This window comes from Episyrphus balteatus, chromosome 2 (genome assembly GCF_945859705.1).
Source record: "Episyrphus balteatus chromosome 2, idEpiBalt1.1, whole genome shotgun sequence".
NCBI lineage: Eukaryota > Metazoa > Arthropoda > Insecta > Diptera > Syrphidae > Episyrphus > Episyrphus balteatus.
Window position 1 is genome coordinate 30,214,473 of NC_079135.1, and position 526,860 is coordinate 30,741,332.

Below are 526,860 nucleotides of genomic sequence, written 5' to 3' on the forward strand. Positions count from 1 at the left end.
ATCTTCATCGTCTGTTATTTCTCGATGCTCGTAGCTGTATGTGTTCATGTAATTGCCACCATTCTGATAAGGATTACTCGTGGTTCTGACGCATGTGTTTCGAGAGCCTGATCCACCACCACCGGTGCCTCCTGCTCCACTTAATCCAGTGGCAGACCCACTTTCAATATCTTGACTGCCATGATGATGATGATGACTATGATGTCCATGATGATGATGATGATGGTGATGATGATGGTGCTGATGTTGATTTTGTTGATGTAAGCCACTGCTGGAATTCTGAACCTGGTGGCCCACAGTGAGTTGGCCATGTTGGCCACTCCCACTGTGGGTAACTGATTGCTATATGTGCGAATGCGAGTGTGCCATCGATAGTGAATAAGGGCTGAGATCCTTTTGTATATCCATTGTGTCATAGAGTGGAAATTCACAGCATAGAATGAATTTCAACGCACTTGGCACTTCGACATAAACTGACGGCGGGATTGGTATGAGGGGAGACGTTGATGCCTTATACTTTCGATATTCCATCAAGCTGTAAATAATTTAGAGAAGTCCCTTTTACAAAATTGATCTGCAAATTATTAATAATATGTGTGTGTGAATAATGTATAACGTTCTTACTCTTTGTATTTCTCGTCTGCAGAACGTTCACGCAAAGGTATGCCTGATAGAAAGAGAATAATAAAAGTTGTGAAGATTGGTGATGCTATAGCAACCCATTCTGGTCCACGTATAACATTGAGAGACACCACAAATATACCCCACCATATCACTACTTCTCCAAAGTAGTTTGGATGCCTTGACATGCTCCATAGTCCTTTGAAAAAAATAAATAAAGGAAAATAGATAGAATATAAATTAATATATATGTGTGTGTATGTAGGGACGGTGTCTGCAAGGATGGGGAAATAGTATTGCCAACTGTGATGAAATGACCAGTAGGCAATTCAATATTTTGAACTTATTTTAAGCATTTGGGCCTCAGGCAGATTGATTCCCAGTTTGGGTTACTCTGCGATTTTAACATTCATACGAGACGAAAAAAAGCACCTTAAAATATTATGATGCCCAACCCACTTTAAAACAATAGGTTGTCCGCTTAAAATAAGTGGATTTTACATAAACTCTCTTAAATTTAAGGTGAGCTGCATTTTATTTTAAGGTGAATATTAACCTATAAAAACCGACACAAATTTTGAAATTATAGTCACACTTTAGCTTTACTTGCAGTTTATCATATTTATTTCCTACAGTGAGATAGCACGATAGTAAGGCATTCACCTAGTGACCCAACAGTTGTTCTAGGTTTTTATTTTCGGTGGGTGCTAGTTCTCTATTTTTTTTTAAATGTTTCCACATAAAAATAAGGATCTCTCGCTTAAATTTAGTGAATTTCACTTAAATTTGTGCATTCAAGAAATTAAGATAATTTTCCCGCTTAATTTAAGACGGAAGTCATCTTAGCAAAAAACTGTGCAGAAATTCCGCTTTATTTAAAATGGGATCTGCTTATTTTTATGCGGTCTTTTTTCTCTGTGTAGTTAAGTTTTCTTCCTAATGTTTGTAACTCTAACTGTAGATTAATTGAATAAACATAATAGGAGCATACTAAACAAAACAAAAATACCGCTATTAAATGTAAAACTGAAATTATGAGGGCATATTTTAATATTATTTGGTTGTATATAACAAGTCCCCCATGATTTATTTAGGTATTTTTTCAAATGTGGCAACCATTGAGGTAGTTGAATCATCTCAGTTATTTCGATGATAAATGACGATGATTTAGTTTAAAATTGAGAAAACTATAGCGAAATAACTTTATAGGTAAAACGACTGCTGAAAATATTTTTCACCTGTCTGTTTATTTGTTTGAATACGTTGAATACCCTGATGCTTCTCTTAAAAAAAGAATTCTTATTTCATACAGAGTAAACGTGCACAAAAAGAGGAAAAAAGTAAACTGGAATGATGAATTACTCTCTAGGTTTAAATTATACCTAAGTACCAGGATCCAGTCATACAATGACGCCTTCTTTTATCGAGTTATCTAATAAAATATATATTTTGATCGGTTGTGCTAATGTATAAATAAACAGAAAGGAATACTATTGCCACCCTATAACTTATGCAGTTAATAGGTCTCTCAAAAACTATGTGATAAACTCGATAATAAGGAGTTGTAGAAAATTTTATTGCAAATACTGTTTATAGTTGAAAAAAATGATACATACAAAAAGTATGTATCTTTATTTCAACTACATAGTTGATTGGAATAAGAAAAAGTGACACAAAATCTGAAGCAAGGAAAATAAAAACACAACTCAATTACGTACGTGAAAGTTGGAACTAATAAAACATTGAAATGAACAAAAAAAAAAAAAACAAATTGTATTACGACTTGACTTTTTGACATCAATTTGAATTTCAATATAGTTTTCAAAATACGTGCAGTAACGTTTAACTTGAGATTGACAGTTGAAACATGGGTGCACACAGAGAAAAATATGACCCGCTAAAAACTAACAGATTGCCATATTGTTTAACCGTCCATACATTTCATAAGGAAATCTTATTAAAATCAACGATTAATAAGGTTTTTTTAAGGAGATTTCTTATTATTTTTATAGAGAAAATCTTATTAAAATTTGACTGAAAAGTTGATTTTTTTTACAACTTAGCACTTGAACAAAAATCGCGATCAATATTTTAATGGCAGGTTGGTTCAGGTGGTAAGGTGGGCGACTAATGAAGTCTCCAGTTCGATTCCCAGCCTGGTCATCGTTTTTTTTATTTTTTTGCAGATTTTAAAACAATAAGAAAAACCCGATTGTTTTATTAAGGTTTCCTTCTTAGATGAAAACCATAGAGAAATCTTATTGTTTTTGTTCTATTTTATGTGGTCTATTTTTCTCTGTGCATAACAAAACTAATATGCTTTAAACGTTACCACCCATTCACTGCCAAACCAAGTATCCGAAGAACAGGCTTGAAATTATTTTCCAGTCCTAATTACGAAAAACTAAAGCAAACTTTAGAAAAAAACAGCAAACATCTTTGCATTAGTTAAACTCAATACCAAAACTATATATATATATGTATGTATTAACAGACCAATTCGATTAGTGTAATAGGATCTATTTAATAGACCGGAGCAAAAATATAACAAATTCATTCAAAAGTTTTTATTGCTGAATATGATTGATTGGCATATAAGTATAGTTCAGTCAAAAATGCTATTATATATCCATTGTTGCATTTCTGAGAAAACCAATGGTCGGTTTTCAGTTTTCTTGATTTAACTCGAAAACCAAGCCTAACTTTCAAATGGTACAAAGACACTTTTCATAGAAAAAAAAATTAAATTTTCTATCAAGTTTAGGTGGTTAAAAATTTTAAAAACTAGTTTTGACTAAAATTCTAACCTAAAATCAATGAAAAAAAATGTTCAAAAATTGAGAATTTTTTTTTACTGAATCAGGGGGCATTTAGTTTAAGAACCCAGTACGTCCAAACTATGTCCTAAAAAGTCAAAGTAGAATTAAAAGCCTATGATAATATGCAATTTTTATTTATTTTTTTTTTTGTTAAAAAACGACAGAAATAAAATGTACTTTTTTAAAAATTAGCACTTTTTCTGTATTTTTGATTTTTTTAAGTTGAAAGCCAAATTTTAAAATTCGATAAAAAGGTAATAATTGGTTAGTTTTAGGCTTTTAAACTAAACAGACCTGGAGGGATTGAATATATAACCTAAGTATCACAAACTAAATATTTTAATTGCATCCTTATGGCCTTGTGTGCAATTTTGTGTATGTCTATTTTTATAAATAGGTATACGGATCGGATGGATGGATGGACCGAAAGCCATTAGACTTGGTATATTGCATAGAAGAACTTTTAATACGAACTCATTAGCTGTTTTCAATGGCCTAATATAACAGTTTTTTTTTTTTTAATCCACGACCAACACAAAATTTCTCTTGAAAAACGAAAAAAAATACTCAAATGAGTTTAAAGCCCAGGAAAATTAATAAATCAAATAACATTTTTAGCGGGACAAAATTTTTTTCATGAAATTTGTTCGGGTATACCTACATATGTGTGTATAAGAATCAAAACCCATTTTATCCACTTTTTTTGATTTCGAGTAAATCGAGAAAAACTTGTATCTCGTTAACGAAACATTTTTTAGTAGGTACTTTTTTAAATGCAGGATTGATTCAATTAGGATTCCCTACAGTTTAAGTCCAGAAATCGTGATCCGAGGGTTTTAGTTTTAGAGTTATACCCAAAACAAATATGGATAGAATGGATTTTGAAAATCACCTCTGAATTTCAGACCAAAATTAGAAAATATGGCATTAAAAAAAAATCAATTAAAAACGAGAAAACTTTATTTCCTTTTTTTTAACTACGCCTACATTCTTGAACAAATAAATTCAAACCTAAAACCGAATTTTTTTTCAAAAATCCGTATAAATTTTCGGATATTCCCATCTAATCTCATCCCATGGATTTTATCCATTTGAATTTCAAATTTATTTTAGAAATAATATTTTGAATGGATATAATGGATTTTGATGCGAATAAAATTCTTTGGATATAATGGGGTTTGAAACAAAAACTAAAGTGGATAAAATGGGTTTTGAAATAAACCTCTAACTTTGTGGTCTGATTTCTACGCCAAAAAATGTAATTAGATACTCAAACTTTGGCGCAACGTATGTATTTGAATAATAGAAACAAAACCTCATACCTAAGTCATTTTTTTTTTTTTTTTAAAAGTGAATATAATGGGTTTTGATTCTGATCCACACATATGTATGTCCTTATTATAAAAGTCAATTTGTTGGGATGATAAGACGTCGTCGGGAGCAGCCGCCATCTTGGAAAAGAGGCTGATAGGTAATTTTAACTAAAAATGTTCAATATACGAATGAGTTCCGTGAGTTAATTAAATTCTATTTTATAGTTGGTCAAAGCTCAAAGTCCAGGTTTGTCTCGCAAGGTTAGGGCAAAATGACATTTTTAAATTATATTTTAACTACAAAGTCCAAATCCTTGAAAACACTAGGCAGAAAAAAAAATTGAGAGCTCCACGATCAAACGATTTTACGCACAAATGCATAGAACTAAGAATCTGATTGAAAAATTAAACAGTTTTTAAAATAACCTCAGGGCTCTGAAGGCTTAAAAATCCAACGGTTTGTTTTTTTTTTTTTTTAAGTTATAAAATTAACTCTCCTTTCGGGTCCTTTATAAAAATAGTATTTTGTCAGACAAAAGTCAGTCCACTTTAAAAAGGGTAGAGAATTATTTTCAGTACTTTGTATAGTTATTTGTTTTATCTACTCCTTTGACAAAATATAAAAAAAAAATGCTCAAGAAAGCAAGATTTTTCAAAAGCCAGTCAAAAGTCTAGATGTGAAGACTTCGGCTGGATAGATTTCGTCAAATACTCATCCAACGATGAAACGAAGATTAATCTGTTCACAAAAATTCCAAGTTGGTGCATCATATTCAGGGCTATTTCGAATAAAAAAAATCTTTGAAAATTTTTCCTCCTTTCAATAATAGCTACGTGAATAGCATGGTATAAAAAGAGAAGGTATGATCATTAGAAAAAACTCAGTATCGAGAACTGTCAAAACTTATGGCTACTTAAGGTTTTGACAGCCCAGCCCATTGAAATTGTTGTTGTAAACAAATTTGTCTTGGAAATTGTTGTTGCTTCTGACTTTGCCAAATGCCAAACGTCAAAACCTTACTACCCTATTTTGTAAGATGGCGGCTCTAATGATCATACCTGTCTTTTTATACCATGCTGAAATGTAGTGCTGAAAATCATATTTCGATGAAATAATAAAATTATTTCATTGGCTTTCATTTCCACTCCGCGGAATAGTTAAGAAATGAAGAAAAAATCTTCCTTAGATTCCGGAAGTCAATTTAAAACAAAGTATCAAACATACACCACTTTATAACAAAATTCACATTCCTTGTGTTCTAAAAGTTCCTGATATGCAACCAACCAGAAGAGTTATTCAATTATTTATATACTGTTCCTCTTCCTAGACACTTTAAAACAGCTTGCATACAAGGATAAAAGGATACACCATCCTTTAAAAGTTCCTCTACTTTATGCTTATAATAGTGTTTCGCTATCATCCAGACATTCTGCTAGGTTTAACAACTCAAATTTTAAATCCCGCTATTGATTTTGTTTATCCAAAAGTTCATCATAATCAACAGCCCCGGCCCTCCCGACTGGTATCATTTACAGACCTTTGAGCATCGCGCATTAAACACTCCTATAGTTGGCAACAATACAGAGAAAGGCTGATATTTATATTTTCTCATAATTTGCACGTGCATTCCGCTCTAATGAGCACAACATATCTTCAGTCTATTGTGTGTACATAAAAATGTATACACGAACAAACTCTGAATGTCAACCGCTCAGGTGCGGGTCAAGTCGTTTTATCAATGGAAGCGCATTCGTTTTCACTCTTTGGCAGCTTTTTTTCAAATCTAAACGCGGTCCAAAGAGAGACGTGCAATGGTGAATAATCCTTTAACAAGTGAATTTAAATATAGTGCAATGCAGGCTTTCAGCAGAGAGCAGGATTAAAAAAATGGGAGCTCTGAATGGTTGCATCTGGGACAAGCTTGTTTGCATGTCATCCTTTTAACGATATGAAAAGGATTGAGGAATACAAAGCGCACTTTCTGGCACAGATTTCCTCACACATACAAACACACACAGATGAAAGGTGTTCCTAACACAATCATAATCGTTGTTATTATCGTCCTAAACAAAAGACGTTATATGTATGGAATGGGATATGCTAAGAAATTTGAGAGGTAAAGGTGTAGAAATACATTTGAAAACACCTCTTCGAGAAAGGACCACCACGACAGCAGACTACCGTGTGTTTATTTGCCATCATAGCTTGACAGTTTTGATGCATAATAAGATTAAAATTCAATCAAACGTCGAATCGATAAATGCATGCTGTGCGCCTTGTGTCAGCCAACAGGGCCATAAGCTTTAATCACACAGGCCATTTCACAGATAATTAAATTTCAATTCACTTTTTATAAATAGAGTGTTTTGACTGGACGTCATCCAGCGTCAGCATCATAGCATCCGATTCAGTATTTTAGCAAAGCGAAAGCAACAGTGTGGTGTTTGTTTTTGTCTTCCTTGAATTTTTTTTTATATTTAAGTTTCTACCTTACTTGTCGTTTCGGAAAGCACATTAAGAATAGATGAGTAAACACGAGTTCATTGGTTTATAGATTGCAGCTCCCATTTCAGTTGAGAAATTAATAATTAAAAGTTTTCCTGGCTAGGCTATGCTAGGCTAGGCGCTACGCTGGAGGTTGGAGACTGTGGAAACATTATTTGCTTAAGGATTTTATTCAGTTCACTGCGGGGCTTTGTCTTTGGAATTTCATATTGGCAGTGTTGTGTTCCTGTTTACAGGTTTATTCACATACTTTTATCACATAGTTTGCATTCATGAGTTTTCTCCTTCTGGTTCTTTTTTGTTTGTTAGACTAGAAAGTTTTTTATCCAATGAAAATTTCTACAGGAAAAAAAGTACCTACCAGCAAGCTTTAAAATTGAAGTTGAGTATTGGAAAATACATAATAATACCTCGTTGCATGGAGGGAAGTTTGGATACTTATTTTTTAATTTTAGAAATTAAACAATAAGATTTTAATATGGATTTCTTGTACCTAAATACATAATTCATAACTCATATCCTTAGATTTTAGAAGATTACTTTTGAGTTAAATTTCTTAAGGTATAGACTGGAATGTTTTAAAAAGCGTTTGAGGTAGAAAATTGGTATTTACGCAAAAAAATAAAGCTACAATTGCAGCAATTTTTTTTTTTGAAGCGGATGTGAACTTTTAAACTTAAAATTGATTTAAAAAATTCTTCCAAGGAGCAAGAAAATTATTTTATGAATAAAGTGTATAATTTTGGATCCCAAAACATCTTATTTAAGTGGAATTTTGAATAACAAAAAACTGTTAAATTTTCCAAAAAAATAAAATGCACGACTGAGGTCGCATGTACTTGCTCTTACAGTTCAAAGCACTTTTATGTTAGTCTACTTGTAGATTTTAAAAGCTGGCTATTAATTAAAAAAAAAAATTGATATTGGGGAAGAGCCGACATTTAGGGCATGAACATTTTTTTTTTGTTGTTTGACTTTTTTGCGAAAAAATAAAAATGCAGTTTTATTTCCACTGCTTTAAATATTACGTTTACAAAGTTTAATCAAAATCGTTAGAGCCGTTTTCGAGAAATTCGCAATATCGTATTTTTTTGTATGGGAGGTATACGTTCTAAACGAGATATAAAAAAAACAAAAAAAAAACTAACTTTCAGAATTCCATAAAAATCATCTGTATCAAATTTGAAGAAAATCCGTCCACCCGTTTAGGCTGTGGAAATATGTACAGATGGACGCATAACCGCACAGACGCACAGACGTACAGACGCACGGACGGAATTGCGAGACCCACTTTTTTGGAATTCTCCATCATCGTAATGTTGGTTTTGATTAAAACCTCAAATTTTTTTTTCGACACGAAACCAATACTTGCCCTATAGAGCAAGTAAAAAAAATGTACCTATTGTCCCATCTACAGAATTTAGGAATACAGAACTTTTAAACTCACAATTTTTAAATTCATATTGTTGGAAAACAAAATTTTTAATTTACGGAATTTTAAAATGCAGAGCTTCAAGTTCAGAAAATCTTATTTTTTATTTATTAAAAAAAATAATATATTTTTTGTATGGTTTTTGTTATCTTTCTTTTTAAATAAATTAAAAAAGATAGTGTATACCTTAATAAAACTTATAATGCATTGGGTCACTGTGGTGTATGCGTAACTTTATTTAACTTAAACAATCTAATCGTTGATTAAAAAACATTTCTTCGGTCGATTATTAATTTTTGTTAATGTTTTCAAGTTTTTTTTATCACACTCTGAGTCTATGTATAGATTAAATAGTTTTGTATACCTACCAAATTTTAAGAAAATTGGTTAGGGAGTGCGTTCCTTGACGATTTGTTTTTTACTTCTTTAAAAAAAATTGATAATGTTCGCGCAATGACGTGTGACAATATATTGCATTTAATTTATTTACCTAGCATGTTTTTCCTAAACACCACAAATATGTTTTTACATATCTATAATTGGGTCTTTGACAAAACTGGGAAGAAATTGCTATCTTACCTCATTCTAATTTTGTTTCACAAGAAAATAAAATATTCAATTTACGTATACTTCTGCACATAAATGTTTATTCTAAATTTAAACTAACTTTTCTTTTTAAAGTGCATACACATATCAAAAGTTGTTGTACGCTATAACTATAACCAACTTAAGTTTATTTTGCTTCTAAATAAAACACACACATGAAACAACCTTCAAACACCATCAGGCACACAGTAAATTTAATTTTCCTTACCATCATTGCAGAACTTTCCTTGATTTGCCGGATCCTGTCGAAATGAGAATTTCTGTAAGTCAGCATATGTTTCCGCCAACAATCCAGCAACAAACATCCCTGAACCAGCTGAATCTAATGTTGTCATAGTTTTAGGTGCATGTGGCTGCGAGTGACGTGGAGAATTTATTATTATAACTGGAAGTGACACAACGTACACCCACACTGCCTGTAAAAATAGTTAAAACACATGTTGTTGTTTTTGTTAGAAATACTGATAGATAAATGGTAGAAAATACACTATACAAAATTTACTTATATGTCAATGAATATTTGTATCGTGTCCAAAAAAGATTAAAATCTATTCAACCACAAATGTTCCTTGAAAGGTTTCATGTATTCACCCATTCACATGCCAATTCCAAGGAATATTACATTTTATTTTTCAAATTTATTCAATCACAAAAACAAGTTCCACAGATTGGTCTGAAAAGAGTTTGCCAAATTCAACTTGTTGCAGCGTCTTTTCAAAGACAATTTATTATAAAAATTCATGTATCTAAGTAAGAATCGGCAATTTGGCACGTTTCGTGGTTTTATGTATTTATTTTTGTATTCAACGTGGGATCAATTATTTTGATGTTTAAGTAATGATTTTGTCTGTGATTATGCATTGTAAAGCATTTTGGACAATGAATTAAATTTAACTACTGCTCTTCGATCTAATGTATCACATAATATTATAAGATATCGAAAAGGTAATAACACCATGAAGAATGACATAAAATCTTTATAAAAAGTGACTTTAATATCAACCAAATTTAATATATCCAATGTAAAAAAAAAGGTTACGTATACACCACAGTAACTCATTTTGATAATAATTTTTAAAGAAGGCTGTATCTTTTACAATTCTATTTTGATTTTTAAAATTAAAATGGCAAATGAAAGCAGATACAGCTGCAAGGACAACGTCTATAAAAGAAGAGACAAAAATAACTTAACTGAGCATAATAACCTTTAGTTCCATAAATAACACCAAAAAAATAACTCATGAATAACACGTGCAAAGTATACAAAATTTGATGTTCATAGGTAAAGGATTTTAAAAATGTGTTTAATATGTATTGTATATGTACACTTCAATTAGCAGTGTCAATTTTTCTTAAACGACAAGAAAACTTCCTACTTAAATTTAGGATTAAGCTAATCAATTCTAAACCTTCTGCAGGCACACCTCTTTTTCTTTTATGTGACGTGATAAAACCACGGTGCGAATTTGGTTTATATTTATTCATGTCGTTATAGTTTTTCGGTCTCAATATTTTTTTTTTTTTTACAATATTAAAATCGTAAAATTTTCTGAGGAATTTAATTCACAATTAAATAAATATAATTTATTATAATCAAAATAACTAAACTTTTTTGAGAAAATTTCTTTAAAAACACATAGAATTAATTCCTATACACAATAGATCACTCCACCATCAATGCTCTACAAGTGCTAGAGATTTTTCCCTGTAGACAGAGGATTAATAATGTCGCAATCATGTATACATAGATACATGTATTTTTGAATAATTATATCAGACATTTCAATTTGTTTTCGAGTCCCTATTCATTTACGTGTTTTAAACGTTGCTGGTATAATTTGAACGAATATTGAATGTTAGCTAGTTGATTTTAAATATAAGTTGTTCGCAACTCATTTTATTTTGAATCTTCAAGCCCTAGATCTTCAGTGCTTAGTTTTTGTGCTAGTGTACATAAAGTGACTAGTTTCTTTAGTTTACACCCAAAAATTAAAAAAAGTAGCCGACTTTTCTGGAGTCAATTATTATTATTATTATTTTAAGGGCCAATTTTTCAATAGTCAGTTAAAACAGTCAGTTAGTACTTATGTATTCCTAAGGATAGAGAAAAAATAAATTTTTCAACAGGCAGATATAGCTTATTCCTAAGAATAAAACTATCTGCTTCTTTCAGAGACGAATAAAAATTATTCTAAGGAATAATCTCAAAAAAAATATTGTGTCAGTTTTGACAACTCAGTTCTGACAGCTGTTTTGAAAGAATTTTGAAAAAAATACAGTAATAAGAATAAAAATGACGTTTAATTTTAAATATTTTTGAATTTGACAATTTTTTTTGTTATTCTGTAGAATAAATTATTCTTGATTGAAAACTTCAATGTTTTTATCTGATTGTTTATGAGCCTAATAACTTTATTCGTCGAACAGTTAACTGACTGTTTATTAGAAGATTGAAAAATCGACTCTAAATTTAAGAAAAAAACAAAAAGAAATTTAGATTTGTAATAGTTCCTTAATTTGAGCAATATTGACAAAAAAGTACTCTTTTGTTAGAAAAAAAGAAAAAAATCAAAAATATACGAGATTATGGGCAGTATAATATGTACAAGCTAGTATTACATTGGGTCACTGTGGTGTATGCGTAATATTTTTTTATTTAAACACTAATCGTCGATAAAAACAATTCTACACCCGATTATGAATCCAAATAATTTTGTATACATTGGCAAATTATTTTTTGTTAATGTTTTCAAGTTTTAAATCATACTCTGAGTCTTCTTAAAGATAGGTATCAAATTTCAAGAAAATTGGGTAATGTTAGGGGACTACGCTCTTTGACGACTTTTTTTAAGTAGTTAAAAAAAACTCGTTTTTTTAATGTAAATTATTCTAAAAGTTGTGAATCATAAAATCTGAGTAAAACTACATCCGTTGACATCAATCACCAGGTCTTCAGTCCTAGCAGATGGGCTGCGTGCCTGATGTCATCTCGTCAAACTTTGGACATGCACTATTACGTGCATCAGTACTCGAAAATATAGAGAGACACTATACGGTTGTATGGAAAATCCGGGAACTTCGGATCGTTATCAACATCTCCAAACATAATAAAAAGAGACTTCCATGAACTATTGTCATGTATACTAATATACCATTTTTGTTGACCGCACGTAAAACATTATAGACTTGAAAGACCTTGATTCTATATCATGTCACAATGAAAGGAAAATTATTATTGTATATTATAAGTAAATTAGTGAGTTACTTGTGACAAAAATAGAACTCAAAACAAATCAATGAAGACTATATGCAAGCAAGGGTGCAAAAAAAGTTTTATCGGTATCATTAATAGCACAAGAGCGGTAATCAAAAGTCAATCGATGGGGGGGCGGATCACCCCCATTTCGTTTATTTCTATACAAAGTAGATATATCGAATTATTGTTATCTCCTGCTGACTAGTATAATCTGCATTCGTTTGAAATTTAATTACGTTTATAACACACCAAGGAAGTCCCCTAAATGGCGCCCAACGAACGCGAATGAGGTGTAATTACGCTTCTTTATTTAAACGTAAAACTTTTCTTTCCTATACATTTATGTAGGTACTTTTTTTTATACTTTTCTTTTGACTTCCTCATATGTATATATGCCAATCCTTTAAGGAACTCATAATATAAGTTTTACTTTTATACAGAATTTCTCAAAACCAAAAGCATTGCATGTTATTGATGGTAATCACGAAAATTGCATGTTTTTTTGAGGCACATCACATATTCGAATAAAATAAACCAAAGAGAAATGCCGAAGATTAATGCGAAACTTTGCAAGAAAGATGTGAATAATATACCCACCGCCATCGTAGAACGTTAACTTTTTGCCTTGCTGTGATATAAATTCTCCGATACCAAGGGAAAGTTTATGTGACTAGGTAATTAACTCTTCTTCGTTTATGCAATTAGGTCTTATCCTGTGAGGCTTTTGCTGTAGAAGCAGAGTGAGTACATAAATCTGTGACGATTTTCTGAGTGTGTGCACATGATTCTTTCATGAAATTTATAGTGTTTTCTTCTGCATATACTATATTGGTTTACATAATAATCCCAAAGTATTCGAAGCCCTCTACTTTACCTTCTGGCTGTTGAGATTTTACAGATGTTGGACCTTCTTATATTTTAAAAATGTCAGCTGCCAACTGTTAAATACGAACAAGTTCTCGAAAATCTTACGTAAATGCCAAAAAAAACCACTATCTGATAGAGTTCATGGCTGATGTATGTTTTAGCCTTACCTCTATTAAAATACATTTCGGCTAGAAAATAAGTTATTTTAATAGTTTTAGCTAGGTACTTGTTCGTATTTTTGAGTTGGCACCTGACATTTTTTAGATAGAAGAGTCTCGTCTAAAATCCGTTGTATGTTTAAGCTTTACAAATATTTATAATTTGGCTGAAAAATAAGTATTTTTAGTGTTTTATAGCTTTTGCGTAGGGTTCCCGATTACCTACTTGTCAGAAATTTTTAACTTGCAACATAATTACAGAATTAGTTATGTGACAGTTTTTTCTTTAAAATAGGGTTGCCACATAGATGTTCCCACTTTAAAAGTGGCAACAATATGTTTTCATTTTCACATAAAGAAAGAGATCACCTAAAATTAAGCGTTTTTCTACATGTTTTTTTTTACCAGGTGTAGTCTTAAATTAACCGGAAATCCACTTACTTTAACATGAAAATGTTCTTATTTTTAGGATCTTGGCAAAAAACCATGCAGAAATCCCCTTAATTTGAGGTGGATTTTTTCTCCGTTCAGTATAAAATTATCTTTCAATTTGACACCAATTTTAACATCTAACCATATGAGCTAAGTGACTCGACGGTCTCCTCTCCGACTATAAAAATTTACCATGGACGTTAATGTTCTGGTGATCTAAGTTAGTTAGTATGTAAGTACATATCATAATCATCGGGGTTGATGGATAGAACGGAAATGTTGTTGAAAGACCTTAAATGATCTAAAATTAATGAAAATTTAAATGACGAACTTGTCCTCTGGATATTTCTGTAATAAAATCATTTAACTACTTTTCCGAAATACCCACAACAAGTACCTTCATTACAAATAAAAATTGAATTCTGACTAAAATACCCAAAAAAAAAAAAATATAGATACAATTATCATTTATTAACAGCCCTTAACCTTTTTTATTTTCTAATATCTCCTTTAGAAGGGATATTTCCCAAATAACATTTTCGAATTATCGGATTTTCCTTGAAAATAGCTAAAACGGTTTCAATAAAGTTTGGTGTATGTAGTGATCTAAGTGAATCTAACAAAAATGTGTAAAAAAATCGGAAAACCGAATTTTACCACATTTTTTGCTTAACTTTTTTTAAGTTTACGATTTCTGCTGAGTCTGCAAGTAGATCCAAGAGAATATAATTATGATTAATTTTGATCCATTTTAAAGGAAAATAGATAATATTTGCATACATAGTTTGAATTTTTGAATGGATTAACCTTTAAGAACTAGATTTTACCCAAAATGACATAACTACAGGAAACAGGACGTTATCATTTCAAAAGTATGTTTTTGTTCACGATTCTCTAATATTTTAACATTATGTAAGTATATAATTTCTAATTGTACCTATATATTTATTTTTAAGTCACTGAATTGTTGCTAGCCCTTAAAAAAAATATGTACATAAACAAAAACATTTCTCTTGAGATTAAAGCATGGAAGAAAGGTTACAAATAGGCTTAACAATACTACAACTAGTTCATACACACTGATGAGTATATGTTAATTATTATGCATAATGTGACTTTTTAAAGAGTTCATGGTTGTTTAATTTTAAAATAAATTAAAACAAGAGATAAATAAAGAACTTTTTATGTAAGACAAAATTAAAAACCAAAAAAAAAAAAACGAGATCCTCAATTATTTTAATTATATCATGTGCAAATGAACACATTCATCCTTTCTGAATACCATATTCCTGAAAATGGGCTTAACATTAAATAAGCTCCATATATACATATTTTGAGTGGAAATAAATCTGTGGGATTTGGCAGAAGCATAAAATATATCTATAGAATGTGTTCTGCTATCCTTCTTTTGATTATATTTTTATTATGGCTACCAATAAAAACCATACCAGAAATATATTAAGGTGTAATTATTTTGTCACGAATATAATTAATAGTGTATGAAATATCTTTGCTAAGAAACACTTTGTAACTTTTTTGTAAATAAGTGATGGATTTGTTTATTCAACTTGTGTCATACATTGACCGAGCTGACAAGGAACTCAAATACCTTATTGCCTCAGACCATCATTCTTATTCACATCCATAACCTAATCATCAACTATTATTTCATAGTTGAAACCAAAGTTTTAGTTAAAGTTCAATGCAGGAAAGTCTTGATTTATCGAATTAAATCTAATTGTTTGTAGGTATATTGTCAAAATTGCAATTAATTTAAAACTGTGAGCAATTTAAACAAAACAAAAATATGACGTCGCACTGTGGGCTAGAACGCTATTTTAGCTGGAATTAATTATAGAAATTCTCAAAATAGTCTAAAATCGCAATTAAAGGCATTAAAATGATGTCGAATGATATAATAATGATAATTTTATGGCACAACAGACACTAATGATAAGAAAAACAACAAAAATAGGCGAATTATTATATAAAATGAGGTTTTCAAATTTAAAACACATATTATTGGTCTAAAAAACAAAAAAATGGAGTCTTTAAAGTTTGAACGCATCAAATTCGAAAATGGTATCATTGAAGCGAACAAAAGTTGTTTTTACTTAATATGGAATACAAAATGTTAATGCAAATAAAAAAACCGTTATATGAAAACATTCAACTCGTTTTGTTTTAATCGTTAGTGGTTTTTCTGAATATTTTGCTCCCTATACTTTCGGAGTTACAGCGAAAAAAGTTTGCTCTTGTAGGACATAGTTTTATATAAAACATAAAGCCATATAGGCTAGCTACTTTTTAAAATTATTTCTAGAGTGTGCCTACGCGTGCCTTTTTTTTAAAGCTTAGGAACATTCGTTTTATATAAAATCGGTGCTAGTAACATACTTTACTTTAAAATGTATACACAAAAGTTCAATATAATAACAATTTACTAGCAAATACTATATTTGGACACATCACTCGTTGATAAACTAGCAAAATTTTCACAATCAATCCGTTAAAACAAACTCAGTAAACGAATATCTGGATAGAGGAAAAAGAGGCCTTTTTTGTTTTTTTTCGAAAAACTGCTTTCGATTGTGTTTTTTTATGTAGCCAATGAATGTTTTGACCTCAACTTTGAATGAGAAATTATATCTAGTTCATTTATCTATCGAATGAGACCAAAATTATCAATTTTGGAAGAAGTTGACATTTTTAATTAATTCCAGCTAAAATAGCTTTCTAGCCCACAGTGCGTCGGTAAAATTGCAGCACGTGTTAATTTTTTTATCGTGGCACAAAAACGTTAGCATTGTAATAATAAACTCATAAACTCCCTCCTCTAATACACCAGAGATTTGCAATCTGGTAATTCTATAATAATGTCCCTGTGGTCATCAATCATTTGATGGTTATTTTCTGCTAAGAAAGCTTTTAACTGTTCAAAGATTTTGCGTGGTTCTGTGAAATTTGAGATAGCTTAAGCATATTGAATTTTTATGATGATGATGTATTTTTATCAGGATAGAATGAAAAGTATTTGGTTTAGCTTGTGCAAGTATACTTTTTCACTTGCATTATAAATTGGTTTGCAAAAGAGGGGAATGTATTTCACATAAAATAAAGCAAACTGTCATTCGATTACATAATGTTGTTCAATAACATTAGGTTGTGCTTTATAATAATAGTGTTATTCTTATTGTGCGATTTTTTGATGAGTGATCAAAAATTACAAATCGAAATTTTCGAGTACTCAAATTGAAGAACTTATTTGAATAGAAATAGCTTGCATAGTTTTTGAGTTATTGAATTTTCCGTTTAAATAATGCTGTGATAAGAGACACAATCTGAAATGATGAAAAACAATGGGGAGTGTTCATAAATTGTTGTTTAACTTAATTTAAATTGGCCCTAAGACGAAAATAAGAAAATAATTATTTTTTTTGATTATTGAGATAAGTTTTGTTTTACTCCGCCACAAAGCACCCGCTAAAGTAATGGACGTCGTTTTAGGTGAGTATATTAAGAAAAGTGCAAACGATCCTCTTGGGGTAATTCAGTTACATCAAGAAAAATACCTTCAAAAAAACCCAATCGAAAGGCTAAATGTGTCTGGCTAGTTAGACCAATCTATAGGAAGAACCAGCCTGAAAGACGAATCTGTAGTAGAACAGCAAAACAGCGCGAGAAATGGAAGTTGTTTATCTTTTTCGTTCCATTTCGGATTTTACGAAAAAAGCTGACAAAGCCACATAAGAGTAACCTTGTTATGAAAAAGTACATCTCCGCTTAGCCGTTCGGTTAGTTGTAAGTTTGCAAATAAACTACCACGCACACTTGAATGGTTGAGAATTGTTATTCACTAGGCCTTGCTCGTTCATGGATTGTCACATGTATGGCATTCATATGAAAATAAATTTAAGTAAAAGGTCTCAAAAATTTCTTATTGACGAGAAAATTCTGAGGATGTATTAAGTTATCTCCAAGTTAAAAAGTAAGTATATTTTCTCAGAGTTTTCTCGTCAAAACATAACGTAACTAACTCTTTTGATAAAATAGACTCGTAAATAGAGCTTATTTCCGAGCTTTTCTATTCAAAAGGGGTACCACAATTTTAGCTTTGAAGTGTTATCTCTGAAAATAAACTCCATTTACAAGTCTATTTCATTGCAAGAGGTTCTAAAATTTACGTCTTGCCTAGAAAATTCTACTTACTTACTTTTTAATTTCGAAATACATTTTGGGCCTCTATCACCGTTTAGAAAAATACCCTATTTAAGCACAAATCGAAAAAGGAAGATTATATTTAAGCTTGAACTACATCAAAACACAAAGTCCAAAAAGTACGAAAAAGTAAACAAAGTTCAAAATATAAAAATCACATGTATGTATATTTACCTGACCTACCTTTTGGAAAAAAATTAACTAAAAAAGCTCTTTTGTTTTTGAAGTTTTGAAATTTCAAATAAAAAAAAAATTGAAAAAATAAACAAATTACAGTCAACTCCATCTAAGTCGAATTGTCACAGGACACGAAAATTGGTTTGAGTTAGAGGGAAATTCGCCTAACAGGAATCTATTTAATCTTTTTGCTGCAGGCGGTTTCAATAAAAACGGTAAAAAAATTTTATTAGAGGAAAATTTGATCTTAAGGAAGTACGACTTATAGGGAATCGACTTTATTTGAAATTTCAATTGTTTGTCAAAAGAGCTTTTTTTTCGCAAAATGACAGGAACTATGTGATCGAAGAGCTACCTTACGGAAATTATATAAAATATTGTTTGAGTGTACTTGTTTTTTAAAATTTTGTGAAAATTTAAAGCTTGGTCTTGTTCAAGCTTTTTTAAAATGAAAGAGGGATATACAAACAAGCTACTAGGGGGAAGAAGAAAAAACATCGTGTTTACTTTTTTGTACTTTTTTGACTTTGTGTTTTGATGTACATAGTTCAGGCTTTAGAAGTTATTTGTAAACATAAACACTCTATGATACATTTTTCGAAACAAAAACAAATATCTTCATAAAATGACGCGACACCCTAATGTGCATATTCATACATTTCTGGCCACAGTAAATTAAAAACTAGCAAGGCAAAAAAAAATCTGTTTTAAAATCAAAACGCATAAAAAATATCATTACTTTCTATATATGGCGCCCAACATGGGGTCTTTTTTATTACTTTTTCTCGATTCGTTTCTCTTTAACACCTCAACCAAATTATCGAAACAAATATTTTATTTTGTACTTCAAACAAAACAGCTTCTTACCTGAAAAGTCCAAAATATCGCATATCGTATAATATTCCTTCTCGTATCTTCAAACTGTTTGTCACGACCTATTTTTACAATTCTATATAATAGATATCCAGATAGTCTCGCCCCCCAGAGACAAACGAAAATTGTTATCATCAGCTGGCGGCTGTCATATGACTGAAATTACAAACAATTCAAAGAAAAAAAGAAAATAACATCATATAATAAACACTCCGTCAATATGTCTGGCCAACTTTCAGGGTTGCAAAACAAAAACAAAAAATTTATTTAAATAAAAATTCAAAATTTTTACAAAACAAAAAAAAAAACACTTTTTATATACACATCCAAATGTAATAATCGTGAGGTTTTTGGTTTTATTTTAAACATTTTCCGATATAATATTATTTTCTTGTTTATTTTTAATCTCGTATGGAATTGAAAATAATTTCTCTTAAAAACTAATAAACTTGAACAAAATAGAAGAAAGAAAAAAAAAATTGATGTTTCTGTTCAACTTAGATGATGTTGATGAAGATTATCTGTTTGCATGCGAAGCAAAAAAATCCATGTGCGGTCTGGATTTTTTTTTTAAAGAAAAAAATCATTACAAAGAACTAAAATTGTTCCTTTAGTACGGATCCCCATCATAGTTAAACTGAAGAAGTAGATACATCAATGTATGAATAAGTGCTCCTCGCCACTCAAAATAAAGTACACTCTTAAAAACAGCAAGTCCTTAAGAAATAGTTAAAATGTTTGAGCATATAGAAAAAGAGGTAGACAACCTTGAAATTCTCAAGTGGCATTTGGCCAGCTTAATAGAGTAATTCCCTTGAATTTGAAATCAAAAAGAAACAAAAAAAAAAAACATTATAAAAAAATTGCCTTTCATGGTCACGGTCAGGAGAGCCTACCGCTAACAACTAACTATATAGCAGTTTAGAGGTTCATTGATTTTCGATAACAATGAACTATCGTTAGGTGCTTGGTGCACTCTTTTAAACCTATACAAGCTCTATACAAGTGTTAATAATAAAACCACCACTGCAACGGATGTGTATTTTTGCGGGTGACGAATAATGAAGGCATACTCAGTACTCACCTTGGAAGGCCGGTCGATTTGGCCCAAGTAGAATGTCAAGAGGGCTATTATTATAAAGTTTACTCCGCCGGCAAAGTCCGTAAGTTTGTCCATGTGAAAAGCCGAGTTGATCATAAAAAAAATGATTTGCATAGCCCCGGTCACTATGGCACTTATTGCAAAGTGATCCACGTCTAAAATGTTGATAGGCATTGTCTTTCCAATGTATTTAACAGTTCTCATTCAAATCCAATTGAAAAATTATTAGGTATTAACTTTGATTTGTTTATTTAAAATATTTTTGAATTAATTAGCTTTTTTCCATCCGCTACAGCATTCATTGTCGAAAAGAATAGAATTTAACAATTTAATTGTTTTCATTGAAAGGATTGAAAAGCTTTACAGAAGCTACAACCCGGTAAAGTGCATGTTGAGATGTGATTATGATACTTGGTACTTGGAGCAACTTGAAATAAAAAAAAAAATTACAATAGAAAATATAATTTATGAAAACAAAGGCGTATTCGAAAGCCATTGACAGGCGATGAACACACATTTCGAAAGCCCACTAGTAAAAGATAATTTTTTAAAAGAAAATGAAAAAAAAAAAAGTTTAACAAGAAAAGAAAATGGATATATATAAATAGAGTTACGACGACACGACTGTGTTTATTTATTTATTTTTTTTATTTTTATTTTTCCATTTTTTCTTTGCTCTTTGTCATGTAGCTGGCTGGATTGTTGGCTGAAATATGTGCATATATGTATAGAATGAAATAGACACATCATACATTATGTATACGCAACAACTAGATACATGTTAAATGTCAGCATGTCAGAAAAGTTCAGGTTTGATGCTTCTGCTTAGACATTTTGATTTTTAATAGTTCTCTGTGGACAAGCTAATCGTCTAAAAGGGTTTTTGTTTTTCTTTGAGGACATTCTTGGGAAGAAATTTATGATGTTGTCTAATGTGTCAAACAAACTGGTAATTGAAGAAAGTTAAAATGAAGATAATGGCCAGGACCTGATGAATATACCATAAATCAAACTTTAGACTTAGATATTTATCATTTAGCGCCTACGAAGCTTCAAGCAGTCTAAGGCAAGCAGAAGAACAGGAAATATTCATTCTCACAGATAGTCTTTGGGAGTCACCTGTAAATGCCTATTATTATTAATAAAATAGTAATAAAATCAGCATTTCAGAAACACTTTGGCGGTTTTTACAATCACATTCAAAAAACGTTATTACAAGCGTCCACTGTCTTCGGCTCAGACTACGATTATAACAGCTCTCAATGATAAATCTTTTTCGACTTTTTCATTTATGACCAAGCGGCAATAAAAGTGATTTAAACTTCAACAAGCTTTTAATTTTTGCCCCCACAAAGAGATACATTTTTTGGTAGGTAACCAGCTTATGTGCTCTGTTGTTTTTTGTCAGTAGACACTAGGGAATCAAATTTCTGACTTTATCTTAATCAGGTAAACTTAACTGTAAATATCCTATTTCAATTTTATGTAGGAAGAACTAAAAGCATTACTATCAGACAAAAAAAAAACTAAACTTAATGTATAACTAAAAGATACATGAAATCACTCCTCACATTCCTTACAAACATTTTACAACGATGACAAAAAAGGAAACACGTTCACTGTCTGAATACTCCAAGGACCGAGCACCGAGGACAACAATTAGTCACATAGCCGTATTTAGGGGGGGGGGGTTTTGGGGGTTAAACCCCCCCCGAAATTTTTTTTCAGAAAATCAAATGATATATTATTAACAAGAACAAGTCTAATACGTGTGGCACTAAATGGTTTGTTTTTGTATTTTAGTGATTTGATTAACTATCTGGAAATCTTCTTTAAAGTCTCTACCAATTTTGTATCGTTAAAGAAGCTGTCGATGAAGTTTTTATAAGGGAAAACAAAAAAATTTTGGTCCATTAAAACGTTTGGTAAGGGATTTTCTAAAAAATGAGTTTTTGCCTCTGTGCCTATTTTCTTAAGCACCATGTTAACACCTTAAAATGCTCATTTAAGAACCCTTTAAATACCACAAGTATTTATGCATGGTTTTTGGTGCCGAGAATAAAGTATACTTTTTCAAAGGGTTTCGGTGTGCCAAACTCGAATCCAAAGAAATATCACCGTTATGGCTAGGCGCACACATGCGATTTTAGTCGCGCGATTATTCAGTCGCAAAAATGAATCACAAGGATTTCAATGCCTGTGAACACTAGGGTGGTCCTTAGGGGAAAAAAATTGGGGACGCTCCCTAGAATGGTTCCAAATCAGGAAAAAAAATGCCCTAATTTTTTCAAATTTTTATTCCTGACCCCCACTGACCCTATTTGATTAAGAGCCAATTTTTCAATCTTCTAATAAACAGTCAGTTAACTGTTTGACGAATAAAGTTATTAGGCTCATAAACAAACAGATAAAAACATTGAATTTTTCAATCAAGAATATTTTATTCTACAGAATAACAAAAAAAATTGTCAAATTAAAAAATATTTAAAATTAAACGTCATTTTTATTCATGATTGTTTTTGTTTTCTTGATTTCCACTGTATTTTTTTCAAAATTCTTTCAAAACAGCTTTGACAACTGACACAATATTTTTGTTGAGATTATTCCTTAGAATAATTTTTATTCGTCTCTGAAAGAAGCAGATAGTTTTATTCTTAGGAATAAGCTATATCTGCTTGTTGGAAAATTGATTTTTTCTCTATCCTTAGGAATAAGTACTAACTGACTGTTTAACTGACTATTGAAAAATTGGCCCTAAGAAGTTTATATGTATAAATGATCAAACATCCGCAATTTACCCAATATTGGACACTGAATATCGCTCCTTCTATAGTAACTTCTTATCAAAATATTGCCAGGAAGGGTGAGAGATAAAAATATGAAAAAAAAAATATGGTATTTTTTTGCTGATTTGGAACCGATCTAGGGGGCGTCGCACCGCACTCAATTTTCTCAAAAGAGTAAAATAAGGACCACCCTAGTTAACACACACGCTTCCCGCGATTAAAAATTTGAACAGTCATTGAAATTCTTGTCATCGAATTTGCTACTGAATAATCGGGCGATCAAAATCGCATGTGTGCGCCTAGCCTAAATCTTTCCGACATCTTTTCATCACTTTTGTTCTATGTGTACCTTAAATCCAGTATATAAGCGAAAATAAATACATCCATTTCTTCAGAGAGTGTAGTACCTATGTACAACATTTCGTTATTTTTTTGTTTCAAATTATAAAACTAAACAATTTCAGTTTATTGTTAAATTTAAAAGTGAAGAACAACTAGCTCATGCCAAACAACTTGGATTATTTAAGGGCCAGTTGTATAAACATGGTTCAGTCTCGGATCAGGAATTTAACACACCGATTTCGGAGGATTAGCAGGGGGTCAACTTCGGTTGAACCATGGATGTGGCTGTTTTAACATATCGTGTCGTCGTAAAGGAAAATTGTTCTAAGTCACAAAAAGAAAATTTTACATTGGACGATTTTTAAGTTTCAAATTAGTTTAAGTGACAATTTTTTGCTCGTTTGACATTCAAGTTATGTTTTAAATAAAATTTGTTCTTCTCTCTTTAATAAAATATATAAGTTTACCTCATTAGTAGGTGCATACTACTTTTAAATATTTTTTGAAACAAAAAACCCCAACATTGGACATAGAACAATTCCTATACAAGTACGTTTTTTCCTTAAATAAAAAGTGGACTTAGAACAAAATATGATGGGACTTCCCTGTTTTTATTGTTCTATGTCCCACTAAATTATATTATGTGCGAAATGAAATTTTCTCGACAAAAACGGTTTTTAAATCCGGAAAGTGGTAAATCGGTAAAAAGTGGATTTAGAACAATTTTGCTATACGCCGGCGATATGTGGACCTTGTACCAGTGCTAAATCGGAACATTACCAGTGATTTCAGAACATAAAAGTTTTTGCATCACGGATTAAATATTTGTACAACTGGCCCTAAAATTTTTGTTTTTAAATATTGCCAATTTAATTTAGAACTCAATAGATAGAATGTACCTAAAAATTTTCCGCTACAAAATTACGGTGCGAAAAAAAGTCCATTTTTCAATGTTTTATATATAAAATTGTACGAAATAATATTTTGTATAAAGCCTAAGAATGGTAAAAATTTGTTTCTTCAAAAAAATTTTCTTGCTCGTTAACGCTGGCAATTTAAATTCGATAACGGTAAGCAGAGCTATTTTAAACTTTTAACTACGAATTCCTCTCCTAAAAAATACTTTAAAATGAAATTGGCAAGTTTTTCGCTTCGACAAAGTTCAAATGACCATTTGCTTTAGCGGGATTATCGGGAAAATCGAGTGCAGTTACGTATTATAATTGATACAAAGTATGAAAAAAAAAAAATGTTGTTTGGTCTGAGCTAACCCCCCTCGAAATGAAATCCTAGCTACGGCTATGATTAGTCAGCAGACTTCTTCAGTAGTACTAATAAACCTAAATTAAAATAAAAATTCCGAATAAAAGAATAATCAAATAAAATGCACGACTGGGGTCTCACGTACTTGCTCTTATGATAAAAGTACCTTTTATGTCAAAGCTTTTTTTGAAAAATATTTTGAATAAGTTATAATTCGATTTTTTAAGGAATTTCATAAGAAATGCAAAAATGTGTAGGTAATTTTTTTTTAATAATTTCTGTGTAATTTTTTTTATAATTTCTTACGCCATATTTCCGTTACCCGTATTTTTTGAGAAAAACAAAAAACGCAATTATATTAAAACTTACAGCATTATGTATGTCAAATTTAATCTTAATCGGTAGAGCCGTTTTCGAGAAAGTTGTAATAACTCAATCACGCTGTACGGGAAAGAGCCGACATCAGCGATTTAAAAAAAGTTAATATCATATTTCCATTATCCGTATTTTTTGAGAAAAACTAAAAACGCAATTATGTTAGATTTACGTACAACATTACGTGTGTTAAATTTTAGCAAAATCGTTAGAGTCGTTTTCGAGAAAATTGCAATAACTCATTTACGATGCACGGGAAGAGCCGACATCAGCGATTTAAAAAAAATTTTAATATCATATTTTCACTATACGTATTTTTTGAGAAAAACTAAAAACGCAGTTTTGCTAGATTTACGTACAGTATTACGTGTGTCAAATTTAATCAAAATCGTTAGAGCCGTTTTCGAGAAAAATGCAATACCTCGAACACTTTGTATGGGAGGTATATGTTCTAAGCGAGATATTAAAAAACAAAACCAACCTTGGAAATTACGAAAAAATCATCTGTACCAAATTTCAAGAAAATCCGTCCACCCGTTTAGGCTGCAGCTTCATGTAGAGCTTTTTTTGACGACGCACAGACGCACCGACGACGCACAGACCGACGGACGTCATGACAAAAACCACTTTTTCGGACTTCTCCATCATCGTAATGTTAGTTTTGATTAAAACCTCGAATTTTGTTTTGACACGAAACCAATACTTGCCCTATAGAGCAAGTAAAAATCACATTCTAAATGAATGTTTTCTTGAAAATGCAATATTTGACGAATATTAGCAACTGCCTACAAACACCAATGTCACTCTTACGGTAAACCTCAACGTCAGTGGGTTGATGGCATCAAAACTTCTCTTCGGGCTGAAAAAATTAACTTGAAGAAATTGATAACCTCTTTAATCACTTTAGCAAATTTCGATTAAACGGAAAAGGCGCATGAACATTATGAAACTTTTTTACCATACGTCCCATGAGCCACCATCTCCTAAGGGACTGAAGAGTGATGAAATATCTTCAAGAGAGAGTGGCTCAAGTGTATTCACCTCAATTGATTAAGTAGAAGCACACATTTTTCTTGAAGGACCCAGAAGAAAGTTTTGTCAAAGTTTATTAATGAAGTTTTATGACACTTGAACAATATTGGATTCTTGATATAGGTTTAAACACTCCGTCACATGATAACATGATTCGATTGCAAGTACTATTAGTGAGTGAGTTTTGCGTTTTTTGAAGCTATAGTTTTTATGATCTTCAAAAATAAGGAAATTAAAAAAAAATCATGAGAACTTTTGTTTTTTTTTCTAGGCAAAACTATTTTCAGCGAAGTCAGATTGTCTTAGTTTTAGTTCCATGACAACCCGCATCGAAATATTATAATCTTTGCTCATGTGCTCAATTTTTTTTTTTATTGGCCCATGATAGACCACAAGAATTATGTGCATGTGGTTGATAACATATAAATCTGTTATTTAGTTTTTCACACCATAATTTTTGATTAGTTCGCTATCCTTTATTTGGTTTTTACGTTTACTGCGTATTTCGATCATTTTGCCTTATGTTTTCTTGTTTATTATTTGTTTCGTACCTATATTCATTAAAAGTCCAATGAGTTATTTTGCTTATGTTCATTTCGCATTTTGATTACTCAGGTTCTTGAAGTTTATTTATTTTTTTGAAGATAAGTAAATCCTTAATATTAAAGGTCTCATAATGTTTTTAACAAGTTCTACTTTTTTTCTTTTTGTGAATGTTAAACATTGAATTGCACTCATTTGTTTCGCTATTTTTTTGTGGATGTTTATAGCCTAAGGGCGTTAAAATTCACGCGAATAATTGCGAAATAATTAAAATCGAAGTGAACTAGAGGTAACTTCATTCCAAATAATAGAAAACAAACCATAGCCCATAAAATTATACCTATGTATCTTTGATGGACCTTTTATTTCATATTTGGCAACCCTTGTGTGGTAATTCCAAAAAATGCAATTTTTTAAATAAGGATGATAAATACAAAAAAACATTACCACATGAGAGATTTTTTGTTCCAAGATACGAAAAAGTTAAGTTTAAGATGGTTTAATTGTTCCCTTCTGAACCCAAAATTAACTTAAAAAAAAGATTCAACTATTGTAGTTTAATAGATTCATAAACACTTCGTAAACCAGACATTAAAGAATAAGCCAAGGAATATCTACAACCGTTATAATTATTTTCGCAGCCGAAAATTTAACGATCTGATGAGAATAATTTGTCACACTTAAAGTTTAGTGAGGTTGAGTTCACAGTAATTTAATGAGAATGTTATGGTGAATCTTATGGTGGTCAAAATCAGTTATAGGGCTTGTTCAAGGCTGCTTTTTTTTATTAGAAGAAAATGCTATTTTTATATTGCGATATACATAAGCAGACTATAGTGCAACTTTAAGATTCTTTTCATCAAACTTACTATAGTTATGAGTTTTCGAAAATTCTCTAGACGAGAAATTGGAATTTAATTTTTAGGACCAAAATTAACGGTACCTAAATGCAGCAAAAATAAAAAAACTGACTTTTCTCAAAAGTGGTTCTTACGATTTTGATTAAAATTTGTGTGTGTGAATTTGGCAAATCTGATCGTATTACTGTTATTAACGGTACTAGTCATAGAACAGTTTTATTTATTTCGAGATTACTCGTAAACGATTCAATCGATTTCAATTAAAATATTTGCGCAGGTACGTTTTAGTCACCGTTAATTGAAAAATAAGTACAATTCTACAAAAAAAAAAAAAAAAAAAACGGTTGAAGAATTTTCTTTCAAAATGGCTTACCAACTTTTTTTTGAAAAATGTTAGAAACTTTTTATATTAATTGCACTAACCATTTTCAATTTTTTTGTTTTTTTCAAAAAATTCTTCTTATACTGTATTACTGTATTCTTCGTTTTGTGGTCAAAGACATTTGAAATTTTCTAAATTCTGAACTTAAATTTCGAAAACGCCGCGGAGATACTTTACATTGAATAGTTTCCTCTTCTTAGAGCTTATGAGATGGATTTTAATTATTTAATAAGGCCCAAACTGCCAAAAAATCCACGACTGCAACCGGGAAATGAGCGTTGAATCATTTCCGACCTACATTTTATGTAACACAACAAAAAAAAACTACTTTTATGGAATTTTAATATATAATGTGTCACAGGTCACAGCTCACTTTCGAGATAAAGGGCAATTTTTGCAAAAAGCATCAATACCTTGTTAATACAGTAGTCCCTCGATAATGTGAACTAATTAAAACAAGGCGTTTTCGGATTTTAGAGGGATTCACATTACTGGGACTTTTTTCTATTCTCATTAAACTGATTAAAACAATATTTATAAACAATGAATGTAACACACAATATTTTTTTGAAGCTCAGTTTAAGCATTTTTTGAAAAAAAAAAATTTTTAAATAAAAATACAAGTAATTACGAGTACCTACGCGTACCTACACTAAATTTCAAAACATCAAAAAAAAAAAGTCATCGCATTCTATATTTCTTAATATTTAAGTTGACCAATAATAACAGTTGCCCACTATTCAAAATTATATAAAAATAAATTGCACGACTGGGGTCGCACGTACTTGCTCTTATGCTATAATGTAACTATAATGTTAAAGCTTTTTATTCAAAAAATTTAAAATTTGATATTTTGAAGAAATTTCATAAGTAGTATAAAAAAATTAAATCTGTTTTTATAATTAATTAAACTCCGTTTTAAATTATCTTAAAAAAAAAAAAACAAATATGCCATTTTATTTCTCGTATAAAAAGGTATTTTAAGAAAAAAATTTTCGAAAATTGTAGGAGCCGTTTTTTAAAAAAATAATTTTTTATATATAAAAATTTTTTAACATTTTTCAAAAAAAAAGTTGGTATGCCATTTTGAAGAAATAATTAATTTACACATAAAAACTAAATTTCAAAATTTTTCATTGATCCGTTTTCAAAAAATTGATTTTTCAAAAAAAAATTTTGAAATATTTTTTAAAAAACCAAAAATGCGTTTTTTGAAAAATTTCTAAAATTTTAATATTATCTTTACTTACACACTTTTGTATAAAAATTTTCATTTAAATCGGGTTAATGTTGCACGAGATATTCAGAAACGAAAAAAACCGTTCTATGACAGGTACCGTTAATAACGGTACAAAAAATATTTTTTTTTATTTAAAAAGTTGGCTCTTATGTGTAGTACTACACACAAAAATTTTAATCAAAATCGTTAGAGCCGTTTTTGAAAAAAATTAACTTTTCTATTTCCGTTATATGCAGGTACCGTTAGTTTTGGTCATAAAAAAAAAATTTCAATTTCCCCTCTAGGGAATCACCAAAAACTGCTAACTACCAAGTTTGAAGAAAATCACTTCACTCGTTTAGGCTGCAGCTCCAGATAGAGACAGACACACAGACAGACAGACAGACAGACAGACAGACAGACAGACAGAATTGCCGGACCCACTTTTTTGGCATTCTCCATCATCGTAATGTCATGTAAAATTGTTATCTCGAGTTCGATTTTTTTTTACGAATCCTAAACTTGCCCTATAGTACCTATATCGCAAGTAAAAAATTGGTGCACGAACAAGAAAAACACAAGCATTTAGCATTAGCATTTGACAATTTTTGACAATGAAAATTTTTGGCGATTCACATTTTAGAGAAATTCGCATTATCGGTAATTCACATTATCGAGGGACTACTGTACTTTTTTTATTGAGGACAAAATAACAAAGCTTAATCAAAACCTCAAAAGTTATGAGAGTTTTCAAAATTAAACTTTAAAAATGACGAATAATGTAATTATAATAAAAATTCACGTATAAATCCTCTGTATCAAATTTCGAGTAAATTAGTTAGCTAGATAAGTTTCTGGATCGAAAACCATATACTTGCCCTACATTCCATAGAGCAAAGAAAAATGAAATATGAACCGACAATTTAACTCGCCATATACGGAATCATGATTCCAATCCGAAATAAAGACATAAGTAAAGTATACATATGAACAGACACAAATGTGTAGAATATAGAAAGTGTAAGGATATACTGTTTCATAAACTAAAAAAGCAAACACTATATTCTGTTACGAAAGGAATAGTCAAACACTATATGAATATGAGATGTCCTTGGTATTATATGACGGAACTAAAGTTTCAGATTGAGTTACGTGCTTTGAGTTAAGTGGACTCGGATACAAAGAAAAAAAATATCACCATGCAAATGTAAAAAAAAAACTGCAAACTCATTTCCGTATATTAAATGTTTGGTCCCTTTCTAGTCTACGTGCACCCAAATAAATTAATGGAGTCTCTGTTTGAACTACTAAAAAAAAACCTACACATAAATCCTTCAAATGCTTTGGATTGGAACTGACAAAAAAGAAAATATGAGGTATATATATATTTGGCATTTGCTTGGAATTGGCAGAGCTATAGTATTATTTGAACTAATTTTTTGTTTTCAAACTTAATTTTAACTTGTTTAAAGGCTCTCACTTTAAACAAGTGAAAAAAAAAACTTAATTTTAGATCGAAAACAAAACTTTAAATTTGAAATAATATTGAGCTTTTTTTTCTATTTGTATACGCTTAACCAATATATTTAGCCAATTTTATCGAACTGAAATATTTCTGTTAATTTCATAGTACCATTTGATTTCCCTCGCTGTCCGAATTTGTATAAATAATTCGTTCATTTTTTCCCCCAAAGTAATAATCTCGCTGCGAGTTCATGATATCCATAAACTAATAACTTAAACTGTTTATGATATGAGTGCTCATTATCTTTTATCTCTAACTAAACGTCACAAACATAAACTTAATTAATGTGTTTGCAACTTAAGTAATCCACCCGCACACAAACTTTAATAAAAATCTACCCATATTATACTTATTATTCTTGGAGAAGAACAAAAAAATACCCACAAAGGACATAATCAGATTAACGCTATTACAGTATGAGTGCATGTAGAATTACAAAAAGAACACTTGTTGAAACCGTTTATACACATCACTCTTTACCAATTGCCCTTACTATTACGTGGAGGTTTGATTGCTTAAAATGAAAAAAAGAAAATTATTATCGATTCTCATTCCACCACCCATTTTTGGTAAAAGCACCACCCAAAATGCGATACCTCTTCATTCCTCAACCCTTTTTTCGCACCATCCATAATATACCACATAAATAATACATTTCACATTAGCATGTTCAACATCCTGTCATAAGGCACAAAGTCACACGAAATTGCAGAGTCCTCAAAAGAAAATCCACACCAAGGTGACGACGATGACGATGACGCGAAATGAAACGACACACATCAGTTCACTATGGCGTATGTGAAACCTTAAAAAAATCACCACACATTTATAGATATCTTGCACTATACCTTTTCTATGAGAGTGTCCTTCTTTGTTGTCAGTTTTCACCTCCTTGAAAGTAATTAAAATGACAGTTCGCTTTGGAGTAAACAACAACACATATCCTAGCATCAACAGAGTACCAAAACCAGTACACACAGAGGACTCATATTTTCCTAACTCGACATTTCACTCTAGAGAGAGATGATGATGAGCAAAAATAAATAAAAACAAAAAAAAATAAGGTAAAGTTTTGAGAGCGACAAAAAGTGCTGCTCTTGTCTCTGTGTATCCTTGAAATGTTATGTGTACCCGTAGAAGGTTAGATGAAAGCATCAAACATGTACATGTACACACATTCTAATATGCAGGCAGCATCCAGCCAAAGCCGGGAGGTTGTGCTGCTCTATGATGATGATGAGGTTCTCTATACTCGTATTTGTATTATTTTCTATTTTTTTCAACTTTTTTTTTCAAAATATATCTTCAAGGCAAAAATAAAGCCATCGGGGTCGGTCCAGAACCAGACCCAGACCTAGAAGAGCGAAGCTCTGATGACTCTTTCCATAGTTCTTCTGATTTATATTTGAAATTGTTTTTTTTTTTTTTTTTTTTGTTTTTCTTTGGATGCAAGTATACTTAGCTTATTGTAAAGATTGTAAGATTACACGAGCATCACGAGCAATTATTTCTTTTTTTTTTCCTCCTTTTACTTGCTTTTCTGTTTCTTCGTTTGTATCCTTGCTATATACAATATTATGCATATATATAATTTTTTTTTTTTAATTTTTTTGTTTGCACATAATATCCGAGATGTGTTATTCACTTTTACTTTTGTTTCATAACCTTGTTCATCAGAGAAGGTGGTGTATTAGATACAACAACTATACCACTTACAGACAAACTTACAGAAGAACAACAACAAAAATAGTAAAATAAAAAAAAATTATAGATAAGGATATCTCAAGGATATTTCACTTCAATATAGATTCTTTTCTACAGACACACATTTCCTGGTTGAAAACCCTTATCTCACACAATTTATCTGAGAGATTATCTATATACTTGAAGCACAATTAGGATTTTGGTTAGATAAATTAAATTACATCTATAGGTACATCTTTTTTGCTTTTTTTGCTAAGGATCTCAGATGTGAAAAAGACTGTGACCAAACTTAAAAAGAGCCACTAAGTTGCAAACTTTTTCCAGAGACACGAACATTTTTCAAAACTATAGACAAGGCCGTTTCTATCCGATATGTTTAGCGCACGGTGCCTGAGAACAAACTGAGTGTTAATGCGGGTGGGAGACTTTTTCACTGAGGTGTTTCACAGTTTTCAGTATAGCTTTTGCTCCATGATTTTTGAGTTCTGCGCGGAGTGGCCAAAAAGCAGAGATATCCAGAGAGTCGATTTATAAAGGCATGGTATTGGTATAGGTACTATGTAAACGTTTGAGTTTTTGTACCTACTTCCGCGAATGCAAAAAGTTTTGTTTTTGTTTTTTTTTTTTATTTTTTTTTTTTGTTTTTGTGTATTTGTAAGATAGAATGCAGTTTTTGTTTTGATAAACAACATTGACCATCAAATTAAAATGAAAGGATACCTTAGTACGGCGAGTAGGTATAATCTGCTGCCATGTAGATGAGAGAAAGGCAGCATATAGCTTTTTTGTAACAAATATTTCAAACTAACAAAAATATCTAAGGGAATATAGCTTGGGGTGTCTTAGAATAGAAAATATGCAAGTGGAATAGAAATAAGCAACAACAAAATGAAATAAGGAATTTCTTCTTAACATGACAGATCTACTTTTACTTTTTACATTGAAACTTTTTTTTTTAATTTAAAAAATACAATGTGTCCAAGGGTACAGATGAATTAAGAGGTAAATTTTGTTTGTAGATACATTTGGGTCCATATCATCTGGTTCATATGTGTTCGTGTGTAATAAAAAAGGAATGTATATTTTTTTATGAATGAATAACAATATAGAAAGATTTTAACTTTCGAGATTGATGTGAAAGGATTATGATTTTAAATGAGATTCTTTCTTAATACAAAAAAAAGAAAGATTGTAAAGTGTATGAGTTTAATTTTTTGCTGTAGGTGTGTTTGTATATTAAGTTGTTCCTAATAATATTATTTTCTTACATATGCAAAAAAGAAAAAATACCTTTCAATATCAAGAGACCGAAAATCTTGGTGATGAAAATCTCAATATCCTAAGTACTTATTACCTACTGAAAAATGTTTGTATTGAGAATTCAAAAACAGAACTTGAAAGTTCCAATATTCTAGTTTTCAGATCTTTTATTTAAACAAAATTAAGAACCACCATTATACAATGAAAACTTTTTTTCATAGCAGAAAAATAGGAAAAAATTATGATTTTTTTCCTGTGAAAAAATCGTTTGTTTAAAACCGTTGTTTGTCTGCCCAAAACTATCCCAAGATAGCGTTTTTATTTTTCGCTATCCTAACCTTAGTTTACAAATTATAGAAGCATTATTTTTTGTTCACCTACAAAAAAAAGTACGTATACACCACAGTGACCTTTGTTTAAATTTATAATTTAGAAAAAGTAAATACACTGGTGTGGGCACTGCGCCTCAAATGTTATTTATTTGAATTAGAGTTCTTACTTGATTGAACTCAGCAGGTACTCATAGTTCAGTAAAATTTTGCTAGTAAGAAAACAACAAATAATTGCTTAGCTTAAATAAAAGTAGGTACCGGTACCTATTCGTTTGTTGTTGTTCACAGTACAAAAACAGGGCTATTGTTGTTGTTTTATTTTTTCTATCAATAATTTAGGTGGGTAATGTTTCACTATTAGGGTCAGTGCAAAAAAAATAATAGAGCAACAAAATCTAAGTTGTCGCACCTTATAAGCAACAAAATAGTTAGAAAATATAAACCTAGTTTGAATTCGCTAAGTTCATATAAACTTAGCGAAACACTCGAAAAAACAAAAACTATCGGAGCAACAAAATCTTAATTGACGTTACTATGCAGCAACAAAATAACAACAATATATAAACTTATTTTGGATTCGATAACTACGGGAGCAGAAAAATCAAAATTGCCGTGACTAATTAGCCTAGTTTGAATTCGCTAAGTTGATATAAACTTAGCGAAACACTCGAAAAAACAAAAACTATCGGAGCAACAAAATCTTAATTGACGTTACTATGCAGCAACAAAATAACAACAATGTATAAACTTATTTTGGATTCGATAACTACGGGAGCAGAAAAATCAAAATTGCCGTGACTAATTAGCAAAAATAGAATTAGTTTTATACCATTACATTTTTTCAGATACATAGTGTGCTTATAAATATGGGGCGTTCAGAATAATAAGGTCAAAAACCTGTACTTTTTGGATCTTTTCTATTCTTTTCTGTGCGGATCAGACTCATCAAACAGACCTATTGAACACATTTTTGTACTTACTAAACAAGTCTTTAGGTGTGTTTTTTTGTTTATCTATATAGATTTTGTGCAAAAAAACGACACCGAAATATTTGAAATCAAAACAATTTACGTGTTAAAAACCACAAAAACTTTATTCTGTATAGATTTTTGAAAAATCCAGATATTATCCATATTTTACTTTTTCCCGATGAAAACAGTAGTACCAAGGTACTTTATTTGTTGTGTTATATGTATTTTATACAGAAATATCTAAAGCGGAGAAAATGGGGTTTGAAAAAAGCTCTCATAGAAAAAAAAAAAATCAAAAATTTGTTTGACATTGTTGCATTGAAATTTTAATATTTCTAAATATACGCAACGCACTTTTCAGATAAAAGTCTTAAATGGATCCTGATAAGATTGTTGAATAAATATACACATAAAATTACCAAAGTTATTTCGAAAAATTAGAAATAAAAATAAAAAGTTTTTACTTTAGATTTTTAAAAAATCGAAAAAAATCAATATGGCTACCTTCAAACGCTTATAACACAAGAACGACGAAACTAATGTTAATGGTCTTGGTCTTAAAATGTAGCTAAGAATTATTTTTGGTTTTTTGTGAAAAAAAAAATTAATCCATCATGGATGTAATGGCCATACCACTACGGAAAAAAAAACATGAGCACGGCACATTTTTGACAGACAGCTGCCAAAGTGTATGTACAGTGATGCCAAACATTTGGACGGATTTCAAAAATCCCGATGTCGTGATTTTGCACAAAATCTATATTGATAAACAAAAAAACACACTTTGTATTCTTTTTTTTTCAAGTTTTAATTTTTGTTTTCAAAATTAACCTTTTTTCCACATAAAGTCAGAAATATTCGATTGGCTTCCGTGTTTGATATATTACCGTTATAAAATGCAATAAAACGTCTAAAAAGCACCTTTATATTTTTTCACGATTTTTCTTAAGGCCTAGTATACGCAGATCGAGCTAAATTTTTGCTCCCATATAAATTATCGAAAAACAAATTAACCAATTTTTTGATTATTTGTATGGGATACTTTTTTCTGAAGAGTTCACGTTAAATATAACAAACAAAGCTGCGTTTTTTTTATTAAAATTTAGTTTCAAATTTTTTTATTAAAAAAAGCCTAGTACGCTATTGATGCGAAACGAAATTTTCCATACAAAATTTCGTTAACGAAATCTTGAACGAAATTAATTTTTTTTTGTTTTTGCTTTAAACCTTATTTTCGGACGTTTTTTCTTGAATTTTTTGATTTATATTTCTACTATTTTTACTTTGCCATAATACCTGATGGTATTTTTTCATTAACATGTCCGCTGTTAACTTTGGAAACTTCAAAATTTTTCGTTTCGCTTCAGCAGCGTACTAGGAAAAATTTTAAAGTCTCCAAAGTCAAAAGCGAACACATTACAGAAAAAACACAATCGAGTATTATAGCAATGTAAAAATAATGAAAATACAAATAAAAAAATTCAAGAAAAAACATCAGAAAATAAGTTATAAAGCAAAAACACAACAAAATTAATTTCGTTCAAGATTTCATTAACGATTTTGGGTGGGAATTTTCGTTTCACTTCAGCTGCGTACTAGGCTTTAACGGCAAAAATATAAATAAAAGTATCGAAATTTCCCTTTTTAACCGACTTCCAAAAAGGATTACCTACTGTATTTTTTTTATGTTTGTTACCCCAAAAAATGTTTTACTTTCAAGTTTGTTTTAAGATGCTTTATCAAAAATAAAGTGTCCTTTATCCTTGTAGTGAAATAATTCTGCATTAATTAAAGTTTGTGAAATACACAGTTAAATGTTTTCAAAATTTTAAATTTTTAAATTTTTTTGTAACGGCCATATTATTCACTAGTTTAAAAAATATCTGGATGTAAAGAAATTGAAATATCAAAAATAAATCCAAATTCATGATATTCACTATCACAAAGAGAAAAAAATAGTATTTTTTAACTATTTTTTAATTTTTTTTTTTTTCATAGTTAAAATCGGGATAACTATTTTGGATTTGGATTTATTTTTGACATTTGACAATTTTACATCCAGATGTATTTTTTAAACTAGTGAATAATATGGCCGTAAATGTTGACTACTCGCTTTTCTCCACAGCTATAAGTCGAGATTATTCTCAATTAATACTAGGTATTTATTTTAACTACCTTTGGCTCTTTAATCCTTAACATGTTGAATTATACCAGCAAAAATTTGGACTTTTGAACAAAATTCCTGTGCAAATATGACAAATTCTGTTTGTTTTGGAAAATAATATCCGAATGTGAATTCCGATAAAATAAAAATAAATACTCAATATTCAACATTCTGTTTACAACTTAAGACTGGAAGTAATATTGGAATTTCCGATTTTCCATTACCCCGTTTGTATGGCGATTTGAATCCGAATTGAATCAGGATTTAGGTCTATATATACCTGAATCGAATTGAATCCGGATTTGTCGATCCGATCCGACTCGGGGAGCTGAATCGAATCGAAAATATGCATATATACCAAACGAATTGAATACTCGAGATATAATTTATGGTGGAAATTGTGTGTGATTGTCCTCTTATTTGCAAATTTTACTGTATGTATGTATTATGATATCTAGTTTTACTTGCACTTTGTTTTTGGTTAGATTTTTCTATTTTACTGCAAATATATTTAAAAGAAAAATTGTGCTTTCGATTCTATTTCAATTCGATTCCTCGATCTGGTACTTCCATATACCTGGATCGAAATTTCGATTCAGTTTCAATTCGATCTTTAAATCGGTCATACAAACGGGGTAATGTACCCATGACAATCCACTCCGAATTTCCAAACACATGTTTTTGACACTTGTGTTGACAGCCGCTTATGGTAGTTTTTTTTTTGGTGGAAGAAGAAAAAATAAAAAGTGAAATTTGTTGATCGAAAAAATAAAAATTCATGGGTCTTAAGCTTGCGTAATATGGCTTTAGCTTTAAGAATCGCACGTCTAACGTGCGGTTCCGAAATTCGATTCACCCCGATTCCCTCATCAATTAAACTTGTTCGCCATTGTTCCAGGTAAAATTTGATATTTGAAAAAATGATCGATCCACTTTAACAACAAATTAATCACTTCTTATCAGCAGCAACAATAAGCCATCAACACCGCCACCACCATCCCCACCAGCACCACAAAACCCTAAACCCAAATCCATAACACGAGAATCCGTTCGTAAAAATGTCAAAGGTTACATGTTCAGTCGACTCTTCGACTATGTCAAAAACTATGACAAAGTTCTGGAAAAGAACTTTCCATCTGCCGTAAGTGTGTATCGCATATTTTTTGATGGCATGAAGGAGTTCTTTTTGGACATGAAAAGATATCTTAAAATATCGCGAATTGCCAATGACTCCCCGAATGGACCCAAAGCACTCAATCGAAAGGAGTTGGAATTGTATATGCAAATGCCGAGAGACATGATCAAAGTGGCACCTGCAATTGTTCTGTCTTCACTGCCAATGATTGGCTATGTCGCCTTTCCTCTTGCGTAAGTAAATTCTTAAATCAATGCTATTTCAAATAATTTGATGTCAGTAGCTACAGACCTATCAGCCTTCTTAGCTGCCTTAGTAATAATATAATATAAGTTGTATAAGTACATTAATTATGCAAATCGCATTGAAAGTAATCTCTTACAGTTGTTAAGAAAAATACCTAATACAAGAAAAATTTAACTACCACTTAACCGAATATAATATCTTACCTGACTTCTAATTCGAGTTCAAGCGTTACCACAACACAAACCAAATGGAAAAGATTCAAAAACATGTCAAGGAAATATTTTTGTCAAAGGAATCGACAGGTTCTATTTTCCTCATGACCCAGATCAGATTGTTTTTATACAACAAAAGTAGGATTTTGTTTTGTTATTGTAATCTGATCTGATCTGGATCATAGGGAAAATAAAACACGGCTACTGTACTAAGGTTAGATATTGCTAAAACTTTTGATACAGTTTGGCACAAAGCTTTTTAGTTAAAGTAAAAAACGCTAGATCTTTTGTCCAGAATATTGAATTCGGTGTGCCCGAAGGTTCTGTACTTGGTACCATCCTTTTCAATATCATCGTTTCTAACTTGCCTTTTCTTGGTGAGGACGTCAAAATAGCTATGTTTGCCGACGATATGGCTATTTTCTCTTCTGGTGTAACATACATAGATCTCCACCAAAAATTGCAATCTTCTCTTATTCAATTATAAAATAATTTTTTTCAAATGGAAAATTAAAGTTAACACTGATAAAACGCAAGCTATTTAGTTCACCCGACGCCCGCCGTAACACGTAAAGCTTATTTTTTACTAGTAAATGTTTAACTTCAGCTGGGTTCTGTTCTGCCCATAATCTCGTAAAGGCCCTAACTACATTTTTTCTTACTTCTGAGTTATAGAGGGAAACAGTAAATCTAATATCCAGAGATCAGAAATAACAGTCAACCTTTAGTTTCAATTGGTTTCTCTCTGAGAGTTACCACATTATTTTAAATAGTTTCGGTAAAGGTTTGAGATTTATTTTTTATTTCTTAAAATATCTCTCAAGGGTTGAGATTTTTACCAAAAAAATAAATGGAAAAGGTCAACATTTAACCGTTTGCGCTGAAAATAAATCAAAAATTTTCAATTCAAAGGAAAATGTCGAATATGTCAAGAATGTCTTTATTATGCAAAAATAAATATGAAAAGGATGTTTTTTCTTAGTTTATGTATTAAGTTCAATTAATAATAGGCTCTCAAAGTTCTTTAGACCCAAGGTTATATCTCTTTTCGTTTGAAATAAAATGTAAAGACGAAAATGTCTTTTCCACTGTGATTCGAGTCCCTGGGACGACAAGCACAACCAATGCAATTTCAAAAATTATCAGGATACCGATGTTGTAAATGATACATTTGCAGATGAGATTTATTTTTTTTCTCTCAGCGATAAATCTCACTGGTTGATCGAAACATAAAAAAATACAAAGTAAAGGTTTCTCTCTGACCTTGACCAAAATTTTTCTTTTTTTTAAATAAAGGTTATTTTATGACCTTTACAGAATTATTGGCAGTTTTAATATTGATTGGTCCGAGCATTACAGATATCTCGGCATTTGTGGCCATTATTGATGAAATACATATATGCATTAGGTTGGTCGTTATTTTAAAAAAGTTGAAGTTTCTTTGCTCCCAACGGCTTATATTGTTGGAAATAGTTTTAAATCGCAATAAGGCTGAATATCAACTTTCTGGACACTCTCATAAATATTTAAAAACTAAAATTTTATGAAAACTGTAACTTATCTGATAATGCACTAATAATTCAACTTTAAAATTCATAACAATATAGGTTATATAATCCGAAAACAGATCAACTAAAATGTTTTGATATGGGAGTGTTGCAATATTAGGTTTAAGATTTGTATAAGGGTTTTTGTTTGTAGATTTCCCTTAATTAAAATGTTGTTTATCATAAAGAATAATATATTTGTTATACATATTATACAGGTTATAGTTGTAAAGGAATTGTTTGCGTCCTAAAACTCTTAAAAAAATAATATTTCTGATTACTGCTACTAAATAAATATAACTTTTACTATCATCTCAGTTACATGTACCCGCGGACATTTTTGAGTTCCCATTTTTGGACTCTCCAACAAAAGTCTGAATTCCAACAGCTATCACTCTCTGAAAGATTGAGTAACAATCGCGCTGTATTCCGATGCCTTCAGGCACATTTGAAAAGCGCCAAGAAGAGTGAACAATATAAAGAAATACAAACCATTTTGGGACTATTGGGAAGTGGAATGCATCCAACAGTGGAACAGCTTTTGGAAGCCAAAGAAGTCTTTGCCAACCCACCCTACCATTACAATTCACTCAGCTCTAAACATATCGTAAGTATTGTCACCCTTAATTTGTTATTTTAACGAGTCTGTTCTAGAAATTGCTTGCATTGATGTACGGATTGCCCGGTGGATTATTTAGACGACATCGCATGGCTGAACTTGCTTTTATTATACACTTTATGGATCTGGCAATTATTCGAGAAGGTGGTGTCCACAACATGCCACAGGAATCTATCCGTTATGCATGTTTGATAAGGGGTTTGAATCCAAGTAACCTAAGTAACGAAGAGATGATTGAATGGCTAAGAAAATGGGTCAAGGTGTCGATGGCGTTGAAAGAAGAACACATGAGTTTGTTCTTGCATCTGCCACTTTTCTTGGGCTACAATCATCCTAATAATTGGCAATTAATTTATGGAAAGCAAAAAATGACGTAGGTAAATGTTGTTGTTATAAACGTAGTTGATTATGATAAATTAAAACTAAAGTTGAAACACAAATTGAAAGTGTTTGTATTGTATTTATAAAAAACTTCTGAATTTGAACAATTTTTTTGTTTCAAATACAATAGTTTGCTAAAATCGCCTATTCGAATTTCAGGTTTTTTTTGCAGAAAAAGAGATATACAAAATGTCAGCTAAAATTTAGCTCGATCTGCGTACTAGGCTTTATGTTATATTTTTAATTTAATTTTATAAGTTTCAGTAAAAGCTTTCAAAAAACGTAAGATTTTCTTGTTAAAAGTACAAAAACAATTCTTAGAATGGTTTTAAACTCCAATCCAAGCATGCAGTTTAGTGACAAATAGTTTTAAAAATTATTGGTATGGTTTTTTAAATGTTTTTATGTATACAAATTTTAAAAATAAAAAAATTGGTATGCCATTTAAAAATAAATATTAATCGACATATAAAAAACAAAATTTCATTGCTTTATTATTGAATTTTCAAAAAAAAAAATAATTTTTTTTTAATTTTCCTTAGCTACGTAAAAAAAATTAAAAAAATCGCTTGTATTCGATTTTTGCGATTCCAAAATTATGGTAAAATATTATAATATTATATTATAATAATAATATTATAGAAAAGTGGAATTTCATTTATTTTACTGTTTTTCATTCTGAGGTGGCACCATAATTGCCGCCCCGGGTGCCACCCATGCAACGCTACGCCACTGTTGAGCCCTCAAGAACTATTTTGAAATTTTGATCTTATTAGGGCTCTGTTATAGCTATCAGCAAAATCCATCAGTAAAAATTTTGTTTAGCTATTTTGAATACTTTAAGCTTTTATTTTGAGCAAAATATTGATGAAATAAGTTGGGAGCTTATTTTTTCAAAAAGATGCAATGCATTTGGTGTTAAATATTATTCACAAATCCATTTTATAAATTTTACTGTTCAGTAAAATGAAATTTCATGAGTAAAATTTATAAAATAAATTTGTTACTAAAATATAACACCAAATGCATTGCTTCTTTTTCCAAAAGTTAATGAAAATGTGTTAATTTATTTCATCAATATTTAGAATCTTAAAGTATGTATTCAAAATAGCAAAACAGGCAAATGAGATAAGTTTCCACCCAAATTTGAAATCGTATCATGAAATGAGATAGGAAATTATGTGACATAATACAAAATTAAGTATTGGGTGCGTTCGTAGATAATTATTTTATAAAAATAATTAAATTATTTCATAATTTAAAAAAAAATGTGATTCTTTTTATTGATAAGCTGTATCTCAGTGAAAAATGATCGAATAATGAAAAAACAAAAGGCATGTGAAAGTTATATTCTTCTACGATTTTAGTACCAAATATTCAATAACCTTATCGCCAAAACGAAAATATTTGTTTTTATTATGCTTCATAAAAAAGTAAAAAAAAAATATTTCTGATAAAATAAATATTAGGTATTTAAAAAAAAAGTACTAAGCTTCCAATTTCTATTTTTTATAGACTGCAATATCAGTGGTCAAACCAGAAACCATATTTATGACTTAAATATATTATATTAGCGGTCAATATAATAGTTGAAATAGCTAATGTACATATAGTCAATTAGCCAAATCGTAAGAAATTCGAAGAACATTTAAAAAAAAGTATTTAATACACGCATATTCCATTGAATTTATTGTTCAATGTGGAAAAAGGCTTTGAATGAACAACAATTTTTGTGTGTTTTTTATTCGCAATAAATATTTTTCAATGCAAAATATTTTTGGTTAAATGAATATTGTTTTTTTTTTCCAATGCAAATATTTTTCACATGAAATAAATTCAAATTTCTTTTACCTAAATAAATGTATTATAATAAATAAATATTTTAGTTTTTAATTAATTTTATTAAAAGTTTTCATGAGAAGGAATAATTAATGAAATAATGTTTCTTTAAATTTTTTTCTTTGAAGTTTTCATTCAAAATCGAGCTGATTGTAACTATTGAGCTATAACTCCATTTGAAATACAGTTTATAGAAAATCACAAAACAAAAATCACTGTTCATGGGCTAGTGTATTTTTGTTAGAGTGGTGAAAATTTGTAGGAAGAAATTCCGAAGGAGATTCAAGATCGCACAATAGACTCTAAGGGAAACATAACTTCGCTAGATTTGCAATAGGGTCTATTGTACTTCTTTTTTAACAGCAAAACTAAACAGAACCACGCAAAGATGGAAATAAATTAAAATCAAAACGATTCTATCGAAAACACTCATCAAAATGAAACTAGTTTTTAAAAAACCGATTTCTTAACACGAAATTGTAATTTGATGATGACTGAATAGGCGTATAATTTTTTTTTTTTATATAAACAAAAAAAATATATTCATTCATTTACAAATAATACATTCATACACAAATTTAGGCATGTCCTTATTGAAATGATGTGTCCTTGAAACACTTATTGTTTAACCATGTTTTAACATTAAGGTAGAGGGTGCCAGCAATTAAATCGCTGGCACCACCAAGGAAGCGTTACCTACATTCGATTAAACCAAATTAGATGCTTCCGATCGACTGAATTAGATCAAGTTACGTGCTGGTGCCCAGAGCCCAAACAAAAGCATACAACGATGAACTCATTTTTCCAATATTGGAAAATAACTAATTCAGTCATTTGTATTATTTGTAAATTGCAATCCACATCAATTGATGACCAAATAAAGCAGAACCAAAAGTCAGTCAAATTTTGTTTAGCATAGTTCTATATGATGTTAATGAAAACAAACAGTTTGATGTTTTTTTGTTAAATTTATTTTAAAGGCTTTATTAAAAAAATCGGGTTTGACTAAAAGTAAAGTTTTTACTTCTTGCCTCCAGCCTTCTTTTCTGCCTTCAACTTGAGAATCCTCTCGCGTCTGTCCTTCTTCAACACACGGGTGGTTCCGTCGCTCTTTGTCCTCTTCTTGAGGGCATTGAAGGCAACCGTCAGAAGCTTGTTCCTTTGGCGCTTAGCATACCTCAGCTTGAAGCGATCAAAATCATTTAATCGGGTACGCTATAAAAATAAAGAAAAAAACAAATAAATTAATAAAAATAATAATACAAGAACTAAACAAATAAGGAAAGTATTTGTTATTTTGTATATCAGAATAGAGGGTTAGCTTCATTTATGTATCAGCCGGCATTTCCTATCAAGAAACGTATTCATCACAGAAATCTAAAAAAGAATAGCCTTTAATCTAAAGGAAGAATATTTACCTTGCAAATGTTTTGTGATTTGATTGACCAGGCAGTTGTCTTCCATTTGGCCTTCAAGTCATTGTCAACCCAAGCTTTGCGCACAATCCTGGTTGGGGCTGTGAATGGGAACTTGATGCGGTATTTGGTCAAGTGCAGATTGTTAAGCCTGTATTCTTGACGTGGTACACCAGTCAATGGACCATCAATAAGTACCTGTTAAATAGAAATGAGAATTAACAAAAAGAACTTCAAGGAAAACGACCTTGAATCGGAATTGACACAAGTAAACATTCAGAAAGATTTATTAGCTTCATGTATGTATCAGTCGGCAATTCCTATCAAGAAAAACGTATTCATCACAGAGATGTTACTTATTCTTTGCACATTATTAGCTAGTTGCTATAAATAAAAGATTCTTACCCTATTTTGGTCGATAACATCGACAATAGTGATGAGGCGTCCCTTCAAGGGACCCGCTGAGCACTTGGCAATTCGGCCTGTCTGTACGAATCTTTGGAAAGGCTATACAAAAGAAAATATACTGCTATTAAATAAAATATTCAATTTTAAATGCAATTCAAGTAGAAAATTCATCTCAAAAAAGTAGAAAATCTGTATTAAAAAAATTTCAAACACTACACGCGGAAACTCAGTACATACACGATAAAATGTCAAACTCTGCACATGGTTGATTGATTTTTTGTCAATTATCCATCAAGAATTTTAACTTTATTTAAATTAAATATTCATATGGCAACATAACTTTAGTTATTTGTATGAAATTTATAATAAAATATTTTAGATTTTTTAACCTTTTAATTGAATTTTCAACTTTATTTGATGATATTTTCTGTAGGAGGAAAAAATTATAACTTTTCCTTACCATGGCTTACCGGAAAGAAAGAATTGTGGCAGTATGAGTGACAGATAATGGTGGGAAAGATGGCGCAGACTGCTTGAAATTGGGACAATGTGGAGGATATGAGCAGTGTTCGAGAATGTATTTTAGGAAGAGTTTGGAAAATGGTAATTATTGCAGTTTATTACAATTAATGGTGAGATTACATTAACTTCATTTTCCTAAAAAGTACAGAAGTGAAAATTTTCAATCTTATTTTTTGATAGTTTTTTTGGGATAGAGAACTTAAATAAATTATGCAAAAATCTTATATTTTGGTTTAATAAATAATTTGTATGTTCGTCTTCACAAAAAGTCTCAGCTAGGAGAGAGAACAAATATTTTAACTTTTGTACTTTTTTGCAAAAAGTGGCCAATGTAGATTAAAGCCTTAACTACATTGGCTCAAAAAGTGAAAAAGTACAAAAGTGAAAATTTTCAAACGCATTTTTGTATTGTTTTTCGGGCTGGGAAATAAAAAAAAATGATGCAGAAAACTTATTTTTTCGTCCAAAAAACATTTTGTTTACTCTTTTTTACAACAAAAATGCGCTTGCGAGAAAAAAATTTTCACTTTTGTACTTTTTCAAAAAGTGGTGAATGTATTTAAGCCTTAATCCGTGACTCAGAAACTTTTATCTTCTGAAATCGGTGGCAAAGCTGAGGTTTAGCACTAAAGGTCAATATTTGTTAAAATAGCATATTTTTAAATGTTGTTTAACTTTAGACATCTCTTTAAATTTCAAAGTCTTTTTTATTGCCCAAGTAAAGACATAACTACAACGAGCACTTTTTGCAAAAAGTCAAAAAGTGAAAATTTTCAAATTCATTTTGTGAGAGTTTTACCGATTTCAAAATGAAAAACAATAGGTGTGTTTTTTTGTTTATCTATATAGATTTTGTGCAAAAAAACGACATCGAGATTTTTGAAATCAAAACAATTTACGTGTTAAAAACAACAAAAACTTTATCTGTAAAGATTTTTGAAAAATCCAGATTATAGGTGTGTTTTTTTGTTTATCTATATAGATTTTGTGCAAAAAAACGACATCGAGATTTTTGAAATCAAAACAATTTACGTGTTAAAAACAACAAAAACTTTATCTGTATAGATTTTTGAAAAATCCAGATAATTATCCAGATTTTACTTTCTCTCGATAAAAACAGTAGTGCCAAGGTAGTTTAATTGTTGTGTTCATACAGACTATTACATGAAGCCTCAAGAGGCTTGACTCTTTTTTCGAATTTTCTTTTGATAATCATTCTGTGAGGCGCGTACTATTACACGACGCCTCTTGAGTCAAAGACTCAAATTTGACATTTCTCTTTTAATTTAAGTATTGTTGTTGTTGTATTCCACCAAGAAGCAAAAAGAAATGAAAGGGAATGTTGAAAAAAGAAAGAGTGGAAAAAGAAACGTCAAAAAAGAGTCTCAGAATTTTGGCCCACGACTCTCCGGTCGGATAATTTTTTGTTTTATCTTCTTTCTCTTTTGCACTCATTAGTTTTGAAAAGAGGCGCGCCTCTTGAGGCTTCATGTAATAGCTGACATACAGATCATTTTAGGTTTTTTGTGAAAAAAATTTTTTTTGAATCCAACATGGATGCCATGGCCATATGAAAATTTTGGTTTGCATCCAACATGGATGTAATGGCCTTTCCACTTCGGAGTTAAAATTAAAAAAAAAAAACAAAATCAACATTTTTGACAGACAGCTGCCAAAGTATACGTACAGTGGTGCCAAATGTTTGCATGGATTTCAAAAATCTCGATGTCGTTTTTTTGCACAAAATCTATATAGATAAACAAAAAAACACAGCTAATTATCCAGATTTTACTTTCTCTCGATAAAAACAGTAGTGCCAAGGTAGTTTAATTGTTGTGTTCATACAGAAATATCTGAAAATATTAACAAAAAAAAAAAAGCGGAGAAAACGAGGTTTGAAAAAAACTCTCATAGAAAAAAATAATCAAAAATTTGTTTGACATGGTTGAATTGAAATGTTAATAGGTGTGTTTTTTTGTTTATCTATATAGATTTTGTGCAAAAAAACGACATCGAGATTTTTGAAATCAAAACAATTTACGTGTTAAAAACAACAAAAACTTTATCTGTATAGATTTTTGAAAAATCCAGATAATTATCCAGATTTTACTTTCTCTCGATAAAAAAACAGTATTGCCAAGGTAGGTTTATTGTTGTGTTCATACAAAAATATCTGAAAATATTAACAAAAAAAAAAAGCGGAGAAAACGAGGTTTGAAAAAAACTCTCATAGAAAAAAATAATCAAAAATTTGTTTGACATGGTTCCATTGAAATGTTAATATCTCGAGATATACGCAATGCACTTTTCAGATAAAAGTCTTAAATGGATCCTGATAAGATTGTTCAACAGATATGTATATAAAATTACCAAAGTTTTTTCGAAAAATTAAAAAAAAAAATAAAAAAGTTTCCACATTTGATTTTTAAAAAATCGAAAAAAAATTCAATATGGCTACCTTCAAACGCTTATAATACAAGAACGACGCAACTAATGTTAAGGGGGGGTTTCCATAGCATTTTAATGGAAGACGGTTGACTAATTGTTGTATAACTTTTGCAGTTTATAAGATAATCTTATGAAACGTACTTTTTTGAAAAGGTAATAAACGTACAAATATTTTTGCATCATTTAAATTTTAGAAACATTTCTTGTGCGATTTTTATAAGGGTCGAAAATGATTTTTTTCCTGCAAATTTAGATTGAATCAGAATTTTGGGTGGGGCACCGTTGTTTATAAACTTTTTATTTATTTTTTTTTTGTTTTATAATGATCAAATGTGTTTTCATGCAGTACGCGAAACAGATTTTTTTTTTTTTTTTTTTTTATTAGAAAAAAAGCTTCGTTAATTTGTTGTAATTTCATGTTTTTTTACTCACTCTTCTTAGAATAACTTTACCGTTTATTAGTGTTTTTAGATGAAACAAAAAGAAAACAATAAAGGGAAATTAGGAGAATCCAATAAAATTTCTAAAATTTAATTTGAAGTTAGTTTGAACGGTTAATTTGAAGGAAAGGTGTCAAAATGCACTTTTTTAGCATTTTGGTCGTGGGGCAAAGCGTGATTATTTTTTAAAATGTTTTTGTATTTTTTAATGAGAAGTTAATAAAGTTGTTCATGCAACCCGTTTGCCAAAAAAAAATATTTTTTTTATTTACACACTAAAAATTTGATTTTAATAAACCAATATTTGCATTCTGTTTTTGAGGAAGGGGCAGTCAAAGCATCCACAATTTATTTTTATTATTTTTTTTCATTATATTTCAAATCAGTTTCAAAAAAAAAATATATATTTTTGCTCACAGTATTTTTAATATAAATTGTTGAAAAAGTGTCTATTTTAGCTTTTTTTACTTTGAAAATTCCATTGATCACGCACACATGCAAATTTAGTTCAAAAGAATGCCACGCATAAGCTGGCGCTGATGAACTCTTTTTTTCTGTTCTTTTCTATTTATTGAAAAAAAACTTGCTCTTGCGCTCTCATTTTCTCGTTATATTTTGTTTTTGTTTTTTGTGTTTACATAATATGTACTTTTTTTTTTTTGTTTCCTATTTCCTCACTCAGGCAGGCAGAAATCATTCATGAAATTATGAAGATGCTGCAGAGAGTAGGTAGATAGTAGATATTTTTTGCAAGATCATTATCTTTTGTTTTCAAAAAGGGTTGTTTTGTTCTTGTTGACTCTTGGGTTTTTTCTAACAATTCATTTCGTGTTTATAATATCGCACCCGCGGTTGCGAGTTGACACTTTTGGGTTATTTTTTTTTGGTGTCAGCGAAATTCTTTGCATTGTGTAATATTCACATCGCTCGTGCGGGGATATAGGTAAAGGATTAGATATGTGGTATGCATTTGTTTGTGTGTAAAAATGTGTATTGACATTTGACATGTGCTTGTGCACAATGATTGATTTCTATATTTAGGTTGATTTCTGGGTTGTATTGTTTATTATACTACACTCGCGCGTGCGTGCGGGGTTATATCTTCTTCTTCCTTTTTCTCGGCGCTGTTATGATTTCGATGTCGAGGGGATCATAACTATCCCACGTAACTGCTTCACACTAGTGATCCGCCTGTGGGGTTCGCCGGGTTGACCTCAGAAATCGGCGGCAAGCCTCCCGGTTTTGTATTGTTCCATTTCTAAGGCCAACTGAATGCTGGTGGTTTTGCATTTGCTTGTACCAGGAGTTTTTAGGCCTACCTTTCTTTCTATTTCGTGCGGGGTTATATAATATAAATATATCGTTTTGTTTTTCATAGTCTTTGTTTATATGTTGCGGATTCGGTTTTTTTTTGTAGGTTTGTAGGTATAATAGTTATATTTTCGCGGGGGAATGTGTAAAGGGTTATATAAGTGTATTTGTGGTTAGAATGCACCTGATGGTATTTATAGAAATAGTTTTGAATAGGTGAAGATGCTCAGTATGTTTCCTTAGCAAAAACAAAGTTTTTAAAATTACACCTACTGAGGAAACAAGCAAAAAAGTAGCTAATGCCTATCTGAATTTATAAATAAAATATCAGTTTGAAAAAATAGATCATTTTTTTTTTTTCAAAGTGTTGAGCTTGAAAATTATTTTTGAAAACTTCCCTAAACTTTGATTACATAGTTGAAAAATTAACTTCAAGGTTTAAAAAAAAGTAACTTATAAGTTACACTGGTCAACAAGCTTTTTGCCACAAGAACCAAAATATACTTTTCTATATTATGTTTTTGATATGCTGAACTCGAATCTGAAGTCAGAAAATGTTTATTGGCCTCCGTTTTTGAAATATTACCGTTAGAAAATACCGAAAAACGTCATTTTGGCTGTTTTCGAGGTTATGTTTTTATGTGGGGTAGTTCCTTATGAAAAAATTTGTAACGGTTCCTATAAGAACTGGTTTTATTCTTTCAAAAAATGTTTAAATCTTTCCGATATCTTTTTTACTTCCCGAGATATTTAAAATTTAAGGAGTGGTCTTTGACTCAGAAATAGCACTGGCCAAACAAATTAAACTTTTTTTGCCATAAGAACCAAAATATACTTTTTTAAAGGTTTTTGAGTTGCTGAACTCGAATGCGCAATCAGAAAAATGCTATTGGCAACAAATTTGTTTATAATGAATTACCCCACATAAAAACAGAAGCTAGAAAAGAGCCAAAATGACGTTTTTCAGCATTTTATAACTGTTATATCTCAAAAACGGAGGCCAATCAAATTTTTTTTGACTTCAGATTCGAGTTCAGCATATCAAAAACCTATAGAAAAGTATATCTTGGTTCTTGTGGCAAAAAAAAAGTTCAATTTTGTTGAATAGTGTTATTAATGCTGCCTTATTTTTGTTTCCTAATAATGTAGGTATAGGTAAATAAAAAACAAAATCGATTCAACTGAGTTCATTGCATTGGTGACTCTAAAAAAATCTTTATTAAAAAGGTGTTGAAAGTAAATTGGATTGATATCGAGTCCATCCTCAAACAACATATAGATAAGAACCTAAACATTCTATATATTGTAAGTAAATACATTTCCATGTCAGCCGGCACGCGCGTGTGCGAGATAAAAAATTGCTCAACGAAGAACAACTGAAAAGTGAGCAAGAACCTGAAAACCAATCCTTCTGCGCATCTACTCATATTTTTATACAAACTACACAAAGGATACTGTCAAGTATATTATATCAATGCACCCATATAACACATCCTCTACCTGCTTCTCCGCTGAACAACTATAATTATTATTATAATGCAAAAAATTTCTCTGATACACAAAAAACTCAAATGCCATCCACAACAGCAACATGGAAACAAGTTTTCATTTCAAAAATAAATAGGTATACACTCCAGAAATCTTTCATGAAAATATTGAATTTCAAACCAGTTTTCGTCCACAAACACCATATCCATATAAAGATCTATGTAGTATACCTACATCCATTTGCATGTCACCCCGCACGCGTGAGTGCGATGGCGATCTCACAAAGAGACAATGAATGAAAACCATAACCAACATCCTGAGAGTAAAAAACCAGAGAATTCGATGGCGAGAGAGCGAAACACATTCACTAATACACACAAATGCTTTTACATGAGATTTGACTTTGCTGAAAAAGGGAACCCAGTCTTAATGGTCATGGTCTTAAAATGTAGCTAAGAATATACAGATAATTTTTGGTTTTTGTGAAAAAAAAATTTTTTGAATCCAAAATGGATGCCATGGCGATATGAAAATTTTTCTTTGCATCCAACATGGATGTAATGGCCTTCCCACTTCGGAGTTAAAATAAAAAAAAAAAACAAAAGCAAAATTTTTGACAGACAGCTGCCAAAATATATGTACAGTGTTGCCAAATGTTTGCATGGAATTCAAAAATCCCGATGTCGTTTTTTTGCACAAAATCTATATAGATAAACAAAAAAACACACCTAATATCTCGAGATATACGCAATGCACTTTTCAGATAAAAGTCTTCAATGGATCCTGATAAGATTGTTGAACAGATATGTATATAAAATTACCAAAGTTTTTTCGAAAAATTAGAAATAAAAATAAAAAAGTTTTTACATTTGATTTTTAAAAAATCGAAAAAAAAATTCAATATGGCTACCTTCAAACGCTTATAACACAAGAACGACGCAACTAATGTTAATGGTCATGGTCTTAAAATGTAGCTAAGAATATACAGATCATTTTAGGTTTTTTGTGAAAAAAAAATGTTTTGAATCCAACATGGATGCCATGGCCATCATGGGCGACACGCGACGGCGAGTTGCCATCTGTCAAAAAAAATTTACATCATTGTATTTTTATTTTGCAATAGGGTTAGGGTATAGCAAAAGTGCAAGACCATTGTAAAATTTCAATCCATATATTTTGTTGTTGTAGTGTTGTAAGATTTTACACTTTTGCACTTTTGCAATGATAGGTACTAGACCAGTTGCATCGGATCGTGAATACCCCTTATATAGATAAACAAAAAAACACAGCTAATGATGAAGAAAACTTTTTTTTTTTTGGTTCCAAAAACAATTTTTGTAGCTTTTTTTTTTTAAATCACATTGCGCTAGGAAGATAAAAAATTTTTGTTGTAAATTTTTACACTTTTTGCAAAAAGTGCTAGTAATAATTTTGCTTGCATAACGGCCATATTATTCAATTGTCAAATGTCAAAAATAAATCCAAATCCAAAATAGTTATCCCAATTTTAACTATGAAAATAGTTAAAAAAAAAATAGTTTAAAATGACTATTTTGTGTCTGTGTGATAGCGAATATCATGGATTTGGATTTATTTTTGACATTTCAATTTCAATACATCCAGATGTATTTTTTAAGCTAGTGAATAATATGGCCGTAAGGTAGAACTGTGCCAATCGTTCATTTTAAAAGATTCAATCGTTCATGTCGTTCAGAGTTCAATGATTCGTCCTTTTCAATTGTTCATTTTTTCAATAGGGGTATTCACGATTCTAAGTGTAAAGGCTTGGCCACACCGAAGGGTACATGCGGTAGCGGTACGGGTACTTGTATGAAAAAAATTCAAAACTGACACATCAACGTTCAGATGTGGAATTTTTTTCATACAATTACCCGTACCGCTACCGTATGTACCCTTCGGTGTGGCCAAGCCTTAACATTTCCTTAAAAAAAAAAACAACCAAATATACAGACTACAATTTTTTTACACTTTTAAGGCTTGGCCACACCGGAGGGTACGCGGTAGAGGTACAGGTAACGGTACGGGTATTTGTATGGAAAAAATTCCAAACTGACACATCAACGTTCGGGTGTGGAATTTTTTTAATACAAATATCGTTGCCGCTACCCTAACCGCTACCGTGTACCCTCCGGTGTGGCCAAGCCTTTACACTTTTGCTATACCCTACTAACAATTTTGCTTCTATAATGCTTTACACAAGCATTATACGTCGGGAACCCTATAACCCTATTGCAAAAATAAAATACAATGCAATGGTGCAAAATTTGTTTGTTGTAATTGTAGTAGTAGAAAAACAAGATTTAGCAATTTTACACCTCTTTGTTGCACCGGATTGTGAATACCCATTTTGGATGCTTTTCTTTTTGGTTTCAAATAAATTAATTATTTTATTTTATAAATTTATTTCAAAGTAGGACATGAGTCTTATGAAGTTTTGCGAGCATTTCAATCGATTTAAAGGTTTGAATTCAAAATAATTAAAAACTCAGTTCAATGATGCGTTCGTTTCAATCGTTAATTTTTTTAATCATTTTGGATGCTTTTCTTTTTGGTTTCAAATAAATGAATTTTTGTATGTCTATTTCAATCATTTTTGTTGATGTTTTCTGATTTCAGAAACATAACGTTCATTTTCGTTCGCAAACTTCTTACTTAAAAAAAATGAAACTTGTGAGTTGTGACCTCCTTCAGAGCAGACCCTGACAAACAATTTTGGTTCTATAAAGCTTTACAGATGCAATTGTTGCTTCTGTAAAGCATTATAGAAGCAAAATTGTAATTAGGGACCACAAACTCGAAAATTTTTGTGATACGAAAATCTCATAAAATCAAATTCAGCTCACCTTGTGAGGCTCTTGTAACTAGTGAGGTTAGCCAGAATAGGGCTGTTAGGGCCAATTGTTTAAACGTATAGTTCAGCCTTAGTTCAGAAAGTCAACCTCCCGATATCGGCGTATAAGCTGTGGTTCAACTGTGGGTTAAGCATGGATTTGGCTATTTTAACATATAAGGAGTTTTAACAAGTGCTAACCCTCAGATTATTATAACCAGTTTCACAATATATAAGTTGCTGAATTGCAAATTACGCACATCCGGCTTTTTTTGGTTTAAAAAACAATTTTTGTAGTTTTTTTCAAAAACAAATCGCGCTAGAAAGAAATAAAAAAAAATTTTACTTATGTAAAATTCCTACTTTTTCACTTTTTAGGTAATTGTAGTTATACCTTTAGCGAATGAAAGTCAAGGAAAATGAAAAAAGAAATGTGATCTAATAATTCGCGCGATCTGCGTACTACTGCCCGAAAAGTGCTAATGGAAAACGACAATTCAATTCATAACGATGCATCTACGAACAAGCCCCTTTAAAAATAGAACTTAAAATTTTCAATATCCGGTTTGTGTATTAGCTACATGAACTCCATTTTTTATTGAACTGTCAAAAACTGCAATAATTTATTTCCAAATTTATTGCAATTTAGGAATGTTTTTTTTCTGTTCTTTGTGGGTGTCTATTATTTTGTTCCCAAAAAATTTATTTTTTCTTATTTTTATATATTTAATTCAAATACACTGTACAAATATTATAATCATCTAGCTTGTGAATACAAAGTCGATTGAAAAAAGAAACGAAAAAATGTTTCCCATTGACAATACAACATCATCATCGTCAAGGACAATTTTTATCAATCCCAATTTCAACAAACTACCACCTACGCATATAAATCCAAAATTTCTACGTCCCCAATTGAATCCTTCCATACATGTGAATCCAAATTTCTTGGCCAAAAAAACTATACAACAAACAAATCAATTGGAAATTCAACCAATCATACCAATTCCTGCCGTATTACCACCACCACCACCAACATCATCCAAGCACCAGCTGTTGCGACATAATGCAACAGTTCTTCCCTCTGTACCCTTACTGCCTAATAAAATCATATCAAAATCAAGGACGAAAATTGTCCGAGTACCAATGAATGTAACACCAATAAATTCAACAACAACAACAACTAACACAACGGTGAAGAAGTCGATTCCATTATCCAGTCCTGGTTTGGTGAAAATTGGTCTGCGAAAACTAATCCGACCAACAACGACTGTGGCGACAGTCAGTGTTAAGCCAAAACCAGTAACCTTGCCCAGCGGAGCTCCTCAAGCGAAATACAAAATCGATCGCAGGATTTTGACAACCAGCATACCAATCCGCAAAAGGAAGACGTCATTCACTGGGCGATATGCTTTGAGAAGATCCTCAGACTCACTATCAAAGAAAGTCATATCAAGATTTATAAAAAGGTGAGGGTGTTTTGTCTTAGAAAAAAGAGGTCTTGATTTGATTCTTTATTTAGCTTCAGCTATTATTTAGTAACAAAACTAATAAAAAGAACTAATTAACTATTATTAGATTTTCAACCGAGACTAACATTTTTTTAAATAGTACCTATCACATTATTTACTACAGTACCTTGCCATATTAGCTGCGTTCCTTTGGAAATATTTATCTACTGCTTAGTACTTAAAGCTGCTTTGAACTACTTTTTCAGTATAGCAAAAGTATTTTAAAGTAGTTTTAAGTACTAAGCAGTAGATAAATATTTCCAAAGGAACGCAGCTATTATTAGCCCCAAGCGAATTTTTAAAATTTTTCTCGAAATATCTTAAATTTTTTTTTGTCTCATTTACTTACACTTATCATGTAGATACGGATTGACTGTAAAAAACGTTAGAAACATACTGTGAATCAGTGGCGTAGATAGGGGGGGATCAGGGGATATATCCCCCCCCATTGGGATCGATAATTGTGCAGTATAAACAGTCATGAATAAATAAGTTGAAGAAGCGCACTTTGAAAAAAACGCTATGGATTTCGAGTTCTTGATTAGCTTAAAGGTTATAAATATGGTTTACCAACTTTCGTTGCCATTAAGTCGGTGTTTCAAAGAGTGAATTTAGACTTGGTCCAAGCAATGGAGCTCGCTAAAGATTTAAGGGATCAACTAAAAATTAAACGGGCAGAAGACGACTCATTTTCGAAAGTTTTTTGTATATGGGAAAAATTAGCTGAAATCCTTGACATAGGCGTTAAACATAAGAGAATAGCAAAGCGACAAAAGAATCGTTCGAACCCTTCGGTTCAAAGTACAGTAAAGAATATTTTCGTGTTACTGTTTTCAATCTTTTTCTCGATTTCTATGTAATGGGCCTTGGAGAAAAATGTACAAACCATGAAAACACACTAGAAGGGTTTCCGGTTCTTTCTAAGGATTCTTCGTCTGAAATAGACAAAGCAGCTAAAAAATTTAATGAAACTGTTGAGTTTTACCAAAAACTAGACCACATAAAATAGAACAAAAACAATAAGATTTCCTTATAGTTTTTATCCAAGAAGGAAATATTATTTAAACAATCGGGATTTCCTAATTGTTTTACCGACTTCCAAAAAGGAGGAGTTATTCAATTCGTCTGTACTTTTATTTTTGTGTTTGTCACCTCATAACTTTGGACCGAGTGAACCAATTTTGATAATTCTTTTTGTAGGTATTGAAAAGCTGGTGCCTGTTCAGTACCATTAGAAAAACCATAAAACCCAATTTTGATCCATGGAAGTCGGTTTTGTTTTTTTAATAAAAAAAATACGATCATGTACGGGATCACCTATTCCAACTTACTATAGAAATATTGGTCACAATTTTTGTTCTAGTGCCAAGTTGGAAAAAATATGAAATTTTTACAAAAAATTTTGAAAGATTTTGTACATGAAAATAATAAGAAATCTCTATGGAAAAACCTTATTAATTGTTGATATTAATAAGGTTTCTTCATAAAACAGTTCAATAAGGAAATCTGTTGGTATTTAGGTGGTCCTGGTCATATTTTTCTCTGTGTGAAGAATTAAAAACTCAGAAAAGATATTTGATCAGAAGGAAAAATAATTCCTCTATGAACTCATTGAAAGCGCTCGAAAGCTGCACCGAAAAAAGTTGTCCTGGTATTTATATTTTATTAAAGATATTAGCTACACTGCTGGTTTCTACGTCAACTACCGAAAGAACTTTCTCCAATTTAAAGAGAATAAAAACAATATATAACACAGTCGACAGCACTGGATTAAGATGAAGAAGAAAGAGAGAAAGAAATAAGATTGAATAGGAAGGGGGTATACAAAAAGGGCATTCGTTGTTGATAAGTCGAGAGCGAAGGTGGTAAAGATTTTGGAAAAAGATAGTTATAAATAAAGCTTTGAGAATTTGTCTAAATATTGTTGGCATTTGATTTTATTTAATCCATTTTGTTAAAAATACAAAGAAGCATTATTAAAACTTGAAAAAAAATTTGCGAACTAGATCTATCCCCCCCTTAGCAAAAAGCTATCTACGCCACTGCTGTGAATAGTTCTGCTCGTCTGGTCTTCTACGAAAGAAAAAACTGTCCCAAATGTAAGAACATTACGTAATAACCAAACGATCAGAGCTTCTGTATTGATGCAAGAAAAGGCTTTTGGCATAAAGTTAAAAATGTCACGTTATTCCTCGATAAAAAAAATTTAAGTATTGGACCCGTCTGGAAATTTTCCGATCATGAATTCCATAGAAAACTTTTTTTGAAGCTTATTCCCTTTTTTACGTTATTTTTTTAACAACATTTATGAATCCTTAATATTTTTTTCAGTCAATCCGTGTCTACATGATAAGTGTAAGTGAATGAGACAAAAAAAAATTTAAGATATTTCGACAAAAACTTTAAAAATTCAGCAACATGAAGCAAAAATTGTATTTTCTTCGCTTGGGGCTAATAATATGGCAAGGTAGTGTAATTTTAATTTATTTGGTAAATTACACTGGTCTTCAAAGAAATCCTCCTTTTAATAAAACTATACTTTACTTAAGAATTTTGGAATGCTGATTCCGAAGCCGAAGTCAGAATTGCTCTAGAACGTCAGGTTTTTTAGATATTTTCGTTAGAAAACTGCAAAAATCGCTGTTTTTAAAGCGATATTTTGACGTAAGTTAATCTTTTTGAACTGATTTTCTTACGGTTAAATGATGTTTTTTTCATTCAAATTCAGTTTCAATTATCTCAATATCTCTTTTCTTCTCAGAGATATCTTAAATTTAAGTAAGTTAAGGAGGTTTGGCATATTGTACCAAATAAACTGATATAAAAAAATTCATGTTTATTTGTCCCAAGAAAAAAAGTATTATGTATTTTCTAATGGCTTTTGGTATGCTAATTTCGAATCTGAATTCAAAAATTTTCTAACAGCTCTCGTTTTCGAGACATACTAGTTTTTTGAGATTTTCTAAAAAAAACTTGCGGTTTTGATTTTCAAACAGGTGAATCTCAAAATCCTGACGAAGCTGTAGCTTCGTTTACAGACAGACAGATGGACTTCCGGGAACCACTTATTTGGCATTCTCTATCATCGTAATGACATGTCTGATTGTTATCTCAACTTTTTTTTTTTACGAATGCATAACTTGATTATAGTACCTACATATATCGCAAGTAAAAATGGTACTTGCTAGAATTTTTCTATAAAATTTAGATTCATGAAAGTCAAATATAAATATAAGTACATTCATCATTTTTCTCTTATTTAATTGTGAGCTATTGTAAAGTGTTAAGCATTGATTGCATTGATTGTACTGGCGTCATTCCTCTACTTTGTAACTTTTGTAATCAGTAAGTCGTTTGATTACTACCTAAAACAAAAAAGTATTATTGAACAATATTCAAAATGAGGTTTGATCATAATTCATAAATCATAACATTATTTATAGATTATTTTTATTGCACAACTTGGTGATAATCTACATATTTTTTATTTTCTGGAAAAAAACCTATCTTCTTTGAAATTTAGTAACATCTGTATACACATACCTAATTAATGTGTTCCTGAAAACTAAATTCTCTATCTTAAATTACTCCTAAATATTTGATTTCATTAACTTTTTCAATATTATTTTCATTATATTATTTTCCGATGAATCTTCATTAAATATTTTTGCTTTTCTTTTGTTAACTTTAAGTTTTATTTATTCATCCTGAAAAAGAACTACATTCTTTAGTTCAACCTTAAGTTGATTGATTCATTCCCCTACTGTGTTTCCCGAAACATTATATAAAAGTATAATCCGCAAACATTCTAGACTTCGTATGATGTAGAACGTATATGATGAAAAAACGCGTTCCCGAATCTTTACCTTGATGCACTCCCAGTCAGAACTCTATACTTTCGGTACTTTTTTTTGCCACTTTTGTATTTTGAGTTCTTTTCCATATGATATCCTAAACCATTTGAGTTCTACTCATTCAATACCATTTCTCCTCAGTTTCTGAATTAGTACAATCTCTATCGATGGTCTCGATCTCGAATGCCCTTTGAAGGTCGAACAAAAAAACCCAACTACAACCTTTTTTTTAATGTACTTCGTTTTTCCACTGTGTCAAAACCAGATTCAAGAGCGATTCGTAGCAGTACTTTTTTGGCAAATCCCTGACTGTCTTGGAGATACTATCATCTCTTACTACTAATTGTTAAGCTTTTTTTTTAGAGTAATTTATGCTTGAGAGTAAATGAGTTTCAGTGGCACACATAAAATCAAATTCATTTTTTAACACTATCACTTCCAATATGTTTGAATTTATTCTTATTTTACCAATAATTTAGGAACACTGACGTCTTGAAGTTCTCCAAGATGCCCTTCAAGGCAACATCAATTGTTTCCAAGAACCGACAAATTCTCAACATCAACGGAGTGCTCTACAAATCCACCAGAAACAAACTCGAACGAAAAGATGCTCCGAAAGTAGTTCGACCTGTTAATGCGCCAACTCCAAAGAAACCCACACGAGAGAGAGCTATTTTCGTTCGAGGGACGAAATACCTTTTGGACAAAAGTGGTTTTAATTTGACCAGAGTGGCTACCACAAAGCCATCTACCACCCCAATGAAGTCTCTCAGGCGTATCGATATCGGTGGATTGACCTATATAGCGAATTCCAAGAATGTGCTTGTCCGCACTGATACGCATTTGACTAGAAACCATGTGTCCAATGCCAAGCAAAAGAGTATACATCTGCTGTCTAGGAGATTCGTCAAGACAAATATCCCATGTCCAATATTCCAACGAGTTGGTAAATGTGCGTCCTTCGACAGGGGAAAATGCATGAAGGTTCACGACAAATTACATATTGCCATCTGTCCCAGGTGAGTCGCTCCCAATGAGCTCACATACAATACATCTATTTTCTTTGCGTAGATTCCTCCGTGGAGAATGTCTCAACTCGTCCTGTTTACTCTCGCACAACATATCGCTGTCCAAAATGCCTGTGTGTAAATTCTTTCTGCAAGGATGCTGCGTTCGAGAAGACTGTCCATATCTGCACAAAAAACTTAGTGCCAAAGCAGAAATTTGTGTTGATTTTCTCAAAGGATTCTGCAAACTTGCGCAAAAGGTAAATAGACTCAATTTAAGGTTTTTGCTTGTTTACTTTAATTGGTTTTACCTACTTTACTTTGTTTCTCTTTCGCTTGATAAGTGCAATAAGCGACATGAATTTGTTTGTCCTGATATGGAGGCCAAAGGTAAATGCGAGAAGGTTAAGTGTTCGTATTGTAGGAAGCAACAAATGTCGCTGAATAATAAAAAAGAAGTTCATCAAAAGAAAACTATCACAAGTAGTGGGAAAAGTAAAAGTTCATCTGTGGAAGAACCTACTTCGAGTAAGTCTTTTATAGAGATTTCCGATGAGCCATCTTTAGGTGCCAGATACTTTGCCGCAGCGAAGGATACAATAGAATTAGGTGAGATACGTAAAGTTTCAGAAATAAATGAAAGTGTTGGAAGTGATGATGATGGAAGCGATAGTGATGATAATGAAATTAATGAAGAGGTGATAACTGCCAGCAGCAGCAGTGTTCCCAAAAGGGCACGTCCACAGTTGGGAGAGTTGCCTGCTTTTATACCATTTTCATAGTTTCAGTTAATTAATCAAAAAAAGAAAAACTTAGTTCAATAAAAAATAAATACAAAAAAAATAATATAAATATTTAAAAATAATAAAAAAAAAAACTTGACGATGAGTTGTTCGATGAAATACTCGCAAAACTCGAAAGCTCTGTGATTGAAGCTTTGAAGTACAATATATTATTTTATTCGTGAAATATACTCTATAGATAAATTAAAAAAAAGTTTAATAAAAAAAATTGTGTTTGTTTTTTTTTTTCTATCGGTTCATCAAATTATAAGGAATGGAACAAATTCTCTTGGAAAAAAAAAGCCAATTGGGGTTACGAAAAAGTTGGTTTTATTGCTCTGTGTAAAAAGCCTCAGCCTTGAGCTTTTCCTGGGGACTTCTGGATTTTGGCTATACATATACCTACCTACTTAACGAAAATTTGATTCACGATTTTGCCGGTAAAAATACATAAGTTGCGTTCCTTTGGGAGGATTTATCTACTGCTAAGTATGAATAAAGTTGCTTTCAACTTCTATAAAGTAGTTCAAAGCATATTTAAGTACTAAGCAGTAGATAAATGTTCCCAAAGGAACGCAGCTATAATCAGCCCTATTCTGAATGAAAAATCTCGAATGTCTCAGGATATCGTTTCTTTTCCGTTTTAGTTTTGTTCCCTTTTCGTTAATAATCATGAAAAAGCGAAGAGAGAGCTTTTTGACTGGGGGCCTTTTTTTCTGACACATTTCCTTGGGAGTTTTCCGAATATGGAATACTGTTGTTTTTTTTTAACCAAAAGCCTTAAACTTTGAGTAGCTTAAAAGAGACTCCAAACATAACATCACATATTTTCTATCAGCCGATAGTTGAGTTGGCTGCTAATTTGCGCATAGTGGCAGTGAGCCTACGAAATAGATGGAACGGCGGACAAGAACATATCTTGCTCGGTAGCAAAAACTTTAGTTTGAAGGTAATAGTGTTGCAGAACAGACATATTAATCGGCCGATTTTCAATCGCTGCAGTGTGCACTTTTTAATACATTTTCACAACGATTGAGACCGATATCTAATACAAATAAAATAAAAAAAATTTTGAAAATCAATTTCTCAAAAACAGGTAAGCAGCGTTATTGTTTCACGTGAAAATGGTTCCTCCCGCAAAATTTGAATTCCATTTTTCACCTTATTGTTATTATGAGTTCCGGTCGAAAAGTTGTTCGCTTTTGAAAAAATCTCTTTTCCTATTGAAATGCAAGTTAATCGACAGATCTTTTTCACTTTCGTTTTTGTGCGAAAAAGAAATATGTTTAGCGGAAAGAGTTTAATTTCATTCAGGTGAAACTCGCAATACCTTCCAAAATTCCGGGTGAACAATTTTTGAACGTAATGGTGGATTTACATACGTCTGCGTTTCCAAATCTGCATTGAAAGGAGACACAAAATTCAAGAACCACAGATGTTGGATATAGAGAGTAGATAAAAATGCAGAGATCTTCGTAAATGAAGATTATGGCGAAGACGAACATGTTCGTCTGCATCATATCTCTGCTTTATACGTACGGATTTCAGGTGTATATCTATTCCCCTTTACTTTTCTGCATGCAGATCTATGTAATTGCGTATGGACAATCCAGGCGGTTCTTAAGCAACGGAGTTGTTGTTCTTCGTTTTCTATAAGTTTTCTTTTTTTTCGCCCAGTCTTGTAAAAAAAACTCACTATGATTAGCAACTTAATTCTCAAAATAAAATTTATAGAAAAAGAAAACACCTTATTTACCATTATTTCAGGACAAATTTTTGAAATATATTTGTTTTTTTACAATAACTTTAGCTAATACATTGTACACATCTTCTTTATTGCTACACACAGATCAAACGAATTTGGTGGTCATTTTGCTTTTCTTTAAATATATATATGTATATATAATTATGGTAATATGTATTTTATATTGTATAATATATATTTATTTGTATAATTTTATTTAGCGCTTCATTTAACATTTATTCAATAAGCACTAGCAAATAAAAATAAACTTGTTGTCTTCCCTTAATATAAAATAATACAAAGTTTTTTTTCATTTCTTTTCGTTTTGATTTTATATAAAAAAAAAAAAAAACAAAAGAGAACAGAAACAGAATTAGCTAAAATATTTATATTTAATATTCCTTTTTATATAATTAAAAGCAAAATACTTTGAGAGGTATACAGTTGAAATTGGATTTGAAATGATAGTGAAAATGACTTTTTTTTGTTTGTTGAGAGAATACATAATAATGAAAACTTAATTTACATACACAACATATAAGTAAGTATATTATTTCGAGCCAAACACTTGTGTTCATTATACTGGCTGTTCCATTCATCTAAGACATGATAAGATATTATTTTAAATTAAATAAATTTAACTACAATTATTATGATTCTTGTTCAAATACTTTGTGTTACATACATTTATGTATCTTTTTTTATTCATTGTGTTGATATAAAATCTACATAATATTCGATGTAATATTGAATTCTAAATGTGTGAATACGTATACTCTAAAATATTTAATGCAAACTGCACACAGAAATAAGTTCTAATCCAAATTCATCATTCATTCTTTGAAATGATTAAAATAATGAATGTCGTCTAAAATACATAGAAATTGGCTAGAAAGCTCTAAAATACTTTTATAAGGAATGTTTCAGTTCACAATTCCAGTACTTAAACTGATATCAAATATATAAAATAAAGAATAATAAAAATACTTCAGTTTAATATCACAAAATTATTTTGAGAACGAAAAAATAAAAAAAAAGGACAATCTTCAAAGAGATGAGAATTCGTTAGGTTATAAAATAAAATTGTTATAAAATTATTAAAATAATACAAATTGATGTGTTTTTTTTTAAAAGCTACCGTCAGTGCCGAAATGAGATCTTAAGAATTTCGTTAGGAAACATTTTTATGTTTTGTATAAATAAAAAAAAAAAATAAAATAATTCGTAAAAAGAAAGGCTAAGTTTGTGAACGTATTTTTTTGTATGCAACTATTGGCATTGGGTAGTCATGGCTGCTCGTTGCTGGTTAAAATGTAGGTACTCCTGGTCCTTATGTTTTTTTTTTACGTCAATTTGTTGTTCTGGTTGAGTTGTATTGTATTTGAGGATCTTATACTCGTTTTGCATCGTATTGTTTTACTTTTTCCGGTATAGCTGCTTTCTCCACAGCCACCAATGAGGTCAACTCATTCAGAGTTTGCACATAGACAAGCTTGCGCCAGAACTTTGAACTGAAAAGACAAATATTTGGATTAGTTGATTATTAAGTAGTATACTACTACATAATCGATATAAAAACTTGTCCTTGTCATTTAGAGTTATAAGAGTTAAATGATGCCGTTCACAGAAGAAAAACTTATCATTTTATGGTAATTTTAGCAGGATAATAATGTTCCCACGATTTTTTTTTTAATTGAAATGAAAACAAATTTTACTTATACAAAAAAACAGCTAATTGTTTCAGCTTTTGTACTTTTCCCCTCATCATCAAAGAAAAAATATAAACAAGCGTAGATACATACAAAATTCCAGTTTGATTAGACAAATTATCTTAAAGAGCAAAAATAAATTTTGTTTTTAACCTTTTGAGCAAAAAAACAATTTTTTTTTACTTTACCGGATGCTGGTTTTACCAAGTATCATTATATGGGTCTTCTATCGAAATTGTGAAGGTTTTTTTTTTTTGTTTATTATTACTTTCTTCATAAGAATAATTTAATAAAGCACTATGTTTATTACGAATTTTTCGAAGAAAATTAGCCTCAAATCCAAAAAAAATTAAAAATTTATATTTGAGCAATCAAAAAAGATATAAACATTTTTTAATTTATTTATTTATTTTAAACGCAGTTATAAAAAATAATATTTCTCCAAAAAAAAAAAAAAAAAAATAACGACCCGACCTTTACTATTAACAGATTAATTTTCGTTAACATGAAAAGGTATATGGTATACCAAAGTATGCGTTTTCTTAAATCATGGCTAAGTAAACTTTGCAGATAGAGCATTAGCGTAGGAAATTTTTTTCTTAGAATATATCCAAAATTAGTTAGGAATGAATTCACAAACGATAACTGCTTTTGCATCACAACTTTTTGTATGCAAAGAAAACACTACCTACTAAGCATCACGTTGGCACCAGAAATATTTTTGATACGTTAATGAACTCAGCCATGCTGTATAAAAGGATTAAATTATTTTTAAACAAATCATAAAAACTGCAAAAATTTTTTGAAATTTTCAAAATGTTCGGAGTTTATTGCTCCTTTTTTTCTCGTCGAGTTAAACGCCTGAATTGATTTTAAGACGTCCCTTACTTTGGCGGACACTTTGTGGTGGAATCGAAAAGAATTAATCTCATTAATTGTAGCTAATTAAATGCTAATTTGTTGCGCAAACCAAAAATTTGTAGCTCGCATGGTTTTTGAGTTATTGAATTTTCCGCCAAAAAAGGTCTGAAGTGAGCGGACAAAATTTGAAATGATTAAAAACAATAGATTTGACTGACCTTCAAATTTTTTAAATGCTTTTCACTTCTGCAAACTTGGTTTTTATAGCCTCAACAATTTTTTTGCTATTCAAAACTCCGCTAAAATAGGACTGAAGCTAGCGGACGAAAATTGGAATTTTTTAATTTTTTTTATGTTAAAAATTGTAGCTACTTAAATGCTAATTTGTTGCATTTCAACTTAAAGTTTCAGAACTTCACTTCTTAAAAAAATAATTTTTTTAAGTTTTTTCTCTTGCCATTAATTTATTGTAAAAAATGCAAAAGATCAGAAGTTCAGGCAAATGAACATTTACATATATCAGAAAGGGTTATATAAGTCTTTATTTTATGAATCCTCTTAAAAAAAATATACGATTTCCGTTATAAAGGGATTAATGATACTATCTGGCAATATATATTTTGCAACATGATTTTTCAGGGAGCTATAAAATGTTTTTTTTTTTTTTTTAATAACTCAGAAAAAGTCAAGCTGAACTGTGTAAATTTAAGGTGCATGGATCATACAATTTTTAGACTACAACTAAATCACGTATTTTTTTGGTAATATAAGATTTTTTCAAGGCTTAGATTTCTTGTAATAAATACTCACCTTACAAAAGGCCGTGACATCCACACAATTGATTTCAACCAAAATGTTGGATGCACCAAATATAAGTTCTTTAAACTTTTCCTCAATCTTCGATCCAAAAGTTGATAGCATCTAAAAAAAAATACAGAATTCTCAAAATACTTCAAAATCATTTAAAATTTAATCAACATACTTTTTGAGCCATGGAAATGGTGGAACATTGCGACGACTCGATCCACCATGCAAATATATCAACACATAATCTTCTGTTACCAACTGTTCCAAAGTCTTAACAACATACAAGAACAAATTATCCATCACATAATGATAATCAGCACGAGATCTATCTGGCAAGTGGCAAGCACAAAACATAACTATCGCATTATGACCACCAGCCTTGAGATACCCTCCATGAGAAAGCACTCGCTTGTATGGCTCTATTACCTTCATATCTATTTCTCGAGTACGTCCATCAGGGAGTGTAATTTTTTGCCAATTCCTAGAATCACGACGTTCATCTGCCGCCGAATAGAAAGGAATCTGATCTGTGGGATGGAGATTTGTTGGAGTGTCTAATTCTGGAAAGTCGTCATCATGATCATCATTTAAACCATCTATTAACGAACTCGAGGGACTAAGGGAAGCCAAATTATGTTCGAGATCATCATCATCATCGAAACTATGATTGGATATTGAATCCAAGGACGACATATCATCCGAAAGTCTGTGCTCGGGTGTGGCAATGGTATTATTGGTGACTTGTTTGCGAGTTGTTATAGATTTCTGCAGTGAACGATTCGGATTCTTGGCTATCAAAGCAACCGATTGGTAATTGGCTTCAACAGCAGCTTGGAACTGCGAAACCTCAGCCTCCGATTCGCTACTTATCACATCCGGACTATGTGGGCGAATAGGAGACACACGCAGCCTGTTTTTGGGACTAAGTTTGCCAAAAGAATGATTTGTATTAAGCGAGTTCTTCGCTTCAACTAAAGAAACGTTTGTTGTTAATCGCTTAGTTGGCGGCGTTGTTATATTTTGTTCGCTTTCTGGCACAACATCTGGGAAATTGAAGATTTTCTTTCGATTCTGATAGTGGCTATTCTCAGAGTCGGAATCAGTTGCAGTTGGTGACATTAGCGGATGGCTATTGGCCAGAACTAATTCACTACGTAAACCATTTGTGGTTTTCTCTTGATGAGTATTATAAGATTTTTGTCCAAGACGCAAGACATTATTTGGAACAACAGTGTCATTGTCTAGAAATCCATTGTCTGCCCCAACCAATCCGACAATTGTCATTTCATTCAAAGTTTGTGTGATTAAATTGTCAGAGGTGATGTTGTCGTTTATTGGGGAAACTCCTGTGGACTCTTCTTGAGATGTTGTGGCATCTGATATGTCCATTTTATTGTCCGAAATTGGACTATCTTCAAAGTTTTGGCTACATGACGCGAACATAGTTTTCGATCGATTTTGTTGTGTTTTTTAATAAAATGGGTTTTTTTGTGTTATGGACAAAAGCGACTATAATGGGCGACTCACCTCATTTGTTATAATCCTCCTTTTGTATGTTTATTGTGATTTATTGTATTGTTGTTGATTAGTTGAGGGCATCAGTTTTTTGTGATAACAAAAAAATATTTTGGTTTTTTTTTTTAGATGGAAGCTTTTTTCTTTCTTGGTTGCACAGAATTTTAGAAGAAAGACACAGAAATCCTTTCCCTTTTTTTATTTTTCTTCGATATTTTTTTTTTTCAGTTGACAAATGTCATCGATGTGGTTTTGTATCTTTTTGTATGGATGAGGTAAAGGCAAAAGTCAGGGATGTTCAAATTAACGTTACGTTCCGATACTTTTTGGCAGAGATGGCAGAGTAGATTACGTCAGGTAATCTACTCGGTTAACTACGCGTAGTTAATCGAATAAACTACTCGCTTGATTTGTTTCATGTACTACCTACATTTGCTACGTGCAATAACTACATAAAAAACGTTATATTTCAAAAATATTAAAAAATAAATAGCTGTGTTTTCGTGAGAATTTGGTTTCGTAAAGTAAAACCTTTTCAAAGAAACCACCCCAAGTCCATCTGGTTTCAAATATTCTATTCAAATTTACACTATCACAGCTACCGCCATCAACTTAGCAGCACTTAGTGGGGATTTTCAAAATTTTTTATGCAAATAATTAGGTGAGAATTAGGTGAAATTTAGTGAATCAATTTTACAATTTGGTGAATCATAGTTTAAAAGTTATTAACAAATTACGTAAGGCGTAAAGTTAGCAGCACTTGGTAATGAAATTCAAAAAAAATTTCTCCATAATTCAGTGTCAATTTAGTGAATCGAATTTGATCAGTTTCATAATTTGGTGAATCATAGTTTATTAAATAATAACTAAAATAGAAAAATTAACAAACGTGACGTAACGTAAAAAAAGCATTTGTTAATCATGGACACAAACCTCACGAATGAGAATGGCAGAGTTCAATACACCAAAACTGAACCTAAATTCAGATTTTTTTACATTGAACGCACTTAATATAAATGTATACTATGACAATGCGTTCAGGTGACGTTTTTCATTTACAAGATACACTTTGATTTGAAAATTTCCAATGCGAGTTACAACAAAAATGCTATTTTATAATACAAAAAAAGTTTGTTTACATCTTCACTAGCCCGGAACTAAAATTCAGTGGAAGTTACCCACAAGAAAGATTTTGTTTTTTTTTCGCATGAGTCTTGGACACTGATCTGTCTTGGAACATTTTTGAACTTCCGCAGATGATTACTTCAAAAGTATGATTCACCAAATTCTGAAATTTGGAACATTTATTCAGAAAACTCTTGTAACTCTTGAATTAAGATTCACCAAATTATGAATTATGTACCAAAATGCTTGTGGTCTTTTTCTGAATAAATGTTCCAAATTTCAGAATTTGGTGAATCATACTTTTGAAGTAATCATCTGCGGAAGTTCAAAAATGTTCCAAGACGCACGCGAAAAAAAGAAAATCGCATGTAACTCTTGAATTAAGATTCACCAAGTTATGAGTTATGTATCAAAATGCTTGTGGTCTTTTTCTGAATAAATGTTCCAAATTTCAGAATTTGGTGAATCATACTTTTGAAGTAATCATCTGCGGAAGTTCAAAAATGTTCCAAGACGCACGCGAAAAAAAGAAAATCGCATGTAACTCTTGAATTAAGATTCACCAAATTATGAATTATGTACCAAAATGCTTGTGGTCTTTTTCTGAATAAATGTTCCAAATTTCAGAATTTGGTGAATCATACTTTTGAAGTAATCATCTGCGGAAGTTCAAAAATGTTCCAAGACGCACGCGAAAAAAAGAAAATCGCATGTAACTCTTGAATTAAGATTCACCAAATTATGAATTATGTACCAAAATGCTTGTGGTCTTTTTCTGAATAAATGTTCCAAATTTCAGAATTTGGTGAATCATACTTTTGAAGTAATCATCTGCGGAAGTTCAAAAATGTTCCAAGACGCACGCGAAAAAAAAAAAATCGCATGTAACTCTTGAATTAAGATTCACCAAATTATGAATTATGTACCAAAATGCTTGTGGTCTTTTTCTGAATAAATGTTCCAAATTTCAGAATTTGGTGAATCATACTTTTGAAGTAATCATCTGCGGAAGTTCAAAAATGTTCCAAGACGCACGCGAAAAAAAGAAAATCGCATGTAACTCTTGAATTAAGATTCACCAAAATACTATAGAAAAGAAATGGAGTTGTTTACAACCAAAAGTACTTAGCAGTAGATACTTAAGGCCAAAGGAACACAGCTATTTGTATACCTTTGGACACATGTATCGTGTTCCAAGACAAAATCGCATGTAACTCTTGAATTAAGATTCACCAAATTATGAATTATGTACCAAAATGCTTGTGGCCTTTTTTTGAATAAATGTTCCAAATTTCAGAATTTGGTGAATCATACTTTTGAAGTAATCATCTGCGGAAGTTCAAAAATGTTCCAAGACGCACGCGAAAAAAAGAAAATCGCATGTAACTCTTGAATTAAGATTCACCAAGTTATGAATTATGTATCAAAATGCTTGTGGTCTTTTTCTGAATAAATGTTCCAAATTTCAGAATTTGGTGAATCATACTTTTGAAGTAATCATCTGCGGAAGTTCAAAAATGTTCCAAGACGCACGCGAAAAAAAGAAAATCGCATGTAACTCTTGAATTAAGATTCACCAAATTATGAATTATGTACCAAAATGCTTGTGGTCTTTTTCTGAATAAATGTTCCAAATTTCAGAATTTGGTGAATCATACTTTTGAAGTAATCATCTGCGGAAGTTCAAAAATGTTCCAAGACGCACGCGAAAAAAAGAAAATCGCATGTAACTCTTGAATTAAGATTCACCAAAATACTATAGAAAAGAAATGGAGTTGTTTACAACCAAAAGTACTTAGCAGTAGATACTTAAGGCCAAAGGAACACAGCTATTTGTATACCTTTGGACACATGTATCGTGTTCCAAGACAAAATCGCATGTAACTCTTGAATTAAGATTCACCAAATTATGAATTATGTACCAAAATGCTTGTGGTCTTTTTCTGAATAAATGTTCCAAATTTCAGAATTTGGTGAATCATACTTTTGAAGTAATCATCTGCGGAAGTTCAAAAATGTTCCAAGACGCACGCGAAAAAAACAAAATCGCATGTAACTCTTGAATTAAGATTCATCAAATTATGAATTATGTACCAAAATGCTTGTGGTCTTTTTCTGAATAAATGTTCCAAATTTCAGAATTTGGTGAATCATACTTTTGAAGTAATCATCTGCGGAAGTTCAAAAATGTTCCAAGACAGATCAGTGTCCAAGACTCATGCGAAAAAAAAACAAAATCTTTCTTGTGGGTAACTTCCACTGAATTTTAGTTCCGGGCTAGTGAAGATGTAAACAAACTTTTTTTGTATTATAAAATAGCATTTTTGTTGTAACTCGCATTGGAAATTTTCAAATCAAAGTGTATCTTGTAAATGAAAAACGTCACCTGAACGCATTGTCATAGTATACATTTATATTAAGTGCGTTCAATGTAAAAAAATCTGAATTTAGGTTCAGTTTTGGTGTATTGAACTCTGCCATTCTCATTCGTGAGGTTTGTGTCCATGATTAACAAATGCTTTTTTTACGTTACGTCACGTTTGTTAATTTTTCTATTTTAGTTATTATTTAATAAACTATGATTCACCAAATTATGAAACTGATCAAATTCGATTCACTAAATTGACACTGAATTATGGAGAAATTTTTTTTGAATTTCATTACCAAGTGCTGCTAACTTTACGCCTTACGTAATTTGTTAATAACTTTTAAACTATGATTCACCAAATTGTAAAATTGATTCACTAAATTTCACCTAATTCTCACCTAATTATTTGCATAAAAAAATTTGAAAATCCCCACTAAGTGCTGCTAAGTTGATGGCGGTATCACAGCTATGTATTTCGATTTGAATAAAGGTATAACTACATTGGCTCAAAAAGTGAAAAAGTACAAAAGTAAAAATTTTCAAATGCATTTTTGTGTAGTTTTTCGGGCTGGAAAATTAAAACTAATGATGCAGAAAGCTTATTTTTTGGTCTAAAAAACAATTTGTATACTCTTTTTCACAAAAAAATTGCGCTAGCGAGAAAAAAAATATTTTCACTTTTGTACTTTTTCAAAAAGTGGTGTATGTAGTTAAGCCTTAAGACTTTTACAATTTGGTGGTAAAATTGGCATTTCAAACTACATTTTGACGTCTAGCGCTACGTCTGCTACATTTAATTACGTTAACTACATTAAACTACGTTAACTACCTCATTTATGTAGTAGACGTAACAAATGTAGGAAATAAAAAAAAATCCAATTTTTGCCATCTCTGCTTTTTGGTCAAAGAAAAGAATTTTTGGATCTGTTTTATTCCTAACGATTTGATATTTGCTAAACCATAGATTTCATAAAATACAAAATTCTGAACCACGGTTTGAATGTTTATACCATGATTTGGGACTATATGAACACACAGTACACAAAAATTGTGTGTACTGTGATATGAGCCTGCTTTATAAGAACCATTTGGGGCTGGCTGTACTAACGTGGTTCAGGCTGGCTTGGTTCTGGAATTTAACTTGCCGATTTCAGTGGTTTAGCTTTGGTTCAACTGTGGGTAATTGATTTGGGTATTTTAACATAATATCACTGTTCCAATGGGGGTGGTACCCGACAAACAATTTTGGTTCTATAAGGCTTTACAGATGCAATTGTTGCTTCTGTAAAGCATTATAGAAGCAAAATTGTTAGTAGGGTAGTTTACCACTAGTCGATGTTTTGGTTAATTTAGTACTCACAGTACACATAATAAGGTAATATCTTCCGAACGTTGTCAAAATTTGTTTGTCAAAAATAGGCACCAATTTGTCAGGCCGGCCTTTAACTTTTATATTTCAATCGCAGTAAACAGGAAATTTGTTTTCTTTTAATTTATAAAATGTCATTTGAAAAAATTATAAATTGAAAAATAACAAATTCGTGTTTCTTCGCGGAAAATAATCAATAATTGTTAAAAAATTAGTGGTGTGTGTGGTGTTTTGGTTTTTGTGCGTTTTTCGTCGGTTATTTCAAACAATTAAGAAGTTTGGGTGAGGCTTTTGAACCATTGAATTTTCATGAATTAAACATGCAATTTTTTGTCGAAGTTCAGTTTTGAACCATTCTAACACAGTAGATCCACTCAATTAAAAGATATTCAGGCTTTTTTTTAACAAAATGCAGTTCTTCGAAATAAAAATTTAAAAAGTTTCTTTTAGCACTGCACTCGTCCACTACAATTCATGCACGTCACTTTACGTTACATTACATTTGACATTCCTGTTTAAAGCCATTTGACATTTCGGACATTTTGCTTTTTTTTTTGTAGTAATATTTGACTTTTGAAAAATGTATATTTCGTAAAAAAAAGCGAAATATTTCAATTTTCAATAAAGACAAAAAACATAAACTATATTCATTAAATTCAAATCAAACTATGGAAACATCGAGCGAACCTACTAAATCTGATATTTCTAAAGTGTTTTCGTCTTCTATGCAAAATCTTCCAATTGAAATTCAAAACGATCAAAAACGTAGAAGGTTTTGTTTTTGTTTTCATTTCTACTCATGGCCTACTAGAAAACTAAAACAATAAATAAAATTAATTTATATTTTCAGTTCTTCTCGATCAATTAAACGCAAACGATTCGACGACGAAATAGTCGAATATAGCATTGGTTTTCCCCAATCTCAACAAAGTCGATTCGGACGTCCACGAACTCAATCGCAATCGTACGTGACAACAGTTGCTAGCCAGGTAGACCCCACAACAGCAACAGCGATAACAGTACAAGCACCTAGCGGAGACACACCTCCCCAAACAATCTCAGTCAACGCACCGAATCTACCAACTACAACAACAATAATGCCCTTGCCTGGTCAACATATTGCCGATAAACGGAAGGCTTTGAAGGCAGGCAAAAAATCAAAGAAACCTGGCCGACCACCTAATCAGATTGCTACCAAGGATTTGGGTCGATGGAAACCTATTGATGACCTTGCTTTGATAATAGGAATTCAGCAGACTAATGATTTACGAACGGTTCATAGAGGAACAAAGTTCTCATGCAAATTCACATTGCAAGAGATGCAGGCGAGATGGTATACTCTATTGTATGAGGAGCCTATTTCCAGAATAGCTGTGGCGGCTATGAGAAATCTTCATCCGGAATCTGTTGAAAGTGTTCAGAGTCGGGCATTGTACACAGTTCAGGAGGAAGAAATCCTGGGAACCATTAAAAGTGTAAGAAATTATTTGTAATTGGGATGTTTTTATAAACGTCGGAAATCTGCGTAAATACAATCGGCTTTCTGCTTTGTTGTATTAATGAACACAGTGGCGAAGCAAGGGGAGGGGGGCGGGTGGTCCGCCCCGGGTGACACCCAAAAGCTACCAAGAAATAATGGGCCTTATAGATCGCAGACTACACTGTGTTAGTCTGCGATTTCGGCACTTGAAATTTCAAGTTATCGTCAAAAAACCGTTTTTCAATGTTTTCAGATTTCAGCGATTTTTTACTCAGTAATTTTACGGTCAATTTCAGATTTTTTACAGTTCTAAACAGAGGAGTACTTGTTCTTTTTGAAAATATTTTTTTATTTTGCTCAAGTTCTAAATTGGGTGTAGATTTTATGGACTGAATCTCAAAGTATAACATTTTTTCCCAGTTTTTTAGAATTCGGAGACCGTTTTAAGCTACATTTAGTTTTTTTTTTTTATAAACAGTTTTATTGTCCTATTTATGTTGAATTAATTAAGTTTTTGTTCATCAAAATCTATTAGCAGAGACGAATTAAAACACGTAATGTTTTCTCGATAATTAATTAAGAAGTAATAATAAAATATTTATTTGATTAACAAATCAAATATACATAAAACATTTATGAATATAACACAGTACTATTTTAGTACAGTGGATTTAGAACAACGTCTTAGTAGAGTAATTCTAACACTCCTCCTTAAGACGATGGTTCTTATTTCACTCCCATTGCCGTTCTGAATTCTGCATGTTTAATTTTGTTTAAAGGTTTAGTAAGCACATCTGCAACTTGCTCATTGGTGCTTACGTAATCGACTTTTATTTGATCTTGGTTTAGAATATCTTGAATAAAGTGATGGCGTATATCGATATGTTTGGTTCTGGGATAGAACCCTGCATTTGAAGCAATCGCTATCGTGCTTTGGTTGTCACAAAGGATTTGAAGTGGGCGTTCCTTTTGACCAAGTTGAGTGACAAGTCCGTTCCACCAAAGTGCCTCTTGTAAAGTAGCTGAGAGTGCCATATACTCGGCTTCACATGACGATAGTGCCACTGTATGCTGTTTTTTAGAACTCCAAGATATAGCTCCTCCTTGAGCAGTAAATACGAATCCAGTAGTAGACCTACGATCATCAACGTTAGCTGCCCAATCAGCATCGGTGTAACCAATTATGTCATTTCCTTTTCTTTGGAACTCAAGCTTCATTGAAGATGTGCCACGAAGATAACGAAATAAATGCTTCACAGCATTCCAGTGTCGTGGCCCTGGGTTGGAGTTGTATCGGCTAAGCAAATTCACCGTAAAGCAAATGTCGGGTCGTGTACACTGCGCCAGGTACATAAGACAACCAATCGCTTCCTGGTACGGGACATTCTTCATGAATTCAATATCCTCTTCTTTGTTTGAACAGTCTTTAAGAGATAATTTCTCACTTGTATTCATGGGTGTCATCGTTGGTTTTGCTTTTTCCATTCCAAACTTTTGGAGGACCTTCTCAATATATTTTTCTTGATCTATAGCAATTGAAGAATCAGACATTGTAATACGCATTCCAAGAATTTGTTTTGCAGTTCCAAGGTCTTTCATCTTGAATTGCTGATGGAGTTTAGTTTTGATGACTTCAATCCAATTGTTGTTATTTGAAAAGATTAAAAAATCATCAACGTAAACAGCTATGATCAGTATGTTTTCTTTTTTTGATTTTACGTATATGCACGGATCGTGCTTAGATCTTTCTAATCCAAAAGATTTTAAAGATTTGTCCAGTTCTTGATTCCAGACCCTACTGGACTGCTTTAGTCCATATAAGGCCTTCTTCAAACAACATACCATCGATGGATTTTCTTTACTTTTGTAATATGCAGGCTGTTCCATGTAAATCTCTTCTGAAAGATTTCCTTGAAGAAAAGCTGAAACAGCATCCATCTGTTCCACCTTAAGTTTTAATCGGGCTGCAGTTGCGAAAAGATATCGCAAGGAACTGTGACGGACAACAGGTGAGTATGTGTCCTCGTAGTCTACCCCCTTTCGCTGCGAGTATCCTTTTATGACCAACCTGGCCTTGTAGCGATCAACTTCTCCGGTGTGATTACGTTTGATGCGGAAAACCCATTTGCATTTAATTGCTTTTCGATTTTTTGGTAACTCTTGAAGTGTCCAGGTATTATTTGCATGTAGAGACTGAATTTCTTCTTCCATAGCCAGCTTCCATTCGTTCGCATCAGGTCTAGATAATGCTTGTTCTGGCGTCGCCGGGTCATCTTGAAAGTAGTTCTCGTACGATTCGGGTACTATAACCCCTGAAAAACCTTGTAACGGTTCCATTTCGTCCAGAGAATTTTGTCTCAACATATCTGGATCATCATTGGAAGTTGAACCTTGAGAAGTTAAACAAGAGGAAGAATCATCGTTTTCTATGATAAAATCATTATACTTGCCTGGTAGTTTGCGCTCCCTTTCGCTGCGCCTCAACGACTGCTGTTGTAGCGGTTTAGAGTAAGATTGCTCAGGGAGCGCCGAGGTATTTGATTCGAGTGATGTGTTTGCATCTTGAAAACTATCTTCGTTCATTTCATCTTCTTGTTCATTTCTAACTTCATCATCGCTGACCTCATCGTTGACTTCATCGTTGACTTCATCGCTCTGATTGAATACAATTTCAGTTTGATTATTAACCTCAGGTACATGGATTTCGTCTTGGATGTCATTCTGGTAGTTGAGTTTAACTTTACTAACAATTGACTTCTTAGTTGTTGAGGATGCAGAAGATGTTGAAGGTTCAGGGTCTTCATTAATAAAGGATACATCTCGGCTTTTAAAAACACAGTCCTTAACTGGATTGTAAAGACGGTAGCCTTTGGTATTTTCATCATATCCGACCATTATACATTCGTGAGCTTTGGGATCCCATTTCTTTCGGTTAGCTTTCGGAATATGTGCCATTGCCGTGGTTCCAAACACTCTGATATGCGATAGATCGGGTATTTTCTGACTCCATGCTTCCACTGGTGTTTTGCCAGTACCTTTCGATGGCGAACGGTTCAGAAGGTATACTGAGTATGCAACTGCCTCTGCCCAAAATTTTTTTGACATGTTCGAGTCGGAGAGCATACATCTTGCCTTCTCAACTATAGAGCGATTGTTACGTTCGGCCATACCGTTTTGCTCTGGGGTGTGCACATTGGTGGTTTGGTGGTGAATCCCATTTCTTCGAAGTGTGTCTTGAAATTTTCGGTTCAAAAACTCCTTACCATTATCAGAACGTAGTGTTTTGAGCCTTTGACCACTTTGCTTTTCGGCGAATGTCAGAAAATTTTCGAAGCATGTTAACACTTCCCAATCCATTTTTGTTTTTAAAAAATATACAAAAATGTGTCTAGATTTGTCGTCGATAAATGTTATAAAATATCGACTTCCACCAATTGAATTGTGTTCCATCGGCCCACATATATCAGTATGCACTAATTCAAGCAGCTCATTAGCTCTATTGCCACACTTGTTGAATGCCAATCGTTTTTGTTTTCCAATAGCACAAACCTTACAGTCTCTTTCAATTCTGTTAGTAAAATGTATTCCAGTTGCCAGTCCACTGCAGAGTTTATCTAAGCTTTCGTTATTCAGATGGCCCATTCTTCGATGCCATAACTCTTTACTGCATTTTGAACTACACGCAAGTGCAACATTTTTTAACGGTTTCGTGTCCAATTTAAACAAACCATCAACATTTGTACCCGTTGCAATTACTTCTTTTTCCGAGTTCACAATTTTTACACATTTGCTGTTGAACTCTACGGTGTGACCTTGTTTAACTATGCAACCGACAGACAAAAGATTTACTGATAAATCAGGAATCAACTTGACGTCATTGACTTTAACAACTGACTGATTGCATGCTGGTCTTAGTGTTGCAGTTCCGCACCCTTTGACTTGCATTTTGCCTTTGTTTGCAGCAACCACTGTTCCAACATCCTGAGAAATGGAATCAAACATGTTCTCGTTGAAACTCATATGTGATGTGGCCCCTGAGTCAAAGTACCATGCGTCATCACTTCGTGGATTATTATCTATTGTTGATAAAACACAGGTGAACGCATCAAAACTCTTATTTTGATTTGTTTTGCTTTGACTTTTCAACCGGCAATTCTTCGCAATATGACCAAAGTTGTTACATGCTCTGCACTTGGGACCTTTTTTGTGATTTTTAAACGACGTTGGACGTGTATCAGTATGAAAAGCTGAGCTTTCACTGCCTGGTCTTACGTCTTGCAGAAGCTTTGTTTTGATGATATCACCATTTATTTTTGTGCCTGAATTTTCCAAAGCCATTATCATTGGACGATAGTCTTCTGGAAGTCCAGCGAGCAACAAAGAACCAACCCACTCCTCGTTTATTGCAAATCCAATTCCATTCAGAGCTTGAGCTGTTGTCATTATTTCTTTAATATATATGTCCATTGAACCGCAATTTGCAAGTGACGTTGTAATCAGCTTACGCAGAAGAGCTACTCGACGTGTTAATCCACTATCTTCGTATGCACTTGCTAGCTGTTGCCACAACTCCTTAGCTGTTTTTGCACCCTGTATATGGACATAGCACATAGGATCAATCATTAAGGTTAACTTACTTCTTGCTCTTCGATCCTTATCTGGATCTACAGCAGTTTTGGGGTTTCCAGATGCATCGAGTTCATAATCAATTGTTGTTTTCCAAAGATTATCCAAATCTAAAAATGCCAGGGCAGCAATTTTCCATGTTGGATAATTTTCACGACCAAGAAGTCGATCAATCGAAGTACTATTATCGGACTTATACATTTTTTATTTTATTAAATTAAAGACCAAAATCTTATTTATATATTTTAAAAATGTTTTGCGATAGGCCCATAACCTATTAGCAGAGACGAATTAAAACACGTAATGTTTTCTCGATAATTAATTAAGAAGTAATAATAAAATATTTATTTGATTAACAAATCAAATATACATAAAACATTTATGAATATAACACAGTACTATTTTAGTACAGTGGATTTAGAACAACGTCTTAGTAGAGTAATTCTAACAAAATCAGTTAGAAATTGTGGAAGTAATGATTTTTTTTACTCGAGAAAGAAATTTCAAATTATTAGGACAATCGAAGAAATGACAAACTAATTTCTCTGCTCATACTAATGGTAGAAAATTTGTTATGCTCTTAATTTTTGGAAAACGCAAAAAAAAAAGGCCAATAATTTTGACCGGACCTGCCTATCTTTATGTATTTTGACGTGCTGAGTCCGAATCTGAAGTCAGTTTTGCGCAAACACCCACAAAATTTTAAGGAAATGGCAAAAACTCATGAAAATTCGGGTTTTTTGCAATAAATTGAAATTTCTTTCTCTTGTTAAAAAAATCATAACTTCCACAGTTTCTAAATGATTTTGATGAATAAAAACTTATTTGATTTCTTAGGTTTCGTACGCAGATCGAACTTAATTTAAGCTCCCTTACAAAATTCTCTACAAAATTTAGCCGAGCTAAAATTTATTTCTGAATTTCAGTATATGTAGATGTGCGCAGCTCCAGGTAAAAAATTCACATTTTCGTTTGGAACTGGACATTTTGTATCCGTCACAATATAGCGCACGGAAAACACGGAGATAAAAAATGACAGCCCAAATTAAGCTTGATCTGGCTACTAGACTTTGTTATATTTTTAATTTAATTTATAGGTTTTATTAGAAACTTAAAAAAAAATGTAAAATTTGTTTTTAAAACAAAAACATCTTTTAAAATGGTTTGAAACTCCCTGCCAAGTATTAAATGACAAACAATTTTTAAGATAAAAATGTGGGTGCCGTTTTTTTTTAAGCGCTATCTGAGGTTTATCTATTGAAAAATTGGTCCTTAAAAGAAAAAATTAATCGACACAACACTTCAAGAAAATTCATTCCTTCAACAAAAAATTGAATTTATAAAAAAAAATCGGTTGTATGGCCGTTTTTTCGATTTCAAAATTTGCATATGGTAAAGAGCACAAAAAAAAATTGCCGCCCCTAGTGCCACCCATGCTAGCTACGCCACTGAATAAACACACCAACTTTGCAGAATGTTTGCAGGCCTGCATAGTTTTCATCAGTCACTGACTGTTCATAATCGCCTTAAAAAAAAATGAGTTTTGTTTGATAAAGGCAAACAAAATATTTCCTTTTTCAGTTCCCGAAAATTTTGTTCTTAATAACATAGAAAATTTGTAAACCGTCGTATATTAGGGTGGCGCAAAAAAAACATACTTTCTTCTACTTTTAATAGTGGAATGAAAACGAAACCAATTGATTCATATTTTAAAAAAAAATTGTCTATCGTCTATGGAAAAAAAATTTTTGATTAGGGTTTTCTTTTTTGCGTATTTGAAAAAAAACGAGTTTTGGTGCACAGAAAGTTTGTTAAGAGCGTTTTTTGGTATGGTAATATTAAATTTATATCGAATTAATTACATCGATTTTGGTTGAATTCTAAAAATGTAAGAAAAATATAATATTTTACTGAGCGTCCTAGTGCGTAAATGCCCAAGCTTACATTTTATTTTATAAACTATGTTTGACAAACTTTCTCTGTTGTGAAAATCAATTTTTGTATTTTTTTTTATTCAATTAATTAAAAAAAAAAAAAAAATTGAACCACCCTACTGACAACTTTGTTTTTTCTCCGATAATTCGGTTAAAATAATATCCACGTTGATTTTTTTAAATTTTACAATCAACTGTAGAAGATAACATTTCTTAGAGCCACCCTAATACAAAACATTTCAATTTAAACTCATTATCTCAAAAAAACTCGATTTAGAAATTTTCGGTGTAATTAAAATCCAACTTTTTCGAAAAATGAAAAAGAAACATTTTTTGCACCACCCTAATTAATATTTTTGCTTCCCAATTTTTGTTTTTTTTACAAAACATATATAAACATTTATTAACAATAAAAACATCGAATCAAGAGCCAAATAAATTTCTTCATGAGTTCAAATTTGGCTGCGCAATCTGCCCGACGACGCACGTTGACGAAATAATGATGTTTTTGAACAGCAACTAGTGCAGTTGGACTTAGTACGATCGCAGATCTGACTTTATGAGCACGTTTAATGCAGGCCTAAGTTAGGCAGACGTTTATGAAAACAGCCTTGGTAATTTTTTTTATTTTTAGACGGATAATCCGAAGTTGGAGACTTTCCAAGAACTTCTCGACAAAAATGCATCAATATTCTTCTCTGCTAGAACTGCCAAGGCACTCCAAAACCATTGGCAGCTGATGAAGCAATATCAATTGCTTCCGGACCAGGTAGTAAAGCCGCTCTTCAATGAAGACCAGCCACTGAGTTTCTCTGATGCCGAGGAACTCATCCTGGACTCTGAGCTAATCGACAACAAAGATGACGCGGTTGAGATAGAACTTGCCTTGGCAGACCGTCGCAACAAACGAGAAATACGTCAGCTCGAGAACGAACTTGGTCGTTGGAACGTCTTGGTAGACTCACTGACCGGAGCTGGAGTCACACCGGAATTTGATGGCCAAACATTGGCCATACTTCGAGGTCGTTTGGTGCGCTATCTCATGCGTTCCAAGGAGATCACTTTCGGACGTGATGCCAAAGAGGTTGTGGTCGATGTTGACTTGTCACTTGAAGGGCCAGCTTGCAAGGTATCCCGCAAGCAAGGTACCATAAAACTACGTAGCAATGGTGACTTTTTTATTTCCAACGAAGGCAAACGACCGATTTTCATTGATGGCTCACCGTTGCTATGTGGCAATAAAACGCGTCTAGCCAACAATTGTGTAGTGGAAGTAAGTTTAATGGAAAACTCTGCCAACACTTCCTGGTTTATTATTTTATTTGTTTTTCCATTTCAGATTGCTGGACTTCGGTTTGTGTTTTTAGTAAACTATGATTTGATAAACGCCATCCGGCACGAGAGTGCAAAAACAAATACTACTTTGAATTGAATTAAAAGAAAAAAAAAATAATAATAAATAAAATCCCTTGATAACTCTTTATCTTGAAGTTACATTGGAAATAAAAATAATTCACGTGTTTTTTTTTTGTTGGGAGGTGGCCTTGAACTACTTATTATACTTTTTTTTAGTTGGTGCATTTGGATGAGCTGATTGTGTTTTCAATTTTGATTTGTAGTAGGTAGGTAGTCAAATAATGTAAGCCAGTGGGGGTATTAAAGATAGGAGTTGAATACTAATGAAGTACTTTATTTGCTTATTTGAATTTGTTGCGGAAAAAATGATATGTGGAGTTATCAAAAACATTAGTCAGTTTGGTTTATCGAAGTGTACGCAACAGGTGTTGAACGGTGTCGGATTGTATAATTGAACTTTAAAATCGGTGTACCTACTACTTTTTCTTGAAAAAAAGTGAACTACATTTTGAATGATGATAGTAGAGTGCTTCTAAAAGTTTTTTCCAAAATAAAATAATGAGAACTAACTGCAGTTTATTCTTTTATTAGTTTAAGGTGTCGATAAAAGAAATCTTATAGGATAATGTAACACAATGTGCTCAAAGTGAAAAAAACTTCGAAAAAATCCTTTGCAGCACAAAAGTGTAAGTGAAAATCAAAATTGACTAAACAAAATCGATACTGTGAATGTGGTGCTATGTAATTTGTTGTCTTTAAATTCTTATTTCCATTATCTCATTATTATTTTGAAAATGTTCTCGTGTCATTTTTGTCGATAAAACCTTCAAATGAAAACATCTCGTAAAACCGTTAGAGTAATAACAATTTTAAAAATTTGTTTTCGTTTTGTCGTTTGTGGATTTTTAATGAATATCAATTTTAAAGAATTTCAATATGTACCTATGTCGCTAGACTCATAAGTTTCGAAGCTTTATTGAAAACTTCAATTTTATGTGAACTATAGAGTCCTATAGATTCCGTCTAGCCATAATCAACCTTCCCCCATCGAGTTCGATGATAAGATTTTTTGGTCGATAAGAAAAACTTTATATGATATTGTCACCTCTCTTTTCCCTAATTAGATAATTACAAAAGTTAAAAAATCTTATTCATTTTTTTGAGTTATTAAGTTATTTTTAATTAACAGTTTTTTGTAAGACTTGTTTAAAAAAATGTATTAATGTACATAAATAAAGGCTCAAAATAGATTTAGCTTCTTACTTTTTATTTTTACATAAATGCATTTGATTTAGATAATGGCCGGGTTCAACGCACCATCTGAACTTAAGTTCAGATTTTTTTTAACGTTGAATTTTCAGTGAGATCACTTCAGTATTTGTAAAAATTATTTTGTTGGATTCATAAAATCCCTTTCTGCTATCCACTTATGTATGTTTAATTTTTCTTTGGTCCCCAACTTCACTAAGTTTTTTTATTTCCTCATTTATTTATTATTTTCATTATTCTATTCCAAAAAATGTATATTAAAGTATGTATGACTTAAGCCTTAACTACAATGACCTAAAAAGTGGGAAATTTACAAAAGTAAAAATTTTTATTTCTTTTTAGCGCTAGGTATTTGTTTTATGAAAAAACTACAGAAATTGTTTTTTAGACCAAAAAATAAGCTTGCATCATTATTTTTAATTTTGTGGTCGGAAAAACTGTCACAAAATGATTTTGAAAATTTTCACTTTTTTAATTTTTGCAAAAAGTGGCCGTTGTAGTTATATATACACACACTGCCGCTCATCTGAATAAGTTCACATTTTAGTTCATTTTACATTTGGCCTGTCTTGGTACTTAATGCAATGGCACATCTTTTTTTATGTATGTAACGAGAGAACATCTTTATGCGCTTAGTTTAGGAGAAAAAAAATTGTCTTGGGGCCTACCGTTCTTCTCACACGGTAGCTAGACCAAATCTAGTCATAAAATCAAGCATATTTTTTGGCTCATCTGAAAAGGTTCAAAAGCAAAAATGTTAATAAATGATGAGTTGCATGGGTCTGTTGGACTCAAAATTGTGTCTGTCAATAAATCTGATTGTGTATAACCTGTAAGGATGAAAACGGGTCGTGAAAAATCTTTAGGCGCGGAAAAAATGTGGAAAATAAAAGAAGCCTTTGAATTAGACCGGAACCAACGATGCATTGGGACAAAAACAAACACGAGTTAAAATTTAGTAAGCAGTTATTTGCGCAATATCCAAGGGTATAGACACAACATTAAAAGTCGATGTAACTCAGTCAAAACATGGGCCGATAGATGTGCAATGATCAGAATAACATGACTTCGAGCTAAAAATAAAGCTGAAAACCGGTATTAAATGCAGTTTAACGCCGGAAAAACGGGTTGTCAGAAGTGGTAAACATTTGAGGAGAACGAAACTTCGCAAAAATTATCACTTTACAAACCACGAAAAGAAACTCACCTCCAATAAAAAAAAAAATTGTCGTGAAAGTCGAATTTGCAACCGGTGATTTTTCAAAGGAAAAAAAATGAATTAAGTGGGCCCTGAGGGCTTAATTCCTATTTTTATGAGCTTCGTAGAGAGAAGCATTATTTTAAGGTGTCTACATAACTGTGAAGGCAGTGTCATTAAGTGCAAAGCTATTTCCTCATACAAAACTTTTGATCTGCAATTTCAAAACAGAGAGCTTTTTGGTACTTACCTCCCGTATATAGTTCCTCTCAAAGCTTGCCAACCCAAAAACCACGTTTCAAAGCTTTGGTGTTCATAGAGCTCTGGGTTTTTCATAACCTTGGTTTTTCATAACTTTGACTGGCATAACTTTGTCGCGCATAACTCTGGTAGGTATTCATAACTCTATTACTTAGGGCCAGTTGTACAAATATTTAATCCGTGGATCAGCAACTTTTATCTTCTGAAATCGGTAGCAAGGCTGAAGTTTAGCACTGGTTCAAGATTCATATATGTATAAATAGTCACATTCATGCTTGAACCGAAGTTGACCCGCAGCTAATCCGCCGAAATCGGTGGGTTAAATTTCTGGCCATTACTGATTTTTTGTTCGAATCAAATTTTGTTTTAATATAATAATTACCGTAATTTTGGTCCTAATAAACATTTCAATTTTCCATCTAGAGAATCACCACAATCTCTTTAAAGATTTCGTTGTGACATTTCGTTTCGCTTCATCTAGTAGCAAAACATCTTAAACTCAATTAAGTCTTGATGTTTTTTGTTGCATTAAACCTATATAAATTGTTAAGCCCCTATAATCTTTTGTTTTATGTCTCATCGAATGCTATCGATTTTATGAAAATAGAGAAATGATATATAAATTAATGCTTTGTTGAAATCTAGTGATTTTTAAGAAGACGCTTTACCCATCATACCACAAAAGGAAATGGTTTCATATATCATATAACAAGGCATGTCTTTCACATAAAGTATGCACCCATCCGCAGTTTATATACCATTAACTATCTTTTTTTGTTTTCTTTTTTCCATTTCTTGCGAAAAAAAAGTTCTCAGAAAAAGAAAAAAGATGATGCAATCTCCAAAACGCAACATGTAATTTATGGACGAAAACTATAACTATAAAAGGAATAACACCGTGATTGAAATGATGAGTCAAATGATTTTATTTGCGTGATTAAGTCGATACATTCGATAAAAAAATATTAAAGTGAAGTGAACATAAAAAAGAAATTTAAATTTTTATTTTGCACATCTCTATTTTCCCACTGAATGCTTTCACTTTATCCGTCACAAATACATTCCACACACTTTTCCCACCATCACATGTCAATTTTCATGCAACTGTCAGTCTGGTTTGATTTGTGGAGTTGGTTGTTCAATTTTTTTTCGGTCAAAAAACTTTTAACAAAAAAAAGTCTCAAATTATTATTACAAAAAAAATATATAAAAATTTTCCTCTCGAAATAAAACTAATAATATCGACATTTTTCTTATAAATAGATTCATGGTAGTATAGTGTCTTTTGACTCAAAATTATAGTGATTACATCAGGATATAAAATTTAAGAACCCAAAAGCGGAGACTTTTTTCTCGTCGAATTAAAAAAAAAAAAAGTGCGTGTATCTTTTTTATTTAGCGTAGTAGTCGCTCTGCGGTGGCTTCTTTTACTTTTTTTTCGATTCCTGTAATCGTTTAGAAGCTGAATTATTCCAAATCAGAATACTTTTTGAAACATCTTAAAGATAAATAAGGTAAACTATTGCATACAAAATTATATTTGAATTTATTTATTTATTACATTAAATTTGCACATCTTTACACTAAAATCGCTTTTCCATGAACCGACCATAAATGGAAGAAGAATGTGAAAAAGCGGCTCGGAAATTGTACGTTCCACAAATATTCTTTTTTTTTTCTTTTCTGGCAGAAAATAGTTTTTTTTTTGTGTGTGAAAAAGTTGAGAAAAAAAACAGCATTTTCTTAAGAAAATTTCGCAATTTATTTAAATATTGTTAATTAAACCTATTATTAAATGTACAAAAGTATAATATTTAATAGGTTCATTCTTATTTCATGCAGATGTAAAAAAGTTTAAATTGATGAAAAATATTTATATGTCAAATTAATTCTCTGTCTGCACCGCTTTTTCAATTGTTTATTTGATATTTTTTAATTAATACAAAAATGTTTGATTAAAGATATTTATACTAAAAAGATAATTATTCATATACCTAGACTGTAACTCCACAAGGTATACCAGTAAACAAATAAAGGTTTGCAAAAATGCCGGTATTGTTATGAATCTACCCATAATTTTTGTTCGTTCAAACTCAGTTAAAATTATTTCAATTTTATTGAACATGAATTATGAATAAATCATCTCGAATTGACTATGAGCTGTGACTGTGCCTTTCATACATAAATTAATAATTCATTGACCTATTTTTCTTTTTTGTTGTAAAAACAAACATCAATGTGATTTTATCACGTGGTTTTTTTTTTTTTTTTTTACTTAAAAATAACATTTTTTTAATTCAGAATAAAAGAAATATAAAAGGTTAGATATTGTATTTTAAAAGCGCCATTCACATTTTAGTCATCATACTGTCAAATAAGTTATTCTTTTAAACCGTACGGTTTTAGTTGTTTAGGGACCCTGATAGTATACATTACATTAGCAGCAGATTTTTGTGTTGGGGGTTAGGTAACTTGTATGTTTTTTTTTTTTTTTATCTTTTTTGTGTTGATTTCCAAAGATCCCTTCAGTAAAATACTCGAACAATAGTGAAAAGTGCAATAAAAGCACTTTTTCCATAGACGCAGCAATCACTTATCACCAGTGTCGCATTAAGTTATTTAAAGGCCTTTAGACGGTAAAAGTCTTAAGCCTTTAGGGCTCTACGTCTACGTCATGTGGGTAGACTTCTAACTAGCTAACCTGTACTTAAAAATTGCACCCATTCACTTTTAATGAAAAAGTGTCCTCCACTCATTAAGCCCTTTAAGCTAACACAGTTCACTAGAAATCAACTTCAACCAGTCACAGGGTTCATATACAAAAAGATGAGCTTGTTATGCCTTGACACGGACAAAATAGGTCTGTTTGGGTACTGACTAAAACAGAAATATATTTCTACTTTTTTCAACATTTTTAGCCCAATTCCTGTTTAGGTACTCTGGAATGGTGTAGTTTTGTACATTATTTTTTTGACAAAAGTAGAAATATTTCTGTTTTAGGCAGTACCCAAACAGACCATATAATCTAAGAAATAATCAAAACATCAGACCAATCCGATGCAACAGAAGCAGTACCATGAACTCTTTGATGTATGCAGGACTCAATCTCTTCAACAGCTTGCCCAATGATTTGAAAAATGAATCAAGATTTAAAATTTTTAAAAATAAACTTAAAATATATTTTGAACGTTAAAACAAGAAACAGAAAAATTGTTAAAAATTTGTAATTGTATTTATAAGTTCAACGAACTAATAAACTTTATTATTATATTTGTCTCAAGACATTCAACAGATTTGTCCTCGGCTAGATGTTAGTAGGTTTTGTGGATATCTATGCCTTTTGATGCAGTTTACGGCATTAACCCCAAGCATTTTAAAAGTTAAATGCGCAGACTCTGTTCATGACTCTTCATTTAACATACCCTATAGTTTGTCGTTATACCTTTGCCATATCGTCGCCCTAGTATTGGAGTGCCGTATACGCCAAATTACATTTTTTCAACTAGGTATGCAGTCTTATGTTTTCGAGGGTGCTCTTTTCAAATCTGTTATCCGTTATCTTTTTTCGTTGCTGAGATATTCACGTATTGTTTGATGTAAACACCAAATTTTGGCATTTACGTCAAATTTTTCATGCAATTTATGAAAATGTTGAGAATTTGTTTGACGTAGGTAGGTCTTCATGCGGTTATGTTTTTTTGACGTACGTGTATGAATAAAAGAAACCTCAGATTTTCATGGCGTATACGGAAAACTCATTTTGGACAAAAATTTAAATATTTTGAAAACTAAACGAATTTCAGATGTCCACTAACATGTTTATAAAAGATAAATTTTAACTATAATAATAAAAAATCATAAAAAGCCAGCAGTTATGTAGTTCTTTCGCAATAATCTTCCAAACATTTAAATTAAATACGGCACTTCGACTTCAATACTAGGGCGACGATATGTTATGCTGCCTAGTGCCTACTAACGCAAACTAAACCCTAAATCGTATGGTGTAAGTATTGAGTATTCTCTTTGGTTCATCACGATTGAGCTTTATTTGTGTATTGCTTTCTCAGCCTTATTGCAAATTCTTGGATGGGCATCGATTCTTGTTGATGACGTCGATATTACCCGCAAATCCTAGAATGTTGATATTTTTAAAAGATAATGCCGATCGCGACTGTTTTGGTTGAGCTATTGCCATTTTTCTTTGAAAAAAAAAAGTATTAAAACAGCTGCATCAGGGTCAAATGTTTGTTTTTTTTTTATGTTTTGGTTGAGTCGCTTCTCAGCCCTCAGGTTAGCAAAGATACACAAACTGAACCTGTCCCGCCAAAAGATTTTGAAGTTAAAATTGAGTGCTTTTTTTTGTGAAACACTATGATCCTTTGAAGGTCACATATAAGAGAATATTATATAGCCTGTAACTATAGGACAAGCAAAATGGTTTTAAGGATACCTCATTAGTAGAATAATGATAAGTATAGTTAAAAATTTATGGAAGAACAAACATACCCACATATATAATTTTATAACGCAACCGGTTAAATACATAACCTTACTTTTTCTATGCCGTAGTACACTGTTAAAGTTTCATGATTCATAAGTAGTAGACTTCTATGAGCATAATTATAATGTTGAAAAGAGTACACTAAAGGTGAAATAGATGGTTTTGAGTGGGCGGGTGTAGTAGAAGATGTCGAGATATTTAAGATATGTATATTTATAAAAATAAAAAAAAATCATTCCTATAGAACACAAAAATTGAAAATAATTTATTTAGTAGTTTGTATGTTCGAGCCCAAATATCTCGTTTGAATAGCTTTATGTTTGGAAGTTCAGTTCAGACAGACTTTTGATTGGCACGTTATAAACTGCAACATTTCATCAAATCTTAATGCTTTTATTTTGAACCCTAAAAATTAGATGTTGCAGTAACAAACAATTCCGATGCTGCTTTTTGAACAATTTTTTTTTTGTTTTTGTATGCATGTTTGCAATTTGTATGCTTATTTTTACGCCTATGTAATACCACCTTTGGCTCTTTTATTTAAAATTCCAAGAACGAAGAAAATAAATAGTTTAAAATTGTTAATGCAGTATCACATATGTAGTTAAGTGCAGAAGGAAAATATAACTGATAAATGTTTATGCAAACGTTCGTTTCATTTAAAGTGTGCTTTTAACACCTACAACTAATGATGACTGTTTTTAAATTTATAATCTTAATCATTGCAGGCAATAAACAGTTTATTATAGTTTTGATTCAATTAGATCTGATGATGATTCTATTAGTGTAAATGACTATTCAGTTGAATTTTTAATTCATTAAACGTTTGTAAGTGATAATATGTCAGAGTTAATTATATTGCTATGTTCGTCCGCAATTTGAATACATCATTAATTTTTACTCATTGATACTAGGATGACAGAGGAATGTTTGCATTGGTACCGAATTGATTGTGAAGATTGAACAGGAACTGCAAAAATAAAAGAATACTACTTCCTCGAAAAAGTTTGGCATTTTCTGGGTCTATACTTTCATTCCAATATTAACGAACTTGACATTCTATTTCCTATACATGCGGTTGAAAACGCACGTTATCAAAAACTTTCATGCAATCTTTGGGAGTGAGTTTTTGAAAAGGGAACGAAGTGTGTTATAGAAAGTCACTCTAAAGTTATGGATTCAACCAAATTCCCAAATATATGCATGCATACTACATATATGTTAGAGTTCTCGTCACAAAGAGAGCGTTTTTAGAACGTTGGAGAACGTCAACAAGTGAACGGTAGCAACCAGTAACGTTCAACGCAATGGTAACTCCCCCGCGTAAAAACAATCATTCCGAAAAATTTACCAAACCCAGAGCGAAAACACTTTCTGCGTGTCGACCGATGCGTTATTTACCAGGAATAACCCCTGATTTTGTTGATGGCAATGGTGTGTGCTCGTGTATTTTTTTTTTTCTTATTTCCGCTCTTTATTTCTTTACTATTTGCTTACAAAGCTCAAAGTATTCAGAAATCCTTAAAGGGCAATTGCCTTAGTTGCCTTCAACATTTTCGAGCTGATTTTCAAAATCTTATATATCTCCGTTGTTTGTAGAGTTTAAAAAAAAAAATTCTTTCATAACCGGTTTTGTAATTTTTAGGTATTTATTAAACATCAAGTGATATACTCTTCAACATTATTTTATATTTTGTGGTTTTAAATTAATTATTCGCAAATTAGTTTTAAATTAATTTAAATAAAAAGGTATTTTGTATTAGTTCCTTTTTACGGTCAGTTTTGGAAGTGAGATTCGTGAAGATAAATTTAAATTATTTTTCCTGTGGATAACCTTCGTCTCATCTTTCAACAGATACCACACTCTGTGTTTAACTTGAAAATCATTTAAAACACAATGCCGATTGTTGTTCTGGACAATGGAGGTTATGCAGCCAAAGTTGGCCTAGCATCAGACAATAAACCAACAATCATTCCCAATTGCATTATGAAGGTCAAATCTGAGAGACGAAGAGCCTTCATTGGTCGACAAATTGAAACTTGCATTGATACTTCTGGATTATTTTATATGCTCTGTTTCCAAAAAGGTCTACTAGTTAATTGGGATGCTCAAAAAACAATATGGGATTATATCTTCAGTTCGGATTGTACAAACATCAAATTATCCAACAACACTTTGATCGTAACAGAACCATTGTTTAATCCTTTGAGCATTCAAGAGGTGATGACAGAAATACTCTTTGAGGAGTTCGATTGTGGTGCCATAGCTAGAACACCGACATCCGATTTGGCTGCATATAACTATTTTGCCGACAACAATTGCTCTGGAAATTGCATCATTATCGATGTTGGATACAGTTTTACTCATGTTGTACCTTACATTAAAGGAAAGAGAGTTAAAAATGCCATAAAAAGAATAGATGTTGGTGGGAAAGTCCTAACTAACTACTTGAAAGAACTGGTTTCATATAGATATTTAAACATGATGGACGAAACTTATGTGGTTAACCAGATTAAGGAAGATGTTTGCTTTGTTGCTGAAAATTTTGTTCAAACTATGACAGAATCATCGAAATCAGTTGAAGCAAATTTTAAGAATAAAGTTGAATACATTTTGCCAGATTTCACAACATTCAAAAGAGGTTTCATTAATAACAACTCTTCAAATGCTACTGGACAGCAGAGTATAAATATATGCAATGAGCGTTTTGTTATTCCTGAACTTTTGTTCAATCCTTGTGATGTGGGAATAAATCAGATGGGAATCCCAGAAACCGTATTAGATGCTTTGAAAGATTGCCCGGAGTGTTCGCATGCAGCACTTTTGAAGAATATTATTGTTATCGGTGGCAGTTGTCTATTTCCAGGATTCTTAACTCGTCTGCAAAAAGATCTTGAGAAGTTGGCTCCAGACTATTATGATATACAAGTGACCATTCCTAAAGATCCAATGAGCTATGGTTGGAAGGGAGGGAAGAATTTTGCCAATTCTCCGGAATTTGAGAAAGTTGTTTTTCAACGAAGTGAATTTGAAGAAAATGGATTTCAATATTCTTACTCTAAATTTGATTTATAATAAATTAAAAAAAATACTTTTTTTATAATTTAATCTATTTATGTATGTACGTGTTTTATTTTTTTATTATTGCAAAACAGGATTCAAAGAAAAGATTTTGGTACTTTGTGGACAACATTCTCAGAAGAAGCGAAATATCAATTAGGATTTTAAATCCAGTTTAGCTAAGCTAAAATTTAATCAAGAAGAATTTTACCAGTCGTGCACACTGCAAATCTCTAGCTAAAAAAATCATATTTTTATCTGTAACAATTAAGCGCGCGGAGAAAAAAGTAAAAAAAAAGCTACAAAATTTCAGCAAAAACTTGGCGCGATCTGCCTACAAGGCTTTAAGTCTATATTATGTGTTATATTAATTACCCGTATATTGTTAGTTAATATTTATTTCTTTTTATGAAACGAAGTTTTAAATACCATGGGCTTTGTGACTCTTACAGTTATGACATGATAGGTAAATTAAAGAAAAGATAATAAAACAGATGTCTGAATGCGGTCGCAACTCATTTTTAATGCTAATTGTAAACCCACGAAATTAAAACACTTGTTATACTTACTCTTTTTTAAATAAAATTAGCACAATTATGTCCACATAATTTACAAAATTACAATGTGTGAATTTTTTTGTAAATATAAATGTTAAAATTGTAAGTAGCTCTAAAAGCTAAACATAATACTGTGTTACATATTAAATTACTGATCAATCTGATCATCTAAATTTGTAAAAGAAAATATTTTGAACGCGAATTAAGGGAAGATCATTTCCTTGAGATAACCGAATCTTATGAATGATCGTACCCAGTGGCGTAGCGTGCATGGGTGCCACCAGGGGCGGCAATTATGGTGTCACCCCCAGAATGAAAAACAGCAAGATAAATGAAATTCCACTTTTCTATGATATAAGTAGCTAAGAAAATTCAATATTAATGGATAAAGAACCAATGCGATTCTGTTTTTATGTGTCGATTAATATTTATTTTTAAATGGCATACCTACCAATTTTTTATTTTTAAAATTTGTATACATACATATGTACATAAAAACCTTTAAAAAACTATACCAATAATTCTGAAAGTTTTTTTGTCACTAAATTGCATGCTTGGTTTGGAGTTTAAAACCTTTCTAAGAATTTTTTTTTGTACTTTTAACAAAAAAATTTTACGTTTTTTTGAAGTTTTTACTGAATCTTATAAAATTAAATTAAAAATATGACATAAAGAGTACGCAGATCGAGCTAAATCTTAGCTGACATTAGGTTTGTTCGTTGTGAGCTATAAGGCACTCTGGGTCGCTCCGAATTCGTTGTTAAGCGTTTTTTGTAGCTCCTTTTTCAACCAGAGTTATTTCCTCTGTGTTCGATGTGCGCTCTGAACGCACCCTGAACAACTCTGGGTATTTTGTCAGAGCGCGGAATTCAGAGTTATCAATATCAAATCAGCTGTTGTCATTTAAGAAAAAAAAAATTGTTTGGAGTGCGAAAAGTGATTTGTCGTTTGTGGATAATACAAAATTTGTGTGGTAAATATAAGATTTTCCACAAAATTCATGAAATAAGAAACTAAATAAAGAAAACAATTTCAAAACAGAAATCAGCTAATGAAAGTAAAGCTCTGAGGTGTTCGATGTAAAATAAACCCCGATAAACTCTGATTTTTGTGACAGTTGATTGACATGACTCAGAGTGCCCTGGAGCGGGAAAACAACGAACAGACCTATTTTGTATCTCCCCTTTTCTCCACTTTCTAAATTTAAGGGGTGATTCTTGGGTAGGTATATTCTAAGAAAAAATATGTTCTATAGTAATGCTCTATCTACAACTGATATAACTTTTTGTCAATACTCTGCTATCTATAAGGCACATTACTCCTTGGTAGATTTCGGGTGACACCCGCTTCTCCCTCGCTCTGCCACTGGTCTTACCATTGACATTGACAACATTTCCTCAAATGTATTAACGTTTTTGCAAAAGTCATGAGTTAGACTGTTAGACGAATAATGATATGGAAACAATAGTGGTCTCAACCATACATATGAATGTATATGGATGTTGAGCAGGGTTGTAAAAACCTTTTTTGGCAATGTGTGCCAGTTGATGAATATTCTCTCCAGAAAAATCATTGGTTCAAGTTTTTGGGATTCGGTACGGATTTTGCTAATCGATAAATTAAAATAGGTTGTGAATATAACCGTTAGATACTAGACAAACATTGCTACATAAGTAGAAAAGAGGTCATCAAAGAAAAAAAGAAGAGAAAAGTGGACAGAAGTGAATCTTCTTTTGAAAGACCAGGCTTCAGGAGCCCTTTTCCCATGACTGAAAAAAACTTCGAAGAAATAATTAAGCGAAGATGAACAGGTGAAGTCGGGAGTTCCTGGCTATATTTTTAAAAGCTTGACAAAAAAAAAATGTCTGCACGGTATTTATTAGCTGTCCTACTAATTGCAAAAATGCATTACGCTTCAGAGAATATCTGTTAAATAAAAATAAAAAACATGTTAAATATCTTCCTGCCATCCCGCGAACTTGTAGACCTCTCCTCGAAAAAAAAAAAAATGTTTCAGCCTGCATAACAATCTTACGTAAAGATAAATCCATCTATTTTTTTACTAATAACTCAATCTGTTGATTGTCTCTTGAATATTTTAATAACATGCACACCTTGGTTTCCCTAATCGTTTGTATTTTATAAAAATAAAAACAATGTACGTCGTATACGTTGGCTAAAATGAGATGTAGGTAGAGATGACACATATCCTTGTATGTAATTTCTTGAATAATGCAAATTTAGTGCATTAAATTATTATATTGACGAAATAATTTTCTAAACTTTTTATTCTAGATTCATCAATAAAGGCAAAGGTTTTATTTGAACAACTGACAGTCATTATTTTAAACTCAACAAGATAACATTTCATTGGTAAATAATCAAAGTCTATAATAATAATAATTGAGCTTTTCATTAAAGATTGTATCTTCCTAACATTTTTCTATGTGAGTGTCTTTTTTTAATTTATTTAAGAACATACAAAAATAAATAATTATAACTCTCCTATCATATTACTCGTATACAATTTATTTTAAATTCTCAACTCGTATACAAAATGCAACAAACAATTAAACAACGAACAAAAACTCCAATTTCCTTTGGTAGACAAATAGTATATTGAAATCTGTTTGTATAGCCTTTCTTATGTAATTCTATATCCATATGCTGGAATTCAAAAGAATAAACAAAACCTCGCGCTTATGGAATGTGAACACAAGTATAAAGGTTTTCTTTCAGCAAACCGACCGCGACGTTAAACGGCGAGACGGTAATTTAGTTGAGTTTATTATTTCAATCCGAAAAAATAAAACATAAGTAGGTGGTACTCACACATTCATCAGTATCTAACATACTCGTACAAATATAATATGTATTTGATTTGTGATTTGTATCTTCATTTAATTAAATCCTTTTATATTGGTCAATTTATTTTAATTTATTTGCTAATTGCCTTGATGTTTTGCGTGGCGTTCGTGCTTCACTTTGGATAAAATATATTTTTGGTTGTCGGTTGTTGTTGGGTTGTTGTATAACACAACAGCAGCTACAACACCAAACAAAACCAACCAATATGATAAATCAGCAATGCGTGTTTTGTTGCTGGCAATAATTGAGGAAGTCTCTAGGCAATATTTTATCGATATCAGTTCGTGCTACTACGGTTTGTTCTAATCCTGATGCTTGTTGGTATAAATATCGTCCTTGGTTAATGTACTCCTTGTTAAAGCACTACAACCACAAAATTACAAGCTATTTAAAAGTTTTGTCAATAAATTTCGCCTGCGTTGTATAGTTTGTGATAGGTTATAGTAGCAAAATACGGATGAAGAAGTATACCATACGTATTAGGTTTATCCATTTTTACCGATTGGCAATTTTTGTTGTTGTTATTTCTGTTGTGCTCTGTCTGTTAACATTGAAATTGTTTGACTTGGCTATGTACGTACTTGTTAAGTGTTATTGAATTTGCATATTGATTAATTTAAAATTGACTGCGTGCAAGAGTATAACAGATTGCCTACTAATTTACTAATTTAGTTGTGATTAATACAGGTGATATAGGTGTAAAGTTTTATTTTTAAAATGTGACTTTCACATGTGAGGTGGTGACACTTGTTGAAACAAAAATAAAATACCTATGTACATTTTCGTATACATGCTCTCTCTTATCTTGAATACTGATTTGGTATTGTTTTATAAACATTTAAGTTTTTGTTAATTTTTTTACGATTCGAATACATTTACAATAATTACATATTTATTGAACTTGAACTCTCCACAATGTTTCTGTGTTGCTGAAAATATGTAATAAATCAATCTCATTTGGATATAAAATTAATTTATTCCATCTTAAAGGTTATGTGGGAGTTGAAAAGCTACCAAGTTAACCTGTGAAGAGAGTGTTGCGTGCTTGGTTAAAGATTTTGTTTGAATAAGTGTTGACATTTTGAGCGCGAAAATACGATTATATAATGAGGAGGCAGTTAAAATAAGGCAGCATAATTTTGAAGTTGAAGGTGAAAATTATAATTTTCATCTACTTTTGATGTGATTTGGTCATAAATATTCATATAAGGCTTTGGGGGATTCATAAAATTGGTTTATACAATAATCTTTCTTTTTCTTTTTTATTTAAATTTATAAATCTTCCCACATATTTGTAAAATCATAGGTAAATTGTGACAATTGAAGCACCCACCCAAATTAGTTAGATTACTTTTAATATTAAAAAAAAAAAATGAAACAAATTAATATATTTCGTGTTACTATATTACAGTACCTTGCCATATTATATTAGGCCCAAGGGAAAAAAATACATATTTTTTAAAGTTTTTAAATTTCTTAAATTTTTTTTGTCTCGTTTACTTATATTTATCATGTATGTAGATACGGATTAACTCAAAAAAGGTACAAAAATTCATTAATTTTGATAACAAATAACGTACGAAAGGGAATAAGGTCTAAAAGACGTGTTCTTGTAGGTTTGTGACAATTGATCGTTTATTCGACAATCTGTTGCCAGATTAATTCCGCTAATAATTACCGGTTTTATTTAAATTTGTACTTATTTTTTTCAACATTATGCTCCAATTCACTGAAACTAAAACCTTTCCGTGACCTATTGTAAAGACGATTGTGAAAAACAGTTACAATAGATAAGCACAAAAACATTACCAACGATTAGCAAGTTCACTCCAGCGTAAATTTAAACTATTGCCTTTTGTTAAAATGTATGGTCAGGGTGAATAATAAAAATTACAGTTTGTTATTCGAATTGGTTTTTATGTTTCTAAACTTCGTTTAAACAAGTTAATTTTTTGTGACAAATAATATAAAAAGAGAAGAACATTTGTTTGCTTATTGTTGTATTTGGGTATGATGGAAATCTTTCCTTTAGAAATTTAGAGATATTACATTTTTACTCCGTTTACTCGTCTCTACTCAAAAAACTTTTAAAGCTTTTGCTATATAACTCAACGCTTCAGTTGAATATCGAAATCATATATTTCAAACATTCTACAATTTCACATGGTATAATTTGAGTTCCTCTTAGTTCTCATAAAAGCTTTCTATCAATTAAAAATTTAATCATGTCCAATTCTTCCTTAGAAATTAGTCCAATTAGTTGAGTTCCATACCTAAACTGAAACAATTTATTTTTGGTTAAAAATCAGAACCAATCAATTGATACAAATTATAAAAATGATCAATTCATCAATTTTTTATTTTTATTCAATTTCTTTTTTTGTTTAATTTAGATCTTCATCTGCTGGCACACATGTCAAATTAAACAAGTAAAGATTCATATAGTCGGGTATACGACATAACCAAGGCAGTCCGGTAAAAATAAATTGCATGTTGAGACTGAACATAGTTGGCGGCGTGAGAAGACGACGAACCAATGGCTCGTCATATTATGGCTGTTTGTGTTGTGTGTCTGCTTTGTGCAGAGCACTTACCTTGCGAGGAACACATTGAATCCGTATCATCTGATCTTCGACTGAATGCAAAAGTCTTCCACGGAAGCGATATCGATAGTAGAACCAGTGATTATTCCAGTTATTCGAGTTTTCAACACAGTGAAAACCATTTGATTGATGATGGTTACGATAAGTCAAGACGTCGAAGAAAAAACACATTATCCAAGACAGATTCGAGAAGTAAACGACATGCAGGACATCATAATGCAAACACAATGGAGTCTCAACATAAACCCGAAATCACAGAAGATTTTATGAGACGAATTTTTCAAGAACATGGTCAGGAAGATGGTACAATCAATATAAATCAATTTGAAAATATGCTTAAAAAACTTGGACTCTTCAAGATGGTAGAAGAAAAAGCTTCAAATGAATCTGTAAGTCTTATGCTAAATCTTCTACTCTATATATTTTAATAATAACAAATTTGTATAGTGCGCATCGAGTCATCAAATTGTGGATAGCATAAAACATCACCACCAAGAAGATCATAACACAAAATCTGGCCACAAATGTATGAGTGATCCATATTCGAATACGCCCTGCAAAGAATCACCTGCACCGTCCAAAGAATCAATATCCCTTGACTCAGATGATTTAATCAATCTGTGTCCAGTTCTACTATATCAACTTGCATCCAATGTGACACTTGAAAAATCAGGCTGTGTAAACAGTTCATTATTGTTTGCTGACAATTTATACCAAACTCTTGAGCCTCAAGAAAAAGAATTATTTTATGGTAAGTGTGTACTTAAACGAGATTGAAAAAAATTGATTCAAAACCTTACTTTCTCTTTTTTTTACAGTGTGGACTTATTCTTTCTTATCAGTGCTCGGATGTGGACTTTTGGGTCTAATTGGTGTTGCCATTATACCATTCATGGATTCTAGATACTATAAGCACATTATACAGTATCTAGTGTCTCTAGCTGTTGGTACCATGACAGGTGATGCCCTTTTGCATTTATTGCCGCACGTAAGAAAACTTTCTTTCTCCAAAAAATGTTTATGATTTAATCGGTTTTATAGTCTCTTGCAGGTCAAACTGAGTCAAATATGGTATACAAGGGGTTAACCTGCATGGGTGGTATCATTTTCTTTTACATCACCGAACACGGACTGACAATGATATCGGAATGGCGAAAGGGACGAGAAAAAAAAGATACTCAAACATCGCGAGCAAAAGTCGTTCGAGATCCAGAGTCGTCGATTAATAATTCAGTTGCTGGCGACAAGCTCTGTAAATCAAAGTACAGTTCTTATCCTTATTGCTATGATGAGATTGCAATGGATACAAAGAATGATGTTTGGCTACATTTGCCAAATCCCGAAGGCAATGATTTGGCTGCTGAAAAGAATAGCAGTAGCAGGGAAAATGGTGATGCTAATGAAACGGCTCAAAGTCTGCTCTCGCAAAACTACACACCCATATCCGATTTGAACCACCGAATTCCGGATAGTAACACAATATCAACGAATCTAGACGATACGTCACTTGCAGATGGAACAACCGGTGGAAGTTGTGGAAAAGATAAGCCTCTAGTACGAAACGATACGGTTACTGTGATACTCAGAGAACATGAGTCATCACATCATGGGCACTCGCATAAACATGGGCATGTTCATTCGCCGCCAGAGTCGTTAAGTGCTGTAGCTTGGATGATCATAATGGGTGATGGGTTACACAATTTTACTGATGGAATGGCGATTGGTAAGTGTAACGAAGTTTTTTTTATCACATACATTGTATTTCCAAAACAATTCCAAGGTATCCATAATTTCATTTTATTTATTACTTTATCGTTAAAAGAAATTGTTTTTTTTTTTTTTTTAAGAATTTTGATAAAAAAAAAGCAGAATTTGTATTAAATTTCAAAAACATGATAAATATGTTGCTTGATAAATTACATTCGTTGAAGGGTAAAAACAATTAATTAATGAGTTTTTATTATTTATTATTACGTCGAGATAAGATTTTGTTAAAATAGAACAAATGAATTAGGTGTAAACTTCAATCATCATTTTTTTATTCATTTATTCCCCCATAATAAGTTAAAAAAAAATGTCTTTGAATAAGGGATACAAAATCGGCTATTAGAATTGCATCCAAAGCAAAAAAGAAAATGCATCGAATCGAACTTTGTGATTTTTTCAACTTTTATTGAAGAATAATGATATCTATGAATAACATAACTTTTGTTTTCTCGGTTAACAGTGAGCAGTAGGTCGTTTACAACTGCAAAAAAACTGATGTTTTATTGCATCTCAAAATTTTGATTTTACAGAAGAGAGGAACCATAAAAATAGTGAACTTTATTTCTTTGTAGAAAATTGATAAAAAATTAAGATCGCATTTTAATTATCTTACAACTTATGCGTTGCTAATATATTTATAGTTTATTAAGTCAAAAGTAGAGTTTTCGTTTGATGGCAAATATTGCAGTCTAATGAAATCGTAGAACAAAAAAAAAAGAAAGCTAATGCAGTCTATCGGAAATAACTTAGAAAACACAATTTTTGTTCATTTAACTTATTCGTATAGTGGATAAAATGCTTGTACTCGTGGGTTAAAATATGAAATATTTGTGCGTTAATTTATTGGATTTGGTTTTTAATCAAAACAAGCCTATTCGGCTTGTAGTTTTAATTTGGCTTGAATGAATGAATGTGTTGTGGGGGAAAGTTGCACTGCGACCTTAAAGGTCTATTGTGCCCCCAAATTTGGCTACAATTAACTACTTACAGTACAGTCTCCAGTTTGATACTTTTTAGGTATTTGATTAACTGGAGTATTTCTATCGACGGTAGATCTTTACTTGTTACCTGGTGCTGGCCCAGGTATCTGTGTCGATTGTGCATTAGTGCTTCACAGTTGCCCAGTATGTGTTCTGGCGTCTCTTCATTATTGTTGCAGAATCTACAGGTGGCACTGTCTGCCAGGCCAATGTTGTTGAGGTGTTTTCTCAGCTTGCAGTGGCCTGTAAGGATCCCTGTTATTATTCTCAGGTTGTTTCTACTCAGGTTAATGCAGGTTTTAAATCTTTTTTGGTTGTAATTCCCAAGTAGTGATTTCGCCTGTCTGAGTTTAGGAGTCTCTTTCCAAATTTTAGTTCGTTTGGCCTCCTCATCGGTTTTTATCATTTGTTTGATCGTGCTGTCTCCAATTCCGCAATATGGTTCTGGGCCCATAAGAGGTGCGGTTGCACCTGCTTTTGCTAAGGAGTCTGCTACTTCGTTCCCTTGTACTCCAACATGTCCGGGAACCCAGTACAGTGTTATTTTATTTGCCTTGCCAAGCTCGTTCAGCTTCTTCACACATTCCCATACGAGTTTGGAGTTGATGGCGTATGAGTTTATAGCTTTAAGTGCGGCCTGGCTATCAGACATGATGGCAATGTTTTGGTTTTTGTATTTTCTTTCGAGATTACGTTCTGCGCATTTATCTATAGCGTTGATTTCCGCTTGAAAAATGCTAGGAAACTGTCCCATTGGAATGGAAATTTTGGTTCTAGGCCCAAATATTCCTGCTCCAGTTCCATCAGCTGTTCTCGATCCATCAGTGTACCACTTGATGGCGTTTGCATTGAAAGTGTAGTTCGTGGATTCACTTACCCACTTTGCCTTGCTACTAAACTGTGTTTGAAAGTTTTTCTCAAAGTTGTATTTCTTGATAATGCAATCTCTTGGGATGTCAAGGAGGTTTTTAACTGAGGTGTTCGATATTGAGTCCCTTTCTTTGAGACCAATACTCTTGCCCGTACCAGTTCCCTCTTTTGCAAATCTCAAGATTGTTCCGTTAGCAGTACTACTTATTACTTCATGGAGTGGTGTTAAGTGGAGGATGACTTCCATTGCTGCTGTAGGGCAAGTTCTCATTGAGCCAGTAATGCATAAGCAGGCCAATCTTTGAACTTTGTTTAATGTCTTTTTAGTTGTAACTAGTTCGGTTCTTTTGTGCCAAACAACCGCACCGTAGGTGATAATGGGTCTCACCATCATGGTATACATCCACCTTAGGATATTTGGTTTGCACCCCCATGATTTATTTGCCAGTCTTCGGCATATCATAAGGGCTTTTGTGGCTTTCCCGACTGTTATTTCTAAGTGTTTATTCCAGAGGAGTTTACTGTCTAGTGTGATACCTAGATATTTTACCTCTCTCTTTAGTTCAATGACCTTACCAGCTAGCTGGATAGGTCTGATATGAGGCAAAAGCCGTTTCCTTGTGAATGGTACAATTGTAGTTTTTGCTGGGTTGATATTTAGCCCCACCGTTAAACACCATTTACTTGTAGCTGAAAGTCCTCTTTGGATGATATCGCAAAGGGTCTCCTCGAACTTCCCGTAGGCGGTTATTACAATATCGTCAGCAAAACCAAGACATCGAATACCCAGGGATGTAAGATGTTCCAGTAATTCATCCACTACAAGGCTCCACAGCAAGGGTGATAAAACCCCTCCCTGTGGACATCCTCTTGTTGTGATGATTTTCTGTGTTGTTACACCTGTAGTTGCCTCTGCCGTTCTTGTGCTCAACATTTTCTCTATCCATTTTGTAATGGTGGCCGGAACACACTTTCTTACAAGAGCCTTAGATACTGATTCATGAGAGGTGTTATCGAAGGCCCCCTCTATATCTAGGAAGGCGCATAGTGCAGTTTCTTTAACATTTAATGCTTTTTGTACGGTGTTCGTTAGTTCGTATAGAGCAGTTTCTGTTGACTTACCTGCCCTGTAGGCATGTTGGCGATTATTCAGAGGCATTTTTATGAGTACTTCTGATCTTATGAAGTTGTCAATTAATTTTTCCAATGTCTTCAGTAGGAAAGATGTTAAGCTTATTGGCCTGAATGACTTTGGATGGGTTGTATCCTTCTTTCCTATTTTGGGAATGAAAATTACTTTAGCTCTTCTCCACAGACTTGGTATATACCCAAGTGCTACGCTGCTTCGCAGAATGCTAATTAGCTGTGGCATTAATTCTTCTTTCCCTTTTTGTAGAAGTGCGGGAAAGATGCCATCCACTCCGGGTGACTTGAAGGGTTGAAAGGTATTTATTGCCCATTCAATCCTATTTCCTGAACAGATAGTTGAAGCTATCTTCCAGTCTTCACGATTAGGCATAGGAGGTATTCTCTCTATTTGGAGGCCTATCAGTGGAGAGCTTCCCGGAAAATGAGTGTTTAGTAACAGTGTTGACTTTTGCTCTTCGTTTTCAGTAAAACTGCCGTCCGGTTTACGCAGAGCTAGCGATTTTATAGTTTTTTCTTTTGCTAGTGCTTTATGCAGTCTTGCTGCAGCAGGAGTAGAGGAGATACTCTCACAGAAGGTCCTAAAGCTGTTTCTTTTGACTCTTCTTATTTCTTTGCTGTAGTTAGTCAGTTCTGTCCTGTACTGATTCCACTCTCCGGTTCTTTTCGCCTCATTAAAGAGTTTTCTTACACTGGATCTTAGTTTTGACAGATTTTTGTTCCACCAAGGTGCATCTTTCTGTCTTTTCATGGGCTTTATAGGGCAACTGAGTTCGAACGCCTCATTTATTGCCCCACTGACCTCATTAACTATTTGCTCCAACTCATAGTGACTTGTTGTCGTTCTAGCTGGACCAATTTGTTCAAGGTTGCTCTTTAGAGCAGTTTTGTAGATATTCCAGTTCGTTTTTCTTGAATTTCTTCCAGAGGTATTCTCTGTTTGAAGGCCTTCAAGGTTAAACGTTATTATTCTATGATCAGACAGTGAGGGTTCGTTGGAAACTTTCCAATCCCTTATTAAGCTGCTTACATTCGGGGTTCCGAATGTCAAGTCTAACACTTCGTTTCTAGTTCTAGTTACAAAAGTTGGGGTATTCCCTACATTGAATGTATCTAGATTTTTTTCGATAATAAAATTTAAAAGGTACTCACCCCTTTGATTAATATCGGAACTACCCCACGTAGTATGGTGAGCGTTGGCGTCGCATCCAACCAACAACGGTAGTTTTTTATTGTTGCAGTAGTCAACCAGCTTCTGTACTTCAGCAGGCGGTATGTCGTCATCATCACCCGCAAAGTATGCTCCAGCTACAACCATCGTGCAGGGATTGTCCTCGATGTATATCTGGGCTTGTATTGGAACAAGGTCCCGCGTCATAAATTCTGAAAGACATATAAAATTTATATTATTTCTGATCATTATGCATGTTCTGGGCGAGGTGCTTCTCGTGTCCCATATTAAATTGGAGTCCTTACTTGTTAGGCCCCTTACTTGACCCCCGTTAATCCAGGGTTCTTGGATCAGCACTAACCCCAGGTTATCCGCCGTGAATTTCCTTGCTATGACAGCCGAAGCCGCTTTAGCATGGTGGACGTTAACTTGGGCTAGCCTGGCACTGATCCCGCGTCCGGTCATTTTGCTTACAGAATCGGGGCGAATGCCCCTTCATCTGCAAGCAGATGTTCTTCCTCCTCTTCAGTTGGAAGCGCTTCATCCGGGCTCACTCGTAACGGAGAGAGGTCCATGCCCTCATCTTCACCGTTCACTGAGCCTTTCTCCATCTCGGCAACTTGGTTTACCTGTACTACGGGAATACTTGGAGGGGGTGGTGGTGGTGGTGGTGGTAAGGGAATAGGATTTATTGGATGGGGGGTTTTTGGGGTTTGGTTGGTGGTTGGAGGTTGGTCTGTGGAGTCAGAGGTAGTTGGGTCATTACCTTGATGGTGTGTGTTTGCCTCTACATTATTTTTCCTGAGGCCAGTTATGGGGATTTTCCCGAACTTAAAATGCAGTTCATGACCTGCATTTGTAATGGTTTTGGCAGAATTGGTGTCGATCTTTGCCACCAGTAGTTTGCCTTTGCCTTCCGCCTTGCTCTTGATGATTTTCCATGCTTTAACACAAAGTCCATCATTTTGAGCTTCAATCAGGGCTAAAGATTTCTGGTCCTCCTGATCCTTACTTCTTGGAAGGAACATAGTTATGGTATGCAACTTGGGAATGTTTTCTCCCAAGCATGCAACCAGAGCAGTGCCCTTCCAAGTGCTAAGTCTTGCGGCTTTTTCTTTAAGCCAGTCCGCTGTTTGTTGACCAGCACAGTCTACAACGAGCAGGCCTGTTTTAAAGTGAATCCCGTTAAACTGTAGCTTATGTTTCCAGCCTAAAGACACTTCCTCAATGATCGCCTCCTCGAGTGCTGTCAGTTCATCGGTACCAAGAGTTGCGTCAGGATATTCTTTTGGTAGAATAGCTATCCTTACGCTTTTGGTGGTATTGGCGTACGACAGTGGTCTCTTGCTAGTATTCAGCGCGGTGTTTGATCCCGCTTCTGCTGAGTTGCCCAATCTTGGTTTTTTCACCTCTTGCCTTTGGGGAGGGGTAATATGGTGATTTTTCCTCTTACCTTGGCCCTGGCTTTTGAGGGACTCAGCTAAAAGCTCAGCTCTCCTTTCCTCCACCCTCCTTTTGGCTTCTTCAGGGGTTTTCCCTTCCGCCAAAAGATCGAGGTACCGCCTTGTAGCCGCTCCACTTAGACCCTTCCTGAAGGGATCATCCAGGCCACCTGGTTCGCCCCGTTTCGGAAGAACTCTATCTTTTGCCTTCTGGCTTCTGCTTGGCTTCTTTTGGCATTTTTCGGAAGCTGATTTTGAGGATGGGGTGTTCCTATCCCTGGTGCCATCTTTGGCTTTGGCTACATCTCTAATTGGCTACATCTCTAATTTGGCTTAAAAGTAATCAAGTAATTTTTCATATTCTTACGTATTGAGTAACTCATATTTAATTGATTAATTCTATTCTTACTGGCGATAGAGGTACTAGGTATAAGAGAAGATCGGGATTCGTAAACAATATTGAACTCGAGATAACGAGCCCTTTTAACTGTCCGTTTTTCTTTCTACTTGTCTGTCCGTCTGTTTGTATACATATACCAATCTCGAACTACAACCTAAACTGCTGTAGCGATTTTCTTCAATTTTGGAAGTTAATAATTTGGGTAATTCCCTACATGAGAAATTGACTTTTTTAAAAATAAAACTAACGGTACCTGCCATATAACCAAAAGAGAATTAATTATTTTCAAGAATTAAAAAGTTCTAATTTTTTAATTAAAAGAAAAAATACCTTTTGAACCGTTATACCTAAATGACTTCTCATAGAACTTTTTTTTATTTCTGAATTTCTCGTAAACGACTTTGCTTTGCTTCGCTTTCAATGAAATTAAACAGAAGCGTTTTAGTAATGTAAACATATAACAATATAAATAATATAAACATGTTTTTGGACAAAAAAACTTTTTTTTGGAAAATCAATTTTTTGAAAACCGTTTTTGATTAAATTTTGTTATTAGGTTTTTATTAATATTTTCTTAAAAATGGCATCTCATTTTTTTTTTTTGAAAAATTTTAGAAAATGACATGGATTTCGAGAATAAGAAAAAACCTAATGCTTCAATTTAGCATACAAAAAATTGAATCGTCAGTTGTAAGAACGGAATAAGTCCACTTTTTTCCGAAATTGACTTTTTGATGCAAATTTTATCTTTAGGCGTAGACAACTTCCAAGTTGAAAAAAAAAACAAAAAAAAATATTTTGGGTACAGGGGTTGAAAAGTTTTATAAGATTGAAGAACAGAATAAATTCAGGATTTCATGCTATTGATTATGTCTTAACTAAGACGTTCACGAGTTTTGATTTCAGAAAACGTTGAATGGGTTATAATAGAAGATAATACCGTGGAGTGCTATTAAATGAGAGGGTGGAAATAAGATAGGGGTACAAAAGCCCCCTTTTTGGTTGTTTCAAAATATCATTATCATAAGCATAATTTTGATAAATTGATTTTAAAATTTGTTGTAGAGAATCAAATTTAATTTCGGAAAAATGTTTTAGCCCAGGGAAATTAGTAATTTAAATCGCATTTTTCGCGGGACAAAATTTTTTTCATGGAATGTGTTCGGGTGGTTGTCCTTATCATAAAAGTCAATTTGTTGGGATAATTGGAGGTTGGGAACAGCCGCCATCTTGGAAAAGAGATTGGTATCGTTTTTATTGAATAGCTCCATTGTTATTCATTTTAACAAAAAATGACAAAGGTTAGACTTATTAACAATAAAATTATCTAAGAAATGATATACAAAACAATTCCGTGAGTTGATTAAATAAAATTTTATAGTTGGTCAAAGTGCGGGTTTGTATCGCAAGGTTGGGACAAAATGACATTTTTTCATATATCTCACGAACTTTTGATTTGTTTGGATAATTCTTCAAGAATGAATTGTAGTACTTATAATTACCTATAAATTGAGCCCACAATCGTTATTGTCACCATCGTATTGTAGAAGTAATCTAACTCCGAAACTCTCCATGTACTAGTCAAAAGTAAAAAAAAAGCTGTTTTTTTGCTAGTAGGCCGAGAAAATTTTGGGAGTAGAGGTATAACCAAAATATAAGTACGCAGTTTTGCAGCCATACGCGTGTTAATGTCGATTTCGAAGGTCTGACAACTCTAATTTTGTGCTTTATATGGTTTTTGGGGGGTTAAATAACGTAAGTTTTCCAGTTAATGTGAATGGGCTAAATTTATACTATTTGAAATTATAAATATACAAGCTGATGCTCTATTATTTTTCCTAAATCTGAACACCCCAATCTTGAGGATGTGACCAATAGAACTATATATAAGCCGTTTATACGATTATGTTTTAGAAGCTTTTTTTGTTTAGATTTTTGTTTGTTTATTTGAATTGAAAAGCCTGATATGGTTAGTTAAAAAAGCTTATATCGTAAGTTCTATTAACCCCATAGCCGAGATTGAGGTGTCCAGATTTAGGAAAAATAATAGAGCATCAGCTTGTATATTTATAATTTCAAATAGTATAAATTTAGCCCATTCACATTAACTGGAAAACTTACGTTATTTAACCCCCCAAAAACCATATAAAGCACAAAATTAGAGTTGTCAGACCTTCGAAATCGACATTAACACGCGTATGGCTGCAAAACTGCGTACTTATATTTTGGTTATACCTCTACTCCCAAAATTTTCTCGGCCTAATGGCAAAAAAACAGCTTTTTTCTTACTTTGACTAGTACATGGAGAGTTTCGTAGTTAGATTACTTCTACAATACGATGGTGACAATAACAATTGTGGGCTCAATTTATAGGTAATTATAAGTACTACAATTCATTCTTGAAGAATTATCCAAACAAATCAAAAGTTCGTCAGATATATGAAAAAATGTCATTTTGTCCCAACCTTGCGATACAAACCCGCACTTTGACCAACTATAAAATTTTATTTAATCAACTCACGGAATTGTTTTGTATATCATTTCTTAGATAATTTTATTGTTAATAAGTCTTACCTTTGTCATTTTTTGTTAAAATGAATAACAATGGAGCTATTCAATAAAAACGATACCAATCTCTTTTCCAAGATGGCGGCTGTTCCCAACCTCCAATTATCCCAACAAATTGACTTTTATGATAAGGACAACCACCCGAACACATTCCATGAAAAAAATTTTGTCCCGCGAAAAATGCGATTTCATGCCCATATTTTGACTAATTTCCCTGAGCTATTTTTGAAAAATTGAAAAAAAATTCCATACCAAAAAATTTCCTTCAAAATGCTGGGCTGAAAAAGTTTTTTCATTGAAAATTAACCGAGGAATGACCATTCGAACCTATCTTTATTTTCCCATTTTTACTTGCGATATAGGTACTATAGGGCAAGTTTAGGATTCGTAAAAAAAATCGAACTCGAGATAACAATTTTACATGACATTACGATGATGGAGAATGCCAAAAAAGTGGGTCCGGCAATTCTGTCTGTCTGTCTGTCTGTCTGTCTGTCTGTCTGTCTGTCTGTCTGTCTGTCTGTCTGTCTGTCTGTCTGTAAGAACCTCGAGCTACAGCCTAAACTACTGAAGCGATTTTCTTCAAACTTGGTAGTTAACAGTTTTGGGTGATTCCCTAGAGGAGAAATTGAATTTTTTTTTTAGGACCAAAACTAACGGTACCTGTCATATAACGGAAACAGAAAAGTTGATTTATTTCAAAAACGGCTCTAACGATTTTGATTAAAATTTTTATGTTTACTGTTATTGATAAGAGCCGCCTTTGATAATACAAAAAATATTTTTTGTACCGTTATTAACGGTACCTGCCATAGAACGGTTTTTTGGATTTATGAATTTCTCATAAACGACAAAACAGATTTCGACCAAATTTTTAATACGTTTAAACCATCATTATTTAAAAAAATTTTTAATTTTTCAAAAAACACATTTTTGGATTTTTAAAAAATATTTCAAAATTTTTTTTTGAAAAATCAATTTTTTGGAAACGTGTTGGTGAAAAACTTTGAAATTTCGTTTTTATGTGTAAATTAATTATTTATTTAAAATTGCATATCAATTTTTTTTTTGAAAAATGTTAGGAAATTTTAATATATAAAAAATTATTTTTTTAAAAAACGGCTCTAACGATTTTCGAAATTTTTTTTCTAAAAATTTGTTTTTATATTAGTTTTTTGTAAAAGAGCATTTAAAACGTTATTTAATTATTTATAAAAATAGATTTTATTTTTTTGCACCACTAACGAAATTCAGTGAAAATATCAAATTTTAATTTTTCCCTTATTTTGTTCAATTGAAAACTTTAACATTAGAATAACTTTTACCATAAGAGCAAGTACGTGCGACCCCAGTCGTGCAATTTATTTGTTTTACTCAAGTAAATAAAATGCACGACTGGGGTCGCACGTACTTGCTCTTATGCGTAAAGTTACTCTAATGTTAAAGCCCTTTATTCAAGAAAATTAAGAAAAATTAAGAAATTAAAAAAAAAATCTGTTTTTATAATTAATTAAATACCGTTTTAAATGATCTTTCACAAAAAACCAAGTATGCCAGTTTACTTCTTGTATAAAAAGGAATTTTTAGAAAAAAAATTTCGAAAATCGTTAGAGCCGTTTTGTAAAAAAATAATTTTTTAATTTTTTTAATTTAATTTAAATTTTTGAAAAAAACAGTTGGTATGCCATTTTGAATAAATAATTTATTTACGCATAAAAACGAATTTTCAAAATTTTTCATAAACCCGTTTTCAAAAAATTGATTTTTCAAAAAAAAATTTTGAAATATTTTATAAAAATCCAAAAATGAGTTTTTTGAAAATTTTCTAAGATTTTAATATTACCTTTATCTAAATGCTTTTGTATAAGAATTTTCGTTCAAATCGGGTTGGTCTTGAACGAGATATTCATAAATCAAAGAAACCCTTCTATGACATGTACCGTTAATAACGGTAAAAAAAATATTTTTTTTATTTCGAAAGTTGGCTCTTATGTCTAATACTATACTCAAAAATTTTAATCAAAATCGTTAGAGCCGTTTTTGAAAAAAATTAACTTTTCTATTTCCGTTATATGACAGGTACCGTTAGTTTTGGTCCTAAAAAAAAAATTTCAATTTGTCCTCTAGGGAATCACCCAAAACTGTTAACTACCAAGTTTGAACAAAATCGCTCAAATAGTTTAGGCTGTAGCTCGAGGTACATACAGACAGACAGACAGACGGACAGACAGACAGAATTGCCGGACCCACTTTTTTGGCATTCTCCATCATCGTAATGTCATGTAAAATTGTTATCTCGAGTTCGATTTTTTTTACGAATCCTAAACTTGCCCTATAGTACCTATATCGCAAGTAAAAATAGACCACAACAAAAATGTTTGTTTTACTATGTATAACACTTTTTTTTCTTTGATTACTCAAACTCTATTAATAGTTAATCGATTGCTATCATTAAAACTTTTGTTTTAAATAAATTATATGTTTATTTCATTCAAAATTTGGCTTTTGGATGAAATTTCAAACCGTAAGTTGTAAGAACGGAATAAGTCCTACGTTTTTAAACCGTTATACCTCTCTACCAGAAACCGATAGAAATTCTCATTCTACTCAAATCTACATAATCTTTATTTTGTCTGAAGGTCAAACATCTGAAAACATTAAAATACAGAAGCTATTCAGTTTTTTGCGTTTTCCCAACAATTTTGCAAAATGGACTTATTCCGTTCTTACATCTTACGATTCAATTGTAAACATCTAAAAACATTTTAAATCACTTAAATTGTATTATTTTACACATTTTTTAATTATTTATTATAAAGATTTTTTTGTTTATTGATAACAAATAGTCATTAATGTATGCAAAATCTTTTATTGTTATTTTTTATATTACAGGTGCCGCATTTGCTGATAATATTGCAGGAGGTTGTTCGACTTCCTTGGCAGTATTCTGCCATGAATTGCCTCACGAACTAGGAGACTTTGCCATATTGATAAAAGCTGGAATGTCCGTCAAATCCGCCGTTTATTACAATCTTCTTACAGGCATACTCAGTTTTATTGGTATGATATTCGGAATATTATTTGGTCAGTCACAAGAAGCTGCCCAATGGATGTTTGCTGCCGCTGCCGGTTTATTTATTTATATTGCTTTAGTTGATATGGTAAGAAATTAATTAACAATAACAATAAACAATAACATTTATCTACTTTGTTTTTGTATTCAGATGCCAGAATTATCAGCAGCTCATAAAACATTGGAACAATTTGCATTACAAATATTTGGAATGTCTACAGGAGTTTTTCTGATGCTTCTAATAGCAGTCAATGAAAATCGTCTAATGACATTATTTTCACCAAATCCTGGTGAAATGAGCGGTCATAGTCATTGAAATAAAATAAAAAAAAAAACAAAAAAATACAAATAAATGTGAGAAATGCACAGTCAACAGAAATGCCACAGATGAATACAAATTGCTTATGTATGCATTTGTATTGTTTACTTAAGTTTACTTAACTTAAAACTATAGATTATAAGAATTAAAAATGAAAAAAGGAAAACTCAACACTTAACAAAAACAAAAATTAAACACAAATAATTTAGTTGTAAGTTTATATTTTCGCTACATGAATATTTATCTGTAAAAAGCAAAAACAAAAAACACATACTCTCTTTTTTTTTACATAAATTATAATATAATTTTTTTCTTAATTAAGGAATAAAATATACTGCCTACGAATCCAAAAAAAAAAAAAAAATAAACAAGAGTATATAATTCCTAACCATTTTATGAGAGTTCTTAGCATTCACAACAACAAAACAAGAAATCAATATTTACTAAAAAAAAAGTACTTAGCATTTTTTTGTTCTTTATTGTCAAAAAATCTACACAGCCTATAGTGCTACTCGTGAAATGAATGAATTACAAAAACAAAATTCTCAATATCATACATTTAACATAAATATTTTGATTTAGGATTTATTTTTGTAATTGAAATGCATTTTTTCTTGTTTGTATGTATGTATTCTCAGAGTTACTAAGTTAAAATTAATGGGCTCAGTGCTTTAAGGAACGAAATTAGTATAGCCAATTTATAGGCTTTCTTTTGAGTGTTTGATCTTTAGTTCATTTTTTTTTTAATTTTTTCGAGTAGAAATTATTCTTTGAACGAAGAGGAACTTTACGTTTTTCTATATTCTATACTCAAAACTTGTCATTAAATTAAATTTACAATATTAATTATTATTTTAAATATACGCATGTTTTCAATTTTTAGCACTGAGCATATAAATCTTAACTAAAAAAAAATCCAGCTTACTTTGTACAAATAGTTGATTTTTAATTTTGTAATAAAAATATTGTTATATTAACGGGCAGCTCTTTTTTAATTTTGTGTTAAAGTTTTTTTTTTATTTTTAATTTAAAGTAGAATTACTGAGTTAGTTTTAGAAACTGTTAAATAAAATAAAGATGTATTCTTTTTTTTTGAACAAGAAGTGTTTTTATTTTTTTTATATATATAATTTCTTAAATTTATTTAATATATTTTTATTTCAGCAATAGACTTGTACCGAATGTATCCTAAATTAATGGACAAATCCTCAGAAAAAATATTTCACAATACAAAATTATTTTTATATTGAAAATTCATCAAATCTATCTTCCATTACAAAACAAATAAAACAAAAAAAATTATACCTAAACGAATATTTAATTATAATAAAAAAAAAAACAAAATAAAAAATAATCTTGATGTAATGTTTATTAAACAAAATAAAAATAAAATAATAATTATAATTATAATAATGTAGGTCCCCTCTCACTAGTTAAACTAGATACGGTTTGTACTTTATAAAAGAAATAAGTATTTTCTTAATTTAATAACTATTGTCTATAACTTATGTATGTAATGTATAACTAAGAAATGTGATTATCAAAAAATAAAAAAGTTTTTTTTTCTATTTCCTTTTTAATAAATATAAAATGATAGTGGGAAAAACTATGATGTCAAAAAATGTCGCCAGAAATATCATTCAGTCTCGAGGTGAGCAGTAAGTTGCAATTTTATTAAAAAAGATATCAAAAAGAAAAAGGTAAGAAAAAGATTTACACTACTCAATTTATGTTTTTGTCTTGAAACTACTTTACAATATTTTTTTTTTGGAAAATTGTGGTGAGTTCGGGAGTGTTCTACAAATTAATTTTCGATACATATACCTACTATAAGCAATGATTGGGATTCGTTAAAAAATCGATTCCAGTTAACAAGCTACTTGACCTCGCCAGTTCGATTTATGTATGTAACTCGACCGAAAATTAGGTTGAATTAGTTAAATTAAAGAGGAATGTAAAAAAGCTTTTTTTTCTTAAAAGCTACTCGTATATTGGCTTGGAATTTTAAGAAGAAATTTTAAAATGTTTTGTTTTTTTTTTAAGTTTTCGTATTGCTGTCATCATGTTAAGCTTTTCCGGTCGAAGTGGTTTTCCAAAAACTTAAATTGAAAAACGCTTCCGGTTGTATATTGACATATTTATGCCACATCGATCCGCTATATTACAATTCTAAGAACAAGACGTAACTACTATACCTCTTATTCAAATTCTGACAATAAAGCAGCAATATACCTATTTCAATCCCGAAGCGTAAAAATATCGACGATACTGGATTACGAATACAACGTCGCTCGAGAATTGCAAGAACGTATGTCGAAAAAATTCAATTTCGACATTTTGATCCACAACGTTTTGTATATTCAATTAATATTATTTCAAGCTGTTTTCGAAATATGTAAAAGAACGAAAAAGGGCCGAAAAATAAAAGCCATGAACTGAAATTCAAAGTTGAACTTTAATTCTAGAAATGGGGCTTATCACGAATTCCCTACGATTTCCAAAAAAGCAATCACAAAATCCGATCGTAGTAACGATTTGTATGAAATTTTCCATTACGAACGGATTCCGTGATTCGTTTTTGGAAATCTTAGCAAATTTCAGATACGAATGAAATTCGTGATAAGGCCGAATATGTTCATTGAATCGACAAAGTACCTATTATTAAAGTGCAAGTTTTTTGAAAAGTTTTTAACAAATTCTTGTCAATTAAATTTTTACTTGCGATATACATATGTACGTTAGGGTGGTTCTTATTTGAGAAATGCAGTTGGATAGCCGCCATTCGGTTGGAAATACTGAGAAAAATTGTACCTAATTTGTTTACATTATTATTTGACTCCCTTCCTCTCCCGGATTCAATGTGAAATGTTCATGTTAAACGTCATTATTTCCTTTGATTTTTTTTAGGTAATTTTCTAATTTTATATGGGGTTTTCCCGGGAGACTTGGCAGTTGAAATAAAAATTCGAAAAAATTAGGCCCCTTACGGTTGTCAAATATCAATTGATAGATAAACGATAAACTTATTACTTATAATTGATAGACATTTTGGTATTACGGTTGTCAATTGCTAAATTTTCCCTATTCTAAACATTGATCAAAAAACAATTGTGAATAGGCGCTATTTTTGTTTTGAGGTTTTTTTTTCGCCATTTAGAACTAATTTATGTCCATTCACCATGAAATTTTTGCAAAAAAAATGGTTTTTGGAATTAATTTTGTGGGCCAAAAATAATGGCACCTATCATATACCGATTTTGGAAAAAATTATTTTTTTTTTCGAAAACGGCTTCAACGATTTTGTTAAAGAGTTCTTAGACAAAGTCTACCTATCTTTTGGTGAAAATTTCTTTTTTTTTTAACTCCCAAACAAATAATTCAATTTCAACGAATATTTTTATTAAAAATTATTTAAATACATAATTTTAATAAATATAAATCAAATATAAAATTTTGAAAGAAAATTATTTTTGGATTTTATAAAAAAAATATGATTTTTTTTATGATTTTTCGAAAAATGGGCATTGAAATATTGGTTTTAGGTGTTGATAACTAATTGATACAAAACGACATACATACCTACCAGTTTTATTCTAATTTTTTTTTAATTATGTATAAATTTTTACTTGCGATATAGGTACTATATATCAAGTTATGCATTCGTACAAAAAAAAAAGTTGAGATAACATTTTTCCATGACATTACGATGATAGACAATGCCAAAAAAGTGGGTCCCGGAAGTCCGTCTGTCTGTCTGTCTGTCTGTCTGTCTGTATAAGGAGCTACAGCCTAAACGGATGGACCGATTAATGTCAAACTTGGTATGTAGCGTTATTTGGCGACTCTCCAGAGGGGTTTTTGGAATTAATTTTTTTGGACCAAAAATAACGGTACTTGTCATATACCGATTTTAGTAAAATTGAAATATCTCGAAAACGGCTCTAACGATTTTGTTTAAAAAATTCAAGTGTTAGTTTAAAGTTAAGGTCTATCTTTTAATGAAAAAAATTTTTTATGAAAATCATTATTAACGGTACCTGCCATAGAACCGTTTTTTTCAAATCCGATTATCTCCAAAACCGCTTATTCGATTTCAACGAAACTTTTTGTGAAGAAGCATTTATATAATTTAAATATAAGCCAAAAATAAAATTTTGAAAAAAATAATCAAATAATCAAAAATCAAATTTTCGAAAACGGGACATTTAATTTTTTTGAAATTGTTTTTAGATGTTTATTAGTGATTTCTACAAAATGGCATACCAATTTTATTTTTAAACTTTTTTTCCAAAACGATTTTTTCTAACGATTTTGAAATTTTTTTTTCTAAAAATGCATGTTAATATATCAATCAAAACTGCATACTTGTTTTGGAGGGCAATTTAATTTCAGATTTTATTTTATTTTTTTTTTAAAACGAATTTTATTTTTTTTCCAAATTTCTATATAAAAAGTCTTAAAAATTTAAGCAACTTTAACTCTAAGAGCAAGTTCGTGCGACCCCAGTCGTGCATTTTATTTTTTAATCGGCTCTAGGGTTTAAAAAAATTTTTTTTTTTCTAAAAATAAAAATAAATCTAATTGCATTTTTACTTGCTCTATAGGGCAAGTATTGGTTTCGTGTAGAAAAAAAAAATTGAGGTTTTAATCAAAACCAACATTACGATGATGGAGAAGATCAAAAAAGTGGTTTTCGTCATGCTGTCCGTTGGTCTGTGCGTCCATCTGTACATCGAGCTAGGGCCTAAACGGATAAATGGATTTGCTTGCAACTTGGTACAGATGATTTTTACGTTGTTCTTTAGACCCGTTTTTTTTATTTTTTTAATATCTCCTTTTTAACGCATATCTCCCATATAACGTTTTCGAGGTATTGCAATTTTCTTGAAAACGGCTCTAACGATTTTGATTAAATTTGATATACGTAATAGACTTATTGATTCTAACAAAACTGCGTTTTTAGTTTTTCTCAAAAAATGCGGAGAACGGAAATATGGCGTTGCTGTTTTTCAAAAATTGTTATATTTTTTAAGTTCATTATATTTCATCAAAGCATAAGTCAATTTTATTAAGAATTTACAGACATCATTTTGAAGTATAAAATGTAAGAAAAAAAATGTTTAAACTTTTTTGAAAAAAAAAATTTTAATTTATAATTTTTAAACTTTCGATTTTTTTTTGTTTTTTTTCGCGACTACAAACAAAATCTTAAATTTCCAATAAATATTTAAGATAAAGATACTGTGAACTACAAGAGCAAGTACGTGCGATCCAGTCGTGCATTTTATTTTATTTGAATCTTTGGTGTCCGATTTCATACTAATCGAAGAGGTTTTTTACCTATCGGAAGCACACCTAATTTATATGAAATCGAAGGAGGATAACTCGCTAGGTCCATTTGCTGAATCGAAACTTAAGCATTTATGTTCTTCATTAATTCTTATGTGACAGTTTACGCAGAGGAAAAAGTAGGGAATAATAAGAGCTTATATATGTTCAACTTTTTCGTTTCATCAAATGGCCCTTAAAACTAAAAAATAAATAGTAAAATTATTTAAGAAAAACTTTCAGAACAGTAGTTTAATGTGTGTACAAATTCTACAAATAATAATCTGTTCAGTGGGCTCAAAGAGTTGCAACTGGAAAAGGAAAATCATATCGAAATTTTACGTTTTGTATGAGATGTTTTTTTTTTTCTCTTTTGACATAAAAAAACACTTCTTCCCAATCTCCTATAGAAAATGATCATTTAAAAAAAATAACGTTAAAACCGTTAAAAATATTATTTGTATTCTTTCCAACAAAAAAGCTAGATGGCGCTAATTTCACCCAAGACAAAAATTCATTTCAGGTTCAAGTCCTAACTACAATGAACTTTCATTCATTTACCTAAAACTACAAACTACAACTAACTTCAGACAAATTACGATGGAATTAAGCTGTCAAAAATGGCTGTCACCGGTTTGACGTTGCGCTCCTCTTGTATTTTATTATTTTCTACAATTTTATTAATATTTTCAATAAAAAATGTCCTAGCAAACTTAAATAATCCAACTATTGGTGTTCATAAACGTTTTGAATATAAATATTCATTTAAACCACCATATTTAGCGCAAAGAGATGGATCAGTTCCCTTCTGGGAGTACGGTGGAAGTAAGTACAAATTTTTTTAACAACCACGTCAGTATATTTGATATCTCTTTTCAATTAATGATGATTTCAATAAGAGTGAATGAAATGCAATGAAAAAAATTTGTTACATGTCGAAAATATTGACACGCGTACGATTTTTTTTTGGAATATTATTTTGTTTGCTCTAATTTTTGAAAGAAACTTAAAGACATTTCGTAACACACAACCCAATTTCAAAAATTCCAGATGCTATAGCTAGTGCTGAAAGTGTCCGTGTGGCACCTTCGTTGCGCTCCCAAAAGGGTGCCATTTGGACAAAAGCCAAGACCACCTTCGACTGGTGGGATGTGGAAATCGTGTTCCGGGTAACAGGTCGAGGTCGTATCGGGGCCGATGGTTTGGCTTTCTGGTATACCCAAGAGAAGGGTGATTACAATGGCCAGGTCTTTGGTTCGTCTGACCAATGGAATGGTTTGGGTTTGTTCTTTGATTCGTTTGACAACGATAATAAACACAATAATCCTTATATTATGGCTGTTGTGAATGATGGAACTAAACAGTTTGATCATCAGAATGATGCCACGACGCAACTTTTGTCGGGATGTCTGAGAGATTTTAGGAATAAGCCATTCCCAACTCGTGCTCGTATTGAGTATTATAATAATGTCTTGACTGTGTTGTTCCATAATGGAATGACGAATAATAATGAAGATTATGAAATGTGTTTGCGTGCGGATGGGGTATTCCTTCCAAAGAACGGTTACTTTGGAGTTTCGGCGGCAACTGGTGGTTTGGCTGATGATCATGATGTTTTCCACTTTTTGACGACTTCTCTGCATGCTCCTGGACAATTTGCTCAGCCGACTAATCAAGGGGAGAACTCTGAAAAACTGACACAGGAATTCAAGGAGTATCAAGACAAACTCGATAAACAAAAGCAGGAATACCGAAAGGATCATCCTGATGAGGTGAGTAAGCTTCTGGCATTGCCCTATTGCATCAGTTTACAAATTACAACCACAATTTTGTACTTGTAATTGACAATTATTATATTTTATGTTTTTGAATTTGCTTTGCACGAACAACAAATAAGTGGGTTCACATATTGTCTACTGAACCAGCTAACTTGATTTTTGTAGTTTTAAGAAAATTTGCAAGAAAACCTATTCAATTGTTGGCCAGACTTTTTTTTCATGAAAATACTGGTAAAACAACACTGCTCTGCTCATGGCAGTTATGCCAAATTGGTTCAAAGAGGAAGAAAACACAGATTTCTCAAAGACGAAAAAAACAAGTGAGCTGGTTCTTGAATTGAGGTGACAAAATTTGTAATGAGACTTACAAATTGTACAGTAAAACTACAATTTATTGCTGCACTATTTATATTTGGAATTTGTAAGTTACAAATTTAAATCACAATTTTTTTTAACGTTCCTGCGTAAACAACTTAAAGAAACACTGGCCAACAATTTTCAAATTTTTAACCCTTAATATGTCAAGAACATATTATTTTAAAACTAATAACATGTAAGCACTTGCCTTGAATAATGACAAAACACGTATTTAAAAAAAAAATCAATTTAGTCATTTATTCTACATTCAGAAATAAAAATATAAAGAGTAAAGTTCTGTTCTCAAATACAAAAATGCAAAAATACAAACAACAAACAGTTAAATATTTACTTCTACACACATTCCGAAAGTCCACAAAGAAAACCTTGTAAGTTAAGAGAGAAAAAATATATTTTCTGAATTTTTTTATTTTTTTTTTACATATTGGGCACGTTCAGGAAATATTAGGGGCTAGATATTTAGGCAACTTCATTTTCTGAACGGAAATTTGAGTAAATTGCCTAAATTAGTTTGGATATTATGGTATTGTCAAATTTCGAAATTTACTTAAGTATTTAACCGATCGCATGGAGAAGACACCAAATTTCACTTAACTTTAATGAATAAATAATTATTATTATAAGCGATAATGCACTTTTTACTCGTTTTTTCACACAAATAAATTCAATTTTGCTAAATTAATTCTTTAATTAAAAACAATCTGCTGTCATGTTGACAAGAAAAACTTTCCTAAATTTTTAGGGAACATTTTCTTGCCTAACTTTCCAGTTAGCTTTCCAATAAAATTACCTAAATTGGAAAGACTTTTTTTGACAGCTGACCAATCAGAGACCGAGAAGTTACCTAAATATTTAGTGCCTAACGTTTCTGAACCTGCCAATTTTCAAGAAAACCAAACTTTCAAAATAAACTGTCAATAAAATACTTGTAACGCAATTTCTGTGAAATATGTTGTAATATTTCGATCAAATAGTATTTAAAAATTAAGTTCTCAAAGACAAAAGAAATTTACAAGCTTCGTATGTTTTTTTGTTGGATCTATTTTGGTTTGTTACAGAAATGTCATATGAATATAAAAAGTTAAAGTTTTTCAGAAAGATTTATATCAAATCTTATGGATTTAGGTTTGGTTAGCTCAAAAATCATATTGGTTTCTTTCTAGCAGGTCTAGTTTTTGAAATATATAATTTTTCATATTTGGGGGCATGTTCATACAAATTTTAAAGTTTTCCATATTTTAAGCGTTTATTAAAATTTTCCAGAAAAAAAATATATTAAACTCAATGTATTTGGGGTCAGTAGGTCTAAAAATCACAACCATTTATTTTTAGCAGCTCTTTTTTTTTAATATTTCAGTTATTCAAATTTCTTACTAATTTAAAAATTATGCTTATTCTAATTGTTTGTTAGTATTTTCCAGAAAAATTTTTGTCGAACCTAATGTATTTAGGTTCACTAAGCCTAAAAATCACACTGGTTCCTTTCTAAGAGCTTTAGAAATTATAATTATAATTAAGATATTGGGCACATTCAGGAAATTTTAGGGACTAGATATTTAGGCAACGTCATTTTCTGAACGGAAATTTGAGTTAATTGACTAAATTAGTTTGGATGTGATGTCACCTAACTGTAATGAATAAATAAAATTAATTATAAATGGTAATGCACTTTTTAGTTGTTTTTCACACAAATAAATTTAATTTTGCTAAATTAATTCTTTAAATAAAAACAACCTGCTGTCATGTTGACAAAAAAACTTTCCTAAATTTTTAGGGAACATTTTTTTGCCTAACTTTCCAGTCAGCTTTCCAATAAAATTAACTAAATTGGAAGGATTTTTTTTGACAGCTGACCAATCAGAGACCGAGAAATTACCTAAATATTTAGTCCCTAACGTTTCTGACCTGCCCATTATAATTTTTCACATTTTTTTTTAAGTTGCTGGAAAAATTTATTTTGAATGTAATGTATTTCGGTTCAGTAAGTTAAATAAAAATACAAATAGAATTTTTTAAATAAAAAAAATGTTGATTTCGGAATCAGCACCCTCCATTCAGAAAGAAAAGATAAACAACGGTTTGTAGAATTTCTGTGCGTTGGACAGTGTTTTTAGTGGAAGATCATTTTAAATATTTTATTATTCTCATGTATTCTCAGTAAAGAAAAAGATTGAAAACGTGTAAGAAATGTTATTTGGCAAAACCTCTGTTTCCCAGCCAATGTAAAGTTTTTAAAAAGATTAATACCCAGTTTCTTTCAGTTTTATGTTGTATTCCCGGTACAATAATATTTCTTCTGCTTGTGAACTATTAAGTAAAATAGTTGATAGTGTTGCCAGAACCGTCGATTCATCGCCGAGCAGGCCTTGAAAATTTCACTCGCTCCTTTTTCATTTTTTGTATTAAAAATTTACCAAAATGTATGAACAGAATGAAAAACAAATAATTATACATAAAATCTGATGAGCTAAAAAATTGAAAAAAAAAAAAAAAAATTAAAAATCTCTTACAAAATAAAAACAAATCACAACCATTTATTTTTAGCAGCTCTTTTTTTTTTAATATTTCAGTTATTCAAATTTCTTACTAATTTAAAAATTATGCTTATTCTAATTGCTTGTTAGTATTTTCCAGAAAAATTTTTGTCGAACCTAATGTATTTAGGTTCACTAAGCCTAAAAATCACACTGGTTCCTTTCTAAGAGCTTTAGAAATTATAATTATAATTAAGATATTGGGCACATTCAGGAAATTTTAGGGACTAGATATTTAGGCAACGTCATTTTCTGAACGGAAATTTGAGTTAATTGACTAAATTAGTTTGGATGTGATGTCACCTAACTGTAATGAATAAATAAAATTAATTATAAATGGTAATGCACTTTTTAGTTGTTTTTCACACAAATAAATTTAATTTTGCTAAATTAATTCTTTAAATAAAAACAACCTGCTGTCATGTTGACAAAAAAACTTTCCTAAATTTTTAGGGAACATTTTTTTGCCTAACTTTCCAGTCAGCTTTCCAATAAAATTAACTAAATTGGAAGGATTTTTTTTGACAGCTGACCAATCAGAGACCGAGAAATTACCTAAATATTTAGTCCCTAACGTTTCTGACCTGCCCATTATAATTTTTCACATTTTTTTTTAAGTTGCTGGAAAAATTTATTTTGAATGTAATGTATTTCGGTTCAGTAAGTTAAATAAAAATACAAATAGAATTTTTTAAATAAAAAAAATGTTGATTTCGGAATCAGCACCCTCCATTCAGAAAGAAAAGATAAACAACGGTTTGTAGAATTTCTGTGCGTTGGACAGTGTTTTTAGTGGAAGATCATTTTAAATATTTTATTATTCTCATGTATTCTCAGTAAAGAAAAAGATTGAAAACGTGTAAGAAATGTTATTTGGCAAAACCTCTGTTTCCCAGCCAATGTAAAGTTTTTAAAAAGATTAATACCCAGTTTCTTTCAGTTTTATGTTGTATTCCCGGTACAATAATATTTCTTCTGCTTGTGAACTATTAAGTAAAATAGTTGATAGTGTTGCCAGAACCGTCGATTCATCGCCGAGCAGGCCTTGAAAATTTCACTCGCTCCTTTTTCATTTTTTGTATTAAAAATTTACCAAAATGTATGAACAGAATGAAAAACAAATAATTATACATAAAATCTGATGAGCTAAAAAATTGAAAAAAAAAAAAAATTAAAAATCTCTTACAAAATAAAAACAATAAGCGTATTTTGTACCATTTTTGAAAGCGGCTATTTTTGGCTCAAAGATTTTTCAAATTTATCTCCTTGCCTCTAAAATATTCTGGCTACAATGATCGGTAATTGAGTTTAAATTAGTAGAACTATAATTTTCACACAGCCAATTAACTTTTTTCGTACAACGAAATCCGCTTTAGAATTACGGAATTAGAATCACCTTTTCACAAACATTAATAAATTTGTGATCCTCATTGCAACATAAACTTACAATAAAGTAGATTTTTCACATTTTTTTTGATTGTAGTTTACAATTACAAACTTATTTTTGTGCAACCAAAAATCATATTTTTTAACAAATTTGTATTTTATGAGTCACAACTACAATTTTGTTTTCTAAAAAAATTTTACAAATGACAAAACTTGATTATTTTACAAATTTGTGATACAAACGTTTGTAATTCACAAAATTGTAAGGTGGTGCAATAGACCATTACATAGCATATTTAACCATAAAATGTTTCTATAAACTTCTTATTGATAAATCATTTTAGGCAAAACACGACGAAGAATGGGAAGAATTCTACGAATCAGAGAATCAACGTGAATTGAGACAAATCTGGCAAGGACAAAGTCAAATTGGCGAAACATTGCGAGAACTGTCACGCAAAATGGACGAAGTCATTGGAAGACAAGAAAATACTCTATCTTTGGTATCTCGTGGTCTTGGTGGTGCTCAACAAGCACAAGTTCCAGTTGGTGGACAACAACCTCCAGCAATTCAAGGCGCAGGTTCTGTGGGCGCAATTAGTCGCATTGACGTCGACATGATGTTGAATAATCAAAATATGCTAATCAACACTATCCGAGAGATAAGAACTTTAGTTGGTGAGATAAACACACGCTCTGATACGATTATCACAAATCAAGCTAGAGCACCAACAGCGTCAATTCAAAGTGCTTCAGGCTATGACATTCAATCGCTAGTTGTCGAAATGCGTGATGGACTTAATCAAGTTAAACAGGGAATGACTGTCGTTGGTCAAAAGTGAGTGTTATCAAATTTTAACTGATGGCAATTGTTTCAATGTTATTTTTACTCATTTCAGATTAAACTCACCAAATGCATCGCCACTTTCATCGTGTCCCACTGGAAATTGTGTTGGAGTGACACTATTCCTTGCCGTTACCGCAGTGCAGCTTCTATTGGTATTCCTCTACAATCTTTACAGGTACTAATTTGAACTTTCAACTTCTTAACAAACATAAATTGAACAATGGTTTTCTTTTGCAGAAGTCGATCTGAAGCTCAGGCGAAAAAATTCTACTAAGCCAAAACGAATTTAAAGGATCTTTCTAAAAAATAATATTCAAGTTTTTTTTATACCCATCTCAATGCAAGCAACTAAATATAAACGAAAAAGAAAAACACAGATTAAAGATCCTAGATATTCTTGGAGGCTTGTATCCGAAATAATTTTTAAGTTCAACTTTAGAACAGGGGAAGTAAAGTAAAAAAAAATAGAAAAAAAAGAAAATATTAGTCAACTTGATGTATAATTAAGTTTGTTATTTTGAAAGAACTGTAAATGTGTGCAGTACATCTCGTCATTCCATATTAATAAAGTTAAAAAAAAAAAAAACAAAAACAAAAAAATAAATAAAAAAAAAAAAACAAAGAAACAAATCAAGAATCTTCATCATTCATAGTTGTTGTAGATGTACGTGTACACAAAAAGTCTACAAATAGTTTGCTAGTTATCTTTCTATACTTACTTTTACAGTTAATTTTTTTTTTGTTAAACAAAAATAATTGTAATTAGCTATCAAAAAAAAAAAAACAAAAAAAAACCGAATTGTTATTGTGATTTTGTATAATTTGGAAACTAGAAAAAAATTTATATTTTCTATTTAGTTTTTATCTTTCTTTTTTTTTCTCTAAAGAAAATAAATAATAAATACAATTGTGAACTTGAAGGCTTATAAACAAAAACAATTCCTCTATAATTAATAATAATTTTTTTTCTACGTTTTAATTTATAAATTAAATAATTCTTTTGTTACTCAACATAAAAAAAAAATCTTTTTACAAAACACAACAAAATTGATTTCATTTTATTTTAAAGTTAATTGTTTAACTCTTTTAGAAAACACTAAACGATCAAGTCACTGGTATCACTGACCAAATGGCGGCGATACAACATTTTTTACTCAAGGGTCACTGTGGCGTATGTGTAATTTGTTTTACTTTGAAAAATGAAAACGCATATAAATTGGAAATTTCTGTATTCTTGCATTTTTTTCTTGAAAAATTTAAAACAATTTATTTGTGTACCTTGATGCTAAGGCCTATTCACTATAAAATTATATCCTTAAAACAAACCTTGTTTAGAGACTTTGATAAGAAGATATTTGCTTCCAACTGTTAGACAAAAATATATTATTTCGATTATCAATAATTCAGCAACTGGACCTCAAAGAAACTTTTAGATTCTGATCATGAATAGAGGCTAGAAAGACCTTTCTTTTGATGTGTCACTCGATGGATTTCGAGGAATTTTTTTTTAAAAGAGCTTTTTTTTTTTAAAGGGGATAACCTTGGATTTTTTGTCGAAAATCTAAAAAAAAATAGATTTGTAATTTTTGTATCTAAATACATAGGCCTATTCACTATGAACTTATATCTTCGAACAAAAGCTTGATTGGAGACTTTGATCCGAAGATATCTGCTTCCAACTGACAAAAAAAATAATATTTCGATTGCCAATAACTCAGCAACTGCACCTCAAAGAAACTTTTAGATTTTGATCATAAATAGAGGCTAGAAAGACCTTTCTTTTGATGTGTCACTCGATGAATTTCGAGGAATTTTTTTAAAAAGAGCTTTTTTTTTAAAAGGGGATAACCTTGGATTTTTTGTCGAAAATCTAAAAAAAAATAGATTTGTAATTTTTGTATCTAAATACATAGGCCTATTCACTATGAATTTATATCTTCGAACAAAAGCTTGATTGGAGACTTTGATCCGAAGATATCTGCTTCCAACTGACAAAAAAAATAATATTTCGATTGCCAATAACTCAGCAACTGCACCTCAAAGAAACTTTTAGATTTTGATCATAAATAGAGGCTAGAAAGACCTTTCTTTTGATGTGTCACTCGATGGATTTCGAGAAAATTTTTTAAAAAGTGCTTTTTTTTAGAAAGGGGTTAACCTTGGTTTTTTTGTCGAAAATCTAAAAAAAATAGATTTGTAACTTTTGTATCTAAATGCATAGGCCTACTCACTGTGAACTTATATCTTTTAACAAAAACTCGATTGAAGACTTTGATCTGAAGATATCTGCTTCCAACTGTTAGACAAAAAAATAATATTTCGATTGCCAATAACTCAGCAATTTGACCTAAAAGAAAATTTTAGATTTTGATCATGAATAGAGGCTAGAAAGACCTTTCTTTCGATGTGCCACTCGATGGATTTCGAGAAAATTGTTTAAAAAGTGCTTTTTTTAGAAAGGGGTTAACCTAAAAATAGATTTGTAACTTTTGTATCTAAATGCATCAATTCTCTCAAAAGGTGCACCCACATTGTACTGCTGCATCTTGCTTTGGATTTTTCTAGCTGGTCCTTTGCTAGCGGCACAAGTATCACATTTTCGGCACCACTTTTCAACGTCTTCTCTCATACGTAACCAGTAGAATTGCTGTCGTAGCTTTTCCAGCGTCTTGTTGATGCCTAAATGGCCTCCAGAAATTCCACCGTGCATCTCTCGGAGAACATCATTTACCTTTGACTGAGGTACGACTAGCTGCATTACATAGGATTTACCATCTGCGGATTCCCACTTACGCCTGAGTAGCCCTTCTTGCACATGAAGTGAGTCCCATTGTGCCCAATACTCACTGTGAACTTATATCTTTTAACAAAAACTCGATTGAAGACTTTGATCTGAAGATATCTGCTTCCAACTGTTAGACAAAAAAAAAATAATTCGATAGCCAATAACTCAGTAACTGAACCTAAAAGAAAATTTTAGATTTTGATCATGAATAGAGGCTAGAAAGACCTTTCTTTTGATGTGTCACTCGATGGATTTCGAGGAAATTTTTTAAAAAGTGCTTTTTTTTAGAAAGGGGTTAACCTTGGATTTTTTGTCGAAAATCTAAAAAAAAATAGATTTGTAACTTTTGTAACTAAATGCATAGGCCTACTCACTGTGAACTTATATCTTTTAACAAAAACTCGATTGAAGACTTTGATCTGAAGATATCTGCTTCCAACTGTTAGACAAAAAAATAATATTTCGATTGCCAATAACTCAGCAATTTGACCTAAAAGAAAATTTTAGATTTTGATCATGAATAGAGGCTAGAAAGACCTTTCTTTCGATGTGCCACTCGATGGATTTCGTGGAAATTTTTTAAAAAGCGTTTTTTTTTTAAAAGGGGTTAACCTTGGATTTTTTGTCGAAAATCTAAAAAAAAAGGTTTATAATTTTTGCATCTAAATGCATAGGCCTATTCACTATAAACTTATATCTTTAAACAAAAACTTGATCCGAAGATATCTGCTTCCAACTGGGACTGTAAACCAAAAAAATAATGGGTGCTTTCATAATTGCATATGGTTGCTTTGTTTACATGCCGTCATTTGCGATCAGACTAATGTCAGAAAAACCATTTGCGCATGTATTTTACTTTGAATTTATGAACACTTTTTCTGATTTGTTTCTTTTGTCAAAAGTTTGAAGTTTCAATTCAGATTCTTCTTCAAAATAAACCAATTCCATCCTTTAAGAAAAAAATTTTTTTTTTAAACATTTCTCCAAATGTTTACAAATGTATTATAATGCAAGAAATTCGCGGCTATTTTTGTTATTTTGACTTGAATTTTGAATTTCCATTTAAAATTTTGATAGAATTGAGAAAGAAAGGAAAGCTGTATGTTTTTTTACATCATGTTGCTTCTTTCTTCGAGTTTAAATTCATTGCGCATTTGAATTTTTTCATTTGCACATTTGCGCTGCAAATATTTGCGTTTTACATTTATGAACACCTGACATTTGTCATTTGCATTAATGAAAGCTTTGCATTCGTCAGACTTGCGCAACCATGCATTTATGAAAGCACCCAATATTTCGATTGCAAATAACTTAGCAAACGGCCCTCAAAGCAATTTTGGATTTTCGATTACTTATGCATTGAACTTAAAGAGACCTTTCCTTTGATTTCTTATTTTTTTTTTAAATTAATGTTTTCACCAATTAATGAAGACATAATGATATGCTTCTTCAAGTTCTGGTGTGGCGAAACATAGAGAATATTTTCTGTTAATAGTCCATTTCTAGTCGAATTTTAAGCGTCAAAAATAAGTTTGCAGGATGCCTCATCTTGCAAACTTATTTTTGATATTTCTATAAACGTGCAACAGGGCACACACTTATGTCGATTCTGAGACAAATTCAGTTTTTCGAAGATTGGTTAATTCAGGTAGATATACTATAATTTTTGATTCTTAAACTAATTCTTAAACCACTCTTAGCAGATGGATTATTAAATTTTAAGCACCTGCTCTTTAAAAAGACAAATAACAATGTTGTATTTGATTATTATCTGAAATTTTTAAGAAGTTTTTCACAGTAGAAAGTTTCGCGTAGATACTAAAAATGAAATTAAATAATAGATTCAATTTTATTAGCTTAAAATATAAATGACGACATTCACAAAGAAGATACAAAAAAATAAATGAACCATCATTAGTAACACTTATTCCAAAAACAAATTTTAAAATAACTGCACCATTTTCATCAGTAAAAAATAACTATAATTGTACACTATGGCGTATATACGTGATTTTTTATTTCCCATTTATATTTTTCCAAATTTATCTGAAATCTATATTTTCGCCTTTTTTTACGAACGTATAATTTTACATTTCGTCAGCTTAGAGTTAAAACTGCTGACTCCGATTTTACAATCCTGATAAAAATATTAATATTATTATTAAAGTACAGGGAAAAAGAGAGAAACTTCAAGCTTTACTTAAATTAATAATCAAAAAGGAAAACATTTTTTTTTTAATTTAATAATCTTGTAAACGGAAGCGCTATTTACTATACATAAATATGTAAGTGAAATAAAAATGAAAAGTATGGGTCAAAACTAGTTGGTTGGCAACTTTCAATTGCGAAAGTTGCTTTGAACAAACTAAATTGGATCTTTGTCGTCAGCCAGAGAATTCACCTTTTGGGAGCAATGAGCGGAGATAAAGTTTTTAAGATTAGTATCGCGTTTTGCTTCCTTTTTAATTATTGTCGAATTCCTTTAAAAAATAAAATCGAATTAAAATCGATTTTTTGTTCTGTCAAACATGCTCGAAACATAGTTCTGTTTAATGAATATGATCCGTACAGAAAAGAACAGAAAAGATCCAAAAAGTATAGTGTGTTACATGGAAGAAAACGGTACCCCATACTGTTCATAAACTGTCATTTTGTGTTTAATGAAGTTTCCCAGCACATTTTAGTTCAAGTTTTTCTGCTCGTACTTTTGATGTAAGTGAGAAGTGTCAAGCATAGCTTTTTTATTGTATTCAAACAAACATATGATAAAAGCTGTGTTCCTTTGGCCTTAAGTATCTACTGCTAAGTACTTCTGGTTGTATTCAACTCCATTTCTTCTATAGAAAAAATGTCTTTGAATGGATTCAGAAGTACTAAAAAGTACTTTACTGAGCCCAAAGGAACACAGCCAAAATGAATACAAAAATTTGAATTTCTTTAGAATCTTATAATTATGAAGAAAAAATTTAAAAAGTGAACAAATATGCCAATTAGTTTTAATTTATTTGAATGTAAAATCATTACAACCAAATTTTTTTTTATAAAATATTTAAAATTGATGGGCAATAGTCAAACCTATGAAACTTGAAGTTGTACATTTCTGATTTGTTTTGTTCTGACAGTTTTCATGTATTTGTGCTGTTCTGAGCTGTTCTATTCTAGATTTTCTTCATTTAACGATCCTATTGTTGACGACACATAAAACGCATTGAGATTGATTTTGATTCCATTTTTTTTTTTTGTTCAAAGGAATTCGACGTATGATAACTATTAAAAAGTAATTATATAGTATACTATTTGTATTATTTACTAGAAAGTTTTAACAGATATTGCGTTGTTTTAAAGGAAATTGGCTTTGAGTTCGAAGGCAAATTAAAATTTGAATATGTATTTTTTTTCTATTAAATTTAATATGGCGCCCAACGCAAACAAAGTCCAATAGATATTTTTCTACCACATTATGCTCAGCATTGTTTTGGAACAGTATAAACGTTTATTTACGTTCCTTAAACTTTGCTTATTTTCGAACATAGAGATCCTATTTCGTGAACTTCGTGGATTAATTGTCTACGCTCTTCTTCATTCAGACTTGAAATACCTAAAACTTGTGGTTTTTGATCGTATTTATATTTTTGAATCCCATATTTTCCACATAAACTCGGTTAATTTATGACAAGATTTATTGTTATTTTTTTTTTCTCAAAATCGCAAGAATCATTTCATTCTTATCATGGATGAGAAGTTTTACAGTTCAATTTGTTTTTATTATATCTCTCTTGCCCCACACCAGTTCTGCCATCAAATAACACAAAAACAAAATTTTGTGAAGGAAAAAAAAAATAAAAAAAGAGTAAATAAAATCAAAGAAACTTTCAAAGTGCCATTAGTCAACTCTGGAGAATCTATTCAGAATTCCTTGCCCATAAAATTTATCTGCACAGTCATCTGCATTTTTATAACTATACAGATACTATATCTAGATCCTGGCTACCGAATAAAGTGTAAAAGACAAAAACCGAATATGGGAAGTATGGCGCCGATTTGTCGCATAAGCTTGCCAAAATATATGATTCGTTGTTGGCGTCCGTGTCGCCCATACTTTTCATAGAGGTCTCCCTGCTTGAACACTGATGGAATACATAGTAGGTATAGAGTTTGCTGACTTTTCGCAAATCTATCCAGTACATAGCTTCCTTTTTTCTATGTATCGTAGAAGAAAATAGGTATAGCACACAAAAAACAGAAAAAAAGAATAATTTTACTGCCAGAACAAGGGATGTTGTGTGCAGAGAAAACCAACCAATCCCGGTGAAGTTATGTATACAAAATGGCTCCAATTATGTGATGTGGGTAGAATAGGTGAATAGGAGGCAAACTCGTCATAGAAACCAGAGGGATTGAAAAAAATGTTGTTATAACTTATGTAGGTGGAGTTGGGAAGCAAATGGTGGAGAAGGTAGTTTGGGTATAAGAATGTTATTTTCATTGATTTCAAAAGGTCAAAGCAAGGGTACATATTAACGTGATTATTTTTTTGACATTTAACCTTTTTGAACAAAGTTAAGGAGTAGAAGAAAACTAAAAACGTATAATTAAAACAAGAATTTAATATGAAATATTAAAATTAAATATTGAATGAGCCTTTCAAATCCAGCACCTTAAAAGTTAGGGTTTAAAAAAAAAAAATATTTTCGGTTAATATTCTTTTTTTGTTTTTAGCAGGTTTTTACTTGCAAAAATTAAGTTTTTGGAAAGAACTTAAGAAAAAACTCGGAATTTGTGGAACTATTTTTTATTTATCGGTATCTTTCGTTTTTATTAACTTCCCACAAAAAAAAAATTTAAAGTAAAAAAAAAACACGTATACGCCCCAGTGAACATTTTTATTTTTTGTTTTAACGATATATGTATGTATGTGTGTAGAAATACGAGAAAACAATAAAGTAGGAATGACATGTACGATCATGGAGAACACAAAGTAGGCAATTCTGTGTTTCTGTTTCTATGTCAGGCTTTAATTATCTCAAAAACACTTTTAAGGACTTGGATACAACGAAATTGCGTACAATGTCACGGATAAGATTAGTTATTGGGAAAATAATTTAAAAATGTTAACAAGAAGTAAAAAACGTAAACCTGTAGTTCAAAATAATGCGTGTCGCATTACGTTTCGTCCCTACAGAGACAAACGTCTAAGCATCCGCGGGTTTTAATGAGAACTAAAAAGTCGCGACTTGAGGACATGAGATTTTTTGAGATACTTGAAGCTAGTTATAGAATGTCCCAAAGATATTTACAAAACTTTAAGTCTATTAGTATTCATCCCCAGGTTTAACCCCTTTTTCATATTATTTGACTATACCTACCTACTTATAAAACTGATCAAGCAATTAATTCTAGTTTAAAGTTTGTTTTTAATTGAAGTCCCTGGATAATAAAAATGAAATTCACGATAAAGTTGTAAAAAGTAAATAAAAGTTTTTATATCACTACAGTGAAAACCTGAAAACTATCGTTGTTTACAAATGTTTGGGTTTTTGGCGATTAACTAAGAAAACTATTTTTATTAAAGCAATTTTGGGGCGCTGATCAACTTTTCCTTAAAAGTACTTTCAAGAAATCAGCAAAAACGTTTCTATGGTTCTAATTCTTCAGTTACTTCCATATATTTCAATGACCAACTTTTTTTTTAAAGAAAAATGAGTTTTTGAAAGATAAATTCGTAACTTTTTATCTAATAGATTTCATTTCTTAACACCACTTCTGCATAGTATACTTTTCAAGAATCTCTTAATGTCTTACAAAAAAATTAAATACATCAAATGAGGGGCGACTTTTCAAAATGGGATAAAAGCGACTAAAGTCGAAGACTAAAGTCGAAGACAAAAGTCGACGACAAAAGTCGACGACAAAAGTCGACGACAAATGTCGACGACAAAAGTCGAAGACAAATGTCGACGACAAAAGTCGACGACAAAAGTCGACGACAAAAGTCGACGACTGAAGACGAAGACAAAAGTCGAAGACAAAAGTCGAAGACAAAAGTCGAAGACAAAAGTCGAAGACAAAAGTCGACGACTAAAGTCGAAGACAAAAGTCGACGACTCAAGTCAAAGACAAAAGTCGAAGACAAAAGTCGAAGACAAAAGTCGAGGACTAAAGTCGAGGACTAAAGTCGGAGACTAAAGTCGGAGACTAAAGTCGATGACAAAAGTCGAAGACAAAAGTCGAAGACAAAAGTCGAAGACAAAAGTCGAAGACAAAAGTCGACGACTACAGTCGGCGACTAAAGTCGAAGACAAAAGTCGAAGACAAAAGTCGAAGACAAAAGTCGAAGACAAAAGTCGAAGACAAAAGTCGAAGACAAAAGTCGACGACTAAAGTCGAAGACAAAATTCGACGACTAAAGTCGAAGACAAAAGTCGACGACTAAAGTCGAAGACAAAAGTCGACGACTCAAGTCAAAGACAAAAGTCGAAGACAAAAGTCGAAGACAAAAGTCGAAGACAAAAGTCGACGACAAAAGTCGACGACAAAAGTCGACGACAAAAGTCGACGACAAAAGTCGACGACAAAAGTCGACGACAAAAGTCGACGACAAAAGTCGACGACAAAAGTCGACGACAAAAGTCGACGACAAAAGTCGACGACAAAAGTCGACGACAAAAGTCGACGACAAAAGTCGACGACAAAAGTTGACGACTGAAGACGAAGACAAAACTCGGCGACTAAAGTCTGCGACTAAAGTCGACGACTAAAGTCGAAGACAAAAGTCGAGGACTAAAGTCGGAGACTAAAGTCGGGGACTAAAGTCGGAGACTAAAGTCGATGACAAAAGTCGAAGACAAAAGTCGGCGACTAAAGTCGAAGACAAAAGTCGAAGACAAAAGTCGAAGACAAAAGTCGACGACTAAAGTCGAAGACAAAAGTCGACGACTAAAGTCGAAGACAAAAGTCGAAGACAAAAGTCGACGACTCAAGTCGACGACTCAAGTCAAAGACAAAAGTCGAAGACAAAAGTCGAAGACAAAAGTCGAATACAAAAGTCGACGACAAAAATCGACGACAAAAGTCGACGACAAAAGTCGACGACAAAAGTCGACGACAAAAGTCGACGACAAAAGTCAACGACAAAAATCGACGACAAAAGTCGACGACAAAAGTCGACGACAAAAGTCGATGACAAAAGTCGACGCCAAAAGTCGACGCCAAAAGTCGACGACAAAAGTCGAACACTGAAGACGAAGACAAAACTCGGCGACTAAAGTCTGCGACTAAAGTCGACGACTAAAGTCGAAGACAAAAGTCGAGGACTAAAGTCGGAGACAAAAGTCGAAGACAAAAGTCGAAGACAAAAGTCGAAGACAAAAGTCGAAGACAAAAGTCGACGACTACAGTCGGCGACTAAAGTTGAAGACAAAAGTCGACGACAAAAGTCGACGACAAAAGTCGACGACTAAAGTCGAAGACAAAAGTCGAAGACAAAAGTCGACGACTCAAGTCGACGACTCAAGTCAAAGACAAAAGTCGAAGACAAAAGTCGAAGACAAAAGTCGAATACAAAAGTCGACGACAAAAATCGACGACAAAAGTCGACGACAAAAGTCGACGACAAAAGTCGACGACAAAAGTCGACGACAAAAGTCAACGACAAAAATCGACGACAAAAGTCGACGACAAAAGTCGACGACAAAAGTCGATGACAAAAGTCGACGCCAAAAGTCGACGCCAAAAGTCGACGACAAAAGTCGAACACTGAAGACGAAGACAAAACTCGGCGACTAAAGTCGACGACTAAAGTCGAAGACAAAAGTCGACGACTAAAGTCGAAGACTGAAGACGAAGACAAAAGTCGAAGACAAAAGTCGAAGACAAAAGTCGAAGACAAAAGTCGAAGACAAAAGTCGACGACAAAAGTCGACGACAAAAGTCGACGACAAAAGTCGACGACAAAAGTCGACGACAAAAGTCGACGACAAAAGTCGACGACAAAAGTCGACGACAAAAGTCGACGACAAAAGTTGACGACTGAAGACGAAGACAAAACTCGGCGACTAAAGTCTGCGACTAAAGTCGACGACTAAAGTCGAAGACAAAAGTCGAGGACTAAAGTCGGAGACTAAAGTCGGGGACTAAAGTCGGAGACTAAAGTCGATGACAAAAGTCGAAGACAAAAGTCGGCGACTAAAGTCGAAGACAAAAGTCGAAGACAAAAGTCGACGACTAAAGTCGAAGACAAAAGTCGACGACTAAAGTCGAAGACAAAAGTCGAAGACAAAAGTCGACGACTCAAGTCGACGACTCAAGTCAAAGACAAAAGTCGAAGACAAAAGTCGAAGACAAAAGTCGAATACAAAAGTCGACGACAAAAATCGACGACAAAAGTCGACGACAAAAGTCGACGACAAAAGTCGACGACAAAAGTCGACGACAAAAGTCAACGACAAAAATCGAGGACAAAAGTCGACGACAAAAGTCGACGACAAAAGTCGATGACAAAAGTCGACGCCAAAAGTCGACGCCAAAAGTCGACGACAAAAGTCGAACACTGAAGACGAAGACAAAACTCGGCGACTAAAGTCTGCGACTAAAGTCGACGACTAAAGTCGAAGACAAAAGTCGAGGACTAAAGTCGGAGACAAAAGTCGAAGACAAAAGTCGAAGACAAAAGTCGAAGACAAAAGTCGAAGACAAAAGTCGACGACTACAGTCGGCGACTAAAGTTGAAGACAAAAGTCGAAGACAAAAGTCGACGACTAAAGTCGAAGACAAAAGTCGAAGACAAAAGTCGACGACTAAAGTCGAAGACAAAAGTCGACGACTAAAGTCGAAGACAAAAGTCGACGACTCAAGTCAAAGACAAAAGTCGAAGACAAAAGTCGAAGACAAAAGTCGACGACAAAAGTCGACGACAAAAGTCGACGAAAAAAGTCGACGACAAAAGTCGACGACAAAAATCGACGACAAAAATCGACGACAAAAGTCGACGACAAAAGTCGACGACAAAAGTCGACGACGAAAGTCGACGACAAAAGTCGACGACAAAAGTCGACGACAAAAGTCGACGACAAAAGTCGACGACGAAAGTCGACGACAAAATGTAATTGAAAAATTCCATTAAAAAGTTTACCAGTTTTTCCATAAATTAAATTAAATTTCGATAAATTGATAGTTGATTACACTGCCCAACACACAAAAATTTTCCAGACCGTTGTTTATCATTTCTTACTAAGTTTAGGGGGCTGATTCCAAAAATGACATTAGTTTTTTTCTAGCAGCTCTAGTTTTTAAATTATTCATAGATACATGAAAATTCATAGAAATTCATACAAGTTTTTTTTGTTAAATTTGTTTTTATTAAAATTTTTTTTTTTTAATTTTACTTACTGAACCGAATTACATTACATTCGAAACAAATTTTTCCAACAAAACTTTTAAAACGCTTGTAATAATGAAATCTAAGAAAAATAGTATGAAATTACCCCAAAAATGTGAAAATTAAAATATCTAAAAAATAGACCTCCAAGAAAGCAACCAATGTGATTTTTAGGCTTAGTGAACCCAAATGCATTAGGTTCGATAAGAAAATTTTTGGAAAATGTTAACAAACAGTTAAAAGCATAACTTAAAAATAAGTACGAAATTACCCCCAAAACGTGGAAAACTAAAATATTTCAAAAAATAGAGCTCCTAGAAAAAAATGAATGTGATTTTTAGGTTTACTGACCCCAAATACATTGGGCCTTACTAATAATCAAATCTTAAGCTCGCTTTAATTTTTACCTTAATTCCACATCAGTCATCAATCAGTTAGCTTTAAATTTGATTATTGGTAGGGCCAATTGAGTTTAATATAATTTTTTCTGGAAAACTTTAATAAAAAATAAGAAAAACTTAGAAATTAGTATGAATATTTCCCCAAATGTGAAAAATTAAATATTTCAAAAACTAGAGCTGCTAGAAAGAAACCAATATAATTTTTGAGCTTACTGAATCCAATTTTTTACAAAATTTGATATAAATCTGTCTGGAAAATTTTAAAAAGTTGAAAATTGTTGGACAGTGTTATCGCAATATGAGTGTTAAAATTAAAAAAAATTTAAATCAACGTCCCAATAAATTTTTTTTCAAAGAAAAATATGACATTTCTCGCGCCAACGACTATTTGTTATTGGCAGAGCCGGTTTTAGGGGGGGGGGCAGCCTGGGCCATCGCCCAGGGGCGCGAGAATTGAGGGGCGCCGCAGGCGCCCCGAACTTTTACAAAAGTTATATAAATAACGAAGTCTTTCCAATCGATGTTTTATTTTTTTTTAACATTCACAAAGGCGCCCCAATTTTTTTCTATTTTACATTTTCAACGGCGCTCGTATTGTTTGTCCTAAACTTTTTGAAGAATGAAGGCGCCCCCCAATTTTGGGTTAATTTATTTGGCTTCCGGAAGGACAATGGTGTCCAAAATCTTCGTTCATCTTTGAAGAACAAGGCGCCCCAATTTCTTTTGAAAGACTAAAGCAATCCTAATATTCCTCCTACCAATTTAATTTTTGCAAAGGTGCCCCTATAATAATGAATAAGGAAAGAGAAGGGAGACGGACAGAATCCCGAAATTAAAAATCCAGAAAGCCCAAAATCCAGAAAACCCTAAATTCCGAAAACCCAAAAACACAAAATCCCGAAAACCCACAATCCCAAAATCCCGAAAACCCAAAATCCAGAAATGCCAAAAATTGACAGCTTCTCCATTTCTCATAAAAACTACGTTTGTGTGTGAGAATAAAAAAATAGTTCTGTTCGTTGTTCCCCCCTCCAGGGCACTCTAAGGCATTTCAATTAACTGTGAAAAAAATCAGAGTTTCTCGGGTTTTCATTTTACATCGAACACCTCAGAGCTTTAGTTTCATCAGCGAACATCGAACACAGAGGAAATAACTCTGGTTGAAAAAGGAGCTACAAAAAACGCTTGACAACGAATTCGGAGCGACCCAGAGTGCCCTAGAGCTCACAACGAACAAACCTTATACTTATAAAGGTATGTTGTTTTCGATTGGCCGTCCGGAAGCGCCTGGAATCATTAAGAAGCGTGCTGCAAGTTTTTTACTCTCCTAGTGAAAAAACAAAAACAAAATATTTGATTTTTCACCAATACAGATATTAAATTTTAGAATTGGGTGGAAGCGATTCAAAGTTTTTTATTGGATTTCAGAATGAGTGAATCATTGAGTGATTCCAATTGAAAACGACATTGTACCTAGTTGAAAAAGTTTTTGAAAAAATATTGTTCAAATAAAACCAACTGTACCATATCTTTAAATGTGTTTAAACAAAAAAGGTAGTCTTGTCAATTGAGCCTAAATGACGTGAATAATTAATTTTTTTTTTAAGTTAACCTTTTTAAGTTAATACACTGCACATTTTTAATAAATGCATTAACAAGTATATGAGAGGTAAGACATAATCTGCTATTGCTTTTTTTCGTGATTTAAAAAAATTGTTTTTAGATGAATTTTTTTTAGAGGCGCCACTTGCAATCTTGCCCAGGGGCGCCGGTAGTGCTTAAACCGGCACTGGTTATTGGAATTGTTACTATACTTAAATTTAGGCAAGTAATGCTTTTTGATATCTTTTTGAACTATTTTGGACATTTGGCGATGAATTGAAAAGTATACTATTTTTTTTCTCTACTCAATTATGAACTGAAAAATGATAACTAAGCCCTACAATTCTTCATTATAAAATAAAGTTAAACTTTTAGTCTTTTGGATCTTTAAAAGTTTCCCCTATCCATGATTTTGAACCTAAAGTTTGGAAAGAAATATATAAAACTAAGTAACATTTTCTTATATTCGTATTTTTCTTAAAGAAAATACAAATACAAAAAAACACTCATACATTCAAACCCATCATTAATCATCGAAATAAAAATCTTCATGAAATATTGTCTTAGCAAACTTGTAAATTCTCAACATCTTCCCTAGCAGGATTAATATAAAAATGTAAGCATATTTGTAAGGGTAAAAACTAATTTTCAAACCCCTCTATTTTTATGTCCCTTTTGTATATTATAGTGACGCGACGACAAGTCTGAACCACAATAACATAAATACTCTGTGTTTCTGTTTGGTAAAGTGATATCAATAAAGATGACTTAAAGTTAACCAAGTGAAAGATTAAGTAAAATAAAAAAAAAAACACAAATATCTATAATCCACTGAAATCTGCAACTCATGTTAAAGTCAAGTTTTGGCTCACATCCCTGCACTTAACTTAATTGATAGAATAAAAGTGTATTTTGTGGCACTTTGAATTTGGCTAAATGGATCTAATGCAAAATCCAAAATGTGAACATTTGCAAATATGACAATTTTGCAAGGTTATAAATATTAAGTGAAATTTATGATGCAATTCCAAATATTAAATAAATATACCAGGAACATGAACATAATCCTCACCCTCCTTTTCTGGGTGGCGTAAAGTGTTACAAGAAGGGTACGGATACAAATTGCAACCACCATTAATTCAATCAGTTAATGCATTTACGTACCTTACTCAATAAACTATTACGCATTGTCAGAGCTATTGTCAGGTAGGTATTTAAAATTTTATTTTAGGCAGACACATTTGCAGTTTATGAGTATTTATATCCATAGATAAATTGATTTACCCGAATAAGGTTGAATAAATTTGTATTAATGTGTTATATTATAACTATTGAATAAAGGTACCTAATGTACTGAAATTTTGAAACTTTTAACATTTTTGAAGGCATAGCGTATAGGACCTTTGATAGTTTAACAGACTTTGTATATATAAACTATATTAACCAAGCAGCAGTATGCTATCAACACTATGAACAGGAAATTATGGTGTTAAGCTAACAAGCATTTCAGAATTAGCCTCTATTTAAATATAATGTAGACAAAATCATTAAATAAAACAAAAAGGCATTTTTGAGACACTTTCCATTCCAACTTCATTTTTGATAAAAGATGAAATAATTTAAAAACTACTTACTACACATCAAATTTTGGGAGTGGAAGCATAACCAAAATTTGAGTATGCAGTTTTAAAGCCTTATGGCTTCTTATAACGAATTCAAAAATCTGGCAGCTTTAAATCGCGGCTTTGTATGGTTTTTGGGGGGTTAAAAAACGTGAGCTTTCCAATTCATATAGGTACGTAGGCTAAGTTGACACCACTTCATAATCTTTATACATAAAGTGATGCTCTGTCATTTCTCCTAATCTTGAAGACATTGACTATGCTATATTTCGGAGACTTTTCTGATTAGTTTTTTGCTTTTTTATTTGACTTCAAAACTTCTCCAAGAATAGAGCCGGTATGGTTAGTTAAAAAACAATATATCTTGAGATCTAATTGTTGTATCGTCGAGATTGAGGATTGAAGTATATAGGAAAAATGACAGAGCATCCGTCATTATAATTGCGTATATGTATGTTAATTTAGCCTACTCACATTAATTGGGAAACTCGCGTTGTTTAACCCTCCGAAAATCATATAAAGCCGCGATTTAAAGCTGCCTGACTTTTGAATTCGTTATTAGAAGGCAATAAAACTACATACTCATATTTTGGTAGAAATCTCGGTCTTCTATTAAAATAGTTTAAAATTGAAAATTCACTTAAAATTGGTAATGTCCTAAAAACAAATGTAGGGGAAGGTGGCCTAAAATGGCCCCCCTAAGGAAAATGTCCTATATCTCGAAAAACAGTAACATTCAAACTTAAATGCTATAAACTTCTCAAAGTTTAATAATATTCCTCTCACATATTTTTCTCTTGCGTGTTAAAAAAATTGCAAAAATTATTTAATTTTTTTAATTTTCAAGACGTCTACAAATTTCACGTGATTTTAAATGCAAAATTGAGTCAAAAGGCTCCTTTTCAATTTTCTTGGAACAAGTGGTGCTTAGTCCCCCCAGATCTTTCTGCGAGTCATTCAAAACCCAGTTCATGTTGGTTGCTCGTCTCGTTACTGTAGTTTTTGCAATTTTGAATGTTTTTGATGCTTTTTTTCAGGCTTTTGACATAATCAAGGGCTTTCCGCTCATCTTTGTACATCGTTTATTTTTTATTTATTATTTATTTTCACTTTAAAAAAATTAAAAAGTGCAAGAAAGTATAAAATAGCATGTGAAAGTAAGTATGCCATTTTACCCGAGGACTAAGTGGGCCATTTTGCCCATTTTGAGTTTTTTCAATTTAATTTGTACACCAAAAAAATTAAAATCGTTTTAAACCACTTATTTCAGTAAATAAATAAGAAATACTTCATGCTTACATACATTAACTTCTTTTTCCAAAATACAATGTTTTTCATACTTTTTTTTTGCAAAAAAAATTTCACAAAACTTTAACGAGTGTACTTTTTGAGGTGGATAGAGACAGTTTGACCTGTAAAATTTCAAATAATGGCTTGAAGTTTCTGAAATTTCATATATGTTGGTTTTGCTAGATAAACTAAAGAATTGCGTTCACAAAATGGCTTGAAGTTTCTGAAATTTCATATATGTTGGTTTTGCTAGATAAACTAAAGAATTGCTTTCACAAAACTTTCTAATTATTTTCGATTCTACGATTTCTAGCAAGGGGGCCATTTTACCTTGGGGTGCCATTTTAGGCCACTTTCCCCTATGATTATAACATTTATCAAAATATATTTGTACCTATATAAAACTAGATTTTAAAATATAGTCATTAGCATGGTCAATCTCATTAGTGTATTTTTTCAGCGGTAGGTAATCCTATATAAAACTAGATTTTAAAATATAGTCATTAGCATGGTCAATCTCATTAGTGTATTTTTTCAGCGGTAGGTAATCCTTATTGGAAGGAATTGACAAAACTTCGTTTGCACAAGAATGGTTGAGAGTGTAAGACCTAGACCTTAGCTCTTCACAAGCTCTCGTCGTTCGTGAAGACATTGGGCACGTTCAAACACCTATGGGATTTCGGATAGGCTATCTGGGATACCCGTATCTGGAATATCTTTTTGAACGAAGAGCTATCCTGTTTCTTTTGAGCAAATTACTTTTTTTTTATTGTTGAATAGTACTTTCATAATCGCTTTGACTTTATTTCATACAATTTTTTTTCGCAATATAATTCTTCTTTCTGGGAGGACACTATGATTTAATATATTTAGTCTCAATGGCGCAAAATTTTAAATGATTAAGTAAATTTGCAAAGACATTTTAGTATGTTACTAAGCCAAAAAAACATACGAATTTTTAACTTAGTAACTTACTAAATGGCTTTAGAAATTTTCTAAATCGTTTAAAATTTTGCGCTTATAAACAGTTTCGTTGATATTTTTCGAATCTTTTTTAAATTCAAAAAAGTACCTATCTTCTTTTACAAAGATAACACCCCTTTGCAACTAGCAGCTCTCTGTTAATCGAAAATAATAATCGATTATAAGCTTTTTGTTTCAGAGATACACTATTTTTCTTAGTTTTTTTTTTTTTTGGGAAAAGAAAATATGTACCTACCTAATTACAAAAAATTTAGATTTTTGCATGATAATGTCGATTATGGAAACAAATCGGAAATCTACCGGAAAAGTACCAACAAAAAAAATGCCAACAAAATTTATTTTATTTGACCAATATTCTTTTATTTTCGTGGTGCGAAATACTTTTATAATAATGCTGCTAGATGACATGAAAACCATTGTATGTATATTTATTCCTATAGTACTCTCATGAAGTAGAATTTTCTATTTTGCGTAGCCACCGGTGGGATCGCTAGTTTATTTTATATTTGAACCTTATGCAGGAAATTGAAATGCAGATCTACCAAAAGATGTCGCTAAACTATTTTCTTCGATTGATAGTAGGTACTATAGAAATATATATACAATGTGCAAACCATTGAACATTTTTTGAATTCGATGAAGGTAAAAACATTTTTTTTGAAACATTTCTGTTTCAACAGACTAAGTTCTTTAGGAAAACCATGCGTTAAAACCAGCAGTTCTGATTTTCTGTTCTGATAGCTTTTTATAGTGAGTAAGTAAGTTTGTGATCTCAAGTGACTACCGTAAAATTGCTAAAACTGAAAAAAGACTACGAAATATACGATTTTTTAGCACCGAGCATTCTCCCGCTGAAGAAATATTTATATGTCAGAAAAACCTGTTTGAAAATTGAAGTTGAAATTCATCTTTCAAAGGCCAAACTCGGCACTGACTTTTGTCTACGTGCACTAAAACAGTACGACGATTTTGAAAAACAAATCTTGGAAACCATTAGACGCACGTTATAAGGCTTAAGGCTCCAAGTATTGTTTTAAAGCCGTAATAAAGGGATTTATCAAAAAATAGTATTTAAGTCTAAAAATCAATAAAGACTGAAAACCCGTTTTTTTACTTTTTTTTTTTAATTTGGACATTGAACAATATAGCGTTCTAAACTCGAGTTTAGGTCACTTATTGAATCTTTAATTTTTTAAATCATTATATTAAATGCTAGTATAATTGATTCAATGAAGAAAACTGCACTATAAGAAACATTAAATTTTGGATAAACTCCAAACTCAAATGTTCGAAGAATTTTTTTTTAAGATAAACATCTAGTAAAATTACATGAGAACATGCCAAAAGGGATGATATCACGTGTGCATGTGCCGACAATATAATATGTCAAAACATTATTTATCCTTTATGTTCAAACTCAATTGAGTTTTAAATAGTCCTTCGCTTATCAAGATTCATGTCCTTATGCATCTTGATACGATGCTGACACATTCGAAGAGACAGAATATTTATTTATTTTTAATTTCTTCTCATTGAACCGCACTTATCGCTCTGAAAATATCTATCTTTTCGTTTCTATAAAATATACATAGGCATTTTTTTTTAACAACAGATTCACTTGAATTAATGAAGTCAAAGGATGAGAACGGAGTTTTTTGGGGTGGTGGGCCATTAGATTATCAGGATATACAACAACTGTAGATACAGTATACACATTACCCAAGGATGACAGTAGATACACAAAAACCTAAATGCAATGCCTAAATAGCTAAAGTGGTAATAAATTATCGCATCGAGGGCGTCTTTTGGGTATGTGCGTAATTTAGCAACATCCCGATGAATCCTATGTATGTGGACATGGGTGTTGATAAAATTCTATGATTGAATTGGGACATGGTTGATTGAACTTTAACGACTGTACAGCCCAAATAACAACAACAACGACAAAAAAAAAATGACATTCGACATGGCTAGAAAACGGACCAGAAACCCCAAACAAAAACATCTCAAAGTTATGGTTTTTTTTTGGAATGGATTTATAACAGGGGTGGGGTGGTAGTGGTTCAGAATCAGAATAATGCGTAGTTTTAATGTGTTTGCTGTGCTAAAAGATCTGTCTCTAAATAAATGACAATTTTTGTGATTGCTCACTTTGCCTAAGTTTGATCCAGCAAAGGCAAATCTTCCCTTAGAGTAGTGGTTTATTGATGTTATGGGTTTTTCTAGGGGGAACTTTGACAGAATCATTTTTTGTTTTATTATTTTTAGACAACCATTTTTTCGTATCTTCCAAACATTTATATTGAATACTTTAAGAAAATGGTGTTTTATTTTTCCTTTTAATATTTGATAACTTTAAGAATTTGCATGCGTTGTAAATATAAATGAATAGTGTATTTCTATAAAATTAGTCATGGATTTTCAAAAATCGGTTGAAAATTGAAATTGGTAAAAAATCCGACGACAGACTAAATTAATACAATTTAATAGATCTCCGTTAAAGTTAAGATATTTCCCTAATTTTGTCACTATTTGTATTGCTTTAAATAAAATCAAGCTCACTTGAAATTGAACACAAATTAGTTTTCGACATTTTTCTCAATATTTTTGAGATTTTTAACTATGGATCTTTTAATTATCTAACTTTCATATACAACTTTTTTTTCCAATAAGATGGGTACCTACTCTTGCTGAAAATTGTTGAAAGCCTTTTATTCATGCCGCCTCCTTTTTTCGTTCCCTACCCCAATTCTGGCCATCAGCTTTTCCCCTTTATTATTTTAAATTTTCTCAGCTCGCATTTTCTGCTAGTAATTTTTATTTTCTTTCAAAAATTGTTGCATCGGTCTATAGTTTTGATGTGGGGAAATAAAACTGTGCAAGTTTTTTTCCAAACAAATTTTTAAGGCTTGTGCGCTGTGGACTGTTTCCCGCTATTTCGAACCGGAGAAATCGATTCGCAACACTATGCCGACTTTTCACGAGTCGATTTTAGGCGCACGATTTATGTCGACTAGGATTTTTCTATGGGGTTTCTCACTTAAGTCACCTGCGGCTTACGTTCACACGAGTCGAAAAGCTTCGCCGCACAGCAAAAATCGACACGTGAAAAGTCGACAATAGTTTTTCAATTTATCGGTACGACTTCGAATAAAATTTTTTTGGGAAGTTTCAATTATTTTAAGCATTAAGGCTGGTTTATAGTATTTTTTCTTGTTTATGTTGCTATTTATTCTGCTTGAACGTTATTTATTACCTGCATAAGACAATACCTACATATAAACAATTTCGAGCAATTTATTTAACAATTTAGCGATTTTTTTTTGCATGGTTATCGTTATCGTTTTATTATATTTTAGTGGAGTAACACTAAAGCAAATTTCATATCCAATTTTTATGATTTCTGTTCTTAAACGTCGGTAATGAAAAATACTTTTGCCTCTATGGGTTTAAAATTGCCTGTGACTTTAAATTTTGTTCGAAGTCGTACTGATAAATCGATAAATGAATGGATCAAAATAAGATAAAAACCTTCAGGGGATAATTTCTCAAAAAATATCTTAAAATAGAAACAAAATATTGAAACAAAATCTCGTCTCTTTATTAATTTTATTTATTTTTTTACTAATGCATTTATTTTGATAAATAGTTTAAAAAAAATATATTTTTTGGAAAAAATGTTAAAAATATGGTTAAAACTGGTTTCTTTTTAAAAGTTTTATTTTATTATGATCTTTTTTTGATTTTAATATTCAATGCTCTTATTAAAATAAGACCAAATGGTTAAAGTCGTCTAAGTTTTGAGAAAATACAAAATAACAAAAAAAAAATACTTAATTTATTTTTAGTTTGCACTTTTTTAATATAATTTATCATTAACGTAAAAATTTAATAAAGTACAAAATTTCCCTTTTCAACTTAGAAAAAAATATACTTCTTAGTGCCGTTATTAAAAGTTCATCGTTTTTTTACGGAGCAAGTTAAGGATTTCACAATTCTGTCTATCTGTCTTTGTACCAGTCTGTCTGTATTTATCTTCAGCGACGGCCTAAACTATTGAAGCGATTACAGATTTTGGTTGATTCCCTAGAGGGAAAATCGCATGAAATTTAGTAACAAAAGTAACAATGTTCTTTGTCATATGAACAAAATAAGATAGGTTGTATATCTTTAAAACGGCTGCTCAAAGATTTTTGATTAAAAAAATATGTTGAGTGTTGCAAATGCGGTCCTACTTTTGAATTAAAAAGAAGTTTTTTTGAACCACTTTTAACGGTATCTGTCAACCGTTTTCATGATTTTTTAACTCTCTCGTAACTGATTTTAATGACCATTTTTGACAAATTGTTAAAATTAAGAAAATATTTAAAAAGGCAAAATAATTTTTTTTTTTGAAAAAAAAAACTATTTTTTGAAAACGGACGGATCAAAGATTTTTTTTGTTTTTATGTGTTGATTAATATTAGTTAAAAGCTCCGTTAGAATATTTGTTTTTTGAAAATTTTGGTAATTTTCAAACGATTAAAAATTCTTTTTATAACAATCAAATTACAAATTCTTTTCGATTTGACTTTCGTAAAGTCCTTAGCAAAGGGGTGCAATAAAAGTGTACAATTGTGCGAACAATTTTTCTTTAAGCATGAGACATATCCTAATTCTGTATTTTTCTGTAAATCAAAATATTTAATATTGTACTCGAATAATCGAGAAAGAATATAAGCTTGCATGCTGCTTAACTGATAAATGTTCTTCCACATACGATATATTATTTCTTCCCATAAAATGTTAAAAAAATAATGCAAAGGGTGCACAAAATTTCTTATAAGAATTTGCCTTTTACTGAAATAAAAAAAATAAAATAAAAATCATTGCCATTTCCGGATAAATTCGTTCTTATGTAGAAAACAAAGTTTGCCGACAGCCGTGCTATACAATATCATACATCAAGTAGAGCACAACAAAAAAATAAAATACAAGAACACTTATAATAAATCATTTGATGATAGTCTTGAGTTCATGGCAACCAAGCGAGATATTCGCCTTGTCTTCCAAGTTTCCCCAAAAACAAAACAAAATAGAAAAAATGATTCACAAATGTTCACAGGAAGCAATGGTAACATCCATGCATCGGAAGTTGAAATATCCTTACAAAGTGAATTGAATTAATATCAATAGATCGACCGTCGTTGTTGCAAACATCCGCACTATCGAATTTCTTCAATTCACTACCCTTAAAAGGATATAAGGGGTGAAAACAAAATTTCGATAAAATTGTAAATCAGCCGATATCCCTTGTAAATTGCATATAGAAACTATTGACAATTGACTTTTTGCCGATCAACATCATTGCTCACATTGTTTCGCTTTTCCCATGTTGGATATGCACATCATTTTGGGATGGTAGCATGGAGTATTGCGTTAGTTCCGGTTTTTGCACGCTTCACTATACTGGTTTAGATTAAAAGATTTATAGCTATAGGGGGCTTGGCAAATCTTCTCAAGTTCTCAAATCTCAATTTAAGACACTTTGGGTTTGAAGTGACCATCGGTCTTCTATGTCCTTCTAATGAAGACAGAATGATAATTTATTGTTAAAAGTCTTGCAGTTCCACAAAAAAACAGGTTGAAAGAAATTCAAAACTTTCAACAAATCCCAATACAAACTCGTTGAGTAATTTAAAAAATTACCATAATGGATGCTCTTTCCGGTTCAGTGTTAATTTATTGTTTTAGTTGTACACCCTTGGGAGTCTTTCAGATTAACTGAAACATCATATTTTCCGCATGTCTGAGCTAAAGTCCATCCAGCCAGCTTCATAACCATCGCCAGCCCTAGAGATTCAATTCAACAAAAACACTTGACAATATAAATATAATATCCTTGGCTATAAAAACCAACATTAAATAGTGTTTCGTCATTGGAATAATCCGCTTCTTGAGTTTTTTAGGGTTGAAACCACAATCATCATTTTGATATGTCTTGTTTTTTCGGCTGGGTTTTTTTGTCGGATTTATTAAGATGTCACATAAATTGACTTTGAAATGGCTATAATATGAATGCATTCTTGGATGTGCTGAAAACTGAAATTATTATGCAACGTCACTGAGCATTGAGCATCCTCGGACCATTAAGTATGAAACGGTTGTAGGTATAGGGGTGGAATTTAAACGACCAAAGCGCGAAGCATATAACATCGTTAATGGTCACAAAATTTCAACTCAACACTTGTTTTTGGATTTTTAATTGAAGACAATTTCATTTATTAAAACTCCTAAAAAGAGTGCAGAAGAAGAAGAGACTATGGATACGAAAATACTGAATGATAAATGAAGAGGGTGCAAAACGGTTTTGCGTAACAAGAGAACTTAATCGTCAAGGAGGGTGACAATTCCGCATTTTGTAAACATTTTCAAATCGTCCAAGGGTGAATTATATAGTTTATGGGATGTAGAGGTTTTGGAACATTTAACTATTAAACGCTTATGTTATATTATCCAAAAGTCATTTTAGAGGCATGTTCAGAATTTGAATTGATGAAATCTAGCCGTAAAACCAATAATCTGGAAAAAAATTCAAAATTTTTTGAATAGGTACCTAAATAAACAAAAATATATAAAAAAAAGTTTAGGCTCTAAATTCATCTATGGATTTCTATATTTGCTATAAAATAAAAAAAAACCCTAGTTGCAAAAGATTTTTTTAGGAGCTTGTTCAAGTCTCTTAGTTTAAAAAAAAAATTGTAAATTGTTGCATTTGCTTCTATTAAAATTTCGAAATTGATCTTTTCTGAATAAAATGGTGTGAACTGTGAAACCTATGCGGCTTAACTTCTTTGCCAACTAAATTAAATGTAGGTAGGTAGATACATAAATTGTTGGTCATTTTCTGTTCTTTTATTCTACACAAATTGTTTTTGTTAAAAAGGTCACTTTTCGTGTAATAAGCGAATTACATAAAACAAGGTTCTCATAGTTGCCATTATTTTTCGTTTAAAAAAAATGATCCTAAAAATACGTCAGAGGCTAAAAAACTGACCTGAAATATTATGTTTATCGCATGTAAACATCAAAATTTTCTTGCAATGATATTCAGGAATGTTGGTTTTCTTTTCAAAATGAAATAAGGATAGTAGGAAATCATGAGTTTATAAGCTTATTTTTCAAAAGTCATCAGCAGCCATAACTACCGACCTTAAGCAACAATAAGTTTGTTCCTGTTGCTTTATTTCTACCAGTTTTTCAACAAGTGTTAATTCAATTTATTTGATTTTTATTTTACAGATACCATCCTCTCTGTTCATTTATTTTTATGTTAGAAGAAAATTGCTTCTACCGCTATAAGTCTAGTTCCATACAAAAAAACGATAGCAAAATTTTGAACGAAAATTTTCGTTTTGCTTTTCGTTTTTCAGTACGCAGCTCTAGCGAAAAATTGGAGTTTTTACTCATTGTCATTTGTCACTTATGCCGACTTTTCACGAGTCGATTTTTGCCGTGCGGCGAAGCTTTTCGACTCGTGTGAACTTAAGGCAGAACTATAATTGGCGGATGGAGTCGGATGCTAATGTCAATTGTTGTTGTTTTCCATAAGTTTCCATCCGCCGAGTGCGGTTGCGAGCGCACTCGTCGGATGAAAACTTATGGAAAACAACAACAATTGACAGCCCTACAAACAATTTGGGTTCTATAAAGCTTTACAGATGCAACTGTTGCTTCTGTAAAGCATTATAGAAGCAAAATTGTTTGTAGGGAGTAGCTTCCGACTCCATCCGCCAATTATAGTTCCGGCTTTAAGCCGAAGGTGACTAAAGTGGACAGTCCCCATAGAAAAATCCTTGTCGACCTAAGCCGTGCGACATACAGGGTGTCCCAAAAGTTAACGTCGAAACGAAAACGGTAGATAGGGTAGGTGGTGACAGTTATCAGAAAAATAATTAAAAAAATCGCAGCCATATATTTTGTGAGTTATGGGCATTTGAATAAAAGTCGAAAAAATAGTCACCCTGTGAGGGTTTTTTATGTGCCGTGACTACAAATCTTAATTTTTCTCATTTTTTTCTTTTGTTACGGAACCTTGAATAACCCTGCTACCAAATGCATTCAAAAATTTTTACTCAGCTGCATCAGTTTTAAAGAAAATTTCACTTTTTTGCCCAACTAAGTACCAAAAAATTTTACATGACTCTAATTCAATGAACCGTAGTGTAAAAAAAATGCACTACGATGTTTCGGCAAGTTACATTAAAAGTTGGTGTGTTCAATTCTCTTTTCAAAATGGTATAACATTGTTGAGAATATTCCATAAATAACTGAGATAAAATTTATTTTCTTAAGAAATCCGACTTTTTTATTAGGTATTTTTTCCATATTATTTTAGTTTTGTACCCTTTCAGAACCTTTCAGAATACAAAAACTTAAATAATTATGGAAAAATAACCTAATAAAAAAGTTAGATTTCTTAAGAAAATAAATATTATCTTGGTTATTTATGGATTATTCTCAACAATGTTATACCATTTTAAAAAGAGAATTGAGCACACCAACTTTTAAGGTAACTTGCCGAAACATCGTAGTGCATTTTTCTTACACTACGGTTCATTGAATTAGAGTCATGTAAAATTTTTTAAGTACTTAGTTGGACAAAAAAGTGAAATTTTCTTTAAAACTGATGCAGCTGAATAAAAAATTTTGAATGCATTTGGTAGCAGGGTTGTTCAAGGTTCCGTAACAAAGGAAAAAAATGAGAAAAATTAAGATTTGTAGTCACGGCACATAAAAAACCCTCACAGGGTGACTATTTTTTCGACTTTTATTCAAATGCCCATAACTCACAAAATATATGGCTGCTATTTTTTTTATTATTTTTCTGATAACTCTCACCACCTACCCTATCTACCGTTTTCGTTTCGACGTTAAATTTTGGGACACCCTGTATGTTAGGCTTTATGTGAAGAGTTTTCACTTATTAAGCCTAGTACGCAGTTCGGGAGAAATTTTATTTCTCATACAATTTTTTTCTCGGGACAAATTTTGTCTTTAATATTTTTTCAAGCAGTACGCAGTTCACGCGCAAAGTTAAATATTTGCAGTCGCTGTAAAGAAAAAGTCTCCACTTAATGTTCGAAGCATTATTCTGTCGGCAAAAATGTGACAAGAAAAAAAAATAAAACAAAACTGAAAAAAATTCAAACAAAATTGATAATAAAATACTTGGAAGGTGAAGACGAAATAAATAAAACTCAGAATCAAAGAAAAAAAAAAAGAGTTCAATTAATTTCGAGAGAAGAAAAAAATTATGCAAATTAATAGAATTTACTTAATTTCTCCACCTTAAAAATTATTTCCGGGATTAAAAAATGTTTTGTAGAGATAAAATTTGTTTTTTCCCAATCTGCGTAGGTACTAGGCTTTATTCACTTACTTTTTAATGTCTTGGGCACTTTTTTACTTTTTTTTGCTTGGTTCAAAGAGTTGTTTTGACGGTTTTTAATTTTTAATTCATTTATTTCTTGTGAAAAAAATAGGGTCGAACTACGGCATACGTTCGTTAACGTATGGTTGCTATGTATCCCTTTCTTTTTCTACTGATTACGTAGAGAGAGCAATAGTCAAAACGTTAACGTATGATCGTAATCGTGTGCGGTGATTCGACCCCAGATTTTCTGTTTTTTTTTTATTGATTTTAAAGTAAGTTGGAATTTTCTATGGACTTTGGAGACCTAGAACACTTTTCGTCCCCCTTCAGCTGCGTATACTAAAAACTTTAACTAATTATTCGAACAATTCAACGACGACTGTCGGCATAAAAATCTCCTTAAAAGAATTAAAGAATATATGAAAAAACGTCTACCGCATTTCTTTCTGATGTAGTCATTCCTCTACTCATTTTAAGGCTATCCCACACCAACGACGAACGACGATAACAAACGCCACCGAACTGTATTGAACAGTATTCCACACCTGAACGTCGCGCGGCTTTTTTCGCGTCATCGTTAGCCGCACCCTTTACTCGCATTTAACTTTTAAGCTTAGGATGCCGTTTTGAGCTAAATCTTTACTCCCATTGACTTAATATATATGGACTGCTAGAAGCATATTCAGGTTGGTTCCACTTGTTTCTTCGCGATACTAGAGCCCTAAAAAAAAGCGGAGAATAAGTGCAACATTTTTGACCAAGTGCGAAAGGAACAAATATAAAAAAACAGAGAAAGCACTACCTTTTAACGACAGATGTCATTCACTAAAAGTTTCCTCTTTTCGCCGTCTAAAGCCCAGTACGCAGATCGCGCTAAACTAAATTTTATCTCGACAATTTTTATCTCTACACGCGTTCGCTAAAAGCCAAGATAAATTTAAATTTAAAAATAACGGCTGAATCACAGTTTCATACTTATACCTGCTTACATTCAATAGGTGTGTTTTTTTGTTTATCTATATAGATTTTGTGCAAAAAAACGACATCGAGATTTTTGAAATCAAAACAATTTACGTGTTAAAAACAACAAAAACTTTATCTGTATAGATTTTTGAAAAATCCAGATAATTATCCAGATTTTACTTTTTCTCGATAAAAACAGTAGTGCCAAGGTACTTTATTTGTTTTAAAAAAATCGAAAAAAAATTCAATATGGCTACCTTCAAACGCTTATAACACAAAAACGACGCAACTAATGTTAATGGTCATGGTCTTAAAATGTAGCTAAGAATATACAGATAATTTTTGGTTTTTTGTGAAAAAACAATTTTTTTGAATCCAAAATGGATGCCATGGCCATATGAAAATTTTTGTTTGTATCCAACATGGATGTAATGGCCTTCCCACTTCGGAGTTAAAATAAAAAAAAAAAAACAAAAGGAACATTTTTGACAGACAGCTGCTCAAAGTATATGTACAGTGGTGCCAAATGTTTGCATGGATTTCAAAAATCGTTTTTTTGCACAAAATCTATATAGATAAACAAAAAAACACACCTAATATTACATACATATTTTTTTTTTACCTGCAGAATACCTTTTTTACGCTCACATTTTGTTTTGTTCCTCTTCTTTTATTATATTCCAAGGTTTTTTTGCCTCTTATTCCTTGCAGCAGCAACAACGACCACAAAAATGTCAAAATTTATCTGTGAAAAAATGCGCTGAGCATTATTTCGCGAGCTAAATTGAGTGGAGACTTTTTGCAAAAGTAGTAGATGACAATTCGAATTTAGCGCGTGAACTGCGTACTACCTGGCTAAAAATCCTCGCTAAAATTTATCTTTGGAGGAAATTTGTATTAAAGATAAATTTTAGCGTGATCTGCGTACTAGGCTTAAGGTTATACCGCTAGTAGAGCTAGAAAGATGTGTAATCTTTTTTTTTCAATTTTTGTATGGAAAAGTCAAACGACTAGCAGTCCATATATAGTAGGTCAATGTTTACTCCCATACAAAATTCTTTCCAAAATTTAAGCTCTTCCAAATTTTAGAGAGAATTTTGTTTGGGAGCTAAAATAAGATTATACTGTAAACTAGGCTTTAGCATTACCAAAATGAATTTCAAATTGGTCTCCAAATCGTCAACGAAGAGTAAAAAACAAAAAATGTTCACGGAGAATTCTCAATAAAATTAAAAACATCAATTTCCTTACAGTGCAATCACCTCCTTACATTTTCCGAACACCTTCCACCTTATTTCTCAGATCACTCACCAGGTGTCTCACTCATCACATCAATCGATGACATATCTCAGGGCGTATGTGTAATGTGTATTATTTTTTTTCCATCAAAAGAAGACCAAGTCCGTCAAAAAAAAACTTAAGTGTTTATTTTTATAGTTAATTTTATCAAGTTCCTTCGATTAATAAATACAAAATATCCGTAAGTATATTTAATTAATAATGGGTTTAATAAGTGAATGTTAAAAAACCTATGAAAAACAATCAATTTATTGAATTATTCAAGTTTAATTCCGTCATCTGCTTAAAAATAAAAATCTTCAACCCACACTCCGCCATCTTTTACATACATTATCGTGAAATATAAAGAAAAAAATCCATGGAAAAACAATTTCATAGTTTTTTTGTGATCAGAAAACCTTTGTCTTTGAATAATTGCAAAGACAATTTAACAAATAAATCATTAATTATAAAATTAAGTGCATTTCAATGGGATTTTTTGTGCCACTTTGTTAAAAACTACTCCGTCTTTGGCCGACCGAAGACGACGACAATGGCACAGATTCCAGTTGAACCGGAAATTTATTCCATATAAGGGCCAACATCGATATTTTCTCTCCCTAATCTCTTCCAATCGAGTTGTTGTTGGTTGGGAGTAAACAAGAATTCTTTTTCTATTTGATTGGAAAAACATTTGTCGATCGGTTTGCACTGTGCAATACTCGGAATGAGTCTTCTTTCTCTAATCAAAAAAACTAGTTTATCGCGAAAGAATTACGCGATATTAGAGCAATCGCAAGTTCCTCCTTGGGATTGCATTATTTGTAGGTATATCTTGGATAAGATAAAAAGTTCTTGTCTTGACAAATCAAAAAAATGTCATCGCTCATTTTGTGGCCTTGATTGAAATTGTAGACTTCTTGTTGTGGTTTTTTTTTGAAGTAGGCAAAAGAGCGAAAGTTAGGTCATTTGTATAATATTCATAATAAATCACAGAGACTAGCTATATAATATTCTTGCATTCAGGTCTCTGGGGTGTATTAACCGAATCTGAATTATTACCTCATCGTTTTATTTTTAGTGGGGAAACGCAAAAAAAACTTAAGATTACCGCAGAACGAAAAAGTATAAGCAAGTAGCGTTTGCTTTGCCAGCTGGGGTGTCACCTATTGGTTTTTGTTATTTTTTTTTATTTGTTGTTATTGAAAGTGGCTAAGTAAATATGAGGATCTAAAATGATCGTTTTTTTTTTCAATGACTTTTTTTTTGCAATATACTTAAGACACTTATGAGTTATGAGAAAACGAATGTTTATTTTCAGTTGGAAAGATAAGATAATGGATATCCCTAGTGGTTTTTCTTTGATTTCATGAATTTTATTTTTTGTAAGTTACCCAAAACAACGCAAGTTATGTATGTGTCATCGTTTTTATTCAAAGAAAGTAGGCTAGGTTGGGATTAAAAATTTAACACAAATACAGAAGTAACAAATGAAAATTTCTTGATTAAAATAATTAATCTATTCGATCTCTTTGCAAAATCACAAGACAATGACATATGGCAAAATAAGAAGAAGATTGGTTTTATAATAAAAATTCTATATACTACTGAAAACAGTAAAGTAGAAGAATAAGTACTAGGTATATTTAATTGAACTTGTTAAATTATGTCAAGGTGTCTCACGATAAGTCAACTGATGAGTCCAAGTGAGCTGCACCGGGACGAAACGCCAAATTTTTTTTTATACTATGTTAAATCATATGGAAAAAGGTGAGATCAAGCTCTTCTGATTTTTAATACATTTTTTGAGATCGATCTCAATCAAATATATTAAACTGCTTGAACTCTTATTTTGCATTCAACACAATAAAAAGATTGACGCTTTTGTTAGAAATGTTCCTAGTGAAGTCATTAAATGCGTTCAATTGTGTGAAGCTTATAAAGAAAAATTATAAACAAATATTAAATAGTATCAGGTACAGTTTTGAGAAGATGCGTATCTTCATTTTTATCAGTTTGCCCCCTGATTTGTCTTTAATTGTTATGTACTTCTATCTTTTTCCTAGCTTGTGTGAGTTTCCTTGAGTTGTTAATGGCTTTCTATAATATTATTTATGGACTCCTGATCAGTTCGTTGTTAGGGTTCTCAAGTTATACTGGACGTAACAAGAAGCGTATACCTAGTAGCAGCATGTATCTGACATTTGAACTTAACCCATTTCCGGCTAGCGTTGCGTTTTCGCAACGTCATGTTTGAAGACTTCTGGAACATAACTAACTAAAAATTAAAATAAAGTAAAAAGTAATTTTGAGAGATTGTTGAATTATCTAATCGACCTGTTTTTGGATAAATTTTTTCGTGCTTTTTTAGGACTTTCAAAATTCGAGCTCTAGTAAAATTTGAAGTAGGATTTTTGAACGCGTTTTGTCTTTTTATTTTCAACAATTTTTCAATACCCAGTGTATTTACATTTAGTTAATTTTTTCATAAAAATATTCAAATAAAACTGATTTTTTTAAAAATATTTTTTATAATGCCCATTTTCGGCAAGCGTTGCGAAAAAACAACGTTAATTTTCCGGAAAACCAGAAGCTTTTAAAAAAATTTTTGTTCACATTTCTTCTAATTACACCGACTGATAGTGTGTAAAATTTCAAGTTTTTAAGTCTACTGGAACTGGTAGCCGCCGGAAATGGGTTTACTTTTTTTTGCAGATTTTCTGTGCGAAAAGAGATATTGCGAGTTACGCATTTTTTTAAAAATGAATTACTATAATAACAAGACGAACAAAGTTAAAAAGTCAAAGAGTATTCATCAAGCTTACCTGTTTTCTTTTAATTTTCCAACTTAAAATAATCAAAATTCCATAATAGTCGTAGGTTAAAATGAACTTCGAAAAATTTATCTTAAAATCTCTTCGTAGTTTCAATTTTTATGAAATTTTTCAATACGAAGAGAATCTGTAGAAGTTATTTTTTCGGCGTATTGAGTCCGTGAATGATCTCTACGGGGCTTCAATTGCATCAAATTACAATTCACAAGTAGAAATCTATTTACGAAGGTTTTCACCTTCCTTGGGAAAATTCATGTAACTTTACAAGTGCTGCGTTCTTATAGCCAAATTTGTATTTTAAATAACCCCAATTCCAATTTAAAAAAAAAGCAACGAAAATGATGGTACATATTTGTATTTTTCTATCTTACGGAATAAACCGTCAAACGAAGCAATATTTATGTTTTGTGTTGTAATTCAAGAAATAGTCATAGAGCTTCGTAGTGTTTTTCTGTAATCACGAACTGAAGATGAATCATATTTTGTTGCCAATAATACAACACCTTAAATGGCAAAGTACTTCGGACAATTTGGCTGTTTACTTGATGTCATATTTGTTAATGATGCTATTTACTGTATCGTAGACAACAGTTTTACACTTTGTATTCTTGATGTATTCCACACTAAATTTTTTTCTCTGTCTGAATATAATTTTGTAATTGAAGCTTGATGTTAGTTTAAATTACTGAGCATATAGCCTTTAGCTGAAACAAAAGTTAACTCCATTTCTACTTGTAGTATAAGGTACAGCCAGTTTTATCAAATAATTAAATAGCTTTAATCTAGTACTACCAAGAGCATATCCATACCGCAAGAATATATTAAGCGAAACTTTAAACATTTTAAAAGAATCGAAAAAAAACTTATCCAGTTATTTATTTGTATATTTAGTAAATGAAACTAACTTATTTTGAAAGCAATTTTTAACATTAAAAAGCGGTAAAACGGAGAGTTTGGACAAATAAAAAGTTACTAAAAAAAAAATGATGCTTGTTATATTTTTATTTCGCCAAATTTCAGGATGCAATATTATTTTTTTGAGATAATTTGGAGGTTTGTACAATTCTATTCCCTAAAACGAAAAAAGTCAAACCAAAACGTGACGGTAAGCCCAAACCTTAAGTTTCCATCAAAAAGATATTTTAAGAAAACTAGTCAGTTAATTACATTTTTGCGGGAAGGTAACGATAAAAACCAACACATTTAGATTTTTAAAGTGTGATTTTCTCAGTCTAAAGTTGATTTTTTTCACGAACCACTTTTACGAATTTGGTAAAAAAAATCATGTATTTTTACAAGAAGTTTTATCAGCTGCTTGCTGGTGTAGATTTCTATTTTCCCAGGCTACCCACTTCATATAATAAAACATCCCTTTGTTTCCAGGTGCTTTCATAATTAAATAAAGCCTAAGGCAAAGATAAGCTTTACCTTATGTGTATATAAAAATTTTCACTACAGAAGAATTGCGGTATCATCTTCAAAGTATTTAACAGAACTTCATTGTTTCCACACAAATATTTATAATAAAAAAAGATCATTGAACCCATATCTACCTTAACGGTTTACATTTTCAGTTCGAAGACCCATTTCAAACTGATAACATCTTCGATTACATATTTTTTTATCTTCACTTATACTGACAATGAGAACAAAACTATTTGTTCGACTTGAAAATTAATTTTCTTCTCGTCTCCAATTTAATTGAATCGAGTGCATTCCTCAGATATTTAAGTTGGAAGAAGCAATTGCAACTCCAATTCAATGTTGAAGTAGTTGTGTCTCGTTATTGAATTCTCAGACCATTTTCATTCACTTAATTTAAAATTTAAATAAAAACATTCATACTCTCTCGCATTGTGTGTATAAGATATGCTTATCATGACTATTCTGCCATAAAGTTGCCGCTGTTGCTCGTTTTGCAAATTAAACAAAAAAAAAAGTACATACTCCAAACAATGACAAGAGCTCAGAGTGAAATACAAAAAATTGCTCTCGGACTGTCCACTCGCTAATCATTTTTTATTCTCGATAAAACAACTTTTCATATGTGACTCTGAGACTCTGAGTGATGTGATGATGAAAGTTTCTTATAACAAAATAAAATACAATCAAAAAATCCAAACCATAGCAATATTATAGTTTTTTTTTGTTTTGTTTTTGTTTTTTCATTCGTTTCTGCTTTGGTTTTATTTTTTTATATTTTTTTAATTTTTTTTACTTCGTTTCTTTAATAAGCAAAGCAAGAACCTACTCACTAGTCATACTACTGCCGCCACCACACATATAATTCGCTTGGGGTTTTTCAAAAACTGAGAGAATTATGTTCATTTAGTCGGAGACTGACTTCCCCTCGTTGTGTGTGCGTGTAAAATTTGTTTTAATAACACAAAATTAAATTCATTTATTTGATTCCACATACGGTGGAAGAATACCCAAGTCAATTGCGGTTACATCTGAAGAGGATCCAGCTTCTAAAAAAAGATTTTCTGCTCTTTAGTGTTTACAAAAAAAAAAAGCCAATCCATTATAGTTGTCTCTCGATGGTAAACAATTGAAAAACAGTGAAACAGTGTGATTATACCAGAATACAAGCAGATTCAGATTATTCTTATTCCCCATGAACAACAACGACCAACGAATTCTTGTGAAAACGCAGGCGTGAAAATTGAAATAAAAAAAAATTAAATAAAAATCAAAAAAAGAAGAAGAAGATTACACTCCAAGTCCAGCAAAGAGGAGGGTGCGCTTTTTCAAATTCAATTTTTTTTGTTGAAAATAATTTATTGATTTTATATTTGGTCCCAAAAAGAAGTGGCAAATTTTTTATTTATCAAGTGGAATTTGTGTTTTTTTCAACAATTTTTTGCTGAATATCGTAAACTCATTGAAGAAAAAGCTGGTATGTGCATTTATTTTTTCTTTGTATCTAAAACTTATTTGCATAAAAATGTAAAGGCATCTCTATGAGTATGTTGGTTGATGATGTAAATTGACGGATCAATAAAATTGCTCTGATTTCAATTGATTTATAAAATTTATTTTTCATATCGAACTTTTATTTGGTATAATTTATATAGATTTTGTATTAAAAAAAATCCAAGTGGGTTGGTCATTTTTCCAATCGAAAACTAATTTCAGTGTAAATTCATATGAATTAGAGTATTATGTGGATGGGAGGTTTACTTAAAGTGAATTGTAGTTTTTCTCGTTTAAAAAACTGTTGTCCAAATACACATACTCTCCATAGTAATAATAATGTATTGAGTGGGATGTGCATCCGTTGTTTAACTGGTATTTATTTTGGGTGCAAAATATATTGATATATATTAAAATCAACGACCTGTTTATTAATTTGTTTCTAAAGAATTCAAAATTGTCTCTGTCGTCAGAGAGCAAGAAAACTCACCATGTGTGATTGAAATTTATGATGATTAAGTAAAATTCCAAAGAAAATTATTATGGTTAAAAAATTAGTCATAGCCGCACATTACAACAAAACTCTCTCATACACATGGCTGCATTTGTTTTGTAAATGAGAACCGGGGCCCAGACTAGTATAGTGTCATTGTTTACAAAATTTGAATATACATACGTCAGATTGTAACATTGCATGAGGGAAAAGAATGTTTATTCCAAAAAGAAGTATACAAAGCCTTATTAGCGAAAAGGAATGTATAGTCTTCAGATTAAAATTTGTGTTTATATTAATATTTGTTATTGTTAGGATAGCGATGTGTGGTGCAACGACAAGAAGGTCAACGTATTGATTCTCTGACATCACTAACAAGTTCATGTATACTTTATGAATGCTTGGTTAATGTTAATAACATAAAAGCAGGAGGCACAACTAACAAGATGTTGACAAGTGCAGTCAATACATTTTTTTTTTTCAACATCTTGAGTTTTGATTGGGATTTTATGAAAAAATATTTACAAAAACAAATTTATAAAAAGTAATAAAGCAGCGATTTTATTGATAGAAGCTGTTGCAAACAAAAATAAGTTTAAAAATATCCCAAAACCTTTGGTTCATTTAATTTATTCTTGGTTTCGAACCAATAGACAAAAATGGAATTCCGAGTTAGAGCGCTACTGTGTGATCCTCAATTGACTCCTCGTGACAGGAAAGCGACGGAGAAGTTTTCCACAATTATAAAAGAACATATTATGTTCTCCTATTTGCCAGTGTAGTCGTGCAGGTTTTAATGGTTATTCGTATGTCTTGGCACATTAGGTTATTCGTTTGGCTTTTATTGTAAATGGACTATCTATCTTGGTATTTCTAGTTAGATGACTCCACCTATTACGATTTAAATCTTCTTCTAAGAAGAGGCAAATATTTTGACCTTCAAAACTCCTTGAGGAATGTGTACTCTTTTTTAAATGAGTCATGAAGTGGTGATCCTTGTGTGCAAAATTTATTAAAGGGTCTATTGTGTCCCATTTTGTGTTGAGTAAAATTAAGCAACGCAGATTTATGTATATATTTTTTATTTATTATATTAGTGCATCCAAGTTGTGTAGAACCCGCTTTAGTCTTTAGTGTTTTGCGTTCCTAAATTTGCATGTGGCATAATTTCCTCTCCGAAAAATGCTTGGATGTCCTCTTAGATTGCCACAAGTTCATGTGGGACAATGCTTTTGAAGAAGCTTCTTGAGTTGATTTAGATAAGGTTGTCTATTCCCTTTGCTACCTCCTGGCCGTATCTTCAGTTTTATTTCCACGAATTCAGGAGTCATTGCTTCTGCTCTTGGTAAAGAATCCAGCTTCTGAATCCTAACAGATTTTGCGAATTGGAATGGTTTTTTTCACACACTTGAGGGTTACTTTTTTCTTGAATATCGGATTAAAAAGGGATAATAAAACCTAATCTGATGAAAAGTTTTGACAATTTTGAAACTTATGTGTATGATTTTTCTAAATCAATTTAACGTTCTGGTATTTTGCTAGGATCGGCTGGCCAGTAAATTTGTGATCTGGAGTAACGAAATTCGGAACTGTATTTGCTGACTAAAAGGGAAAGTCTTATCTATCTATGTTGTAACAAGCATTAATAACCCTAAAATCTCCACGAATTTATTTTAACCTGATTTAAAAGTTCTGTATGATCAATTTCTGTCGGTGAACGACTTGTTGAACAAACATGTTTGTGTGTTATGGAGAACAACTATTTAAATAAACATGTTATGATACGAGGCGTGTTCGATAAGTCTTGGAAGCGTCAAACCGACTAAAAGCAAAAATAAAAATATAAAAATACATCTTATTATTATTGCTTTTACTACGTTGTACGCCTGAGAAGGAGCATGGTATTCAGTTTTAGTACTTTCCGGTAGTAGTTTATCATTCCCCAGTAGTTCACTATTTCGATTGTTCTTTCTTTTTAGTGGTATTTTCACATGTTAATAACCGCCGAAAACAATCATTTGAATTCCAAAATTGGTCGTACTGGGGCCTGTTTCAGAGCTTACTACATAAACTATATCAGCTACTTCAACTACACCAGCAGCGACATCAAAAGATGGGGCCGATTGAACTTCCGAAAATACTTGTTATGGTCTAAAAAGTGGAAATGGTCAAAAAAGTTATTCGAGTTGTCCATCAGGCCACGCCAATTAATGTTTAAAGCTGATGTAGCTGATGTAGTAAGCTTTGAAATAAGCCCTGGGTGAATTTTGAACTCATTGTTACACATCATTACCTGTGAGTCATAATATTCAATTTTTTTACTTCACTAGACAACAACAAAAAAATTCATAGTTTTAATCTAAAAATAACTTACTATTTATTATGAGTAATAGAAAAAAATACAAGATTGTAATCTTATTTGCGGTGGGCCTATTTAGTTGTTAAGTATCAATTACGCTCCCTTTTTTAATCATAAAAATACTGAATCGCTCTCATGCTTTGTTAAAGAGAAATACATTGAATTTGTACTGATCCCGTCATCTTTATGCTGATTGTTGTCGATTTTTTTATATTCACTCTTTATTATTAACTCGCTCAGTTACGTCAGAAAGAAGTCACAATACTCGTATCTGAGACGTGAATGGAGAGCTTCTTTGAATTTAAATTCAATTTTTATCTTTTTCCTGTTATATTATTTATTTATCATAAAAAAAAAACAATCTTGACTATTATGAGACTGACTAGTGTTAGAATCTGTCGGACAAGATTTAAGTGTGTTTTTATGTTGTTTTTTAGTTTTTGATTTAAAATTTTAAATCAGCAGTCAGTCAAAAATGATATGTTTTTGTTTTTTCTTGTATTTTGTTTCTGTTATTTTATTTGTGGCTGTTGCGTGAGGTAGCTAAATTTTGTTTTTATTAATGGTGGAAGAAAAAATATGAAAAACATCACAAACCATTTCCATCTAACCACACACCGATAAAAATAGATATCCAAGGTAAACAAAAAAGGTACATAGATCAAGCAAAGACTAACCGACATGCCTCTGCCTCCACCACCACCGCAGCCACAGGCTGATTGAATCTGAATGAGTGAGTGATTCATTTAGCTGACGCGTCGATTGAATTAGTATATTATAGAAAATTTGGCAGCGAAAGTTATGCATAATGAAATTTATTTACTTATATATAATTTATAGTTTATGTGTTGTTACCATAAGTAGATACTCCATACAATTACCTATGCAATTTATTATTATTTTGTATTTTTTATATCTCTTTGATCTTATACAGTGTTGTTGGCGACCGCCGACAACGACGACTTTGAAGTATAATTTCCGTGGAGCCATTTCGAATTTATATTCATTAGATTTGGTCGCAGTTAGTGTTCAGGTTGAGGATGTTCTTTTAGTTTTTTTTTTTTATTTTTTGTTTGTTTTATTTTTACAGCTGGTTGATTTACTTTGAGAAAAACTTGATAGAAAATTGTGTATTGAAAGTGCAAGGTGATATTCACGTGTTGTGGCTCTATGCCAAGGTTTTGATAGAAGACAAAAAAATAACAAAATCACTTGTTAGTCATAGTCTTAGGGATTTTTTTTTTGTTTTATAGGTAAGAGTATTTTAAGTAATTGCGAAATGCAAAAGTGATGACAAAGGAGTGCATTTGTTTAATTTTCTTTGCCTTTTTACATGAGATAAATCATTCATCAAGGTATAAGTTTGTACAAAAAAAACTTTGTTCGAAAAAAAACAAACAAATAAATCTGAGATAATATTCAATTAACTTTTGAGGTGTTTACGCCAAATTTCTTTCGAAGTAATGAAATCTTGGATGCAATTTGTATGTGTTTTTTGATCCATAGAAAACAAATCTGTTTCTATCATTTCTTAATTGAATAAATGCTGATTTTACATTTTAACAAACTTGATTTTTTTTTAAACTCTAATTTCCATTATTATTGAGTACCCCCGAGTTCCAAAATCTTCTAACACTAGAGATGGAAGCTAAAGTGAAGGTTTTCAAAAATGGCCATAAAACCGTTTTTATGAATATTTCCACAAACTCAAAAATAAGAATACAATTACTAATAAATGAGTCGATTTGGTAAATTGTTAAGTTGTTTCACATAATTAGTTTGTCAACTTCCATTCTATTCTTCGAATGTAGATACCTAATAAGATGGACTTTTTTTTTTAAACCGCAAAAGATATTAAAATCTATTAGATAAGAAAAATATTGATCTTTTGACATAGACGATACTAAGAAGTTGTTTTTCAAAATAAGCCTATAATAAAAAATATTTTTATAATTACATTTCATAATGGTTCGTCTTACTTGCCTACAAACATAAAGCCAGAAAAAAAGCGAAATAAATGTATGAAATTTTAGAACAGCAAGACAGATTTTGTGTGGATCCCATTATATCAGATTTAATGACGTCACGTCAATATAATGTCCAGGAGTGCAAATTGTTTGTATTTTTTTTTTAGTTTGAATCTGCAAATACAAACGAATGAAAGATATAGAACTGTAAGTAGTAATGCAATATTTTTTTCAAGAACACAAAATAGTTTTTTTGGTTTTATAAAGAGGTTATGAATTAAAAGTAAAATAAACAAATTATTTGTTAGTTTCAAATAATTCTTTGATTCGTTGTCTTTTCGATGCCAAAGCTTTTTTCCAATTCAATTGTATCTGAAATTTACGTTGCACCTTTTAATTTTCTGTTAAACATTGCTCTAAAACTTACAGAAAGAATAGATACATAGGTTTAAGTGTAGAAGCAATTCAATCAATATGTCATAAAGATAACTTGATTTCCCTTTGTTCAATTCATATTTTTAACTTTAAGAAAAATGTATATTTATTTTAAGTACTGAATAAAATTTGCTGCGAAGATGCGTGGTTCAGGCAGGAACGGGACGATTTGTATGTTTTTAGAATACGAAAATGAGTGCTTCTATATTTTGTACATAAATATTGACGCAAAATTATAGACGATTTTATGCGAAACAAACAAACTGATTTAGTATCACGCTTGGCTTAACGTATGCTTTTTTGAATTATAGTTATGGTATTTTTGTATTTTTATGATTTTTTAGTATTTTAATGAGTTAACATTTTATGCTCTTGACAAGAAAAAAAAAAAATTCTCTGCAAACCAAAAAGTAAAAAACTTTTGTTTATCCTTAACAATCATTTGTTGTTGTTTCACGTGCTTAATTTTACTAAGTACTGAATTACCAATAAAACACGGCCTACATTTGATCTTAAAAGATTTCTCGTACTTTAAAACCAGAAACCCTTATTTTTCTTTTTAGTATCATACTCAGAAATCTGTGCCCGGATTATACTTTTCTCTATAATATAAATGTATACTACACTGTCTACATTTAAACTGTCTAAACTCTAAATAGAAAAACATTTCTCAGTTGCAAAACGCTCTGGAAGTAAAAAAGTGTTTCCAATTGAACAAAAGTTAGATTCCTGAAGTATTAAAGTTCAAATTCTGTTAACTAGTGCCACGTTAGTCTTTTCAGACCCTGATGGCCGAGTAAATTGATAAAGCTGTATTCGGAAAAACATGCCGGCGATTGATTGTAGAATTGGTCCCGAAGCACAGTGTGGCCAATCACGAATCTAGCTGGACAAAATTAATAACTCGCGTTAAATCGACTTTTTTTCTAAACAGTTTTAAACAAATGAATGTGAATAGATAAAATTCTATAAAAAAGAAAGATTTTTTAAAAAGAAATCTTTAATTTCTGCAAAAAGTGGGTTAAAATAGTGATGAAGAAAATGCATTTTTGAATTTATGATTCCGTAAACATATTCTTATGGATATACTTAATTATTTTAAAAAACGCTTGAAAAATCTCAATAAATAAAAACTCTATTGCTATTCACGAAAAAAGAGAGGCAGAATAATTAGGTTTTATTAAGAAATAGAACTTTTACACACATTTTTGCCAGGTGACATACATGATTTATTTTCTCAATATCATGCTTTAAATTAAAATTTTAGCAATGATTTTAATTAAATATGCTTCACAATCATAAAAAATGGCATCACCTTTAAAAATATCTGCAGATAATTTAAAAAAGTAACTCCTTTTTGTGCGATGCAAACTTGAAACATAAGGGCCTATTAAAAACAGCTGTGTTTATATTACCTTCGATGTTTTTCAAGCTAATAATTCTCTAAATTTCTTCGTGACCCTATTTCTGGCCTTTTACACTTGCTTGCTTTTTGCATTGAACTTGTTTAAGATGTTCCGACAGAAAAGCATCATTCATCAATGATAATGCCTCATTAGATTGAAAATTCCAGTGGTCTAGTGGTTCCAGAGGATCAGAACTTAATCTTTTATACATTTTGATCCTTCACTCAAAGAACATTTCGATAAATCCTTTCCGGTATTATTGGAATATGCTTTTTAAATTTTGCGGAGAGCGATCTTACTGATTTTAACTATTTTCTAATGGATAGGTGCACTTAGGAGACTTGTAACCTTCCGTTTGTTATATTTTTCCCGTTTTTTTAGTTTTTAAAAATTCTTTTCTACTTTTGTTTCACTATCTACTGTTTTTGTTTATGTAGTTATCACATTATAGTGGTCAAGCAAAATGAAATTCATGTTTAAAGAGTGGTCCAAAGTGTCTTCCACATTTTTTGTCTTTTTTCGCTTAACTTGAAGCACAAAACTTTTATATATGTTTTTAATTTTTATTTATTGTCAAAAATGTTCCAAAGATGATACCTGCTCATTAAAAGATCAAAAAAACTGTCTTTTCGATCTTATTTGGCAGTTTTGACACATTTTTCGAAAATTTGTTTTTTTGAAAATCTTGACTTCATTTTGAAAAGTGAAAAAAGTTATATGGCGGTCGAGAAAACGCGAGACATGTAACTAGCTAATCTTAATGACAACACTCCACCAAACACTAATTAATTAATTTCAGACCGGAAAAATGCGGAAAAATTAACTTTACCTCTATTTGAAAAACAAAGATATTTTTTTTTGCACTTCCTAGCCTTCATACAGAATTTATTTTTTTTTAAATAGTTGCAATGGTAATTAATAAATAAAAATTATAATACCTTACCCCCAAATGTAGATTAACAATTAAAAAAAACAATTACAACAAAAAAACTACCACAGCGTTTTTAGCCGTCAACCAAACTCAAGCGAAAAATAGAATACTTTGTATTATCTCCATCCAACTGTTGACAAGAACCAACTTTCAAGCTTAGCTTACGATAATCCGAGATGAAAACAAAAAAACCAAACATGAATTACAGTTACCCATTGTATTGAGAAGCTCTGCTCATGATTTAAAATCATGTGGCTAAACTTTTTTTTTTCTATTTTGTCCAGTCAGATTGGCGAATTACCACACTGTGCGAAGCCAGGATAAATAAGTACGTTTGTTTAAAATTTTGATAATGATATAATTCTTGGCAATACAAGCAAGTTTTGAGATGAAACATCATTTTACTGTGGGCTTCTTGTTGTTGAAATATAAGAAAATAAACAAATTCATTTCGGCATGTTTCCAAACGTACCTTCAGATATGGATGACACGATGATACGTATCACTATAATTTGGCAAACAAACAAACAAAAAAAAAAAAAACAAAAGAAACATACGCAAGGGTTGTTTGTTCTTCCGCCACGAGATTACCCTTAAAAAGCACACTTCACACACAATAACTTCGTTAAGATGTATATCTTCAAAGTATCAACATACACAACAAACCATAAAGCCAATTATACCTTCAATCCCATAACAACGTCTATTCAAAATAATACAAAATAATAGAACCATTGAATTATTTTTGTTAAAATGTATCCCATCTCTCCCACTCACCCATAAAGATAATGAATGCATTTTAGTTTTATATTTCCATTATTAATTTGTGTTCTTTTCATTTTTGCTCATCGGTTGTCGTGTCGGTTGGAAGCTTGAAAGCAAATAATATTGTAATTGACATTACACTTTTACTTACTCGTAACTAAAGTAGGGTATCTATCTCTATACACGTTTTTTTTATGCATTTCAAATGCATATCGTTTTCATCTATGTACTTCGTACTCATATATGTACTGTACTTGTACGTGAACTATTTGCAACAAAAGAGCTTTAAAGAAAATGAAAATTACGTTTTACTTACTTTTAATCTGAATGCATGGAGCATGAAACCAGAAGAAAAATCAAACATTCTTATCTGTGGGAAAAAAAGGAGGAATTCTTGGGGATTTCTTTTGATCGAAAGCAACCAAGTTATGTCACATACAAAAGCTGAAAGCCAAGCACTTGGTAAATAACCTTATACATGTGATAGGTTTTACATAGAAATTCTCTTTCTGTAAATTTTGTCGACGAAAATATTGGTTGGATTGGTTGGAACCCGTCAGTCTGGCGCCAAAGTTAGTAATAGGGAGAGCTATGGAGAAGGGTGGGTGGTGGTGTGGAATGGGTTGATGAGAGTTGGCACTGGTAGATGAACCTACATTTAATACCTATGTTATGTTTGTTCTTATAATATTATGATGTTTAAGACATTTTTATGGTAAATGTTACGAAATGTCTTATTTAATTTCTTAATAAAGCGAAACAAGTTAAGTAAACATTGACAACTAATGGGTTGTTCTTATCAAAAGATACCGAACTCACGAAACTAAAAAAACAAACATTATTCCATAATATTTGTGCACTCAATAAGTGAATCTTTTAAGATTTAAGTTCAAGATGTTTTTCAATATTTTTTTTTTCGTTAGAGAAAATTTTTTTTTGGAATAAGCATTTTAAAGTTAATTGTTATTTGAGGTTATCGAGAGTAACCATTTGCAAAAATCGAGTAAAATCGATGAAGCCATGAAAAAAATGTTTGTAAACAAAAAAAATCTAAAAAAAGAGATTTTTTATGGTTTAGATTAATACAACTTTCTATTAAAAGTTTTGTCATTTCATATCTTTGAAATTTACTGTATAACTTAATTTTAAAGTTCAAGTGACCTCAACTCCAAAGCGTTTCTTCGTTTTTGCTGTTTAACTTTTACTTATTGTATGAATTATTAAGTTACTATCCATATTCAATTTTTATAGAGTACAACTTAAAAATATTTAGAACGAATCGTCTTCATTAAAATACCATGCACAGTTTTTTTTTTTCCAAATATACGTCATTTAAGTCTAAGAGCCAACAAATTTTTTTGAGCGAAGCAAAACAGATTAAAATTCAACTTGTTGTTCACAAATATGCGTTTTCGTGATTTACTTAACGTCCGTCGCCAAACGAATCCTACCAGACATCAATTGTTCATTATTTTCTAGAGTATTGGCATCTGAAATTCGAAATCTTGTGTTTAATTTTCGGAAAATTAAAAGGTATTTGTCTTAAAATTTGCAACTTATATTATAGAAATTTGTTAAAAATCACAAAAACAAAACAAAAACATGGACATTTTGCATTGAATAATGGTTTTGGAAAGCTTCTTTAGGTTCAATTTTACATTTCGGCTCTTTAAAAATTCGGAAAGTTTTTAGTCTTGGTTTTGAATTTTCCTACTTTTTCTCTGTTAGCATACTGCATACCTAAAATCTGTTTATGGATTTGAACGAGTTTTTTTGCAAAATGAACTTTTTTATATTTAAGTTCAAAGTGGTAAAATCGAGCGTACCCTCCTTTTCACAAAATCGACGTTTTCATTAAGGTTTTTTATGTAATTCACATTTAATGTGGCAAAGTTCCCTACTGACTTTGACAGTTGAGGGTTTTTGCAAAGCCATATTTTTTTCGTCGAAAGTGGGAATTTGTACACCAAAGTATGTACTTACATAGATTTTTGAACGTAATATTTAAAAAAAATGTTTGGCAAATACTACAAGTACATTTTGTCCTAAAAATTCGAAGTCGAAATATGAGCGCTATTTGATTAATTTGAAACAATTACTAAAACCTAAAGTTACTTCCAGACGTGTGTAGCACCCGATACGTTACCTTTTGTATCAATATTGCTATCATTTTGGTATGGTCAAAAATCACATTTCTTCCAAAGATAACACTAGATAAATCATATTTTCCTTATGCTATAATAAGCTATCAGAAATTATCAATTTACATATGCGTATAAATGTAGCACCCGAAACAATGAAATGGCCCCTCAGCAATTATTTGTAATTTTGAATTATTCTCTGAGTTTAGTATAACTTGACCAAAAAAAATTTATTGTTCAAAAGGTTAAACAACTAAAATAATTAAGTGGCTGGCGCCAATCTTGAAACTCATTATCTCATTTTTAAACTTTAAATTTTCTGAAATTAATATGATATATTTAATCATTAACATTTTTAACAAACCTTAAGATAGTAAAATTTTAATTTGATTTTTCTTTTCTAATTGCAGAATTGGATATTGAAACGAACGAAACACACATACGAACGCTAAGGTCCTAATCTGTTCCTACAAGAAAGGTATGTTCTATTCAATGCTACTAAACTTAATTAAAAAAAAAGAATTGAGTATGTTGGTACGTCGTTTTATTATCGAGTAAAATTTATTTCGAATTTCAGTATTTGTGTTTGCCGCAATGAAATTGCGAAACGATAGAGGACTCCTCGCCTTCATCCTACGACCGACGAGCGATTATAATACAAAAGCTTTCCACTTACTCTCTCTCTCTCTCTCACTCTCTCTCCTGGTAAATACCTATATTTATGCCAATGTCTGTGTGCTCAAAGGACAAATATTCATGCTCACAATCCAGAGGCGCCACAATGTCGCGACAATTAAGATGCTATGGCGCGCCTTTATGTGTTCTTTTCATCTATCCTTGAGATATTTAAAAAAAAAAAAAAAACATCCAAACCAATGTGACCAATGTAATGTTGAATGAACCCCATTTTTCTTCCTTTCAAATGTACATTTAGACTTGGCTTTCTTATAAGATATTTATTTTTGAGTTTTTTTTTTTATTTTTCTGTGGGATCTATAAATCTGGTCCATATAAGAAGTGGGAGTCATTAAAGTTGATGTCGATATCATTTATAGCACTTTTCTTTTTTTTTTTTAATAGTTTGTGACAAAAGTTTTTTTTTTTTCTTTCGTTGGAGATAAAAGACTTTTCTCTTTTAAATAAATAAGAACTTGAGTTACTTTCAAAAAGACCCTTAAACTTTAACCAATGTATACGAATTCATATATCCAAAATACATAATGCTCCTCACAGCACGGCACTTGTTCAATCATAGTGGTGATCATTGTAAATGATAAAAAATCGAATCACAGCATGTAGTTTTCTGCGTAAGCACTTCTTTCAACCCTAAGAATCTGTAAAAAGTCTGCAAAAAATATCAGCTGCCAATGTTCATATAGTTATCCTCACTCCATCCTCCACTCATCATCATATACTTTACTTTTTGTAGTTAAAATCCCTTTAGTGGGTGGTGACGTTGTTTTTGTTCAGCTTTTAGACTCGTTCCCCTTCGTTTTGGTGTCTCACTCTGTCTCAAGTCCTATTTGGTCAGGCAAAGGGATTTTTCAACCATCATCCACCACAAAAAAGGGAATTATTTTATCTTCCCCGAAAAACAGAAACTGCTTCTGCTGCTGATAAAAGTCAATGGGGAATCATCCTTTGAGTCTGTAAAAAATTTGTCAACCCAACAGCAGTAGCAGAGTTTATATTTTCATAAGCAGCATTTTCTGCGTGTGATGTGATGTGCAGAAGTGAAATGGGTATAGACTTTGTATTGAAAGCATGGTCGAATATTGTGGAATTGTGACCATGATGAAATCATAGAACTTGGATGTCGTAGATTCAGTGTATCATTCTAGGCCTAACCACAGATCGGGAAGGACATCTACTCCGGGATCCTTCCTTGCCTAGAACACCAAACATAAAGTTTTATTTTTAAACACTTTGTGTAAATAGTTGAAGTTTATTTTTTTTTCTAAGTTTGAGTTGGTTGTTGTTTGTTTATTTCACTTAACAACCTGGAGTTGGTTGTGATTTTTTAAAGTTTTAATTTTTTTTGTCTAAAACAAGTGCCTTAGTGATTTTATTTATTTTTTTTCTTAAATAAATAAATTAATCTTGAGTTTTAATACAAGTGCCTTAATAAAAACGATTCTCAGAACGTTTTAAAAATAAACTATATAACTATGAATTGTATTAAATCACAATTGTGCCTCTTTCTTAATGTTAAAAGTTAAGTTTTTGTTTGAACAATATTTTTTTGTATAACAACACAATGTGTCCTCACAAAGTGCCTCTAAACAATTTTGTTGACTCTATTTCCAAAGTTTATATTTTGTTAAAATAATTGTTAATCTTATAAATATTTTATATTTATAACCAAAAAAAAAATAGCAAATTTAACTTTTTTGTAAATTTTGCTAAATGTGCCTTATTTGTTATTCCTTGGAAAAAAGAAATTTTTAAATTCTTTTTTAAGGAAATTTTAAACCAAAGAGTAAGTTATATTTAATTTAAATCTATAAATAATAATATATGTTTAAAATTTATTTTTATATTTTTTTCAAAGTTTTTGTATTACTTTGAAAAAAAATTCTTAACAATTTTATCTTACTGAAGATAGAAGTGTTTTTAAATAAATAATATTTTCATCGGTTGTAAAAATAATCACTGTCTAAAAAAATACCTACTTGAAACCAATTTTGTGTCAAAAATTCAAAAATTGGATCAATTTAATTTTTTTAACAAAGAAGTTATGATGAAAATGATTCTTACATGAATCATGATTGAATCATAAACTCATAAGATATTTTGCAATAAATTAATAACAAATCGTTAATTTTTGTTAAATTTTCTACCTCGTTGTACTTCCTAAGAACTCAAAATAGCTAAAGCATTTATTGTCGCAGATTATCGAGTTTTTGCAATAACTAATTGGATCCTAACGATCTTCGGTTCTATTGTTAAAATTGGGTATCAGAAACAAAATGTTCTACTCTATTAAACAGTAAATTTGCTGATCAACGCTCATCTTCGATTGTATGACCAGGGAATTAATTGACTGTCACACAATTTTGGACTTGATATTTAGCCAGTTATAGTTGCTTGAAATCATTGGGTGAGGAAACAACTCAAATTTTTGTTTCTATTTCGTTTCTGAAGAATACTCTTGAAGTTGCTATGATCGCTGAGCGTTCCTAATATTTGAAATAGTTTTAAGACCCTCAAATTGTATCAAATAAGTTATTTAAAACAAACGAGTGTTTGATATCGATTTATCCCAAAATTTTGAAGCAAATAAGTTTTTATTGTTAAAGTGCGTTGATTTTTGTTCTAAATCAAATTAAAACTTTTTTTCAATATCATATTTATTTTCTAAGTTATTGCATTTTAAGTAAACTTAACAATATGTTTTGTATCAAATCAGTCTGCGAGTCACTGAATATGGTTTGTTTATATAATGCTTAAAATTTCTTGATTTTATCATAATATATGCTTGCAAGGAGCCCATGACTTATGAGATAAAATCATCTCCGCGTCAGCTCAATTCGGTGAGTTAACTTTGAATCAAGTATGTTCCCAAGTATGTTTCGCAACTGTTCACTAATAACAATTTGCTTCTTGAGTTACATAAATTAGATCTAAATTCATTTGGAAGATTAACTATATGTTAAATCAGGACTGAACAATTGAACTAACAGATCTTTCAACTTAATTTTTCAAGTCGAAAGATGGTTAACATTTCTTGATTAAGTGCTGGCAAGCATCCCTGAGAATAATATTCATTTGCTCACTAAGTCTTACCTACAATAATTTTTTTTTTTCATTTGAAGTCTTCAAACAAATTTATGAGCAGTGGATTTATGAGAAGTGGATCTACCTCGAAATCAATCTTCAGAAATCAAGAACTCCCTGAAAATTATTATTCCGATATCAATTCCGAGGGAAACACATTCCAATGTAAATTGCAATAGTTGGGTGCTAAGAGCTAATGCACTGTTATCAATTATTTCGTCTTTGTCTTTTTTCCCCTTATTTATTTAAATTACAAAGATCTTCATAAAAGGCTTTGTAATAATGCAGAAGAAAAGAAAAAGAATCAAAATTTCAAAATGTTAATTTTCATACACAGCAAGATATCAAATCCACTAAACATCCAAAATTGCTGATGATTTTCATTTTGTCTTAAAATATTCTTGAACCTCACCAAAATTAATTAGTGGGGTTCACAACCTGCAACATCACGAAGCTAATTTGTTTTCAAAAAATATCGTATCATTTAAAATGCTGATTCAATTGATTTGATTTAATGAATTTCTTTTTGATTAGTTCATTTGAAATTCTTTAATGATTATGTCATATCAATTTGCAACTTGTTAGGGGGTGTTAAACTACAAAACCATTAACCAAAACAAAATCTCTAAAATAGACGCCAATGTAGACTGTGTACAGTACAGTATACAGTAAGTAACTCAAAAAAAGTGATCCTTGTATTCCACTAACAAGGCAGAGCTAATAAATGAAAACTCCATTAGCCTCTCAGCATGTGGTGTTATGGTGTGCTTTTTTTTTCTTTCCTTAGTGATTACTTCACTTATTTCCATTGCATGCTATAAAGAAATCAGTCATCTTATGTGTTGTAGGTTATCAGGACTTTCTTTCTAATAAAGCTTGTTAATTTCTTATTTTTATACCTACTCGCTTTACACCACACACATAAACTTCCAAAATTGATGACATTAACTCTGTTGTTGTTGTTATTTTTATTCTTAAATTAATTCAATAAAAGAACGACGAAAATTAGTTAAGTCATTTTATAAGTTAATAAGAAGGAAGATGAAAAAAAGGATATTGCATTAATCAATCAGTTGGGGGTTGATTTTCTTATAATGATGATTATTATTAAGAAGATTTTGTTTGTTCTTAACTATAAAGCTCAACGATGAGATTGAAAGAGTAGTTAAAAGTAATTTGTTTCTATTAATAAATACATCACCACAAGGAATGAGTCGGATGGGGAGTTGTGAATAGCTTGTTAAGTTGTTGTTAAATTGTTTTTGAGTGATATTGATGATGTTGTTTTTGATAAACTGAAACTGAAGTCCCTCCCTGGCTTAAAAGTTAGTACACTGAACTTTCACGACAGTAGTCTAAGTTCAAAACCAGATTATCAGATATCAAGTCCTGTCGAATTGCAACAAAAAGGATTCTTCTCAAAAATTGTATGAAGAAATGCTGCGAGATAACCGCTATGTCCGGAATCAGTATTTATGTAGCGTCCGGTTATATTTTTTTTCCTGAGTAGGTAGTGTTCATCGGTTCTTGACTTTTACTGCATTACTTCAAAACATCCTTCGAAATCTAACAGATACATTCATGATTATTGTAAACATTCAAATTTCCATTCCTGCCCGAATTATTCCCACATTCAAATTTAAATATCTACCATACATGGGAATTTCTAACACTCTGCACTTCAATAACCTTAAGAGGGCTTTTGACCCTTTGAACAAGAGTTTTTTTCTTCGAGTACCTACACAACTTAGGTTAGCTATAAATATATCCAAGACCAATTCTATTACACCATATATTTGCTCCATTTATTTGAAATCGAGAGATACTGCATTGGTTTGATCTTTTTCCAAAAAGAAGCAGCACAATAATTCTACCTACAAAAAATTTGATATGTACCATTGTGTGTTATAGTTTGTGTGTGTTTTGCTGTTTGAAGTAGAACCAACCACCTGTGGTTTCCCTTGACTTGCGCTATAATTCTTCCGCTCCAATTTCACCATACAATCCACATTCGTTTATTTTCATCACAACATACATCTACACGCGAGAAAAAATCATTAAACTATCAAATTACCATCAAAATAAAACCTATTCAACCCCTATCGGCGTTATTATATCTACATACATAACCCCAAAATATATTACCTTCTACTCCTATCATCTTTATCAAAAGTCCTCTATTTAGCATGACCCAAAAAAAAAAGAAAGAAAGAAATTAAAAACTATAAAAGGCAACAGAGCAATGTGTGATTGTTGTAAGGGTTGGTGGGGGGTTGTGGTGGATGTGGGAGTAGGCGGTCTAAGGTTCATGATGAATAACCATTGTATTCCTATTTTGAAAGGCATTAAGAAAATTCTGCTTCTCGACAACCCAACAACGAAAACGTCGACGATGTCTCCACAATGTCGGGCGCCTTTCTATAATAACAATATTCCGTATAATATTATATTCGGCGCCAAGTGACAATCACCGAACAACCAACAACCGACAGCGACATCGACAGAGATAAATAAAAGAGAGATTACTTAATTTTCTCTGAACTGCGTGGGCGTCTGTCCTTGATGTTGGTAATTATTATTGAAACTTTGCATCCTCCTCCTTTTCTGCTGCTGTTCCTGTTAAATAAATTTACCATTTTCCCCCTTTTCTCTATTCTGTTTGATCGGTTGAATTTAACAGAGGATATAAATTTCCCCAGTTCTTATAAAATTATCCCTTTTTTCCCTCTTTTGTCTGATTTCACTCAGAACCAAAACTACTCTCAAGCACCCTCTTTGAGATTTTTTAAAAATCCGCGCATGCTCTTTAAAGACAACGCACAGATTTTCCAAACAAAAAACTACCCCTATAAAATTATACCAATTTATACCAATTCTCATATTCTCGCCCTTTTTTTTTTGTATATTATTACAGAAGATAGAAGAAGAAGACGAAGAATAAGAAGCGCAAGCAGCAGAGGACAACCACCCCTTTTTGAGAATATCTCTGCTGTGCGCAGCATCCGGCTTGTATCTGAGTTTCAAAAAAAAAAAAATTCAATCAAGCCCGGCAGCGACAAAAGATTTCCCATCCAGCAGTAGCATTCTTAGCATTTAGTTCTTTCCTGAATCTCGTCGAATGTGGTTGTCTATCTTAAATCAAAAATATATTTCAAAAATTCAAAAAAAAAAAAAAAAAAACTATCGCTGTGAAAAAAAGGTTATTCCATTTAAAAGTGAGTGAGTCTAGGAAAAAAAAAGCCAAACGAATGCAAAACAACAAAAATCTAAAAGAATGTTTTTCAAGAAATTCGATATGGAGCAAACGCTAACAACCCCATCGTATTGTTATTTCCACCCTCTCTCCCTGTGCAATTCTACTACCCTACCACCAATATATTTCCATACCTACTCGAGAACTGTTTGTTTACGCAAAGATTTTTCTATTCAAACACAAGCTTTTAAGATCTCAAATTTACTTTCGAGTTTTCGATATCGATTTTGCTTGCTTCTTTTTTTTTGTATTCAACTGTTCAGCTTAGTTCTGAGTGTGGTGTGTTTAAAAGATGGTAAAAAGGCATATAAGACGATGGACGACTAAAAAGACCGACCGACCGACGACGAGAGCGAAAAGAAAAAAAAAAAAAATCAATTAGGGAGTAACATCAGCCTATTGTGTGTGCATTTGTGTCTGATTTCTAGATGAGTGATACCCTCTGCCACTTTACCTACTCTCTGTGATGGAACAACGACAACGATAACGACAAACGACGACGACTATGACGATGAGCAACGACAACGACTACGACCATGATGTGTACCTATAGTCTAGGGTTGTTGGTTTGGCCATTATTGGTGTATGGTTGTGGTGTAAGATTCTTTTCCATATTCTTTCACATTAAGAGAGGACATTATAAAAAGATTTTTTTATTTTTTCAATAAGAAGGGTGGGTTTCTATGGGTTATGCTGTTATGGGTCGAAAATGTGTTTCTCTATACATATGTGTTTGTGTGTGTTAATATCAAACAAAAAATATAATCTTTCAAAAATCAAAAAAATTCCTATTTGAAAATAAAAAAAAAAAAATTAAAACTTTTGTCTTTACTTGCAGTGCCTTACAGATATATAAACAATGTCGACGCTATCTTTACGCATAAGTCTAGAAGGTGGCCGCGTAACAAAGACCATACAATTCCAGCCAAATACGACAGTATTTGATGCATGCAAAGTAATTCGTGATAAATTTGCCGATGCTGTACAAGGACAGCGTAAGTATTAAAATACAAAAAATATATACATAAAAAAAAGAATAGGAGGGTGTTCATATATAAATCATCTTCATAAAACCACATAACAATATCTACCATCGTATTTATTCCAGATTTTCGTTGATATGTGGTTTTTTCGTCTCGGATAGTTTTTGTCTTTGATTAATTTTATTTATTGTTTAAGTTATCAATACAAAATAACTAAAAAAATATCAATCAGAAACAGATTTTTATGGCTTCTGTGTCAGTTTAATTTTCTTGAACAAAAAGCACTCCATTCGACCATTAGACAATTTCTGTCTTACTCCAAATTCAGGAGGACTATTATTTTACTATTTTAATAGTAAATTTTAACTCAACTAATTCAAGGATTAACACTGCAGCTGTCTTGACTTGATTTTTATTTGTGACAACTTTTTAGGTCCTCCACAATATTTTTTTAACAGTCCGCTCAGCTTCTAGGTACTACTATCCAATTGAATCACCCAGTTTTAGAATCAACTTCCCTCAGTTTTTCCCGAAGAATATCAAAATTCCCCTTCCATCTATGTATTGAAAAGAATCTGAAGGTTGAAAAATGCGTTTTTATTTTTCTATGATATGGTTCTCGCCCCCTAAACAATATTCTACATCCATGCATTTTAAAAAACTAACAATTCCGTTTTTAAAATCAAAATTCTTTGAATTTTTATAAAATAATTACAAGCTTCGTGGTTCTTGTACATTTCATCAACATTTCTAATAACACTTTTTTGTATGTCGTCCTTTTCTTTGTTAACTCTACTTCGGGCGTAGTATCCAATACTCTTAATCCTTGGACGTCAATATTATTTCGCTCTTCATATCCATCCCAAGAAATTGTATTTTCGTTACTAATGAAATGTTGTTGAACATAACATTTTCTTTCCAAATAAATCAACAAAATTCTTGCATCCGTTTCCATTATAAAAGAATACTGGGAAATTAAGTGCATTCAAACTTTGACATCTATTATAGCCTCTCTGGAATCTCTCGTGAAATTTTTCTCTTAAAATGTAATTTTTTGTCGTACATTTTCCACCGAATTTAATATTGTTAAAGATAAAGTCCTCTGACAAATTGGTTTCCAATAATAATAATAATATATTCTCATAGAAACTCGCACGGATTCAAAATAACAAAAGAAAGAATATTTCTACTGAAAGTTTGTATCAGAAAGTTCTGGTTGTGCAACATTTGAATGCTGGAAAGGATTGGTCTTGTTAAAGCTTTTCCGCCAACGAATAGTAAACTTAAGTATTTGGAGTAGCTTTACTTTTTTTTACATACCAGGTCTTGTTTACCTACGATGCAAGAGTTTATTAAGTCACGCATTAAAAATATTTTTAATTATTCATTTCAAGACTTAGTGGTCCGTTTTTATGCTCTGATTATTTCTCCTAAGGGCATGGTTTTAAGTGTTCATGGTTTTTCGTAGTTCTGTTTAGATGTTTTCTTCTCATGAGGAGTCGGCCTTTGCACACGAACCGACATGTCGGGGTACCCAATGAAAAGTTGTTTTTTTTTTTTTTTAATCTTATCTAGTCTCACTCTAACTTCAATCACTCCGCTTAAAAATAAAAATAATTTTCATTATTTTTTCACTTTGTTCACTCTAACATCTATTATTAGAATAAAAGTTCAGTGCTCGTCTTCACCCTGCAACTTTCTTCTAGTTCAAAAAGTGCTAGGGGATTGTCCCATTAAAACTTTGAATTTTGCAACCATTTTATCTTGAAAGGTATCGATGGGATGAATAGTTTCTCCACTAGTTTAACTACTCATTTAATCATTCACATTACTTGAAAATTGGCAGTAAATCAAAAATTTTTTTTAGTGTGGCGGAATTGGACTTCAAACATGTTGTATTTTACTCCAGCAAGATTTTTGTTTACCTCATTTCCTAGCTGTATGATTGATTTATATTCGCTTTACATGACAGAGTCTTTTCTCATTTCATCTCTAGTCGTTTGACTAGTTTGGTGACCATTTTGCTCATTCTCTTTACACGTGACCAAAAATCAAGCAGAGATTTTTGATTGGCCACTTCTGCATCCTACACTGAGATCGGGAAGTGATAAAGATTTCTTGACTGATGTATGGCTTTGCTAGTAATTCAGGACGCTAAAGCAAATTAATTTCTGCAAATCATTCAGCCCTAGAGCATAAAAAGTTTGTAACAAATCTTTATGTGGCTTGACTCTATTGACATCGTTATAATCAGCTTTGAAATCGATGAAATGTGGTGAAGTACTAATTTATCTCAAGACTGGTGTAAAGATTAGAAGAAAAAAAAAAAGAAACTTTTATAATGTCACTTCTTCCACATTTACAGGCCATAAAAGCTTCACTCAAAAAACTTTCACCGTTCCTTAGAAGCTTAATTTTTTCCCAAAACGACTCATTTTAAAACAGCAACCTACCCAGGACATGTAAGCGTTAAAACGTTTACGAAGAAAAGAAATTTGCATGATAAAACTGCATCCATCTCGGAACAGGATACAGAAAAAAAAAATCTAATTAATCATGTCTTAAATGTTTAGAAGGTTGACAGCATTCAACCCTACAACACTTTCATTCTGTTTTGAATTATTAACCCTCATTTTGTGTCTATTAAAAAACTTTCCATGTGGGTTGCAACCCCTAATAAATTAAATCGCCCTTAAAAAACTATTTTCCATTAGTTTTTTGTTTTCCCAGTATTTTGGATTATTTTCATGTCATAACATTTAATTTAACAGTTTTTAAAAAATCTATAAAAATAAATGGTTACATCCAAAAATGAAATCTTTTAAAAATAACCTACCTGGCCCTTCAGTTCCAATTTAACAAAAAAAAAAGCTCCCAAATAAAGAAATTAAATCAATGAAATAGCCAACAATGATCTTTCTCTTCTCCTCTACATCAATCTGCAAATGATAGGCGTTTAGCTTGATTCTATTTTTTTTTTCACCCATAAATGACAACTAATATTGGCTTATCTATCTAACGCCTGATTTATTCCATTTTATTATACTTTTTTTTGGATATTCAACTCACACACTTCAAAGCAGCTTAACGTTCACCTATATATCCCTTATACACAGTTGAATATTACATTATTTTAAGGGTGAGAAGATAATCCAAGTCACATTCACATTTACTTTAATCATTACATCATAAATCGGAATTTATACAGAGAGCAGGTGGCTAAAGGTGTGTAGGAGGAGAGTAGGTATTCTACTTTTTTCTTTTCGGTCTCGGTCTCCTCCAATCGTTTCTCATTATCCAGATTTAGCCCCTCAAATGAATGTCCTTTCCTCTTCTAACAACAATAACAACAACAATACATACATTCTTACATCGTACCTCTATTTAAATTCTTCCAGCAAGTGAATATGGATTATTTTTGTCTGACGAACAAAACCAACAGGGTGTGTGGTTGGAAGCTGGACGCACCCTTGGCTATTACATCTTACATAATCTGGACGTGTTGGAGTATCGCCGTAAGCTGCGAACCCTTCGTGTTCGAATGTTGGATGGTGCCGTGAAGACAATTTTAGTTGATGACTCTCAGCCAGTGTCACAGTTGATGGTGGTTATTTGTACGAAAATCGGTATAACCAACCATGAGGAATATGGCCTGGTGCGAGAGGAGTCGGAATCACAAAATGAAAATCTACCAGATAATAAATTTGGAACGTTGACTTTGAAGAGAAAATTTGCCGAAAAAGATCGTGATGCTAAAATGGAGAGTTTAAGAAAGAAACTGAAAACCGATGATGAAAGTAAATATTTTTTTCTATTTTGTTTTTTCTTCTTAATTTTTAATTTGTTGTTCTTTTTTTTAAGTCAATTGGGTTGATGTTGGAAAAACTCTTCGTGAACAAGGCATTGATGAATCCGAAACAGTCTTACTTCGGCGAAAGTTTTTCTTCTCAGATCAGAATATTGATTCAAGAGATCCAGTGCAATTGAATTTGTTGTATGTCCAGGCACGAGATGCCATATTGGACGGTACTCATCCAGTTACACAAGATAAAGGTATGACTTTTTTATCCCCTCAAAGTTAAATTCTGGTTTTTTTAAACGTCACTATTTTCTTTGTAGCTTGTGAATTTGCTGGAATTCAAGTTCATATACAATTTGGAGATCACAAAGAATCTAAACATAAACCAGGATTTTTAGAGTGAGTATATCTATAGACACATGCTTTTGAGTTACAAGAAAACATCCCTTTGCATTTTTTTTTTTGTTGTTTCGTTATTTTCAGTTTAAAAGACTTTTTGCCACAATCATATGTCCGGGTTAAAGGTATTGAAAAAAAAGTTTTTGCCGAACATCGCAAACACAGAGATCTCTCAGAAATCGATGCGAAAGTTTTATACACAAAAACAGCACGTGAACTACCTACATATGGTGTAACATTTTTCCTTGTCAAAGAAAAAATGAATGGCAAAAATAAGCTTGTACCACGTTTGTTGGGTGTCACCAAAGATTCTGTTTTGCGTTTGGATGAAAGAACAAAAGAGATTTTAGTTACTTGGCCATTAACAACGGTGAGGAGATGGGGTGCTTCGCCAAATACATTTACCCTAGATTTCGGTGACTATGCTGATCAGTATTATTCGGTTCAGACAACCGAAGCTGAACCTATTGTCCAATTAATTGCCGGTTATATTGATATTATTTTGAAGAAAAAACAAACAAAAGATCATTTTGGTATTGAAGGGGAAGAGGGTGATGCTTTGGTTGAAGAATCGGTGGCTCCATTACAGTAAGTGTGATTTAATTACATTATTAGAATTAAGAGAATATATTATTAATATATTTTTGTTTTTGTTAGAACGCAATTCTTTGAATATGGAACCAATGAAGTGGGAAAAGCTGATACAAAATCAATAGCTCAACCAGTTGTTTTGCGACCATATGACGGTATGTATTTTTTTCTTTTGTATTATCTTCTCAACAGTTGTAATGTATATAAGTAAATTTATATATAAAAAAATGCTTTTTTGTTATATATTTTTAATTTGCATTTGTTTTATTTTTTGTTTTGTTTTTAATTTTGTTTGAATATTTGATTTATCTCTTTATTTTTGTTTATGACTTTTTTCTATTTTTTTGTATGTTTTTTTGATTGAAAAATATCATCTACACCGTAAAACTACAGGCGAAAGACCATATACACAAGGTGAATCGCAACCTATGCAATATGGTGCATTTGTTGGGCAAGTTAATCTTGCTCACCAGCCGCCCACGGTGAGTTTTATTTTGTTTAATTTCCTTTTTAATAAATAAAAATAAACACAAAAAATGTATTTAGAATAGATAAAAAAAAACACCAGCAATTAAGTGTCGATGGAAAAATTAATTGTTTCAACACCAAAATCAACCCCATATGTTTGCTTAAATAATAGTAATTTGTTTGTCCTGCAATTATGTTTCTAAAAAAATGCATTTCAATCAATTTCTTATTTTCATTCAATTTTCAACTCGAATCTAATAAGATGACATACATAAGTACAAAATACACGTCATTTTTTATATCATCTCTAGCACGACACTTTTTTTTGCCAATTTTTCCATATAAATTCACGTGCTTCTTCTTCTTGTAACTGCTATAATAATTTTAGAAAATTAAATTTAATTAAAACAAATCCAATTCTTGAGTTGGATCTACGGCTTATATTTCAGTAATTTTTAGAATAAAAAACTCCGAATTCTGCAACAATTTTTTTTTAAATTTTTATAAACAACGCGCATTCAAGTAGTTATGAGCTATTATGTTAAAAATAGTGCGAGCGTTAGTGCAATAGGAAAGAATTAAAAAGGAGATACCGTTACACATTGGTTTTAAATTTCTGAGTATTATATGAGTGAGAAAACAGAGCTGTGTAAGGCATTCCACATCCGTATAGTGCGACTAAAGAAAGTATCTCTATACTTAATAGTAGGTCTGAAATTGAATGAGCTCTAGTAAATTGATCAGCATACCAAAAAAACGAGTACTACGGATAAAATGATTAAATGAAAGAATACTACTGGCTAGTTGGTTCTTAAACTCCTTAATTATTTTAATAAATTTTCCAATAAATGTTTCTTTAGTTTGTAAAATTGAAGAAATATCAGAGCATAAATTTCTGAAACATTCAGTAGTACGAAATTTTCCAAGCAATTTTGAATGCCTTTCAAAATTTTCAGGATAATCCTGTTTCTATAGCAAAATTACTATGGAGGAAACTTTTAAATCTCATTTACGTTCTCAAACTGCAGAGGACAAATAAATTCTGAACGAAATTTAAACTCAAAACCCAAAATTAGGAAAAAAAAAAAACAAATCGATGTTATTGCGATAGACTATTACGCCAGAGTTCTGGGTTCGTTTTCCACCCTCCACTGCCTAAAACATTTTTTCATGGGTTATTCTCGCAAGGAATTAACAAAGTCTTCAAAATTATCATTGTCATAAAAAATTGCATCTCTGCTTCTCTTCCATTATTGCAAATTAATTACGCACACAAGAAAATAAAACAAAAAAATATATTTGTGCATTGACTTCCATTAAAAAGAAAACATATTTTATTCAGTGTGTCAACAGTTAGTAAAGCAGACACATTCAATAAACTGTCTTGGCTTTTCAGAATGTCTGTAATTTTTTCTCTTTACTAAAGTTAACTATAAGTTATTGTCAACGCAATCAATATCGAACATTTATTTTCTTTACAGCACACTATCCAATCGTTAACTTTAACTAATTTTAATTGTTGTTATTCAATGTCATGGCTGATTGACAAACATACAAACAAAACACTCAGAGTTGCAAAATTATGTCATGACAATAAAAGAACAATATTATTAGTCTCTCTAATACTTGTTATTATCTTGTATCTTCAAGTTGCATCTAGATAAATTAATTATTTCCATCGACACTCGCAGCAACATCAAAGCACACAAGCACTTGGAATTTTGTTTGCAACATTAAAGTATATAAAATTTATACACTTAAATAATTCTTTGCCTTGTTTAGAAATTTAATTTGCAATCTTTTAATAATATATAAGTCACATGTTTGCACATACACAAATACACAACACATAATGAACACTAAAGAATTCCATATTATAAAATCAACTTACAATTAATTCGACTTGTCGATTTATAATCAATTTTTATTACACATTTCTTTACCCATTGCTGCGCTGTCCTTATCGGATAAACAATTGATATTTTAAGTACGTTAATGGTATAATGATTTTTAAATAATTTAAAAAAAAACACACACATTTTTTAAACCCTTCTAACGACCTGTTGTTGCTACACATTTTTTTATTTAATATTTGTTGAGTTTCTTAAAACCTTTTAAGTTTAATATTCATAATTTTTTACATCTTTGGTGGTCTTTGAGGGTTTTAATTTTATTGAATGCTTTTAAGTACACTCAGATATTTAATAAAATATTTTATTGGATTTTCACAGTCAAAAGAAGTTCGCATCAGTTCAGTGAATTTAACCGAACCTCAAAGAGCTCTTTTGAGCTATATCAGTGCCGGTCAAGATATTTTACTTCGAGCTGATGAGGAGCTCAGAACAAAGGTAATTTTATATTGATTTATTTAGAAGTTTCTACAATTCTACTTACTATATGTTTTTTGTGTAGGCTTCAATTCAAGATCTTGGAACAGACAAACGTTCAATTGAATGGCGTGAAAATACCTTGGAAACATCCAAACAAGCTGTGACGAGTCATGTTGCTTCGATGAGTGCCGCCACTGCTCAAATCATTACTGCAACACAACCAGATGAAATCGATACTGAAACAATATCTGCTTCCGTGTCGCAAATCGCACAAACCATCCCCGAAGTAACAAAAGAGGTTCGTTTGATTGCTGCCCTAATGGAAGATGATAGTGGCGGTGATCGTTTGTTGGAAGCTACACGCAATTTGTGTAGTGCTTTTAGTGATTTATTGAAAGCAGCTGAACCTGAAAATAAGGAACCACCACAGAGTTTGATAAATGCAGCAAGTCGCATTGGCGAAGCTACAACACATGTTTTGAGTACGATTGAAGAAGAACCACCGGAAGATACAGATTTGCAAGATATGCTTTTGGCTTTGGCCAAGGCAGTTGCCAATACAACGGCATCACTTGTGATGCGTGCCAAGTCTATTGCGTCGAATTGCGATGATGATGAGACTAGAAATAAGGTTATTGGGGCGGCAAGTCAATGTGCTTTGGCCACAAGTCAATTGGTGGCTTGTACTAAGGTTATTGCTCCAACTTTGCATAATGCCGAGTGTCGTGATCAGATTGAGATGGCCGCGAGAAATGTTGCCAGAGCTGTGAATAATTTGTGCGAAGTGTGCACTGAAGCCACAGACGATCAGAAGTTGAAGGGTGATCTTTTGAATGCCGCCAGAGATGTGTCGCGCAGTTTGGCTGATTTGCTTGATCATGTCAAATTGAGTGCTCGTGAGCATGCCAATCGCCTGTCGCAGGAGATGTCTCCAGTTGAGAGTGTAATCATTGGAACAGATATTTTGGTTTCTTCCACTGATCCACAGGAAATGGTTCGTCATGCAAAGGTTTTGGGACAGGCAACAGCTCAATTAATTCAGAGTATCAAAGGGGAAGCCGAACAGCAACAAGACTCTGAGTTGCAGAGACGATTATTGTCAGCTGCCAAGCAATTGGCTGATGCTACTGCAAAACTCGTTGAAGCTGCTCGTTTATGTGCTGGAAATCCTCACGATTCTGATAACCAAGAGAACTTGCGACGAGCTGCTGAGGAACTGCGGGAGATAACAACAACCAAAGCCAATACCCCAGCTATGAAGCGAGGTCTGATCAATCGTTTGGACTATTGCTCGAAACAAGCAGCTACAGCGGCAACTCAGTGTATTTCCGCAGCTCAGAATGCTGTCCAACATAGTGATGATCAACAGACAAAACAGTCACTTTTGCAGGATTGTAAGCGAGCAGCTGATACTATTCCCAGATTGGTTACCTCTTTGAAGACAACAAGAAGCAATCCCGATGATGCCAATGCTCAGTTGAATCTTATTGAAGCTGCAGAACAATTTATCGAACCAGGCATTCAATTATCCAGTTCGGCTAGAGCCCTTCAACCGACAGTCAATGATATCCCCTCAGCACAGCATCTTTCTAAGAGTGCCTTGCATTTGGGTCAATCGGTTCATGAACTTAACTCAGCTGCCCAGAGAGCTAGGGAAGCATGCGGTGGTCAAGAGCTTGAGTCTGCATTGGAAGCTGTAAAGAACTTGAGGAATGTTCTGGATGATACAAGGACTGCGGCTCAAAATGGTTCACTCTGCCGTCTTCCTGGCGAAACAGTAGAAAATACAGCTCAACAGCTAAGCAAGTCAGCGAAGAACGTTGGAATTGCTTTAAGTCAGCTTTTGTCGACAGTTTCTCATGGTCAGCGGATGTATGCTGGTGTTGCGGGACGTGATACAGCATTGGCTCTTGGTGACTTTACTAAAAGTGTTCATGGAGTTGCAGCCACTACCAATAATCCATCGGTAATTGAATCAGCTGATGAAGTTGTCATAAACTCTGTACGACTAATCGAAGAGGCGCAAAAGACATTGCAAAATATTGGGGAACCTGGCGCTTTAACCAAAGCCGGACGGGATGTTACAGCCGCATTGTCAAAGACTCTCGATTGCATTCCAGGACAGCGGGAAGTCGATAACGCTTTGAAGAATGTCAGCGAATTGAGTGAAATTCTTTCGATGAACGAATATCCTCCATCGACTAGGAGCTACAATACACTCCAAACTGAGCTCAAACATGTGGCTGAGAGTTTGAGTTCGTCTGGTGGGCAGATTGTTCATTCATATGCTAGTCCTGCCCAACTGGCAGAAACAAGTCAAGTTTTTGCAAATAACTACAAGGACCTTCTATCAGTGTCAATGGAAATGGCTGGACAAACCAAGGATGACGCCGTTCGTGGTCAAATAATCGATTGCTTACGTAACGTATCAACTCAGTCGTGTTCCTTGTTGTTGTCCGCCAAGGAAATCGCAGCCGATCCGGATCAGCCCAACTCTAAGAACTTGCTTAACGCTGCTGCTAGGAGTGTAACAGAGAGCATCAATCAACTAGTAGATGCTAGCATATCTTCTGCTCCAGGTCAAAAGGAATGTGACAATGCCATGAGAAATATCGAGTCACTGAGAGTTCTTTTAGAATATCCTCATGAAGCCATTACTGATCAGGGATACTTTGAATGTGTAGAAACTGCTACTGGAAAATCAAGAAACCTTGGTTATGCTATCTCTGAAATGATTAATAACGCTAAACAATCTCAGCACGTTGAATTTGGTCAATCAGTTAACAATGTGTCGGAGTCTATTCATGGTTTAATTGAGTCATCAGCACAAGCTGCCTATCTGATTGGTGTCTCCCATCCAAGTAGTGTAGCTGGTCGTCCCGGAATTATCGACCAATCTCAACTGAACTTTGCTTACCAAGGAATTGTTCAGTTTTGTGATATCGTCAGTAGTCCCAAGTCTACAAAACAGCAAAAGATTTCAGCTTTAACTGGAGTTGCCAAACACACAAGCTATTTGTGTTCGATTTGCAGACAAGCAAGCATGAATACCAACAATCCTGTTGCTAAGAATGAGTTTATTGTTGGAGCCAAGCATGTAGCTGGAGCAACATCAAATTTGGTCGAAGAAGTTAAGGGAATCGAAGATGATCACCAAGTGCCATCAAGACAAAGGTTTGTCGAGCCACTTTTGGATGCAGTCAAGGCTGTTCGTCAATATGCTTCAAGTCCCGAATTTGTTCCAGTTCCAGCAAAGATTTCTGCTGAAGGACGTAAGGCTCAGGAACCAGTATTGAATGCTGGACGAGGAGTAATCGATGGAGTCATCGAAATGGTTAAAGCAGCCAAGTCATTGGCACTCTCTCCAGATGATCCACCAGTATGGCAACAGCTTTCGATGCACAGTACTCCAGTGTCGAATAGTGTCAAGCATTTGGTAGACAGTATTCGTGAAAAGGCTCCAGGTCAGGCACAATGTGATCAAGTTCTTCATACTCTTGGAACATGTACTCGCGAACTGGACAGTTGTGGACTTGCTGTAAATGCCCAAGGATTGGCTCAACGACGCGACAACAACTTGCAAGGTTTCAGCAGTCAAACTTTGAATGCTGCTGCTGAGCTTCGCGATAAACTTGAACCAATTCGACTCGCTGGCAAAAATAATGCCGAAAAGCTGGGACATGCTGTGGGAGAGATTTCACGTTATGTCGTACCAATGGTTAACGGAGCAATTGGAGCTTGCACACACATTGTACACTCTAGCCAACAAATGAGTTTGATCAATCAAACCAAGTCAGTTGTGGAGAGTGCAACTCAACTTGTTTCAGCTGCCAAGGAATCAGCTGGAAATCCTAGAGCCACCCATGCTCATCCTCTTTTGGATGAATCGATCGAAAACACACAGGAGGCTATCCAAGAACTCACACAAACTGTTGAGAAAATTTCCACTGAAAGTGGCGTTGTCACCGGACTCATGGAGCAAATCAATCGAGCTATCACTCGGCTCACTGATAAACGACAGAGTTTATTGAATGCTTCATTCAGTGATTCATTTGTAGACTACCAAACGAGGATGGTACAAAGTGCAAAGGAGATTGCTCGTTTGGCCAATGAAATGAACGCCAAAGCTGGATTCGACCCTAGCAAACTTCCACCACTTGGTGTCGATATGGCTCAGCACTATACCCAGATAACACAAGATTCAGTTGGAGCCTCAACAACAACAACATCGCCAGAAGTCGCAATGCGCATCCGATCGACTGTGATCGATTTAGGTCGATCAGTCAGTCAGATTATTCAATCCACTGCCGGGGTACGCCCCAATGATCCATCTGGACAAAATGACATCTCTCGAAATGCTCGAGATGTTTCTGAGAAAGTAGCTCAAGTGTTGGCCGCTTTGCAAGCCGGTTCTCGTGGCACCCAAGCTTGTATAAATGCTGCTCATACTGTTTCCGGTATTATTGGAGACCTAGATACAACCATCATGTTTGCTACAGCCGGAACTCTTCAGTCAGATGGAGATGGGGCATTTGCTGACCATCGTGAGCATATTCTACAAACTGCCAAAGCTCTAGTTGAAGATACTAAAATTCTGGTGGCTGGGGCTGCCGGAACACAAGATCAATTAGCAACAGCTGCACAAAATGCTGTTACCACAATTTGTAAGTATAAATTAAGCATACAGTTTTATTGATGCTAATGGTACTCGTTTTTCAGTACAACTATCTGAAGCTGTAAAACGTGGAGCTTGTTCATTGGGATCAGCACAACCTGATTCACAGGTTATGGTTATTAATGCTGTCAAAGATGTTGCATCTGCCTTGGGCGATTTAATTAATGCAACTAAGTTAGCCTCTGGCAAACCAATACATGATCCAACAATGGATGGTCTTAAGGAGAGTGCTAAGGTAAGATTTTTTTTTATTTTTCAGAATTTACAAGTTTAAATTTTCATTCCATTCGATTTTATTGGAGTATCAGCTAAAACAAATTTGCTTCTCCTTTTTTTACATTTTACATTTGACATGATCTATATTTTTTTTACAAATACATAGATGTTTTTGTTTATATACATTTTATTGTAATAACAATCATAATATTGTTAATTTGTAATTGGTATGTGGTTTCTTAACAAATAACCAATATCATGAATTAGCTAAAATGACACACGTATAATATTAAAGACGGACTAAATTAGAAAGAGAAAAATGTGTTGAGCTTCCTACCTTATAATTAAACTTTTGATTAAAACAAACTTTTGGAACATTGAAAAAGCAAAAGCTACCATATAAAATATCAACTCTTCCTTCGAAAGTTAAAATTTAAATTCCACCGAAATTATTCGTGAAATGTTCTACCCTATCACTTATGTAAAACTCTATCAATTTGAATTCATTTTAAAGGCTTTTCGGTACATTTTGGTCATTCACTTAACTAACATATGACTATTCTAGCAAACACAAATTTTTCCATTGCACTCTGTTCTTAAAACTCCTAAACGTGACGCCTTACAAAATCTAACTGATCTAGTTTCTTTAAATTTCTTCAATGTTCTTTTATTTGATAACTCAATCGGCGATCAAATCTTTCTGTATCGGGTAATCGCTTGAGGTTCTTGGCGCTTACCAAAAATTGTTTTTCACAGAAATTCAAGGCAATAAAACGACGACGACCTCATTAAGCAGGGTTTAGCGCTTTATGTCTCGATTAATCAGACATATTCTGAATTCCACGTGAAAAAAATTCCACACTCGAACAACTTGCATTTCAGTCAGGAATTTAAAAAAAGAGTTGATAATGTTCAAAAGTTTCTCAAGTCCAATGCCTAAACAATGAGCTGAATTAAAATCACAGCATTCATTCATTTCTGTAGTTAATATTATACGTGTAACAGATAAGCTATTTAATAAATAAGCTAATTATTTCAAACAAAAACAGCTTTTTAAAAGGCTAAGGCCCTTAACTTAAAGCAAGATGAATATGACTTCAGAAAACTTGTATCAAACAAAAAATCAATTAATTTCAAGTGGTATTTTTAATTAACTCTTATTATTTCCATTGATGTACATACATAATCAAGTATTTTTTTTTTTATATAATTTGTATTGGATATGGCACTTAATTAAACAGCACTAGTATTAAGAAAAAGCAAATACAACATAATACCTTCCAAAATTCACTTAAATTACTAAAACAAAACACAATTCAGTTTAAAACAAAATTAGAACAATTATCTACTGCTACTACAGTTAGCTGGCCTTTGATTTTAAATATTTGTAAGATGCATCCCATAAATTTGCTTTATATCGATGTTGTAATTATTATATTCTTTTCATATTTTGCTTAAGTTTAAAAATAAATGTTGTTGGTTGTATTAAAATATTGCAATGCAATACAAAAAAAAAGTCTAAAGCTAATGAACTCCCTTTAGAGCAATAAAATATACCAAGCAGATAAAACAGATTTTTAACCATGTTGTGGTTTTCTTTTATATACAAAAATAAAGTAATGTACATATTGCATCCCTGGTGTCGCTTGCGCTGTCCTCTATTTTTCTAAGTCTAATAGCATTATTTTCTCTGTCATTTTTTAATCTACTCTCTACTCCCCATGTGTATGAACTCCAAAGGTGTCGAGTTGATGTGTTTTTTTTTTATTCTTCCTCTCTTGTAAAACAAAAAAGGAATATATCTTTATCTCTGCACACTATAAAGTTAAACAAAATTATGTATATTGTTCTTTTGTTTTCCTTTTTAAACAGATGCTTAGGGATTTGTGCCTCTCTGGCACTAACAAGTAGCAAGCGTGCATCAATGGATAATTCTAATCATGAAAACAATTATTATAGAAAAAAAAATAATAAAATAATCAAAACTGAAAAAAGTCTTTGGCTTATCATAATTTTTTTCTTAAGAATAATTTTAAAAAAAAATATATTTACATTCATCTATATATACATTTTAGTACATACTAAGTTGTGTCGTTTTTTTTATAGCTTGTAATTATGTTGCATTTTTTTTTGTATTATTATTATTTTTTGTAAGGGAAGTAGGTGAATGTTTAATTTAAATATATTGGCTTTTTTTGTTTTTTGGAAAAGTAGCTCTTTGTATTTTATTTCCCTTTTATGTATTATAATTTCCCACATTTTGAAAGGAATAGCTTAACTTATTCAAGCAAACCTCTATAAAACTGTGTGCGAAACCCTGAAAATTTTAAAAAAAGGTTTATGGTATACAAATTTTATCAAATAATAATAAAATAAGTGCTTTACTGCATTAAAGAGCCATCAGCGTTTTCAAGTGAAGCTAACATAAAAAGCTGACGGAAACCATTGTTTGGACGTGAAACGTTCTGCCATAATTCTAAAAAATAAATTCTTAAAAAACTAAACTTTTTAAAACTAAAACTAGTTAGACCCAACTTGAAAAAAAGTATATTAACTGGTGTTGAAAAAACGTGTTGTTTGACATGCATTGGATTATTCATTCGCATAAATGTTAAATATGTTTGAGTAATTGGTTAATTACTTCAAAATGTCAAATTTGTTTGAATGTTGTATACAAAAATATAAATTTAAAAATTCTTTTACTAAGCTACAATTTCTAAGAACTTGTTGTTAAGTAAATGCATACATACTTGCAAGTACTTAAAAATCTCTTAATTTACACCTTCCTCCTCCAAACATTTTGTATGTATTTCTCTGTAAATTTAGTTACTTGAAATTGTTGAAATTTTGGGAAAAAGTAAAATGGAATTAAGTAGAAACTTTTCTTAACAGAGTGTGGGAATTATAGTTTATTTTTCTTTCTTAACTCTGCCACTTCTTTACAGCACCTACTTCTCAAAAAATTAAGCAAATTTATAATCAATTATCATATTAAAAGATTATTTCCATTCATTTTATAAATAAACTCTCAGTATTTCTATTTACATTCATTCACTTGCGCTCGCAAAGTGCCATAACCAATTTTTAATCTTTATTTTTTAATATTAAATTTACATCAAAATAACGATTTATTGTAATATCTTATATCAATCTCATTAAAAAGAAAGCAATAAAATATTAATTACAATAAAACAAATTGAAACTCAATTAACTATTTCAAATCATCGAAATCACTTATTTTGTTTGCCTTACAAATTATTCATTTTCATTTTGGAAACATAATTTCATGGTTTTATGCAAATCTCTTTAGGTTATGGTTTTGAATGTATCTTCGTTATTGAAAACAGTCAAAGCTGTCGAAGATGAACACACCCGTGGTACACGAGCAATGGAAGCAACTGTCGAAGCTATTTCACAAGAAATTCGGGTAAACTTTAAAAAAATAAACAAAATGAATGATGAGTATTAATAATGTTTATTTTATATCTTTAGGCAATGCAAGCACCACCACCACCTGGTACCCCACAATGCACTCCAGAAGATCTTATTCGAGTAACAAAGAATGTCACCTTAGCTACGGCCAAAGCTGTTGCTGCCGGTGCTTCTAATTTACAAGCTGATATAGTAGCAGCTGCAAATTTGGGTCGACGTGCGATATCCGAAATGCTTCTTGTTTGTCGCACCGTTGCCTGGAATTGTGCTGAAACTACAGAGCTTCGTCAAAGAACACTGGAAGCTGGAGCTGCTGTAGGTGAATCCTACAGAGAACTCTTGAATGGAATTCTTCGTAATTGCTCAGCCGACGAACGGATGCATTTGTCACGAAGAGTAGCAAAATGTGTTACAGATCTTGTTGCAATGGCTCGTCTACTAAAGGGTTCCGATTGGATTGATCCTGAAGATCCAACTGTAATTGCTGAAAATGAATTACTTGGAGCTGCAGCTTCTATAGATGCTGCTGCTAATAAATTAGCAAATTTAAGACCTCGAAGACAACCTGATGTTAAGGTAAACATTTTTAGTCTAATTTATTTTAACTAATCTTATAACAATTTACTAATTTGTATTGTGATGTGAATGTGATAAAAAAAAATAATGAACCTTCTTATACATGGTGATGGGTGCTTTATAAATATATACCTAATCAACATAACAAGTGCTATTTTTTATATTAACAAAACAAAAAAATGAATGCTTTTACACATTAAACCAGAGATAGTTCCAGTCAGATATGTTTGATATTCTTGGTTGTAATTAAATAATTCACCCAGGAATCAAACATATTATTACTGTGACTTATCAACTTTCTTCTGCTTCATTAACTCTATTTTAAGAATGCTTTTATAAATATATATAATAAAAAAAAACTTTTAACAAATTATATTTCTTTTAACTAAAAAAATAATATTTAACAAATAAATAACTATGCTTTTGATGAAATAACACTGTTTTTAAGAGTCTCATTAACTTATTGGAATCAACTTATTGAGTCAAATACAAATACGATCCTGACATCTCAATTAATCCTATTTCTTAAGTGGATGAACCAAACCCGGTCTCTAGCTTAATTTGTGCATTTCTTTCCATCTTGATGGAACCTATTTAGCTCGACAAATCTGAGCAACGAGTTGCCTCTAAGAGATAATTCTTTTAACTTTGTTCCATTGTTTTCCAGTCAATATCCCTCCACCAAACTGGATGGTTTAGGACGGCCGTAATAAAGATCTCGATGTCTACTTAAATATTTTTCTTCTGCGTCGCTCAGCGCTAAATCTAAAAATTAGAAGAATATTGAACCCTGAGCGATAAATTGGCAAGAGTGTTTCAAGTTTAGATCTCAAACAAGAGTCTCTAATCTGTTCATCGTGATATGCTGTCCGGGTCAGCGGTATTAGTTATTTCATCTTTTTTTCATCCTGTATACAAGCGAACAAATTTGGCTGTTATGACGAAATGCTTCATTGCTCTAAACTACTCAACGCTAATCGATAGGAAAAATGATTTGTAGCGACAGAGTTTTCATTCATTCAAAGATTTGGTATATGCTCCTGACCAAATCATCTCCACAAGGCCATCCACAGCCACACGAGCAGCTTTATTTGTTGATATCGCTTTTGGGACCTCGTCCCAATATCTACCTTTCCATCTCAGCACACGTCCTGGGTAGCTGTTTTTGATTAAAAGTTACTTCTCTCGAGACTCTAAAAACGGTTATTTTCAATCAAAAGAACTTTCAATCTTCCTCGTAAATTCTTATAAAATTATAATTTAATTTTGTTTTCTTTTTGTAGATTGAACTCGACGAGAATATGAAATTCGACGAAATGATTTTAGAAGCTGCTAAAGGTATTATGGCTGCATCATCGGCTTTGGTACGAGCAGCTAATGCTGCTCAAAGAGAACTCATCGATCAGGGTAAGGTAGCTCGCACTCCCTTAACCTCATCCGATGATGGTCAATGGTCTGAAGGTTTGATATCAGCGGCAAGATTAGTAGCTGCTGCCACTCATAGTATGGTAGAAGCTGCTCAAAACCTTGTTCGTGGTGTTGGCACTGAGGTTATGCTCATATCGACTGCAAGACAAGTAGCAGCATCAACTGCTCAACTACTTATTGCCTGCAAAGTTAAATCCAATCCAACTTCTGAAGCTGGTCGTAGATTGCAAGCTGCCGGTACCGCTGTTATCAAATCAACAGAAAACCTCGTTCGTGCAGCCCAACAGGGTCTGGATGCCGAAGAAGAACACACTCTGAAAATCAACACAAGCATGGTTGATGGTATGGCACAAGAAATCAATGCCAGATCAGATGTGTTACGCATGGAGAAACAACTCGAAGAAGCACGAACCAAGTTGATTCGAATTCGACAGGCGAGATCAAGAAAGAATGTCCATGGAGGATTCACCACAGACGAGAGTGATTCGGAATACCAAACCGCAACAGCTACCTATGGAAGTCTTCAGAATAGCCAAAATAATGTAAGCAAAACAAAATCAATATTAATAAAGTAGTTACAAAAATCTAACAACAAAAACTAATTCTTCTAACAGACACTTAATCGGTCGGGTTATACTGACACTCCAACATCTCCGAGTTATTATCAATCAGCCAAATCAAATTACACTTTCCAACAAACACCACAACACTTCCATCATCCCGAAGCTGTTTCACCCACATTTAACCAAAGTGAAAATTTCCCACCCCCACCTCCACCCCTCCAATCTACCACAATAACTAGTAATGCCACATTTAGACCTAATCCCAAGCTAACAGCTAATGCAGTTCCACGTCCCTATCCAGGGACTGGCCGAATTGCCTCACCATCAAGTCCATCTCCCATTAATAGTACATCTTTTGAAACTCTAACCTCTTCATCGGTATTGAAAAATGCCTACCTAAATGACTCAATGCCACCACCACCTTCGCCCAAGAAGAATCCAGGCAATTTGGAAGCATGTGTCAAGGATCTGCATGACAAGACATTTGGACAAGGTGGTGTTGTTCAAATAACTGGAGCTTATAATCCAGGACAAAAATATGAAGGATATACTTCAAGGTAAATTGATTTGAAATTTATTTGCAATGCTTAATTCTAATAAAAAATCATTTAGATATGAGACAAGGAAATATGAAGAAAACAGTGACGTGAAACCCTTGGAAGCTGGCTTTTCTCAGATCACTTTGAATTCGGATGGTGGAAAGATCTCTCTGGTCGATGAAGGATCAACTCGTTTGTCTTCAATCACACAACGTGTAATGGAACGAAAAACCTTTACAACAACAACAGAATCTCGGTCGGAGAAGAAGACCGAGCAGCACAGTTTTAGATTAGAATAAGTGTGTGTTGTTTTGGTGAAAGTGTTTCTTTTTTTTTTAACTAATTAAGTAGCAACAGATGATATAAATAATAACAATTAATTATTATAATAATATATAAAAAAAAACATTTAGCTTTTAACCATTAAACTAATACATACAAATAACAACAACAACAGAAAAAAAATAATATTCACCAAGTGCCAGATAAATAGTTTCCCTTTACCTATTCTTTTTTTTCCAAAAAAAAAAAAAACTATTTTCTCTGCTTTCTTAGCAATTTGCAACTTTTTTACTTCTTTTTTTCGAAATTCTTTTTTAACGAATCACCAAAAGTGCTTATGAAAATTAAACAGATTTTCAAAATGTATACAAAATATTTTTCTACTTAAAATTGTATTTTTGTTTTATTTTCTAAATTGTATATTCTTTCTCTCTCTCTCTTTCACACTATTCAGGATGTAATTAATCAATTGAAAATGAAATTTGCCAAGAAGTTGCCAAACCTTTGATGTATACCGTAGAAGTTGTTCAAATTAATTTTTTTTGAAAATTGTATTTTACTATTTTTTATTAACTAAAGTATTGTTTTATATATTTTTTTGTTTTACAAGGGGAACTAACCAAAAAAAAACAACAAGCTTTTAGTGTTTTTTTTTTTTAATTTAATTTTAAAGTTATAATATTTTTTTTATTAAAGATATATAATTTGAAATAATGCAGAATTAACAAAGTACTGTTTTCTTATGTTTTTTTGTATTAATTATATGTAAATATTTAACTTATATACATACACATATTATATTATATATATATTTTTATGTTTTCTTTTCCAAAAACTACAAAAAAAACGAATAAAATGTTTATCTAACCAAAATTTTATGTGTGTTTTTATTTGAAGAAGACGCGATAACTGCGTTTTGTGAAACTTCAGGTTTTGTAGATCACTGCCGCAGTTTCAGTACCAATAATTATGAATATGGATTAAAATCAAAATTTTTGTTTTGCATAAAACTCGACAGAGTTAAAATCGTATAGGCGAGAGGTCTGTTTAAAACAGTTTAGGCGGGCTATTTCATAAAAACTTGACTTGCAATAGAAACAAAAATATTAAAAATGAAAAAAAATATAACTTAGGGAACATTTTTAAATTTACACTTTGTACATTTCGTTGTATTGCATTTAGAATGTAAAATATTGCAATATTAAAATTGGCAATGCATCGTGCAATATGGGAAGGGCAAATTGAATTATTATATTTTTGTTTTAAGTATGAAAAATGATGCTATGTAATTGGAAACTTCAATTTCAACTATGAAACCAATAGAACTCAAAATATAAGATTTTTAACCCAACAACTTGGAGATTTTGTTTTAATTTTTTCAAATGATTCAACCTAACAAAAAAGTTGAACCATCAAAATAGACTCGTTTTAAAAAGTTTAATTTTGGGTTCTATTGGTTGGATATTCAAGATAAATTTTCTCAGACTCAGGAAAAATGTCAGAGCACCATATTTTGCACTAAAAGTACACGCTACACGTTAAAGTAATAACATTGCTAGGTCATGACCATGTCAATGATTTTCTTGGGGATGTTTTTTTTTATCGAATTTGTACTTGTTATAGAAGGGAAATTATTAGATTTTGTTCAATCAATTTCCTTTAGAATTTCTAGTTTCAGGGGAGTGCGCTGGCTACTGCATAACTGTAATATAACCTTCTCCTCTGTCTGCATGACTATTGTCTTATGAAGTAGCCCGACCACCCAAAAAATTATATACACACACTTATCTTTGATAAAAGCACTAGCAAAGGATTGAGCCGTAGTCGTACCGTACGAAAAACGCCCGATGTCAAAATTAAAATTTAATTTATCAGAAAATAGGCCATTCTTCCAGGTTTCACAAAAAAGTCTATACAAAAATCGTGGTTTTATTCGGTTTTTTTTTTAATCCATTCGATTTTTAGAGGTGTACGTAAGCAGTGTACTAAAAATAAATTTAAATTTTAAAATTCAGGAGTACTCTACATTTTTCTCAAGTCTGTTGCTAACAAAAAAAAAATACAAAACTGCAGTATAAATGTAAAAATATATTTTTCCCCAAATAACATACAGCCCTATTCTGCTATTCGATTCACGTGAATCGAAGAATTCCCTTTCTTAATCATGTCAAATTGGCTTTGAAAAACTTCAAACTTTCGATAGCAAAGTGTTGTTCCCGTCTGTTTTAGAAATTCTAAAGAAAAAAAAATTGTCTAGATTTAATTTTAACCACCTTTTAAACAGTTCTTATTTAAGACTTTCACGTGAATCGAATAGCAGAATAGGGCTGATAAATGTTTAACAATAAAATAAATGCATCTATAAAGTCTTAACTGATTTCAATTTTTTTCTTAAATCTAATAATTAAGCATACTCTTTGTTAAGTTCCCTTCCAATCAACCAACGTCTAATTTCCGAAGTTCCAGCACCGATTTCATAAAGTTTAGCATCTCTCAAGAATCGTCCTGTTGGATAGTCATTGATATATCCATTTCCTCCAAGAATTTGTATAGCATCCAAGGCAACTTTAGTTGCGTTTTCGGCACAATATAAAATAACACCAGCACAATCTTTGGGGCTTTTGTAACCCAAATCAGCGGCTCTTGCCAGGCTGTACAAATAAGAACGACATGCACTTAGATTCGTATACATATCGGCCATTTTGCCTTGAATCAATTGGAATTCACCAATAAGTTGATTTTTCTGTTTACGCTGGTGAGCATAGTCGAATGAAATGTCACAAGCAGCTTGCATTACTCCAACTGGCCCAGCTGCCAAAACTAGGCGTTCATAATCTAACCCAGACATTAAGACGTAAACACCTTTGTTTACTTCACCCAAGATATTTTTTTCTGGTACTTTCAAATCTTGGAATATCAGCTCACATGTACTGCTGCCACGCATACCCAATTTATCTAATTTTTTACCAACACTAAATCCTTCCCAATCGGTTTCGATAATGAAGGCGGTAATTGCATGCTTGTCAGCGGTACCTAAATATTGAAATAATAAGTCTCTTTTGAATTGAATTGAGGAATAAATTTTTACCAGTTGCAGTTTTGGCATAAACAATTAAGACATCGGCATCAGATCCATTTGTAATCCAGAATTTACTGCCATTCAATACATAATGGTCACCCTTTTTCTCAGCTCGTAGCTTCATCGAGACCACATCACTTCCAGAACCTGGTTCCGACATTGCCAGAGCTCCGATATGCTCTCCACTGCAGAGCTTTGGCAAATACTTTTGCTTCTGCTCAAGAGTTCCATTTTTTGTTAGCTGATTTATGCATAGATTTGAATGTGCTCCATAAGATAAGCCAACACCTCCGGCAGCTCTAGAATTTAAATAAGTTTCGTTAAGTTTGTTTTTGATTTTTGAAAATATTTTGATTTTAGTCTTACAGTTATTTTCCACTGGTACGAAAAATTAAAAATGAAAACGATGAGAATTGAAATTATGATAGAATGAGAAGAGGTAATACATTTACCTTGAAATTTCTTCCATTATAATGCAATGGTCAAGATACGTGCCACCAGTTCCTCCAAATTCGGGATCTGCGGTTATTCCATGAAAACCTAGAGCTCCCATTTTCTGCCAAAAAGCACGTAAGTCTCTAAGAATAAACATTTTCAACTTTAAGCTCAAACTAGAATAGAAAGACTCACTTGAAGTTATCATTTTTATCGATCTCATTGGCAAATGGGGCCAATTCTTTTTGGAAGAAATTGAAAGCTGTCTCCCTGAGCTGGAATCAAAAAACCCAACATAAAATAAGATACATTCTTATTAGTTCAGTTATATAATTTGATTTGTGTAAGTTAAAACGTTGCGTGTCTAGAGGCAATAAAATTCTGTGTTAAAAATTGGTTTCTTTACGCAACAACAGCGGGGAGGATAAAAAAAAAACAGGAAATTATTACTGCATGTGCTAGTCGAAGAATGGTTTGACATATTGACCTTAATAATGAACTCATGTTAAGTTTTGTTTGTTTAGCCATTGTACGATACATTTTTTTCTTCTTGTTGCCATCTGCAAGCTAGGAGTCTATGGCAGTTATACAACAATGCTCTAAGGTAAAAATCTGTGTTCAGACTTCCGAAGGCCCGTAAAAAAATAGTAAAGCTTCAGTCATGTCAAATTCTATATTGGGTTGGAAGATTTAGATTTGTATTATTAACCCTTTCGGTACCAGCGTTACTCTCATGTAACATATCTTTAAAAATTCGTAAAAAAATATTCCATAAAACAATTTTTTAGGTTTCGATGGCTTAATTGAAAGATAATAATGCCTAGTATCTGGATTAGTACAAAAAATAGTCAAATATCTTATATACAGTTGTGTTCAAAATAATAGTAGTGCCTGCAAAAAAATAACATTTTTTATATTTACGGTGCTTCTATGGTTAAAAATTTAATTTCTTTGATGCCAAAGTTTGTAACGGTCAATTACTAAGAAATGTATCGTAGTTTTAAAATGAAAAAGAAGGTGACAAATAGTTTTTCATTGACCTTTGGTTGTTCTTTCTAATTTGACCTGTTCAAAATAATAGTAGTTAAAGTTATTTTTGAAGAATTTAAAAGCGGTTTATAACTAAGAATATTTATTTTTGGTTTAAAAGTAAGTACTCATATAATTTGAACAATTTTTCACCAAAAAACGATTTGTTTCGGTTTTAATCTATTTAAAGTTCGAAGAGCAAAACACTGCAGTTCGGATAACGGAAACTTATACGAAAGCTGCTTGAAGAAGGGAAAATCTACTTGGAAATTCAAGATTATAATAGGATGCTCCCCTACAATGGTAGCCAATGCAATAAACTTAACGAAAGACCCGAAACGCGCGGTAGAAAAAGAAAAAAGACCGTCGTAGATGACAGGCGTATTGTCCAGATGAGTAAAGTTGAGCCTTCTGCATCGTCGTTTCAAATCCAGAAGCCTTTCAAGCCTGGATTGCAGTGCAGTAAACATTCGGAGGCGACTGTTGGAGATAAATTTGTACGCTTGAAGTCCACGAAAAGTTCCGTTGTTAACTAAGAAATGTGTTAAAATACTAAAATTTTCGACCCTCCATGTTTAACTGTTTTCGTAGTATACTTTGGAACATATTCCGTATTGGTTGGACGTCGGACGTATTGTGGAGATCCAGTACCACCAAAGAGGATAAAAATTTGCTCTCATCAGTAAACAATATGTTACGCCATAACTTCGCTGGCCAGTTTATGTGGTTTTTTACAAACTGGATACGCTTTCTAACATGTTTTGCGGAACTTTTCGTGGACTTCAAGCGTACAAATTAGTCTCCAACAGTCGCCTCCGAATGTTTACTGCCCTGCAACCCAGGCTTAAAGCCTTCTGGATGTGAAACAACGATGTAGAAGGCTCAACTTTGCTCGTCTGGACAATACGCCTGTCATCTACGGCGGTCTTTTTTCTTTTTCTACCGCGCGTTTCGGGTCTTTCGTTGACTTTATTGCATTGGCTACCATTGTAGAGGAGCATCCTATTATAATCTTGAATTTCCAAGTAGATTTTCCCTTCTTCAAGCAGCTTTCGTATAAGTTTCCGTTATCCGAACTGCAGTGTTTTGCTCTTCGAACTTTAAATAGATTAAAACCGAAACAAATCGTTTTTTGGTGAAAAATTGTTCAAATTATATGAGTACTTACTTTTAAACCAAAAATAAATATTCTTAGTTATAAACCGCTTTTAAATTCTTCAAAAATAACTTTAACTACTATTATTTTGAACAGGTCAAATTAGAAAGAACAACCAAAGGTCAATGAAAAACTATTTGTCACCTTCTTTTTCATTTTAAAACTACGATACATTTCTTAGTAATTGACCGTTACAAACTTTGGCATCAAAGAAATTAAATTTTTAACCATAGAAGCACAGTAAATATAAAAAATGTTATTTTTTTGCAGGCACTACTATTATTTTGAACACAGCTGTATATAATTCTCCTGTGCGTTTGTTTGTGAGCCTACTCCTTCTAAACGACTGGACAGATTTTTCTGAAATTTGGTGGGTGTGATAAGGTCCATCAGAGACAGGTTTTGTTTCATAATTGGACTCGGTAGGTGGCGCTGTTGTCGAGTTGTAGGAAAATTGCATATTCTGAACGAACGACTGGACAGATTTTTGTGAAATTTTGTGTATGTGATAAAGTCCATCCGAGACAGGATTGTTTTATAATTGGACCCGGTAGGTGGCGCTGTTGTCGAGTTTTAGGAAAATTGTATATTTGGAACGAACGACTGGACAGATTTTTGTGAAATTTTGTTTATGTGATAAGGTACGTCCGAGACAAGTTTTTTTTTATAATTGGACCCGGTAGGTGGTGCTGTTGTCGAGTTTTAGGATAATTTCATATTTTGAACGAACGACTGAACAGATTTTTGTGAAATTTTGTTTATGTGATAAAGGTCCGTCCGAGACAGTTTATTTTATAATTGGACCCGGTAGGTGGCGCTGTTGTCGAATTTTAGGAGAATTGCATATTTTGAACGAAAGACTGGGCAGATTTTTATGAAATGTTGTGTATGTGATAAAGTCTATCCGAGACGGGTTTTGTTTCAAAATTGGACCCGGTAGGTGGCGCTGTTGTCGAGTTTTAGGATAATTTCATATTTTGAACGAACGACTGAACAGATTTTTGTGAAATTTTGTTTATGTGATAAGGTCCGTCCGAGACAGGTTTTTTTTTATAATTGGACCCGGTAGGTGGCGCTGTTGTCGAGTTTTAGGAAAATTGCATATTTTGAACGAAAGACTGGGCAGATATTTATGAAATATTGTGTATGTGATAAGGTCCATCCGAGACGAGTTTTGTTTCAAAATTGGACCCGGTAGGTGGCGCTGTTGTTGAGTTTTAGGATAATTTCATATTTTGAACGAACGACTGAACAGATTTTTGTGAAATTTTGTTTATGTGATAAGGTCCGTCCGAGACAGATTTTTTTATAATTGGACCCGGTAGGTGGCGCTGTTTTCGAGTTAGGAAAATTTCATATTTTGACCAGACTGGGGGCCAATTTGGTTCTGTGAAAACGTGAATCGAAAAAAAAAACTTTTTCATTTTAGCTTTCAAACACTCTTTTTACTTTTTCGATTCATTTGAAACGAAAAACGATTCTCATCCTATGATATCACAAATAATTTAGTGAAAAAAATATATATTTATATGAATATTTTTGATGTTTGTTTTCATTTTTTCACAGAACGAGAATAAAATGAGTGAACGAGTGAAAAGCTTTTCGTTTCACTTATTCACAGAACCAGAATTGGCCCCCTGGAGAGTTTTTTCTGAAATTTGGTGGATGTGATAAGGTCCATCCGAGACGAGTTTTGTTTCAAAATTGGACCCGGTAGGTGGCGCTGTTGTTGAGTTTTAGGATAATTTCATATTTTGAACGAACGACTGAACAGATTTTTGTGAAATTTTGTTTATGTGATAAGGTCCGTCCGAGACAGGTTTTTTTTTATAATTGGACCCGGTAGGTGGCGCTGTTGTCGAGTTTTAGGAAAATTGCATATTTTGAACGAAAGACTGGGCAGATATTTATGAAATATTGTGTATGTGATAAGGTCCATCCGAGACGAGTTTTGTTTCAAAATTGGACCCGGTAGGTGGCGCTGTTGTTGAGTTTTAGGATAATTTCATATTTTGAACGAACGACTGAACAGATTTTTGTGAAATTTTGTTTATGTGATAAGGTCCGTCCGAGACAGATTTTTTTATAATTGGACCCGGTAGGTGGCGCTGTTTTCGAGTTAGGAAAATTTCATATTTTGACCAGACTGGGGGCCAATTTGGTTCTGTGAAAACGTGAATCGAAAAAAAAAACTTTTTCATTTTAGCTTTCAAACACTCTTTTTACTTTTTCGATTCATTTGAAACGAAAAACGATTCTCATCCTATGATATCACAAATAATTTAGTGAAAAAAATATATATTTATATGAATATTTTTGATGTTTGTTTTCATTTTTTCACAGAACGAGAATAAAATGAGTGAACGAGTGAAAAGCTTTTCGTTTCACTTATTCACAGAACCAGAATTGGCCCCCTGGAGAGTTTTTTCTGAAATTTGGTGGATGTGATAAGGTCCATCCGAGACAGGTTTTGTTTCATAATTGGACCCGGTAGGTGGCGCTGATGTCGAGTTATAGAAAAATTTCATATTTTGAACGAACGACTGAACAGATTTTTTGTGAAATTTTGTTTATGTGATAAGGTCCGTCCGAGACAGGTTTTTTTTTATAATTGGACCCGGTAGGTGGCGCTGTTGTCGAGTTTTAGGAAAATTGCATATTTTGAACGAAAGACTGGGCAGATATTTATGAAATATTGTGTATGTGATAAGGTCCATCCGAGACGAGTTTTGTTTCAAAATTGGACCCGGTAGGTGGCGCTGTTGTTGAGTTTTAGGATAATTTCATATTTTGAACGAACGACTGAACAGATTTTTGTGAAATTTTGTTTATGTGATAAGGTCCGTCCGAGACAGATTTTTTTATAATTGGACCCGGTAGGTGGCGCTGTTTTCGAGTTAGGAAAATTTCATATTTTGACCAGACTGGGGGCCAATTTGGTTCTGTGAAAACGTGAATCGAAAAAAAAAACTTTTTCATTTTAGCTTTCAAACACTCTTTTCACTTTTTCGATTCATTTGAAATGAAAAACGATTCTCATCCTATGATATCACAAATAATTTAGTGAAAAAAATATATATTTATATGAATATTTTTGATGTTTGTTTTCATTTTTTCACAGAACGAGAATAAAATGAGTGAACGAGTGAAAAGCTTTTCGTTTCACTTATTCACAGAACCAGAATTGGCCCCCTGGAGAGATTTTTCTGAAATTTGGTGGATGTGATAAGGTCCATCCGAGACAGGTTTTGTTTCATAATTGGACCCGGTAGGTGGCGCTGATGTCGAGTTATAGAAAAATTTCATATTTTGAACGAACGACTGAACAGATTTTTTGTGAAATTTTGTTTATGTGATAAGGTCCGTCCGAGACAGGTTTTTTTTATAATTGGACCCGGTAGGTGGCGCTGTTGTCGAGTTTTAGAAAAATTGCATATTTTGACCAGACTGGAGAGATTTTTGTGAAACTTTGTGTGTGTGGTATGGACCCAGTAGGTGTCGCTGTTGTCAAGTTATAGTTAAATTCCATATTTGAAGTCCGAATGACAGTAGATATAGATTTTTATGAAATTTTGTGTGTGTGTGTGTGTGTGTGTGATAAGGTTCGTTCGAGACAGGTTTTGTTTTATAGTTGGACCTGGTATGTTGTCAAGTTATAAGCAAATTCAATATTTGGGGTTCAAAATCGCTCATATTCAAGGGTAATAAAAACAAACATGAATTAACTCTTTAAAATGTTAGTCCCGCAAAGAAAATTGTTTACCATCAGTATATCTCAATTAAATTTATAACTGCATCTTAAAATTTGTTTAAGTTGTTTCAACTACCATTAATACAATTTCCGCATAAAAATCAAATGATTTATTTTTTTTAAAGAAATATTTTGACTTATGTATGAATAGAATTAAGACGAAATCTTTTCATTTTTAATCGTTTTTTTTTAAGATTTTATCCTATTGCTATTGTTTCGGTTACTGGCTCCAACATTACTCACACGGTAACGGTTTAGAAACGAACAAATACAAACTTCAATGAAACCAAAATATGTAAGAGAGAGAATACTATTTTTAAAGTGGATTAAAAATGAGCGTTGAAAGTGGATGCTATATTCCGCAAATAAAAATTTTGGAAGTTAAAACGAAAGTCAACAAAACAAAAACAATGGTTGTTTGTATAGTCGGTTTACGGACGATAATTTTACGTGATAACGTCATAAGAAAACAGGTTGTTTAAACAAAAAAAAAGTAAAAAGATCGTTCTTGGTGTTGGAATTCCAGGCCTCTGGTGCAAAACACAAATCATTAACAGTTTCACAAAAGAAAGGGAGAATGAGTCATATTTTTCTATAATGGCAGGCGGGATTCATCGATTTAGGCACTTTTTGCAAAAAAAAATAAGAAGTGAAACCAGAGCCAGTTTTTGTATATTTGTGAATTATATAACCTTTATTGGTTGAATAAATTCCGATAAAAATTTGTAATAGCTGTCAAACAAATGATTTGCTTTGTTTAATATTTTAAACAGTTTTACATATATGTATGTACCTATGTGTAATGGGAAAAGGTTAACACATTACAAAATCAAAAATTGGAAATAAAACTTGGAAAAGGGGGAACGAAGTCCGCCGGGTCAGCTAGTCTTATATATATAATTCTCCTGTGCGTTTGTTTGTGACCCTACTCCTTCTAAACGACTTGATAGATTTTTCTGAAATTTGGTGGGTGTGATAAGGTCCATCCGAGACAGGTTTTGTTTTATAATTGGACAAGGTAGGTGGCGCTGTTGTCAAGTTATATGCAAATTCCATATTTGGGGTCGAATGACTGGACAGATTTTTGTGAAATTTTGTATGTGTGAAAAGGTTCATTCGAAACATGTTTTGTTTCATAATTGAACCCGGTAGGCGGCGCTGTTGTCAAGTTTATATGCAAATTCCATATTTGGGATCGAATGACTGGACATATTTTTGTGAAATTTTGTGTGTGAGAAGATTCATTCGAGACAGGTTTTGTTTTATTATTGGACCCGATAGCTGTCGCTGTTGTCAAGTTATAGTGAAATTCCATATTTGGAGTACGAAAGACTGTATAGATTTTTGTGAATTTTTGTATGTGTGATAAGGTTCATTCGAAACATGTTTTGTTTCATAATTGGGAACGGTAGGTGGCGCTTTTGTCAAGTTATATGCAAATTCTGTATTTGGGGTCGAATGACTGGACAGATTTTTGTGAAATTTTGTATGTGTGAAAAAGTTCATTCGAAACATGTTTTTTTTTCATAATTGGACCCGGTAGGTGGCACTGTTGTCAAGTTATGTATATGCAAATTCCATATTTGGGATCGAATGACTGGACATATTTTTGTGAAATTTTGTGTGTGAAAAGGTTCATTCGAGAAAGGTTTTGTTTTATTATTTGACCCGATAGGTGTCGCTGTTGTCAAGAGTGAAATTCAATATTTGGATTCCGAAAGACTGTATAGATTTTTGTGAATTTTTGTGTGTGTGATAAAGTTCATTCGAGACAATTTTTTTTTATAATTGGACCCGGAAGGTGACGCTGATGTCAAGATATAAGCAAATTCAATATTTGGGGTTTAAAATCATTCAACCGTCTTAAGTTGGACTTGACTCCATATTACTTGGCTTTTAAGATGAAATTATAATCTAAAGCACACTGATGACTGGTAATGAAACGGGAGAATGCGTGATATTTTTCGTGTATGCAGCCGGGTTTCATCGATTTATTAGACGTTATCATGTCAAAAAAAAAAAAACAAAACACCAAACCCAATTTTGACTGCCCAATTCATCAGCTTTATTTAAAATTTAACATAGGTAAACGTTACTAAAATTTGTAAAGAGTCGTAAGTTTTAAGTGTATGGGGTCGTTTAATTAAGTAATCGGCTACAATTTAGCGCGAAAAGCGTACCAGGCTTAAGTATACAAATTTCGATAGTAGCCACGAGGCGTAGATGATTATCAAGAAGAAAGATTTTGGGTTAAGCCTTCTTTTTATACATTTTACATTTTGATATAAAAAGGACATAAAAGAAATGAATGAAATTTAAAAGAATGAGTGACTTAAAGTAATGTCAAATAAATTGAAAATTCAGCGATGAAATTTGAGATGTCGCCACAAGTGTATTGGCAAATTGCCGTATTTCTTAAAAGCCCAATTTTTGAAGTGCCGAATTTTTAAAAGGCCATTTTGAAATATTTATGGAAAAAAGTTTGAAGGAGTTGAAAACTAATTGTGCTACTTTTTGTGGCACTACAGCAGTGAGCATTTTACAATCTTACTTACATAAGTTCTAAAGTGAATGTTTAAAAGTAAACTGATTTTACTACTGAAAACTTACAATAGTGTGTTAAGAACCTTATTTCGAATTCAAAACAACCAAAAAAAAATTTGTTTGAAAAAAATTTGCTACTTTTCCAGAAGATTCGATTTTTTCAAATCTCTTTTCGAGACGGATTCATATACATTTTCACATACACTACAATATACAATTGCAAAACGTCAAACCAAACTATAATTTGAGACAAAACAAAATTTAATAAACCAGAGCCTTTATTGGATAAAAATATAGAAATTTAAAAATGAAATCATTTCAAAATAGTAAAAAATATTTTGTTTCATCTATCACTAGGACACACATAAATTTACAAAAAAATTACTTCTAATTGAATTTCCTAAATATGTATCGAATTTTAGTAGTTTGTGCTCCACATATCAACCGAACCGAGTGAACCGATTTTTTTTTGTATTGGAAAAGTTTTACACATTACAGGGCTTAAATTTGAAAATAAGTACTAGGAAAGGCGGAACGAAGTCCGCCGGGTCAGCAAGTCATATTCTAAATTTTTTTATTGAAAAAGGGACTTGAAATACATATTTTTTTTTTTTTTTGCAAAAACATTTTTTTTTATACATACCTATATGGTCATAATTTTGAAAAAAAAAAATATATAAAAAATGTTAATCCAGAAAGTGTTTTGGCTTAGAAGAAGTATCATACATTATTGTTCTATAAAAAGTTATTTTCTCATTTGTCCGACTTTTTTTGGTGGTCATAGGCAGTGTATGTTTTTACATGTAACATGAGAATAACACATTCGTTTTGCTATTTATTATTTTGGAACATAACTTTTTGTTATTAATATTTCTTAGTTGTGTTGTTTTTGACACGATAATACTGAAAAAAACATTTTCATATTGATTTTCATAGCTTGGGTTCGAAAGGGTTAACTGTAGTAATGCGCAGTTCGGATAGGAAATATAACTTAAATGAAATTTCAAACAGATTCAAAAATAACAAAGTTACATATTGAGCCCCTGTTTTTATGGACATGCTTTATTGTGTGGCAATTTATTTCAACTTTATTTGTAATATTGTCTTGAAGAATTGTTTTTTGGTTCTTTCAAAAAATTTTTAAATCTTTCTGATATCTCTTTTCTTGTGCAAGATATCTTGAGTTTAAGTAAGTTTTTGGTTTATTAATTTGAACTTTAAATTCAGTTAAGTCAAATGAAAAACTCACTAACTGCTATTGAAATCCTATGTAGTTAGTGAGTTTTTTCTTTGGACCTACGATATATCAGACATTGACCCTTATTGCGATTTGGAACTGTAAATTGATAATAATTGATAAAAAGGAAATTTCGATACCTTATTAATTCAAAAACAGAGGATAATAGAATATTTTTGAGATCGGATTCGAGCTCAGCACCCCAAGTATAATTTGTTTCTTAACCAGTGTAATTAATAAAAGATTTTGTTTCAATTCCTATGGAAATCTATTTGAGCAATAAGAGGAATTTTTTTGTGACTGGCAGTGAAACCGTCTGGTATATTAATACGAGTGAAGGTCTTTTGTGACAGGACAGGACAAACTACTAAAAAAAAAATATTTTTAAATCGGGACAGCTTGTCGAAACCTTCGAAATTTATTACTGAAAATTCCATCTTGTTTGGAAGCGGATTTAGGTCTAGTGTAGGATTGAATCTTGAATTTTTGCGATATCAGCATCAATGTCTCTTATCCATAAAGTCCAAAGCTCAATAAAATACAAAAATACGTCGGATTTTATTGGTTATTCTCTTAGAATGCGTAAGTAAAAATTTTGAGAGCTTCTCACAAAAAAAATCTGTGAATAATGTGTCTTAAGATCTTTTTCGTATGAGGGGATAAACAGAGTGTGCATCACATCGCTCCTGATAGTCAAACTTGCAATCAAATCGACCGTTTTGCAATAAGTGCATTCAGTCAGCTTAACTCTTTCAATTTACAATTTTTGTTTATATGTACCTAATTATATTTGTTATGGTTGTATGATTAAAAAATACATATAAATTTTTTTAAACCGGTATTTTTGTAAAAAAATGGTAGTTAAAATCTGTAGTTACCGTTATAATTTGACTTGAAAACACTGGTCAACAAGGTTTTTGCCACAAGAACTAAAATATACTTTTCTAGTAGTTTTTGGGATGCTGAATCCGAATCTGAAGTCAGAAAAATTTGATTGGCCTTCGTTTTCGAAATATTACCGTTAGAAAATGTCAAAAAACGTAATTTTGGCTGTTTTCGAGGTTATGTTTTTATGTGGAGTAATTAATTGTGAATACATTTGTAAAGGTGCCTATAAGAGCTAGTTTTATTCTTTCAAAAAATGTTTAAATCTTTCCGATATCTCTTTTATTACCGTTTATAACGGTTATATTTCAAGAACGGAGGCTAATAGAATTGCGGATTTGAGTTCAGCAACTCGAAAACCTTCAGAAAAGTATATTTTGGTTCTTGTGGCAAAAATTCTGTGACCAGTGACTTAAACTTTAGATTAAGCTTAGTTTCTCTTTGACTTATTAAATGAAACTTAAGATATCTCGAGCAATAAAAGAGATATCGGGAAAATTTAAACAGTTTTTGAAAGAAGAATATCTGTTTTTATAATAACCGTTACAAATTTGTTTATAATGAATTACCCCACATAAAAACAGAACCTCGAAAACAGCCAAAATGACGTGTTTTAGCAATTTATAACGGTAATATTTCAAAAACAGAGGCCAATCAAATTTTTCTAACTTCAGATTCGGATTTAGCATCCCAAAAACTACTAGAAAAGTATATTTTGGTTCTTGTGGCAAAAAAAAAAAGTTAAATTTTGTTGACCAAACAAAAATGTTTCATTTTTTTATTTTTGTACATTTAAGAACTTAAAAATTAATTTTAAAACAAAAAATAATTACAAATAGTTATTGGTTTTGTGCAATACATACTTCAAAAAAAAGTTTTTCCCTTGAGCAAAACCAAATGAATTTTTTAACATTTTCACTATCAAATAGTGCGAACTGCTTCTCTTTTATGTAGTACTGAATGTGCAAAAAAAAAATGCAAATTAACATGAACTAAGGTGAAAAGCATACTGACGGAATATGCAAAAAAGGAATTCGCCAGATGACATAAAATATAAAAAATTTTGAAAAGGTGGTTTGATAACTAACTAACTAAATTAAGTAGTTGATTTGTTGATATCATAAGCTACTCCACAGAGTTGAAATCGCTCTTATCAACAATTGGATAATAATCCAATATCCAAATCGTCTTAAGTTTACCGAAGTTTTTGAATCTGCAATGTGATGAGAGTGCTTATATCTCTAGAACTGACAGAAATTCTATGAATAAAGAAATGGACCTAAAAGAAAATTGCTATGTTTATATGAGAATCTCTGCTGGATTAAGGTCCACAGAAAAATTATTGCCTTAACCCAGAATTTGCCCGAGCAATTCTGGACACCTAAGAGATCACATTACCAGTTTCCAGTGAAAAATCAAAAAGGTTTTTATTTGGAAAATCCATCATTAAACAGATATTAACATTGCGACAAATTCTTGAGGAAACCCGAAGATTTAACATCGATGTACATTACTTTCTTCGATATGAGATAACGTTTTAGTATTCTAGATAAATATTGATAGACCTCGAGAAAGCTATCTGCATATCTCAATTAATGTCGTTTTCTATTGACGAATCTCAGAATGAGATTTGTGAATCTGACAGCTGAAAGGGGGGGGGGGGGGAAGATTGGAAATAGTGGAAAAATCTCAGATTTCATGATCTATTTGTGTCTTGAGATTCAAAAAAATGACAAAAAAATGAATCTGGGGGTCAATTCCCGATCTGTGAAACTGTGAAGTGATAAAAATAATATCATTTCAATTTTCACAGCGTTTTTCCATTTTATTACTTCACTTTAGTACTCAATGTGATAAGATGTGTACTAAAAAGTACTAAATGAAAAAACTTTCATTTTTGAGAAAAATAGCTTATATGAACAAAAGTTTTCATAACAAACAAATTCGAATTAGCCTTGTGAGTAAGGCGGTTGCCTTTTACTCTACCGACCTAGGTTCGAATCCGAGTGTAGTTGAGATTGTTTATTTTGTTTTTATGATAAAAAATTTATCATGTGAAAAGATTTAGACATTTGTTTTATTTCTTTCCCAAATCAAGAATCGAATTTATTATGAAAATGTGATAAAACTTATCACTTCACATTTTCACAGATCGGAAATTGACCCCCTGATGTCGTTTTCTATTGACTTTTGAGATTTTTGTGTAAAAAGATTTTCCACTGCAAATAGAATATGAAATCTAGTTTTGTAATTGTGTACGAAATCTGTGCGTATAAAAAAAATAAAACAACAACAAATGTTCAGACAAATGTCAAACAGAGGAGTGTGTGTGAAAGTGCGTGTGTTTGTATGCGTGAATCTTGCTAAAAATCCAGATTCAGATTCTTGAATCTCAGATTCATTTTTTTGTCATTTTTTGAATCTCAAGACGCAAATAGATCATGAAATCTGAGATTTTTCCACTATTCCCCCTCTTCACCCCCTCCCCCTTTTTAGCTGTCAGATTCACAAATCCCATTCTGAGATTCGTCAATAGAAAACGACATTAGTATTCTAGATAAATATTGATAGACCTCGAGAAAGCTATCTGCATATCTCAGCTAAAACAACTGATGTCGTTTCTGCCGTACTAAGCAAAAAGGGCGCATATCCATTTTTGTAGTTTTGAGATTTCTGGATTTCGCACCCTTAAATTAATTATTTTTCAAAATTTTAAAAAATGATATATTCTTTTAAAAAAGTTTATTATTTTATGGCGATCATGATTTTATTAAATGTTGTGTATTTTAAGAGAAAATGGACATACGCCCTTTTTGCTTAGTAAAACACATAAGATGTGCAATGCCGTGCTAAGCAAAAAGGGCACATATCCACTTTTGTAGTTTTTTTTAAATTGAATTTTATTGTTTCTGGTTTTTGCACCTTTAAATTAAATATTTTTAAAAATTTTAAAAGAATATAGAGAAACCTACGCCCTATTTTAATAAGTAAAACACATAAAGAGTGCAAATGTGCTCTTTTGGATAAATGAAAAGATTCGGAAAATTGCCATAATTTTGTATTTAACTTAATCCAATAAAATAAAAAATGTTTCATAACATTTCATATGCAAAAGTAGACATTAATTCATATCTAATTAAAAAAAAATAACATAAAAAAGAACTAACAAACAAAGAAAACATCAAAAACATTTTTTTTTATGGAATGCTTCAAATTATGACCGGTTTTTTCTGCTTTACTTTTACAGTAGAAAAATTTGTCATTAATCTGTTAAATCTTTTTTTTTATGCTTTCTTATCACTTTCATTCGAGAAGTAAATATGCATTTCAAATGGTTTAAGGAACTTGTCACTTCACTATCAATGCTTGGCGGGAATTTATTTGCCTGAGGACTGACACATTTGCGAAAATTCGTGACAAATTTTTAAAAAACTCCTTACATGTCATTGTCATTACAATTTTTTTATGATCCCACAACTTGACATTTCTAAAAAAAAATTTATGACACAATTACACAATTGACAAGTGGTCATTTACAAAATTGAAATAGATACCTGATGGTGAAAAGATTCGGCCGACATAAATATTATTATATTTTATCGTTTATTTTACATACATATATTAAATCCAAAAAAATGATTCAAAGTTACTTCTGAAATAACGAAAACTACTTTTTAAATGGTTTTTATATCCTTTTTTTGAAGATTGTTGAAGTCGTTTTTTTTTGAGAATATTTTGTGTGTAGAAATTTTCAAAATTTTTCAAAAACGATTTAATCTACATATTTAAACAAAATTTTACCTCTTTTGAAAAATTTGATTTTCAAAAAAAAATTGAAATTAAAGAAAAAAAATCCGAAATTAAATTTTTGAAAATTTTTCTTAATATTTAAATTAAAGTTACTGATTTTTAATAAAAAGGAGTATGAACCAACAAAGTTGTGAGATACTATGTAAAAATGGACTTATACGCAAAGAATTATGGCTTATGTGCCTTTTTTGCTTAGTAAATGGTTCATACGCCCTTTTTGCTTAGTATCATGATAGAAAATGGATATGCGCCCTTTTTCATTTGCGGTTTTGGGCTATTTCAAGTTGGAAATGCGATTTTTTTATCTCTCCCAAAAATAAAGTGCTGCTTAACGTTTTCAAATATGCCACAAACTCATTTTTTGATTTTTGGCTCATACGCCCTTTTTGCTTAGCACGGCAGGTTTTCTATTGAAGAGATTCAGAATCGATTTGTGAATCTGACAGCTGAAAGGGGGGGTGAAGAGGGGAAATAGTGGAAAAATCTGGGATTTCATGATTTATTTGCGGCTTGAGATTCAAAAAATGAATGAGATTATGTTTCAAAAACAAACCCTAACAATTGATTGGATTTACAAATAACAGAATAGGAGGTATTTTTGGGATATACCTGTTTTTAAAGGTTTTTTTGAACGAATTTGTGCAGTTATTCCCAAAAACCCTCCTTGATAACGTTTTATGACTTCTATTTTGCTTGTTTCTTATCATTCTCTATTGAGATAAAAAATGATGACGTCTGAAAGTTATCAATTTTGATATTATAGCATTATTCGGTGATGAACTGATAAGATGATAGCAATTTTACTCAATTTTTGGCAATACATATTCATTTATTCCATATGTTTAGAATCGAATATTATAATTTTAATTTGTTTATTTGAATTACAAAAAACAAAAACAATATTTCATGATTAAAATTGATAATTAATACCTTTTGTTTTTCTTCGTCTAATCCATAGACTTGGTCATTCACGGGATAATGGGTCATGTATCTTTGTGATAGTATTCCTCGAATTGGATTATTCGATAGTAATTTGTTGAGAATTTGTGAACTTGCACGTGCTGCCGACATAATTTGTAATTTAAGAAAATTTAATTTATGTTGTATAAATTAATAATAAAGTGAAAGATATGAATCTTTCTTCAGAACAAATAAACTTGTTTTTATCTAAAAATTTGAAATGTCATTTTGTGTGTGACATGAAATGTCAAAATAATATTGTAATAGATTAATCGCATTAAATTTTCAGGGATGTTAAAGAAAAATGAAAATGCATATTTATACATTTCTTTCATAAATTTTAATTTTTTCATGATGGTTAGATAAATTTATTAAAATAACGATTTAAAAGGTAAGTAAATTACACTTGCACGTAACGTTTTTGAAATACTTGAACATTAGTCCCGTTCCATTGAAGGTGAGTTTACTCATGAGTAGATGATCTAGTACATTTCATCGCTTAGTCAGCTATTACATGAAGCCTCAAGAGGCGCGCCTCTTTTCAAAACCAATGAGTGCAAAAGAGAAAGAAGATAAAACAAAAAATTATCCGACCGGAGAGTCGTGGGCCAAAATTCTGAGACTCTTTTTTGACGTTTCTTTTTCCACTCTTTCTTTTTTCAGCATTCCCTTTCATTTCTTTTTGCTTCTTGGTAGAATACAACAACAAAAATACTTAAATCAAAAGAGAAATGTCAACTTTGAGTCTTTGACTCAAGAGGCATCGTGTAATAGTACGCGCCTCACAGAATGATTATCAAAAGAAAATTCGAAAAAAGAGTCGCGCCTCTTGAGGCTTCATGTAATAGCTGACTTAGAAGCTATCTTGTTGAATGTCCATTTTTCAAAATTTTGAGAGTTCGATTTTTACGGCCATATTATTCACTAGTTTAAAAAATTAATCTAGCGAAGTGGATTTAAAATAAATCTAGTGATTTATTCTAAATCTACTTAGCTAAATCTCGGATTAAGGATAGGTGGAAACTTATACTACGTTTCTACCTACCTTAAATCCGAGATTTAGCAAAGTAGATGATCTAGTACATTTCATCGTTTGGAAGCTATCTTGTTGAATGTCAATTTTACAAAACTTTGAGAATTCGATTTTTACGGCCATATTATTCACTAATTTAAAAAATACATCTAGCGAAGTGGATTTAGAATAAATCTCGTGATTTATTCTAAATCCACTTCGCTAAACCTCGCTAAATCCAAGATGTTCACCTACTTTCAATTCGAGATTTAGAATAAATCCCGAGATTTATTCTAAATCTACTTAGCTAAATCTCGGATTTAGGGTAGGTGGAAACATAGTATTAGTACTACTTTGATTTAGTTATAAATTAAAATCAAAGAGGAAGTTATTTTGAATTGAGGCAATTGGACAAGATAGAAATTAAGAAATATACCTAATTGCCATTGTTCAATGTAATACAAAAACAAAATTTATTGAACAAAAATGACAAATAAACCGTTAAAAAAGTGTCCTTTCTCTGTCCCAAAATTATGAAGACTGCATACTTAACTCAATTTCGTAAAAAATGGCCTTTAGAACAAGATAGCATATCGAAGCGACGATTTACTACTAGAACTACTCGAGTTAAAATCCTAGAAGATACGATTTGCATTCAATGTACCTATTGAAAGTGCGTGCATAGCATTTTTTTTACTACTTGCTCTATATCTATGTCAAAAAAAACTGAGATTTTAATCAAAACCAACATTACGATGATGGAGAAGTCCGAAAATGTGGGTCTCGCAATTCCATCAACCGTCTGTGCGTCCATCTGTATACATTTCTTCGAATTTTGTACAAATGATTTTTATAGAATTCTGAAAGTTGTTTTTTTTTTAATGTAAAAAAAAAATCATTAAAGTTACTTCTTTTATCCAAAAAGTGAAAAAAAAAACAAGAAAAGTAGAAATTTTCAAACTATTTTCTTAAAGTTTTTTAGGTGGAAAAACAAATAAAAATGATGCAGAAAGCTAAAGTTCAAAAAACAATTATCGTCCATATGTTTTTATATGGCTCTTATAGTAGTTTTCAAAATATTTTTCTTAAGATTCTATTTTATAAAGGAAATCAAATGACTACTTCAATTGGAGGTCAATTAAAAACATGTCTTAAAAATAAAAAATATATATTTATTTACATTTCTTATAAAATTTCTTTAAAAAATAATAACTATTATCCTTCAGTAAATTTTGGCTATTTAACATCTGTTAATTTGTCTAATGATGGATAAAGTGTTGGAAATAATAAATTGACTCTGAGTTTATTCCACTTAAGTTCATAGTGCACTTATTTTTATGGGCCTTATTGTAAAACAGAAAGTATTCAAGAACAAATAGACAGTCGCGGACACATTAATTGAACATTGAAATTAATAATCTTTAGCGTTTCTATTTGGAAATGGCATAGACTGCTTCATTGTACGTGTTAATAGCTGACTCCAAATTCTTTGCTCTAGACCATAATCCAAAATTTTGTATTAGAAAATGCATCAACTTATCCATTTTTCGGGGCAAATTGTTCAATTTTTTTCCCATACAATAATTTTTGAAAATAAAGAAAAGTTGACTATTTTCGCTTTTATTATTCAGGGGTGACAAGAGAGTAGTCCGGTCAATTTAGACATCCGAGGTTACATTAATTCCCAGCAAGCTGAAAATTGGTAGGATTGTTGGAAATACCATCATAAATTAAATCTAAAAAGTCCTCATCGATCCGAGGCGTGGAAAAAAATTTATGGGGGGTCAAAGGTCACAAAAACTGGTTTTTCACGATTTTCAGCAAAACGGTAAGTCTTGTCAAAAAATTTTCAATGCAAGAATTGTAGACCAGATCATTATATATAAAAAGTGTCATGACACTTTTTTTCCTAAGACCCACCGTTTCTTAGGTATAACGATTCAAAAAGTTGAAGTAGAGTAGTAATCGTCATAATCTGGCCTATTCTGAAAAAAGAACTCCCAACTGAAAAATTCTTGAAATTTCATTATTTTTTTAGCTTGAATTTCGTTCTTCGATGGTTAAGAATATGAGGAAAGCAAAAAAAATGAAAATTTTCACCATTTTTCCGACTGGGGCCCTCCTCCCGAAACCATTTCTCTGGGATTTTTTGTTTAGAATAGGTCTGAATATATACAGGGTGTGCAATAGAGAATGGACAACCTTAAACCGGCCGATAGCTATACTTATGACTGTTCTAAAAACAGAAAGAAAAAAGTTCTATCGTAACCAGTTCATAAAATATTGGCTTTTTTTCGTTCAGTGTATTTTAAATTTTATCATCTTATGTTTTCGTTCACTGCAACCACGAATGAATGAATTTTTTTTATTTCTTTTTTTTTATAATTTTCTACACCAATTGGATGAGTACATAAACGCTTTAAAAACTGCATGGCTATTGCACATTTTCGTAAAAAAAATTTTGAAATCTGTTTTTTGATGCAAAATGTAAAAAATGTATTTTATGAAAAATTTTAAACACCTGTGGTATAAAATAAATCTATAGAAACCTAAGTGGCCAACTTTCTTAAAAATATTCCCCTTAGACGAGTATATTTTTAAGAAAGTTGGCCACTTAGGTTTCTATAGATTTATTTTATACCACAGGTGTTTAAAATTTTTCATAAAATACATTTTTTACATTTTGCATCAAAAAACAGATTTCAAAATTTTTTTTACGAAAATGTGCAATAGCCATGCAGTTTTTAAAGCGTTTATGTACTCATCCAATTGGTGTAGAAAATTATAAAAAAAAAGAAATAAAAAAAATTCATTCATTCGTGGTTGCAGTGAACGAAAACATAAGATGATAAAATTTAAAATACACTGAACGAAAAAAAGCCAATATTTTATGAACTGGTTACGATAGAACTTTTTTCTTTCTGTTTTTAGAACAGTCATAAGTATAGCTATCGGCCGGTTTAGGGTTGTCCATTCTCTATTGCACACCCTGTATATATTCAGACCTATTCTAAACAAAAAATCCCAGAGAAATGGTTTCGGGAGGAGGGCCCCAGTCGGAAAAATGGTGAAAATTTTCATTTTTTTTTGCTTTCCTCATATTCTTAACCATCGAAGAACGAAATTCAAGCTAAAAAAATAATGAAATTTCAAGAATTTTTCAGTTGGGAGTTCTTTTTTCAGAATAGGCCAGATTATGACGATTACTACTCTACTTCAACTTTTTGAATCGTTATACCTAAGAAACGGTGGGTCTTAGGAAAAAAAGTGTCATGACACTTTTTATATATAATGATCTGGTCTACAATTCTTGCATTGAAAATTTTTTGACAAGACTTACCGTTTTGCTGAAAATCGTGAAAAACCAGTTTTTGTGACCTTTGACCCCCCATAAATTTTTTTCCACGCCTCGGATCGATGAGGACTTTTTAGATTTAATTTATGATGGTATTTCCAACAATCCTACCAATTTTCAGCTTGCTGGGAATTAATGTAACCTCACCCCCTTATTTTAGTCTAATTTGACCGGACTAGAGGTACTATATCTCATATCTAAAATATAATCTAAAAACTACCAAAAATCAAATTTCCTATTAAATACTTACCAGCTAAAATGATAGATACGAAATGCGTATTCCTCATAATAATCAAATCAGTTATCCTTATCAGTCTAATAATGACGATAAATCTAAACGCATCTCATTCCAAAGAATGCCATCTAATCGATAAAATATGTTTGTTCACTTTTATTGACTCGTATTACGTACCTACATTTAATTCATTTTAGTACCTTTCCATACCTTTACTGTTTAAAGGAATATGACTAAATGTACTAATGTAGGCTCTCTTTTATGAGAATAAAATCCTTTTTTTTTTGTCAAAAGGATGCGCCTCTAGGCGCATGTCTGCCAAAACAAAATTATAATTAAAAGCACAACCTACGCACGATATTCCAATTCTACCCTCAATAAGCACCCTCGATATTTTATGTTTATACTTAACTTTCACTGACGTAAAGTGCTTGTGTCATCCTCGGAAAAAATGCATTTTCTCGCTGCTAGCTGCTCCTTGCGGGAGTGGGAGTAAATTGATTAAGATCTTAGCCGGAATATGCTGTAAAACCTTTCCCTCCGGAATCAAAAAGAAAACCAAAGTTGTTTTGTGTTTCTTCTTAATTTTTTTTTAATCAAAGTGATTTGTGAGAAAAAAAATGTTTGGTGAATTATTTTCATATTTATCGGTGAAAATTCGTCGTGTAACAAGTAAGTTTTAATTTTACTTAAATTGTTAAATATAAACAAAATTAAAAGAGTCATTTTTAAGGAAATTAAAAAAAAAAAAGTTTCTATAGCTTGGAAAAAATCCTTTTTAATTCTTGTGTCTTTTTTTAGAGCTAGCTATATTGAGTTTTCCCTTTGGGTTTGTTTTTTTTTTCTTTTTTTTTTTGCCTCCAAAAATCAATACCAATAACAATAGGCTATGATTATCATTTGAATGACACTCTTCTCCTAACTAGGCTCTCGTGACATAGTTATAGTTGCTAGAATTGTTTCTTTTTTATCACACTTCTAGATATGAAAGGAACAAAAATAGATATAACAACTACCATTCTTTATGTACAACGCAGGTGATTTTCTCGTTTTCATGTGAAAAAGTGTTTGTTCGTTTTTTTTTACTGCAAGGAAAAAAAAGTTGGTAAATTTAATTTTTTATTTTTTTATCTTGTAAATTTTATTTTCGACTATACAACGACCGACAGTTTAGGAATTTCGCTTTAAATACTCAACCCCAAGTCAATTGTATAAAAATGTTCTGTCCTTTATAACATTTTATTCCGGTCAAAGTCTTCTTTTTCACTAGCTGGTTGGCTGTGATATTTGTGTTTAAATGAATCCCATTGACATGTAAATAGATTCGCATTAAAAAAAAAAAGAAGCTACACCGCACTTATTTAAGTTAATCTAAATTTAAGTTAGTCGTGAATATAAAATTTTCGAAAAATACTCGTACATATGCACCGAAGTAAATGAAGCGTGAGAGCGGCAAATAATTGCACATATTGAACGGTTCTGACTCGACTCTGGTTATTTATTGGCATTATTTTTGTACGTATTTAAGAGCTAGATATGTATGTATTGTGTAGGTATATAGCTTCAAATCGGAATGCATTTGGTAATACGTATGTTATCCGCGACTGTGGTTGGAAATTAATACAACTCCAAACACTGAAGATTGTTTGTTAAGCCTCTGAGCATTTTTTGATTTAGAATAAAATGTAGGGGTCTATAACACCACGAAAAGAAGACAGGTGAAAACTACGTTTCACGAGTCATTGTCACTTTGTTTTTTTGTTTTTTTTTTTTTTTTTTTAAGGACAAAAATATATGATGTCAAGTCCACTGCACCATAAGTACCTTTTTAATAGTTACGGGTGTGACAATTATACTTATGATTTTATAAATTATTCATTCATTATTCAATATTAAAAATTCAACTTGAGTAATCTACAAAACTCATGGTGTTTCGTTAACAAAAACAAGTGTAATATGTATATAGAAAATGTACTTGGTTTATATTTGTTTGAATTGAGATACGGATGTGACATAAAAATACATAGTTTTTGAATCCTGTTACAAACGCTAAGGTATTAAATGGAAATATAAAATATTAATTTGCTTAAAGAAACCAAAAGTCCCTGTTTATTCCCTCTACATTATCCATATTTAAACTCAGAAATCTGTCACATCGCATACAAAATTTAGAATTTCCCATTTTAAATTTAATGGATCGTTAGTAAATTTTGCTTAAATCATTTTTGGTATAAAATTTTCAAATATGCAAAGTCATATTTTGCTGATTGGGGTCAGGTTATAGAATAAAAAAAAAGTTACACATACGCCACAGTGACCGATTCAATTTAACGAATATTGATTCAAAATTTGGTGTCTCATTCGATGGATTTGGAGGAATTCTTTTTTTAAATATACATATTTTTTCAGCAAAAGGTTTTTTTTGTTTTCATTTATTAGTAGGACTAAAAGAGACCTGTTTTTTGATGCCAACTCGATGGATTTGGAGAAAATTTTGTAAAATGCATTTTTTTTCGAAAATAAACAAAAAAAAAAAAAAATTGTAATTTTTGTACCTACTTAAATGAACTAATATCTTAGAACCAAAATTTGTTTCAAGAATTTGTTGCCACAAAATGCATAGTTAAAAATCCAAAACAAAAAACCAAGAAAATAGAAAAATCAAAAAAGATAACACGATAGCAAAATAACTCTTTTTTCATACCTACATATGTACATACCTACTGTGCCAAAAAAAATATTCTTGCAACACTTTTTTCAAGACGACCGACCATATAAAATACCAAATTGGTGAGTGATAAAATTTCATCCTGGGTCAATTTCACCTTTTTCTGACAACGCATCGTTTATTGAAAAAATTGATATGACAACAGAGGAATGAACTAATAATTCTAAAGTTCTTACAAATGGCACTTATCTGGCATTAAAACTAGTCACTCTTACTTGTGATACAGTTTTTGGTGGAGGCGAGACTTATTTGCACTTCTAAAAGAATACCATATACATATTGCAAAAAGGATTAACTTTTCATCATTTTTACTTTAATAACGATTACACATTTATCCTTGTTTACCCAATTCAAAATTCCAAAAATCACACTCAATTGAATGTGTTCATTATATTTGCTATCGAAGAGTTTTGTTTTCATATAAATATTTTTTTTTTAAATACTTACCATAAAACTCTTAAAGTTTCCCTCCAAAAGATTCTAATAAATTACAATCAAAATAACCAATTTTTCAGATATAAAAAGAAACTATTTATTCTTTAAAACTTGACTTACAAACTCCTTAGGCGACGTCATTATTTTATATGATCCCAAACATCCTACACAATCTTCATACTTGCCAATTGCAATCATTAAATTTCACTGTCATTATTTCGCATTATGAAAAATCAATTTTGTCTCCTGCGACTAAGCCATTAAACAATCAACCAAAAATGAAAAATTATCCCAATAAAATGACTCAGATTGCTAAAGAATAAAATTTTCATTTTGTATTCCATAATATTTTGGTAGTCTTTTTATTTCACAATAATTTCCTTATTTTTAAATTTTTAAATAATTTTTAATTTTTTAAAACTTTTTAAGGCCATTTTTATTTTCTCTTTGTAAATATTGTTTTTGTATTTCCACTAATTTGACGGCCGCCTTTTCAAATGTCTATTCCAACAACTATATGACGACAAAATCCACTTAAACTAGATTTTTTTTTAAATCTTCAAACAAAAATATAAAAAAAGAATCACCACTTTCTAGCAATTTAAGCGCATCACTTTGTTTTCCATCCCTCCAAGCCCCTTTCATGTTCGTAGACAATTCAAGCATAATGTGCTCAAGAAAAGAATATAATGAACAGGAAATGCATGTGCCATCACTCACTTTTATAATAATAAAAAAAAAAATAAATTTACATAAACATCCTCTTATTTTATTTATATATAAAAATTAAATCAATTGTAAAATTCCTACACTCAACACACATCTCATATATATCACCTATGTGTATCTAAACAATATAAAAAAAATACAAATATATAAAGAAACACATTACTTGATCAAACTAAATTTAAGAAAAATCTATAATTAAGTAAATAATATTACAATTAAATAAAAAAAAAATAAATAAAAAAATAAATAAAAAAAAATGTATAAACACTTAAGAAGATACACAACACTCTTATGTGTTGAGTATATCCATCCAATCTGATTCTATAGTACGCGCTATTCTACACACATCATCAGCATCTCTTTCCAAAAACAAACGACGACGGGATACCAAGACTGCCAAGTGTATTTGGTCTTTCAGTCTTCATCTATCTTTAAATACTGATTATTCAGTTTACTGCGCGAAAATATATTCAATCTATCTGCCATAAGTTTAGCGCAAAGTGTTGAGTTGATATATAATTTTATTGGAGGTAGAGGAGAGATATTTATCTCTGCGCTAAACTATCGGACATCGGAGGCACCTTTCGAATATAAAAAAATCATTTTTACTCACGACTCGGTGCGACAATAATAACAACCACGACGACGGTGGCGACGTGACACACCACCGGCATCACGATACCAATACTATACACACTACCGACCGCCTCAACATCGAGACTTGGGACTATACAGGCTACTACTAACTTGGGGGCCAAACTAAAAACCACCCAAACCTAACCACCGCAGTGATAGAACGAATCCGATTCCGTTGAGAAGCGCGAGTTTGAAAAGCCGAATGCTCCCTAAAAATTTAGCTAAGGTGAAAAATTATTTCAAAAATATATAAGAATACACTGTCCGAGGGAAATTTTTAATATTTTCTAAAAAAAAAAAAATTAAAATTCATAGATACAAGTGCTTGTGGTGCGGTGTGTAAGACAAATGCAAGTGATGCCTTTGTGTAATTATAAATGTGACGAATTTTGAAAATTCAAAAAAAAAAAAAAAGATACAACTTATTTCTGATTCAAACGGATTCACAAAGTTTTGTGTGTTTTTTAAAAAATAAATATTTTATTAAATATTAAGAAAGTGTTGAAAAAAAATCTCCAGACTTCAAAAATGGATAACAAAAATGTGTCAAAACAAGACGAAAATATAGTTGAAGGTATATTATTTTCATAAATTTATTCATAGTTTGTATTTTTACATAGATAGATAGATACTTTATTTATGAGATAATCAACTCTGATGCAGTTGTTGGTCATTTTTCTTTATGAATAGAGATTATGGACAAAGTAATAGGAAATGTAAACAAAAAACAATTGTAAATATGAGATAAAAATGACTTCCTCTGCTAGACAATCAAAAATATTTACATTGAATAATTTAAGTTTTTAGCAGGTATGGCTATTATAGCTTATAAGAAAAAAAAATGAATGACTGGGGGAAAATAAAAACAAAAAAAAAAAAACAAACGAAAAATCAAGCTTTTGTATGTTAAACTTTAGTAATAGGTTAGTTGTTACGCAAATTACCTTTTAGTCACGAGAAGGTAAAGTACCTACCTACTTTCATATACATACACTTAAGTATACAGGTACAACTACTCGTCTATAAATATGATTTATCAGCTGATAAAGAGTTTTTACATCATAGTCAAGCTTTGAATGAAGCTTTACTTACATATACTAGCTTCTATAAATTAGAGAAAAATAGGCAGCTGAGAAATTTAAATCTTTAAAAGTCTTTACATGCATTCTGAATCCGTAGAAAAAGTATATATACTGAAAATAAGGACAAAAACCAAACCCATTAAGTTATAGAAAATTTGAGTTTCAGAATTTTGCTTTCCAACTCAACTTAATATTGAAGTAAAGTTTTCTGTTCCATTAAAGATTCAAGAAGAATATTTCCGCATGAAATCAGTTTAGTTCAAAATCAAACTTAACTGCCCAAAATACACATTATTAAGTAACTATGATCTGAATACTGCTTATAATTGGACACAGTTTTTTTAACGCTTTAATTGATTATTAAAAAAAACCTGTACAAAATAGATGTTGCTATTAACAGTTTTGTGGAATTTATTTTCGATGTCAGGGTGATTATTTGGTCTTTTATTAATAAATTTATTTTTAGGCGGTAAATTATTTTCAACTAGTTATATGAAAATTAAACTAAAGTGGTAAATTACTTACTATTTATTGACATATCTAGAGCACATCGCTTATAAACGTTATTTTAGAAATGTCCAGCAAATAAATGATTCCATTACACACGATTACTTTTCAAAATGTAAGGTTTGAGATTGTGAAAAACAAAATAAATTTCATTAAATGTCATAAATATCAAACTCGGGAACGCATTATTTCTTAAAGCCTGGTACGCAGCTCGCGCTAAATTTAAGCTCCCATACAAATTATCGAAAAATTTTATTTGAGCTAAAATGGACAAATTATCGATAGGTTGTATCGGAATTTTATCTCGGCTAAAATTTAGTGCGAACAGCGTACCAGGCTTAAGGATTTTTTATCTCGAAATGATTCTGTCAAAATTTGGTAGTGCTAATCGGTACCTTATCCAAATGCCTTAGACACATCGTCGGCGTAAAGCAAAATTGTTCTAAATCCACTTTTCACCGAAAATGAGTTAATGATGCAGTTTTACTAATCTGAGGGTGCTCTTTCCGAATTTGAAAACCGTTTTTGTCCGCAGATTATGTAATTTAATGGGACATAGAACAATAAAAACATGGAAGTAGCCTTTTGAAAATGAGCCCGAGTATTCTTGATTATTCTAAGTCCCATCATATTTTGTTCTAAGTCCACTTTTTATTTAAGGAAAAAACGTACTTGTATAGGGAATGTTCTATGTCCAATTTTGGGTTTTCAGTTTTAAAAAATATTTAAAAATAGTATGCACCTGCTAATGAGGTAAAATTGTATATTTTTTTCAAGAGAAAAAACTTTATAAAAAACATAACTTGAATGGCAAACGAGCAGAAAATTGTCGCTTTAAACCAATTTGAAATTTAAAAATCGTCCCCTGTAAAATTTGCTTTTTGTGACTTAGAACAATTTTGATTTACGGCGACGACATGTTGACCAAACTATAATATATCGAATAATTAAAGCAAGAACAAATGAAAATGAATAAAGTAGTACTTATTGTATTTTATAAACGTTAGTTGAACCGAAATATAAAAATGCATTTATTATTGAACTTAATATTAATATTAAAGGCTGTAACTCTTACAGCATTTTTTTTTCATCATTTCCAACAATATTTTCGATATAACTTTAAACAAAAAAAAAATAAATTTTTTTTTAATCAGTCTAATACATATCTAAGACTTTCAAAAATATACCAAATTATTGGAAATTTGATGGTCTATAACTTTAACTATTTAAAAAATTATGTTACTATTACCGGGAATGACAAAATCTTTAAAAAAAAACCGAAAAAAAAAAAACAAATTAAAACAACATAACCTCAAAACTATTGCCCGCTCAGAATTATAATATATTACAAAGAAAAAGATAATTAAATTTCCAAGAACTTTGGTCTGATAACCATTTCTCTAGGACAAATATTTTTGGAGATATAGAGCGATTCGCGTTTTCCAAAATGGCGGATTTCGCCAGGAGGGTGGCGTCCCGAAAATCAGGACTTAAGGCTTGGCCACACCGGAGGGTATGCGGTAGCGGTACGGGTAGAGGTAACGGTACTTGTATGAAAAAAATTCCAAACTGACAAATCAACGTTCAGATGGGGAATTTTTTTCATACAAATATCGTTACCACTACCCGTACCTCTACCGCATACCCTCCGGTGTGGCCAAGCCTTTAAGCTTTTCAAATACCCCTCTTTCAGATTTGAAAAATTCAGCCGGCCTATATTTCGTTTCACAATATGCCTGTTTTTTTTTACTAACTTTCCTGTACTATTAGCACTAGCAATATTATAGTGACTGTTAGAACAATAAGAATTCTTTGGCAACAGAAATTAGAGTTAAATGACATGAAAACGCAACAACACCTAACGAATTACGAATGTTCCTGGATTTTGACATTACTTTCACTTAAATAATATTTTTTTTGTCATCGAATGATAGAAAATTGTCAGTAAAATCTATATATAGGAAGAGTATCTATTAGGAAAATATTTAGTATAAAGAAATGTCTGATATTTCATATTTGTGAGCTTCGTATTATAGTGGAGTAACTAAAGATCAAAAATTGGCAATATTAGGGAACCCGGCCGAACAGCTTAGATTTTGATGATCTTTTTTTTCAAACGTCGGTAATTAAAAATACTTTAAAGTCTATAGATTAAAAATTGCCGGTGTTGCCGTTTTGATTTTTTAAATTTAATTGAAGATTTTTGTGAACAAAAATAAATTTTTTTCAAAAATTTTTCTTAAATTTCATAAATTAATTGATGCCAAAAGATTGTCTAGAAAATTCAAGGAACAAAAATATATGGGAGTGAGGGACAATCTTCCATAGTTCAAGCGATAGATGCAATTTTCTTATTAATTGACTTCAAACACAAAAAAAAATATTTGAACACAACGGCAACACCTACAATATTCAAATATACATTTTTTAAAAGCTAGAAGCTTAGTCATATATGTAAAATTAAAATTAAGTTAATTGAATGAACGGCTTTTGAAAGAATGGTAATTGAACTCAGATTTTTGAAAATAAAATTATTGAAAAAATTTTAACATGTCGTTTTTTAAACTTGGTCGTAATATAAAATGCATTTATTTTCAAATTTTTTTGGCCGCATTTATTATGATTTCAAATTATAAAAGGAAATGTCAATATGTATTACGGTTTATGAAAAAAACTAAAAAGTATTTCATTTTCGAATAACTTTTTTTAATAAAAGTTTTGAAAAAAAATGTAACTTATTTTTTTTTTAAAGTTCAACATCTAAACATAAAATTATTTTTTATTCATTTAATAACCCTTACTGTTGAAAGTTAAATAGCAAAAATTTAAAGTTCCTATTTACCACAGTCTTTGAGAAAATTAATTATTTCAATGCAAAAATTCAGTTTTAATAAAAAAAACCATTGAAATTGAAGTAATTTTTCATTTTTTTTTTCAAAAGTGTGATATATTTTACCTTTTTTGCTTCGAAATTCAACTGATAATATTTATGGCCAAAAATTTTTTTTAAATAAATTCATATTTTATTAGAAAAAGTTTGGAAAAAAGTCATTTTAAATTTTTCAAATAACATTTTTTTTTTAATTCTGAGTTTGAGGACCATTTTTTCAAAAAGTCTTGATTAAATTTAGTGGATTTAAATTTAAGAGATAAGAATGAGCTTCTGGCTTTTTAAAAATGTATTTTAAAATATTGTAGGTGTTGCCGTTGTTTTCAAAATATTTTTTTTGTGTTTGAGGTCAGAATGTTAGAAAATTGCATTTATCGCTTAAACGATGGAAGATTGTCCCTTACTGCCTTTTATATATATTCCTTAAATTACCTAGAGAATCTTTTGCTATCATTTGTTTTATGAAATTGAAGCAAAAAAAATGGTTTTGTTAAAAAAAAATTTTATTTTAATTTTAAAAAACAATACGACAACACCGGCAATTTTTAATCTATAGACTTTAAAGTATTTTTAATAACCTACGTTTGAAAAAAAAAATCGTCAAAATCAGAGCTGTTCGGCCGGGTTCCCTAATAATTTACTTTAGTTACTCTACTATTAAGGTCTAAACAAAGTTGTAAACAAACAATTTTAGAATTTAGTTTTCTCAGAACCTAGATTAGATTTAAAACTTGTTTCCAGTGTTTAAGAATTAAAAACGCCATTAATAACAACAACCTTATTTCAAATTGCGGAAAATGTTAATGTTTTGAAAAAAAAAAGGTTTTTATCGAAATATATATATCGACATAGTTTTTATAAGTAAGTTTAATGAAGATTTAACATTCTAACTTTGTATTGTTATTCTCAACAAAAAAAAACTGATGCTTCAAGTTATTGCTCTGAAGATTAACATATGTACAAAGTAAAGAGCTAAGTAACATAAACATATTTAGCTAGGTTTTATAAAACCAATCGACGTTTACTCAATTTTGTTGGAATGATTTTGTTACAGATGACTATGTACATATTTATTTTATTGGAAAGGAATTTCGTTTAATATATTTTGTTCCTTTATAAATATTTTTCCAGGACTTAGTGATTTTTTATCACCAGCTACTTCATTAACAAGATTTCTCGCTTGTATGGCTCCAGTAATGGGTAAACAATATTTTTGTTCAACCTGTCTCAAACGTCAAATTGTTCTTTTCACGGTTGTTGTCATTTTTTGTATTCGAAGACATCAAAACTTTCGCTATCGTTCATATCTATTATAATCATATTCATCGAATGCCATACATTTGTTGCTAAATTTTTAAATGTTTCTCTTTTCAACAAAGTATTTGTTATAATTTGCGTGTAAAATTTAATTTATTTAAATAATCTATGAGGAATATTTATATATTTTTTTCTTTGGGTGACATTTTATGTTTTTATTTATTTTTGCAATGAAGTCAATTTCTATTTCTTTTTTCTCCTTCCTTTCTATCTATTTTTTTTTCTCATTTATTTGTGTTGAAAATAAGTTCGTTAAGTCGTGGGCGGATTTCAGCTGGGAATAAAATATAGGCTGATGGTGGACTGTGATGTGGTGTGGTGAGAGTAAATTTTCAAAAATATCTCTATCTTACGAGGTCGATGTTTTTACTTTTCTTTTTTTTTTTTCTGTCTTTTCTTGTTTTCATACAGAACGTAAAAGTAATTATACGAAATTTAATTTAGGAAATTATATTTTATGCGAAATTTGTTTTTCAGAAAAAAACACACTGAGTGTTGAAATGTACAAATATAAAAACAAAGCTAATTTTTGGTGCATGTTGTTCAATATTATGATGATGATTAATTATGATAATTTCAATTTGACTTACCAACAAGCAATTTTCTAATTGTTTGCTTATAAATAATGAGGATTTTCGAAGAATAAACATTTTATAAGTAGCTTATGATCTAAGTATTTTAATCTTATAAAAACGAAATTTTTAGCAATATATTGAAAGGAATCGTTGGGGTAAAACCATATAACAGGGAGCTGTTTTGAATTTTGATGTGTATATCAGTAATAACTGAGTGATAATTAAGTTATTTTGCACCACCAAGTACATAGTTGTTTTATATATTCAATTCAATTTTAAACTAAATTTCACATAAAAATCAAATTACTATGCTAAGAATGTATTTAGGATAGGTGAAAAGATTTGGGCTTATAAATTCTTCAAATTTCTCTCAATACTTTTGGCTTCTTCGTAGAAGTTGGTCTTTAAAAATGACTAACAAGGGCAACTAACAATTTGTTAGGCATTAAAATACCATAGTGTATAAAGTTAATATCGTTTCGTCAGTATCATTGACACCATTTTGTATATCATGAGTAATCGCAAGAGAGAATGAACTTGATCAATACTTTTTGGCAAATTGCCTGATGGTAGCAAACTGACAGGAATTATATTTTGACTTTTTGTAAGTGTTTGTTATAACGCAAAAGTTTGTTTCCATTTAGTTAACTGGTTTTGCAATAGAAACCTTAAATTTAGTTGGTATGTTAGTCCCAGAATCTCAAACACTATAATTCGGAAAATCAGACGAATTAATTTTGTGGAAGATAAGGTCTTTTCTTAGCCTTTATTTTTTTACTTTCAGCTCTCGTAGATTAGAAATTATGATTTAAGCCTTTCGTGGCACTTGTGCCCTTAATTATGAAAGTGGACTCTCCCAAAAATACGATCAAATCTTGCCTAAAAATAATTTTTATTTAATGTGTAAAGTTTATTTGAAAGCGAAATAGCGAAAATACAATTAAATCGTTATAAGAAAATTATTATGTAAGTTTTTCTTTAAACAATGCAAAAACTGACTTAGTCCACTTTCATAATCATGGGCACACTTATAACACAACACAAGTGAGAACTATACTTTGAACTAAGACATTTACCATTTGTCTATCTGCTTGGTTCTCATCAGTCTGTCTGCTACATTTCATGAATAAATTAAAAAGATTCCTTTATTAAGCTAAAACTTAATACAAAATAAACGTCATTATCTTCTGTAATTGAAGGCGAGCATTTTAAAAAGAATTACTCTAAATATCTACTTTTGGTACTATTACCAGAAAAGAAATGTATCATTCTGGTATTAAATTTTGTCATAATTATCATTCTTTTATTCTTCTATCAAATATATAACACTGTCATCTTTTATTTCCAAATAATAATAATAATTTACTTTAGAAAACAATGTGTTTAAGAAAATTAGATTTCTTTCATCAACTTTCAAATATAATAATGGATCCATTCTATTTGTTTACTTTTTTTCGTATGTGATTGAAAATATTTATTTTTTTTTTTTCGAGAAAGAAATTCAATATCTTCAATGGATTTCTTTATTTTTTAGAATAACTCATTGCAAACACTTGTTGATTCATACAATCTGACTAGAAAGTATTAATTAACTTTGACAAAAAATAAATATGCTAATGCATATTATCTTTACTAGAGATAATTAGTTTTTAGTTTTGTATTTTTTGAGAACTCATTGCATGTTCAACAGTAAATCGGAACTCAAATTATGTTACATATACTTTTGCAGCAAAAGGGAATATAAATGTTACAAAGAAGAAAGGTACACACCTTTCTTTTTTCCCAAAAATATAATAGTCACGAATTAGGTCAACACAAAAATAAGTTCTTATTAAGTAGGTATGGTACATGCTTTAACCTAAATGATTTAAATAAACAAAAAGATAATTGCTAAAATATGAAACACCGACTATGTACTATAAGCCTTAAGTAACAGTTGATTGAAGGAGTGAATTGGACATTTAAAGAAAATAAATCAAAAAAAGGAAACTGTTTTTTTTTTAACACGTATACGCCCGAGTGACCGAAAGGATTTTTGAGGAAATTTGTATTTTTTGTTTTCTGTTTTTTTTTTTTGTTGTAGTAAAATTTGAACTAAAACTAGTAGTAATAGTGTAGCCAATTTTAATTTGAAAACGAGTCATTTAGTTGCATTTTCGATTGATAACATTTGTTTGTGGTGTTGTGATGTGTTGAAATAACCACCAACTTTGTAGGAATTGGAAAATCGACCGAGAAAAACGTGACGTTCAGTTTCCTTACATAAAACATGATAAATCTAAGGTCACATTTAGGATGAAAGTGGTATTTAATCGTACACAACCCAATGTTAGTAAGTTGACTTCAGCGAATTATCGCTTGAAATGAAATAAGTTCCAAATTTTGAAGTATACAAAAATATTTCTTGGACCATTATTAACGATAATTTCTTAATTTCTAATTTTCTCCGAAAGAAATTTTTCATACAAAAGCGTCTGATTAGACGTCATATTACTACAAAGTTAAAATAAATTCAAAAAATCTTTGAGATCAAAACTATATAAAAAGTGTTTTCGTTATTTTTTCTTTTAAATTAAATAAATTTTCTTATAAAATAAATGACAAACTTAGATAACAATTTTCGTTTTACGAATGTTATAAAAACTTTATTTTAAAAGTTTAAAAGAAATGAATCAAATATTTGCGTTAAGTAAGTAGGGAGTAAATCTTTAGACAGTCAGTTTATTAGAATGGATAAAAAGACCAAGCCAAATTTTATTTCGATAAAATAGAAAGAAATTTAATTTACAGAGATCCAATCAAAACCTAAGCAATATCGGATTTTTTGTTTATTCATTAATGAGTTTTTGTTTCATATAAGTCTTCGAGGACCGAGGAAGTGTTAATTTTCCTCCTCCCTACTAAACTTATTATGACAAGAGATAGAAGCTTCAATGAACTACAAGTAAAAGTGAAAAAAAAAATACGTATACGCCCGAGTGATCCACTGTTGAATATGTTAAGCGCAAACCAATTGGCATTGTCACATACTTCCTCTGATAATATTTTAATTCATAATATTAGTTAGAGACATTCGCAACAGATAATACAAACTCTGTCAATCTACAGCTTATTCACATGGAAAGATATTAACAGAAAAGTTGAACTGGTCAACTGCGTAGGTACACATTTGAAAAAATTGAGGGCAATTCTTTGATGTTGAAGTAAAAAGCGAACTAAACAAAACAATATTAATGGCAGTTTGTCAACAATTGATTTCTATCAATTCAATCAATGGTTAAAAAGAATAGGTAAACAATTTCGTTTCTGAGAAGAAATTGTTTTCTTCTCGACTTTATAAAATACTAGCACACATACCTAATTTCAAACGTCAAAAACCATTCAAACTCGTCAACTCATGTTAGTTTTTTAATTATTAATTTAAATTGGTTTTTCCTTCCAAAGACAAAAAAAATTAATTAACATATCAAGAAAAATAATAGAAAAGTAAGATTCTGTATGCTTCAAGTTGATACGCTACAATCTAACTTATTGCAAGTGTACCGGCAAATGTATTGTTTCGCTCTGGCAATACAATACAGATAAATTGTCTGATTTCAACAAAAGCAATTTTGCCGTTCCATTGAATTTTGTTAAAGTGAATCAATGTGTGAAATCAATAGAAATTAAGCAGAATTCAATCGTTTTTCTTCGTGAGAATTAGGATCATGGGAAATTATAAACTTAAGGTGCAAAATATACCTAGTATAAGAAATCGAGGCGCAAAATGCATCTCGTATTCAAAAACTTATAGCAGCTTGATTTCCGAAAAACAAGAAAATTTGAGAGGCCTTAGAAGTTCTATTAGTGTTTTTAGTTCTGTGGTCAGATTTACCTAGAAAATCTTTAACCAACAATTCCGAAATTCAAACAAACTGAAAATATTAAATAAGCTTACAAACCCAAAGAATTTGTTGGATTTCTATGTTAAACACATAAACAAAAATACCACAAGTTTGTTTGCTCAATTACTTCTGTCAATTTGAACCTCTCTCTAGTGTAATTTTGTTAATCAATTAAAGATACAATTTCAAAAGCCAGAGGTGCAAAACAGGTCAGCAACTTGTATTTATCACCCCTTAAATATTTCATATGCAAACACATTAAGTTAACAAAAAGCCACAAAACCTATTACCAATCCCCTCTCCTCTCTTTGAATCATTTTCGAGATGATCCCTTCAATATAAACATACCCACATTCGTCTATTCGACAAAATCAAAACTATTAACGATAATTCATGTTGATAAAAGTTAATTACAACAAAACTCACGTGTGCTTTTTATGTATAAAAGATACAACAAATATAATAACAACAACATTGATGAGAGCACAAAGCGCAATAATACCGCACTTATATATATTTGCCCAAAGATCATTGTTCCAACTCAAGCTAAGTGATCTCTCAGATTTATTTTTTGTACTCGCTCAGTATTCATTTGCTTCGCCGGGATAGGACAACAATATAAAATTTAACCCAAAAGTTTGAACGCTGCTAATGCAAATGTATCTATGCGGACCTCTCATGTAATTAGAACAATTAAAATTTTTGCCGGTTGAGTATTTATAAAATTTTGTCAGCGAAGCAAATTTGAAAAAAGTGACCCAAGTGATCAGATCATTATTAACGGTACAGATTACATCAGAACGCAGCACACACAATCTCTAATCATTTGGAATAGTTTAATAACTTATAAATAAGAACTAGTTTTTGAACTTTGAAGTTGAAAGGCAACAAAAAAACCAAATTATTTCAATTGCAATAACTGTGTATAGAATCTAGGTTGCCAGATATCAAAGTGCAATAATAATCCAGTTTGGCTAAATGTCCAAGACCTCTTTACCAATTCCTTTAATCTTAAAGTTAAAGTTAAAGCGAAAGTGTAACACAAACACAACAACTATGACAGTGCAGTTTGGTTCAGCTTAGTCCAAATAATCTAGCAAAACACTTTGGACGTATTTGTGTAACAGCTTTTGTGTAAGTTAAATCATTTTAAAATTGTTTCTTTTTGTGAATGAATTTTGTTTAAAAGGTGAATTTTTAAAGTTTGGTTTTTTTTTTTTGTATGTGAGTAAAGTAAATTGTCAAATATAAAATTGAAACGCGGATCATTATCATCAGGCTTATGGCTGTTTCGCTGTGTTTTTGTAAGAGCCATTTACATATATTTGTTTTTTTTTTTTCAATTTATTTAAGTTTATCTATTTACAAGTCCGAGTACATACAAAAAATGAACAGTACAATGTTAATAGATGCGAAGACATATTTTCTTTCCTTTTTCAGCCAAATCGCTGCCAAAAATTAAATGAAGAACAAGACAGTCGATAAGTGATGTAATAGATATTTAAACGCTAGTGATTAACATTTCGAAAACGAAATAACAAAGTATACTACATTTTTGGGGAAGAATTCTTTTTCAAACTAAACAAAACATAAAAAAAAAACTATTCGAGTGTTCATAATTAAGTATTCAACTTTCATTTAGACATAATTAAGTGTAGCTTATAAATACTTACCAATACTACATTTTTTTTTTTTTTGAAAATTTCAAAACCTCTTGTCTTCTTAATACTTGTACCCTTTGGCTGCCTAAAATATTAGATTAAATATATAAAGATTGCTTGATTTTTTACGTCTACCTTTTGAAATAGTCTAATTTGGTGTTGGTAACTTAAAATAAATGCCCGACTGGATCGCACGTACTAGCTCTTATAGTATGTTATTGTTTTTCATTAAAAAACAAAAAAACCCTACTTCGTATATTAAGAAAAAATCATTTTTACCAAATTTTAAGGTAGGTATTTTGTTCGTTAAAATGTCTACTTTCTGATGGTGTAAGCAAAAATTTACATTTGTATACCATAGTATGTTCTGGGAAAATGCAAAAAATGAAAAAAGCCTAAATTCGAATTTTGTTTTTTTATAATTATTTACAATTTTGGCCTATTGGTTAAAATTTATCCTTTAATTACTTAAAAACTGGAAGATTTTATGTTACATTGATAAATGTTACGGTTTTTGAGTAATTAAAGTATAAATTTTAATCAATAGGGCAAAATTGTAAATAATGATTAAACAAAGTTTTCGAATTTAAGCTTTTTTAATTTTTTGCATTTTCTTATAACATGTACTATGGCATACTAATGTAAATTTTTGCTTACACCATCAGAAAGTAGAGATTTTAACGAACAAAATACCTACCGATTTTTTGAAAAAAGCTGATATTTTGAAATTTTCGATTGAAAATTAGGGTGTTTTTTTGGTATCAAGTCAAAATAAGGTGAAAAAATTAATATTTTAAATCAAATAAATTACTGTGTATTTGAGACATAATAGGGTAGGTTTTCACCAAATTTCATAAAAAAAAAACATTTTTTTGAAAAACCAAAAACTCGGTTTTTTTAATTTTACACATAAATTTTGAGGTTATGTGAAAAAATTATTGACACATAAGTTGTAGATCTTTTTACTACCTACAACGTTGCCATACAACTTTTTTCCATAGAACTTGTAGTTTTGCCGGAAATCGAGATATACCTACCATTTTTTACCATTAAAAACTCAACCCACCCTCTTCCCGAACTCGGCTCGCCCGTAATTTTTGTTTCCTTTCATTTTTATCGTATTCACCTCCTTTTCCAATGGGTTTCATCCTACCATGATTTTTTTTGGTTTCAAAAATTATCGACCCTGGTCTATATAGGACAAGTAAAAATAAGTATTTTTTTAAGTTGATATTGAGTATGATTCAAAAACTCCCGTAATAAGAAATCTATTCAATCTATTCAAACTTCATTAAAAGCCTCCATTTAAACAGGATATTATAAAATTTGGATGTGATTTGACAGTTTTATAATTGGTGATAACGTCATAAGAAAACAAGTTGTGTACTTTAGATAAGAAAAAATTCTTTCAATATTATTTTTACGCTAAAAAACCAATGGAATGTGTTGGGATGTGAACCCCAGACCTCTGGTGCAAAAGATAAATCGCTCAAACATCCTCATCTGCTGACTCTTTATATGCATGCCTGTCTTAGGTTGGACTTGAGACTTGAACCTGCAATCTATACAACACTGCACACTGAGAGAGATAGTGCATAAACACTTGACATAAGTATAAATAATAATACGAAAAATTGTTTGCTGGTGAAATTCCCCCAACATGACAAGAGTTCAAATCAAAATAATTCGCTTGATAAGGATATTACATAATAAAGTTAAAGCTTTGTCATTTACCCTTCACTAAATTACCTACTGTCAAGATCAGAGATTTGCGACTGTAACTATTAAAAGCTTGGCGGGACTTGATTGATTTTCAATATTTCATTCAATTAAAATTCTTTTATTTTGGTATTTATTTATATTTATCAGTTTTGCGTCAGATATAATTTTTGATATTTATTTATACTGATAATTGACTAAAAGCTTTCACTCGCCCATAAGCCCCTAAAATGTTTGCCAATTTGTAAATTTTTTTTTTTTTGTATTTATTTTTGAATGATTTCAATATTTTTTCATCACAAGTCTAACCATGACGATATAGGTATAAAACTTAAATGTTTTGCGCATAAAGTAAGTTAAAATATCACAAAACTGAAATCAACCATGTCGCACATTTTCAGGCATAGGCACAAGTACAAGTAGTAGGTACAGCAGCAAAAAGCACCTTCGCCGCTTGAATGGTAAAAGAGTGCGCGACGCTTGAAAGGCTCTCAACAAGCGGCAGCGTAGAATTAGTATCGTAGAATTGCCGCCGCACAGTACTCAAGTCGCGATTACTCGGCAAACAACATGTGGAGCAGAGAAATTTTTTTTTTATTTCTGCTGCGGCAATAAAATAGTTTTAATATATATTTTTTTGTTTTTGTTTTTATTAATTTAAATTATAACCTTCAAAAAGTTACAAAATTAATCTATTTTTAAAGTTTTTATTTTGCTCCTAATTATCTTGTACCTGAAATTATTTAAAATTAATTTGTAGTTCTATATTAAATTCAATAAATTAACAAAATGATTTATTTATTTATGAGTATCGTGGCAAACTATGGTAAGCAAATTTACATAAGAATACACGTTATCAGTGTTAAGTGTTACTGTCGTTTGTCAGAGTGTGTTTCTTTTTTTTAATTATGAAAGAACTTTGAATTTGGTTACAACACAGAAGTGTAATCGAATTGGACTTGTAATATGAAAATTAATTTCAAGAAATCAAAGTCGACGACTGGAATGTGAGGAAGTGCCTTCTATTGATTTTAAATTTGACCATTTTTTAACGTCTTATGTGCTGAATAATAATAAAAAACAACTCAAGGTTATCTGTTTTACAAGTTCTGAGGCAGCTGCCAAAACACCCTTTATTTACTCATTAACTAACTAAACATTATAGTAACCATTACAAGACATATTTTCTATGAATAATTGTATGCAACAAGTACCTCGACATGAGAGCTTTTTTGTTTTATATGGAATAGTAGTTTTTTTTATTTGTTGGGTTTTCCACTTGATTACGCTTACGAGGAGGTTATGCACAGGCCAATCTGATGGTTGAGAGAATCTACAAATTATTTGATTGTAGTACTGATATGGCTATTTGACCTGTTGAATGTTAACAAGTATGTACTTGGTACAGTAGATTGCGGATATATGAAAATAAGATAACAGATGAAAGAATTTGTTTTATTTGTTTTTTTTTTGTTGTATTTTTTGTATTGCTAGATTTAATAAAAAAATGAAAAATGTGTTATATGCATTTGTAAGAAAATCGCACTCGATTTTTTTATATGATAAAATGGGGCTTACAATTGTGTATGTATTCCAATGTAATTCTATAAAAAGCGACAAAAGGTTGCACCTCGCCGTTTTTTGGTCACTTTCCAAAGAATTTTGTTTGTGTATTCGACAAGAACCAAAAATTAACGGTAACATTCGTTTAAGAAATGTATACTAGACTGGGCCAAAAAAATAAAATATTTTTTTTTTTGAAAGTTACTTCGAAAATCTTGTTCAGGATGATGAAAAAAAAATTTGGTGAAAATTTGAGCCGTTAAAAAAAATTTTAAGAGGTCTATCATCGGTGTTTTTTATTTTTATACATGATATGATGTTTTACAACAGAACTGCTAGACGATCAAAGTAAAAAAAATTTCTGTTAATTTTTTCTTATATAAAATTAAATTTCCTACAAAAAAGATCTAAGTAAAAATTTTCGTCAGACGAGCCGTATTCGAGTAATTAAGCTTTTAAAATCGAAGTGTTTTTTTAATTTGCCTGTTTCACTTTGGAATTTTGTGATGAGCAAATAAGTGAATAGAAAAATAAAACCTCGACAGATTCTTATAGGAAATTTAATTCTCTACAAAAAAGGTCTTGTGGTAATTTTCCCTAAATTGAGTTTTGAAGAAGTTATTAACGATTTAAATCGAGAAAAAAATTAAAAAATCAATTTTCAATTTCAAAATTTTCTAATTCACTGAAAATTCAATATTTTCAAATTAGCAAGATGTTTTCTTGTAGGGAATTAAACGTTCTATAAAAAGTTCCTTGGCAGCAAATTAATTGCTTTAACCGTTTAGAAGATAATCGTATTCAAATCGCAAATGCATACTTGTCATAAGAAAACTATTGAAATCAGTGGGCATTGGTTTTGATACGAATATCTTCTTAACGGTTAAAGCAATTAATTTGCTGCCAAGGAACTTTTTATAGAACGTTTAATTCCCTACAAGAAAACATCTTGCTAATTTGAAAATATTGAATTTTCAGTGAATTAGAAAATTTTGAAATTGAAAATTGATTTTTTAATTTTTTTCTCGATTTAAATCTTGAATAACTTCTTCAAAACTCAATTTAGGGAAAATTACTACAAGACCTTTTTTGTAGAGAATTAAATTTCCTATAAGAATCTGTCGAGGTTTTATTTTTCTATTCACTTATTTGCTCATCACAAAATTCCAAAGTGAAACAGGCAAATTGAAAAAACACTTCGATTTTAAAAGCTTAATTACTCGAATACGGCTCGTCTGACGAAAATTTTCACTTAGATCTTTTTTGTAGGAAATTTAATTTTATATAAGAAAAAATTAACAGAAATTTTTTTTACTTTGATCGTCTAGCAGTTCTGTTGTAAAACATCATATCATGTATAAAAATAAAAAACACCGATGATAGACCTCTTAAAATTTTTTTTAACGGCTCAAATTTTCACCAAATTTTTTTTTCATCATCCTGAACAAGATTTTCGAAGTAACTTTCAAAAAAAAAATATTTTATTTTTTTGGCTCAGTCTAATGTATACACATCCTCTTAAAAACGGTTCTTATACGATTTTTATAAAAACAACTTGTTTTTGGAAACAGGGTTCATCCAAAAAATTATTTTTTTTTAGATCAAGTTATGTAAATGTTAAGCATTAGGGTTATTAATCTATTACTAAAAATACATAGATATAATCGAAGCTACATTTTCAAATTTAGCTTCTTTGGGATTTATTAGAGGTGATTGCTTAAATTTGAAAAAAAAAAAAACAAAATTCAGCTAAGCTTTCTGAATGTCAATGTCAATTGTGGGAGCAGTTTAAAAAAAAAATTCAAAAAAAAAAAATTGGTATTTCATTCTGAATAAATTACGAATCGATATACGAACATAAAGTTTGATTAAAATTCATTTATGATTTAAAAAACAAATTTTAATATTTTTGAAAATTTATAAATTTATTTTCGAATTAATATTACTTAACATATTCGTAAAAAAATTCTTTATAGCCAGTTAAGTCGTTTACGAGAAACTCAAAAAACAAAGAAGACGGTTTTTTGGAAGGTACCGTTAGGAACTATTAAAAAATGTTTTCTTATGGAAAGATGTTGAAATAGTTCATTCACCAAGAGTTTAGTTCACAAGCCCTATTCAAGCAGAGTTTTTTTTCTGATTAGAAGTACCATAATCAGAAATTCAATAAATAAGCTAGTCTTTGTTTATTTTTCTGAATAATCGATATCTTCGATTTTTCTATAATATTATAATTTTGAAAAATGTTTGGAATTCAAGAAACATTATAACCATTTTAGATAAGTCAAAAAGAGTTTTCGTAAAAACGTTGGTCGATACGTTTTTCCATCTGTATACGTAACTGTAACGGATTGACGAATTTGATTAAAGCTTGACACAGATGATTTCTTCGTAATTTGGTTTTGAGCTACATATTTAAATATGATTTAATACAAATATAATTTTATAAAAAACTTAAATATGCAACTGTCATTTATGCATGAACCAAATTATTATGTTCAGACCCAATTTTTTTATATTATTTTTTAGCTATGAAGCGTTTTAAATAACTTTTCTGGGAGTGATTTAATACAAGGCATAAAATCTTAACTCACACTGCATCGATTTTTTTTTCTAGTTCTGTTTGTTGTTTTGTATTTTGGTTTCATTGTTCTGTTCGTTTTTTTTTAATTTGACAATATCTCTCTTGCCCTTCAAGATCCATTTTTCTTATTTTTGTTTGCTTCACTCTTTATTATTTTTTTTAAGTTTCATGTTTGAATCGACAAAGTTTTGTTCTACTAGTACCTACTTTTATTTACTTTTGAGTCGATTTTGCAAAATTGCAAATTGCGAAAAATAATGGTGAGAACGTCATTTTCTGGAAATTTAAATTCATTTTTTGTATTGCTAATTGCTAAAGGAAACATTAATTTTAAAAATCAAAATATTTCTGTAGAAATGCAAACAAAAATTTTTATAATTGATTGAAAAATAAAATAAATCCAAAAAACTAAATAAATTTCTTAACTGACAGATGAATACGAGTAAACGAACATGAATAGATTGATGGGCGAGTAAATGCACATGCACATACAACATATTTATATATAAAGTAAAATGAAAATAAACAAAATCATACAAACTTTAACATCTATAATTTAGAGCAATATTCATGCGAATATATACATTTCTATTTTTAATGCAAATTATTATAACTATTCATACAATTGTATGTGTGTTTATGTCTTAGATGCTCATCATTGTTTTAACTGAACTTGGTATTACTGACCGCATTATAGCTTTTGCTTATTCGCATTTAGATATTTAGCTGTGATCACTGATCTTGAAAGAAAGATTATTATTATTTTAGGTCACAGTTGGTTGATTATTATCTATTATTTTTTTGTATATGTACTTTATCTAATAGTTAAAACCGTTGTTCCAGAGTATGTTATGGTTTTTAAGATATGAGAAAATATAAGTAGGATACAAATTTTCTGTGGGAAAATTTCAATTTGAGAATTGAAAGGGGATTTAATGATACTTATCAAAGTAAAAGAGAAATGCGAATATGCGTTTAGTTACCCACGATTTTAGAGTATGCCAACAGTAACTCTTAAAAGCAGGAGTCATTTTCAGAAACCACGTATTTTGCTGAGTTTTTCGAAAATTTGTACTCGATTTTTGATGTTGAAAGAGGTCAAACGCTATGTTGCGAATTATTTTGGTTTAGAACTAAAAACACTAAATAGCACTACCTTCCCGAATGATTTTATTAAGGTTCTTCAAAAAGAACAATAAAAAGAACTATTTTCTAGTGATTTATATTTGCTCAATTTCATTTGCAAATAAACTCTCTCTCTTTTGTTTTTAGACAAAATCTGGGTACTGGTATGTTTTTATAATAAGAAAGGAATTGCCAAAAGTCTCCTAGAGAGAAAGCTGCATTAACTACGTACATATAATAATATCCTAATGTACTGAATGAAAAGCTTGTCGTATATTCTTTTACTTATTCTTCATCAAATATATTTTCAATACGTAAATGTCTATCTATAAAAGAATGTTGTTTAAAAAGATGCAAAGTTCGGTGGCATCACCTTAAGTGTTAAGTGATTGGTTGCCTTATCTTTGATGATCACATGCAATTTAAATTGATTTGAACTATTTTACAATGACATTTGTTACTGAACATGGTTACCAAATGATACTTTTCATTTTATATCGTAATAAAATTATTAGGTAATAATACTATAAATGACTTCTTTTGCTGAATTTTTTAATAAGCCCGAGTTCTCTGGCGTAACTTATCTTCGGTAATCTAAGGGATTTAGCTGAATAATCGAAACAAAGCGAGATTTTAACTTTACTTAATAAATTATATTCTACTTAATTTGTCAAGTTTCACAAGAATCAACAAGGAAATCTTACAAAATTTTGCACTAGAATCAGAAAAAAAGCAAAGAAATATTTTTCTGGTGATAAATGTTCAACTGCTGGGGTAATTGTATACAAGAATAACCATAAGACCTCAGGCCTCAGGGAACAATTTTAGTACCGATACTTGTTTTCTTATTTCGATTAGAAAAGCTTATGTTTCTATCAATGAAAGCATTAACTATAGAAAATGTGTTATCAGTCCCCAAGAGCGCTAGAGAGTAGACAAACTGTTAGGTCCCATTACTTTTTTGTAGAGTTAAAAGGTTGAGAAGAGACAGCCGGATTATTTCAGTTTCGAATGTAAAACAAAAGCTTACGTGAAATTGTAGTATAATTTCAGTTTAACTTCTTCCAGAAATTTTGCTTACGTATGTTGTTGAGTCCTCTAGTTGGAAATCGATAATTTCTACTATGTATTTGTAAATGTCATTTCATCAGCAGAGTAGCTTCTATTTTTTGATTTTATTCTCAAACTAAAAACAAAACAAATATCTACTTATGTATGTCATTTGTTTTTATTTTAGGCTCATATTCAAGTTCAACAGATCGAAAACTTTTGGAAAAGTAAAATTGGGTTTAATATAACACAAAACACAATTTTTCATAATTTGCTTGAGTCTTGTTTTTCTTTGCACAGAGTGGTTTTTGACATGTAGTGCAAAACGATCTTTGTATTGTATCCTTTAGAAAATTATGGAGGTAGGATAGTTAAAATATTGTAAAAAAAAAACTCTATTAATGAAGTAAATTGTTCTTAAATACAGTTTGCATATTAATGCATCATTATTTAATAATACATATAAAAACAGCATTTGTTTCCACACTTTGAAACCCATTAAACTTAAAAAAAAATCAATTTCATACCTAATTTAATATGAATTACCAACTTGAACTTAAAATAGTATGATGACAGCATCAGAAAATAAAAACTCAATCAGACTGTGTGTCAAGCCATTTTTCACTTTTCTTTTTTTTTTTCTTTTAAATATAAATTCAGTCATGACTTTTTCCCTAGACAGAAGATTATTTTATCTCATAACAAAACAACCTGTTCAAAGCCGCCAACAACATTAATAAAAATTTTGAAAAACAACAAAACAACAATCAAGAATTTCTGACCTATCCCTTGGCCCTATTTTGAAATTTCATTTTATAAAAATAGCACTAACGTGCGCCCTGATGCAAAGTAATTAAAAAAAATTTCAACATATCTATGGATTTTATGCATAAGACTTTTTTTCAAAAACAAAAAAACGCAGAAACCATAAAACAACAACACAATTGGTCTAAAAATAGGGGACAGAAAAAAAAATAAAAGAGAAAACCAAAGATCGATTGAAAGAAAATCTGAAAATTGTCAGCACAAAACGCACAGATAAAAAGAAAAAAAAAGAAAACACAAAGAAAATTGTATCTCTGTGGTATATCTGCAGTTAAACTTGAAAGCTGCGCAGACGGTTCAAGTGTATTTGAAAATGAAAACACTCACAGCGCATTACCGCTTTGATGGTTTTATTCTTCTTCTTTGGAAAACGGAAAAGCTTTTCCTCAAAAAATGGGTTTTCTCATTAGAGATTCGAAAATTGGGGATGATACGTGACTTCAGTTTGTCTAGACGATATTCCACGGTTGGTCTGCGCGAAGTTAGTTTTTTCTTTTTCCAAAAGGAATACAAAAAACTTTCAGGAAAAAATTATATGAAAATCCAAAAATAAAATCCGTCAGCAAACTCAGTGTATTTTGATGAATAATAGTGTTTTATCGTAAGTATCTTCATAACAGGTGATAATTGATGTAAATAAGAAGATCTAATATAATTTCACTGAGTGTATAGTTTTTTTTGGTTCAAATTTTAATAAATTCGTATCTATAGTATATGTATCTGGGGCAATCCTCTTGAGCTTTCCTTTACTTTCTGTGCTCTCATTCATTCTTCCATTTTGTGAAAATAAAAACGAAACGAAGACAAAAAAAAAAATCAGCATCCGCAAAATAAAACTTGTGAAACATTTTTGGCTAACTAGATCAACAAATTGTTTTATGTCGTCTCTCATATGAACACTTTTGCTTTCCAAGTCATTTGGTCTTCTGGTCTTATGTAATTCCTGATGTATTTTCTATTTAAAATTTTAAATTGAATACTTTTTGTTAAACTTAAAAAAACTTATATCTTCATTTTTGTTTATAGTGTCTTTGCCTGGAGTCGGAGATAACGAACAACCAACTATTCTCGAAGTACTTAATAGGGGGATCGTTGACACAAAAGAAGAAACCGCAACTGCAACCGGAACAGGAACTGCAATTATTGGTACCGAATCAACAACGAATAATATTGAAGAAAAAAAAGAAGATGTTAGTAATCTAAGTAGTACAATAAAAGTCAAAGATCTTGAAAACCCCCAAGAAATTAACAATACAGATAGTGATATTCTAGTCATTAGAAATTCAAGTAGTGGATCCAATAGTAAATGGAACGAACCACCACAACGAAGAAGTCAATTAAATGAAGATGAGGAAGATTACGTTTATGATATAGAATCTCATCTAATCGAAACATTGAAAAACTATTCAGTAAGTGAAGATAGTGAAACTTGGGGTGTTGATATTAAAGAATTACCTCCAGTTGAAGGAGAATCATTACATAGAACTTCAAAAATCGAAACTGATTCTTTGATAGGAACAGTAATTGAAGTTGAACCGGCATCGCCCAAAGTTTTGAAGCCGGTAGAAATAAGTGTAGTAGAACCACAAAGACAGAGTGTTCTTATAGAAGAAGAATCACAAAATTCGTCCGAACTCAAAGTTAACAATGCAAACGAGAGCACAAATAGTGAAGATGCACAAATTTTAAGACAAACACAAAGACCGGAAGAGTTAACTGCACAAAATTTTACAAACGAGGACAGTTCTAGAGATTTACAAATTGAATTTGAATCAGCAATCTTCAATAACTCAGAAATAGATCAACAATTTGAGTATTCAATTGAAGCATCTCCAGTACTAATAACCGATTTGGATAGTGAAGATACTATTGAAGAAATATCAGTTCTAAATCAAAACCATACAGAAGATTTTACAGATTCTTCAAGCTCTAAAGTCGACATAAATCAGAATTTAGACCTTACTGATCAAAATAATACTCATAAAACGGATCAAACACAGCTTAACTCGGAACAAAAAATTGAAGATCCTAAAGAAGATATATCAGGATCAACGAAAAACAATATAGAACCAACTGCACCTGATCCAATAGTTGAACTTGATTCATCAACAAGTGAAAGTTCTTCAAGTGAAGTTACAACTCAAACATTTATCAAGAATGTAAAGACTGAAGATACAGCTTCATTGACACAAGAAATTGATCAGAAGTTATCAGAATTGTCTACTCATTTGCCAGCTAGTAGTTCAAAAATTGACTTGAATGGAAATATTTCTTCTAAAGCTGAGGAACAGAAATCAACACCAAAAGAAGAACCTGAAGACAAAGGTTTTGATATCAATGGTTTACCTTTACCACGAACAGCAGCTGAAGAAGTGCAACGCAGGGAATTTTTAGATTCTTTACCACAAGTATCTGAAGAGACTGATTCGAATAAAGTTGCAGCCTTAGCTAAAAGGGAGTATTATCAGTCGTTGAGACAGTATTTGATTACACATGTGGATAGGCCGCAGAAACCACCAGAAACTTATCGTTGGGAAGATTTGAAGAGAGCGAAACAAAGGGTAAGCTTGTTGATCTTCAGTTGATTCTATAGCTTTTTTATATTGTTTTAATTTCACAGGGTGGATATCCGTGGACGCATTTACACAAAAGGCCACTTGGACCTGACGAAGAACCTGAAATAGTTCTTCTTCTCCGTAAATCACAGGAGTTACGATTTACATCAGAATCACCAAAGTCGTTCAAGAAAGTCCGCATAGACGATCAGGTATCGATTAAAGAGACTGAACGTTACATTCAAGAGCTATCTGATAACGAAGAAAATTCTCAAACTGAAGACGAAGAAGACGACGACGTAGAAGAAGAAGAAGAACACGAAGACGCAAGGAGTGAATGTATTTCATGTGTATCTGATTCAGTTCTAACGGTCGAGAAGAAAGCATCGAAATTAGGAAAACTCCGTGGTATTCTCAAAAAGCGCAGTCCAAGGAAAGAAGTCGACTCGAGATCCTTGCCTGATACATCAACTAACCCGAGTACATCATATTCTTCAAATAAAAAATTAAATAATAAATCTGCTGAAGACGTTCGAGAGCGACAGAGTCGTGGTCTAACAAAAGAAGAACACCATCACAAAGCCAAGTGTTTCCCCATCATGAAGAAACTGAAGAGTATGGCCGATAAACAGAAGAAGAACTTCCGAAATATCAAGAAGATCTCTCTGAAGAAGGATGAAAAAATTCCATTGGATGAAGAGCAGAAGATAATTAAATTGAAGACATCACCTAAAGCTGTGCACAGTGAAATACCACATTTCATCGAGAAGCAAGATAGTGATGATGTGCTAGAAATTATAGAATTGGATGAATCACCTAGTCGTAAACGTAAAGATCAGTTGGAACTTCAGGAACAGGCTTCTGCTGAATCAACAGTTCTTGTACCAGATGAGATTATTGATATTCCAACGACAATTGAAGATGAATTCTCAGAAAGACAACAGACACCAGAACCAACGGTGTCGGAGATTCTCGAGGAAGAACTTAAATCAAGTCCGGTATTTTCTGGGCCACCAAAGAAAGCTGCCCGTCTACGAAGAGAACATGTCTATGAAGATATTGAAGATACAGGGGATTCAGTTAATGAAGAGATTAATACTATTCTTCAGATGGCTTCTGTAGAAGCTCTCAAACAATCACTAGCTAATCAAGATAATTCTACACTGAATGATGTTGAAGCTACCAAAACTGCACTCCCATTAGAACGAATGGGTAGCAGTGAAGAAGAAATTGAGCGGGCATCACGTTTAGCACCATTGTCATCGATAGATTCAGTTTCATCACAAGAAGAAGAAAAGAAACCATGTTTGTCGCCTGTTGCTGAAGAAAGTGATGCTGGTAGTGTTGATGGTGCTGTTGCTGTGGTGGAGAAAGAAGTTGAGAAAAAACTTGAAACTGTGCCTGAAGTTAAGGAACGTGTAACTGATCATCTCCCATGGACCGATATTGAATTGAAGCCGGTTTTGAAGAAAGAAGCTTCACCAGCTCCATCTGAGAAGAAAGTAACATTTTCACATGTTGAAGATGAAGCTGAACCACATAGGGAGGATATCGAACTGCCAGAAGAGTTGAGAGCAGCAGCTCCAAAACGTTGGTCCAATTTGAGGTAAGATTTAAAAAATAAGCCTGATTTTATTTAAGGGATATCTGTTGAAATTGCCCTTTCATTGTCGATATTGATTAACTGTTCAGTTGTTATTGTTTTTGGACACTTACGTTTTGTTTTTTGGAGTTTTGAACACGAATCTGAAGTTGGCCGAACAAAATTTTCACAGGAACCATAGAAAATTACCGATAAACTAAAAAAAATTGATGTTCTTTCTTGTTTTTGGCTTATTATTTTGAAAGCGAACTTTTTATATAAAAACAACTTGCATAGAATAAAACAAGAGAAAATTACAAGTAATTTATGTTTGATACATTTTTAGTACGGCTAATGCTTTCAATCAACAGAGCGTTGTAAAATCCAAAAAAATCAATGGGTACTTTTTTCTGAAAAAAAAAATCATCTTGTATTGATTCGTATGCAATGTTCAACGGTCGAAAACCAAAAGTCGTACAAAAATGGATAGGTAAAGTATTCTTTTTTTTTATTGTTTGAAAATTATTTTAGTAAAATAGTTAAATCACTATTCAAGTAATAAGACAATATCAAGTAAAAAACGCATTTTTTTGGTTTTTTTTTTGTAATTTCTCATTGTTGGCTTGAAAAAATTTAATAGACAGTTTCAGATCCGTTCAGCATCTCACAAATTAAACGTTAGCCACAAACTAGATTTTTCAATCTGAAAACTGAAATTGAACGCTCCACAAAAATGCTTTAATAAAATTTAAAAAAAAACGACGCGAAAAATAATTTTTAGTTGAAAAAATAAATACCTAATTCGAATTTATTGAAAAATTCTAATACGATAGTTTTAGGAGTTTGACAGTTAAACAAAAAGATCTGTTAAACCAAAAAAGAATACAAAAAATTCGAAAATTTTGCCAATTAAAAAAAAACCTATGTAACCATTTCGTCAAAAAATTGGAAAAAAATGAAGAAAAAATTACATTTTATATTTTAAAATTGAATAACTTCGAAACGGGGCGGTAGAGGGTTTAATTTTATGCTAGAAAATGATTAAATCTAGCCTTTTTGATGAACCATTACAAAGTAATAAAATTCCAAACTCAAAACTATAATCTTTCCCATGTAAATGATTAAATCTAGCCTTTTTGATGAACTATTACAATGTTATAAAATTCCAAACTCAAAAAACACAATCTTTCCCATGTAAATCACATGGAAAACAGAAATTTGCGATGCGGCAGTACTTAATATTAATATTAAGAGCTGTAATTTTTACAGATTTTTTTTTCGTCATTTCCAACAGTATTTTCGATATAACTATGAACAGTAAAAATGTTTTTTTTTTTTGAATCAGTCTAATGTTTAGTTTTGTTTTTTAAACTCAATTTTATTAAAAAGTGATGAAAGCACTGTATTAAAACCTAATGGTAGTTTAACATTGAGTATACCAAATTTAAATTATAGATGCTATAATATGAATTAGGCTTGAAAAATATTTTATAATTAAGGTCCATATTATATACAGGGTGTCCCAAAAGTAATAGATCGAACGAAATATGCTGATAGGCCAACTTTAGGGCTCTCAGAATTTGGTAACTTGTTGATCCCAAATCCTTACGGTTTTCGATTTAATGTAGTTTTTGTGAAATTTCGAAAAATCCCGACTTTGCAACAGTATTTTGCTTCCTCCGCTCATAATTGATTTTTGTTTTTTACAATTCTTTCACTAAAACTTTGCCTAATAATGAGAAATAATTAATTAATTAAAATATTTTTAATTTCATTCGCCATTTTTCTGCAAATTAATTAACAGTTTCATGTTTTATAAAAACTCAATTTCTTTCTTTTATGTCAGAGCAACACCCTGAAAAAAATGTGTATGGTGTGGTACAGGTTTATTATTTTAAAAACTTGCCGGATTATTTCAGTTTTCAAAAATGTATACAAATTTCAAAAGTTGAAGTTAGAACGAAAGATATTACAATTTGAATGTAAAAAAAACAGAGGTTTTCAGAGCAAAATAACAAACAAAAATCGAGGCTTCAAAAAGAAATAAACAAATAACAGTCGAGAAAATGTGTTTATTTTTCTTTATGATTTTTCTCTGAAAAGCCCTATTTTGTTGAATTTAAATTGTAATATCTTAAGTTCTAACTACAACTTTGGAAGCTTTTATACATTTTTGAAAACTGCAATAACACGGCAAGTTATTAAAATAATAATCCAGTGCCACACCATACAAATTTTTTTCTGGGTGTTGCTCTGAAATAAAAATAAGAAATTGAGTTTTTATAAAACATGGAACTGTTAATTAATTTGCAGCAAAATAGCGTATGAAATAAAAAATATTTTGATTAATTAATTATTTCTTATTATTAGGCAATGTTTTAGTGAAAAAATTGTAAAAAACAAAAATCAATTATGAGCGGAGGAAGCAAAATAATGTTGCAAAGTCGGGATTTTTCCAAATTTCACAAAAACTGCATTATTTACCAAATTCTGAGAGCCCTAAAGTTGGCCTATCAGCATATTTCGTTTGATCCATTAATTTTGGGACACCCTGTATTATGTACTTCTATTGTTCCTCAATAATCATTCAGGTACATTTCTATTTTCCCTAAAAAATCTCCTTTATAAAACTTCAATGGACTTTTTTCATTTTCTTACGGCAATATTCCAAAAACCAGTGCTCATAAAACATTTTTGACTTCTGATTCGGGTTTGGACTATTGCATTATCTAACGGCAATATTTCAAAAAATGTTAGAGCATTTGTCACTTCGGATTCGAGTTCAGCATACCAAAATCCTTGGAAAATTATAGTTTGTTTAATTTTTCCAAAATAAAGTTTGTGAAATGTAATTTTATAATATTCTATGTAATGTAATTTTATAATATTCTTAACAAATAATCCTCCAATGTTCTTCAAAATTCCCGATTTCGAAAAAAGGTAAGAAAAATAAAAAAAAAACTTCCGAGCCGTTCATTTTCGTTCATATAAAAAGTCTTTCTTTTTATTGAGGTAATTTAAATAAAAATAAGTAGGTATCTCTGAAAAATAAAATGAAGAACATTAAATGTCTAAAAAAATTGTGTTTTTCAACTCATGATTCTTATTTCAAAAACAAAAGAAAAAACATACAAACAACACTGTCTGTCCCCATTTAAGTAGCAATTTATTGTTAGCACATCAAAAACATTAACAATTCATATAATAATAAAATGCATTTCAGACAGCAACAAAAAAAAAATCTGTCAAAAACAGCTGTACAAAAATTGAAAAAATAAAAAATAAATAAAAAACTTTCAAAAAATCAATGTAGGATATTCAAAAATAACTTATTTCCTATTTGCAATTTTGAGTTTTGTATCTAAAGATACATTTAAATATCCCATTCGTTTCATTTCAAAAATATATATTTTTTTTACGTGAAATATCGCAAAACAAAAGTTTTTTCTTTGACTAAAATTTTAAAATTCAAATAAATATATTAAAAAAAAAAAACATAAAATTCAACTTAAAAATAAACAAAAATATTATTTTGCTCTCCTATACTCTCTACAATTTTTGCACTCTTTCTCTCTCTCCCTTTGTTTTTGGGATGATTTCTATAGATTTTTCTTAAATATTTTTAATATAGGTACATATAGAGATGTGTTTAAGTTAGAAAAAAAATATTCACATATCTATGCTCGTTGAAAAAAAAAAAAAAGAGATTTGCTGCTAAATTTGAATACCACCCCGAAAACGACTGTCAGGACAGATTTTTAGTTTTCTACAAAACTGCTATCGATGCAGACATCATGAATGTTGTTTTAAAATGGAACGGGCGCGAGCGAAACGAAATTATATTCTTAATTTAAGTTATTTGTATATAAAATTAAATAAATAAATGAAAAAAAAAAAATAGTTTTTTAATACTTTTTTCAACGGGCGGTTTTTGTATCTACTATAAGTTAATGACTCAAGGCGTGAAGTAATAAAAAAAAAGTTTTAAAAAAAATCTTTAAAATCGTCGTCTTTTTGGAGGGAGGGGGTGGGAAGTGTGAAAGAAAGAAATTATTTTAAAAATAAATCGCATGTCCACCCTTGAAATAAATCGTTTTTGAAATATTTGTCTTCGAAATTTTTGGTTGTTCGTATTCGTGAGAATCTTCATCAGGCAAAAAAAAAAAAAAAAATTCATCGTCGGACGTTTTGGTCATCCGGTTACAGCGGGAATTAAATATTTCTTTGTTTTTTGTTTTTTTTTTTATTATTTCCCTGCGGTTGTATATGTGATTGTTTTGTGTATGTCTGTGTGATTGTCAAAAATTTTAGAATAAAAAGAAAAGCTCACTGTCAAAATGAATAACCGTCGTTCGGCATCAGTGGGTGCGTTACCCGTTGAAAAGAAGCATTTTGTGTCGCGAAATGAAAGTGCTAGCGGTGCAGTCTTGGACGTGCGTTGTGCATGTCAGTATTTCGAGTCTGATTCATTGCTACCCGAAAGAATAAATCCCATCGAATCACGTCCTTCTTCAAAACAGGGGTTTTTGAGTGACATGGAACATGGTGGTGGTGGTGGTGGTGGCATCGATCACCTTTACCATCCACAACAACAACAACATTTTGACAATATGTCAACGCGAAGTTTTAATATGATGGGAAGGTCTAGAGAATTTGACAAAATATCAATGGCGGGTAGTTTTGGTGGACGGGGACTAGTTGTTCGAAGTATCTCAGATGCCACTGAGCCAGAAATGGTTGGCGGTGGTGGTGGGGGAATGACAATGATGGCGGGTAATCGTGGTCGCCAAATGTCAATTGGGGAAATGTCAGGGGGTAGTTTTGGTCATGGGGGCCGAGATCCAGATGCAGTTTCGATACGAAGTGGAATTTCGTTACGTCGTGTTTCTCGATCACCATCACATGCAGATCTAATTGTGGCTGATCTAAATATACCAACTGGGCATGTTTCGAGAGGTTTAAGAAGAGACATTCCCAGGCACATTACCAACCTGCCAAGTTCTTCACCGGCTTCTGGAAGATTCTCTTCTCCAGAATTTAGCAAATATGATAAAATGAATGTTCCTATGTCGAGAATTCAGCAATCGCATCAAATGATGAGTGGAGAGAATAAAGAGAATGAAAATATGCTTCCACAGAATAAACCTATCGATCTTTCAATGTATGAAGATACTCATACCTTAGGAAGAAACCTTGGTCAGAATATTGAAATTCCTAAATTTAATTTAGTAGCGCCGACTCCAACTCCGACTATGGAAAATACATTTTCTCCTGATTTTACTAGGAGAAATCTATCTCCAGAAAGAACTCCACAAAGGTCTCAAGAAACCTTTAGTAGGCAAAATCTATCCCCCGAAAGAACTCCACAAAGGTCCCAAGAAACCTTTAGTAGGCAAAATTTATCTCCCGAAAGAACTCCACAAAGGTCTCAAGAAACTTCTCGCTCACCCATGTTCTCTGCAGATATATTACCCCAGAACAAACCCATTGACGTTTCAATGTATGAAGAGAGAGGAGCTTCTGGAACAACGGTAGATCAACCAATGGAAATCTCCAATCTATATGCCTCCATGCATGGGCAAAGCGTTTATGATAGGAATACAAGTCACTTAGAACCATCGCATCACAATCAAAGGGCATCTGAACACAGAGCTCAAGAAAATGTCTTACCACAAAACATGCCTATTGATGTATCAATGTATGAAGATCACCCACCTCGTACATCCACTGAACCCAATGGTATCACAAACTATCGGAATTCTTCACAACCTCCTCCCCAACCATCGTCTTCAAATTTTAGAGGAAGATCTCCACCCAATGTTGACATCTATGATCGAAAGACTCAAGGTTCTTCAGGTGTCCAAGCTCCCCATCAAAGTCGGGAAGAACAGGGAAATATCTTGCCACAAAATAGGCCAATTGACGTTTCTATGTACGAAGACAATGTTCCAATGGGAGGAGGTGCATCATCAAGTCAACCAATGGACATAGAAGTTGACACTATCGAAGCTGTGGTAGAAGTAAGAGACACAATAAGAATCGATCGAATGTCTCCACCATTACAAACAAATGTTCCTGATCTCTCACCAAAGGTCCTAAACGAAACAAGAATAGAAATACGTAATTTAGCACCACAGCCTGATATGAGAACTTTGGATGAAATATTGGCTGATGGCAAACAAATCGGGAGCTTAGATCGATTAAATACTTTAGGACACTCATCAACACAATACTCTCCTCCCCAATCTTCTCAATCACAACAAAGTCAACTCAAAAGACAGCATGATCGTGGTAGAGGAATGTCTCCAGAGAGTACCAAGAAACCCCTCGTAGACAGGGATCAATCTCATCAAATGAGATCGGGTCCAGGTATGCAGCAAATGAGTTCTGATGATTTTAGATACAGAGGGCCAGATATATATGATGTGCCAACACAGAGAGGAAGTTCTCCAGCCCCAATGAGATCAAGTCAATCAGCAGTTTTCAGTTCTCAAATTTTTCAAAGAGCGGCATCTCCCGGGCCAGATATGGCTTCCGATAGACAATACGGGCAATATGAATCCTCTCCAATATTCGATAGAGGTATGTCCCCTACTCGGAGTGAACAAAATATGCAGAGGGCCGTTTCTCCGGGACCTAGAACAGACAGAGGTTTGTCTCCAGTTCGATCTGATCGGAACTTTCAGAGAGGCTCATCCACAACTCCGTCAACCCACAAAGAAGATAGACAATACTCGCAGTATGAATCTTCTCAAAACACCCAGCGAGGAATGTCTCCATCACGACTTGACAGTCATTATACCGACACAAGACAGCATCTACGAAGGGCATCCCCTCCTGGATCTTCTTTTCACACTGAAACAATGCAAACGGGTCATTCATCCTACCAAAGAGCATCATCTCCAGTTCCGATGGATATTCAGCAAATGGAACCTAGACAACTTTTACAACGAGGATCACCTCAAGGTGTTTCATTTAAGCGTCAGACTCCGGGAGAAAGAGCTTCTTCTCCACAACCACAATCTTTTCAGAGGGCATCTTCTCCACAACCACAATCATTTCAGAGGGCATCTTCTCCACCCCCAGGTCAAGATACAATGAAAGCTGGTCGTATTCTCAGTTTTAGACGTTCACTATCCTTAGAAAGACACAAAACTGCAGACAAACCGCTTGAACGAAAACCAACTTATTCCTCAAGATTCATGTCAATGTTTCATTCAAAAACTACTGATCCAACGGTCATGACTTTGCATGAGAAACGTCGAGTATCTGCGGATCATATTCAAGAAATTAAGCGCGGGAAATTCATGTCAATGTTTCATTCAAAGACTTCCGATAAATCGGCTGTTTTACCACCGGATACCCGTAAGTTTTCTGCCGATCATGTTTTGCACATGGATCGTGGAAGATCACCATCACCAGTTCCAGATAAACCATTAAAACCTGAAGCAACATCTTCACGGTTTATGTCAATGTTTCATTCTAAAGTTCCTGATCAAGCACCAGAAGATAATCCTCCACAGAACATTCATGAGGTCCCAGCAAATCAGCATCTTCAGGTTAATACGGGAAAGCCTCCAGTTAAGCCTGAAGGTTCACCTTCTTCATCTAGATTTATGGGTATGTTTAAACGGGAGAAAGTTGAACGTTCCGAAGCAATGTCTGTTGTTGAAGAGCCCTCACATGCTGGCAACATGTCAATTCAAAAACCACCCGAGAAACCTTTACTCACAGTCAAGGTCACTGAAACGTTTTCTCTCAAAGTCGACGAAATGGATCAGTATTCGAGTCATCCACCTAAATCCCCTTCACCTGTTCGACAATCTCGTCAATATGCTAGCTCCGATCATCTAAGTCAGGGTCAAGATCGATTTAATCAAGATGGTATCTCAGAATCAATAGCTTTCTCCACAGAACCTCAAGAACCGTTTGCACCGATAGTTTTATCAGGCTCCCGATCAAGTCAAATGCACCTTGCTGCTTCCCCAGATCGCAGAAGTTACATGTCAACAAGTCAAGCTGATATAAGTGGTTCCCGTCGAAGTGATATACATGAACTGATACCCCCAGCTCCAGCACAAATTATTACCGTTGGCAATAAAAAACTAGTCTCCGTTCCCATTGCAGTTCCTGTCGATTTCTACGATTCCGAAATGACAATTTCCGAATTTATGCGTGATGAGCATGAAAATCAGAAAAACCTATCCCAACAACCTCGCACAAATCTTATTAGAGCTCCGTCAGAGCAACGCCTGGCACGATCAAAGCTCCTTCAACGAAAAACTTACGATCGCACTCAATCTCAAGATCGTGCGGCAGCTGATCGAATGTCGGAATTGGATAGTCTCAGTTTAGGGACAAGATCAATGACGAAAACTGTTAGTTTCAACTTTGGTGAGCATGGTTCGCAACGCGATTACATGGATTCGTCTTCCAACAATCAATTAGATAAAAATCAATGGCTTGAGAGGACATACTTTTCCCGGTAAGCTCCCCCCAACAACCCAGACGAATCAATATGCTCATCCCAAAATCAAAATTATAAATAAAATATTCGAAACATTATACATTACTCTCAAAAAACCTGAAACCATTTAACAGTAAGTAAATAAATTCGTTTACAATTAAAATTGAGCACAATTAACAAAGACAAAAAAAAAAAAGAAAACATTTCAAAATCTAAAAGTAAATTGCATCTCGAGAGTAAGTGAATGGTTTTATTTTTATCTTAAGTTTGCATCGTCGAAATGAAAATGATTTACAATGTGGGTATGCGCCGTGGCAGTGCTGGCGGCCTGTACTTGTTTCTAGATAAACTTTACACAATTATTTATTTTCATTTGAAGAAGGAAAAAAAAAGTTCACCAAACCTGAACTTCTAAAAATAAATCAACCAGCCAAAAATTCTTAAATATCTTGCTGTTAGAGCTAAATACGATTTGAAACGGCTGCACAAGCTATAAGAGAAAATTGTCTTGTTTTAAACAAATAAACCCTGGGTCTGATTTGATTTATTTGCTCTGCAGGAAATGTAGCATTTTGTTGTAATGATTTTGTTTATTTAATTTTTACTAATAAGGTTAGTTCCTGTCAACAAATCATCAATAAAGAAGGTGTAGATAGACTTTATACCTACTTTCATGTTTTGTGAAAGGATTTTGGAATTACATATTATAATGATTTTATTTATAATACTCGGATACGCTAAAATATATTTACATTTGGTATTAGAATATATACAGGTAGCATATTAAACATATTGGGTCACTGTGGCGTATGTGGAATATTTGTTTGTATTTTCTTTTAACACAGAATTTTCTGTTGCTAAAAAATAAATGACCATTTCTGACCTTTTAAATTATAAGTTTACATAAGTTGTCTTCGAGGGACATATTTTATAAGTTTATTTTCATTTTTTAGCAATAGCTTCGAAATCGAAGAATTATTTAAAGATTCATTATATGTATTTCGATAAAATGCAATGCATACAACCGAAATGCTGCCGAATTTTTGTGACAGGAAAAAAAATTTTACGAGCTTGAACGCGATTTTTGGATCCGTCCTCCTTTTCTTAGTAATACAAAATTATACTTTTTTAATGGAGGATGTTTTTTTTGTTCGTTTTGGCTTCGAAAAGATTACTTAGCAATGAGCCTTTAGAAATAAGCGGGTCATTACTCAAAAAATTATCGATTAGCATGCATTTCTCAAACTTCAATCTCATTTTCTGTAAAACAACAACTAGGGCCTATTTATTGAGCTTCCATTAAATTTTGAAATTTTATTTATTTTAGTGACTTCAGACTTTAATGAATTACGTCAAAAAAGTTTTAAGAAAAAAATATTGTTTACTTTTACCTCAGCATTTATTCGAAACATTTTCGCAAGCTTTTCCATTTGTTTTTAAACCACTACGCACCGTTATATATTTTTACTTCCGATATAGGTAATGTAAGGCAAGTTAAGGGTTCTTAAACAAATCGAACTCAAGATACCAATAAATATGATATTACTATATGTTAAGGAATCCCAATAGTATGGGTTCCACAATTCTGTCTATCTCTATGTTAAGCTACAACCCTCATCACTGAACCGATTTGATTCAAAGTTAGTAGTTACATATTTTGGGAGATTTCCTATAAGGGAAAACTCAAATTTTGTTCTTAGGTCCAAAAATAACGGTACCCGACATATGACCAATTTGGAATAGCTTGTTTTACTCGAAAACGGCTATAACGGTTTTGATTAAAAAATCTGTGTGCTTTGACAATAGGATTCTAATTTTGAAATAAAAAAAAAATATTCTTTGAAATATTAATAACGGTACCTGTCATATACCTAACTGTTTTCTTGTTTTCTGACTTTCTCCTATATGAACGATTGGAAAGAAAATTTTCATTCCGAAGCATTTGAGTACCGAAATTTAAAAAAAATTAAAAAATCAAAAAAAAAAAATTTTTTTGAAAAACCATTAGGTATTTTGAAAAGCGGTTGATGATTTTTAATTTTTGTGTGTCGGAAAATAATATCTTAAAAATGGCATACCAATTTTTTTTTGTTGAAAATTTGTTTGCGAAAACAACTGTAACAATTTTCAAAACAAAAAATTCTAAAAATATTTTGTTATAGGTACATATATAATAAGTGAAATGGCATAGGTACCTACATACTTCCTTTGGAGATCAAACCATTCAAAAAAACGTTTTTGTTATAAGTTTTATTTTTTTTTTTTAATTTCTTTTCAAGTTAAAGTTTTTCTTTTATAAATATGTACATGAAAAGCTTTAACATTCTAAGCGACTTTTACTACAAGAGCATTTGTTTTTTTAAGAGGTTCGAGCATTGTGTTTTAAGACTGTTTTTAATAAACAATGATTTTTTGACAACCTTAAACCATAAACCATCCGCACAGCTCTTCTTTCATTTTTTTTTAAATAGCGAACTGGTGATTCATCATAGAAACATAGCTAACGTATCATGTCTCTTAATTATTATCTATTGAAAATAGATTTTCAATCTAATTTTTTTTATGATTGTTACATCAGAAGATTTGACCGATTTCGACGATTTCTTTTTTATTTGAAAGGGGAGACCGACGAAGTTACGAATACCAGAGTTACGGGCGACAGAGTTACGAGCTTCATAGTTACGCGAAACCGAAGTTACGAAAAACTAGAGTTACGAATTCTAAAGTTATGTTAAGCTATGACATCTGATTTTGGGGTTGGCAACAATTGCGAGGAACGATATGGAATTATGGAAATACAAACAAGAGATTAACATTTTTCTCATTGGTCAGAACTAAATGAGTAAAGCGAAAATGGGTGTTATTTAATCTTGTAAAATTGGATAGGTAAAGATATACATATATGGTTTTGTTTTTGTGAGAAGATCGCAAAAACGTTGAAATAGAAAAAAAAAAACACAAGTATACTTATGTAAGTTTGGGGGACATAATTGAAATTAACTTCTTATTTGTCCAACTAATATTGCACCTACGTATCGATATTCTCTTATTTATGTTTCCATAATTCCATATCGTTCCTCGCAATTGTTGCCAACCCAAAAATCACAAGTCTAAGCTTAACATAACTTTAGAATTCGTAACTCTAGTTTTTCGTAACTTCGGTTTTGCGTAACTTTGACGGCCGTAACTCTGTCGCGCGTAACTCTGTTGTTCGTAACTCCGTTACCATTTCATTTGAAAGCTGTGCTTTTCGTGGCTCTATTGCATCATTTGATCCAATTCTGACTATGCCATCCATGAGAAAACCATATAAAGTTGGATCCATAGAGGTCGGTTTTTTTTTATGTTAAAGTTCTAAATTATTTTATTTTTTGTTAAATATGTTCAACATAATTTTTGGCTTTCTATTCAAATCCAAAAGCTGATAAGAAATTGAAAAGAAAGATTACTTAATACCCAAAACATTAAAACTGTTGACCAAGTTAAAAGCAATTTCTTGGTTTCATTGAAAATTAAACATTAAGTTTCATTGTTAATGTTTCTGTTTATATTTCTCTTTTATACCATTTCTATGTACAATACACTTTTATATCAAATGATCCCAATAACTAACCGTTTGCATAATTTTATACATTTTAGCGACCATGAATACGAACCGATTGGAGAACCCACCTCAACAGAAATTCAAAAAGAACCAACCCCCGAACCGACAGCTCAAGTTTCTATACTCAAAAAAGAATCATCTCCAGCACCGGTGATGGTTCAAGAAATGCCCAAATCAGAAGAACCTTCAGTCGAAATTATCTCCGATGAAACACCTACAAAGTCTGACGAACTCAAAGAAGCCGAAGAGCTGCAAAAAGATCTTGAAGATCGTTATTTCAATTCGGCTGCCACAACATCACAGCCATCTGAGTCACAAAATGATTATGAAATGCAAACAAGCCAAATGGATTCAAGTGCCTTAGAAGATATACCAATGGAAGCTGAGACTAAAAAAAAAGGCTTCATGGCTAATGCTCAAGATCGAACTCGAAGAATGCAAGCTGGGCTTAAAAATCAAGCTGGTAAGATCAAGACGAAATTCCGAAGTCAGAAGAAAGCCCCATCGGGTAGCCCTAAAGCTACAACTCGAAAACGCTTCAAGGCTCCGGAGTTTTCAAAGATCAAAATGCCTGAAATGAAACGCCCTGAGTTTACAAAATTCAGCAAGCCTGATATGTCAAAGTTCAAGCTGCCTGATAAATTCTCATCGTTGAAACTTAATCGTAGTAAATCTTTTAAGGAACCATCTGAGCTCGACGACACAACAGTGTCAGGCACTACTCCAGAATCTGGAGCTGCCACAGCACCTCCAAAGAAACAAAGATTCGATTTTAGCTTTGGCACCTATCCAAGAGCATTTAGGAAAAAGTCGAAGCCCGAAGTTGTTGAGAGCACTGTGGATGAGCCGAGTGTGATTCAAAGCACTGAAACTCAACCATCGGCCGAATCCTCAAGCACTCCTCAAGGTGATAGAGGTCCAGGCCCAGTGAGGTCTCGATGGGCTGATAAATTCTCGGATGTAAGCTACAATGATAGCGAAGGCTCAAGATATCGTCGCTTTGAAAGCGAGCAGGAGAGTTCTTTCGATCGGGAATCTTCAATGGAACGTCGAATGAAAGAAGTCCTTGAGGACAATGCAAAGGAAGAAGCCGAACTTGCCATGTTCAGTGTTGTGGAGCAGAAGCAATTCGCAGATTATGATGAAGAAAATAGAGTCATTCATGAAATTTCGAAGACTCGTGAACGCGATTTCAAACGCCGACCAATGGTACATCAGGACTCTGATTTGGTGTCCGAGGAAGGCAGAGATATTGGCTGGACTCAACGGGAAGCCGAAAAGAATGAATTTCTCCGCAAAGCTGAGCTTGAAGCTGAGTCACATTCGAAGAATCTTCCCGAAAGAGACTACCATCAAGATGCTCAATCCACAGCAAGCTCAAAACGCTTAGTCTTCGAAGAAATAAGTTCCGATGAGTTTCTCCTTAGAAAGAAGGGTGCCTCACAAGAATTCAGCATTGGCAGCAAACAGAAATATGTCGATACGAATTTGGAGGCAGGTTTTGAGAAACCAGTCAATCCACTCGAACTAATTGGCTCACAATCGGCCAGCTTAAATGGCAGCAGCATTGATCGCATTGACTATGGCTACGATGTTCCACCACCAAAGCCCAGACGTTTAAGTCAACAACAACGTCAACGTTATCGTTATGACTCGGAAAATGCTTCTCAAATCGAAGATTATGCCGATGATATCTCATTGTCTCAAGCTGGCAGTGATTACTTCCGACATGCACCACCAGCACGTCCCTTACGTAAGGGACGCTTTAGGAACAGTCAAGACATGTCAATTGGAGGAACTCCATCAATTCAATACGATGATGAAGATTATTCAATGCGAGATAGAAATTTCGTCGACGAAGAAAAAGAGAATATTCAAGAGCAACGCAATGAATCACCAATGCCACCAGCACCACCACCACAACCACCAAGAAGGCGTCGTAAGCAATTGAGAGATTCCTTGGAGAAGGATTCTTATGTAAATGGATTCGGAGGCAGATCCGTGTCAAATAGCTATTTGAGGGAAGACAACAAACCAGAGGAAGTAGGTTTAAATATTCGTACGCTTGGTCGACGAGCTGGTCAACGTTTTGGTCAAGTTTATTCGTCAATTAAAAATAAAATTCAAGGCATTATATTACTTTGAGAAAAACAAAGAGGGGAACAATTTTGTTAAAAATTAAATTATTTTGTTTTACAAGAAAAAAAAAAATTAAGTTTAACTGGAAAATTAAAAAAAAATTGTTATTTGTTTTTATTAATTTATTTATTTTTATGTTTGTAAGTTTCATACTTTTTATTACGAATATATTTTGTTAAAAAATATAAAATTAAAACGAACGAACAAAATTAAAAAAATTAACTTTAACAATTTAATTTAAAAGATTCAAAAACCGCCCGTGAAAAAAATATATATATTTTTTAAGCTAACCTTAAAACATAAAATAGTTTTAGATACATAATTTTTTTTGGTACAAAATTATTGTTAACAAAATAAAAAAACCAAAAATACGAAAAATAAATTGTTAAACAACACATACAAAAAAACTACCAATTTTATTGATTTTTTTTTTAGAATTACAAACAAAAACTTTATAAGTATTTAGGATTTTTTTTTTTTCTAATTTTCCAGCTTTTACTAATTTTGATTTTATATACTAAATTCTGTTAAAAAAAATATATATATATAATACTGAATGTAATTTATAACCCTTGAGATTTGTCTTGATGAATAATAATGACTTATTATATTAACCAAAATGTTAACCAGCTCAAAGATCTATAAAAAAGCTTTGTTCAATTAGAAATAAGTTAAATCATACAGAATAGCATCAATTTGTGTACAACGTCGGAACAATTTAGAACATAAAACGGGTTCAGAAAATTGCAAAAATCCTAGAAAATCTATTCTTAAAATTGGCTTAACATTTTTTTAGTTAAATAACTAGACCAGAATTTTAAGTTCGTAAATTTTCATATAAAGGCCAAGTTTTCTTGTAAAGAATCAAAAAAAAAAATTCCTTTAAACTGCATATAAATCTGTAGGTAATGAAGTTGACTTTCTCAGATAGAAACGTAATATATTGTGTCATTGTCAAAATTTGCATGCGATTTTTCGATAGTTCATATTGCAAACTTTGTTTTACTCCTTCTGTGATTTTTTTTTTTTTTGACATTTTACGTTTCTAAAAAAATTGAAATAGAATATCTCTCCCAAAGATTAATTTAAAAAAGTATACTTCTATATTTTAAATTGCATAACTGTATGAAACGAGAAGTCACTGATATTTATTTTTCGAGAAATTAAAATGGACGTCTTAGCCACTTATTGGGCACTAAAAAATGTTCTCAATAATTATTTGCAGGCAAATTTTCTTATTGTGAATGCAATTTTTCGATAGTTAGAAAGAGTAGACAAAGTTTTTCATAGATCAGTGCCCAAAGTTATATTCATTTTTGAAGATGGCTTTTGTCTTCTAAGAAACTAGAAAGACACTTTTTAGTCTATTTAGTATTTTAACTAACTTTTTGAAGGAACTACCAACGGATTTACTACATTTACAGATTTTAGCAGTTGACTTGCTACTTGCAAAGAACCAGATATAAATTTTTAAATAAGGAATTTTTTTAAGTGCAGGTAATTTTTTAAATTTCGACTACTTATTAATAAGGAAGTTGATTGGTTTTCGATTAATTTAACTGTAAAAAAGTTCTAAATTGTAACTATAATTTAATCAAACGAAAGGATTAAAAAACTAGAAGGTTAGTGCTTCCTCTGTTACTATTCTACTACTGCCAAAAAAAGTGCTCTGCAATAATTTTTAGACTGCTCTTGTCAGTTGACTTTAAAGAAACAATAGCAGTTTTTAATCTTTCTATAAAAAGTAGATCAGAATAAATACAATACAAAATTGCTACAGTTGCAGCTTGCATGCAATTTTTCAAGAATAGACATTTAGGAACGTCTTCGAATGGTCACTGTTACACAAATCTCGTTTTTTTTTGAAAATTTTTGAACAGTGTCAAATTGAAGACTTAATGAAAAGGGAAATTTTCAATTGGAAATTGGGGCAACTACCTAAATTTGCAGGCAATTTATTTTTGAAAATTTCCCTTTTCATTTAAAAAATGTTCTGCATTAACTTGCTAACATTTCTACAACATCGAAAGTTTTGTCTTTGATTTTTTTTTTTTTTTGATATTGCCTTAGACACTAATTTTTATTGCCTTAGCCACTAAGTTTTAGTCTTTAATGGGTTCATGTTAACTTATTCAGTTTTTTTTTTGGTTTATCAAAAAACAGAAGGTTTGCGAACCGTAAAAGAAATTTGTTCTAAATTGTACTGGCGTAGAAATTTTTTAAAAAGTTTTACTTTTCTATTCCAAACACTTCAATAATATCAATTCATTGAACGAAGCTTCACCAAAAAAAGGTCTTCTGCTTTCATATAATTTATAACCATTATTACATGTACCTACCTACCATTAAGGTGATCGTCTACCGTACTGAGCACGAATACAAAATACCTCTAGCAACTCCTGAAAATTACACCGACACCTCTGTAACGCCCCGAAAATCTAAATCTCTATCTCGTCTTGGTATTGACGAGGATGATCGAACTTCACGCGGAGCAGATTCTTTAGCTTTGGACATTGCAATGCGAGAGGAAAATGATAATTTAAATGCTGAAGAATTACATGAGAAATACATAATTGAAATGATGGAAAACGATGGGTATAATCAAAAATTAATTGCATAGAATATTTTGATCAAAATAATTGTCCAAAAATGGATATGGTTTTTTTTTTTTTTTTATTTCGCAGTTACGCTGTTGTACGTAAGGAAAACTTACCAAAACCAACACCACCAGCCAGGCGTAAAAAATTCACACGTTCACCAGGTGAACGTTTTGCAACAATGCCACACCAACGAAAGGCAGCTTCACCTTCGTCGTTAGTGGGCGAACAGAAAATCTCATCAACAGGCAATTATAGTACGATTGGAGCCAGGCCTATTCCACCAACAAGGAGATCGGCTTCGAGCTTGGCAGCACCAGATTCTCAAAAGTAAGAAAACAAAAAAACTCAAAAATTGTTGTTCTTTTTGTGAGAAAAAAGAACAGAAATATTCACATACTTCCATTTAAATTGCACTGGGGAGTTTCTTAAACAAAAAAATAATCATCATTGATTGTCTAATGATTTAATGTTTTTTTTTTTTTTTCTTTAATTTTATAAATTAAATTATAATATTTATGTTTTTTGGTTTGCTTTTTGTGATAGCCTTTTGAAAAAAAAAAAAAAATTAAAAAATGGTTGTTTTGTAACCGTTGTAGTTGTCTTCTAATTTATTTTGTTTTCATTTATTTTTTTTTTTTTGCAAAATCAGCAAAGCTGACTCACGCCCCTTTAAAAAAAAAAACTAATTATTATTGAAAAACCTATTTAATTTTTGTTTTGTTTTAAGTTTAATTTTTAAGTACCAACGTAGTTTTGTGCTTAGCTAATATAAAGGAAACAAATTATATTTTATTTTTTAGTTGTTACTAATGTTATATTTATAAATTAATATTAATTTAAGAGAAAATACAATAATGCTTAAATTATTATACAAAATAAAGATTGTATTTCTTTAATTAATATGGTTATTGTTTTTGTTATAATTTTTCTTTTTGGTAATTTTTTTTAAACAAGCATCTTATTTGTTTTGTCTAATCATGGTATTCGCATTGCTTTCGTAATTTTTTAATGCAATTAATATTTTTTTTTACATAAATTGGTAACTTCGTTATATACAAGTAGATTTTTCATGAAAACAGAACATGACAAAGGGCAAAACTAGGGATATCCAATTTATAATAATTATGGGTCAGCATCACTACATGAACTCTGGTTAAACTAATGTTCATTTTAATTTTATGCTAACGTAATTGAAAAATCATTTCGGGATGGTTCCATAGTTAATAACTGAAATATATGTAAGTGGCCAACAACAAATAACACATTAAATTCAGTTGAATTTGAGTACCGTTGTTGAAAATATTCGATATCACAACGAGAATTTTTTTTTGTCTTGAATGGAATTTATTGGAATTTTTTAAGTAGTATAAAATCACAAAAAAAAAATACCAAAATATAAAACAAAAAAAAACATTTGCAAAAAAACGGTTTATTTAAAAATTGGTCCTTGAACAATGAAATAAATTCATTTTTGATTGTTAAACATAACAAATTTGAACGCTCTACAAAAGAGTTCTTATTAATTTGTTTGATAAATAAACCGAAACGAAAAATGAATAAAAGTAATTTTTAGTTGAAAAAAAAATGAATGTACCTATTTAAAATCCTAATACAATAGTTAGAAGTATAATATGTAGTAAAAGGATCTATGAAACCAAAATAGCTTAGAATACAAAAAATTGGAAAAATTTGACAATTTTTTTTTGAAAAAACTTAATAACTTCGTCAAAAAATGGGAAAATAATATATTTTAAGTTGAATAAGTTCGAAACACCTACATAGGTACATCATTTTCGATATAATTATAAACAAAAAAAAAAAAAAATTGTAATCTATGATGCCAAAATAGAATTTTTTCTCTTAAGACTTTCAAATTTTTATTAAAATGTTAAACATTTTTTGAAAGTATTGAACTAAATAATAACAGTCACCCCAAAACGTATAATCAGCTTCCATTTTTTAAAAGAGTAAAGATATAGTAAACAAAATATCAAAGAAGAAGTTTTTTTTAATGACGATTATCGTGTTTAAACCAAACACTAAAGATATTTTCTACTAAATAACCGCTTTTAAAGTAAGCTGAGTTAGTTCAGACTTTTTTAAAAAATGCTTCAAAATATTTTCTGTATGAATAAAATGATTTAAGAATATCTATTCTTTGAGGAAGAATTTTAGCCTTTTTAGGTTAGGACAAATAAAAAAGACCAGAAGTGATAATCTCCACATAAAATTCCTTGAAAAGGCATATATATTTCATGGACTTCGAGGATTTTATTTTAACAAAAATGAAGAAGATTGTCAAAGTTTTTTATTCGTTCTGGAAACTTCAAAAGACACTGTTACAAAACGGTCACAAAACAAAAAAAAAACTCTAATTTTTGTGAATTTTTATTTCAATTTTAACGGTACGATCCGAAAAACCCCAAATAAAATTAGAAAATTCATGAAAACCTCACGTTGAATCCGGGAGAGGAAGGGAGTCAAATAAAAATAAAAAAAAAAATAGGGAAAATTTGTCTCAGTATTTCCAGCCGCATGTCCCAAATAAGGACCACCCTAATATGCATGCACGAAGAGAAAGGAAAACGTAAACTTATACACTTCGTCAAAATTCTACCTGCAGCTTTACTTATAGCTTCTATTTCTATCGGCAGCTGCGGCAATCTCTTAAGTAACATCTAAAGTACCACATGGATTTTTTTTAAGACGATTATCTGTTATCGAGCATTTTCTGAGAGAATATAACATTGAATTTAAAATAAATTGCCTAACAGAATGCTTTATTAAACGACTGCCGGGTCTAAATAAGTGGGTTTCTGTTATTTAATCGGTTTTTGTTTAAAATGAAAAGGTATTTATTTCATAGTTCAATTGCGAAAAAATAATCACTATGGCGTATACGTACTTTTGTACAGAGTATTTGATTCCCAGACCAGTACAGGGTTGCTTAGTCAAATATATATAAAAATGTTAAGAATGGCACATTTAATCAATAGAAGCAGCATCTGAGTTTTGCTTATAACGGAAAAGACATCGACTTTATTTTGGTTTGTATTTTGAAAAAAGGAACAAAATAATTTGAATTTTGCGAATTTCATTCCATTGCGCACATTTTTTGTTTGCTTATTTTTGTTCTTAAAGCTTTTTCATAACTGAGTGGCATGGCTTTCACCATATAGAAACAATCCCATCTGCACCACATTTCATTCCAAAATTATAATCACGTACATTCTGATGTTCAATTGTCACTCTATATATTATTAGGGATTATGGAAGTCAAGATTTTACCGATTACGAAGAACCCGAACTGGATGAACGACCAGAATCGCCAAGGAATCTTCAATCGGGTGATATTATAAATAAAATGAAATACCGACCATTGCCGCCGCCACCTCGCCCTCCTCGAGAGAAGAGACACTTCCACAGGGACAGGCATGGCGTGGACGACGACAATGACGAAATCGAAAGCCGCGACGATCGAGATGATCGCGATGGTGGCGGTGAGAGAATCGCTTATCATGAATTACACGAACAAAGTAGCGAAGATTACAGTCCACATGAAAATGTTGAAGTGGAGGTTTCTACACAAACCGATCCACTGCCCGATGATTTTGTTTGTGAAGAATTCGAAATAACTGAAGATATGAAAATCATTGAGCCAAGAAGAACAAAAACTCTCGATGAAATACTTAAAGAGGAAGAAGAGGCTGAGCTGGAACGAGCTAAGCAAATTGATGAGGAAATTCTAGCAAGAGGAATTCAAAGATTTAGGGAGGCAAGTCAACGAAGTGCTTCAGACAGATCTAGAGCATCATCACAAGCCAAATCTCTAAGTAGACCACAGACACCATCTGCAATTCTTATAGAAAAACGTATTCCAACTCCGGTACCCAATGCAAATGGGCAGACAGTGATTGAGGCCTCATTGACAGTACAACCTATCGATGATTTAGATTTGGAAGAGGAACTTCTTCGAAAAGAAGGTCTTTACGATGGCTCTCATAGTAAATCTGACGAAGAGAGTCGTTACAAAGAAGAAGAGAAACAGAGTTCACGTGCTGCGTCCGAAGAGGAAAATGCTAGGATCGATGAAGAAGTTCAATCGTATACACGCAGCACCGATGCAGAGAGTCAGCAACAAGAAGAGACAGATCGAGAAAGTGAACTTGAACGTGAGAGAGAACTTGAACGAGAACTTGAACTTGAAAGAGAACGCGAACTTGAACATGAACGAGAACTTGAACAAGAGCGAGAGGAACTGATGTTCGAAGCAGAACGAAGAATGCAAGAAGAGGAAGCAAAACGAGAACGCGAACAAGAAGAAGAAGCAAATCGAAGACTTCAAGAAGAAGTAGAAGCCGATGAAAGACTTCTAAGAGAACTGGAGGAAGAGCAAAGATTTTTAGAAGAAGCTTTATTAAGACACGCAGAGAAAGAAAAAGAACTAGAAAGAAGAATACGCGAAGAGGAAGAAGAAGAAAGAGAAAAAAGAAGAATTGCAGAAGAACAAGAAATCGAACAAAGATTACATCCAGATTCTCAGTCTGAAGAGCATGAGAGCTACGACGAGGATCAACATGAAAGACTTAAAGCTGAAGATTCATCCGAACTCAAGTCCGATGTGAGTGAAGAAAAAGAAACTACCCCACTACCTTCTCCGTCTGCTACCCTTACCCCTCATCAATTAGAAGAAGAGGTATTAGTTTCTCAAGTCAAAAAACTACTCTTAGAGCAACCTCCAAAAGACGAATCCTACGAAAGAGAGAAAACACTAAGTCCACCACCAATGGCTCCACCAAGGAAGCGATCGACTGCCAATGAAGCACTATCAGTTGCAGAGCAACAACCAATGCCGGTTCCATTCACTGGAGTCATGCCTAGTCACTTAGCGATAGCCGACCTCGAGGTAGAACGCCTTCGAGTGCACGCTCTTCAAGCTGGTCAAATAATGGTATCACATTTACATGGTGCTCAGATTCAAGCTGAAGAGCTTGAATGCCGTTCAGGAAATTTAGTGGTTAAAAACATCGAACTACCACCGGGATTCATTGAAGACATTGTAGAAAGAGTACGCAGTACAGAACGCGAACACGCTCAAGCTTCCACTCAGACAATCGCCGAAGCTAGGACTCAAACCGAAGAAGACTCCATCCCACCACCTCCACTACCAACCAGAGAACCTGAAACTCCTCCCGTTCGACCACCACCACCGTCAGCAGCTCACTTCTTGCAACTCCGAGATCATGACGATGGCTCAAGAAGTGTTCATCTAACAGACTATCATCTGCAGACAATTCCTCCCATCGGCTTTTACAATCACCTTCATACCGGCGGTGATGATGAAGAACCAGCAGCAGCTGCTCCTCCACCAGTCTATCGTCGACGACGTCATCTTCGCAGACGTGATTCTTCCTCAGAAGAGGAACATCAACGCCGACGCAGCCGAAGCATCCGTCCAGAACAACCTCCACAGAGTGTAGCCCAGGCAGGTCGTCAGTTTATCTCAGCCTGCAGTCTACCGCTGGTCAATATCATTACTCAGCTGACAAACGCTTTGCGTCCCAATAACAACGACAATAACAAGGATCAGGTGCAACCAAGGAACATATCCACAGCAGTAGTAGTTCTTATAGTCATGGCTTTAAGCTTAGTGATTTACCTATTGACAGGAAGAAATATACACCATCATCATTGGGATTACTTTAATCCGCCGGGTAATGATGGACGACTGTCGTAGGTTGTGAATAGGGCCATCTCTCTTGATCACCATTCAGCCTTTACTGCATTTGTTAATTTTTTTGTTTCAATAATTTATTTGGTCAAAATAACGCATCCTAATGCGGAACTCAATATAATTACTACAAAAAAGAGAAAAGCCACCATGATTGGGGTAATATTTTCTAATTTTTGTTTTCTCTGTTTTTTTCTTTTTGCTACGAACTACAACAAAAACATACACAAAAATAAAAAATAACTAAAAAAATTTAGTTCTACATAAAAAAAAAGATAATTTAAAATAATCACGAACAAAAAAAAAATGATATTTTTATTTATATTTCAGTCTTTCGTACGATTTTTTGTTTAACTATTAAAACAAAAATTAAATATTAATTTATCATAAAAATAAATCAATAATAAATGGCAAATAAATAAAAATTGTTATGTTGTTTTAAAACCTAGATACGTTAACTTTAAATAAAAATGTAATGAAATTAATTTGTAAAATTAAACAAAACAAAAAGGAAAATTGGAATCGAAAGAAAAGAAATAAATACCTTTTATTTAATATTTAAATTCTTTATTTTGTTTGTATTTTTTGTTTTTGAGATGAGTACATTTTTTTATTGGAATAGGTCTTCATTGTATATAACCATCTCTCGCCGATCTTTGTGGCTACCTTTCTGGGATTTGCTGGCAGCTGAAAAGGAAATTTAAAAAAAGAGAGATTATAGAAACAAAAAGTTTTTGAAAATTATAAGTTTAAATAAAATAACGATTGATTACATCTAGTATAATAACTTTCTGAAAGTAGTTGGCCTATTTTAAGAAATTAGTCTATGGATATTGTACATTAAACTTCAGAGGAATGCTATGATAAAACATGAAACAAAATATAAGATTATTATTGATAAGATTTGTTAAGAGCATTGTTGTCCCTAAAATGCCAAATCTAAGTTAGAAAATGTAATGTACTTCTTGCATAGTGAATATTTCCTGTATTTCAAAACCTCCTCAAGAGGTTTTGATAGCATACAATTAGACCAAATAAAAAGCAATATACCTGAAGCGCTTTCTTAACGATCTGGTGCATCTATCAACAAGGGACCAGCATTTAATGTGTAAAATTTAACTCATAATTACGCAATGTTAATGGCCAGAAAATTATTTATAGAAGTGAAATGGCTTTTTTTTTCACTTCAGATTCTTTGATGTAGTAAGCTTAGAACAAGCTTTTAACTACAATCAGAGGCTCATCATAAGTGCATGTTAGTGGTTAGTAGACAAAAAATACAACCTCCCACATGCACAATATAAAAACAAAATAATTACAAACAAATTTACAAGTTATAAAATTATAAGTACAAAAAATCCAACATTTATTTAAAACATTGATTAACAGTCACGATTGTGGAGCACTGGTTCGAAACAATGTTTTTAAACCCATTTTCGTCAAATTAAAGTCTAAGGATGAATGGTTCAAGTTAAAAAGTTTACTCATGCGACTAAGAGGCTCATTAATACCATAGTTTGTTCTATGAAAGTCGATATGCAAAGGTTCAAATCTTCGTAGGAGGTGAGATCCACCCGGATAATTTATACCAATACAAGCTAATAGATCAGGGGCGTCAATTTGGGAATTAATAAGCTGATGAAGAAAGATTAAATCATTATTTACACGTCTCTGTGCTAAAGTTTGTATCTGAAGAAGTTGAATGCGATGTTCATAAGGTGGCAAGTTGAAAGGGTCGGTCCAAGGAAGACCTTTTAGAGCGAAGCGTACAAAATTGTGTTGAATAGATTCGATTCGGTTTTTATGAACTTCATAAAAAGGACTCCATACTTGAGAAGCGTACTCAAGATGGGGTCGAACGTAGCAGTTGTACAAAGATAGAGTAACAAATGGATCATCAAATTCCTTTGCCCAACGTTTAATAAAACCAAGCATTGAGCTCGCTTTATTTACTATAAAATTGATGTGTTCAGTAAATCCTAAATTTGAACTAAATTGGACACCCAAGTCTTTGAAGCTAAATACTCTACATAGCTTATGTTGCAAGATGTAGTAATCAAAAATATTAATGACTCGTTTTCTCGAGAATGTAATTGTTTGGCATTTAGCTGGGTTAAGTGAAAGGCCATTTTTACCACACCAAACATTAAAACTGTTAATATCGCTTTGTAGAAGGATACGGTCATTGTCAGACTTAATTTCTTTAAAAATCTTCATATCATCAGCAAATATGAGAATATCACTTGAAGTTATGCACGAGATTACGTCGTTTATAGCTAAAATGAATAAAAATGGGCCTAGGTGACTTCCCTGAGGGACGCCAGAGTTGGCTATAAAAAGATCTGAAAGACAGTTTCTAAATTTGACCTGATAGGATCTTTGGTTAAGATAAGATTCTACCCAGGCAATAAAAATACGTGGAAAACCAAAAGCTTTTAATTTGAAGATTATTATTTTATGACTAAGTTGATCAAATGCCTTTGAAAAGTCAGTGTAAACGCAGTCAACTTCATTACCTTTTTCTAATGCATTTGAACATTTATTTAAGAAGCTAAGAAGATTAGTTGTAGTAGATCTTTTTCTTACAAAGCCATGCTGCTTTTCACTTATCAGATTTTTACTATAAAATGCTAGACTATCACAAACAACTTGCTCAAAAACCTTTGGAATGCAGGATAGTTTCGAGATAGGCCTATAATTCTTTATATCTGTCTTATCACCCTTCTTGAAAACAGGAGTGAGGAATGACTTTTTCCAGATGGAGGGAAATTTTCCTGACTTGATGGAAAGTTTGAATAAAAATGTTAGAGGCTGAACTAGGGAGTTTCTACAGTTTTTTAATACTATTGGTGGCACACCATCTGGGCCAGCAGAACAATCATCATTTAAGGATGAAAGAAGGTCTAACACAGTACTTTGCAGTACAGGGATGTTCGTACAACTCGTTTCGGAATATGAATGTAAATTTTTGAAATAGATTTCGTCAACATCAACAGTCTCATTAACAAATGAATTACGAAAGTTATTGGCGAAAGCATTGCAAATGTCAAATGTTTGATGTAATGTAATATCGTCATGAATGAAGTTTGCCGGATATCCATCTGAGTTTTTCTTTGAGTTAACAAGGTTCCAAAATGACTTTGGATCTTTTCTTAGGGAATTTCCTTTCTCAATTATGTAGTCGGTGTACAAATTTTTTGAATGAGTTTTGAATTCTTCAAATAGTTCAACGTAAGAAGCGTGATCAACTGGGGAAAGGGTTCTTAAAAAAAGTTTCCATGCTTTATTTCGTTTATTTCTTAGTATTTTTAGGTCTTTTGTGTACCAAGGGTGACTAAAATTATTATTATTATTATTTGATTTTTTCATGGAAATGGAATTTACAAGGCAGCTGTTAAGGATGTTATAAAAATTTGTAACTGCTTCATCAATATTAGATAATGTAAGTATATTTTCTATCCCTGGACTAGATATGTTTTCAGAAAGCAACTCAAAATTTGCTTTTTTAAAATCAAGAGTATAAGAGCAATCAAAATCGTTACTGTTTTCAGTAATATGATTGCTCCATTCAAAGAAGATATCCAAAGGTGGATGGTAACCGTCTATATTAGTGATACCAGTTCTAGACTCTAGAACAAGAGTACTAATAGCGTCAGAGGAAAATACTAAATCGAGAATTCGATTTTTATAGTTTTTAATACAGCTTATCTGCTGTAAGTCAGTATACAAAATTTTGTCTAATAAAGCAAGCTCATTTTGTGAAGATGTTAGTGAAGCTTCTTGATATGTTTCATCATCGGAAGGGACCCAATCAATGTGAGGTAAATTGAAGTCTCCTAAAAGTAATATGTTGCTATTGGAGCAAGACAAGTCAAGTACGTAATCTAAAGCCATCGAAAGCTCTGTATAAGAGCATGATGTACTTTTTGGAGGAATATATACATTTAGAATATAAATTGATTTAGTCATTGAAGAAATTTTAACGCAGATTAAGTCAATTGAGAGCTTAAACGGGAATGATATGGAAGAAGAAACAAATTTATTATTTATTTATTATTTTGTTTAGCAAAACAATTTTTTTTCATAACCAACTAAAATTTGGTTTTAAAAAAATGTTCCACTAACGTCATAGTGACCGTTTAAGTTTAACTTTGAAAATTGATACAAAATCTGAAACATATGCGGTAACACAAAATGAAACCACCTTTGCTTTATTGAGTGTTTTCACCTCTTTTAAGTGGTGAAAAAATCACTGTGTTACCATGGTTAATAACTGAATTTTTAACTTTTTATTTCAATATTAGCCTACAGTGAAAGTTTTATTTTTACTTCTCGTTTAAACTTCAGTTGTATAATTCATACGGTGACATAAACCCGCATTCTGCATAAACTATCACATAAGCTTTCATGTCGAACTAAAATATTTAAGTTTAGTTTCAGCAAATGACTCTTACTTTTGTTTAACCCTTTGTTCCTGGAAGCAATTTTTTTTTACTATGCGTTCACAAAAGAAAAAGAACAAAACCTTGAGACAAACCTTGATTGGACGTTAAAAGGAAACAAATTCAATTAAACAGTAAAATTATTATACTACATAGTAAACTTTTAAGCTGATATTACAAAAGTGAAAACGCACTTTTCAAATTATCGGCAAATTTTTATAGTTAGCAGGTATCAATTCATTTCGTCTTTCAATTACTAAGCCCTAGAACTGTCAATTTCTTTTTTTTGTACCGAGAACAATTCGGATATAGCCAGATCTTCGAAATTGATACCAAGTGATTTTTTCACACAAGTACAACTGCATTATTAAAAATTATAATTTTACTTATTATTTTAACTTGTGATATAGGTTAAACAGGGCAAGTTAAGGATTCGTAAAAAAATCGAACTGGAGAAAACAATTTTACATGACATTACGATGATGCAGAATGCCAAGAAAGTAGTTCCGGCAATTCTGTCTGTCTGTCTTTATGTACTTCGAGCTACGACCTAAACTACTGGAGCCATTTTCTTCAAATTTGGTATTTAACAGTTTTTGGTGAGAAAATTTTTGTATTTAGTGTTACACATAGGAGCCTCTTTTTGAAATAAAAAAAAACTGGAGGTGTTGGTTGGAGCCATACCACAAGCTGCATTCTTTTATTTATCCCCCAGCTTGGACGCCACCCGCGGGATTAAATAAGTTACATATAATCATTGTATTCTCAATTCACTGTACAAACAAATTTTTTAAAAATATGTCAAAACTTTTTTTTTTGAAAAATCAATTTTTTGAAAACGGGTTGATAAATCTTTGATGCCGGGTACAAAGGTGTTAAGTCAAAAAAATCGATTTTCGGATTTTTATTGGACTTCAGTCAGTTTTTTTTTCTCTTTCGTTTGGTCCTATCGCCAGAGCTCTAGCGTATCTCCTTTCGTTAGAAATGATTCGGTACAAAGGGTTTAAGTCAAAAAATTTTTAAACTGTATGGTACTAAGGGCGTAAGTTGACTTAACACTTTTGTTTTTGCATTCATTTTTAATTTTTAAATAAAAAAATTGATCCTAAAGCGTTAAGTCAGGAGGAAGAAAAAAAAACGAAAAGCGATTTTTCTACTGTATTATATTAATTCAAAAAGAATTTTCACATTTGGTAATTAATCACATTAATATTTCCAACTTTCTTTTATAAATTAAACCTTGTTATCAATGTAAACAAAGATTTTCTTGACTTAACACCTTTGGACCAAGTTTATTTTTGAAGACTAAATGGCTATAAAGTGTTAAGTCAACACAATTTATTTTTAAAAACGGTCATTTTCTGGTCAACAGCATATGGATATTAAAATAGATCTTAATGATGTTTCTGCATCATTACTTTTTAAAAATAATAATATTCAGATTTACAAACAAAAATTGAAACTTCAATTTCATTTTCCTCAAAACTACATTTTCTGACTTAACACCTTTGTACCCGGTGCCAAAGAAATTTTATTGAAACTTGTTTTCATACAATTTTTTTTTTTTTTTGTGAAAAATGTTACAAAAAACGACTCAGTGTTCTTACTCTTAATTTTTAGATCGTCTGACCATAATAAATACTTCTCTTGGTTAAATGGATCCCAGAATGCTGAGAGGCAAACCAAACATAACCAAGGCACATATAAATCTAATAAAAATGCAAGCGCTTGCATCCTACCTACTCAAATAGTTACAGATTCAGACAGATTGACCTGTGGTTTTCATTCCTGGTAATTGTCATATTTTAATACAGGATTAAAATTTGACTATAAAAGACAGCTCCAATAACCTACTTGAGGACAAAATTCGGAACCGATTTTCTTGCAGTAATTTCCACCGGTATACGACCCACCTGAGTAAAAATAATGTTTCCCATAAACTTACCAATTGTCGACCAAACTGCCGACGAAGAAGCATCATTAATTGGTTCGATTTGAGGTTGCCGTCTAGCCAATTGAACTTGCAGGTTAATTCCTCCAATACTCTTACTATGCATTTCAGCGATAGCTCGATCGGCTGATTCTGGTTTTGAAAATGTAACAAATCCACGTCTACAATAAACTTCCAAATTAAAACTAAACAAATAACCATAAACCAACAAATCATACCCTTTTTCAATTTCCATTGAAACATTAACAATTGTTCCAAATTCATTAAAGTTCTTCTTCAAGAACTCCTCAGTAACTTTCTGCCCGGAAACAAAAATCGTATGTCCGGCACGTGGCTTGTCGCCAGTTGCCGGTTCCAAGCCCTTCTCGTTGAGTCCACGTTCTTCGCGATCTCTTTCGGTTGCAAATTTTTGATACAAATCTTGCATTCGCGGTTCCTCTTTGATTATTTCACTTATATTCTCTTGAGCGACATCATTTTGAGTCGATGAGAATGGTTGATAGGCAGAAACACTCGCCTCTGGAATAACACGTTTCCTTTCTTGACCTTTAGGTCGTTTGAAAGAAGTTTGATCTTGTTTTGTTTGTTGTTTTTGTATTGCTGGAATAGCTCCACTTTTGATAAGTTTTCTAGCAACTTCACGAGCATCTCGAGCGTCAGTTGGACGTTTGAGAGATGGTGGCTTTTCAGGTTCTTGTTTGGGAGCTTTAAGAGCATGTAAGGCTTTTTTCTGGAAATAATTTGAAGCATTTTTGGAGGTTTTGAGAGGGTTTTTGTTTGTTTTGAGGAAAGACTTACTTTCTTTTTAAGTTTTTGATATTTAGCTTGGAGCATATGCTCCTCTTCAGTTAACTGAGATGGAAAATGAATGTAAACCATTGGTTTGGATGGTTTTTTATCCAGGATGAAAAAATATTTACGAAATTAAAGAAAATTCTTAATTTTTGTTTATTTTCTTCAAAAAGCCAAATAGCTTCTGTCAGTTTCAGTTGTTAAAATTTGTTGCGTTCAATGACGTTTAGTTGAAGTTTCGTTCTGAATTTTTTGAGTTATTTGATTGGCTAGCTGTCATAAAGAGTTTTTGGAGTGTATGCAGGTGGCGCCATAGTTGTGAAGAATAGAACTTTGATAGGGGTCTCATTATAGTACTATCAATCCATGAAAATACTTTAGCGACATCTTTTGGTAGATCTGCACTTCAATTTTCTGCATAAGGTTCAAACATAAAATAAACTAGCGCAGCTATTATGAGTGCTTCATATAGATTATGATTACCAGAATAAAGCCTAAAGTCTTGGCCATACCGGAGGGTATGCGGTAGCGGTACGGGTAGAGGTAACGGTACTTGTATGAAAAAAATTCCAAACTGACATATCAACGTTCAGATGTGGAATTTGTTTCATACAAATATCGTTACCGCTACCCGTACCTCTACCGCATACCCTCCGGTGTGGCCAAGCCTTAATAAAGGCTTAATAAAAATAAAAATAATAAAGGCCTTAATAAAGGCTTGGCCACACCGGAGGGTATGCGGTAGCGGTACGGGTAGCGGTAACGATATTTGTATGAAAAAAATTCCACATCTGAACGTTGATATGTCAGTTTGAAATTTTTTTCATACAAGTACCGTTACCTCTACCCATACCGCTACCGCATACCCTCCGGTGTGGCCAAGCCTTTAAGTTGCTGAAGCGAAAAGAAATTTTTCATACAAAATTTCGTTAACGAAATCTTGAACGAAAAATTTCGTTTTGCTTTTCGTTTTTTAGTACGCAGCTCTAGCGAAAAATTGGAGAGTTTTCACTCATTTGTCACTTACTTTTTACTGTCCTGTTCATTTTTCTTGAGTCCAAAAGAGCAGTGTTGACGGTTTTTTTCACTTTTAATTCATTTATTTCTTGCTTTAAAAATTATTTTCTGTTGATTTTTCTTGAATTTAATTTAATTTTGAATTTTGAACTTGATTGATATTTTTTCGTTAGCATTTTCGTTGTCGACTTTGGAGACTTGAAAATTTTTCGTTTCGCATCAACACTTGGTGAAACAAGTCGTGAAAAGTGAGTCCATACATTTTTTTTTTTGGATACCCGTGAACGTTCCTGTGAAATTTTGTGGTGAAAAAAAAATTGGAGAGTTTTGCTTCACGACGTGAAGTAGTTCACGTGCAAAATGTATGGGAATCTCTTTCACTCGTGAATCTACTCTCCTTATATATTTTTCGAAAAAAATTAATTTGAAAATTGAAAACAAGCAAAAATTGTATGAATTTACTTCACGACTTGCTTCACAAGTATGTACTAGGCTTTAAATCAAACCAACGATGACGGATGCCAAAAAAGGCTTTTAAAGGCTGTCCCACAAAAATAACGACCAACAAAAAAAAACGCAGTTGACAGCGATTTCTTATAGAAAAAAAAACTACACCTGAACGTCGATGTTCACTGGAAGAATTCGCATGTTTTTAGAACAAAAGACAAAAATCGCTTCGTATAAACCCTAGCTATCGATTGTATATTTTCCCCTGAACGATAAAGCCCTAGTCACAATCAAGGTAAACCGGCAAATCATATGAACCATTCACAATAATTTCATATAAACCACATGTTGTAAACAGACAAATCTAAACGTCATTTTTCAATCAAAAAATTTCCAACTTTTTAAAAATTTTTTGATCAAGAAAAAATGGGAAGAAATTCACATAATTTCAAACGTGGTGGCCACAATAATCGTGGAAATAATCGAGGAAACCATCGAGGAAATAGTCGTGGCAATCACAGAGGAAACCATCGCGGTGGTGGTCGAGATAATTCAAGGAATTCTTATGGCCACAACAAATCCTCATACAATGGTCCTCCACGAACTGGAAAGTTTGTAAAACAACTTTTTAAATAAAAAAACATTTTAATTTCTATTGTTCAATAATTTCTATTAGGCCAGAATACCTACAAAAAGTATCCCTCAAAGAAAATCAAGTTGGAATCAATGAATTCATTTCCGCTGGCAAAGGATTCACCGGAGTTCTCAAAGCCAGATTCTCTGATTTCCATGTAAATGAAATCGATTTAAATGGAACCATTGCCAATTTGAATGATTACACAATTCCTCAGGCAAAAGATCCCGATTATGGCATTTCGCCTGAGGAATTGGAAAAATGTAAAACCGAGATCTCCGATGTTGTTACGGAAGATTTGTGGAAGCAAATCGATGAAATTGCTAAAGGCAAACGCACTGAACCTTTAGAAATTGTTGTCACCGAATTGGACAAAGATAAAAGGACAACAATTCATAAGGTTATAAAGAAATTGTATGAAATGGAATTGAACAGTTGCACTGTGGACAAACCAGAAGGTGTCAAGTGCATTAAAATTAGCCAATCAAATCGAAGTAAGATCAATTAAATTTATGAAATAGAGAATTAAAGTTTATGAACTTGTTGTTATTTTGTAGAAGCAAGTCGGAATAAATGGTTGTTTCCTGGGGAATTTGTGCATTTCTTAATGTACAAAGAAAATATGGACACTTCTGAAGTAGCTGTGATTCTAGCCAATTATCTCAAGTTGGTATTTTTTTGATTTTCTGATTGATTCTCTAAATTTTTAAAATTCTATTCATGTAGCCTGAAACCATCACAAGTGAATTATTGTGGGACAAAAGATAAAAGAGGCAAAACTACACAAAAATTTTGTATTAAGAAAAGGAATCCCAGTCAGATAGTTGCGGCTGTTAAACGATCATCATCGATTAAAGTTGGAAATTTTACATTCCACGATAAAGTTGTTAAACTTGGAGAGCTTAAGGGAAATAGGTTTGTAATGATGTCTTTTATTTGGCTTATTCCAGGTTTTTCATTTTTAATTCTATATTATTGAAAAATGAGAAAATCTATTTTGCCATGTTTCTAGATAAGAGGGATTTTTGTTTTCCAATGAGCGATTGAGTTCATTTTTCTCATGAGAAGACGAACCTTTGCTACATCATCAAGAGACGCCCCACAGTGGTTCCCAGATGGAAAAAACCCAAAAAAGTGAAACAATTTTTTCAATTTTTTTGATTTGGTTTTTTTATTAAAAATATATTTAAATACAGAATGCAATCAATTTTAATTTTTTGCATAGCCTGGGTCCCGAGTATACTTAGCTCAAACTAGATTCTTTAAAATTTTGGAAATTTCGTTCTTTTTTTCTGCAACTTTTGACGAATTTTTTTTTAAGAAGAGAGCTTTAAAAAAAAAAAAAAAGTATGTAGTGTTGTTAATGGTATATTTGTCCTTAAGTCTACATTTACCGTTTGTTGAATTTGCTTTTGAATCAGAAAAACCAGAATATTATATGAAGAAACCTCTAGAGCGAATAGTTTTTACTCTTTGCCGGCCTATAAAAAAAAAGCTTTATAGCTTATGATATATACTATTTATGGTGTTAAAACAAATGACCCATATTGACCCATTCTCCTGTAAGAGCTTCTTGAGTGTAGCAATGCGTTTCAAACAGCACTTGAAATTGGCTTCTGGTATTACCGTTTCTTATTTAACGGCTTTTTTTGTAAAATAAAGTGGTTTACATTATAAGAGGTCTATGTAGCCATCACTGATAAACCAAAAAATAAAGAAAAATCAAAAATTTTCAAAAAAAGGGAAAATATCAGAAAACGGTATAAATTTAACTTTTTTTTGAAAACTTTTAATTTTCTTTGGTTTATCTAAAATTTAAACGGTATGTTTTAATAAAATGTTGAAATAAACTCAAACGAATTTAATTTTGCTCATAATCAACCACAGTTATAAAATAGCGGCACATTTTCTCAGAAACCGTAAAAATTCCTATTTTGATAGCTTTTCTAAAATGATCTCAAATGTAAGAAAACATTTTTTTTAACAAAGTAAACTTAATTTATTTGTAGAAAATTAAATGAAGTTTTCAAATGTATCCTTAAATTCTCTGTATTTGCTTTCTCAAAACCTTCTTTGTATTCAGTTTTAATTAAGTTTTAAAAGTATAGGAGAAATTCACATCACAAAAAAAAAACAAGAAAAGGAAACAAAAATAATGAATATACTCGTATTAATCAATACAACTTTTGAAAAAATGAGTAATTTTAGGTCCATTTTCTTCACTCGGAGTTGAACAAAACTTGAGAATTTTTATATTAAAACTTCTCAAGTTATGTTCAACTCCGAGTGAAGAAAATGGACCTTAAAGTACGACGCACAATTTTTAGATCACGATGAGAATTCGTTTTATTTAATTTATATAACAAATTTCAATCAAATCGGTCCACCCGTTCAGTTTTTATAGGTTTTTTCCACTTCCTCCATAGAAGGGAACCACTGTGCGCCCCATTGACAATGAAAACGTCTTCGAAACGGTTGTACCAAGATTCAAAAGTCAATCAATTTGCAGGATCATAGACAAATTCTTGAATGTTGTTTGCCAATGTATCCACTGTGAATTCCTGACCTCGGCGTTCATCATTTTCCTCGATAATTGGTTGCAAAAGTTTGCTTTGTAGTTCGAGAAGTTCCAGAATCTTCGGATCAGTCGCCATTTTGTTTTAAGATGAATGTTGGTTTAATAATTACGAATTGAGTTCTTAAATAATCGTCGTCGGCAAATTGTTATATACTTTGAAGAAAACAAGTCTTTATTTAACAAGCTAACAATTTAATTTAATTTTCATTTTCATATTGTTCTATTACATTATAGCAAGTATAGACAAGTGTTTTTCTATAATGCTAACAACTTTGTTACCTGATTTTATTTTATGTGTCTTAGAAATTAGTATAACGATAATTAAAAGCTATCGGTGATAATTTTCTTTGGCATATTTGAAACATAAAAATGAGGCCTATCGATTTGTATTATTAAACACACAGCTTGTAATTGAAAAAGATTGGTTTTCGATCCATGTATTACAAGTAGTCTCTTTTTTTGCGATCTAAAAACTGCTGATCTTTTTTTTTTTAATCAAAATCACTATTGTAATCAAACTCTTTTATAATACTTTTAAAAAGATTTTTCATTTGACCTTAAACCCACTAAATAACCTAGCATTAATTTTGTATTCATTTCCATATGATAAAAGAAAGACGAATTTTTAATGACCCAAAATCGCTTTATGATACATGCAATTAATAATAGTATCTTATAAAACTATATTAAAACTGCGTAGAAATACAAAGCTTATAACCAACTGGCTTAAAAATATAACAAAGTTGTTTTCCTATGCAAATTTTATTCATATAACTTTTATTTTACCCGTAATATGCTTAAGCTTAGAGGAAAGACCACACCGGAAAGGCGGTACGGGTACGATATGGACACTTGTACGAAGAAAACAATTCCAAACCGCAACATTGATGTTCCTGTCTCGAATTTTGTTCATACAATTAGCCGTATCGCTACCGCATACCTTTTCTGTGTGGCCAAGATTTAAAGCTTCACATGTGGGGAAACAAAACAAATTTTGGTTTTTATTTTGTGAACTTTTTAAATTTAAATATTAAAATTTCGCTCATTTATTTAGATCTTTTTTGTTTAAGATTTATTGAACTATTTTTCAATACATTTTCTGGTAGTTTTTGGAATGATTGTAAATATCGATACTTTCTCACATGAACGTGGTAAGCGAAAAATTGTTCGAAAATCAATTTTTAATGAGATCTGATAGACAAATTAACTCGAAGAAAAATTAGTTTTATATCGGCCGCCCGCCATAAAGTCTCAACGAAATAATATTGAACCTTGAAATTGATAGTACTTGCCAAGAACATTATACTCAGCCCTATTTTTACTAGAACAACTTTTCGTATGCAACAAATTTTTTTCAAGGCGAAATTGAACTGATCGAAAACAACTTTTTATTTGTACAGATTTTCAATTTAACCGCTATATTAACTTTTTATCGAAATTGGATAATTTGCGAAATTATCTCACTACTAGAGCCCAGTAAAAACAGGCTAATAATGTTGAATTATCATATTCAAAATTATTTTATTTTTTATTAAATGTACAAAAAGAAATTCGATCTGTAATTATTTTTTAAATTTCACTAACTACATACATAATCTTAGAGGATATAATATGTGGAGTGCTTGTGCTGTTAGTTCCGTGAAGCTTTTATAGAGGGGCTCTAATTTCTTTAAGTTTTTCGATGAGTGCATGCCTACATTTTATTTTCATTAGATGGCTGTCATCAACAAGCGTGTTTATTTGCAGCTGCGGAACCGGACTCGCACTGAATAACGAAGGCAGCGACCCCTATCCATGTATATGGCGTTACGATTAGAGCCTACGATTTTGTTCGTGTATTTAATTACACGTGTACCCGATACACGTGTACACGTGTATCTAAAAAACGTTTACACGTGTATCTTATTTACACGTGTATTTATTAAATACACGTGTATTTATATTTACACGTGTAAATACGAAACAAAATGATTTTTTTGCTTTTTGGGGGTAAAATAAAAGTTTTTAAAACTAAACAACTGAAGATTATTGTGCAAATAAATAGTTCGAATTGGAAAAATAGTATTTGAACTTTTTGAAGACCTTATAAATAATTTATTCAAAAATTAAAAATAATGATGTGCCTTTTCATTAAAAAAAAGCTAATAAATTTTTCCAAGATATATTTGCATATTGCCTACTGTGTCTTTCTCAGAAGAAAGTGTACCAACTGTTACATGTTTTTTTTTTTTTTTTGTTAATCACCGTTTATTTGAAGATCATATGGTTTACTAAGTTCATAGTGAAAGTGTAAAAGGTGTTTTATAAATAAAGCGACAAATTCAAACAAAATAAATTTTAAAATAAAACTAAAATATGAAGCCAAGGAGTTGGGTATGGCAATATGCCCACCGAGAAGGGACAAATGCCTACTGTGACTTATGTAGTTCACAACAAAACAACCGTTTTTCTTGTCCCGGTGGAACAACCGGAGCCCTTGGACGGCATTTAAAGGGACTCCATGGAGTCAATTTAATTATTTTATATGTTTTGTTGCTTGGTAATCTAATCTAATCTGCTTTATTTTTACTTGCGATATAGGTACTATAGGGCAAGTTTAGGATTCGTAAAAAAAATCGAACTCGAGATAACAATTTTACATGACATTACGATGATGGAGAATGCCAAAAAAGTGGGTCCGGCAATTCTGTCTGTCTGTCTGTCTGTCTGTCTGTCTGTCTGTCTGTCCGTCTGTCTCTATCTGGAGCTGCAGCCTAAACGAGTGAAGTGATTTTCTTCAAACTTGGTAGTTAGCAGTTTTTGGTGATTCCCTAGAGGGGAAATTGAAATTTTTTTTTTATGACCAAAACTAACGGTACCTGCCATATAACGGAAATAGAAAAGTTAATTTTTTTCAAAAACGGCTCTAACGATTTTGATTAAAATTTTTGTGTGTAATACTACACATAAGGGCCAACTTTTTAAATAAAAAAAATATTTTTTGTACCGTTATTAACGGTACCTGTCATAGAACGGTTTTTTTCGTTTCTGAATATCTCGTACAAAATTAGCCCGATTTAAATGAAAATTTTTATACAAAAGTGTGTAAGTAAAGATAATATTAAAATTTTAGAAAATTTTCAAAAAACGCATTTTTGGTTTTTTAAAAAATATTTCAAAATTTTTTTTTGAAAAATCAATTTTTTGAAAACGTATCAATGAAAAATTTTGAAATTTAGTTTTTATGTGTAAATTAATTATTTCTTCAAAATGGCATACCAACTTTTTTTTTGAAAAATGTTAAAAAAATTTTATATATAAAAAATTATTTTTTTAAAAAACGGCTCCTACAATTTTCAAAATTTTTTTTCTAAAAATACCTTTTTATACGAGAAATAAAATGGCATATTTTTTTTTTTTTTTAAGATATTTTAAAACGGAGTTTTATTAATTATAAAAACAGATTTAATTTTTTTATACTACTTATGAAATTTCTTCAAAATATCGAATTTTAAATTTCTTGAATAAAAAGCTTTAACATTATAGTTACTTTAAGCATAAGAGCAAGTACGTGCGACCCCAGTCGTGCAATTTATTTTACTTTTTAGTCGTATAATATTTGAAAGAAGATGATAATTTGCTTGGGTGGTATGAGCTCCCAAAGCCCCTCTCTTGCAATTTACCTACAAAAGCTTTTGCGATATTTAGAATGGGATAAAATAGATTTGGGGTGTTTCAACCCCCCAATGCCCCTCCCCTGAGTTTGGACCCCAAAATATTGCGTTGCAATCCAAACTTCATATGTGTACAAAGTTCAGTTCGATACGATAATGGGAATCGGGTCAAAATTTTTTTCCAAGATTTATATGGCTAGGGTTGAATAAGAATTTCCAATTAAATTTTCCGTGTAAATCTAGCCAATAACCGCAAAAACCTGAACAATATCCTTTTCATTCAATATAATACATATTTTAGGAAATCGCCACCAAATCTACCTATTCGAACGCTATTTACACGTGTAAATATAAATACACGTGTAAATATAAATACACGTGTATTTACAAATACACGTGCTTCGGCACGAATTATTTAAATACACGTGTAGCACGTGTACCTTAATACACGTGCAATAGTAGGCTCTAGTTACGATGTATTAGGTATAGGAACAAGCACTCCATATATTATATCCTCTAAGTACATAATAGAAAATATTTTTTTGTTTTCGAAAATCATTATTAATTGTACGTGCCATTATGAATTTCTCCTAAGCAACTGATTTCATTTCAACGATTTTTTTTTTATAAATAATACAAATTAATAAAACGAAAAAAAAAAATCAATTTTTGGACTTAAAAAAAATTGATTTTTGATTGATTGAATTTCTTTGAAATTGAATTGAAGTTTTTAGGGGTTGATCAACATATTAGCTACTTAAAGCTGCTTTGAACTACTTTTTCAGTATAGCAAAGTAGTTCAAAGTAGTTTTAAGTACTAAAAAGTAGATAAATATTTCCAAAGGAACGCAGCTAATAGCTTACCAGCTTTATTTTATTATTATTTTTTTAAATTTTATTTTATTATTTTGTTTTAGTTTTTTATAATTATTATGGTCTCTTTATTTTTTCAAAAAAAAAAAAAAAATTTTAAAGTTATTTAACATTAAAGATTAAAAAGCATGGCTTCATTGACCATCTGTCGAATGGAAAAACTTAATTAAATTTAACATGCAGATTTTTTTTAAAATTATTTACATAAAATTAGTTTTTTTTTTAACGCCATCTTAAAAAAAGAAATCAAACTGCATATTTTATCGGAGGTCAAATTTCTTGAAGATATTTTTTTTATTGAAAATAAAAAAAATTTATATCTGTACATTTATCAAAGGACATGGGAAGTGGCCCTCGGTGAAATTGTCTGAAATTTTAGTATGTTGTTCTCTTGAAGCCCCTGATCAAAGTTTCTGAAAGGAGGCTGTGACATTTTTTGAGTTTATCTTGAAAACCTGACGTGATGGGACAAAATGAACTTCGGATTCAGTTTCAGCGACCCTAAAAACCATTGGATTCCACTAAAAAATTGCGCAAAACACAATATAGACAGTTACTATCCCTTATAAAAGCTTTGAAATAGTCATCGGAAAAAACCCGTTATTTTAAAAACAGTCCATCAATTTGTATGACTAAAACTTTTTTTTAAACATTTATAGATTCCGCATAGCACTACGTCATATTGATGGCGATAAAGAGGAGATAGAAAAAATATTGCAAAATGTCAAGGAATTCGGTTTCATTAATTATTATGGACTACAGCGTTTTGGCAACAATGCAGAGATTCCAACTTATCAAATTGGAATAGCACTTTTAAAAAGTGACTACAAAACAGTAAGAATTTTGAAAATAATAAAAAAAAAACATAACGTTTATATTTTTTTCCAACAGGCTTGTGAATTGATTTTGAAACCACGTGACAATGACGTACCTTTTATGCGTAAAATACGTGAAACATGGTGGAAAGATAGAGACTCAAAAGCAGCCGCTGATATGTTCTATAACGACAGATTTATCGAGAAGAAGCTTTTAAACGGATTAGCTGAATATGGCGAGAGTGATTATGCAAATGCGCTGCGCAAAGTAATTTCAATAACGAAACGTCCAAAACGTCAAAAACAATCAATTGTTATTTTTTAATTTTCAGATTCCAAGAAATATGCTTCTACTATACACACACGCCTACCAAAGTCTTATATTCAATCGAATCGCTTCGAAGAGGGTTAAAGAGCATGGTCTTAAGTTAATGGTTGGTGATTTAGTTTATCGAAATCAAGACGAATTGGATGAAATTGCATTGGAAACTGATAGTGAGTTACCTGTTGCTGTTCCTGATCAAGAAGATGGTGGGGATGGTGAAGGAGATGAAAAAGAAAATAACGATGATTCTGAAAAGCCAAAAGAAGCAGAGTCGTCGTTTAAACAAAAAGTCAAAGCACTAACCGAGGAAGACATAGCCAGTGGAAAGTATACAGTATTTGATGTCGTTATTCCACTACCTGGCCATGACATAACTTATCCTGCAAATGAATTACAACAATGGTATGAAGATATTCTCAACGAAGAAGGTTTAAGTTCAGAAAAACTCAAGCACGGTGTGAAGACTTACTCATTGGCAGGAGCTTACAGAAAACTTCTAATAAAACCAGAAAATATGTCTTGGTACTTTAAGACTTATAATACACCTCAAGAAGATATTATTCCATCACATTTCGAAAAATCTACAACTGAAGAAAAGAAAGAAGAATCTACAAATGAAGGCCAGTTCACTGCATTAGTTTTGGATTTATGTTTGCCAGCATCTGTTTATGCAACGATGTTCCTGAGAGAGGTTCTCAAGTCTGACACTTCATCATCTCATCAAGCTGAATTAGAAAAATCTGCAATGAAAAAGTTTAATGAAAAGAATTCTTCTAAATCTGAGCAAGGAGAAGAGAGGGAAAAAGAAAGCGACAAGTCTGATGAAGAAACAAATTCTCCAAAGGTTATGGAAATTGATGAAACAAAAGAAGATTCATCAATTGTGGAAGAGAATAATGATATTGAAGATGAAAAATCTTTACCAAGTGAAAAAACCGCGGAGAAAAGACCAATCGAAGAAGAAACTGACGACAGTGAGGTTAAAAAAGCAAAGCTTAGTGAATAAATTTAAATATTGACAAATATATTTTTTTAATATTGATTCTATTACACCTTGAAATAAAAAGTTATTAATTTTTTTTTACATTTTGTTACTTAAATTGATGCAATAAATCTAATGTTGAACATATTAAAACTGTATTTCTATTTTAAACTCTGTTTTTTGTTAGCTAATAAAAGGCATTTAAAAAAAGAAGAAAGGATCCATTGAACATAATCGTATAGAGGTATATTTAAAAGGCTTAAACCCAATTTCTCACTACGTGATTATTCTTTTTAGCGGAGTTATTCACGAAAATAAATTTTTTTGGTATATTTTGCTACTAAGAGAATATCTTTGCTCCAGTGTGCCGTAAAACAAAAAATAAACATACATTGTCTTCCTTATAATATTTTCTACCGTTTAAATGTAGTTTCATTGTATTAAAATGAGTAAATACAAAATGACAGCCAGTTAAATTCAAATTCTAGTTGTCAAAAACACATTTTCGTTATTATTTCGAAAAAAGCTTATATTATGATTAACATTTTTCTAACCTATTTTGAAGTTAGATCGAAAAATATTACAATTTGAATACATCAAAACAGGGTTTTTCAGAGCAAAAAAAAAAAACAAACAAACTAAAGCAAACATATTTTCTCGAACTGTTGTTTCTTTATTTCTTTTTGAACAAAAGCCTCTATTTTTGTTTGTAAGACAATGTGTTAGCGAAAGAATTGTAAAAAACAAAAATCAAGTACGGGCGGAGGAAGCAAAATAATGTTGCAAAGTAGAGATTTTTCGAAATTTCACAAAAAAATGCATTTAAACGAAAATCGTTAGGATTTGGGATGAATAAAATACCAAATTGTGAGAGCCCTTAAGTTGGCCTATCAGCATATTATTTTTGGGACTACCTGCATACAAATATTAAAAAATAAAACTTTATAAAAAAAGATCACTGTGGTGTATACGTACTTTTTTTTTAATTTTCGTAATTTTCTATGTCAAAAAATAAATCTTCATTGTAATTTCTAAGCGTTAATAATTTAAAACACATTTGCGATAGTGCAATACAAAAGTTAAAACAATTTAATCAATTTTTATTGCTGTTTGATAGTAACCTCAATTCATAAAATAAAAACCATAAGCGTTATTTATTATAATTAAACTTATAGTTATTAATTATCCAAGCATGCATGATTGGTAAAAATAAAATGCACTACGGTGGTAGAAATTTCTACTGAGATAGTAAGGCGAGAGAAACTAGAGCCGCGTCGTTTTGGCAAAATAATCACAAATTTGCCACCACAAAAAAAAAATTACTTTTACCTACAAACAATTCATTGAATCATTAAATCCTTGTTTCTCATGTTGCTCGGTAGAAATTCTTGGAATTGATATAATCTGTTTTCCTCAGACGTTTTCATTGAAAATTGTGAAAAAAATCGAGCTAGATGGAAATTGGACTGAGAGGAAGATCGACTTCTTATGTTTTAAGTAACATTATTATTATATAGATTTCAACGAAGTATCATTTTTGGTTCACTAGGGTACAATTTTTATCATAATTTTATTTCCCTTTGGAAAAATAAAATTATACCTAACTTTATTTCCAAGTTAAAAAAATGTAGAACATTAATCACAGATTTTTAAAAATCAAAGTAAAGTCGGTTTTGATCTAAGTACCTAAGACTGTTACCAACTTAAGAACAGTCTTTGTTTGCCGAGCTTCTTTAAATTAATTAATTGTTAAAACGAAATTTAAGTTTTTTTTTTTAATTTTGTTTTTATATTATGCATTTACCAAATTTCTATATAAAAAGCCTTAGAAAAATATAGTATCTTGAACTTTAAGAGTAAATTCGTGAGACCCAGCCATGCATTTTATTTTTATCATATTGTACATAAAGCTCTATTAAAGAAATGGACTCTGAATTTATTGCGTCTTAATTAAAAAGATAATGCAAGCTGAAAGGTTATGGAAAATACATTTGGTATAATGATATGAGATGTTCAAATTTTCACTAGATATCAATTTAGCGTGCAAAAGGTTTAAAAGTCCAAAATAATAAAATATAAATAGATAAAATACTGTCTGTCTTCTTTATCTTAATGAAATCAAATTTTAATAGGTATATACATTTTGTGAGGTCAAGTATTGGTTTATTAAAAACAATAAACTCAGGTTTTGACTGTAGTAAGTTGATATAGTTTGTATCTTTATTAATAAGTTTTGAATTGACACTACCGTTATAGTATCCTTTTCTATCTCTTGCTATAGCAGTTCAAGTTGCATTTAAAAATCTTAGTACCTTACAGAAACTAAATAATAGCTTTCCAATCATATTATATTCATTATAAATCAGAACATACTCCTCAATTTTAGCTTTTGAATGTCATAATGACTATTACAAGATAAGATACCTTCAGCTGTGATTCTTAGAAGTTTCTTCTGATTTATATTTATAAAGGAAGTATTATCTTTTTGGATTTTGGAATACAGACTTTTTTAGAGATATTTATCGTAACTTTATGTCTTGAGATAAAAGTGAAGAAATTGCTATAAAAAGGCGAAGTGCCAGAGCAATGGCATTAGTCTTTGATTAGTAATTGAAAATGAACTTAAGTTGGATTGTGTTGGGGACTCTTGTTACCCTCGTTGCATCTGCCCCAGAGGGTAGGAAAAGTAGCATAACCACGGTGAGACAAAATATATACATACTCAATACTCATATAACAATTCTTTTACCCTAAATATTAATCACAGGAATCATTGGTAAGAGGTTATGGATATCCTTTTGAAAAATACACCGTTCAGACATCTGACGGATACAAATTGGGCCTTCACAGAATTCCCTATTCACCTAAATTGAACAATTCAATGGAACACCGTCCAGTTGTTTTTCTTATGCACGGAGTGTTAAGCTCATCTGCTGATTGGGTTGTCGTAGGACCATTAGATAATGCATTGGCTTTCGTTCTTTCGGATGCCGGCTATGATGTTTGGTTGGGCAATGCTCGTGGAAACACTTATTCTCGAAAGCACGTCCTTCGCAATCCACTCTTTAAAAGTTTTTGGAACTTTGATTGGCATGAAATTGCCATGTACGATTTGCCAGCTATGATTGAACATGTTTGCTCTGTGACAGGAGAGGAAAAAGTCACATACATTGGTCACTCACAGGGAACTACTACGTTCCTTGTACTAAATTCATTAAACACAGACTTCAAGCACCGTATCAAGTCGGCTCATTTGTTGGCACCAGTGGCTTACATGGAACATTTGCAGTCTCCCGTTTTCAAATGGACTTCTGGAATAATGGGACTACCGAACTATTCACCTTATTTTACTGGCAGCATGGAAATTATGCCAAATTCGAAATTAATGGAAGTACTTGGTTATTCTGTATGCACTGCAAAAGCAGCCGTTGTTTCAGTTTGTGCAAATCCCTCTTTCCTTCTTGGGGGCTGGGATACTGAAAATCTTAATGAGGTAAGTTAACTTATAGAGAGCTTTATGTTTACAATACTGTCTTTAATCATCGACGTTTGCTTTTAAGATTAAAGTTCCTGATATAATGGCTGTAAATCCAGCTGGATCGTCTGTAAATCAGATCTACCACTACATGCAGGTTAAGCAATCTGGAAAATTCCGTCAATTTGATTATGGTTTAGCTCGTAATTTGGCAAAATATGGCTCTAAAAAGCCTCCACTATATCCACTTGCTAAAATCGATGTTCCAATCTATCTTTACTATGCTCAAAATGATTATCTAGCTGCAGTAGAAGATGTGGAGAGACTTATTAAAGAACTGCCTGAAACAAGTGTTAAGCAAACCTACGCGGTTCCACACCCAAAATGGAATCATTTTGACTTTTTGTGGGGACTGAATGTTAAGGAACAAGTCTATGATACTCTTATGGAGAATTTGGCTGAAATTGAATAAAATGAGATGCCTACATATTTTTATTGAGCTATTTATATAGCAGTTTATGTATGTACGCGTTTTAAAAAATTTTCAAATTCAATTTAGTTCTGAAATGTTTTAAACTAAGGTCCAATTTATTCACACTCCATTAAATTTAAAGTCGCCATTAAAAAATTGAAATTTTAAAATTTGTATGCGATTTGACAGTTTTATAATTTTTAATGGAGCCTTTAAAAATAATGGAGAGTGAATAAATTGGGCCTAAATGCAAAATCGTCAAATTAAAAATGTCAAAGTTAAAATAAAATAATACAGAATGTTTATTGAGCAAAACAAAAGTTTAAATTTTTTTAGAACCTTTTTAGCAGAACAAAAGAGGTGCAGTCTCTATTGTGGAACTTGATAAAGTTTGGTTTATTTATAAAAGCACAATAATTTAGAATGAGTGGCTTCTGATTCCTTTCCTATTCCCTTTTAAGATCTTAATGGCTCGCTGCATTCTAATAATAGTCGTGTTTTTTTGGTTAACTCAGTAACAAATGATTGCTAAGGATAAACAAAAGTTTTTTGTTTGTTGCTTTACAGAGAAATTTGTTTAAAAACATTTATTTTTTGGATAAAAACATTTATTTCCCCATCTGCGGATTTTGATTTTGTTCCAATTGAATAAAAGTTGTTCATTTTCCTACACCCGAAAATATCACACAAAATCAGGTGGAAGTAGTTTTTGGAGTGTTATGAAAAGAGTGTATAACACAAAAAAAAATCAGGTTCATGGACAGAACTTTTTTTACTTATGTATTATATTTATATGTAGGTATCATAAAAAAAAATCATGTACTTAGAATTCCTTCTCGTTTTTTGTAATTTTATATTTTTCCGAAAAATGACAAAAATTAAAGAGTGAGACATTTTTAAAAAGCAAACAGTGAGACATAGGTTTTAAAATCTATGATTTTAACATGATTTCAATATGATTTGGAGGAGTTTTTTCTTTCGTTTTTTTTTCGGCTTTTTTGTAACTTTTTTGAAGAAATGGGTATAAATTAATTAATTATATACTTGTGACTCAAATATTTGACGTTTTTGTTAATTTGTTTCGGTTTTATCCTTAACGGCCATATTATTCACTAGTTTAAAAAATACATCTGGATGTAAACAATGTTAAATGTCAAAAATAAATCCAATTCCATAATATTCACTACTTAAATCCAATCTTAAATCCAATTTTTTAAATCCAATCTCGTTAAATCCAAACAAATTTAAACTGCTCTCTGGAGGTCTGTTTAACTTTATAAATCCAGATGTAAAATTAATTTTCACAGTGTTCAGATGTTTTTTCGAGTATTTTGTGAAGGAAAAATAAAGATAAATGCTAATTATACAAAATTTATTGAATAAACATATAATTTTTTTTGAGTGAATAATATGACCAAAAAATTAAATCCTTGGATTTATGAAATTCAGATTTAATGGATTGGATTTAAAATTAACTTAAATCCAAACTAAATCCAGAGTGAATAATATGGCCGTAAGTCTTACTGTTCACCTTTGCCTGTCTCATTGATCGCACCCCTTGCAAACAGTGAGACTGGAATTTTTTATTTTTGCATTATTTTTTTTTTTTGGTTATAAATTCATTTATCAACCGAAGAACTATTTTCAGTGGTCTTATCCTTAAATGAAGCCTCAAAAGTCCCTAGATAGTCCAGAAACCTACGCGCTCCGAACCTACCACAGTACGAAAACGAAAACTTTAAACGCATTTATCTCGAAACGCGTTTTTTTCCGCGCCGTGCAACGTAACTCAAAAACAAAAGAAGCTATTGACTTGAAATAAAATGCAAATAACTCGTTAACTTATTGGCCATAGCATGAACCTAAAAGTTCAATATAATTTTTACAATAAATATTTTTTTCAACAATTTTTTTATAAAAAAAACATTGTGTTTTTTCGTTTTTTTGGTCTTTAATTTTTATTTTACATTTTTTTTTTACTAAATTTAAGTTCATGTTATGCGTATAAATATATTTGAAAAAAAATTCTTTTTTGATTATAAATAATTTTCTGGACTTGGGTATTGCACTTCGCAAACTGAAGACGCCAACTTTAAAGAGCTGTAGAGCCGCCATTTTGTTTTTATTTTACATCAAAAAAATTGTATCAATACTTCATAATGTCAATAATATCATATATTTTTCCAAATTTCAATAAATGCTTTCGGTTTTCCAAAAAAAAATTATTGAAAAAGCTGTCTTCCAGAGGGATTTCTCCCCTTAAACTGATTTCAAAGTTTGGTTAAGCTAGCTTGGTAACATTCTAAGATAAACCAACTTAAAAGAAAGGTGTCTCAATGGTTCACACCTTTCCCCTACATACAGATAAAAATAAAATATCTATAACAAAATACAAAGGAAGTATTTAAAATAGTAGTAAAAATTACTGCGAAAATATTTAATTTTTATTTATGATCCTAGATAATAATGGAATTGCAAACACAATGTAAAATTAAAGATTGGCTGCAAAAAAAGAGCCATACTGTTCTAGTATGGTGATTAGCTCACCATCCATACCATTTATAACGCGTAGCGAAACTAAAAAATCTGAGATTTGATAAGGGGGAATCTGTAATAGGGGTAATTAACCAGATAACATAACAAAAGTTCTATTATTTTGACTGGTGTTGTTATAAAAACATGACCAAAACATTAATTTTAACTTGAGTGATTAGTCGCTTTTAAGTTCAATTGGTTTTATTTATTAGTTCCGCAATTAAACATTTCTTTTTTTTCAATATTGAAATTTTTTCATAGAAATAAATGTTGCGCATACGCTACAGTGACCGACCATTTGATAATCTCAGCAGGTGTTTAATATTCCCTGGATGTTTTACACAAAATTGAGAAATTTGTAACATACACAGACATATAAGAAGGAGAAGGTATAAAATTTAAGTTTAATATTGAGCTCGGAAGAAAAATAAAACTTTTCAAAAATGAACAGAATAAATTTCAAGAATTTTGACAAAATAGTTATTTTGAGAACAAAAATTATTCAGGCAAAATTATTAAGAAAATGAACATGATTTTACGGCAAAATTGTTTCATGCATTTAATAAATATGTAAATCAATAAACAAAAACTTTCTTTATATTGTGTTATTTTGGCAATGTTATTTTAATTTAAAAATATGTTATTTTTCTTGGAAAATAAAAAAAGTTATTAATTTATAAAAAAAAAAATTAAGCCTCGCTTTGCTTTTATGATTTTTTTAAAAACGTCTTTAAAAAGCTTCAACAAGATTCTAAAGCATTTGCTGAAGTTTTCTATACCTAAAAAAGATGAGTCGCTTATTCTTTTAATAAACATAAGCACATTGTTCTTTTGTGAACTGTAATGTTTTGGATTTCGTTAAAGGAATGATATACAGTATTTTATTTACGGTATATTGTCCAAAACTGTGTTTTTTTTGTTCTTTTGGTTTTTGAATTTTGTTCAGGTATTTAATGTCTAACTACCAGCTTACCACTATCGCACAAGTTTAAACGATTTAGTAAGCCATTTTAGTAAGATACTATTTTTTTTTGTCAAATATGTGGGAGCAGGCGTACCTACTATCATAAGTCTCAATTGTGGTATTTTTTTTTACATTTATCGAAATATAAATAAGTTATATGCAATTAAAGCTTAAAATATATTAACTTAGGCTTGAGTACCTAACCTATTACCTATTTGCGAAGCTAAAAAAACAAACGATTTTTTAAAGAATTAAGATAAAATCAGTAAATATAGGTACCTACATAAGTGAAAGTCTTTCATTTAACTCTAGATCTCATTAAAATAATATCAATTCATAAACTCAAACAAAACAATATTATGCTCTGAGATGACAGTAATAGCTATCATTGGATTGCCCTTTGTCTACCATCCCAATAATCCTTCAGTCAGGACAATTTACATTTACATATGAAATTCATTCCAGTTTATATCGTCTGTACACAGTTTTTTTTTTTGTATTCCTTTTAAAATCAATAAATGTTTCCTACCTAATAACAGCCATAGAAAAAAAATTACATGTTATCCTTTTCTATCTCGACAAACACTATATAGCCTTTTATATCTACCAGCCATGTTAATTGTCTTCTACGACGATGTAAACACTAGTGTTTCCTCAAAAAAAAAAAAAATAAATAAAAAAATCAATATCCGCCCTCATGAAGTCATGGATCGATAATAGAGAGAGTCGTCCCGAAACCAATATGTGTAGGTACATGTAGACACATAGCAAGTACAGAAAACTGATGCTGGACTGGATTGCTTTTTTTCTGAGTGCTATGTGTACTGGCGCTACTGGGTGCTTGCTCTGCTCAACCAACAACAACAACCCCCTTCAAAATTTCACCCATAATATCCCAACAAAACTACCATCATCAACCTCCCCCAAATCCAACCCCATAATTCCGGGTTCGATTACGATTCGCACCAAGAGACGTCTCCTTCGAGCATTCAATGCAACTCATTGCACGATTTGCTTCGCAATCGTTCGGAAGTGTTACTCAGAAGGTTGTTCTTTTTATCCAGTACAAACAATATTTTTTTTTTTGATGCTATTTTTAAGCGTTTCTAATAGTTATTTTTTTTTTAAACGGGAATAGAGAAATAAAAATTACTTTGGTGGTTTTTAAGGACGATAGTGTCCATGTGTAAAAAAAACGATAAGAAACAAAACAAAAGAAGCGGTCTTATAAGTATGTAATTGAGTTTTTAGGGGTTGGCTTAAAGACCATAGTTGTCTAAGCAAAAGGCGGGAATTACTTTAATTTCTTTGTTTAGAACAATAAAAAAAAGAAAATTATTATCAAGTGAATATGTACAATATTTCTTCGCCACCATTAATATTGATTAAAATTTATCGATCGAATGAGTGAAAATCTATTTGGGACATACAAAAAAAAATAAAACACTTTTTATTCCACGGAGGTGTGTATTTTTGTAACATATGTGCAGACAAGTGAAGAACAAATTGAGTACAATTATTAGCAAACAAAGGTGAATAAAAATACAATTTGGATTTATTTGTGAGATGACAGTGAGTACCTTCCTCCTACTTTGTATACTTTTATATGTGCTCCTACTCCACCTGTCGATGTACTTAGTTATAGTGTTACTTACAATTTTTTTTTCTCCATTGTTTGTTTGGGGGTCGATGATGGCCTCGCCTTTCTGAATGGATCCACTTTCAAGCAGTGTTGAACCGTAAATCTTTTATGATGTGGCTTTGTTTATAAAATATAGCTATAGGTATTCATTGAGAGCTTCATTAGGCACTTTGATTAGCTATGCCAATTTCGCGCGCGAAACTACTGTCGTAGCTGGAATCATAATAAATACGAGTATTTTCTAAACTATCATGGGATTTAGATGATGTGTATATTTTGAAAAAATAGCATAAATCCATAAATCCCAATGGAATTTAAAAAAAAAATATATAGGGGTTCCTTTTTGGCATCGCCTTTTATCATTTTGTGTATATTGACTCCCGTTGAGATGTTACTTTTATAGCTCATATACCAACTATGAGACTTATTTTTTTGTTTGTGTTATTGATTTATCGATTTTGTTTGGTCCTTGAGAGTGTTTTCTGCTAAAAATGGGTTTGTTAACAGAGTGCATTTATATGGAGGTACAATAAATGAATATTGATTTAAGGGTGAATATACGCCATACATGTTGGGGTTGTAATTGTTAAATGTTTTTTAGAATTTTGTTTTCGTTCAAATGATTGAATTTCAATATTCTATGGGTGGTGTTGATTTCTGGAAAGTTATAGGTACTTTTTTTTTGTTTGTAGGTAGGTAATTGTTTCCAAACTTACTGACAAAAACTGAATGGCGGTCATTATTTGTAATCAAAAAAAAAGTTTAAAACTTTAAGCAAATTAGAGCTAGGTACACAGACAAACATAAGGCACATAGATCAAGATGATGCTCTTCTTAAATTTATTTACTTAAAATAATTTATTTACTTAAAAAATCAAAATTAATGGAATCCTTATTATTAAATTCTGCTAAAATCAAAGTGAATTTCATTCATTGTAACAAAGAATTTCCTTCTATCTGCTTAGAATTAAATGATTTCTTATTAATTTTATGTGCAATCTAATTGAAATTAAAAGATTAAACAAAATTAAAAGGTACTCCGTACTCGTATATGCCTTTTTAAGGTGCAAGGAATTAAGAAGGTTTGTCCACTTATTTTAAGACGGCAGTCTTCATGGCCAAAAAATACATACATGCAAAAAAATTCTTAACTTAATTTATGTAGATTCCATTTGTTTTAGCATGTCTTTTTTCTCCGTGTAGATCAGCAAAGTAGGATTTAATAAGTTTTGCAGGTCCTGCGGTCAACCAATGTAGATTGTTGTAAAACAAAAAATATAATAAAGCATAAATTGTTCAAGGAACTTGCAAAGAATTTGTTTTCCAAGTTATTGAACCAAAGACAACGTTTATTTAGTTATCAGATCTGAAAGCTATGTGCTAGTTAAAAGAAAGTGAGAGAGAGCAGAGCACCATGCGACCAATTATTTAAAATTCGAAAATTTATAAACTGGATCAAACAATATTATAAGCTCTACAAATCAAATGTTAAAATGGTTGACAGGGTTAAACTGATACACCTTGTTAATGTAACCTTATTTTTAAAAACAAAAACAATTTACATTTATTAAGTCTTAGAAATCATTTCCTGCATCTTTCGACTTTGTTGACTTTCATTTTTTTTATAATTTTTGGATTTAGAAAAAAAATTGATTTTTTTTTTAAAGGAGAATGGGCATATTGGACGTTGAGCGGCCAGTAATGAAATTGGTATCAAATGAAAGAACTATAACTTAGGAAAAATTTTTACTATGGCCGTTTCGTTGTATTGCATTTGGAATGGAAGATATTGCAATATTAGTGTTGTTAATGCATCGAGCAATATGCGAAGGGCAAATTGAATTACTATTTTAATTAAATTATGAAATATGATTTTATGTCATTTTTTCTATGATTTAAAACCTCAATCTTGAATATCCGACCAATGGAACTCAAAATATAAGCTTTTTAGTCCAACCACTTCAAGATTTTGTTTTTGAGTTTTCAAAAGGAAAAAACAAATAAAAAATTGAGAAAAAAGTCTTAAATAGACTCGAAATTGATGTTTTAAAAAGCCAATATTTTGGGTTCTATTGGTTGGATATCCAAAATAAAGGTCTTCAGGCTCAGGGAAAATGACAGATTATCATATCTTGCACTTAAAATACACATTCAATTTTAAACATTGAGACAATTTGCATTAACTTTTAAATGCAAAAACGCATTTTATCGGTTTGTGAAGAACGTTAGAAGGATACAACTTCTGCACAATGTATGTAAGACTTAACTACATAAAAAAGTAACAAAATCGTTCTTGGACGCGGAACGTCCAAGTTCCATACAAAATTGCCCATTCTCCTTTAAACTAATATTTACTAGATTTGTACATAAACTGTTTTAGAAATTTAAGCAACTTGAACTCTCTTATCGACTTTTATGCTGCACGGAAGTCGACTATGAGAATTGCGACTTTAGCAACTTGTGATTTACCTTCACAATAGTCGACCTATGTACACCGAAAACCTTTGTTGCACTGCAACTTGTGAAAAGTCGACATTACGCCCTCAATTGGGTTTTTAGCCGAGAGTATATTTTTGTCGCCTTTGAGTTGAAAAGATAAATTATTGAACATAATTTAATTCATGCAAAAACAAAATTTCAAAAAAAATCATAGACCCATTTTCATAAAATTGATTTAAATTTTTTTAATATTTTTAAAAAAATCTAAAAAATGAGTTTTTTTTTAGGTAATATTGCTACTATTCGTTAAATTCGCTTGAGTCATAAAAGAGAAAGTTAAAAATAAAATTAAAAACGGTTCTAAAAAGGAACCGTTAATAAGTGGTTCAATTTCTTTTTATTTCAAAAGTAGAACCTTATTTGCCAAGCCCACAGATTTTTAATCAAAATCGTTCGAGCCATTTTTGCAATTTGTTATATGGCATACCGCATACACCATTAATTTTGGTCTTAAAATAAAAATTTGAAGTTCTTTTATACATAAATCTCCCAAAAAACTCATAACTATACTAATATAATAATTTTGAACTTAATCGATTCAGTGGTTTGGTCTGTACCTTAAGATATATAAAGACAGACTGACAGAATTGCGGAACCCACTCTTTTTCTCATTCTCTATCATCGTACCTACCATCGTACCTTCCAATATATTGCTACTAAAAATTGACCTTTAAAAACAAATAATATTGGTCACACTGGATTATATTTGAAGTTGCCATTAAGAATGAAAAGTTTGTCAAATCGCATACAAATTTTAAAATTTCCCGATTTAAATAGCGACCTTAAATTTGATGCAGTTTGAATAAATTAGGCCAAAAACTGTTTATTAAATTTGTTCTCATAGTTAAATTTAGTTGATTTGATTGTAAGGCTCGTCACATGCATTTTTAAGTTCATGCATACATTTTTATGTAGGTTGTATGTAGAACTTTTACATATTATTGAAAAATTAAAGGGTTCATAATAGTTTTTTGTATGGATAGCAATAAATAATAAAACCAGATAACCTTTGCTCATCATTCATTGACCTTTCATGATCAGTTCCATACTAAATTTTAAATGTTTTCTACTGGCGCCCAACGCAAGATTTTCACATGAATTGTGTATAAGTTAGTTAGGTATTATTTTTTTTTATCGTTTAATACAAATAAATGTACCTACAATTTGCTAAACTCTTAAATTTCTATTTTTTTTTACAGATTTTGATTGCTTTTGTTCTAAAATAAAATATATACTACCATGACAGTTGAAAACTATCACTTGAAATGGGATTCCCACTTGACTCATTTAAACAGCGCAATATCAACCTTATTCAGGTAAAAACCACTTCATTAATAATATATTTTTATCTTTATTCAATTAAATATTTTCTCTGTATAATTTCAGAAACGAAAGATTTGCCGATGTCCTTCTATACAGCAGTAGCCCAGAACCTGGAGTTCCAAAAATTGGTATATCAGCGCACAAGTTTATACTAAGCTCTTCTAGCCAGGTATAGTACAAATAGAGACTATACAAAGTTCCAGCTTTTAATGATTAAACCATCATTTAATTTGTATAGTTCTTCGCTACAATTTTTGACTCAACTTTACCATCGTCAACGTCTAATGGAATTTTTCACATTGTTCTTCCACCTGACTTAACACAACGCACCATACAAATTTTAGTTCAGTACATGTACAGCGGTGAAGCAACTGTACCCAATGAAGTACTCAGTGAAGTCCTTCGCGGAGGAGAGTTATTGAAAATTCGAGGCCTCTGTCGTGCCCCACCAAGTAGCAATTCTGAGCTCAACAACTGTGACTATTCGAAACCTAATCATGGAGAAGCGAATACTCGTTTTGCTAACGAACTTCGAGGCTTAGGTGCATCAGTGCTTCCAGAAGAAAGTCCTGTCATAGTGAAATCACCAAAACCACCGCATATAGGTCTTCTACGAGTTGTAAATTCCAGTTCATTAGGTGGGCGAATATCAGTGAACAAAGATGTTGCCATCGATCCAGAACCAGGTGAGTCAAACTATTCATATCCACCCGAGATCAATCCACGTGTATCGTGTCGAGAAAGTGGTTGCACCGGATGTACCGAACCTTCAGATATAGAAAGCCCAATGGAATTGGCTCCAGCACCAAAGCTTACAATGCGAACAGATTTGCATAATAGTCAGTCGATCGAAGAAAAATCCACAGTTCCGCATAGTCAACCCTTCCGTAGAATAAGTTTACCCATTGATCCGCTATCAACTTCAGAAGAACCTCTAAACTGTTGTCATATAAAAGAGGAGCCATCCGATTCGTGGCATGCTCCATCGATTGGTGGCGATGTTTCTCCATTACCCGTGGGCATTCCTAAAATCGTTCTCAAATTAAAAATGCCACGTCCAGCGCCGATAAAACTCGAAGCTCCAGGAAGTGGCGACGAAGAATGCAGTCAGCCGCCATTAGACAATATTGACCACTTGCCCTATACTCGATTAGCCTGTGACGTTTGCAAGACATCATTTGACGAACCTAAAGCGTGGGTACGGCACATGGAAAGTCATATGGAAAAACCCGAACCCGACAAGGATTCAGATAATTCTTCCAGTGCGTTCAATCGGTCGACTTCCAAGACGGTTTATGTGCCAAAGAAACGAAGACGTATTTCGGTAAATATATAAAATTTAAGCTCTATTGTTAAGACCTTTAAAAATGAATATATTCTAGCCTCAACATTTATCTGGAGACCATGTTACACTTATTTGCGATCTCTGCACAATGTAATTTGAGTTTAATTTGATTTACAATGGAGTGTTATATAATACTAATTTTTCAAAAAAATATCCTTATAGGTCTTTTACAACACCGGCTGAATGGGTTCGTCACACAAACACTCAACACACAGAATCCGAATTAGCCTTATTCAATAATCAACGCAACGCAGTCCAACAGAAGCCAACATCAGAAGCCGAGGTAGTGAGGTACAGTCGAAGACACCATCATACTAGTGGGCTATTCAAAGCGTGAGTTCAGTCAAAAAATGCCGGAGATAGTATTTGTAGTCACGACTCATTGTCAGTTTATCCTAGATCAGTCAGAAGTTTTCATCGTAAGACTTTAATCAATCAAGCCATGCGAACTTCTCCGGCAAGAGGTCTAGATAAGATCTGTGATATATGCACGAAAAGATTTCCAACGACAGATCTTATGATAGATCATAAAAAAACACATCACAATTGAGGAAGGGATGATTTACATAAATTTTGATTTTTTTTTGAAAATTTCGCTCGCAAGTGCAAGCTATAATAAAATTGTTTAATGCACAAAATTGTAATTTTTGGAGTGATCAACGAATCGTTTGCTTACATATATAATAAATACAAACAAAATTTGAAATGAAGTATAGACAAGAATAATTTGTGTATAACTGTAACTATACTTGAAGCGAGGATTATTTATATATACATACTTGTACATAATTTACACTATGAACTTTTTTCAAATTCCATTTAAAAGTTATTTTTATCTTAAAATTATTAAAAAAAATTAAAACTATTTAAAAATTTGAATTTTGTTTTTTTTTATTCAAGGGATGGAAAAAAAAATAGGGTTGCCAATTTTAAAATGGCAAAATTTATGTAGTAACCCTAACCTCAAAAAACAACAAAAAACAACTTTCAAATTTGGAGAGAGAATTTTGGAAGGGTTTTTTTTTAGCATTATAGTAGAGTATCCGCTCGTTTTTTGCATTATTTTTTCAATTATTTTTTATTTTTTTTTTTTTTTTATTGTTTTGGCCTTGTACACAGATCGCGCTTAATTTAAGCTGATATTTATAGAGATCGGCTAACTTTTATAAAGAATTTTGTATGGGAACTAAAATTTAGCTTGATCTGAGTAATTGGCTTAACGCTTTAAATAAAAGTGAACATACCAACTAAAGATCTAAAAAAGAATACGTAGTACAGAAGGTTTGCATTTTTTGTTTATATTTTTATATTTTTTATTTGTGTTGTATTTTTCGACTGTTCACTGTGGTGTATGCGTAACTTTTATGTCTGCATACACGAATTTTGTCAAATCAAATGTCTCGCCGATAGTCTAGAAGCACAGTCAGTTTTGGTAGATGGATCTTTATGATATTAAGTTCCCAAAAAGTCAAATGGTGGTGCAAAAAGACCGTCAAATCAAAGCGGAGCGCATATTTTTTTAAGCTGGGGCCCTATTTTATAAAACGATAATCGTTAAAACTACTTCGTTCTCGTTGAAATGCGACTACGTATTACGATAATCGTTTTACTTCAACGATACTCGTTAATCTTTACGACTGCCTTTTACCTATCGTTTAACTTTCGTTTTCGTTAAGCTGTCATATTATTCTTCCATATGCTGGTAGAATGGATGTGAGCCTCAAAAAAACTATTTTTTTCGGTTGAGTTTGGCCAAACGACTTTATCGTTTTACATAATCGCTCTTTGTCGTGACTATCGTTTACTTCAGTATCGTTGACTTGCCGCTCGTTTCTTATTTCGTAATAGACCCCCTGAATGGACAGTTGGTTTGACATTTAGAGCTATCAAATTACATCGATTACATTTTTAGGGCCAAAGAATAATAAATATGTAGTATAATTACATAAAATTTTCTCCCACTGACATGCTCAATTGAAAAAAAGTCATCGACATATCAAATTTTATAAAAATAACATCTGATTATTTTTGGTTTCATCAAAACCAACTTTTTTTGCTTTCTACTTAATAAATTTTAAATTTTGAAAATTAAATTTATACAAATGTTTAAAACTTAAAAACATTCAGTCTAAACGAAATTTAGTTTGAGAAGGAATAATGCAGATTATATAAGTTACTACTTTTTATTTCCTGAAAATATTGCTTAAAAATACAATAAAATTATGGTGTATTGTGTCCGTGCATAGGAGTCTCAAATTGGTTTTCCTTTCTACTGCTTCAACAACATATCATTGTCAGGGTTGCCATCTGCTTTAGATTTGGCATACTTAGCATGAGTTTCTCCATCCAACATAAAATCTTTCACAGCTGGAACTTCCTTCATTGATTCAATCCATTTAGCCTAAAAATTTAGTTTAATTATTGAAAATTCAAACTTTAACAATAATTATTTTTTTACTTACGAAATTCTTAAGTTTTCCATAGTTCACATCGTTTGATTCACCATATAAGTACTTAATCATTGCCATACGTTCGATCCATGGCCAAATCATAAAGTCCACCCAACCAGGTTTATCACCTGCAAAGAATGGTGTATTGCGACTCTCAAGTTCTTTGTCATAAACTTCAAGTGCTTTTTCAGTATCTTCAATGCATCCAGGTGCTTTCTCAGGTCCTAACATATATACTTTATATAGGGCTGCTCCCACAGGGCCAAATTTCTCCATCAAATTTTTTTCGTAGTACTTTTTCAGAGGATCACGAGAGAGTACAGGATTTTGAGGATATTTATCATCCAAATATTCACAAATTGCCATTGAATCCAAAATAGCAGGACAACCATCTTCATTAGGCAATTCGAGAGCAGGAATTTTACCTAATGGACTTCTTTCAAAAAGCCATTCAGGCTTATTGAGAAGATCACAGTAAATTGTATGGTATGGAATTTCTTTGGTATCAAGAACCAAATGAACACGATGCCCGTATGGACACCAACGTCCTGAGATCAAACGTAAGAGTTTATCACCTTCCGGAACTGTTGGGAATGGAGTTCCTGTTCAAAAGAAATTAATATAAAAATTAATTATTGTCGATGATTGGTTTGTTAAATGCTAGTTCTGGAAGCTTCATTGACAAAATCAAAATACTTCTGGAAAACATACGCCTTTTTCCTGTAGTTCAATAATGTGCATTTTTTCAAACCTTTAATAGTTTTTTAGAAAATGTAATACATATCATTTAATAATTTGAAAATACATACTGTCATTAAAAAAGCAAGTCATTCATCAATTATTATCTTTGAAATCTATTTCGATAACATTTTTTAAACTTTGATTATGATTATGAAATAGAATAACAAAAACGGTTTCTTATCAAATAAATAAAATCAAAGATTGAGAATTTTTTAAAACAAAGAACTTATATTTTCATTAAAATTGATAATTTTTTGTTTTAGATTTTATTTATTTATAGATACATATTTTATCTTCCATTCTTCAAATCAGTATGCAGAAATCTTATATTTCATTTGTACCATATCAGTTCACACTCCCTTATATCCGTCTATAAATTTATATTTTCTATAAGAATTCCCCCAGATTAAGATTGATTTAATCAACGTAAACAAAATTATCATTTCATGAAATTTACGGGTATTTTCGATACCCTAATAAGCACTTTACGTCATTATTTTTTACTTTTCAGTATTGATAAAAGGCAAAGTATAACCAGGTAACGCCTATAATAAACTTAAAAGTGTAAAACTTTTGTTTCTTCTACTGATTATTTCTTGTAAGACCATTTTAACATTTTTTTTGATATCAAAATGTCTCTTATAAGCGACGTCAGTTATATTATCTATTAATAGTTTAATCATATTCACAAAAATGTATCCTATCACTTTTAATATAAAAAAAAAATTATCTATTGAATAAAAATCAACTTTTTGAATTTTAATAAATTTTTTTTATGCATCCTTCAAGTTCTTTACATTTCAAAGTCACTTAAAATTTATTTACCTTTTCCTAAATGTCTTCCAGTATCCATAATTATTAAGTCCTATTTTTTTTATGTACACGAGGCACTTGTTGTACTTGAATTAATTTGATAGTTATACTGAATAAAAAATTTGGGTGTTTAAACTTTTATACAAAATTTGGAAAACATAACAATAAAGCTTTAAGCTTATAATTAATTGATAATAATAGGTACCATGTCTTTGGGATCAATTTAGAGATTTTATTTGTTCTATTGTTATATTGAAGAGAGGTTGAAGATAATGTACATAACTACACCTAAAATATTTGTACTTTTGGCTAAAGTATTTTTAATATTAAAAAAACTATTACAGCTTATTTACATACAGAAACAAACATTCTATCTCAATAATTGCTACATCATTGAGATCGTAGATTATTTTGGAAACACTAGATTCTAGAAGTATTGAAAGCTTCGACTTCAGATAGTCCAGTCAATGAAAGTTACATCTACGATAGCTATTTGAGCAAAAAAAGATATAAATACATATACACTACCGGTCAATAAAATAAGTTCACTTTATAAAAAAACAAGAATCTAATTTTTCACCTACAGTAACATAACAAAAAACTTTTTAACTTCCAAAAGGAGGAGGATATCAATTCGTCTGTATTTTTTTTTTAAGTGAACGATAACTCTTTTTCTGACTTATTCATAAGAAAACAACAGATTCCAAAAATATTTAAAACAACAAATTAATGCAATTTATTGAAATATGAATCCAAAAAAAGACCTTTTTTTAGATGGGTCAATATAATAGGTTCACTTTTGTCTTATTTCGGAAAAGTGAGAGGAAAATGACTCAATTTATTAAAGCAAAATAGTAATTCGCAGTCATACGTATTTGATACAAATGATTATCGTTGAAACTATTTCGTTCTCGTTCAAATGCGATAACTAATTACAATAATCGTTTTACATTATTGCGCCTGACAGCATCCGAAACGCCCCCAAACGCAACCAAAACGCGTCCGAAAAGCGTCCAAAACGAGTCCCAAACGCATCTGAAACGCTTCCAAAACGCATCTGAAACGCTCCCAAAACGCGTCCAAAATGCGTCTGAAACGCGTCCCAAGCGCTTCCAAAACGCGTCTGAAACGCGCCCAAAACGCGTTTGAAACGAGTCTGAAACGCGTCCAAATTGCGTCTGAAACGCGTGCGTGCGTCCCACACGCGTCCAAAACGCGACTGAAACGCGTCTTAAACGCGTCCAAAACGCGCCCAAAACGCGTCCAAAATGCGTCTGAAACGCGTCCCAAGCGCTTCCAAAACGCGTCCAAAATGCGTCTGAAATAAGTCCAAACCGCGACCAGTCTGAAAAGCGTCCAAAATGCGTCTGAAACGCGTCCCAAGCGCTTCCAAAACGCGTCTGAAACGCACCCAAAACGCGTCTGAAACGAGTCCAAAACTCGTCTGAAACGCGTCCAAATTGTGTCTGAAACGCATTAAAAACGCGTCGGAAATGCGCCCAAATTGCGTCTGAAACGCTTTCAAAACGCGTCGGAAACGCTCCCAAAACGCGTCTGAAACGTGTCCAAAATGCGTCTGAAACGCGTCCGAAACGGTTCCAAAACGCGTAGGAAACGCGTCTGAAATGCGTCCAAAACGCGCCTGAAACAACAATACCGAAGTACTTTCGTTTGCTAAATTTTCAAGAATGATAACGACTTCATCCCACCTATTAACACCTCAAAAATCCCACCTATTAACACCTCAAAAATAAATTTTAAAAAATATGCGTGGAAAAATTTTGTATTTGCAACTGAAAAATATTTGCATTAAAAAATAATTATTTATTGCAAATAAGAAATTTAGCATTAAAAAAATATTTAAGCAACTAAAAAATATTTGCATTGAAAATACATTTTTTATTGCAAATAAAAATATTTTTCATTAAAAATAAAATTTTATTGCAAATACAAAATTTTCTGCATTAAAAAAAGATTCTATGCAAAATATTTTTTTTTAAATTATAAATATTTTTTTTATGCAAATATGTATTTTTCAGTTGCAATAATTTTTTACTTGCTCTATAGGGCAAGTACCTATTGGTTTCGTGTCGAAAAAAAAAAATTGAGGTTTTAATCAAAACCAACATTACGATGATGGAGAATTCCGAAAAAGTGGTTCCCGCAATTCCGTCCGTGCGTCTGTGCGTCCATCTGTACACATTTCCACAGCCTAAACGGGTGGATGGATTTTCTTCAAATTTTGGTACAGATGATTTTTATGGAATTCTGAAAGTTGTTTTTTTTATATCTCGTTTAGAACGTATACCTCCCATACGAAAAAATACGATATTACGAATTTCTCGAAAACGACTCTAACGATTTTGATTAAACTTTGTATACGTAATATTTAAAGCAGTGGCAATAAAACTGCATTTTTATTTTTTCTCAAAAAAGTCAAATAACAAAAAAAAATTTTTTTCATTTAACAAAATTTTGCCCTAAATGTCGGCTCTTCCCCAATATCAATTTTTTTTAAATTTAGATCCAGCTTTTTAAATCTACAAGTAGACTAACATAAAAGTGCTTTGAACTGCAAGAGCAAGTACGTGCGACCCAAGTCGTGCATTTTATTTTTTATTTGCAATAAATATTTTTTACAACCCTCTTTACATTGCACAAGTACACAAAAATGCATTTACCTTTTCCTAAATGTCTGCCGGTATTCATGATTAACTTCTATTTACTTGATTAACAGGAGAAACTAAAACTATCTTTTTATTACCGTCTACTAACTGTTGTGATATTTGCACTACTGAATAAAAAAATGGGGGTGTTTAAACCTTTTATACAAAATTTGAAATACATAACGATGAAGCTTTAAGCTTAATAAATTGATAAAAGTTACCATGGTCTGTCTGATTAATCTTCTACGGCATACTAACCCATATATGGTTTATCGATTTCATATCGATTTATTCCCGTTATATTGCACTAAATGTCTAAATTTTTTTATAAGTAGGTAACCGGTTTTTATTATTAGTAAGAGAGTCGTGATTCTGAAATAAACGCGAAAAAAACCCATGCACCCAATTTTTTCTTAGACTTTTTTGATCTTTGGTTATTATATCCCAAATGCAAACTTTTTTCTAAGTTTCATGAGTGTAACAATTTTTTTTTAAATGCCTATTTTACCTGTACTACAACTATTTAACCAATGTTTAAATGAAAGAATTGTAAAAAAAAAAAACAAAAATCTATTAAGACAGGAGAAGCAAACTACTTCTTTAAAGTAGCTAGGTGTTTTAAGAAATGTCACAGGGGACACACTGTGTGTACAGATAACTACCTACTTTGAACTACAAGAGCAAGTTCGTGCGGCCAAGTTGTTCATATTATTTCTGTTCTCCGATTGTAGTCTAGAAATCAATCGGTTTTCACTTTTTTTTGCAATGTCTTCGTAATGGACAAATTGATTATTCAATGGGTTGCTTATATTTCTGGTACCCTATTTTGTAAAAGGATTATCGTTATTGTTAAACGCGATTACGTTTTACGACAATCGTTTTATTTCAACGATACTCGTTAATCTTTACGACTGCCATTTGCCTATCGTTTTTGTTTAGGTGTACCTAATAATATTGTTGCTTCGGCCGTTAGAATGCATGTGAGTCTCAAAAAATATATTTTTCGGTTTAGTTTGGCCAAACAACTTTCTTGCTTTAAATAATCGCTCTTTGTCGTGACTATTGTTTATTTCATTATCGTTTACACTCATTTCGCATTACGAAATAGACCCCAGACATTTTTGGATACAATGACAAATTATAATATTTTAAAAATAAAACTAAAACAAATCAAATGCGAAATTCAAAGTAAAAAACAAAATAAATACCTTCAATGGTATTGTTCTGATTTTTTTTTTCAAACGATTAGTGATGAAGACAGAAGATGTATGGAATTTTTGTTTATTATTTTGTTTGTTTTCTTAATTTTATCAAACTTACATTCCATAAGATTCTAGATTCTACAAATAAATGTATACAATATTAAATTATTATATATGTATAAAAAAAGAACAAAAACATAAACTTTGTGTGCGTATGAAAATCGTAGAAAAGTAATTATTTATATGTATATGCATAAAGATTTATCAGAGAATCGCACGGAATTTCATAAATCCATTGAAAGTAGAAAAAAGAACAAGTCCAATATTAAAGATCAAAATCTTAACTTCTAATTTAAACATCAATCTCGTCGGCGAGTCTTTAGCTTTTAAACAGTTCTTTGCCTCTTTGTCGTACTTCTGAAATATTAATTAAATTAAAACAAATATTTGAAAATTAAAACGGAACACAAAAAATAAAATTAATAAACACATCTTTTTGTTGGTATATTTTTTTTACTATTAGTAATTCACAATTAAGTGTGTATTGGTGGAATTATTAAAGTTGCTTACACGAGCATGTCGTAGTCTGGAGTATTGGTGCGACGTGTTTTGATAAATTTGGCATGAGTCTCTCCATCCAAGTAGGTGCCCTTAACAGCTGCATCTTCAATCATAACCTCACGCCATTTAATCTGAAATTGAAAATTTAATTAGAAATTTATATTTCACAGAATTATGAATATGTGTATTACCAAATTCTTAAATCTCTCTTGATCCATTTCATACTTATCACCAAGAAGATACTTGAGCATCTCTGCACGTTCACACCATGGCCAGATCATGTAGTCAATCCAACCAGGCTTATCACCACCAAAGTAAACTGTCTTACGATCACCAAGCTCCTTTTCGAAGATATCAAGACCCTGGGAGATGTCCGTCAAAGCACCAGGAGAGTTTTCAGGTCCATTTATTAGGACTTTATGAAGTGAACCAGTCACCGGACCAAAGCGTTCAACAAGAATTTTATCTTGAGCTTTTTTAAGTGGGTCCTTTGGAAGAAGTGGATTTTGTGGATACTTTTCATCCAAGTATTCACAGATGAGAAGAGATTCAGTTAAAATGGGATTTCCAGTTTCATTGACTAACTCCAGAGCAGGCACCTTGCCCAAGGGATTCTTTTCAACAAGCCATTCGGGTTTTTCGGTAAGATTAATAAAAATTGTATGATATGGAACGTTCTTTGCGTCCAGCGTTAAGTGAACACGATGGGCAAAAGGACAGAAACGCATAGAAAAGAGACGTAGTTTACCATCGTCGGGAAGTTTGGGGCATGTTGATCCTAGTAATAATAGAAGAAACAAGTTTAGTTTATTTGCTTAGATCTGCAAAGTAAATTTAGGTTTAACTTTAAATAAATATTTCGTATGGTTAAGTTAACTTCTAAGCAATGAAAAATTGATACCGTTTTATATGGTTGAAGTACTAGGACACAATATTATGATAATTCAGGGAGCCAACCATTTTTTTTTTTTAACTACTCTTCCCTATCCGTTATTTATTTCCATTTATATGGTAGCCCAGACAAATTAGTAAATCGAATCGCAATTTTTGCGGGAAAAAAATTTTTTTTTCATGGAATGTGTTTGGGTCATAAAGGTCGGGAGCAGCCGACATCTTGGAAAAGAAGTTGGTACCGTTTTTATTTAATAGCTTCATTACAAATTGAAAATTCTAGAAGACACACGCTATAAGTAGAACACGGTTTCCGCACTTTATCATCGAATATCGATCACCAATTCTTTGCCGCCGGGTACAAAGGGGTTAAGTCATAAAAATGATAGTTTGCCAGAAAATGCGATTGAAGTTGAGCTTATGTATGAAAATCCATACATTTTTGGGCATTGATCCTCTTATTTTTATAGGAAAGAGTTGCTCTAAATTTATGTATGTTTTTGATACCAAATAAAAGAGAAAAAGAGCTTATTCTTATTTCATCAAAACCCGAAAAGTGCAATTTTGTGACTAAACCCCTTTGTACTGGGAGCAAAGAATTAACCTTCGTCGGAATTTTTTCATGTGCTCTAGTCAATAGTTTTGCATAATTGTTAAAGAAAGTAGACGTTTTTCAAAATGTTGTTCAAAGTATTGCCTCCTCCGAAAACGAACCTGAACAAGGCATTATAAAAGACGAAAAGACCGCGTACGAAATCTTGTATAAAGAAAGGAAAATAAATCTTTGAGCTAGCTATAGCATCAAACAACTGTTCGTTTCTGATGGAGAATTTGGCATGGGCTTGCGCAGCTATTGCTCTGAGTGAGATCTCAGATCCAAACAAGTCGAAAACAATATTCTTCCGGTTGGTATCAGGACGCTAAAACGAAAAATGGTTTTATGGCCAAAATCAAATCGAAACAGTGAAAAAGTAGAAGTACTTAAAACATTAAGCATGGTGGAAAAGCAGATTACCAGAAAACTATCAGCATTCAAAAATGCGATTGGAACAGTTTGGAAAAAATGTGTAAGGGAACAGAGACCTTCTTTTCAAAGATTTTGTTGCTACTCCTGAAGCAATTATGCTTTATGCAGCTCAATCCTGGCATTAGTATAAAAACACTGAAAAGGTTCTTCGATTTGATCTAAAACGTCAATTCTGGCTCTTCATAGAAACAGGTCTTTCACCTCTTTACCCGACATATCAAAACTATGATTGCATTTTACATTAAGAACATGATGACATTGAACAATCTAAAAAGAATCTGTACAACAAAAGATAATTTGAAATACACCGAGCTACAAGTAAAACAAATCGAGCACGAAGACGTATAGGATATAGGTGCACAGTACACAAAATAGGTCTGTTTTTGACAAACAATGAGTTTCACCCGAGGGGAATTTACATTTTTCCGCTAAACTAGTTTCTTGTTCGGCGCCAAAATTTAAGTGAAATAAGAGCTGTCGAACACCTCGCAAATTACCTGCAAAAAAAAAAAACTGAAAATAAAGGAAGACGTCCGAACGTGAACAACTTTTCGCCCGGAACTCACAATATCGGAAAAGTGAAATTGAATTTTTCGGGGTGGAATCTTGTTCACGTGAAACTCAGGGTAGGGTTGAATATTATAACTGAATTGGAGTCAAAGTAAGAAACCCCCACTTATGTTTTGAGCACAAGGGGCGAATGCAGATGAAGATAAAATAGCAAACTCTAAGAATCGTTGGTATTCAAGGAATTGACCCTAGCAAAACAAAATTTTGGAATACAACATCCAGGTTCGAGGAGGACCGAATATTTGCTTCTTTATTTGTGCATTCAGTACGGATGTGTGTCAGGCAGAGGTTTTTTATATCTAATGAGAAAGTATTTAATGATTTTCGGGGTAAAACCGTATTCACGAAATACTCATCAAAGTGGTTTTTGAATATTTATGGAGAATACCAAGACTTTAAGTTTTTTGCGTGACTAATATGTAGATTACTTTGAGTTAACTCGTTACCGCAATAGTAGTTCCAAATACCCACTATACTATGTATTGGTCGCATTTATCAAAATTCATTAGCAAAACATTGCGATAATAATAATTGTATTAAAGGAAATAAAAAATTCAATAAGTAGAAGGGAAAAACCACAGAGTTATTTATGTTTGAACTTTTTTTTTTTATGAATAAACCATTTCCATCAACATATTCGTCATCATCATCATCATCTCTTGTTTTTATGTTACTTTGACTAATTATAACAAACTGTGGTTAAGCACATTAGCGTTCCTGTTCATGTTGCTAAGTTGAAAAACAGAAAAAAATGAGATATTAAATTGCTTCGGAATGTTGATTTGAGTTGAGAAGATTTGAGAGTTCAATTTTTGCTCTCTACAAAATGGATTTTCAAATTGAATGTATATCTAGAATCCATTACAAATAATGTATCTAACCCCCACCGGCACCCTCCTCATCCACAGATGATTTGATATAAATTGAAAATATACATATAGCTACCACTTGAAGCTTGAGAGCTGACCCTTTACTTTATCCAACAAACGAAAACCAACAACGATAAAAATTCGAGAACAACCTTACCCAATGACGTCAAACTCCAAAAATAAAAAAAAGAATGTGAAAGAGGGGAATCGGATCGGAAATGAAATTTAAAAAAAACCCAAACTAATCGCAACAAAAGTTTTTTTAATTCAATTCAAAATGCAATAAATAAACTAATAAGAAATTATTTTTTCGATTTGAAGCTGTTGATCATTTTATTGATTTTTTTTTGGTCTCGATAGAAAAGAAATCAGAGAAGAGGAACATTGAATCAATTGAGAAAGGTAATGTTTTATTTATAAAAAAAAAAATAATTGTGATGTGAGAAGAGAATATAATAAAATTACCTTTAGTTAAATGTTTGCCGGCACTCATAGTAGAAAATTTAGTTAATTGTAAAAGTGTTGATTTAATTGTGGATATATAAGATTGATAAGGATTTTGATGATTTGTCGTTGGGAATTTCGGATGAAGGCGTTAACACACTTTCACTTGCACAAAGTTTTTGTCGGTGTGACTTCAACTCAACTGTGTCGGCTAAAAAAACTACTGCAACTGTTTGAGTTTGAGTGGAAATTGAAAAGTTGAAGTTGGCTTTGGTTGATGGAGGAAAACAACAAAAACAAATAAAAATGTGAAAGCTTGGAGTGGTTTTTATTTGAGTGGAGTGACATTTTGACATTTTGTGTTTTGAAAGCTCTATGCATTCTGTCAGGAGGGATGTGTTCGTAGGCTAGGTAAATAAGGCATAGTGAGAAGTAAAGTAATTTTTAAACAATTTCATGCTGCTTAAGGCTAGACGCACACATGCGATTTTGATCGAGCGATTATTCAGTCGCAAATTAGATGACAAGAATTTCAATGACTGTAGACACAATTTTCAAATTTTTAATTGCGGGAAGAATGTGTGTTCACAGGCATTAAAATCCTTGTGATCCATTTTTGTGGGACTGAATAATCACGCTACTAATGTCACATGTGTGCGCCTAGTCTAAAAGTCGATTTTAATCTTTTTAGCCTGGTACGCAGCTCGCGCTAAATTTTAGCTCCCATACAAATTATCGAAAAATTTTATCTGAGCTAAAATGGATCCCATACAAATTATCGATAACTTTGTATGGGAATTTTATCTCGGCTAAAATTTAGCGCGAGCTGCGTACCAGGCTTTAAAGGCTTTAATCTAAAAACCAATACTAAAGCTCCATTTAATATCGGGAAATATTGTTTGTGGTCGTAATAATTTAAAAATACTAAAATTTTATCCGTGAGGTCTGATGGGACGGAGATATTGAAGTTTAAAGTCGTTGATGTAGCTGATGTTGTTGATGTAGCTCGACGAGAAATAGGCCCCTATTACGCAGATCGAGCTAAATCTTAGCCGAGATAAAATTCCCATTTTAAGCCTGGTACGCTGCTCGAGCTAAATTTTAGCCGAGATAAAATTCCCATACAAGTTATCGATAACTTGTATGGGATCCATTTTAGCTCAGATAAAATTTTTCGATAATTTGTATGGGAGCTAACATTTAGCGCGAGCTTCGTAACAGGCTTTATTATGAAAATTTTAATGCACAAGATTTTAAATTTTTCTTTGAGTAAGAAAAGTTTTTTGTCAAAAATTTCCTTTTAAAAAATCTATTTCTTAAAAAGTGTTTTGATTCATTATGGTCTTAAACATCCGAAATGTGAACCAGAAAAGTCATTCTAGAGTGTTTCTTGCTTGTTTTTTTTTTCAGCTTTCAGGCGTTTTGTTGTTTAGATTAGTCATTAGATACTCAAATTATAGCCAGAGTGTATATATTTGGAAAAACAACGAAAAAACAAAACTTTGAAAAACCATATCTCGTAAACCTATCCACTGTAATTTTTTTAAATGTGATTTCCGAGTCCTTTAAGTCAAAATACTATTGAGAAAATAAGTAGTATTGAGGGTCTATTAAGTCTAAAAACCAGTGTTATTGATGTCCTAGTATATCAATTAAGGTTCCATAATGTTCAATGCACGCTAATCTTTGGCTTGTATAAAAAGAAAGACAGGTTTTATGCAATTCATTTTGGCGCATTACCGAAATTTCTCAAGATCCTTCACAGTTTTTATATTAATTGAAAAAGAATAACAGGAACCGATCCCACACGTACCTCCGCAGCCTAGTACTGTTGCAGTACAATTCTCGAACATTAAAGATGAGTGGAAAATAGGGACAAATATATATAAATAAAACATTGCATATACCTACTTACAATAAGAAATAATAAAAACATTGGCATATACTAACAAGAAAAACTCTTGGAACAGGTCTTAACCTGGGCCTTCTCTTAGTTGGCTTACCGTCCGCCACTTTTCCTTCAAGTAGTTAATAAAGCACGGCGATAAAGTTGATATTTCATTATTTTTCTTCTATACAGAGCTAATTTGTGACCTGTGCGCCTGTGCCCCTGTTCTGTAACTATTATCACGGCTATAAAAAAAAATCCATTTTATCTCATCAATATAAAAGAAATATCGTTCAAAATCATAATTTCTTAATTCATAAATTCTGAATTTGAAAGAAATTGTGCTTTATTTATGGAAAAAAAAAAAATTTATTTTAAAGACGTTGAAAAAAGTTTATGGCCAGTGATAAAGTTATAGAACATAGGCCCTGTTCACAATGTCAGCTATTACATGAAGCCTCAAGAGGCGCGCCTCTTTTCAAAACTAATGAGTGCAAAAGAGAAAGAAGATAAAACAAAAAATTATCCGACCGGAGAGTCGTGGGCAAAAATTCTGAGACTCTTTTGACGTTTCTTTTTCCACTCTTTCTTTTTTCAACATTCCCTTTCATTTTTTTTTGCTTCTTGGTGGAATACAACAACAACAATACTTAAATTAAAAGAGAAATGTCAAATTTGAGTCTTTGACTCAAGAGGCGTCGTGTAATAGTACGCGCCTCACAGAATGATTATCAAAAGAAAATTCGAAAAAAGAGTCAAGCCTCTTGAGGCTTCATGTAATAGCTGACAATGGAGTATTGGGTCTGTTCGTAGAGTCGTGACTTAATTTTAAATTCCAAATTTGTATGGAAAATTGAAATTACTTACAAGACATTTAAATTGTGATTAATTAAAAAATTGTTCATTTAATTTTTACTATTTGTTTTATTTTTTTATAGGTACTTTACTTTAGATTTTCTTATGAAGTAGTTAATTCTATTCTAGCTTGAATTTTCTAATTAGTTTTCACTTTTGCTGGTCTCAGTATATTACTAATTTTTCGCCAAACGAATACCACAACTATAACAACAAAGGAAATAATTGAAACTCCTACAGCTAAAATAAATAAAATACAATCCAAAGAATTAGCTTGGAAGATGTTTAGTCTCTCTGCGTGTGATTTAAGATGGTAAGGGTTTGGATTTTGTAAAATATATTCCACCCACCATACCGCAGTTTCTAAAGGTTTCATGGGTCTATTTTGGAATTGATTTGATTTTTCTTTAATTTTTTGACGCATTTGAGGATCTTCAATAACTTTTTTGATCGCTTGAACAAGATCCTCTGTTGTCATGGTGAGAAAATCAAGTTTAACTGCTATACCAGCATCCATTGACTGTCGTAGATTCTATAAAATTAATAAAGAAAATATTTGTAAAAAATGTTTGTATTATGAGAAAATAATGTTTATTTACCCTATGTTGGTCGAAAAATAGTGGCACACCAACCATTGGAACTCCACGCCACATTGCTTCCTGAGAACTAAGTCCTCCACAATGTGTGACAAATGCCTTTAGTTTAGGATGAGCTGAAAAGAAGATTCTTGACAAAAGTTTTGTTTGAAATAACTTTTCATCTTACCAAGAACATCAGTTTGTGGGAAATTTGTTTTAGCTAAAACGTTTTCTGGAAGTGATCTTTTCAAGTATTTAACATCAAATTTCCACATAAAGTTGTACTGTGGCAACTCTGCCATTGCATTAACAATCACATCGACTTGTTCTACAGTAAAATCTTGACTTTTCATATTCGTCCCAAAGGAAATAAAAATAGCGCCATCTTTTGATTTATTCAAAAATTCCTCAAGATCCTTGGGAAGTGGTTTTGGTTCTAGCATTTGCATTCCTCCAACTTCAATTACATTCGGAGGAAGTGGTTCAACGAAATTGATAGCAGGATGAGAATTGACTAAAGCTATGGCAGTGTGCTTGGAAATGTCTCCTAAGTACGACATATTGCTCGAGAAATAAGGTCGTACTAGGTCATCAACTCTTGGCACAAACACCATACGCCGATATCTATAAATTCAAAGGTAAACGAAAAATTAACAAAACTTTTTGAATTTTTGTAACATTTTTGAAATGCTACTATATACTTACGCAGTATCAGCCATAAAAATTAAAGTATTCTCAAGTCTTTGCCAAAAGTCCATAACAGGAGAATAAGTTGTTGAATGATAAGGAATGTAGGCAGGAAAATAGTGATTTGACATCAAGTCCATTGTAATTGGTGGATTATGAAAAGCACTCATTCCAATTAGTGGTGGATAGTTGAATTTATGTACGAATCCCAGGAGATATGGTCCGATAATATAATCATAGAGTATCACATCGAATTTAAAGCTATCCGGATAGTTTAGGAGCTGCTGCATACCCTTTGATTGAAGAATTACCTCCATAGCTGCCAATTTACGACCATAATAGATTGGAATGAATTCGAAAACACCCATGCCAATGTATGATGTAACGCCAGTCACAGAATAGCCATTTTCTAAGTGAATGTAGTGTAGATTTGGAGGTAGTTTTTCGTTAGGTCTTGGCAGGTCCACAGACAGAACAGTGACATTGTGTCCTAGATCTGCAAGTCTGTGCATTAAAACACTATTCCTAAAAGAAACCAAAAATAAAATATATGAGAATTATAATTACCAAATTTTTGAATGAAATATTAAGAATGATTAATATAAGATCTTAAATTTAAAAGAAAACTATAAATTTCTTGTTAAGATTTGTCAAACTGTGTGAAATGTGTTTTTAAATCCTTCTTTAAAAATCGATTTCTTAATAATCTAACTATAAATACTAAACTACTTCTAAAAAATAATAGTACAACGTAAGGACTTTAAATGGTTCTTTTTAAGCAATTTGCAAAACATGTTAAATTAACAAAAATACTTACATGCTTTATATCAAAACATGTTTTTAAACTGCTTAGATTTGGAATAGGTACCTAGAAAAATTGTAAGGAATTCGACTAGTATCAAAAACAACACATATTGCATTGAATTTTTGTTTTAATGCAAAAATCTTTTTATTTACAATAATTTTTTTTAACTTAAAATATTTTTATTTGTAGGTAATACAAATTTTACCTGCGCCCCCCTTTCACATTTTTAGTTATGGGGGACAAATTAGTTCCCCACGGGACGAATGGTAACCCTATTTATGAATCCTTTTAAAAATTAAAAAAACTAATGAGATATACCTTTTGTAAAAAAATTTAAGAAAAACAATTCAAAAAAGGAGAAAAATAACATTTTTATGATTTTGCTTATTTGTATGTTACAAAAGTGCTTTCTTTAGTGTGCTCTAATTTGCAATTCAAGCAAAATGGTCGGAAAGCTTTGGAAAAGACAAACATTTGTCTCTCTCATAGAATTCAGTATTCTAAGAGGAGCAGCGTTTTTTCAAGCTGTTACTTCTTACACCTGTTATTAAAAATAATAGGTCTGTTTAATTATTCCCGTGATCCAGATGAGATCAATGTTTTTATTTGCTTTACAACAAAAGCAGGATCTCGCTTTGTTATTGTAACGCTAACAAATATAATGATCTGATCTGATAAACTCTACAGTGGTCGTTCCAGGTTTCATTCCGCTCAGCATTAAAAAATACTTTAACATAATGTGTAATATGGCCTATGTGTATAAACTTACATTTCTAGCTTGATTAACAATTTTTTGCTCCCCTACTATTGCAAATGCGGTTTGGAAAAAAAAAACAAAACAAAAAAAAGCACGTATACGCCACAGTGTATTTGAAATTGAATTATTTCTTCTGTCTCGTAAATTCTGTTTATTTTTAAAATATTTATTACAAAAAAAAAAAAAAAAAAACATATCCAAACCTAACACAAAACAAAAGCAATACAAATGAAGAAAATTAAATAGCAATTTTTATTTAAGTTTTGGTTACTAAGTAACCAAAAGGTTTCATACCAAAATAAAGCACATTTTACTGAAAGTCAATAATTTTTTTAAGAGGTGGCAACACTGCTCGCGGTTGCGAAAAAAAAAATAATGGCCAGCATAGGAGATACACTCTTTTAGTTGTTACACTTTAAATATGAAAATTCTCTTTATCGAGAGCTTTGAATAACTATACAAATTAAGTCAATGGTTAAAGACCAGTATTTTAAGACATCAAAACGTGTTTGACAGATCTTGCACCTGAGGCCGCTGCTGCTGGGTAGCAAAAACCGATACATATTTATGTATGCATAAGATATTTTAATATTTGTTGAAATCTCGATTATCACTAATATCTCATTTTGCAAAATTATACATGATAGGATATTTCATTAAAAAGGACCATTACAAAATTAATATTGAAGTAGGGTAAAAAGGGGTAAACGGGGACCAAACAAAGTTATTACTGTTAAAAGACAATAATTTTCATTTTTTTATTATTGTGCTCACTACACATGTTTTGTTAACAAAATTACCGTACCAGATGTGATGACTGGGAGAAGAAACTCCCATTAGGCCCAATATATTCGCACCGCTTGCATTGAAAATTAAATTATTTATCACAAAACCGAATAATCCAATAAAAATAATCATTTTGTTTCCTCAATTGATTACATAAATTAATAAAATAAAAACAAAAACTAAACAAAACAAAAACGAACAGATCTTCTCTTGAAGAATAACAGCACAAGACTAAATTTTTGGACTAAATTCTTCAATCAACTATAACGAAAAAATCGTTTGACAGGTAGACAAGAAATTTAAATAATTTATTTATTTATTCAATATTTTATATATAAAAAAAACAACACCAACAACAACAAAAATGTCTAGTTAATAACCAGAATTTATATTAAAAAAGCCAATCTTCTATTATATATTTTATATTCTTGAAGCTAGACTTAAAGGTCATAATAAACACATAAAATAAACGTGATCACTTTTTTAAATCAGGAACATCGAACCGAAAAATACTTTGACTTAATCAATGATTTTACTAAAAGTGTTCCTCACTCTTGTAGTTTATCTTAATGTCGAAAATTATCAACTTAATATGACAAAAGTGTGTTGTTTTAATCTCTTAATAATAATTAGGGGTCAGAAAGCAAAATCCGACATTTCACTTTCTAATGATTTTTTAAATTTTGTTTGAATTTTGTACGATTTGTTTTGCTTTTAACGATGAGTAATTTTATAATGTCACAATAAATTAAGTGTAGGCTCTTGTACTAGAAAAAACTGATTTAAATTGTTTGAATGCTAATGTTGTTCTATGTTTCAGAAACTTTATTTTCTTGAAGTAAGTAAGAAAAAAACTATAAGCTATTAATAGATCGTTTAAATATTTCAAATAGAAAAGTAATGGGAATGGGAACCTGTTTGAAAGTAAGAACCAGATATGGAGGGCAATAGTGTGTTCTATACACCTTTTTTTGCAAAACTATTTATATAAATTGTTTAGAAAAATTAATGTTGACAGAACAAGTTTAAGGACAAAAATATTATCGTAAACCTTTGAGATTCCCATGTCGAAAAAATAGAGCTTTACAAATGGTGAATATTAACCGAAAAACATTATTTATAAAAATATTTAAGCCGTTTTATTTTTTGTGGAGGAAAATCTTTTGTTTACAATTTTAGAAGAACTCACTGAGACGGACCAAGTTATGAATACCGTTTCCCCGGGAGGGCCAATTTTCTAAAAAAATTGACTTAATTTACGAAAAAAAATGATTAAAAACCAATGGTTGCACCAACAATAACGTATTGTGTCTTTTTGTTGGGAGGGCCAAGCTATTTAATGGACCAGTTTTTGAAAAATTAATTTTCAAAATCAAAATTTTGAAAAAAAGTGGAAAAAAAATTTCGTACTAAATTTTTTCAAAATTGTATGTATTTAAGTAGAAATTAAGTTTTCAAAATTCAATTCTCTAATTTGTTTTTAAACAAAAAAAGAAAATTGGATCCGAAAATGTCTTGTCGTTTTGGATATATTAAACAAAAAAAAAAACTATTTTTTTTAAAGCCACATATATTTTTTTTGAAAATTAATTTTTCAAAAGCTGGAGCATTCAACACCTTTAGTAAAAAACAAGAAACAAGAACAAGCCAACCCAAAAACCACGTTGCATAGCTTTGGTGTTCATAGCTCTGGTTTTTCATAACTTCGGTCTATCATAACTTCAGCTTTGCATAACTTTGACGCGCATAACTTTGTCGCACATAACTCTGATGGTATTCATAACTCCGTTACTATTTCTTTTATTCCCAATTAAGGTAGATGAAATAGTCAACGCGCTCACTATCTGACTTAAAAATGACGTGTGGATCTGTCACAGAGTAAACGTGATGACTGATGATTAATTTCATTCAAATATTATTTTGAATGTCCTGAACTTCAAAAGCAATGCGTATAGGTTGTTTTTTATATCCTTTCTTTTCTGAAGCTTTAATATAATAAGAGAAGCCTAACGTCTTTACCAACGTAGAAATTAAAAAAGAGTTTATTAACCTTAATAAAACAAAGATCCAATAAATTTATTTTATTTATGTTTGCTTTACTTTTGTTTCAATTTAATAGATCCTTGATTTTTTCTTTTAAAACAATTCATAACAATAAAAAGCAATTTAACCAAACCTAAAATCAATATCACAAATACTGTCCATAAAAGAAGTAGAACATCCAAAGAATGAGCTTGAAATATGTTAAGTTTGCTTGCTGCTGACTTAAGATGAAACGGATTCGGATTGCGTAGCAGATATTCCGCCCACCATACTGCCAATTCTAATGGTTTCATTGGTTGATCACGAAATTGCTGGGAACGAATTCGAACATTTTGTGCCATTTTGGGATCTTCTGCAACTTTTTTAATAGTATCACGAAGAATTTCAGTTGTCATAGTAAGAAAATCTATTTTTTCAGCAACTCCAGCTAACATTGATTGACGCAAATTCTTAAAGAAATGTTAAAGAAGTGTTATTACTGACATAGAAGTTGATTGATAAATTAGTTTTACCCTGTGTTGATCAAGAAATAGTGGTATACCAATCATCGGAACTCCCCGCCAAGTTGCCTCTTGAGAACTTAAACCGCCACAATGTGTTACGAATGCCTTGAGCCTGGGATGAGCTACATATAAAGATTAGAATAATATTCTATGGTCCTTAATTTAAAAAAGACAGAATAAAAGTCCAATTCCGCTAAAATCTACTTTTTAACTCAATTTAGAATTTAAGTCAGAAAATAACTTCTTATTGATCTTGAGTTTCAGCTAACTAATTTGACTTCTAGATGGTCTTCAAGCGCTCATAACTTAAAAGACTCGTAAGCCTATTCACAATACTATTCATACAACTCATGAGTAAAGTAGTGATAGCTAACTCCGAAAACTTGGAAAATACAAACTTTTAATTTATCAACCATTCTTGAATCCTCTATATTGGTAGATAATCTTATTCTTACCTAAAATATCTCTTTGAGGAAAGAACGATTGAGCAAGAACATTCTCCGGCAGCTTCGTTTTAAGATACTTTTTGTCAAATTTCCACATAAAATTATACTCAGGCAACTGAGTCATGGCATCTAGAAAAACTCGAACTCTTTCTTCACCAAAGTCTTCACTTTTCATATTTGTTCCAAACGAAATAAATACCACTCCCTTTCGACTTTTGTTCATAAATTCTTCCAAATCTTTCGGCAGAGGTTTTGCGTCCAAAATTTGCATTCCTCCAACTTCGATAACATTCGGAGGCAATGATTCAGCATAATCGATAGCTGGATGTGAATTGACCATTGAAATAGCAGTATGAGCTGAAAGATCACCTAGATATGGAGTATCCTTGTCGAAATAGGGTCTCATTATGGCATCGATCTGTGGTAAGTAAATCATACGGCGGTACCTAGGATATTCCAAGAATTTTATTGTTAATTTTTATCTGAATTACTAAAAGTTTCTTACGCTGTATCGGCAATAAAAATCAAAGTATTTTCAAGCCTTTCATAAAAATTCATCTCAGTGCTGTAAACAGTTGAATGATAAGGCACATAAGCTGGGAAATAATGATTAAACATAGCATCAATTGTCAGTGGAGAGTTGTGGAATGCTGTTAGACCAATCAATGGTGGATAGTTGAATTTGTGTAGAAATCCCAACAAATACGGTCCCAGAGTGTAGTCATTCAGCATCAAATCGAATTTAAAATCATTTGGATAGTCTAAGAGAGTCTTGAAACCTTTAGATGATACAATTCCCCTGCAAGTTTCTATTCCAAAAGCATAAAATGGAGGTATTGATGTAAATGGATTATGAACACCGATGTAAGACACAAGATCAAGCTTCTTAGCATCAGTCTTCTTCTCACTATCGTACATTGCATAGGCCTTTTCCAAATGAATATAATGAACATTTGGTGGAAGTTTTTCACTTGATTTTGGCAAATCCGCTGAGAGAATTGTAACATTGTGACCATTTTCAGCTAGTTTGTGTAAGAAAACTGTGTTCCTGAACAAATTAATTTGCATTAGCAAACTTATTTTCTTTAAAATGATTTCAAGTATTTACCATATTTGTGAACTTGGAGATGTCATGCCCAGAAGACCGAGTATATTAGCACCATGAACTTGAAAAATGTTATTATTCAATATCACAAAAACACTTGCTAAAACGTAAACAACTTTTAATAGCATGTTGAAGAAGTAATTATTTAGACATTGAACTTTCCGATAGACGTTTGTATTCTTTGATAATTTAGAAACGACTGAATTAATGATCAGTTATATTATAACAAGCAATGCAGCTCCGCATATGTTCGTGTGGATGCATTTCTATTTTCATAATAACAATTCTCAATTTAGTCTATATTTACTGATAAAGCAGCGCTCTGACAGTAGCGGACTGCAATGATGTGTAATATGGGTACCTGATTGATAAAATACACATAATTTCTGCAATCCGCTTCAAAATTGGTACACATACAATTTTTGGAAAAATTAATGGTAGCTACCTTCTACCTATGATTAATTAAAAAAAAACTCGTTTTTCTTAAAAACGCCTCTAATTAAAAATTTAAAAATATATGTCGACATATGCTTTGTACAATTATAAACGGTACTTGTCATAAATTGTTTTCTAGATTTCTGATTTTCTCCTAAATAACTAAACTAATGTCAATGAAAATCGTTTGAGAGGGTGTAATATTCAAAATGTAAAAAAAATATTTTTGGATTTTTAAAAAATATTTTCATTTTTTTTTAAATTTTTTTTGAAAACGGCTAATTTCTTACTTTTTTTTCAAAAGATGATTTCTTAAGAATTACATTACAAATTTTTACTTGCGATATAGGTACCTACTATTGAACGAGTTATGCATATGAATTCGTACAAAAAATGACATTACGATGATAGAATCCGCGAGTCCGTCTGTCTGTCTGTATAAGGAGCTAGAGCCTAAACGGATGGTCCGATTAACATCAAACTTGGTATGAAACGTTTTTTGGAGATCCTACAGAGGGGTTTTCGGAGTTGATTTTTTTGGATCAAAAATAACGGTAGGTATCTGTCATATATACAAATTTCAGAAAAGTTTAATTTCCTCAAAAACGGCTCTTACGATTTTGTTAACAAAATTCAAATCTTAGTTGTTGAACAAGGTCTATCTATAAATGAAACACTTTTTTTTTCGAAAATCATTATTTACGGTAACCTGCCATAGAACCGTTTTTTTTTTTTTCATATCTAATTTTCGACCAAACGTCGGCTAAGGGTAAAAACCTCGTAAATCCACTTTTTGACAAAAAATAGATTTTTGGAAATTTATAAAGTAGGCATCGAAATTTATGTTTCCATAAAAGAAAAAATGCATATTTGACAAAATTATACATGAAAAATGTATAGAGCTAGTACAAAATTGAAAATTAGAAATCGCTCCTCTGAACAATTTACAAAAATGGACTTTCGAAATTTGCACTCTTAGCCGACGCAAAGTACTTATTCAGTTTCAACGAATTATTTTATACAAAAGAATTTATATAATTTTAATATAAATCGAAAATAAAATTTTGAAAAAAATTTTTTTTTTGGATTTAAAAAAAAATTTTCGAAAACTGGACATTAAAGCTATAAAATGGCAAACCAACTTTATTATTTTTTTTTTCAAAAAAATATGTAAGTTTAGTTAAAAAAAAATTCTTTTAATAGATGTTACTTTTGAGAAGATGTGACCAAGTGAAAAAAATATTTCCGGTGAAGAAAGTTAACATTTTAACATAATATGTACATATTTGTTGAAATATTTTTAGTGCTTTATTAACGCCACACTGTTGTCCCAAATTGCTTGTCTGGGTGCAAAAATTTAAAACTTTTAAAAGTATACATAAAGATATTGCTACAATTTTCTTAAAATGAAATTTCAAGGACTATCAAAATCTTGATTTCCAAAAAAGTTGTTTCACAGAATATTTCAAATGATTGACTGAAGTAAGATTCAAAAGAACAAACAAACAGAAAAAAGAATTAAAGTAAAACTTCAATAACTGTCCTAAACTTTGCAAACCTTGTTGAAAACTTAAATTATGATGGTTCAAGTATTTAAAGATTATTCCAAACTAAGATTGGTGACAACAGTGGATGCTTATAGTTGACAAACCAATTTGAATTGTTTTAGTTATAGTTTAAACTTTAAATCTATTCGAGTTCATAAAAAAATTTCCTGCAGCACTGCAAGATATCAATTGTAAATTATGGCTTATTTAATTAAATATTTGGCAAATAGTTTATACATTCTTCAAAACAAATACTAATATTTATAAAAGTCAAATCAATTTTTTAACAGAAATTGGCTCAATCAATGGAAATTTACCTTCCAAATGTTGACGAAATTTTATGCATTTATTAACTCGGAACATAATGTAAAAATTTAATCAAAGCATTTATTATTTTAATTTTTAAACCTATTAACATACGCCTCAATTCATAGTATAGATAAAAGGAACCGCGATGAATTGATAGGCAATCTTATCGCATCCCTCAGTCAATTAAATAAAACCATTAACACACAGGTCAAAGTTCAATAATAGTTAAAAATAACTATCAAAATAATGTCTATCGCTATAACTTCAACCCATCTGGATAGATAGTGTGCTTGTCCTGTCTAACACGTTTTGTTCTTGATTGCAGCTTAACAAAACAAGATTAGAAAATTATTATCATTTGACATCACAAAACATGGTTTTGTTATGAATGCGGAGATGAATTTTGAAAATAATCCTATATACCTACATACTATTGTGTTGATTTGAAAGTACACTACAGTTATTTAATTTTCCTAAGCGAATGCTTCAATCGAACTAAAACTGGCTTGAAAACTGAATCTGAGTTGGTGATTGACTCACAAACATTGCATTGTACAAATATTCGTAAAATATCCACGAATCTTTAACAAATCTATACAAATTATCTATGCAAATTCAACAAAACCATCAAATGTATATTTTTAATTATCTATCAATCTAAACGCATGCCAATTATACACGGAAAATATCATCAATATGTCAACAAACAGAATAACACAAATTATATTATCAAACGAAACACATTGATTTAATAGTTTATTCAGGTTTAAATAAAAAGAATGCATTATCATTGTCATAGATTACATCATAGCAATATCATCAAAAGAATACTACTTAAATTAACTGACAACAAATTTTAATAGATGCAAACAAACGTGTGTTTAAACTTGAATATTGTTTCAATTCATTTTTAAAGGTTAGTGTATAGGTTTTGAAATAAAAACTTAAAAATAATTAAATTCTAAAATTCACGTTAAAAAAAAAAACCATTCCAAGATGATAAAGAACAACAAAATTGCTGATTGCATAGGGATTTTTTTATGATCCTAAAGATTTTTAGTTTAATTTTTTCATCAAATCTCTAAAATGAAATTTCTCCGACAAAAGTCGTCAACAATAAGGATTTTTATATTTTTTTTTATGAAAAAATTAAAACTGCATACTTTACGATTTTTTTACCAGAATCTTTTTGGCATATTATATTATTTGTATGTCTATGTCTTTAAATAAAAATTTTTAATGATTTAGATTAAAAATCCATCAAGCATAACTTCAAATACGTGCGACCAGCAGTTAAATTAATTTATTTCGCGTGATACCTATCTCTTTGTGAGGAGTAAATAGCGTTAACAGTGGCGTAGTTAAGAAAAAGTTAACAAAAACATGGGAACTCTGAATGGAAAAAATGAAAAGCTTCGAAAAAAAAGACGGTAAAATAATTGATTTTAACTTTTTTTTTATGTATTCAATTGATTTGTTTTGTTTTGTTTTTTTTTTCGAACTTATTTCTATCTTACTTTCCCGAAGACTTGAGCTATTTGTTTTCAATTCATTAATCTTTATTTTTTTAAATGTTAGCTAGGTTATAATATTGAGTTAGTTAAAAGCTTTTACAAAAAGTCATTGAAATCTGTTCAGTCGTTTAGGAAACAACAAATAAAGCGTTTAAGAACTCAAAAATCAAAATATTGTAATAACATTTTTTATGCGATAAAACGAATCTTAATAAACAAGACTGAACATGTATCAGTTTAAATCGTCAGAACTGATGAAATTAGTAAAAATCAATCTAGTCTAATGTCGTATCTAGCGATATGTATGAACGTACATATATTTTAGATTATTTTTAACATTTGCTTTTTCAAAATAATTGGGGAAATACTCAAGATAAATTAATTTTTTTTTTAATCAAAATATTGTTATCAAATTTTATATGCGACAAAACGAATCTACATAAACCAGACTGAACATGAATTCATATAACATTTTTATCAGCAAAAAGTGTGTGCGAGTATCGAGTTTTATTTTTATTGGAGGACTTTGTTTATCTAATTGACTTAAAATCGTTAAAAACTTTATTTATCTGTTTAAATATAGTTTTTAAGGATTTGATAAGATATCAATCTATCTATCTTTGAAAACAATCAGTCACTTAAGCAAATGAGAAGCAAATTGCTTGGTCATTCTGATTACAAGCAAGGGAATCCAACTTACTTCTGGTAAAGATAAAATTGCATCACTATTTTGTTACAATAGCCCTGTTCCATTGGAGGTGGTAGTTTACTCATGAGTAGATCTAGTACTACAAATAACACACGATCTTCTACTCGAGGAGATACGAAAGTGTAGTTGTTGTAGTAGATTTCTACTCACGAGTAAACTACCACTTCCAATGGAACAGGGTTAATATTAAAGTCCATGAAAAATTAAGATAATGAAGTAATCTGATATTGAGTTGCTGAAGTACTAGTACTTTTTTACGTATTTTTATCAATTTTTGAAACAATAATTATGGTGAAATGTAAATTTTTGGGTAAATCAAAATAATATGAAGGGTCCAGAGGAAAAACAGCATTCCAATTCATTGCGAGAAAAACGCATTTTAAAATCTTTTTCTCCATACAACTTAGTACTATAGGCACATTAATTATTTATTTTGTTAACATGGTTTGAATTTATTTTCTAAAAGTGGACATATGCCGTTTTTCCTCTGGACCCTTCATATGGTTTTTTCTTCGAAATCCTTAAGCCCTAGCCTTGTTTTTTTCTATTGAGGATGTATCTGTTTTTTTTTTTTTCATCTCCTTTTTACTTGCGATTTAGGTAGGTATAGGTACTGTTGGAAACGGTTAATAAAACTCTTGATTAAGTCCGTTTCAAAATTATATTTCGTATTTCAAACAGCCAAATTCGTCTAGCTTGATCCTTTGCTTTTTAATTTGATTCTGATTTCTGATTTTTAGTTTTTCAAACATTATAAATATCAGCTCCTATTTATTTTTCAAGTTTTAAGTAAGTCAGTTATATTCTTTAAGTAGAACCTCTTGTGGTTCTATTTGAATGGTTCCTCTTTGTTTTAATAGATGTATCTAACACGGCCCACCTGACACTGGTGACGTTCTCGGCACCTCCAATCCTGTCTTCTGATCTGAAAACTAATTACATAGTTATTTATTACAAATGTGGTGAGACCGCAGCCAACACTAACGGTATAGAGACCAATCATTATTCACAAAACTGGTGTGATCGCAACCAACACCTGGCTCCAACACTAACGGTATAGAGACCAATCATAATTCACAAAACTGGTGTGATCGCAACCAACACCTGGCTCCAACACTAACGGTATAGAGACCAATCATTATTCACAAAACTGGTGTGATCGCAACCAACACCTGGCTCCAACACTAACGGTATAGAGACCAATCATTATTCACAAAACTGGTGTGATCGCAACCAACACCTGGCTCCAACACTAACGGTATAGAGACCAATCATAATTCACAAAACTGGTGTGATCGCAACCAACACCTGGCTCCAACACTAACGGTATAGAGACCAATCATAATTCACAAAACTGGTGTGATCGCAACCAACACCTGGCTCCAACACTAACGGTATAGAGACCAATCATAATTCACAAAACTGGTGTGATCGCAACCAACACCTGGCTCCCCAACACTTACGGTATGGAGACCACAAAATTTGGTGAATTTACCTCAGTTATCACCGAATCTTACCATAAATATTATAATAGAACACAAATACCAAATGTTCAGTTTTCAAAACTCCAACGTTTCCTTGTAAAAATTGTAAGGACCATCATATTTTTTTAGTTTCAAGGATCATCATGTTTGTTTAGTTTCCGTGATACTTTTTGCTTTTCATTATTTTCATGTTCACTTATTAAATAAACCGATTTCATAAACTTAAAAAAAAAATATTTAATAATCGATTAGGTTTGTAAAAGCATAATCTTCAACTTCAATTCAAAGATTTTCTTATCCGATAGAGACGAATTGCCAACATGCTAAAGAAGTTAGTATTTAAAATTTAAATTTAATATAAAGTTCTTCATAAACCATTCGGCCATTCTGTTAATATTCTTATTTCGATCCCCAATAAATTAATTACTAATCTTTTTTATTTCTTTCAATTAAATGTTTTCATTTAAATTTTGTTTTTATTTAAATGCATAAAATGCATTTTCTTAAAGTACTACAAATGAAAGAAAATGTTATTTTTTTGTCAGCATCTAAATATTATTTGATAGTAGAAATGGATCGAATATATCCATATGCATGGAGCACAATAATGCCTTCGATTTTTCATTTGGTTTTATAAAGCTTTGTAGTCATAAAGTTTAAGGTCCTTATCGCACAAAAACACAGGCTTTCCAAAACAAGCCTTACGTGGAAACCATGAATGTTAAACAATTATTGCATATTTCGGTATATGAAAATGATAGAGCTCATCAAAAAAATTTTTTAAATTTTTGTTTCAAAGATTTGATTTTTCAACATATTGATAAGCATCAAGGTTCTTCAATTCTAGTTCTTCCATTACAATGTTTCATTTCGTTTATATTTTACATATCATGATGACTTAATATTTCATCTGCACTTATAAACAAGAATTCAACAATGATCAAACTAATTATCTAGTGGAAACGAGTTCAGATCTACTTATTCAATTTTTATTGCAAATTAAAGTTTTTATTTTTAAATAATCAACTGCAATGTGTTACTGACGTTTGAGTTCATGATATGATAATTAAGGTTAAGTGCATCATAATTTATGATTTCTTTAAAAAAAATTAAACTATTCTATAACTCTCTCAATGCCAGTTCTGTAAGAAGTGCAATAACACCTTTTCCATTATTTGATTTAAATCACTTATGTCTTTATCTTTTGTTACCATTCAGTTGTCATTTCAAAACAGAATGTATTTGGAACTTTGAGGTGGCATTAATAGCCACAAGATAAATCTTTAAAAAAAATATTATATTTAATAAGCTTCTAAAAAATTTTTTTTTCGTAAGTAATTTTATATAAATAAACTTGACACTTTCTGTCTTTCAATTTTCTATTTTAATCTATACGATCTTTCATAATATTACTAAATCATAATGAATTTATACATGAAGATTGAAGGTTCATCAACTGACGACCAAATTTAATAGTTTTGCAATTCGATTAGATTAATGAAAAGCAATAAATTTAGAACCGCTATGAACACCTAAATAAAAACTTCTTCTTCACAACAGTTATCGCATACATTTCTTAGCATCAATTCCTGCATAAGAATCTTAATATTATGTTTTATGTGTCTTAATTAGAGTCTTCAATATCTCTTCCAAAATGTTGTCATATCAATATCTGATATGAGAGGGTTCCAACGTCTAAAACGGCCTTTGTTACGACTCGATAAAAAAAATATCTACTTTTTTCGCCCAATATTTTCTCATTGGACCAACCCAGCCAAAATTTTAAAAACTTTAGTTCACTCACCCAATAACCCATTATTAAGCCATTTCGTTATTTTCATGAACGAAATAATTGAAAAAGGTAAGTGCACATGACCATCTGACCTTTTCTACTGAAAGGCTTGAATTAACCCAATCAAATTTTTCAGATAGCACTTTTTCTATTGCTTCATCTATTGGCTTGTTAAATTCTCAAAATTTAAGTCCTTTTAGTTCTTAAATGTTTCGCAAAATATCCTTCTTATTATTAGTACTTTTTTTTTTATTTACATTCTTTCGTCAGATTACACTAAAATGGTAAGGCCAATAAAAATTCAAAAAAAATATTTAACATTTATTTATACTTGATTGCATTGAGTTTTATCCCACTTCTGATGTTGGAAACGGTTAATAAAACTCTTGATTAAGTCCGTTTCAAAATTATATTTCGTATTTCAAACAGCCAAATTCGTCTAGCTTGATCCTTTGCTTTTTAATTTGATTCTGATTTCTGATTTTTAGTTTTTCAAACATTATAAATATCAGCTCCTATTTATTTTTCAAGTTTTAAGTAAGTCAGTTATATTCTTTAAGTAGAACCTCTTGTGGTTCTATTTGAATGGTTCCTCTTTGTTTTAATAGATGTATCTAACAGTACTATAGGGAAAGTTTGGGTTCGTAAAAAAATCAAACTCGAGATAACAATCAGACGTGACATTACCTACGATGATAGAGAATATGACAAAAGTGGATTCCGCAATTCTGTCTGTTGATTTCTGAAATTCTCGAAAACGACTAAGCTGATTTAACGAAAAAAAAACTATTTTCGGATTTTTTCAAAAAATTAATTTTTTTTTTGAAAATCAATTTTTTGAAAGAGATTTCTTTGAAACTTTGTTTTATGTGTCGATTCCTTTTTTGAAAAATGTTTTAAATTTTTCATTAATAAATTAACGATTTTCACGTTTATTTATTTTTATTCTAAAAATTTTTTGCTATACGAGAAATCAAATAACATACTTAACAACCATTCAGTAGCCATTTTTTTTTTTTATTTTAAAATCAAATTATGTATTTTATTTTGTTTTTACTTTTATACATTTTTTTATAAAATAAAATTAAGAGCCGTTTGCTGAATCGAAACTTAAGCATTTAAGTTTAACATAAATCCTTATGTGACAGTTATTATAATTATTTATTTATTTTGTGCCTGTGTTGTTAACTAAACCACTAACTCATGCACTTATGATGAACATCTGATAGATCGTAGCTGCTCACTTCATCTAAAATTTTCAAGTGTAAAAAAAAACTATTAACTCGATGTTTGACTTTGTAATAAAACATTTTAATTTTAATATAAATTTTAATTATAATTACAATAACATTTTGAGTATTTAGCTTTTTAATTTTTCTTTAACTTTTTCGAATTTGTTGCACTAATTAATCTCCAAACAAATACCAACAATTTTACTGCCAAAAGGATAGATGCAATTATCACTAACAAAATAAAGGATAAGCAATCCAAAGAAATCGCCTCGAAAATGTTCAACTTATGTGCAGGTGATCTTAAATGACTTGGATCTGGATTTCTTAGCACATATTCGACCCACCAAACTGCAGTATCCAAGGGCTTCATAGGTCTATCACGGTATTGAATTGCTTTTCTTCTAGCATTTTCCCTCATTTGGGGATCTTCTATAACTTTCTTGATAGCATTGACAATGTCCTTGGTTGTCATGGTGATAAAATCAAGTTTCACTGCTATTCCAGCTTGTATAGATTGTTGTATGTTCTTTAAAAAAAAATTAAATAAAATTATTCAATCTTTAAACAATGAGTTCAGAAAAAAAAACATACCCTATGTTGATCGACAAAAAGTGGTACACCAACCATTGGAACTCCACGCCATGTTGCTTCATGTGAACTCAAACCTCCACAATGAGTTACAAATGCCTTTAAATTAGGGTGAGCTGAAAAATTCAATAAAATATTCAAAATTCTTCAAATCACATATTGAATCATTGCTCACCCAAAACATCTCTTTGTGGATAGAACGTTCTTATAATAACATTTTTGGGTATTTTCTCCTTCAAATACTTGACATCAAACTTCCACATAAAATTATACTGACTAAGCTCAGCCATTGCATTGAGAATTGTTCGAACTTGTTCTTCAGTAAAATCTTGAGGCTTCATATTTGTTCCAAATGAGAAAAATACAGCTCCATTTGTAGACTTATTCATAAACTCTGCCAAATCGTTTGGTAATGGCTTGGGGTCTAGTATTTGCATTCCACCGACTTCAATGACATTTGGTGGAAGAGGTTCCACATAATTGGTAGCTGGATGAGAGTTGACCAAAGCTACTGCTGTGCGTTTTCCAAGTTCATCAATATGTGGGAAGTCAAATGGGAAATATTTGCGCGCCATAGCATCAAGCTTAGGAGTTGTTAATAAGCGGCGATAACTACATGTAAACAAAACAGAAATAGATTCCAATTATGATGTCATAACATTTTTGAAAACAATTAAACCAACCCAGTTTCGTAAATGATTAAAAGAGTATTCTCAAGACGTTGCCAAAAGTTCATTTCTGTTTTGAATGTTGTCGAAGGGAAAGGTACGTAAGCGGGGAAATATGGATTGGACATGTAATCCATAGTAATTGGTGGATTGTGGTACGCACTCATTCCAATCGATGGTGGATTGTTGAACTTTTCCAGAAATGGAAGTAAAAATGGTCCCATTGTATAATCATGAATCACCAAATCGAATTTGAAACTATCAGGATAATTGAGAAGTTGTTGAAAACCTTTTGAATCTAGGGAAACTTCAGCCATTGTAAGAACTGCATCATTGAACAAATTTATTCCTTTGAATGGACCACATTTTATGAATTCGTTAATATCCAATTTGACATCTCCTTGATCGTAGATTGAATATCCTTTCTCCAAATGAATATAATGGACACTTTTTGGAATTTTTTCATTTGGTTTCGGTATATCGACGGATAGAACTGTAACATTGTGACCAAGCTCACCAAGTCTATGCATTAAAACACTATTCCTGATTATATAAATAAACAAAAATTATTTAAATTAATTTAATAAATTTAAATGGCAATGAAATTTCAAAAACACTAACCAAACATGATGACTGGGTGATACAATCGGCATCAGACCCAAAATATTAGCACTATATACAAAAGAACTATGATAACCCCAGAGGAGTATAAATAAGATGAACTTGTTCATCATTGTTTGTATGTGTTTCTGTCTGAGCGAACGTGCGGCGAACAACTGAACTCACTAACTGCACAAACTTACGATACGTTAATTCATAAGTTGCCTTTTATATTAAAAGATTAGATTCAAATTTGTTTTTTTTTTTTGTTCTGTAGTTGTTTATTTGTTTATGATGGGCGAAATAACTATTTGATGGCATTGGCGTGCGATAAGAATTTTCACAAAAAAAATTTTTTTTCAAAATTTGTCTGGGTTGCAAAAATATCAATCCAAATAAAAATGCATTTGAAAATTAAAATTTTTCTTTTTTTTTTCAAATAAAATATTTCTTGCATAAAAAATAAATTATTATTGTAAAAGAAAATTTTTTAAATAAAAAAAAAATTCTCAAAAAATACAAAACTGCATTAAAATAAAAAAAATTGAAAATATTTTGCATTAAAATTCGAATGTCAATGCAGATGTTGCATTTTGCTACTTTATCCTTGCTCATTGCTATACTTTCCTCCTGCTTATTGTTTTTTGTTACTAAAATTACTACAAAAGTTTCAAGTTTTATAAAAAATCAATTTCTAACTTTTATTTGAGAGCAACACCATAAAAATAATTTGTACCATGTGAGAATGGTTTATTATTTTAAAAAGTTGCCTATTGTTGAAGTTTTCAAAAAAGTATAAAAGTTTCCAAAGTTGCAGTTAGATCGCAAAATATTACAATTTGAATTCAACAAAACAGGGTTTTTCAGAACAAAAAACAACCACATGGTACAAATTTTTTTGTGGTGTTGCTCTCAAATAAAAGTTAGAAATTGATTTTTTATAAAACTTGAAACTGTTAGTTAATTTGCAGCGAAATGGCGTATGAAATAAAAATTTTTTTGATTAATTTAATTTATTGTTCCTAATAGTTATTTGGCAATGTTTTTGTAAAAGAATTAAAAAAAAAAAAAACAAAAATCAATAATGGGCGCAGGAAGCAAAACACTGTTGCAAAGTAGTAGAATTGCGTTAAATCAAAAACTGTAAGGATTTGGGATGAACAAGTTAGCAAATTCTGAGAGCCCTTAAGTTTCCCAATCAGCACATTTCGTTTGATCCATTACTTTTGGGACACCCTGTATATTTAAAATATAAACCAGGGTTGTAAAAACTTATTTATTTTATGTATTGTCCTTCCATTTCGAATCAAAAAAATATATTTAATGAAAATTGTTTGCATTACAACCATTACAACCCAGCTTTTTGAGCCAAGAACCAGCTTTTAGGTCCTGGCATACATTAACCATCCTTACAAATCGATGACAATCCGTGTTAATAGTCAACAGCGGGCTAAATATTACAAATTTGTCTAATCAACCATTTCTTAATTCTTTTTCAACAATTGAAAGATGTTTTTGTGTCAGTTTAGTTATTCATTTATTTTTGTATTCATATCCTGAGTATTACAAAACATTTATCAAAGCTAAAGTAAAGCTTTTGTGTTTTAGTTTAAGTATCAATTTAACTAATAATATTCAACAATTTAAAAATTATAAACAAAATTGTTATTAATTTTTCTTTAACTTTTTCGAATTTTTTGTACTGATTAATCTCCAAACAAATACCAACAATTTTACTATCAAAAAGTTGGCTCCAACAATTACAAATAACATAAAGGCTAAGCAATCTAACGAAGTCGCCTGAAAAATGTTCAACTTGTGCGCAGGTGATCTCAAATGACTTGGATCTGGATTTCTTAGTACATATTCGACCCACCAAACTGCAGTATCCAAAGGTCTCATAGGCCTATCCTGATATTCAATGGATTTTCTTTTAGCATTTTCTCTCATTTGTTGATTTTCAATAACTTTTTTAATGGCATTGACAATGTCCTTGGTTGTCATGGTAGCAAAATCCAATTTCACTGCTATTCCAGCTTGTATGGATTGTATCATATTCTTTAAAAGAAATTTAAAAACATATTTTGAAAACCTTAAAAAAATGTTAAAAAAACATACCCTATGTTGATCAGCCAAAAGTGGTACACCAACCATTGGAACTCCACGCCATGTTGCTTCATGTGAACTCAAACCTCCACAATGAGTTACAAATGCCTTTAAATTAGGGTGAGCTGAAAAATTCAATAAAACATTTTAAACTCTTCGAAACACATATCGAATCATAGCTCACCCAAAATATCTCTTTGTGGATAGAACTTTCTAATAATAACATTTTTGGGTATTTTCTCCTTCAAATACTTGACATCAAACTTCCACATAAAATTATACTGATTAAGCTCAGCCATTGCATTGAGAATTGTTCGAACTTGTTCTTCAGTAAAATCTTGAGGCTTCATATTTGTTCCAAATGAGAAAAATACAGCTCCATTTGTAGACTTATTCATAAATTCAGCCAAATCGTTGGGTAATGGCTTGGGGTCCAATATTTGCATTCCACCGACTTCAATGACATTTGGTGGAAGAGGTTCCACATAATTGGTAGCTGGATGAGAATTGACAAGAGCTATTGCTGTGCGTTTAGCAAGTTCATCAATGTGTGGGAAGTCAAAGGGGAAATATTTGCGAGCCATAGCATCAAGCTTAGGACTTAAATTCAAGCGGCGATAACTATGAAGTCAAAACAAAAAATGGTTACAAATAATGGCATACAATTTCAAAAATAATTTAACTAACCCAACATCGTAAATAATCAAAAGAGTATTCTCAAGACGTTGCCAAAAGTTCATTTCGGTTTTGAACGTTGTCGAAGGGAAAGGTACGTAAGCGGGGAAATATGGATTGGACATATAATCCATAGTTATTGGTGGATTGTGGTACGCACTCATTCCAATCGATGGTGGATAGTTGAATTTTGCCAGGAATGGAAGTAAAAGTGGTCCCATTGTGTAGTCATGAATAACCAAATCGAATTTGAAACTATTCGGATAGTTGAGAAGTTGTTGAAAGCCATTCGATTTAAAACAAAGTTCAGATATTATAAGGACCGCATCATTTAACACTTTAATCCCTTCAAATGGACCACTTTTAATGAAATCGTTAATATCGAATTTTACATCTCCATGATCGTAGATTGAATATCCTTTCTCCAAGTGAATATAATGAACACTTTTAGGGATTTTCTCATTCGGTTTGGGTATATCGACGGATAGAATTGTAACATTGTGACCAAGTTCACCAAGTCTATGCATTAAAACACTATTCCTGATTTAATAAATAAAGGAAAATTATTTGAATTAATTTTAATAAATTTTTTTAGCAGAGAATAAATAGAATAAAACGTCTTGTTTCAAATAGAGCAAACAACAGAATAAATATTTTATTGAAAATTATTTTCTTTCAAACAACAAACTCAAAACTTAGTTACTTATAAATTTTGATCGCAAGTATAATCTAAACAAGTATTTCAACACCCCCACTCGAACAAAATTTACCTCAAATTTAAACCCATGTTATTGGAACAGAAATTATGTTTTTCGGCAGATACTGGTTTTGTTAAATAATCTGCGACCATTAATTCAGTCCCAATTCCAATGAAAGAGATAATATTCATGTTCTTCTTCTCACGAATAAAATGATGTCGAACATCAATATGTTTAGATCTTGATAGATACTTGCTTGTCGATGCCAGATGAACTGCACTTTGGTTGTCGCAATATATGTTCATGACCGAGTTGTTTTGGTTGAGTTCAGACTCGAGGCCACGAATCCACATTGCTTCTTGAGTTGAGGCGGAAAGTGCCATATATTCAGCTTCTGTTGTGGATAACGCAACAGTTGGTTGATGTTTTGTCGCCCAGGACACGGCACCTCCTTGCAAGATACATACGTATCCTGTGACAGATCTTCTTTCGTCACAATCACTTGCCCAGTCTGAATCCGAGTAAATTTTGAACTCAGAATTACCATTTCTTGAAAATTTTAGTTTGGCTGATTTTGTTCCTTTCAGATATCTGAACAATCTCTTCACAGCAGCCCAATGTTCTTTGCCAGGACAGTTATTGAATTTGCTTAATTTGTTGACTGCGAAGCAAATATCCGGTCGAGTACACTGTGCTGCAAACAATAAACTTCCGATTGCTTGCTGATAAGGAATCTTCGCCATTTCTTTTTCTTCTTCCGTAGATTTAGGTGACATCTCTTTTGACAGTTTTATGTTGATGTCCATAGGAGTTGCTACAGGATTTGACTCATCCATGTTAAATTTAATCAGCATCTCAGATATGTATTTTTCTTGATCTAGGTACACTGCATCTTTGTCACGTGTAATCTTCATTCCTAAACAATTCTTCGCGGTTCCCAAAAACTTCATCTTGAACTCTTTCATCAGATTTAGTTTGAGGTTTTCATAGAATGCAGTCTCGTTAGTGAAGATTAAGATATCATCGACATAGATTGCTAAAAACGTCATGGTCTTATTGTTTCGATGGAAGTATATGCAAGGATCCACTTCTGAACGCTTCAATTCAAGTTTTTGGAGGACTCGATCTAGTTTGGTGTTCCAAACTAAACTTGATTGCTTCAGTCCATACACAGCTTTATTGAGTTTCATCACTTGACCTTCTCTTCCCACCGAAAACCCCTTCGGTTTCTCAACATAGATGTCTTCACTTAACTCACCCTGGAGAAAAGCAGTAATAGCATCCATTTGTTGTATTTGCAGATCATACTTCACTGACAATGCTATTAAATATCGTATGGAAGAGTACCTCACGACAGGTGAATAGGTTTCATCATAATCAATACCTTTTTTCTGTGTAAAACCTTTCACCACTAATCGAGCCTTGTATCGTACATCATTTTTTTCGTCAAGCTTCTTCTTGAACACCCATTTGGTCTTGATAATGTTGGCTCCAGCAGGTTTGTCTACACATTTCCAGGTATCGTTTTCTTCAAATGACCTCATTTCACTCTGCATCGCTTCTACCCATTTTTCTTTATCACTTCTGGATAAAGCATCTTCCAAGTCTTCGGGATCTTCCAAGATGTTGACCGTCTCAGCATTGTAAACTGCCCTTGGCAATTTTGAAATTCTTTCGCTTCGGCGTGGGAGAGCTGGTTCTTCAGGTTCTGATAGTTGTGGCGTTACTTCAACTATCTGCTCATTACTCACATCAGATTGGATACCAAGCGGTGAAAGAAAAACTTCAGTCACTGATGACGTTGTCAAAGATGGATTTTCTTCATTATCCCCCTCTTCAAAGCCATAGAATTCTGGATTTGACGAACATGACTCGAAATCATTCTCTATGAGAGGACTTTCTTGGCTCTCGACTGGATTTACCCCCACTACAGCAGTATACATTGGAATCTCACGAGTGTTTTCATTTTGAGTTTTATAGTGAAAGTTATCTTCATGAAAAACTACATCACGGCTGATGAAAACATCCTTCTTTTGTAAGCTGTAGAGACGAAAACCTTTTGAAGTATCTGAATACCCCACAAAGATGCATTTCTCAGATTTTGAATCCAGCTTTCGACGTTTTTGCTTGGGAATGTGAGACATCGCTGTACAACCAAATATTCGAAAAGAACTAACATCTGGTTTGCGATTGCTCCATAACTCTTCTGGCGTTTTTTCAAGTTTTCTATGCGGTGAACGGTTAACAATATAACACGCACAGTTAATTGCTTCAGCCCAAAAAAATTTTGGCATTCTAGCGTCACACAACATAGCTCGTGCCTTTTCTGTAAGTGTTCTGTTCATCCTTTCTGCCAAACCGTTCTGTTCTGGAGTATAGGGAACGGTTGTTTGATGAACAATCCCAGACTTCTTCAACTCTAGTTGCATAGCTTTGTTAACGAATTCTTTACCATTGTCCGTTCTTAAGACCTTAATTCTTGCTTCTTGTTGATTTTCGACTTCGGCTTTGAATTCAAGAAAACAGTTCAACACAGCATCTTTGGACTTCATGAAGTACACGAATACCTTCCGGGTGAAATCATCTATAAAAGTAACATAAAATATACTTCCCTTAATAGATTTCGCCTCCATCGGCCCACAGACGTCAGAATGGATTATTTCTAGTACTTTTGATGACCTTGACCCTTCTGATGGAAAGCTATTCCGATGCTGCTTGCCTTCTGCACATGACAAACAAGTCGAAAGAGAATTTTGACTCAAGTCAATACCTTTAACCAAGCCTCGTGCAAGTAGCTTCATGTTGTCTTGACCCAAGTGACCAAATCTTCGATGCCAAATATTGTCCAAATCGTTTTGCGCAACATAAGCAATCTGATTTGTAGCAATATCCAACTTATAAAGCCCGTTTTCAGAACTACCTTTTGCTATGACTTCTTTTGAAGAATTTATGACACGACATCCATCTTTGTCAAAGACGACAACATTCTCATGATCCACAATCTTCTTTATGGATAGTAAGTTGACTTTCAACTCTGGGACATAAAGAGCATCATGAACAACAACATCACTTCTTCCTTGTGGAGTTAAAACAGGCAACGATATGTCACCCTTACTGATAGCATTCATAGACATGTTATTTGCTGTCTTAATTTGACCTTGAAATGGCTTCAGTTCTTTAAAATAACCAGGATCAGATGTCATATGGTCAGTTGCACCACTGTCAAAACACCATTCATGCTGTTTCGACTCTGCATGAAACGCTGCAAACATTGAGCCACCTTTTGTTGACTTGAAATCTTGACTTTTTAACTTCAATGGACAATCTGAAGCGTAATGTCCAACCCCATCACAGTTAAAGCAACGTGATTTGCCTTTCTTGTCATACTTTGGCTTCATTTTCTTGTGTGAATTCGAGAAACTTCCTCTCTTTGACAAAAGAGCACTGTTGGATGATTTTGAATCACACTTAACGTCCTGCAGCAATTTCATTTTGATGGAATCTGCTGTAATTGGCTTTCCACTGCAACCTATGCTCATGATCATTGGCTTATATTCATCAGGAAGACCCTTCAATAATATGCTTCCAACCCATTCTTCATTTACTGCAAATCCTATTTCATTCAACTTCTGTGCAGTCGAAACGATTTGGCTTACGTAATCTTCTACGGAGGAACATTCTACCAGGACCACTGAGCATAGTTTTTGAAGCAAACCAATGCGCCTGTCCAAGCCAGAATCTTGAAAAAGATTTTTCAAAGCTGTCCAAACTTCTTTGGAAGTGTTTGCGTCTCTTACATGGACGTAAAGACTCTTGTCGATGGCCAGAATCATCTTACACCGAGCAGTATTATCTTTAGCAGCATCCAAAGCAACGCCTGCATCAGGTTCTATACATTTCCATGAACCATCAAGTTGTAATTGGGTTTTCATGGCAAAGCTCCATGTTGACCAATTTTCGGAACCAACAAGCTTCTCCATTTGATGGGTTCCCAAATTCTGTTGCAAAGACATTTTTCTTTTTAAGCAATATATTTTTTCTTTAAATTATATAATTCCTTATTTTGTTATTGGACTGGGCCCATAACCTTTTAGCAGAGAATAAATAGAATAAAACGTCTTGTTTCAAATAGAGCAAACAACAGAATAAATATTTTATTGAAAATTATTTTCTTTCAAACAACAAACTCAAAACTTAGTTACTTATAAATTTTGATCGCAAGTATAATCTAAACAAGTATTTCAACAAATTTCAAAGGTTTAATTTAAACACACTAACCAGCCATGATGACTGGGTGATACAATTGGCATCAGACCCAAAATATTCGCACTGTTTACATAAGAACTATGATAACCCCATAGGAGTATAAATAAAATTAAATTTTTCATTATTATTTTTAAAGGCTTTTCTGTTTGACTGAAGATGTGTCGAACAACTGAATGTACTAACTTACGATAATTTAATTCATTAGTTGGCTTTTATACTAATTGCTACTTGTGATTAGCTACTGACTTATCTAATCTTTTGAAGGTGTGAAGTATATTTTATTATGAAATTTACTTAAATTTGGAAAAACATAAATGAAGTGCATGCCGAGGGAAGACATACGCTATCTCAAAAAAAAAATCTCAATCGTATAAAATCTCCAGAAACTTGTTGACCCCATGGATGAAATCCCCATGGGGAATGGCACCCACTGGCACAAAATCTGCAATAAATAGTTTTTTCTCCCACTTTTTCAAAATCTCCAAAAATCTCCAATGAGCAAAAAAAAAAAGATTTTGAAATGAAAAAAAAAAAAAATTGTTAATCGAAGTTATATCGGAACAAAACACGACAATTTAAAAAAATAATAAAAAGCGCCGATTTGAGCCTTCGTTGTTTGAACTTCATTTCGTGTGCCTTAATCATCTTGCTAACTTTACTGTAAGTTGCATCACACATACATAATGTTTGAGCATATCAATAGGATGCACGAACATATTTAGGCCTTTTGAAAATTTCAGATGCGCATCTGATATTTTCGAATTTTCTCTCGGAGATTTGTTTTTTTTTTTGAAGAATTTTTCCAAAAGATTTTGGCTTTTTCTAGGTCTGTCTTTGGGATTTAGGCTTTGTTGTTCCATGTAATGTCAAAATTAAGGATCAATGGTAGGTAGGTATATGAAAGGATAAAAGTAAATTGCCCACAAAAAAATTGATGGAAGGAGGTGGGTGAGCGAAAAAGTGAGGTTGGTGTCAAAAATCGTGTTTTTTTTACGATTTCTGTCAAAGGTAGACCTCCTAGGTATCGAAAAAAGTTATATGGAAAACAGTTGTAGGCAGAAGGTTCAAATACAGTCTGCAAAGTAATCTTCCTCAGAATTATATGGTGCCTGTCGCTTAGCTTTTTGGACGATTCTAAGGTGAACTTCTTTTTTCACTTTTTATAAGCTACCAACCAGAGCTTCCAATTTCGCCCATGGGCGGTCTTGCCCCAGTCATATCTTATGATAAGGATTACTTTTTTTTAAATTTATCTTTATGGTTCCTTCTTTTGCAGAAAATACTTTTGAATATTCACTTTCTATTATAAAAAAGGAAAAGTTAAAATAATTTTTTCAGTGTTAAAAATACAACTGACTTTTCACATGAACGATAACAATTTGATAAAAAATCAAAAATTCACCGTAACTCTTCGGCGTTTCAACAGAACTTGCTAAAACTTATAGACATGATCGATCATACCAAAAAGCACATATTTTATACTGCAAGTGTTGCCAATTTTAATTTATATTTCAAACAACATAGTACATACAAAAACCGTCTTGCCCCCATAGGCGGTCTTGCCCCAACTTCCCCTACCCATATCGCAAGTAAAAATAGCTTATTCAAACTGTATCTAAATTTAGGAAAAATTGAAGCATTCTGCAAATAAAACAAACACAATAAAAATTAATATTTTATTTGTTCTAAAAAATTCTTGACTTATTATTTTTTTTAATTTCATAGTTATATTTTATGGGCAAAAAACAAATTAACAGCAACTTGTTTGTGGTCAGAAATTAGAAAAGTAGTGCTTGAAGAAGTAACGCTGCACGCTGGTACTGGTACAAGCGATTTTGGCTTGAGGAGCAGAAGAACCCTTTTTTCTTCGCTAAGCATAGAATAGACTTGGATGCATATCAGAGAGTTTTTTTTTTTTTTTTTTAAACACTCTCTGATTTGCAATTGTTTGAAATATCGTATTATTATAAATAAGAAATAGTTTTGAACAAATTAATAAAAAGGTGATATGAAAAACTAATATTTTGAAGATTGGTCGTTTTTATTTTGGAATTTTGGACTTTTAACCCAAGTTTTCTGTGCTTTCTTTGGGATCGATCCTGGACACCCCCGAGTCTACCTCAGCCTAGACAAAAAAGCATCACAATTTGTAATTTTTTCTTAACAAAGCCATAACGATTTTGATTAAATTTTGTGTACCTACCTAATGGTGTCAACATTTTTAATAATACTTTTTAACAACCTTCATCGATTGTCTTACAAATTTAAATATCATATTGAAGCTAATGTAGTTTGGAATAGTCAAAAGCAAAAAATATTCAATTTGCATACTATTTTTGGTTTCAATTCTAAAAATAATTGCAATTAATTGCAACAATATCTTCTTATTGTGTTGAACAAACAAATTTCATTTTCTTTGAATAAATTTTTCGAAATCGAAGAAAATTGCATGAAAAAATGTTTTCTTACAATTCTTGTTTATACTTCACACTTTTAATAGATTAGATAAGTAAGTAAGTTAATCGCAAGTAGCATTTAATATAAAAGGCAACTTATAAATTAACTTAACGTAAGTTTCTGCAGTAAGTGAGTTCGGTTGTTCGACACACGTTCGGTCAACCAGAAAAATTAAAAAAAAAAAAAAAATATAATGAGCAAGTTAATTTTACTTATACTTTTCTGGGTTTATCATAGCTCTTTTGTAAATAGTGCGAATATTTTGGGTCTGATGCCAATTGTATCACCCAGTCATCATGGATGGTTAGTGTTTTTAAATTAAAACTTTGAAACTCATAAAATTAATTCGAATATTTTTCGTTTATTTATTAAATCAGGAATAGTGTTTTAATGCATAGACTTGGTGAACTTGGTCACAATGTTACAATTCTATCCGTCGATATACCCAAACCGAATGAAAAAATTCAAAAAAGTGTTCATTATATTCATTTGGAGAAAGGATATTCAATCTACGATCATGGAGATGTCAAATTTGATATTAACGATTTCATTAAAAGTGGTCCATTTGAAGGGATTAAAGTGTTTAATGATGCAGTCCTTCTAATATCTGAACTTTGTTTTAAATCGAATGGCTTTCAACAACTTCTCAATTATCCGGATAATTTCAAATTTGATTTAGTCATTCATGATTATACAATGGGACCACTTTTACTTCCATTCCTGACAAAATTCAACTATCCACCATCGATTGGAATGAGTGCGTACCACAATCCACCAATAACTATGGATTATATGTCCAATCCATATTTCCCCGCTTACGTACCTTTCCCTTCGACAACGTTCAAAACCGAAATGAACTTTTGGCAACGTCTTGAAAATACTCTTTTGATTATTTACGATGTTGGGTTAGTTAAATTATTTTTTTTTGAACTTGTTTGGAATCATATGGAATCTGTTTTTGTTTTTCTTTTCATAGTTATCGCCGCTTGAATTTAAATCCTAAGCTTGATGCTATGGCGCGCAGATATTTTCCCTTTAACTTCCCACACATTGATGAACTTGCTAAACGCACAGCAATAGCTCTTGTCAATTCTCATCCAGCTACCAATTATGTGGAACCTCTTCCACCAAATGTCATTGAAGTCGGTGGAATGCAAATATTGGACCCCAAGCCATTACCCAACGATTTGGCTGAATTTATGAATAAGTCTACAAATGGAGCTGTATTTTTCTCATTTGGAACCAATATGAAGCCTCAAGACTTTACTGAAGAACAAGTTCGAACAATTCTCAATGCAATGGCTGAGCTTAATCAGTATAATTTTATGTGGAAGTTTGATGTCAAGTATTTGAAGGAGAAAATACCCAAAAATGTTATTATTAGAAAGTTCTATCCACAAAGAGATATTTTGGGTGAGCTATGATTCGATATGTGATTTGAAGAGTTTGAAATGTTTTATTGAATTTTTCAGCTCACCCTAATTTAAAGGCATTTGTAACTCATTGTGGAGGTTTGAGTTCACATGAAGCAACATGGCGTGGAGTTCCAATGGTTGGTGTTCCACTTTTGGCGGATCAACATAGGGTACGTTTTTTAACAAATTTATTAAAGGTTTTCAAAATATGTTTTTAAATTTCTTTAAAAGAATATGATACAATCCATACAAGCTGGAATAGCAGTGAAATTGGAGTTTGCTACCATGACAACCAAGGACATAGTGAATGCCATTAAAAAAGTTATTGAAAATCAACAAATGAGAGAAAATGCTAAAAGAAAATCCATTGAATATCAGGATAGACCTATGAGACCTTTGGATACTGCAGTTTGGTGGGTGGAATATGTAATAAGAAATCCAGATCCAAGTCATTTGAGATCACCTGCGCACAAGTTGAACATTTTTCAGGCGACTTCCTTAGATTGCTTAGCCTTTATGTTGTTTGTAATAGTTGCAGCCATCTTTTTGGTGGTAAAATTTTTGGTATTTGTATGGAGATTAATTAGTGCAACGAATTCGAAAAAGTTAAAGAAAAACTAATACCAATTATGTTTATAATTTTTAAATTTTTTAAAACTGTTGAATATTATTAAATAGATTGATACTTAATTTAAAACATGGAAACTTTATTTTAAAACCAATTGCATTATAATACTCAGGATAGGAATGCAAAAAAAGAAAATGGATAACTGACCTGACACAAATGCATTTTTTCAAAACTAAAAAAAAATGACGAAATGGTGGATAAGACTAATAGAGTCCAATCGTAGATGTTTTCACACCTTTTAGCCCGCTGTTGCAAAAACAAAATCAACTGTCATCCCATATAACCTAACCTAACCATGGTTCTGTAAGGATCAGGGATGGAAAATGACATTTTTTGACTGTACTGAATATTTCATTTGTTTTGTACTGAAATGGCTCCAATTGTATTGAAGTATTTTTTTCACATGAGAGATTAATATATTAAATTTAATGAAAATATTTTACATATTTGCAAAAAACTTCTAAATTTTGAATTAAAAAATAAAAAAAATTTAATTTTTTTTGAAAAATCAACTTTTTGGAAACGTGACATTGAATTATTTTTTTTAATTTTGGTCTTAGGTGTTGGTTAAAAGTTTCTACAAAATGGCATACCAAATTTATTAATTTTTCTTTTCAAAAAAATATTTTAAAAAATTACTTTAAAAAAAACGGCTCAAACGATTTTGAAATTTTTTTTCTAAAAATTCGTTTTTATGAAATACATTAAACAGCATACAGTTTTTGGGGCTCAATTTGTATATAAAAAGTTGTTAAACAAAGGAAAAAAAAATGAAAATTATTATTATTTTAATTGAATTAAAAAGTTGTTAGTTCTAAGAGCAAGTTCGTGCGACCCAGTTTTGTGATCGAGTAGTGCATTTTTTTTTCAACTTTAAGTAAAATGAACTGATTGAACTAAAATAAATTAGTTTGGAATTAGTTCAGTACTGTGATTTGAACTTAATTGATCGATCAGTCAAATAAACAACTAACTCTATTGTAGGTACCTACACGTAGTCTGGAAAGAATTCACAGCTTTCCTGCACAATTCGTTTATTTATTTTTTTTTTCAACTTTTTTGTACCCAAATATTTTTTATTCTATTAAATTTTGTACAAACCTCCTACATTGTTCTCATACTACGAAAATAAAAAAGCTAATAAAAATAATAAGAAGTAAAAGTCTCCCATTTGAACACCTATACAAATGTAACTATTCTACTTTGTTATTGGTTTACCTTAAAGTATGCTTAGTTTCAATTAAATCTAGAATATAATTTTGTTGCATATTTTTGGCTTCTAGCTATAACCTTCAATAACAGTGAAGCTTTAAATTCTGTTGTAATGATTTTAGACTTCTTGTACAATTTTATTGATTTTTTACTATGGTTCATAATTATTAACACTTCAACAGCATCTGAGTTTCCGTTTCCGCTTTTTGTTTGTGTTCTTTGTTAGATTTCGGATCAAATTAATACTTCTCCGCAAAAAAAACTTTCACTGTGATTTAATGTAAAAAAAATTAGATTTTATATTTTTTAATAATTACTTATGAATTATGATACCAAATTTTAAGTTTTAAGATTATGTAGGTACCTACCTTCCTATTTAGAATTTTCTAGTAATTATAATTCAAAACATGATGGAAACGTAATTGTACCATAAGAAAGGCATTTTATTAGAGTTTATCATTATCTTATTGTTGCATTATCCCTGATTAAATCAATCTCTATTATGGATGATAGACATTCGGTTTATCGTGATTAAATTAATTTTTTCATTTAGATTCTTAGTAGAAAAAAGTTATTGCAATCATAAAGAATAATAAAGATTATTGATAAAAAAAAATGATAAAAATATAGGGTCAATGTGGGTAAATGTAAACAGGGGTAAATGAAAACATGGCTCATAACAAGCTTCAGTTAAATCTCTTTGATGCATACATAAGTACAAATCGCGGACGCATGTATCTTTTAACATATACGTCAAGCTCATTGCTGTCAAGAGAGAATTCATTCGACGAGCGTATTTTCCGTGAAAGATAATTTTTTAAGTGTCAAACAAGTCGTTAGTCTTTCAGAAAAATTAAATATTTTTGCAGATTCAATTAAGTCAGTATAATTTGCATATACTTTTTAGTTTTTAATTTTGATGTAGATTCTATGTGAAACAAACAAATTTTAAAATACAGGACATTTATGTGGATTTGCATGTGTTTACATTTACCCCAGAATATTTTTCATAATGGGTAAATGTAAACAACGTATTCTGGGGGTAAATATAAACATATATTTTTGCTGAAATTATTGTTTTAATAAAAATAACGTATTTTAAGTCAATTACTATTGCTAAAGTGCCGCGGAGTCACATTTTAAAGTAGCCAACACCATCATTTTCAGTGGATGATGTTGCAAAATCGGTCTTCGACGTAAAAAAACAAAAAATTTTACGTTCGGAGCTGCTCAGGATGCATATTGAGCGCCTATATAAAGAATCAAAGGAAGAAAACAAAAACTTTTATTGGAATTTGAAAAAGTTTTTGTCAAATACCTTCTTGAACGTTTTCAAGTTGTTATCCATATGATAAAGAATGAATTCTAAATTTTAAACCACCGTTTACATTTACCCCAAATTTGTAAAAAAACACAAACATGGTGGGGTATTTGTAAACATGCCATATTTGACAGTAATGTAAACAATTTGGGAAATATTTGTTTATATTTATGTATAAAGAAGAATTGCCATCATTTCATATTTGCATTTGAAGATACCATTCAAGTTGTTCCGTGAAAACATATAAAAATCTAAAGTCGAAAGAAAAAAAAGACATGAAATTGTTTACATTTACCCACATTGACCCTACCTATAGTTTTAAGTGGTGAAAAAATGCCAGAAGTGAAGCCTCAAATAAAATAATATGATTTTTGTATATGTAGGTGACAGTTTTTTTTTTTTAAATAACATAAATGATAACAGTGATATGAAACCTCATTTTTTAATCAAATTTTAAGTGGTTATCGATTTTTTTTAAATCTATAGGTACTAAGGTGGCTCATTAATTGGAGTAATTTTCTGTATTCTCTAATTGGTAATCCCAAAAAATTAATAAATATTTTTTTACAAAAATGTCTTTTTGACCATAAAGATATCGAAAACAATAACTTATTGAGTTTTGAAGAGCAGTCGAGATAGTAACTTTAGAGAATTTTAAGACACAGGAATGATAATAGTTGTTATCTCGTGGATAAAAAAAACCATGACAGTAAAATGCGTGATCGAATCGCAGGTAATTTATTGCTTAGTCATTAAAAGTGTTTAAAACTTTTATGTATAGGTAAGGTACTTACCTTACAAAGTTTGTAGTTGGTTTGGATTTAAAATAAAATGCAAGACTGGGTCGAAACGTACCTACTTGCTCTTGCAGCTCAAAGCACTTTTATAAAAGTAAAATTTTATAGAAATTTGATTGATAAACGAGAAGAAACAACATGGATGACAAATTTTTGTTCAATATATTTTTTTGAGAAAAACTAAAAACACAGTTTCATTGCATTTGCTTTGAATAGATATTACGTTTGCAAATCAAAATTGTTTAAGCCGTTTTTGAGAAATTTGCATTAACTTAAACGTTTTGTATGGGGGTACACGTGAAGCGAGTTATAAAAAAAAAAAATAGAATTCCATAAGAATTATCTGTACCGAATTCGAAAAAAATCTGTCCACCCATTTTGGTTGTGAAAATTTGTAAAGACCGAAAAATTAAGCCATTTTCGATATATACATATTTAAAGAAATTTTTTATAGAATTTTAAGTAAGACTATCATCTATATTTACAAAATGTTGGGTGCCATCTCTAAGATATGAGCAACAACAACAACAACAACAAAGTATATTTTACTAAAATATTATTTGACTGAAGAGCTGCCGAATATTTCCTCCTATTTAAGATAAATTCTGAATTTTTTTAAAATAGATGAATGTCCACACTAAAAGCACATTTTATCTATTAACTCTGTCGAATATAATATATTTTGGTTTTAAAATTATTGTTTCGTATTTTGACCAAAATTTAAATCTGAAAAGCCAAAACCTGCGAGAATCCAAAATCGCGAAAACCCAGAATCCCGAAAATCATTTAAGAAATTGTCTTATGTCTACACACTTTAGAGTTTTTATTTTTTCTGTTTTATTTTCTGCTTTTTCGCCTTTCTGGATTTTGGGTTTTCAGGATTTTGGATTTTAGGAATTTTGAGTTTTCGGGATCCTGTATTTTAGGGATTCTAGTTTTTTTTTTGATTTTCGGAATTCTGGGTTTTCTGGATTCACAATTTCGAGATTGTGTTCGTCTCCCAAATCTTTACTACGACTCGTATGTCACTGCTTGGACTATAAGACTTTCCGCTTGTAATGTATTGAAGGGAATTTAAATAATGAATAACTTTTTTTGCCATAATTTCTTTATAAAAGTTTATTTCGTTAATTTAACTATTTATAAGTATTTTTACATTTTCGACACATTACTAAATTTAAATATAAAAATCAGTTCTTCTTAATTTTTTTTTGTGAGTTCGTAGCATTGATTAATTTCCAGGCAAATAAAAGTATTTTCATTACCAAATAGAATGCCAAAACCACAACAAACATAATAAACAACAAGCAATCTAATGCATTTGCTTGGAATATATTCATCTTTATCGCTGGTGAGCTCAAATGACTTGGATTTGGATTTCTTAGAACATATTCGATCCACCAAATTGCAGTGTCTAAAGCTTTCATAGGTCTATCACGATATTGTTTTGACTTGGTAACAGAATTAGCTCGTATTTTTGGATCTTCTGTAACTTTTTTAATGCCTTCAACTATGTCTTTGGTTGACATGGTTGGATAACTTATTTCCACAGCTATTCCTGCCATCAAAGATTGTTGCAAATTCTTGAGAAAAAATGGAAATAATTAACTGAATATTGAAGTTTCTAGTTCATGAAGAATAACTTACTCTATGTTGATCGACAAAAAGTGGCACACCAATCATGGGAACTCCATACCAAACAGCTTCATGAGAACTAAGTCCTCCACAATGAGTTACAAATGCCCTGACTTTAGGATGAGCTGAGAAAAAATACTGAACTTAAACTAAATTTCTTATAGAATTTTTAGATCTCTTACCTAGAACATCACCTTGTGCATAGAATGGTCTCACAATAACATTTTTAGGTATTTTATGTTTCTTCAAATAATTAACATCAAATTTCCACAAAAAGTTATATTCAGGCAGCTGAGCCATGGCATTCAACATTGTACTAATTTGTTCATAGCTAAAATCTTCACCCTTCATGTTGGTTCCAAATGAAAATAAAATTGCTCCTTTCTTCGATTTATTGATAAAGTCTTCTAAATCCTTTGACAATGGCTTCGGGTCACGTATTTGCAATCCACCAACTTCAATAACACTTGGAGGAAGAACATCCATAAAGTTAATAGCAGGATGTGAATTGACAAGGGCTACAGTTGTTCGTCGCGAAAGCTCATCGAGGTATGGCATGTCCTTAAAATAGGGCCTAGCCATGGCATCAAGTTTGGGGGTAAGAATTAAACGGCGATAACTATTTGTTTATAGAAAATTAGAATTGTAAACGTTGTTGAAATCAAATAAACTTACGCAGTATCATAAATTGTTACAAGAGTATTCTCAAGACGTTGCCAAAAGTTCATATTTGAACTAAACATTGTTGAATAGTAAGGAACATAAGCGGGGAAATAATGATTTGACATAAAATCGATGGTTGTCGGTGGATTTGGGAATGGACTTATTCCAACTAGCGGTGGATAGTTGAACTTATGCAAGAATCCAAGTAAAATTGATCCCATTGTAAAGTCGTTGATAACCAAATCGAATTTAAAATCATCCGGATAGTCGAGGAGTTGTTGAAAGCCTTTGGATTTTAATACAACATCAGCCATTGTTACAGTTGCATCGTTAAACAATTGAACTCCTGCGATTGGTCCAACGTGTATGAATTCGTTGATATTCAGTTTGACATCACCCGCTTCGTAGATTGAATATCCTTTCTCCAAATGGATATAGTGGACATTTGGTGGAATTTTTTCACCGGGTTTGGGAATGTCAACCGAAAGAATTGTAACATTGTGGCCAAGTTCACCAAGTTTGTGCATTACAATACTATTCCTGTTTGAATTTAAAAAAAATTATCTTTACAAGTTACAGCTTTTTGTATTTTTTAATTTACAAACCATAGATGATGACTGGGGGAGACAAGTGGCATTAGACCCAAAATATTGGCGGCATTTGTTAGATAACCACAACAACCCCAAAGGAGTATAAAAATACTGAATTTTATATTCATGTTTTCGAATAGTTTCCCAGCAGTAAGTCTAACACGCCCGACTTAACTTCACTCACTAAATACTACCCACAAACTATTAATAACGCTAAGTCATATATTAGCTTTTATTTTAATAAGGTTTTTTTTTGTCAAAAAATTATTTGGTGGTATTGGTGCGCGTGAAGAACTTTTAAAACCACCAATTTTCTAATAAAAATATGAACAAAATATTGGTGTTGTTTGTATCAATGATTTTGTGTGTGAGATTGAAGAAGTTTCAGTGGCTTGACTGATAGATGCGATAACGCTTCAAATTAATTTAAAATCAATTGTCTAGACAAAAAAGACCCGAAAGCTTTGAGAGAAGTCGGCATTATTGAAGTTATCTCAAAAATGATTCTCTGATAAGAAATATAAATCGTTATTAAGACAAAACCTAGAAGCTTACGGAATTTTCGATTCTCTATAGATGATTTGTTAATCAGAACAAAAACTACAGAGAGTAAGCTTTAATCTCAGGGTATCATATATGTATTTGTGAGCTGTGCCATAGGTATATTGTTTGTCAATGTTACCTACACTTTCAGCGTATTTAAAAAATTTTATGATTGATTCGACGATAGATTTAGTGTGTTATCTGCAGAGATATTTTTTTTCTATCAGCTGATCGGGCCTGAAATTTTATTAAAAAAAATATTGTTTGTCTATTTATTCTTCGCTTATCAGTCCTCTGATCAAGTTGAAACAACCTTGATGTTGATATTTGAGTGAGGGATTTTATAGCATAGACGTAGGTATATTAACGACAAATAGCGCTATGAAGATTTCAGGTATAAGCAAACATGGGTCAGTTTCAGATTTAGACTCACATTATAGAAAATTGTATTAGGTATCTTAAAGGCCGTGCCACATCATTTTTGTCAATAGCTTGTAGGGGAAGGTGGCCTAAAATGGCCCCCCTAAGGAAAATGTCCTATATCTCGAAAAACAGTAGCATTCAAACTTAAATGCTATATACTTTTCAAAGTTTAATATATTACTCTCACATTTTTTTCATTTGCGAGTTGAAAAAGTTCCAAAAAGTATTTAATTTTTTTAATTTTCAAGACGTCTACAAATTTCACTGATCAAATTTACCCGGGTAAAATGGCACACTGTCCAAACATACGTGATTTTAAATGCAAAATTGAATCAAAGGGCTTCTTTTCCATTTTCTTGGAACAAGTGGTGCTTAATCCCCCCAGATCTTTCATCGAGTCATTCAAAACCCAGTTCATGTTGGTTGCTCGTCTCTTTTTTGTAGTTTTTGCAACTTTGAGTGTTTTGGAAGCCTTTTTCTAGGTTTTTGACGGAATCAAGGGCTTTCCTCAGTCCAGGACTTCCTCTCTGTACATCGTTCATAAATAGGAACTATTTTCACTTAAAAAAAAATGAAAATGTGAAAAAAAATTTAAAATGACATGTGAAATAGTTATGCCATTTTACCCGAGCACTAAGTAGGCCATTTTGCCCATTTTGAGTTTTTTCAATTTAATTTGTACACCAAAAAATTTAAAATCGTTTTAAACCAACTTATTTCAGTTAATTAATAAGAAATACTTCATGCGTACACACATTGACTTCTTTTTCCAAAATACAATGTTTTTTATACTTTTTTTTTGCAAAAAAAATTTCACAAAATTTTAACGAGTGTACTTTTTGATGTGGATAGATACAGTTTGACCTGTCAAATTTCAAATAATGGCTTGAAGTTCCTGAAATTTTGTATATGTTGGTTTTTCCAGATAAACTAAAGAATCGCGTTCATAAAACTTTCTAATTATTTTCGATTCTACGATTTCTAGCAAGGGGGCCATTTTACCTTGGGGTGCCATTTTAGGCCACTTTCCCCTAAATAAGGGCTAAAATCACTATAAAGACTGAAAAATTTGGGTATTTTTTTTAATGCGGTGATTTTGAAAAAAAAGGAATGGCAATCATTTTGTTTCAACAAATAAAAGGTACTGATTTTAGTTTTTTTTTATTCATCCTTATATTACAATAATTACAAAATTAACTTGAAAAATATTCTGGTTTAAAAAAGGTACGGCAATCCCTTTGGAAATGATTATGACGAAAAGAAAAATAGACCTGTTAAATTCTTGCAAAAATGCAAAAATACGTCGATTTTCAAAAAAAAGCTTTATTTTAACAAAATCTCGGTACCTTCCCCAATTTTGTAAACATCGTAACAAAAAATTACGGTGAAACGAGCAAAAAACAACAACAAAATTGAACTCTAAACTTCATATTTGCTAACTATTGCCGTGCCTTTTATTTTTGAAAACGGTTTTAAAATTTTACTGGTTAAAGTTTGGGGACTCTGCACCGTATTTTTTTTTGTCACGTTCCGCGATTTTGTTGAGACGAAGCGATTTTCTTACTTTTATCTGGAAAATCCACCCCATTTAAGGTCTTAAGTGTTAACCAAATCCTTTACACAAACTGTCGGCCAATTTCATACAGTCATGTTGCTTGTTAATCGAAAAAAAATCATGTGTGCAACTCACACGTGGTAGAAGTGAAACCTTAAAAAATCATTTTTTTTGCAAAAAAAAAAATTGAAAAAGTCTATCTCTTTTTTATTAAATCACCTTTAAATCCACTTATATGACAACCTACAATAAATTTTGTATCATCTGAAAGCTTATTATTGCCTCTTATATGACGCTTCAATCATATTTCTAAGAATTTTTTAAAGCCAACCATGTCGAAATTTCAAACTGAGATTACGGTACTTCCCACACTGGTGGCTGGTCATCGGCAAGAGATCTGCACAGGTGTTTTAAGGTATTTTTCAAGTTTTTCAATTTAAGATTGTGTAATTTGTAGAGCACGAACCGTTTTGGGTGATATATCAAATGAAAGGTAATATTATCAGCATGCGTATTAAAGTCAAATAAAATGTTTATGTGCTCTAGAAATAACGTGTATAGAAAAATATCATCTTTTCACCGTTATCTCAGGATATTGAATATGAAATTATTTGAAATTTTGTACAATTATATTTTATTTTATTACCAATTGATTTTTCGTGTCGCTTTTTCGTTTCTTCTTGTTTCAAATCACTACGATACTAAAGAAGTTTTCATGTCAAAAAAATTAATTAGACCTAACCATATTCTTTTCGGTCCCTTTTACAAATCAGTGTTTTTTGTGTTACACTCAATATTTTTATTTTTTTTTTTTTTGTTGAGATTAGATTGCACGTGATGTAAGTTGATTAAATACCATTCATTCCTTCTTAATTTTAGTCTAGCTACAAGCAAATCATAATAATTAACTTAGAATACTTGTTTCCTCGTTATTTAAATTATCTAAAAGTTTCATTATAAAAAATGCATTTTATTGCTTTAAACAAATAAATTAGTTGCACATGCAATCTTGTCAATCAAAGTCAAACAAAACTACCTAATATTTAATATTCTTCCTCCGAATACTAATGCACTTCTCCAGTTTGTGATAGATAAATGTTTTTCAGTTGTACTTTGTAAGTTTATGAATAAAGATCTAATCAACCAAGTGTTACTCATAGTTTTTGTTAAAAGTTAAATAAATAAAATAGAAATGAATTACTTTTTTGGGCAACTTTTAGTCCTTGTAGGATGTGTTGGACATAATTTTGTGAGTTGTGCCAATATTTTAGGACTAATGGGTATAACTTCTCCAAGTCATCATATTTGGTACAAAACTAAATACTATGCCAAGATTATTAAATTAAATTAATTCTTTTGTATACATTTCAGGAATAGTGTACTTCTTACAAAACTAGCTGAACTTGGTCACAATGTGACAGTTCTTTCAGTTGATATTCCAAAACCTCACGAAAAACTGCCTCCAAATCTGCACTATATTCATTTAGAAAAAGGCTATTCTATGTATGAAGATGAATTTAAATATGACATCACAAATTTAATTGGCATAAAACCATTCGACTCAATTCCGTTCTTTTATGATTTTGGTTGGAAAACATGCCTTGGAATATCACGTTCAAAAGGATTGAAGCATCTCTTAAACTATCCTGATAATTTTAAATTTGATCTTATTTTCAATGACTATAGTCTTGGTCCGATGCTTCTGGGATTTCTACACAAATTTAATTATCCACCTTTGATTGGACTAAGTGCTTATCTAAATCCACCAAATACAATTGATGGAATGTCAAGTCATAACTATCCAGCTTATGTGCCCTATCATACGACAGGTTACACAGGGGAAATGAACTTTTGGCAAAGATTTGAAAATACATTGTTATTTATGTATGATACAGCGTAAGGTTTCATAAATATGCAAATAAAATTTTTATTGAAATTCTCTAAAACCTTTACAGATATCGTCGGTTGCTATATTTTCCGAAGATCGATTCCATTATGAGACCATTTTTTGACAAAAACATGCCAAAACTAGCTGAACTTGAAAAACACACCAAATTGTCAATGGTTAATTCACATCCAGTCATTACATATGTTGAACCTGTGCCACCAAGTATTATCGAAATCGGAGGCATGCAAATTCTAGATCCGAAACCTTTACCAGAAGATTTTCAGAATTTTCTTAATAATACCAGTAAAAAGGTGATATTGTTTTCATTTGGAACGAATATGAAGAGCACAGACTTTAAGGAAGAACAACTCGAAGTGATATTAAATGCTATGAAAGAACTTCCACAATATGATTTTATTTGGAAATTTGATGTTAAATATTTAAAACAGAAATTACCGAGTAATATTTTTGCGAGGCCATTTTTACCACAAAGTGATCTTTTAGGTAAGTTAAACCTTTCAAATCCTTGATAAAAAAGCTTTATCGTATCATATCGTAAGACAATAATGTATTTCAAGAGATAATTTAAGTAAAAGTACCAGATGAGGTTAGTTAGGAAATTAAAAAATAATATATGCATTATGCACTTCAACTGAAACTTTGTAGATTTATCGTTTTTTAAAAGACGGTGAATACTCCTCGATATTCCTGTTTTGTTAATCAAAAAGATTTCACATAAATAAACCTTTCTTTTGATGTGTAAATCAATGAATTCGGAGGAAATCTTTTAAATTGAATTTTTCGGCCTCTTCTTCACGAAATAAAAATAAATGATACATTTTTTTGTTAATCTTAATGCATACATACGCCTGTTTACTGTGAACTCATATCTGTAAGTTAAAACTTGTTTTGAGGAATTGGTCCGCAGATATGTATGTATTTGCCTCCGAATATAAGAAAAAAACTGTTTGCATGCAAATAAATCAGGAACCAAACCTCTAAGAAACTTTTGGTTTTCAGTTATGAATAGAGCTTAAAAAGACCTTTCCTTTTATGTCTCACTCGATGAATTTGGAGAAAATTTTTTGAAATTCATTTTTTTTTCGTCAAGAAAGTAAAAAAAAAACATAAAATTTTTTTTTACCTTAATGTGAACTCATATTTGTAAACTGAAACTTGTGTCGTGACTTTGGTCTGTAGATATCTGCCTCCGAATGCAAGAACAAAAAAAATGTTTGGATGCAATTAAATCAGATTGATACTCTATTACCTACTCTTCTGAAAAAAAAAAAACTTAGAGGATATAAAAAGTTCTCATTTTCAAAATATATTTATTTTGAAAATGTAAAAAAACACCGAGCATTTTTGTCCTATGGTTTATAAGTCCAAAGCACTAACCCTTACTTCACGGGGTAGAAAACTATTTGCATAGAAGTCTAAAATAAGCTAAGAGAAAAAAAAATTGATCCTTTATTTTTTTAATCTAGATCCGATTTTTCAATCTTCTAATAAACAGTCAGTTAACACTGTCTGACGAATAAATATATTAGGCTCATAAACAATCAAATAACAATATTGAATTTTTCAATCAACAAGTTAGCTTTTCTACAGAATAACAAAAAAAAAAAAAATGTCAAATTCAAAAATATTCAAAATTAAACGTCATTTTTATTCATAATTGTTTTCGTTTTCTTGTGTTCTTCAAAACAGCTTTGACACAATATTTTTGTTGAGATTATTCCTTAGAATAATTTTTATTCGTCTTTGAAAGAAGCAGATAATTTTATTTCTCTATTAATTTTTTATTCCTATAGGAATACGCTATCTTACTGTTGAAAAATTTATTTTGTCTCTATCTGGGGAATAAGTACTAACTCACTGCTTAGCTTATTATTGAAAAAATTGCCCCTAAGATTTTCAAAATTATTCTTTAATTTTATTTTGCGATCGACGTACCTACTAATTTTTATTTCAAATCATAATGTTTCTTTACAACATTTCTTTATGTGGGCATTACAGAATGTAGCCACTGAAATTGTATGTTCTTTTTATTCAACGCCATCAATGTCGGTGCAGTGAAATAAGCTGGAATTAAAAAATCTTTCAAAATCATATGTGATCACTAAAAGTTGGCTTCTGAAAACTCTATTTTTTTTTCCCCAAAATCATACATATATAAGAATGTTTAAAATACATTTTTGAAAACGTTTCTACCAATTTATTCCACAAAAAATAATTAAAAAAAAAAATCACATTCACACTACCCGCCATACTACTAGAAGTATAACTACTTTAATAAGAGCAATAACTTTTGGCGCGTTTATTCTTTTAAACAATAAAAGGACACCTATTTATTAATATTGTGCTCCATAGCTCACACGTCACTTTGCGGCAATTATCTTAAACTAATTTGCTTAGGTGATTTTACTGAGGAATTTATAAAAAAAAAACTTTGATGTTTACAATGAGTACATTAGTATGACTAACATCAATAAGGTAGTCATAGTCATTAACTATTAAAATATTTCATGACTTTTTCTTAGAGAAATAAGAATTAGGTACTTGTTTATTTTTTAAATTAAGTTAAGGAAAATAATTTTACTTGCCAATATAAAATACATTATAAAATTTGTCACGCAGTCATTAATATAATTAAAATTGTTTATTCTTACAATAGTGCAACTTAATATGAAAATTACCTGATAATTTTCTATAAAAACATTTGAGTATTTGAATGAAGCGATTCTTGTTTATTTTTAGTTGAACGACAAATTCGTTTCCGCGTTTACTCTTACTAGTGTTAATTACTGCAAATGAGAATAAAAGAATTGCTACTCTATTTAATAAAATTTTATTTAACTCATTTGCTTCAAAATTTGTTAATATTTTTTAAAGCTGCAAGCTTTTCAATGCAAACATCTTGATCACAAGCTTAACTACCAACTTTGATTGAATGATGAATTTGTTTCATACTTTGTTCCAACTGATTATCATACAATTGTCAACAAACTAAAAAATTATAAAATTTTCAGTACATCTCATTCATATAACTTTGACTTTCCATGAACTTTTCCATCATGACAGATTTATTTTGTTTTCCTACTAATTTGTTTTATATCATTATCTACCTACAATAAAACAAAATATCTTTTTTTCTTTTAAGCTCACCCGAAGATCAAGGCCTTTGTCACGCACTGCGGAGCTCTAAGCACCCACGAATCTATTTGGCGAGGTGTTCCTATGATTGGTATTCCATTGTACTTCGAACAACACAGAGTAAATATGAAAAAAAAAAGAATATTTGTTAAAAAATTGATCATAAATCTTAATTTCTTACTTAGAACATCCATAGATCAATTCTCTCCGGCATAGCTGTAGAACTTGACTTCCGAACCATGACAACCGATGACCTACGCAATGCTATCGAGAATGTTGTGGAAAGCCGTCAAATGGCTGCTAAAATTAAACAGATTTCAGCTCAGTTTCGTGATCGACCAATGAAACCTTTAGATACTGCAATTTGGTGGACAGAATATCTACTTCGTAATCCAAATCCTGTTCATCTTGAATCACCAGCATCAAAGTTGAATATATTTCAAGCTAATTCCTTGGATGTTCTTTTTGTTTTATGGACTTTATTTGTATTGTTTATTTGTATAACTGTGAAGCTGTTTCTAATGGGTTGGCGAAAGTTGAGAGGAGTCTTAACACCTCCCAGCAAAACACTAAAACTAAAGACTCGATAAGATCTTATCTCTTCGGCAATTACGTAATTGTTATTTCGTTATGGGAAATCAGAATAAAAACATAAATAATCTGCTAATTATTCGAAACAAACAAACTTTAAATTATCGACAATTCAGTTCTATAAAAAGTCTATCATTTACAAAGATGGAAAAATAAAAAATTATGCTTAACTCTGTATATGTTCAAAGCCTCTCATTTAACAAATGGACTTGTAGTTTTTTTTTTGGGTGAAAGTTCGTTGACTTGTTTTTAGAATAAACCCTAATTTGGAATTGGTGGTAGAATAGTTTTTTTTTTTGAAAAAACCTTTTCAAAAAAATTCCTGATTGCAAAGTCATCTAAATACTCACTTTCATATAAATTATAAGGATTGCCAAGATTCAAATTATACCAACTATTCTGAGAATGAACTAGATTCATGCAAATTGTATTCGTAATTAAAATTAATGTGAATCCATAATTTCTAATTAAAAATATTGAATGATTTTTTTGAGATTGAAAACGTGCCAATGACCTCTTTTGAAGCAATCCAATTATTATGATTATTGTGTGGAGGAGTTAACGTACCCGATGAGATCAGAGATTATTCATTCATATAATGGAGATGGAGAGGAGTGTGCTATATTTTTTTTTACGATAAGGTAGGTCAGTCTCAAAGAAGTGTCGATTTCTAAAATAATCTTTAATATTGAAGGTGGGTTGTCTTGTGATTCCTTTTATAGTAACTTGTAGTTTTTTTTGGAGACCTTATTGATGATAAAATCAAAGAGTTTTTTGGTATGATGGAAGGTTTGTTTTTGCGTATATAAAGTTTTAAAATAAATTTATTCAAAATTTTGCAAAGCAATTAAAATGCGTAGATTTTTTATGGATTTGTTTACACAAAGTTTTGTTGTTTTTTTCACAATAGAGCGCTTCTATCCGAGACTATTAAAAATGATTTATTATTACTAACTATTGTTCATAGCAAGTTGATAATGAATACCAATCAAATAATCAAGGATATTAGTCAATTTCTGTCTGAGGTATGATGTCTAAATGGCGGCGAAATCAGAAATTTTTTGGAGTCTTTCATTCAGTTGATCTTAAGTCGTTTAGTTTAAAAATTTTTTTTTGGAAACTTGAAGAAATTTTCTATTGAGTTTGACAAACAATCCATTTTTTTTAAAGTTTAGCATGATTTAAAAAAAAGGACTTATAAACGAATAACTTATCATGATTTTTATATTTAAATACACCCACATTCTACAACGTTTTAAGTCGATTTTACTACCCGTCTTTTTTTTCAATCGGTTGAACCCTGTAACAGAATTATATTTTTTTATTTTCAAACATAAATAACATAATATAGGTAAATATAAATATAAGATTGCCATTATTATACAATAAATATAAAATTATGTCTTCTTTTTCAAATATAATTATGATTTAAATAAAAAAAAAAAAAAAAAAAACGGTGGAGAAACCCCAGCGTTCTTTTAGTAAAAATTGGTGCAATCATAAGAATCTGTTACTATTTTTTGGCGCCGTCGTAATCTTACTCTTGCTTTTTTTTTAGCCATGATTATGAACAATATAAGCATATTTGTAAGTAAGGGCGAAGACTATACATCAAAATCTTATAATATTATACATGTACATATATTATTGCAATTAAAAATGGACTAAACACGTTTCTTAAACAAAATGAAAAAAAAAGTTGCGCATACACCCTAGTGTACCAAAAAATGCAATTTTTTTAATGTGCTCGTCGCAAGCATGGAGGGTGATATTGTAAAAATTTAATGTTGTTTTACATCGAAATTCGTACCATTTTGTTGCAAGCACTTGTTCTTATATACAAAAAATTGTTTAGAGTGTTAAATCTTGTTATTTAAAAATGTATAAAGGAATAACTCTTGTTTCATTTTGAAGAAATGTTATAAGAAAATGAAACAAAAATTTCTGTTACAAACCCAAAAAGATCACACAAAAAGCGCTTACAAAAAGCAGTTCCTTATTCAGATGTTAAAAACAGGGTTTATTTAAATGTGTGTCTTGTTGAAAAATTAAATGTTATACTCGTACTTAAAGCAAATACAAGTTTGGCGATTGTGAAAATTATTATATTGATCAATTCTTTTTCTGATTTTTATCCAAATCAATTTGTTTGATATCTTATTTATAAAAAATTGGCAACGTTTGTGTTTTTTTTTTAAGAATGACATTAGATTTTTTTGTGTTATGTTACCAATAAATATTTACCTGCCTTGTCGGTAGTTTTTTTAAACGTTTTTCCTTATTTTTAAAAAAGAAACATTTTCTAGACAGTCACAAATTTAAACCAAAGCCTATGAAATTCCATCTCCTTTTCTGCAATGTCACCAAAGGAGAAAACAATAACTTTACCACCTCTTCACATATTTGATGATCAAAATGGACCACCTTGTGTTCCCTTCATTCTATCTATGTATATTCCACAAACAAAATATCTAACTATACAAAAGAGACACCAATCTCACACAGAATGCCCATATACCTCGCGCGCAAACACTTGCCGCAAATATCCCAACAAACATCGCACCATCTATGCATATCCATTCCCTAGAATCACCAGATGACTGCTTTGCACAAAAAACCACAAATTGATACAAAATCCTAACTTGCATAGGCGAATGATGGTGACCACAAAAATGTTTGCGCACTCTAACATTACCTTCTTAAGTTACATTTGCGCGCCTATCCACACACAATACCTACGATTCAATGCAGATTCATGTTTTCAAAAAAACGTAAAAATTCAAAGAAGAAAACAAAAAATTTTAAACCATATTTGGTGATATTCTATAACACCTACATCGTGTTTCGTCTATACACAAACCAGAAGTAGATGTTTTGCGCATGCGTCTACTAGAAATATTGGCCATTTGTAAGTTCGCATACTGCTTCCGCCGCGAATATAGCTGGCCGTCTTGTTGGGGCTTGGAATAACGATCCTTTCGGCCGGGACTCATATCCCACGAATGTTTGGTTTTTTTCTTTCAATTTTCTATCCAAGGCGGATGTGTTACAATAAAAATAATAATAAATTAATCACACTTGCGTGGTAAAGTCGCGTCTCTACAATATATCCCAATGGCTATCCAGCACGCGTGGGCTGTCGTCATATTATCTATATACCGGTGAACTTCTTGCATATAGCTTAGCTTGCGAATAACAAATTTGATTTGGCTTTTGTCTTTCAATCGATGGCCCTGAAGTTTCGTGTAGACTATCATCGAACTTTTGAGCTTAACATGACTCATTATACTCTGCCACTGCCACCACCGACCGATCGGAGTGATGAATTACCATAATAATTAATGACGACATCACTGAGTTAGTAGTCTAAAAAAAAAAACACCCGGCTGATCTATAGATCACTTTGTCGATGTCAAAGAAGAAATATAAAAATATTTGAAACCGATAAAGTTCAAGTCGTGTCGTCGTATAGTTGTGTCAACAAAACCAAGGATTGATCATCAATATTCGAGAAGTGTATCTTAATCCAGAGCAAAATAATGCAAAGTATAATAATTATGGTTGGTGACTTGTAAGGCGACTTGGTAGATTATAGGTTTTGCATGTTGGCGGGGTACTAGTTAGGAAACTGACTGCTGGTGCCTGATACCGATCAGAGGCGTTAATGTATGTGACAGGCGTTATTGGCGGCGTAATGTCGCCTATCGTTAAACAATTGTTTTTTACAGCACAAATTGTTGTATAGAGATTTTCTTATGAAATGTATTTGCTTGTTCGATACGGCGAGGATTAAGAATTCTTAGAACACATGTTCATATAGATAGGTGTGATTTTTTAACTTGCATGTGGGATGCTTTAGAATTAAAAAATATTGGTAGATAAGTTTGAATGTATATCAACTGGAGATCAACATGTATCTGATAAATTGACTTGGCAGCGTTGCCACTTTCTTAAAATTGTTACCATGCTATAGCTTGACAAACAAAAATCAACAATTTAGCGATGCTTGGCTAATGTGAGCTAATCTAAAACTACAAGAGGAAATTTTTTCGTATAAAAATTTCCAAAGTTGAAATTAGAACTAAAGATATTACAATTTGAATGCAAAAAAACAGACGTTTTCAGAGCAAAATAACAAACAAAAATCGAGGCTTTCGTTCAAAAAGAAATAAACAAACAACAGTCGAGAAAATGTGTTTATTTTTCTTTGTTATTTTTCTCTGAAAAGCCCTGTTTTGTTGCTTTAAATTGTAATTCTAACTTCAACTTTGGAAACTTTTTTACATTTTTGAAAACTGCAATAACACGAAAAGTTTTCAAAATAATAAACCAGTGCGACACCATACACATTTTTTTCAGGGTATTGCTCTGAAATAAAAGAAAGAAATTGAGAGAATTGTAAAAAACAAAAATCAATTATGAGCGGAGGAAGCAAAATACTGTTGCAAAGTCGGAATTTTTCGAAATTTCACAAAAACTGCATTAAATTGAAAACCGTAAGGATTTGGGATGAACAAGTTACCAAATTCTGAGAGCCCTAAAGTTGGCCTATCAGCATATATCGTTTGATCCATTACTTTTGGGACACCCTGTATAAAAATAATATATCAACATTGAAAAATCAAATAGTTCAAATTTTAAATATATGTAATGTACTACTTTTTACATAATAAATAAAAATTCAGGGTCGGAATCTCAGAATATTTGACTCGAAAATTAAAAAAAAAGAACTTATATAAATTTTGGACAGAAATAAGCGTCCTTCAATATAATTGAATCTTTTTTTTCCTATCAGCGCAGCGGTCTGGTCAACTTGCATGGATTTGCTCATTAGTGAAAAAATGAAGGATACAAAAAGTTTTAGGGACTCTTCAAATAGCCGTATCTTTGTTGAAAATGCTCGTATTGGAGTGACTTTTCAGATCAAAAGGTGTGCATAAGGCAATCCTTATTTTATGAATATTAGTCAGAAAATTTACAAAGTTTTTTCGATGTTTTTTTTTTTATGTTATTGATGTGGAAACAATTTTCTGGAATTAAGAATTTCTTATTTTAAAGACCTTGACTTTTTCTAAATGAAATTAAATGATATTTATTTCGGTTGAAGATTCAAATTATTTAAAATGATGTTAGGTAATTAATTTTATAGTTAAGTTTTATTTTCTTGTAAAATTTCATAAAAAAAAAGAAATACTAAAATTATTCCAGAACAGAGTTTTATAAACAAAGATTTAACAATCTAAACAATTTTTAAATAAAAACAAGAATACCTGCAACAATGCCTTGTGTTTTATTTCCTTATTTGTTGTTGAAATGACTACAATACAGTATTAGTACAATTTTACCCTCCAATCGCTGCTACGTACAAATTAATAACAGTAAATTATTTGGTCTTTGGTGCACTGGGGTGTTGATTTCTTTTTATTTAATGTTTTATACAATAATGTTGTATACAATACATAGATCGATTAAATCGTGTTAAACATCAATATTAAACGATTATTTTAAAGTAAGACTTTCTTTTTGTCAATGAAAGAAATTCCATTTTAAATAGCAAGTAAAAAAAACCATGACGATTCAACCACTACGTTCAAAAATCGCATTTTAAAGGAAAAATGATGATTTTTTTAAAAATCAAGTCAAAAATACCGGTAAACGTGCACTCTAATTTATACTTCAATACATCTACAAAACCGATCTGTGGATTTATTCGATTAACTATTACAAAACAATAAAAACATCACATCTTTTTTCACAATTTTAATAAAAAAAAGCGTTTATATTTATAATTTTTTTTTTGAATTGTTAATTAAATTCGGTTGAATAGAGTGGACAACTTTAACTGGGTTATCAATACTCGCTTCAGCATTCTTGTTAAACATGTGGATTTTCTCAATTTCAGAGTCAATGGTCATGTTCCCATTTTGTTCTTTAGAATAATTGTCTCACCAGACATTCACCGATCTTATTTAACACTGAGCAAGTTTGTTTGAGATGAGTGTTCATTTTTCTCTTGAATTCAAACTACTAAGTGTCTAAATAAGGTTTTCGTCTTTAACATACCAACGCTTGTAAGGCTTAAAAATTAAGATAAATTGCTGTGCAAGTACATACATAGGTAATTTAAAATAAATGATAATTCGTATGCAAAGCATGCAAATACTTTGCTAAATAAATGATATTTTCAAAAGAAGAATCTTTACTTTGTAACAATATGTCAACATTTGATGATTATGATCGTAACTTCTCAAAAATACTTCAAGCCTCAAACCTCAATAAGAAACTATAATTCTACCCAATGAGAACTCACAAAATCAAGACAAAACTCCCAGCAATTATAACGGCAGATGAGAGATTCCATTTGTTTGATTCCAAAATGCGGTCATTATTCCTGTTGATTTATTAAAGTAATACTACGTGATCCATCAACCAAAAAAAAAAAAAAAAACTCAGTAAACCACGCACACACCTCTAAATGGCGTGCGGCGCTTTGCGGTCTATATTCCATCATGGTTAACTCTTCAAGTCTGATTCTTTTTTTATACTATATTTGATCATCCAGTCCACACATTACAATACTTTGCGGTTTTCTCTACATTATGAGGCCTGTTTTGCAATATTTCTTTCTAAACTAGGAAAGTCATGTATTCAGTAGGCTGGGATCAGAAATTTGGAACACCTTTTAAAAAAAATAAAACAAGACAAAATAAAAAGTCTTTCAAGGCTAGGTCCACATACATTTCTTATTCCCAAATCTCCTTGACCATTTTGATTTTTGACTCTTATTTTTGATGTTAACAAAACATTTGATCTATGCTTCTTCCTCCAAGGCCTCTTTTTTTTTTCAACTAACGACTTGAAAGATTATACCATGTCAATCAAATAGAGATCTATTGGATTCCATCAGCACCATTCATCATTTACCACAAGTTTCAATTTACTTACATAACAAAAACGAAGCGATGCAATCAAATCGATAATAAAGAAATCTACAATCTTTTGGATACCCAATTGGATTAATAAACCAAAAACAATACAAAAACAGACAAAAACAATAATACGTTTAAACAAAAACACACGAAACAAAAAAAAAAAAAAACATTCCTTAAAAGGGCTGTCATCACTTTCATAAATAATTGCTGTGGAAAGCCATAGCAGTGCGACAACAATTTCATTTTCAAACTTCAAACTCTACGTGCGTTACCAGAATATTTGCACGCGGCTTCAACTGCTGATGGCTACTCCACTGGCCTGTGTTTCATTAAAAATTCTACGGATGTAACTTCCACGTTATAGTACATCAATATAAAGACTCTTTATATAGACTCGACATAATGACACATCAGGCGGCATGGCCAGTCTCAGCTCAAGTCTATATGGGGTCTCACTACCGTCATTCGCTTCAATTAATAATATTTATAATAATTATTGTGTAATGGCTGAATTCAGAACTCGTGATCAATTTTGTGTACAATATTTAAAATTGCAACAAAAAATACCTAGCTTATGAATACAAGCAAAGAAATGCGTAAAAAAGATCGCACGTAGTTGTTACTCATAGATTACACTGGTGAGCTCAATACTGTGGAGCAGGGGCTTGCGAAAATGTGCTAATTTCGTTTCAACTACCTATCAGTCGATCTATAATAGAGTATCTCTAGCTGATGGTTGTGCAAAATGGAATCACGATAAGTTGGGAAACTTTTTTTTTTTTTCATTTGTTTTGAGAAAAAGTTCTTACGAATTGGATGTCGGATAGAAATCACGTCAAGTTGAGAAATATCAGGCCGTTCCATCAATCACAAGGTTGAAGTATCGAAGACAACAAGTTGAAAATCACTGTTTTAGTAGTTCGATATATGAAAGAGTTATTGTACACACATAAGTTAGTAGGAAATTGTGAAGAATGGAATTTGAATTTAGGCTTTTGGAACCTGTAGCAATGTGACGGAAAGACAAAAAAAAAAAAAATAGAGATCCACCTCAAAGATTTGATATCAAAATTCAATCAATCACCTAAATCGTTCGATATGCGCTGCAAAGGTGCGAGAGTTAAATAAAACTAAACGTTTAAATGCAGTACGGGTGTCATAAAAAGGGGAAAACAATATATACAAAACGCATTCATTGGATTGTACGCTCAAGCCTCGAGTACAATTTTATGCTCTATGACAATGCAAAGTGATAATGATGAATTGGATATTCCATCAACGCACCTTACTTGTTGGAGTATCTTCTATAAAAAGGCATATAAATATTGTGTTGTTTTGAGGAAAACAGTGTTGCTGACTTACATCGGATCGGTGGTGATGTTGGTGCAGTAGTCACGTTCCACGTTTCTTTGGCGAATGAATTTATTGTGAAGACTACAAAAAAAAGGTGGGAACTAAAACATTAGTCCATTATAAATCAATTTCCTTGTTTTTTATGCAAATTTAGATTTCGATTTCAAAAAAAAAAAAAATTGCCCCAGTGACACAATTTCATTTCTGTTTTCAAGTGATTTTGATATTGTTTTTTTCTTCATGTCCAGAAGAAAGGTTGCAAGTTGAGAGTAATAATATGGTTTAAATGCGATTCACTTTTAAAGGTGTAGTTTTTTTATTTTAATTACTATTACATTATTGTCTTTTTTTAATAGCAAGTGAATTGTAAGTGTTGGAGGGCGTGTGCTTCTATGGCTTTTGTTTGTCCACACAGTTTTTCAAACAATGTGGTTTGTAGCTATTGTGTTTGGGTATTTTTGCTTTCTTTATTGTGTTTTTTTTTTTTTTTTTTTTCATCCAACTCATGTGAAAGGATTTTTTCACTGTAGGCTTCGAAAAAACTTTTATTGTTTCCGTTTTCGATTTGTAAGATATGCAAGGACGGTTATTTTTATAGGATTACAATTTGTGCCGGTAAAATTAATGGTCTGCTTTAGAGAAAATAAAAAATTGTTTGTGTAAAACTAATGGAAATGCACCAGTGGCGTCTTTCAGGGGTTTCTAAAAAATATACATTAATATGTAATATGTATATATGTATATCACTAAATAATCCATACCTGTTTTCTGAGTAGGTACAAGTGTTGGAACTTCAAATCCAAAGTCTCTCAAAAACATGACATCTCAATTTGTTTTAAATAACAATCTTTAAAATACCTATATCATTTTAATGGTAAGATGAAATTAAATGCATAACTGGGTCTCATGTACGGAAAAAATATTTTTAATTAGGTATTAAGTTTTAACAAAAATTTAATAAAACTAAAAAACAATTTATAAAAGCAGAAACGGAGTGGAGCGGGCAACCAAAAAATACTTAAAAAATAATCACAGATCAGTTTTCAGGCGTTATCAATGAAAAAAATTAATAATTCAGGGTTAATAAAAGGTCCTTATTGTATCCTCATACAACTCTGAATGTTTAAAAAATAAACGAAGAATGGTCAATGTTTCATATATTAAATTACATACCAACACCATACATTTTGTTACAAATAATTCTGCTTTAAAGAATAGTTTTAAAAAATTATATTTTAAAATAGCATTATTTAAAAACAAAATAATTTTAAAACATAATGTTATTTGTGATTTTTAACAATTTTGTGTCTGAGCTAAATAAAATTCTTAGGAAAAAGCCACTCCCGGCTAAAAGGAAAGGAATAGAGCTCCCTTCCATATGTTTTTTTTTGCCTCAACCCAACCTGCACGCTCTATTATTTTGGCACATTGATGGTGAATAAAAAAGAAAATGTTACTCATACGCCACAGTGACTATTAATCGTTGATTATAAACTTTGAGTGTTCGTAGATAAATTCAATGTTTTTTTTAAATTATTTTCAAGAGTTTAGATAAGTTTACAATATTTTACGCGAGATTACAAACAAAATTTTATATCTCTCTTTTCTAAATGAGGAGTGTTAAAAAAAAGCTGAAGGCAAAATTTTCCAAATTTGATTTAAAAAATCACTTAGCAGGAAATAGGTTGAATACCAACTGACGATCAAATAAAATTTCACCCGTTTTAGAGTTAGTCAGATTAAAAATTTCCTGAAATAAATTGTTAAGGCAGAGTAATCAAAACCATAATATTCAAAGATAAATGAGCAGTTTCCAGATCAGCACTTACGAAAGCTATTGTAGTATTATTTTCACCGTCCAGCCCAACACGATTTTCGAGAAAATAGGACTTACTTTCAATCAAAGTGGAGGAGTTACACATTAAACTTCACTTTTGTTTCGAGTTTGAAACTCACTCAAATGGAATAGAACTTGAATTGCAAATGATTTTTCCTGGGTTTTCTTAAAAATATGCATTGTAAACTATGTTCATTTAAACTTTACAAATAACGGAATTGCCTCACTGAAATTCTGTAATTTATTTTACATTGTATTAAAAAAGGAAAGATATAAAACTAGATCGTTTTGTAAAAGTAAATACATAAATAGGGCGCCATTTTAAACAAAAAATATTAATATTCTTGAATTATAAACTCTTTTAATAACAAAAAAGAAATACTTTCGTTGTTCCAGAAATATTTTCTACATATACATATAAGGCTAATTTGTAACTTCACACTAATTGACTTTTTGTATAACTTTTTTTCTTTCATGTTCTTATATGTAATTATTTTCTCCGTCTATTAATCATTGTAGTTCTCAAAACCATCAACAATATAAAATAGTGAAAACTATGCTCTCAATTTTAACTGATATTTTTTAAACACCTTTAGGCTTTCTTGAAACTATTAATCTATAATACCTTCCTTTAAGCAAATTCCTACGTTTATTAACCTCATTCTAAAGTAAATTAGCTAAAAACACTCTTTCTTTATTTTATTTTCGCTAATCCCCTCAAGCCTCTTCCTAAGCATCATAACTAACCTAACTCCTTGATCTTTCATACTAATTTACCTCGATATTGAAATATGAAGAAACAAGAAAATCTCTTCTTATAATAATTAATTTCAATTAACACTTTTTTTTTTGACGTTATATACGAGCTCATAATAATGACACTCTGTACACACACACACACAACAACAACGCAATCAAAAAGGCCCATCATTAACGCCGCCTAGTAATTTGTCTAAAAAGTTAATTACGTGCAATCAATTAAAAAAAAAGAAGAAGAAAAACAACAAAAAACTACAATTCCACACACATGGAGAGAGGAGCTTCTCATTTTTTTTTTACTTGAAAAGATATAAAATCTACAAGATACAATGAGTTATACAGCAAATAAATGCTACAACAATCAATCAATCTGCAATTCGCACTTGAACCACACCGTCACAGATGCTTAAAATGTATCTCCACCTGCAAATCTATCCAAATTGCGTGAGTTAATTACGAATCGCACTACAAAAACATAAGTTGTGCCAACACCAATCCACCATTATCACCATCCACATCCAAACCCACCCACCTTTATACTCGCATATTTATGTTTACCAAATCAAACACACAGAGAGATATCTATCTCTTCGGCTCGGTGAAGTGAATCTTTGGGCCGCATCGTGATAGAGGGCGAATACTTTTCACAAGTTTTCATTTCCAAGGTTGTGTTGTGATGTATCTGAATCTAATCTGAAGTCAACCATGCACAGCAACAATACTAACGAGTGCGCTATGCGGCTATGGAAAACCGTAGTCTCCCCGCCCCCCACAACACCTCAGAGCTCTCAGAAACACCAAACAAAAATTGGCAACAAAACGATAGATATGTCCTATATGCGTTTTGGCTTTGGATTGCACATCAATTTGCTTTTCGTCAGTAGTTACCGGTTGGGAGCTTATAGAATAGGTATTTTCAAACCTCCACTACTCCACCATACTCGCATACTTACACCGTGCGTCGCTGACGTTGCCAGCTGGCGTCTTGAAGCTCCAACGCTTTTCCTTGTCGATTTTCATTTTCAATTCAGTTCAGGTGGGAAAACAAGCCGAACCAAGTCGATATATCTACGAGCCGCAAAATTAAAAAAAAGGTGGAGGCGAAAATTGCACACTCGTGCCCGCCCCAATTCAATTGAATTGAATCGAATTCGCCAACTTGCGGAATGGATTGAATCTCTGCGAGGGCCTGAACGAGCAATACATTTTGACGCTGCTGCTTGCTTCGTTTAGCTTTTTTTTGCATCGCGGATCGAATCGAATCGAGTTGAGTTAGAGTTGACTTCAGCCCCCAGTATTAACCAAAAAGCAAAACCAAGTAGAAGTTCGCATTTTGTGGTTCAATCGACATCGACAACGTCGCGACGACGACGACACAACAAACAAACGAAACGACCAAAAAAGCCATACGATGACGATGACTATGACGGAATTGACGATGAATCGGAATTGCTTGTTCGTGTAACTCTTTTCACGTTGTGTTTACCCGGGATTTAGTGGCGATTTAGCCAGCTTCGAAGTTAGACGTGACTATTTCTGCAATTACATTGCCATTGCCATCAGATCCGTCCGCCGTCCGTGTTGTATAGTGCTATCATTGGTATCCACTTCTATCCACAGAGTACCACGAGAGTCGAGAGTCGCTAGAGCTATTACCCAGTGTGTGCGCATAGAGTTCGTTTGATATAGTTTTCGAGTCGAAGGAAAATCCGTGCTTCATTTTGTATTCCGATCGGAAAGCCTCTAGTTTGGAGTATCGGCATTTGTTATACAGTCTTGGGGCACTGTTGCACTTTGAACAAAAGTTTTTTGTACCTTTTTTTTTTGGTTTTTTATTTTGAGTGTTTTTTTTTTTCGATTTTTTTGAAAATAATTTTCCTTACCCACCAAACCGAACCAATGTATGTGCTCGCATTCTTTGGGTGCTTCGTTGTTGGGTGATTTATTTTTGTAACGCTTTTTGCGAGTTTCCCCGAATAATTGAATTTCAAAAAAAAAAAAAATACAACAAAAAAGAAAGACGGGGAGTAAGTGCTTTTTCCCAAAGTGAACGTGCGTGTTTGGGGAAATCGATCGAACTACATTACAGTGAGTAGTGAGTTTTTTTTATTGTGAAGATATATAATTTTTTATGAATGATTCGGTAATTTGATGGGCGATCGTTGATGCAATGAGAACGAATTTTTTATCATCGCCTTCACCGTTGAACGTAAAAAACTCTTCCTATTGAATTTCTATTATTTTTTTTTGTTGTCCATTTTGGAATTCAAAAACAAAACAAAAAACAAACCAAAAAAAAGGAAAAATTGAAAAAAAAGACAAGAAAAAAAAAATTACATTGCGGAAATGAGGCGCACTATTTGGATTGCATTTTTGTTATGGGTAAGATACTTGAAAATTGTGTGTTGCATATGGAAGAGTTTGAGTTGCGGGTATTATAGTATTGCTGTACACGCGGGATGGGAACACGTTGCTGCAGATATTTATTATTGGCCTGTCTTGTTGAGGAGTATCTTTTTTTTGTATTTTTTTGTATTAATGTCCGTGTTATTTCTCTCTTTTAATTGTTGTTGTTGGTGATTTTAATTTGCATTTCAATTGAGTGGAAAAAACGATAGAGGAAGGGATATTATACACTGCAAGTTTAGGTAGAGTATTTGTTACAAAAAAAAATAAATAAATACAAAATAAAATGAATCATTTATATGAGGGCAGGGTTGTGGGTATTTTTAAAATGAGGATCAATCAACTTTGGTGGAATTTAAGGCGAACAAACGAGGAAGACATTAATTCGATTGAATTTGAAATAAAGTTTGTGTGGATTGAATATCTATTTAAGATACAAAAGAAATTACATTTATTTACGAGGAGGTAAAGGTATACTGTAAGAAGTTTAAGGTGAATCTATTTTTTGTTACACATTATTTGATGAAGAAAGATTTTTTTGTTTGAGGTTGGGTTTATTGGGAAAATCAGATAAAGAATGAAGGTTTGTCAATGATGCCGTTAGGGTTAAGTACTTGTAATAAATTGTTAATGATTATTTCTGTTATGGGAAATAAATTCAAGTGTGATATGGGTTAATATTTTATAATATTGAAACATATGCTTGGGTAGTGAAAACTAAAAGTGTGCATATTTACCACATGTTGGAATTAAGGATTTCAGACCCTGATAATTAAAATTAAAATTTTGCGTTTGTTGTTTTAAAAGTGATAAGGTATATAAGGCCGTCTTACAGAATGTTGTGACTTTTACAAATTGCCACAGAATTACTTCTGACATTCTTTTTAAGAATGATTTATTTATTTATTGATTTATAATTAGAAGAAAAATGCCACAAGTCGGCTACAGAAGAAATTAAGTATCGGACTATCCGATAAAAGAAAATAAGAAATATTATAATTTTTGTAACTATGTGTGAGTATACTAGCCGTAGTTACTTTCTGTTAAGGTTATTATTATATTATTATTATTTAGATTCTTTAATTTTTCAATTTAATTTTGTACAAAATTTTTTTACTTAAAGACTACGGACATGGCTTTTCTGCCGTCTGCCGTTAAGGGTATTATAATTTATACAATTTGGATGTCGTTTTTGAAACTGTTTTTTGACCTTCTCCTTACCAACTGATCAGGAACCTATTAACGAAATTTATAGCGAAGTTTTTAAAGAGGCAATATAATTCAGTAAAAAAAATCTCAAAATAATTTAAAGTTTGATGAATTTTTGTTAATAATACTTAAAAATAGTATATTTATTTGAAAAATCTAAAAACATACCTAAATTATAAAATAATACGATCAATGATTTTGATTGTTTTTCTAAAAATTATTTTTAAAGAAGAAATAAAATGGCTTTTGTTGAAATTCATTAAAAAATATTTAGGTACTGAAAGTTTTGGGAGGTTTAGACTTCAGAGATCCGAAAAAAACAAGTATTGTAAATAATTTGTTTGCAATTTCTTCTTTTAAAGAAACAGTATTAGATATATTGTAACTTTTTCATTCGCGCAGTGAAATCAATTTATATTAAAGTTTTTGAATGAACAACAACAAGAACTTGTATGTGTTACCATCAAGTTAATAGGCTTTTTTTACGGGGACCAAACCGATCGTCAGACTCCTTTTAGATTAACAGCTCTAAATTTTTGACCATGTTCAAAAAGAAGTTATTTGCTGTAACGGTTACAACTTCTAGCAGGTTTATATAAAATCGGTAAAATAAAAATAGATAAATAGGTAGTTAATCTTCCTAAATCCTTGATCCTTGTTTATGAAAATAGAACTTGTAGCATAAAAATCCTTCGATCAAGCACAATTTGTTTGTATGTTTTAAAATATATATTTGGAGTGTCCAGTAGAGAATGGATAAGGAAATTGGAAATTCGTTCATTCATAGTTTTGGGGAACAAAAACGTAAGATGATCAAAATAAAAACACACTTAAAGCCAATATTAACTTTTTGGGATAGAATTTGTCCGTATTTATGGTCATTCATTAGTGAAACTATCAATCGTTGAGGTTTAGAGGGCTCTTCAATAATTGTAGAATAACTAGAAAACTATTCATTGGATTTATACATCAACTTAAAATTTTTTTAATTGCCCCTTACGCCTCAAGCGCCACTGAGAATATTTTTTGTTAACCCATTCGCATTCATGCATTTTATTATTTATATCCTTATAAAAAATTATAAATGTATTTTTTGTGTTCAGTAACTGAAAATAAGTTCAAAAAGACCTATACTTTTTAAAGATTCCTTTTTTTTGTCTAAAGAAGTTTTTTCGATTTATTTTAAGGCGTGTTTTTTCTAATACTCAGTAGCTACTCATTTTTCATTTTATTCGCAAAACAATAATAAAAATTACACAAATAGGTATTTGTTTTTATTTTTTTTTTTTTCGAATAAAATAAAAAAATGAGTATCTACTGAGTTGTAGAAAAAACACGCCTTTAGGCAATAATCACTGCACCATACCTATAGAAATGTTATAAACAAAAATAATTCGAGTGTTCTTAAGAAAATATACTTTCCTTTATTTCTCGGAAGATTAAGAATCTAGGGAAGTACGGAAATGATATTTAAAACTAAATTGAAAGCAAACGGCAAAAAATTTTAATTAGAAAAAATATCAAATTTTTTTTTAAATGTTCAAATTCTTGGTTAAATCTAAATCTACTGTAGCAAAATATTTTCTGATTTCAACTTGTAAATCTATTTGTAAATTGGAACTAATTATAATCTTTTCTTTGTAGCCTTTTCTCGATTTGCATTTGAAACCTTTCTATATACTCTAATTAGATTTATAAAATAAGTGCACTACTTCTGTAAATAAAGTCTTACTTCAGAAATAACGTAGTTTTCTCTGGTTTGAAAATTATATTAGCGGTGCCTCTCATATTCTTTTTCCGGTTTATTATCCCATGACCTTAGCTTTAGTTAGCGCTTCAACTGAAAGCATTTTTATTTTCTATGCACTTAGAATATTCAGACAAATAAATTTTCAAATGATGGCAAACAAACATAAATTGAAATATTTATTCTAGTTGTTTTTATATAAAAAATCCATTATAATATAAACCCTTTTAAAAACTTTACATGAATTTATTTTAGTTAGTTTAACCTAGCACTTCAATTGTCAAGCTATCAATAATTGTAAAGGTTAAATTTAACAAGTTTTCACTCAAGGTCAATCCTTTCGTGTTTTAAAAATCAGTTACATTATTTCTATAGATTCGTCTTAATTCAAATTCAAGCACAAAATATCAATTTAATACATTTTTGTTTTCAAAAGAGTGACCTTGCTTTGAAAAGAAAACCTCACCAACCATATCAATAAAAAGTTGTAGCTATTGCAATGAATGAAAAATAAACCTTCAATTACATTTTTTATTCATTATAAACCAATCAAAATAAATTAATTTCAAGAATTGTCATTAGCATTATTATTATTATTATGAATAACTATGAATATCTGCTTTTTAAATCAGCATACCAACAATGTTGGTGTATGACTTGAGGCGACACCTAATTTAATGAATTATTAAATTTTAAACCTACTGGAAATAATCGCACTTGCATTAAAAATATTCTTAAAACATCTCTTTCTTCCACGCATTAACAAAAACAGCTGCAGATGTAACAACCGACACTCATTAAATAACTTCTTGACATCATCAATTGTTGTCAGTAATTGTTTAGTTCTCTCGCTGAATATAACCCACGTTCGCTTTATGATTATGAATTAGAAGTTAGCTTGTTTCTAACCTTGGAAAATTGTATAGTTATAATGTTTTTTTTTTTTCTACAACTTCCAACAATCGTTAATAGAATGTCAATTTTCACTCACATCTAATCTAGAACGTGGGAAGGATCCGAGTTGAACACCTACAGTACCTTAATTCTCATTATTCAAATACTCATTCTAGCATTTCAACAATATCAAAGCTTCAGATTGAAAGATCTATTAGCAAAATCACAATGTTCTTGCCATCATATAACAAAGCATTAACAACTTTTATTAGGTTTGAATAAAAAGTGGGAGTTGTTTGGGTCTTAATTAAAAGCGTATCTGTGATTTGAAAATTTCTTTTTTGAATTCCAATCAAACAAAAATCTAGGACAACTTCCGTGTCACGGCTTAAAAGCTGATTGAGTACGATCAAGGTCATCCAAATTAATAGTTCATATTTAGGTTCTCGATAGCTTAAAGAACTTTGTTTTTGCATAATTTCTTTTTTTTCGACTCTTATATCTTTTTTGAGGAATGATTCACATTTTGCAAAGAATGTTTATAGCCTCAAGATCAAAATAACAAAAGAATCCTCTCTCTAGTTCAGTAGTGTCACCTGTTGTTTTGCTTATTATACATGCAAATGAAGTGGCGTCTTGGTCTACACTCCATACTCAAATCCAATCTTTGAGCAAAACAAAACTCAAAACCCAAGGAGAAAATTAGGTTAGCATGTCTTACGTATATGTATGTTCTCGCAATTTTTTCGTTGATATATTACTTTAGGCAAATGAATTAACAAAGACCTGTCATCTTTATTCTATTGTATCTTTACTCATTTACTATGTATGTTGACTAATTTAAATGAAAATGCCATATATCGCAACGTGGGCATTAATTAAGACAACACAACACACGGGTATTACTGTTGTTTTTGGCACATTATCATCGTCATCATCACCGGTGATCGTATAACTAATTTCGATTCCCTAGACAAGGTCAACTGTGGGCATATCGCATGAGTAACATTTGTGCTACATCAGGTGTTAAAGGGCATTATGAATTTTTTCGATGACAAACATTTGGAACAGTAGCTTGGTTATCAAAGGGTTTTGTAAATTGGTTGATTAATTTGATCAAGAGTGCGAAACCTATTAAATTTCAACACAAAGAAATTTTTAATAAAAAATAAAGAATATGGTCGACACCACTAGAAGAGGAGTCAGTTTTGAATTTATTATTGTTTTTATTAAGCTTGCATTTACTATGTTTCACTCAACCGTTATATGGATCATATTAAAATTTCGAGTTTGGTTTGACAGGTTGAAAAAGGCATGTTTTTGTGAAAAATACTGAAATACGAACAGAAAGATGTCGAACTGACTTTTTGATATAAATTCATAATTCATTTTCAGAATTATAACTCAAGTTATTCATAAAAGTCCGTAGAGAAGAAAATAATATTCAAGCCTGATGAGTCATCATAGATTTTTGTTCTATTATAGGTAATTAAAAAAAAAAAAAAAAATCGTTTAGTGACTAACTATTTTTAATTTCGAAAAAAGTACACACGCTGCTGAAATTTTATTCAGCCATTTTTATTAAACTAGGATTTAGTTTATTCAGTACTTAAGGCAGACTTATTTTCGATCCTGGTAATAAAAATTTCAAGAAACACTTTAAACAATCTTTAAATTAAATAAATTGACAATCTTGTAAATTAAATTAGAATTCTTCGTTATTAAATTAGAATATTTTAGATTATCTGATGATTTCAAACAAAACTGTATCATACCATATTTTTTTTATTTTTGTTTCTTAAACGGTTTTAAATGTTAAATTTCATAGTGCCGTTCTTTGATTAATTGATTAAGAAAATAAAATTTTCTAATTTTTCAAAGAGAGTTAAAAAGGTTACGCATACACCGTAGTGTACCATTTTGATAGTTTTTTTTTTAATCATAAGTGGTATCGATTTACAATAAATTTTAAAATAATATAAAATAAATATTTGTCAAAAATCCCCATTACTTGACATTAAAAGTATGTATAGTTTTCAGTTGAATATTAATATTTAAAATATGGAGTCAATAACCCCAAAATTTAAACTATCGTTTATAATTTTTATTCGCTTCAATTTTTTTTTTCTAAAAATGTCACTTAAACCCATTTCATTTAGCGCTTCAATTATCATTCAACATAATATCTTTTTACAAATGCGTAACTTCTTGAAAAATTCAAGTATAAATGCTCAATGTATTATTGGTGAAAGATAAAATAATTTTTCCTTGGAAATTCAATTATTTGAAGAAATTCTTTTAAAGACATAAAGCTTATTAAAAACTTTCTAAAGAAAAAAATTAAAAATACCTTTGAAACAGGCTCATACTCAAAGACATCACTTTCTGTTATTAATTTGTAATTAGACAGATTAAAAAGTAATTGCGCACCACATTTTTGTCTATAATCATCATTTATTTTCATCATTTAAACTTAAAATCGTAGGTGGGAATATTTTTTAAATGCATTAATTGTTTTCCTAATTATCAACATGATTGTACTAACGCGTATCTTTGAATTCAATTTATAATCAAAGATTGTTCAACGAACTTTCAAATTCATGGACACATATGTATGTATGTACGTATGTTTGTATATAAAAACATATTTGAAATTCAAATTCTAATTAACGAAAAATTTCTTATTTTGAAACCCTTAAGAGTGCATCATTATAGAATCCTATACACTGCAATGGATAATCTGTTGGATTTTTGAAGTATGGTTATTCGAAGAGATTTAAATCATATTAAGTTTAAAAAATAAATGAAATATATTAAAAATTACTTTTAAAGTAATTACCTTTAAGAAAAATATTGCGCATACACCACAGTGACCAGCTTTTTCGAATTTTGGTATATCTTTGTAAGTTAACTTAAACTGGTCAATTGGGTGTAAATTTGGTAGATATTCAAAGTAAAAATCGGAAAAAGGGGCATGTAATTTAAATGAGAATTGCTGAGATTTTTAGTACATACATTGTATACATATTATGGGTGTTAGTTAAGGTGTATGTTTTTTAATATTCTTCAATCATTTTAAGACTGGTTATTATTTTGTTTATATTTGTGATAGTGCTCTGAACTATTACTTATTTGACCAAAAAATGTATAATGAATCAAAACTAGTTAAATACTTTCTACGAAAAAAGATAAAATATTGTATCTTGACTGACTACGATTTTTATTACTTAATCATCATTTTATAAATCACACCATTGTTTTCGTTATGATCATAACTCATTTTTTTTTTCTTTTTTTTTTTTTGAAAAAACAATACTTGCTTACTTTTGCTTACTGCGAGTACTTAAACATAATACATTTTAACAAATTAAACACAAAACTAAGGTTGTTAAGTTATTTCAAAGTCATACACGCACATTATAATTGGATTTAACATAAATTTGTATTCATATTTTGATGCAGTGAAAAACTTTATGTTTTTAAACTCTTTTGTTTAAGAATCAAAATACTGTGTTGAGGGAAATGGATTCTGTTGAAGAATGGTTATTCGAGGTTAAATCGATTAAATCACCCATCAAGGGTGAAATTGAATTCTCAACGAATACACGACATAAAAATATTAAATAAAGAGCTAAATAAATAAGTGGGGATACTTCATGGAATTAGGGAACCCAAAGAAAAAATACAACATTTTAATAAGAAAAGCAAATAAATTGCACGACTAGGGTCACACGTACTTGCTCTTATGCTTAAAGTAACTCTAATGTTCAAGCGTTTTATTCAAGAAATTTAAAATTTGATATTTTGAAGAAATTTTATAATAAGTGTAAAAAATAAAATCTGTTTTTATAATTAATAAAACACAGTTTTAAATGATCTTTTACAAAAAACGAAGCATGCCATTTTATTTCTTGTATAAAAAGGTATTTTTAAAAAAAAATTTTCGAAAATCGTTATAGTCGTTTTTTAAAAAAATATTTTTTTATATATAAAAATTTTCTAACATTTTTCAAAAAAATAGTTGGTATGCCATTTTGAAGAAATAATTAATTTACACAAAAAAACGAAATTTCAAAATTTTTCGTGAACCTGTTTTAAAAAAATTGATTTTTCGAAAAAAAATTTTGAAATATTTTTTAAAATGTGTTTTTTGAAAATTTTAATATTATTTCTACTTAAACGCTTTTGTATAAAAAATTTCGTTAAAATCGTTTGAGTCTTGTACGAGATACTTAGAAACCAAAAAAACCGCTCTATGGCAGGTACCGTTTATAACGGTACAAAAAATATTATGTGTAATACTACACACAAAAATTTTAATCAATATCGTTGGAGCCGTTTTTGAAAAAAAATTACTTTTGTATTTTCGTTATATGGCAGGTACCGTTAGTTTTGGTCATAATAATAAAATTTCAATTTCTCCTCTAGGGAATCACTCAAAACTGCTAAATACCAAGTTTGAAGAAAATCACTTCACTCGTTTAGGCTCCAACTCCAGATAGAGACAGACACACAGACAGACAGAATTGCCGGACCCACTTTTTTGGCATTCTCCATCATCGTAATGTCACGTAAAATTTTTATCTCGAGTTCGATTTTTTTTAACAAATCCTAAACTTGCCCTATAGTACAGTACCTATATCGCAAGTAAAAATGTTTTTGATTTATCTCTTCTTGATAAAATAAAATAAAAAATATTTAGAGTTTTTACAATGATACAAAATTTTCTATAAAGCTACTCTAACATTTTTTCTTTCAAATGGGATTCTATGTAATTTTCAATTTCAAAGGTTTTTTTATGAAGCCAAGTTTTTGACTAAAATGGCGCTCTTGAGCTTATTTTTTTAATTGATTAAACGAAGAACTCGTTTTTGTGTTTTATAGTCGCATATATATTTTAATGGCATATTGTTTTATCATCAACTTTAAAACCTAGTTCCAAGTATTTTGAAAGATTTGTCTTAAAGTTAGATTTTGAGTCTTAAATTATTTGGAAAAAAACGTGTAGACCAAACCTTTTTTCTTAGTTTTGGGGTTATCTTATTTTTAGACTTATGGAACTATACAAAAATTGTCTATATCTAATTACTTATTTTTAATCATATTTTTAATTGATCTATTGAAATAAATAAAATTACCAAAACCGCATGTTCATCAGAATTAAATATAAAAAATAACAATAGCAAATATCCATTCCATATCGCTATATCCATAACAGTGTGTTTACATAAACGATAACACTTCCTTAGTGCAAAAATAATTTTTAAATGATACTCGTACCTACCGAAATGATATAATCAGTGTTGTATGATACTTTTTTCAGTTAATATCTGTGGTTCACTCCACCATATAATAATGCATTTTTAACATACACTCGTTCAATTATTATTATAATAATCAAACCTGCGGTAAGTCTTAAGTATCACTCAAAGTATACTCTGATGTAGCCAATTAATATCTTAAAATACATAAAATTGTTACGCTGACGTTGACAATGCAGATATAAATACACCTATAATATATTTATCGAATGTAAACTATTAGATCATCGCGGCAAAAGATTCAGATTGCAAGCTCGGTTTGGTTTTTTTTTTTCTGTGTCCATTACAAAAAAATAAAAAATATCTTAATATCATTCGATCGCCAATAACAACACTGTGAAGCTGACTGAAATCAAAGTGCCCTCTGCAAGTGGGAGGCCTGGTTTATCACCAAGCTCTCTGTTGTCTCTATATACAATTAAATTAAGTCTAAAAACTTGTCTCTCTGGCCTGCGGTGTGGTAGGTAGGTATTTTGTGCGTATATGCTGCATGTAGGTGTCTTTTTTTAAAAATAAGTAATACGCTTCAGCTTTGGCGATCAAGTAATTTGACCAATTCGGCGGAGCCTTGTATTGTGTTATGCAACACGCTTACTTAATTCAGTGCGGTTTTTGTACTACTTTATGTGGTATGTTGACTGATACAATATTCATAATATACAATTTCTTAAGTATCAATAAAATGCTTTGTTCAGCAAAAAAAAAACCAAAACAAAAAAACAAGCCCACAATCCGCAAAAGAAAATATCTATCCAGCCACCAGCAAACAAAACACTTAAAAGAGGTACGAGATACATAATAATAATTTTTGCCAATCTAACGTCTTTGAAAATTGAATAAAAGCTGTTTGCAAAATTGGTTGGTAGCCCACAGTATTTTTTTTAGTCCACTTTGAAGTAAGATTAAATGAAAAATTATTGTGGCTACTTTATGATTGAATGCATTGAAATTTCAGATACTTTTGCCAGTACTTACACAAAACTGGACACCCAGACATTTTACATAAAGCTTATTGTAGACCCTTGACCTTGGATGGATTAAGTCAAGCTAATAATGTTTCTCAGATTGGGCAGCAGATAGACATTCAATCATTTGATTTACAAAAAAAAAAAAAAAAAAAAAACAATCGCCATCATTATAATCGGTTTTGGTTTGACTTTAAGCCAATAATACTTTGCTTACTGCTTGTCCGCCTACATTTATGCAAATCATTTTGTGCCTTTTGTGATGTTGAATGAAATATTCAATCATTATACATTTATACGAGATACAACCAGTTGATAATGTTTGCATTTCATCAATAAAATTGAATGATTACATTGTTTTTTTTTTCTGCCAGTGTTTGGTTTGTATTCATAACATCGGAACTTATATTGACAACTGACAAACACTTGGACTTATTAAAATGGTATTTTAACCTAGTATTCCATTAATAGTGTGAGATGTTAAGTTACAAATTAAACCATTTTATTTAACATCGATTTGAATGTGTAAATATGAAAACCTCTTTGATTTGATAAATTACTCTTACGACTTCAAAAGCCTTGACATTGGTAGGAATTTTTGCCCATGTTCATGTTTTGAAGAAAACACATTAAATTGGCATAATCTCCCTTAAACAATGCAGAAAGTAAATGATACACGAAATTTTCAAGTATTTCTATGGTTCGTTCTTTGTGATTCTCATGATTTCCAGTACCCAAACCAAAAATGATAAATTTGATGTCTGGTCCGATACGATTTACAATCGATCAAAATTGAAACTCGATCATTCAAAAAAATTCATGTAATGCAAAAGCAAAATTGCTTCCTCTGCCAATGGACTCTCCGTTGAAAACCAAGTCCGGTTTCAGCACACCTATATTTAGCTCCATATTTGCAAATTAAAAACAGTTAATTAGACCACTTCTAGTTGAGTTGCTGAATAATAGTAGCAGTACGTACCTACATACAAGCTTCTTTATATGGAAGCTTGTTCGGTCATTTGTCATTGCCAGCTTGGTTGTAACAAAAATTATGTAAGCCGATCCGCCATATGATTCTCTGCAGTAGTTGTGCAATTTATTTCACACTGCATTAAGAGACAGAGACACGGATGGTTGCCAAAAATAGAATTCATTTCATCAAATTGAGACGACAACTTTTGTAAAATATTTGTTTTGGTTTTATTTTGGATTAGTCTGGCAGCCTTGGAAGACTTTTCAGGGAAAAATTTTGATTAGTAAGGAATCTTATATTGAGGTGTGTCTTCTTTTCACGACTTTGTAAGCCTTAAATGAAATATTTTTTACTAAGCTCTATATTAGGCGTTTTATGATCAATTAATTTTTTGCGGCAAGAAAAAAAAATAACAAATTTATTCAATTCTGTATTTAATATTTCGTTAATTTGCTTGACATCTTTATTGAGTTTTCGGTGTTTTTTTTTCAAATTCTTTGAAATAGAAACAAACTGTCAAGGGGAATAGTGATTTTTTTGGTAACTTACAAAAAAAAAAAAATGCAGGATTAAGCGCGTATATATAGAATTAATTGCATTTTGTCGGTGTTACGGACTATTGGAAAAACCGGTTTTTAAATTTTGTAATTTCAAAAATCGACTGCAGCTTTTTTATTTCTGCAAAAACTTCAAGAATGATCTTTTTCTCTCCAAATCTTCTCTTTAATTTCATTCTATTCCTTTGAGTTTAAGTTCTTTATTGTATAATCTGAAAAGAGAACTATAACAATGGAATATAAAATCATAATACATGCATTTTTAAAATAAATAGGCTCTCCGTTAAATTTGACTATGTATGTATAAATTAAATATATATTTAGAAATACAAAATTTAATAATTGTGATGAGTCACAAAAATAAACAATCTCATTTTTTTCAAACTGAAACTTAAACTATTTTAACACTTAGTTCTTAACCATCTAAGATACAATGTCTATCAAAATTATTTTCACATACAGTTTATTTTTTTCTATAAAGACTAAAAAAAAAACATCTAATCAGCTCTGTAATTTTTAACAAAAATTATACACACATGATCATACATCCCCTGAGGGTAGCAATTATAATTTAAAAAAAAAATATCTAAAAGGTTTTGAACTACTTAAGCATTTATTGAATTAAATTAATGCTTTTTGTGTATACAACACTAAGTATCTACCGACCACTAATATTATATTACTATTTATATCACTTAAAATAAAATCAAAAGCTTAATAAATATTTTTTAATACTCTGTAATCTCCCACGGTGAGCTATAGTTTAAACACCAGAATGTATATAAAACTCAAAAAAGCCTCAAGATAACCTCTTGAAAGTGCTCGTAAAAAAAACGATTAAATTTAATTGTCATCGAGATTGATCTTATTGCGATCACTATTTTACTCATTCGTTATTCATTGCGCAAAACAAAACAAATCTTTGAACAAGATCTTGTTTTATACTTGTCCACTTTTATTCATTGCAGATATTTTTTTTTTAGTGGAGTACCTGTAATTTAATTCGGAGTAAATAACTTTCGACACGCAAGTTATTTCTTAGCTCATAGACATCCGTTCAAAAAAATTGAGAATTAAATTGAGGTCATTTTTGAATGGATTTTTTTTAAAGTTTTTTTATTCGTTACGGTTCTGGTGATAATCATTTCAATTTATAATTGAATTCATACATAATTTTATGTTATATTACGTAATTTATGTTTGAGAAAAAATAAAAATAATACCAAAGAATGTCGATATGCTTTTGAAACGTCAACTTGATACCAACTGACACGAGACATCGCAAACTTATAAACTATACTTGAATTAAACCTGACTTCATTCTTCTTTCTTGAACATTATTCTTATAGGTATAGACCTTAGTTGAAATCATTGCTTCTACTCTGTTAGCAACTGACAATGTCAATCGTCAACTCAATGACATTGACAACATCTACTGCTGAAAATAAAATACAAAACACAAAACCCAAAGAGTCGCGGTCATGTGTCGCGCCAGTCTAGATCCACCCATAGACATAGACAGGAGGCCCTTTTGACAAGAGTTGTACCTTGGAAAACGTCAAGTTCTTCGTACTTCGTACAGTACGATATATGCAAATGTCAATGCATTATAAACCATCTTGAGCCAAACGCCGCCGCCTAATTAGGAGACTACCGTCATTGGGGAGGGACCGATTTTATAGGAATGTGAATTTATGGTCCCTGAAGGTCGTCTCACCGTATATGCGTATGGCTTACGGCGCAAACTATCTACATTTCCGGTACGTAAAGCCAATTTTATAATCTTTGGCACCCGCACAATGTCAGTGTCTGATTAAATATTCACCAACTAACTACTGTCAACTAATGGCACATCACTATCACTGTGCGCACAGTGAACACTGACACATCCCAGACATCAAAAGGGGGTATTTTTAAACTCTAACGAGTAATTATGCCGCCTCGCCTTAGAATAAATGAGGCAATCAATAGATGGAATAATGGAATGACCGCGTCATGCATAAAAAACAATTTTAAACAAAATTGCAATGCAACCCTGGAGGTTTGAAAAAGTAATGATTAATTTTATCCGTCCACATACGGACGGACGGACGCCTTGAGTGCCATAACAATCATAAATTTTTATAGCTTCCATACGCACTTGAGTATAATTGAGCGACTTGGTCAAAACAATGAACCAAGTGCGTGACCAGAAGAGTTTCAGGGAAACGTAAAAGCAAGCAGTATATAAAAATCGAAAGTGCGCGCAGAAATATTTCGACGGAAAGTAAAAACGCGTTTTCGCGCAATTCGTTACTTAATAGGCCCATCAAGCATTTAATTAGCAATTTTGTATGTTTTTTCAATCAAAGTTAGCCAGAAATGCCTATCGAATTGAATTAATTGTGGTTTTCATTTGAAAGGACAGCTTAGCTAGCTTAGCGGCTATTGCCCTTATTTTGCTTGTGCTGATTCGAATCTGGTCTTACCTTAATCGTTGTTACCGCCGCCGCCACCGTATGAATTGCGGCGTTGCAAAAATTATGCGCACTTCAGCAGGAGACGTAAAACTTTCACTCTTTCCAACGCTGCGCTACGCTACTCTGATGCAATATTTCTGGCCGTCAATCCGAACTGAAACTGGTCGGCTGGTGGTGGTAGTTGTGGGGTGTTATGATTTTGATCGCACCGCGCGATCTCCGGATGTTTTCATTTTCATTTAAAGCCAAGTCAAGTATCTGCTCGTTAATAATAAATAATAAAAATTGTTTTGCTTTTTTTCTTGCAAACCAGTCCTTTTTTGTGTGAATTGTGAATGAAATTGGTATTACAGCTTGACTCTGACGTGTTCATTGCTTTATTGTGGACTTTTTTGTTTCTTATTCGTTATTTTTGTTTTGCTAAGTCTTCCTTGGTCTTTAATCGGTTATAAGACAGGCAGCAGACAGCAGGAAAACATAAACGTTCAAATCCATCTTTTAGGTTTAATGGAAGAGGCAATGTGCTTAGACCATTTGCACTCATGTTGACTGCAAATTTATATGTGCCATTCCGAATTAGTTCAACAAATGTTTCGTGGAAATTTATGTGTGGGAAAAAATTTGTTTGTTGTTTGGCAAAGTTAAATGTTTGGCTGTATTATAGTATTATGGGAAGTTTATAGGGTATTGCGAAATTAATTCATGCAGTTTTGAAGTTGTTTTGCTTGGGTTTGCCAAAAATGGACTTTATCAAGGTTACAATTGTAGAAAAGCCGGAATTATCAAGGAATAAATTGTTTTTCTTGTCCGCCTCTTCAATTTTGAATGTAAGCGAATTGATTGATTTATTGTTTATTTTTTTATTTTTGCGCATAAATTGATTAAGATATGGTTGTCATTGTTTTGGTTTATAAATTTGTTCAAGCATTCAACCCTTTTTAGGGGAGCTTAAGGAAATCTTATTTGCATGTGTTTTTATCAGAGAATTTTTTTCTAAAAAAAAAAAAAAATACTGATTTTATAGTTTTTTTTTTTTCAATCGTCCTTGAGCATCCGTCATTTGATCAAAAACCATAACTCCTTCAGATAAAATCTGTTTTCAAAAATAAAAAAAAATGATATTTCTGTAAAATATGAACAATTTTACGAAAATTTTGCCTTACATTTATATTACTACTTCCAAAACTCTTTAAATACCTACATATATACATTTTTTTCTTGAAGTATTCTTGTTAAGTAGTTTCTGAGAAAGTTGGAAATATAAAAAAAATTCTATTAGAACTTCATCGTCATACAAATTATTTTTTCACTTATGTACATTGCAATTTTGGATTTGAAAAATATTTTTTTTTTTAAATGTCTTTATGTTTCCAAAATACACATTTTATTTTGTTTTTACTTGATTCGTCTATTAAAAAATAAAGAATCAATTTTTCCAAGTTGGGTGTGAAAAATATAATATTATGTTTTCTAAACAAACAAAAATGATTTCCTCTAATTTTGTGTGTAACTATCTTAACATTAAAGATGGGGTGAATAGAACTCTAAACAAAGTGTCTTATCACCTTTTTATTTATTATATCGTCGGCTTTCAGTGTAAACCTGCTAACTCCACTTTAACACTCGTGACAAAATTGTTAAAAAATAAAATATTTGTAAGGGCCAATTTTTCAATAGTCAGATAAACCTCAGATAGATTCCTCGGAATAAAAGTTTTTTTTTTATATTGACATTTATTCTTCTGATAGTCTAACTGACGATTGAAAAATCAGTGCTAAATGTTTGAATAATTTCAAGACAACATAAAGTTATTTCTTAGATTTCTAATATTTAGTGGAGTAACTAATGCTCAAAAATTGGCAATATTAAGGAACCCGGCCGAACAGCTTAGATTTTGATGATCGTTTTTTCAAACGTCGGTAATTAAAAATACTTTAAAGTCTATAGATTAATTGAATTAATTGTGACGAACTCCTAAATGAGTAATTTCCCAGGATTTACTTTCCAACAGCCGAACCTAATTTAGAAGAAGTACCCGACCTTACAGTCGAAGAAGTTAGCGTGGCGGTGAAAAACTCCAAGAAAGGAAAGGCGATTGGTCCAGACGAAATACCCTCTGAGTTCTGGAAGAAGATGGGAGACATTGGGTGTAAATGGCTCACGATTCTCATCTCCAAACTCATTAGCGGTGACCAAATGCCAAATCAGTGGAGAGAAAGTTTCCTTCTCCCAATCTACAAAGGAAAGGGGGACACACGAAACTGTGATAACTACCGATCGATTAAGCTGATGTCACACACCATGAAGATCGTTGAGCGGATTTTGGACGGCCGACTACGAAAAATAATACGGCTGTCTGATGACCAGTGCGGGTTTGTCTCGGGTAAATCAACCACAGATGCCATACAGAGTTTAAGAATCCGAATGGAAAAACACCGTGATTCCTCGAGGGATTTGCATATTGTGCTGGTTGATTTCGAAAAGGCATTCGATAGACAACCACGAGATCTGATATGGGTGTCCCTGAGACAGCGAGGGGTTCCGGAAATCTACGTGCGAATGATCAAGGACATGTACGAGGAAGTAAAAACGAAGGTAAAATGCCCCGCAGGAGTCACCGAAGAGTTCCCAATTAAAGTCGGTGTGCACCAGGGAAGCGTCCTGAGTCCTTTGCTCTTTATTACCGTCCTTGACTTTCTGCTTGAAGAAAAAGTGACGGATCCGAAAGTGAGTCAGTTATTCTTTGCTGATGATGGCGCCATCATAAGTGAAGATCCAACATCCCTGCAACGAGCACTTGATGTATGGGTGGATGTTCTGGAGGGAAGTGGGTACCGGATAAGCGCGAAAAAGACAGAATATCTCTGCTGTCCATTTTCTGACCCAGACGGCCCTATTCCGGACATTTACCTGAATGGCACAATACTTCCCAAGTGCGAAAAGTTCAAATACCTTGGATCTATGATCAACAACCAAGCTTCTTGTGATGACGACATCAACCACCGAATAAGTGTAGGGTGGATGAAGTGGCTCTGCCATCTTCTGTGACCGAAAAATGCCCCCTAAACTAAAAGGAAAGCTCTATACTGCAGTTGTTCGCCCAGCACTTACATACGGTTCACAATGTTGGACAATGTACAAAACGTATGAGAGTAAACTGACAGCAGCAGAGATGAAGATGCTTCGTATGACAGCAGGAGTAACAAAGCTTGATCGAATAAGAAGCAAGAAAATCCGAGGAAGTCTTCTAAAATACAGCATGACCGTTTAAGCTGGTACTGTCATGTACAAAGAAGAAACCCTGAGAACCCAGTTCAAAAGGCGATCGCATACGACGTTCCAACGCAATCGCGAAGAAGAGGCAGGCCTAAGAACTCATGGAGAAGACAAATGCAACGACAACTGCATTCAGTTGGCCTTAGACATGGAACAATTCAAAATCGAGAAGCCTGCCGACGTTTCCTGAGGTCAACCCGGCGAACCCCACATGCGGAGCCGTAGTGTGAAGCAGTAGAGTGGGAGAGTTGTGACCCCATCCGAGATCATGACTATCGTCGATAATGGAGAAGAAGAAGAAGAAGATTAATTGAATTAAGGGCTTTTGAAAAAATGGTAGGTATCAGAACTCAGATTTTTGAAAAAAAAAATTATTGAAAAAATTTTAAGATGTCGTTTTTAAAACTTTTTCGTAATATAAAATGCATTTATTTTCAAATTTTTTTGGCAGCATTTATTATGATTTGAAATTATAAAATGAAATGTCAATATGTGTTACGGTTTATGAAAAAAATTAAAAAGTATTTCATTTTCGAAGAACTTTTTTTAATAAAAGTTTTGAAAAAAATGCATCTTATTTTTTTTTCAAAGTTCAACATCTAAACATAAAATTATTTTTTATTCGTTTAATAACCCTTACTGTTGAAAGTTAAATAGCAAAAACTTAAAGTTCTTATTTACCAAAGTCTTTGAGAAAATTAATTATTTCGATGCAAAAATTCAGTTTTTATCAAAAAAACCCAATGAAGTAATTTTTAATTTTTTTTTTCAAAAGTGTGATATATATTACCTTTTCTGCTTCGGAATTCAACTGATAATATTTATAGCCAAAAATTTGTTAAAATAAATTCATATTTTATTAGAAAAAGTTTGGAAAAAAGTCATTTTAAAATTTTTTTAATAACATTTTTTTTTAAATTCTGAGTTTGAGACCATTTTTTCAAAAACTCTTAATTAAATTTAGTGGATTTAAATTTAAGAGATAAGTATGAGCTTTTGGCTTTTTAAAAATGTATTTTAAAATATTGTAGGTGTTGTCGTTGTTTTCAAAATATTTTTTTTGTGTTTGAAGTCAGATTTTTCTTAAATTACCTAGAGAATCTTTTGCTATCATTTGTTTTTTGAAATTTATGCAAAAAAAATGGTTTTGTTCAAAAAAATTTTAATGTTAATTTTAAAAAACAGTACGGCAACATCGGCAATTTTTAATCTAAAGACTTTAAAGTATTTTTAATTACCTACGTTTGAAAAAAAAAATCGTCAAAATCAGAGCTGTTCGGGCGGGTTCCCTAATAATTTGCTTTAGTTACTCTACTAATTATATGTAAAAAAATTGGGAAGATTTGAAAGCTATTTGTATTTTTAATAAATTTTTGAAATCATTTTTAAGTGGAGTTAGCAGGTGGGAGCTAGCAGGTTTACACTCTAAGCCGACGATATTGTGAATCAAAGCCTAACAAAATGGACGGTTTGCGTCATTCTAATACTCCGAATGCAAAGCGTGCACTCTAAATAAATAAAGTTACTCATAAAAGATTTTCTGCCTCTGCTCTGGGGTAAATAATATTTGACTCACCTTCCATTAGTTAAATATTTAAACCGATCACATAGTTTGTAACAATATTTTTTATTACACTCTCACCGATATATGAAGCATCACGACCTACACGACACGTAACACGTAACAAATAATAATAATAATAATTACTAAGTATTTTTCATAGAATATCACGTTTTGGGTTAAAATCAATTTCGTTTGCTCATTTATGGGAATCAATTTATGTACTTTGTCATAACACCCCTCTTTCAATCGTGGATTGATATAGTATTAATTCTATATTGAAAATGATAAAACTATCCGCAAATTCCAAACTTGGATGAAAAAAAATTAATATTCATATTTTACCTAAGTTCTCTACAAACTACAACTAAATGAGTTATTTCCCTTCTATGGTCAGGATGTATTCAATTTTTTTCATCTGATTATAATATTTATTGTTTTTTAACCATATTACAAGATCTTATAGATGCCAATACCTTATTTATGGATCTATTGTATTTTATAAATAACATCTGTTTAAAAAATCTTTGAAAGCTACCAATTTGTAAAAAATGACGATGTAAGTTATTTATTTGCATTAATCATATAGATAGCTACATAATATTCGTCACAACTCAAGGCCATAAGTATGAATAAATGATCATAGTTCAGCAAAATTTTTAAATAAAGGTTGAAAATCAATTACAATCATTTTTAATTATTTGTAGACAATTGATGAATTTTGTTTAAAGTATAAATTTTATTTAACTTTTAAGAAAATTATGAACAAAAACACTATTTTTTATGATTGCAGATCTAATTTTTAGAAAATTTTTATTTTTTAATAACGAATGCATAATTTACCTATCTATGAGTATTGCAAGTAAACAATCTCATGAAATTTAGTCAAAGGGGCTGGTTTATAAATTAGAAGTCACTAGCATAGTTTCATTGAAATATGGGAACTTATTTATTTAAAGAAGCTCATTGTTTTACATCAAAACTTTTGCAATACTCTAATAATTGACCTAGCCTCCTAATAAATTTCAGATGATATCCACCTCCCACGTAAAGGTAATTTATTTTAGAAGTAACAATTAACTAAACGTAAATGAATACAAAACAAAAATGAAAGTGAATTAGACAAATGATTGAACCCTGAGTCAACTATGCAAATGCATAAAGTTTGCAAATTATCGTATCACATTACTTTATACAAAAAAAAAAAAAACAAACACCATCGTGGGAATTCAAATATGAGAAAAAAAAAATAAAAATATAAACAAAATAAAAACAAAAAATACTCCCCATCAAGCACACATGGTCAATTGTTTTTACTTTCATGTTTTGTTTTGACTTAATTTAGATTTGCATGGGAAAATAACTTAAACAATAATGACATACTAATGCTGAGAGAGGGTTCACTTGAAGCTGATGTTTACACATCAAATTAATGTAGATTTTACCTTGCAGTGATTTAATTAAATAAAATTACAGAAAAATTTAAAATTGGTGCAGAAAAATTAAATTTGAATATAAGTTATCAATGCGACGATAAATAATTTTGTAAGAATCAGTGGCGTAGATAGCTTTTTGCTAAGGGGGGGGATAGATCTAGTTCGCAAATTTTTTTTTAAGTTTTAATAATGCTTCTTTGTATTGTTTTTATTCTCTTTAAATTGGAGAAAGTTCTTTCGGTAGTTGACGTAGAAACCAGCAGTGTAGCTAATATCTTTAATAAAATATAAATACCAGGACAACTTTTTTCGGTGCAGCTTTCGAGCGCTTTCAATGAGTTCATAGAGGAAGTATTTTTCTTTCAAAATTTTTTGTAAAAATTTCATATTTTTTCCAACTTGGCACTAGAACAAAAATTGTGACCAATATTTCTATAGTAAGTTGGAATAGGTGATCCCGTACATGATCGTATTTTTTTTATTAAAAAAACAAAACCGACTTCCATTGTCAAAACTGGGTTTTATGGGTTTTCTAATGGGTTGGGTACGATTGACCGCATTTTAAAATCTTGTTCTTAAAACCTCGCATCTTAAAATCTCGCATTATGAAATCTTTTTTATCGAAATCTCGCAATTTCAAAATCTCGTTTACCAAAATCTCGCAACATTAAAATCTCGAAATTTATAATCTCGCATTGAAATAAAATATTTATTAATTCGCGCGCGCGAATTAATAAATATTTTATTTCAATGCGAGATTATAAACCTACATGATATTGCTAGCTTAGGAAAGCCCAGAACCTCCCTCTTCTGTTTTTTCGTTTTGTTTTGAAGAGATAAATAGAAAAGGAAAAGGTTAGTGCACTGTCAGACGCCTATGCCAGTTTTTTAATAGTGTTCAGGGTCAACTGTTGAATGTTGGAGTCAAAAGGAGTTAATGCATGTGAATTTGTTGTATTCGACCTTCTCTTTTCTTATAATCTTTTGCTTATACATTTTGCTGCCAAAAAAGCAATTTAAATTTAAGATACTTTACGCTCTTCTTTTAATGAGAGATTTTGATACCTATAGAAAGAATTTAATGAACTTGCGAGATTATTTCTAAAATGCGAGATTTTAATATGCAGGATTTTGAAAATGCGAGATTTTGCTATGTGAGATGTTAAAAATGCGAAATTTTGCTTTGCGTGATTTTTGCAAAAATGCGAGATTTTGTTATAAGAGATTTTAGTTTGCGATCAATCGTACCGCTCCCTTTTCTAATAGTACTGAACAGGCACCAGCTTTTCAATACCTACAAAAAGAATTATCAAAACTGGTTCACTCGGTCCAAAGTTATGAGGTGAAAAACACAAAAAAAAGTACAGACGAATTGAATAACTCCTCCTTTTTGGAAGTCGGTAAAACAGTTAGGAAATCCCGATTGTTTAAATAATATTTCCTTCTTGGATGAAAACTATAAGGAAATCTTATTGTTTTTGTTCTATTTTATGTGGTCTAGTTTTTGGTAAAACTCAACAGTTTCATTAAATTTTTTAAGCTGCTTTGTCTATTTCAGACGAAGAATCCTTAGAAAGAACCGGAAACCCTTCTAGTGTGTTTTCATGGTTTGTACATTTTTCTCCAAGGCGCATTACATAGAAATCGAGAAAAAGATTGAAAACAGTAACACGAAAATATTCTTTACTGTACTTTGAACCGAAGGGTTCGAACGATTCTTTTGTCGCTTCACTATTCTCTTATGTTTAACGCCTATGTCAAGGATTTCAGCTAATTTTTCCCATATACAAAAAACTTTCGAAAATGAGTCGTCTTCTGCCCGTTTAATTTTTAGTTGATCCCTTAAATCTTTAGCGAGCTCCATTGCTTGGACCAAGTCTAAATTCACTCTTTGAAATACCGACTTAATGGGGTTGCGTACGATTGACCGCATTTTAAAATCTTGTTCTTAAAACCTCGCATCTTAAAATCTCGCATTATGAAATCTTTTTTATCGAAATCTCGCAATTTCAAAATCTCGTTTACCAAAATCTCGCAACATTAAAATCTCGAAATTTATAATCTCGCATTGAAATAAAATATTTATTAATTCAATGCGAGATTATAAACCTACATGATATTGCTAGCTTAGGAAAGCCCAGAACCTCCCTCTTCTGTTTTTTCGTTTTGTTTTGAAGAGATAAATAGAAAAGGAAAAGGTTAGTGCACTGTCAGACGCCTATGCCAGTTTTTTAATAGTGTTCAGGGTCAACTGTTGAATGTTGGAGTCAAAAGGACTTAATGCATGTGAATTTGTTGTATTCGACCTTCTCTTTTCTTATAATCTTTTGCTTATACATTTTGCTGCCAAAAAAGCAATTTAAATTTAAGATACTTTACGCTCTTCTTTTAATGAGAGATTTTGATATAGAAAGAATTTAATGAACTTGCGAGATTATTTCTAAAATGCGAGATTTTAATATGCAGGATTTTGAAAATGCGAGATTTTGCTATGTGAGATGTTAAAAATGCGAAATTTTGCTTTGCGTGATTTTTGCAAAAATGCGAGATTTTGTTATAAGAGATTTTAGTTTGCGATCAATCGTACCGCTCCCGACTTAATGGCAACGAAAGTTGGTAAACCATATTTATAACATTTAAGCTAATCAAGAACTCGAAATCCATAGCGTTTTTTTTTTTCAAAGTGCGCTTCTTCAACTTATTTATTCATGACTGTTTATACTGCACAATTATCGATCCCAATGGGGGGGGATATATCCCCCTGATCCCCCCCCTATCTACGCCACTGGTAAGAATTATAAATTTATTAATACAACTATTTGCAATCTTGAAAAATTCAACAATTACAAAAGAATTCTTGTTTTCCATGCTCTTATTATAGAGAAGGCATCAGAAGGCGTAGGGAGATAAGCTGCAAAAAATAAATGCAGTCGCGGCATGAACATGAAATTCAAATGAATTTAAATTCAAATGAAATATGACTTTATTATAAGTTTATCAGCAGATGTTTCAAAATAGAATAGTGTTTTAAATAAGCAACATCACATTTGAGTTTTTTTTCACATGTGACTCTACTGTACAGGATGCCAATAACCTGTTAATGCAAAATCGAATAAATTAGGTACTTAAACCCTAATTTATTCTTCTGCAGTTTATGGGTGACTGTTTATTCCATATTCCATGAAGTCAAACACCACGACTTGTAAAATAAAATACTCACACTGATTTTCTCTTATCGTAAAAGTAAACTACAGTAAAACCCACTTAAGAGCAAAACTTGGTTATCTGAAACACTTTTTTCATTCCGGAGTGTTTGTGCACATCTTTTCGGGGTGCGTTTAAGTGAAAAACTTATTTAAGTGAAAGACTGATTGTGAAATTTTGCTGTGTCTCTTAACTGGGTTTAACTGTATACGAAAGAAATTATGGATAAATAATGTAAAAATAAAATATAAAATTTGTTTTTATGCTTTAAAACTTATTTATAGGATTTTGACCGCACTTTGTTAATTTTTTTAATTATATAAGATTCAAAAACATAAAATCTGTTTGGCAAAAAAAAATTTATTTTTTATAAAATTATAAGAAAATATTTATCAACGCTCAAAAACAAAAAATCCGCTTAAAATAAATTGGTTTTTCAAAAATAAATTTTAAAATATTTTTAAAGAATCAAAAAAAAAAATCTTCATTAGAATCGGACGAGAAATTTAGAAGTAAAACAAACGGTTCCGTGAATAACGGATATTTTTTTTTGTTGGGTCTTATATGCAACGTTATTAACAAAAATGTAAACCTATCCTACCAGTTAATAAATTGAATTTTCAAGATATTGTTTTATATGTCTCTACTCTACATTATTTAAATATTTTTATTTGTTTAATTTCAGGTGTGCAGTATAACATTTTGCGATGCATCATGGGGTACACCCGGCACTGGACAGTACCACATACAAACAGATGAAGGACCAGAGCGATTCTTTAGATTTCAAACTGACAATGGGCAATATCGAAAAGAGAAAAGACTACAAGATGGAACAGTCATAGGTATACTTTACATTTTATTTCTTAACAAATTTTACCTAAATTTAATAAATATTTTTCAAAGGAACTGATGCTTGGATCGATGCTGCTGGTTATCTTCGCCAGAAAGACTACATTGCAGATAGTAAAGGCTACCGAATACTTAAATCAAAAACAGTTTATGTTGGACATGGGCGTCCAATTGAGGTAATTCCAACTTAAGTACAAAAATGTTCCCACTTTTTAAACAATTTTCCATTATAGGAAGCAATACGATCAATTAAAGGAGTTGCTGCACAATCTGGAGTACTCGTTGATCCTGCGCTTAGTTATGGTTCTAATCATTATGCTCCAACTCCTCGAACTACACCAAAGCCTTCTTATTTATATCCTACGACAACGTCAACGACTACAACGACAACAACAACAACTACCCCTGCTCCTCCCACTCAGGGCTATCTTACACCTTCGGAAGCTGCCCTAATACCTCCATCACCATATTTAGGTTACGATCATTATCCACAACCAGAAGTCTTCATTCGACCAAATTCTCAACCTGTCGAAAGCAATATCGTACCTGAGACATATTACCTTTTGGGAAGCAGTAGTACCGAAAGAACCCCATCAATTCCATCTGATACTTTCCTGCCACCATACGAAAACAGTCGACGAGTCAGGCCAATTGGGGCAGTCTCCTCTACACCATCTCCCAATTCTGACAACGAAGCTATAGAATATTCTCACTCATCCACAGAGAACTATCCATCTGGATATTCTTACTCAAGTCCAAGACCATTTTCACCATCTTCAACAGAATCCCCCGAAGGAGTATCAAGCAGCTCACAAGCTCCAATATCATCTAATGACTATGACGATCCTTATGGCTTCAACTCGTACTCTTCGTCAACCACAGAGAGGCCATCTACAGAATACACAACGCCTTATGCAGACTTATTACCTCCAACAAGACGAAGAAGGCCAGCTTATGGCACAAGGATCCAACCACCGGTTTATAATAATAACCTTGGTAGTGGTTATGAAGATCAGTATTCTCAGTATGATGGAGTTTCTGTTACCAAAAATGGCTTCCGTTACTACCTGCCTCAACAGTATCACGAAGAAGAGCAGGTAGCCCCTCAAAAACGAGCAGGAAGTTTTGGCTACATCGATCCCTTCGGTATTAGACGAGTAATCTACTACAATGCTTCACCAGAGAATGGATTTGTTCATCGAAAGAACAATCGTTATGTGGGCTTCCATTCAACACCTTATGACCCACGACCATAGTAATTAAAAAACAAAATTCAACATTAATTTAACTAATTAATCAATTTTACATTAATTTCACTATTTATTGATTCATTGAATGGACTGAAGCCAAAGATGGCGGCATTCTTTAAGTATCCTGCCAAGCCAATAATGTGGATCAGAAAAACAAAAAATCAAAAAAAAAACCTTATGAACTGTTGATATTATTTTAGTTTTAAGGGCTCAGCTTCATTAAAAAAAAAAAAAAGAAAACAAAAAAATATTATATACCTTCGCCTAACAATGTCTGTGTTAATTATATAAAATGAAAATATATTTAATTTATAAGCTTCATACCTACCTTTTTTTTCTAACTTATTTTCAATTTTTATTAAGTTTAAGTTCACAATCATCGGCTAATTGAAAAAATAAACGAAACAAATAATTGTAACTGCCGATTTATATTTTTAAATGCAAGAAAAATGACATCATTTTTATTTTATTTTTATTTTTATTATTTTATTTTTTTTTAGAAAATAGATAGCATTATTTTTTAGCACTTACACTATTAATTGATATTAATCTTGCCATATTAACAGATCAATAGTTGTTAAGTCATTATAAAAGAAAGAAAAAAAAATTGTTTAAGAAAAATAAAGTTCTCGATTTAAAATTATATATAAAAAACTAAACAAATTAATAACAATCATGTACTAAAAAAAAATACTTAAAAAATTGTACTAAAGTGCAAAATGCAAGTGCAAAATGCAATCAATCACCTTGAAAAATGTTGTAATTTCTTTGCTAATAGACGTCCATTGGCGGATATATTAACCAGTTTAATGGACATCCGTTGCGAAGAAATCAAAGAATATAATATGATTAAATAAAGTTCCATTTAGATGTAAATAAAATATTAAACGAGACACATTTACTTGGTGTTTTTATTGTGTATCAAGAAGATAAAAGTACTTATATACAAGTTGGTAGTAAGGTTATTTTCAATCAAAGGTCACAAAAGCTAATATCTTAAAGTAAAAAACAGTAAAACGAATTTTACATAAAATTGTCCTTTTATAGTTTTTATATAATATAATTCAATTAAAATTGCAAACCTAGTGCATACTTTTAGGATGTATTAAGAAGTGCTGTAGACTGTAGAGTCCTATTATGACTCGCGATCGAGGAAAGTTGAAGTCAAGTCGTTTTGCTTGGCAATTTTTTATTTAATGACCATTTTCTAAATTTCAATAAAAGAGAGTTTCTTCGTGAATATTTTCATTTTCCTTGAGATTTCACTACTCTTTGAAAAACATTGCTGCGGAATTTTAAATTTACCTATAGCACTTTAAGGTGCTCCATAGATTCAGCAGATATGGGAGGTTTCTTAAGCACGCACCCCTAATGCAAAATTACAAATTTTCAAGTTTCTACGTTCTACGATAACTGGAAGTGCTCTATAATTCTGATAATGAGTCATTTTGTCAGTCTGTTACAGAGAGATTAGACTATCATCGAAAAAAGTCAACGCGTTGACCCAAAAATGTGTGTCAACGCCAGTGTCATCGTACTCGTCAACGTAATGACAGCAGTTTTCATTGACGATCACACGACGTGACACCCTTGGGACAGATTGTGACGTAATTTTTACGTCAGAGAGTCAACGCGTTGACCGATTTCGTTGACCGTGCAATCATAGCTTTATGGTTTTGTTTTTATAACGCTTAAACATGTTGAGCAAATGTTACAAATTTGAAGTTTCTGACTTTTTTGGTATAGAAGAGGGGTCGAAATGGCATGAGTGTGATCCTGTAAATAACAATGTAGTGCCAAAGTTGCTATAGAACTTGATATCAAATTAAAACTAAATCTAAGAGGCGCTTTCGAGAAAATTGAAATATTTCGATATCCACATTAATACATAAAGCTGCACCCTAAACTCTTCAAAAAATTTTTTTTTGAAATTTGACGCAAATGAGGTTTTTTTTTACGTATACAGTACAACTGACTCAACATGCAAACAATAGACTCACGAAAAAAATTTTAATTCACGTTTTCGAGCTTGTATATCATGTTTGCTGCCCTTACCTTGAAAATGTTTGTTTACACAAAACCAGCAGAAATTGAAAAAGTTTAAAAAATATTCACGTATTTAAACCTATTAGGGCAAACCTTAGTTCAAGCATACTTATAGTTTATGGTTATGGTAAAATATGAAAAAAAAAACTCAATGTCCGCATTTCCAAAAATAGTGTTACAAGTTCGTTGGGAATTGCATTCCTTAAAAAAGAAATGTTGAGTCATAAGTCATAACTCTTTGCTTCTTTCATAAACTTAATCCCATTGTGGGTTGCCTAGAAAATAAAGTAATCAGCAATTTCCGAAAAAAACGTGGTATTGTATATTCTGAAATATTGTGTAAATTAAAATATATATTGTTCCTAGCTACCTCAACAATTATTATTTTTATGACACTAAACTCTAGACATACCTAATAAATATTGGGCTATGCAAATAAAATTATTTTGGATTTTCTATAAAATTATCTTATTTTTGGAAGCTAAGAAATGAATATCATAAAAAAACAGGAGCACGCTGAGATAAGATAGCGGTCAACAAATATTTGAATAAACTAAGATATTAGTTCATCCGACATTTTTTTTTAAATTACCTATGTCCAGTGTTGCCGGAGAGAAATATTAGAAGGTAGTACGGCAGAAAAAAAAGGGGAGTATTTTGAACAAAATAGGAGTACAGCCAATTTTGTCTTGAAACTTTTTTTTAGTTTTATTTTTAATAAAATATATTAAGTTAAACATAAAAACAAAACATAAATAAATAAATTATTAATTCAAATAACAAAAGTAATAAAATATCTGTCTTGTTATGGTAGATAGCTTAATCTATAGTAATATTATTTTTTTAGAATAAAAATTAGGAACTTAGATATTGTAATCACAAGATATGTATTAAATACATTAAATAGAAGTGGTTTTGCAAAAATCAAGGTATTTTGATTATATAGTACCTAAGTATAAAATGATATAAGAAAAAAACAAATATTATTTTTTATACGCTTTTAAAAGTTGTTTTGAAGGATTCCATTTGTGGCAATCAACTCTATTTAACAATTCCTTGCAACTCATAATTGCATTTATTGTATTTACTTCCAATCTGATTCGTTTTTTATCTTTGATGATAAAGAGTTGGGAAAAAACTCGTTCTGCCGCTGCGCTGCTGTGCGGAAGACTTAATAAAGCACTAACAAAATCCTTTGTCAGATGGAAAAGTGTTTAATTAAGAGCATTTTTTTTAAAAAATATTTCTGACCAAAACTCTTCTACTTCTAATGAATTCGAAACCATAGTTTGGCTAAGTAGTGTTCGCCATTCCATGTCGAGGTTTTCAATTTCATTTTCGCTAATCAAGTCGGGAATGGAAGAAATTATTGAAGTTGCACTTTCTGCTAAATTTAAAGGGTCAATGCCTTGAATATGTTTCAGAATTTCGTCATCAAAATCGATTCGCTGTGAAATTTGAGCACACAGGGTCTTATAATATTCTCGGCAAACACCTTTAAACTCAATTATTTCATTTATTTCAATTTTGTTTGTTTTAATAAAAAGTTCAGCTTTAGCCCCAACGTATACAGAGTTAATATTTTTTAAATAAATTTCACAAAAATTCGGATTGGAGAGAAACTCGTCGCTTAACACATCCGATTTGATAAAATTTTGTAAAATAGTTTTATAGAACGTTTTTACGTATGGCAAAAATTTATGAATCCGGACGGACTGAGATTGAAATTCTAAGTTTAGCTGCTTAGTCAATTGGAGAACATAGGATAGAAATAATAAATACAATTTTGTGGTATCATTTAGTTCTTCTTGAATCTTGTGAACAAGATCTAGATTGTTGTCAGAAGATTCAAAAGAATTCTCCAAAAAATAATGTAATAATGCAGGCCACTGTTCTAGCGTTCTTGCCACAACCTGTTCAAGAGCTAACTACCTAGTAAAAATTTCCTTTGAAGGTAAAAGTGCTGCCAAATTTGCATTAAATTTAAAGTAAATTAATTTTATTTAGGCTGACATTACACTTTGCTACAAGTGTAAAATATTTTATGTCATTAAAAAAAATAGGAGTACGAATGTGAAAGGAGGAGTACGGGAGTACGGAGGTGCTGAAAGTAGCACAATACTCCTATGGGAGTACTTTCGGCAACACTGCTAAAAAAATGTCATTAACATCAAAAAATGGAAGTTATGTGTAACCTAAATAAAACATTAAATCAGCCTGTTATCGTTGAGCAGCAATATATTGTTTTTGTTAAATCGCATTTAAAAGGTCTAAAAACTGTTCAGGCGTCAGGCCTTTGCTATTCCAATCAGTCTTTGTACTAAACGGGTTTCCCCTGATCTTCAAGTCTGAATTTAAAGTTGAAGAGTCCTTATTTTTTGCAAATTGTGTGCTATTACGATTGACTTGAAAGCTATTCTAACTGAAAAAAGATATTTATAAAATGTTAAGTTTTTAATAGTTAATTAAAAAAAAAAAATAAATTATAAGAAAATATTAAAATTATTTATGTTAGCTTTTCTTGGATTTTTTCTTAATCATGTCTTTGCTTTTTTGATCTGTTTTCTTGGAATAAGAAATCATTGGTATACAATTTTTCACTAAGATCCAAGTATTAATCACAAAAACAATGCAAATGACTAAAACCATACAAAAAACATCTAATGAGTTAGCTACGAAAAATGATAAATCTCTCGAAGAAGGATTTAAATGGTCTGCATTAGGATTTCTTATAAAATATTCAATCCACCATATTGCTGTATCCAATGGTCCATTTTGACGATCCTGGAATTTTTGTTGTAACTTCATCATTTGATTTTTGTAACTTTTTTCATTGAGAACTTTTGAAAAGGCTTGAAAAAGGGTTTCCTTGTTGAGAGTTTGAAAATCGACTATATATGCACATCCTTTGGATTCAGCATTTTGAGCATTCTAAAAAAAATTTAAAAAAAGTTACAACTAGGTATTCATTGAAATTAAATTATGAAATTACAGTAAATTGATCAAGAAACAAAGGCATTGCAATCACAGGAACACCATGCCAAGTAGCTTCTTGCATACTCAAACCTCCGGCATGAGTGAAAAATGCTCGAACTTTTGAATAAGCTGTAAAATAATAAAACATAGAATATTTTTCATGAAAAAGAACATTTCCTACCTAAAATATCATTTTGTGGTAACCATTTGCGGATCAATAAATTTTTCGGAACATCTTTAAAAATATCTTCCCTTTCAATTTTCCACAAAAAATTGTATTTGGGGAAACTTTTAATGACTGTAAGAAATGCTTCAAGCCTCTCCTTGCCAATTGTTTCCACCAAAGTATTTGAACCAAGTGATATAAGAACTGCACCTTCTTCAGATGATTCTATGAATTCACTGATATCTTCTGGAAGTTTTCGTTGTTCTTTGATGTGAAGGCCTCCAACTTCAATGATGTTTGGAGGCAATGATTGGGCCGAGTCCATTGACGGGTGTGTATTTATTAGAGCCATTTTCACCCTTTTGAAAAGGCTATCCAACGGTGGCTTCGGACCACGTACATATTGATGAGATAGACCTTCTGTAACTGGTTCGGTAATGATTTTTCTGTATCTGGAAGAATAAATGAAAAAAATTGTATTTTTGGAAAAATAAACTAAACTGGGTGGCCTTTACAAGTAAGCAAATGCATATGTTGCTGAATTGGTGAGCCGATTCCATAAATTCATCGGCATATCCTTATAATCCAAAAAGTATGAAACATAACCCGGATAATTATGTCCTCCAAGCATCTCAAGAATATACGGATCCATTTTGAAAGCACTCACTCCCACAACAGGAATTTTCTGGTACTTCTGAATCAGTTTGAACATGCATTTCCCAGCTGATATATCAAACAAAATCAAATCAAACTTCTGATTCAAGTGTGAAGCTTCTTGAAATCCCATTGACTGCAAAATTCCCTTGCATTCGAGTATTTTGAAATTACTCAGCAATCTTAAATTGGCAAATGGGCCATAGGTGTCAAAGTTTGCATCTGAATCTTTGTAATAGTTCAATACCGTATTGTAACCCTCTTCGAAATGAATATAATTGACATTAGGATGAGGTGAATGGTTTTCATCGACCGATGCAACAGTAAGAGTGTGTCCTCTTGCAGCAAGTTCATTAACAATTACTTCATTCCTGATTAAATACATAATTAAATCTAGGTACTACTTATCACAGAGAAAGTTGTTTTCTTTTTTGTTTTGATCTTACCAGAGGTGATGGCTATGCGAGGTACATCCCATCAATCCTAAAATATTTGCTGAATATCCAACGTGGAAAAGTAAAACAGAAATTAAACAAAATATTATCATTTTATAAAAATAAAAAAAAAAAACACTTGTCCCGTACAACGATTAGTCTTAAAGTGAATATCTAATTAAAAGAATTATTTCTCACTATAGTATAGTTTCAGAGAGATAGAAATTATTTGAATAGGTACCTTATCGGGGAGTCAGTGTCAGATAAGATACCTCTTTGTGTATCGGTATAAATATGAATGCAATTCAAAACAGAAAACAGATAAAATACTCGTAATAACATCGTATCTGCAGAAAGTGGCTTTTGTTTTAACCTGTATTCATAAATCTCAGTGCTGCCATATCTGCAAACTATAAGGCTATTTGATTTATTATATTCATACCAAGCTGTAGTAGTTGTTGAATTAATTTTTAGAAAAAAAACTTAGTTTTTATACTTTAAAACCGCAACAGAATTATCCCACACATTGACTTTCAAAAATAAATCAGAATCTTCATGTGTATATCTAGTGATCCAGATCCAAGTTGCAAATTTAAAATTTCTAACTGCATTTAAAAAAAAAAATAAGTTTAATCAACCTCTTCCAAAAATGAATCAAAAAAGAGTTAGTGAATTGATTTAAAAATTTTTATAGTAGGAGACCCATTTCCATGAGAATCAACAAGAACGAACAATTTTAATGAAAAGGAGAATGGGCAAATTTGTACGGAACGTGTATTTTAAGTGAAAAATAGAATGCTTTTCCTGAGTCTGAAGACCTTTATCTTGATTATCGAACCAATTGAATATTATCCATATACAATTTTTTTCAAGACAACATTTTCGCATCTATTTTAAGAGTTTTGTAATTCGTATTTTTTTTTTGTGGTTTGAATCGTAGGAAAACTCTCGAACAAAATCTCAAAGTTGTTGGCTTAAAAAATTTATATTTTGAGTTCTCTTGGCCAGATTTTGAATCTTTCTTGAAAAAATGTCACTTTATATCGTTTTTCAATAGCTAGTGGGAACACTTATTTGGAATGAACCTTTTATTTATTAATATTCTATATTCATTAATATAATGCAAATGTTCACACATACATATAAAGCCTGTGTACATTAGGGCGTTCCTTATTTAAGGGTTTTTCGAGAATGAAGTTACTAAGTGGAAAAACTATTTCTAAATATAGATTTGTATTTTGACGCTAAATGGCGCCCACGATGGTTAAACTTTGAAATAGGTATATTTTGACTTAAAATTTCATTTTTTTTTAGATATAGCTTTAAAGAAAAACATGTTTATGAGGTTTTTATCTCCATCAAAAAAACTTTTTCTAGGAACAAGAGTTTAGTCAGGATTATGCATGTTTCATTTTGGTTTTATTAAAACAAACTAGAAAAGACATGAAAAATATAATATAACCCAAAAAAGCATGCATGTCCTGACTGAACCTCTGGTACTAGAAAAATGGTTTATACCTTTTTGAAACCAGACAAGAAACTCATCAAAATTTTTTTCCTTAAAGATTTAATTAAAAAAAAAATTACCTCATCAACATATACATATTTCGAGTTTAACCATCGCGGAGGAAATTTTTGTTATGTATTTAGAAATAGTTTTTCCACTAAGGAACTTGATTTTCGAAAAATCCTTAAATAAGGAACACCCTAACTTAACTGATGTAGGAGCTATAAAATGTAAAAATCACTTCACTTGTGGTTCGACAGTCGAGCAATTAACTTTAACCTTTAGCAATAATTAATAAATAAACTATAATTTTGAAAGATCATCTTTTATTTAAAGTTTAAACAATCAATTTTCTATGTAAACAAATAAAAGCGATGGAGCCCAGAATGCACGGCAGGGTCGCATGTTCTTGGTCTTATGTTGAAATTTGATTCAACTACTGATTTTTGAGGCCATATATACGAAATATAAAATGTCATAAAAGGTATGGTATAACAAAAAATTTTTAGAATTTTTTTTTGAAATCGTTAGAGCCATTGTTGAAAAAAATATTTTTGTATGTTTATAATACAATATTTCAGGAATTAAAAAAAAAAAATTGGTATGCAAAAAAAAAAAAGAAAATATTAATCGACATTGTGTAGGTATTATAAATGTTAACTGAAAACTAACTTTTCAAACAAAATGTTTTTGATTTTTTTTAATTTTTGGCATGGTCAACAGAAGAAAAGCTGAAATGTTATTTTTGGTGAAATTAAAAAAAATTTAGAATTTTCTGTTTTCTTATACAGTATATAATACTTTTCTCAACAGTTTTTAATTCCCGATATTTAACTGTATTAGTTCGGATTTTCAATCTAAATACCGTAGTCGTTTTTATTTATAGGTAGACATCGAATGTGAAATCATTGTTAACTAGTCTTAAAATTTATAAAAAAAAAACGAAAACGGATTATATAAACATTTCGAAAACTTGAGCTGCTATTTAGTTAAATTGAAGTTAATTTAAAACCAACATGTTTTGTAGTGAAATTCAATATTTTTAAACGGTAGCTTATACAAAAATCTTCACCATAATATTAAATGCAAAATAATTATTATAAAAGATATTAGTCTACAAGTTGAATTTAAAATACATATTTTACCAAAAGTTAATATTTAAATAATTTTGCAGATAAAAGCAAAATTGTTTTGGAGTAGTTAAGGAACATAATACGACAGAATTACTTAGTTCAAATATACAAAATTGATTATAAAAAAAAGTTTCAAAAGAAACTAAACTTTTTTGACCATTTTATGTGTGATTTAACTTTCAGATTTGTATAAAAGCATCAGTGGGCAAATCTATTAGTTACGACATACTTTAACTGCAAGTTTTACTTTGCAGTTACATTTGTGTTTGAATCAGAACTATTTTCAACTTAATTTCGCCATTTTTAATAGCTTCCTATAAAATCTTATAAAAAACATGGCAAGTACATATGAAGCAGATTTTATAATTTCTTAAAAATGCACATACATTTGAAATATTTAACACAACAGAAAGTATTGAAAAGGAAACGAAATCAAATCAAAGATTTATTCGAATTTAATTCAGACTTCAGAAGTAATTTACATTACAATTTGTTGTAGGTACTTTTGCTGAATTTTTTTTTTTCAATTTCGCTGAGTGTGACTGGAATTGAAAATAATTGATTTTTTTTTTTGTTTTGATGATAATAATTTTTTCTAAGTAGGTATATAAGTAAACAATGTTTACACATGTGAAATTTTTCTCTTAAGAAAATTATTTAATTTGTTCTCTTAAATTTTGTATCTCATATTTTTTGAATAAAATTTTCAGTGTTCCCACTTTTGACAGTAAATGGATTTTCCTTACATTCACGATGTTGAGTCAGTCTTGAATGTTTTTTGGAATAAAAAAATTAATAAATTAATAAATGAATAATTAATAAATTCAAATCACTAATTTTAAATTATACGCTTACCGCAATTCAAGATCTAAGAACTAAAAGTAAAGTTTAGGAGGAAGATTATAGCTCTTTTTTTTTAGTTTTCTAAAAAACAGGGGCCTATTTCAGAGTTTACTACATTGTTTACATCAGCTACATCAATGACTTTAAACATTAATTGCGGCGGCCTGTTGGACTTTTCGAAACAATTTTTGAAGTGAAAATTTCTTAAGTATCGTAGTGATTTGAAACAAGATGAAACGAAAAAGCGACAGGAAAAATCAATTTATTATAACTTTTTTGTTTTAATAGATAGATTAGTGAAATGTATACTGTAGATAGGTTATAAAATAAACTAGTATTGTGCAAAATTATTTAACCTTTAAAAATCCTGAGATAACTGTGAAAAGATGTTCTTTTTCTAAACACGTTATATCTTTTGATCTAGAGCACGTAAAAAATGTATGTAACTTTAGTACGCATGCTAATAATATTACCTTTCATTTGATTTATCACACATAACGGTACGTGCTCTACAAGTAACACAATATTAAATTGAAAAACTTGAAAAATTTCTCATAACACTTGTGGAGATCTGTTGCCGATGACCAGCCACCAGTGTAGGATATACCGTAATCTCAGTTTGAAATTTCGACATGGTTGGCTTTAAAAAATTCTTACTTTTTTGTAGGCATGGTAGAAATATGATTGAAGCGTTATATAAAAGTTGAAATAATAAGCTCTCAGATGATATAAAATTTAGTATACAAAAAATGAATTTAAAGGTGATGGAATAAAAAAGAGGTTAATTTTTTCGATTTTTTTTTTCCAAGAAAAATGTTTTCTTAAGGTTTCACTTCTACCACGTGTGAATTGCACACATGATTTTTTTTTTTGTGTACATTTGGACTATTTAGACCATTACAAATATTTCTCGACGTTCAATCGGACTCAACTAATGATTTTTGAGGTTGCTGATGTAGTAAACGTAGTTGATGTATTAGCTGTGAAACAAGCACAGGTCTAAATAATTGTCTTTTTTCTATGAATTCTTTTACATTGAACAATATTTTAAAAACACTTCGTGAAAGTACTATTAGAGCTACAGATATAGCAAAAATGGCTACACTGGTTACCATTACAGATATTAATCTCTACTTCAGATTCATTAACAAGTCAATGAATTCCACCAATATATTTCACCTACTCAGTCTCTTGGATTCCTCGTTAGTTCTATCTCTTTTCAACCAACAATATTCAACATCATAATGTCACGATCAAATAAACAAAAGACCGGCATTTTTTCTGAAGGCAGGTTATATATTGAAAAGAAGGTAAACACTTTATGAAACGTCGCTAAATTGATAATGAAATTATATTCTCTTAAGCCTGTTTCCAGTCTTCTTCCAATTCTACACATGAAGATTTTTCAAAACGAGGTATTTTTTTTTTCTGACTTGTTGTTCCCTCAGATAATCCAAAAGATACAACAAGAAAATAGTTTATACTTTGACCGTGTTTGGTGCGGGTGTGGGTGCTAACTGCTAAGCAATAATAAATTATTTTAAATTGATGCAAAATGAAACGCAAACAATTTTAAGAAAAAAATCCAATTTTATGTGCAATTCAATATCTGATCAGTAAATGATCAATTTGTAAATTTATTACTCAAATATTAGTTCTTTTTGAATACAAAAAAAATATGTTTAAACTATTTCGATCACATAAAAATTCTTTAAGAAGAGATGTGTACTATTTGTATTGTACTCAACCAGTAGAATCGAAACAAATTAAACCATTCGATGAGATACCTGGTCCGAGAGGTCCTCTAGGTTTAGGCAATCTCTACAACTATTTACCTGTCATTGGAAAATACTCATGGTTGAAATTACATAAATCGGGATTCCATAAATACGAAACGTATGGATCGATAGTTCGTGAGACAATGGCACCGGGAGTGAATATTGTTTGGATATACGATCCCAATGATATTGCAGTGTTGCTGAACGATAAGGATTATCCACATCGACGAAGTCATTTGGCATTGGAAAAATATCGTACAGATCGACCACATGTTTATCGATCAGCTGGACTGATACCAACGTGAGTAGACTTATCAATATTGTAGAGTTTGGTACCTACATAATATTTTTTGAAATTTTTGAGAATAGAAATGGTCCGGAATGGTGGAGATTAAGATCGGAGCTGCAAAAGGAACTTAGTGCTCCGAAGAATGTTCGTAGTTTTTTAATGGATGTCGATAAAATAACTCATGAGTTTTTGGATGTGCTGCCAGTGCAAAGTGAATTCAATCTTTTGCCTGAGTTGGCGAGACTAAATTTGGAATGTAAGTGTAACAAGTAAACTAATGTTTGAAACTCATGATCGTAATTTGGTTTATTTCGATATGTTTACTGAATTTTCGAAACTTGGTTCCCACTGTTGAATGAATGTAAAAAACGAACTTTGTGTCAAGGTAACTCAGCAACCAGACCTATAAGAGAATTTTGGTTTTCAGTTATGAATAGAGTTTAAAGAGACCTTTCTTTTGATGTATCACTTAATGGATTTGGAGGAAATTTTTGAGAATGTACTTTTTTTAGGCAAGGGGTTAACCTTGATTTTTTCGCGAAAATCCGAAAAAAATAAAATTCAATTTTTTCTCCCTAAATGCATAGACCAGATGACTCTTATCTCATATCTGTGAACCAAACCTAATTTCGAGACTTTGATCCGAAAATATCTGCTTCCGAATGTGAAAAAATAAATTTTTAAATATTTCGATTGTAAATAATTCAGCAATCAGACCTTCAAAAAACTCTTGGTTTTCAGCTATGAACAGAACTTCAAGTGACCTTTCTTTTGATGTCTCGATGGATTCTTGAGAATTTTTTTAAAATGTTCTTTTTTTAGGCAAGGGGTTAACCTTGATTTTTTCGCGAAAATCCGAAAAAAATAAAATTTAATTTTTTCTCCCTAAATGCATAGACCAGATAACTCTTATCTCATATCTGTGAACCAAACCTAATTTCGAGACTTTGATCCGAAAATATCTGCTTCCAAATGTGAAAAAATAAATTTTTAAATATTTCGATTGTAAATAATTCAGCAACCAGACCTTCAAAAAACTCTTGGTTTTCAGCTGTGAATAGAACTTCAAGTGACCTTTCTTTTGATGTCTCGATGGATTCTTGAGAATTTTTTGAGAATGTACTTTTTTTAGGCAAGGGGTTAACCTTGATTTTTTCGCGAAAATCCGAAAAAAATAAAATTTAATTTTTTCTCCCTAAATGCATAGGCCTGATTATTCTGATCTCATATCTGTGAACCAAACCTTATTTCGAGACTTTGATCCGAAAATATCTGCGTTTGAATGTAAAAAAATAAATTTTTAAATGTTTCGATTGTAAATAATTCAGCAACCAGATATCCAAAAAACTTTTCGTTTTCAGCTATGAATAGTTTAAAGAGACCTTTCATTTGATGTACACCCAGAGAAAAAACGCATAGTAATTTTTAATCCGTTCTACATTGAATCAATGGTGAAAAATATATTCATTAATTTTCTAAAAAGTCGTCCTATGCTTAACTTACAGTTTGTCACATCAATTTTTATAAGTGAGATGGCACAGTGGTAAAGCACAAGCTTGTCAACCCAGGTATAGCAGGTTCGATCCCCAGCGGATGCCAGTTTTACTTTTTTTATTTTTTTAATGTGTGAACAACTTTGATTTAATGTGTGAACAACTTTGATTTAATATGTGAACAACTTTGAATTAAAGTGTGCTACTTTGATTCAATCATTTTCCACTTTAGGCTAAAAATGTAGTGATTTTCCATTGATTCAAAGTGGTTTAGATTGATTTTACGTTGTTTTTTGGCTCAGTGTATCACTCGATGGATTTGGAAGAAATTTTCAAATAATTATTTTTTTTTCGGCAAGGGGTACCCCTTGAATTTTTTTCGAAAATCTTAAAGAAATAGATTTGTAATTTTTTTACCTGAACGAAAAGGCCTGTTCACTGTGAACTAATATCTGTAAAGGGGTAATTTTTTACCTGAACGAAAAGGCCTGTATCTGTAAAGGCCATATCTGTTAACCAAAACTTTTTTCGAGACTTTGGTCCGCAGACATCTGACTCCGAATGTAAGAAAAAAGTGTTTGTTTCCAAGTGTGTAATCCAGGAATAAGACATCCAAAAAATTTTTGGTTTTCAGTTATGAATAGAGTTTAAATAGGCCTTTCATTTGATGTATCACTCGATGGATTTGGAGGAAATTTTTTAAAATTCATTTTTTTTCGGCAAGGGGTACCCCTTGGATTTTTTTCGAAAATCTTAAAAAAATAGATTTGAAATTTCTTACCTAAATGAATAGGCCTGTTCACGTGAACTAATATCTATTGACCAAAACTTATTTCGAGACATGCTTCCGAATTTTTTGCTTGTGAATTTAAGAAAAAAAACTTTGGTTTGCAATTCGCCAAAGAAAGAAGTTCTTTTTAATTTAATTTTTTAAATGTTTTTTTTTTCAGTAACTTGCCTTTTAACATTCGACGAGCGTTTAAATGCATTTTCCCCCGAAGAACACCAACCCAATTCAAGAACTTCAAAGCTTATCAAATCCACAGAAACAACAAACAGTTGTATTCTACCAACAGATCAGGGTCTCCAACTATGGCGATATTTTGAAACTCCAACATACAAAAAACTACGAAAAGCCCAAAATTACATGGAAAGTGTAGCTGTTGATTTGGTAGCTCAAAAACTTGCCTATTTCAAGGAAGAAAATACTCAACAATTGCCTGGAACTGGTAGCCTAACAAGAAGTTCACTTATCGAAGAGTACCTGAAAAATCCAAACTTGGATCTATCTGATGTTGTTGGAATGGCTTCAGATCTTCTATTAGCTGGAGTTGATACAACTTCATATTCAACATCGTTTGCTGTTTATCATATTGCAAGACATCCAGAGATACAAGAAAAGTTGTATCAAGAGGCTAAAACAATTATGCCAAATGTAAATGATTCACTTACTGGTGAAGCTTTGAGAACTGGCATTACTTACACTAGAGCTGTTTTGAAGGAATCATTTCGACTCAATCCTGTTTCAGTTGGATTTGGTAGGGTTTTGAAAAAAGATATTGTATTGAGTGGATATCATGTTCCTGCTGGGGTAGGTTTTAAAATTCTTAATCAAGTTATATTAATTGAGACTATTTCTTTGATAGACGATAGCAGTGACTCAAAATATGATTGCATCGCGACTGGAAAAACATTTCGAACGGCCAAACGAATTCGATCCACAGAGATGGTTGCAGAGGAAGACCAATATCAATCCGTATGTGGTTCTTCCATTTGGTCATGGAATGAGATCTTGTATAGCTCGACGAATGGCCGAGCAGAGTATACTTGTTTTCTTGTTAAAAGTAAGATATTTTCGTGTCTTTTCGAATTGAAAGCTAACGTATCATTTAATTTTTTTCTTATAGCTCGTTCGGCGATATAAAATTGAGTGGAAAGGAGTTGAAGATTTGGACGTTAGGACTTTACTTATCAATAAGCCAGAAGATCCTGTTAGTGTTGTACTTGAAGAAAGAAGTTAGGTTAATGTAAACCATTGTTAAGTTGGAATTTGAAAAAATATTAGGTACCATTTTTGGTAAAAAATATTCAATTGTATCATTATGCTGAGTCTCATGCAAAGTGTTAAGAACTTCTTTCTAAGGAAAACATTATTTTAGCTTTAAAATATTTTCTTGGTAAATAAAAGCTGCATTGTAGTGAAAAACAAATCAATCTATTAATGTTTCGTTCCACCGAGAAGACTAATAAAAATTGGTTCCTTAACCATTTCGGTACCAGCGTTACTTTAGTGTAACATATCTTTCAAAATTCGTAAAAAATATTCCATTAAATAATTTTTTAGGTTTCGATGGCTTAATTGAAAGATTATAATGCCTAGTTACTGGATTAGTACCAAAAGTTAAAAAAAATTTTTATATACATATGGTCACAATTTTGAAAAAAAGATATACAAAATTTTAATCCAGAAAGTGTTTTGTGTTTTGGCTTAGAAGAAGAAGCATACATTATTGTTCAATAAAAAGTTATTTCCTCAGTTGTCCGACTCTTTTTGGTGGTCATAGGCAGTGTATGTTATATGTTACTAACATGTAACATGAGAATAACACATTAGTTTTGCTATTTATTATTTTGGAACATAACTTTTTGCTAATCATATTTCTTAGTTGTGATGTTTTTGATACGATAATACTAAAAAAACATTTTTTAATAAAAGATAATACATTTTTGTTATGATCAAAAGACTTTCTGTATTATTTTATTAAACGGAATACTTTGACATTTTTTTAATTAAAAGTCTGCAATTTTTTGAAAAATTTTCTACTTGGTAGGTAATATGGTTCAACGAAAAACTTATCTCAACACATCGACATCGCTTCTTATTCAATTTTAGCCATGTTTTCTAAAACATTCAATCACCACAAAAAGTCAAAATGATTCCATTTTGGGTGTGGAGCCACAAAAGTATGCCACACTGTATGCAAGCAGTTCTTTAATGAGTCTCTTGATTTCATGTTCCGAAGCAAGCTTATTATTTTGAGCGTAATACAAATAGATTGGAACATCGACTTTATCAAGTGGATAAAGTGGAGGCTTTCCTATGTTGCCCAGTTACGAGCAAAACCTTGATTTAACTAAAGGAATTTTCCAGAATTCTTCACCTGCATGAAATGGTAGACTTGATTCACAGACGATCCAGTTGGATTCACAGCAATAACATCAGCAAAAAATAGTCTGGGGAATCTCAATTTCAAAGGAAGTTGGTCACTGTTATCTCAAGTGGTGATATGAATCTAAAACCACAATTAAATTAGGCAGCTATAAATTCCAAAATCCAAATAGATAGCATTTCCCATTAAATAGAAATCATACGATACTCCAAAACTTAGTTGAATGTGTCTTATCTACTACACATCACGAAGATAGTGATCATGAGATCTTACGTTTTGAAACGTTTTTGACTAAAGTTGTCAGTTTGACACACTTATAAGAAATGCTTGCTGGTTCGTATGATACTAATTAGTTTTGCAATGAGTATTCAAAATATATTAAGTATTTTATGTCGATATAATATAATGAATAATTAAGGCCACTGTAAAGTTTAAGAAAGATATGAGTTAGGATTGACTCAAATTTTCACTTTCTGTAGATAGTTAAAAGTTCCTCAAAATCCTCCGATTGGATTTTTTTCTAAACCGAGACGCAATCGAAACGCAAACTAGACGCAACCCGGACGCTACCAACGCCACAACGCTACAAACGCATGTTGCACTTCTGCAGTGCAACGCTTTCTATTCAAAGACCAGAACAAGAACAAAATACACAAAATCGATAAAAAATCATGATCAAGTTGTATACACGTACTTATGTATAAAAATAAATCTTAAGCCATTTTTAATTAGTGTTAATTAATCAGATAATGAAAATTGAAATCAAATTTATATCTTCAGACAGCTTTTGGACTTTTAATTAAGATTTTATTTTTATAATAGGTATTAAGGTTCAAAAGATACATATATATAATATAAATAGATAACATACTGTGTGCTACATTTGTATCTCTACCAAATTTTGTAAAGTTCCAATATATTTTTGTGGGGAACTGGAATCAGCTCTACTCTCTTAATAATATGAAAAACTATTTAAACACTTTGGAAATTGAAAATAATGTATTTTCACTAAAAATTTCCAAAAATAATAAATCAATAGATTGATCTTAAACAGATAACATAATAAATTATAATGTCCCAGAAGCAATTATTTTTCCAATTTTAAAGAGCGGAGATGTAAACCCATCAGAAAACTATAAAGATTTTTCTTTACTGTACCATAAAGAAAATAATAGGTAATAAACAAAAAAAAAAAACATTCACAAGCTTAACGAAAACTCAGACATTTTATGATACTTTGGAAAACCTGCACTAGTTAAAATCTTAAGAAAATGCAGATTTTTCACGAGTCGTTTTTGACTTGAGGCGAAGATTTTCGGCGTTAATCGGCTCGTGATGTGAATGCTAGCCGCAGGTGACTAAAATTTGTTTTTTTTTGAAGTGAAAACTTCTTTAGTATCGTAGTTATTTGAAACAAGATGAAACGAAAACGCGACACGACTTCAACTTGTTATAACTTTTTTGTTTTAATAGATATATGAATGAAATTTGTACTGTAGATATGTAGGTAATTAAATAAATTATAATTGTATAGGTCGTTTCAAATCAAAAGTCCCATGGAAAATTGAGCAAAAATAAAAAGAACTCATTCGATTACTGGAAGGAAGCATTTATGAGGCAGCATTTATGAGAACAGTTTTAATTTTATTAATTGATCCGTCTGTGAGATTCACTGGGTTAGTTTCAGAATGCGGAGGCAAGTCTCCCGGGCTTGCATCACTCCATATTCGCGGGCAATACAAAAAAAAAACATACAATTATTTAATTATTTATCATTTGAAGGCAGTTGGGATAACTTTGCCGAAGATATTGTTATAGGATTAGGTGAAGATGGACCAGAAATGTCCAGTTTATAAGATAGCAATTCATAACTTAAAATACTTTTCACATCTTTTATTTGTATAATTGGGCAGTAAATATCTTATTTTTATTTTTCAATTATTTTGGAGTCGTCACCATAGAAATCATTAATAAACAAATTCAGATTTTTCGTTTGCTTATTTTTTTCTCTAGCATTTCTTTCATTCAAACAAGCATGATTTGTTGTTATTTTTGAGTTCATTTGTCGCAATCAGCCAATAAAATTGAGTTTTTTGTTTATTTGTTCTCAATTTTATTTGAAGGGAGAAAATAAACTCAGAGTCAGAACTTTTGATTTGAAACGACCTATACAAAATTTCAATTAATTTCATATTCAAAATTCGGTGATAACGGTAAAAAGATGTTCTTTTCCAACACACGTTATATCTTTTGATCTAGTGCACATACAAATTTAATTTAAATTTAATACGCATGCTGATAACATAACCTTTTATTTGATATATCACACATAACGTTACGTGCTCTACAAGTCTCACAATCTTAAATTTGTTGGCGATGACCAGCTACCAGTGTAGGAAGTACCGTAATCTCAGTCTGGAAATTCGACATGGTTGACTTTAAAAAATTCTAACTTCTCTTGTAGACATCTTTGAAATAAGATTTAAACATCATTATACAAGGTGAAACAATAAGCTTTTACATGGTATAAAATTTTGTATAGGTTGTCAAACAAAAAAAATTGATTAAATAGCATGAGAACATAAAAATAAATGTCTTTTTTTGCTTTTTGGATGAAATTTCATCGAGCTTAAAAAATTCTAGCTCTTTTTGTAGATGTCTCATAGACTTGATCGATATATATATTTTGAGCTAAGACAATAAGCATTCAGATGGTGTAAAAATTTTTATAGGTTGTTAGGTAAAAAATGCATTTAAAGCGTGAGAAGATAAAAATACGTGTTTTTTCGCTTTTTTTTATGGAAATTGATCGAATTAAAAAAATTCTAGCTCTTTTTGTAGATGTCTCATAGACCTGATCGATATATGTATATATTTTGAGCTAAGACAACAAGCTTTCAGATAATATAAAATTTATATAGGTTGTCATATAAAAAACATGGATTTGAAGGTGATAGAATAAAAATAGGTAGATTTTTTCTATTTTATTTTTTTTTTTTTGCAAGAAAAATGATTTTTTAAGGTTTCACTTCTACCACGTGTTAATTGCACACATGATTTTTTTTTTTGTCAGTGGGTAAGTGTTAAAATCTTCAAAAGATTCTATGAGGACCAGATTGCACTGATTCAACTAGGTGCTTGGTATTACCAACATCATAGGGCTCCAGCCCACTAAGGATATGAAATTAAAAATGGGCTGATGAAGAGTATGGTTTTCTTTGAATGGCAAGAAATGGACTTGTTCAATGAAATGTAGTAACATTTTTTAAATCCACGTAAGATGCCTGACTGAGAAACGACGGATTTTCATCAATAGTTCGACAAATACTGCGGCTTATCAATAAAATTGATTTATTAAAGCTAAATAAAACTTTTTCGAAAACACTTTTTCATTTGAGAATAAAAAAAAAATGAAGTTTAACATATTCTGAAAGATTTTTGGATATCAGGGAAACACAGCAATATTTGGTGAGTTGTTGAAACTTATTAATCAAACCAGAAGCTTATTAGCTGTCGAAAGTTGCATGGTCCGTTGCAATCGTTTTAATTTTTCGTTTTCAAATCATTAAAAGTGGTAACTCTTGATACAATAAAAATAAAAGTAGCTTAGCGGACTCAATAAGAGTACGAAGGAAACAGACAAAAGGATCGTTTCGAATTCACAATAGAGATAGCAAGTATTTTATTTTTTAATTTCAATGCAAAAGCAATTTCTTCAATTTAAAATCTCAGCCATTTTTTGACTATACCTACTGAACTTTATTCGCCTGCAAAACCACATCACTTGATTTAGATTTTCGTAACTATGTATTTTGATGAGAAATATACATTCAATACATTCATTAATATAAAGTACTTTTATAGATAAAGTAGTAGTATAAGCACAGTCACACAAACCACGCCCTTATATTGAAATGTTTTTGGTTTTTGGATCTCTTCCACATTTTATAGATATTTTTGATAATTTATTGAAAATGTGTTGTTACCACGCCTTCGAAACGTATACAACTGATATCTTTACTGTATTTTCAGCACACACCATGTCGTTCTGCAAGAGTGAGTCATCAAATTAATACTTTTTTAGGCTTACTTTGAACAATATCTCAATGACAAAGATTTGTTTGTGCTTCTTTTGTAATAGTTTGCACTTCTATAATGCAAGTTTCTGTGAAAAACAAGATCACCTTTCAAAGTTCCAACATAATTGGAGTTTACAACACAGCGCAGCTTTGATAATTTTTCTCTTACTCAAATCTAAAATATCAAAATCACAAGGCCCAAAAGAGTCGATTGATTTGAGCATTCGTTATAGCCTTTTTACCAACAAACAGACTTCTACAAAATAAAAACAAAAAAATGCAAATGCATTTCATTTATGCTCAATACACTATCAGTATATTATTTTATTACTATTGTAACAAAACGAACAATTTTAATTAGAAAAGTTATAAAACTGTTTCTCATTATTGAATTTCAGCCATGTTCTCGACAAGAGTATCATAGACTTGTTCTTTAACATTCAGTCCCCACAAAAAGTCAAAATGATTCCATTTCGGGTGTGGAGCCACATAAGTTTGTTTTAAACTTGTTGCAGGCAGTTCCTTAATAAGTCTCTCGGTATCAGCTTCTGTAGCCAAATAATCATTTTGAGCAGAGTACAAATAGATTGGAACATCGATTTTATCAAGTGGATAGTGTGGTGGCTTGGCGCTGCTATATTTCACCAAATTACGAGCTATACCATAGTCAAATTGACGGAATTTTCCAGAGTTCTTCACCTGCATGAAATGGTAGACTTGATTGACAGACGATCCAGCTGGATTCACAGCAATAACATCAGGTACTTTGTCCTTGAAAACACAAGTTGTAGATTAATCATTTGAAAACAGATAGCTTTGTAAAAATACTTACGACATTAAGATTTTCAGTATCAAAGCCTCCAAGAAGGTAGGAAGGACTTGAACAGACTTGAATAACGGGTGATGTTTTTTGACACACTCCCTTACCAAGTAGTTCTAAGAATTTCGTATTTGGTAAAAGTTCCATGCTGCCAGTAAGATAAGGTGAATAGTTTGGTAGTCCCATTAACGTACCCAATTGGAAAAGCGGAGACTTGGAGTGTGATGTGTAAACCAATGGTGCCAAGAAATGAGCAGACTTGATGCGATACTTGAAGTCGTGGTTCAATGAGTTCAATACAAGGAATGAAGTGCTTCCTTGGGAGTGGCCAACATAGATGATCTTTTCCTGTCCGGTCGTAGTGCGAATTTGGTCAATCATAGCTGGCAAGTCATACATGCCAATTTCATGCCAATCAAAGTTCCAGAAACTCTTCATCAGCGGGCTCTTCAGAACGTGTTTTTTAGAATAGACGTTTCCACGAGCATTGCCCAACCAAACATCGTAACCAGCATCGGAGAGAACGAAAGCGAGGGCATTGTGTTCAGGGCCAATTACAACCCAATCAGCGGATGAACTGAGTAGACCGTGCATTAGAAAAACAACTGGGCGTGTATTTGGTGCTTCTTCTCCAGTTGCGTTCTGTTTGGGTGAATAGGGAATTCGGTGAAGGCCTAATTTGTAGCCATCAGATGTTTGAACGGTGAACTTTTCAAAAGGATATCCATATCCTTTAACAATTGATTCCTGTGGTTAAATTTAGGAAATTTAAGTAATATTTGGTAAATTTTATATTTGTCTTACCGTGGTCACGGAACTTTTTCTACCCTCAGGGGCAGATGCAACAAGGGAAACAAGAGTCCCTAAAACAATCCAACTTAGATTCATTTTGAATTGTGTTCAATGAATGACTGATGCCAATAGTCAGGGGTTTCTCCCTTTTATAGGAACTTTTTCACCTTTATCTCACGACTGTAAGTAATGATAACGATTTATGTTCCAAAATCCAAAAAGATATCATTTCCTGGTTGAATTTGAATCTTAAGAAAGTTGCAGAAATCAATTGTGTGTATCTTATCTACTAGACAGTCATAGTGCCTTATTTAATAAAAAAGTTGATCTTAATTAAAAAATATGGTTATATACTATTTTCAAGCTTTTTTTGTAAAAATTTACAGTTTCACCCTTGATTTTAATATAACATATAGAGAAGATTTTGTCTTAGAAATTTACTTCGTCACAATCAAACGGATAATTGCATTTGAAAACTTATGGAAAATCCAATTGATTTTGATGAAATTTTGAACTTTTTTCTAGATATTTATCAATTCGTGTCAATAGTAAAGTACAAAGTAAAACATAGAAAAAGTAAATAGCGAATTTCTGCTTTTTGAGAATACCTAAGTATATTTTTTCTAGGCTTAGAAAGGTAGGTATGCATTTTCCTTAAGATCAAAAAAGTTAGATTAAATCGTTTAAAAATACAACACAAATAGCTGAGTGCCTTGAGCTACTTTTTTACGAGGCGCGTGTAAAGATTTTCCTTTGTATTTTGTATCAAAATTTTTTTAATTAGTCTTATGGTGTTTTCGATTGGAGGTCCGGAGACGTCCAGAAGTGTTCTACTGGCACTTCGCGATTTCATCCCAACATTTTGAAGAAAATGTCGTCGGTACAAAGCCAAAACCGCAAATCTGCATTTTAGACATTTTTACTTTAATGCGTCACTTAACTTATTATCGGTCCCTCTATTCACTGTGTCAACCTCAATCCTCCGTCTGTTGCCTAGCAGCCTAAACTATCAATGTGCCTTACACGAGTTTCCATAAGTTTCCAAAATATTAAAGCCGTTTTCTCAAAACTATACAATTTTGCAAATTCGTAGTTTGTGCTTTGTGCCCACGATGTAATCCAACTTTTTTGATCTGAGAGAAAATGCATACCTTTCTCAGCCTAGAAAAAATATAATTACTATTCTGAAAGCAGACAATTTTTAATTTTTTCAATTTTTTTTATAATTTGCTTGAAAACATTATATAACCATATTTTTTAATTAAGATAAACTTTTTTCTTAAAAAAGGCACTATGCCTGTCTAGTAGATAAGATACACACAATTGATTTTTGCAACTTTCTTAAGATTCAAATTCAACCAGGAAATGATATCTTTTTGGATTTTGGAACATAAATCGTTATCATTACTTACAGTCGTGTGATAAAGGTGAAAAAGTTCCTATAAAAGGGAGAAACCCCTGACTATTGGCATCAGTCATTCATTGAACACAATTCAATATGAATCTAAGTTGGATTGTTTTGGGAACTCTTGTTTCCCTCGTTGCATCTGCCCCTGAGGGTAGGAAAAGTTCCATCACAACGGTAAGAAAAATATAAAATTTAACAAATATCACATAAATATTGTTGTCTTAAATTTAACCACAGGAATCAATTGTTAAAGGACATGGATATCCTTTTGAAAAGTTCACCGTTCAAACATCTGATGGCTACAAATTAGGCCTTCACCGAATTCCCTATTCACCCAAACAGAACGCAACTGGAGAAGAAGCACCAAATACACGCCCAGTTGTTTTTCTAATGCACGGTCTACTCAGCTCATCCGCTGATTGGGTTGTAATTGGCCCTGAACACAATGCCCTCGCTTTCGTTCTATCCGATGCTGGTTACGATGTTTGGTTGGGCAATGCTCGTGGAAACGTCTATTCTAAAAAACACGTTCTGAAGAGTCCGCTGATGAAGAGTTTCTGGAACTTTGATTGGCATGAAATTGGCATGTATGACTTGCCAGCTATGATCGACCAAATTCGCACTACGACCGGACATGAAAAGATCATCTATGTTGGTCACTCTCAAGGAAGCACTTCATTCCTTGTATTGAACTCATTGAACCACGACTTCAAGTATCGCATCAAGTCTGCTCACTTCTTGGCACCATTGGTTTACACATCACACTCCAAGTCTCCGCTTTTCCAATTGGGTACGTTAATGGGACTACCAAACTATTCACCTTATCTTACTGGCAGCATGGAACTTTTACCAAATACCAAATTCTTAGAACTACTTGGTAAGGGAGTGTGTCAAAAAACATCACCCGTTATTCAAGTCTGTTCAAGTCCTTCCTACCTTCTTGGAGGCTTTGATACTGAAAATCTGAATGTGGTAAGTTATTTAGTAGAGCTCTCAATACTTTAATCCTCAAGTTCTGTTTTCAAGGACAAAGTACCTGATGTTATTGCTGTCAATCCAGCTGGATCGTCTGTGAATCAAGTCTACCATTTCATGCAGGTGAAGAACTCTGGAAAATTCCGTCAATTTGATTATGGTATTGCTCGTAATTTGGTGAAATATAGCAGCGCCAAGCCACCACACTATCCACTTGATAAAATCGATGTTCCAATCTATTTGTACTCTGCTCAAAATGATTATTTGGCTACAGAAGCTGATACTGAGAGACTTATTAAGGAACTGCCTGCATCAAGTTTAAAACAAACTTATGTAGCTCCACACCCGAAATGGAATCATTTTGACTTTTTGTGGGGATTGAATGTTAAAGAACAAGTCTATGATACTCTTGTAGAGAACATGGCTGAAATTCAATAATGAGAAAGAGTTTTATAACTTTTCTAATTTAAATTTTGTTCGTTTTGTTACAATAGTAATAAAATAATATACCGATAGTGTATTGAGCATAGACAAAATGTACTTTTATTTATTTGTTTATTGGTCTATTCGTTTTTTTGTTTAGCTTTCTAAGGCTATAAAGAATGCTCAAACCATGGCCTTGTGAAATTGGAGACTTAAGATGACTCCAAACCAGCAAAAGAGCAATGCGTTCAGGTTATCAACAAACAACATTGCATACAATTTGAAAATTTAAAATTAACAGGTCACTGTGGCGTATGCGTAACCTTTTTTAAAGTCAATGATAAATTTCAAAATATCCCAAAATTCTGATTTTTTTTTAATTGAAGTTTCACCAAATTAAATAAAAACTCAACTTATTCTACAGTGATGTATGTTATGACAGCGTTGCGCTAAATTTTCAGGTTGTTCAGTTTAAAAACTGAATATGTTCAAATCTTGAAATATAAAAATTGTTTCAGTTTTCTATGTAAATTTTATTTTTCTTTATTTTTTTTTGTAAGAAGTAAGTATTAAAACAAAGTAGTGGTGACAAAATAAACATTATGTTATACGGAATATTAATAAATAGTGTTTGTTTAAATGAAAAAAAAAATAGATTTTTTAATTACTAATAAATAAGAATAAAGCTTATAGTGTTGAAATATTATTACAAAAAAAAAAGTATAGTTCACTTAAGTATTTGAGTATCAATTTTAGAAAAAAATTAAAAACAAAAGAAAAAAATGTTAAAGCCATTATTTAATGATTACAACTAGAAATTCGTAACTTATTATATTTACTTGGTTCACTAAATTTATTTACAAGGCATACATAGTTGTTAATTGGGTCTTAAATGATGTATTACAGTATAACAGTTTATATTTTGTTTGTTTTCTTGTTTAAATAGTAGATCATAAGTTCTTGGTTTCAGCTTATACAATTGATTTATTTAATATATGTTTTTGTATGACCATGATGGTGTCTTTATGTATCTGTATGTTTTTGCTTATTTTTCTAAATTGCATTACATTCATTACAACAACATTCTGACTTGTTTTTTTTATATCAAATTCAATTACAATTATAATTTATACGAACACTTAACAACACGTTACAATGTTATAATAGCTAATTTTTTTATTTTATGTAATAATTTGTCATTATTAAATTAAATATGTTTTTTGTTAGTTACAATAAGTAGAGTTTATAATGTATGTATAATATTGACTACAAAAGGATGGATTATTACATTTTTTTTTTGTGTATAGAAAAAAGATAATAATATCAATTATTATACGAAAAAAGTGCTGAGTGTATAAATATTTTGGTAAGAAATTGTTTTTGGATAAAAAGAAAAAGTCTTTCATCATTAAAGCTTTTCGGAAGTATCAAATAAAAAAAAAAATAGTGTTGATCTAAATCTCCAAGAAAATAGTAATTTTAAATGTTTTTAGTGGAGATAAATAGCTTTCAGAAATTTTTGTAATTATAATGTCAGCGTCTAAAAGCACTGCTGCATATAATTTGAATCTGGGTTTTTGAAGTATCGTTTTAAAGTGTCAAACTTTTTTTATAATTGTTTTTTATTAAGATTAATTAAACAACATAAAAACTATTTTTATTTTTTAATTTTGTGTCTTTGTACCAGAAAAAATTTGAAAAGTTTGAAGAGCTAAAAAAACTAATTTTATACTAAGGTTGTACGAGTATGCTAACAGGGAAATTTTTAAATGACCCAATAGATTGAGGTCAGAGGGTCTTTAAAACTCAACCCTCACCATTTCAACACAATCAGCCTATCAACCATATTCTGCTAAGGAGCTGAAAATTTTATTCTCATCATTAATTCACATTTGCTCTCTGTTGGGGAAATTATTTTACCAACCCTTGATTCAAAAGTTTTGAACTTAAATTTTAAATTTAATTTCAAAATCATTTCAAAATGCATTTGAAAAAATAAACACTATTCAACACAAAAAATTGGTTAAAAACATAACACGTTTTGTTAGGGGCTTTGTCGAAGTAATATAGAAACGGTCTGTTAAAAAATCAATAAACCTCAAAATTTAAACCAAAAAACGGTTTTTAGACCTTCACCTACATTTGCAATTTAAAAAAAAACTTACGGTTTCAAACCAGACATTTTGAACGATAGGTACCGAACGTGTAATTACGAAGTCTTGAATAAATTATTTTTTAACGGTAGGTTTTACCGAAAATTGGTGAAAAAAATCTCAACTAAATGGCAATCAATTTTTTTACTTTTAAGACCCAATAAATGAGAAATATATAATTTTATCATACGTCAAAAGTTGGAGTTTTTTGGACGAAGTGAGGTTTTTGGCAAGTATTTTTAATTGCAATTTAAATATAATATTTTCCTCTTGAGTAAGGGAGAGAATATGGAAAATAGTTCAGAATGTCACAGTCACATTCCAGGCAACTGTATACCTAAGCCAGGTAGACTTGAAACGTTCAAAGTGTTTGGTATTTCAAGGAAAGTTGCATTGAAAGCAATAAATACGGACAAGTTTCTACCTTGGAGCATTAAGCCTTTTTCTTAAATAAAACTCTCACGGATTGGAGGTTATATAAAGAACTATAAACCAACAAAAAAGACAAGTACATATAATTCTCAAGGCTTAATAAACTGTCTATGGAATTTTTAAAAACATCTATACTACATACCATTAAATTTTCTACATTTCATATTTTTCAAAAAATTCACTAAAACTTCAAAAAAAAAACACCCTGTGATTTTACTTTTCTCAAATTTCTAATATGACAACACTTGGTCCAATTATTATATTTTGGTTTTTTATACAAAAAAAAAAAGTTACAAATATTAATTTTTTTTTTCTTAGCAAGTCTTCTTGGTATACACTGGAAACTCCTTAGTTTTAAAAGTTTTTTTCTGTTTTTTTTTTTTCACTATAAGGCAAGTTAACTACTTTCTACAAAAATTATTTCTATAAAAATTGTTATCATTTTCTACATAGATTCTATGTTTCTATGAAAGTTTTTATTTTTTATAAAATACCTATAACGAAACTTATGCCACTCTGAGACTTACATAAAATACATACGACAAAAATTACAACTATTATCTACTTACAACAAAAGATATAAATGTGTGTGTGTTTCAAATGTATTAATATATAGTATAAATGCTGGGTGATGTTGTGTATGTGTCCTATTTTTTCATTCTATGTACAAAAAGTCCTATAAAACTTAAAATGCTGTTAGCAAATTATTTATATCACGTCCTGCCTACAATTCCAGCAGCAGGACCTCCTCATGCTAGAGAATATTTAACGTTGATGAATCCATCATTCGGTCATCGTATAAGCTCAAAGTTTTTGAAGCACGAACTTTTCTCACCGATGGTGGAACATCGCCGGGGGTTTTAACCCGCTGACTTGGATTACGCAAACGTTTGTCAGTTGTTGTCGAACTGCCTCTGGCATTGAAGACTTCTCGGAATATCTCCAAACTTCGCTGACGAACTATTTGTTTTTCCTCGGCTACTGATTGAGGAGTTGAGGGCTTTTTCACAGCATTCGCTGAACGGGACACTACCATTCGTGTCGTGCTTCCTAACCCACCTCCACCACCAGAATCAACAACGTCACTTTGAATACTTGCTGGTATTGGTATCTCGGCTGGAGGATAAACCATCGAATTATGACACTCTTCCGATATACTTTTAATCAAATTCGATTTATTTTCTGGTGAAAGTCCATTAACACGCACTGTTATCGGAACTAAATCCAAATTATTTGGTCTCCTTGTGCTAGCTGAGTCAATTGTTGTCAGAATGCTATTATGCTGACTGTTGTGATGCTTAGTTTCGATCAGATTGACTGTGGTATTTTTGGTGGGTGAGGTGAACTGATCTAAAGGAGACTTGGTTATGTTACGATTATCGACTAGATTTGACTTTTCATCGAAAGTCTGATAGAAATCTTTGCGGAAAAGCTTTTTCTGAATAAGTGCCCGAACTCCATGCCAACCACGTAGCTTCTTATCAGTGTTATTCTGCTTTGGGAAACCCTGACCCATGTGAACAGTGTCTTGAGTAAGTTTCTTCGAGTTCGATGAAATCAGGTCTTCAACTGATACATCATCTTCTAAGCACGAAAAGCTATTGTCTTGAGACTTATCCTGGAAGCTATGTTTCTTACTTTTCTCAACGAGAACTGGTATAGTTTTCAATGCAACTGGAGCTAAATTCCGTTCCTGACACGGATTTCGACCTTGATATGGCTGAAGTTGCTGCGAATAGATTAGATGATTTTTTTCAGCTACCGAAGGAGTTTGAAGGGCAGATATTGTAGTTGTAGCTTCATTGCCACAACTTCGGACTCGTGGAATAATTTGATTTGGTGGTGTAACGATAGTTTGTTCAGATTCGAGATTACACGAATTCGATGACAAGCTACGAAGACGTCTTGTCGGTGATTGTCCTACGAAATTATTTGCACTCAATGGAGGACTAGGTCCATGACCAAGGCTTATATGAGAATGTGGTCTTAAATTGCTAAGTTCATGCATTCGTTCTTCAGCACAAAGGGAAGTTAATCGAGCTTCAGCATCATGATCCCAGCAGTCTTCACAAGTGTCTTTGATCAATTTTCCAGCTGCAGCACCTCCCCAACAAGACGGGAATAAAGGTCTAGCTTTATGTCGTGCAACTAGAACCTGCATTTGTTCAAAAGTTGGATGTTTTCCCACTTCTGATTCATATGGCGACTTATAAGCCGGTACTGCCTGCCCATAAGCGTAAAAATCACTGCATCGTGTACATAATTCCCAAAGACATAGCCCAAGTGAATAAACATCAGTTTGTTTCAATGCTGATTCACAGTCTCGCAAATTTACTGCACCTTCAAGAATCTCTGGGGCCATGTACCGTAGAGTGCCAACCTCATTGATACTCTTTGTCTCTGCCAAAGCTATTTCTCCACGATATTCATATTTTGATCCAAAAACTTTCAAGGCAAAACCGAAATCTGCTATTGAACAGGAAAGATCTGCATTGACAAGAATATTCCGCGTGTTCAAATCTCGATGGGCAATGCATGGCTTGAGATCATCACCTCTTTGAAGTTCGGTGTGAAGATGTGACAGACCCCTGGTGATAGTTTTCGCCATTTTGCAAAATGTTCCAAAACTCATTGTATTGGCTATTAGCCAATCTTGAAGGCAGCCCAAAGGAGCCAAGGAAAGAACTAGGAAATATTCAATTTGATCTTCCATATTTCGACGTTCATCGCAACCTGAAAGAAGAATACACTTTTAGACAGAATTCGGTCAAGAAATCATGGGTTCACTTACCAATATAAGATAAAAGAGATGGTGAGTCCATTAGAGGAAGAGAATAAATGTTCTTCTCGTTGATAAAACATTGTTTGTGCTGGGCTGGGAATATCTTAACAGCAACCGCTTTTTCATTGATCATACCTTTCCAAACGGTACCGTATTTTCCTTGGCCAATTAGCGAACAAACTTTCAGATTGTCAACATTATGCAAATTTGAGCTATATCCTGGTCCCGAAGGAGCAAGTGGTGCTTCTTCAGGGCCAGTTATATTATTCGGCTTTCGACATCGAATAAATAAAAATCCAGTCATTAGAAATCCTATAGCAATACAAATGCCTATTAGAAAAATTGGATTCAACATGGAAGCACTTTGAGTATTGCCAAGTTCTTCTGATGTCAATTCTCGTCCAGAGTAAATCACATGAGAAAGCTGAAACAAGTATGAATAAGAAGCATTTTTGTGAAAAAGATGGGAAATCTACCTCTAGTGGATAGCTGACAGTCATATTTTGATTGCACATGTCTCCAGAACAGCAACAGTAGTACAAATTCATGGCTCCATTTGTGCGTTTGTGACCAATACTCAAACATTCTTTCTGAACACAAGTAACATTTCTATCGCCACTTTCCTTCCAGCAACCTGTTAAAAAATTTTAATCAAAAATAAATTTCAAAACATTTCATTAAAACTTTTCATCTGAAGGGAACATTTCTGAAGAATTTTTCTTCCAATATTTATCAAATCAAAATATTTCTTTTTCGCTATGAATTATTTTTCTGAAAAAAGGTAACATTCCTGTTAAATGCAAGGTTCTTGAAATTAAGCTTGGTTTTTTTAAGGTCTGAAGAGTCTGAAGAACCCAGTGTTTCTAATATCAAGATCAATCTAGAACATTCGAAGCAGAAATTAAGAAGAAATAGGAAGAAGCGTATCACCAAGCCAAAAGCAATTCGTCTTGATTTCAAAAAGAAATTCATTAACGTTCTTCGTAAAGAACATAACAGCCTTGGCTTAACTCGTAATGCCAAATTAATTCTAAATTCTCTAGTCAATGATATTTTCGATCGTTTATCAGAGCAAGCAATTAATTTTCAAAAAGCTTCAAAAAGAAATACTTTAACTCATCGTGATATGGCTTCAGCTTGTTCAGTTTTATTTAGTGGTAATTTGCAAAGTCATGCAAAGACAGCTGGCACTAAAGCTGTTGTCCAATATTTACGTTCATATAAAAAATAAATGTTTTGACCTTATTTAAACCTTATTATTTGCTTACCTTGTTTAACTATTTTTGTACCATTTGTATCGAGAAACCAAAGACCAAAGCAAAATTCATAATCTTGAGAGCATTCTACAAAATTACTGGGTGTTCCACTATTAGATCCAATAGATGGTTTTGTTATACTTGTTGATGATATTGCTTCGGGTGAAGAACTTGATACATATTCTGAATAATCATCATCGTCTTGAGAAGAATCATCTTCGGGAAATTGAGCGCATATCCTTGATTTTGGAACTATTCAAGAAAAAATCGGCTTTAGATTCAAAAAAGGTTGAATAGGTTTAAAAAGCTTACCAGCTGATGCATGAGCTATTAGAGCTATGATTGTGAGCAACGTTAAATAATTTGTCGCCATTTTTTGTTTTAGAGTTTATTCGATTAATTTTAACTTTGAATTTCTAAGTTCTATCTGTAAAACACGGTATTGCTCTTTACATCTTCATTATTCTTTGAAGAATATGTTTCGTCCTCATGGTATCTGTAATTTAGAGTAAATATTTAAGGTCTTTCACTATTTAAAATAGGTGTAAAAATATAAGTTTTAAGGTAGTAGCAGTGGATTCCAGTGCAATATAGAGGCTTAAAAATGACATGATTCCTTAAAACGATGTTCAGAAAAAGTTTTTAAAAAAACATTGCAGAACTAAATTTTAAATTTTTCTAAATTTTTTCCCAAGTTCAATAGATAAAACAATTTTGTAATGCTCAATATTTTATTATTATTTTTACATTTTTTTAAGTTGACATCTGTGAAGAAGTCTGCAATATATTTAAAGATAAGTCACAAAAGACTGCTAAAAAATGTTTCTTATTTTGCTTATTGAATTTCAGCCATGTTCTCCACAAGAGTATCATAGACTTGTTCTTTAACATTCAGTCCCCACAAAAAGTCAAAATGATTCCATTTCGGGTGTGGAGCAACATAAGTTTGTTTTAAACTTGTTGCAGGCAGTTCCTTTATAAGTCTCTCAGTATCAGCCTCTGTAGCCAAATAATCATTTTGAGCAGAGTACAAATAGATTGGAACATCGATTTTATCAATTGGATAGTGTGGTGGCTTGGCGCTGCTATATTTCACCAAATTACGAGCAATACCATAATCAAATTGACGGAATTTTCCAGAGTTCTTCACCTGCATGAAATGGTAGACTTGATTGACAGACGATCCAGCTGGATTCACAGCAATAACATCAGGTACTTTGTCCTTGAAAACACAATTTGAAGATTAATCATTTGAAAACAGATAGCTTTGTAAAAATACTTACGACATTAAGATTTTCAGTATCAAAGCCTCCAAGAAGGTAGGAAGGACTTGAACAGACTTGAATAACGGGTGATGTTTTTTGACACACTCCCTTACCAAGTAGTTCTAAGAATTTCGTATTTGGTAAAAGTTCCATGCTGCCAGTAAGATAAGGTGAATAGTTTGGTAGTCCCATTAACGTACCCAATTGGAAAAGCGGAGACTTGGAGTGTGATGTGTAAACCAATGGTGCCAAGAAGTGAGCAGACTTGATGCGATGCTTGAAGTCTGGGTTCAATGAGTTCAACACAAGGAATGAAGTGCTTCCTTGGGAGTGGCCAACATAGATGATCTTTTCATGTCCGGTCGTAGTGCGAATTTGGTCGATCATAGCTGGCAAGTCATACATGCCAATTTCATGCCAATCAAAGTTCCAGAAACTCTTCATCAGCGGACTCTTCAGAACGTGTTTTTTAGAATAGACGTTTCCACGAGCATTGCCCAACCAAACATCGTAACCAGCATCGGAGAGAACAAAAGCGAGGGCATTGTGTTCAGGGCCAATTACAACCCAATCAGCGGATGAACTGAGTAGACCGTGCATTAGAAAAACAACTGGGCGTGTATTTGGTGCTTCTTCTCCAGTTGCGTTCTGTTTGGGTGAATAGGGAATTCGGTGAAGGCCCAATTTGTACCCGTCAGATGTCTTAACGGTGAACTTTTCAAAAGGATATCCATATCCTTTAACAATTGATTCCTGTGGTTAAATTTAAGACAACAATATTTATGTGATATTTATTAAATTTTATATTTTTCTTACCGTTGTGATGGAACTTTTCCTACCCTCAGGGGCAGATGCAACGAGGGAAACAAGAGTTCCCAAAACAATCCAACTTAGATTCATATTGAATTGTGTTCAATGAATTACTGATGCCAGTAGTCATGGGTTTCTCCCTTTTATAGGAACTTTTTCACCTTTATCTCACGACTGTAAGTAATGATAACCATTTTATGTTCCAAAATCCAAAAAGATATCATTTCCTGGTTGAATTTGAATCTTAAGAAAGTTGCAAAAATCAATTGTGTGTATCTTATCTACTAGACAGTCATAGTGCCTTATTTAATAAAAAAGTTGATCTTAATTAAAAAATATGGTTATATAATATTTTCAAGCTTTTTTTGTAAAAAATTACAGTTTCACCCTTGATTTTAATATAACATATAGAGAAGATTTTGTCTTAGAAATTTACTTCGTCACAATCAAACGGATAATTATATTTAAAAACTTATGGAAAATCCAATTGATTTTGATGAAATTTTGAACTTTTTTCCAGATATTTATCAATTCGTTTGTTATAGTAAAGCCCAAAGAAAAACATAGAAAAAATTAAAAATTGTCTCCTTTTCAGAATAGTAGGTATATTTTGTCTAGGCTGAGAAAGGTATGCATTTTCCCTAAGATCGAAAAAGTTGGATTACATACAGCACAAACTACGAATTTGCAAAATTGTATAGTTTTGAGAAAACGGCTTCAATATTTTGGAAACTTATGAAAACTCGTGCAACGCACATTCATAGTTAAGGCTGCTAGGTAGCAGACGGAGGATTGAGGTTGACGCAGTTAATAAAAAGACCGATAATAAGTGACGCATTAAAGTAAAAATGTCTAAAATGCAGATTTGCGGTTTTGGCTTTGTACCGACGATATTTTCTTCAAAATGTTGGGCTGAAATAGAGAAGTGCCAGTAGAACACTTTTGGACGTCTCCGGACCTCCAATCGAAAACACCATAAGACTAATTAACAAAATTTTGAGACAAAATACAAAGGAAAATTTTTACACGCGCCTTGTAAAAAAGTAGCTCAAGGCAATCAGCTATTTGTGTTGTATTTTTAAACGATTTTATCTAACTTTTTTGATCTTAAGGAAAATGCATACCTACCTTTCTAAGCCTAGAAAAAATATACTTAGGTATTCTCAAAAAGCAGACATTCGCTATTTAATTTTTCTATGTTTTAATTTGTACTTTACTATTGCACACGAATTAATAAATATCTAGAAAAAAGTTCAAAATTTCATCAAAATCAATTGGATTTTCCATCAGTTTTCAAATATAATTATCCGTTTGATTGTGACGAAGTAAATTTCTAAGACAAAATCTTCTCTATATGTTATATTAAAATCAAGGGTGAAACTGTAAATTTTTACAAAAAAAGCTTGAAAATATTATATAACCATATTTTTTAATTAAGATAAACTTTTTTCTTAAAAAAGGCACTATGACTGTCTAGTAGATAAGATACACACAATTGATTTTTGCAACTTTCTTAAGATTCAAATTCAAGAAGGAAATGATATCTTTTTGGATTTTGGAACATAAAATCGTTATCATTACTAACAGTCGTAAGATAAAGGTGAAAAAGTTCCTATAAAAGGGAGAAACCCCTGACTATTGGCATCAGTCATTCATTGAACACAATTCAATATGAATTTAACTTGGATTGTTTTGGGAACTCTTGTTGCCCTTGTTGCATCTGCCCCTGAGGGTAGAAAAAGTTCCGTGACCACGGTAAGACAAATATAAAATTTACCAAATATCACTTAAATTTCCTTGTCCTTAATTTAACCACAGGAATCAATTGTTAAAGGATATGGATATCCTTTTGAAAAGTTCACCGTTAAGACATCTGACGGGTACAAATTGGGCCTTCACCGAATTCCCTACTCACCCAAATTGAACGCAACAGGAGTAGAAGCACCAGTTGAACGTCCAGTTGTTTTTCTAATGCATGGTCTACTCAGCTCATCCGCTGATTGGGTTGTAATTGGCCCTGAACACAATGCCCTCGCTTTCGTTCTATCCGATGCTGGTTACGATGTTTGGTTGGGCAATGCTCGTGGAAACGTCTATTCTAAAAAACACGTTCTGAAGAGTCCGCTGATGAAGAGTTTCTGGAACTTTGATTGGCATGAAATTGGCATGTATGACTTGCCAGCTATGATCGACCAAATTCGCACTACGACCGGACATGAAAAGATCATCTATGTTGGCCACTCCCAAGGAAGCACTTCATTCCTTGTATTGAACTCATTGAACCCAGACTTCAAGCACCGCATCAAGTCTGCTCACTTCTTGGCACCATTGGTTTACACATCACACTCGAAGTCTCCGCTTTTCCAATTGGGTGGTGTAATGGGACTACCAAACTATTCACCTTATCTTACTGGCAGCATGGAACTTTTACCAAACACCAAATTCTTAGAACTACTTGGTAAGGGAGTGTGTCAAAAAACATCACCCGTTATTCAAGTCTGTTCAAGTCCTTCCTACCTTCTTGGAGGCTTTGATACTGAAAATCTTAATGTCGTAAGTATTTTTACAAAGCTATCTGTTTTCAAATGATTAATCTTCAACTTGTGTTTTCAAGGACAAAGTACCTGATGTTATTGCTGTCAATCCAGCTGGATCGTCTGTCAATCAAGTCTACCATTTCATGCAGGTGAAGAACTCTGGAAAATTCCGTCAATTTGATTATGGTATTGCTCGTAATTTGGTGAAATATAGCAGCGCCAAGCCACCACACTATCCACTTGATAAAATCGATGTTCCAATCTATTTGTACTCTGCTCAAAATGATTATTTGGCTACAGAAGCTGATACCGAGAGACTTATTAAGGAACTGCCTGCAACAAGTTTAAAACAAACTTATGTAGCTCCACACCCGAAATGGAATCATTTTGACTTTTTGTGGGGACTGAATGTTAAAGAACAAGTCTATGATACTCTTGTAGAGAACATGGCTGAAATTCAATAAGAAGCGATGGCGTTGTGTTGAAATTTATTTTTCTAGCGGTTTTGTAACTTTTTTTTTTCAAATATGTTGCAAATTTCTGCATGGATGTAAACCAAAAATAAATTTTAAAGTAATAATAAAATAATAAAGAAATTTTATTGAGCACAACAAAAAAGGTCTTTCTTTTGTGTCTTCAATGTTTACTGGACTACTTCCTACTCAGATAACATCCTCAAAATGTTTGTTTCCAAAAATTCATTATTATTCATAAATTTTCTGTCATTAATTAGATAAGTTGCATAACAATAGCCCTTGTTTAAAATTTAAAGTATCCCTTTTTATTAGATTCTTGTTTTAGAATCCATATTTTCAACCCTGCGTGATATAAAAATCCGCTTTTATAAAAACTCATAAGAACCCTTTAACATCGTATATGCCCAGACACACACACAAATCAATAAAAAAAAACATCATTCAAGGAAAGTGCAATTTTCTTCCACAAATCAAAAATGCATCTACTCAGACTTTCAGACATTCCACAAGGAATCATCATACACAAAAAAAATCAAGAAAACAAGTGAAGAAGACACAAAAAAGTCTTCTTTTATTTCAAGTTATGTCAAGGTTTTCTTAAGAGCATTTCCCAAAAGTGGATGAGTTAAAATGTTAAAAGTCATCCACAAAACACTATACACTAGACCAATTATTCTTTTCAAAAATTATATACACAAGTAGATATAATTCTACACCTCTGATTTACTAAATATACAACAAAAACAATCAAACACAGAAATACAGACACATAATAGTGCAGTGCAAAAAAAAAACGAAGAAAAAAAACACTTGAAAAATAAATAAATACGGCACCAGACTGCATTTTAATAAGCATTCACCAGTTCACCACCAGTCTTCTTCTCCACTCAAAAGTTCAACCTAAGAACACAACATAGAAACACACATACAAACACATCCTCGATTAGGGGGTACAAAAGTCTCTTTTTTTCAAATGGTCGTAATTTTTTTTTTTTTTTTCAAAAATGACTTCACAATTGGTGTGCATATTATTTATTATTATTATTATTATTTTTGTTCTCTCTACGAGTATTTAGTATTCCAAAGGCAGATAAGAACATAACAATCAAACTAATTGACTATTCGCCCGGCTCCAGTCCGTCGTCGATAAATGCGACTCTTTCCTCCCTTCGACTTCGTTTGGCGAACACAACTTTAACTGCCTTAAGGCTTACCACAAAACTCTGCTAAAAAAATATCAAATTAGCATTTTGATAACACACAAACAATACTATCGAATGAATATTTATATATTTTTTTTTAATAAACGACGGGAAAGAGTAGAGAAGTTTTATAGGCACCTCTAGCTTGTATGTGTCATTCTACAGATAGTTAAAAAAAAATACAAAATCTAAAGAGATATATAGGTCGATGGAGCCATAAAACTAGACTTCTTATCTCTCACAAAAGTGCACACTAAACAATTTTTTTTTTTTTTTTATTTTCATTAAAAAATATTTTTTTAATGAAAAAACTCGAGAAGAACAAAAAAAAACATAATCGAGAAAAAACCCTTAGAAATTGCAACCACAACACAACACACATTGGAACATTGGTTCCTTTATTTTTTGTGTATTTTTTTTTTTTTTTTTTTGCATCCGTAAGATACACAAACATAAAAATTGATTTTTCCACTGTAGTGTACTAGTAACATGGTACGCACCGATTTTTTAATTTCTTTTTTCCATCGTTTTCAGTGAAGAGAAAAATTTTCTTCAATTTTTGAATTTTTATATTTTGGTGCAAAATTGCAATGAAAATCTCCCACAATCTCACTTTTTTTTAAATTAATTCCAAACAAAAAGTTTATGGAATGTTTATAGTAAGAAGAGGTAACAAGACAACAAGAAAAAAAAAAATAAATAAATAATTTATTAACCCGGCGGCGCTAACATTATTTTGTGCGAAGGCGAACAACGAAGTATATTCAACTGCCAGAGCCAGATAGTCCGGTTGTGATTTAACGTCGTCGTCGTCGTCTTTCGTTGTCGTTGTTATTTTCGTCTGCCGTCACTTTTCATTCACCCACCCCCTTTTTTTGTAGGTATATTGTATAGAATAAGATACATTTATAGCAGAAATACCTTACAATCCTTCTAAGATGAAAGTTTATTCTTCAAGATATCTAATCCTATTCACATTTTGAACAAGTTAGTTTATTGTTTAACACTTTAAACACTCACTTGGTATTTTAACTCTTTTCTTGAAAAGAAGATCTTTAATAGAAAGATTTAATTTATAGAAATAAATTTTGTTGAAGAAAAAAAAATCCTCAGCTGAAAAGTGTATGTTTTGGAAACAAGTGCCCGATTAAATAATATAAATAGCTTCTGCGCATCTGTCATTGTGACGCCACTTTTGCTGGAGTCGTGTATAGAGTCGGTCTTTTCTGTTCCAGCGGATAGTAAAGGCAAATCAATAATAACAACTTGAATTTTAGATTTATAGCAAGAGTAGAGAACATCAGTGGTGTGGATTTTTAAGGTTTTGTTTGGGGTTTTTGAGTGTTGCTATAATTTAGGAGAGTTTCTTTTATAGTATGTTTTTATGGACTTCAAAAGATTCTAAACTGATTTATTAGCCACATGAAAAAATAAATTAAGAAAAAAACTCTTCCTTTAAGGGCCAATTTTTCAATAGTCAGTTAAACAGTCAGTTAGTACTTATTCCTAAGGATAAAGAAAAAATCAATTTTTCAACAGGCAGGTATAGCTTATTCCTAAGAATAAAACTATTTGCTTCTTTCAGAGACGAATAAAAATTATTCTAAGGAATAATCTCAACAAAAATATTGTGTCAGTTGTCAAAGCTGTTTTGGAAGAATTTTCAAAAAAATACAGTGGAAAACAAAAAAAAACAAAAACAATCATAATAAAAATGACGTTTAATTTTAAATATTTTTGAATTTGACAATTTTTTTTTGATATTCTGTAGAATAAATTATTTTTGATTGAAAAATTCAATGTTTTTATCTGATTGTTTATGAGCCTAATAACTTTATTCGTCGAACAGTTAACTGACTGTTTATTAGAAAATTGAAAAATTGGCTCTAAAACAAATTTTTCTTAAATTAAACTTGGAGTTTTTTAAAAACAATACAATTTTTTAACATATAAAAATTCAGTAACCTTGTCGATTTTCTAGAGGATGACCTTGCTTCAAATCCGACATTTCTGATCTCTGGGCACAGATTTATTGCTATAAGGCGTAGTTTTTGGACTCAAATTTCAAATTCAACATTGCCAAAAAAGCAAAAGATGCCAAAAAAAAAAACTACCCGAAAGTTTTCAGACTTTATTTATTTCAGCTCTAAAAGAATAAACGGTGTGCCACGGTTTTAAGGTTTAGAAAATTTACAAATTTAGAGCCCAAAATCAAACCCGTAAGCTTTATGTCCTCCAAGATATTGCTTTTCCAAATTTCGTCAGTTTTGTCAAAATTCGTTTTTTTTTTTCAATACCTACAGTTTTTTGTCCAAGTAGGTCTGTCAGTGTGCAAGTTGTTCTTCAAAGGGTGAATCCGTTCCAATTTTTGTACTGAAATTTTTCAACACTCAGGCTGTATTTGTTTCAATATTTGACATAAAAGATGTAAAAAAGTGCATTTAAGAAATTAATCTTAAAAGTCAAAACCACTGTGGCAAAAATGGCACAGTGGTATTGAAATATAAACTCTTAAAGATTCATGCAAAATTCTACCACTGTACTATTATTTGCCGAGGATGGTTTTGATTTCAGAAGGTTTATTTTATGGTTTAAAAGCTTTGTCTTAAATTCTTCTTTCGTTAAATTTAAGAGAAGTATGTAAAAAGGCCTACTTTGTTACCTTTTACAAAGTAAAGTGAACAAAAATCTAAAAAACTAGACTTTATTACTTTGTAGAGTTAAATAAAGACCTTTTCTTTAATTCGTTACTAAGGTACTGATGATAATACTGATGACAGTCTTTCAAAAAATCCAAAAAGAATCAAACAAAAATTAATTTAAAGCTTAAATAATAATCATTTGATCAGAACAAACATTTTTCACTTTCTTGTGAAGTAAAACAAACAAAAAATTTTTAAGCACGTTTTTGTCTCGTGACAATTCTATTGATTGGTCAATTAATCCATCTAAAAAAATATTGTAATAAAAGATCTTTTAATTAGAAAATGGATATTCACCTATAATTTAATACAAAAAATAACGTTTGTGGACTTCTAAAGTTCAATTTTTAAAGTATTTTTTTTTTTTTAAACATTGCCCTTATTTGTACTAGATTATGTTTCATGAAAATATGTCATTAAAACAAAATTGATATGCCATTATTATTATTATTATTAATTTTTTAATCGACACATTAAAACAAAAACAAAATTTTAAAAAATTTACAGATGTTTATCGAATTCTAAAAGTTAAGACCAGTGGTGTATCCAAAAAAAAAAAAACGTTCTTTTTAATTTTGACAAATTTTCTTATAAATAATTTTAATACAAATCATAAGTAAAAGTTTTCAAACTCATTTTTAGATTAAAAAAATATGTTTTTGTTTTTTTTTTCTATTTATTTGGAGTACTCCGTTGTCCAATGTTTGCTGTGAGTTGGACTATTTCGCAAGAGATTCTGGGTTCAAATTTAGTACACACCATGACTTTTTTTTGTAGTGATGTTTGCAAATAATTGACAAAATTTAAATGCTAAAAATCAATTTTCCACAGTTTATATTTAAACGGTCACTGTGGCGAATGTGTAACATTTTTGTTAGTATGTTTTAGTTACGAATTTTTTTCTTTTGCAATTTCTTGCAAAAGTACACCACAAATAGAGAAAAAATATATAGAAGTGTAGGGAATTAAAATTTTCTACAGTTTATCTTTGGCTCATTTCGATTAAAAATAAAATATGGAGAAAAATTCTAAAAAAAAAAAATAATCTTTTGAATTTTTTTTTGTATTTTTGTCTTCAATGAAAATAACTTGATTTCGACAAAATTTTCTAAATTTATTCGTTTGCCTCTCAAGTTAGCTTTAGATTGAAGAAAATTATTAACTTTACGATTTTTTTAAATGACCTTATTTTCAAAAATAAAAAAACAAAAAAAGATAAAGAACCAAAACTTTTTTTTCGAAAATTTAGGATGTCACCTTTTAAATCCTCTTCAAAATGAACAAACGAAAAAATGCAAAAACAAAAAATTAATGGTTGATTTTTCAGAAAACACGAGTAAAGAGTAACATTTAAAAAAACTGAAAGTGAATTATTTTTGGATATATTTTAAATCTAAAGAAGCGTGTAACCACACGTAAAATAAATTAAAATCAAAATAAGACAAAAATGGTCGGTGGCCACTTTATATCGTTACATTTGTTTCATAAAATTTAAAAGGTAACCCTATTTCCAGTTTTAAATGAAGAGAGTAACTAACCGGTATACAGCTTGATGATACCAACAAAAATCCCATGTATTGACATTGCTGACAAACAACATTAACTTTATGTTTATTTTTTTCACTGATAAAACAAGTTCTCTGATTTCAAGAAATCAAGAAAAATTTTTATCGTCTCTCTTCGTTTCATTTTGGTAAGAGTAACTTTGAACTGAACACTTTAATCTCAGCCACATGCTTGTTATTAGTTCTCCAGTGACTGTCAGTGTGATCAGTGTTTCATCGGTCTTAGCTTATTTACTTTTCACGCTATCTATATTTAATGAGAAAAATATTATAAACAAAAGTAATAAATTATTCGATAAAATGAGTTCATTTGTTGCTATTCCTGAGGGAAGTGATTTTCCAATTGAAAATTTACCTTATGGTGTTTTTTCAACTGTTCAAAATGTAAGTTACCTCCTGTAATCATATAAAACAGAGATTTTGGGACTTGGAAGAACTTTGTAGAACTTTGTTTTTCTTATATGGTAATTTAATTTGTGGATTCCAATATTCAAATCAGAAAATCTAGTTTTACCGCTTTTACAAGAATTCGATGGATGTTCTATATTTTTTTGTTTTACTTAGGTATACAGAGATTGCTGTTTCAACGTTTAATTAAAACTGGAATTAATTTACTTTATAGTTTTTCTTAATTATTTTGGAATGTTTTCTTATCTCAGACAGTGGCGGGGAAATGGTTATTTTATAGGGTGTATCTCAAAGAAATATTTTTCATAGCCACCTTTGAATTTTTTGGGGTTCTAAGTTATTTGATGATCGAGTCTCGAAAATTGTGTTCGTTTGTAATTCTTAGTTTTTCGTTCTGGTTTCCGATTCCACTATCCTAATGTCTTCAAATTTAATGTTTTACAGCCCCAGAAAAGAATTGCTGTTGCAATTGGTGACTCCGTTCTCGATCTTCATGCAGTATCTGGGTTATATCCACCAGGAGTTCAGGTACAAATTCTTCATTAAAAACCTTCGACAGACCTGAACTATTTTACTTTCTTTAAGGCTGCTCTAAAATCTGACTCCTTAAATCTTCTCATGAGTCTTGGTCATGAAGCTTGGACTTTAGTTAGATATACAACTCGGGAATTGCTATTGAAAAACTCTCGTTTGCATGAAAATCCAGATCTTCAAGCTGTGTAAGTTCAAAAATCACAATTTAAGACCTCAAAAAATTGTACTATCAATATTTTCCATTAAAGTGCTCTAATACCTCAATCTGAGATCGAACTTCATTTGCCAGCCCAAATTGGTGACTACACAGATTTCTACTCTTCCATTCATCATGCAACAAATGTCGGTATAATGTTCAGGGGAAAAGACAACGCCTTGATGCCCAATTGGAAGTACCTTCCAGTTGGTTATCATGGTCGAGCAAGTTCGATTGTTGTATCGGGTACACCAATTCGTCGTCCACTCGGTCAGACCGTTCCAGTTGATGGACAACCTCCAGTCTTTGGGCCATGTAGAACTTTGGATTTCGAATTGGAAATGGCATTCTTTATTGGAGGACCTGAAAATAAATTAGGCGAACGAATTGCCATTGAAGATGCCTGGAAACATGTTTTCGGTTTCACTTTGATGAATGATTGGAGTGCTAGGGATATCCAAAAATGGGAATATATTCCACTTGGACCATTTACATCGAAGAATCTTGGTACCACAATATCACCTTGGATAGTTCCAGTGGCAGCACTGGAACCATTTTTAGTTGATAACTTCCCACAAGATGTAGATGTGTTTCCATATTTGAGGCAGTTGCAGAAGTTTAATTTCGATATTAATCTTGAAGTTGCAATTAAACGTAAGTTTTAAATTTTTAATCACTTGCATTTAAAAAAAAATTTAATACATATTTTAGCTGAAAATGAGCCAGAAACTACAATTTGTCGATCAAATTACAAGAATCTCTACTGGACTCCACTCCAGCAGATTACCCATCACACTGTAACTGGTTGTAATATTCGTCCGGGAGATTTGATGGCTTCGGGAACTATTAGTGGTGAAACTGAAGATTCATATGGATCGATGTTGGAACTCAGTTGGAAAGGTACAAAGACTGTTAATTTGAATGGTGGAAGTACAAGGAAATTCATTCAAGACGGTGATGAAGTTGTGATACGTGGATTTTGTCAGAAGAATGGTGTGAGAATTGGTTTTGGTGAATGTAAAGGAAAAGTTTTACCTGCTATTCCATTATAAATTTGTATTTAAATATGAAAATAAATGATAATAGGAAAATTTATATAAACATTTCTTTTTGCTGGAGCTGAGGTTTTTTTTAAGTAAGATTCTTTTGAAGGGTTACGAGTATGTGCAAGTTAAATTTGATTTCCCGAATGACAATTTTGACCATTTATGCATATTGGGATATTTGGACAACAAAGGTCATAATATCAGTACGTTCTGCAATAAGAGAGATAGGCAAGTTTAGGATTCGTAAAAGTTGAAATCAGACAATGTCATTAAAATTATTACACCTTTTTCCCACTAATTGAACACAACAAACTATTTTGAAAATAAATCATGGAAAATTAACAAGACTATGAGAATGGCGACTGTGACCAAGTCCAATATCAGATTCGAATTTCAAAGTGGTAGCAATGACCAGCAATGATAAATTCTACAACCAAAGTTTTTTTCAGCAAAGGGATGAAGTCCACAACTTTTGGTTAACTAATTTGGACCGTTAACGCTTTGGGCCGAAAAAAAGAAACTTAATTAAACGGGTTCTTATTTCGAAAAAAAAAAATTAAAACAAAAAATATTAATATACACAAATAAACTATTATACATAAATACTTCTTCTTTTATTATTTGTGCCAAAAACTCACTTCTCAATTCTTGTACCACTTCGTTCAACCGTCAATCTTGTTCGGTGCGGGGAACTAAGTCCACTGAGGTAGTTAGTTCCCACTCAGTGGGAACGAAACCCACTTTAGTAAAGTGGAGTAAGTTCCCATGCTAGGTGGGAATCTAATTCCCAAAAAAACGTGTGGTTTTCGTTCCCTCTGAATGTTAACTTAATTCCCATTTGAAAAAGAAGAAGTAAGATAAGAAGAAAAAGAGTCGCGAGTTTTTAATTTGACCTTTTACAGAATCTGGAAAATCAGCAGTTCATTTCGAAATCCAGTTTTCAAGAAACTGAAAAGAGTGTAACACTCACGGAACTAACCCAATTGGATGTTAGTTTTAGTTCCATTTAATTTGGAATTAACATCCACGGGACAAGGCACAGTTTACTTAAAAAAGTGTTGTTATTGGCGCCTTCCTGGCGATTTTACATACCCTTAGCGGAGCAACGAAGTTACATGAGCGGAACAAAGAACCCTAAAAGGGATTTAAAATACTGAGAACGCGTAAAGCGAGCCGGGCAAGGTTTCAGTTAGTTAAAAAGACCCCGACATTGGCGACTTTAAATATCCTAAGTGGACCGCTCACGCAAGTTCCTTCCTCTGCTTAGGTAATGTTAGATCGCCAGGCAGACGCAAATGTTTGTATGTTAGTGATGTGTTATAATTTGGCAAACGCGAAGCGGAAAAACATTTGCTAACATGCGAATCTATTTAATTTGTACAAGCCAAACGCGAAGCGGAAAAAAATTTTGCCCAGGGGAGAATCAATTTTGAGGTGTGAAAATAAAAATTCGCGCGAATTTTTATTTTCACACCTCAAAATTGATTCTCCCCTGGGCAAAATTTTTTTCCGCTTCGCGTTTGGCTTGTACAAATTAAATAGATTCTCATGTGAGCAAAAGTTTTTCCAATTCACCGTGTTATCAACTTAAAAAGAATACATATCAAAAATATTTTCGAAAAGACTTTCACTTTCCATGATCTTTTTTTGTCACGATGCTATTTCGACTAACCATTAAGTTTGCCAACTTCTTTTTTGTTTTTCAAAATCTTATAATTGTGCTTTGCATTGGACTAGGTACTACCGACAAAAATAAATCAAGACCGGTTCTACTATTGCATCAGCAGTGGTCATATTAACTTGTCTCTTCAGGTACTTATACGCAAATATAAAAAAAAAATACATGTGGGAAATGAGTACCGAAATTCTTCTTTTGGGACTTATGTCTCAGTAGTGAGGGACATACCTAAGTCCCGAATTAGATTCTAGTAAAGTGGGACATAAATTCCGAAAAAAAATCGGGACTTATGCCCCTGCTCGATTTTTTTTACTAAAAAGTACTTATACGAAAAATCACGCTTATTTGATTACTTTCGTTTTTCGTTAAAAAATCGTTGTTGAAAATAAATTCTCTTTTGATTTTTTTGAGTGTGTACTAGGTTCCCATTAGGGAGTGGAATTCAAACCCACCTTGAATGGGAAAGAAAACCACTTCACTAAAGTGGATTTCGTTCCCACTCAATGAGAACGAAGTCCCTCAGTGGACTTAGTTCCCGTGGACTTAGTTCCCTGCACCATCTTGTTCTCATTAGTTTTTAACCTATGCAAAAATACTTTAAATTAGATTACACTTAACTGAATTTTCATTTTTGTTCTGCACATTTCTTCTTAACTTCTTAAAAACCCTCTATTACGCATTGAGTACTAACCACAAATCTTTGCCGCCGGGTACAAAGGGGTTAAGTCATAAAATTGCACTTTTCGGGTTTTGATAAAATAAGAATAAGCTCTTTTTTTCTTTTAGTTTGTATCAAGAACATAAATTAAGAGATATTCTTAATTATAAAAATAAGAGAATCAATGCTCAAAAATCGATTCATCTTCAATCGCAATTTCTGACAAACTATCATTTATGACTTAACCCCTTTGTACCCGGCGGCAAAGAAATGTTCTTAGACTTTTTTGAGCCTAGATAAAACCCTCTCTCCCAACGACCTCAATGGTCGTTTGCTCTCAATTATTCCCCACTCTCAAGCAAGTGCAAGTCGAAGTCATCATAACATTTGCTGACCGCTTGCGATGGTATCACTTGCAGTTGCAGGAATTGCCATATTCAGTCAAAACTCTTCAATTTTCAAAAGTGAAAACTAAATATTTTGAATCTAATGAAACTTCTCGCGAATGCGGTTAAATAAACCTTCAGAATTACTTTAAATGTTTAATTAAAAACGGCGAAAGCTTGGTGAGAGACTTTTTTAAGTTTTATCAATGCTAGGATGGAGATGTTAGCAGTTTTTCTCCAAAACGCTATTTTGACCTACTTCTTGAGCTTGATCTTTTGAATAGTTTTTGGAGCTATGTATAAGGGAGCAGTGGTTCTATTTTTTTTTTTTTTTTGATACAAAGCTATGTATGTACGTGGTCAGCTTTCGGGGACCAAATGTCTTGTTGGTTGGTTGGATATTACGAAAATATGGCACGTTTTCAAGCTTTTGAAAAGTTTCTAAATCTCCATAGTTTGTAACAAAACAAAAATCAACGAGAATTCTGTCAAAGTCAAAGTAAACATATCAAAACTAAACTTAAAACAACAAAAAACATTGCAAAAAAATCTCCCAAATCAAAAAATAAAAACTAAAATAAATCAAAAACATCATAAAAAATTTCTTTGGGACAAAAAAAAATGTTCGGGAAAGTAAAATGCTATAGGAAAAATCTTTAAAATCTCTAAATGATCTAGTACAAGTAGGAATTTCGTTTGTCGAGCTGCGTTGTATGAAACGAAAACAATAATGAAATATAAATAGGTTCCAAACGGTACGTTTAATGAATGAACCTCGTTTTCACCGGATAACTACCTACAACAAGGAACTAGACTTTGAAAAAGATAAATTGCTAGATGAGTTCCATCTGAAAAAAATTTAACTAGGTAATTTTAAGAAGGAATTTTAAAGTGAACACAAGAAAACCTGATTTTTAAGGAGATTTTAATTTCAAAAAAGTTTTTGCGGTATACAGATTGTTCTAGTGAACGACATAGATGCTAGCTAAACTTCGGTAATGATTACCAAATTTTTGAACTCAGGGTAGCATTATGAAAAAAATAGGTGTGCTAAACTTGGGCAAAAGCAATTTGGGATATAAACATATTATTGGATTATTGGAAAAAACGTTGAACTGTATCTCATATTCGTATCATGACTAGAATTTCCTCAAAATTCTTTGACGACTGGAAATAAATAAAATAAAACACATAATTTTTTTTTCAGGGGGCTAAGTAATAACATTTAAACATTTTAATACACACACATATTATATATATTTTTACGTTTTGTTTTGTTTTTATACTTAGTTTGCTTTTTTGTTTTTTTGTAAGAATAATAATAATTAAAAGCAAATAACTTGAGATATTATTTTGCTTCCGCACAATATTGCCGCACAGTTATTACATTGTTTTCGTTCAAGAATTATTTGTTTTTGTTGTTGTTAAAAGTAATAGGTAATCAAATAACATTTAAGAATATGTTTTATAATTATTAAGATTTTTTGTTTTGGTTTTTTTTTATTAAATTTATTTATATATGATATGATAAATATTTATATACGCGTCACAAAAAATTTAAAGATTAAATATTGACATAAGATAAAGTAACAACTTGCATTTGTAATTTATTAATGAGTCTGTCTGTAAAGGATGTTCACTTTGAAAAGTCACGATATGGTTTCTCAAGCCAATCTCAATGACTTTAAACAGATTTTTTTAACAAACTGTTACTTAAATTGTTTTTTTTTTTATTTATTTTTTAATCTTAATTTTTTGTTTTTTATGTGACATTTATTTTAATTATTGTCAGTCACAGCGAAGATTTCAGATCTAGTTCATTCTGATTTTGTTTTTTTTTTTTTTTATTTAAGTTTTACTATTACCTTTTCGATAGCAATATCTTAAAGTTAAGTTTACTTATTTCTAATGTGATATATTAATGTCTTCCAAAAAAGCCAATGTTCTTTTTTGTTGTTGTTTGTATTAATATTAATGTCTTCCAACAGTATATTAGATCTTAACATATAAACATTATTGAATTGATTATTTTTTGTTTGTTTTAACTATAAATTGTATGTATAAATATTTTTTTTTTTGTTTTTAATTATTTATATATAATTTTTTTATAATGTTTTTAATGAAGATAAAATATTTTTTTAACTGAACATATTGTTTTTAAATTGATATGCTGATTCTATCAATCAAAAACAATACTTTAATTCCATTTATAAATCTTGTGATTCTACTATTAAAATAGTAGACTGTCACAGTTTTGCTTTGAATATCAGACACACGGTGGGCATCGAGTCGGGAATGTGTAATATCAATGGACAGTAGATTTGGGTACATATATATTTGTAAATCCAATTGGGGTTAATTTTTAGTGAGCTTAAGAAAGGTAATTTTGTCAGAAAAAACAACCTAACTCTCGAAATTTGATAGTATAATTTGTTTTACCATTAAACTTACTGCGATAACATTGACTTCTGTGGAGCAAAACCAAGAAACGACCTTCTCAAAGCCTCTGTTATCGAAAGGAGTTTAAGTGCGTTAGATAAAGAGAGAGAAACCAATTGAAGTTACAATATATACTGCGGTTGTTCAGCAGAATTTTCAACTCAAGTGACACCTAGTGGCAGCTAGTCAAAGTAGGTCGTGACAGTCGACGTTTTAATAATTTTTTTTTTTCAACGTTATAAACCTTTTCGTTTTTTTTTTGTATTATTATATCTAAGGATTTGTACTAAGCCAGTGGCTTAGTACATGGAAGCCCTTTAGTGATTTGTTGTATTATCATTTTTTTATGGAAAATGTTAAAAATCAAACTGAAAAACTACTTCAAAACTAATAATTTTTTGTTTGTATTACAATTATTTGTGTTTTATACATTTAAATGTTTGTTGTTTGTTTGTGATTTAACATCTTTTTTTTTTAAATTAATTATACAAATTAATTGATTCTCATAGGGATTTATTTAACAATAATATTTATAATAATAAAAAAATATAATAAAACAAAACAAATTATACATGATTTGTCACCAAAAAAATCTTTAAAATTTGAAAATAACATAAACACAATTAACATTTTTTTTACAAAATTCTTCCATCCCAAAACAAATGTTTAACTTTAAATTAAAATTTAATTTATTTTTAATACATCAAATAATATTTAATGATTAACAATATAAATTAGGAAGTTTTTTTGCTTTTTGTTTTTTAAAAAAATGGTGACAAATCACAATTGCACAATGACCCACCATCATTTGTTTTACATAGGGACACACAGAGGGCGTCCCAATCCGGTGTTGTTGCTCCGGCTGTGGCAGCAGGATTGATGGAGTTTGCCGAAACGGAAAAGTCAGTGTTCTTTGATGGATCTCCTGATGGAATACTTTTATTTGGCATCATATCTTCTGTTGTCCAATCTCTTAGCGGTTGAATTTTATTACAAAGACTACAACCGGCCAGAGTTTCGGAATTATTTATACAGAATGTTTGACACACTTGATTGCGATCTTGTATGGAGCGAGGTGATACAATAGTCGAACATGTGCAGACATTTCCACCTGAAATGGAAAATAAAAATTTATTAATGAAGAAAATACACATGCATTTTAGACAGCAAAAAACTTTTTACTATACAGATTTAATAACTTGATCGAAAGCGTGAAAGCCTGTTTTGAAGACAACAAACTCACGGGTTCCAAATATAAAAAAATGAGCAGCAGATGTTTTGTACTTATCAAATGCAGCATAAATACGACTTTTAAATATGATATTTAAGTTAAAGAACTCACTTACCAGCAATCAATTTTTAATTGGTCTCAAAAACTGCCCAAAAACTAATAAAGAAGTTTGAATTCATGATTCGGAGAAGAATTTCATAAATATCTACGCCAAAAGTTCTCAAATATATTCCACCAAAAATTTCACCGTAATTTAAGAAATTTGTGAAAGGAGATCGCTAAGACCCGTTTGCTGAATCGAAACTTAAGCATTTAAGTTCTACATCCTTACAATCCTTATGTGACAGCTTACGCAGAGGAAAAAGTAGGGAATAAGAGTTTATGTTCAACATAAATTATTTAAATTTCTATTCAGCAAATGGCATTTAAGATTTATTGAGGTTTAAAAAAAATTCTTTTCAAGTTCAGAAAATTATAAATTCAATTCAATTTAGTTTATTGGAAATTATAAAAGCAAGGAAGAATCTGCTTAGCTTAGAATTAACGATTTCGAGATGCAGGGTACACTTGTGCACAATCAGAAGTTCAAAAATGAATACAACCTCTCAAATTTTTCTGATTTAATACTTTTTAAAATGTTCTTAACCAATTCCAATATGAAAAAAAATCTGTAAGTTTTGAAAAAGTTGGGGAGTGAAATTTCATAAAATTATTAAATAAAAACTTCATATGGTTTTTCGGAAAACCGAAAAAATAGCTTTGTGACCGGCTTTAAAATAAATGCTCCAAGTCATGAATGATTAAAGCGTGTTTTCCTGTACTGAATTCAAAATCGCACCATTTCCCTCAAAAAAGTATTTTCTCATGTGAAAATAAAAATAGGCTTTCTTGATTCATTATTTTAATGGTGAATGAAACGTAAATGCCAAATTTTATTTGCGTTCCATTATTTTTTAATAGTTTTTTGCTTATATTTTACTTGAACTAAAACAATAGTTATTCATCTTTTCATAAAAATATGACGAATATTTTTTTAAGATTGCCCATCAACCATTTTCCAAAGAATAATAATATATTTTTAACATAAAACAAAACTATAATGGATTCCATAGTTATAAATGTACCAAATTCAAATGTGACCAGACTAAAATCCAGCTTTCAAATAAAAAAAGAATCATCCTAATCGGTTAACCCCAGACAAAAGTTCTCCTTTTTTTGAAGTCGGTAAAAAAATCTTTTAAATTTTAGGAGCAAGTATACGTATGAATACGTTCTGAATATATTTTACTATTTCATTTTTAACTAATTCAAAACAGGGTTGTAAAAAAATTTTTTTACTTTACTACTTTACATTTACTACGGATAAAAAAATATTTATTCCCAATAAAAGTATTTGCTTTCAAAAAGATATGTTTTATTTGAAATTACCTAAAATATTTTAACAATATTTACATTAACTTAATAAAAAACAAATATTTTGCATTAAATTTTTTTTGCAAATATACAAAATTTTCTGCATCGAAAATAAAATCAATGACTTTTTGTGGTTTCCTACTTTAAAGCAATATCAATCAAAGCAATTTTACTATTTGTCTTTGAAACAATCGCTTTTCAGCTTCAATTTGATATTTTTTTTTTATTTTTCTTCTGCGTACAGCGCTGTATCAGAATTCTTTGTCGCCAATTATTTTATAAACAAAATTCAACGCACCTTATTGGCTAACCTTTTTAAATTTGAGTTTTTGGTGAACAAATTCTAGAGTACGGCCATTCCGAAGTAGCGGAGAAAACATATTGACCTTGTTTTCAGTTTATTTCGTTGAAGAAGCAAGCTTTTTTCTTGAAACTTGGTAGGTCTTAAGGGTTCATGATAAAGTTGATGTTCTAGAAATTTCACGAAAAACAAATTAAACGTAGCCAAATTATACACAGATAAAGCGATAAAGAAGAAGACGAGTACAAGTCTTCTCCGTTACCGTATTTGTCTGTTAATAACAGTTTAGCTATTTTGAATTAGCTTTTCTTGAAACTTCTAGAACTTCAACTTTATCATGAGCCCTTAAGACCCACCAAGTTTCAAGAAAAAACAACAAGATAAACTGGATAATAAGCGTGAAAATGTCTTAAAAATGCAATTGGAATGGCCGAGTAATAAAAATTGTATGCAAATGGCATTGAATTCTTAATTTTAGTATGAAAATTGTATCCTTTCTTTTTTAATCCATGCATTTAGATATTAAAATAAAAGAATGAATTCTTACCCAGTTTCAATGCGCAAAGATCTTCACATATCACATCTTTATTGGGACTGAGAAGAACTTCTGCGTTCGATTTTTGAACACTGACTGGAACCGTTACAGATGTACAATAGGGGGCACATGGTCCACCCCCCAATGCAGCTCTATAATTTTAAGAGAAAATATTTGTTATTAGTTTGGTACAATTTTAAAATATATGAATAAAAAACATTTGATTGATCCTTTTTGTCCTTAAAGTTCTTTACAATAATTGTTTTTGTATTCATGTTTACTTCTTTATCAGTTAAATTTTTAATAAATTTCTTTTAACGCATATTTTTAGACTCCATGTAGTTTACTTGTACTGTGCTTTTAATATTTTAACTCTTTAACTTCATAGACAAAAATATTGATACACCCCAAACAAACTGATGTTGTCTTCATTAAAGTACAATAGACAAAATATCATTACATTTTTTGTTCTGTCAAGTAAGGCCTTTATTAAATTTATTTTCATAGGATACGTTTACATGCTAGACCTCATAAATTGACAAAAATAAAACCAGGAAGTCAAAATCAGTAACGTAGATAGAGAAAAAGTGCAAAAAAAAATAATATTCGAATACATGATTGCAAAAACTCGACAGTAATTTATGTTACGGAAATAGGTAGGTTTATATGTAAGCTTCATTTTATGTCCTGACGTAAATTTACACCATCAGAAGGATTTTTTTTCTAACAATACATATTTAAAGGACCAACGAAAAACTACCAAAAGAAATAAAGTAAAAAAAAGTGTATAAGGTTCTGAGGTTTTCCGATTCGAATGTCCTTGCAATCATTGATTTATTGACAACTGCGTGGAAAAAAAATTAAAAAAATAAAGTCGAAAGGACTCGATAAAATGTTCATGTGCATTTCATTTTTTTTTTAATTTTTATATATTTAAGTATGTATGTAGCAGTTTATATTCTCTGTTATAGAATGTCATCTTGTGGCAAAAGAAGGACATTACTTACTTATGTGTATAAATGTTCTCATGTTTATATGTATTATGCGCCGTTCTCCTCCTAACATATACGTACTTTGAATAAGAGATGCATTTAAATATTTAATGGATTTTTAATGTCGAACAAAATGAACATTATATTTTCAAATGACGATTATTGTTTACGCTCCAGCCAGGTGCTTCAATGTTAAAATGCATTTAATAAAATAAAAAAAAAACCTTTTTTTAGTGCGAACTTCCTTCAAATTCCTTGTTCACAAATATATATGATAATGGACTTTCTCTAGTGATTTGAATTTTTCCAACAAATACTTTATAGCATTATGCAATTTTTTGTCCCGCGTTAAGTGAGTGTGATAAAAAAAAATGAATAAAATGTAGCAATTTGGACTTTTGTCTACCACGAACTAAACACAAATTCTTTAGTTTGTAGCAAGTAAAAAACATTCCATTAGCAAGAGATGAAATAATATTTTCAAGTAAAATTTCCTGGTATTTGATTTAAATTTTAAAATTTTTGGAAGGCTTTTATAACGTTTATTTAATGCATTTTTGGAAAATTTATTTTTTATTTTTTATTTAAGTTATAAAAAAGCCTTTGAATAAAGGAATTGGAAAGGAAAGGAAAACTCTATTTTTAGTGAAATCTATAAGTCGTACACAATATTGAATAAACCATAAACCTAGTGCAATTTTCTCTTAAAAATACTTTTTTAATTTTTATTTATTTTAATTTAACTAGTTTTTTTTTAATTTTGACTTTCCAGAAAACTCAATGATATTTGAAAACGGTTTTTAAAATAAAAATAGATAAAAATACAGATTAAGATTAAAAAAGTATTATCTTTTTAAAAATGTTGTATGTTTGTATAGGGCAAGTTCAGGATTCGTAAAAAAAATCGAACTAGAGATAACAATTTTCCATGACATAACGATGATGGAGAATGCCAAAAAAGTGGGTCCGGCAATTCTGTCTGTCTGTCTGTCCGTCTGTGTGTACCTCGAGCTACAGCCTAAACTAATGGAGCGATTTCCTTCAAAATTGGTAGTTACCAGTTTTGGGTAATTCCCTAGAGGACAAATTGAAATTTTTTTTGGACCAAAACTAACGGTACCTGTCATATAACGGAAATAGAAAAGTTAAATTTTTTTCAAAAACGGCTCTAACTCTGATTAAAATTTTTGTGTATAGTGAAGCACATAAAAACTTCCTTTGAAAATAAAAAAAATATTTTTTGTACCGTTATTAACGGTACCTGCCATAGAACGGTTTTTTTGATTTATGAATTTCTCGTAGACGACAAAACAGATTTTGACCAAAATTTTTATACAGAAACGTTTAAATATTCATTTTTTGAAAAAAAATTAAATTTTTCAAAAAACACATTTTTGGATTTTCAAAAAAATATTTCCAAATTTTTTTTTGAAAAATCAATTTTTTGGAAACGGGTTGGTAAAAAAATTTGAAATTCCGTTTTTATGTGTGAATTAATTATTTCTTTAAAATGGCATACCAACTTTTATTTTTAAAAATGTTAGAATGTTAGGGTCTAACGATTTTCGAAAATTTTTTTCTAAAAATTCCTTTTTATACAAGAAATAAAATGGCATACTTAGTTTTTTGTAAAAGATCATTTAAAACGGTATTTAATTATTTATTAAAACAGATTTTATTTTTTTTGCACCACTAATGAAATTCCGTGAAAATATCAAATTTTAAATTTACCCTTGTTTTAACATTAAAGTAACTTTTACCATAAGAGCAAGTACGTGCGACCCCAGTCGTGCAATTTATTTTAAAGGTACCTAGATTTGTTTGTAATAAACCAAATGCATTTTTTGGAACTAGTATTTCTGTAGTTTCGGCAAATGTTGGTTAGCAAAAAGTTATTAATACCGAATTTACCATCACATTTAATACAATTCGACTGGACTGGTTTGAACTAATTTCACAGAGAACTTTTTACACAAACGTAGTAAAAAGTAAAAGCGAATTCCGTGGATTTCAATTTTCTCAAAAAGTGAAGGAAATTTACCCAACTACTTATCGCATTTGAATTAAAATTAGAAAACCTGGTTTTTTTTAGTTCTTTTTTTTAATAACAGATTGACAGAAAATTTACCATATCAATTTTGATTTTAAAAGAAAATACAAGAATATCTTAAATCTAAGCTTGAAAAATACGATTTTATTTATGTTTTTGTGTAATTTCTTTTTTTATGAATCCCTCCCAAAAATTAAAAAAAATAGTTTTTTTCTGTCACTATAACTTTTGAATGACACCGGTCACATTTTTTTTCAATTTTAGAAGATAATGAATATGAAATGTTTGTTGTTTATTCTCGTGACGATAGAAAAAAATATTCCTAGAGCTTAACATTTTTTTTCTGTTACGTTTTTTTGCAATTAAATAGCAACTTATATATTAAAATGTACTCCTTCAAATAAATAGGAATATTTTTCAAAAAAGAGTATCGTGTTTTGGCTATAAGACTGTTTATATTTTGTTTTTTTTTTAATTTGAAGATATTCAGAATGTTATACCTTGAAACTATGAAATTAAGAAAAAAATAGTTAACTTACACATTAATAAATTATATCTAATAGTTTTTCGGTGAAAAAAAAAAACACATTTTTCACCAAAAAAAAAATTGGAAACTGATTTTTTATTTTTTTTTAAATTTGTAAATAAAGCAAAAACTTTGAAAATTAGAAAATTGGTTTCTATTGAAACAAATAAAATTTGCCCAACCATTCAAAATCATTGATTCTGTGGCTTTGTTAGTTCATTAAAAAAAAAAACTATTTCGTTAAATACTTCTATTCGGAATAATACTTAGGTCTGGTTGATAGTAGTACAACAAAATTGACCCTAGTATTAATAATAATTGAAAAAGTTATAAGATTATTCATCTAATGAATAACTTATTAAAATATCATTTTATATGATTCAACTTATACATATGTATATTTACGAGTTTTAGAAAATAAAAAAAAAAACAATCGATTTATATATGTATTTAACTAAAATTTGAGAACAAATATGAATAAATATATTTTTTTATTTTTTCAAAAGATCCAAGGAAGTTTAAATTTTATTAGATTTTGTTAAAATTTGAAATAAAATTATTAGTAGGAAAAAAATGACTAATTTTGATTTTGACTAACATTTTGTAAATTATTGCTAAAAAAAAATATATTTAAAATCATTTAGTTTAAGTTTAAATATGGAATCAATCCGATCCAAAATATAATTTTTTATAAAGTCCACAAATAAAAAAAAACAAAAACTACAAAGTTTTTGATATTGTGGAAGAATTTAGTTAATAATTATGAAAATTCCACAAAATATTTTTTGCTCTAATTTTTATAAAAAAAAATTGTTTTTTTTTTTTTTTTTTGTTAAAATCTTAGTGTATTTGAAATTGAGAATTGATACAAGATAATAATTATATTGTTCATAATTATTAAATAAAAGCAATTGAAATCATAAGATATTTATCTTAAGTATAAGAAAGCAACTTTTGAAATCTCTAAGTTCCATAAAATATTCAACTGTTGCCTGTCTTTATGCTAATGAATTGAAATAGAACTCAGTAATATCTACATATAATGGTTGAATAAATTTGGAATATCTTGTTTACTTTGACATCTGTGCCAGCAGTTTACTTTGGCAACATGAATCCAAGAAGTTACTGCAACATTGTTTTCATTAATATCTTGATGGATAGTTTTTAGTATATTACTTTGAAAGAACTAATCTTTCAACTATTTCTAAATTTTTGTAAAATAAAATTTCAATTTTGTTAAGTAATAATTTTGATTTTTCAATAATAAAAATAAATTCCAGATTATCAAGAATGTAAAAACAAGTATAATTAAAAAACAATTTAATTGCATTTCTTAAAAAAAATATTATCCTTCGACGAAAAAATTCAAATAAAAAATATTGAAATAAATTTTTCTTTCTATCTTATTCTTAAACTTTTAAGTACTACGTAATAGTGAAAAAATCGTTTCAAGGTTAAAATAGTATTTTAAAAACAGAAAAAAACCTAAATCTACCACCATCAAAACACCTAGAAAACAAGTCTTTATGTTGCACACATAAAAACCTATCAGTGTCTTAATACCAACGTTATAGATATTCCTCATGGAGGTGTTGAAGATTTTTTTTACTGATTTTCGTCAAACCGAACAAGAAGACAAAAACATAGCTAAGGTATGCCGGTGAAATACTTAAGAGGGAAAAGTTGCACACAAACAAGAGCAGACTACTTCGCGATGTAAAATTTTATGGTATTCACGTCTGTCGTAGTATAAATAAAAAATAAAATGGCGACAAAAGGACATTTACTTGGCGCAATTTACTATTCTCAAAGTTAATATTTTTTTAATTTGAAACACTATAAAAACACAAAACACTTATTTCAAAGTCCAGCAAGAATTTTTAACTCTTTGCACACTTTTTTTTAATCAAGAAATATTCCTTAAAAAATACTTAAGTTCAAAAATATTTCCAAAGTCAGTTCATAAAATATTTGCACAAAACAAAATTTACAACAAGATTTTTTAAACATTTTTGTAAAAATTCCAAACTATGTATATTTCACTATAAGGACATTGTTAAGGATTTTCTGTTCTTTTAATTTTATTTTCAGAATTCTGAAGACAACTCACCCGCAGAGCTGTACACACACCAAACTCCAATCCTGAACTACGCTGAGTGGACCACGTTCAACAGCTAATGAAGGAAATTCTCGAGCTACTCTAATTCCGGCCGTTCCTTCAAAATCCTTCAGCTGCGCATCTGTGGCAAAATTATCCAACAGTGACGTCACATTCCTCAGTACTCCTGGGGCAGATTGTGCGCAATTCAATACACCACTAACCAATAGCAATATCCTTACCACCACTTTCATGGCAAGTCCTGTAAATATGTAAATAGTGGGTGGTACATGAAAATGTATAAGTGTCATGTGTATAAAATGGCCTTTAATGCTACTAAGGGCGTGCGATGCTGAGGAAATTCCGAATTTCCTCTTTTTTTAGATGGGTTGATGGTGAGGCAGCAAGGACACTTCAAATAAAAAAAAAAAAAACAAACAAAAAAAGGATAGTAAAGGACTATATAGGGGACAAGAGGGATATAATATAGGTGCGCTAACCAAAATCAATACTCCTGCTGCCGCGACGCCACCACCATCATGTGGATACAGCACATGTTTATAGTGTAGGTGGTATAATATAGAGGTGGTATAGAGGTAAAGGAAAATAAATCGTACAAGGCTTAAATACCAAACAATAATCTCAAATGCGTCATAATCCGATTAAATCCCTTCTGGTTAAATAACTCTTGACAACATGCACAACAATGTGCTCCGAACTGAAAACAAAATTTTAGTATCGCCCTCAAAACATCAACAACAGTATCAGTTCATTATTTTCATGTTGATCAATGATTTAATTTTTCCCTCCAAATTGCGTTTATACCTATATATTATAGACCATCAGAATACAGCAGCGCCAAACCATGCCAAACCAAGCCAAGCCGCGCTGAGCCGTCCCAATTAATGTTTTAAACGAAAGAGGATAACGAAGCAAAGGACGATGCTTTTGATATTCTGATTCTGATTTCGATTCCGGCAACAACAACACTCTTACCAATACCATCCTTCAATTCGGCATCCTAGCCACCCACAAATAAAGGAACCTCTACTGCAAAATTGATATAACAAAGGATATTCTGTGTACTGAAAGAGAGAGGACGAGTATGGAGTATTGCATTGGAAAATGTGTAATTTATAATTTTCAATTAATCACTGTTAACCAGAAATTGCAAAACTAGCTTTTATTTAAATATTAACATAGCAGCAATGTTCTAAAATTGAGTGTGTAGGTGGTAAGAAGAGTACACCTTACCTATACAAAACTCTTTAGAGACCTGGCTGCTGGATGATTGTCGATTGTGGATGGTGCGGTGATTTGGGGGTGGTATGGTAAAGGATAACGCGTATGTCGAGTTTTCCGATAGAAGTGATCATTTAGCTTTGCCATGATAGGTGGCACAGGATTACACAGGATATATGCGGGCGAAATAAAATATTAGATTAACGGATGTGAATGCAAAATGTAAACAGACAACATTCGAGCGTGTTGTGATTAATCTAACAAATAAAACTGAATAATTTGCAGCACAAAAGTATACAAAAAATATATATAAAAAATAAATAAAGGATTCATGTTGGATTGGTGGTTCAGATATTGAATCCTCTTTTATCGATGCTTTCGCATGTTTATTTAAATTTTATTTTTGGTTTGAGTGGTGGGAATAGGTGTGGGTGGAAAAATAAACAAACAAACAATACTTCTTGCTTGTGTTTGAAGAACTGAACTGTTGAGGAGTGACGGCAATTTAAAAGGGATTTAAACACTTTAAGAATTTTTTCTAGAAAATCAAAAAGCAAAGTTTGGAATTTTCCTTTTTTTTTCAGGTGAAAGATTATTTAGAGGAGTTTATTTTTAATAAACTGGATAAAACGAGGTTTGAGGGTATGGAAAAGACGTTTGATGTATTTTTAAAACTTTATACAAAACCCCTTTGTCCGAAGTTCTATACGAATAGAATCCTTGCTGATTGTGCTCATTTGATTAGTATGTTGCACCAATATCAATAGGAGTTATCGAAAAGCCTCCTTCTATTTGTTGGATGATTTCATCAACGAAAGAATTTTTTAATCAAAACCTATTTTTTAGGACAATAACAGCCGACAAAAATTTAATATTGGTGTACTAAATTTTTTACTAGTATACTAAATAGAAATGGACAAAGATACACAGAAATAATTTTAAAACGAAATAATTTTTAATAAAATTAAATAAACCAGGGGTTCGCACGTACTTGCTCTAATGGTAAAAATTGTTTACAATGTTTAAGAGTTTCCTGTAAAAAAAAATGATAAAAAATGCTTTCACTTGAAACCAAATGAAATAATTTCACAAATTATGTCAAATGTATAGAAAATTGTTAGAAATTGTTTAATTGAAATTAAAACTAAAAAATTAATATAGTAAAAAGGATTTCGATATATTTTTGCAGTGAGAGTTGAACATAACTTAAGAATTTTCTTATTTTCAAATACCGAATTTCTTTTCAATCATTTAAAGTCAATAATTCACTTTGGTTAACTTGAAGTTTTCTTAACTTCCGAAAAAAGAGCTGGGCAAACAAAATTTCATATTTTATTTAATTTTTGTAATGTTTCGAGAAAATATTTATAAGAAAAATGGGCATTAAAACGCTTTTATGACTTTTAGAAGTTAAAAAAAAAAATTTCCTGGTGAACATCCCTCATTTTTGCTCTTAAAATTAAACATCTCAATACTAGTTCCCAACCACAGACAGTAATTATGTATAATTAATCAAGAAAATACATTTAACGCCGTTTTCAAGTTCCACCGACCTCAAAGTTTTTATTTCAAGCGGCACAAATGCACTTTTGCAAAAATGATTTGTTTAAAATTCAAATGAAAAGCAAACAAAATTCCAAGCAAAAACCGATTTTAGATTAGTTAGTTTAGTACTAAAATTTGATTTCCACTACTATTAGGTACTCTATTAAAAATGTAGTTCAAAGCAGCTTAAGGCACTAAGCAGTAGATGAATTCACAAAAAAGAACACAGCTTTTGTAAACACAAATTTCAGATTTTGAACACAAAAATTGAAAAAAATATAAAAATAACTTTGATTTAAAAGGCATTGAAACTGACAATACTTATATTAGCTGCTACAAATATCCTACCAATATTTTTTAAACTAAAAGTTGGCCAAACTTTTGTTTTATAAACTCGAGAGTTGAGAAAATATACTTGATATGAAACTCAACTCTAAAGTTCGTCAACTGAAGAGTTTGCAACAGTGAATAAAATGACACATAATCGTTAGATGAGCCTGCTGTTGCAAACAAATTTTTTTTATAATTTTTTTTAATGGTAGGAAATGCTTAAAATAATATTTTTAAACGAAATAATTGTATGCTAATGAAATAGAAATGCTTAAATGCATTCCTTGTGAAATTCCTAAAAACCACTACTTTGAATTTGAACTAGTATTATGCATTATGCTTCTTTTATTTATAATTTTCATATTCTTTTACAGAAACATTATTGGGAAAAATTAATTAATCAAAACATTTTGTATCTCATACGTTAGCACCCTGAAAAAAAAAGATTTTTTTTTCTTGTGTTCATACATTAGGGTGGGTCAAAAAAATGGAAATTCGTTTTTTTGATTTGGTACCTCGAAAACTCGATTGCTAGACACCTCTAGAATATACTCACCAAATATGAGCTCTTTATCTTAATGGGAAACTCCTCCGATTTTCAATTTTCCATTTTTACATTAAGCTTCTAGTAAAAAAAAAATATTTTTTTTATTAATTGAATTTTGTAACAAATTGAAAAATAATTCACTGAAAAGTCATTATTATTAAATTAGTAAGATGGATTATTGTAGGGGCTTAAATTTTCTACAAAAAAGTCCTTGGCCTCAAATTGGTTGCTTTAACCGTTTAGAAGATATTCGCATCCAAACCAATACCCACTGATTTCAATAGTTTTCTTATCGTCCCTATGCATTGCGACTTTGATGCGAATATCTTCTAAACGGTTAAAGCAACTTAGCTTTAATTTGATACAAAATTAAGAACAAAAACTATAGAGGAGTAATATTTCCTTTTTAATGGCATACCAAATTTTTAATTTATTAAAAATATATATATTTTCTAACAAACGAAGATTTTGATATTTTTCTTAAAATTCCTTGTTATGTAAAAAACTAAATAGCATACTATGATTAATTGATTATATGTCAAAAATACTTAAAAGGATGTTTTTGTAATTTTAAAAACAAGTTTTATTTTTATTTAGTCATTCCAAGTTACTTTTACCATTAGAGCAAGTTGGTGCGACTAAGTCGTGTATTTTATTTAATATTATTTCTAATTAATTGCTTCAAAAAATCTGATATCGTAAGCAAATAAAATAAATATTTTCATCTTTTATAGACATTTCATAAAATAGAGTACAACCAGAAATATAACTTTTATAACATTTTAAATGGAAGCACAGCTTTTAAATAAATATGTACACAGATAATTATACATATAATTAAAAGTAAACTGGCAACACAAACCAATTTCAGAAATAATATTAATTTATTTTTAGTTCTTAGAAGAACAGAAATAGAAAATATTATGAGTAATACCTAACAATTGTTATTAGTTGGAAAGTATTTTCCAGGAATAACTGCTTTAAAAAAGCTGTTTTTCTAAAAATTTTAAGTCTATAAGCCCGAGGATTTATTGCACTACCTACAATTTAGCTGTGAATTAGTTATAAAACATAACATAAGCCATATAAAAAAGCTGGCTATAAGATCGGACCCTCTTCATGATTGAATAGTTGCAGAACTCCGAATTCTTGCCAAACACATCTGTTTCCAGACGCATACCTATTTGAACTAAAAACCAAATTCCAGGGACAGAATTTTAAAAGACTAATTTAGGTAATATAAAACTAGTATTTCTTCCATCTTAAGAAAAGAGTTGTTTAATTTTTAATTTATTAACAGGTTTTTTTTTCACGGATGAAGGATGGCTTGAAGGCCTTAATTCTGAAGTAATTCGTTTTTTCTTGAACAATGCACTTTGAGTTATCCGACGCACAAACGAAATCCTTAACAAAGGCTAGGAGGCTGCTAAAACTCAGTCTACGTTTTTAATAAGACACTCTAACAAAGATGAACTTTTTGAAGAGCCAGCGTTCTATTTAAACACTTCGCACGAGACTTTGAAGAAAATTACGAAAATTACACAATGATTTCAACTTTTACACACCCGAAAGTTATACCTCAGTTTTTATTTTTCCAACTAACAAGAACTTTTAATATATTTTTTTTGAACTTCAGCACTTTTAACATTTACAAATTGTCTTTTAATAATTATAGTTTTTATAGTTTTTTTTTTTTTTCTAGGCATAAACACTTTCACTATATCGAATACGATTTTTATTCTTTCACGATCCAAGAACCTTTATGAACTAAAATAAAATATTACCATTTATGAGTTAATAAGTCAATTTTTAACTACGTCTTCTTTTTTGTCTGCAATCGAGACGACTAGAATCATCAATTATTACAAAGAAAACACTTTGATACTATTGTTTTCTTTTTTGTTAAAATGAAGTTTTCAATGAGCGTATGTCATAAATGGGCTTCAATTTATTATATTTCGGATAACAATATGTTGCAAACAAATAAACGATATATCAAGTTAAATTATTTTATCCGAAGCACAGTCGACCACCTGTCAGAAAATCAGTTTCATACGATAAGGATTTTACGTAAATCTCTTTGGTCGCAATGTCGAAAAAATCGATAAATTTATTAGATAACAAGACTGAGAACCAATTCATTATTTTTTGATTTTTTGTTTTATTCATGAATATAAACATTTATAGAAGAATATTTTTGTTCAACAAATAAAAATCCCCTATCCTAATCGACCTTGAAGAAGTTTTGTTATCGGTGAAAGAAAATGTGCATGGCTATATTTAGAATATGAAGCCTTTTTGACAGTTTGATTTTTCATTGTAAATTTCTGCATTTTGTTAAAAAAATTTTAGAGACTTTATCATAAGATTTTATCTTGTAGTATCATGTAATTTTAATTCAAACAAATAAATACAAATACAAAAATAAAATTTAACGGAAAAAAGTGACTAAAGGCCATTTTATTCACTCGAATTTGAACATTACTTGGGGGTTTTTATTCTCAACTTTTCAACTGAAAGTTGACATTTCTATTTTTAGATTTTCAACTCTAGAGTTGGTCAACTTCCGATAAAAGTGGAAGTTGCGCAAGAAAACTTTGGATTTTGCATTGATTGTGGTTAAAAACAAAAAAAAACAGTTATAACTGTTAATAATTATTAATGGGAAAATAGGGAATTAAAAAAAATGAATAAAATGTCTTAACTACCTACAGAACATTTAACATTTTTCAAATGGAAAATATCCAAATTTTATTTCCATTATCAATACTTATTTAATTACACTGGTCGGCAACGAAAATGGAGCATGAACCACACCATACTTTTCTAAAGGAATTTTGTGTGCTGATTCCGAATCCGAAGTCAAAATTTCACTGGCACGTCAAGTTTTCGAAATATTTGAATATTCACAGGTCAAAAACTCGTTTTTTTGGTACTTTTGGCGTTCAATTTCACCATCGTTAAAAAATATTTGGTATAGAAATATATGGTATCTCAAAATCTTGGTGGTTAAGGTAACTTATGGTTTTTGAAGCAGATTTGAAGTAAATTCCTGTTTTCGACTACTGATTCGGATGAAAAAATAGCAAAATATTACGGAAAAATAATATTTTTAGATGAAATGTAAAAAAACATATCATTTCAAATTAGTTTTTAGGACTTTCTAGCTAAAAGTGTGATGAGCAGAGCTCAAAAACTAGACGTGATGGAAAAAATCTGTAAACTGTTTTGAATTCAGCACACTCAAGTTTATTAAAATCACCTTACAGAGTTCTTGCTCCCGACTTTTTTTTTGTTTTTTGCCGACCGTGTTACTAATTTTTGAATTAGTAGAAATTTATGAGCATACATTTTTAAATTTCAGACACCTATGAATGATTATAATGTAAATCTACATTTTTCGACAATGTTTTTTTTATAAAACATTATAATTACTGCTCCAATGGCTTTTACTTTTCAAAAAAAAAAAAAAAATAATTTGTTTAAAATTAATTTTCCACCAAAATTATCAAAAAATACATGTTAAATACCAATTTAAAATAATTATTCTGTAAACAAATTTGACATCTTGAATGAAAACCTTTCCCCAAACTGTTCTATAAATTATTCATTTTTGTGTTCCATAAAGTTGTCCAGAACAATTAAGTTCAAGTTTTTTGTACCTACTTTTAAGGTAGAGCAGACTGAGAATTTCTTTTAGAATTTTCTAAATATGAAGGAAAAATTTAAAAAATGTGAACAAATAATGCTAATTAATAATAATTTATTTGAATAAAAAAAAAATCTTAACAAACAATGTTTTTTCAGTTTTAAGTTTCGAAATTGACAACAGGCAACCCTATTAATAAACCTACTTCTCTGATCTTTTTTATTCTGACAATTTTCACGCATTTTTTGGTGTTATGATCTATTCTGTTCTGTTAAGTTTTATTAAACAGACCTATTTAAAACTACAATTAAATGACAAACATGATTATTTTTCAGGTTTGAAACTGACAGTTTTGTGTTTTCTGTCGCAAATATCGCAAACTTGGTCAACTTTTGACTTATAAGCTCGAGAGTTGAGTAAAAATTTTGAAAAAAAAAAAAAAAAAAAATTTTCAACTTCTGTTTTAACTCTCGAGTTGAATACAACTCTCAAGTTCACCAACTTGACAGTTTGCTTCAAGTTTAGCAAAATTTTAGACCTTGTTAGCATTTTTAAACTTTAACGTAGCTATATTAGTTTTTGTATATTAAAATCGAAATCAACGACATTTTCAGATTAACTTGCATAAGTCAAATATGTATTTGAAAAAGAAAGCCTTTAAGTTGGCACAATCAGAATTTGAAAACTCCATACCTTTAAATAATTTTTGATTCAGAACCACAGTGAAATAAGCCGTTTCAACTTGGTTGATCTTTTTGTTTGAGTGGAGTAGAACACTGGCTGGAATCAATTTGGTTATACCGACCCCCGTCAACAAAAGTAGCAGAGAGCATCAATTGTGATTATTTTATCTTCTTGTTCTGGTCTTCTCCAACCGAGCTTGACTTGCTAAACATATGTGTTCAGACTCCTACCAATGAAACTGAAGTCTCTATCAAGGAGGTGTTTTACAAATTCTTTAAATTTTCCTTTCCAGGAACTGCGACATACCAAAATGAACTAGAGTGCAGCCAAACCAAAATTTATTAATGATGCTCAAGGCCTCATACTTTTGGATAACGACAAAATTCTTCACAGGTGGCGACAGTATTATGACGGGCTTTTAAATGAGGAGTTTCCCTTTCTCCAAGATATACTTTCCTACAGCCGAACTTAATTTAGAAGAAGTACCCGACCATACAGTCAACGAAGTTATAGTTTGAGGCGGGCGGGCGGTGAGAAACTAAGGAAAAGCTATTGGTTTAGACGAAATACCTTCTGAGTTCTGAAAAAAGAAATCAGACATAAGTCATCTCTTAATGACCCACGATTCTCATCTCCAAGCTAGCGGTGACCAAGAGTCTTATCAGTGGAGAGAGAGTTACCTTTTCCCAATCTACTAGGGGAATGGGGATACAAGCAACTGCGATAGAGTATAAGATCAAGGACATGTCGCTCATTTAACTTGAAAACTCATAACATAACAAAAAAAAAAAAACTGGTTTTTCAGAAAACGAGTTTTAAATTCAGTTTCGATCTATTTTTGTATGTAATAAGTTAGTTTCTTTCTTTTGAAAGTTAAGAAGTGACTTTTTGCAGGATTAAAGATTACTTTATTCGAATAACTTTTGCATTAATACCTCAAAACTCGCAGTTTTTGAGTTATGGTCATAATCAAGTAAATAAGCGATGTGTTATCGTGAATCGTTAAATATGTAATAAAGTGTAAAGAATTGTGGTCCCAGTTGAGACCAATCATCGAAAACATTCGAAAAAAAACAGGTCGTTCAATGTTGAACTTTGTAGCTCAATAACACATGATATTTCTCTAAGTAAATTGGTAAATAAACACTGAAATAAGCTATTATAATAGTTATTAAAATCAGCATCATTATGTGACAATTGTTCTTTTCTATGGCCTTATACGTTAGTATCAACATGTTATCCAAGTTTTCTTGCCCAAATATTATACATTTTGCTTTATTTACAGAAAGATCAAATAGTCATTAATCCTATTCAAAAAAAAATAAATAAATACAAATAAAAAGCAAAACTAACAGCTCATTATTTTATATCATTGAAAGGTATCGACTAATTTCTTTATAAAAGTACCTACTAAGAAAATGTTCTGTTATTCCGAGTATTCATTCGAGAAGTGCATAGTAGAAAGCTTGTCGCAGTCCGATATTCAAGGTATTTAAAATTAAATTTTAAACTAAATTTAAAATTAGTTTTTCTAAATCAGTTTTGATTAATGTTTAAATTTTACAAAACCAAGAAAATAAGTTGAGAGGCAATTTAACTTCTTCTCGTGTGGGTTAATAAATTATTGAGGTTTCTAAATTTTGTTCAAATGAATTGAAACAACGGGTAAAAGTGGTTTTGAGTTAATTTTATTTCACATTGATGTTAAGTTTACAAACACATATGTTTTATGAACAACATGCGTGTTGAAAAATAATAATGAATGTAATATTTAATTTGATAAATTTCTTAACAACTATCTGAGATCTTTTAAGGATAGGCACATAAGTTTTATTGGTCTTAAATAAGGAAGTTCTAAACCTCAAAGAACATTCCTTTTATACCACAAGAAATACATACATACGTTATGCTTCCACCGAATATACTGTTTTCTATGAAATGTTTGGCAGCAATATGTACGCTTTTTGTTATCTTTGATGTTAAAAAAGGCATTTTAATTAGAAATAAATACAAAAAAAACCCCAACATTCTCTAGGATTTAACTTTAATTTTATGTTCGTTTTATATTATTGTGTGGGGGAGGAATTTTTCATCTTTCATATTTTAATGTTTAGTATTTTATATTTTTTTTTATTTTCAATTTTAAAAGTTTGTTTTTAATTTTTCAACCCACTTCTATTTATGTATTTCATAGGTGTTCATCATTTTACTTTCCTTGTGAAAATAAATATTTTTTAAATTGTTTTCTTTTTCTAAAATATTGAATTTTAAGAATCATTTATATCATAATCATTTAAGAATAAAAAAAACTTTAATTTAAAATTTTTTTAAAAATTGCCAACCCTGAACCTACATCAGCTTTATCATACTAAACTAAACAATAGACATGAATGATGTAAGTACCAAATTTTAGCCTCGCATCTATTTAGCTTAAGTATATGTTATATAAGCACGCAAAAAGTACCTATTAATTGGCATTATCAGAGTAAATTATCTAAATGAGAAGGGAATTTTTTAAGTTTTAAGATAATTATAGGTTTTTATGACTAAAATATCATAAAAAATTTAATTTTGGATAGAACTTTATTCTATTTTTCAGCAGTCGTTGAACAAAGTAGATAAGTGCTTAAATCAAATAATAATAGAAAAATAAGGTTAAATTGTTGTGTTTGAATTATATTAAGAAGACAATAAATAAGAAATTAATTTCTAGTTTAAGAAATTATAAAAAAAAATTATAAAAAAAATAGTATCTGACCCATCCTGTAGTAAGTAGGTGGACTCTCAAATAAAACAGTAATTATTAAAATGTTACAATACAAGCAAATATGTACGACAAAGTTATGTATGTACTATTTTATTTTGTTTTGATTGCTGCTAAGGTTAGGAAAGAACAAGATCAACAGTTCCCCATGTAATACAATTGTACTATATTACATTTTATTTCTTTTAAATTGACCCTGGTATTTCTTCACATGTTTTAAATTTGCCAATAGAGAGAGAGAGAGTAAAATGTTTGAAAGCTAACTGATTGTTGACAGATAACAGATGATTGTTTTGACAATAATTTGTAAATAAAAAAGTTTATAACATTTATAATCTGATAGTTTTTTGCGAGTGTTTTTAATAAACAAAATAATATTGAAAAATAATGAATAGAAAAAGGAAGTTATTGACAGGTGGTGAAGATCCTCACTGTTCCTCACAAAATACGGGTAAACGAATGTCTCCATCGTAAAAATTCCAAATATCTAATACAAAAGTGGATTTTTTGTGTAATATACAAAAAGAACAATAGGGTTTAATGAAAAAGACTTAAATTGTAATTTAATTAATTTCTAATAATCCTATGCTTTTGGCGGTTACTGATTCTAAGCATGTTATCTTAATCGGTTAAGTGATAATTTTCAATCCTAAGTTATCTTTAAAAGGAATTCTGAGAGCCAGAACAATCTCAAGAAATCGGGAGCTGATTAAATTTTGATTTTTAACCACATTAAAGGAACAAATAACACAAAATTTGAATTGTGATATTTATTTATTCTATTCCAAAAATTATCATCATGGTTCACAAAACTGCAAAATAAATATTTAAGTAATATTTTTCGTTTTTAAGCTAAAATATTATTTCTCTATAATAATGATAAAATGCGTTAAAGGACATGGCATTTTTTTTTTTTTTTTTTTGAAACTCTACTTTTTTCTAGGAATAGAATCTAACTGAGCTTTACGTGATTATTTCGAAACGTTCATATTTTCGTAATATTGTTTTTTTATACTTTAATAATTTAATTTACTAACTTAAATCAAATATATAAGTTGCAAAACAAAAATTATTCTAAAAAAAATTTTCTTTCGTTTGAGTATTGAAGCCTATAGAAAATGTGTATGGAAAAATACATAATGTTGTGACTTGTTTGAAATATTTAAATATTGAAGTTTAAATGTTGTGTTTTGGGCAATAGGAAAAGACAAGACTTTAATAAAAATTTTATGAGTGATATATTTATAATTTGTGTTTTATAATTTTGCCTTTGGGTATCACAAATTAAATCCTAACTTTTTGTACAGTTTTTTTTTTTACAGTTACAAAATTAGAACTCCGGTCTAAAAACTAGTCTATCTTGGCTTAAACAGTATTTTTTTCAGGAGAAGGGAAAATTGATAAGGGATTAAAATAAAACAAATCTTAATGAAATGTTAAGAAAAGAATAATTTTAAATTTAAATCTTTGCTTCTATAAAGCTTAATAGAAGCTACAGACTACAGTAGCCTCTATTATATATTTTTTGAAGCAAAATTCATAATTGGTATTCTATTCGGTATTTCACATCAAGATTATTTAGAAATGTTTCTGTTGTTAAATTGAATTTTCAATAATTTTTCAAATATTCGTTAAAAATTTTTAAAATAAAAACCTACATCCTACATACCTACGAGTCCAAATTTATTCATTTTTTAATGTCCATTGTACAGTTTAACATGCCTGCCAAACAAATTTTTGACTGTTTTTCTCTAATAAAACCATATGTTGACAAAAAAAAAAAGAAAGAAAATCTTTGCCAAGGGACATGTCCGACATTATTATGAACATCAAAAATTGTATATTCTTTTATTCCCTTATGGATGACAAAACACAAAAATGTACAGACAATAATATACAATTCAGCATAGCTAGAGCTTCTTCGTTATAGTGTCAGAACAATTTATTTTTGTGTATATAAATGTAGATATGTAGCAAAAAAAAATAACGATGACATGCATTTATTTTATCAATTTTATCCTTTAACCAGCTGTCAAATGTAACACAACGACTATGAAAGAGAGTGCGAAAAGATATGCCAAAAAGAGTCAAGTTGTCATGTTGTCAGTCGTCGTTTCTACCATGTGAAACGAAGAATTTCAAGAAACATGTCAAGATATAAAACTGATAAGGCAAATAATTTTTTTTTTTTTTTGATTTTTCTTCTTTTTGGTTTGATTATCCATTAGACTGTCATACCTTTTTTCAAGTCAAGAATGAACCAAAAAAAAAAAAATATCCTACTTACATTATTAGGTATCTAATAACTACCACCTTCTGTCCCTCTTCTATTATATCTATTCATAGACTTTTTCTGCTGACTAAGAGAACACATTCCATACCCTTATACGACATTCTTGAGATACTTTTGAACGTAAATTCTTTTTGGTATATTTTCCCAACTCTTTTTCAACTTTGTTTTTTTATTTTTTTTGTTATCTTTTTTGGTGTTTCTTTCGTTTTTCCTCCTAGATTTGAGATTGTGGTTTATTTAAAAATGTTTATTAAGTCGTGTTTTTTTCCCATGTAAACACAAGACTTGAGCGAAAGAATTGCATTAGGTAGTAGGTACCTACTCTAGGTATAGTATTTACTTATACATGCATCTGAAGATACCGTAAAATGGGGCTATACGAAAGACTCTTTTACCTACTACCCTTCACACAAACTTCATTTTGTGTCTAAGCATAACTATGATTGCATTAACCTTTATTGTTGGAGAGTCCTTTTTGAGTCCTTTTTGCGTGTTGCGTATTAGAATTGTCCACAATATCTATATCCATATTCATTTTTCATATAACCAACACACAAAATCCAATTATAAGCTCCGCCTTTTTCTCCAGGGGATCCTTATTTTTGGAACATGGCTGACTGTGTGCTTGTGCTGCTTTAATGTCATATCCGTGACGTCATTCATCCCCAAAAACAAAATACACAAAAAAAAAAAGTCTACCTAGATATATTATATCACCCTCTTTTTGCATTTTTCATTTTCTTTTGTTGTATGCGTGTGTTGGTATGTGTATATGTAGAATATGGCTTTAAGGACACTTTTTACGAGGGTGTCATCCGCCCCCAACAGCAGTGAATATAACCTCCACCAAAAATGCTTGGACTAGCATTCCAGCAAATCTACTCCTGCATAGCTCCGCAGGTCGTCAGACAGTGAAGCTGCTTCTGTTCTGGTCCGTCCTAAGAGATACAGAAAAGTTGTTAAGCTTACCTATACCTTTTTTTAAAGCATAACCATTATCATCCAGACAGTGTGTTAAAGTTGTGTTTAAATTTTGAGTTTTAAAAATTAAAGCAAAAAACAATAGAAACAGAAAAGTGTGCTACACATATACAAATCCTTCATTGGAGCTGTTAATTGAAAATATAAAACAAAAGTGAGAAATTTAAAACAAAAGAATCAAATAAAAAACAAAAAAAAAATCGTTATCGTTAGAGAAAAAAAAGTTATCGATACATAAATTTTCCTTTTGTATTCTTCCTTCTCACATTAAGGTCACGCATTCCATCAGAGAAATATCAAAAAAAAAAATCTATAGTTGTTGCCTTTATATATACCGTCATTCGCCATTTTTAATTGTGTGCTTAGTTGTAGTTGACTTTAAAATCGCTATTTTATAATTTTATCTATATAGTGTGAAAGCTTATTGATTTTTAATTTTCTGTTAATTAAAAGAAAAGTCCCTCTTTCCACTCTTCACCACAGAGGAAGGGTAGACATTTTGAATTTTATTCAAATTTTTGCCCCACATACATACATATATAAATCAGTCAAACTGATTTTCTTAAAGCAATACATCGACGATCTCCGAAAGATTATTGGTAAGATTTTTCATTTGTTAATTTTTTAATTTTTTTCCTTAATCTTAATCCCAATTTTTTGATTTATTTGAGAGGAATACGTGGGTTTTCTTTGAAAGAAAACGAAAAGACGCCATTTTGTTTTACGTGTTACGTAAATTAATTGGCAACACTTTGGTTATTTCCTTTTTTTCCGTTTTACCTTTTTTTTTCGTCTATCTACAAAAAAAAAAACAGAAAAAAAAGGTACTGCGAATGCGCAGTTTAAAATTCTTTTAAAATGAACATAACTCAATTTTGTACACAAAAAGGACATGATCATAACCTTCAGGTTTCCTTGCGCACGAAAGTAGGTCAGGATGTATATCATAGCTACCTACAAGCAGTGATTGCATACATATTGATAAATGTATATATTTCTACACTTTTACGACAACTAGAAAATTTAAAGAAAAGAAACTCCATCGATTCAGTTGTAGGTTCTCCTTGTGATAAGACGTTTTTTTCCTTCAATTTAAAAAATAAATATATAAAAAAATATAACATCCCTGTTGAATTAAAATTACTTGAAGTAATTTATAACATCCCTGTGCGCTTATATTAACTTTACGTAATAAGTAAGTAGTTACTATTACTTTTTTTCAAAAGGTCAAAAGGTTATCAATGTTCATGTATAATACTAGATTTTACCAAGTTTTTATTTATTTCAAGCCTTATTTAACATTTATATATTTTCAGTTATCTATTAGACACACTATTAATCAGTTAAAAATTTAGAATTGATAACGCACATTATAAAAGAAATTCTGGTTTCTTAATTATTTATTCTTTAATTTTCGTTTTTAAATCGTATAACATCCCTGCTTATTTTCAGAATTTAATAATTTTAACATTTGAGACTCGTTTTATATATTAGTTACATTGATTTTGGGTGAGATTATTAGGACTTCTTTCCTCCATTTTTAAGAGTTTCATTTAAATCATTCATTTCTATCTTTTAATCATTATAACATCCCTGTTTTTTTAATCATTAACGAGGGAAGTTTATAATAATTTTTGTTTAATTTATTATACTGTTTGTTTAATTACAGAGGAGAAAATGTCGTTAAATCCAAACAACTATAAACTGTCTGATAGGACTGGGAGGCTTACAGCTTACGGTAAGTGAAAAAATTATGTAACCAATATCATTTTCTATGACCTCTAAGAAAAATGAATATATACCTACCTATTCAAAATTTTAATCAATATGGCTGACTTGTCAAAGTAATATTTGTTTATATCGATTCTTTAAATTTTGAAAATGAGAAAAAAAACATGGCTGACACTTGAAACAATGCATCCATTGAAAAGTTCAAAGTTCATGTCGAAATTTTGTTCTTTTTTTCCATTCTCTCTCATTTATTTCTCTATTTTTCTCTCTTTTTTTTATGCATTGCGCAAGATTTTTATTTATTAAAAATGGCGTCAACCTACGACGACATTTGTAGGGGCATCGTCCCTACTAGGTTAAGAGAAATCCTTCAATGAGATGAAAAATAAAGTTAATCTTTATACCTTGTTTTTTTTTACATCATTCGTCGTAAAACAAAAGAAAAAATCAAAACAAATAAAATGAAAATAGTTGTAGTTTTAAAGAATGAATACATTCAGACTTAAAAATGACGAATTGATTTTAAATACAAACACATTTTATTTTTTATGCAATTTTATTGTTTCGTTAAGAATTGAATCAATGACGTCATAGGAGAAAAAGTTCGTTGGGCGCCATTTTCATTTTACATTTCTCCACATGTTTTATGGAACAAAGCAGGACCTATCGAAAGAGGGGAAACAAAATACATATATGCAATTTATATTCAGTTTTTTTACAAACCTACACACTACAACCTACATGTTTAAAGATATATATGTACAAGTGTTGTATATAAAATTAGGAGGATATAAGAAGTATATATGAATATTTTCTCCTAATTTTGTAGGGGCTTATAACTTATACCCATTCCTATAACTTATGTAGTTCACTTGATAAATATGCCGCTTAGTTAAAAATTCTTATTTAAGTTACTGCAGGATTAACTTTGAGTAGGTTACATAATTTCATTGATTTTTAAATGAAAGTGACAAAGCTGTAATTAAAAACTTTTTTTTTTGTTAACTTAGGAAAAGCTTATAAAGATTTTCTTCTTAATAACACAAATTGAATACAAACATTGAAACAAAAAATAAACTTGACATATTATCATAAGATGTCCTGATTAGGAGATATAAGATGAATGACATGACACAATGACATTGAATTTAATCGACTTAAAATTGAGTTTATAGATTAAAATTTAAAGGGAATTTTTTAAGAAGAACTGATTTTTCAAAAATCTGATGTTTATTGGTCTGAAATATAGTTTTTCCTTTACGTTTGTGTCCTTGTTCCAATATCATCGTAATTAAAGTTTAGTCAAATAATAATAATCATGGATAAGGAATCAACGAAATTAGGTTATAGTTTTAAAAATAGCTTTGCTTGTATAAAAAAAAATCCTTATACCTTAACGTAATGAAGGTTTTACTTCAAAATACAGATTAAATACATTTTCCAGATGCATATTTCTATTTAAAAGGCCAACTTTTAGATAATGATGTATCTTAATTTGTAACTTTCTTCCAAACAACTAATTAAATTTGAATGATTTTTTTTATAATAAAGCTTTTAATAAGCCCTTTTGACATTTTGTATTCATAATTTTTTTTTTTTATACTTAAAAAAAAAAAACAAAATAATCTGTCAAAAATATTAAATTACTAACGGGTTATTACAAAAGAGAAAGGCATATTTTGAAAATAAATTATACTAAAGCCCAACTAATATTCACCAAATAAATTGAAAAAAAAAATGTTAATTTTTTATTAATTTTTTATGTAGGTATGTGCATTAGGGTGGGTCAAGAAAATCGAATATCTTCTAAACGGTTAAAGCAATCAATTTGATGCTAAGAACTTTTTTGTAGAACGTATAAGTCCCTATAAGAATACATCTTGCAAATTTGATAATAATGAGTTTTCAGTGAATTGGAAAATATTGAAAAGCAAAAAATGTTTTGTTTTTTTTAACTTTGATCTCGAATATCTTTATAATGGTTAAATAATTGAAAAAAATTAACAAGAACTTTTTTGTTCAGCAATTTCTTTTCTATAAGAATATGTCTTACGCGTTTTATTATTATAATTTTTCAATTTTTTTACAAAATTAAGAACAAAAAACGAATTTTTAAGATTTTCTCGATTTTTCGACATCGAATATCTATGAAACGGTTAGATAAACGAAAAAAGCGTAGAGGGCCTTTTTTGTAGAGCGTTCAATTTCCTACAAGAATGTGTAAAAAAAATTTGCTAAAAACTCAATTAATATAAAAATGATGTAAAAATGGAGCTCATATTTGGTGTGTATATTCTAGAAGTGTTTAGCAATCGATTTTTCGGAGTACAAAATCAAAAAAAAAAAAGAATTTCGATTTTTTTTTGACACACCCTAATGTGCATCCATCAAAGCAAAAACTTAGAGCTTATTCATATACAGGAAGTTTTCATGGTGTAAGAGAAAAAAATAACATCATACTTTTCTAGAAAACTAGTATGAGAAGAGACGAGACTCGCTTCAGAAATCACAAAAAAACATTACTAACTGACAAACTCATTAGCAGATCTTCAAGAAAATAGAGCTCATCCCATTTTGTAGAAACTTATTGATTGTCTATTGGAACTACAAAGAAAAAAGAGTGTGTGTACACATGTACACGCGACTGAAGTTATACTTCTCACTCAGTTTATTAAATGAATTTCATTTGATATTTTTAATTTTTATTAGGTATTTCTTCATACCAATTTCCGGGCCCAAATTTTTTAGAAAAAAAAAATTAAATTTTATCTACGATTGATGGTCTTTATATCAATACAGGTTTAGTTTTAGTCTATGTTTTCTTTTCCTTTTATTTATGAGTATTTACATTTTTTTGTGGCAATTTGCCACATGCAACTTGCAACTTGCCACATGCATCTTGCCACATGCAACTTACCACATGCAACTTGCCACATGCTATTTGCCAAACGCAACTTGCCACATACAACTTGCCACATTTTGCATACTGAATGCCACATGAATCGTGCTACTTGCCACATGTCACATGCAATTGCACCATGTTTCATGCCACATGGTACTTGCCACATTCCACATGCAACTTGCGACATGAAACATGCATCTTGAGACATTTTGTGTGTTTTTTTTTACCGTACTGCGGCGTACTGCATTTTTAAATACTAAAGTACTACCAACTCTAAAGGTGAAACGACAGCCCTGCTGCCCAATTGTCTCGGAGATGGCGATCGCGTCATAATCTCTTTGACATTCTTGTCAAAAAAACAAATTTTCATACCCACCGTCCCATAAGAAGTACTTCAAAAATAAAAAAATTCGAATGAGTGCTTTTTTTTCATTAAAAAAAAATTCGAATGAGTGCTTTTTTTTCATTAAAAAAAAAATCCGACGGTAAATTCATACTATCTTTTTTCCGTCGGAAAAATGTTAGATGGTATTTCAATATGAAAAATTTCAAAATTAAATAATTTAATGTTTATACATAACATGAATGCATTATACTGTCAAGGTTGATTAAAAATTTACTCATGCATTTCAAATATTTTTATCAAAAATTAAGGAGTTATTTTAACGCTTATGCAGAAAAAGCCACAAAAACGCAATTAACAGTGTTTTTATACGAAAAACAGCTCAAGGCATCAATGAACAATAAGTGGTTTTCTTATTTCCAAGATATTTTGTCTTAAAAATTATTAAATCATGCCTAGGACATGTTGACTCGAATTAAAGAAATGGGTCACTGTGGAGTATGTGGAACATTTTTTTCCCTTATTAAAATTTGTTATTAAATTTTTTTCTGGATAAATGAAACATGAATATTAAAAAGTAAAACATAATGGGTTTAAAATACTAATACTAAACTAATACTAAATATAAATACTTATATACTTACAAGAACAACAAGTCCCAAAATAATTGAAATTTAAAAAAGTATGCTTTGTTAAATTTTGTAGTTCCAAAAACAGACAAGAAGATGCCACACTGTCATTTAAGAAAAGTTTGAAATAAATTGTGCCTGGAAAGACTTAATAATAAGAAGAATTTCTACCTTTTCAAAGTTTATTGAACATATGTTTTTTTTTTGCAATTTCAAACCAATAAGACGATGATGACTTACATTTTTTAACTTTTCTAAACAAAACTGAAATATTCTACTTCTGTTTCAACTAACTGCGAGATGAAAAAACTTTTTCATATTCACCTAATAGAAATGAACAAAGTTTTTCATATTTTACATAACTACACCAAAGTTATAGTTTTTTGGTAAAACTTTTCGAAACAAAAATTCGATAACATAATCTTTTGTTTAAAAAAAATTTGAACATTTATGTGTAAAATGGTATATTTGTGTATGTGTATCATATATTTTTTTTTCATTTTTGAAGAAGTTATTTTGAGAACTTTCAAGAACATGTTAAGGAATACAGTAGGTACATATTCTAACTTTTATGAAATTATTTCGCAATACATGATTGAAAATAAAACAAAAAAAACACATACAAAAATACAGCATCGTTGTGAAAACTCTCTTTAATAAAAAGATATTGTGCTTTAATTTTCCCATTAAAAATACATTTGTAACACAAATAGTATAGTTCGTATGCAAAATGGAAAAAAGAATGTCCTTTAAATGCTTCTGTTTGCTGTTTTTTTTTATTATTATTATTTCAATCCATATGCATACTTTGTAGAACTCACACTTTGTAGTGTGAATAAGGAAATTGAGAATCACATGTTATATATTGCATAACAGATGTACAGTATTTCTTTTGAAATTTTTTTTTAATATTAAACAAACAAAACAATATAGGAGTATGCAACTATGAATAAGGAAATAAATTAATATCGCTTGTTACTGGAATGGGTGGTTGTTGCAAGTAGTAATCATACATAGCTATTTGGAACGCAAAAAATAATATTTTGCCTAGAGTATAACAAACAATTTATTGTTCCAACAGAGCGTTTTAATTGCAAAGCTATAGAAAACTTTACCAATAGCAATACAAAAAAAAAAAAAAACAACAGTTTCACATACAAAAAAGTTGAGAGTTGAAAGTTTTGTTTTGTTTTGTTTTGTTTTGAGTAGCAAATATTGTGAGATGAAGTATGAAACTAATTGGTTCGTTGTGCATTGTGCAATTGTATACTATCTGACTTTCGCACAGTGTTGTCGTTGTTTTTAATACATTTTAGTCAATTTTTCAGAAAATTGCTCCACAAGCTTTATCGGGGATGTATAAGCCCCTCTCATACTATCATTTTCTTATTTTGTGTAGACTTACCCGAACCATCTTATTGTTTAAACATTAAAACAAAACTGGTATTTTAAGATCCGTAACTTTAAACGATATTTCAAGGAAGTTTAATGGTCCACAACCTTAATAAAAAGAGCAAATTTTTAACTTTCCTGAAACCAGAAATCAGAGAAATACCAACAAAAAATTAAAATGACGCCAAAAAAAACTTAAATTAAATGCTCGAGCAGAAAGACTCTTCCCTTGCAACCAAATGTTTTGTCAATCAGTAAGCGTTTTTCAAATTTGTGGATTTCAATAGAAATAAAAGTAGCAAAAACGAGGATTTAAAAAAGTTTCAAATGCTCTGAAAAAATCAGCCTTCTTGTCTAACTGTGTTCCGATCCAAAAAATGTGTAATTTTTCAATTACATTATACAAAACTTTAACACAATAGCAAAAATGTTCTGGAGTAAAGTCCAACGGAACTATTTTTTCCAAATTTTGAAAACGTAGAGTCGATCACTTCAGTTTTGCAAAATTCTTTTATTTAATGACTGTAGATCTAGTTTACAAAGGGACATTTTTATAGGAATTCTCAATTCTCTTTCACCAAAAATATTAAATCATTCGTAGGACTTGTTCAATCTAATTAAAGAAATGGGTCACTGTGGCGTATGTGAAACATTTTTCTTCTTATTAAAATACTTAAATTTTTTTTTTGCTAGATAAAAAAAAAACTTGGCAAATTAAAACTTATAATGAGCTTAAGTTAATATAAGCCGAGTTTTATTGGTAACTCAGTACTTAGCTCAGTAAAATTTTACACGGGAAACAACAACAAAAGATTGCTAAGGATAAACAGAAGTTTTTTTATTTGTTGGTTTATTGAGAAATTTTTTTTCTAAACTTATACACTTTTGATCTTTGAACAATTAGGATCATTAATAAATGAATAAAAGTAATAAATTGTTGTTTTTCACAGCATAAAATGTTAACTCAGTAAAATACTGAGTACCAATAAAACACGGCTATTATACTTACATAAATAACTTGTTATCAAATAGGCTGGCTTAACAAAAAACTGTGGCCTTTGTGACAAAATAAGAAATTTGAGGTTTTCATATAAATGTTTCAAATGGAACAACAATATAAACATACCTGTTACATCAATAATACTTGCTGCATGAGCTTGGAAATATTTTATCATTTCAAGTTATTAATCTTCCAAATCTTTGTATTTAACAGCTTTCTTTTATTTAGCTTGAGCGCGTATTAAAACATTCCAGACTCCGTTCTACAGCTCACAACTAATAGAGAAAATCTTGACTTTCTTCATATTTGAAAATGTTGGCCAAATAAGTTGATAAGTTTTTAATAGCATAATTAAGTTGCATTGATATAGTTTTTCGAACCGATCAAGCTTTTTTAAAGATGCAAGCAAACTGGTTGTTTCAGTTTTTCAAATTTCAATTGAAAATTCTGACAGAAAAATTTAAAACTAATTTTGTTTTCCAGAAACTCATTTCAAAATTGAAAGTAGTTTCGCTTCTTTCGTGTTATTCTGTTATCATCTGCAAGTTGACAATTTTTTGGTTGCAAAGTTGAAACCTGAGTTCTATCTTAAAAGGTTATTTTACCTTATAACGTCTCTCTAAAAGAAAAAATACTTTTTATGAATTCAGCACGTTGAGTGTTCAATTCAAAATATGGTGGTAGTTAATTTAACATCGAATCTGTTTACGTTTCAATTAAGCAAGGCAACATATTCAAATTAACAAGGGCTGCATAGTTGAGTTGACCATGTTGAAAGTTGATTCAAATATGATTTTGTTTGTCCAACAAATGTTTTTGTTTGAAAAAATTAATCACACTGTTTTTACTCATTTTTTTTTTATTAACAAGATTTCTATAAAAATAAGAATAAGTACCAAAAGGTTTCAAGTTTAAAATTTTTATAAACAGCTGTTTTTTACAAGAGTTTAGTCATCTTAAACTAAATTCGCAATTTGTCCTAAATGCTCGATTTCTTGAAAAAGTTCTAGCTTAAAACTCAGTTTAAGGATATACCAGAAATGATTTGTGTATTGATCCGTAACCGAGATTTAAGAACTAGTTTTTCTATCAAGAAATTGTAAGTAAGTAATTCAATCATTCTCATTATTTTAACCCAACACGAAGACGAATTGAAATTCCCATTTAAAATGACTGAATGTTATGTTTCATTAATTAAAAATCAGAAGACCGCCATTTTACAAGATTTTTTTTAAGGTTATTCCCCCCTTCCCAATTTCTATTACAAATATTGAAAAATTACAAGAACATCGACACATTAATCCGTGACATGTTTCCTAAAGCTTCAATTTCGGTGACAAATCACTTTGACAACATTTTCTGTCCATTAATCAGTTCTATTTTTTTCTACTTGTGAGTACCAATTTTCTCCTTCAACTAACATGGTCAATTCAATCTAAAATAACTATCAATTGCAGCAAGAAAAAAAAATATATATTTTAAAAAATATTGATCCCCAACAACAAGTAACAAAAAAAAAATTTTTCCTAAGGAGTCTTTACCAGATCAATCCATTACTTTGGCCAAAAGTCCAAATGTCACTTTCAAGAACTAAATATTGTAGGTAGTATAGTTCGTACCTAAGCAAATATGTATACAATGTTCAATTTTATAAGAACACTTTTTGCACTTACTAAAGAGTCAAAATAAAAGCAGCAAGAGCAAGAATTCCAACCCAAGTTCCTTTCGTTCTTATAGTGTTTAAGTGCAAAACAAATAAAAAGACAAACATTTCGTATGTCCAACACATTTACTTCTGTCTGTGATAAATTGTCTTAAGTCGACCATATGATGGAACAGATTTCTACAAGAACTACCTACCTACTCTTTTCTTCTTACTCACTTTGTTGCTCTATAAGAAAATAAATATAATGCTCAGTCATAAGGTACTATAAAGTCACCCCAACGTCATATTGAAGATTATAAAAGTCGACCTAACCCTCGCCTCAGAGCTTCACAGAACCTTTAACGTGTGCTGCATGGTATGGCAAAACACACGGTAGCCAGCGAATGGTACAAATATAAACCGTTTAGTCACAGGATATTACATTCGATTACATGTCAGTTGGAATTTTTATATATTTGTCCTGGAATTTTTGCCTGAAGGGTGTTTTTCTGTTCCTCTATGATATTTTTCAAGTGAGCTCAGTCCTGCCACAAAAGGGGTGGCTTTTTTCTAACATTACTGCACTCTCTTTTTCTCTATGTCGTCGTGTGTCAGCTCTGGATCACATTAAATACGCGTTTTAGTTAACTGGAATTCACTCGATGGGTATTTTTCCCAAAATTGAAAATATACCCCTGATTTATTGAAGTAATTTTGAAATTTTCTTCAAAAATTCCATTAGCCCTTAAAAAATATAAAAATTTGCCAGTAAAAACATTTTACACAAAACAAATGTTTGGTATTTTGTTGTTTTTTTTATTAATTTGCTTATACGATTTCCTCGCATCGCAGACAATATGCCTGAGCTGATGCACAGACTCTCTTGTATACAATCAATTTGATATACTTCACGGCCGGTTGGGTTTAATTACCAACGAATCGTTCGGAAATGGCAGCCATTTTTATTATGCCAACTTATGTATATGCCTGTGATGCTAGCGTACAAATTTTCCATGATTTTGAAATTGAATGAATGTTTTGCTGTTGTGCCAGTTGTTGCTATAGTTTTTTTTTTTGTTCTGCCCTTTTTCTTGTTTTCAATTTTTATATTTTTTTAATTAAATTTAAAATTTCCGGCAATAATTTGAATGATTTTCACGCTTTTCTGTGCAATTAATAGCGCACAGAACTGATGGTTAAATTAAATGAAACAAAATAATTGCAGTTTCCGGTTTTGAATTGCTGCTCACGAAATGGCGCATATGTTGACGAAAACACAAGAAGAATATAAAAAAAAAAAAAATTCAACAAACTTGCGGGAGTTTATGGCATTCAATCCGCAAAAATCCACATATAAGCTACATCATCATCGTCAGAAAAAAATGCCTCGTTTTCGGATGATCCAATATTCCGCACTTAAACACCAATTCAATTCAATAAACCAGAGCGTAATCCTGCAGCAGGCTATAAATTTGAATTACTTCAGTTATTTGCATCCTTCTGTTCTATATACAATCCAACAAACAACGTTACGTTACATTACCGTTTGCTTGCCATAGGACACAGCCTGGAATAGTTGCTTTTTCTGAGCCATTAACTGCGACAATTTAATCCCACTGCGGGCAATCCAAATCCTCAATTAGCAATTATTCAAGTAGCTCCAGTGGCGTACTACATATATACCTTCTGCTTGCTACCTACAACCGCCAGCGCCACCATCAACATTCATCCTTTTGCTTGCTATAAACAGAAAACTGGAGGGTGTTGGTTTGTAGGTTAGATAGGGGAGGTGGGAAAGTGGCGCAGAGTAAAGTGAAATAAATGCGGTACTTAGAGTGTACTCCATTTTGCCTGCTAGCAGCACAACACCGGCTTGTAACACAGAGCTATATAGGTACATGAAATAATCCTCGACGCAGCAGGATCTGATCGTAGCTCGTGTTAAGGCAAAGGGGTAACTGTGGGTGGAGAAGGTAGTTTTAAGTGAATACAACATTTGGTAACAGCATTGCCGTTGTTGTTTATGGGGTGGAAAAAGTTTTTCCAACAGAAAAAGAAACAAAAAAAATAAGAAACTGAATTTGGATTGTTTGAAAAGTCGCATAATATACGAAACAAGTGTAAAACTTAATCGTCAGTATTAAATATTTTAGGATCAAGATTTCATGGAAGTAGATTGTTATTTTATAAGTAATTCAACATGACGACGACGTGAATATACGCTATGATTACAACGACTGTGTAGTTTTAATTATAGCCGTTAATTGAGAAAACTTTTGGTTGGTAAATTAAAAACTTAAAAAAAAAATCTCATAAAATACAAAATTCCTTTCTTTTTGATATACATACATAATCGGCGACGGCAACGACGAAAAGTTAAGATTTTATCGGAATTTTCTTTGCAAAATGGTGCGATATTTCTTTAGAATGTAAGGAATTATTTTAGAAATCATAGCGCGAATATACGTGTTGAGAAAGGGAAGAAATGTGATTTTATGATTTCAATAATTACATTTTGTTGAGCTAATTAAGTGAAGTTAAATAGTTTCAACTTTTCGTTTGAAACATATCACTGGTAGGGTAGAAGTTTAAACGTTTTAATGATTTAAGTTTGTGGAAATACTTTGGACTGAAATTCACTGATAAGAAGTTTTTTTTTTTTTGTTGAAAGAGATGAGTGTATCGTAGATTAGCCTACTCTATTTTAGACGGTTTTATTTAATAGAGTACGATATACAATACTCAATCGTAGTCTTTGAAAAACAAAAAAAATTTCTAAACACTAGATTTAAAAAAAATATGTTTCAGCTATTGTTTAGTTTTGCAAATAGTAGATGGTAATGAAAGACTTTTACAGGTTAAAAGTTTTAATTACAATTTGGGACAGCTGACTATAGTCTTTCTAATGAAGGTTATTATTAAAAATGAGTCAGAACTACAACTTAAAAAAAAAAAAAAATATAACTTTTTCATTCTGTACAGGAATATGAAGACCATGCGTTCTTTTACAAAATTAACATGATGCAAGTGATATCTAATATCGATTTGGGTGTGTTGGCAGCTAGGCAAAAATTCTTATTCACATTATTTGGACGTTGTTCACGTGCACTGTGGCGTATACGTGCTCTTTTTTGATTTTTTTTAAACTGCATTTGAAAAAGTGCAGAAAGAGAAGACTGTTGATCAATCTAGAAAAATTTATATTCATGTAATCTGGCGATATCACACATTATTTCACACATTATGCTTAATAGAACGAGAACTTATACTTCCACTCCAAAAAAAAATTGTGAGTTACGTGTGATTTTTGGTACTTCAGGGGGGAAATCCCTCCGGAATTTTTTATTTTTGCATTATTTTTTTTTTGCGTAATAAATTTATTTATCAACCGAAGAAACTATTTTCAATGGTCTTAGCCTTAAATGAAGCCTCAAAAGTGCCTAGATATTCCCGAAACCAATGCGCTCCGAACCTACCATAGTACGAAAACGAAAACTTTAAACGCATTTTTTTCGAAACTAGTTTTTTTCCGCGCCGTGCAATGTAACTCAAAAACTAATGAAGCTATCGACTTGAAATTTGAAGCAAATTACTCCTTAAATCATTGGCCACAACATGAACATTTTTATTTTTCATTTAAAAAAAAATAAATTTAGGTTCATGCAATGCGTACTAATATCATCTAACGGAAAGATGATTTCCTGGACCTGTACATTGCACGGCGCAAACTAGAGGCGTCAACTTTGAAAGGCTCCAGAGCCGCCATTTTGTTATTTTTTCATTTCAAAAAATTTTTTTTCAATTCTTGATAATGTCAGTAATATCTTGTCTTTTTCCAAATTTCAATAAGTGCTTTCAGTTTTTCATAAAAAAATAGTGAAAAAGGTGTCGTCTGGAGGGATTTCCCCCCTTCATAGAATTTTATACTTTGAAAAATTTCATACTGGGGTAAATTGAAACATTCTTCCGGGGTATGTAGTAACAAATTTAAATAACTTCGTTTATATGTTTAAATTTATACAAGCGAACATGAACAGTGGAGATAAACGGCTTTGTTCCTATTTGTATTTCATTATGGTTCCTATTTTTTTTTTTTTCATCAAAAGAAGGTTCAAATAATAGCGAAAAACTGTTAAAAATGGTGGCTCTGTTTCTATTTGTATTTCATTCTACATAGTTCAAATACTAGCAAAAAACCTTTTATATATGGCGGTACGGAAAATTCTTGGCACTATGATTTTATTTGTCTTGCAAATAAAGAATCAGGTCTATTTTCATTTTTCACTTGAGAACATGTTTTTTTTTAATGGGAATGAGAGAATTTGCAACTAGTAACGCAACACCCTGTGAATGAAATGCAACACTTGTGAAATTTAGTAAAAGGGATTTACTGATTTACAATAGGTATTGCGTTTTTCTCAATGTATTTTTCTTTTTAAATCATTCACCAATTGTGAAAACAATTCAATTCTTATGTATAATTATTCAATGCTTGTACTTTTAAGTTTTCTGTTTTCCTGTTTATCAGTTCTTGAGTTATGATCTTAAAAGTGTTTTCTGAAACTTTTGAAATTAAGATTAAGAAGCTCCCAAACCACTCTCGATGCGATTCATATCATACCCAAAATTTTTTTGAACTTTTGCACTCTTGAAGTATAAGCTTAAAATGCAATTAAGTACAAAATTTGGTTTTATGCTGTGGAAGCATTAATGAAAGCATTTTCAAAAACGTTATCTTCTTTAAAACAATGTTTCCCCAAAAATTTCTTTGACAAGCCGAAATAATCAACAATTTGCAAAATAAATTTGTATAACAATTAGTTATTTTATAATAATATTCAAAAAAAAATATTTCTTTCAATTTCAGACCTGCAGCCTACAACAGTTGCTGCTGGCTCAGAGACCCGAGAATTTCTTCTCAAAGTCATCGATGTTCTTCTCGATTTCGTTAAGAGCACCAACGATCGCAATGAGAAAATTCTTGACTTCCATCATCCTGAGGACATGAAACGTCTGCTAGATTTGGAAATTCCCGATCGTGCAGTAACACTTCAACAACTCATCGAAGATTGTGCTACCACATTGAAGTATGGAGTTAAGACCGGTAAGTTTTGTATAAGTTTTCACCTAACCCTCACTAAAATATTCATAAAACGTTCCTCGTCATAATATTGCGCTGTTCACTCAGTTCATTGAGTTAAATTATTCCTAAAGTTATGTGTAAACATCCAAAACTAATTAGTCCTTGATTAGCAGCCATTCAAACTGACGAAGAAGAGGTCGATGACAATAACAACAACAATCACACACACACACACACTCTTTCTGTACATCTTGGAAACAACTTAATCTAATCAATCAATCAAAATGTGCTTCACCACAAACGATGTTTATTGAAATAATCAATTGAAACTTATTCTCACTCCTTTTGTGAGCTTAATTTCCGCCACACAATTCCCACTCACTCCTGATTATGCCACATAGCCGCATATATCCTTATTTTGTGAGCGATAACGTCAACGTATATCCTGATGATGGGTGCGTTGGGTGATGGGTGACACTGGTATAGTAGCATCCGTTTCATAAAAGAGTATTTCGGGGCAAAAGACGCACATTAAGAATGGGATCGAACGCTCCCCGAGGATGAAGTGTTGATAACAGTATTGTGGTCACGTGCGCTATTAGATTAAAAGTAAGAGAAGTGGTCCTTAATTTTCGAGGCGAACCATAATTCAAAAGTTTACGATGATGGTACGAGAAACTTTGACAATATGTTCGAGATTCTTTTTTTGTTTAGTTTGGTTATTTTTTGTTGATGTTACGTTATTATTGAATGGCATCTCGAACGAACGGGGGAAGATTGTGTTGAAACATACGCTGCACGTTTTGATTGATGGCTTGACTTTTCAATTTCGTGTTTACGTATATAAAAACTTAGAACTTACAGAAGGACGTTGGAAGTGTGTTTGTCTTTTTTTTCACCCTTTTTTCAAAAGAGACCAGGAGGACATACAATATCATAACCAGGTCCCTTGTGGTATCAAAAATCAAAGGTTTCGTTGTATTCGACGACGACGACAGTGGCAAAAATCATAAATAGGATTACCATCGCTGCAAATGAAAGGTGAATAGGATCAGTGATTGTTATTCAGTATTCAATGGGCCATAAAATGGTGTTGTTAATGTCGTTATCTTCTTGGATGCACATTTTGTTTGGAGGATTTTCAATTTAATCCTAACCCTAATTCTTTGGTCTCAAAAGAAAAGAGACGATAAACATATTTTAAGGACACTTCCTTACCCTTAAGGGAATCATTTGTGGTATTTTTTTTTTTTTTTAACTTTTTTATGATGCAGATACTCGATGGGTATAGATGTTTGGGATTGGTATTTGCTATTGTATGAGAGATAGTTAACAGGATGTGGCTGAATAAACAATGTGATTTTGATAAAAATCCTTTTGCAGTAATATATAGGCATGTATACATTAAAATTTGTGGGAAGAGTTTTTTTTATGTTTCCATGCCATATGGCTGCAAGGCACACGGCATGCAAATTAGTATTTGTTGACTTAAAAACACAATCGGTAACTAGGTGATAGCAAGTGTAGCATGACGGTGAATAACTAAAATTAAGTTTCAGGCAAGAGCTTATCACAGTTTTTATGTATTTGATAATTTTAAGGTTTATGAATTGTAATAATTTGAACAGGTTGCAATAGCAAATAAATAAAAAAACAGCAACAACAAACAAAAAAGTAACAACACAACAAAAGAGTTACAAAAATATTTTAGGATTGTGATCAATTTCATTCAAATATGTATCCTTATATTATATTAAATAAAAATGTTTCCAGTAGCAAAAAAAAAAAAAACAAGGATACTAGCCAAGAAACTAGAAAAGAAAATGGAAGAAAACAAAAAAAAATGTCTAAAGAGGAGAGGATTACTCGAAGCGATTACGCGATGGTACCAAAATTTAAAAATCTTTGGATTTTTATAAATTTTAGCATTAATTTTAATGCTAAAAATTGAAATTTCAAACAATTATAATTTATTTCTGAATGCTCTTAAAAGTACACCACAATCTTACTTCACATTATTGGAAATCTACAAATATACAAAAAGCAAATAAACAAAAACAACTGTTGTCTTAAAAAAAAATTCACGAAAATTGAAGAACAAATCCATTGGAAAGATATAATGTATATTGGAGATTTGTCAATTTAAAATTCAAATAAAATAAAATGCACGACTGGTGTCGCACGTACTTGCTCTAAGGAACTCTAATGTTAAAGCATTTTAATCAATAAAATTAGGGAAATTTTAAAATTTGATATTTTTAAGGAATTTCGTAAGTACCTAGTGAAAAAAAGAATGAAATCTGTTTTTATAGGGTAAAACTATACAATACGCCCCACTTTTTTTGAATCTTCAATAAAACCAAAAAAATAAAGGAAAATAATAGTTTTTTTGTTAAATATAAAAAGTATAGTCTTTTTTCTTACTTTTGGCATATTCATTTGTACTAAAATATGTTAGCATATATTATACATAAATCGTTTAAAAAAAGTTCAAGTGGGGCGTTTTGTAACTCATTTGCTGGGTAAAGCGCCCCACACCAGTTACAAAACGCCCCTAAGGAAAAAGTAGGTACAAATGTATTAAATTGGAAAAATTAAATTATTTGATTTTGGAATATAGCATTTTGCGATGCTTTGCGGCCGCAAATGTTGCAATCGGGTATGTTTACATGGTAAAAAACTCATGCAACGCCATATAGCAAGATGTGCGCTGAGAAATAAACTTCCTTAAAAACGGTCTTGTAATAATTTTCGTTTTTGACCATAACGGCCGCAGTGTCGTCCTTATGTAATTTCATGCAATTCTTAAGCATATAGGAAATTAAAAAAAATGTTAATTAGTATTTTACCTCATAATTTAGTGGGGCGTATTACACTCACTGTACTGGGGCGTTTTGTAAATTTCGAAGTGCAATACGCGCATGCAAAAATATAGCAACCCAAACTGATTTCAAGGAATTACCAAAAAAGAACTAAGAAGCCCATTTTTTAACTTTCTAAATATATGTATCAATTTGATATGGTCTTTATACTTTCCGAAAAAATGAAATTTTGTCTGCGATCTCCGCAATATGTTTTGGTGCCAAATTTTTGTTTTGTAGTTTTTTTCTTTTCAGGACACACAGAATACTACAACTCAATAACACAATTGACAAGCAACTTAAATTAGTTTGAACAGTTTTCGTTTTGTTTGCTTAACAACACTTGTGTGCGTACGAGACTGGTGGGGCGTTTTGTAAACTGGGGCGTATTGTAGAGTTTTACCCTAATTAATTAAACACCTAAAACGGTGTGTGAATGATATTTTACACAAAACCAAGGATGCCATTTGATTTCTTGAATAAAAATGAATTTTTAGAAAAAAAAATTTCGAAAATCTTTCGAGTCGTTTTTTTTTAATAATTTTTTCTAACATTTTTGAAAAAAAAAAAATTTAAGAAAATATTACTCAACACATAAAAACGAAATTGCGATAAAATTCATCAACCCGTTTTGAATAAAATTGATTTTTTTACAAAAAAAAAATTAAAATATAGGTATTAATGAGTGTTTACAAGAAATTCATAAATCAAAAAAAAAACGGTTCTATGGCAGGTATCATTAATAACGGTACAAAAAACTTTTTTTATTTTCATGTTCATGCTTTTATGGGTTATGCTACACAGAAAATTATATGACATTTCGCTGGCTGAGAATTATAAGGGTGTATTTGATACAAAATACAAAAAATGAGTTTTATACACCAAAATGTTCGTAATTTCAACGGTTTTCAGATACAATTTAAAAAAAAAATTAGAAAAAAAATTAATGATGACGGTACAGGTAAAAAAGACATACAACTTTCACGATTTCACATAAATGTATTAATATAATAAGGTTCTATGTTATTCAAATTGCAACATAGAACCCTTTTACTGATTTTTTTTTTTTTTTCAATCAAAAAAATACATTGATTTAAGTTACATAGAACTTTTTTACGCAAATTTTTCAAAATGAAATCTTATGGAAATGATTTTTTTTTTTAACTAAAGTAAAAATAAAAGATCTTTTGATGTTTTTGCTGGTATGGAACAATAGGGGTGGAATCGGTTAACTTGATAGTCAATAGTTGACAGTCAAAAACGATGATTTTGCTCCATAATTCGTTGTTTTTTACTATCAACTATCGAATATCAAGTTAGCGGATTTCACTCCAGGGCTTTTACTAAACAGCAAAGAATTTTTGTATCTCGTTCTGTGCTCTTTAAACCAAAATATGTAGTATCCAACCTTAACTTTTGCAATAATTCATTCGGGTTACCTAACCTAGATATTCTTACATCATAACTTATTAAATTAGAGTAATGTTTTTTGTGTGTCAAGAATTGGAAGTGATTTTTGAAAACTTTTTTTTTCATAATCGAGATTGGGAATTTCATAGTTCGTATCCTTAACTTAAAACAAAAGAAGTCAAAACTCAAAAAGTACCTAAAAAGGACCTTCGGACAAACCTAAATCCCACAAGATATACTAGGATAAAGGAACTGCAAACGAGATTCAGCTTTCACGAAAAACAAAAATATTAAACAAAAAATTAATTTTTAGTTGTATGTATTTAGTTGGAAAATTGAGTATTTTTTTTTTTTCAAAGGTCAAGATTTTACTCTACTAACCGAAGTGAACTCTTCGTTATACATGGAGATGGAGACTAATAAGGTACTTAGAATCAAGATGATACTCCTCTAAAATCCAATCCTCTTAAATTCTAATAAAAATAAGTAAAATTTGTTTAAACTTTGTTAAAATCAAAGTGAACTTCATTTTAACAAGAATTTTCTTCTTAAGAAAATTTAAGTGTAGATACCTGGCTAAGATTGAAATGATTTTTCATTAATTGTATGTGCATTCTTATTAAAATTAAAATATTAAAAAAACCTTCAATTTTTTTTGGCATACATTTTGTACCGTAGTTGATTGTTTTAAGACGAATGTCTTTTTGGACAAAAAGCATGCAAAAATCCGCTGATTTAATACAAATTTTAATTGTTTTTAGATTGTCATTTTTCTGTGTACATAATTCAACAAAAGCAGGAATTGTTGTTATCTATAAATGCAACAACGTGATTTGTGGTATTTCTTTCTGTTATTTAAAATAGAATTTGACTGTTTTGTGCAAAATTTGAATAAAATTAAATTAAAGCAAAGCCTATTTCACGATGAAGTCACTTTTTTTCATATAAAATCCATTTATTACATGTAAGCTCCGTATAACTATGTTCAACATAGAACCTTTTTTTTTATAAACTTTTTCATAAAAAGGTTCTATGTCATTTTTTTAAAATGCTTATAAAATCCATTTTTGTAATGAAATTAATGTTTTTTCATGGTTTTATGACTTTTTTATGGTCCTTTATAAGATTGCATCAATACTTTACTGCTATGTAACTATTTCATCCAAAAACCAGCCTTAAAAAACTTTGAAATCGATTTTCTCAAAACAAAGGGGAGTTGACATACAACCCTATAATTCTCAGCCAGCGATTTGTGCTCAATTTGTCCTTTAGTACCAACCTATATCGCAAGTAAAAATGGCAAAGCTATTTATTTGCAATTTTAGTTTTCTTTAAGATAAATTAAAAATGCATAGCCGCATTTTATAAACAAAAAACAATTTTTTACAACATTTTTTTTTTAATTTTTTGTACATAATTATTTTTCAAAAAAGCATTTGGTGAGCCGTTCTTCAGAAATTATTGTAAGTGTACATTAAAAAGCACAATTTCAAGAAAATTCACTGCAACGTTTTCAATAAATTGATTTTTCAAAATAAATGATTTTTTAAGACAAACACAAATGTTTTTTTTTATAAAGCACTTTTTTTATTAAAAAAAAAAGTGCTTTTACTCGAAATTCATGCATTACCAAACACGATATAGAATTCTTGGTTAAAAGTTTATGACTAGATATCAGTAAGCAAATGTAAGCAATATAATAAACGGGCTTATCAAAAAACGAATGACAAAAAAAATAATAAAAAAAACGCATTTTTGTGAAAACATGAAATGTGTGGGAATGTGGCGGAGAAACCCGAAGAAGACAGACAAAAAGCTATGCGCAATCAATAATTTACAATCGAATTTGGACAAAACAACAAAAAGTTGAAGCTCAAGTTATAGCAAAAAACTCGAAAATTGCTCTAACGATTTTGATTAAACTTTCCAGACGTAATATTCAAAACAATGGCAATAAAACTGCAAGAACAAGTACGTGCGACACAGTCGTGCGACACAGTCGTGCATTTTATTTTCAAACGCGTTGAAAATGTAGTTTGGAGAATTAAAACTGTAGCAGGGTTTTTTTTATAGAAAAAAGATGAGAGTGCAAAATATTGAAATACGAAAAACAACAACAACTCAATTTCTGATTTCTTATGCTGAAGTTTGCAGGTATTTCGGTTTTTCAAAGTTCCCTTTCACGTGGCTTACCAGAGTTTTTGTTTGGTAAACAATTTAGGAAAGTTTTCTAGAGTGACTAAATTATATTTTTTTTTTTTCGTCTGGATTTTCAAATAGTATAAATGCAAACAAACAAAAACTTCAGCCAGAGATAACAATATTTCACTCGTTGTTAAATAACAGACATTTTAAGCCTTTTATCTTTGTTTGTTTAAAATACTCGGCTTCTTTTATTTTTTTAATTCACACTTGATTAATTTTTGAAAGCCTGGAAGCTATCTCTAGAAGTGTTTTAGATTAAGAAAAAAAAAAAAACAAAATAATAGAAACACAAGAAAAACACTCTTGTTAAAATCACAACATTCTTTCACAGTCGCAGAATTTCAATGAAATATCTTTGAATATAAGGGGACCAGGACAAGGCGAACAAAAAATCCTTGTTTCTAAAAGAATGAAACCATTTATGATCCATAATCTCTCATAAAATTGAATCCCACACACATAATGTGTGTGTGTATATGAACTATATGCTTTTGGCTTCGAACCCCTCGTTTCTAACTTTATTTTTTTTTTTCATTCCTCATCTCCTGCGTTTTTTTGGGAAGAAGAACTCTATAAAGGGAGCTTTAATCAAAATCCGTTGTTATTTTCTGACTCGCTGCACTGATCCCCCTTCAACATGAGCACAAGAACTTATAGCACACAAAAAAAAAAGGATGTAGGATAACGCTGAAGAGAAAAGGCTGGTCGACTCTCGACATTCTCCATCTGTGGCAACATTTCAATTTGGCAAAATGTTTCTCAACGGATGATGCTGCGTTAGCCTAGCTAGCTAGCTTGTCTGATGGGAAAACGAACAACACACAGGCAGATAGAAACACAGACCCCAAATGCTTTCCATCCTTAAAAAGGATTCGGAAGTGTGCTTTGTGTTTTTGTTGTTGTTCTATATATGCGAATACATCAGGAGTATTGTAACCCCACCCCAGCACCTGCCAAAGCAGTGAGCTACCACTAGAAGGGAGATTTTCCTCTTCAATGGGATTTTAATCACACGACTTATGGCACCCAAAATGCGAATTGACATTGCTTATACGTTCTGGGAGGGCAAATCTTTTATTTGTTTGTCCATTTATATCTAGCAAAAAAAATATTAGGGTTGGGGGGGTTGTTTTTCTTTCCTATTAGCTTCAATAAATGAGCATTTGATTATCTGCTACCTTTTAGTTTTTGTTATTGTTGTTGTTATGTATGTTGTGTATTTTATTATTAAAAATTTGAATACTGATCAATAAAAAAAAAAAGATGAAGCAGAAGTTTCTTGGAGAATGACGGCCGAAAACGGGAGTGATGATGATGACAGATTGACAGAGTCGACCCGGATGGAACATATGGGAATTTATTTACGCAGGAATGGTTTTTTTTTTACTTAAAAGGGGTTCTTAAATTCTAATTTCCATCGATGCGAGATGCTTTTGTATCGGTTATTCTATTGTTTGTATCTTTTGTTTTAGCCGCTGGTTTTTTTTTTTTTGATCAATTTTTTCCGCTAAACGGTTAAAGGTTTTTTAAGAGGATTTCACTGAAAATCTTTTAAGGTTGGTAATGGCATGGGTTGGGTAGGTAGGGTTACGAAGAAAAATATATTTCTTGATTCCAAGCTGTCATAAGATAATTTGAAAGATACAAAACTTAGACACTACTTTAATTTTAATATTTAAGGGTTGCCTGTGATGTAACAGTTTCAGATACAAATTTACCAGATTCGATAGTAACTTACCAATTTGAGTAGCGATATAGCCGTTCAATTATTATTTACCAGAACCACATGCGAATTTTCAGTTAGAACTGCGATTTTTTTTAAAGATAGATTTGACTAGCTTAGGCTGCAATTTGCCACATTTGCAATTTATTAGTTTTCCGCTTGCGATTTACTGGTTTCAGTTTCGTTGAATTCGAGCAGCGTTTTGCCAGTTTTGGCTCTGATTTAGCAGGTATGCCTTCATTTTTTTCTAGATTTTACTCTGATTTAGTAGTTACGGCTGGGATTTTTTTTTTCTAAGATTTACCGATTAGTTTAGTCTGGGATATATCTGATCCGATTGCCATAATCTGATTTCGAATTCGGTTTTCCTAAATTTGGCTCTGATCTCTGCATGGTCCTGCTACTTTTACCAGTTTGATTTGATTTTACTAATTTTAGCTATGCTTTTACAGTTTATGCTGCGATTTCACAGTTCCGGTGGCGATTTGGATGCAATTTGTCAACTTCGGCTACACTTTACCTAGATTCGCTTGCGATTTAAAAGCTTTAGTTGCGATTAACCAGACACGGATTCGTTTCCCGGATATGATTCCGGTTTACCATTTCTGGCGGTTTTTATTTTTAAGTTTTGGCTCCGATTTTCCAGTTTTATCACCGTTTTTCGTAGATCTGACTGCGGTTTACAAGAAGTTTCATGATGGGTAGCAATTTATTAGCTCTGGCTATTTTTGCCTAAATTGGCTGAAACTAAGAAGTTTCTGCTCCATTTTTCCTGTATTGAAATGCGATTTAGATACTTGTGTCGGTTGCGATTTACAAGATCAGCATGTGATTCATCAATTTCAGTTGCTATTTATCAATTTTGACTCCGTTTTGTGCTAGATTGGACTACGATTTTCCAGTTCCAATTTTCACTTCATTTTTCCTTAATTTGACTCCGATTTGAAAGGTGTGGATGCTTTTTACAAACTGCAGCTGCGATTTACCAATATCAGCTCCGTATTTTTTAGATTTGACTTCGATTAACTAGTTTTGACTGCGATTTAAAGTTTGTGCTGCGATTTTCCAGTTTCGTTGGCGATTTTCGAAGTTCGGCTGTTTTTTACCAGGTTTTGCTGCGATGTACCGTTTTCGGCTAAATATTACCTAGATTCACTCACGATTTACTTGCTTACTAGTTTTGGCTGCCATTTTCAAGATTCGCTTGCGATTAACCAGGGGTCGAATTACGGCACACGATTACGATCATACGTTAACGTTTTGACTATTTCTGTCTCTAGTTAATTATTAGAAAACGATAGGGACACATAGCAACCATTCGTTAACGAACGTATGTCGTAATTCGACCCCAGTTTTAGTTGCGATTTACCAATTTTGGCTTCGTTTCTCCCAGATTTGATTCCGGTTTACCAGTTTCGGCTGTTTTCTTACCAGTTTCGGACACGATTTTCAAGTTTTGGCCCCGTTTTTCCTAGATCTGACTACCTTTTACTAGTTTTGGGTGCGATATTACAGTTTATGCTACGATTTCGCAGTTTTGGTAGCGATTCAGGAATTTCGGCAGCTTTTTATCAGATTTTGCAGCATTTTACCAACTTCGAATCCATTTTACCTGAATTAACGATTTACTTACTAGTTTTGGCTGCCGTTTACAAGATTCGCTTGCGATTTACCAACTTGAGTTGCGATTAACCAATTTTGGATTTGATTTTCCTTGATTTCATTTATGTTCCATTTCATGGCAGTTTTTTTTTTTTTAAGTTTAGGCTCCGATATCCCAATTTCTGCACCCTTTTTTCCTATATTTGATTGTTCTTACAGTTTATGTTGCGATTTGCGAATCTTGGCTGTTTTTTACCAGATTTGGCTGCAATGTACCAACTTCGACTCCATTTCAATAAGATTCACCGATAAACTTACTAGATAGTTTTGGCTGCCATTTAATCAATCTGCTTGCTGATTACTAATTTTGGTTTTATTTTTCATAAATTTGATTGCGATTTCCTATAATGTTTTGAACGTTTTGTCTCCGGTTTACCAGTTTCGGCTCTTTTTTTCCTAGATCTGACAGCGGTTTACTATTTTTACCTGCGCTTTTAAAGTTTATGTTGCGATATACTAGTTTCTGTTACGATTTACTAGTTTCTAATGTTTTTTGGCTAGGTTTGGCAGCAATTAAGCAATTTACCTTACTTACTTGTTTCGGTTGTCATTTACTAGATCGGTTGAGTTGCGATTTATTAATTTCGGGTTCGTTTTTCTTTGATTATTCCAGCAGCTATTTATTTTACTTACAAAAAATATATTCTCCTTCTTTTTAAATCATGTTCAGTTCACTGCTTCAAATAGGCAATTATTTATTTTCTTCCATGATAACTTCTTAAACCCTTTCTCTTTTCCATCTGTGATAACGCAGATTACTTCTTCGTAATTTCACAAGTATTCGTCTTTGAATGACAATTATTTTCTTAATTGGTTTTTCACTCTTCCACCATACTTCTCTTTCGTGAGAAATTCGCAAAGAAACTTCATAAATACGCTTCATAGAATTTTAAAATAAATCCTTGAACTCGCGTTGAAAATATCTAAGAGATTTAACATTCATATAAATTTAAAACTTTATGGTTAACAATTATATAGAAACTCATTGTCAGAATAAATCACGCGAAAATCAAATCATGACCAGAAATACAGATAGAGAAATAGAAAGATAAGAAAAAGAGAGTGCATGTTCCAGAGAGATAAAAACTATAGTTGAGTTGAGAACTTTCGCGTTACACATAATCCTATCCTATCTATTCCAGGAGCTTAAGAGGCAAACTATTAAATTACACCACATAGCTCCATTAAAAATAATTTCTAACAGAGGACCCGTCTGTCAAGCTTTAGGTTTTATCCAACGCCATAGGGATTACTGCCAATCTCTTGTCTTTTGCTACAATAATTATCCCCCTTCTCTGGGATAATGTGTTGTATAATAAAATATATATAGAAAGAGAGTGGAAGATACGACTTGGGATTGGAATATCCTTCAATTCGAGATTAGTTCATTGGTTTTTTTTTTCTGTGTGCTTCTTCTTCTGAACAAATAATGATGAACGAAATTTCGAAGGATTATTCCGGGACATTTGCTACAAACTGAATGTGAATTGTGTGATGCCTTTTGATGGCACTGCCAATGCCAATGCCAACCCTCCTTGATTTAGATTTTTTTTTTTTTGTTCTAAAGATGTTTTCATTCCATCGCATCTACATCGTAACTAATATGGCGAGAAATTGTTTCCTTTCCTTTTTTTTTCTTCATTGTCGTTTAATATGTGTGTGTATTTAATTCAATTTTTTTGTATGTTTTTCTATTTTCTCTCTCTGACAGGACATCCACATTTCTTCAATCAACTGTCATGTGGATTGGATTTGGTTTCAATGGCCGGAGAATGGTTAACTGCGACAGCTAATACCAACATGTTTACTTACGAAATTGCTCCAGTGTTCATTTTGATGGAGAATGTCGTTCTAACTAAGATGCGAGAGATCATTGGATGGAATGGTGGTGACTCAATTTTAGCTCCAGGAGGATCAATTTCCAATTTGTATGCTTTCTTGGCTGCCCGACACAAGATGTTCCCAGGCTACAAAGAGCGTGGAGCTAGTGCATTGCCTGGACAACTTGTTATGTTCACTTCAGACCAATGTCATTATTCCATTAAATCGTGTTCGTCAGTTTGTGGTCTTGGCACAGACAATTGTGTTATGGTGCCATCAGATGAAAATGGACGCATGATAACTAAAGAACTTGAACGACTTATTGTCGAACGAAAACAAAAGGGACATGTTCCATTCTTTGTTAATGCCACTGCCGGAACAACAGTATTGGGAGCTTTTGATCCACTCAATGAAGTTGCAGACATATGTCAGCGTCACAATTGCTGGATGCATGTTGATGTAAGTATTGAAAAGAAAAAACTTAACCAAATCTGAATATAAATGCAATGTTATAAAAAAAATAAAATACATATGTATATGTACATACCTTCATAGAAATGGGTTGTTATGGGAAATTATGATTTATAAACTTTTTAATACCTCATAATATGATAAATTTTAAAATCCCGTTAAAAAATTTGAGTTATTTTTCATTCTCGAAAAACGCCCTTTAAATACTATTTAAAAACAAAAAGCTTATAGGGTGTTTTGGGTAACTTTGAACCAGATATAGACGCTCAAATTCTGTATCGATACAAAACATTAAAATTCATTATATAATTTTTTAACCCTCTCAGTACTAGATGTCCTACATTTTCTAGACTATCAGAAGTGATTATTTTTAAGCTTTCAGTTAACATTGGACTGAAGAGTAATTGTTAAAGAGATTATTTTACCTACTTATGAAAATGTTAAATGCTCTTAAGATTAACGTTGGCGTTGGTCAGATTTGTTAAAAAAGAAGTAGGTATTTGAAAGTTCGGAAAAGTTAATTAAATCATTCATAAAATTTGTTCTCATTTCTTAATGAAATATAAACTTCTTAAGTTAGTTTGACAAGTAAACCTCTAGATTTTTCCTTGTTTGATAAATTTACAGTCACGTGAATATTAAAATACGGGAATATTTTTTGAAAATACTTTGTATTTCCAAAAAAAGTAGACCTGCACCTGGGTTTTGAAAACAACCATGATTTTTTTTTTTTGTTATGAACGATCCGTATCTTATCTTAAGTTCAAATTTGTTTCCGAATATGAATACCTCAATGTACCTATAGTTTTTCTACTCTATTCTGTATAGTTTATATTACCAACCATGCAAATTGTATGCTTTCAATGCTTAGCTACCTCACTTCTAATAAAATTTTAATTCGACTTCGATTTTATTTGAAAATTCTAAACTTATGTCATTTTAATTTTATTTTATTTAAAAGAAAGCAAGAAAGCAAAGTCTTTAGACAAAACAAGAAAAAAAATTTTTAAGCATTTCTCTCACGAAGTTTAAAAAAAATGTTACGCATACACCCCCGGGTACCAAAAAAAATAATATAAACCCAATCAAATGGTAATTTAAAACCTTATTATTATATTTTCGTTAACTTTAACAATTAGTGTGTAATTAACTAGCAAAATTTTAACAGCAAATAAAGACGGGTGAGCTGTTTACGAGATTGGTATATTCAAAAAAAAATTCTAGATTCGCAAAGTAATGGCAACAATTTATTTCCGTTGTCCGAAGTTGTTGAGAGAAATCAAAAACTCACTTTTATTAGAATTAATTTTGACTAATACAATGGTAAACAAATTTCAATACCCCAACACCGCAAAAACGTTTCATATTTCATATTTACCCACCGAATTTTAAGAAAGTCGTTTTTAGTTTTTTTTTTTTACAAAGTACCTACCTATTGAAGTATTTTTTTGAAAAATCCACAAAATTGTTTTGTATTTGAAAATATTTGGTAGTTATAATATTTGGGCTTTTAAAACACATTTCCCATAAGACTTTAAGTTAGAAATTAAGAAAACAGGTCCGTGATAGTAAACGTTTGTTAGTAATGGTTAAAACAATATTGTTTTATTTAAAAAAAAGTACGACGCTATTTGCGACTCTCTTCACCCAAAAATGTAAATCAAAATCGTTGAAGACATTTTTTAGCGTTTTAATTTGATTTTAAGTTTTAGTTTGGTTAAAAAAATACAACAAGGCTTTCCCGAATGTTCAATAAAAAAGCGAATTGCCTCACTTCACTGAATGGTTTGGGCTATAGAGCTCGAGATAGATACAGAATATCGGGACCAACTTTTTTCGCATGTGACTGATTTTGTGAACATTGTCAAAATAGTACAAATAGAATATACATAGAAGTTTTGCTAGGTAAGGTGGTCTAAAGTTATCGATTATCGAAAAGCATGAAGAATTTTTTCGTTTACTTGTTTCATTGTGTACTCGTAAAAGTGAATGAGATTTTTAAATTTTAAGCAGATGTTTAGCGACAAAATTACCAAAAAACTAGTTTGTTTATTAAAAATATACCTATTAAAAAAAATGTTCTTTTCTATAACCAGTACAAAAGTATTGTTATTGCATTTTTTATGAATCAATTTCGTTCGTTTTCTTAAAACCCTAATAAATTAATTTTAATATGTACTTCTGATTGTAAGCTACCGTCGTCAACGAAAAAACTGCTCTAATACTATTATTTGTCCAGCCACTTCAAACTAATATTTTGGATATTTTTGGATTTATCAGCTACTTGACAGATATGTTTTTTAGGCTTTATCACTTCGATATCACGTTCCAAAAATTTTAAACTCAAAAGTTGTAGATCATCTGAATTATAAGCTTCATATAGATAGACAACCAGACAATTTGTAGTTGGTCTTGAAAATAATGTAGACCCCATATCTTAGAAGTTAAGATTTTATTTATGCGAACTTGTTGAACTGCTTCTTAAAATACAATTTTAAAAAACATATTTTTTAATTTAACTATCAAATAAGCTTTATATAACAAAATATTTTATTTTCTTCTATTTTACCAGGCTGCTTGGGGTGGTGGATTACTTTTGTCACGCAAATATCGTCACCCAAGATTGTCAGGAGTTGAAAGGTAAGTGATTGATAAAAAAAAAGTATACCATTTCCTTCTGAAATATAAAAGAAAAAATAAAATCAACATCAAGGGCAACCATTTGTATGAAATAAATGAATGCAAAAAAAAAAAAAAAAAACAAAAATTGAAAAAAAAAAGAACTCTTTGAAAATTGCGACCACAGATGGTCAATAGCCCGAAGCCAAATTGAGGTTGATATTTTGCAGTTCGGAACAATGTGTCTGTCCACAAGAATGAGTGTTCTCATAAATCACAGCAAAGTCTGCAAGTAATTGCCATCTAATCAAAAACACTGTATCCAACAACTATACTATAGGCTAGCACATTTGACTTCGCATGTGAGAGGGTTGGTTTTTGTGCTGTAAAATATTTTACCAAAAACATACTTACAATATAAACGGCATCGCCATGATGGTGTCGCTGCTTCTGACGGATGATTTGTCATATCGTTCGTTGTGCATTGTTTTGTTCTCATATTATAACTCAAACTTTTGTGCACCCATTTAACGCAGGACTCGTATAATACTCCTATATTGCTATTGCTACTATTATATTCGAACTTGAAATGTGCATCCTTGCGGGACTAATGATTTTGAAAATCGATTTTAAAACAATGCCGAAATGGAAGAAGCCGGAATATGGTCTTCTCTGTGAAGGCTGTTGTATAAAATAGTGCGAGATTCGGATTAGTGGTTTAGATGCATTAGAAGGCGGCAACGGCTGACGCCCTTTTGTTAAATTGATGGATATGCTAATCCATGGAAGGATGGATGGATGTTGATGAAGGGGGCCTTAGTTGATGCAGAGCTTTCTTAAAAAAGGTTTTACTGTGCCTTTCAAAGTGCGTTTACCACAATATGCCAATACATCTTCTACTAAGTGGGATTTATGTAATGTATTTAGAAATCTCCCTAAAGTAAGTCCATATTGGTCCTATACTGTGGCCGCAAAACAATTCCATTAAAGGATTTCTGTAGTTTTTTTTTCCTGATCCAATTTTTTTTTCTTCGAAAGACAAGAAGATGAAGGTTAAACATAAATTAAATTTAAGTGCAATTTTAAACTGGAAAACTTATAAATGAGGGTTGAAAGTGGTGTACACGCATTGCTTCACCGCTAATTGTATTTTCAATTTTACTCCTAAAGTTCGTTCTCTTGCCAGCAACCCTCCACCGCCTTACCCAAAAACAGTTGCAACCCTTATAAAATTGATGTTGAGGCTAGAGGCTGTTTTTAATTTTTGCACCCTTAAACATTATATACGCACAAGAGGTATTTTTTCATTCATTCATTTTATAGTGATGTGTTTGTTATAAGGATCAAGGAATTTGTAATGAAATAAATTACCCACTTATTTTTCAGCCGTTTATTCGAGGGTTACAAATGATGATGCTTGCGTTTGCTCTGCTTTTGTGCATTAAATAATTATTGACTTATTAATTCCAAAGTGTATTCGAAACACCTGAGTGTGTGAAAAATTGTTTGTTTTTCTTTTCTTTTCTCTTGTTTTTTTAAGAGAGTATTAAATGCCGCCTGAGGTTTGGCCTTCCTTTGTTGCTCATGAATCATGAGGTATGGATTTGGAAACTTATCGCGCAGAGGTGTCTTGATATCAATTCGCTTTAGTTTTTTTTTAGCGCCAATGAATAAAAATTAGCAATAGGTCAGGATTGCAATGACGAAGAAGTATGGGCTTTCTAATTTAATGGGTCTATTGTCTAAGGAAACAGCCATTTAAGGAAATGATTCCAATGTTAAAAAGACAAAATAATGGCTAATACTATGGTAAACTTCAACCACTTAAAACAACGTGCAATTTAAATTTTAATAGCAAAATGTTAAAAAAAAAACACTACAACAATTTAGATATTTCATTTTGTTTCTACCACTGTGATTTTTTACTTGCGATATAGGTGTTATAGGGCAAGTTTAGGATTCGTAAAAAAAATCGAACTCGAGATAACAATTTTACATGACATTACGATGATGGAGAATGCCAAAAAAGTGGGTCCGGCAATTCTGTCTGTCTGTCTGTCTGTCTGTCTGTCTGTCTGTCTGTCTGTCTGTCTGTCTGTCTGTCTGTCTGTCTGTCTGTCTGTCTGTCTGTCTGTCTGTCTGTGTGTCTGTCTCTATCTGGAGCTGCAGCCTAAACCAGTGAAGTGATTTTCTTCAAACTTGGTAGTTAGCAGTTTTTGGTGATTCCCTAGAGGGGAAATTGAAATTTTTTGCTTGCCATATAACGGAAATAGAAAAGTTAATTTTTTTCAAAAACGGCTCTAACGATTTTGATTTAAATTTTTGTGTGTAATACTACACAAAGGAGCCAACTTTTAAATTAAAAAAAATATTTTTTGTACCGTTATTAATGGTACCTGTCATAGAACGGTTTTTTTCGTTTCTGAATATCTCGTACAACATTAACCCGATTTAAATGAAAATTTTTATACAAACGTGTGTAAGTAAAGATAATATTAAGAATTTAGAAAATTTTCAAAAAACGCATTTTTGGATTTTTAAAAAATATTTCAAAATTTTTTTTTGAAAAATCAATTTTTTGAAAACAGATCAATGAAAAATTTTAAAATTTAGTTTTTATGTGTAAATTAATTATTTCTTCAAAATGGCATACCAACTTTTTTTTTGAAAAATGTTAAAAAATTTTTATACATAAAAAATTATTTTTTTAAAAAACGGCTCCTACAATTTTCGAAAATTTTTTTCTAAAAATACATTTTTATACAAGAAATAAAATGGCATATTTGTTTTTTTTTTTAAGATAATTTAAAATGGAGTTTAATTAATTATAAAAACAGATTTAATTTTTTTATACTACTTATGAAATTTCTTCAAAATATCAAATTTTAAATTTCTTGAATAAAAAGCTTTAACATTATAGTTACTTTAAGCATAAGAGCAAGTACGTGCGACCCCAGTCGTGCAATTTATTTTTTTTTTGTTTGTTAATTGTGGTTGAAACACGATACCACAGTTCTGATTTATGGTCAGAACAGAGAAACAAAAAATCAGAACACGTTCCGAGATAAAAATGATTTATGAAACTATTTTTTTTATGAGTTGTGTTTTGTGGAGGGAGATTTGTTAACAAAAAAATAAAAAAAAAAACATCCCTAAAGCCTACCATTACCCAAATATGTACATTAAGAATTTTCATATCATGTTAGATTGTGCAAAAATAAAAACGAAAAAATAACCACAAAAAAAAAGAAATTTAAACGATTAGGTATACAAAACAGCTTGTCAGTCTGTTGTCATTCCATTTTGTCTGCTATAATATTTTTTCGGAAAAACAAAATTGGATATAGACTATTTTTTTAGGGCTTACAAACCTCAAAACTGTTAAAAAAAAAGTATATCTACCCATATAAAACTTAGTGTTGTGACTATTAAATGTCCTCAATATTCAGTTCAACGTGAGACGACACCCAAATAGGTTTTTTAATAAACAATTTTCATGAGAGCAGTTAAAAAACTTTATAAAATAATAATAATTAGATTTTAGTCAAATAGTTTACTGAAGAGAGCAATTTTGGTAAAAAAAAAAACAACTACAACAACATAAATCCATATGAGTTTGAAAGTGATGTAACGTATAAGGGTCAAAATCATGAAGGAGGGAAATTTCGATGACCGAATTCTTAATAAATCAACTTTGTTTTATGATAAAAATTTCATGCTCAAATGTTCGCTTTAGCCATAATTTGTCGGTTCATGAACGGGCAGAGCACAAAAATGTATATTTTTCACTTTACCACAAAACCCCAAAAATTAGTAGGTACTAGAAAAACGTTCCTCGAAATGGTGGTAATCTCTTCAAAACGACTTTAGGGGTCTAGAAATAGTATCAATGTGAATGATACACTATTATATTAAGGTAGTAGGTCCTAAATTAATTAAATATAACTTTATTTCTTAAGACAGAGACCGATTTCTACAAAAAAATGCTTTTATGCACCTCCGAAACACTTAGGCCATAAGTAATTTTTTCTTTTGTTTTTTTGTAACTTTTTTGATAAAAGTGTATATTACAGCCATACTTAGATAGATTGCTGAGTAAAAATACCCAAAAAATGCAAACTTATGAGTGTTAGACTGCATTATTTATTCAGATTCTAAGAGCTTTCTCGGAAATGACGTTCCCGGAAATGACGTTTTGACCTTTATTTATTTTTATTTTTTATGTCACAAAGTTAAACGAAATATTTTTGAGATTATATTGCAGTGGCCTCGATTTTTGATCATAATATCAAAACAAAACAAGCGTTCCCGGAATGACGGTTAATTGATGTACGCTACTTAAAAATGAAACTAAAACTAGCTTCTTACATACATTTTATATATTTATCCATAAAAATAAGCGTGGAATGATAAATCTATATAAAATCAAATTTAAAAACTGCCTGCAGCACAATTTGTACGTTAGATGATTAAAATATTGATACATTAAGAAATGTTGGTTTTATGCGTCATTTTTCTTGGGACAACTTTTATTAATGTATAAAAAATAACAAAACTTAATTTTTTTGTAAGAGATGTACCAATTCATAAAAAGTATTAAGTATATGTGTATATGTAGTATTTAGAAAAGAAATACTTAAAAATAATTGACTTTAATGTGTTTTTAAGTCATTTGAATATCAGTTTTTGAGTTATGGACATGTCCGGGAACGCTGTTTTTGGGTATATAAGATGCAATAAAAAAGAAATTTAAACTTTTCTAACCGAAACAAATATATTCGTAGATGCGTGCCTACTATTTTAATTGGTAAATGAGAAAAAAAAAACTTTAAATATATGTTATTTTGATTTAAAAAAATGCCTGGACATCAAATTTTCCACCTCCATGATTTTGACCCATAAGCCCGTGTTATATTAAAAACAACAAAATATTGCAGCCATTAGATGCGTTAGTTACTTGATTTTTATATTTGAAAAAAAAAAAAAGATTTATTGTTGGTTTTGGTTGAATAAACTGATATTAAAAAAAATGCAAAATCTGATACCACTTTCAAATACAACGACTCATATTTTGGTGAATATCGTTTAATTTTATACTGAACCGTTTATTAATTTGTAAATGATTTTGCGCTATTGCTATAGATGATATTATTGTCCACTTAAAAATGCAAACATTTAGGATGTCTTTTTATTATTCTTAGGTGTGACATTCTTAAAAATCTGAAATTTATACTATTTCCCCTTGTATGAACAACTTACTCTTCTATTATACCAAAATTCTTCGATATTATTATTCATCGTTAATAGGCGTAAAAGCTTAATTTTTTTGTATGTTCTACAAGACCCATCTCTGTACGAAATTTAAATTTAGGTACTAATTTTGATGATCTGTTATATGGAGTCGGTCAATTACGGTTTTTATGATTTTTGAAAATCTGTAGGTAGCTTATTAGGTAGCTACTAAAGTTATGTTCAACTCCGAGTGAAAAAAATGGCCCTAAATCGTTTATAGATGATTCAAGTTTTTCGGTGAAGTTTTTAAAGACGAAGCTTATGCTTTACACTGATGAGAACGTTTAAAATGGAAGAAAATAATGTAAGGCAATCATAAGTCAACAAATCATATAAGAGAATTGCTAAATGACATAAGCATTTTGTTTGATTTCTTAAAATTCGTTTCAAAACTGCTTAATTTTGACAAACAAATCGGTGCCAGAAGAACAGCATGGAACAGTTTTGACCTTATTGGGAAAACCTGCGGTTTGTCCAAAAAAGTCAAAACTGCTCCCTGGCTTTTAAATATTCAAAAAGTGTAGAGACCCATGAAAAGATGGAGATCTGCAAGTATTGAAGTGATCAAAACTGTATCACTTGAATACTTGAAGGCTCTACAAAAAGAGGTTATTAAAATTTTTTTTTGAGGATTGTATGGATGGTCCTTGTAAAAAGCTTTATTCAATTATTTTAAACCTATACTTTTGATTTTTTGTGCAATAATTGGTTGCTTAAATATGGTTTATCAAAGATAAAACGATTTATTCAAAGTGCGATGGTCCAAATAGTGTATACTGAACAACAAATTAAAACTTAATAAACAAGTTATCCAGTCCATTGGTAATGTGATCGGAAAAATTGTTTTTCAAGTCAATAAGAAAACGTCAATCCAAAAATATGAGCGATGCTGACTATTTTGGACTACAGGTCATTTAAATTTTCAAATTGAATTAAAATTCACAAAGTCCATGAAATTTAAACTAAAAAAAAAAATAATGAAAATTATTCTTTGTTTAAATTTTTTCTTCTTCTTTACTTTGAAAAATTATCTTTCTTAAAATCTGAAAACTATACCTACTTATGGAAGATTTGAATATTTTTCAAAAAAAAAAAATAAACTTTGATCCCTTAATTATTTCCAGTAGTGTAATTTGAATTATTTTTTTTTTTATAAAATTTAAGAATTTCCTTCATTATTCAAATTGACTGCTACACAATAACTGCTTAGAATTACTGTTGCCACAAAATAACGGTAAAAATTGTAGCCGTTTGTCAAAAACAATTGAAAAAGCCATCACTATTAACTAGCATATAATACTTTTACATCGAAAATCACTCCTGCTGCGAAAGTAATTATAGGCATTAAGCTATGATTACACGGTCAACGAAATCGGTCAACGCGTTGACTCTCTGACGTCAAGAAAAAATCCATATTCTCTCTGTCATCTCACCGTCAACGTTCACAGTGTCAATGCATAAAACATTGACTATCACACGATTGACACTATTGCGTCAATGTTGTCCTAAATTACGTTGACGCGCAGGTGTGTCAACGTGACGTTTACTAAGTAGTGTCAACGCGTTGACTCGCAAAACTTTGTTGATCACACTGTTTGACACAAAGCAAAAATTTTAATTTTCCAAAAATATTTAAAAAAGCGGAGAAAATGAGATTTGAAAAAAGCTCTCATAGAAAAATTAAACGAAAATTAGTTTGACATGGTTGCATTGAAATGTAAAAATTTCGAGATATACGCAATGCACTTTTAAGATGAATGTCTTAAATGATTGCTGATAAGATTGTTGAACGAATATAAATGTAAAATTACCAAAGTTTTGTCGAAAAATTAGAAATAAAATTAAGAAAGTTTCGACATTTGATTATAAAAAAATTTTAAAAAAATCAATATGGCCACCTTCAAACGCTTATAGCATAGGAAAGCCGCACCCAATGTTAATGGTTATGGTCTTAAAATGTAGTTTGGAATATACATATAATTTTTGGTTTCTTGTAAAAAAGAAATTTTTGCATCCAACATGGATGCCATGTCCATACCGAAAAGTTTTTTTGTAAACAAAAATAACAAATAGGTGAAATAAGAACCCCCTCCCTCCAAAACGGTATACTCCATTCAAAAAATCGCCCTACAAAATATTTTCTCCATTCAACTTTCATCACATTTCTATACAAAAAACAATGTCAATCTGAAACGATGACACGGTATTAAATTCTGCCGCGTCAACGCTGGGTCATTGCGATGACACCCAGTCCTAAAACCCTGTCAACGCGTCCCAATGGCATTGACAGAGAGATTACACGGTCATCGAAAATAGTCAATGCGTTGACCCAAAAATGTGTGTCAACGCGAGTGTCATCGTACCCGTCAACGCAATGACAGCAGTTTTCGTTGACGATCACACGACGTGACACTCTTGGGACAGATTGTGACGTCATTTTTACGTCAGAGAGTCAACGCGTTGACCGATTTCGTTGACCGTGTAATCATAGCTTTAGCCTCTTTTATTTGTGACAGTAGAGATTTGTAACTTCATAAATAGTTTGATGTACCTACTTAGAATTTTACATCGAAATAAGCCCTAAGCTTCTTAGATTCATTAAAAGAGCAAAAAAAAAAAAAAAACTTTGACATCCAAAAAACTTCACTCCCTCCCACCTGCCTCCATCCAAAATTACACATCTTATCTCACAAAACAAGAAATTAAGATTTCATTAAGAACATAAATCCACAAAAATTACACTAGTCTATAGATATACTTATTCTTCCTTCTGTCATGTCAAAGCGACAAAACATATTTTTATTTCATTTAGTTATGCGATCTAAACTGTCATTGACATCTACACCAGTGCCAGCGACCGTCTGTCTCGTTTGTCATTTATAGAAATCGTCGTAGATATAGAAGAACGTAAGGCCTATAGAAGCTACAAGCACAAAATATAAAAGTGACACTCACTGAACAAATATAGATAACGCACAAGTTGAGAGGGTAGAAATATAAACAGACAATCACCCTCTTTTTCTATATGTATTTCTATCTGTTCATGATTTTCAGCAAACAATCACTAAACCATAAATAGCTCCCAGAGGGATGTTTATGTTTATCTTCACCGGCGTCCCCTTCAATTTTAAACCCTCTTCTTCAATCTCTCATAGGGTTTTTAGTTGAGTTTCTGTTTTTCCTCTGTGATTTAAAGGTGGGTGGTTTTGCTCAATTTGATATACAGTCACCCCTAAAGATATTTAGAAATCAATTTATTCAGCCCCCATCTGGTTTTATTTAATCAATTAGCACCTGCGGGTGCTTTAGGGCAAAAATTATACTGATATGTATGTTTTTTTTTTCTTCGTTACTTTCAGAGCCGATTCGGTCACATGGAATCCACACAAGCTGATGGGTGCCCTTCTTCAGTGTTCAACTATCCACTTCAAGGAAGATGTAAGTATAAACCAAATAGAAGAAGAAAAAAGAAAGAATTTTCAAAACTTATTATTTCAAACAAAAAAAAAAAAAAAAGGATTCTTAACCCCAAGTTAGAATATAAGTTAAAAAGAGTTACACAGCCTAACCATCCAGTAGAGAAAGCTTCTTGGCATTCAAAACATCCTTTTTGAAAATGCCAATCTCTGCCCATCTCGGCAGCAGCGGCGGGAGCAAAGACAAAGCAATAGTTGACTGACTTGCCGAAGGGGGCTTTCGCTTTAATGGCCGACCAAAAAGCATTTCTCAGCAGTTTTCTTGCTGCTGCTTCTGCTGGCTGGCTTCCGCTTCAGTACCATGACAACATATTTGCAATATGTTACCATTGGCCACAGTTGTGTTCGACATTTTTGCCTTCCTTTGAAAAGAGAGAATGTTATTCAAGGAATTTTTAATTAAAATTCCCCTGAGTTATTGCTTCCAAGAGCGAGAGTATGAGATGGTTGGTGCGGTGTGGTTCCGTTTGAAGGTTCTTCAGCTCAGTTCTAAGAACGAAGGGCAGCAGTAGCGAAACAATATGCTTGTGTTGTTTTTTTTTTTATTTTTCTATTTTTTTGAGAGGGTGTTTTTCTGAGGAAATACCAACCCCCACAAAAAATGGTAGGGAAATGAGAGAGTTCTTCTATGGGCAAGTCTTTCACTCCAAATACTGTTGGAGAGATGAATGTGTTGAAGAATGAATTAACATTGTTAAACAAAAAAAAAAAAACAGACTGCTAACCATCTGAAACCTATCAATCTTAGTCACCAAAAAAAACAGAGAGGAAACAAAAAAACAAAATCTTAAACAACATTACTTTGCCTTAAAGTTTAAAAATATTGAATTGGAATTGTTTCCTTTTTTGTTTTTTTGGGTGAGTAATGGTGTCAAAGTGCGGTGATAAAATCTACTTCCCAAAACTTTTACTCTCGTAAGTACGAAACGATGTTTAAGAGATCATGAGAAATTCCACAGAAGTTGAAAATGACGACGACAACAAGTACGCGACCCACTTCGACACTGCCATCGTATAATACAAGGCCAATCAAGTGTTACAAGGGGATTAAGATTAACCCTGAAGCAAACAGGAAACAAATTTTAATGTTGTTTAAAATGATTTAAAGTAAATATTTAATTTAACACCCTTCTTTCATTGTTTTTTTTTTCAACCCCACAGGGACTTTTAATCAGTTGCAATCAAATGTCTGCTGAATACTTGTTCATGACTGACAAACAATATGACATCAGCTATGACACAGGTGACAAAGTGATACAATGCGGACGTCACAACGATATCTTCAAGCTGTGGTTGCAGTGGCGTTCAAAGGGTACCGAAGGTTTCGAAAGACAACAAGATCGTCTAATGGATCTTACAAAGTATCAAGTGAAGCGCATTCGAGAACAATCAGAACGCTTCCATTTGATCATGGAACCAGAGTGTGTTAATGTATCATTTTGGTATGTTCCAAAACGTTTGAGGGGTGTTCCACACGACAGCAAAAAGGAACAGGAACTTGCAAAGGTAAGATAATTTTTTTAGTTTTTTTTTTATAAAAATGATATGATTTAAAAAATACAAATTACTAAGGATTAAATTCATGGTCGTCCTCGTAATCAAGCTGAGTTTTTTTTTTTTTTAAATAAATGTTTAAGCAGCCTTGCGACCCCTTCAATTAATCGTAACGAGGAACAGGAAGGTGTTAGCTTAAATTTTGGTACATTAATGCAATCTAAGGAAATCCAAAGTAAATTTTTTAGCATTTGAGTGTTTGCTGAATAAATTAGTTAAATACCCTATACCTACATACCCCAATCTAAAGTCTTGAACGTATTTGTAAATCCTTCTGTCGAAAAAAAAATTAGTTTCAGCAGTTAAACCTACTAGATATTCTTTAAAGAGATTATTTCTTAAAAATAATTTGACAAATAACCCTTAAGCTTTCGACCTAGAAAAACTAGAAAAAAGTTACTTGTTAACTTATTCAGGCTTACTCTGATTCATGAAAGTTTTTATGGGTCCATCTAACCACAGTATGCACTTATAGTATGCATTGAAATTAAAGACCCATTGAAGATACGAATAATTGTATTCTATCACTCCACAAAGTTGGTGTGGGTTTAAAAATCATTTAAAAATCAATCTAAGCTAAAACTAAAACTAAGACAATCCCTTACATCCCTTAAAATAGTTTTGCATGAAAAAACCCTATAATTTAAAAATAAGAATCGTCATATTAATCCCGTTTTTTTTTTTTTTTTACAAAAATTTCATATTTATTATCTACGATTGAAGTGACTACAAGTCTCATTTTAATTGGTGCTGGGATTTTACTCTATACATTTTTGGGCATTCTATTTTGCACAGAAAATAAAATTTTTAATGAAAATAAAAATATTTTGCATTAAAAAAATGTAATTTCAATTTTTCTTCATTAAAAATAATCCAATGCAAAATATACTCTTATTTATTTGAAATAAAAGTTTTGATTTTAATGTATTTTTTTTTTTTTTTCATTTCCAATACGTATCTAATTTCTTTGGTTGCAGCAAACATTTTTTATAAGCAATAAAACTTTTTAAATGCAAAATATTTTCGTTGCATTGCAAGTTTTCTTATGAATATTTTGTTACCTGCAATAAATATTTTTTTAATTTGAAATGGAAAGCAAATGCATTAAAAAGAGAATGATTTTTTACATTCCTGTTTCTTACATTGATTGTATTTAAAAACATCACTGAGGTTTTATCATATCATTTTCACTTTACATAAATTCTTAACTCAGCTTGAGCTTTTATAGTTTTTGAATCATTCAAGTTTTTTTCGAAAAAGACCCGATTAATATTATTTAAATTTTGTGTATGATATTTTTGCACTTTTCTCTTAAAAGCCATCGAGTCAAAAGTAATAAATTACATATTACTATTGTATTATATATAATTGTCAAAGATTTTTAAATGAAATTTGAACTACAAGAGCCAGAACCTATAACAACAGCAGTGTTTTCGTGAGATTATAGTGAGTAAATCCAAAGTTTCACAAAAAATGCTCTTTTTGTAGGTAGGTATATGTGTTTCATAGTTTCAAATCGTTCTAAGAATTTATTTTGCACTGGCAGAAAAAGAGCAAAGTAAATTTTTTTTAATGGACTTTGTGTTCAATTTTTTACTAACTTAACTTCTAAGTCTTTTGGAAACACGGCTACTGACTTTTACATACATAATTATTTGTATGTTCCATTTTTACGTAAAAGCCCTTAAATTTATTAATATCTTATTTAAAGGTTTAAAATTGTAGACTGTGTTTATCCAACACTGAAACTATAACTTGTTTTTTTTTTTTTCAAAAATACGACATATTTAAAATTCAGTATCAGATTACAATAATTATTTTGATACCCGTTTCCACCATGTTATGATAATTGTGGTTGTAAATCGATGAATTATATTTTTTTTTAAATCCAATGAAAAGATACCTAATCTTTAATAAATTATGTTTTAAAAATAAATAAAAAAAAATTTTTTAAAGTTTATACAATCACAGAAAAAATAATTAAAATCGGGATCTTCTTCTTCCTTTTTCTCGGCGCTGTTATGATCTCGATGTCGAGGGGATCATAACTATCCCACGTAACTGCTTCACACTAGTGATCCGCCTGTGGGGTTCGCCGGGTTGACCTCAGAAATCGGCGGCAAGCCTCCCGGTTTTGTATTGTTCCATTTCTAAGGCCAACTGAATGCTGGTGGTTTTGCATTTGCTTGTACCAGGAGTTTTTAGGCCTACCTTTCTTTCTATTTCGTGTTGGAACGTTGTATGATATTGCTTTTTTGACGGGGTTCTCAGGATCTCTCCTTTGAACATGGCAATACCAACTGAGTCGGTCGTGTTCAATTTTTTTTTTTTTTTTTTTAAACTATTTAAAATCGGGATAACTATTTTAAATAGTCTTTATTGACTATTTTTTTAAATAGTCACAAATAACCATTTTTATTTGTATCTGAGTTAAGCTTCTAAAAAAATTGACTACATATGTACTTAACTTTCTAATTTCAGATTTGCCCAATCATCAAAGGAAGAATGATGCAAAAGGGTAGTCTTATGGTTGGCTATCAGCCCGACGATCGTCGACCAAATTTCTTCAGGTCAATTATTTCATCAGCAGCTGTTACCGAACAAGATGTTGATTTCATGTTAGATGAAATTCATCGTCTTGGCGATGACTTGTAAATTAAATTATAGATCATCACAAAAATTATATATAAATAATTTATATATAGCATTGAGTAAAATTTAGTGTATATTAATAGTAAAACAAACAAAAAAAAAAAATAACAAAAAAAAAACACAAAAAAAAATATTAAGAACTTAAAAAACTGTTATACTAATTAAATGTTTTAAAATATTAAACAACAAAAAAAATATTATTATTATCATTATCGAAATCTCAAAACCACAACCAAGGAGTATCTTTAAGGTAAAGGCATATCATAATAATCCAACCATATTGTTGCTTATTCATTAAAATAAAAAAAAAAATGAATTATTTATATATATGTTTTTTTGTTAAGTTTTGTTATTTTGTTAATTATAATTATTATTATATATTAAAAAAAAAACTACACAGAACGAAATATAAATACATGTTAAAAAAATAAAAAGATGAAAAAAAACTTATAAATGAAAAATGCATTTATTTACTCATATAAAACATATTTATCTATTAAACTATTAATTATTATATTAATGTAAATGTATTTTGAATTGTTGTATATTTGAAATATCAACTACTTGTGACTGTTGACAATATTTGAAGAAGGAAAGATAGAAAAGGGTTTTTGAAAATGTATCCATTATACCAAATCAGAACCTATCGTTAGAGTTATGTATAATCATTATTAAATTAAATAAAAAATAAATAATATTTAAAAAACAAAAATCAAGCAAATATCTACATCGTAACATATCGCTGGAAATGTTAAAGATAAAATGAATATTATTATATCTATTATTTCTTGTATAATCTATTTTATTTGAATAGTGAATTCGTATCAATGAATTTACATTTGTAGTCGGGAAACGTGCAATTAAAACTTATTTTTAAATTCTATAGAACAAAAAAAATGTTCTTTAAGTTTCTATTAGCTTAAATTAAAAACTAAAGCTAAATTCCAAACTAAGTATATAAAGTACCTTAAACCCTATAAAAACCTGCTTAATAGCTGAATTTAAAAAATAGAAAAATATCAAATTGGGTTTATGATTTTCATGTAGAATACACATCTACATCTACACTATACATTATACTATATACGCTTGTAAATGTCTGATTTTAGTACAATCTTTTTTTGGTTTTAACATTCTCCATATTTTAAATATATATGCTCCATATAATAAATGCATATATATAAGAAATGTATTACCTAGGGTCAATTAAAAATTAAAAAACAATGCGCTCCTCAATGCAGGATGCTTGTGTATCAATTATATTATTATTATTATAAAAAAAAAAAACAAAATTAAATAAATAAAAATGCCATATATAAAGCAAATGAGAGTAGACTTGGTAAGCTATTATAGACGACGAATATTGTGAGCCTCATAAAAATGCCACGAATAAAAAAAATTATACTTATATTAAATTAAAAAAATAAAAATAAAAATATTTATTTAATTATTATATTTTTTTGTTTGAAAGCATTTTATTGAATATACAGTCTAAATGTCTGTAAGCAAATTGATGTTTTAATATTTTTAAATGATTGTCTAATGTTTTAAATCGTGGGATAAGTGTTTCAAGCATTTAAACGTTATAATCACATTGAAAAAAAAAAAATAATTAAATGCTGAACTTAATGTTATGTGTTGGTTATAATTATTATCCTTATATGATTATAAATATGTAAAAATATAAATTAAAATAATTTTAATGTACAAAAATGTGTTTTACTTTCAAATGGATTTGGTTTTTTTATTTACAGTGAGAGGTTGGTTAAAAAGAACAGAATTTTAGGTTTTTTGAATATAGTTTCTTATGCGTTAAATATAGGAATATTAAGTGAGTTTAATAATCTACTCACCCCGAACCTTTTACTTCAAATTTGATTAAGCGTGGTCACCTGAGAACTGCCAGCGAGATATTAATTTTGATTTTGGCTCGGCAAGTTGAAGCGGGGCATAGAAAGTTCTATGTTTTATTGTAGGCTTGCAAGTTGGGAGCAAACGGCAAGAGTTTCCATCTAGAGATTCAACTTAACGTTCAACACCTTTTTTTTTAAATTAAACAATAATAACTTTTTAAATTATCGCTTTTATACAGGGTGTCCCAAAAGTAATGGATCAAACGAAATATGGTGATAGGCCTCCTTAAGGGCTCTCAGAATTTGGTAACTTGTTCATCCCAAATCCTTACGGTTTTCGATTTAATGCAATTCTTGTGAAATTTCAAAAAATCCCTAGTTGGCAACAGTATTTTGCTTCCTGCGCCCATTATTGATTTTTGTTTTCTAAAATTCTTTTACAAAAACATTGGCAAATAATAAGGAACAATTAATTAATCAAAATAATTTTTATTCCATACGCCATTTCGCTGCAAATTAACTAACAGTTTCAAGTTTGATAAAAAATCAATTTTTAACTTTTATTTGAGAGCAACACGGCGCACAGTGGTGCCATTCTTCGTTTTTGCCGACAAAATTCATTTGCACGGCCATTTCTGGACGAAAAGTCATGAAATTTGGTACACTGAATGATTATAGTATGGAGAATACGAAAAGGCTGCCAACTTTTTTTTATTCAAAATGGCGGCTCCAAAATGGCGGAAAGAATGAGCGTTAAAATAGAATTTTCATTTTCAAAACAGTATATAAGCTAGAAATTGGGCTAAATTCATTTCAAAAAGCTGTTAGATTTAGGATTTAGGACTCATGGATTAATATTCATTACAAAAAAATCAAAAAATTTGAAAACAAAGTCCAGAAAATGCCAATTTAGTAAAACACATTTTAAGACCTCTAACTACGCTATTTCATGGATTTTTTTTTAATTTATCGCAATTTTGAGATCTCTTCTATTTATGTTTCATAAGAAAATTGAAAATATTGGGGTTATATGGTTGCCAACTATGTTTTTAAGTAAATATAAGAAAACATGATATAATGAAAAGTTTCAATGTTCAATAAAACTGAGAATTTAATTTTTCCGTAAACCAAAATATACTTTTCTAATAGATTTTAGCGTTTTAAATTCAAATCCGGAGTCAAAAAAAATCTATGACGTCAAGTTTCGAAGATATAAATTAATTTTGATCTGCTCATATCTCAAAAACGTGACGTCATAGATTTTTTTTGACTCCGGATTTGAATTTAAAACGCTAAAATCTATTAGAAAAGTATATTTTGGTTTACGGAAAAATTAAATTCTCAGTTTTATTGAACATTGAAACTTTTCATTATATCATGTTTTCTTATATTTACTTAAAAACATAGTTGGCAACCATATAACCCCAATATTTTCAATTTTCTTATGAAACATAAATAGAAGAGATCTCAAAATTGCGATAAATTAAAAAAAAATCCATGAAATAGCGTAGTTAGAGGTCTTAAAATGTGTTTTACTAAATTGGCATTTTCTGGACTTTGTTTTCAAATTTTTTGATTTTTTTGTAATGAATATTAATCCATGAGTCCTAAATCCTAAATCTAACAGCTTTTTGAAATGAATTTAGCCCAATTTCTAGCTTATATACTGTTTTGAAAATGAAAATTCTATTTTAACGCTCATTCTTTCCGCCATTTTGGAGCCGCCATTTTGAATAAAAAAAAGTTGGCAGCCTTTTCGTATTCTCCATACTATAATCATTCAGTGTACCAAATTTCATGACTTCTCGTCCAGAAATGGCCGTGCAAATGAATTTTGTCGGCAAAAACGAAGAATGGCACCACTGTGCGGCGACAAAAATTTCTACGGTGTGAGAATGGTTTATTATTTTAAAAAGTTGCCCTGCTATTGTAGTTTTCAAAAATGTATAAAAGTTTCCAAAGTTGAAGTTAGATCAGAAAATATTACAATTTGAATTCAACAAAACAGGGTTTTTCAGAACAAAAAACAACCAAAAATAAACACATTTCTCGAACTGTTATTTGTTTATTTTTGTTTGAACAAAAGCGTCTATTTTTGTTTGTATTTTTGCTGTGAAAAACCCTGTTTTGTTGAATTCAAATAGTAATATTTTCTGATCTAACTGCAACTTTGGAAACTTTTATACATTTTTGAAAACTACAATAGCAGGGCAACTTTTTAAAATAATAAACCATTCTCACACCGTAGAAATTTTTGTCGCCGTGTTGCTCTCAAATAAAAGTTAAAAATTGATTTTTTATCAAACTTGAAACTGTTAGTTAATTTGCAGCGAAATGGCGTATGGAATAAAAATTATTTTGATTAATTAATTGTTCCTTATTATTTGCCAATGTTTTTGTAAAAGAATTTTAGAAAACAAAAATCAATAATGGGCGCAGGAAGCAAAATACTGTTGCCAACTAGGGATTTTTTGAAATTTCACAAGAATTGCATTAAATCGAAAACCGTAAGGATTTGGGATGAACAAGTTACCAAATTCTGAGAGCCCTTAAGATCCCCTATCAGCATACTTCGTTTGATCCATTACTTATGGGACACCCTGTATACTTATTTAATTACATAAAAACGCTTAATAATAATAATCGGCTCCAACACGAATACCATTTATTTCAAAAATTTACTCAGAAAAAAACAATCACAGAATCCGTTCATAATGCAAAATTTCATACCAAATGTCATTACGTCAGTACCAATAGTCTTTTTACGTCTTTAACGTGTTTCAGCTTTGGTGACTTCTTCTAAATCTTTGTATCCTCCCCAGTCCCCACGACTTGTCATACCTCAAACACGCGACACCCCATAAAGGAGCCAGGCCTAATGACTAAAGTGGGTCATCATCTCAAAAAATAAAAACGAATAAATGAGAGACAAAGCCCTTACTGCAAAATTGCAAAGAGATCACAACCGGATATTTTTTTCGAAATTATCGAAAATCAATTTGGGTATTGCGAACCTCTACTTTGAACGATGTTTTTTTGTTTTATCGATCATCATTTTCTTTTACAATTTAGCTATCAACTCAAATCAAGTTTCTAATTCACATGAGTAAATATCATTATCAAAAGAGGTACACAATACAAAACAGAAATTTCTCAAATCGTTCAACATGGAAAGTTGAACGACACTCGCCAGGCTCCAAAAACAATTAATTTTCAAAAAAAAATCAAGTTTCAATATAAAATTTCAAAATATTTTTTTTAAATTAAATCATTAAAAACGTTTTTGTATAAAACTTTTCGTTTGAATCGATCAAGCCGTTTGCGAGTCTTAGATCAAGAAATCGATTCTATGGCCGAAAATAACAGTTTTTATTTCAAAAGAAAGCCCTATTTGCAACACTATACATTTTTTTAAAATCAAAATCGTTAGAGCCGTTTTCGGAAAATATTGGTCATACAGCAAGTATCGTTAATATTTTTGTTTTAAATAAAATATTTCAATTATCCTTTTTAGTCCAGTAATTTTAAGTTTAGGTACAAAATTAGGTGCTAAAAAAGCTTAATGGTAATTTAAGATTGACAAAAAGGCTTAAAACTAAAATTGGAATATGTTTAAAAAGTGTGTTCTAAATAATGAAGGCGCTTATTGTACCAAAAAGGGAAACATACAAAATTTTCAAAAAAAGAATAGTTTTCCCTTTTGTTTATTATTTTTTACTTTTTTTTAGTTAATCCGTATTTACATAATAAGATAAGTAAATGAAACCAAACAAATGTAAGCTACTATGATAAAAACCTCAAAAAATTGAGCAAAATAAACCAAAAATATGTATTTTTTCGTATGTGAGTGTGATCTAGTCACCTTCTTTGCTCCCTACTCCCGAAACGGTTAATTTTACAGACAAATGTTACTTATGAAAGTGGGCTCATAAGTTAGATCTTGTCATACCCTACTAAGACGCAAAATTTTGGTCCATTAATACAGACACTTAGAAAAATTCACAACCTGAATAGACTGTGAATTCTAATATTTTGGGCGAAACGCATATGGAGTTGAGGTCATTTTAACTTTTTAATTGAATTATATTCAATCGCTCCGCTTAAAAATAAAAATAATTTTCATTATTTTTTTTCCTTTCTATATGAAAAATGTTACAGGCTAATATGTTGTAGATAATTTCACAACGAAAAATTTTTATAATAACCTCTGATGACCTACGATTAATAGATCGCGAGATATTTGCGAAAAACTTTTCGTGACCTTTTGACCTTTATTTTTAAGCCGGCACGATATCAATGTCGATTTTTCATATCTTCATTACAAGGATATGTTCCAAAATTCACTAGGAATTTTTCCGCAGATTGGGGTTAAAAATGACTAAAATGACTGGACTATTTAGGAAATCACCCAAAATCCTTAACTACAAAGTTTGAAGATAATCCTTTGGTTCTGGTTGTAGCTGAAGATTATTAATACTAAAAGATAGACCTATAGAATTGGGAGGCACACTTTTTCCGGATTATCTATTATACTTTTATCTCGAGTTAATTTTGTTCAAAAATTCTTAAAATGTGGTGTTTCGTATAAATATAATAGCAGCATTTAAAAAAAATTAAGACTTATATTTTTAACCATGAAAATTGAACATACGTCTAGCTGTTACTGCAGTTATTTTGTATAATACTTCTAAAAGCATTTTAAAAAACATTTGGAAGCCTTAAATGACAAGTTTCCATTTTTCAATCATCATCTTTATACCAAACACCACAATTATGTTCATATGTGGGTGGTTTGGAATTAGATC

General features: G+C 31.2%; 36 protein-coding genes across 65 annotated transcripts; 19 read left to right on the top strand and 17 right to left on the bottom strand.

The window, feature by feature from the left end:
- Window positions 1-342: 342 nt before the first annotated feature.
- Window positions 343-32,800, bottom strand: LOC129910007 (uncharacterized). Of its 6 annotated transcripts, none has more exons than XM_055987226.1 (6): window positions 32,645-32,800; window positions 20,363-20,807; window positions 19,273-19,434; window positions 9,506-9,713; window positions 625-820; window positions 343-535 (listed from the first exon to the last, which is right to left on the bottom strand). In XM_055987226.1, the coding sequence occupies exons 2-6, from the start codon at window positions 20,582-20,584 to the stop codon at window positions 343-345; spliced, it is 981 nt and encodes a 326-aa protein (XP_055843201.1). In that variant the 5' UTR covers window positions 20,585-20,807; window positions 32,645-32,800. The 6 variants fall into 6 exon arrangements, with proteins under 6 accessions (XP_055843201.1, XP_055843202.1, XP_055843199.1 ...); XM_055987227.1 differs by having other exon boundaries at window positions 20,363-20,669; window positions 32,633-32,800; XM_055987224.1 differs by having other exon boundaries at window positions 32,633-32,800.
- A 5,027-nt stretch (window positions 32,801-37,827) lies between these two features.
- On the top strand, window positions 37,828-41,337 carry LOC129911923 (LETM1 domain-containing protein 1). Of its 2 annotated transcripts, none has more exons than XM_055989942.1 (4): window positions 37,828-38,036; window positions 38,102-38,506; window positions 40,597-40,885; window positions 40,933-41,337. In XM_055989942.1, exons 1-4 carry the CDS (start codon window positions 37,939-37,941, stop codon window positions 41,272-41,274), a joined length of 1,134 nt encoding a protein of 377 aa, XP_055845917.1. In that variant the 5' UTR covers window positions 37,828-37,938; the 3' UTR covers window positions 41,275-41,337. The 2 variants fall into 2 exon arrangements, with proteins under 2 accessions (XP_055845917.1, XP_055845919.1); XM_055989944.1 differs by having other exon boundaries at window positions 38,105-38,506.
- A 2,728-nt stretch (window positions 41,338-44,065) lies between these two features.
- LOC129911829 (60S ribosomal protein L14) lies at window positions 44,066-45,459 on the bottom strand. Its single transcript, XM_055989781.1, has 4 exons — window positions 45,401-45,459; window positions 44,938-45,039; window positions 44,536-44,730; window positions 44,066-44,332 (listed from the first exon to the last, which is right to left on the bottom strand). Exons 1-4 carry the CDS (start codon window positions 45,401-45,403, stop codon window positions 44,138-44,140), a joined length of 495 nt encoding a protein of 164 aa, XP_055845756.1. The 5' UTR covers window positions 45,404-45,459; the 3' UTR covers window positions 44,066-44,137.
- Window positions 45,460-54,652: 9,193 nt separating this feature from the next.
- Window positions 54,653-61,365, top strand: LOC129909287 (zinc finger CCCH domain-containing protein 3). Its single transcript, XM_055986361.1, has 4 exons — window positions 54,653-55,469; window positions 59,845-60,384; window positions 60,437-60,632; window positions 60,717-61,365. Exons 1-4 carry the CDS (start codon window positions 54,805-54,807, stop codon window positions 61,152-61,154), a joined length of 1,839 nt encoding a protein of 612 aa, XP_055842336.1. The 5' UTR covers window positions 54,653-54,804; the 3' UTR covers window positions 61,155-61,365.
- Window positions 61,366-63,298: 1,933 nt separating this feature from the next.
- Window positions 63,299-68,030, bottom strand: LOC129909288 (protein prune homolog 2). Of its 2 annotated transcripts, XM_055986363.1 has the most exons (4): window positions 67,803-68,030; window positions 66,451-67,701; window positions 66,279-66,389; window positions 63,299-64,409 (listed from the first exon to the last, which is right to left on the bottom strand). In XM_055986363.1, exons 1-4 carry the CDS (start codon window positions 67,805-67,807, stop codon window positions 64,289-64,291), a joined length of 1,488 nt encoding a protein of 495 aa, XP_055842338.1. In that variant the 5' UTR covers window positions 67,808-68,030; the 3' UTR covers window positions 63,299-64,288. The 2 variants fall into 2 exon arrangements, with proteins under 2 accessions (XP_055842338.1, XP_055842337.1); XM_055986362.1 differs by having other exon boundaries at window positions 66,451-68,030.
- A 5,163-nt stretch (window positions 68,031-73,193) lies between these two features.
- Window positions 73,194-82,204, top strand: LOC129908275 (microspherule protein 1). The gene is made up of 4 exons (XM_055984664.1): window positions 73,194-73,424; window positions 73,503-74,127; window positions 81,327-81,965; window positions 82,032-82,204. Exons 1-4 carry the CDS (start codon window positions 73,321-73,323, stop codon window positions 82,122-82,124), a joined length of 1,461 nt encoding a protein of 486 aa, XP_055840639.1. The 5' UTR covers window positions 73,194-73,320; the 3' UTR covers window positions 82,125-82,204.
- Window positions 82,205-82,604: 400 nt separating this feature from the next.
- On the top strand, window positions 82,605-113,083 carry LOC129908273 (zinc transporter foi). Of its 4 annotated transcripts, none has more exons than XM_055984662.1 (7): window positions 82,605-82,734; window positions 98,157-98,755; window positions 98,814-99,117; window positions 99,185-99,354; window positions 99,408-100,089; window positions 111,603-111,871; window positions 111,935-113,083. In XM_055984662.1, the coding sequence occupies exons 2-7, from the start codon at window positions 98,300-98,302 to the stop codon at window positions 112,097-112,099; spliced, it is 2,046 nt and encodes a 681-aa protein (XP_055840637.1). In that variant the 5' UTR covers window positions 82,605-82,734; window positions 98,157-98,299; the 3' UTR covers window positions 112,100-113,083. The 4 variants fall into 4 exon arrangements, with proteins under 4 accessions (XP_055840637.1, XP_055840638.1, XP_055840634.1 ...); XM_055984663.1 differs by lacking the exon at window positions 82,605-82,734 and adding an exon at window positions 95,252-95,342; XM_055984659.1 differs by lacking the exon at window positions 82,605-82,734 and adding an exon at window positions 95,622-95,712.
- LOC129908276 (actin-related protein 6) lies at window positions 85,785-92,390 on the top strand. The gene is made up of 2 exons (XM_055984665.1): window positions 85,785-86,290; window positions 91,133-92,390. The coding sequence occupies exon 2, from the start codon at window positions 91,175-91,177 to the stop codon at window positions 92,351-92,353; it is 1,179 nt and encodes a 392-aa protein (XP_055840640.1). The 5' UTR covers window positions 85,785-86,290; window positions 91,133-91,174; the 3' UTR covers window positions 92,354-92,390.
- Window positions 113,084-118,016: 4,933 nt separating the features above from the next.
- Window positions 118,017-125,122, top strand: LOC129910721 (protein ERGIC-53). The gene is made up of 5 exons (XM_055988211.1): window positions 118,017-118,255; window positions 118,481-119,202; window positions 123,851-124,344; window positions 124,406-124,528; window positions 124,591-125,122. Exons 1-5 carry the CDS (start codon window positions 118,051-118,053, stop codon window positions 124,625-124,627), a joined length of 1,581 nt encoding a protein of 526 aa, XP_055844186.1. The 5' UTR covers window positions 118,017-118,050; the 3' UTR covers window positions 124,628-125,122.
- Window positions 125,123-154,161: 29,039 nt separating this feature from the next.
- On the top strand, window positions 154,162-198,269 carry LOC129912463 (talin-2). 4 transcript variants are annotated; one of them, XM_055990720.1, is made up of 17 exons: window positions 154,162-154,271; window positions 170,727-170,794; window positions 178,185-178,341; window positions 181,728-182,126; window positions 182,191-182,382; window positions 182,449-182,527; window positions 182,612-183,115; window positions 183,185-183,273; window positions 183,512-183,600; window positions 185,818-185,934; window positions 185,999-190,580; window positions 190,636-190,826; window positions 194,118-194,234; window positions 194,300-194,815; window positions 196,099-196,785; window positions 196,858-197,363; window positions 197,419-198,269. In XM_055990720.1, the coding sequence occupies exons 3-17, from the start codon at window positions 178,206-178,208 to the stop codon at window positions 197,642-197,644; spliced, it is 8,430 nt and encodes a 2,809-aa protein (XP_055846695.1). In that variant the 5' UTR covers window positions 154,162-154,271; window positions 170,727-170,794; window positions 178,185-178,205; the 3' UTR covers window positions 197,645-198,269. The 4 variants fall into 4 exon arrangements, with proteins under 4 accessions (XP_055846695.1, XP_055846698.1, XP_055846696.1 ...); XM_055990721.1 differs by lacking the exon at window positions 154,162-154,271 and adding an exon at window positions 159,120-159,802; XM_055990723.1 differs by lacking the exons at window positions 194,118-194,234; window positions 194,300-194,815; window positions 196,099-196,785; window positions 196,858-197,363; window positions 197,419-198,269 and adding an exon at window positions 192,680-192,796.
- Window positions 198,270-199,963: 1,694 nt separating this feature from the next.
- LOC129912464 (isovaleryl-CoA dehydrogenase, mitochondrial) lies at window positions 199,964-216,734 on the bottom strand. The gene is made up of 5 exons (XM_055990724.1): window positions 216,484-216,734; window positions 201,337-201,416; window positions 201,159-201,284; window positions 200,716-201,005; window positions 199,964-200,660 (listed from the first exon to the last, which is right to left on the bottom strand). Exons 1-5 carry the CDS (start codon window positions 216,622-216,624, stop codon window positions 200,032-200,034), a joined length of 1,266 nt encoding a protein of 421 aa, XP_055846699.1. The 5' UTR covers window positions 216,625-216,734; the 3' UTR covers window positions 199,964-200,031.
- A 4,798-nt stretch (window positions 216,735-221,532) lies between these two features.
- Window positions 221,533-273,528, top strand: LOC129912447 (uncharacterized). 5 transcript variants are annotated; one of them, XM_055990674.1, is made up of 8 exons: window positions 225,407-226,217; window positions 231,254-231,322; window positions 247,452-248,986; window positions 249,046-250,586; window positions 262,669-264,676; window positions 267,123-267,367; window positions 267,457-267,699; window positions 270,637-273,522. In XM_055990674.1, exons 1-8 carry the CDS (start codon window positions 226,172-226,174, stop codon window positions 273,107-273,109), a joined length of 8,160 nt encoding a protein of 2,719 aa, XP_055846649.1. In that variant the 5' UTR covers window positions 225,407-226,171; the 3' UTR covers window positions 273,110-273,522. The 5 variants fall into 5 exon arrangements, with proteins under 5 accessions (XP_055846650.1, XP_055846649.1, XP_055846651.1 ...); XM_055990675.1 differs by lacking the exons at window positions 225,407-226,217; window positions 231,254-231,322 and adding an exon at window positions 221,533-221,787; XM_055990676.1 differs by lacking the exon at window positions 231,254-231,322.
- A 116-nt stretch (window positions 273,529-273,644) lies between these two features.
- Window positions 273,645-280,485, bottom strand: LOC129912448 (negative elongation factor E). The gene is made up of 4 exons (XM_055990678.1): window positions 280,295-280,485; window positions 279,715-280,226; window positions 279,491-279,657; window positions 273,645-273,790 (listed from the first exon to the last, which is right to left on the bottom strand). Exons 1-4 carry the CDS (start codon window positions 280,373-280,375, stop codon window positions 273,714-273,716), a joined length of 837 nt encoding a protein of 278 aa, XP_055846653.1. The 5' UTR covers window positions 280,376-280,485; the 3' UTR covers window positions 273,645-273,713.
- A 1,590-nt stretch (window positions 280,486-282,075) lies between these two features.
- LOC129910939 (pseudouridylate synthase 7 homolog) lies at window positions 282,076-291,764 on the top strand. The gene is made up of 7 exons (XM_055988544.1): window positions 282,076-282,363; window positions 282,429-282,880; window positions 282,944-283,052; window positions 283,113-283,301; window positions 290,150-290,324; window positions 290,382-290,573; window positions 290,638-291,764. The coding sequence occupies exons 1-7, from the start codon at window positions 282,179-282,181 to the stop codon at window positions 291,634-291,636; spliced, it is 2,301 nt and encodes a 766-aa protein (XP_055844519.1). The 5' UTR covers window positions 282,076-282,178; the 3' UTR covers window positions 291,637-291,764.
- Window positions 291,765-294,200: 2,436 nt separating this feature from the next.
- Window positions 294,201-295,661, top strand: LOC129910793 (lipase 3-like). Its single transcript, XM_055988338.1, has 3 exons — window positions 294,201-294,312; window positions 294,380-295,105; window positions 295,173-295,661. The coding sequence occupies exons 1-3, from the start codon at window positions 294,229-294,231 to the stop codon at window positions 295,557-295,559; spliced, it is 1,197 nt and encodes a 398-aa protein (XP_055844313.1). The 5' UTR covers window positions 294,201-294,228; the 3' UTR covers window positions 295,560-295,661.
- Window positions 295,662-299,972: 4,311 nt separating this feature from the next.
- LOC129911731 (uncharacterized) lies at window positions 299,973-306,679 on the top strand. 4 transcript variants are annotated; one of them, XM_055989622.1, is made up of 7 exons: window positions 299,973-300,104; window positions 304,399-304,515; window positions 304,586-304,691; window positions 304,761-305,846; window positions 305,905-305,957; window positions 306,030-306,200; window positions 306,272-306,678. In XM_055989622.1, exons 2-7 carry the CDS (start codon window positions 304,439-304,441, stop codon window positions 306,288-306,290), a joined length of 1,512 nt encoding a protein of 503 aa, XP_055845597.1. In that variant the 5' UTR covers window positions 299,973-300,104; window positions 304,399-304,438; the 3' UTR covers window positions 306,291-306,678. The 4 variants fall into 4 exon arrangements, with proteins under 4 accessions (XP_055845597.1, XP_055845598.1, XP_055845595.1 ...); XM_055989623.1 differs by lacking the exon at window positions 299,973-300,104 and adding an exon at window positions 300,125-300,630 and having other exon boundaries at window positions 306,257-306,679; XM_055989620.1 differs by lacking the exon at window positions 299,973-300,104 and adding an exon at window positions 300,126-300,630.
- Window positions 306,680-308,044: 1,365 nt separating this feature from the next.
- On the bottom strand, window positions 308,045-312,950 carry LOC129910047 (pyrimidodiazepine synthase-like). Of its 2 annotated transcripts, none has more exons than XM_055987292.1 (3): window positions 312,553-312,950; window positions 308,330-308,919; window positions 308,045-308,268 (listed from the first exon to the last, which is right to left on the bottom strand). In XM_055987292.1, exons 1-3 carry the CDS (start codon window positions 312,578-312,580, stop codon window positions 308,137-308,139), a joined length of 750 nt encoding a protein of 249 aa, XP_055843267.1. In that variant the 5' UTR covers window positions 312,581-312,950; the 3' UTR covers window positions 308,045-308,136. The 2 variants fall into 2 exon arrangements, with proteins under 2 accessions (XP_055843267.1, XP_055843266.1); XM_055987291.1 differs by lacking the exon at window positions 312,553-312,950 and adding an exon at window positions 309,884-310,000.
- Window positions 312,951-313,814: 864 nt separating this feature from the next.
- Window positions 313,815-318,346, bottom strand: LOC129910046 (pyrimidodiazepine synthase-like). 2 transcript variants are annotated; one of them, XM_055987290.1, is made up of 4 exons: window positions 318,123-318,346; window positions 314,492-315,078; window positions 314,310-314,431; window positions 313,815-314,153 (listed from the first exon to the last, which is right to left on the bottom strand). In XM_055987290.1, exons 1-4 carry the CDS (start codon window positions 318,148-318,150, stop codon window positions 314,126-314,128), a joined length of 765 nt encoding a protein of 254 aa, XP_055843265.1. In that variant the 5' UTR covers window positions 318,151-318,346; the 3' UTR covers window positions 313,815-314,125. The 2 variants fall into 2 exon arrangements, with proteins under 2 accessions (XP_055843265.1, XP_055843264.1); XM_055987289.1 differs by having other exon boundaries at window positions 313,815-314,156; window positions 318,123-318,345.
- Window positions 318,347-320,916: 2,570 nt separating this feature from the next.
- Window positions 320,917-324,678, bottom strand: LOC129910045 (UDP-glycosyltransferase UGT5-like). Its single transcript, XM_055987288.1, has 5 exons — window positions 324,477-324,678; window positions 322,128-322,634; window positions 321,610-322,046; window positions 321,444-321,556; window positions 320,917-321,376 (listed from the first exon to the last, which is right to left on the bottom strand). The coding sequence occupies exons 1-5, from the start codon at window positions 324,587-324,589 to the stop codon at window positions 320,984-320,986; spliced, it is 1,563 nt and encodes a 520-aa protein (XP_055843263.1). The 5' UTR covers window positions 324,590-324,678; the 3' UTR covers window positions 320,917-320,983.
- A 1,854-nt stretch (window positions 324,679-326,532) lies between these two features.
- LOC129911582 (UDP-glycosyltransferase UGT5-like) lies at window positions 326,533-328,859 on the bottom strand. The gene is made up of 5 exons (XM_055989417.1): window positions 328,558-328,859; window positions 327,955-328,497; window positions 327,459-327,895; window positions 327,013-327,125; window positions 326,533-326,949 (listed from the first exon to the last, which is right to left on the bottom strand). The coding sequence occupies exons 1-5, from the start codon at window positions 328,680-328,682 to the stop codon at window positions 326,554-326,556; spliced, it is 1,614 nt and encodes a 537-aa protein (XP_055845392.1). The 5' UTR covers window positions 328,683-328,859; the 3' UTR covers window positions 326,533-326,553.
- Window positions 328,860-337,633: 8,774 nt separating this feature from the next.
- On the bottom strand, window positions 337,634-339,643 carry LOC129908504 (UDP-glucosyltransferase 2-like). Its single transcript, XM_055985044.1, has 5 exons — window positions 339,454-339,643; window positions 338,848-339,375; window positions 338,340-338,776; window positions 338,168-338,280; window positions 337,634-338,102 (listed from the first exon to the last, which is right to left on the bottom strand). The coding sequence occupies exons 1-5, from the start codon at window positions 339,564-339,566 to the stop codon at window positions 337,713-337,715; spliced, it is 1,581 nt and encodes a 526-aa protein (XP_055841019.1). The 5' UTR covers window positions 339,567-339,643; the 3' UTR covers window positions 337,634-337,712.
- A 1,442-nt stretch (window positions 339,644-341,085) lies between these two features.
- Window positions 341,086-347,315, bottom strand: LOC129908507 (UDP-glucosyltransferase 2-like). The gene is made up of 5 exons (XM_055985046.1): window positions 347,190-347,315; window positions 342,226-342,753; window positions 341,723-342,159; window positions 341,551-341,663; window positions 341,086-341,490 (listed from the first exon to the last, which is right to left on the bottom strand). Exons 1-5 carry the CDS (start codon window positions 347,297-347,299, stop codon window positions 341,101-341,103), a joined length of 1,578 nt encoding a protein of 525 aa, XP_055841021.1. The 5' UTR covers window positions 347,300-347,315; the 3' UTR covers window positions 341,086-341,100.
- A 2,441-nt stretch (window positions 347,316-349,756) lies between these two features.
- LOC129909365 (uncharacterized) lies at window positions 349,757-366,228 on the top strand. Its single transcript, XM_055986451.1, has 11 exons — window positions 349,757-349,937; window positions 350,012-350,539; window positions 350,611-351,047; window positions 351,107-351,219; window positions 351,281-351,667; window positions 357,046-357,191; window positions 361,599-361,724; window positions 361,788-362,312; window positions 362,372-362,808; window positions 365,468-365,580; window positions 365,646-366,228. The coding sequence occupies exons 1-11, from the start codon at window positions 349,828-349,830 to the stop codon at window positions 366,048-366,050; spliced, it is 3,327 nt and encodes a 1,108-aa protein (XP_055842426.1). The 5' UTR covers window positions 349,757-349,827; the 3' UTR covers window positions 366,051-366,228.
- LOC129908506 (UDP-glycosyltransferase UGT5-like) lies at window positions 356,119-358,085 on the bottom strand. Its single transcript, XM_055985045.1, has 5 exons — window positions 357,911-358,085; window positions 357,318-357,845; window positions 356,825-357,261; window positions 356,655-356,767; window positions 356,119-356,590 (listed from the first exon to the last, which is right to left on the bottom strand). Exons 1-5 carry the CDS (start codon window positions 358,021-358,023, stop codon window positions 356,198-356,200), a joined length of 1,584 nt encoding a protein of 527 aa, XP_055841020.1. The 5' UTR covers window positions 358,024-358,085; the 3' UTR covers window positions 356,119-356,197.
- An 11,977-nt stretch (window positions 366,229-378,205) lies between the features above and the next one.
- On the top strand, window positions 378,206-405,467 carry LOC129909084 (coiled-coil domain-containing protein 80). The gene is made up of 4 exons (XM_055986036.1): window positions 378,206-379,314; window positions 403,626-403,782; window positions 403,844-403,965; window positions 404,023-405,467. The coding sequence occupies exons 1-4, from the start codon at window positions 379,279-379,281 to the stop codon at window positions 405,043-405,045; spliced, it is 1,338 nt and encodes a 445-aa protein (XP_055842011.1). The 5' UTR covers window positions 378,206-379,278; the 3' UTR covers window positions 405,046-405,467.
- A 4,113-nt stretch (window positions 405,468-409,580) lies between these two features.
- LOC129908563 (UDP-glucosyltransferase 2) lies at window positions 409,581-432,639 on the bottom strand. 3 transcript variants are annotated; one of them, XM_055985160.1, is made up of 6 exons: window positions 432,191-432,639; window positions 411,328-411,376; window positions 410,743-411,252; window positions 410,243-410,679; window positions 410,078-410,190; window positions 409,581-410,016 (listed from the first exon to the last, which is right to left on the bottom strand). In XM_055985160.1, the coding sequence occupies exons 2-6, from the start codon at window positions 411,357-411,359 to the stop codon at window positions 409,597-409,599; spliced, it is 1,512 nt and encodes a 503-aa protein (XP_055841135.1). In that variant the 5' UTR covers window positions 411,360-411,376; window positions 432,191-432,639; the 3' UTR covers window positions 409,581-409,596. The 3 variants fall into 3 exon arrangements, with proteins under 3 accessions (XP_055841135.1, XP_055841136.1, XP_055841134.1); XM_055985161.1 differs by lacking the exon at window positions 432,191-432,639 and adding an exon at window positions 411,557-411,635; XM_055985159.1 differs by lacking the exon at window positions 432,191-432,639 and having other exon boundaries at window positions 411,328-411,514.
- On the top strand, window positions 416,118-420,559 carry LOC129908564 (cytochrome P450 302a1, mitochondrial). Its single transcript, XM_055985162.1, has 5 exons — window positions 416,118-416,877; window positions 416,946-417,121; window positions 419,309-419,949; window positions 420,005-420,202; window positions 420,266-420,559. The coding sequence occupies exons 1-5, from the start codon at window positions 416,477-416,479 to the stop codon at window positions 420,377-420,379; spliced, it is 1,530 nt and encodes a 509-aa protein (XP_055841137.1). The 5' UTR covers window positions 416,118-416,476; the 3' UTR covers window positions 420,380-420,559.
- On the bottom strand, window positions 425,065-427,513 carry LOC129908565 (lipase 3-like). The gene is made up of 3 exons (XM_055985163.1): window positions 427,232-427,513; window positions 426,440-427,174; window positions 425,065-426,378 (listed from the first exon to the last, which is right to left on the bottom strand). The coding sequence occupies exons 1-3, from the start codon at window positions 427,313-427,315 to the stop codon at window positions 425,992-425,994; spliced, it is 1,206 nt and encodes a 401-aa protein (XP_055841138.1). The 5' UTR covers window positions 427,316-427,513; the 3' UTR covers window positions 425,065-425,991.
- Window positions 428,513-430,040, top strand: LOC129909366 (lipase 3-like). Its single transcript, XM_055986452.1, has 3 exons — window positions 428,513-428,801; window positions 428,865-429,599; window positions 429,654-430,040. The coding sequence occupies exons 1-3, from the start codon at window positions 428,718-428,720 to the stop codon at window positions 430,038-430,040; spliced, it is 1,206 nt and encodes a 401-aa protein (XP_055842427.1). The 5' UTR covers window positions 428,513-428,717.
- Window positions 432,640-432,649: 10 nt separating the features above from the next.
- On the bottom strand, window positions 432,650-444,084 carry LOC129908562 (bone morphogenetic protein receptor type-2). Of its 3 annotated transcripts, none has more exons than XM_055985157.1 (6): window positions 443,959-444,084; window positions 436,961-437,144; window positions 436,661-436,900; window positions 435,869-436,026; window positions 435,402-435,816; window positions 432,650-435,343 (listed from the first exon to the last, which is right to left on the bottom strand). In XM_055985157.1, exons 2-6 carry the CDS (start codon window positions 437,019-437,021, stop codon window positions 433,365-433,367), a joined length of 2,853 nt encoding a protein of 950 aa, XP_055841132.1. In that variant the 5' UTR covers window positions 437,022-437,144; window positions 443,959-444,084; the 3' UTR covers window positions 432,650-433,364. The 3 variants fall into 3 exon arrangements, with proteins under 3 accessions (XP_055841132.1, XP_055841131.1, XP_055841133.1); XM_055985156.1 differs by lacking the exon at window positions 443,959-444,084 and adding an exon at window positions 443,439-443,747; XM_055985158.1 differs by lacking the exon at window positions 443,959-444,084 and adding an exon at window positions 443,669-443,688.
- Window positions 436,040-436,648, top strand: LOC129908568 (late histone H2B.L4-like). The gene is made up of 2 exons (XM_055985165.1): window positions 436,040-436,173; window positions 436,227-436,648. Exons 1-2 carry the CDS (start codon window positions 436,151-436,153, stop codon window positions 436,621-436,623), a joined length of 420 nt encoding a protein of 139 aa, XP_055841140.1. The 5' UTR covers window positions 436,040-436,150; the 3' UTR covers window positions 436,624-436,648.
- LOC129908566 (lipase 3-like) lies at window positions 437,152-439,004 on the bottom strand. Its single transcript, XM_055985164.1, has 3 exons — window positions 438,730-439,004; window positions 437,932-438,666; window positions 437,152-437,870 (listed from the first exon to the last, which is right to left on the bottom strand). Exons 1-3 carry the CDS (start codon window positions 438,811-438,813, stop codon window positions 437,484-437,486), a joined length of 1,206 nt encoding a protein of 401 aa, XP_055841139.1. The 5' UTR covers window positions 438,814-439,004; the 3' UTR covers window positions 437,152-437,483.
- On the top strand, window positions 440,395-441,861 carry LOC129909367 (lipase 3-like). The gene is made up of 3 exons (XM_055986453.1): window positions 440,395-440,478; window positions 440,542-441,276; window positions 441,338-441,861. Exons 1-3 carry the CDS (start codon window positions 440,395-440,397, stop codon window positions 441,722-441,724), a joined length of 1,206 nt encoding a protein of 401 aa, XP_055842428.1. The 3' UTR covers window positions 441,725-441,861.
- A 3,297-nt stretch (window positions 444,085-447,381) lies between the features above and the next one.
- LOC129911791 (fumarylacetoacetase) lies at window positions 447,382-449,399 on the top strand. Its single transcript, XM_055989728.1, has 5 exons — window positions 447,382-447,589; window positions 448,058-448,141; window positions 448,199-448,332; window positions 448,396-448,997; window positions 449,055-449,399. The coding sequence occupies exons 1-5, from the start codon at window positions 447,506-447,508 to the stop codon at window positions 449,393-449,395; spliced, it is 1,245 nt and encodes a 414-aa protein (XP_055845703.1). The 5' UTR covers window positions 447,382-447,505; the 3' UTR covers window positions 449,396-449,399.
- A 4,538-nt stretch (window positions 449,400-453,937) lies between these two features.
- On the bottom strand, window positions 453,938-463,958 carry LOC129911452 (uncharacterized). Its single transcript, XM_055989263.1, has 3 exons — window positions 463,709-463,958; window positions 458,043-458,182; window positions 453,938-455,661 (listed from the first exon to the last, which is right to left on the bottom strand). Exons 1-3 carry the CDS (start codon window positions 463,948-463,950, stop codon window positions 455,312-455,314), a joined length of 732 nt encoding a protein of 243 aa, XP_055845238.1. The 5' UTR covers window positions 463,951-463,958; the 3' UTR covers window positions 453,938-455,311.
- Window positions 463,959-474,793: 10,835 nt separating this feature from the next.
- Window positions 474,794-521,499, top strand: LOC129909217 (glutamate decarboxylase). Of its 4 annotated transcripts, none has more exons than XM_055986251.1 (8): window positions 474,794-474,908; window positions 479,401-479,469; window positions 492,241-492,477; window positions 504,029-504,597; window positions 507,182-507,249; window positions 515,880-515,958; window positions 517,158-517,502; window positions 520,032-521,499. In XM_055986251.1, exons 1-8 carry the CDS (start codon window positions 474,845-474,847, stop codon window positions 520,203-520,205), a joined length of 1,605 nt encoding a protein of 534 aa, XP_055842226.1. In that variant the 5' UTR covers window positions 474,794-474,844; the 3' UTR covers window positions 520,206-521,499. The 4 variants fall into 4 exon arrangements, with proteins under 4 accessions (XP_055842226.1, XP_055842227.1, XP_055842228.1 ...); XM_055986252.1 differs by lacking the exon at window positions 474,794-474,908 and adding an exon at window positions 477,609-477,885; XM_055986253.1 differs by lacking the exon at window positions 474,794-474,908 and adding an exon at window positions 477,909-478,330.
- The last annotated feature ends 5,361 nt before the right edge of the window (window positions 521,500-526,860 follow it).

What these genes read in the sequence shown, in the direction of transcription:
- LOC129911791 (XM_055989728.1), top strand. Translation starts at nt 447,506, where the DNA reads ATGAGTTCATTTGTTGCTATTCCTGAGGGAAGTGATTTTCCAATTGAA. An exon ending in AATCCAGATCTTCAAGCTGT is followed by an intron (nt 448,333 to 448,395) that starts GTAAGTTCAAAA and finishes TTTCCATTAAAG; the next exon opens with TGCTCTAATACCTCAATCTG. An exon ending in TCTTGAAGTTGCAATTAAAC is followed by an intron (nt 448,998 to 449,054) that starts GTAAGTTTTAAA and finishes TACATATTTTAG; the next exon opens with CTGAAAATGAGCCAGAAACT.
- LOC129909365 (XM_055986451.1), top strand. Translation starts at nt 349,828, where the DNA reads ATGAGCAAGTTAATTTTACTTATACTTTTCTGGGTTTATCATAGCTCT. An exon ending in CGAAAAAGTTAAAGAAAAAC is followed by an intron (nt 351,668 to 357,045) that starts TAATACCAATTA and finishes TTATTGATAAAG; the next exon opens with TCTTCTAAATCCTTTGACAA. An exon ending in TCTCCAAGTCATCATATTTG is followed by an intron (nt 361,725 to 361,787) that starts GTACAAAACTAA and finishes TATACATTTCAG; the next exon opens with GAATAGTGTACTTCTTACAA.
- LOC129911923 (XM_055989942.1), top strand. Translation starts at nt 37,939, where the DNA reads ATGGCTTTAGCTTTAAGAATCGCACGTCTAACGTGCGGTTCCGAAATT. An exon ending in TATGTCGCCTTTCCTCTTGC is followed by an intron (nt 38,507 to 40,596) that starts GTAAGTAAATTC and finishes CTATCATCTCAG; the next exon opens with TTACATGTACCCGCGGACAT. An exon ending in CACTCAGCTCTAAACATATC is followed by an intron (nt 40,886 to 40,932) that starts GTAAGTATTGTC and finishes AGTCTGTTCTAG; the next exon opens with AAATTGCTTGCATTGATGTA.
- LOC129908504 (XM_055985044.1), bottom strand. Translation starts at nt 339,566, where the DNA reads ATGATGAACAAGTTCATCTTATTTATACTCCTCTGGGGTTATCATAGT. An exon ending in TTAATCATTTACGAAACTGG is followed by an intron (nt 338,777 to 338,847) that starts GTTGGTTTAATT and finishes GTTTACATGTAG; the next exon opens with TTATCGCCGCTTATTAACAA. An exon ending in TCCACAAAGAGATGTTTTGG is followed by an intron (nt 338,281 to 338,339) that starts GTGAGCAATGAT and finishes TGAATTTTTCAG; the next exon opens with CTCACCCTAATTTAAAGGCA.
- LOC129908276 (XM_055984665.1), top strand. Translation starts at nt 91,175, where the DNA reads ATGCCGATTGTTGTTCTGGACAATGGAGGTTATGCAGCCAAAGTTGGC.
- LOC129909288 (XM_055986362.1), bottom strand. Translation starts at nt 67,718, where the DNA reads ATGTTCGCGTCATGTAGCCAAAACTTTGAAGATAGTCCAATTTCGGAC. An exon ending in CCATTTCCATGGCTCAAAAA is followed by an intron (nt 66,390 to 66,450) that starts GTATGTTGATTA and finishes ATTTTTTTTTAG; the next exon opens with ATGCTATCAACTTTTGGATC. An exon ending in ATGTCACGGCCTTTTGTAAG is followed by an intron (nt 64,410 to 66,278) that starts GTGAGTATTTAT and finishes TTGTCTTTTCAG; the next exon opens with TTCAAAGTTCTGGCGCAAGC.
- LOC129910721 (XM_055988211.1), top strand. Translation starts at nt 118,051, where the DNA reads ATGGCTGTCACCGGTTTGACGTTGCGCTCCTCTTGTATTTTATTATTT. An exon ending in GAAAGGATCATCCTGATGAG is followed by an intron (nt 119,203 to 123,850) that starts GTGAGTAAGCTT and finishes AAATCATTTTAG; the next exon opens with GCAAAACACGACGAAGAATG. An exon ending in ATGACTGTCGTTGGTCAAAA is followed by an intron (nt 124,345 to 124,405) that starts GTGAGTGTTATC and finishes TACTCATTTCAG; the next exon opens with ATTAAACTCACCAAATGCAT.
- LOC129911731 (XM_055989622.1), top strand. Translation starts at nt 304,439, where the DNA reads ATGACAGTTGAAAACTATCACTTGAAATGGGATTCCCACTTGACTCAT. An exon ending in GCAATATCAACCTTATTCAG is followed by an intron (nt 304,516 to 304,585) that starts GTAAAAACCACT and finishes GTATAATTTCAG; the next exon opens with AAACGAAAGATTTGCCGATG. An exon ending in TACTAAGCTCTTCTAGCCAG is followed by an intron (nt 304,692 to 304,760) that starts GTATAGTACAAA and finishes TAATTTGTATAG; the next exon opens with TTCTTCGCTACAATTTTTGA.
- LOC129909366 (XM_055986452.1), top strand. Translation starts at nt 428,718, where the DNA reads ATGAATCTAAGTTGGATTGTTTTGGGAACTCTTGTTTCCCTCGTTGCA. An exon ending in GGAAAAGTTCCATCACAACG is followed by an intron (nt 428,802 to 428,864) that starts GTAAGAAAAATA and finishes ATTTAACCACAG; the next exon opens with GAATCAATTGTTAAAGGACA. An exon ending in ATACTGAAAATCTGAATGTG is followed by an intron (nt 429,600 to 429,653) that starts GTAAGTTATTTA and finishes TCTGTTTTCAAG; the next exon opens with GACAAAGTACCTGATGTTAT.
- LOC129908564 (XM_055985162.1), top strand. Translation starts at nt 416,477, where the DNA reads ATGTTTAAACTATTTCGATCACATAAAAATTCTTTAAGAAGAGATGTG. An exon ending in TCAGCTGGACTGATACCAAC is followed by an intron (nt 416,878 to 416,945) that starts GTGAGTAGACTT and finishes TTTTGAGAATAG; the next exon opens with AAATGGTCCGGAATGGTGGA. An exon ending in GGCGAGACTAAATTTGGAAT is followed by an intron (nt 417,122 to 419,308) that starts GTAAGTGTAACA and finishes TTTTTTTTTCAG; the next exon opens with TAACTTGCCTTTTAACATTC.
- LOC129911582 (XM_055989417.1), bottom strand. Translation starts at nt 328,682, where the DNA reads ATGCTATTAAAAGTTGTTTACGTTTTAGCAAGTGTTTTTGTGATATTG. An exon ending in TCCTCAAAGAGATATTTTAG is followed by an intron (nt 327,126 to 327,458) that starts GTAAGAATAAGA and finishes CTTTATATGTAG; the next exon opens with CTCATCCCAGGCTCAAGGCA. An exon ending in TATTTCTTGATCAACACAGG is followed by an intron (nt 326,950 to 327,012) that starts GTAAAACTAATT and finishes CATTTCTTTAAG; the next exon opens with AATTTGCGTCAATCAATGTT.
- LOC129911452 (XM_055989263.1), bottom strand. Translation starts at nt 463,950, where the DNA reads ATGAAAGTGGTGGTAAGGATATTGCTATTGGTTAGTGGTGTATTGAAT. An exon ending in GTGTGTGTACAGCTCTGCGG is followed by an intron (nt 458,183 to 463,708) that starts GTGAGTTGTCTT and finishes TTAAAATTATAG; the next exon opens with AGCTGCATTGGGGGGTGGAC. An exon ending in TCTTTGCGCATTGAAACTGG is followed by an intron (nt 455,662 to 458,042) that starts GTAAGAATTCAT and finishes TTTCCATTTCAG; the next exon opens with GTGGAAATGTCTGCACATGT.
- LOC129908507 (XM_055985046.1), bottom strand. Translation starts at nt 347,299, where the DNA reads ATGAAAAATTTAATTTTATTTATACTCCTATGGGGTTATCATAGTTCT. An exon ending in TCCACAAAGAGATATTTTGG is followed by an intron (nt 341,664 to 341,722) that starts GTGAGCTATGAT and finishes TGAATTTTTCAG; the next exon opens with CTCACCCTAATTTAAAGGCA. An exon ending in TTTTGGCTGATCAACATAGG is followed by an intron (nt 341,491 to 341,550) that starts GTATGTTTTTTT and finishes TTTCTTTTAAAG; the next exon opens with AATATGATACAATCCATACA.
- LOC129912447 (XM_055990673.1), top strand. Translation starts at nt 254,900, where the DNA reads ATGAATAACCGTCGTTCGGCATCAGTGGGTGCGTTACCCGTTGAAAAG. An exon ending in GAGAGGACATACTTTTCCCG is followed by an intron (nt 259,048 to 262,668) that starts GTAAGCTCCCCC and finishes TATACATTTTAG; the next exon opens with CGACCATGAATACGAACCGA. An exon ending in GAAATGATGGAAAACGATGG is followed by an intron (nt 267,368 to 267,456) that starts GTATAATCAAAA and finishes TTTATTTCGCAG; the next exon opens with TTACGCTGTTGTACGTAAGG.
- LOC129909287 (XM_055986361.1), top strand. Translation starts at nt 54,805, where the DNA reads ATGTTTCCCATTGACAATACAACATCATCATCGTCAAGGACAATTTTT. An exon ending in ATATCAAGATTTATAAAAAG is followed by an intron (nt 55,470 to 59,844) that starts GTGAGGGTGTTT and finishes CCAATAATTTAG; the next exon opens with GAACACTGACGTCTTGAAGT. An exon ending in TCTGCAAACTTGCGCAAAAG is followed by an intron (nt 60,633 to 60,716) that starts GTAAATAGACTC and finishes TCGCTTGATAAG; the next exon opens with TGCAATAAGCGACATGAATT.
- LOC129908275 (XM_055984664.1), top strand. Translation starts at nt 73,321, where the DNA reads ATGGAAACATCGAGCGAACCTACTAAATCTGATATTTCTAAAGTGTTT. An exon ending in AACGATCAAAAACGTAGAAG is followed by an intron (nt 73,425 to 73,502) that starts GTTTTGTTTTTG and finishes TTATATTTTCAG; the next exon opens with TTCTTCTCGATCAATTAAAC. An exon ending in CCAACAATTGTGTAGTGGAA is followed by an intron (nt 81,966 to 82,031) that starts GTAAGTTTAATG and finishes TTTCCATTTCAG; the next exon opens with ATTGCTGGACTTCGGTTTGT.
- LOC129909367 (XM_055986453.1), top strand. Translation starts at nt 440,395, where the DNA reads ATGAATTTAACTTGGATTGTTTTGGGAACTCTTGTTGCCCTTGTTGCA. An exon ending in GAAAAAGTTCCGTGACCACG is followed by an intron (nt 440,479 to 440,541) that starts GTAAGACAAATA and finishes ATTTAACCACAG; the next exon opens with GAATCAATTGTTAAAGGATA. An exon ending in ATACTGAAAATCTTAATGTC is followed by an intron (nt 441,277 to 441,337) that starts GTAAGTATTTTT and finishes TGTGTTTTCAAG; the next exon opens with GACAAAGTACCTGATGTTAT.
- LOC129908565 (XM_055985163.1), bottom strand. Translation starts at nt 427,315, where the DNA reads ATGAATCTAAGTTGGATTGTTTTAGGGACTCTTGTTTCCCTTGTTGCA. An exon ending in GAAAAAGTTCCGTGACCACG is followed by an intron (nt 427,175 to 427,231) that starts GTAAGACAAATA and finishes ATTTAACCACAG; the next exon opens with GAATCAATTGTTAAAGGATA. An exon ending in ATACTGAAAATCTTAATGTC is followed by an intron (nt 426,379 to 426,439) that starts GTAAGTATTTTT and finishes TGTGTTTTCAAG; the next exon opens with GACAAAGTACCTGATGTTAT.
- LOC129912464 (XM_055990724.1), bottom strand. Translation starts at nt 216,624, where the DNA reads ATGTCGGCAGCACGTGCAAGTTCACAAATTCTCAACAAATTACTATCG. An exon ending in TAGACGAAGAAAAACAAAAG is followed by an intron (nt 201,417 to 216,483) that starts GTATTAATTATC and finishes TTTTGATTCCAG; the next exon opens with CTCAGGGAGACAGCTTTCAA. An exon ending in TTATGCCAAAACTGCAACTG is followed by an intron (nt 200,661 to 200,715) that starts GTAAAAATTTAT and finishes TTCAATATTTAG; the next exon opens with GTACCGCTGACAAGCATGCA.
- LOC129908562 (XM_055985157.1), bottom strand. Translation starts at nt 437,021, where the DNA reads ATGGCGACAAATTATTTAACGTTGCTCACAATCATAGCTCTAATAGCT. An exon ending in AATAGCTCATGCATCAGCTG is followed by an intron (nt 436,901 to 436,960) that starts GTAAGCTTTTTA and finishes TTTCTTGAATAG; the next exon opens with TTCCAAAATCAAGGATATGC. An exon ending in ATCTCTTTTATCTTATATTG is followed by an intron (nt 435,344 to 435,401) that starts GTAAGTGAACCC and finishes TTCTTCTTTCAG; the next exon opens with GTTGCGATGAACGTCGAAAT.
- LOC129912448 (XM_055990678.1), bottom strand. Translation starts at nt 280,375, where the DNA reads ATGGTTTACATTCATTTTCCATCTCAGTTAACTGAAGAGGAGCATATG. An exon ending in ATCAAAAACTTAAAAAGAAA is followed by an intron (nt 280,227 to 280,294) that starts GTAAGTCTTTCC and finishes AATTATTTCCAG; the next exon opens with AAAAAAGCCTTACATGCTCT. An exon ending in GGCAGTTTGGTCGACAATTG is followed by an intron (nt 273,791 to 279,490) that starts GTAAGTTTATGG and finishes TTTCCTTTTCAG; the next exon opens with CTGCCAGCAAATCCCAGAAA.
- LOC129910045 (XM_055987288.1), bottom strand. Translation starts at nt 324,589, where the DNA reads ATGATTATTTTTATTGGATTATTCGGTTTTGTGATAAATAATTTAATT. An exon ending in TCTCCCAGTCATCACATCTG is followed by an intron (nt 322,635 to 324,476) that starts GTACGGTAATTT and finishes GGTTTCTTTTAG; the next exon opens with GAATAGTGTTTTAATGCACA. An exon ending in ATTTTTATGGCTGATACTGC is followed by an intron (nt 322,047 to 322,127) that starts GTAAGTATATAG and finishes TTGAATTTATAG; the next exon opens with ATATCGGCGTATGGTGTTTG.
- LOC129910047 (XM_055987292.1), bottom strand. Translation starts at nt 312,580, where the DNA reads ATGAATACCGGCAGACATTTAGGAAAAG. An exon ending in CGGCAGACATTTAGGAAAAG is followed by an intron (nt 308,920 to 312,552) that starts GTAAATGCATTT and finishes TCTTTTGAACAG; the next exon opens with GAACTCCATTCCCAACAGTT. An exon ending in ATGGAAAACTTAAGAATTTC is followed by an intron (nt 308,269 to 308,329) that starts GTAAGTAAAAAA and finishes CTAAATTTTTAG; the next exon opens with GCTAAATGGATTGAATCAAT.
- LOC129910046 (XM_055987289.1), bottom strand. Translation starts at nt 318,150, where the DNA reads ATGAGTGCCGGCAAACATTTAACTAAAG. An exon ending in CGGCAAACATTTAACTAAAG is followed by an intron (nt 315,079 to 318,122) that starts GTAATTTTATTA and finishes TATTATTACTAG; the next exon opens with GATCAACATGCCCCAAACTT. An exon ending in CCAGACTACGACATGCTCGT is followed by an intron (nt 314,157 to 314,309) that starts GTAAGCAACTTT and finishes TTAATATTTCAG; the next exon opens with AAGTACGACAAAGAGGCAAA.
- LOC129908568 (XM_055985165.1), top strand. Translation starts at nt 436,151, where the DNA reads ATGAATTATTTTTCTGAAAAAAG. An exon ending in AATTATTTTTCTGAAAAAAG is followed by an intron (nt 436,174 to 436,226) that starts GTAACATTCCTG and finishes GGTTTTTTTAAG; the next exon opens with GTCTGAAGAGTCTGAAGAAC.
- LOC129908506 (XM_055985045.1), bottom strand. Translation starts at nt 358,023, where the DNA reads ATGAATATAAAATTCAGTATTTTTATACTCCTTTGGGGTTGTTGTGGT. An exon ending in TCCCCCAGTCATCATCTATG is followed by an intron (nt 357,846 to 357,910) that starts GTTTGTAAATTA and finishes AAATTCAAACAG; the next exon opens with GAATAGTATTGTAATGCACA. An exon ending in TGCACAAGGTGATGTTCTAG is followed by an intron (nt 356,768 to 356,824) that starts GTAAGAGATCTA and finishes ATTTTTTCTCAG; the next exon opens with CTCATCCTAAAGTCAGGGCA.
- LOC129911829 (XM_055989781.1), bottom strand. An exon ending in ATGTTATCGACCAAAATAGG is followed by an intron (nt 44,731 to 44,937) that starts GTAAGAATCTTT and finishes TCTATTTAACAG; the next exon opens with GTACTTATTGATGGTCCATT. An exon ending in AATCACAAAACATTTGCAAG is followed by an intron (nt 44,333 to 44,535) that starts GTAAATATTCTT and finishes TTATTTTTATAG; the next exon opens with CGTACCCGATTAAATGATTT.
- LOC129912463 (XM_055990720.1), top strand. Translation starts at nt 178,206, where the DNA reads ATGTCGACGCTATCTTTACGCATAAGTCTAGAAGGTGGCCGCGTAACA. An exon ending in CATAAACCAGGATTTTTAGA is followed by an intron (nt 182,528 to 182,611) that starts GTGAGTATATCT and finishes CGTTATTTTCAG; the next exon opens with TTTAAAAGACTTTTTGCCAC. An exon ending in TGTTTTGCGACCATATGACG is followed by an intron (nt 183,274 to 183,511) that starts GTATGTATTTTT and finishes GTAAAACTACAG; the next exon opens with GCGAAAGACCATATACACAA.
- LOC129910793 (XM_055988338.1), top strand. Translation starts at nt 294,229, where the DNA reads ATGAACTTAAGTTGGATTGTGTTGGGGACTCTTGTTACCCTCGTTGCA. An exon ending in GGAAAAGTAGCATAACCACG is followed by an intron (nt 294,313 to 294,379) that starts GTGAGACAAAAT and finishes TATTAATCACAG; the next exon opens with GAATCATTGGTAAGAGGTTA. An exon ending in ATACTGAAAATCTTAATGAG is followed by an intron (nt 295,106 to 295,172) that starts GTAAGTTAACTT and finishes TTTGCTTTTAAG; the next exon opens with ATTAAAGTTCCTGATATAAT.
- LOC129910007 (XM_055987226.1), bottom strand. Translation starts at nt 20,584, where the DNA reads ATGAGAACTGTTAAATACATTGGAAAGACAATGCCTATCAACATTTTA. An exon ending in AAATCGACCGGCCTTCCAAG is followed by an intron (nt 19,435 to 20,362) that starts GTGAGTACTGAG and finishes TTGTAATTTCAG; the next exon opens with TCATATGACAGCCGCCAGCT. An exon ending in AGGAAAGTTCTGCAATGATG is followed by an intron (nt 821 to 9,505) that starts GTAAGGAAAATT and finishes TTTTTTTCAAAG; the next exon opens with GACTATGGAGCATGTCAAGG.
- LOC129910939 (XM_055988544.1), top strand. Translation starts at nt 282,179, where the DNA reads ATGGGAAGAAATTCACATAATTTCAAACGTGGTGGCCACAATAATCGT. An exon ending in GGTCCTCCACGAACTGGAAA is followed by an intron (nt 282,364 to 282,428) that starts GTTTGTAAAACA and finishes AATTTCTATTAG; the next exon opens with GCCAGAATACCTACAAAAAG. An exon ending in TAAAAAGTGACTACAAAACA is followed by an intron (nt 290,325 to 290,381) that starts GTAAGAATTTTG and finishes TTTTTCCAACAG; the next exon opens with GCTTGTGAATTGATTTTGAA.
- LOC129909084 (XM_055986036.1), top strand. Translation starts at nt 379,279, where the DNA reads ATGAGGCGCACTATTTGGATTGCATTTTTGTTATGG. An exon ending in GGATTGCATTTTTGTTATGG is followed by an intron (nt 379,315 to 403,625) that starts GTAAGATACTTG and finishes GTTTAATTTCAG; the next exon opens with GTGTGCAGTATAACATTTTG. An exon ending in GACATGGGCGTCCAATTGAG is followed by an intron (nt 403,966 to 404,022) that starts GTAATTCCAACT and finishes TTTCCATTATAG; the next exon opens with GAAGCAATACGATCAATTAA.
- LOC129908563 (XM_055985159.1), bottom strand. Translation starts at nt 411,428, where the DNA reads ATGATAATATTTTGTTTAATTTCTGTTTTACTTTTCCACGTTGGATAT. An exon ending in TCGCATAGCCATCACCTCTG is followed by an intron (nt 411,253 to 411,327) that starts GTAAGATCAAAA and finishes GTATTTAATCAG; the next exon opens with GAATGAAGTAATTGTTAATG. An exon ending in ACATATGCATTTGCTTACTT is followed by an intron (nt 410,680 to 410,742) that starts GTAAAGGCCACC and finishes TTATTCTTCCAG; the next exon opens with ATACAGAAAAATCATTACCG.
- LOC129908273 (XM_055984662.1), top strand. Translation starts at nt 98,300, where the DNA reads ATGGCTCGTCATATTATGGCTGTTTGTGTTGTGTGTCTGCTTTGTGCA. An exon ending in AAAAAGCTTCAAATGAATCT is followed by an intron (nt 98,756 to 98,813) that starts GTAAGTCTTATG and finishes AAATTTGTATAG; the next exon opens with TGCGCATCGAGTCATCAAAT. An exon ending in TTTTGCATTTATTGCCGCAC is followed by an intron (nt 99,355 to 99,407) that starts GTAAGAAAACTT and finishes TCGGTTTTATAG; the next exon opens with TCTCTTGCAGGTCAAACTGA.
- LOC129908566 (XM_055985164.1), bottom strand. Translation starts at nt 438,813, where the DNA reads ATGAATCTAAGTTGGATTGTTTTGGGAACTCTTGTTTCCCTCGTTGCA. An exon ending in GGAAAAGTTCCATCACAACG is followed by an intron (nt 438,667 to 438,729) that starts GTAAGAAAAATA and finishes ATTTAACCACAG; the next exon opens with GAATCAATTGTTAAAGGATA. An exon ending in ATACTGAAAATCTTAATGTC is followed by an intron (nt 437,871 to 437,931) that starts GTAAGTATTTTT and finishes TGTGTTTTCAAG; the next exon opens with GACAAAGTACCTGATGTTAT.
- LOC129909217 (XM_055986251.1), top strand. Translation starts at nt 474,845, where the DNA reads ATGAATAGAAAAAGGAAGTTATTGACAGGTGGTGAAGATCCTCACTGT. An exon ending in TGGGAGGCTTACAGCTTACG is followed by an intron (nt 479,470 to 492,240) that starts GTAAGTGAAAAA and finishes TTTCAATTTCAG; the next exon opens with ACCTGCAGCCTACAACAGTT. An exon ending in ATTGCTGGATGCATGTTGAT is followed by an intron (nt 504,598 to 507,181) that starts GTAAGTATTGAA and finishes CTATTTTACCAG; the next exon opens with GCTGCTTGGGGTGGTGGATT.